This window comes from Pleurodeles waltl, chromosome 4_1, assembly GCF_031143425.1.
Source record: "Pleurodeles waltl isolate 20211129_DDA chromosome 4_1, aPleWal1.hap1.20221129, whole genome shotgun sequence".
NCBI lineage: Eukaryota > Metazoa > Chordata > Amphibia > Caudata > Salamandridae > Pleurodeles > Pleurodeles waltl.
The window spans coordinates 589,678,726-590,255,441 of record NC_090442.1 but is presented as its reverse complement, the minus strand read 5'-3'; the positions used below and the strand labels follow the sequence as shown (position 1 = coordinate 590,255,441).

General features: G+C 44.8%; 3 protein-coding genes across 6 annotated transcripts; 2 read left to right on the top strand and 1 right to left on the bottom strand.

Moving 5' to 3' along the window:
- The first annotated feature begins 225,607 nt into the window (after positions 1–225,607).
- PMCH (pro-melanin concentrating hormone) lies at positions 225,608–262,139 on the top strand. The gene is made up of 3 exons (XM_069228983.1): positions 225,608–225,891; positions 227,193–227,400; positions 262,028–262,139. The coding sequence occupies exons 1-3, from the start codon at positions 225,646–225,648 to the stop codon at positions 262,075–262,077; spliced, it is 504 nt and encodes a 167-aa protein (XP_069085084.1). The 5' UTR covers positions 225,608–225,645; the 3' UTR covers positions 262,078–262,139.
- Positions 262,004–395,264, bottom strand: PARPBP (PARP1 binding protein). Its single transcript, XM_069228978.1, has 11 exons — positions 394,979–395,264; positions 390,324–390,483; positions 381,090–381,317; positions 378,135–378,245; positions 354,325–354,495; positions 335,336–335,490; positions 295,232–295,415; positions 285,447–285,628; positions 271,372–271,453; positions 264,281–264,446; positions 262,004–262,669 (listed from the first exon to the last, which is right to left on the bottom strand). The coding sequence occupies exons 2-11, from the start codon at positions 390,471–390,473 to the stop codon at positions 262,347–262,349; spliced, it is 1,752 nt and encodes a 583-aa protein (XP_069085079.1). The 5' UTR covers positions 390,474–390,483; positions 394,979–395,264; the 3' UTR covers positions 262,004–262,346.
- A 61-nt stretch (positions 395,265–395,325) lies between these two features.
- Positions 395,326–509,824, top strand: NUP37 (nucleoporin 37). 4 transcript variants are annotated; one of them, XM_069228981.1, is made up of 10 exons: positions 395,326–395,400; positions 411,803–411,992; positions 413,892–414,016; positions 419,045–419,117; positions 421,682–421,776; positions 438,457–438,547; positions 439,889–440,070; positions 489,421–489,471; positions 492,154–492,247; positions 509,633–509,824. In XM_069228981.1, exons 2-10 carry the CDS (start codon positions 411,837–411,839, stop codon positions 509,744–509,746), a joined length of 981 nt encoding a protein of 326 aa, XP_069085082.1. In that variant the 5' UTR covers positions 395,326–395,400; positions 411,803–411,836; the 3' UTR covers positions 509,747–509,824. The 4 variants fall into 4 exon arrangements, with proteins under 4 accessions (XP_069085082.1, XP_069085081.1, XP_069085080.1 ...); XM_069228980.1 differs by lacking the exon at positions 395,326–395,400 and adding an exon at positions 395,407–395,545; XM_069228979.1 differs by lacking the exon at positions 395,326–395,400 and adding an exon at positions 395,655–395,802.
- Positions 509,825–576,716: the final 66,892 nt, after the last annotated feature.

Here is a 576,716-nt window from a genome sequence, read left to right as displayed (position 1 = left end):
CTCATCCCTAACGCCCCCCCAAAACAAATAAAATGCTAATTCTTCCAAGTGCTCCTCTACTCCACCCAAACCTTCCCCTCTCAATGTGACTCTTGATTTCTTTCATTCCTTCATATGCTTCCACGACATTCTTTCATTCCTCTTTTTCAATGACCTTAAATTCACCATTCCACAGCCCTGAAACACAATACTCATCCCACTCATTCGTCAGAACCTCCTTCGCAGGCACTGCCTTGTGACTCAATAAGTCCACCACCTTATTCCTTATTCCAGGTACAAATTGTACCACATAATTATAGTGTGTTGTCAGGAAACTAACTTAGTTCAGGATAATGCTAGTTAATGGTGGGCTGTCAGGGATCCTGCTGTACTCAGGACACGTCTAAGTAACATGGAATGCTTGCTCTCTGCAGGGACAAAAGAACTTAGGAGAAGGGGTACAACAGCAAAGGGGTACAAGGGAAACAATAGACACACTACTTAAAAGTAGTTTGTATGCTCCAAGGAAAGTGATCTGTCTGTGAGGTAAAAAGATGTTACAATAAAGCAAGGATCAGATTATTCTCACAAAGTTCAGGGAGTCACCCAGCAGATCTTATAGAGAAGGAGCACTGGGTGGGTCTCTGTGCCAGAGGCACAAGTCTCAGAATCTAGTTTGCACTCTTGACAGCAAAGATAAACACAAGTATACCACAAATACAAGAAAGGCAAACTGGGAACACAAAAATCAGACCTGGGCTCACGAACAAACAGGGCGAGGATCAAGATCAGTAACAGGACTAGCATCAAAATCAGGAACAAGACTGGAATACACAGAACTATGAATACTGGAAACAAGATTGCAAATCTGCACACTAACTAGGATAGGACAGAAATATGCAGTCAGACCAAGAACACAGAACATAAGGCTAAAACTCTCCATAAAGGTCAGGAAGTCTTCAGTCAGAAGTGGGAACGAGGCAATCACTGGAAAAATGAGGCAGGATGATAACAAGAGACAGAAAACAGATACAAATAACTAGTCAGGGATATACTGTGAACCAAACGCAGCATTGGGCAAATGTGCAAACCAGCCCTGCTCTGTCCCCTCTCACAATCTTGTCTCTCTTGTCTCTCGTTCCTCTCTCTCTTATTCTCCTGAGGCCATCCCATGCCTTCTGTAATTACCTAGAGAAGCTGGAGAAAGAGACAAAGTTGCCAGCAGCAGTCCCTTACACTCAAAAAAGGCCGCAAAAGGCTTCATCCCACTGGGGAAATGCCTGGCCACAACAGAAAAATGAAATTGAGTAACAATAAAAAGAGAAATCAAAGCGCAAGCTTAGTAATACTGAAGCACACTTCGAGCCACTCTACAAAGAGCTCAATGGGCAGAAATAGGTTGAAACTTAGAGGAGGAGCACAGGTGCAGGAAGAGAGCTAGTTATAAAGAATAAAAATCCTGGGTCTCAGCGAACCACCAATGAGAGGACAGCTGTACAGAGAGTTGTCAAGGAAGAGACCAGAAAAAACAGAAAGAAGAAGACAGGAAACAGAAAAGCTAGCAACTAATAGCAAATCGGAAACAAGAGAGAGAAAAGTAGAGAAGGCATATGGCATAGAAGTCAAAAACATAAAACAAAGGCTCACCACCAGGATGTCATCTAGGCAGAGCTTGGAAACAGAAATAACTTCTGGAACCATGGATCCGCTGTACAGGAGCTCAAGGGGCAGAATGGATCTGTTGGCTTAGGACAGGGTACCATTGAAGCAGCTATGGGAGGCAGGAAAAGCTCAGAGTAGGAAAAAGTCAAGAGTTCATGCCCAGAAAGCTCTCAACATCAATCAATGAATCAATTTGTACAGTGCAGATTATCACCCTGCGGGGTACCCAGGCGCTCTGGGAGGATGGTAGTGCGTCAGAGTCTACTCCTCAAACAGACGTCTTGAGCTTTTTCCTGATGTCGAGGAGGGTGTGTGATGTTTGCAGGTAGAGGGGGAAGTCATGCCAGGACCTTGCAGCGAGGTAGGTGAATGAGCACCCTCTGCTTGGCTCCATAGGATTCTTGGGACCTCCGCGAAGGCAAGAGTTGTAGAGCGAAGCACCTTGGTTGGCTGGTGGAAGGAAAGTCTGTGGCTTATAACCTTGGGCCTGATGTTATGGAGGGCTTTGTATGCAATGGTGCAGACCTTGAATTTGTTTCTCTTGTGCACCAGCAGCCAGTATAGCTCTCTGAGTTGGAGGGAGATATGGGCTTTTCTGGGGAGGTCTAGGATGAGTCTTGCAGCAGCATTCTGAATGGCCTGGAGGTGGTGGAGGGGCTGGGCAGGAAGTCCGCCCCACACGGCGTTTCCCCAGTCCAGTCCTCTGGTGATGATGGCCTGGATTACCTTCTTTCTGGTTTCAAAGGGAATCTGTTTGAAAATCTTAGATAGCATGCAAAGGTTAGGGAACCTGCAGGAGGCCACTGTGTTTATCTGCTGTTTGAAGGGACGTTTGCAGTCTATGATGGCGCCTAAAGTTGCGTGCGTGGTCCAAAGGGGTTGGAGGTTGTCCGAGCGTGGATGGTCACCAGGAGCCATCCTAGGGGGAGGGGTTGCTTCCGAAGGTGATCACCTTCGTTTTGTCGGTGTTTGGTTTCAGGCAGTTGGATCTCATCTATTCGGCGACATGTGTCATGGTGTTTCTGAAGTTGTTCCTGCAGGCTTTGTGGTCTTTGGAAAGGGAGAGTATTAGTTGTGTGTCATCGGCATTGGAGATGATGTTGAGTCCATGGGAGCAGATGAGCTCGGCTTACAGTGTCACATACACTTTGAAGAGGGTGGGGCTGAGGGAGGATCCCTGTGGGGCACTGCAAGTGTTGTTGTTCAGTTCTGACGCGTGGGAGGCAGATCCCCTGGGTGCGGCATTTGATGAAATTATGGACACACTTGAGTGTGTTACTTTGAGTCCAGATGCGGTGGAGTCTGGAAGTGAGGATGAAGTGGAAGGTGGTGTTAAACGCAGCAGAGAGGTCTAGGAGGATCAAAGAAGCTTTCTCTCTGTGGTCTACGAGGGTCTTGATGTTGTCTGTTGCAGCAAAGATGGCAGTTTCAGTGCTGTGGTTGGAGCGGAAACTGGATTGGGGGGGTCAAGCAGATTGTGTCTTTCAAGGTGTTCAGAAAGTTGTTTGTTGATGGCTTTTCCAGGACATTAGCTGGAAAGGGGAGCAGACAGATGGGGTGTTAGTTTTTCAGCTCACTGAAGTCTGCTGAGGGTTTCTTCAGGAGCAGTTTGACCTCTGCTTATTTCCATGTTTCTGGGATGGTGGCAGTCTTTTGTAGGTGTTGCAGATGTGTGTGTGGAAACTGCATATCCCTTTCTGACCCAGGTTGAAGATGTAGTCTGGGCAGGGGTCATTGGGTAAGCCAGAGTGGGTTGAGGTCCTGTGTGGAAAGTGGCGTCCAGTCTGTGATGAGGTAGCTGGTGGAGTTCTCCATTTGAGTCAAAAGTTGATCTGTGTTGATAGGTTTCAGCGGGAAATAGCTGTAGATGGCTGTGATCTGGTTGTGGAATTAGTTAGCAAGCAAGTTGTAGAGGATCTGGCAAGATTTGATTGTGTTTTCTGTGGCTGTTGGGTGTGAGAACTCTGACAATCTTGAAGAGTTCCTTCAAGCGGTTGGTGCTTTTCTTGATGCTGCTGAGTAGGTCGGCCTTCTTTACTTCTTTGAGGTTGGGTCGGTACTTGGTTAGCACCTCTTTGAAGGTGGTGCGGTCCCTGGGTTCCCTCATGTGACACCATTGTCTTTCCAGCCTTTTGCATTCTCTCTTGTGTGTGCATAGTTCGGGGGTGAACCACCTGGCAGGCATGCTGGATTTTCTGGAGGCAGAGTTCCTTGCTGGGGGAAATGTGTTTGCGCTGTTGATGATTTGTTCAGAGAGGTTGTTGGCATCTTGCTGGAAATGCAGGGTTTGAGGGACTGGAGGGTGGTGGTCCATTGTGCCTCTGTAACCTTACTCCATCTGCGGAGAGGAGGAGGCAGAGGTCTGTTGGACAGTACCGGTCTGCTGGCTATGGTGAAATTAACCAGGTGGTGGTAAGTCCAAGTGAGCTCTGTTGTGTGGGTGAACTTGATTTTCTCACTGGTTGTGAAGATGGGTCCAGGGTTTGTCCTGCGGTGTGGGTGGGTTTTGTGACTAGTTGTTTTAGTCTGATATTGTTTAGGCTGTCTAGAAGATTAGTGGTGATGTGGTCATTGGGGTCGTCCAGATGGATGTTCAAATCTCCTAGCAATATGTAGTGTGTTGACTCGATGGCTAGGGATGGGATGAGGTCAGCAATAGCTCTGCAGAACGTGGGTCAAAGTCCAGGTAGTCTGAATGCGAGAGTTCCTCCGATGGCTGTCTGGCACTGGTTTATATTCTGAAGTTTAGTTGTACCATGATGTGGGACTCCTCTTTTCGAAGTTGGTGCATAGGAGTTGTCCTTATACATCATGGCGATACCTCCTCCATGTTTTCAGTGGCGGTCCTTATGGATCTGTTTGTATCCTTGTGGGGGGCGCAGGCAATGTCGGTTGCTAAGTCGGGTGTGAGCCAGGTTTCGGTGATGAACATCAAGTCTGGCCGGAGGATGGATAGGGTGTCCGGATTTCCGTGGCATATTTGCAAAGTGAGTGGGCATTGATCAGCATGCATTGGAGATGCTTTGTGAACTTGGAGGGATGTTTGGTGCGGTGTCAGTCTGGGTGTTGCAGGTAAAGTGGCAGAGGAGGCAGGTAAAGAGTCTGACCATGGGCCGGGGGTAGGAGATATAGCAGTTATTGTCTCTGTTGTTGTCCTGGTTCCAGGGGGCCAAGGTCATGAGTTCGTTGGCAGAGTATCAACCACTGGAGGGAGGACCAGGGTTCCTGGGCACTGGGCGTGGTCCAGGCATTGATGGGCGCAGATGGGCTTGCCTTTGGCGCACCTTCAGTGTGCCAGTGGCACACCCGCTGCACACAACTGCCATTAAATAAGTCCTGGAGTGGGGGGCAGGAGGTGGAGGTGGGCAGGAGCACAGAAGGTTGGGAAAAAAGTTGAGAAACGTGGTGAGATCCTGATTCGGGGAGCACAGAATAGGCGGAGAGAGCAGAGGGTGGAGGCAGGAGCTTGACTAGGGCAGCAAAATAGCAGGCAGAAGAGGAGGAGAAGGCGCTGCACAGCGAGTGCTGTGAAGCGCTTAGCGGTGCAAGTGAGAGCTGGCTGAGGGCCATTGCCTGAATGCTGCTCAGCCATGTCTCATAAAGAGTTCTACCTAAGACTTAGGGCCTGATTTGGTGTCTGGCAGAGAGGGTTACTCCATCACAAATGTGACAGATATCACATCCACTGTATTACAATTCCATTATAGCCTATTACTAGGACTTGTAATACGGCGGACTGATATACATCACATTTGTGATGGAGTAACCTCTCCATCAAAGTCAAATTCTGTCTTTGTGGCAAGGCTGCAGGCTGTAGCTGGACGGGGTCGACGTTGCTGCATACCACTTACCATCAGGAAATTGGAGGGCCGCCATGGAGAAGAACACAGCAGAAGCTGCAGCCAAGGCAGGCTTACCAGCAATGCACCCGTGTCACATTAGCTTGCAGATATGTTCTGCTCTTCTGTAGGTTCTCCAGACAGAAACCTTTTGAAAAAGTTTCTAAGTCCCAAGCAGGAGAAGTACACTTTGACACTTATCTAAGTACCTGAGAACCTTAGGGACACCACTCAGGGGCAAGACTCACTCCAGTAGAGGCCACCAGCTGGGTCCACAGCAGGTCCAGTTGAAACAGGTCAGATGGGCACTTCAGGCAAGTGGGCTTCTTGCAGCTTTTGTGCCCCTGTAGCTTGACAGGAGGTCAGCCAATTGACCCTTCGAGTCCACTTCTTAGTTCTGGGAACAAGTGGGAAGAGGCCCAGCCCTTGGTGGGTCTCTTCACATGTCACAACAGTATGTGCAGTACTTCTTCTGTCTCCCACAGGTCCAGATGTACCATGAAGAGAGTACTTGGGGTGCTACATTTAGACCCAGTGCGGGCCTATGGGTGTGGTGAACTCCTGCTCACTCCATAACCAATGGGGTAAACATTCCCAGGGGTGACCCTATCCACTTTTGTAGTACTTCCTGTGTGTTGTACTGTACACTGTACCACAGTGATCCTCTCTTTTTAAAACCAACATGGCAATATCTGCCTTCTCATGTGTTCCCTTTGCTCACCCATAGGTGTGGCTATGATAATTGACAAATTATTGTCACTTCAAAACTAGTTCTGGGTTAGCTCCCCTCCCACTAGGTTAGGAGACAAGCTGGCTATGCAGACAAAGAGAGGCAGCCCTGGTGTGAACTACATCTGCCTATGACTGTGAAGTACCCTTTGAAGTAAATTAAGTTCCTGGGCACAGCTTGGTGGTCATCCTGTCACGCTCATACCCAAGTCATTTGTTCACTGTCTAAGAGCAATACACTCCACCACAGGGGAGCTATTAATAGTCAAGTGACACTAAATACTGACATAAAAGCAAAATTAGCTTAGGCTTAGTAATATAAAATCCTACTTAATTATTATGTTGTATTTTAAATTACAGTTAAAAAGAGCCCTTGAATCATTTTTCTAGCTATTCCCAAATTTAAGTTTTGCATTATACTCTGTTATAATGTAAGTCCGTGATTTTCTATGGGAGAGCCAGCCTTACCACAGGGAAAAACAACATTGGGGATTTTTCACTGCTAGAGCATGTTGATATAAGCATAATTGAAACAGAGGTCAAAAAAGACTTTATAACATCCTCAGCCGGGAAGGAGTAGAGTTTCAATTAAACATTGTGCTGGTTGGCAAGTTCATCTTCAAGCTCTGCTCTATGTTTTAACAATTTATTCCTCCACGTAAGCAATTAATTTAAAACTTTATTGTTTCGTATCTTCTGGCAGAGAATGTCTGGCTCTGGGAAACAGGGCTCAGTCACACAGGGCAATTATCCTTTTGTAACATTTTGGTAGTACAAACAGACATAGCCATCAGTAAGTCAACTATTTCTCTCTTTAATGCATATAGGGGGTCATTACGAGCCTGGCGGTCCCGGACTGCCCCGCCGGCGGTTGCAGTACTACCGTCAACAGGCTGGCGGTGTCCACCAGGCGTATTAGCAGCGCAGCCCTGGGGATTATGAGTCCCCATCTGCCAGCCTATCCATGGCGGTAAACACCACCATGGAAAGGCTGGCGGTAAGTGGGACTCGGGGTGCCCCTGGGGGCCCCTGCACAGCCCCATCACGCATTTCACTGCCCGAATTACTGGCATTGTTGATGCATCCAATAGAGAGCCCTACACCAGATCTGGCCACATCTCCCTTGAGTACTTTATCTATTGAAGAGGTACCTGACACAGCACTGATCTTGTCTTTAGCCGACAAACATCAGGATCCAGAGACTTTATCAAGTGTACTAAAAAATTTGGATATTGAATCCTACCAAAGTACCCCTAGTGGTTTAAAGAAAAAATCCTGCTGGGTACCAAGGTCCTGGAGTTTAAATTGCATCGATAAGTTTTTTGAGCTGGTCTGTCAGGACTATGACAAATACCTTGCAAAAAACAATCATAGACATTTCATAAACAATTTGAATTCGGAGGAACTGAATGCACTTAAGGCACTCAAACAAGAAAATGGGATTATCATCAGACAAGCAGACAAAGGAGGAAACGTGGTTCTCATGAATAAGAGCGACTATGACACTGAGATTCTATCGCAATTGCAGGATAGAACGTGTTATGAGGTGATCCAAGGCAATCCAATTCCCAACCTTTCATATATGATCAATACCAAGTTACGTGCTTGGGTGGATTTGGGGCTACTTAACAAGGATGAGTATCTCTATCTAAAAGTGGATCAACCTAGGTATCCTTGCCTTTAATCTTTACCCAAGGAACACAAAGGTCTACCCTTTCCACCTGGCAGACCAATCGTATCAGGTATTCCAGGTCCCACTGAGAGACTTTCAGAATTTGTAGATTACTTCCTGCAACCGTTGGTTTACAATCTACCCTCGTTTATAAAGGACACCACACACATTTTGAGTCTATTGAATGATGTTGAGTGGGAAAATAGAATGCTACTAGTGACATTGGATGTGGTTTCCCTGTATACGTGTATTAACCATGAGCTAGGACAAGAAGCCGTCAGGTTTTTTCTTAACAAAAGATCAGCCAGTCTCTGGGCACATACGGCCATGCTAATTGAAATGATTAACATTATTCTCACCAACAACTACTTCCTGTTTAACAATGCCTGGTTCCTACAAAAGCAAGGTGTGGCCATGGGTTCCAAATTTTCCCTCTCCTATGCAAATCTTTTCATGGGATGGTTTGAGTATAAATGGGTGTGGGGTCCTCTATCTGCTCAATGGCAAACACATATCTTGTTCTGGGGGCGCTATATAGATGACTGTTTTTTAATTTGGACTGGTGGAGAACAAAAACTGGTGGAATTCTGTAGTTTCTTGAACTCTAATAATATGAATGTCAAATTCACATATCAATTCAGTGCAGATAGCATTGAATTTTTGGATGTGGAGATTTTTGTCATGGATGGGAAGATCCAGAGTAGACTTTTTCGTAAGACCACAGCTTGCAATTCCATTTTACATGCAAGTAGCTCACATCCTAGACATCAAATAGCCTCCATTCCCTTTGCAGAACTAGTGAGAGCTAGACGCAATTGTAGCCGGGATGAAGATTTCCGACAACAGGTTGACGATATGGGAAGGAGATTTGTCACACGTGGTTATTCGAATAAGTCGGTGAGGAAAGCACAATCTAGAGCCTTACATCTTAGTAGGAGTGATACTTTAAAAACCAAGGAATGTAAGGAGACTGTGGACGTTTTGAATAAGACTAGATTCGTAACCGATTTCAACGAGGCATAGTTGATTCTTGAGAAATTCATGAAGAAACACTGGAACATGCTGCTACAGGATGAGTCTTTAAAAGACTTATTACCTGCGAGGATCTCAACGACTTATCGGCGAGGTAGAAACCTAAAGAGTATCTTATGTCCTACCAGCCCTACCGCTAAAACTTGGCTTTCTTTAAAATTGATTGGCTTTTTCAAATGTGGGTGTTGTGGGGTCTGCCGTTGGGCGTGTCACAATATTAGCGAATTCTCTGAGGGAGGTAGGCATTTCAATATTAGCACCTTGATCAATTGTAATACCACTTATGTTGTTTACATTATACGTTGCAGATGTCTTAAGATCTACGTAGGAAGTACAATACGTCAACTTAAGCTCAGAATTGGTGAACATGTCAGAGCGTTGAAAAACAATGATGTGAGATATCCCGTAGCAGCACATATGGTGGATTGTACTTCACAAACCACATATAGGAGTTTTGAATTCTTCGGTATAGAACATATCCCTAAAGATCCGAGGGGAGGCAACAGACAACTAGCATAGTGCAGAAAAGAAGCTCTCTGGATCATGAGATTAAGGGCTGTAGAATCAGGCCTTATTTCTGATAGAGAATTGGAGTTCTTTCTAGGGGACTAACATCTCTAGCTCTTCCTAACCAATACCTTTTTGACAGTGTTGTTGCATTACTTAATACAGTATTTTGATATTTTATATTTCTATTGTGTACCTTCATGAACTCTTTGAACATAATTATGAACTTTGGGGGATGCGACATTTTTACGCTCATTAGTAGCTTTGTGATTCTGTGGTTGTATTGTCTTTTGCTGTATTCTGGTGTTATGCAAATTCAGTTTGCACCAAGTAATGATTGTCATTATATAATTATGAACCAAAATTCTCCAACCTGTTACCAAATACACATAATTTCTATGTGTGGGTTTTGAGTCTCCAAATTGCAACCTGTGTCTATTAAGACATTAGATTTCTCCTACTCCCATTCACAAGGAATTTGGAATTTAGCTTTCTGTTATTGACTGCCTATATATTAGGACATGTAGTCTTTTTTTGCATTTAAGGTGCAGTTAAATTAATTTTTTTAATAATTGGAGAAAAGGACATTGTGTTTTTCTTTCCGGTACATACTTAGATCTCGCTAAGGGATTTGGGAAGCATATTCTTTTTCCATTAACTTCGAAGCTTGTTTGGAGAGTAGCTTTGTTATAAGAATTAGTCCTTTTTCTATTTCGCCTGTAGAGACTCTGACGGCCATCCCGGAAGTATATTTACTTCCGGACACGACCGCGGGTTGCAGAGGAGACGCGTACTCGCGTCGGGTCGGCTTCATGCACAGCTAAGGCTGATACGGCATTTCAGGAGTTGGAGGTGAGTTTGGAGAGCTAGATGTGTTCAATGTCTTAGAAGGCTGCACACATATACGAGCCTGAAACAGGACGATATTTGTTGCACACTCGATACTCAGAGCGTACCTTTTTTGAACTTTATTCACAGCTTGATATAGAGGATGGTCATAGCGATCTACGGTTGATACTCGACGTAAGGTATTACACTTGGGTTTTCACTGAAATTTCTCTTTGGATATGATGAGATCGGAATTACTTAGCTCACTTGATGAGAATCAAATTTTATTAGGCCATTTGGTCTTTATCTTTTTCTTTTTTGTCTTTAATTTGTTAGATCACTGATCTAGATACCGTTTCATTAAATGAAGGTTGGCCAATATGAACTTTTTGAGACTGGTTTAAACGAAAGGTATTAATTAAGACCTCCTGTCTGTGTTACTAAAGGGAACACTTGGCATTAATGTTTGGAGTGATTTATATTTTTATATAATTCAAGGTTTCTTTGTCATCACTATTGGTGCTATTTGTTGTAAGTGAGCAGAACACCATCTTTTGTTATTTATTTATGAAATACTGTGGCAGAACCCTAGCAGTATGTTGCATGCCATATGTCACTTACTGGTGCATTTATTATCATGGTGTAGTTTTTAGTAGGTTCTCAGTCACTGGGTGTATCTGGGTTCCCCTTTCACATTTTTGAATCAATTAAGTTGGAGCATTTTGGTTCTTATTCCTTGCTATGTGCTTACATTTGTAGCCCTGAAGAAGTCGTTCGGGAAATCGAAGAAGTTTTCCCTTGACGAAACACGTGTTGGCTGAAATGTTGTCATCAGACTGCAGTGATTATACCAAAATTTAATGGCTGAAATGTTGTCATCAGGCTGCAGTGATTACACTAAAATTTAATTGCAGCACTACGGAAAGATTTTCAGTTATTTGTACTTTCAATTGTTTGTTTGATTTGATTTGGTTGTAATTACACAATTAGGCCACATTTGTATCACTACGGTCAAATATCTGTTTAACATGACAAATCTAACTTTAATTAAATTTTGATTGTGTTCTTCTTGACAGTGGTTTACAAATATTTTTCTGTGATGAGAGAGATGCCACACATTGTTGTCTTCTCTGCCTGACATCAGATAAAGATCATGGTTACAGATAAAATGTTGAAATCTAACACAGAAGTGTTAGCCAACCACAAGGAAGTATATGCAGCACGTAAATGTCCATTTGCTTTCATGAATTGGTTGCTTAAGTCAAAGAACATTCAATCAGGCTGTAAGAAACTGTGTTTCCTTAAAAAATGGATATCTACCTATATAATTAGACTTTCTAGTTCTGATACTAAACAGCTCAGAAACAAAATGATAGAGAGGGCTTGCAATCTGCCAGGACCCTAGTTGAGTTTAGAATAACACCAGGTAAACTGCGGAGCTAAGAACAACCCTTGTCTTCCTGGTAAACAATTTTTAACAATATTCAAACATGTGCAAATGTTATCAACAATTCACATTTTATTATATCATTACTAAAAAACACAGTCATTCTTGATTTTGAATTCAATCCTTGTGGTGCTCCTATAGTGATGGCGCAGTGAATGTAGTGAAAGTAGTTTGTGCAAATGTGGAAAACACAAAGGAAATGTTACTCAAACATTTTATGAGTATTATAAGTGATACACTCTCTTCAAGCAGACCATTTATCAACTATACCTGTGGTGTTTCATTTAGTTTGTGGCCCTCTTCTGGTTAATTTTGCAATTTACTGTAAATGAAAACACAAAGATCAGCAGAACATCATTAACAACAGTACCACACTTCTCACATTCAATATTGAAACAGTGATGACAATGATAAAAATACCTTCAGTGCTAATAATCAGTACAATTGCCTATTTTTTGGAAAACAATAGATTGAAGATGGTAATGTTTTTTTTCTATATGGATTTGTTACTCCTTATGGCAGCATCACAGCTCAAGAAAAGTTACCTTTCCCTTTCCAGCAGTAGCCCAGTAAGCGATTAGCCCGATGAGGTGTGAAAACTGCTCCCAGAGTAGAGAAAATGGTTTGTGAGGGGGAAGTGTTTCTATTCCCCTTACAGAAAAACTAGTTCAGGTGTGTGAGAATTTGGGTTATTGGTTGAGGTGAGTGGAATCCCAACTCAGACAACAACCACAATCCTTCTCAGAGTGAACCACAAACATTCACTGTATTAACCTGCTTAAAATCAAAATCAGTCATGCTTATCTTACAGGCAATGTATAGATTATTTATGCAGCACGCAAACAGTAACAAAGTGAAAATGCAAGAAAAATCCCAAACCAGTTTAGAAAAATAAAACACTAGAGTAAATGTTAATAAATAAAATGACACCAGAACAACAAAAATCCAGTTCTTAGAACTGGAGATGTTCAATTTTTAAGTTTTACATGACAATAACAATTAAAAGAATAAAGCACCACTTGCGGTTATCTGGTTGCACTAGGCTGGGGGAAAGTCACAAGTTCAGGCCTACTGTAATGGAGTCTGTTCGTAAAAGAGAAGGCTGAGCGTTGTGGACAGTAGTCATTGTAGCATGAAGAGAAGGTCAGGCATCTTGAATGGTCATCACTGCAGCCTGAAGGGCTGGTCGAGTGTTGTGGACAGTCGTTGCTGTAGCTTTATGCTAGTGGTCATCATGGGGTGTTGTTTCTGTAGCGCAAAATGTAGCACTTTCATTGCCTGTTGTCGCTGGTGGTCATTGGAGGTGTGAAGAGCAGGTATCACTGGAACTTCGCATTGGCAGTCATCACGGGTGGCAAATTCTTAGCATGAATGGTCTTGTTCACAGTTGTGAGGAACTCAAACCTCAGAACTGTCCACCTTTCTTTAGGAGGTGTACACTGTGATGCCAGCCTAGGGCCCAGGACCCAGAGGAGCACCTCTTGGAGATGATGGACTTACTCTGGCAGAGGCCAGTAGAGTCAGGCCAGTTCATTTGTAGATCCAGGCAGGTCCAGTTGCAGCAGGTAAGCTGGACAGATGCAGGGTGACCTCTGAAGCTTGTTCTGTCCCTGTAAATGACACAGGAGGTCAGCCAACTGCTCCTTTGAGTCACTCTGCTTAGCCTATGATGAAGGCATGCAAGCCCAGACTTCCTTCTAAAATGGCAAGGCAGTCATTCAAGCAGCAGGATAGTCCTCTGGCAGCAGGGAAGACCTTCTGTGACTTTCACAGGTTAAGGAGTGTTCTGAAGTGTGGTTCTGTAGATCCAATATTTACCGCTGGTGCCAACCTTTATGCGGGGGGATTCCCTGGCCCCCACATGAGGTTCTGGAAAGTCCTTGCCCTTCCCATGTTAAGATTTCAAACTGTCTGGACGTGACAACATGCAGACAGACCTTCCTTTGTGTGGGTAGAAGGCAAAAACCTTTGAAGTGTGAATGGGGCTATGTACAGCTCCTCCCAGTCATCCTGCCAGGATGGTCTATCCTGTCTATACCTAAGCCCCCTTTGTTTTCCTGTCTGGAAGAACTATACAAGCCCCAGGAGCAGAGCCTTTCACAGCCACGTAACCCAGGAAATTGACCAAAGTCACCAATAGTTGGGACAAGAAAATGCCAATTTTCTAAAAGTGCTATTTCCAGAACTCTACCTTAAAATCCAACATTACCATTACAGAGAATTTTTAAGTACAGTTCATTTGAATTCAAACAGCATATCTCTATCTACTCCTAATTCAAATTTAGCACCCACAGTAAGTCAATGGAGCAAATGGGCCTTAGATCAGTGAAACAAACTTTAGGAGTGTTTCCCTGCCAAGACGTGTAAAGCACTACAGGCTGCAGTGGGAGGCCAGAGACCATGCTTTAAAAGGCTTATTTAATGGGTGTCACAATGAGTGCTGCAGGCCCACTAGTGGCATTCTGGGACATATAACATCATTTACTAGGGACTTGCAAGTAAATTAAAATGTGCCAATTAGGTGTAGGCCAATTTTACCATGTTTGAAGGAGAGAGCACAGGCACTTTACCACTGGTTAGGAGGGCATTATGCACATAGTCCTCATGCTAACAAAAACCTGTTCAACAATAGAAGGCAAAAGGCTGGGGATGAACCTGCAAAAAGGTCCAGGCCCAACAGGGTTTACACAGGAACTTAATTTACTTCAAAAGGGCTTCCCCTGGCAAAAGCAGATGTTCGGTGACAACCGGAAAGACCCCAGCTTTTGTCCTCCAAATCAGGCAGGCACCAAACCCAGTGGAAAGAAAGCAGATTTCTGAAGTGGTTGAAAGTGAGGGAACTGCTCATTACTCTGGCCAAAGTCCAAAATCTTTGCTAGATGCCACAGCTTTATTCTTTTAGAACCTCTCTCTCTCTATATATATATATATATATATATATATAGATAGATAGATAGATAGATAGATAGATAGATAGATAGATAGATAGATAGATAGATAGATATTTTGAAATAGTTATATTTTGAAATAGTTATATATAGAAATAGAGATAGGTAGATAAACAAAAATGAATACATACATAGAGATAGAGAGATAGACAGATAGATAGATAGATAGATAGATAGATAGATAGATAGATAGATAGATAGATAGATAGATAGATAGATAGATAGATAGATAGATAGATAGATAGATAGATAGATAGATAGATAGATAGATAGATATTCACATACTCTTGCCAATTTAAAGATCCTTTTTACCATTAATGTAATAGAACTGATACCTGCTGCTACATTCCTGCCACCACACTGGTGGGTGGACACACAGGCTCTGCACAAGGGGAGAAGAGTTTCCTGATCTTTTATTTAAGGAGTGAGGGGCACTGTAAGATTGTTTGCAGTAGGGCAAACAGGAACTGCTACAAAAATGGGTATGACAAACCCTGAAAACTTTACCCAGTTGGTATGGAGGAGCCAGGATACACCCCCACCCAGTAGCTACTCCAGGCATAAATGTAGTACCCCAAGGCACCCTCTTTTCAGAACACTTTTGACCTGTGGTAGAGCAGAAGAGGACTGGACCTGCTGACTGTGACCTGATTTGATCCCTGAAGGACTGGACCTGCTCCCTCTTGTACCCAGTACAAAGTAGCAGACTCTAATGGTCAGTTGTCTGACCTCCTGTGTGGCTACAATGCTACCAAAAGCAGTACGATGTATTTTTCGGGAAGTGCCCAGTTGACCAGTACCAAATGTATCTGACGTGGATCCTAGTGGAGGCTTCTGCTAAAGAGAGTCCTGACCCCAAAGAGATGTTTCTGGGATCCATGGTGATGTCTAACTGGACTTCTCCTAGCACCTCTGAAAACATGGTACTTAGAATATTTTTGGACTTCAAGACTTCTGTATGATCACAACAACCCATCCCAGCCTATCCAACCAAGGTGCTACCTTAAAAAAACAAGTTTCTCCTACTCAGAAATTCTCGACAGCAGCAGCAAATCCAATTCACCTGACCGTCGGAAGAAGATATCTGGCGTTGTGGAACTCAACTGTAATTACCTGGGGAAGATGGAGAATGTGATAGATGTGAATAGTTGAAAAAAAGACTAGACATCTTCACACTAGCTAAGACAAGAACACAAATAGGCATGCAGGACAGGAAAACAGAACGCAAAGCAAGGAAGCTGCATATATGAGACAAGTCATGAGGGATGCATCAAGTAACAATGGAAACAGAAATCAAAGAGTAAACCTGGGGATATAGTAGCAGCATAGCAACAGAGAACAAGGTAAACATCCTTTACCACGCAGTCTTTACCACGGAATGTTATTATCGGGCAGATTTTACTATGGATATGCCTTTACCATGCATGCCTTTACCATACATGTGACTTTGCCATCCATGCCTTTACCACGCATGCCTTTACCCCTCATATTGGTAAGTATATAAAAGCATTGGTAAGTATTGTTTACAATTTTAAATGTGAAAATATTATTAAAATAATTTGTGCATTTTTTTAAAATAGGTACAGATTTTTTAGGATTAGGATGTTAGAAATAGAGAGTTAATGGGAGGGGAAGTAAATTAATACTTAGGTATCAACAATCATAGCTGAGTATTAAATATGTATTATATTTTTCTAAAGAATTATTATTATTAAAATAATTTATTATAAATTAGTTTTAAAAAATACAGCTAACGTTTTAGGAGTGGTATTTAGGGGATATAGGGGTAATGGTTGGTGAAGTACATTAATACTCAGGTATCAACTATGATATCTGAATAATAAATATATATTATATGTTTTTAAAGAATAATTATTATTAAAATAATGTATCTAATTTATTTAAAAAGAAAATTGAGCTAAAGTTCTAAGAGTGGGGTGCAAGGGACATAGAGGAAATGGGTGGAAAAGTGTATTAATGGTCAGTTATCAACCATGACACCTGAGTATTAAATCTGTATTACAATTTTAAAAGAAGAAATCTTATCAAAAACGTATACAAATTATTTAAAAAATATACAGATAACTTTTCAGGAGTGGGATGTAATGGATGAAAGAGGTATGGGTAGGGAAGTGTATTAATACTTTGTTGTCATTTAGGATACCTATGCATTACTTAATAGAGCTAATACAGACTTTCTTTTAATTTAATATTGAAGGAGGCTGGCCGACTGAGTGGTGAACACCACTTAGTGTTACACCTTATACTGGGTCCAGGCAACCCTTAATAGATAGTGTCACAGTGTCCAGACAGCCAGGGCTCTCTAGTGGTAGCTGTGGTGAGCAACAAAGACTTATCTAAGAGTAGTGTGAAGCACTTGCAATACCACAGCAGTCACACAGTAACTTATCACACCTGAAAGGAACCACACAGTATTGCAAAAATTAAGGTACTTTATTACAGGAACACCAACTAGATTACTATAGGCAAACCCCCTTCTGGAGGTAAGTACACACAAAATATACACCAGTAAGTATTAGGAAATAGCATAAAATAGCAAGGGCCCTACAGTGCGGCCAAACCATATATTAAAAAAGTAGAATGTGGAATGGGCCCCCTACCAGAGGATATGGAGTGGTTAGCCAAGGGCTGGGAGAGAGTGGAACCCAAAGATGTAAGCATCTAGAAGACCCCCAGCGACCAGGAGAGGAGAGGTAAGTCACTTGGTCATCCAATGGGCTAACATGGGGATTCGTAAATGGAATATTACAAAAGCAGGACCAGGCCGGTAGAACCCAACTTTAAAATCTGGATGTTGAAGACCTTCAAAAGAAGGGAACAGAGTCCAGTCCATGAAGGACTGTCCAGGACAGGCAGGAGGCAATGCCCACCCTTGTGTGGGTGCAGAACCAGGTTAACAGTGATTGATGAAGTCCAGCTGCGGGGTCCAGGACCTGCAGAGGGGTCCATGAAGTCACGTAAGAGATGTCCCTTGTCGGTCACCAGACTGCAGATGGGTCAGTGGTCAGGAGGATCACCAACAAGCACAAGCAAATGCAACCGGAGCTGGTGGAGATTTGCGGAGCAGAAGAGGAATAGCAATGTCCTGGGGACTCAACCCTTGGAGGGGAGTCTGAGCAAACCCTGGGAAGGCAGGAGAGCCAGCAGAAGCAGTCAGAGCCCCTAAGAGCAACCCACTGCCAGCAGGCACAGTAAGTCGCAGTGAGGCCCATGCATCACACTTGAAGTGGAGTTCCAAGTCGCTGGAGCAGCAGAGAGGAGACTGTCCTTGCAGAGGTAGAGTGCTGGTGGCTGCAGCTACTAGGAGCATGAAGATCCTTCAGAGCAGGACTTAACAAGCCTTGGCTGCTGCAACAGTCGTGGTGCACAGGGGTTCTGTCTTGGAGGAAAAGGCAAGGACTCACCCTCTCCTAAGTTTGACAGAAGGTAGAGAGGACGCAGAGGACTCCTCAGAACTACCACCTGTGTTGGCAAATCTCCAGAGGACAGCAGATCCCAGCAGCCCTACATCATTGCCTTAGGTGCCTGCGGATGAAGGGAAGTGACCCCTTCATTCCAAGGGAGATTTCTTCTTCCTTCTTTGCTGCAGCTGATATCTAGCTGACCCCAGATGATGCACAGCCATGGAAATGTTGCAGGTTGCTGACAGGAGCAGAAGAAACAATGTTGCAACGAGAGGTAATCTCAGTTTTGCAGTCTTGTTTGGTTCCTATGGAGTCCAGCACAGAGGTTCCCGTGGCCAGGAGCAGAAGAGGTCTTTCAGAGGAGTCCTGGTTGAATCTTGCATGACAAAGCTGGGGACCCACCCACACGGGAGTCCCTAAATAGCCCAAAAAGGGCACCTTCTGAGGTGACCGTCTATCAGAGGGGGCCACTGATGTCAGCAATCTACCCTGACTAGTCAGATGCTCCCAGGGGCCTTTGCACATCTTGTTTTCAAGATGGCAGAACAAAGTGGCCACCTGTAAGAGCTATGTGGTCACTCCCCTTCCCTTTGTGCAGTTTCACGCCAGAGCAGGGACTGGGGGTCCCAGGACTGGTGCAAACCGGATTATGCAAGGAGGACACCAAATGTGCCTTTCAAAACAAGCCAGTGACATGGGGAGACTACCCCTCCCCAGCCCTGTAACACCTATTTCCAAAAGAAAGGAGGTTGCACCCCTCTCTCACAGAAAATCCTTTGTTCTGCCTCTGCTGCTTGAGCTGGTCAAGAAGCAGGAGGACAGAATTTTATATATATATATATACCACCAGGCAGGCTGCTCCTACCTGAGCTTGGTTTTACAGCCCTACCAGCCTTGTCGCCAGCTCAGATCTCCTACTCTCCAGCTCATCTCGGTGCCCCGCTGCCATCGGGCTCGATGGGGAGACAAAGCCTTCTCGGTGGTGGCAGCGAGACTAAGGAACATACTTCTGCCATCAATCAGGCTGGAGGAGACTTATGACAGCTTTAGAAAGCAACTCAAAAACTAGCTGTTTTCCCATTAGGTAGAATGCATCTTTTTGTTGTCTTAGTGTATTTTATTTCCTGGATCAGGACCCCTAAGACTTACTGTCCCCCTCAGCGCTTCGATGCTATGACCAGAATGCGCTTTACAAATACTACAATACAATACAATATAATCCTGCCTGAGGGGCTGCTGCACTGTTGGCTGCTCGCAGACCCTGAAAGACTGATAGGAGCAGTACTAGAGGGGTTCCCATAAGGAGCCCCCAGAGTGCATGGAATCATGGTACCAGTGCTGGCTTCAGTATTGGGGTATGATTCAGACATGTTTGAAACCAAACCTGCCTAGGTTCGGAGTTACTGTTATGTAGCTGGACCACAGGTAGAGTGACCTATGGCCAGTACATAGCTAAAGTGGCCTCCCTGCAATTACAAAGCACAGGGAATTGGAACTGGAGTTCGTACGGACACCTCTGCTCATGCAGGGGTGCCCACACACACAGGGACCTGCACCCTGCCCTTTGGGCTTGAAGGGCATACCATAGGGGTGACTTACAGTGACCTGGTGAAAGGCTGCAAATGGCAGCCCTGCAGACACAGTTTGCATTGGCTCCCATGGGTGGCATAATACATGCTGCAGCCCTTGGGAGACCCCTGGTGTACCAAAGCCCTGGGTACCCAAGTACCATATACTAGGGACTTACTGGGGTGCACAAGTATGCCAATTGTGGGGTGCAAGAAGTACCAAAGCAACTGAATTTGGAAGAGTGAGCACCATCAATAGGGTCCTGGTTAGCAGTATTGAAGTGAAAACAGTCTAAGCACACTGATATCAGTAAAAAAGTGGGGGTAACCATGCCAGAAAGAGGGGACCTTCCTACACAATCCCCCCCAAACAAAGGACAATAAGACTAACCTTTTCCAGTTGAGTCTTCATTGTCTAAGTGGAAATATCTGGAGAGTCCATCTGCATTAGAGTGGTTACTCCCAGGTCTATGTTCCACTGAATAGTCCATTCTCTGTAGGGAGATGGGCCACCTTAACAGTTTGGGATTCTCACCTTTCATTTGCTTAAGCCATAGGAGGGGCTTGTGGTCTGTCTGAACAAGGAAGTGAGTGTCAAACTGCTATGGCCTCAGCTTCTTTAATGCCCAGACCATAGCAAAGGCCTCCCTTTCAATGGCTGACCAAGGCTTTTCTCTGGGAGTCAACCTTCTACTAATAAAAGCAACAGGTTGATCCTGGCCCTCTTCATTAAGCTGGTAAAGTACTCCCCCTATCCCTACCTCTGAAGCATCTGTCTAGATAATTAATTGTTTTGAGTAGTCAGGGCTTCTGAGCATTGGAACAGAGCACATGGCCTGTTTTAGATCATCATGGGCTTTCTGGGAGCAAGCTGTCCGTAAGAGTGTCTTGGGCATCCTTTTGGATTTGAGGTCATTTGAGGGGACTACAATGGAGCCATACCCTTTTATGAACCTTCTGTAGTACCCAGTCAGGCCTAAGAAGGCTGTGACTTTCATTTGAATGGTAGGGGCAACCCAATCCATTATGGTTTGGGTTTTGCCCTGTAGTGACCGACTTTGGCCTCCACCTACCACATGTCCCAAATAAACCACTTTGCCCTGCCCTATCTGGTATTTAGATGCCTTGATAGTGAGGCCTGCCTTTTCTAAGGCCTCTAGCACAGTTTCAAGGTGGACCAGGTGATCCTCTCAGGTGGAGCTAAAGACAGCTATAATATCTTGATAACTTGCATTGAAGCTTTCCAAGCCTTGGAGAACTTTGTTCACAATTCAAGATTTATGTGGTCAGTTGGAACCAGCTCTCATTCCTCAAAAAATAATCCGATATGTATACCACCCATTGTGAGACTCATGGCACATATTATACTTCCTGGCCATGGGTAATTTCAATATACAGTGGCTATTTCTGGTGATATGTCACAACCTGTGTTCAGTGGTGTTTTAAAAGTTGTGCTATCAGCAATGATGAAACAAATTGACAGCTATATCGGGTTCCCCAGACGTGAGGATTTAGCCAATGTGAAGGTTGACTTCTATGGATTTGTTATCCTCCCACATGTGATGGGATCCATTGAAGGCACCCATATTGCACTGGTGCCAGCACACATGGCAGCGAACAAGTCTATCAAATCAGGAAGCACTTCCATTCTATAAACGTGCAAGTTTTATGTTTGTCAGATTTGTACATTGTATGTCTGTGCCTAGTTCCCAGGTTTAGCCCACGATTCCTTTGTAATACAGAATAGCACCATACCCCAGCTGATGTCACAACTGCAACCGGAGAGGGCCTGGCTTGTTGATAAGTAACATCTGCCCTGATCTTGTGTGGGCAGTCAGATGTTGCAGTCAGGAATTGTGTGACTCATTGTAGCACTTGTGTTTCATTACAAAACAGAAGACTCAGCATAACCCAACCATCCTTGGTTGTTAACACTGCTCAGGAATCCTACTACACCAGGGGAAGTCTGCTTCAATGAGGCCCATCGAAGAACACAGAGGCCAGTTGAGTGGGCTCCTTAAGGCCAGATTTCACTGTCTGGGCAAGACTGGGGGAGGCCTCCTCTACTCACCCAGAAAGGTGTATTAATTCACCATGGCCCTCTGCATGCTTCATAACATCACCCTGCAAAGGCCATTCCTTACATCCCAAAATGCCAAATGAAGATGATAATGGTGAAGAGCAAGGAGCTGACGTACGACAAGATCTTATCAACAGCTTCTTCTCATGTGTGTAAGTATGTCATGAGATGTCATGACTGACTGTACAATGAACTCTTGCTGTGATGATGTGAAGAGTATATTTGATGGAAATGTTATGAAGCTAAAGCTCTGGAAAACACTGGCCAAATGTGTCTGATGAGGAAGCTTTTGACACAGTCACATTTTTGAAATGTTGCTTTCTTTGTGTGAGATTTATAACATGGATGGTGTTTGCTATGTGAATTGTGTCATATATATGGTTTCATAACTATGCTCCTTGTTTTTGCATTTGTTCAGGTACCTTCACCATGACATCTTCACTGGGACATTTCCGAGTTGTGACATTGGCAGGTATATGATGCTATTGGGACATACAAAGTGGACATGGATTGTTCCTGGGAATATATGTCACAGACTTTGGGTGTACAAGCCCTGTGCCAAGACAGCTTGCACAGTGATAGAATGGAACTTTCAAAGACTCCATTGGATTTGTTCCTTGTCATGTGATGGCTCCGCTGCAGCATGTGTGTCATCATGTGACCAGAAAATATGTAGTCCTAGGCCAAATTCATGCTAGTTTCCCTCCACATTGGCAAAACACTTTTTTGTATGAACTATATGTATCTGTTGATGTATTTTATCATAATAGGCCAAAGTGCCTGTGGCACACCATTGACATGTGTTTGTGTCATACCACCAGATGCAGAAGCACTTGAATTGTAATGGTCCTGTGATCAGAAACTGTTGTACTACCATCGCTCTGGGTCTTACATTATATGATGCTGGATTACTTTTGTGAGATAGGGGATATGCCTCCAGCTGATTGCATCAACTAACTTCATGTTTGCATATTCTACAGGGCAATGTCTGATATATCCCTTCCTTCCATGTTCTGGAGGTCTCTACCTGTAAATATGATCATTTACACAGTATGATTCAATCATGTATAATTTGCTATGTTTCAGCAATATTGACAGCCTATGAGATGAACAACGTAATAAAAGTTCTTCTTTGTGTCACTATAAGTAGAGACCTTGGACAATCCTAAGTGGTAGGTTTGGTGATTGTGCTATGTTACCATGGTGTTGAAGTTGTTGACATGACGTGTGAAGCTTACAGAAACTATTATACTCAAGCAGCTCATTGGATGTGGTGATCCATTGCACTTTAGAAGAGGGAATGAACATGGCATCTTACAAACAGGTAAGCCAACACAGTGGCAATGAAACATGTGCATTTGACCGTTCCAAGGCCTAGTTTTGTGAGACACAGGCGAACACACAACTTTGTTGTATATATAGCCATCATATGAGCAGTGCTGAGTCAATGTGTTAGCTACCACTACCAATTTGATGAAGCGGCTTAATGCTTTGGAATACTTGATGTACACACTTGGTAAGGTGTCATTCCTGTCCTCAATAGTTTCAGTTTTTAGATACAGGACAAGAGCAAGCTAGGTAGACAGACACATCTCTGAGTTGGGCATGATATTTAGATTTATCACCCCCATGTGAGTGAGCATCAGTTGTAAGATTGCAAACAGGTGTAATAGGGAAAGTGCAGAATGGCCTGTTGGTTTGAGTTACAGAAACAGGGCCTCTTGATAGTCATGTCACTTGCTTACGCCCCACACTACACAAATGTTGTACTCCCGGGGCGGTACATCATTTGAGAGATGGCAAACAGGTGTTTGGGCATGTGCATAATGGCCTGTTGATTTGAGTTACAGAAATAGGGCCTCCTGGTAGCTATAGGAATGTCACTTCACTTGCTGACTGTCCACACTACACAAATGTTAAACTCCCAGGGGGAGGGTACATCATTTGAGAGTTGGCACACAGGTGTATTTGGGCAAGTGCAGAATGGCCTGTTGGTTTGAGTTACAGAAACAGGGCTTCCTGGTAGTTGAAGGCATGTCACTTGCTGACTCCCTCCTCTACATAAATGCTAAACCCACGGGGGAGGGAAATTCATTTGAGAGTTAACACACAGGTGTGTTTGGGCAAGCGCAGAATGGATTATTGGTTTGAGTTACAGAAACAGAGCCTCCTGGTAGTTGTAGGCTGGCTCCCAACACTACACCAATGCAAAACTCCAAGGTGCATGAACATCAGTTGTGAGATGGCAAACAGGTATATTTAGGCAAGAGCACAAAGGCCTGTCGGTTGGCGTTACAGACATAGGGACTCCTGGCAATTATAGTCATGTCACTCTCTCTACTTCCCAACACTTGACAAATGTTCAGTCTTACATATCTGTTGCCATACTGCAGTTAGATTGGCCCATTGACTTACATTTTGACACATACCATGGGTCCTGGGATGATCTTTTGATATCAAAACACTTATAGACCCCATCCCAACATACGGCATGTAATGGGGATTGATATATGTTATGGAATGTACAATGTACAATAATACACATTGACAAATTTACATCTCTGCTTTTCAGGGTATTGCATGTTGGGAAAGTAGATTAACAACGCAGTGGCAAAAGGTAAGATGTGAGGATGCAGGACCTTGAAGATTTATGACAGTTTTATTGTTGTAAATTACCAGACTCCTCTCTCCCAGATATTCCTGTCAAGCCCTCTGGATGCAGGACGGCCAAGAACTTCTCCTCCCAGAGAAAGAGTTGTAATGGGGCACTGGGAGGATCACCACCAGTCCTATTGGCCTCATTGTGTTGCCTGGAAGCCAGGGAATGCACCTTCCCCCTCAGGTCGTTCCACCTCTTCCTACTGTCCTCCTTTGTGCGTAGGGTGGTGCCAACAGAATTCACTCAATTGACTATCCTTTGCCACATTTCTATTTTCCTACTGTTAGACCTGGCATCCCTAGGGTGATCTTACCCTAGACGTTTTGCCTTTCCCTCCTGTATTCTTGCTGTATTCTTTTTGAGGGCCTTAGGACTCTGAGCACTTTACCACTGCTAACCAGTGCTAACGTGCATGTGCTTCTCCCCTAAAACATGACGACATTGGAGTATCTACAATTGGCATATTTGATTTACATGTAAGTCCCTTGTAAAGTGGTATATCCTATGCCCAGGGGCTGAAAATTAAATGTTACTAGTGGGCCTGCAGCACTGGTTGTGCCACCCACTTAAGTAGCACTGTAAACATGCCCCAGGCCTGCCACTGCAGAGCCCGTGTGTGCAGTCTGTCACCCGACTTGGCATTTAAAATCTCTTACCAAGCCCTACACTCCCCTTTTCTTACACATAAGTCACCCCTGAGGCAGGCCCTAGGAAGCTCATAGGGCAGGGTGCCATGTAAGTGAAAAGGCAGGACATGTACTTCCCAGTTTCCATGTCCTGGTAATGAAAAACACCTCAAGCGGTTTTTCATCACTGTGCGATCTACCCCTCTCATAGGCCAGCATTAGGAATCCCTTTTAATGACTAAGTTGTAAATCCTGATCAGAGAGGAGTGGCTGGGTCATGCTAAGTACCATTAGAATGGTAATAATAAATCCCCTTTACTAGTGAGGTCGCATTTATTGCTACTATTTTAGAAATGCATTCACTGGCCTGGGATCCTACAGCCTCTCTCCAATACACTTCTGGCTTGGGTTGGGTGACAGGTCCACTTGTGCATTCCCTTCGGACACTCAACCATATCTGCATTCATCTGCAAACGTATGGGTCTTACTGGGGAAGGCGTGGGGGGGATCTCATACTTACATCTCAAAGGGTAAAGGCTGGGATCCACACAAGAGGGCTGATTACCTCCCACTGGCGGTCTGGAGACGATACTGACTTGAAAGGGGGACCTGCGCACTTCACAAGATTTTTTTATTAGTCATCCCCCAATCAAAAGCACTTTTCTGTATCAGTAGTGGGCCTCCTGACCCACTCAGAAATACACTTCTGGACCCAAGGAAACTGTGCTGGAGTAAAGACTGCTAAGTGCCAGGATCACCACTCTGCCACCAGACCTTACTGCTCCCAAGAACTGGTGCTCTGACCTGCTCTACTGCCCTGCTGCCTGCTGATCGCTGCTCTGCACTCTAAAAGGATTCACCAGAGCAACACCAGAGTGTCTATGACACTTAAAGAAAAAGCTACATACCTTCTAATCGGATAATTGGATCTTTGCCGTCTTTCAGTCCCTTTTTGATTATATATATAAAGTATTCTATATTTTTCTAATACCGTGTGGAGTCTTTTTTGGTGCTTACATTGGGTTACTGTGTCTGAGGATTGCACAAATCTACACACTGCCTACTAAGTTAAGCCTGCCTGCTCTGTGGCAAGCTACCAGAGGGTAAGCACAGGTCAATTTAGTTTGTGTAGCTGACTTGCCCTGTCTACAGTGGGTGAATTCTGTCTGGCTGAGGAGCATACCCTATCCAATCAGAAGCACCATTTCTAACATTGGTGATCAGCGGTGAGGATAGGACTTATGTTTGTGCAATACCATACAGTGTTTCAGTATGCACTACACCTCCATACCCAAACCTACTCTTCCTATTTTTGCCTGACCTATACCAATTGGCATTTTCCCTTTTGTCTTTTTTTTCCATTCTCCATTATTGGCCATTTGGATTTTTTTGCTAAATTACGTTTCACTCTGGAGAAGCCTCACCTGCACCTGCAGTAGGGGAACTTGACTGACCAGGTTGAAATCTCTTACTTTGCAACAGCTAAAGGATTTCTGAAAGGACTTTCAAGTGTCTTTAAGGGGTTTCACCAGGAAGGTGGAACTACAGAAGACTTTGAGGATCTGGGCAGAGGCCCAGGTTGAAGGGGAAAGCATCTCAGAGGAGGAACTAGAAATTCCTGAGGAGGAAGGTGACCTGATCTTCGGTTCCCACAAGGAAGGGGAACCACCTGGAACAGTTTGCGAGAAGTAAGATTTCCATACCAGTGAGCAGTGTCTCATCCAGGAACCTGTCACCAGAAGAGCTGGCAGACAAGAGCGAGGGGAGAAAACTCAGACTGGAGCTTGCTAGATTGGAGCAGGCCTGCAAGAAGAGGAAGCTGGCTCTAGAGGCAAAGAAATTGACCCATGAACGCAGTTTAAAAGAGCTGGACATAAGAGCCCAGGAAGTAGGGTATATCAATGGAAATGGTGGTAGCATACCAGCAGTGCCTTCAAGTGAGTCCAGAGTCCACATCCCAAAAGATGTGGCGCATAGTTTCAATGTGGGGGATGACATGGATAAGTGGTTGGCAGCCTATGAGCGCACAGCTTTAAGAAAGCACAGGGTCCCAGAGGAGTACTGGGGGAGGTACTTTGTATAAGTGTATGCCCCCAGTGGGGAGGGATGATATTGACCCCAGGGACCCTATCCCAAGGGGCAAGCTTGACTTTTTATGGGGAGGGGGTACGTGGCCCACCTTCCTGGGTGCTTTAAGCACAGGAGAACCCATTCTCCAGGGCCTAACAATATTTGTAAAGGGAGGGGGGCACATGCCCCCCTCCCTTGACCGCTTTCAGCCCCAAGGACCCCATCCCTCAGGGACCAACACATTTTGTATGGGCTAGGGAGTGGATAATCCTTTACCCACCCCCTAAACCAGTTCTGGCCAGAGACAAAAAGGAATCAGGCCTAGGTTTGAAATTCATCTGCCAATGACAGGGTAGGCACCCTTTGAAGCTCAGCTGTGCCCAGCCCCCAGGACATCCTGATAAGAGAGGAGACCCCCCCTTCTAACCACACCCAGGGCCCTTTGTCCACTCTCATGGAACAATGCATATATTGTAATAGGGCAGCCATCAGAGGTCAGGTGACAGCTGCACCTTGGCAGGAAACCCTTTTGATTTTAGGCAGAAAAATTAAAATTTTCCAAAAGTGTAATTTCCAAAATAGTAAGAAAAAAATCACACTTGATCATTAAGTTACATTTTAAATTGCTATTAAAATGAGCCTTTGAAATATTTGTATAGCTATTCACAAATGGAATTTAGCATTTGTTAGAAATGGGGTCTTTGGTTGGCAGTCAGGTAACTCGCTGTCCAAGCAAGGACCATCATTCTAGTCAGGGCAAAGGAGAAACACCTGGTTAGCCCCCCATCACCTCCTTGGTAGTTTGGCATGAGCAGGCAGGCTTAACTAAGAAGTAATGTGTAAAGTATTTGTACCAACACACACAGTAATACAGTGAAAAAACTACAACGTGGACACCACACCAGTTTAGAAAAATAGGCAATATTTATCTAAATCAAACAAGATCAAACAACTAAAATCCAACATACAGAAGTTAAAATATGAATTTTCAAAAGAATAAGAGTCTTACTCGATAGAAAACAATGGAAATGATGATTTTGCAAAAAGCACCTGGTTAGCATCAAAAACTAAAGCTGCACGGGTGAGAGGGCGTCAGAAAAGGCAGCGATGCGTCAATTTCTTCCTTGCAAGGAAGGCCGTGCATTGTTTCTTCTCCGGTCGGGTCAGCGATGCGTCATTTTTCTCCCTCACAAGACAGCAATGCGTTGATTTCCAGACAGGCCCCTCAAATCCACGCAGAGTCATGTTGACTTTGACACCCAGGGACGATGTGTGGAAAATCCAGTCACACAGCATTAGAAAACCTCGCTGTGTGGGGTTTGCATCGTTATCAGCAGCCACAAGCGGGTGCTGCACGCCGTTTCTCCAGCCCCGATGCGTCGATCTCCCAGCTGAGACGTAGGTGGAGCGTCGATTTTTGCTGCATTGCACATGGTGCATCAAAAATGTCCCCCCACGGCATGCTGTGTGGTTTTCAGCTCTTGGTCTGCCAACTTCACCTTTCAAGGGCCCAGGGACTGGATAGGGGCACCACTTGGCAGGGCAGGAGTCTCAGCAGAGAGTCCAGGTGCTGGCAGAGGAACGCATTGATGTCCCTGAGACTTCAAAACAGAAGGCAAGCTCAGTTCAAGCCCTTGGAGATTCTTCACAAGCAGGAACATACCACAAAGTCCAGTCTTTGTCCCCTATCACAGGCAGAAACAGCAACTGCAGGATAACCCAACAAAGCACAGTCACAGGCAGGGGCAGCACTTCTCAGCTCTTCAGCTCTTCTCCTTGGCAGAGGTACCTCTTGGTTCCAGAAATGATCTAATATTGAGGGGTTTGGGGTCCAATAGGTATACCTCTTTCTGCCTTTGAAGTAGGCCTACTTCAAAGGAAAGTCTCTGTTGTTCACAAGATCCTGCTTTGCCCAGGCCCCAGACACACACAAGGGGGTTGGAGACTGCAGTGTGATAGGGCAGGCACAGCCCATTCAGGTGTAAGTGACCACTCCCCCCTCCACTCTAGCACAGATGGCTTATCAGGATATGCAGGCTCCACCCCAGCTCCCTTTGTCTCACTGTCTAGTGGGGATTCACAAACAGCCCAACTGTCAAACTGACCCAGACAGGGAATCCACAAACAGGCAGAGTCACATAATGGTTTAAGCAAGAAAATGCCCACTTTCTAAAAGTGGCATTTTCCAACTAACAATCTAAAAACCAACTTCAATAAAAGATGTACTTTTAAATTGTGAGTTCAGCGATCCCAAACTCTATATTTCTATCTGCTGTCAAAGGGAATTTGCACCTTAAAGGTATTTAAATGCAGCCCCCATGTTAACCTATGAGAGAGATAGGCCTTACAACAGTGAAGCCTGAACTTAACAGTATTTCACTGTTAGGATATGTAACACACATCAGTACATGTTCCACCTTTAACTTACCCTGCCCATGGGGCTACCTTAGAAGTGCCTTACATGTATGAAAAGGGACGGTTTAGGCCTAGCAGGTGGGTACACATGCCAAGTTGAATTGGAAGTTTAAAACAACACACAGACAATGCAGTGGCAGGTCTGAGCCATGTTTACAGTGCTACTAATGTGGGTGGCACAACCAGTGCTGCAGGCCCACTAGTAGCATTTGATTTACAGGTTGTGGGCACCTCCAGTGCACTTTACGAGGGACTTACTAGTAAATCAAATATGCCAATCGTGGATAAGCCAATTGCACATACATTTTACATAGGAGCACTTGCACTTTAGATCTGGTTAGCAGTGGTAAAGTGCCCAGAGTATCAAAAACAGCAAACATAGTCCAGCACACATCAACAACCTGGGAAGCAGAGGCAAAAAGTCTAACAGCATTTTCTAAATGTAATAGAGTAAACCAGTGTTAACCTATGGGAGAACCAGCCTTGCCACAGTAAAAAACGAATTTGAAGGTTTTTCACTGCCAGGACATGTAAAACTTTAAATATACATGCCCTACTTTTCAAAAGCATGTACCCTCCTTAAGGCATTTTAAGGCCTACTTTAGGGGTGTCCTGTCAGTATTAAAACTGAAGGATTAGGCTGGCAAAAAGGTTTATATTTACATTTTAAAATGGTAGTTGAAAACTTCACACCCAGGCTGCAGTGGCCAGTCTGGAGACATGTTGTATTTGTGCTACTTTAGGGAGTGGCACAAAGAGTGCCACAGCCCACTGGTAGCATTTTATTTTCAGGCCCTGGGTACAGGCTGGTTCATATACTAGGGATTTACAAGCAAATTAAATGTGTCAACCAAGTGTATACCAACTTTAACATGTTTCAAATGGAGGGCACAATCACTTTACTACTGGGAAACACGGGTGTACGAATCCCTTTCAGAGGGTCATGAAGGCAAGCAGAGGTTACTGGACCCAACTGTTGGAGTTGAGGCCTTTTACTCCTGATGTCCAAGTGTCCGGCCTACTATGGATTCTGAACAACTGGACCAAGTAACCCTTCAGCACTCTCCGGATTAGTGTGGTCTGAGCAGTCCAAGACTACCTAAGGGGAAGGGAGTGAATACAAAAGAGTGAACACAGGCTCACAACTCAATTAGTATGCAGCATCAAAAATAGAGCATTTTCCAGCCAAATACTCACTTTTATGAAAAAGAGAAGTATTTTATTTCCCACTGCCAGCACAAAGGTAAAATACAAAATTCACAAACAACTACACAATCGATTGAGGTCAGGGGGCTGGTGTTTCCTTGATGTTTCCTGTCCCACTTCCTCCACTTCCTCCTCTCTCTAGGGATAGTAGTTAATCCCCATTCACTATTGGCAGCATCCATGGTATACCCCACTACTAGTCTAGTCTCAAAAGTCTACTCTGACTCTGTTCTAATTTCAAAAGTGTTCTCACATGGATGTGCTGTTCTAGCTATCAAATTCCACTGAGGCTGACTAGCCTGAATTCAGTCTTACCCACACCTGCAGGTTTGGAGGGTCCACAGTTCCTGAGCACACCCGCTCTGTGGGCATCAGAGTGGCAGTGGTTGGTCTAGGTGAGTTAAATGCACGCTGCCCTGGCAGGCTGTACTTGCTGATCCTCCTCAGGGCTCCTCATTGCAGGTAAGGCTTTTAGGTCCCTCCCACAATGGGAAAATATGAGAAGTTCCCAGTGCTGATCCCTCATCCGGGGGTGATGCTTGGGGGATTCCCACACTGGCTTTATTCTGATGACATACAGAGTCACCACATCACTATTGTACACAGGCACAGACCTGCTCAGCACAGCAGCCCCTCCTGGCATGCAGGATTGCTGATCCTCAGCTGCACATGGGCTAATGCCCAATCGGCACAGAGTTCAACAAAGTTCACATGCGGCAGCCCCTCCTAGCATACAGAGTTGCTGGTCATGAGCCGCACATAGTCTCCAGCCCGATCAGGACACTGTTCATCATGGATTACTTCATTACTGTCCTCTCCTGGAACACAGGGGTCGCTGACTTTGTCCTGCACATGGGTAAAGAAAGATATTATCAGTGAAGCAGCTGTTTCATCACACCTCACAACAGGAATACAGTCAACAGGAATCCCCACGGGACCTCACTCACCTTCAATACCCTCCTCTTCCTTAAAGGACAAACTGGTCTTGGGAAGCAGGCAGGCGATGGTGCTCTAGTCTGTAGGGCAGATAGTGTTGAATTCCCTGGATGATGTACCTTCAACCAGCAGGGAAGCTAGCAGGCCTTGGCCCTCAGTCCTGATGCAGGCAGAAGTCTTGCAGAGCTTCCCCTCCTCACACAGCATGCCTGACTGCTTGGCAATTAACAGTTTTTGGAGTCTCAAACTCCCCTTGTAATAGGTAATTTACAGACACCAAATGTGACTTATGTTTTGAGTCTTTGAAGTTTATGTCGGGGGTCCGCTTCTTTCGTAGCAACCACACCTCTGCCCTCTTCTTCTTCTTGAAATCAGTCTGTCACAGCAGGAGTGACTCCAAAGCTGATAGCCCTACAACACAGTCCATGGGAGTTACTAGAGTTCACACTTGGATGTCAGACACAATGATATGTGTATCAAAAGGTTAACACAGGTCCCCAGCACTACTCTTTATGTTTCTCCTGTCAGCCCCATCTCTTTCCTGAGACATTCCCAGGCCCCTTTCTTGTGACCTCCCACTGAATCAAAGAGCATTCTTTGAAGTGCTCTGGAAGTCTGGCTCTCCCTTGTCCAATGTGTGTTCCCACGCAGCTCACAGCAATGCAGCAACACATAAATCTGTCTGGGGGATTTCTCTACCTCCTTGTGTTTAACCATGCAGGCCTAGACTTCCTAAAAAACCCACAGTCTGTCATGTATTGTACCATCCAAAGGCACACATACCCCCTAGTGCAATATACAGCTTATCCACACTGCACAGCGCTACATCCTTTATATATTGTACCACTCACAGGCACACATACACCCAGTATATGCATCAAAACATGCAACCACTGCAGAGTACTGCATTGTACCTGTATTTTACCACTCACAAGTACATATACACCCAGCACAGATACACCACTTATGCACTGCACAGCACTACACTCTAACCTAAAATAGGCCAAGAGTAAGTTAATCACTCAGCAGTGGAACTTTAAAATGAGTGTGCCTGTAGGCCTCACTCTAGTGACACAGGCTTAAAAGGAATGGCACTCCCATTGATCACTACACAGTATGCTGCCACAACCACGCTTGTACTGCTTAGCTCCTGGTGAAGGCAGTAGCCTCTCACCACTATGAGGGTTGTGTTTGGGCACCTCTCCTGGTCCAACAACAAAGCAATCTGTGAGACACGCTTCAGCCATGGGGTACACACATGATCTGTGTTTGTTTATGTCAAAAGAATTAGCATTAGGGATCAAGACATCAGTACAACTGGGAACTCAGGGCAGGCATGCACGTCCATTACCATGCAGAGGACTTTTCTGTCCCACCAAGGGGTAACATGCACGGAGTGCGATGACCAACAAAAATGGGTTAAGCAACAGAATGCAAAAATCTGTTAGAATACTACGCAAAAGATGGTAATTTCCAACCGGGGGATTCAATACTCTGAAGGCCTTAAAGTTAGAACGAAAGTTAAGAAGTTATTTGGGAAAGATCTTTCTGCAAACAGCGAAGTTTAGCAATGGGTAGGAATAAGGAAAAATACACATTAAAATAGTTTTATGGAATTTACTTTATAAATCATTAGACTTGCTGCCCACTAAAATGTATTAAAGCAATAATGCCATTACTACTTGCCCTGTCAGTAAAAATCATGAAAACAAAAATTCCATTCTAAATTTGCTACAGTCAAGATAATGAACTTGGCCTCTGCTGCACTGCGCTGCCATCAATTCTAATAGGATATTATTGCCACATTGGCAGGAGCCCAGTGCCAGCTGTCATCAGAGTGCAGGATGTGCAAGACCACATCAGGAACATAAGCACATTCTGCTATGAGCAAACAAACAGCCCATCGCCTCATTTGTCTTTGAATCTTTGTGAACTACAACTGTTGGACAATATTTTTCAATTACATCTGTTTGCTAATACATATGATGCTCTCTCTTTGTAAGATCTGATTGTGTGTTGAGATCGAAAAAATGGTTGCAAAATGTAACACAATCCACAGGAAGTGGCTTAACATCTTTGAAATTGTGAAGTAGAGCAAAGACATTCTGCGTCCTCACCTTCGCACCCCACACCTGGCCAACACCTCTTACAGGGGAAACGTCCTAAACAATGCGTTGTGAACAACGCAGACATTTCTCACGCAAGCATAACCACACTTGCCGGAATCACAACTGCCTTTTTCTGTGCCTTAACCATGCATGTGCTGAACTACGCATATGCGTGCTTAAGGCACAGAAAAACGCAGAGTGGATTGGGAGAGGATGTAGTGAGGTAAGATGTGCTGGGGCAGGGTTGGGGGTAGTTTTAGGGGTGTGGTGGATTAGGGGCTTGGAGTGGGTGAGAGGGTTGGGCTACTTTTTTTGGGGAGACAGGGCAGGGGGGTTTTGGTATTTTTTTTAGAGCTTAGGGTGGGGACAGGTAGTTTATTTTTTAGGGGCAGGGAAGGTTTAAGAAGGGCAGGAGGAGGGAGGTGAGAAGAAGAGGAAGGATCGGGAGAGGATGCAGTCAGGTAAGTGGGGTTGGGGCAGGGTTGGTGGGTAGTTATTAGTTGTGGGGAGGAGTTAGGGCTTAGGGTGAGTAGGGGGGTCAAGGTAGTTTAGTTATTAGGGGTAGGGGAGGGTTTTATGGCTCAGGGCGGGGGAAACGGGGCTGGGGGGCTGGGATAGTTGTAAGGGTTGGGGTAGGGTTTTAGGGTTCAGGACTGGGGCAAGGGGCAGTTTGCACGGCTGTGGGCAGTTTTAGGGCTCACTGTGGGGGGGCTGGGGTCAGGTAGTTTTAAGTAGGGGGATAGGTTTTAGGTGTTAGGAGGGGGGTCGGGTAGTTTCAGGGGCAGAGTGGGATCTGTTTTGGGGCTGAGGGCTGGAGGAGTTTAGGGCAGGGGGGAATTCACCTTGCATCTTCCTTTGCCATGCATATGCTTTTACAACAGAATTCGTTGTAAAGGCATGCGTGGTAAAGGCATGCATGGTAAAGACGAGGTCGTTCTTAAGACCGCATTGTTCTGACATGCATGCTTTAGGCATTCGTGCTTCCATCATACAATCCCTCTTACAGACATGACATTCCTCTTCTCTGCTTGTGATGGACTCAGTTCAGACATTGCATCTGCAGTGAAACAAAGGAGAAGCAGTATACATGGATCAGATAAACGCTAGTTTCCCATGCACAGCAGCAGTCGTGCTGCGACTATTCCCAGAGTGGGACGTACTGCCCATTAACTTTAACTCACTGAAGTCATAAGGGTTATGAAACATCCGAGGGTTGCCTGCTTAGTGAGTGAGTGTACTAACTGAGCCAAACCCGTTCACTGGGTGAATGGGAGGTGGAGTAGTGGAAGGAGGCATTGATGCATTTTAGAGTGTATTGGTAAATATGACGTGTGGTGTTTTTATCAATAGCTCGTCCACAAGTGATAGAGCGTTCCGTACTACTAAATTACCTGTATTTGGACGCTCTTGGGTCGATGAATCTTTTGACCAAGTGGGGCTCTCTTCACCCGAAATTAGTCAATTTAATCAAATCAATAATCAATAACGAACATAAGCAATACCCTGATCAACATAACACTTCACAATTAATCCTGAAAACATTTCGGCGAACCATGACCTTTCGGCCATGAATAACCACACCAGTTTATTCAAAGTTAATGAATTTATTTCCCTATATTAACAAAGCTAGCACAATATAAATGTGTCTCAACACCAAATGATATATGTAAATGAACATTAATAGCTGTCCGTAACGGCGAAAAAGATGCAATCTATGCAGCATTTGAATAACAATGCATTCAATAATAGCAACGCAAACCACTAAAACTATAATCTGTAATGAGCTAATTGCATACATTAGTCAGCATAACAAGGTCTCAAATTGCATCGTGCAACAAATGAATCCTCATCTAACCTCAAATTAGCATCTGCATGTGGGACTTCATGCAAAAACAATTTAGCAACATAGATTTGGAAAACTCCTAACTAGGGCTCTTATCAAAAATCAGCAGTTGGTTACCTAAAAGAAACACAATGCAATTGTACAATTTCCTTTCATATTTACCAAATTCAATCAGCATTCAAGGAAGTCTTCGTCTCACAGGTACCGGATTCCGATCAGCATGGGACGGGGGCAAAGGGGCAGGGTGGACGGGGCAATTGCCTCACAGCGGCAAGATAAAAGGACAAAACTACTACTTTATGCAAAGGGGCAGATCAAAGTTAAAGTCTCTAGGGCGAGAATTACTTAAAGTCTCTTTTTCTCTTGATTAGAGAAAGCATCAAAGTCTCATTCAAAATGGCGTCGAACATCAATTGGCATCGTAGAAGATGGCAAAATGACGAAGTCGGCAAGATGGGCCATAATGGCTGCAATGTCCTACAAATGGCGGGTAATGGCCAAAGGCTGATGGCTAAAATGGCTAAAATGGCTAAAATGGCTAATGTCTGATGGCTAATGGGTAATGGCAATAATGTCCTCCATGGGTGCAGTGGGTAATGGCTGCTTTCTTCTTGTGCACCAGGTTTAAATAAACAACAGTTCAAATCCAGTAGGGTCTTCCATTGGAGGGTTCATAGGTTGGCTTCAAATTGTCCAATCAAAAACAACAATTCACAAGCTTCTACCTAGGCATACATTATCCTTGGAGTCGGGAACGTAAGTTGCAACATATTTTACCAATTAACTCACTTTCAGAGCTTCCATTGTCTGCACCTGCAGATTGACCTTGGAGCAAAGAAGAAGATGCCAGGCTGGCACGAAACCTTAAAGATAAGCATGTGAACCGATCTCACTGGAAAAGTACAGCTTCAAGCAAGAATACACGTTTTATTAGCACATTAGAAAAACACGAGCATCTAAACCGTGAGACAAGGCAACTAGGCCGAAGCCTCCACTAAAGTTATGCTAAGTTAAAACATTTCAAACAAGCAAATCATGGCACACGTTTACGGTTATGTCAGATTAGTACAATTCTAATACATCACGTTATATAAAGCACGCTTATAAATGTTGGCGAACTACTCTGAGGGCACATTTGTCCCCGTACAATCTTTATTAGTTCGGTTAAAGTCACACTTGATTATTGCGGCACTACGTTTATGTGCTAATAAATGTAAAACCTTCATTTCTGCGTCATCAATCCCTCCTCTGATGACTACTTGTCATCACACAAAACTATTCCCACAAATTTTATTCCATTAAAATTCTGTCAGTTCTCTTTGCCTTTTAGTTCCCCTTGTTCTTGCTTTGTATTCTTCTGCCATTCTTTTCATCATTTTCTCTTCCTTCCTTCTCTTAATTCTTGCCATTATCATTAGTATTCCCCTCTTTATTCCCCAAATCCCAAAGATGCAAATTAGTACTATTAGTATTCCCTGTATTATTCTTAGTAATATTCCATTCCAAATGCCACCAAGCCAATTTCCCACTGAAGCAATTCCCTTTCCAACCTTCTCCCAAACTCCTGGTTCTTTCAATTCCTTCAAGTCTGCACTCTCTTTTGTTAGATTTGCAAGCATTGTTTTAATCTTCACACTGTTGTCTGGTATATACGTGCAACAGTGACGCGCACCAAGCATTTTGCAAACGCCGCCATCCTTTGCTAAAAGAATGTCTAGGGCAAGCCTGTTTTGAAGAGTCATAGCTCTTTCTGCTGCAAGTTCAGCATCCATCAGGATTATAGCACCTGAAAACTTTGTCAACATGTTATCCACTATAGTAGACAACTTTCTTATTTTGATGGAATTCAACACAACTCCCAATGAAGGAATCATGGCTCCAAATATATCTCCTACCACAGCAGCTGCGGTCTCTCTTTTCTGGATACGATGAGATCCAGACGTCTTTGGAATCACCGATAGGTCATCCAGTTGATAAACCTTTGGGAACACTATACCCAAATAACATCTCCCCCACCATCCCTTTGGAAGACGATAATAGGCATTATGCCCACAAATGTAATATACACCAGGTATGACAGGGTCAAGTCCGTTCAGCATGAATGTCCATTTGGCCTTAAAGATAAACGTATGTTTACATTCAATCGCTCCCACGAAAATGTTATCATAATAAGATTCACCACGATATATACAAAATTTCCCTACATGCCAAGCGTCTAAAGCTATTTTTCCTTGTGTTTTTATTGCGGCAAAAGCATAATTATCTACTGAAGTCCTCTTACTTAGCTCTTTTTCTAATTTCGCATTCATTTGTGCCCTTCTATCATCTGTGCGATCTAAAAGCTTATTTCTACTGCCGAGAGCGAGCAGATAAGGTTTTCCCTATGAGCGTGAGCTGTTTCAAAAGGTTGCATTGGCTCGAAAAATTCCCTCATTATTTTAGCATCCCAATCTTTAGCAATCTGGCTTAGTTGCGTTATTATAGGAACATATGCAAAGGTAACATCATAATTTGAATAAAAATACTGTATGTTAGTTTGACCATAAAATCTAGAAGTTACTATACTACATGTAATCCCATATGTAAGAGGCATGTGGTGATAAGTCACCCCTTCCGTTACCGATGTCGGTATCTGTGTACACACATAACAATCTTTCGCATCCATAGTCTCAACATATTCTGTTAGTAGGCGATAGAAAACATTATACAAAAGTTCCTTCTTATCATGCAAGTGTCTCTCATCTAATTCTAGTCTTTTCAATGCGGTTAGTTCAGTGACAGTAACAGGAACAGAAGTAGAAGCATCAATTTTCTCATTCTAACCCTTACCACGCGTTGCAAGCACTATTGCCATTATTATTAGTACACATGCAGTTATCAAGCCTATACACGCATATTTACAATATTTCACTCTACTGTTTTGTGTAGCCATGATCTGTATAGAATCAGAGAGCTAGAAGCACCTATAAAGAAACGATTTAGCAATTAGTTACAAAACTGAACGAGCGCAATGTTCACACAGTTTTCTTCAGCAGCCCAGTCACTTATCGGTTAGCAGCATTTGTCTCAATTCGGCAATAACTCAGTCCTTTTTTTTTTTTTTTTTTTTTTCAGTTAGCAACGTTGTCTCAAATCGGGTTTAAGAGTCAATCAGGTTATCAAAGTCTTATCAAGTTAGCAAATGTCTCATCCGGCAACGTTGTCTCAAATCGGGTTTAAGAGTCAATCAGGTTATCAAAGTCTTATCAAGTTAGCAAATGTCTCATCCGGTTTAGCAATGTCTCAGCTGGTTGTATCACGTTAGATTATAGCAAGCAATGTCATTTATCACCCTTTCAATCAATAGTGTCCATAAAACTTTTCTTTTCTATTGGTATCTCTTCTTCTTCGTTCTCGAGGCTAAGAGATACAAATTCGTCGGTCCAATCGTCATTGACTACATATGCCCATTCTGGACCGGAATATCTCCTGTTTGGTATCCTTTTCCTTTTTAATTTTGCATCTCTCTTCGATTCTGCCTCACTAGTACTTTCCTCTTTGGCCAAGTCTTTTTCTTCACTTGATGTTGGTACCACGACAGACACTTCCTTTCTTTTCTCTTTCACTCTTGGCCCTTCACTGTCGTTCAACGTTTCTCTAGTTCTTAGTTTTACTGGTGAAATACTTGGTCTTCTCTTTGCACTGTGTCCACTTGATGGACCTGCGATCTCTTCTGTGGGAGTTTGAACAGTTTCGTTCTGTTCTGCCTTGTCCCCTCCTTCTGGGGAGTCAATCAGGGTTTTCTTTTCTTTTTCTGTACCGTCTGCTTCTGGGAAAGCCCTCCTCTGATCAGGCTCTCCTGCTTCTTCACCTCTTTCGAGCCCTTTGTCACCGTTACTTTCTCCAGGCTCTTTGTTACCTTCAGCTGCTTCAGGCTCTTTGCTACCTTCAGCTGCTTCGTCGCTGTCTGAGGTTTCTCCTTGGTCTTCCCCAAGTAAATCGGTTGTTTCGTCCTCAGAGAGTGTTTCTCTCTCCTCTATTTCTGCCTGTTCGCTTCTAGTTCTGTTTTGCTCTGTCTCAGCGCTCGGCACTTTGTTATCAGGTACTGGCAGTTTCAGCACTTCAACTTCCTCATCTGTGGGACACAACACCTTCTTTGTATGACTGGCGTGAATCCAGTTGGGAACTCCCGCACACTTCACAGCGGTAGTGGTCGTCAGGATCACTTGGAAAGGGCCTTTCCAACGGGGTTCCAGACACGACTTCCTCACGTGCTTCTTTATCACGACCCAGTCACCTGCTTTCAGTGTGTGTCCTGGACCTTGGATCGGTGACAAGGTGGTTGCTTCCTCCTGGTGAGAGAAAGAGCGAACCACGTCAGCCAGACCTTTGCAGTAGTCTAACACCATATCATCTGTAATATTCAAAAGCGCATTTGCGGGAACTGCAGGAAGTCTCATGGACCTGCCCATGAGAATTTCGTGCGGGGACAATCCAGTCTTTCTGTCAGGGGTGTTTCTCATTGACATTAACACCAAAGGCAATGCGCGTCAGGCCATTTCAAATTTGTCGATGCACATATTTTCGCCATTCTTGATTTCAGTGTACCATTCATCTGTTCCACCAGTCCTGAGGCCTCAGGGCGATAGCTACAATGCAGTTTTTGCTCAATGTTCAGCGCTGCGCAAAGTAACTTTATCACCTCGTTATTGAAGTGACTTCCTCTATCTGATTCTAAAGAGATCGGGAATCCGAAACGTGGTATCAACTCCCTCAACAATAGTTTTGCAACTGTAAGGCTGTCATTTCTACGTGTGGGGTATGCTTCAATCCAGTGACTAAAAATGCACACAATCACCAACACATACTTCAGACCTCCATGCACAGGCAGCTCAATAAAGTCCATCTGCATTCTGCTGAACGGGCCTCCCGCCCTGCCAATGTGGCTCACGTTCACAACCGTTCCCTTTCCTGGGTTAATCTGCTGACAAATGACACAACGATGGCAAACTGCTTCTGCAACTTGACGGAATCTGGGGTTAAACCAATCAGTTTTGAACAATCTTATCATGGCATCTCTCCCTAGGTGAGCCTGCCCATGATAGAACCGCGCTAGCTGCGATAAGAGACTATTTGGTAAGACAAATTTTCCCTCATTTGAAACCCATAACTCATCTGGTCTCTTTGTACATTGTGACTTAATCCAGGAAGCTCTTTCATCCTCCCTGACGCTATTCTGTAATACTTTTAGTTCATCCATTGTATCCACGACCTTCAAGGCAAATGCTTCAGCTGGTTCGAGTTCTGGTTCACTTATCAAATTCCATTCATCCCTGAGCAATATACAGTTCAAGGCACAAAATCTTGCGACTTGATCCGCATATGCATTTCCCAGGGAAACATAGTCCTGTCCTTTTGTATGAGCACTACACTTTACCACTGCAATTTCGGCTGGCATCTGAATGGCGTGTAACAATTCCCTTATTCTCTCCCCGTTTTTCACTGGGGACCCTGAAGAGGTCAGGAAACCTCTCTGTGACCATAGTTGCCCAAAGTCGTGCACAATTCCAAACCCGTACTGACTGTCAGTGTAAATGGTAACCTTCATCAATGTAGACAGTTGGCATGCTCTTGTAAGGGCTACAAGCTCTGCTACTTGTGCGGAATAGACTCCTTGAAGCCAGGATGCTTCCAAGACACCTTTTACAGTACATACAGCATATCCTGCTTTCAAAATTCCCAATGCATCTCTTAAACATGACCCATCAACAAAAACTATTTGGTCATTTTCATCAAGCTTAGTATCCTTAATGTCAGGTCGGGGTTTTGTGCAAAATTCAGTCACCTGAAGGCAGTCGTGCTCGACGTCTTCAGCGTTCTCAATTTCAGCATTTTCACCGGGAAGCAAGGTTGCTGGATTCAACGTAGTGCACCTTTTCAGCTGCACATTCGGTGAGCCCAGAATTATTGTTTCATACCTTGTGAGTCTTGCTCCAGTCATGTGTTGCGTTCGGGAGCGGGTCAAAAGTATCTCGACTGAGTGAGGGACCATGACTGTTAATGGGTGTCCCATCACTATTCCTTCACTCTGAGTGAGGCTGATACCAACTGCTGCTACGGCGCGCAAACACCCTGGCAGTGCTGCTGCGACCGGATCCAAAGTAGCTGAAAAATACGCTACTGGTCTGTTTATGCCACCATGGGCTTGAGTCAAGACAGACAAAGAACATGCATCACGTTCATGACAAAACAATGTGAAAGGCTTTGTGTAGTCAGGCATACCTAAAGCTGGAGCCCTGCACATGCATTCTTTCAATTCAATAAAAGCATCCATCTCATATCCTTTCAGCTCAATTTCATCCAAGGCATCCTTCTGGGTCAGTTTCAGTAAAGGCTTTGCTAGAGTTGAAAAGTTGGGAATCCACTGGCGACAGTAGCTCACCATCCCCAAAAACTGCCTCACCTCCCTCCTCGTCTTTGGTGGACTCATTTGAAGTACACTTGTTATTCTTTCCTTCATTATTCTCCGTGACCCTTTCTCTATTTGATGACCCAAGTATTTTACTTTCTTCTGACAGAACTGCAACTTTGAAGGAGACACCTTGTGTCCATTCCTTCCCAAATGGTTCAGTAGAGCAATGGTGTCGGCTGTGCAGCCACTTTCTGTCTTAGATGCAATCAGTAAGTCATCGATGTACTGTACTAGGGTTGACTCGAATGGCAATTCTAACGCTTCCAAGTCTTTCTTTAGAATCTGATTGAAAATTGACGGTGACTCCGAAAACCCTTGAGGAATTCGACACCAACTGTAAACTCTGTCTAAGAATTTGAAACAAAAGAGAAATTGGCTGTCCTCATGTAGAGGCACCGAAAAGAATGCTTGTGACAAATCAATGACTGAGAACCACTCGGCATCGCAAGGGACTTGAAACATTATCACAGCTGGATTCGGTACTACAGGGCAGCATTTAATTATGATGTCATTTATTTTCCTCAAGTCCTGCACTATTCGGACCTTTCCACTCGGCTTTATTAGTCCCATGATTGGTGAATTACATGGACTGCTTAACACTTCTTTCAGTACTCCCTGTTTTACAAACTCGTCAATGAGTTGGGCGACTTTCATGAGGGTGTCTTGTGCCATGTGGTATTGTGGGGTCTGGGAAAGGTTACATTGGGTTTTACGGTCACTTTCACTGGTTCCACTCCTTTCATCAATCCCACCTCTTTTCCTGTCATATCCCACACTTCCTTTCCGACTGTTTCCCGTAATTCAGCTGGAATATCTTCTTCAGTTATCATCGGAAAAAGGTTAATCAGAGGATATTCTTCATCGACAGTTTCCATTTCATCCCCTTCTACACTGTCCTCTTCTTCCCCATCACTGCTCGTCTGAATTCTAATTCCATCGTGCGAACACATAATCGAACATCCCAATTTGCACAATAGGTCTCTCCCTAACAGTGCTATCGGGCTTGAGTCACATACCACAAATTTATGTAACCCTTGATAGTTACCAATTTTGACTGGTACTGGATCTGTGATTGGGTTCGTCAGGTGCCTGTTTGCTACTCCCACTACTTGAACTGTTCTCCCTGAGAGTGGCAAATTTGGTACTTCAATGCTCCTAACAGTTGAACGTGTGGCTCCTGTGTCAACCAGGAATGAAACACTATGACCCATAACTCTTCCCTCCACATATGGACCCTTTTGATCAACTTCCAAGGATGCTGCAAGCACACAATTTCCCTCCTCATCTGAACTTTCACTCTCCCATACATTGTTTATTCCATTCTCACTGTGTAATGGGAACTGTTGTACGGTGCCATTTGTATTCAACACCTGACCCGAGACCTGAGGAGGAACCATCACTTGCTGCTGACTCACTGGTGCCAAGGGTATTTGCATTTGCTGATTAGGTACCATGGGAAACTGCTGTTGCATTGGCTGCATTTGCGTCATCTGCATACGGGGCATCTGCATCTGCTGCGGCTGCATGGGCTGTAATCCCTGCAGCTGATTTATGGTCTGAAAATTTGGGTTTGGACCTCTCAATTTCGGTCCCCTCATTGTCTGGAATGCATTGACATCATTGTTTTGCTGACCAACACCTGCACCTTCCTGCATCACCATCGGGCACTCGCGTTTCCAATGACCGACGATCCCGAACACATGACACGGCATCACCCTTTTCATTGCCTGCACACCATTCGGAATTGCAACAGTGTTCAAATCCGGACCATTACTCCCAAAACCTCCTTTGCCTCTGCCTCTCGCCTGTGGCTGAAACACCATATTTCCCTGCGGCTGCGGCTGCGGTATCTGCTGTTGGAACCCTTGCAGACCTGTCTGAGCTGCTTTAAGTTGCATCATCATCACTTTCTCTTTCAACCTTTTCTGTTTCACTTCAATTTCGTCGCTACAGTATTTCGCATAATTCAACACCTCATCAATAGGTTTCGACTGCCAACAAATCAAATGCGTCTTTATCATCTGACTTATCTCCGGTCTCAGCCCTTCCACAAATCTAAACACAAAATTAAGCATGTCCTTCGCCTCTATTGTTTCCGTGCCACTGTAGTTCTTGAACGCCTTCAACAACCTCTCATAGTAACCATGAATCGACTCTTTAGCCTCTTGGGCAGTTCGATCAATCTTCTGCCAATCCACATTTTTCGCGGCAACCTTCGTCTTCAAATGCTCAATCACCTTATAGTACAAGCTCATTACCATAGGTGATGGTGCACCCGTATCCCTGTCTCTCTCTGGTTCACTTGTCGGCCAACCTACAGCCCTTTTGCAGTCCTCCCACAAATCTGCCGGAACCACAATCTCAAAGAGGGTGTTCAGGTCTTCCCAAAGACATTTTGCAAGCTTCACAAACCTATCAGTCTGTTGATACCATTCAATCGGTTTCTCTCTCAGTTTGGGAAAATCATCCGTAAAAGACTGAATGTCACTTCTGTGCCACGGTACATGTATTAATTTCCCCCCTGCTGTCTCCCTCATTGGTAACATGGTTATTGCATCACTACTCTGCGGTCTTTTCTCGTTGTGCTCTGGGACACTGTCTTTCCTCTTTTCCTTTTTCTTTGCCCATCTGCTTTCCCATTTGTCTAAGCACCTCCACACTTGTGCACTCTGCAGCAATTCTCTAAGGTGCGTTTTCATGCCTGCTGACCTCATGTGTTCAAAGTCTGTGGTCCCGAAATCCAATCTATAGCTCCTGCTCAAGTGTTTTGTCTTGTCTATCTCAACCCCGTTTTTGTCAGCTATTTCTTGCAGCCTTCTGTGTACCTTGTTCACTTCTCTCGTAATCCTAGGACATAGATACCTCAGCTCTTCTTCCGAGTAGGACTCTAACCTATTCAAACCCATAGTCCCTTCCACCAATTCTTCTGCTTCCATGTTCAACCTGACCCTATTCAGATAGTCTTCTCCCTTCCCACTGGCTGAGCTTTGTGTGGAATTCAGACTGTTGAACCACTGTGTCAGCTGTTGCGCATTCAACCCCATCAGTGTAGCATTCACATCGACTGCCATTGATGGCTGCGGCAACTTTTCAGTGTTCGATGATAGCGGTATCATCAGTGGGGGACTCGACCTCACCACTGTTGACTGAGCACATATGGGACTAAACTCCATCAAGGACCCAGATCCAGTTGGCAGAGCCGCTATCGGAGTTGTCTCTGGAGTGTTTTGTATGCACCTCCTTTCCGTCCCACTCTGCACCATTGATCCTTGACCGCTCATACCTGAGTTAGGCTGAATGTACAAAGGTACCGGTGGACCTACAGTAATGGGTAGGGATATCGCATCTGCGTTCTGTCCATTCCCCATGTTCTGAGGCATGTTCATTCCCACACTATGGGTCATCATTGCCGGCATGCCCGTCTGACTCCCCGTCATCTGAGCATGTGCGGTTCCCCCCTGCATCTGCTTTTGAGGCATCAAAAACTGGGTTGATTCAGCTTGTGCCAATGTTGGGTTGCGACCATTCTGTACTCCCATTACGGTTGGATCTAGAATCATTCCCGTACTGTTGTCACTGCTGTAGTACCTTGGGACCTGCGGCTGATAATTTTCTGCTGTTTTCAATATAGGCACATCTGGATATATTCTCCTAACCTGCGGTATCTGCGGGGTGAACAGTAAACTCGGGTCCTTGGATCCCGATGGCGTTTCTGAACTCGGAGTTTCATTATTCTGTACCGGTGCCGGAGGGGCAGAACTGGTACTTGGACCTTGTCCACTCTCTGCATAAGGTGGTGGACGGTCGTTCAGCAATTGCATGATTAACTCCTCATCCTCTAACTCCTCTTCTCTCCTTAACTTTTCCTCGTCCTCTCTATCTTTGGAACACCTCCTGTTTGTCTTACAGGTAGCTTTCTTGCCTGTCGCCTCTTCTTCCTTAGCAATTGCGGGAAACAATTTTATCCCCTGCAATATATCTGACCTCCACACCTTCTGTGCATTATCCCACCTAGCGTCCGCTAGTGTCTTTTCTACCTTTCTTATCCTGGTCTCGAACTTCTTTTGCTGTTGCTGTCTAGCCATTAGTTCCCAAATCGCTAGAGCCTCAAACTGTGCTGGCCTTGGAGGTACCTTCATGTCGTACATCGCGAATCTAAAATTCTCTAGGATCCTTATATTGAATGTCCCATGGATCGGGAACGCTACGCTCCCATGTTTCTCTGTCAGCTTGTGCCATTGCTTTAGCCAAAGGCACGGAGCTACCCCCTTTTCCTCCATTACAATGTAAGCTGGTGTACCTTCGGGTGGCGTCTCCTCTCCTACGCTCGCTTTAATGTAAGCCTCCCCCTTCATCGCACTCTTTACTGCTTTAAAAAACTTCATTTTCTCGTCTTTTATTTCACAAAGTTTGTAATCAATAAGTGACTTTAATTCCCGGAATACTCTTCGCTTGCCTTTCCCCTTCCAATCGAGCCCCACGGACTGCGTCCAATCCGTGCGCTACCCTTCTTTGCAACCAACCTATCCCAGCGCGGCTCCTAGTGACGTCACACTCACACACACTGCGGCTGACAAAGCCTCGCGGCTAGTCCTCCTTCACTCAGCTCCTCTCGTAACAACTTCTGGCATATATCGCGAGCAACCAAATAATAATAAAACGGATCTGTCGGTTTACTACAGGAAGGGTAACACAATCGCTTCAGGACCTTAGGGATTTTTCACTAGCCTCGGCAGTTATTCCATCTTTCTCGGTCCCCACTTTCGCAAGCAAATCCTGACCCGCAGACTCTGCTCTCAACTTGTCAATGATCTATTCTAGTGCACTTAGAATTTGTCAAAGCCCGAAGTCGAAGTTTTCTTTCACTCCCTTAACACACGTACCGACTCGTTGACCACGCCCGGTCAACCTACTAAACCGACCAGACCACAACATAAAACAAGTGTCTCATACACTTTTCAACATACTCCGGAGTCTCTTGACCTCGCAGGGCCCGTCTCAACAACAACAACCACGTGGACCTTTTTCTGCACAAAGCGCCACATGCACATGAAGTTCGACGACTTCCCTACTCTCACACTCGGAGTCGCACCTCCGCTATTCTCTAAAATCCTCGCAACCTTTTCAAACAATCTGCGGCAATAAGCTGTGCAAGCGCAAAACCCTGACTTCACTCATACCGTCACTAGTACCGCCAACGCCGATTTCACACCTCCATTCTCTCCATTCGCAAGCTCCGAGATCCCGGGAAAGTCGCGGGGGACTTAGGGCATCATCATTCTCTCAATCTGTTTTACCCAAGAAAAATCTAATTCAACACCATATACCTCTCGAGTGGGGTCCCAAAAGTCGGAACCGTCCTCTGCTACCATCTACTGATAGAGCGTTCCGTACTACTAAATTACCTGTATTTGGACGCTCTTGGGTCGATGAATCTTTTGACCAAGTGGGGCTCTCTTCACCCGAGATTAGTCAATTTAATCAAATCAATAATCAATAACGAACATAAGCAATACCCTGATCAACATAACACTTCACAATTAATCCTGAAAACATTTCGGCGAACCATGACCTTTCGGCCATGAATAACCACACCAGTTTATTCAAAGTTAATGAATTTATTTCCCTATATTAACAAAGCTAGCACAATATAAATGTGTCTCAACACCAAATGATATATGTAAATGAACATTAATAGCTGTCCATAACGGCGAAAAAGATGCAATCTATGCAGCATTTGAATAACAATGCATTCAATAATAGCAACGCAAACCACTAAAACTATAATCTGTAATGAGCTAATTGCATACATTAGTCAGCATAACAAGGTCTCAAATTGCATCGTGCAACAAATGAATCCTCATCTAACCTCAAATTAGCATCTGCATGTGGGACTTCATGCAAAAACAATTTAGCAACATAGATTTGGAAAACTCCTAACTAGGGCTCTTATCAAAAATCAGCAGTTGGTTACCTAAAAGAAACACAATGCAATTGTACAATTTCCTTTCATATTTACCAAATTCAATCAGCATTCAAGGAAGTCTTCGTCTCACAGGTACCGGATTCCGATCAGCATGGGACGGGGGCAAAGGGGCAGGGTGGACGGGGCAATTGCCTCACAGCGGCAAGATAAAAGGACAAAACTACTACTTTATGCAAAGGGGCAGATCAAAGTTAAAGTCTCTAGGGCGAGAATTACTTAAAGTCTCTTTTTCTCTCGATTAGAGAAAGCATCAAAGTCTCATTCAAAATGGCGTCGAACATCAATTGGCATCGTAGAAGATGGCAAAATGACGAAGTCGGCAAGATGGGCCATAATGGCTGCAATGTCCTGCAAATGGCGGGTAATGGCCAAAGGCTGATGGCTAAAATGGCTAAAATGGCTAATGTCTGATGGCTAATGGGTAATGGCAATAATGTCCTCCATGGGTGCAGTGGGTAATGGCTGCTTTCTTCTTGTGCACCAGGTTTAAGTAAACAACAGTTCAAATCCAGTAGGGTCTTCCATTGGAGGATTCATAGGTTGGCTTCAAATTGTCCAATCAAAAACAACAATTCACAAGCTTCTACCTAGGCATACATTATCCTTGGAGTCGGGAACGTAAGTTGCAACATATTTTACCAATTAACTCACTTTCAGAGCTTCCATTGTCTGCACCTTGAGATTGACCTTGGAGCAAAGAAGAAGATGCCAGGCTGGCACGAAACCTTAAAGATAAGCATGTGAACCGATCTCACTGGAAAAGTACAGCTTCAAGCAAGAATACACGTTTTATTAGCACATTAGAAAAACACGAGCATCTAAACCGTGAGACAAGGCAACTAGGCCGAAGCCTCCACTAAAGTTATGCTAAGTTAAAACATTTCAAACAAGCAAATCATGGCACACGTTTACGGTTATGTCAGATTAGTACAATTCTAATACATCACGTTATATAAAGCACGCTTATAAATGTTGGCGAACTACTCTGAGGGCACATTTGTCCCCGTACAATCTTTATTAGTTCGGTTAAAGTCACACTTGATTATTGCGGCACTACGTTTATGCGCTAATAAATGTAAAACCTTCATTTCTGCGTCATCACAAGCAATAATCGCTGGGCAATCAACTCAGTTTTAATTTAGGAGGCCTGAAGTCTTCATCACTGTCGTCACTTACAACGGCCTTTTAAAGACAGCCCATGGGAACTGTGGTGTCTTAAAGCGAAATTTCACTCTGCTGTGAACCTCCCACCTCCAGGTAAACAAGTGTCATCAAAGTCTCCACAAGCGAATGATTGGTCCATGTGATTTCTTGAAATTAGAACTGTAGTCTCAGCCCTACTCCTGACTGGTATGCTTCTCCTACGTTGCTATTACTGCCCCCCTTTCCCCCTCCCGGCTACAAAATACGTCCTCACTCGCTTCCACTCAGCAGCTCTCTAGCTCTCCTTCTCTTGTCTATTCTCTTTCTTCCTTTTACTCTTTCTTTCTTTCTCTGGAAACTGAACCCTTCTTTTCCTCAGTGGCAAAGGAAATAAGATGTGTCAGAAAGTAAGGGCCCACCTGCTATTGCCACCATGTTTAAGAAAAACGGTTTACATGATTGCTTTGTTAGTGGTGTTCTAGTTGTCAGTACGGACTAGCCATTCCCTCGTCAATCTCTATACACACAATTCTTCCAGATTTGACCTCAAGAAATCATTGACTCCTCTATAATTACTTCTCTGCAGTTACAGGAACCTTTGTATTCCGGTTAGAAACAGAAAAGAGCTCGTTCTGAAATACTAAGACATGATAGACTCTATAAACGCTATCTGGAATATTATTATTGTAAAATAAAAAAGAATACATCTGTTGTCCCTGCCAGAAGTTCCATCAGAATTACTGTGTGCTCTGCAGAAATTATGTCCTATAGTGCTTCTTGGCAACGGACTCAAACTCGCCAATACTGTACCAGGTACTTCTGATTCTCGGAATATAGGATCAAGGCTAAGCAGACAAAATATTGGCCTGGAGGCTGCTGCCAAACAGGTAGAGGTGTGTGCCCCATGCCATCTCATCCTTCCTAACTGAGTCTGCCAGGCCGTTCCATGCTGGCAGGACACCCTATTTACAGTTCTTTCCTTTTATAAACATTTGCCGTCAGGTGCATTACCCAATTGGTTCTATTGCTAGCAAATGAACAACAAAAGTCCCAGAATGCTCCAATTTGTTCTAAGAAAGTTCTGGACTTGAAACATGGTACCCTCCCGAATTCCAAAGGCCTGTCAAACACGGACCAAGCCATTGCCATTCCCTAGAACCCGTAGTTGAATAGCACCATTGTCTAATTGTCTCTACCTAACCCAGGCCAGGCTCTGTACCCGCACTAGTCAAAGTGACTATTCAGGCTGGCCAGAGCCCTGTGGTGAGAAGTAGAATGGAACACAACCTGCCACCCAACAATTCACAGGCCCTTTCCGTCTCTCACTATAGTGGTGATAAATGTAATGTTTACTGTAACTTTGTAGATGGTGCGGTCCCTGCTTGAGGTTGTCCCATCTATTATTTATTTATATATCTGTAATAAAATTGGGAACTCGTGGTCAAATTTTTTTTTGCTGTTACAATGAACATACATAATTATGATTTTTTAAAGTATTTCTTTAATTTTCCACAGCCATATTTTAGAAATCATGAACACTTGTTGAAAAGAACTACAAAGGCGTAACCTAGTCCAATTAGTGCACTCCTCCCCCCACCAACCCAAACCACTCGTTTAAACGGGTCATTAGTTGATGCTTTTGTAAGAGATTCCATAGGATCTGAGCTGCCTGCTGGTTTTCGCTGGGTGCATTGTCTCTGATATCCTCTCTGATATCAGCTGCTGCCTAATCTTGCTCGCCTCCAAATCAAGTGGTTTTGGTCTCTCTTTCTCCTACTCGCTACTCCTTCCAGAAAATGCTTCATGTATGGTAATTTGGAATTAGATTGGAAATTGTCCAAAGCTTTTTTTAATTAGAATGTGATTATTTAAGAGTTCGGAGAATACTGCATGGTTTAGTTAGCTGAGACCTATGCCTTCTAATAGAAAGGAAGTTATAATAGAGGCCATTTCAGATGCCACAGAATGAAAAAATGTTCCACTCGACGTTCAAATGTTTTGGTCTCTAAGGCAAAATTAGTTATCTCATCTAAAATAATTGTTTTGAAGGTGGTAAATGCTTATTGCAGTGAGTCAGGATCTATGGTTGGACAGAAAAACGACTGAAGGCTGTTTAAAGTGCTGCATATATTTGTAATTACTAAGTGGAAAAAAAACAATTGCATGTTAAGATATGTAGCAACGTTTGTTAAAGCGTCTGGATTGGTCAGTTCTTAATAATCTTGAAAAAGCCCAACGTTTGTGTGGGAAGTCATTAATGTGTTTCCTAGAACAGTTTTGCTCTAAAAGTAGCATTCTGGTGTCTCCGTTGGCCATATTGTAGGATGTTTTGCCAATATAGCATTTATACTATTATAATGCAAGAGTTTAGCATTCTCTTCTGACCATTTCTAGTTCAAAGTTGAATCATGTATGCAATGTTTTCGGGCCCCCTTTGCATTATCTAATTTTTTTTGCCCTATCGTGTTCAGTAAGGGTGATGTTGAACTACACTTTCCCATTAGTAATTATGGGGGTGATTCTGACCGCGGCGGACGGCGGTCGCTGCCCGCCAAGCGGTTCCCGCCGAAAGACCGCTCCGCGGTCAAAAGACCGCGGTGGTCATTCTGGCTTTCCCACTGGGCTGGCGGGCGACCGCCGAAAGTACACCCGCCAGCCCAGCAGGAAACACCCTTCCCACGAGGAAGCAGGCTCAGAATGGAGCCGGCGGAGTGGGAAGGTGTGACAGGTGCAGTTGCACCCGTCACGAATTTCAGTGTCTGCAAAGCAGACACTGAAATTCTTTGTGGGGCCCTCTTACGGGGGCCCCTGCAGTGCCCATGCCATTGGCATGGGCACTGCAGGGGCCCCCAGGGGCCCCACGCCACACCCCCACCAGGAACAGGATGGCGGTATGGGCTGTCAGAATCCCCATGGCGGCGCAGCAAGCTGCGCCGCCTTGGCGGATTCCCATGGGCAGCGGAAAGTCGGCGGTACACCGCCAGCTTTCCGCTTCTGGCCGCGGCTGTACCGCCGCGGTCAGAATGCCCGGCGGAGCACCGCCAGCCTGTTGGCGGTACTACCGCCGACCTCCACCATGGCGGTAATTACCGCCAGGGTCAGAATGACCCCCTATGTGTCATTGTTTCCTGCTAATGTCCGTAACAAAGCTATAACGTTAATTGAATTCTGCTGCAGCTACAACTTTGAGAAGTCATGGACCTATATGTTTTTACTTAGCCTTTTATGTATTGTGGATGACACCAAAGGTTCAGGTGATGGAAGGAGAAAGATGAATATACTGACCACATCTAAGGTAATATCTGAATATAAGTATGTTGAAAGCTATGAATAAAAATTGGCCAAATTTCACGTGAACTCTGGGTATTCCTATTTTTAAATAGTTAACTAGTTGTGGCTCCGTCATTGAGTCTACCTATATTTTGAAATCACCAATTACTTAATCATTGATGAAGGGCGTGATTTTGTTAATTGTGCATCTTGTAACCACAAATTCCAAACCTTAAATTTTAGTGAGGTTTTCAATGCAGCAAGAATTATGAGCATTTATCGGAAATGATGTGAGAAATGTCCATGGCGCTGTGGATCCCCGACGGCTACAAAATCATCCGGAAAGACCGCACCAACCGCACCGGAGGAGGCATAGACCGCACCAACCGCACCGGAGGAGGCATCGCCATCGCACACAAAAGCTCCATCCGTATCTCGACACACACCGACAACTCACTCCCCGACGCCGAACACCTCCACTTCGCGATCCACAGCGACCCCAAGACCACCCTCAGATGCACCCTCATGTAAAGACCACCGGGACCACGGACCAAGTGCAGCGAAGACATCGCAGACTTTGTCAACCCTCACGCACTATCATCCACCGACTACATCCTCCTAGGGGACCTCAACTTTCACCTGGAGAACCACACCGACAACAACACCACAGCCTTACTGGACAACCTCGCCAACCTGGGACTGAAACAGCTAGTCAACACCCCCACCCACCACGCCGGACATACGCTCGACCCCATCTTCTCCTCCAGCAAACACATCTCCTTCAGCCACACCACCGGACTCACCTGGTCGGACCACAGCTGTGTCCACTTCAACTTCAAGAAGACCACCGTGCACCACCACACCCAGCAACCACCAAGAAGACAATGGAATCGAACCACCACGGAACAACTCACATCGACCCTCGCTCAGAAACAACCCACCAGCACCACAGACCCCAACGAAGCCGCCAACAACCTCACGAGCTGGATCTCCGACTGCGCCACCCACCTGGCCCCCCTGAAGACCCAAGCTAACACCAATAACCACAAAAAAAACTCCTGGTTCACCCCCAACCTCAAGGACTCCAAGAACGAATGCCGCACCCGCGAGAAGACATGGCGCCTCAACCAGAACGAAGAGAACATGTCAGCCCTTAAGGACGCCACCTGCCAACACCACCAACGCCTCTGCGCCGCACGAAAAACAGCCTACCAGAACAGACTCGACAACAACGCCCACAACAGGAAAGAACTATTTGGAATCGTCAAAGAGCTCTCCAACCCCGACGCAGAAAACAACTCCATCCCTCCCTCACAAGACCTCTGCGACTCCCTCGCAGCCTTCTTCCACCACAAGATCACCGACATCTACAACAGCTTCACCACAAACAACACGAACCCTCCACCGGAACCCACCACCAACGACACCACCATCCTCACCTGGACCCCAACCACCACTGAGGAAACCCCCGCGTCATGAACTCGATCCACTCTGGATCTCCATCCGACCCCTGCCCACACCACATCTACAACAAAGCCGACAACATCATCGCCCCCCACCTCCGGGACGTCATCAACGCATCTCTCACCTCCGCCACCTTCCCAGAGAGCTGGAAACACGCAGAGCTCAACGCCCTCTTAAAGAAACCTACAGCAGACCCCACCGAACTCAAAAACTTCCGGCCAATCTCTCTCCTGCCGTTCCCCGCCAAAGTGATTGAGAAAATCGTCAACGCCCAACTCACCACCGCCCTGGAAGCCAATGACTCCCTCGACCCCACACAGTTCGGCTTCAGAGCTAACCACAGCACCGAAACCGCCCTCATTGCAGCCACGGATGACATCAGATCCTTGACCGACAAGGGAGAAACCGTGGCCCTCATACTCCTGGACCTCTCTGCGGCCTTCGACACTGTCTGCCACCGTACCCTAATACGCCACCTCAGCAACGCCGGCATCAGAGGCAAGGCCCTGGAATGGATCATCTCCTTCCTCTCCGGAAGAACCCAGAGAGTCCGCCTCCCCCCCTTCAGATCTACAGCCACGGAGATCATCTGCGGCGTACCCCAAAGATCCTCCCTCAGCCCCACTCTCTTCAACGTCTACATGACCCCCCTAGCAAACATCGCACGCAAACACGGACTCGACCTCATATCCTATGCCGACGACACCCAGCTCATCTTATCCCTCACCAACAACCCCACCTCAGCAAGGACCAGACTACACGACGGTATGAAGGAAGTAGCAAACTGGATGACAGACAGCCGGCTGAAACTGAACACAGAGAAAACGGAGGTCCTCATCCTCGGCCCTACTCCCACCACCTGGGACGACTCCTGGTGGCCTCCCGCCCTAGGCAGCACTCCCCAGCCCACCAACCACGCACGCAACCTCGGCTTCATCCTGGACTCATCCCTCTCCATGACCAGACAGGTCAACTCAGTGACCTCAGCATGCTTCAACACCTTCCGCATGCTCCGCAAGATCTTCCGCTGGATCCCCATCGACACCAGGAAGGCCGTCACCCACGCCCTCGTCACCAGCGGCTTGGACTACGGGAACACTCTGTACGTCGGCATCACCATCAAGCTGCAGAAGAAACTTCAACGGATCCAGAACGCGGCCGCACGACTCATCCTGGACATACCCCGCCACCACCACATCTCCGGACACCTGAAGAAACTCCACTGGCTCCCAGTCAACAAGAGGATCACCTTCAGACTCCTCACCCACGCACACAAAGCATTGCACAACCTCGGACCCAAACTCATCAACAACCGCGTCTCCTTCTACACTCCTCCGCGCACGCTACGCTTGACCGGACAAGCCCTGGCAGCCGTCCCCCGCATCCGCAACGCCACCGCCGGAGGAAGATCCTTCTCTTTAATGGCAGCAAAGACCTGGAACTCTCTGCCCAGCCACCTTCGCGCCATACCTGATCACCTCTCCTTCAGAAGGCAGCTCAAGACCTGGCTCTTTGAGCACTGACCCCCCCCTCCCCCCAGCGCCTTGAGACCCTTAATGGGTGAGTAGCGCGCTTTATAAATGCGAATGATTGATTGATTGATTGATGTACACTTGAGCTTTACAGTGCACTGTCCAAGATTTTTACCTGTAGGTATGTGGTTACTTTAGATGTGGAAGCGACTGGCCGAGTTCATGTAGGGACTATGTGACTTTTCTTTTGAAGTTCATTGATCCTAGTGATAAATGTGGGGTGTGTTTAGGTGGTTTTATGCAGATGGGGGACAGTTCAGCTAAGAGACCTCGTGCAATCCCGTGTGTTATGTTTTATTATCGATTGCTTTTAGTCATTAAGTTTAGGGGGTAGGTATTTTCTAAAGAGTGCGGCTTGTCAACTATAGTAATATCATGCGAGTACAGAAAGAAGATATATGTTTCAATGAATGAGTGGTTGGACCATGATGTGATTCAGTGTATGAGTATATATTTTTTAGTTAATCTATGAAATGGGCAGAGTTTATGTTAGTTGGTGGTGTATGAGAAAATATGCTAATTAAATAGTTTATCATTTATGGAGAATTATTTGAATGTGCTGAGGTTTTTTACTATTTGCCTGCACCACACCAGTTCTGGTGTTGTAAGAATTGATCATACCTATTCTGTGTACAGGCGAATTAGTTAATCTATCAAATTCCGAACACCCCCGGATTTCCTGTTGATTGGAAATGGTGAATCATCCGAGGAATCCCTAGTGCCAAGCAACCGAATGAGGAGTGAATAGAAGGTTAGTGTTCATGATTCTAGATGCATGCTTATACAAAGGGTACTTGAGTCATGGCACTTGATGGTGCTAGTGTTGAGCTCAATGGGTCCCAATGTAATGGTGTGACATGACCCAGTACTTAATTTGTTCTTGTTGCTTCTAGTGCTCAGCACCAGCATTTATTTTTGAGGGCCGGGGCTTATTCTTCTGCCTCAAGCATTTGCTGCGAGCAAAAGCCACATATGGGAAAGACGGAGGAAGGGAAAAACAAAAAAGCGTCACAAAGGGAGAAATTAGAAAGCTGCAAGAGTGAACTGAAGGGGCAGGGAGTGGCTTTATATGGATTAAAAGGCCTGAGATGGCTTCAGGATTATGCCGCCTCAATATTCCGTGTTCACACATTTAATTGCAACAGCCGCGTGTGAGGAGGGCTTTGGGCACCAGCACTTTTTTATTTACAAATTAAGCACTGGCATGACCCCTAGTAAAAACAGAGTGCTGGTCTATATGATGTGCAATTCGTTGATGTACCACGAATTATACTGGCCCTCATACTAAATATGAGATAAATGTATGCAATTCTGTTTACCAGTTTAATAGTAGATCAATATAAACCTTCAGCAGTTCAGATGGATGCTCTCTACGGAGCGCATGCACATTTTCTCCACTCTGTTACCGAGAAGATGTGATTGCTTGGGGCTATGCTGATGCGATTAAAAAAATGACACAGTTTGTTAGCAGGAGCGAAGGGTGATAGGAGTACAGAGCTATATACAGCGGCAAGGTGAAATACCACAGAGTATGAAACAAAGATAAAAGCAAATACTTAGGCCCTCATTACAACTTCAGAGGTCTTTTAAAAAGACCACCGAACCTGCGGGCGTCAATATACCACCAGTGCTGGAGGTATATCTGGCTCCCTATTATGACTTTTCCTCTGGCCCAGCGGAAAAGTCACATCAACATAGCAGCCAGCTCGTAATAGAGCCGGCGGCAATGTTGATTTGCAGTGGGTGCAGCAGCACCCGTCGCACATTTAACTGCCCGAAATTCGGGCAGTGTAATGTGTGATGGGGCTGTGCCTGAGGGCCCCTGCACTGCCCATGCCAACTGCAGGGGCCCTCAAGGGCACCGAGTCCCCCTTACCACCAACCTCTCCATGGCGGTGTTTTCTGCCGCGGACAGGCTGGCGGTTGGGGACTCATAATCCCCAGGGCAGTGGTTATGACCCCCAGCGGAAGCCTGGCGGTATGTTGGAGGGGCCAGCGGTATGGCCGTGGCTAATGCGCCACGGTCATAATAGCTGGTGGAACACCGCCAGCCTGTTGACGGTGTTACCATCAGCTTAACGCCGGCCGCCAGGGTCGTAATGAGGCCCTCTGTCTTATTTTCTGAGTTCATCCTAAAGAGACTTAAAACTCCTTGCTGTGCCATTCAGTTTGTAAGAAATTAGATTATTATTTGGGGTGAGTCGCTACCAACCTCAAGGAATAAAACAACACTTGTGAAGGTGAAGGAGTAAAATGTAATGAACAGGCTGAAACCAAAATGACAAAAAATCCAAGAAGACAAACAGGGAATATGAATTGTTAAAGTTTTAGTAGGAATAGCACCAAGAAGCAGAACGTGTTAATGAGAGTCAATAGTCGAGGCAGACCAGAACCTAGGTGCAATGTGACTTGATCGCAATGGAGCACAGGTCGCATACACCAATCACGGTCATCCTGGTCAAAGATTTTACTAACTGACGTTAGAACTTTTAAGTCTCAATCCAGCACAGAGGAAACTTCTAAAGTCCCACAGTGTTGGAAGCTGGCTCTTTATATGATATCATTTTTTTTTTTAGAAAAAGCATTAAAAAAGCCCAGGGTTTACCTCACCAGTGGGCAGAGGCTTGCTCTAGCAATCACAAGGTGCTCTTTTATGGGTTTGTGTGGTTGAGCAGCCCCAGGCTTGTGAGGGAGGAGTGTTAGACATCTGCAAATACACACACAGTCAATAAATGAGACATGCAACTCAAGAAGGAGATCTACACCAATTTACAAATAAAAACAAATATCTTTATATATGTTTAGGCACTAGAATCAATATGATCAGGTAAGTACGGTTTGCAAGAAAAATCTTCACTGTTTCGAAAAGTTGACACACTGCAATTTTTGGAAGCTGCAATGTTATCCTATGGAGGTAAAATAAATATGGCAAACAGGTTTAGTACAGAGATTTACAGGACCAGTCTCCTGGACTTAAGGTAAGTATTGGGCAAGGGTCAGGACCACTCCAGCAGGTCACACCAGGTGGCACTGGGGCATCTAGGTGCAGAGGTGTAATATGGTGTCAGGTGCCCAATGGTAGTCAAAGGGGAGCAGTCCAGTTGAAAAGAGACTGAAGGTTTGGACAGGGAGTCCAGTAAAGGAGAACCAACAGGTAAGTTCAAATCTTGAGATGCTCGGGGACATGAGTACACCTTATGTCCTCTTCTCCATTGGCTAAGGGCGATGAGTGCAGAGGTTACCTGAGGCGTCGGGCTTTTCCATTGGAGGCACTGGCGGTTGAGGGGGTCTGTGGGCAGAGGCTGCAGGCCGCATTGGGGAGTCCAAAGTGGACAAGTCCAAGGTGGGCTCTGTCTCTGGAGGGTTGGGAGGCTACGTTGGCACCATTGGCCAAATTCAACTCAGGCTAGGCAGTACGTGTGCAGTGGTGCTTTCCTGTTTCGTTTTTTGTGGTCCGGAGACCTCTCAGGTCTCTTGGGTGTCTGGAAGATGCAGAGAAGCAACCCCTGGGTCTTTGTTGAAGGCAGGTAGTCCTCACAGGCTTTTGGAGGCACAACAGCTTGCAGGATGACTTTAGCGAAAATTGGCGGGAACAGCAGACAGGCCAGCTGGGTTGGGGCCAAGTCAGGAGCTTCTTCCTCAATCTTTACTTTTGAGTCTCTAAAGTGTCCTTCTTTTTTGTAGGCCAGCAAGAATCTGTTTTCCCAGTGCCAGAGGCTCTCCTAAATACTGCGTTTAGGGGAGTTAGAGTAGTCTAGGGTAGTAGCCATATGGGCTACATTCCATGGGGTCTCTATGGCCCCTATATGACCATTTCCTGTGGTAAGTCAACATAACCCTGTCCCAGAGTTCCTAATTCTGCCAACACCAAGATGGCAGATTTTTAAATGGTGTGTCCACATCAGAAGCTCACCTTAGGGGTGGGAGTGACCTGAGGGGTGGACAGACCTGTCCTGTTGCCAAATGGGCCCTGGGACCAGAGGGTCGGCATCTCTCCTTTGAGTAAAGCTAGATTTGCATACCAAGGGTGGTGGGCTTCCTTGAAGCCCTCTGTCTTGGAATACAGATTTGCAGGTCATCCTGTTGGGTGGGGTGTGTAAACATCTCTCCTAGAGCAGGCTTTGTTTCTGACCGCCCGAGAGAAAAGGCTGTCAGCCTTGGGGTTCAGAAGAATGTCTGGTTGTGGCAGGCTGGCTAAAACTAATCAGTCAGCACATTAGTAGTTGGTAAGTTTTCAGGGGGCACCTCTAAGGTGCCCTCTGGGTGCATGTATTAATAAATCTATCACAGCCATGGTGTCCCTGAAAGCCTTTGAGGCAAAAGTAGGGCCCTGGCCCGGATGGAAAGCCGCAACAGTGTATGTGCCGATAAAGACTTGCAAATCTTTAATAACAGGCAAAGCGTCAGCCAAGTGTTGTGGCCAAACCCATAGAAATCCCAAGCATGAGTCAACAGCGACTAAAATGTATTTGTATGCACTATCTGGTGTCAGGGGACCACAATGGTCCAAGTACACACATTGTAATGGTCTGTTGGATTTTCGGAGGGGTGTCTGCGGTGGTTATTTGACGGTGGACCCTTTTATTTGTTGGCAGATGTCACAACAAAGGGCATACTGCTTGGTCTGTTTGTAGAGACCAAGCCACCATTAACATGCTTGTAACAATGATATTGTAGCTGCCACACAATCATGGGCAGAAGCAACTCCCTCATGCACCGCTTTGACTAATTCTAGTCCTTGATCTTTATTGGGAATCACACGATTTCCCACCCCTGGTATTACTGCTACGGCTGCATTGAGACATGATGTGTGGTAGGAATATTTAGCAGGATATGGTTTTGGTAAGGGCGTGCTGTCAGTCGAAGCTTTTCCAGCGGGCAGTGTTTCATCATCCAATTTCGTTCTAGAACGAGTTACTGTAGCAACAGAAACCATAGCTACTGCTGATTTGGCTGCTTCATCAGCCAAAGTGTTGCCTGCAACGTGTATTCCAACAAGCTGATGTTCCCAGTGTACGTACAACATGGACGTTGGGTAACTTTTCCTTCAGATCCGCTACTTTCCCCCACAGAAGTCTGTGTTTAATGGTGTTTCCTTTTGAATCTCTGAACCCATTCGGGCGCCAAAAATGCTGATATTCATTGAAGGACTGGACACAACAGTACAAATCACAGACAATCAGGGCCATCTGCTCAGGATCTGTATGTTCCAGTCCCATCACCAGAGCCTTGAGCTCTGCAAGTTGGGCAGTGCAGTCCCCTAGGGTCTGCGTGTAAGTATGTTGTGGATGGAACTTGCCATTCCTTCATGTATCCACTCACGACTGAGCAAGAAGCGGAATCTTGATGTTTGGTGCCTATAGCTGGTTGGGCTGAACCATCAGTGTACAAAATTGTCTAACATTGTTCAATAGGCAATGTGTTTGCTGGAACTGGATATTCAAGTTCATATTGCAAAAATTCATGGGTTTGTAATTTTAAGTCAAAAATATAGTCAACATCAGTGGCCATCAGAGACATTGTCCATTCAATCCAACATGGATGTAATGCTTTAGTGTTAGGAACGCTAGCTCTGGTAACAGCCTCAAGGGCTGGGATGGGGGATACGACAATGATACATTTCCCCTGGGCCAGAGGTCTCTCTTTAATGACAGCCATCTGAACAACAGTGATCATTTTCTCAGTGGGAGCAAAGCGTTGTTCAGCTGTAGAGTACAAGTGTGATTTGTATGCTATTGGGACGGTCTCACCCTCATTAAATATTACGTAGGTGAAACCAATGGCACCAGCAATGACTCTGATGACCAGGTGTTTTTTGTTGCCCCTCGTATGTAGGTCTTTTGCTTCAAGCATGACCTTTTGTAATGCTCTGAGAATGTGTGTGTGTTCGACTGTCCAGCATTTGCTATTAAAGAGTCATATAATGGTTTGATACATTGTGCATAGTCTAGGATGTATGTTCTGCCAAAATGTAAAAAGCCCAAAAAAACTTCATCTTTTTATTGTGTTTGGAGGTTGTATTTTTTCTAAAAATTGGGGAACAAGGCTCTTGCCTTCATCCGACAGTTTGTATCCCAAAAATAGGGCACTGAGGAAGGCTATTTTTTTTTTTATTGAATTTGTAGCCAAATTCGGCAAATCCTACAAAAATGCAGGCTAGCCGTCTTATATGTTGCATGAGGTCATCGTCCGTAAGGAAGAGGTCATCAACGTATGACAACGCCTCAGGGTCAATGTTGTGTAAAATATATGTAACACAAACTGAGAACAGTCTTGGACTGTTCTTGTACCCTTGAGGGAGTCTGCAGAATTTTTTCTGAGAGCCTAAATCACTGAAACTTGTTAAGTCCCTACTTTCAGGCACTATCTTTTGGCAGAAGAACGCATTGGAAATTTCCAGGGTCATTTTGTATTTCTTCGCACTATATTGTTCATAAGTGCTGTGCTGTGTGCATTTTATATAGCAAATGTGCAAGTGTGACTGTTTAAATGGCTGTAATCTAAGACAATTCTATATGAATGGTCGGGTTTAGCAACAGGGTTCATTGGTGAGACACAATGTTCAATTAAGCCTTGCTATTCTAATTGTTTGAGGATTTCCCTCACGGGTTCCTCAGCTTCATGATTTATTGGATATTGGGGTTCAGGTTGAGGTTGGGATTTAATTGGTATTACATGATAAGGGGAATCCTTATCCCATGCTACGTGGTTGCATTATAACCCAGGTGCCTGGGCCACTGCCCAATCAATGGCGTGAATTTCAACTAGCTTTCTGGGAACAAGGGGCGAGAAGGAGTTTTCAATAATCTCTTCTCCATAAGGTAGATCATGGACAAATTCTGGTGGCCATTCTTTTTCGGTCATTAAAATATCATAAATGGTGACAATGCTGTCCCAAAAGATACCGTTGATTGTGCATTCAATGCCTCCCTCTAACTGGATAGTTACTTTATACACCCTGTCGAGCATAGAAACATGCATGTCCGCAGTCTCAACTTGTAAGAAGTCATCAGTTGCTTTCACCTCCAGAGGCTCTTGAACATCCCAGAGAACCATTGTGACCTCTGCTGCACTGTCTAGCAGTGCCAGTGCCCACTTCCTGTTCTTCAGTAAAGCCCTCTTCCTGAGTGGCATGTCGTATTGCAACTGCTGCCAACTTCTTCTTTTTAAACTGGGGTTTTTGTTGGGGAAGTTTCTCTTCTTTCTTAACCGCTTCTGTGCCCCGGCCCAGTGATCATGTGTCGAGGACGTAACCATTACGTCCTCGGCACTGAGCCCAGAGGGAGCGCTGGCAGCAGGAATGCCCACTAGACGCCAGGGATTTTCTTTTTTTTTCTTTTTATTGTGCTGTGTGTGTCGGGAGCGGCCCCTTGGGCAAGGGTCGCTCCCATTTGGGGGGCATGTTTGTTGTGGCCATTTCTGCCCCCCTTGGAGGCAGATTGGCCTATTATTTTTAGGCCCCCCAAGGGGGGCAGAAAGCACTAGACGCCAGGGATTTTTTTGTTTCAATATTGGTCAAGGGGCGCCCCACCGAGCGGGGCATTGAACTGTTGGCCATTTCTGCCCCCAAGGGGGGCAGATGGGCCTATTTATTTTAGGCCCATCTGCCCCCATGGGGGGGCAGAAGCCACTTAGACACCAGGGATAGTGTGTGTTAGTGGATGAGGGGGTGACCCCTTGGGCAAGGGTCACCCCCCTTTGGGGGCACGTAAACCAAGGCCATTTCTGCCCCCCTTGGGAGCAGATGGGCCTATTTTGTTTTAGGCCCATTGACACCAAGGGGGCAGAAGCCACTTAGGCACCAGGGATAGTGTGTGTGTTTTTTTGTTTGTTTGGGGGGTGGCCCCTTGGGCAAGGGTCGCTCCCCGTGGGGACAAACTACTAAATTATTTTCTTCCCTCCTTGGGGCAGATAGGCCTATTATTTAGTAGGCCCATCTGCCCCTATGGCAGAATCCACTTAGGCACCAATTTCTAAATGCTTGATGGTGGGATGTTTGTCAACTGACGAAGTATTTGCATTTTTAATACATTTTATTCCTCCTTTTTGTTCTAGTTCAAAGCTTTTGCTTTCTTTGCTGTGGCTCCTTGCGGTTTTGGCAGTGGTTGACCTGCGGTTTGCATAGTTGCATGTTTTAGGTAAGTAAAAACAATTTACTCCAAAGGAGTATTGTTGCCATGCATTAATTACATGTTTGTAGGTGGTGTACTAAATGCAGGTTTGTGTGAAATTGTCCTTAGATTTGTGCACAATGATATTTGTGTTGTCTTATTTCTAATTTGCTTTTCTTTCTTTCTTTTTAGTGGGATTTCATTGGTGATTTCTGTGTCTGTGCAGAGTAGTTGCTGGTGATTCAAGCTTTTTCAGGTAAGTGAACGGTATAGTTTTTGATTTTATAACTCTTACTAATAAAGCTACACTTTATTACTTATCTTACACAGTGCTGGTTGTTGGTGGTGCATTTGTCCAGTTAATTTTCGCAGGAAAGATCAAGGCTAGCTGCAGGATGACCGCTCAGCAGGTGGTTGATATGCTTTTTGAGTCATTGTGTGATCATGATTATGAGACAGACTTTGCATCTGAGGCAGAGGAGGAAGTGAGAGATTCTGGCAGTGAAGTTTCTGTCGGAGAGAAATCTTCTGATGAGGAAGCCACACTCAGTGCAGATGAAGGGCCTGTTTTAGAGGAGGCCACTGATGTGGCATTATTGCAGCAACCTAGGGCTGAAAGGTTTCCCATTAGAAGACCTTAACTCTGGGTTGCCCCAAACATGGAGCAGCCAGAGTTGCCTGCCTTTACTGGTCTCCCGTGGTGTAGAGTCAATACAGAGAACATTTTGCCTGTCAATTTCTTTCAGTTATTTGTGGATGATGTTTTTTTGGAAGAGATTGTTGAGCAGACTAATTTGTATGCGGAGCAGTATTTGAGGGACAACACTGCTAGACTTAGGCCACACTCTAGAGCTACCCAGTGGATTCCCACAAATTTGGAGGAGATGAAAAGGTTTTTGGGTTGGACTCTTTTGATGGGGTTGATAAGGAAGCCATCACTGGCTTCTTATTGGTCTACTAGTCCCTTGATGGCAACAGCTATATTTCCTGCAACCATGAGTCGTAATCGGTATTTGCTTCTTCTTAGGATGCTGCATTTTATTGACAATGCATTAGCCTTGCCACGAGATCACCCTGATTCTGACCGTTTTTTAAAGATTAGGCCTGTCCTTGATCAGTTTGTAGATCGGTTTTCAAAGGTCTATGTTCAAGGCAAAGAAATAGCTGTGGACGAGTCTTTGGTCCTCTTCAAGGGTCGTTTGGTTTTTATAGGCAGTACATTCCTAGCAAGAGGGCATGACATGGAATTAAATTGTATATGCTGTCTGAAAGTAGTACAGGATATGTGTATAATTTCCGTGTCTACACTGGTAGGGATTCCAGTATTGACCCCCCCTGGTTGTCCGCCCACTTTTGGAGTTACTGAGAAAATTGTGTGGGAACTTGGTAAACGACTGTTCAACAGAGGTCACCATTTGTATGTAGATGACTTCTACACTGGAGTGCAGTTGTTCAAGGAATTATTTAGAGTGGACACTGCTGCTTGTGGCACAATTTGTTGTAACCGGAAAGGCAATACAAGGGAGCTTGTCTGTAAAAAAATTGAGAGGGGACAGTGCAGTGCCTTGCGGAATGATGAGCTGCTAGCTTTGAAATTTTCAGACAGGAGGGATGTCTACATGCTAAGTACCATCCATGATGAGAGTACTTCCCCCGTGACTGTTTGGGGCCAGGTTGCTGAAGTGTGCACACCTGTGTGCATTTTAGATTATAATAAGCACATGGGAGGTGTAGATAGAGTTGATCAAAGGTTGGAACCTTATACTGCTATTCGTAAGTCTTACGTTTGGTATAAGAAGTTAGCAATTCACCTCTTCCACTTAGCAACTTTTAATGCTTTTATTGTGTTTAAGGTTGGCCTCCAGAGTCAAAGATGACATTTGTGAAATTTCAGGAGTCAGTGATAGAGAGCCTTATTGTGGTGGAACAGGCCAGAGTTCCTAGAGAAGCAGTGGTGGAGGATGTGGCTAGATTGAAAGATCACCACTTTGCTGAGCACATTCCTCCCACACCCAAAAAAGACTTTCCAGCTAAGAAATGTAGAGTGTGTTTTCAAAGAGGTATCCGGAGGGAGACACAAATGTACTGCCCAGATTGTCCTTCAAAGCCTGGGCTGTGTGTGGGTGGTTGTTTTAAGAATTACCACACCCAGAAGAATTACTGGGAACAACCATGAGTGTAAACTGCCTGTTTTGCATTTTCATGTGTTCAGTTTCATGGCTGGCATTTGTGTTAGAGCTTTTGTGTTTGTAGTTTTGTAATTATTCCTAATTAGTTAGTGGTTTCTTTGTTTAAAAAAAGAAAAAAAGTGATGCCTTTGTGTGTGGAGTGGAGCTTGGCTGATGGTGTACATATTGACTTGCTGTTGGCTACTGCAACACACTGCCAGCCAAACACCAGTCCACACACTCCCATCAGCTGGTGTGATTGCTGTATCAGGCATGTGGGCGCATGTAATTGATGGGCCCTTCAGTGGCACTGTCTGTCGATGCAAGTGTTGTACTGTGCTGGGCCCGTGGCTGGCGGCGTGAATGGTCTTGTGCATGTCATGTATGAAAGGTGTGTGAATAAACTGTAAAGCGGTTGGTGCCTTGCAATGGCTTTACAGCTCACGAGCTGTGAGTCATTTGTTCAGTTTTTTGGCCTTTCAGTTAATAACAGTGCATTTCATTTTTATGAAATCTCTTGTTAATAAAATTTGCTCCACTGACCCATCACTCACCCTCGTGCCAAATCCAACCAGTATGTGTGGTAAAAATGACAAAACCTGCTCCACTGTAATCAGGCGTTGCAGCACACATATGACATGCTAGGTGCCTCAAGTGCGACCCCGATGATGAAGTATGCCACCAACGTAGTTGGTGGGTGAGGGGTCTTTTTAACATAACCTAAGTACGTTTCTTTTTACAATTTTTGTGTTTGGAACATCAAAAAGTACGTGGACACACCAAAATGATCTATTGCAAAACTACCTGTGTTGGGGGGGCACCTATGGTTTTGGTCCCGGGTGCGGCCTTCATCTAGGGAAACCTACCAAGGTGTGGCTTGCCTGGATCCCCCACATTTTCTTACCCAGACTCCTCAGCAAACCTCAAAATTTGCATTAAAAAATCATATTTGCCTCACTTTTCTTTGTAGGATCACCGCTGCGGCACAAATTTCCTACCACCCAGAGTTCCCCTCAGTCCCCCAAGTAAAATTATACCTCTCTTCCATGGGCCCCCAAAGCAGAGTCAGCCTAAAAGATGTATAAAAGAAAAATATGTGCTTATCAACTCGCTGTGCTATCCCCTCAATCTCTACAAGTTTTTGGCCTTTTCCTGTCGCGGGCGCTAGGCCTACCCCCACAAGTGAGGTACCATTTTTATCGGGAGACTTGGGGAAACGCTGGGTGGAAGGAAATTTGTGGCTCCTCTCAGATTCAAGAACTTTCTGTCACCGAAATGAGAGGAAAAGGTGTTTTTTTGGCCAAATTTTTAGGTTTGCAAAGGATTCTGGGCAACAGAACCTTGTCAGAGCCCCACAAGTCACCCCATCTTGGATTCCCCTAGGTGTCTAATTTTCAAAACTGCACAGGTTTGCAGGTTTCTCTAGGTGCCGGCTGAGCTAGAGGCGAAAATCCACAGCTAGGCACTTTGCAAAAAACAGCTCTGTTTTCTTTGTGAAAATGTGATGTGTCCACGTTGTGTTTTGGGGCATTTCCTTTTGCGGGCGCTAAGCCTACCCCCACAAGTGAGGTTACCATTGTTATCGGGAGACTTGGTGGAACGCTTGGTGGAAGGAAATTTGTGGCTCCTCTCAGATTCCAGAACTTTCTGTCACCGGAATGAGAGGAAAAAGTGTTTTTTTGGCCACATTTTGAGGTTTGCAAAGGATTCTGGGTAACAGAACCTGGTCAGAGCCCCACAAGTCACCCCATCTTGGATTCCCCTAGGTGTCTAGTTTTCAAAAATGCACTGGTTTGCTAGGTTTCCCCGGGTCCCAGCTGAGCTAGAGGCCAAAATCCACAGGGAGGCAGTTGGTAAAAAACACCTCTGTTTTCTGTGGAAAAATGTGATGTGTCCACGTTGTGTTTTGGGGCACTTCCTTTCGCGGGCGCTAGGCCTACCCCCACAAGTGTGGTACCATTTTTATCGGGAGACTTGGTGGAACGCTGGGTGGAAGGAAATTTGTGGCTCCTCTCAGATTCCAGAACTTTCTGTCACCGAAATGAGAGGAAAAAGTGTTTTTTGGGCCAAATTAGGAGGTTTGCAAAGGATTCTGAGTTATAGAACCTGGTCAGAGCCCCACAAGTTACCCCATCTTGGATTCCCCTAGGTGTCTAATTTAAAAAAAAATGCTGGTTTGCTAGGTTTCTCTGGGTGCCGGCTGAGCTAGAGGCCAAAAGCCACAGGTAGGGAGTTTGTAAAAAACAGCTCTGTTTTCTGTGGAAAAATGTGATGTGTCCACGTTGTGATTTCGGGTATTTCCTTTTCTGGGCGCTAGGCCTACCTCCACAAGTGAGGTACCATTTTTATCGGGAGACTTGGGGGAACAGTGGGTGGAAGAAAATGTATGGCTCCTCTCAGATTCCAGAACTTTCTGTCACCGAAATGAGAGGAAAAAGTGTTTTTTTGGCCACATTTTGAGGTTTGCAAAGGATTCTGGGTAACAGAACCTGGTCAGAGCCCCACAAGTCACCCCATCTTGGATTCCCCTAGGTGTCAAGTTTTCAAAACTGCGCAGGTTTGCTAGGTTTCTCTAGGTGCCGGCTGAGCTAGAGGCCAAAAGCCACAGGTAGGCAGTTTGTAAAAAACAGCTCTGTTTTCTGTGGAAAAATGTGATGTGTCCACGTTGTGTTTTGGGGCATTTCCTTTCGCGGGCGCTAGGCTTACCCACACAAATGAGGTACCATTTGTATCGGGAGACTTGGGGGAACGCTGGGTGGAAGGAAATTTGTGGCACCTCTCAGATTCCAGAACTTTCTGTCACCGGAATGAGAGGAAAAAGTGTTTTTTTGGCCAAATGTTGAAGTTTGCAAAGGATTCTGGGTAACAGAACCTTGTCAGAGCCCCACAAGTCACACCATGTTGTATTCCCCTAGGTGTCTAGTTTTCAAAACTGCGCTGGTTTGCTAGGTTTCCCTTGGTGCCGGCTGAGCTAGTGGCAATAATCCACAGCTAGGCACTTTGCAAAAAACAGCTCTGCTTTCGTTGTGAAAATGTGATGTGTCCACGTTGTGTTTTGGGGCATTTCCTGTTGTGGGTGCTAGGCCTAACCACGTCAGTGAGGTACCATTTTTATCGGGAGACGTGGGGTAACACAGAATAGCAAAACAAGTGCTATTGCCCCTTTTCTTTCTCTACATTTTGTCCTTCCAAATGTAAGTGTGTAAAAAAGACGTCTATTTGAGAAATGCCCTGTAATTCACATGCTAGTATGGGCACCCCGAAATTCAGGGATGTGCAAATAACCACTGCTTCTCAACACCTTATCTTGTGGCCATTTTGGAAATACAAAGGTTTTCTTGATACCTATTTTTCACTTTTTATATTTCAGCAAATGAATTGCTGTATACCCGGTATAGAATAAAAACCCATTGCAAGGTGCAGCTCATTTATTGGCTCTGGGTACCTAGGGTTCTTGATGAACCTACAAGCTCTATATATCCCCGCAACCAGAAGAGTTCAGCTGACGTAATGGTATATTGCTTTCAAAAATCTGACATCGCAGGAAAAAGTTACAGAATAAAACGTGGAGAAAATTGGCTGTTTATTTCACCTCAATTTCAATATTTCTTTGTTTCAGCTGTTATTTTCTGTAGGAAACACTTGTAGGATCTACACAAATGACCCCTTGCTAAATTCAGAATTTTGTCTACCTTTCCGAAATGTTTAGCTTTCTGGGATCCAGCATTGGTCTCTCACCCATTTGGGTCACTAACTGGAAGGAGGCTGAAAGCACAAAAAATAGTAAAAATGGGGTATGTCCCAGTAAAATGTCAAAATTGTATTGAAAAATGGGGTTTTCTAATTCAAGTCTGCCTGTTCCTAAAAGCTGGAAAGATGGTGATCTTACCACCGCAAACCCTTTGTTGATGCCTTTTTTCAGGGAAAAAACACGAGCCGCCTTCTGCAGCCCTTTTTTCCATTTTTTTTAAATAAAATGCATTTTCACTGTATTTTGGCTACTTTCTTGGTCTCCTTCAGGGGAACCCACAAAGTCTGGGTACCTCTAGAATCCCTAGGATGTTGGAAAAAAAGGACGCAAATGTGGCGTGGGTAGTTTATGTGAACAAAAAGTTATGCGGGTCTCAGCGCGTACTGCCCCAAATAGCCCAAAAAAAGGCTCGCCACAGGAGGGGAAAAGGCCTGGCAGCGAAGGGGTTAACAGAAACTTCAGACGAGCGTTGTGAGTCCTTTCTCGGTTTCATGTACTCTGTTTGATGTTCTGACTGCCCACTTCTCTCACTGCGTTTTTCTGATGAGCCCTGAAAGGAAAGAGATTGGCATGTATCAGTATATTGATATTTGTCAGCCATTTTTATATTCTCTATTTCTAAGATTATGGCCCTCATTATGAACACGGCGGCCGAAACCGCAGTGTTCATGCTGGCGGTCTTTCTAGCGACCGTCAGCTCCCCCTGAACCCCGCCGGCCGTATTGTGAACATTCCTCTGGGCCGGCGGGAGGAAACATTGTTTCCACCCGCCAGCCCAGAGGAATGACTGGCCGGAACATTGACGGCAGCTCCATATGGAGCCGCCGCCAATGCCTCTGTGCGGTGGGTGCAGCTGCACCCGTCGCGCAGATCACTGCCTGTAAATCGGGCAGTGACCTGCGCGATGGGGCACTGCACAGGGGCCCCTGCACTGCCCATGCCCCGGTGCACCCATTCTGCCAGCATTTCCCTGGCAGGGAAACCCACCAGGGAAAGGCTGGGGGCTGAGGTATCATTATCCGAAGGGCAGCCCTCCAAGGGTTCATTATGTGGCGGTGTGGGCTGCCATGCCGGCTGGTGGGTTTTCCCACCACCGCCGGCATGGCGGCCTAAGCCGCCAAGTTCATAATGACCGCCTATATCTATTTTAAGGGGCTCCAAATGTGGAGATTATCCCCTTTCTTTTTTAGGTGTTTGTTGTTTCTTGTTCCAGAAACAGTTTTTTAAATCCTTCAGGTGCTTGCTTAGTAGAATCTTTATTAGATCTACCTTGTAATTGTGGTTTAATTGGTCTGGTCCCCAGGTTATATCTGATCTCCATTACTGGAGTAGGTCTCAACGATAATCTTTGGCAGCTCACATTCTTGATCCTGTACAGGAACGTTCTGGAGCCACATGCACACTGTCAGTGCAACTGCTTCCCCTTTAAAGTTACTTAATATGATTGAAGACACAGTGGCAAAATTGCCCATTGATTGCATCCCCAAATCCAGGGCCGGGGCAGCCCTGTATTCCTCTTAAATATTTGTTTTAACACCTCCGGAAGATTACAAAGTGTTGGTGTACCGTGTGCGGTAGTATAGAGCGTGGCAAATACCATGCCCCATGTATTGCAGTTATCTACTGAGGGAACCATCCCAAGTGGCAAGCACATAGGGAGGATTCTATGTTTGTCCTGAGGTCCCGTATGGGGAAAGACTGCTTCCAGCACATTTATTTTTTGAGCTAACCAAAACGGAACTTCTTCCCGCTTCGTCGGTGCTTTACCCATGATCAAATGTACAGTTGCAGGGTTAATGCCTAGTATAACTGCATGTTGTTGCACTGGGGCAGCATGTGCTGGGTTAATATTTTATGTTTGCATTACAAATTGTACAAGTAGTCTGTATAATCAGTGAGCTCTGTATATAAGCAGCAAACCTCAGCTACCGCTAAGGTTGCTGCATCAGGGTGCGGTGTATATATTGCCAATAAAGGCCAGGTTGGGGAGTCATTGCTTAGAGTACCTAACCTAACGTGTAATATTGTCTGTGGTAGGGCGCCATCAAGCCAATTATTATGGTCTTGATAAGATAAAGGTATTTCTAAATATGCATAAACTCTGTATTGTGCAGGTATGTTTGCAGGTGTATAATGATGAAATGTGTTTGTGTTCCCATTAACTGCTGGAAAATTTACTCAAGAATAACATGTTTCTGTTCTGTGGGCTGGATGAGCCTCCACAACAAATTTGACTTGTCCCCCGTGCCATTAGGCCATTTGCCATTAAGTGTGCAGTAAGGGGAGGCCGCATATTTGGTGCAATTGCTACCCATTGTGGGTTCACCATGTTAATGGAAAAAGGTGCTTGTTCAGGGATAAGCACACCAACTAGGGATCGATCATTTGAAAGGTTCAAGCTTGAACAACCTACAGCTCTAGATAGGTGCTACCTACTTAGCTGATGAGGAAATACTCAACACCACGGATGTCTCTGTATATAGTATCTAGGTGTCTTTTGCCTTTAGTGGACTGAGATACTTATGAGGATCCAAATATTTGTGGCTGACCAAACATTAGCGGCGCAATGTCATGTGGGTTCTCACTATCCTAATGAGGCTACTGGATTTGGGTGGCAGAATCGCATAGATTGTGGGGTACTAAGTCCAATTCCACACCATGTGACGCCTATTGGCCTAACCCGGGTTTTCCGGCAAACTAGCAGCACCTCATCTCCACCCAAGAGCAGGGATGATTGTGGCAACCGGGCGAATGACAAGAAAGACTCCTCAGGGGAATCATGGTCGCTCAGATCTCATTCCTTTATCTCAGTCACATTAGTCTCACACAGGCAAAGACAAACAGATGCAGACTATAGTTCAATAAGGGTTTATTGAAATAACTGCATCTTAGATAAAATGGCATGTATTGAAATAACTGAGATAATAAAACACAAATAAAAGTAAGATTGTGACAAGGAGAGTGACACACAAAAACAGTGCCACCAGACTGTCACTAGGAGTGGTCTATGTTTCTCCTACCTAAGCTATGTTAGAGCACAGCATAATAAGCTTATCCACCCTTCAGGTTTCCCCCCTGGGAAGACATCATCCCTCACACCTGATCAAAGAAGCCTGTAGTCTAGAGAGACACTGTCCCCATGTAGGCCAGGGGTTCAGCAGTCTAAGCAAGCAGCTGTAGCAAGACAATCATCAATCAGCATCCAGTCATGGTCATCTGGCTGGAATCTTCCTCTAACGTGTGTGGCAAAAAGGAGTGTTTTTATAATAAAAGCAGCTGATGTTCTGAGAAAATGTGCCTACGTAAAGATGGGTATGTGTTTGTGAATGTTGGAGACACAGCATACCACTTTTGCCGGCAACCCTATCTGACTGCAGCCTTGAAGAAAGCACAAAGTGAAATGAATGTCCTGCTAGGAACGTAATGCTTTTCCCAGGCGAAAGAACAATTAGATAGAGAAAAATAAAACAACACCGCAAATGTGGTTATTGCTAGAAAAATAAAGCAATGCTGAATAAAATGTAACTGGAATAAAGTGCACAACGGCAGGCCTAGTTTGCTAAAGTAATGTGTCTAAAATATGGCTAAAATAGCTATACAACAGGTGCCCTCTAGGTGCATGTATTAATAAATCCATCACTGGCATCAGTGAGGGTTTATTAATATGAGGTGCTTGATACCAACACTATCATGTTGCTGGGGAACTCATATTGACCACTGTGCAGCCCATGTAGGTAAAATGGCTTCCCTGTTCACTCACTATGACTAAGAATTCACAAAGATATAGCAGGGGTACATCTGCTCTTGGAGATATGTCCTCACATGTAATATAATGCACCCTGTCTTAGATCTGTAATGCCTGCTTTAGGGGTGACTTACATACAATGCACACAGTGTTTGGGGACAGGGCATACAGTCTGTGTGCCATCTTGTGTTTTCACTTTTAGTTGCACCAAGACACGCAGCCTGCAATGTCACTCTGCATGTGCTAGGAGAGGGGTCCCTGAGGGTGGCACAATACATGCTGCAGCCCTTAGAAACCCTCTTTGGTACCCTAAGGGTACCCTCTATGGGACCCCTGCCCTAGGTACCAGGGGTACCATTTACTAGGGACCTATAGTAAGGCAAAGTAATTGCCAAATGGGGAACAATTGTACAGTTTTAGGGAAAGAGATCTGGCACCAGGGACCTGGATAGCAGGAACCCAGTGCACTTTCAGTCAAAATTGCATCTTGTACCAGGGAAAAAGTTGGGGTGACCTTGTCAAAAAGGGGCACTTTCCTACACACTGGACCTCAGCCTAGGCACTTAGAGACTTAGAGACTGTCAGACAGAGGCCAAAAGCAGGGTGCAGTTCAGGTCCAGTTGGGCAAGTGCAGGACAGGCCTCTTGTAGTTTTTGTGACCCTGTAGCTTCAACAGAACGTCAGCCTTATGACCAGGAGGGGAGGCATAACTTGCATAATTCAGTGCAGCATAATCATGTGGAATTACCAGAGAATTCTGTGAGATAATGCTTAATTACGGGAGAAGCGTAATTCTGAGTTTAGACCTATTTTGTAGAGCAAACATGCCTCCTTGTGTCAAAAATGGGAGTGAGAATTGCATTTTGCGGTAAGAAATAGTGCTAAATGCAACAGAACATGACTAGCAAGTGCTAGCAGCTGCTCACACTCAATAAATGTGCTCTTAGGGTAGGTTTGTCACCCAGCTTACTCCTGGCTATTTAGCACTGTTTTCTTATCAAAAAATGCCTCCGGCATTTTGCACAGAGATATTGTGCTAAATGTGCTACTAGAATACGAATAGCACTAAATGCAGCGGAACACAAATAGTGAGCGCCTGGAGCTGCTTGTGGTTGCTAATTGTTGTTTGCCCCCAAATTACTCTTAATACTTACATTATTATCTGTAATTCTGTGTCAAAGAGTAGCAGGGAATTATTAAAATTACTCGGATTATGCTGGTGTAATTATAAGTACGCCTGGGTCGTCTTATGCCACTTAAGGTCCTCTTTTTTGTCCTGGGAACGAGAGAGCAGGTCCAGTCCTTCAGGGCATTTCTCATGTCATAGACAGCAGGTAAGTTCTCTGTTATTCCTCAGATCTAGGAGAGTTCTGGAGTGGGTGTCTGGAGATGCCACATTTATACCTGGGACAAGCTGGACAAGCTGGCTTGTGGGAATCAACTGAGAAGGCAAATGTTTCCAGGCCAACCCTTCCCACTTTGGCCACATTAAACTTGGGCTCTGACAGCTAGGGGTGTGTATGGGAAGTCTACTATGGTAATCCTAAAGTCCTTCTACATCTAATACCAAAATCCAGTTTGGGGCAGACTCTGTACCCACAGTAAACTCAGAGACATAAGTGTGGTAGAACAAAACAAGGGTTTCCCAGCCACCAGACAGTAGATACACAAGCATTGTTTTGACATCCTGTTTCCGTTCCTTTTAAGTGTGCCCCAGTGTTATATGTAAAACCCAACAGCCGTGGCAGGCAGGATTGACAATCAAGCAGGATTTGACACTGTAATGTCAAGAACATGCTCACTGCTCCACCCCGCAAATTCTGTCAATTCAAAGGAGTCATCTCTGCCCAATGAGGTCAGTCTATTGTTTGCTCCTGGTAAATATTTCACACCTTTTTCATACCTACACAGATGCTAATTAATAGCTGGCTGAAATGTGAAAGCAAATGCATATTAAGGGGCTTATTACGACCTTGGCGGATGGGATACTTTGCCACAAATGAGACAGATATCCTGTCCGCCGTATTACAAGTTCTATTATACCCCATGTAACTCATAAAATGGCGGGCGGGATAGCCATTATATTTGTGAAGGAGTATCCCATCTGCCGGTCGTAATCAGGCCCTTAGGGCCTGATTACAACTTTGGAGGAGGTGTTAATCCGTCCCAAATGTGACGGATATACCACCAGCCGTATTACGAGTTCCATAGGATATAATGGACTCGTAATAAGGCTGGTGGTATATCCGTCACTTTACCATCACTTTTGGAACGGATTAACACCTCCTCCAAAGTTGTAATCAGGCCCTTAGTCTCCAGGAACTATAGGCAGGGAAAGGTAACTTTCAAAATGCTACTTTTAGAGTAATATTCATTAAAAGCTTCCCCATTGATTTGAATTATAATGACTTTTATAAATAGTTGTTTAATTATTTTCTAGCTAGTCCACTTTTGAGATACAGTATTAGGTTTTCAATCTGTACTGTGGCTTTCTACATATGACAGCTAGCCCTACTGCAAGGAAAATACCTTCTGGGTGCTAGTCATTGAAGGGCATGCTAATAATACTTTTCTACATGTCCTACTTTTACATACCATGCACCCTGACTTGTGTGCTCCAAGGACGTCATAGGGTTGACTTATTATTATTTAAAAGGGATGTTTTGACCTGTCAAAAGGGTTTATTTTGACAGGTTGAAATGCATTGTTTCAACTGCCACAGTAACCCTACACTGGTAGGCCTGAAGACATATTTTAAACTGTCACTGTAGGTGGCGCAATAGGTGGTGCAGTTGGATTATTGACATTAAATTTACTGGCCCTCAGTACATTTTGTACCATATAATAGGGACTTAATATATTAGGAATATGCCAATTTAACCATGTTTAAAAGAGGAGTACAGGAACTTTACTACTGGTTAGCAGAGGTAAAGTGCACACAGTTCTAAGGCCAGCAAAATATAGAGTTTAGCAACAGATCATTTATGAGAAGTGGTTCAGAACTGATGATGTAGTCTATGTTTGTGCTTGAGTCTTCCAACTGTCAGACTCATAGGAAAGCTACCCATGTGGTGTGCTCCTGCTGCTGCACATCAGTGTAGTAGGAAACTGGCCCATCTGTCTCAGAGGCACAACATGTAAACTTCTGTGGAAACATAAGTCACACCTCACACTAGTAGCCCCTCATATGGTACATGAGAGCCAAACACCACAAGCTCCTTGCTTCAGCAGAGCCTGTCAGGTGCACGCCTTCACCTTTCTCTTCAACTGCTTGACAGAAGCTTTCTCATACGGCCCTTAAATAATCAAAGAAGAGCCCATGCACAGCTTCCAGGGTATTTTTCATAGATGTGAAAAGGATCTACAAGTAGCATCAATCAACTTTCATAGATATTCTGGTTCAACTACGGTGTTAACATACATTGGCAAAGGCACTAAGGCCCTCATTACGAACCACAAACCATTGCACATTGACCACTGAATGCACACGGTGCATGCACAGGCACAACATGTCATGCCACAAGCACCCACGCTTCACCAACAATGAGTTGAGGGTCATGGTGGACGAGACTGTTGGAGTAGAGCCACAACTGATGGGAGCACAAGTCCAGCAAACATCAATGGCCAGGAAAACCGAGCTATGGCAGAGGATCGTCAACAGGGTGAATGCAATTTGCAGCTACCCATGTGCAAGGGAGGACATCAGAAAGAGGTGGAACAACCTCAGGGGGGAAGGTCCGTTCCATGGCATCCAGGCAAAACATTGTCCTCAACAAGACTGGCGGTGGACCGCCACCTCCTTCCCTTGACCTGACAAACTGGGAGGAAAAGGTCTTGGACATCATGCATCCTGAGGACCTGACAGGAATCACTGGAGTGATTGATACTGGTAAGGAACCTACACCTCCCTGAGCACTAACCACTCCAGTCCTGCATGCCTCCCAAGCACCTACCACTCCCCATCATATCACAAACTACAAGAATGCACCCATCACTATCACCCCACCTTCCTACTCTGCATGCCACACCACACCTCTCCCACCATCCACACACCCACCCCGCACAATGCACGCTTAACTTTCACTATCCCCTCAACTACCACTCCCACAATCCATCACTAGGCATGCTGGATCCGAGTCACACTCACGACTCACAATGGTGCACCTGTATGGACATTCATCCCACAGCCCACCCAGGCTGCTAGCTAACACCACTTCACTAGCTGTACCAATTACGGCAATGTCAAACAGCAAACCCAGAAAAACAATAGATATGACAAGCATGGCCACAAGGCCATTCACCATGCAGTGTCAGCATTGCTGCAAATGTCATTGCCATCCATGTGTAACGATTCCACCCACTGCAAGCGGCACACCATGACACTACAACGACATTACCACATACTAACTCTCACCCTTTACATCCACAGCTAACCCTGCTATTGCCATTCATCAGAGGATTCCAGGGTCAGACAGCCCTCCCCAGGATGAAGTCCCCAGTGGATGTCTGGAGGATGACGAATTACCTGGGCCATCTGGGCGACTGGTCAGTCCACCTCCAGCAGCCCCAACCTAGACACCCCAGACTCACCCTCCCGTGTGGCTACAATACCACAGCTAGCCCCTCCTCCCTAAACCTGTGCCTCAGGGACCACTTAATTAGAGGTGTGCCCCACAGTACAGGAGCCTGAGTCAAGGGCACCCGCCCCAGACAATGAAGGCCTTGGTGCTGCTGGGAGTGAACGCATTGTGCCAGGGGCACAGGGGGCCAGGGCTAGTGGGAGGGGATCAGTGGTCCAAGGGAGGGGGCAGCAACAACATCAGGATGGCCAGGAGGCCCTCATCCAAGTCCTGGGTGCATACCACCAAACCCAGGACACCATGGCCCAGATCCTCACTACCCTGCAGGAGACCCAGAGGCTACAGAGGGAGAACCATCAGGAGGCCATGCAGCAGTGGCAGACCCACAATGCCACCATGTCCTCCATAGCAGGGGTGCTGACGGAACCTACCTCCATCCTGCCTCAGTCCACATCCCACCAGCAGGACCCTACCATTAGCCAGATCACATCTGAACGCTCCACGTCAGCCACAACCAGTGGAATGGAGGCCCTGCCACAGGACAAGCAGGACACCATCACCCCATCCCCGGTAGCTGTGAAGCCCCCAGGCAAGTGAGGACGTCCAACCAGACAACCAGCCTCCAATGATGCCAAGACCACCGCCAGGAAGTGAGCCACTCCAGAACATACTCCCACAGCCAGCCAGTTGACTGTCCACTGTCATAACACCTTTTTTTTCACATGGCCATCATATTGGACAACGACTCCCCACAGGTGGGCCAAGAACTCTGATGATCCACTCACCATGACCCCACTCATCAGCCCTTCCACTTGCATTATAAAAATAAACACCTTTTGAGCACAGTTTCTGTCTACGTCATTATCTACCATGAGTAAAAAATATACAGCCATCACATCTGTAACAGGAAGACCATTGACCTACCAATTTATGTGACAGTGCCAGAAGGGGGAGCAATCATTTACAAGTTCTGTAATACAGTTAACAGCAGCACATCTAAAGTAATGGGTTCACCCTATAACCACATTGAACGCACAACCCTGGTAGCAGCCCTGCACACAGCAGACATTGCTACTGGTTACATAGCATGGCTTTGAAACACACCTGTTTGTCAGTGGAAGTATTGTTGTATCAGCTCTGCTCTGGAATCATCTGCATCCTCGTCATCCTCCTCCTCATCACTCCCCATGTCCCCTTCATCAGCCACTGGCACAGCTGCACCCTCCTCAGTATCCAGTAATGGGAAGTGACATCTGAGAGCCAGATTGTGTAACATGCAGCACACTACAATGATCTGGCACGCTTCTGCTGGTCTGTACAGTAGTGCCCCTCCAGTATGGTGCAGATACCTGAATCTGGCTTTCAGCACTACAAAGGTGCGTTTGATTACCCGTCGGGTCCTACCATGGGCCTCATTGAAACGGTTTTCTGCTGCTGTAGTCAGATGCCTGAGAGGTGTCAGTAGCCATGGCAGGTTGGGATAACCAGAGTCACCTGTGAGCACAGAGGTAATAGGCATATCGAAAACTGTAGGCCAAGTGCAGAATACAGAGGTACACATATGACACTATACATACTGATGAGCCAGGCATGATCCCTTTGCAGTGGTGCCATCAGGAGTGAGATGCTGCTGTTCTGCAGTATGTAGGCATCAGGCACTGACCCTGGGAACCGGGCAGTCAATTGAGTGAAGTAGAGGTCTGCAAGACATACCACCTGAACATTGGTAGAGTAAAGGTTTTTACGGTTCCTAAACACCTGTTCACTCCTCCTGGGTGGCACCAGGGCAATGTGGGTCCCATCAATAGCCCCGATCACATGTGGCAAATGTGCTGCAGCGTAGAAGGCTGCTTCACAGTAGGAAGATCGTCACGTTGGCGGAACCTGATATAGCTGCCAGTATGTTTCAGTAGGGCCCATAGGACGTTACTGAACATGGGCTGGGACATTCCGGCAGCCCGGCTCACTGTTATTTGGAAGGACCCTGAGGCAAGGAAGTGGAGGACTGCCAAAACCTGGACTGTGGGTGTGATGGCATTAGGATGACGAATAGTAGGCCGTAGATTCGGCTCCAACAGCCTCACAAGCTCCATGATGGTCTAACGGTTGAGCCAATAGCACTGGATGACATGCATCTCTTCAAGGGTGGCAAGATCAACCAGGAGCCTGTAGACAGGAGCATTCCTCACCATCATTCTTCCACGTACCTGGGAATAGGAGGGAGTGGCAATCATTATGTGCAGAAAGGGCTGTGTGGACACAGTGGAGCACCTCATAACCCCCCTCTGTACACATTGTAGAAGTAAAATGGCAGTCACCTGTCCTGAATGCACAAGACAGATGGAAATGAGCGAATCCCACCTGCGTAAGAAGTCATGGCAGTAGGCGGTCGCAAACACTGTGCAACTCCTCATTGGTTAACATGGTTGCCTATGGGAGACATGAGCCAATGGCGATCACCTCCCACGGCGATGGTGGTGTCTGCGGCGGCTGTGACCTCCATTTGATGTGCCCATGTTCACTTGACTCCCGGCACTCGTGCTGAGAAGACCTCCACTGCGTGTGCTTCTGTGTTCAGCCACTGGTAGCCAAGATACCACGTGCTGCAGGGGCTAGGGCCCCAGCCTTCTCACAGGAAGAACTTGAGAAGCTTGTGGAGGGTGTCCTTCCCCTGTATGCCCAGTTGTATGGGGCACCAGGGCAGCAGGTGAGTGCACTATGATTGTACTGTCTGTGAGTGGTACGATTGTGGATGGGGGCCTTGGGATGAGGATGAGTGACTTGTGGAAGGACCTGGCTAAGGACAGTGAGGACAACTGGAATGTTGAAATGTGCGTATGTTCAGGGGATGTTTTGTGTCCAGCACAGTCCCTAAGATGCCACGCAGCATGGCTGTCTCCTTTTCTCCGTGTTATCCAGGCAGGTGAGCACCCATCAGAAGAAGGGGATTTGGCGTGCCATCACCAAGGAAATGCGGGCACTGGGGGTCCATGCCCGGCGGAGCACCCACTGCAGGAAGTGGTGGGAGGACCTGAGACGCTGGGCAAGGAAGACCGTGAGGCCCAGCTGGGGATATCCTCCCAATGAGAGAGGGGTGCCTGTCGGACCCTGACCCCCCCTTATGTCCTGTATTTCAGCAGTGGCGTATCCTGAGGTGGATGGACAATTCAGGGCAGCACTGAAGCCACAAGGGGGTGAGTTCATATTCGTACTTAGGTTATGTGGTGTGTGATAGGTTCAGCCTGTGCAGTGTGTGAAGGCTGTGAAGGCTGTGAAATGTGTTCTAGGTAGCTACTATCTGACTAGCGTTGGGATACATAGAGGCCAGATGTGCTACATGCATGTGTTCATATGCCGTGCAGGATGTGAGTTGAGGTTGACTTTACTGCTCAGTGGCATCGATGACAGGGCAACTGTGTAGTAGATGAGCAGGGTCTTTGATGTGGACAGGGTTCCTGCTTCTGGAGTTCACACACATTGTACTCCCAACTATCCAATCAGTGATGCTGGGGCAATATCCCTATCCGCTGTCCGCTGGCATGTGGTGTATGTGTAGTCTGCAAATTCTGAGATTTCACATCATACAGCTATATGTGCTTGGGTTATGTGGCTGTGCAAGTATGCCTTCAAACACACGCAGAGTATTAAGTTTGGGTCTAGTGATCGTGTGGAGCCATGAGCCAATGGGGTGGGTCAGGCATGTGTTGAGGGTATGGCTTTCATTCAGTACAGGATACATTGTGTGTCAGCATGAGTGAAACTAAGGTGCATGACTGAGGTGGCACGCATGGTCTGTCATTGCAGTGGCATGTGTGTGTGAAGGCATGTCATGTAATGACATTGCACTAGAGTATATTGTAGTTACTTGTGTGTGGCAGTTTTGCTGGCATTGACCACTTGCTCCCTGTTTCTCTTTCTCCCACCCTGTCTCTCACTGTCCCACCCTCCCTCCCCTCCTCTGTCTTTGTGTGCAACAGCATCATCTGGCAAAGAAGAAGGGGCACCGGCAAGTGGGGAAGCTGCATCCCACAGGACCCAGGAGGCTGATACCAGCGGAGCCAAGGGGACCAGTGGGACTGAGGGCGAGTGGAGCACCACGGGGAGACATGAACATCCACACCATCATCTGATTCTTCCTCCGATGGTGACTCCCTGGTGGTTGCGGAACCTTCAGGCCCTATGCCTGCACCATCCTTGTCCCCCACCCCCCTTACCAGCACCGCCCTCCCTGTAGCTCCCCACCCAGTTGCCAGTGCCCGCTCACCCAGGAGGGTGGGTATCTCCTTCACTGCAGGCCCCTCTTCCCCTGCCCCAGTCAGCCCTGCTGCCCTCAATGAGGAGGCTATTGATCTCCTGAGGTCCATCTCTGTTGGGCAGACAGCCATCGTGAATGCCATCCAGGGACTGGCATCCCAGATGCAACAGTCAAATTCATTCCTGGAACGCATTCACGGTGCCCTGTTTGCCCTTCAGAGATCGTTTCAGGCTCTGGCCACCTCCCGTCCAAGGCACACTTTCATACTAATATGCATCCCCTCCAACAGACCCAGAGCGCAAGAACTATCCCAAGCACCACAAACGCCACCACCGCCATGTACACAGGCACCATTCAGACACACACACAACAGCATCCACTACCTACCCTGACTCCCCCACCTGCCCCCCCTCACAGTCACATCACCACTCACACATGCAGATACCACATCATCACTCCCAGGTTGAGCCACATATGCCGTCACTACCACCGTCACCACAACAGCAGACCCCCATATATGCACCCCATGCACCACAACAGTCAACACAACCACATGCAGCACATCCACCCTACCTGCACACACTACCCCAACATTCCCTCACACATCCCTCCTGCCATCTCCCTGTGTCTCTTCCACTCCTCCTCCCAGTACACCTTTACGCCCACACTCATCCTCTCAACATACACCCAGCACACACATATCATACACCCACGCACCAGCACTCAAACCACATCCACGTACATACATGTCAACCATCCCCTCTCCCTCCACTCCCAAACGCCTAACCCATGACCTACTCTCTGCCCCTAAAAAAGATTCCTGCATGAGTTTTCCTTGTTCCCATCTCCTGGTCCAGTCCCTGTTCCCTCCAAATGCTCTGCTACCATTCCCAGACCCCTGCCTTCCACCTCCCTGTCCTCCTCTGGGCTGAGCCATGCCCCGCAGTCAGCAGTCTGCAGTCCTGCCACAACAGGCACACCTGCCCCTCACACCTCCAGCCCAGGTAGCACTCCATATGGGTGCCCTGCTTTGGTGGCCTCCACCGCCGTCCCACCTAAGAAGGCAGGAAAGAGGGGCATGGCTAAGGCGTCCCCCCAAAAGCAGGACAATAACGGGGGAAGCCTAATAACAAGAGGAAGGACCCCCCTACAAACCCTGATCACACCCACCCCCCCATCCCTGAGGTGCCTGCATGCCCCATTGATGCCCCTGCCCTGTGGAGGTCTGCACATTGCAGTCAGGAGTCAAGTTGGGCAGTCCTCACATGAACAGTGTGCCATGAACATTTGGACAATGGTGAACTGGCCCTTGTGGCATTTTGTAAGTGGTTATTACGATTACATATTTGATATTTCCTTTTATATTTATCTACTACAGCACCATTGGTGTCAATGCTACATAGCTTGTCCTGGCTTTCCTTGCGCATGTATGTTTGGTGACTGTGTGTTTGTGCTTGTGGTGTGTGTACTAATGTCCTTCCCTCCAGTGTGTGCTGGGATGGGGTACTTATGGCTGGTGTCTATGTCGGCATCACTGGTCCTGGATATCAATGGCCAGCAGGAGCATTGGAAAGACTTGCAATTTTCATGCCAAGGCGCCCACATTCGTGCCTGTGTTCCACAAGGTGGGTGCTTCCTTTTATGTTGTTCGTTTCCGCCATGGTTTTTTGCAGCAGTTAGACCGCCCCGGAAGTCCAGGCGGTGTGCAAGCTCGTAATACAGTGGTTGGAAACTGTCTGACCACCGGCCTGAAGAGGCCTTCCGCCGGCAACAGCGGTCAGTCTACAATGGTGGTCCGGACAGAAACGTAATTGTGTTCTGCAGGTGCCTTCCCAGTATTGTAATATGGAGGTCTATGCCGCCAGGCCCACGGCGGTGCGACTGCCATCTCCACCGCAGTGGTCTACCGTCCGCCAAACTCGTAATGAGGGCCTAAGTCTGGCTTCAATGTTTTAATGCATGTTTTAGTGCATGCAAACACAGACATACACATATTCTATTTGAATACATTACATTTTAAAGTCAGCCATATTGACTTTGCCAGTGCTGGGTTTTCAAAGGGGGAATAGTACAAAAATGTAGACCCACAAGCAGTTCTAGTGGTCCCAGCAACTGCAATTTATTACAAAGGCACTGAAAATAAACTGTGATATAATTCTGAAAATATTTAAAATCGAGACAATAATTATATCAACAACTGGATTTATTGTTTTTGTTTTTCTAAACATACTATAATTAAGAAGGACCACAATGCACCTATGGCAGCATAGAACATGCACTACATACAGTGGCACATTGAGAAGGACTACAAAAGCACATGCAACAAGTGACACAGATGAAGGCCCACAGTGGCACATAGAACAATAGCATAGAAGAAGTTCGACGGTAGAAAATACAATGTGCAACACTGAAGCAAGACCAGAATATCAGATACATACTTTGTCACACTGATAAAACCAGCAGATATGAACTTGTGAATGGTTCTGAAAAGCTTAAAGTAATTACACAGCTCATTGGGAAAAATATATAAATGGTTGAAACAATTTTCGCCAATTGTTATGTTTAAAGAACATATTTTTTTTTAGCAATTTTTCCACAGTAAACATACTTTCATTTTTTTTAAATAAACAAATGACATAGGGGGTCATTCTGACCTCGGCGGTAAAAGGCGCTTACCGCCGGTCAGAAGACCGCCATAACACCGCCGCGGCCGCGGTAAACCACCACGGTCATTCTGACCCGCAGCTGGCAAACCGCCAAAAACCCGACATCCACAAAAGTCTGCCACACCAAAGGTCAGCGCAAAAATGGCGATGAACAAACCTCCACTGTCACGCCAACAGAAATACGCCCATACCATTCCGACCCACAAATCCACGCGGCGGTCTTTCAAACGCGGTATTCCATTGGCGGTACACACCGCCGCGGTCAAAATACACACACACATAGAAAACTCAGCCACATTGATCAGTTTGAAACACGCACACCTGATACACATACTAACACCACTCCCACACACCTAACACAATATAAAACCCACACCCACATCACCCACAAGCACCTACGACCCGAAATTATTGACGAAGGCTAGAGAGCGAGCACAGAATAGACAATCCCACAACACAGAGGCACACAACACCATCACCCACACAGAATCCACGCACCAAACACCACACACCACCACACGCACCACACTCATCACCACAAACGCCACCCCACACCTCATCCACACCACCCCATGGCACCCCAAAGACACCCCAGGTTCAGTGACGCCGAACTCAGTGTCATGGTGGAGGAAATAGTCCGTGTAGAGCCCCAGCTCTTCGGGGCACAGGTGCAGCACATCACAATTGCCAGGAAGATGGAGCTATGGCAAAGGATAGTGGACAGGGTCAACGCGGTGGGACAGCATCCACGCAATTGGGAGGACATAAGGAAGAGATGGAACGACCTACGGGGGAAGGTGCGTTCCATGGTATCAAGGCACAACATTGCGGTGCAGAAGACTGGCGGCGGACCCCCACCTACTCCCCCCGAATTTACCGCATGGGAGGAGGAAGTCTTGCACATCCTGCATCCTGAGGGCCTCGCAGGAGTAGGCGGAGGAATGGACTCTGGTATTTCAAATCTTCACTACTGCTTCCCACCCCCACCCCACCTGCATGCCAAATCATACCCCCACCCCCATCACACCAACATCTAGCAAAAGGCTCACCATCACAACCCACCCATCCCAACACCAAGCCCTGCATGCGACCACAAAGCATGGACACCCATCACCAAAGCATGCCCACTGCACACACACATCACCCCCACAAGCCACCCTCACAAAAGCCCCCAAAAGGAAATGCCTGCACTTGGGTACACGGACACCCACCCATCACACGAAATGCCACACACAGAAGCAATAACCATACCTTTATACCCCTGCAGGACCCGAACGCCACCACACCGCCACGGAGGGTCCAGAGATGTCCATCCCACCCCCAGAAGAGGCCCCCAGCGATGACAGCAGCTCTGTCTCCCTGGAGCCAGATGACCAGCCCGGCCCATCGGGGACCTCTGGACAGTCGGTTCCCCACAGACAGCCACAGGCTACACCAGACCCAACCCCCTCTGGGAACACCAGCACAGCTCCCACCCAGCGGGCCCATGCCTCTGTCTCCAGGACACGTAAATCAGCGGTGTGTCCACCACTACAGGACACCCAGGTTGACCCACCACCCCAACAACAACAGGGACCTGGGGGCAGTGGTAGTGGGCACACCGTCCAGGGGACAGAGGCCCAGGAACACAGGGGAACTGGGAGGGCTGCTGTGCGACAGGGGGGGGACAGGCCCGGGGAACCGACTCTCCAAGAGGCCCTCTCCTCCATCATGGGAGCATACCACCGCTCCCAGGAGACGATGGCGACGGTACTGGCCCGGTTCCCGGAGATCCAGGAACTGCAGAAGGAACGGTACATGGGGTTCAGGGAGGAACTGAGGAACATCGGTTCCGCAATGGGGACCATCGTCGTGGCCCTTACCCAGATCGTCACCACATTGCGGGACCATGTGGCACCCCAAAGGGCCCCTGTCACTAGCCCAGGCCAGGAACAGCCTACCACCTCCGCCGGCGCTAGTGGACAGGAGGCCCCCACACAACGACAGGCCACCAGAACCCCACCTCCTGCAGAAGAAGAACCACCCCGCAAGCGGAACCTGAGATCTCACAAGAAGACAGAGTAGGATTGCAAGACCCCCGCCAGCCTAAGATACCCCCTGATGTCATCCCACTGTCCCACATTGTCACCCTGTCCAACCTTGAACTGCCCCTGCTCCATCCTTCCCCAGGCATATGGACAATGCACCTGTGCGACTGAGAACTGGACTCTGCCATGGACATTACTCCACCCCCACCCATCACCATTTCCCAATCATGTACCTATATGTAACACTTAAAATAAATCACTTATTGCACTTAAAATAACAGGAGTCTGCTTGTATTCTTAACAAATGTATTACACATAACGGTGCAATAATGTCCAGTTGCTTTGTGATGACAACATACCAATTTCAATAAGCTTTAGTCCATGGGCAAACAAAGCTGAAGTCAGGCAGTGGGTCATACAGCTCTGAAAAGGGAAGGGAAAGTCACAAATCAGTTAACAGGAACTGGGGGGAAACACAGACAGTGGAGACGCATGAGGCCTTAAGTAAATGGAAAATGGCGTGGGTGATTCTTACCTGTGTGCTACTGAAAATATTGTTGTATGACTGTATCCCTGTTGTCTGTGTCGTCCCCGTCGTCTTCCTCCTCTTTACTCTCCACAGGCTCCACAGCTGCTACAACACCACCATCTGGACCATCCTCCTGCAGAAAAGGCACCTGGCGTCGCAAAGCAAGATTGTGAAGCATACAGCAGGCCACGATGATCTGGCACACCTTCTTTGGTGAGTACATTAGGGATCCCCCTGTCATATGCAGGCACCTAAACCTGGCCTTCAGGACCCCGAAGGTCCTTTCTATGATCCTCCTAGTTCGCCCATGGGCCTCATTGTACCGTTCCTCTGCCCTGGTCCGGGGATTCCTCACTGGGGTCAGTAGCCACGACAGGTTGGGGTAACCAGAGTCACCAATTAGCCACACACGGTGTCTCTGTAGCTGTTCCATCACATAAGGGATGCTGCTATTTCGCATGACATACGCGTCATGCACTGACCCAGGGAACTTGGCATTTACATGGGAGATGTACTGGTCAGCCAAACAGACCACCTGGACATTCATCGAATGATAACTTTTTCTGTTTCTGTACACCTGCTCACTTTCTTTGGGGGGAACCAAAGCCACATGGGTCCCATCAATGGCACCAATGATGTTGGGGATATGTCCAAGGGCATAGAAATCACCCTTCACTGTAGCCAATTCGCCCACCTCAGGGAAAATAATGTAGCTCCGCATGTATTTCATCAGGGCAGACAACACTCTGGACAAAACCTTGGAAAACATAGGCTGAGACATCCCAGATGATATGGCCACTGTTGTCTGAAAAGACCCACTTGCCAAAAAATGGAGTACTGACAGAACCTGCACCAGAGGGGGAATCCCTGTGGGTTGGCGGATGGGGGACATCAGGTCTGGCTCAAGCTGGGCACATAGTTCATGTATAGTTGCTCTGTCAAGCCTGTATGTAAGTATGATATGTCGTTCTTCCATTGTCGACAGGTCCACCAGCGGTCAGTACACGGGAGGATTCATCCTTCTCCTCGCAAGTCCCAGCGGACGGTGCCTAGGAAGGACAACATGGAGCACAGAGTCAAGCAACCCACAGGTTCGTTCACACAGCTGGCACAGTACACGAATCGCTATGCATTGAAAGGCTTGTATGAGTGGCAATGCAAGGCCTAGGCCTGTGTGACGCAGTAGAAATCATGCCATGTGGGCCCTTGAAATGGCGGCTGCCTGACCTGTGAAGTGTGACAGTGGGATGTGAGGTCACTGCGCTGGCGTGGCACACCGTGGCGGTAGGCGGTCGAAGACCGCGGCGCAAAGCAGCATTTGTTAACATTGAACCCTATGGGTCTCAGGAGCCAATGACGATGTGCGCCGGCGGTCGCGGTACGCACCGCCGCGGTACGCACCGCCGCGGGCGTGACCGCCATTTTCTATCTGATTAATCACTCAAGACCTGATCATCCACAGGAGAGGACCTATACTGCAAGTGCTGCTGTGACCTCGGTCTGGGAGATACAATGGCTGCTGCGACTGGGGAAAGGGCCCCTGCCTTCACTTCCGAAGAATTGGAGAGACTTGTTGATGGGGTCCTCCCCCAGTATGCGCTACTCTACAGTCCTCCAGACCAACAGGTTAGCACACAGGGTGCACGTTGAATGGGCTATGCCTGTGTTGAGTGGGGTGTATGTAAGATGGTGGGGAGGGGAGCGAATGAGGAGTACAACGCACGAAAGATGAGAGCATGTGCCACATGGCAAGGTTGGGGAGGGGAGGGCCACTCACATTGACCAGGCAGAAAACTGATGCGATTTCCTTAACCACCCTGTACATGTCACATAGATCAGCGCCCATCAGAAGATCGACATTTGGCGTGCCATCGCCAAGGACGTCCGGGCCCTGGGGGTCCACAACAGACGGGGCACCCACTGCCGAAAGAGGTGGGAGGACATCCGCCGCGGGACCAGAAAGACCGCCGAGTCTCTGCTGGGGATGGCCTCCCAACGTAGGAGGGGTGCCAGCCGCCAATTGACCCCCCTGATGTCCCGGATCCTGGCGGTGGCCTACCCCGATTTGGATGGGCGCGTGAGGACATCACAGCAGACACAAGGGGGTGAGCATCAGCACATTCTGCTATCTTTGCGCGCAGTGAAGGTGTCTGGGTGGGGGAGGAGGGCTGTGGCTATCTCCAGGCCAGGGCGCATTCTGTAGGCTAGGCCCCTCCGTTAGACACGGCCCTGTGCCCCCGCCCCCCACCTCTGTAGGGTGCCAAGTACAGCTATCCATGGTCCGGCCTCACCCATGTGTGCATTTGTCGTCCATAGACCTGTAGGCCTAGTCACAATAACTGAGTAGTGTACCCCGATTGCGCAGCCTAGTTCAGGGGGCTTCTGTGTCTGTCCTCTCCGACAACGGTGTTGCCAATGCATGCACTCAACCTGTCTTCATTTCTCCCCCCCCCCATTTTCTTTGTCTTCCTGTTCATGTGTGCATTAGCATCATCAGGCGGAGGAGAAGTGGCATCGGCGCACGAGGGAGCTGCATCTCACATGGCCCCGGAGGGCCATACAACAGACTCCGAGTACACCAGTGAGACGGAGGGCGAGTGGAGCTCCACAACGGGGACCCGTGGAGACGTCAGCGACACCAACACGTCCTCGGAAGGGAGCTCCCTAGCGGTGGCGGCAACATCCGTGCCCACCGCCACAACAGGTACAGCCGCCACCCAGCGCACCAGCCCCGCCCTCCCAGCAGCCCCTCAGCCTTCGCTCCGTGCCCGCTCGCCCAGGAAGGCGGGCATCTCCTTCGCCCCAGGCACCTCAGGCCCTGCCCCAGTTACCCCTGCTGCCCTCAGTGAGGAGGTCATTGACCTCCTCAGGACACTCATTGTTGGGCAGTCTACCCTTTTGAATGCCATCCAGGGTGTAGAAAGGGAGGTGCATCGGAGCAATGCATACCTGGAGGGCATTCATTCGGGTCAGGCTGCCCATCAGCGATCGTTCAACGCTCTGGCCTCTGCACTGACGGCAGCCATTGTCCCTGTCTCCAGCCTCCCTCTTCTGACTCCCTCCACCCAGTCCCAGTCTCCTGTTCCTCTGCCTATCCCATCCACACCATCAGACCAGCCTGCACACACCTCTACACCCAAGGGCAGCTCATCCAGACATAAGCACCACAGATCCCACAAGCATTCACCCAAGCAACATCCAGATGCAGACATGCCAACAGTCACTACCACCTCTGTGTCCCCCACCTCCTCATCTCCCTCCTCATCTCCCTCCTCATCTCCCTCCTCCCTCCCTGTGACGTCTCCACTCACACCTGCATGCACACCACAATCAGCCAGTACTTCCATCACCAGCACACCCTCCATTACAGTCCGCACACGTGCAGTCACCACCCCCACTGCCATTTACACGTCCCCTGGGTCCTCTCCCAGTGTGTCTGTCACCCCCTCTTCCAAAGCACACAAACGCAGGCAGCCACCCACCCAACAGCCATCCACCTCACGACAGCCTCCGTCACAAGCACCTGCACCCAAAGACAGCACACTTGACTCTCCTACAACCACATCCTCTTCCTCCACTCCCATACCCACTACACCTACCCGTCCCTGTCCTTCCCAAGTCGTTTTCCTTTCAAACCTTGAGCTTGTTCCAATCACTGACCCACCCCCTCCATCTGGTAAGAGTAAAAAAAGCACCTCAGCCACCACCAGCCCTGCATCTACTGTGACCATAGTGCAGGGCTATTGGAGTCCACCAGATCCTAGGGCAGGAACATCGGCCAGCAGCAAGGGGACAGCCAGCCCACCCCCTGGGAAGAGGACAAAAAAAAAAAAGGCCCGGCGCGACAAGACTGAGACGGCTGCCACCAAGGACAGTAGCCTTGCCCCGTCACCTGCCACATCATCCAAGGGAGGCAAGGGCCACAGAGCTTCAGCGAAGGAGGGCAAGGGCAGCAGGGCGGAGAAGTCAGGCAGCAGGCGAGCTGCCCAGGAGGGCCCCACCAGCCCCATTCCGGTTGAGACGGACGACACCCACGGGGGCCCAGGACTCCATCACAGGAGGGCCCCGCGACCGCAAGGTCGGATGCCGACTGAGCGGGAAGTCTTGCCCAGGTCTGACTTCCTAGACACACAGGACAAGCACCGCTGAACAGGGCCCCGCCGGGAGGAGCTCCACTGAACAGGGGCCCGCCGGGAGGAGCACCGCTGAACAGGGCCCCGCCGGGAGGAGCACTGCTGAACAGGGGCCCGCCGGGAGAAGCACCGCTGAACAGGGCCCCGCTGGGAGGAGCACCGCTAAACAGGGGCCCGCCGGGACAAGAAACGCTGAACAGGGGCCCGCCGGGAGGAGCACCGCTGAACAGGGCCCCGCCGGGAGGAGCACCGCTGAACAGGGGCCCTCCGGGACAAGAACCGCTGAACAGGGGCCCGCCGGGACAACAACCGCTGAACAGGGCCCCGCCGGGAGGAGCACCACTGAACAGGGGCCCGCCGGGACAAGAACCGCTGAACAGGGGCCCGCCGGGACAAGAACGGCTGAACAGGGGCCTGCCGGGACAAGAACCGCTGAACAGGGGCCCGCCGGGAGGAGCACCGCTGAGCAGGGGCCCGCCGGGAGGAGCACCGCTGAACAGGGGCCCGCCGGGAGGAGCACCGCTGAACAGGGCCCTGCCGGGAGGAGCACCGCTGAACAGGGGCCCGCCGGGACAAGAACCGCTGAACAGGGGCCCACCGGGAGGCGCACCGCTGAACAGGGCCCCGCCGGGAGGAGCACCGCTGAGCAGGGCCCCGCCGGGAGGAGCACCGCTGAACAGGGGCCCGCCGGGACAAGAACCGCTGAACAGGGGCCCGCCGGGACAAGAACCGCTGAACAGGGCCCCGCCGGGACAAGAACCGCTGAACAGGGGCCCGCCGGGACAAGAACCGCTGAACAGGGGCCCTTCATCTCAAGCACCGCTCCGCTGGGCCCTTCCTGTCAAGCACCGCTCCGCTGGGCCCCGCCGTCTCTGCACCGCTCCGCTGGGCCCCGCCGTCTCAAGCACCGCTCCGCTGGGCCCTTCCTGTCAAGCACCGCTCCGCTGGGCCCCGCCGTCTCTGCACTGCTCCGCTGGGCCCTTCCTGTCAAGCACCGCTCTGCTGGGCCCTTCCTGTCAAGCACCGCTCCGCTGGGCCCCGCCGTCTCTGCACCGCTCCGCTGGGCCCCGCCGTCTCAAGCACCGCTCCGCTGGGCCCTTCCTGTCAAGCACCGCTCCGCTGGGCCCCGCCGTCTCTGCACCGCTCCGCTGGGCCCTTCCTGTCAAGCACCGCTCCGCTGGGCCCTTCCTGTCAAGCACCGCTCCACTGGGCCCTTCCTGTCAAGCACCGCTCCGCTGGGCCCCGCCGTCTCTGCACCGCTCTGCTGGGCCCCGCCGTCTCAAGCACCGCTCCACTGGGCCCTTCCTGTCAAGCACCGCTCCGCTGGGCCCCGCCGTCTCAAGCACCGCTCCGCTGGGCCCTTCCTGTCAAGCACCGCTCCGCTGGGCCCTTCCTGTCAAGCACCGCTCCGCTGGGCCCCGCTGTCTCTGCACCGCTCCGCTGGGCCCCGCCGTCTCAAGCACCGCTCCGCTGGGCCCCGCCGTCTCTGCACCGCTCCGCTGGGCCCTTCCTGTCAAGCACCGCTCCGCTGGGCCCTTCCTGTCAAGCACCGCTCCGCTGGGCCCTTTCTGTCAAGCACCGCTCCGCTGGGCCCTTCCTGTCAAGCACCGCTCCGCTGGGCCCTTCCTGTCAAGCACCGCTCCGCTGGGCCCCGCCGTCTCTGCACCGCTCCGCTGGGCCCCGCCGTCTCAAGCACCGCTCCGCTGGGCCCTTCCTGTCAAGCACCGCTCCGCTGGGCCCCGCCGTCTCTGCACCGCTCCGCTGGGCCCTTCCTGTCAAGCACCGCTCCGCTGGGCCCCGCCGTCTCTGCACCGCTCCGCTGGCCCCGCCGTCTCAAGCACCGCTCCGCTGGGCCCTTCCTGTCAAGCAACGCTCCGCTGGGCCCCGCCGTCTCTGCACCGCTCCGCTGGGCCCTTCCTGTCAAGCACCACTCCGCTGGGCCCCGCCGTCTCTGCACCGCTCCGCTAGGCCCCGCCGTCTCAAGCACTGCTCCGCTGGGCCCTTCCTGTCAAGCACCGCCCCTTCTGGGCCCCGCCGTCTCTGCACCGCTCCGCTGGGCCCTTCCTGTCAAGCACCACTCCACTGGGCCCTTCCTGTCAAGCACCGCTCCGCTGGGCCCCGCCGTCTCAAGCACCGCTCCGCTGGGCCCTTCCTGTCAAGCACCGCTCCGCTGGGCCCCGCCGTCTCAAGCACCACTCCGCTGGGCCCTTCCTGTCAAGCACCGCTCCACTGGGCCCTTCCTGTCAAGCACCGCTCCGCTGGGCCCCGCCGTCTCTGCACCGCTCCGCTGGGCCCTTCATCTCAAGCACCGCTCCGCTGGGGCCTTTATCTCAAGCACCGCTGGCCCATTGACAGTGCTGGTTCTGTGTCGAGCAGGGCTTCACGAAGCACTCTGGGCACCATGCCTCCTCCATTAACAGTGGAGTCGCTAATCCATCTGATGGACTGTGGCTTGGCACTTCCCAGGATGGAACAGTGGGCAAGCCACCCACTTTAGAGACTTGAGAGACTGTGGCTTTGCACTCCCCAGGATGGCACAGTGGGCAAGCCACCCACTGTAGAGACTTGAGAGACTGTGGCTTTGCACTCCCCAGGATGGCACAGTGGGCAAGCCACCCACTGTAGAGACTTGTGAGACTGTGGCTTTGCACTCCCCAGGATGTAACAGTGGGCAAGCCACCCACTGTAGAGACTTGTGAGACTGTGGCTTTGCACTCCCCAGGATGGGACAGTGGGCATGGAGGCCCCTCGTGGATCTGGCGTCAAGGACTCATGTGGCTGAGGTGCCCCCCCTTCCCTTCCCCCTGAGGTGCCTGTAGTTTTATCATCTGATGCCCCAGCAGTGTTCTCTCCAATGGTATCTGGTCTCCTGTGTGGGCTTTGCCCATGTGTTTGTGCACATTGGCCCACGGACTATGGAACTTTGACGGAATGTGCAGGATTTATTGCCTATGTATATATTGTTGACTATGTTCATTCCTTATTTTTGTATCTTTCATATATCATATTTCCCATACCTTTAATGGAGCTATTTATACATATATTTTATAGATTATTTTAATTGTGTCTTTGCATTATTCCGGTGGGTTTGGGGGGTGTCACTCTGACTTGTTGCTCGGCATTGGGGTGTAGGTATTTGTGGTGGGGGGGTGGGTGTATGGCGCATGTGTGTGCCCGTAAGCTTTCCTCCTCCCCCCTCCCCTGTGTCGTAGGTGCAGTACTCACCGTTGTCGTCTGCGCCGGCGTTCGTACTCCTGGTAGATGAGCAGGTAGACAATAGCTGGTAGGATGTTTAATTCGGGTTCCATGCTGTCCTCCTTCCTCGTGGAGTGTGTATAGGTGAGCGTTTTCCCGTTCGTAGTCTGTTTCCGCCGTGTTTTAATCGGCGGGGCTCCCGCCCCGGAAAAGGTGGCGGATTGGTGAGTTGTGATAGGGTGGGCGGTACATTGTCTGCCGCCTGCCTGTTGGCGGTGACCGCCGCGCTGTTTGTCTATCCCGCCGTGGCGGTCGGAGTGTTAAAGTAGTGGGCTGTGTTGGCGGTTCCCGCCAGGGTCAGAATTCCTTTTTTTTGGACCGCCTGCCTGTTGGCGGGTTGGCCGCCGCTTTATCACCGCCCGGCAGGGTTGGAATGACCCCCATAATTTTAAACTCTTTAAATAAGCATTTGGTTGTAATGCAGAATGTTTTGTCTTTGTCTTTGTCTTTGGAAGAGGAAGCCTTCATTTCATGATGGCTTCTTTATTCACCAAATAATCTCAGCTACATGCTGGAAATCACGCACCTCAGGTAATACAGCGGAGGTACATCCTAGGAGGTGGAATAAAAAAAAAAACAGGTAAGAAATGGTTACTTCTATGAAGCTCACTGTATGTATACTTTTGCAAGTAGTGACAACAGCTATATGCCCTAGAACAGCAACAGCATTGCAGGAAAACCCAAAATATATTACATGGTGCAATCTAGAGAATTTACTGCAGAAAGATTGCCACCATGAAATTTCCTGCAGGACCTACAGTACTTACCAATGTGGCTCCCAAAAGGAACATTGCAGGGCTGGTCAGGAAATTCCTTTAGATATCTAATCTGTTCTACCACATATAAACCCTTCTATGTTCAGGTTAAACGGCATATTAAGGGCCTGACTTAAGGTTAAAGGCAGAAAGGGTGGCAGATGGTTTTACATCCACCACCCTGCCTTTAGTCTACCCACCAAATTGAGAGGTGTTGACTGACTTTGACATCCCTATACATTGGCAGGAACTGCTGTTGCACGGTTCCTGCCAATGTCAGAAAAATTTGACAGACGCCACCATCAATCATGACAGCTGGCTTTTAAACATCTCCAAAACTTTATATTTTTAAAAAAACGAACTCCCAAAGCGGGAGTTTTTGAAAGCTAAAAAACATATGCCTCCCCCACACCATGAGAGTGTCCTCCGATGGTGTGGGGCTCATTATTATTTCTTTCAACTCCCTTAGATTAAAGACAGGAAAAAAATACATAAATCCATCCACTCTAAATAGGGTAGATGATGATATGTGCATCTTACGATGGCCCCCACTCTGTAAGGACATTGGGGGAAGGTTTACTCTGATGCAGTAAACTTTATTTTGCGGTAGGGTTGAGCAAAATGTTTAATTCTGCCGGCAGAATAGGGGTAAATTAGTAATTCTGCGTTAATTATGTACCTCAGAATTATTAATTAATTCACTGTTTCACCGGTAGAATTAATTCAGCACTGTAATGGAACTAACACTTTAATCTGCAGTGATTTTTAAACATAGAGGGACTTCTCCCTCTTCCAGCCCTGCTTACGTACCACTGCAGTGCACATACCCTTTGGTGCCCTTACATAGATATGTAAGGGCACGGAGAGGTATGCACTAGAGTGGGTACACATGAAGTGCACTTGAGTGGACATGCAGTGCCTTTACATACTTATGTAAGGGCACAGAGGGTCATGTACTGCCCTGGAGACCTCTGAATATCCCATCACGCCTTTATATAAATATGTTAGGGCATCAAGTGGTATGCACTTCGCTGTAGTGCCCTGCATACCTCTGGGTGCCCTTCCATACTTATGGAAGGGCACCCAGAGGTATGAACTGCACACTGCGGTGCCCACTCTGCCCCTTGGTGGAATTCCACAGAATTTTAATGTAATTCTGTGGAATGAAACTCTACCAATTCCGCCCATCCCTACTTTGCTGGCATAAACCTGGCAGTCTGGCTGACTCAAAATCAGATGGGAGGGCCCAGAATTTAGAAGAGAGGGCACTCTGTCTCTATTGCACAGGAGTACCCTCTCTACCCCATTGAAATCGGGCCCTAAATACTTTAAGCCCATAGTACGATCAGTGCAAAAAGATCCTGTGAGCTCCTACAAACATGTATACATATGCTCATGCCAGCAATACTCACTATCTCCCGATGGTTCAAAGTTTCATGGAACCTCCAACTTTTTAGGGTTAGAAGATAAGGCCTGCGCAAGTTCAGCATCCTGAAGGACATGACATTCACTATCACTATCAGTAAGAGCGAATGGGAATGCAGAGTGTCTGTAAACCTTTATCAATGCTTGCTTTATCTTTTCCGAAGGGTGCAGTGATCCCTTTTTCATGTAGGTCTCTATTGATTTTCCGGCCCAAAGTTATACCTTACTGAGAAAAGACTATCTGGCAGCCCCTACCTATTCCTGTCTCCACAGACCAGACATATACATACGAAATAAGCAAAGCGATTAGTCACCTGTAAAAGTCATTACATGTAGTGGAGAAGGCAGACAGAGGTGGCAAGTTAGTGGCAGAAGACAACACATCAATAGCAGCAATATATTAGGGGCAGTGTCACAACATCTCTGTAGTGCGTATACTAGTGAGTGTGTGTTTATTTATATCTGCGTGTGTGTTTTCACTTTTATGCGCAGGGAGAAGGTGGATGTATGCCTATGCATTCGCTCTGAGTACATGTGCAGGTAGACCAGAGTGCGCACGTGTGTGTTTGTTTCGATCCCTAGACCATAGGAAATTAACTTTCTAACCTGAAGACCTCACTAGGCTAAGCCTGGGTATCGGGACACTGATTCTCTAGAGAAAGGGCATTGTGTTTGCTGAGGTGTTTCACTGAAACCAGGAGACTTAGAATGGTTCGAAATGCAGCCTCTAAAGAATAGTAATCATTACTCCCTCCCTCTGCCTGTCTACGTGCCTTGGGCTAATTGAATAAGTAGTAGCGCTCAGGGGTGTTGTAAAGGCCTTATGGTGCCTTTCATGGGCGGTAGTCTCCTATGCAGACGTAGATTCACGCAGACAGAGACAGAAACAATCTGTGAAAACGCATTGGTCACTAATCCAGCTATCGTCATGGAAAAGTTTCTCAACAAATAAAAATCCTACAGCTGCAAAAATGGCAACTGAAAGTTCTGAGTTCTGTGGCTATTTTAAAGTATGCTAATGAAGTATTTCACATATTGCCAGAAAATCTGTGTTTAATTGCAAGTAAGCAGGTCATGTGAGCTGGTGTCTAGACAAGGTTGTTCTAACAAAGAAATAATGATTATACCAAAAAAGAACATTTCAGCAGAAACCATGGGCGTCTGGATGACAAATAAAGAACGATCAGGTGCCCAGGTTGCAGTTAAAAATAGGTGCCGTGAAAGTTAAACCGATTCTGTTTATTTATTAACCTTGAGGTTAAGTGAAAATGCATGTCACAGCCATCAGTGAGAGGTCAGAGAGAAGAGCACTGCCTGTCTGTGATTTAATATGCAGAACTGAATTGGCTGCTACACAGGTCCAAGTTCAGCCTCAACAGTGGGTCATAGAGGATGACGCATCTTTCAAAGGTTCTTTTAAGGTCTTGTATACCACCCACGCAAACTGTCTGATTGTGAAAAGACCTAGGGCCAGATGTAGCAAAGGGTTTTACTCATTCTGTCTCTATGGGAAAATGTGTTCGTGCATATGGCCCCTACTGTGGGCTTCGAGCCCAACCTTTCCTTACCGTTGGTTGGCTTAATTGTCACTCTTGTTTGCTTATTTCTTATTTATTCTCTTAAGTTGCCTTTCCTTCCTCCTCTTGTGTTTGTCTCTCCCGTGGAGCATGCCCCCATTACATGTTCGGACCACTGCTTACGCTTCAGGCACTACTTCGCTTTGGATAAAAATTCCATAAGAGACTATGGATTTTCCAGCTGACTCTCACATACTTTTCATCCCCTTCTCTGCTACTTTTCATGTTGCTCTTTCCTCATGCCCCCTCCATGTTTTGATTGCCCTCACAGGCTTATTTATCTTTCAGGCACTACTTTTTTCCTTCTTAATTATCAACTCTGTGAGAGTGCATGTGTTTTCCAGCTGTCTCTTTCATGTACTGCTCTCGAGTACCAGGTTCGAGACCCATTCACTTAGAAAAACAAAAAAAATGACTGAATTAATATTAGTCACTGATAATTACTCAGGTGTCATCACAGGCATCATTATTTTAAAACTTTCCCAAAAAAGTTCATCCACCTCATCTCCTTTCTGGAAAGGTTCAGGGTGATCCATCAAGCAGGGGCCAAGAGAATGGGGGGGGGGGGGTCCTAAAATACTTTTCCCCCATGCATTTTCCATAGGAAAAATTAGAAAACTATGCAGAAAACCAGGTAAACATAAGTACACCCAATTTGACAAAAAGCTAGATCTACACGCAAAAAGCGTGCTTGTAGGGATTTAGTGTTAATCTTTTCAGTAGTTTTTGAGAAATGAAGGTTCAAAATTAATAGGTATGTTGACGGTTAGGTCAGTGGGACCACAAAATCATAAAATAGAGTGTTATGATTGGCTGTGAGCCTGGTCAGTTCCGCAGAATCAGGTGCTCTCATTGACTGGCCACACCATGAAAGCAATTATTGTGGCTGCCCTTACAGGACAACAGGCCTTGGTGCCTATGTGCTGAAATGTAAAACAAAAGGAGGTAGTATAGGGCAGGGTAAAGGTCTTCAAGGCCCTGGGGACCCCATCCCCTGTGGACGAAGCATAATAATAAGGGAGGGGTACAAGTTATAGTTACCTTAGGGCACAAGTTATAGTTACTTGAGATAACTATAACTAGTGAATTGCAGTGTGTTTTTTATTTAAAATGTTATGTTGATACTGAACCTTTTCACCTAGATATGTCACTTTAACCTTTGTGCTTTTTCATTGAATGCATATTTCCCATGTAATTTCATATATATATTTTAGAAACGACTACAGCCAGAACCACTGAACAGAATTACACCAAATTTGGCAGAAAGCTAGATCTTGGTCCAGAAAGAGAGATTTTTTCAAATTTGGCATAAATCCGTTCAGTAGCTTTAGAGGTAGTAAAGAAAAAATGTTTTTTGTATATCTAGGGATGAGAATACTGCACGGATTGGGCATGTCTCATGGTGAGATCTGATTGTCTGACGCCTCTTTAACCAGGAAGTCATGGCCACTATCTTGAGACTCAGCAGAGCCCCGATCAAAAATATTAAAAAAGACCAGGGGGCAGGGTAGGAATACCCTGACCCCCTAGGCCTGGTGGTGGGGATCCACAATAGCCAAAAACCTTTCTTTTTAAATGTTCCCACAAATCCGCGGTGGCGGTTTCCCACTGTTGTTTTCCTATGTCCCACAGGTGGACCAGATCCTGGAGGTAGATTAATATATATAATTGGGGGAGGGGGGCATGAGGTACAGTTACCTTAGGACACGAGTTACAGTTCTGGAGAGAAGTATAACTATAACTGCTGAACTTCTATGGCTTTGTGTATGTAAATCTAAATCTAACTATAACGTCCCTGTAACCTTTGTTTTTATCATGCATGCAGCACCGCTCAGGCTGATTCTGACCTCCACCACCATCAGCCCATTTGGATCACTGATACCGGCGGAGACAGCTGTACCCTGATGGTCTGACCACGAGGGTCTTATTGTGGTGGGTCAGACCGCCTCAACAGTATGAGTCCTGACTGTCACCTCGAGGCTGACGGTCTCAAGATCACCAGCCTCGTAATGAGGCCCAAAATTTCAAAACTAGTTTGTCACTCACTTCAGACACTGTCTTGAAGGCTTTGGGGTGATTCGTCAAGCAGATGCCAGGAAAAGGGGAGGGGTCCCAAAACGCATTTTTCCCATGCAAATTTTAATAGGGATTTTAGACACGAGTACAGTCCGAACAACTAGTTGGAATTACACCAGATTTGGCAAAAAGGTAGCTGTTGGTCCAGAAGGTGTACTTTTTGTTGCTTGGTGTAAATCTGTTCAGTAGTTTTTGCGATATTAAAAGAAAACCAGATTTGTATATCTATGGGCTTGAACCCTTCATTAATCCTCCCGAACTCATGCAGAGATCTGCTTGGCTGTCAACCAGGAAGTGTCAACAGCAATTTTGGGACTTGGACTCAGCTGAGTCCCAAACAAAAAGAGGACATGATACGAATACCCTGACCCCCCTTGCCTTACTGCTCAGGTCCCCCTGGAGCCCCACCAGGGCAAATAAGTATTTGTTAGAGCAAACATGGTGATCAACGGTGAGGATAGGACTTATATTTGTGCAGTGAAATACAATAGCTGCATGTACACTACCTACCCACAGTTGACGTCAACTTGATTTTGTATCTTTTTCTGCAATTTCGTTTTTATACCTGACATTTCAACTAAATCCTTGTTCAACATGTCTCTGGATTGGTTTCAAGCAGGAGCTGAAGATTTTGACCTAGCCAAGCTGGAGACATACACTGTTAACCAGCTGAAGGGGTTCTGCAAGGGGATGGGAGTATCTACCCGGGGTGCCTCCAGAAAGGAGGAATACCAAAAGGCGCTGAGCGCCTGGGCAGAAGCCCATTCAGATGAGAATGTTGAGGAGGAGGGTCCAGAGGAGAGCCCCTCAGAGGATTTTTTACCAGTAGTGGGGGATGTTACCCCTGAAATTGTGGCCCCTGCAAACCAGGGAGCAGTGTCTCTAGCCAGGGCCTGACCGCAGAGGAAAGGAGGGGAGAGAGAGAGTTTCAACTGCAAATGGCAAAGTAAAAAATTGAAGCTGAGAGAGTGGAGGCATCAGCTGAGAGAGCCTTAGCTGCAAATAAACTTTTGTTGGCTCATGAACTGAGTCTCAAGGAGCTGGATATTAAGGCGAGACAGTCTGAGTCCAGCAGTGACGGTGGCAGCATACATGCAGGACCTGCTGGGGAAAGGAAGGTTTGTATACCCAAAAATGTAGTGCCAAGTTATGTGGTAGGAGACGACAAGTGGTTGGCTGCTTATGAAGTTGCACTAAGGGCTCATGGGGTCTCTGAGGAGCAATGGGTGGTGGATTTGTGGGGGTATGTGCCAGTAGTGGAAAGGGACACACTTCTTACACTGGATCTAAAATATAAAAACATGTATGCACCCATGAAAACCGCTTTACTTGCCAAGTTTGGGCTGACTCCTGAGAAATACCGTCAGAGGTTCAGGGACAGCACCAAACTATCCATCCAAACATAGGTAGATTCTTTTATTTTTCCAGTAAGGCACTGAATGGATGGGTGCAGGGCAGCAAATTAAATGATTACACAGGATTATATAATTTGATTCTGAGAGAGCATATGCTCAGTATTTGTTTTAAAGAGTTGCGCCAGCACTTGGTAGACAGTAAGCTGACTGATCCTAGGAAGCTTGATGAGGAGGCGGACCTCTGGGCAAGCACCAGAGTGTCCAAGAAGGTATCTGGGGGGACACCCACAAAGGTGGTCAGGGTTCCCTCCAGAAGAAAGAGAGGGGAGAAAAAATGAAAAACAAGGAGTTCTCAAAAGGCCCCCAAAACAATTCCCAGAGGGGTGGTGATAGCCAGTCCCAGACTGAGTCTGAGAAGAGGCCAGGATTCTTTGACAAGAAGAAAGGGATGCTTAGAGTGCTTCATGTTTGGACACTCTAAGGGTGACTCCCAGTGTCCCAAGAGGGCACAGCCCACCACTGGAGGGCAGACACCTGGGTTGGCTAATGTAGCACTCGGGGGAGATGGTCCCAGTTAACTTGGGGGAATAGAGAGAGGTATCACTAGTGTCCCTGGGAGATAAGGAAATGGTGCCAAAACCCCACATGCCTGCCAATACTTCCAAGTATAGGCAGTGGATCACCATTTATGGGCAAAGGGTGGAGGCTCTGCGTGACACAGAAGCCAGTATGACTACTGTCAGGGGTCAGCTGGTGTCAGCAGAGCAAGCCATCCCTAATTCATTCCACCAAGTCATAGTCGCTGACAATCGTGAGAGCCACCTACTGGTTGCTCTGGTTCCCTTTGAGTGGGGGGGAGTCTCTGGTACTCTAAAAGTAGCTGTGAGTCCTGCCATGCCTGTAGATTGTCTGTTAGGTAATGATCTTGAGCACACCGCCTGGTAGGAGGTAGAGCTCAGATCCCACCTGGAGATGTTAGGTTTGCCTGAATGGGTCTGCATGACGACATGGTCCATGGCTGCCCAGAAAGGGAGTCAAGGGCGTCTGGAGCCTGGAACAATGGCCCAGACAGCTGCACCGAGGAAGGGCAAGGGGTGCGGGAAACCAGCCCGAGATATTCCCGCTGTGGTTGACAGGGTCCCAGAAGAGGCGGCCCCTGAGCCAACTGGGAAGGATATTGCCCACCTGGGTAACCTGCCTGAGCTTGCTGGCTGGCAAGTGGTGGGGGACCAACCAGGGAGGAATTCTGCAAGGCGCAGAAGGAGTGCCCCACTCTTGAGGGTCTGAGGCAACAGGCCTGAGCCCAAGCAGCAGGTGAAGCCTCTGGCAATCACCACATATATTGGGAGAATGATCTCCTCTACAGTGAGCATAAGGTACCGGCCACTGGGGCAGCATGTGTGCTCGTGGTCCCCCAGTGTTACCAGGCCTTCCTACTGGGCCCGGCTCATGACATCCCCCTGGCAGGACATTTGGGGCAAGACAAGACCTTTGCTAGGCTTTTCACCCACTTTTATTGGCCTCGAATGCTGGTAGCCTCAGATGCGTTCTGTGGGTCCTGCCCACCCAGCCAGGCCAGTGATACGACAGAGAAAAGGCTCAAGGCCCCCCTGATCCCACTCCCCATTGTTGCCACTTTCTTTGAAGGGGTGGGCATCGACGTCATTGGTCTCTTAGACCCCAAAAATGCCCTAGGTAACAGGTATATCCTGGTTTTGGTGGACCATGCCACCGGTTATCCAGAGGCAATCCCTCCAAGGACAGTGACTGCACCAGTGGTGACCAGAGCTCTGGTGGGGATATTTACACATGTGGGGTTCCCAAAGGAGGTTGTGTCTGACAGAGGCACAAACTTCATGTCAGCATACCACCTCTTACCATCCTCAAACGAATGGGCTTGTTGAGAGATTCAACAAGACCCTGAAAGGCATGATCACTGGCCTACCTGAGGCCATGAGGCATAAGTGGGACATCCTCTTGCCATGCTTTCTCCTTGCTTATAGAGAGGTGCCCCAGAAAGGGGTGGGGTTCAGCCCCTTTGAACTTCTCTGTGGTTACCCTGTCAGGGGGCCAATAAGCATAGTAAAGGAGGGATGAGAGAAAGCTCCTAAGAAACCTCCCCAGGATGTGGTCAGTTACATGCTGGCCCTCTGCAACCAGACACAGCGTTTCTGGAAACAGGCCAAGAGCAACCTCAACGCCAGTCAAGAGGAGATGAAGGAGTGGTATGGCCAGAAGTCCACTCTGGTAGAATTCTCACCTGGAGACAAGGCATGGGCAATGGAGCCAGTAGAGCCTAGAGCACTCCAGGACCACTGGGCTGGCCCATTCAAAGTCAAGGAATGAAAGGGGGAGGCCACTTATCTAGTGGACCTCAAGACCCCTAGAAACCTCCTAAGGGTTCTCCACCAAAATAGACTGAAGCCTCATTTTGAGACGTCTGACGTTAGTGTGCTTCTTGTGACAGATGAGGGCATGGAAGAGGAGAGTGAACCTCTCCCCAACCTCCTCTCCGCCAAGGAAGGTGATGGGTCAGTGGAGGGTGTCAATCTCTCTGACTCCCTGACTCTAGATCAGAGGGTAGACTGCTATGTGTTGTTGGAGCAGTTCTCTTCCATGTTCTCCCTCACTCCTGGGCTCACACACTTGTGTGTCCATGATATTGACACAGGAGACAGTCCACCTGTGAAGAACAACATTTTCAGGATGTCAGACAAAGTGAGGTCCAGGATCTAGGATGACGTTTCCAAGATACTGGTTCTTGGGGTGATAGAGAAGTCCAGTAGTCCCTGGTCCAGACCAGTGGTGTTGGTTCCCAAGGCTGCTGCTCCTGGTGCCAAGCCAGAACTTAGGTTCTGCGTGGTCTACGGGGGTCTCAACTCTGTCAAAAAGACAGATGCTCACGCCATCCCCCAAGCTGATGATCTCATAGACAGGCTTGGCGCTGCCAAGTTCCTTAGTACCTTTGACCTCACGTCAGGGTACTGGCAGATCGCCTTGACTAAAGGGGCTCAAGAGAGATCCACTTTCGCTACTCCTGAGGGTCATAACCAGTTCAGAGTAATGCCCTTTGGATTGAAAAATGCCCCCGCTACCTTCCAACAGTTGGTTAACGTTGTCCTAGCTGGCAAGGATGCCTTTTGTGCAGCCTACCTAGACGGCATTGCCGTCTATAGCTCCAGCTGGGAGGAACACCTGCTCTACCTCAAAGAGGTGCTTCAGGCCCCTCAAGAGGCAGGCCTGACCATCAAGGCCAGTAAGTGCCAGATTGGGCAGGGTTCCGTGGTGTACGTGGGAAACCTAGTAGGTGGTGGCAAGGTGCAGCCTCTCCAGGCCAAGATTGAAACTATCAAGGCCTGGCAACCACCTAGAACCCAAACAGAGGTGAGAGGCTTCTTAGGCCTCACAGGATATTACCCCAGATTTGTTAAGGGATATGGCACCATAGTAGCCCCCTTAACAGAACTGACATACAAGAAACAACCTAGGTTGGTGAATTCGACAGAGGCTTGTCAGAAAGCCTTTGATTCCCTGAAGGAAGCCATGTGCTTGGCCCCTGTGCTCAAGGCACCTGACTACTCCCAGGAATTTATTGTGCAGACATATGCTTCAGAGCATGGCATAGGGGCGGTCCTAGCACAGCTAAATGAGGAGGGCCTAGACCAATTAGTAGTCTTTATTAGCAGAAGACTATTACCACAGGAATAGAGGTGGAGTGCTATTGAGAGAGAAGCATTTGCTGTGGTTTCGGCACTGAAGAAACTGAGACCATACCTCTTTGGGACTCACTTCCGGGTTCAGACAGACCAAAGGCCCCTCAGATAGGTCATGCAGGTGAGGGGTGAAAATCCTAAACTCTTGAGGTGGTTCATTTCCCTACAGGGGATGAACTTTACGGGGGAGCGTCACCCGGGGATTGACCATGCCAACGCTGATGGTCTCTCCAGATACTTCCGCCTTAGCGATGAGAGCTCCCAGGAGGTTGTGTAGCTCCCCCCACTTTCAGATTGGGGGGACACATGTTAGACCTGACAACCTTAGGGTGGTCACCCCTAACTTTTTGCCTGCCTCCCTCCACTTTTTGGACACTGTTTTTGCTGGTTTTAGGATTCTGTGCACTTTACCACTGCTAACCAGTGCTAAAGTGCATATACTCTCTCCTTAAAACATGGTGACATTGGTACATCCCCAATTGGCATATTTAATCTACTTGTAAGGTCCCAGTAAAGTGCACTACTTGTGCCCAGGGCCTGTAGATTAAATGCCACTAGTGGGCCTGCAGCACTGATTGTGCCACCCACATAAGTAGCCCCTTAACCATGCCTCAGGCCTGCCATTGCAAGTCCTGTGTGTGCAGTTTCACTGCCACTCCGACTTGGCATTTAAAAGTACTTGCCAAGCTTTAAACTCCACTTTTGCTACAGATAAGTCACCCCTAAGGCAGGCCCTAGGTAGCCCATAGGGCAGGGTGCTATGTAGGTAAAAGGCAGGACATATACCTGTGTAGTTTATATGTCCCTGTAGTGTAGAACTCCTAAATTTGTTTAACACTGCTGTGAGGCCTGCTCATTTCATAGGCTAATATTAGGACTACCCTCATATACTGTTTGAGTGGTGGATTATGATCTGAAAGGAGTAACAACGTCATATTTAGTATGGCCAGAAGGGTAATACAAAGTCCTGCTGACTGGTGAAGTTGGATTTAATATTACTATTTTAGAAATGCCACGTTTAGAAAGTGAGCATTTCTCTGCACTTAAATCCTTCTGTGCCTCGCAATCCACGTCTGGCTAGGTTACTTGACAGCTCCCTTGTGCATTCCACTCAGACAACCCCAAACACCGGATGCTCAGTCACACCTGCACACATCTGCATACTTAATGGGTCTTCCTGGGCTAGGAGGGTTGAGGGCCTGACACTTACATTTGAAAGGATATTGGCCTGCCCTCACACAATGGACTGCCAAACCCCCTACTTGGACCCTAGCAGACAGGATGGAACTGAAAGGGAACCTGGTGCACTTCTAAGCCACTCTTTGAAGTCTCCCCCACTTCAAGGGAACATTTGGGTACTTAAACAGGGCCTCTGACCCTACCTACTCAGACACGTCTGGACAAGATACCACTGGTGAAGAAACTCTACCAGAACCTGCAACCTGCCAAATGGAACTGCCTGGCTGACTAAAGGACTCACCTGACTGCTTTTCTGCAAAGGACTGCTGACCTGCTATTGCCCTGCTGCCCTCTGGCTCTGCTGAGAAGTGCTCTCCTAGGGCTTGGATAGAGCTTGCATCTGTCCTTAATAAGTAAACTTACAAGGGGACGCGAATAGGTCGATTAACCTTTTGAGTTGTTTAAGATGTTCTTGCCATAGCTCCAATACATGAACAATAATCAATAATCAATACGCAATAATCAATGATCATTAGTCAAAATCAATGATCAATGGAGTCAGTAAATATCATGCACCATGACCTTTCAGCCATGAATAACCACACCTTTAGTAAAAGTTTAGTACTTTTATTTCCCTTATATTAACAATGCTAAAGTCATGTAGATTAATCTCAAAATCAAATGAAACACATTTAAGAACAATACTGGTTGACGAAAGCAATGGAAGAAACGCAATCTAATCAAAGCTTGAATTGAGACACATTCTAAGGCAATGTTGCAAATCAAAAGCAGTGTTCAGCTGCAATGAGGATATGTGATACATAGAATTCAGCAAAATAATTCATCAAACTTTTGTCCTTGTAATTCATCAGTCATTATGTGTAGGAAAGTACCATCTTGCCTGGCATGTTACCCCCATTTTTACATATATGTAAGTTTGTTTTTGCCTGTCTCACTGGGATCCTGCTAGCCAGGACCCCAGTGCTCATAGTTTGTGGCCTGAATGTGTGTACCTGTGTAGTGACTAACTGTCACTGAGGCTCTGCTAACCAGAACCAGAATTCTAATTGGCACACTGGAACACCCTTATAATTCCCTAGTTTATGGTACCTAGGTACCCAGGGTATTGGGGTTCCAGGAGATCCCTATGGGCTACAGCATTTCTTTTGCCACCCATAGGGAGCTCAGACAAATCTTACACAGGACTGCCACTGCAGCCTGAGTGAAATAACGCAAATGTTATTTCACAGCAATTTTCACTGCACTTAAGTAACCTATAAGTCACCTATTTGTCTAGCCTTCACTTGTGCAAGGTTAGCTGCAAAGTTACTAAGTGTGAGGGCACCCTTGGACTAGCAAAAGTGCCCCCCCCCATAGTTTAGGGGCATTTCCCTGGACTTTGTGAGTGCGGAGACGCCATTATACGTGTGCACTACATTTAGGTCAATACCTATATGTAGCTTCACAATGGTAACTCCGAATCTGGCCATGCAAGATTTCTAAGATCATGGAATTGTCCCCCCTTGCCAAGTATGGTATTGGGGTGCCAATCCCATGCATCCCCGGGGCTCCACTATGGACCCCGGGTACTGCCAAACCAGCTCTCTGGGTTTTCCCTGCAGCTACTGCTGCTGCCACCCCACAGACAGGGTTCTGCCCTCCTGGGGTCTGGGCAGCCCAGTCCCAAGAAGGCAGAACAAAGAATTTCCTCTGAGAGAGGGTGTTACACCCTCCCCCTTTGGAAATAGGTGTTAAAGGCTGGGAACAGGTAGCCTCTCCCAGCCTCTGGAAATGCTTTGAAGGGCACAGATGGTGCCCTCCTTGCATGAGCCAGTGTACACCAGTTCAGGGAACCCCCCAATCCCTGCTCTGGTGTGAAACTGGGCAAAGGAAAGGGGAGTGACCACTCCCCTGTCCATTACCACCCCAGGGGTGGTGTCCAGAGCTCCTCCAGTGTGTCCCAGACCTCTGCCATCTTGGATCCAGAAGTGTGAGGGCACTCTGGGAGCCTCTGAGTGGCCAGCAGGTGACGTCAGAGACCCCTCCTGATAGGTGCTTACCTGACAAGGTGGCCAAACCTCCTCTGAGGGCTATTTAGAGTCTCTCCTCTAGGCTTTTCCTCAGATAATGACTTGCAAGAATTCACCAGAGTTCCTCTGTACCTCTCTCTTTGACTTCTGCCAAGGATCGACCACTGACTGCTCCATGATGCCTGCAAAACTGCAACAAAGTAGGAAGAAGACTACCAGCGACATTGTGGCGCCTAATCTTGCTGGCTTTCTCGACTGTTTCCTGGTAGTGCACGCTTTGGGTGCTGCCTGCCTTCATCCTGCACTGCAAGCCACGAAGAAATCTCCTGTGGGTCGACAGAATCTTCCCCCTGATTTAGCAGGCAACAAACTTCAGCATCACCGTTACTCTGGGACCCCTCTCATCCTGACGAGCATGGCCCCTGGAACACAGGTGGTGGACCCAAGTGACCCAGACTGTCCAGTGGTCCAACTGTCCAAATTTGGAGGAGGTAAGTCCTTGCCTCCCCTCTGCAGACAGTAATCCTGTGCACCACATGAACTGCAGCTGCTAGGGCTTCTGTGCACATTGCCACAAACCCCTTCATGCACAGCAAAGCCCAGGTCCCTAGCACTCTGTCCTGCATTGCTCAACTCCCTGAGTTGATCTCCGGCTTCCTGGGACCATCTTTTGCAGTGTTGAGACAACTGCCGTGTTCAGACTTCTTGAACATGTGTTCAAGGACTTCTGTGGGTGCTACCTTCTTGGGCATGGGCTCTCTACGTTGCTGACGGCCCCTTCTGTCTCCTCCCCCAAGTGGCGACATCCTGGTCCTTCCTGGGCCCGGGCAGCACCCTTTTTCTTTTTCTACAACTCTTGCAGCTAGCAAGGCTTGTTTGTGGTCTTTTGCCAAAGAAACAACTCTGCATCCTCCAGCATCCCGTGTGACATCTTCTGCACAAAGAAGAAGTTCCTAGCACCTTTCGTTGTTGCAGAATCTTCAACTTCTTCCATCTGGAGGCAGCCATTTTGCACCTTCATCCGGGGTTTAGTGGGCTCCTGCCGCCCTGGACACTTTTACGACTCTTGGACTTGGTCCCCTTCCTTTGCCGGTCCTCAGGTCCAGGAATCCGTCTTCAGTGCTTTGCAGTCTGTTGTGGTCTTTGCAAAACCCTCTATCACAACTTTAGTGTGTTTCTGGGGAAATATTAGTACTTTACTCCTACTTTCCAGGGTCTTGGGGTGGGGTATCTTGACACCCTTAGTGTTTTCTTACACTCCCAGCGACCCTCTACACACTACACTAGCCTAGGGGTCCATTCGTGGTTCGCATTCCACTTTCTTAGTATATGGTTTATGTTGCCCTTAGGCCTCTTGCATCCTATTGTATTCTACATTGTTTGCACTACTCTCTGACTGTTTTACTTACCTGATTTTGGTTTGTGTGTATATTTGGTGTATTTTACTTACCTTCTAAGGGAGTATATCCTCTGAGATATTTTTGGCACATTGGGGGTCATTCCGAGCTTGGCGGGCGGCGGGAGCCGCCCGCCAAGCGGGAACCGCCAGAAGACCGTCCCGCGGTCAAAAGACCGCGGCGGTCATTCTGGGTTTCCCACTGGGCTGGCGGGCGACCGCCAAAAGGCTGCCCGCCAGCCCAGTGGGAAACACCCTTCTACGAGGAAGCCGGCTCCGAATGGAGCCGGCGGAGTGGAAGGTGTGCGACGGGTGCAGTAGCACCCGTCGCGAATTTCAGTGTCTGCTAAGCAGACACTGAAATTCAAAGTGGGGCCCTCTTACGGGGGCCCCTGCAGTGCCCATGCCATTGTCATGGGCACTGCAGGGGCCCCCAGGGGCCCCACGACACCCCTCACCGCCATCCTGTTCCTGGCAGTCGAAACCGCCAGGAACAGGATGGCGGTGAGGGGGTCCGAATCCCCCATGGCGGCGCAGCTTGGGGGATTCCTCAGGGCAGCGGAAAACCGGCGGGACACCGCTGGTTTTCCGGTTCTGACCGCGGCCATACCGCCGCGGTCAGAATGCCCTCAGGAGCACCGCCAGCCTGTTGGCGGTGCTCCCGCCGACCCCGACCCCGGCGAGACCCCCATTGTCACTAAAATAAAGTACCTTAATTTTTAGTAACCCCGAGTATTGTGTTTCTTATGATATAGTACCTATATGATATAACTGGTACAGTAGAAGCTTTGCATGTCTTCTAGTTCAGCCTAAGCTGCTCTGCTATAGCTACCTCTATCAGCCTAAGCTGCTAGAACACTACTAATATGGGATAACTGGACCTGGCACAAGGTGTAAGTACCATCAGGGACCCACTATACGCCAGGCTAGCCTCCTACAATATGTGAATACCCTTATCTAACCCAGGTTAGCATCAGTATGTTGGGCTTCATGCAAAACAATTTAGAACTCAAATGTAGAAAAATATCTATCTAGGGAAACTATCAAGACGGCGCAGTTGGTACCTGGAAGAAAAAGGCATACAAATGCAATTCAGTCACATTGTCATATCTACCTATACACAGTATGGGTCAGCAAGCAGAATCAGTCTTCTTCCTCAGGTCATCAATTGATCAGCAAAGCATCAGGCTCTCAGTCAGAGAGTATAAGCCCAATGAAAATCTCAAATCTCTTCTAAAGTCTCTTCTTCTCTCAATATCACAGTAATTCCATAAAATCTCTTAAAGTATCTCTGGTCTCATCGCCTAAAATCTGGTCTCTAGTCTGAAAATCTGAAAATCTGCCTCATTCTCCTCTGTCGCGTTGTTATATCAAAGTCACCTAAACTATCCCCTAATTCCCTTTTGGTCAATTAATCGTACATTCATACACTACCCAATAATGTTTCTATACCAAATCTATGAATTCTAATATTTCGCCCTTCACACAAAGTTGATTGCATCACTTTATGATGTCCTCATCATCCGGCTCGTCAGGTAACAAATTTGTTGCATCTTCATCTTAAGTCAGTGTCTTCATTGTTCGCGTCCTGGGAAAGTACATCTCACACATATTACACACATTTTGCAACATTACTAGGAACATCCGTTCCGTTGGTCCGTTGGTTCCTGTCCGTTGGTTCTCACAGAACGCTTTGGATGAGCACTTTTAACAAGACAATGGACATTTCACAGTTTAATTCCCTCTGTCAGCATTTTATTAAACTCTAGGAAATACAGCTTCTGCATGAGGCCTGTCAAAACTAGGCCAAGACACTCACTAAGTTAAGGTTTACAATTAAATAAAGCTATAGCATACTTCATAACCCTTAATATGACATATTACTACATTAATCTAATACATTTTCAATATTTCATAAGTATTAATCATTAATTAGTACATTTCGTGAACATTGGTGGCCATACCCCGAGGTCACATTTTCAAACATGTGCATTATTTTTCTCTACGTAATTAATTTTCTACAAAATTCATTATTCAAATTACATAAACACTCATTAGTAATTTCTAATTAAAACACCTGCTTCAGCACCTCCTGTTCCTTGAAGTCTCAGGGCCAAAAAGACTTCCTCCTGCAAAGAACTCCTTGTGCGGCAAAAATTTGACGCACAGCCTGCCACAAACAACACACAGCCTGCATCGCGGTGAGAAAATCACTGCATGCCGAACCGGAACGACACAGCCCGGCTCCCCGAGAGGGGATCGACACAGCGCCAGCGTTGCGACTGGAACTTCAATGCACAACCCACTGGATCGACACATAGCCGAGCCGGAACGACGCAGCCCAACTTCCTGCGAGAAGAATCGACGCAGCGCCTGCTGTGCAACAGAAATTTCCCTGCATTGTCCACCGGATCGACGCAGCTCCTGTGACTTTGTCCTGCACACCCAGGATTTCTCTGCATCATCCCCGGGGTGTCCGAATACCCCGCAACCCAAAGAGGATCCAAGTCAGCGTGCCGGAAATCGACGAAAAGCCTTCCCTGTGTGGAAAATTATCAACACAATCATCTGTGTGCGCCCGGAGGAACTGACGCACACCCCCTGTTTTCCATGCATCTCCTCCTCTGTGGTACCTTGTGGAGAATATGAACGCAAACCAGGTACTTTGTGCTTGCAAGAGACACTTGTTGCTTTTTAAAGACTAAAGACTCTTTTTATCATTTTCAAAGTGATATTTCAATGTGTACTTATCAAATCTTGATTGTTTTGACCTGCATTTACCCAGATAAATATTCTATATTTTTCTAAACCTTGTGTGGTGTATTTTTGTTGTGTTATACTGTGTTATTGCATGATTTATTCACAAATACTTTACACATTGCCTTCTAAGTTAAGCCTGACTGCTCAGTACCAAGCTACCAGAGGGTGGGCACAGGATAATTTGGATTGTGTGTGACTTACCTTGACTAGAGTGAGGGTCCTTGCTTGGAGAGGGGGGTAACCTGATTGGCATTCAAAGACCCCATTTCTAACATTCCCATTTCTAACAGTATTTTTGACATTTTTTGCTGATAATCATGGCAGATTCACGAATTCAGTGAAAATTCAAAAACAAAAAAAACAAGCATTGTCTCCTGCGCTTGCTAAAAATGTAATAAGCAGTTTAGCCCGTGGGTGGGCCGGGTCCCGGGGGCATGTAGTGAAAAAAGGAGGGGGCACATGGGGCCCCCTCCAAGGGCTCTTTTGAGTCCCATGGACAGCCACCTTCCCTGGGCTTCATTACAATACTGGAGGGGAGCAGCGCAGACCACCTCCTGGGGCTTTACCATGCCCTGGGGACCACCACTTACCAGCTCCTGCTATCTCCCAAGGTTCCCACTCCCAGGAGATAGCAGTTTGCTTTTGCTTGGCGGGTGCTGTGACTGCTCCCGCCACCTGAGAGCAAACACTAATTCCACTCCCAGCAAACAGGAGCAGTAAAACTGCTCCTGCTTTCTAGGTGCAGAGTTCTCATCTGGCAGGAGGTGGGCGGCCAGCTGGAACTGCGGCGGCCTTCAGGCTTCCCCTGCGGTCCCTATTATTGCAAATGGGTGAAGCCAGGTAGATGTGGTTGGGCCAGAGCTGAAATTAACCCAGGAAGGAGGCCGCCTGCTCTCCCCCCAGTTTTATAAATGTTACTGGCCCCCGGGGAGGTGGTGGTCCCCGAGGCCCAAGGGATTTCCGTAGCCCCACTTAATAAAAGTTCATTTAGCCCAAGGGAGATGGTGGTCCCTGGGCCATTTCCAAGCCCCAGGAGAGGGTTCCATGTGCCCCACCTCGATGTTATTATTATTAAAGCCCCAAGGAGGTAGTGGTCTCTGGGGATCATAAGTGCCCTGTAGAGGGGGGGTCCATGCGGCTCCCCTCCAAGATTTTCAAAAAGCCCTTGGGAGGTGGTGGTCCCTGGGGCTCAAAAGAGCTCTAGGAGGGGGTCCTTATGCACCCATCCCCAATGCCCCCAGGACCTGGCCTACCTTGGGGCTACACTAAACAAGCTTGGGAGACCATGCTTGATTTTTTTTTTTAAATGGCCAGATTCACAAACATTTAAAAGGAAATGCTTTTTTGGCCCAGCGGGTGCCCTTAGCACCTGCACCTGGGCTAGGGGGTCAGAGTTTTCCTACCCAGCCCCCTTTTCTTTCCGAAGGCTGTATGTGGCATGGGGTTGGAAGATTATGGGGGCATGGTATGGAGTTGGGTGCTTTCAGGGGGTGGCCCCAGGGTCCGGTGGCCAACTCCCACCGTGCATGACAAAAGCCCATGGGTGGAACGGGGTTGAGTGCTTATAGGGGGCCAAGCCCCACCATACATAGGAATTGACTGAAAAAAACAAAGGTTACAGGGACATTATACTCATTAAGGTAACTATAACTTGTGCCCTCGCATTGCACTGCTAATTACCCCACATATTACATTAATCATGACATATTCTATTCATTTGTATTCTATTCCACACATACAATGAGATAATTGTTAATATCAATAACAACATTTCGCAGTAAAATTATTGATGAGAAAACGCTGCATGGGGGTACGAGTTATAGTTACCTTAGGGCGCAAGTTATAGTTACTTGAGATGACTTTAACTGCAGAATTGTTATGGTTTTGTGTGTGTAAAACCTGAATCTAACTATAAGGTCCCTGTAACCTTTGTTTTTCTATTCAATATAAATGATGTTTATGTATGAGTGTATGCACCCTGCTGTTTATGCATATATAATGTAAATAAGGGTGTATGTTTCTTATCTATGAAGGCGTGTATCTAAATATTTATGGTATATAAGCAAGGTCAGATTCATACAGAAATCTAGTTCTATATTCCGGTGGTCACGCTAGCTCAAATATACCATCTTTTTCTGCTGGTGGTTTAGGAGATTATCCTCCACACCGAATGTTTATTTTTTAAATTAAAGAAGAACATTAAGGGCCATATTTAATAAGTCCCTGGTTGCAAATTGCAACCAGAAACTTATTTTGCAAACCAGTCTAGGGCTTGATTTAGATATCGCCAGATGAGTTACTCTGTCACAACGGTGACAGATATCCCATCCTCTGAAATACAAATCCCATAGGAAGTAATGGTATTTATATTTCAGAGGATGGGATATCCATCATAGTTGTGACCGAGTAACCCATTCGCCAAAATCCAAACCAGGCCCTAGGTAACAATAGGTAGCTTTGCAAAAAAGTATTACAAGTGAGTCGTAATCTGCGATACCTAATAAATATTTATTAGGTAAGCCCCAAATTGCGACTCACTCTGTTTGGAAGGTAACACTGCAATGGTGGCATACAAAGGGCAGCAAACCACCATGCCTGTGATTGATTTTAAACAAAGAAAATGTTTTTTAGCAACATGATTTCTTCATTGGGAATGGGGTTGTTTTTTATTTTATTTTTAGAAAGAGTTTTGGTTTTTTATGTTTCAGGGAAAGTTGCTAGTGACTCAGTGAATCACTGCTTACACCTCATGAAACTTTTAACTCAGTTTCCTTTTGCAAATAGGATACTACCTCAACTTGGCAGTGAGTAGTTTTTCCAGTGGTTTGTAGCGGGAATGGCTGGTTGCAATTCTGGTTGATACATCGCAGTTTGGAAGGGACGCACACAATACACACCTCCAAATTGCAGATGGGTAGCCATTCAGAAACTCATTTTAGGAGATGATAAAATTTAATGACTCCTAAAATGGGTTTCATGTATGAGAAATACCCAATTTGTGATCACAAAATGACGATTTTGCAAATCAGAGTGTTTGTGACCACAGAATAGGTTAGAAATCTGGCACATAGTAGTGTATTTTAAGGTTTCAAAACATATTAGATAATGACCCATCGTTTTAGCAACATAGCTGAACGGAGCTCATGAAATAGGTCAATTATTTATAGTCTGCTAGAAAATGCAGAGGCATTCTTTATCAACAGCAGAAAGTGAATTTTCGTGGTGATGAGAAAATGTAGTGCTCCCTACAACAACTCTTCTATTGTAGATGCGTTTTGCCTAGAATCAACAAAGAACATTAATAAATGTAACAAAAATCACTTTTTACATAAAATAATTATTGGAAATAAACCTAAAACATTTCATATATGTGTTTAAATTCAATATAAATATATTACATCAACAACATCTTTAACCTTCACCACAGTAAATTATGTATCTAAAATTATCACAATACAACCCCAAAAATACTGTCATTACCTAGAACCATTTAAACAACGACCTAAATAATATATATATATATATATATATAGTATTATATATATATATATGTGTGTGTGTTTGTGTATGTATATGTGTAGATAAATACACACACATATAAATTATATATATATTTATATATTTTCACTTAAAAAAACAAAGGTTAAAGGGACATTATAGTTAGGCTCACAACGTACAAAAACATAGAAATTCACCAGTTACAGTTAGAGTTATTTCAAGTAACTATAACTCGTGCCCTAAGGTAACTATAACTCGAGCCCCCGCCAAGGACAGTTTTTTCCCTCAAAACTTTTACTGCAGATATTACAATGATATTATTAGTGGTGTTATCAAAGATGTCATGAGGGCCGTAATTTGTGGGGTAATTAGCAGTGTATGGTGAAGACACAGGCTATAGTTACCTTAGGGTCTAACTATAACAGGTGAATTTCTATGGGTAGCATGGCTTGGGCAATGCAGGGGTCCCCTTGCCCAACACCCTTGAAATGCGCACTGTCTGCTGTACAGGTGGCCTCCTCATCTGGAGTTTTGTGGATGAAAGTTTCCATCCGCCAAACTCCTAAGGACCCCCTTAATAACAACACAAAACCCACACAATTCCAAACACATAACCCACACAATTCCAGATAACAATCGCATAATATTTACACAAACAATGAGATACAAATTTCCCAACCAACAGAAATGAAACACATGAAACTTACTGTTCCTCTGTATCCATCTAGGCAAAAATAATGATCCACCAAAAATAGGAAAAATATTGTCAAGAATACCCCCAAAAATTGCAAAAATAAAGCAAATCCGATAGAGATCCCTTGAACCAATCCTAAGTACGCGGAAACCAAAGAAAACTTGAAAAACCGCTTTGAAAAAAGAAATGCACTACGAAACCTGAAAAAAAGGAAAGCAGGGTGGGGCTGTGCCTGGGGGCCCCTGCACTGCACTGCCCATGCCAAGTGCATGGGCAGTGCAGGGGCCCCCAGGGGCCCTGTGACTCCCCTTCCCGCCAGCCTTTCCATGGCGGTCTCTACCGCCATGGACAGGCTGGTGGGAAGGGGAGTCGTAATCCCCTGGGCAGCGCTGCAAGCAGTGCTGCCATAGAGGATTAGAATCGCCGGGACAACCATGGAGGGAAACCGCCGGTCCCGGCGTTGCGACCGCGGTGCTACCGCCGGGGTCGTAATAAGGCAGATTGTACCACCAGCCTGTTGGTGGTACAATCGCCAAAACAGCCCTGCCGGTCTTTGACCGCCAGGGTTGTAATGAGGCCCTTAGTGTTGTTAAATAATGCTTACACATAAGGAAAATTAATTATAAAACAGTACGTGCAATCTATCAAACCACACCATGTCTACCACCTGTAGAACCCAAGAAAACACCATAAAACACAGGTATGAATACTATCATAAGCCACCACCTATATGACAAGGACATTTAAAAAAAAACTTTAAAAACATAGCAAACATGCACCATAAACTACGCTGTGTCAGGCTCCCAACCAGAATAGCTATATTCTGCTACTTACAACAGGTTGCAAAAATAGACTCTGTTGCAACAGACAAGGGGACTTCAACCAGAGCCCAAGTAAACAAATGCACTAAGATTAAAATATTAAAATTCCTTAACCGTCATATAACATAAACTCTAGAAAAACGGTGCTTCCATTGCAGCGTAATCATACCTTTTAAATATGGGACCGCAAGTGCCTGTCTCCATCCGCATCTGTTCAACACATTCGAGTCAGAATCAAACATTGCTGGCCTTCCCGGTAAGTTTAAATGTGGAAGTGAAAGGTCATCTGACCATTCCAGTGACTATTGCAGCCATCTTAAACTGGTAAAAACACCTAACTAATACCCAGAGTTTGGAGACTGTTGTAATTACGGTAAGAATACTGTTGTAGACCTCAGTAAGATAATAAATAAAATATCCATCTGGGCCATCAGTTCAGTCCATGTTAGTAAGATACACACGCTCTCTGTCTCCCTATTACAGAGCAGGTAGTCACATGTCACATGGCCAATGCAATAACTGTAACGGCCATCTTAAAATGTAATAATGGCCCATCTAAATGCTCTCCGATACTAAATCAACTTTCACAACCCTGCTGTAGGTAGCCCCAGAGTCTAGCTTATCAATTGAACCCTTCATTTAGTTAGTTTTTGATATCTATGTTTAATTTGTGTAAACATTTTTGTTAAGTGCACCTTGTGAATTGATAACTGGATAAATGTCTGAGCAAGAAACATTATCTTACACTGATGACTGTGTCATGAGGAGGGTTATAACCCCTTCCTGGATCTTCTGTTGGGATTCAGTCTTGTGATCTAAGGAGGTTATATACAGTGTTGTTGTTTATGAGATCGACATTAGTTGGATTTGTTGTACATTTTTTTGAACTTCCTGAATCCTATTTAGTAATATATTGGATTTTAACAGCACGGACTTGTCTTATTTATTATTTGTAGAGTGGATCATATGTACAAATACTATATCCAAACAATTCCTCTAGGAGCATTTTAAGTGAGACCTTTAGAAAGTGAGCATTTTCTTGTTTAAACCATTCTGTGACTCTGCCTGTTTGTGGATTCCCTGTCTGGGTCAGACTGACAGTTGGGCTGTTTTTGAATTCCCTCTAGAAAGTGACACAAAGGGAGCTGGGGTGTTGCCTGCATATCCTGGTGAGCCATCTGAGCTAAGGTGGAGGGAGGAGTGGTCACTTACACCTGAATGGGCTGTGCCTGCCTCACACAATGTAGTCTCCAACCCCCTGGTGTGTGTCTGGGGCCCTGGCCTGGCCTGGACAAGGCAACATTTTATGAACAAAAGAGACTTTCCTTTGAAGTTTTCCTACTTCAAAGGCAGAATGGGTCATAAGTACCCCAGACTTTAGAGCACTTCTGGAACCAAGAGGAACCTCTGCCAAGGAGAAGAGCTGAAGAGCAGAGGGGAAGTGCTGCCCCTTCCTGTGATTGCGCTTTGTTGGGCTTTCCTGCAGTTGCTGCTTCTGCCTGTGTAAGGGGACAAAGACTGGACGTTGGTGTGCATTCCTGCTTGAAGAAAAATGTCCAAGGGCTTGAACTGAGATTGCCTCCTGTTGTTGAAGTCTCAGGGTCATCAAAGACTTTGTCTGCCAGCACCTGGACTCTCTGCTGAGACTCCTACCCTGCCAAGTGGTGCCCTATCCAGTACCTGTGCCCTTGAAAGGTGAAGTTGGCAGAACAAGAGCTGAAATCCACGCACAGAACGCCGTGTGGGGATATTTTCAATGCACCATTTGGCACTTGCTAGCCTTAATAGTGAGGCCTGCCTTCTGAAGGGCTTCTAACACTTTGCAGAGGTGCTGCAAGTGTTCTTCCCAAGTACAGGAGCTGAACACAGCAACTTCATCCAGATAGGCTGCACCGAAATAGTCCAGTTAAGCCAACACCTGGTAGACCAACCTCTGAAAGGTGGCAGGGGCATTCTTCATCCCAAAGGGCATCACCCTAAATTGGTAGTGCCCATCTGGGATGGAGAATGTAGACCTCTCCTTCGCCCGCTCCATCAGGGCAATCTGCCAATATCCAGACTGTTAGAAATGGGGTCTTTGGTTGGTAGTCAGGTTACCCCCTGTCCAAGCAAGGAGCCTCACTCTTGTCAGGGGGTAAGTCACGCACAATCCAAATTATCCTGTGCCCACCCTCTGGTAGCTTGGCACTGAGCAGTCAGGCTTAACTTAGATGGCAGTGTGTAAAGTATTTGTGCAATAAATCATACAATAACACAATATAGCACCACAAAAATACACCACAGTGAAATATATAATATTTATCTGGATAAATGCAGATCAAAACAATTAAAGATGAAATAAGCAAATGTAGGGATATCACTGAAAAGTGATAGAAAGTGTCTTAAGTCTTTTAAAAGCAAACAAAGTCTCTTTCAAACACAAAGTCTGGTTCGCGTGAAAAATCTCCACAAAGGGCAGCAGAAGAGGAGATGCGTGGAAACAAAAGGGGTGTGCGTCGATTTCTCAGGCCGCACATGTCAATGCGTCGTTTAGTTTTCATGGAGGGACGGCTGTGCGTCGATTTCCGGCGCTCTGTCGTGGATCCTCTTCGGGGTTGCGGACTTTTCAGATGCCCTGGGGCGATGCGTGGATTTCCGGTGCTGCTAGGACGAAGTCAAAGGAGCTGCCTCGATCCGGTAGGCATTGCGTTTAATTTCCTACCACACAGCAGGTGCTGCGTCGATTCCTCTCTGGAAGTCGGGCTGCATCGTTCCAGCTTGGCTATGCGTTGATCCGCTGAGGCCGTGCGTCATAGTTCTGGTCACTACGCTGGTGCTGCGTCGATCTTCTCATTACAAAGTCACGCTGCGTTGTTCCGGTTCAGCGTGCAGTGACAGTTTCGCTGTGATGCAGGCTGTGCGTTGTTTCTGACAGGCTGTGCGTCGAATTTCACAGCACAAGGAGTCCTTCTTGTAGAGATGAAGTCTTTGTGGTCCTGAGACTTCAGGGAACAGGAGGCAATCTCTATCCAAGCCCTTGGAGAGCACTTCTTCACCACAGCCAGAGAGCAGCAAGGCAGCAGGGCAACAGCAAGGCAGCAGTCCTTCACAGAAAGCAGACCGGTGAGTCCTTTGAGCAGCCAGACAGGTCTTCTTGGCAGGATGCAGGTTCTGGTTCAGGTTCTCTTCTTCAGGAAGTGTCTGAGTTGGTAGGGGCAGAGGCCCTGTTTTCATACCCAAATGTGCGATTGAAGTGGGGGAGACTTCAAAGAGTGGATTAGAAGTGCACCAGGTCCTGTTTCAGTTCAATCCTGTCTGCCAGGGTCCCAGTAGGGGGTGTGGCAGTCCTTTGTGTCAGAGCAGGCCCTCCACCCTCCCAGCCAAGGAAGACCCATTCAAAATGCAGATGTATGCAAGTAAGGCTGAGAATCCTGTTTTGGGGTGTATCTGAGTGAATGCACAAGGAGCTGTCAACTAAACCCAGCCAGACGTGGATTGTAAGGCACAGAAAGATTTAAGTGTAGAGAAAGGCTCACTTTCTAAATGTGGCATTTCTAAAATAGTAATATCAAATCCATCTCTCCAGTTAGCAGGATTTTGTTTCACCATTCTGGCCATACTAAATATGACCTTCCTACTCCTTTCAGATCAGCAGCTACCACTCAAACAATGTATGAGGGCAGCTCCAGTGTTAGCCCATGAAGGGAGCAGGCCTCACAGCAGTGTAAAACAAATTTAGGAGTTTCACACTACCAGGACATGTAAACTACATAGGTACATGTCCTGCCTTTAGCCTACACAGTACCCTGCCCTATGGGTTACCCAGGGCACACCTTAGGGGTGACTTATATGTAGAAAAAAGGGGAGTCTTAGGCTTAACAAATACCTTTAAATGCCAAGTCGAATTGGCAGTGAAACTGCACACACAGGCCTTGCAATGGTAGGCCTGTGACAAGGTTAAGGGGCTACTGGAGTGGGTGGCACAATCAGTGCTGCAGGCCCATTAGTAGCATTTAATCTACAGGCTCTGGGCACACATAGTGCACTCTACTAGGGACTCATAAGTAAATTAAATAGTTCAATTGGGTATGATCCAATGTTACCATGTTTAAAGGGAGAGAGCATATGCACTTTAGCACTGGTTAGCAGTGGTAAAGTGTGCAGTGTCTTAAAACCAGCAAAAACAGTATCTAAAAAGTGTAGGAAGGCAGGCAAAAAGTTAGGGGTGACCACCCTAAGGCTGTCAGGTCTAACATGTGTGCCCCCAGAAAGTGGGGAGAGCTACCCAACCTCCTGGGAGATCTCATAGCTAAGGCGGAAGTATCTGGAGAGACCATCAGCGTTGACATGGTCAATCCCTGGGCGATGCTCCAACGTAAAGTCCATCCCCTGTAGAGAAATGGACCACTTCAGGAGTTTAGGATTCTCACCCGTCATCTGCATGAGCTATCTGAGGGGCCTGTGGTCTGTCTGAACCCGGAAGTGAGTCCCAAACAGGTATGGTCTCAGCTTCTTCAGTGCCCAGACCACAGCAAATGCTTCTCTTTCAATAGTACTCCACCTCTGTTCCCGTGGTAATAGTCTTCTGCTAATAAAGACTACTGGTTGGTCTAGGCCCTCCTCATTTAGCTGTGCTAGGACCTCCCCTATGCCACGCTCTGAAGCGTCTGTCTGCACGATAAATTCCTTGGAGTAGTCAGGAGCCTTGAGCACGGGGCCGTGCACATGGCTTCCTTCAGGAAGTCAAAGGCTTTCTGACAAGCCACTGTCCCATTCACCAACCTAGGTTGCTTTTTGGATGTGAGTCCTGTCAAGGGTGTCACCATGGTTCCATAGCCCTTGACAAATCTGCGGTAATACCCAGTGAGGCCTAAGAAGGCCCTCACCTTAGTTTGTGTTCTAGGTGGTTGCCAGGCCTTGATAGTTTCAATCTTGGCCTGGAGGGGCGGTACCTTGCCACCACCTACTAGTTGTCCTAAGTATGCCACCGAACCCTGCCCAATCTGGCAGTTACTGGCCTTGATGATCAGGCCTGCCTGTTGCAGAGCCTGAAGCACCTCCTTGAGGTGGAGCAGGTGTTCCTCCCAGTTGTCACTGTAGATGGCAATTTCATCCAGGTAGGCTGCGCAGAAGGCATTCTTGCCAGCTAAGACCCCGTTGACCAACCGTTGGAAGGTAGCGGGGGCATTTTTCAACACAAAGGGCATCACCCAGAATTGGTAATGGCTCTCAGGTGTGGAATATGCAGATCTCTGTTTAGCCCTCTCAGGCAAGGCGATCTGCCAGCGTCTAGCCTGTCTACGAGCTCATCAGCTCGGGGGATGGGGTGAGCGTCAGTCCGTGTGACTGAATGAGACCCTGGTAGTCCACGCAGAACCGGAGTTCTGGCTTGGCACCAGGTGCAGCAGCCTTGGGTACCAGCACCACAGGGCTGGCCCAGGGACTACTAGACTTCTCAATAACCCCTAGAACCAACATCTTGGAGACTTCCGCTTTGATGCTGGCCTTCACCTTATCTGACAACCTGTAAATTTTGTTATTTACAGGGGGACTGTCTCCTGTGTCAATATCATGGACACACAAGTGTGTGAGTCAAGGGGTGAGGGAAAATAGGGAGGAGTACTGTTCCAGTAACGGGTAGCAGTCCCCTCTCTGGTCTAGGGTCAGGGAGACAGAGAGAATGACACCCTCCACTGACCCACCACCTTCCTTGGCAAGGAAGAGGTCGGGAAGAGGTTCACTGTCTTCCTCCATACCCTCATGTGTCACCAGAAGCATGTTGACCTCCGTCCTCTCAAAGTGAGGCTTCAGTCGGTTGACATGGAGCACCCTTAGGGGGTTCCTAGGAGACTGGAGGTCCACTAGGTAAGAGGCCTCCCATTTCTGCTCCTTCACTTCAAACGGACCAGACCAGCGGTCCTGGAGAGCTCTAGGCTCTACTGGCTCCATTACTCACACTTTGTCTCAAGGTTGAAACTCCACCAGGGTGGCCTTCTGGTCATACCAGCGTTTCATTACCTCTTGACTGACCTCAAGGTTACTTTTGGCCGTTTTCCAGAAGCGGTGCATCAGGTTGTGGAGGGCCAGCATGTAGCTGACCACATCCTGAGGGGGTGCCTTGGGAGCTTTCTCCCACCCATCCTTGACAATGCTTAAGGGTCCCCTGACAGGGTACCCATAGAGAAGCTCAAAGGGATTGAACCCCACCCCCTTCTGGGGTACCTCTCTATAAGCAAAGAGAAGGCATGGTAAGAGGACGTCCCACTTACGCCTCAGGGAGGGCTGTGATCATGCCTTTCAAGGTCTTGTTGAATCTCTCCACAAGACCATTAGATTGGGGGGTGATCGGGTGTGGTGAACTTGTAGATTACACAACACACATCCCACATGAGCTTCATGTGTGCAGACATGAAGTTAGTGCCTCTGTCAGACTCAATCTCCTTTGGGAATCCCACACGGGTAAATATCCCCAATAGAGGTCTGGTCGCCACCGGTGCAGTTACGGTCCTCAGAGGGATTGCCTCTGGGTAACGGGTGGCATGGTCCACCAAAACCAGGATGAACCTGTTGCCTAGGGCAGTTTTGGGGTCCAATGGACCAACAATGTCGATGCCAACCCTTTCAAAGGGGGTGCCAATGTGAGGGAATGGGATCAGGGGGGCTTTTATCCTTTTCCCTGTTTTCCCACTGGCCTGGCAGGTAGGACAGGACCTACAGAAGGCATCTGAGTTTGTCCTCATCCGGGGCCAATAGAAGTGGGTGACAAGCCTGGCAAAGGTCTTGTCTTGCCCCAAATGGCCTGCCAGGGGGATGTCGTGAGCCAGTCCCAGTAGGAAGGTCCGGTAATACTGAGGGACCACCAGCACATGCGCTGCCCCAGTGGCCGGAACCTTAGGCTCACTGTAAAGGAGATCATTCTCCCAATATGTATGGTGATCACCAGAGGCTTCACCTGCTGCCTGGGCTGAGGCCTGTTGCCTCATGCCCTCTATAGTGGGACATTCTTTCTGCGCCTTGCAGAATGCCTCCCTCGTGGGCCCACTCTCAACTTGCCAGACAGCAAGCTCAGGTAGGTCCCCTAGGGCAGCAATGTCTTCCCCAGTTGGCTCGGGAGCCTCCTCCTCTGGAACCCCGTCAACCAGTGCAGGAACTTCTAGGACCGGTTTCCCTCGCCCCTTGCCCCTCCTCTTGGAAGTTGTCTGGGCCATTGTTCCAGGCTCCTGATGCCCTTGACTTCCCTCCCGGGCAGCCATGCACCGTGTGGTCATGCAGACCCACTCTGGCAATCCAAACATCTCCAAGTGAGACCTTAGCTCTACCTCCTTCCAGGTAGTGTGCTCAAGGTCATTGCCTAACAGACAATCTACAGGAATTGCAGGACTCACAGCTACTTTTAGAGTACCAGAGACCCCCCCCACTCAAAGGGAACCAGAGCTACCGGTAGGTGGCTCTCACGATTGTCGGCGACTATGACTTGGTGGAATGTATTTGGGAGGACCTGCTCTACTGACACCAGCTGACCCCTGACAGTGGTCATGTTGGCTCCTGTGTCACGCAGACCCTCTACCCTTTGCTCATTGATGGTGATCCACTGCCTATACATGGAAGTATTGGCAGGCATGTGGGTTTTGGCACCATCTCAGCATCTTCCAGGGACACTAGGGTTACCTCTATCTGCTCCCCAAAACTATCTGGGACCACATCCTCCCCGAGCACTAACCTAGCCAACCCAGGTGTCTTCCCTCCTTTGGGGGGCTGAGCCCTCTTGGGACACTTGGAGTTGCCCTCAGAGTGCCCATACTTACTGCACTCTGCGCATTGGGGTACAAACCTCCCTGTCTTATGGTCAATGAAGCCTTTCCTTTTTTAATCAGACCTGAACTGGTTACCACTATTCCCTTGGGAATTGTTTTGGGGGCCTTTTGAGAACTCCTTGTTTTTAAGTTTTTCTCCCCCCCTCTTTCTTCTAATGGGAACCCTGACCACCTTCGTGGGTGTCCCCTCAGACACCTTTCTGGACACACTGGTGCTAGTCCAGAGGTCCACCTCCTCAGCAAGCTTCCTGGGATCAGTCAGCTTACTGTCTACTTGGTGCTGGCGCAACTCTGTAAAACAAGTACTGAGCATTTGCCCTCTCAGTATCAAATTATACAAACCTGTGTAATCATCTACTTTGTAACCCTGCACCCATCCACTCAGTACCTTACTGGAAAAGTCAAAGAAATCTACCCATGTTTGTGTGGACTGTTTGGTGCTGTCCCTGAACCTCTGATGGTATTTCTCAGGGGTCAGCCCAAACTTGGCAAGTAAAATGGCTTTCATGTGTGAGTATGTGTTTTGATCCTTTGGGTCCAATGTGAGAAGTGTGTCCCTCCCAATTGCTGCCACATAACCCCTCATAGCTGTACCTCATTGCTCTTCAGGAACCCCATGAGCCCTTAGTGCACCTTCATAAGCAGCTAGCCATTTATCTATGTCATCTCCCACCACAAAACTGGGCACCACATTTTTGAGTATACAAACCTTCTTTTCTCCAGCAGGTCCTGCCTGTATGCTGCCACCATTACTGCTGGACTCAAGATCCAGCTCCTTGAGACTCAGTTCATGAGCCAACAAAAGTTGCTTCTCACCCAAGGCTCTCTCAGCTGCTTGTGCTTCTCTCTCTGCCCTCCTTTCCTCCTGTTGAGCCTCAATTTTCAGTCTTGCCATATGCAATTGGCAGTCCCTCTCCTCTCTCCTTTACTCTGCGGTCAGGCATTGATCAGAGACACTGCTCCCTGGTTTTGCAGGGGGCACAATTGCAGTGGTAATATCATTCACTGATGGCAAACAATCCTCTGAGGGGCCATCTTCTGGATCCTCCTCCTCAGCATCCTCCTCTGAATGGGCTTCTGCCCAGGCCCTCAGCGCCACTTGAAATTCCTCCTTTCTGGAGGCACCTTGGGTGGGTACTCCCATCTCCCTCCAGAACCCTTTCAGCTGTTTGACAGTGTATGTCCCCAAAAGGGCCAGGTCAAAATATCCTGCTTGAAACCAAGCCTGAGACATGTTAAGTGAGGATTTTAGTTCAGAAAATTGTCAGGAAAAAACAAAATTGCAAAAAGGAAAAAAAATCAAGTTGACCTTTAACTGTGGGTAGGTAGTGAAATACTTAGCTACTGTGTGTCACTGCACAAATACAAGTCCTATCCTCACCACTGATCACCAATGTTAGAAATGGGGTCTTTGGTTGGCAGTCAGGTTACCTCCTGTCCAAGTAAGGACTCTCACTCTTGTCAGGGTAACTCACACACAATCCACATTATCCTGTGCCCACCCTCTGGCAGCTTGGCACTGAGCAGTCAGGCTTAACTTAGAAGGCAATGTGTAAAGTATTTGTGCAATAAATCATACAATAACACAATATATCACCACAAAAATACACCACACAGCAGTGGAGGCTAGTGAAGTTTGAGAGTGGTGGGGCTGGGCAAGGGTCACGTGAGCAATATGCCACTGAAAAATGAAAAAGCAACCTTTGAGTAGTGCCCTCTGTTTATTTAGCAACATTTGATCCGTTTGACCTTGAAACATTTTTTGGTTAAAATCTGCAAATTACATAGCAGATGGGGGATTATGTGGCAGATGTGGCAAATCAATTATGCAAAAAGACATCACGGCCACAAAGTCACATACTGCCAGTGGCCCTGCATAATTATCTTACCCCCGCTCCTAAAATAAGGCAAAGGGAAAAGAAGGGCTTCTGTCTGCCCCAGACAAAGCAACCCCCGTCCACACGAGCCTGCAGTATTGTGGTGAGCCCTCCAACTCTCAAACAGTCGAAGTGGGAGTCACTGTCTGCCTCTCCAATAACAAAGCCCATTGGAGAAAACAACTCTTTCTCATTCAATGTCCCCTTAGTCCCCAGTGAGAATTTGAGCAATGTTGTTTCAACCATCAACAAGCCAGGTCACTGGTCCTTTACAATCACTGGGCTTATAAAAAGTATATTTTAGCCTACAGTGCACAGTATAGCACAGTATACATCAAGCGCATAGTGCTACTACTTGAAAGAGAGAACTTCAATGCACTTAAACATTCATTTATTTACAGACGAGTAATTACTTACTTCTTAAAGATATAAGTGAGCGCAGAAAGGGTGTTTTGCTGAGGCTCACCCACAGTTTGGCCAATGGAAAGTTGTGATATTTGAGGTTGTGGAGCATAGAAATGATAGATCCTTGAGGTGAAGATCTATATATTGATCTATCTCTCTCTCTCTCTCCATATATATATATATATATATATATATATGTATATATATATATATATATATATATTTACATACACACCCAAATAAATACGCTCAGTGGAGGTGTTGTGATTGATTATTACCCTCAGTGCTTTGCACGCTTGCATTCTAGATGGCATAGAGCAGGAAGAAGCCCAGTAGAGCCACTCTGTTGCCACCCCATGTGATGTTGGCACTGCATACACAGTGCCACCCTGGAGGGTGAGGCGGGGGCTGAAAAGTCAGGTATCTCACCTTGTACCAAGAAGGGCAGCATGTGTAATGTGTAACTTCCCCCTCCAGATTCAGACTGTTATCTTTTCAAAAGGACGAAGAAGGAGGCTGTGGTGCGAGCCTGTTGTAACCAGTTAACTACCCCTTTGTAAAGAGGAACCATTCCCTGTCCCACACCCAAGCCCCTATGAACCCACTGTTCACAGTATCATGTGGCCCAGTGGGGGCAAACAGTATAGGTATTTTCACCATTGGAGGGTGTTTGTGTGCCCAAACTCAGCACAGTTCACTACAGCTGAGGTACACAAGGTGGTTGCGATTTGTGCTCTCTCTCAAGAAGTGTCGGGCCACTAGGGTTAAAACTCAGGCATTTCTCAAGTGCTCATAACCTGTTGCACTCAGCACGGAGTTCCGCTCTCACTCTACCAGCTCTACAGGAAAGCATCAACTATCCATGGAGTGTCCGGGTATAAATGTACCAAGGACCTTCACAATGGAGTGGTCAGTCATAATGTACTAAAGACTTTCATCACCAACCCCCTAATGTATGGAAAATGAGTTGAAGAGTTTGACATATGTCAGACTCATTCATGCCATGCCACTTGTGACTGACTCAATCCCACATCCACAATCCTTTAGATTTCCTAGGTCTGTCATTGTGTGGCTATCTCACATTTGAGCAGTAAGAGGTGTATTTAAAAAAAAACTATAAAACAAATACACAAATACTGCCCGATCCGATATACTGCATGACAGGCGGCATGCACCTGTCTCACTTCACCATGTTCCCCAGTGACTGAAGACCATTGTAACACTGAGAAACTGACTGCCACTCACACACACACATAGTAATCACACACTTCAACGAACACACACAGAGGCGTTGAGGCACTCTGATATTATCATATTCTTCTACAGACATATATGAATAATACATATGCATTCAGATATTCAAACATCTGTTTATAAATACACATGTTTACTTGAGGTGATTTTCCCTTACTCTGTCTTCATTTTAGTTGTTGAGATAGCTCAGTGGGCTTGGTTCTTCCTGCTGCAAAACACTTTGTGTAATGTACGTTATGGTGTCTATCGGTGGCCACGAGTCAAGAAGCAGGGCCTTAATTGGTTTCTTACCACAGGGTGAGGGAAGGATGAGGGACGCTGACTTTATTCAACACACCTCAGTTTGTGGATCCCGGTCCTCTAGCTTTCAAGCCTCCTTGCATGTTCATTTGGTGGCTGGTGAAATAGCTCAAATACAGAATCTGCAGTTAAAAACGAATAGCATGAGTTCAGGGGTCGGCATCACAGTCTGGTTTTATGATGGATTCTTACCCTTAGAGATTCGATTTGGTGCAGTGCAGCTGTCTGAGAGCGGAAGCATTTTGGATACCTCATCCTTCGTGTTGGCCCTAAGCTTGTCACTCACTCTGTAACCCTGATGTTTAATAGGAGGACTGTCCCCGGTGTCCACATCATGTGTACACGGATGAGTGACCCATGGGATCAAGGAAAATAGAAGGGCAAACTGTCCCAACATTTGGCAACACTCCCTCTGTTGCTCTGGGGTCAGGGAGGGGAAGAGGGTCACACTCTCCACTGAACATTCTTTCTCTTTAGCAGACAGGAGGTCAGGAAGAGGCTCACTCTCTTCCTCCACCCCATCATCTGTTGCCAAGAGCATTGTTATCTCTGTCCTGAGGCTTGAGGTGGTTCAAATGTAGGACCCTTGAAGGGTTCCTGGGAGTCCGCAAGTTTACCAGATCGGTGAAATCACTCTTGCGCTCCACTATTTCAAATGGCCTAGTCCACTTATCTCGGAGAGCCATAGGCTCCACTGGGGCCATCACCCAAAGTTTTTGGCCAGGCTGGAACTCAACCAGAGTGGCATTCTGGTCCTACCAGTGCTTCATATCTTCTTGGCTTGCTTCAAGTGTTTCTTGGGCGAGCTTCCTGAAGCGAGCTGTCTGGTTCCTAAAAGCCAGTAATGTAAATGAATACATCCTGGGGGGCTTACTGGAGGCCTTCTCCAAGCCTTCCCTAACAAGAATCAAAGGTCCCCTGACAGGGTGGCCACACAGTAACTCAAAAGGGCTAAATCCAAGACACTTTTGAGGCACCTCGTTGTAGACGAACAGAAGGCATGGCAAGAGGATGTCCCACTCACGCCTCAAGGACTCTGACAGGCCCATGATCATGGCTTGCAAAGTGTGGTTGAATCTCTCAACCAGACCGTTACTTTGGGGGTGGTAAGGAGTGGTGAACTTATATGTCACCTCACATTACTTCCACAGAGACATCATATAAGTTGATATGAAGTTGGTACTCCTATGAGATACCACCTCCTTGGGGAACCCCATGCCGGTAAAAACCCCCATCGATGCATGTCCCACCACAGGGGAGGTGATTGACCTCAAAGGAATGGATTATGGGTACCAGGTGGCATGGTCCACCAAGACCAGGATGAACCTGTTGCCCATGGCTGTCTTGGGATCCAGAGGACCCACAATGTCAATACCGACCCTTTCAAAGGGGGTGCTGACCACAGGAAAAGGTTGGAGGTGAGCCTTACAATTCCCCTCACTCTTGCCACTTGCCTGACAAGTTTGGCAAGACCTACAGTGTACATCTGAGTGCCTGCGCATTTGGGGCCAGTAAAAGTGGGTGACAAGTAATTCAAAGGTCTTGTCCTGCCCCAAATGACCAGCTAAAGGCACATCATGAGACAGACCCAGTAGGAAGGCACTGAAGCACTGAGGTACCACCAGCACATGGGCTGACCCAGGATCAGCAACCTTAGGCTATACTCCCAGTAGATCAAGGGTGATCCAAGCTCCTTGCCAGATGCGTTTTCTGCAGCCTGCTGTTTCAAACCCTCGAGAGTCTGGCATGTCTTCTGTGCCTCAAAGAATGCTTCCCTGGTGGGTCCCCACTCCTGCTGCCACTTCGTCAGCTTAGGGACCTCCCACAGTTCAGCCACTTGTTCCCCTGTAGGCTCCAGGGCTCCCTCCTCAGGTTCAGCCTCCTCCTGGACTGTGGGAACTTCTGGAGTGGATTTCCCACTCACGTGGCCTTCCTCCTTCTGGCAGACAGTAAGGAATTCCCGCATTGCTGACATTTCCAACGCACGCTTGTCCGTGCGGCTATATTTTTGATGCAAACCAGGTACTTTGTGCAAAATCAACGTTTCCATTGTTTTCTACGGAGTAAGACTCTTATTCTTTTGAAAATTCAAATCTTGACTTGTGTATCTTGGATTTTTGTTGTTTTGGTCTTGTTTGACATAGATAAATATTAGCTATTTTTCTAAACTGGTGTGGTGTCCTTTTTGTAGTGTTTTCACTGTGTTACCGTGTGTGTTGGTACAAATACTTTACACATTGCTTCTGAGATAAGCCTGACTGTGTGTGCCAATCTACCAAGGGAGTAAGCAGGGGTTATCTAAGTGTGTTTCTCCATTTCCATGACTAGAGTAAGGGTCCCTGCTTGGACAGAGTGCAAACTGACTGCCAACAAGAGACCCCATTTCTAACACTTATTTATAGAAGCAGTTCACACTTTAATACTTTCAAGGGTGCAGACCTTGAAGCACCCTCTGCCAATGATGTATTACTAAATCACCTCTCACTGACCATTACGTCTGATACACAGATCCCTGCCTCATTAATATTAAGGAAAAAAGTGATGGTTGGGATTATCAACTTAATCTCAGCCAACAGTTATTACTCAGGGAAACTTTCCAGTCCATCTATGTTTCATCCAATATGCCACTCTTGACAGCTGTATCCAACTCAGTCATGGTCCTGCTCCAATAGGAACAGTCCAGCCTGAGCTGCCAGATGGCATTGCCCAGACGTTGGGCCTATGCTCACAGTCCAATTGGGTTCAAGCTGCACCACACAGACAAGGCCATAAGGATGAAACAGTTGTGGGTTGCTTGTGTTCCTGTTTGCAGGGGACTTAGCCAGGCAGCTTGGAATGGACCTTTACTGTTGAAGCAGGACCAAGGCTGATTTGCATATGTCTGGTGTATATCTGGAAGGATAAAGTAAGCAAAAAAGATGTACTGGGGTGCAGCCTGAATGAGTAACAATGGCAGAGTTTAATTATAGTATTCTAAGCATGTTTTTTCCTTTAATGTTTATGATCAAGGATTCTATTTTGCAAATCCATTGAATGTCTGTGAATGCAGGCATGTAAGCCAGCAAGGCACAGGAGACCTCCGTTCTTGCATTAAAAACCATAAAATGCACTGTCAGTGCATCCTCTCACACTGGCTAATTGCAAGAAAAAAAAGAAATCACATGCTTCAAGGAGACATGGGGAGGGGGATAATGTTGTGGTCCTGCTAAACATGTAATGCTCCCCCTGGTGCCCGCAGCTGCAATACTCAAAGTGGAAGCTTTCAATCATGGTGTAAGAAGCTGGCCTGGTGTGTGGTGGGTACCTATGGTACTTACACCTTATACCAGGTCCGGGTATCCCCTCTTAGTGAAGTGTAGGCAGTGTCTAGAAGCCAGGCTCTCTAGAGGTAACTGTGGATAAGCAGCCAAGGCTTATATAGGAGACATGCAAAGCTCATGTAATACCACTGTAGTCACACAGCACTTACACACATGAAAGAAAACGTAGGTACTTTATTTTTTGGAACAAATAACCACAAAATACTAGAGAGGTGACCCACCCTTAGGAGGTAAGTAATACACTAAGGGCCTGATTTATCATTTTTGAGCACCGCATTTGCGTCATTTTTTATGCAAAAACGGCACATTCATACAAAATATAATTGAATTTTGTAAGTTTGCACCACTTTTGCAAAAAGACGCAAATGCGGCGCTAAAAAAGTATAAATCAGGCCCCAGATATATACACTAGAAATCAGAAAAAAACATAGAAAATTTTAGAAAACGGTGCAAATAGTAATAACCAATGGTAACCCTAAGGGGAGCACAGGCCATATACAAAAAAAATGGAATGCGGACAAGGTACCCCTACCTAGGTAAGTAAAATGTGTAGAGGGGAGTTGGGAGTACTAGAAAACCACAGAGGTAAGTAACACAGTACTGGCCAGTGACCAGGAATGCAGGCGTTAAACACTGGATTTTCCCTAAACCACCCAAAAGGAGGAAAAGAAGATAAAGAAGACATCCAGAGAAGACTGCAAGAAAACCAGCAGTGGATTCCTGAAGAAAAAAGACCTGTGGAGAGAGGGGACCAAGTCCAGAAGGTACAACAGGGTCCAGTGGGGGCAGGCGCCCCTACCCACCACACTGAAGATGCAGGAGTTGGTCAATGGTGAAGAAGAACAGGTCAGCACTGCAGCCCAGAAGCCGGAGAAGAGTTCCTGATGAATGCAGAAGGTGTCCCATGCTAGAACAAAGATTGCAAATGGGTGTTGGTGCAGGAATTCCACCAACCAGCCTTGGCAAAGTCAAATTTGCAGTTGGAGGAAAAGAGGTGCTGCCGGGGACCAGCAAGGTCCAGGAGGACTCAACCTAGGGGAGAGATTCACAGGGGACCCTCAGCATTGCAAAGAGTCCACAGGAGCAGAGGCAGCACCCACAGGAGCCCCACAGGAGGAGGACACAGAAGTTGCAAGAAGGCGCCCATGCAGCACTACAAAAGGGGATCCCACGCAGCATGAAAACTATGCAGGAGTCTGGGATTTGCAGGAAGGAGTGCTGGGGACTGGAGCTGCATGTCGCTTGAAGATCACTCGTTGGGGACGCAAACAAGCCTTGGCAGCTGCAAAGGATGCAGTGCATGGGTGTTCTGTCCTGCACGGGAAGGCAAGGGCTTACTTTCACCATAGTTGGACAGCTGATAGAGAGGACTGACGCGACCACTCCAGACCACCACCCATGATGCAGGATCCACCCAGCTCAGCAGGAGAGGGAATCTATGCAGCTGGTTGTTTCTTGCTGTAGGTGCCTGCGGTTGCAGGAGAGAGACTCCTTCACTCCAAGGGAGATTCCTTCTTCTTCTTCTTGTGTAGGCTGAAGTGTTGCAGTCTTCTGAGGATTCACGGTGAGGGAACTGTTGCTGGCAGGAACTCTGGATACAATGTTGCAGAAGAGTCTTCCTCGTGGATCGGCAGCTTGTCGAGGGTCCAGTGACGGTTCCGGTGGCCGGAAGTCGAAGTAAAGGTTGCAGAGGAGTCCTGCTGGAATCTTGCTAACCGAATCTGAAGAGGCACTCAAGAGGAAGACCCTAAATAACCCTGAAAGGGGGGCTGGTCACCTAACCAGGCAAGCACATATTAGGATGGGGCTCTGACATAACCTGCCTGGCCTGGCCACTCAGATGCTCCCAGAGTTCCCTGCCAACTTTGGAAACAAGATGGCAGAACCCAGGGACCCTCTGGAGGAGCTCTGAGCACCACCCTTAGGGTGGTGATGGACAGGGGGGTGGTCACTCCCCTTTCCATTGTTCCGTTTTGCATCAGAGCAGGGACTGGGAGTCCTTGAATCGGTGTGGAATGGTTTATGCATGGAGGGCACCAAATGTGCAATTCAAAGTAAAACCAGTGTCTTGGGGAGGCTACCCCTCTCAAGCTAGGCACACCTATTTTCAAAGGGAGAGGGTGTAACACCCCTCTCCCAAAGGAAATCCTTTGCTCTGCCTTCCTGGGCTTGAGCAGCTCAAGCAGCAGGAGGGCAGAAACCGGTCTGAGGGGTGGCAGCAGCTGGCGCTGCCCGGAAAACCCTGGAAGCCTGGTGGTAGCAATGCTAGGGATCCTCTAAGGCAGTGGTTCCCAACCTTTTGATTCCTGTGGATCCCCACTTTAACAATATTGGAACCCAGGGACCACCACTGAATCATCATGGGAATCCAGGGACCCCCGTCTGAATCATTACTGGAAGCTGGGGACCTAATTTGTCAATATTTGTTAATATTTTTTAATTTTCTAGGCTCTCGCGGACCCCCTGAGAAGGCTTCGCGGACCCCCAGGGGTCCCCGGCTCACAGGTTGGAAACCACTGCTCTAAGGAGTCCCCAGAGTGCATGGAATCATACAACCAATACTTGCAAAAGTATTGGGGTATGATTCCGACATCTTTGATACCAAACATGCCTAGGTTCGAAGTTACCATTATGTAAATGGACATAGGTAGTGACCTATGTTCAGTACATGCATAAAATGACGTCCCCGCACTTATGAAGTCCAGGGAAATGGAGTTGTAGTTTGTGGGGGCACCTCTGCTAGTCCAGGGGTGTCCTCACACTCAGGTACTTGCACCCTGCACTCTGGGCTAAGAGAGCCTGCCATTGGGCTAATTTACAGTGATCTGGTGCAGTGACCTGGTAATGAAAAGGGTGCATGCACCCTTTCACACAGGCTACAATGGCAGGCCTATAAAACACTTTGCATGGGCTCTCTATGGGTGGCATAATACATGCTGAAGCCCATAGGGATCCCCTGGTACCCTAATGCTCTGGGTACCTAAGTACCATATACTAGGGACTTACATGGGAGTACCAGTATGCCAAATGTGGGGTAAAAAAGGTTCTGGCAACCAAGTTGAAAGGGAGAGAGCATAAACAATGGGGTCCTGGTTAGCAGGATTCCAGTGAACACAGTCACAGACACAGACAACAAGCAGAAAATGATGGTAACCATACCAGGAAAGAGGTCACTTTCCTACACATGGACAAATCCATATTGCCTTCTTTGACAGTTAAGTATTTGATCAATAGTTTGCGACCAAATTGCGGTAAAAAAACATAGATACATGGCTCTGCTAATTGGACAGAGGAGGGTGACATCTTTTTCACTCCCTCTCCATCTTTTGAATCACAATAATTTGAAAAGGTATTTCCAGTTCACAAAGTAATTTTGTACATAATGACTTGTAGTTTGCAATCAAAAAGCCAGTAATTTTTCAAATTACAGCTTTGTGACTGCAAACTTATTTTACATGTTTGGCCTCAAATCTTCAATTAGTTTGCTTAAATATATAGTACACAACAATGATTTTAGAATAGTGACCTTGCTGTTTGGTGTCACAAGACATCCATGCTACATACAGTAGTGTCATCAATGGTCTGCTCTGCCTTGCCAGGAGTTGCACTGTTTGCAATCCAGGAAACCTCACATAACGCTTGTAGCCAGTATTGAGTTCGACATGTTTAAAAAAAAAACACTGACTCAAATTCATGGTGTCCAGTCCACAGGAATGTGGTAATTTGTGAGGTGGATAACTGGGCTGCACTACACGGCATTTTGAATTATCAAGTGCTGCACTGGTTTCTGAACTCATACTGGACTTGTTAAATCTTATATGGTTTGGACGTTTCTGGGACTATTTTATTGCAACAACTTTACAGGTTTCCTAAACTGTGTGAAGATCTATCTGGATAAATCGTTGTTAATGTATCCCTGGTGTTAAATCTTCTCTAGCAACACAAAAGGATGATGGACGGAGTGTTGTAACTTTTCAAACACTCACCCCCAATCAAAGATCTGGGTTTAATCCATCATTCTTTTGCTCACCATCCCACCCCAGTTTGGACCCAGCCATATGCAAATCAGTCTTGACCATGTTCCCCATGGGAACAATCCAGCCTGAACTGCTACGCCAGGTCCTCCCTGGACCGGAAACAAGCATCCTGGAACCGGTTTCAGGGTATCACCCTTCATTAGCCAGGCTAGTTTGAATCCAGTGGCACAGTGAGCAAGGGACCCACGTCTGGGCATACCCTTCCCAATTAGGGCAACTTTAGCAACACAAAAGGATGATGGACGGAGTGTTGAAACTTTTCAAACACTCACCCCCAGTCAAAGATCTGGGTTTAATCCATCGTTCTTTTGCTCACCATGCCACCCCAGTTTGGACCCAGCCATATGCAAATCAGTCTTGACCCTGTTTCCCATGGGAACAGTCACAACCCGAACTGCTAGGCCAGGTCCTCCCTGGACCGGAAATACGCATCCTGGGACCGGCTTCAGGGTATCATCCTTCATCAGCCAGGCTAGCTTGAATCCAGTGGCACACTGATCAAGGGACCCACGTCTGGACATACCCTTCCCGCTTAGGGCAACTTTAGCAACACAAAAGGATGATGGACGGAGTGCTGACATTTTTCAAACACTCACCCCCAGTCAAAGATCTGGGTTTCATCCATCGTTCTTTTGCTCACCATGCCACCCCAGTTTTCTAAATCTTCTCTACACAGGTGCTGTTGTTCTGTGTGTGCCTTGTTGCAATGGTGGTGCCAGTGGTTATACTATTTGTGTGTTTGCTGTATAATTAATTGAAGGATATGTGATTCACAACAATGGTAAGATGTGTCCTTTCTGAATTACTGACAGGCTCTGGTGGCACCATTTGTCGCCTGGGTGGCTGCAGAAGTGCAGAGACGAGGGTTGCACCTAGAAAGTAAGCATTGCATTATCTGTGCAACCACATGTTGGTTGCCCTAAAGTAGGAGGACTATAGACTATGACTTTATTAAAGAATAAAACAGCAGGGTCAGGAGGGGTCAAATAATGCAGTGGGTGCTTTAATAATCTCGATACACATCCCATGGCTGTTATGAAATCGTCTTTCATAATGCCAAGGTTTCTACCGGTCAGCCCAGTGGAAAACGTGCAGCAGCAGTGAACTCCGCTCTACATGGAGCCAAGTACAACGCTGTCGTACAGGGGGCCTGCGCACTGTCCACTAAGCAGATAGTGCACATTCTGACTGTGCTCGGGAGGAGGGCCCCTGCACTGTTGTGGGCAGTGCAGGGGTCCTCCTGTGGCCCGAGCACTTGCTCTCCACCAGCCTTTTCATGGCGGTTGAACCACCATAAAAAGGCTGGCGGAGAACATGGTTGTAATCAGCGATGCTGGCTTTAGCGCCGCCATGGCTAATTACTACCACGACCGCCATCATCCCGTTGGAATCAAAGACCCTGGCAGAGATGGTCGTCGTTTGGCGGCCGGCCGGCAGGATCGTATTGTGCTGGTTGGACTGTTGCGGCGGTCTGATCTCCACCGGAAGTCTGGCGGTCTTCAGACCTCCAGACTCGTAATAGGGCCCATTAATCTTGGTATTTGACTAGTTCAACATGTGAGTTACTATCACGAGTGACAGAAACTGAAGCAACTTCTTGATCATCACTTTCAATAGCTGGCACACAATATCCCATGATACTGGTCCCATGATACTGGTTCCCACCACATCTAATAACACAGTTCTTCTATCTTCAATACTCTTTCCCATACCAGGTAAATTCCCTTTAAATAGTGAGGTGTGATTGAAATTCCATATGGTTCCTCCATGTAACCTCATAGCATTCCTAAACCCTTCTGTTACACATACAGAATCAGACCATGATGCTAAAACGTTCCCACCACTCTTCCCCTGTGAAATATATTGTCTGCAAAATACATCGTCCATCAATTCCACAACAACCTCAGATGTCACTTCCTTTACCATCCTAATTTCTGGCCATTTGGAGAAGTAATCAACCATAACTATATCAAATGGTTCGTGTTTAGGTAAAACAGTGACTAGACCAATGATATCCATGCCTATTTTATTCCAAGGTCCATTTGGTAACTCAGCACGGTAGGGATCAGCAACAAGTGCAATAGCTGATTTATCACCTGGAAGCGCATATCTCACACAATCTAACATGATGTTCCACCATGAGGTCAATGCCGGCCCATCCTGGTCACCAGTGTAGCAAGGAGGAATAATCCAAAAATCTTGAAACACAAAATGTTATATTTCTTAATACTTTATTTGAATGAGCTCCGACACAGCAGTCAGTCGATCGCCAAGCAACAGATGATGCCAAACCTTTCCCGCTCCCTTTTATTACTACCAAACATTCCAATTCACGCGGGAAACATACAAATGATAACATCACAGAACCAAGTTCTATGTATCAAAAAGGACCGCATGCTGACAAAGATGCATCGTTGTGAAGTTTAAAGATAAACGTGCACTGGCGCACACGTTTTTACAACAATATCACTCGACATGAATTACTTTCTGCGAGAGACACCGGAGAGATGGAAGTCATGCCCAAATGAACTTCAGAGAGTGCTCACGAATGCCCTGCTTCTTCATCAGGGCCCGCAAAGGAGTACAGGTAAATAAAAGTGTGCCATGCGATCGTCAGCTGCACTCCAAACCTCACCTAAAAATCACTGGTATCTTTTGTCTTACCTTTTTCTCTTCTGTTATCTTCATATTCTTTATTCTTTTTTGCAAATTGGAGTAACTTTGATGCAATATTGTGTGACTGTGTACATTACTGCTGAGTATACACCTTGGACTTCGGGGTTTCTTAGTGTGTGTACAACAACGCTGTAATTAGTCTTCAAAAAACAATAAAACTTTCAGATTTATTGTTTTTACAAAATCATTGGAATGAAGAATAAGAAGCTGATGGAATTCATAGGAGAATACATTTAAATTGTTTCACTTGGCATTCACTTTCTTATGTCTATTTGACTCTACTGTTGCCTATTTTTAGGTTTGCTGTCAGCCAACACCTTTTGGTTTTAATAAAATTATACTTAAGATATACTTACAGAGGCTTTCAGCCAGCCCTCATCACTCATTGGTTTTTTATTGTAATATTCACATTCTTCTGCCCACCACAGCATACAGCCTCGGGCAAAGGGTCAGCCTACTCCGTCATTGGCTAAGTTCACTCCGAGTGATGGCATTCTGGCCTTTCACAAGGAGCACATACACACACACACAAAAGTAAATGGGTGCTTTCTGATTCCAAACACTATTTTTGCTTTTAGTAACTTTTTTCTTTAATAGATTGATGAGGGACCGACAGATTCCCCTGCAATAAAGTTTTGCAAAAACCATTACAAAACAAACCAAGCATAGACAATGCCGATAGGTTGGCGACCAAAGCCAGACCTACTGACTTTATCAATGCTTGTTTAAAACAGAAAGTGTGTATGGGGGATGTGCGGGAAAAAGGATGGCATCTGAGAGTGAATACAAATAATCACCACCTCAACTTTTGTGTATGACATATACAGGTACTGTGATACTTGAACTCTGCGAGTGTCACGTTCTAGCAGTCCTAGCTAGTATGGATGTGTTGCAGGCTTCCTCAGCCTAATCACAGGGACCTGGGGACCATGACTGGACACTTTATACTGTGTAGCTCTCACCTCTGGCACAAAGAAAACTGCATGCAATTAACACCGGACTTGGTGTGAGCCCAGTAAAAGTACATGCAGCCACGTCATGTGGAAGTACATGTCTTTATCTTGCCATTGGGAAAGAAAAGTTAAAACTACATTAACGTCGCAGAGTCCCAAGTATCTGGGTTCTGGGGGTTTAGAGAGGCAAATGCCTTTCATTAATTTACATACCCACGGGTGCCCGGCCTACTGGTTTGTTATCAATGGAGACGTGTCCAGCAGAAATTGTCGATCTAAAGGAATTGACTGTACGATAAGCTAGACCCAATTGAGCAAGCTCAACTAGGAAATTCAGGATGTATGTAAGTTCTGCCCCAAAGGGATCACGATGTTTCTCCATACACCAATGATTCCATCATATCCAAGCTGATCTATATCTCTTGGTGGTAATCATAGCCCAGGCTTGTTGGATGCAGTTAGTAGCTTCTTTTGATAGATGTTCGTTTTTCCAATGTCCCCGGAAATCCTCCAGGCCATGAGGGAAAGATGGCCTTAAAAGACTAAGACTAGCGGGTGAGGAGAGCCTTGATGGTCTAGAAGTATTGAAGGGAATGATGGTAGTTATATTGGGTGATCCCAAGATAATTCCATCAGTGCTGGGAAACATGCTTGAGACTTCCATATCGGTGTCACTAGCAACAAGGATGCTATTTGCTGTCTGACCTGAGCTGCTACACTGGGAATCATGATCAAAGGAGGGAATGTATAGGGGAGATCCTTCAACCAGTCTAGGAGAAAAGCGTCTACTGCAATCGCTTCCGGGTCTGGTCTCCAGCTGGCATATCTTGTTAGTTGGTGATTCAGTCGAGAAGCAAAGAGATCTAGGTTGCATGGGCCCCATCTGTCTATTGAAGCTAGAAAAATGGCCAGATCCAGCTTCCAGTCGGTGTTGTCCGTAAAGTTTCTAGAGTTCCAGTCCGCTACAATGTTCTTGACTCCTGAAAGATATTCCACTGTTACAGAGATTGGTTTCTGAAGGCAATAGTGCCAGAAATCCTTTGCCAATTCTCAGAGGGCTTTCAATCGAGTGCCCCCCCCCAGGCATTTGATGTACTGGACTGCTGAGATGTTGTTCATCCTGAGGAGAATAGAGCAACATACTTTGTCCTTGGTGAGAGATTTGATCGCAAAGGATCCCGCCAGGAGTTCCAGGCAATTGATGTGAAGACTTAATTCTTCCTCTGACCATCTGCCTCCCATGGATACATCCCCGCATCTGGCCCCTCATCCCAGACGATTGTACTCTGATTCTATTATGATGTCTGGAAACATGCTAAATATTGCTGTTCCATTCCAAGCTTCCATGTGGTCTATCCACCACTGGAGTCTCGTTTTGGCTTCGGGAGATAAGGAGCTTATTTCTGAATAAGTTAACCCTTTCCAGAAATGCAACGCCTTTAGTCTCTGTAATGCACGGTAATGGTGGGGACATGGTGAGATGGTCTGAACTGAGAAGGATAGAAGTCCTACTATCCTGGCTCATTGATTTCGAGAAATCTTGTTCCTTCTGAGCACCTTCTTGAGTTCTTTCCGAATCTTGGAAAGTTTCAGTAATGGAAAGCTGAGTGATGCTGTAACTGAGTTTATGAGGAATCCCAGAAAGATAATCTGTTGGGTTGGGATTAATTCAAGCTTTGATTTGGTAGGAAATGATCCATCAGAAGAATGTCATCCAGATATCTGATTGTCCCTATTCCCCTGGTACGAAGGAATTCCACTATTGGATGAAGGAGTTTGGTGAAACACCAAGGGGCTGAGAATAGACTGAAAGGGAGAGCCCTGAACTTGCATATTTGCCCTCTCCATGCAAACTGAAGAAATCTCCACTGAGGAGGAAAAATGGGAACTGAAAGATATGCATCTTTGAGGTCCAACTTGACCATCCAGTCTTTAGGGAGAAGAATGTCTCTCAACAGATAAATACCTTCCATCTTGAAATGACAAAAAATGTTCCACTCGTTCAATTCTCTCAAGTTTATGACAAGGTGGAAGCCCTTGTGTTTTTTCTCTATCAGAAGTAAATTGCTCAAAAAACCATTTGGGTGAAGTACTGACCTCCAACTTGCTCTTTTCTGTAGAAGTTCTTCCACTGCTAAATCTATAAGTTTCGTCTCCTGTGTTGAGAACACCAAAGGTCTGGGGTGAGTGTGTTGGATTGGAGTTCCACAAAATTCAATGTGAAAACCACTTACTGATTGAATGATCCATTGATCCTTTTTTATTGTGTCCCAATTGTGAGCATATCTCAGAAGTTTTTCCCCAAGATTTTGAGGGGAAGAAGGGATAATGCTTACCAGAATTTCCCCCTGGTGTGTTAGCTCCTCCTGTGATGTGGTTGAATTTGCCTCTGCCAAAAACCTCTGGAAGGATAGAAGATTCCCTGGCGACCATCATTCAAGCCGTTGTCCCTTTTGGGATATCCTCTGGTGGGGCCTTGATGGCAAAAACGGCTGGAGGAGCGACCCCTTCCTCGTCCGGCCCCAGCAAAAATCTTTGCAAGGAAAATCTTTTCTATAGGAGTTTGGGCCTTGTCTAAGGCAGAAAAGGTTGCTACAAACATTCCGAGTTCCTTAACAAAAGTATCTCCAAAGAGGTTGCCCTGGGCCATAGTTTCCACTTCTGATGTCCCCAGTTCCCTAATTTTGGGGTCTATTTTAATGAGAAGGGATCTCCTGCGTTCTGTCGCCAAAGCACAGTTCGCATTTCCCAAGAGGCACATGGCCCTTTGTTCCCAACCGGCGATAATATCAAACGATAACGGGTTTCCAGATTGTATCAGCTTGTTCAGCTAACTGGATGGTTTGAGTTAGACTAATACATCTAGAAGTTAATCCTGGCAACTCCTCCAGGACCTGTCAATTCCCTTTTTTGTGTCCTTTATATATTTGCTAAAGAAAGTACATAACTTAGGATCAATGTCAGGTGTAACTGCCACTTTGCCAGGAAGGGAAGGTCAGGGTCATTCTGCCTTGAGTTTCCCCCTGACATCTTTTTCTAAAGGTTGACAAATTTTATTGGCCATGTAATCAGCCACCTTAGGTTCTGGAACCCATTCAGTGCATCTGAGATGATAAATATCTGAAGGGTTAAACATGTCAGATTGACCAATGTGTTCATCTGGAGAGTCTAGATTTTTTGTAATGAAGTCGCTCGTTTCTCTGGGTTGGTCTTCCTCCCGGTAGGACAAGTGTTTAAGCGTGCGCGCACTCTTATGGAAGGTTTCTGTAAGTTCATCAAACCCTTCTAGGTGCCCCCGTCACGCTTATTAGCCTTCTTTCCCCCTGATTTAATACCACTATGACCTGGTTTAGCTTGAACAGGTTTGCTTAAAACCCTTGGAATACTCTTAGCGAGCTTATCAACTTGTTCCTGAAGAGGAGCCAGCGCATTAGAAATGGCCATGAAAAGCGATTGATTCACCTCTGGGGGAAGACATTGGAGAGGCCACTCATGTTCTTCATCCTGAAAAGATGTACTTGCATTGCCATTATTTATGGTCCATTGTTATGAAGGTGAGAGCACAATATTAATATCAACAGTAACAAAAAAAACAATATATATACTAGGTTTGTAATTAAGAAATTTAAATTTTTAATATAAAATACAATATCACCCAAAATAAATATATCCGTATAACCCCCTTGCTGGTGCTTTTTAAATATGAATTTTAAGAAAAATATAGATACCACAAAGTTGTGCTATAACATTAGAAAAGCCACCATAAAAGGTGCCAATAGCGAGGGTTGGTTCAGGGAAATGAGTCACCTGAAAGGAATTCAAAGAATTTCCTGACAGGGCTTCCCCAAAGCACCCATAGTAAACAGCTAAAGCGTTCACACGAAGCCCCTTCAGAGAATGCTGGCGCACCTGACGGATCGCCGAGTAGCATGTCCGAGCGCCCTCGCAGGACCTGTGGTGAAAATAATAAATGAGTGCACGGGCGAAAGCCTACTGCGCTAATGACCTAAAATAGATTTCAAGTATGAACAATATCATTATATAGAAAAATGCTATTCCCAAAGGTAACAATACGTCACAAAAAGGAGAGTAGTTAATTAAGGAAATGAACTTATCCAATGAACAGTGAAGAAGGATGAACAGGAAGGGATATCATACATATTTATATGGTGGAATGTGTTGTGATTGGACTATGTTTGGACTCTGATACCATGGGTCTCAGGGGACATGTAGTCTCTTATTTTTTTCTTTTGTTCTCTGAATCTGATGAATTAACAAAGTGAAGAAAGTTATGCATAATCCTCGCCTCCAGTCCTGACATAGAATCAAATAGCCTGAACCATATTCCGATATATTCTAAATGAGAGAGTTCTCGTAGGTAATGACATGGAGGTTCGCTTTTTAAACTCATATCGAAATATACCCTATTGTGTAAAGAGTACAATTTAAAGTTTGACACTCTAATTGAAAATGTAAGTGATATACATAATGAAAAAGGAAAAGTACCTTTTCTCTAATCATAGGCTGCATCACCTAAACAATGGGTTCATTGGAAGTGTTAAAATAAGACAGTTTTGGGCTGACTGGTTTCTTAAGTATGCAGTCTCTAAGCTGGCATTTGCACTTTCCTAACGTACGTTGCACTTTACTCTACCTGATACCTCCAGTGTGGGGTGACTTGTGATACGACAGGGATTGTTTGTATATTTTGAACTGAGGTGATTTTATGTGTGCTGTCTGTGGCGGCTGCCACTAAACAGGGCTGGCGAGGAAAGACAAGACAGGGCGAGGGGGGTGTAAAGAACCACAAAAAAATATATATATTTTAAAATGTACCTTCATGGGGAGACGCGTTTGTCTCCCCTCCGTCATTGTCCTCTTCCTTGCAGCACTGCACACAGGCTCCTAGCCAATCACAATGCTGCTGTCACCAGCATGACAGCAGCTTCATGATTGATCTGAGCAGCCTGCTTTGCCACTCAGATTGGGAGTGGGAGCCTGTGCATGTTCTCCACTCGGCTGTGCAATGCAGTAGGGTAGAGAATATGCAAAGTGCGCATGTCTGTTTGGCCTGCCCAACACGGCTGGCCAAACAGACATGCACACTTTGTGGTGCAGATACGCCTCCTCCAGGCCTCCCTCAGCCCCCTCCCTTCAGCCCAGCCTCACCCCGACCCTTCTCCCAGGAAAAGTAAAATGATCATTTTATTTGTCCTTTTTCTAAAATCCAGTGGGCGAGGCTCCTCCACCTTAGTGGAGGAGCCACCCCCATGTGCTGTACTTCTGATATACTGATTAATGTTTGTCTAGCCCTACCAAGTCTGTGTTTCTCCTCACTTAATCCTTGCCAGCTCTCTGGTCACACTGTAGAGAGAGCTTTTTGTATTAAGACATGGTTTTTCCTCTTTGATAGTTCCCACACTGTTCATCAGCCATCTTGGAAGTGAGCACTCTAGTAGTTGGGAAACTATCATGTGCAGACTGTGAGACTCCTATTCAGCAATGCTGCCACGTGTGCACACAGAGGATTGTAAGTTTGCATTTGCACTTTCAAAATGCATGATGCAATTCATTCCAGTTGATACCTTGTGAAACAAGGTGAATTATTTTTCTATTTTGTACTAGAGTGATTTTATGTGTTGTATTAGTGAGATATTGTTTTACTCCTCCTCCTTGCAAGCTTACCGGTCCGTATTCAGGAGAGAGCTTTTTTTATTAAGACACCATTGCCCTCATTACGACATTGATGGTAAATCCCACTTACCGCCACGCTGACTGCCGCCAACTTACCGCTGCAGCGATGGATATCCGTTCACCATATTATGACACACACACCCCAATCCGCCAGTATTACACCACAGACACAAATCCTCCAACCCAAAGGTCAGTGATAAACTGGTGGTATTAAAACCCACACCGTTACGCCAACAGAACAACGCCCACCATATTATGACCCACAAATCACCACGGCGAACATTCAACGGCGGTAAACCATTGGCGGTACATACCGCGGCGCTCAAAATGGACACACACATACAAAACAACACCACATTGGGCAATTCAAACAACACACACAAGACACCCATACACACATCATACCCACACACCCACACCACTATAAAACACCCACCCACCCACATTACCCACAACCCTTTACCATTACAAACCATTGCCAGCAGAGAGACATCAAGACCACAGACACAACCAGAGCCACACACTATACACACCTATAGACCACTCACGCACTCCACATCACACACCCCAACACATTACCCAACACACCATCACCTACACACCTCACACAACACCCATGGCACCACAAAGACACCCCTGTTTTATAGAGGAGTAGCTAAGGGTCATGGTGGAGGAAATCATCCGGGTAGAGCCACAGCTGTTTGGAGCACAGGTGCAGCAGATGTTGATAGCTAGGAAGATGGAGCTATGGTGGAGAATCGTGGACAGGGTCAATGCCGTGGGACAGCACCCAAGAACCAGCGATGAAATCAGGAAGAGGTGGAACGACCTACGGGGGAAGGTATGTTCCATTGCAGCAAGACACCAGCTGCAGCACAGAGGACTGGCGGTGGACCCCCACCTTCTCCCCCACAACTATCAGCATGGGAGGAGCAAGTCTTGGCAATCCTGCATCCTGAGGGCCTGGCCAGAGTAGGAGGAGGACTGGATTCTGGTAAGTCAACTCTCTACTACTATCACCCCCCTACCTGCATGCCATCACATACCCCCACCCTCACCCTCACTTTCATCACTCCACCACTTCCCACACACCCCACCATCACATCTCACTCATCCCAATGCCAAGCCCTGCATGCTCTACCAATGCATGAACACCACTCACAGCCCTGCATGGACACTCATCACTAAAGCATGCAGACTATAGAGAATTAATCATCGCACCACACAACAATGTACACACGTGAAAGCTGCCATGGAAAATACAACCAAAGAGGGCAAGCCACGGATGCACAATATGTCAGACATAGAAACCATAACACATCATTTACATCCCCACAGGTACCCCAACCAATGTCAGTGGAGAGGAGGTGCCAGCAATATCCAGTCCCCCAACAGAAGAGGCCCACAGTGATGACAGCAACTCTGGTCTTCAGGATCTGCATGACCTACCTGGCCCATCAGGACCTCTGGACAGCCGGTTACCCATGCCCAGTCACACACCACCACAGAGCCTCCCCCATCAGGAAACACCACCACAGCACCCACCCAGCGTACCCACACCTCTGTCCCTAGGACACGTCAATCAGCAGTGTGTCCACCTCTACAGGGACCCCAGTCCACACCTCATACCCAAGGCAATCAGGGACCTGGGGTCAGTGGCAGTGAGCACACGGTGCAGGGCACAGAGGCACAGGCCAACAGGGAAACTGGGAGGAGTGCTGTGCACCAGGAGAGGACAGGCCCAGGGAACCAACTCTCCAGGAGGCACTTGCAGAGATCCTGGGAGCCTATCAATATTCCAAGGACACGATGAGCCAGATCCTGGACAATGTGCAGGAGAACAGGCGGCTGCAGGAGGGCAGTACCAGGGGATCAGGGAGGACTTGCAGGCCATCAACAACACCCTGATCTCCATAGCAGGGGTGCTGGCAGACATGGCCAATATTATGAGGGAGGAAGTCACACAGCAGCAGGCCCCTGCCACTAGTCAGGCATCTGAACAGCCTTCCACCTCCGCTACTGCTATTGGCCAGGAGGCCCCACCACATGACTCACAGGCCACCAGCACCCCTCCCCCTGCAGAAGGAGAACCACCCCGCAAACGTTCCCTGTGATCCAGACAGAAGCCAGAGACACTTGCCAAGACCCCTGCCAGGAAATGAGACTCTCGTGATTGTCATGCTTGTGTCCCAGACAATCACCCTGTTCACCTGGAACTGCCATTGCTCCGCTTCGTATGTCCCCTTCGACAATGCAACTGAGCTATAAACAGACTAGAACAATACCCTGGACTTTCCTCCATCATCACCCCACCCCATTGCACTTCCTCTATATTTTAACACTTCAATAAACACCCTTGGAAAAAAAGAAGTTTGGACTTTCCTCCATCATCATCCCATCCCATTGCACTTGCCCCTCTATATTTTAACACTTCAATAAACACCCTTGGAATAAAAGAAGTTTGGAGTATGTCATGTATATCATGTATATCAATTATGTATTCATTGAAACAGGTACAAACATTGCAAATCAACTGTACAGAAAATTAGCATAGATTAATGACCTGTAGCTGGTTGCAGTGATCACACCAGGAGTATATGTGAGGTCACCAACATCTGCAAAATGAATTGCCAGAGGGAACAGTAAGTGGGCATAGAGGTGGAAAATATCAGCCTGCCAGTGCCACAGATATTCAAACAAATGTCATTCAAATGTGAAGTAACACTGTCCTACCTGTGTGTCATTGGCAGTATTGTCTGATCACAGATGTTCTGTTGTCCTCATCCTCTGCCTCCACTGCTTCACTGTCCACAGGGTCCACTGCTGGCACACAGGCATCTCCAGCCTCCTCCTCCTGCAGGAATGGGACATGGGGTCTGAGGGCCAGGTTATGCAACATGCAGCGTGCCACCACTATCTGGCAGACCTTCTTGGGTGAGTAGGACAGGGATCCACCTGTCAGAGGAGGCACTGGAACCTGGCCTTCGGGAGGCCAAAGGTCCTTTCAATTATCCTTCTTGTTCGCCCATGTACCTCATGGTAACGTTCTTCTGCCCTTGTCCTGGCATTCCTCACAGGGGTCAGCTGCCATGAGAGGTTGTGGTAACCAGAGTCACCTGCAAATTCTGAGGGACAACATTTAGCTACACACTATCCCATATGGGCCACACTATACCCATACACCAACATCTACTGGGTGGGAACCAGGGCTCACCTATTAGCCACACCCTGTGCCTCTGTAGTTGGCCCATCACATTTGGGATGCTGCTATTCCTCAGGACAAAGGCATCATGCACCGACCCAGTATACTTAGCATTGACGTGGGAGATGTACTGGTCCACCAAGCAAACCAACTGTACATTCATAGAGTGGAAACTCCTCCGATTTCTGAACACCTGTTCACTCTACCGGGGGGGACAAATGCAATATGTGTTCCATCCATCACCCCAATTATGCTGGGGATATGTCACATTGCAGAGAACTCTACCTTCATTGTGGCCAAATCTTCAACCTGGGGGAAAACAATGCAGCTGCACATGTGTTTAATCAGGGCAGACAACACTCTTGTCAGCACTATTGAGAATATTGTCTGTGACATTCCTGCTGCCAAGCCCACTGTCACTTGGAAATAACCAGTTGCCAGGAAATGGCGCACCAATAGAACTTGCACAAGAGGGGGGATCCCAGTGGGATGACAGATAGCAGATATCAGGTCAGGCTCCAGTTGGGCACACTGCTCTGTGATTGTGGCCCTTTCCCGTCTATAGGTGAGGATAATGTGCCTGTCCTCCATTGAAGCCAAGTCCACAAAGGGTCTGTACAAGTGAGTATGTCTCCATCTCCTATTCATCTGCAGTGGTAGGAATCTATGGGGCATAAGAGTGAGGAGCCGGTCACAAACTGAACAATGGAGCCACAACAGAACTTTGCATGCTATTAACTTGTAATGGGTCAGTGTGATTTGGCCAGTATGTCCTAATTTCACCAGTGGCACAGCAATTGTCCGGAGCCTGTACCCCTCCCTGAAATGGCGTCCGCCTGTCCTGTGTGGAGGGGCAGGTGGAAGTGGGGTAATTCCGCTGGCATTGGGTGCCATTGCGGGAGGTGGTGTGGAACCGCCGTGCACTCCTCAGTGGTTAAAGTTGGGCCCTGTGGGTTACAGTGGCCAATGGTGATCTACACCGGCGGTGACGGTATGAACTGCCGCAGACGTGACTGCCATTTTCTATCTAATTCTTCACTTGCTACCTGATCTTACACAGGAGAGGACCTACTCTGCATGTGCTGCTGTGACCTGTGTCTGGAACCTACCATGGCCCTTGTGACTGGGGAAAGGGCCCCAGCCTTCACTTCGAAGGAGTTGGAGAGACTGCTAGATGGGGTCCTACCCCAGTACAGACTGCTGTATGGGCCTCCAGATCAACAGGTGAGTACACTGTGGGAACAATGCATGTGGCATGAATGCATGGAGTGGTGTGTGTGAAGGCCTTGTGTAAGGGGGATGGGTGGATGTCCTTTGGGCGGCATATAGGTTGTGTGCTGGGCCATGTGTGTGCCAATGGTGATGGAAATGGGTATGGTGGGCCATATGTGTAACAGGCAGGACTGTTTGTCTAATGGTATTTTCCTGTGTGTATTGCCTCTGCAGGTCAGCGCCCATCAAAAGAAGGGTATATGGCATGCCATCGCCAAGAAGTTGCAGACCCTGGCGATCTATGGCAGGCGCAGCACGCACTGTCGGAAAACGGTGGGAGGACCTGAGACGCTGGGCACGGAACACAGTGGAGGCCCAGCTGGGATGGCCTCCCAACGAGGAAGGGGTGCCCGTCGAACCCTGACCCCCATGATGGGCCACATACTGGCAGTGGCCTATCCTGAGCTGGATGGGTGCTTGAGGGCATCGCAGCAGCCACAGGGGGGAAGTACAGTGGCCATTATTACAACGTACACATGGTATGGTGGTATCCGGGTGGGGGATGTGTGTCAGTGGGTGCCCCCAGGTCAGGCCTGACATTGCAGCGTAGGTCCCCTGGTAGCTAGGGTTCTGAAGGAAAACTCTTGCTATCTAGCTCGTAGGCATCCACTACTGGTCAGGGCTTCGTGGGTCCCAGGTGTGCTCCATTTGGTACTGTGTGCTCCTCCTCGTGCCTTGGCTGCTAACTATATTTCTGGTAGTGCTATGCCATAGTGCATAGGCCTGTTCCCTGTGTGTGAGGGTGCTGTGTACACCAACGGTGGTGTCGGTCCAGCCTTTGACCCAGTGTATCCTTTTTCTCTTTCCCCCCCTTTTTGTTTTGTCATCCTGTCCTTATGTGCATTAGCATCATCTGGTGGAGGAGCAGAGGCACTGGCGACGGAGGGAGCTGCATCCCACTGGACCCAGGAGGCCGAGTCTACCGATGCTGAGGGCACCAGTGGGACGGAGGGCGAGTGACGCACCACGGCGGAGACAGTTCTGACACATATACCTCCTCCGATGAAAGCTCCCTGGTGGTGGCGGGCACTTCTGTGACCACCCCAGCTACAGGTACATCCGCGACCCCGTTACCAGCACCCCCCTCTCAGAAGCCCCTCATCTAATTGCCTGTGCCTGCTCACCCAGGAGGGTGGGCATCTCCTTCACCCAGACACCTCATTCCCTGCCACAGTTAGCCCTGCTGCCCTGAGTGAGGTGGCTATTGACCTCCTGAGATCCATCTCTGTTGGGCAGTCAACCATTGTGAATGCCATCCAGGGGCTGGCAGCCCAGATGCAACAATCTAATGCATTCCTGGAGGGCATTGACACTGGATTGGCGGCCCAACGGAGATCGATTCAGGCTCTGGCCTCCTCTCTGATGGCAGCCATTGTCCCTGTTTCTACCCTCCAACTTCCACTGCCCAGTACCATTCTCCTCAACCCCAACCCATCCCAAGCACACAGCATGCACACAATACAACACACAAGAGTGGTACAGGCAAACACAAGCACCACATTTCATCCCACAGGAACTCACACAAACACCATCCAGTTGCAGACACACCAACATCCACTATTTCCACTTTCTCCCCTCCTCCTTCTCCACCACCTCCCACCCAGTTCTGTCCACACTCACATCTGCATGCACTACATCATCATCCACTACCAGCATCATCACCAAGCCAAGCAGAACACACACCTCACCGGCAGACACCTCCACAACAGCCTTGCACACGTCCACTGTGTCTTCTCCCACTGTGTCTGTCCCCCCTCCTAAAGTACACAAACACAAGCACTCGGGCACCCAACAGCCATCACCCTCTCAACAGCATACAGCCCATGCACCTGCACCCAAAAGCAGCAGACAGACACCTCCAACAACCACTCCCTCTTCCTCCACACTTATTCCTTCTCCCTCTTTCCGCCCCAATGTCCCTAAAAAGCTTTCCCTTTCCACCATTGGCCTCTTCCCTACCTCGTCCCCCCCATCCTGCACGTATGGGCAGGGTAGGAAGAACCTAGCCAAGCACCTCAGCCACACAGCCCACGGGCCCAGTCATCACCACACCCACTCGTGGTGAAAAAGAATCCAGGCCACGTCCTGAAGGTGAAGGAGCCTGCACCAGGCAGCCTCAAGGGAAAGGAGCCTGCCCCAGCTGCCAGAAAGACCAAGGAGCCTGCCCCAGCAGGCAAGAAGGGAAAGGAGCCTGGCCCATCACTTAGCAGGACCAAGAGCCCCCTCCAGAACCAGTGGGTAAGACACCCACATGCCTATCACTCCTCAGGACCAAGAGCACAGGGCACGTTGCCCCCTCCAGAACCAGTGGGTAAGACACCCACATGCCCATCACTCTGCAGGATCAAGCACAGGGCAGGTTGCCCCCTCCAGAACCAGTGGATGAGACACCCACATGAGAGACTGTGACCTTGCACTCCACAGGACCAAGCACTGAACATGTTGCCCCCTCTAGAACCAGTGGTCTTGTTACATCCCCCGGCTGAGGTGCCCGCCCATCCCCCACCCCCTGAGGTGCCTGCCTATTTACCAACTGATGCCCCTGCAGTGTTCTTTCAGTGTTGAAGCAGGTGACATGTGTGGCCTTGGACTTTGGCCTGTGGCCATGTGTACTACGCAATTAGTGGGCTGGGCTGTGTCCCTTTTTCTGTACATATGCATATATCTATTATCTTGCCTAACTTATTTTTCATGCTGTGTTGATCTCGTTACATTCACTTTTGCAAAATCATTTTGTCCTTGCATTATTCATCCGAGTTACAGGGTAAAATTGGTTTTGTAATGCAGCTGGTTGTGTGTACGGTGTTTGGGGGGGTGTGTATTCTGCGTGTGTGTCAGTCTCTTTTTCCTCCCCCCCCCCACCTTGTGTGCTAGGCGGCTGTACTCACCGTCGTCATCTTCGCCGGTGTTGGTGTTTGTGGTGGAGCAGAATGTAGATGATCATGGGGAAAGACATGCAATTCAGGTTCTATGGCAGCGTGGTTGTTGCCTCCAATGGTGAGTCCTTTCACTTCTGTGCAGTGTTTCCTCCCAAGGCCTTTGATGTATTGGTACCGCCCCGGAAATGATGGCGGTTTGCAGGGTCATAATATAGTGGGCAAAACATTGACTTTTGCCGCAGTGGTGGCTGTTGCTTCTGCCCTGGGGGTCAGTGTGGCACATTGGCTGTCTTTCGGAGATCTTTCTGACATGGTCATAATTTGGCAGTAGTTACCGCCAGCCTGTTGGGGGTATTACCGCCACTTTACTACCAACCGCCAGGGTCATAATGAGGGCCCATATTTCCTCTGGATCGTTCCATCTAGAACGACCACCTTGGAAGTGTGCATTCTAATTGTTGGGAACCAATCAAGTGTAGACCGCCAGACTCGTGGTGGCGTTCGGACTGCAGCCTGACTGCCACATTACCAGTTTGGTGGGCAGACCCACCAACAGACCGTTGTCTCCTCCAGGATCCAAGATTCTGATGGGCTAACTGGGGTCCTGGTTGTAATCAGCCAGGGCAGCACTGAACTCAGCACCGCCCTGATTACAACCTTGTTTTCTGCCAGCCTTTTCATAGCGGTTTACTCACCATTAAAAGGCTGGAGGAGAACAAGTGCTGGGTTCCACAGAGGGGGCCCTGCAATGCCCATGCCCATGTTATGGGCATGGGCAGTGCAGGGGCCCACCACTGCCAAACAGTGTGCATTCCGAGGCTTGTGGTCTGCTCCCTCTGTGTTCCTGTCCATACACCATAAACATTTTAGACGGAACTCATCAAAAATTTGGAAAATAAAAAAAAAGAGCTAGCAGGGCTCAGCATAAGATTGGGAACTCCCTCTTCTACATGAATGAAAGCAGATTTATTTGCTTTGTGTCATAGGTTCTGTAGTACCATTTTAAGGTGCCGTGGGACTGCAATGCCAAACAGTAGGGCAATTTCAGAAAAAGATTCAAGGGACCTTTATTAATTCACCCTTGCATTACAGGCTGTATATTAAAAAAAAATTCACAGGTTCTGTGGTACTCCTGCAGGACACAGACAGGAAGTTAAACCTACACAGAACTCCTACAGAACTCTTCCAATGGTTCTAAATTTCCCACCGGAGTCCCCTGGAGCTTCTGGAATGTGAAAAAAATAAAACAACTCACATTAATAATATACCTTATGTTGAAAAATTAAAGCACACTTCTGACAATTAATTAGAAAAACTAACGAAACAATTGGCGTTATACTCAACTATGCCAATAACATTTTACTTTATGTTAGTGGGCGCACTTGCCAGGCAGAACAGGCAGTAAAAACTGCACACACAGATACTGCAGTAGGAGGTCTGAGACATGTTTACAGGGCTACTTCTGTGGGTGGCGCAACCAGTGCTGCAGGCCTACTAACAGCATTTGATTTACAGGCCCTGGGCACACATGTTGCACTATACTAGGGCCTTACTAGCAAATCAAATATACCAATTATGGATAAACCAATCACCAATACAATTTAGACAGAGAGCACTTGCACCTCAAGCTCAACTCCAACAAAACCGAGATCATCATCTTCGGCCCCAACAAAACCATATGGGATGACTCCTGATGGCCCACCACCCTAGGCCCCGCACCCACCCCCCGCAAACCACGCTCACAACCTTGGCATCATCCTGGACCCCTCCCTCTCCATGACACAGCAAATCAATGCTCTAACCTCCTTCTGCTTCCTCACACTCCGCACTCGAAAAAAATCCTTCAAATGGATTCCCCCAGAGACCAGGAAGACAGTCACCCATGCACTCATCAGCAGCAGACTAGACTACGGAAACGCCCTCTATGCCGGCACCACACTTAAACGCAAACTCCAGAGAATCCAGAACACAGCCGCACGCCTCGTCCTTGGCCTCCCCTGCCACGAACGAATCTCACCACACCTCAAATCCCTTCACTGGCTCCCCATAGACAAGAGAATCACATTCAAGATCCTAATCCATGCACACAAATCCCTCCACAACACCGGCCCAACCTACCTCTACGAAAGAGTGAACTTCCACAATCCCACACACAACCTCCGATCAGCCGACCTCGCCCTAGCCACAGTCCCCCGCATCCAACGCACCACCACAGGAGGCAGGTCCTTCTCCTATCTGTCCCCCAAAACCTGGAACTCCCTCCCCACCAACCTTCACAAAACCAAAGACCTCCTAATCTTCAGAAAGAACCTCAAGACATGGTTGTTCGAACAGTGACCCTCTCTACCTCCCACTTGATCCCCCCCTCCCAGCGCCTTGAGACCCTCACGGGTGAGTAGCGCGCTCTATAAATTTTTTGATTGATTGATTGATTGACTTTAGCAGTGGTCATCAGTGGTAAAGTTGCCTGAGTCCTAAAACCAACAAAAACAGGTCACAAACAAATAGGAGGAAGAAGGCAAAAAGTTTGGGGATGACCCTGCAAAAAGGACCAGGTCCAACATTAAACAACATTCTTATCATGTGAGCAGTACACCTTGCAGACACCCTAGACACATTAGGAGGCTAACCTCCTTCTATGCACAGTCATCACCCTTTACCTAACCTTTTGTGCCATTATGACCTTTTGTGGGCAAACACACATGGATGACCTACTACCTAGTGTAGCTAGCCTTCGCCCTTTAGCAAAAATGTTTATACAGACCCCACTCCCTCCAGACACAAAAGGCTCCTTAGGAAGCCTAAAACCTTCTACGTACAACCTTCATCCTGTACTAAACCTTCCGCGTATTGCCTGCCTCTTGTGAACAATAAACAAAACAAATCAAATCAAATCAAACCATTAACATTTATAAAGCGCGCTACTCACCCGTGCGGGTCTCAAGGCGCTAGGGGGAAGGGGTTACTGCTGCTCGAAGAGCCAGGTATTGAGGAGTCTCCGGAATACGGAGTGGTCCTGGGTAGTCCTGAGGCTAGTGGGGAGGGTGTTCCAAGTCTTGGCCGCCAGGTAGGAGAAGGACCTCCCACCCGCTGTGGAGCGGCGGATGCGAGGGACGGCGGCGAGAGCGAGGCTGGTGGAGCGGAGAAGACGGGTGGGGGCGTAGAAGCCGAGGCGTCGGTTGAGGTATTCTGGTCCTTTGTTGTGGAGGGCTTTGTGTGCGTGGGTGAGAAGTCGGAAGGTGATCCTTTTGCTGACGGGAGCCAATGCAGGTGTCTCAGGTGGGCGGAGATGTGGCTGTTGCGGGGTATGTCGAGGATGAGGCGGGCGGAGGCGTTTTGAATACGTTGCAGACGTTTCAGCAGTTTTGCGGTGGTCCCAGCATAAAGGGTGTTGCCGTAGTCCAGGCGCCTAGTGACGAGGGCATGGGTCACGGTCTTTCTGGTGTCGGCGGGGATCCAGCGGAAGATCTTACGGAGCATGCGGAGGGTGAGGAAGCAGGAGGAGGACACGGCGTTGACTTGTTTGGTCATGGTGAGAAGAGGGTCCAAGATGAAGCCGAGGGTGCGAGCGTGGTCTGAGGGGGTCGGTGCGGTGCCGAGGGCCGTGGGCCACCAAGAGTCGTCCCATGCGGTAGGGGTGTTGCCGAGGATGAGGACTTCCGTTTTGTCTGAGTTCAGTTTCAGACGGCTGAGCCTCATCCAATCTGCAACGTCCTTAATACCATCTTGCAGGTTGGTCTTTGCGCTGGTGGGGCCCTTGGTGAGGGAGAGTATAAGTTGAGTGTCGTCGGCGTAGGAGGTGATGATGATGCTGTGCTTGCGTACGATGTCGGCGAGGGGGCTCATGTAGACATTGAAGAGTGTCGGGCTGAGCGAGGAGCCTTGAGGGACGCCGCAGATGATCTTGGTGGGGTCTGAGCAAAAAGGTGGGAGGTAGACTCTTTGAGAGCGGTTGGAGAGGAAAGAGGCGATCCAGTTCAGGGCCTGGCCTTGGATCCCAGTGGAGCGGAGGCGGGTTATTAGGGTGCGGTGACAGACGGTGTCGAAGGCAGCCGAGAGGTCGAGGAGGATGAGGGCGACTGTTTCACCGTTGTCCATCAGGGTTCTGGTGTTGTCTGTGACTGAGATGAGGGTGGTTTCAGTGCTGTGGTTGGCTCGGAATCCGGATTGTGAGGGGTCGAGAAGGTTGTTGTCTTCAAGGAAGTTGGTAAGCTGCTTGTTGACGGTCTTCTCTATGACTTTGGCAGGGAAGGGGAGGAGCGAGATGGGGCGGAAGTTTTTCAGGTCGCTTGGGTCAGCCGTAGGTTTCTTTAGTAGGGCGTTGACTTCGGCGTGTTTCCAGCTTTCGGGGAAGGTAGCAGACGAAAAAGAGGAGTTGATGATGGTCTGGAGGTGCGGGGCGATGATGTCGTCGGCTTATTGAAGATGAAGTGTGGGCAGGGGTCCGAGGGGGCGCCGGAGTGGATTGAGTTCATGGTGGTTTTGGTTTCTTCTGTGTTGATGTGGGTCCAGGCGTCGAGGGTGATGGCTGGGGGTGTGGGTTCAGTGTTGGTCGGCTGGGTCTGGTGTCCGAAGCTGTCATGAAGGTCGGTAATCTTACGATGGAAGAAGGTGGCGAGGGAGTTGCACAGGTCTTGTGAGGGCGTGATGGCGTTGGCGTTGGCGTTGGAGAACTCTTTTACGATGCTGAAGAGTTCTCTGCTGTTGTGGCTGTTTTTGTCCAGTCTATCCGTGAAGAAATTCCTTTTGGCTGCGCGGGTCAGGTGGTGGTGTTCGCGGGTAGCGTTCTTGAGGGCGGTCATGTTGTCAGCGGTGTGGTCCTTACGCCAAGTCAATAAGGTCCATATGTACTAAAGCATTTTCCCATAGACACAGAATGGGTAAAACCCTTTGATACATCTGGCCCTAAGTTCCTGAGAGTATGACCTTCACCCTGTGCATAATTATTCGCAAAGAACACTCACCCTTCAGACACCCAAGACCCATGAGGAAGCCCTGCATGTTGCAAAAGCATAGACCGATTTGTAATGCATAAGCTTTAGAAAATTGAGTCTATATCAGATGTCATCAACGATGTCATTAATGCCCTTATATAATGACCTTCTGTAGGGATCTAAAGGAGACAGTGAGTACAATGAACATAGACATTTGGAAAAGCCAGTTTAGTACAGTTTTAGTGTCCATCATGCATCCAATTTTAAAAAGTTGTAAATCAAGCTCATGGCATTTTTGGAAATGTGTTAAAAAGTGTAGGTGTAATGTAAATTTTAGACTGATATACAGAGCAAGACCATATCTGAACAAGATTTTGTAATTACGTGTTGGCTACTAATACTTCATTCCGGTTATTATTAATCAAACTGTGTCACTGTATTGTATTGAGGTGTATTCGAAGATATTAAAAAGTCTATATTGTGAAGTTTGATCAATTTAAACACTGATAGGCTGTCACCACTTACCACTAAGGGCCAGCATTATCGATACAAAGTAAAGAGTCAGACTAAACACAATTATCACTGAATGTTTTGCAAATATTTACTCTTTTTAGAGAAAAACAAACAAAGAGACTGAAAATGCTGCCAATGTCAAAAGTCACAATCCACTTTTTATTGACTTTTTCATGTGTCATTAGATTTCATAGTAAGTGCCTCCGATTTCACAGTACAACGATTCCCTGAACAGTCACTTCAAATGATTATAACTCAATCTGTGAACCGAGAAGGCACGCAACTGTTAAATATTAACAGAAGAGGCAGCGGTGAGCAGTGTCTTCAAGGTTAAACCCGTTTTAAGACAGTTTGAGCAGATCCCGCATAGGTTATGGAATACGAGTGAAACATTCCAGGAACTAGTATCTTAACTAAATCTTTAGGCACTTCTGCAATGTATTCAAAACTTAATAAGGCTGTAAACACATCCCACGAATACGGTGTGAGGGTAGGAGGACAAAATGTTACGATGGAAAGGAGGGGTCAGGAAGAACGTGTAAGGGAATGCACAGGTCCATAGAAAGGGAGATTTGCCTTTAACAGAAGAGAACCTCATGTCCCCTTCCAGTTCCATTATTCTAGCCCTAGTCGTGTACCTTCTGTTCCTGGCAGAGTGGTTTGCCGCTTCTGTCTGGACCCCATCCACGCCTTTCTCCTGTCCCCTGCTGGTGAAGAAGTCACCTTCTACCCAGCTCAGGTCACTTCTGCAGTCTCCATTCTTTGTCATTGCCGCAGAGAAGTTGAGAGACTCGCACTACAGACATCTACCACTCACGTTCCAACATGTTCCTCCCAGCACCAGCGTCCAGAGCACATGTATGTCTAAACATGGGAAAAGGGCGCAGTACCGCCATCAGAGAAAGTCACTGTGTACCAGTCAGGGAGCACCAGATAGTCTGACTACCCGGGTCCCACTACAGGGCAGATGCAGAGGGGACCAGGCCCTATCGGATTTAGGGGCATCAATAGCCAAATAGCCACTCTGTCAGGTGATCAGAAAACATACTTTACAGACTGGATAGGCCAACTGGGTCCAAGAGTCAGCATGTTTACCCATGTGCACTCCTATTAACATCAGCATGTTGACAAGACTTTTACCTAAACTTCTTCGGAGCTTTTGTCACCTTCCATACCGGAATGGACACCTACTGCCAGCAAAGGCAACTTACTTTGGGGGATTAACTCACTAATTCATGACGTGGTACAATTGCTATAAATTAAATTCTATTAGTGGATCTGCTGCACTCATTGTGCCACCCACTTAATGGTAAAGTTGGATTTTAAGTTACAATTTTTAAAATGATGGATGGAATGCTTGAATTATTCTCAGCCACTGGTAATCGCTCGGACCTCATCCCAACCAATAGTTTTCACACACCAAGCCACCTCAGGTTGGACCCAGCCATTTACAAATCAGTCTTCACCCTGCTTCTTCTGGGAAGAGTACAGCCCGAACTGCCAGGACAGGTCCTCCCTGAACTGGAACACAAGCAACCTATGATTGGTACCGCGCTAGTTAGGGCCCTTCATCCAGGCATAGCTTGATTTCAGTGAAAAAGTGAGTCCGGGATCAAAGTCTGGGCATACCCGGTGCACTTAGGGTGTCAAATGCAAAACAATAATGTGATGGATGGAATGCTAGAATTAATCTCAGCCACTGGCAATCCCAATCAATCACTTTTCACTCACCATGCCACCTCATTTTGTACACAGCCATACACAAATCAGCCTAAACTCTGCTTCCTGTAAGAACAGTCCAGCCCGAACTGCCAGGCCAGGTTGTCACTGTACTGGAACACAAGCAACCTAGGGCCATTTTCACCCTACAGGGAGTGCAGAATTATTAGGCAAGTTGTATTTTTGAGGATTAATTATATTATTGAACAACAACCATGTTCTCAATGAACCCAAAAAACTCATAAATATCAAAGCTGAATATTTTTGGAAGTAGTTTTTAGTTTGTTTTAGTTTTAGCTATGTTAGGGGGATATCTGTGTGTGCAGGTGACTATTACTGTGCATAATTATTAGGCAACTTAACAAAAAACAAATATATACCCATTTCAATTATTTATTATTACCAGTGAAACCAATATAACATCTCAACATTCACAAATATACATTTCTGACATTCAAAAACAAAACAAAAACAAATCAGTGACCAATATAGCCACCTTTCTTTGCAAGGACACTCAAAAGCCTGCCATCCATGGATTCTGTCAGTGTTTTGATCTGTTCACCATCAACATTGCGTGCAGCAGCAACCACAGCCTCCCAGACACTGTTCAGAGAGGTGTACTGTTTTCCCTCCTTGTAAATCTCACATTTGATGATGGACCACAGGTTCTCAATGGGGTTCAGATCAGGTGAACAAGGAGGCCATGTCATTAGATTTCCTTCTTTTATACCCTTTCTTGCCAGCCACGCTGTGGAGTACTTGGACGCGTGTGATGGAGCATTGTCCTGCATGAAAATCATGTTTTTCTTGAAGGATGCAGACTTCTTCCTGTACCACTGCTTGAAGAAGGTGTCTTCCAGGAACTGGCAGTAGGACTGGGAGTTGAGCTTGACTCCATCCTCAACCCGAAAAGGCCCCACAAGCTCATCTTTGATGATACCAGCCCAAACCAGTACTCCACCTCCACCTTGCTGGCGTCTGAGTCGGACTGGAGCTCTCTGCCCTTTACCAATCCAGCCACGGGCCCATCCATCTGGCCCATCAAGACTCACTCTCATTTCAACAGTCCATAAAACCTTAGAAAAATCAGTCTTGAGATATTTCTTGGCCCAGTCTTGACGTTTCAGCTTGTGTGTCTTGTTCAGTGGTGGTCGTCTTTCAGCCTTTCTTACCTTGGCCATGTCTCTGAGTATTGCACACCTTGTGCTTTTGGGCACTCCAGTGATGTTGCAGCTCTGAAATATGGCCAAACTGGTGGCAAGTGGCATCGTGGCAGCTGCACGCTTGACTTTTCTCAGTTCTTGGGCAGTTATTTTGCGCCTTGGTTTTTCCACACGCTTCTTGCGACCCTGTTGACTATTTTGAATGAAACGCTTGATTGTTCGATGATCACGCTTCAGAAGCTTTGCAATTTTAAGAGTGCTGCATCCCTCTGCAAGATATCTCACTATTTTTGACTTTTCTGAGCCTGTCAAGTCCTTCTTTTGACCCATTTTGCCAAAGGAAAGGAAGTTGCCTAATAATTATGCACACCTGATATAGGGTGTTGATGTCATTAGACCACACCCCTTCTCATTACAGAGATGCACATCACCTAATATGCTTAATTGGTAGTAGGCTTTCGAGCCTATACAGCTTGGAGTAAGACAACATGCATGAAGAGGATGATGTGGTCAAAATACTAATTTGCCTAATAATTCTGCACTCCCTGTAGTTAGGGCTCTTTGGCCAGGTATAGTTTGGTTCTAGTGGCACAGTGAGCACGGGACCCACATATCAGCATACCCAGCGCATTTAGGGCATAAAATGAAAAAACAACAAGGTGATGGATTGAATGCTTGAATTAATCTCAGCAACTGGAAATCACCCGGGCCACATGGTGGACAAAAAATGATGGATTAGGATGCGGCCGGAGCAATTGCCAGTGGTTAAGATTAATTCCAGCATTCTATCAACCACCTTCTTGTTTGTGCACTTTTAGAAAGTTGGCATTTTCGTGCCCTAAATTTTGGTGCTTGCAGCCTGTCCTAGGTCATATGACTGGGTGTAGTTGGCAGTTGGACTCTGTTTATTCCTCCTAGACAGTCACACAATAGAGGGGTGAGGTGCCAGGATGGGGGTTGGGGGTTGGACACAGCCCCACTTGCAACTGTATAGGCTGTGCTCTGCCTTCACACAAAGGACTTGTCACCCCTGCATTGTTCATGCAGCCAGGTGTGTGCCAGGGCAAGGGAAGCTGGAAACGTCAACCACTTCAAAAGGAATTCTCTAGAAACTTCTACTTCAAAGAAGTCACCGTGTACAAAAATGGGACCCTCAGACCCACTGGAGCCTGCCTTGCACCCACAGAGGCCTGCCCGGCTGCATGAGCCCTGTTTCATCACTTGAACCCAGAATTATCAGAGTGACTCCAAGGGCTAGTTGACAGGTCTCCTGATCAGAGCCTCAGGGGTAAAAAAAAGGCCCCAATCAGAATGAACCATCCTGAGTGAGTCCTAACTCCCAAGTGTTGCCCGTCTAGTCCTGGGCCCTTGGTGGTGGTGGTAAGGGTGCCCAAATAGCCAAAATCAAAAACTTGGCTAAATACTGCTCTGAGAACCAAGAGGAGACCAGGACCAACCTGCTCATCTGTCCACCCAACGTGCATCGCAGGTTGGCCTAATTTTGTGATAGCTTGAGCCACATTCTTCTCAGCAGCAGCAAATCTTGTTCAGCTGTCTTCTGCCCAAGGGGTATCCATCCTCCTGGAACTCTCATCGCTACACGTCCTGGTTGAGATTTTGAATTCCAAAAAAAGAGACTACATATAAACATAGAAATCTTCACTGCGGCTTAACTCTCCGGCTCCCCAACTATGACTCCTCTTCGGGCACTGCCTGTAGCCTTGCCCCAATGAACTTTACCTTCTCAGAACATTTTTCACAGATATTTTTCTAAGTCCGAAGGGAAACATTGATGAGGCCAATCCACTTCTTGTATTTGAATTGTTCTCCATTGTGGTCAGCCATATTTTTTGACTTTGACCCAGTCTCACGCAACTAGATGTCCGGGGTTGGTGCTTTGATCTTTTAGGCACTCGTTTTTGCCTTAAACTTATAAAAATTAATAACTACAGTTCTATTGATTGGATTTTTGTCATTTTCGTTGTCAAATAATTTAATAAAATGTACGCTGTTTTTCTAAATTGGTGTGGGAATTTTCTTGGGTTGTTTTTTCACTTTATTACTGTTTGTGTGCTGCATTAGTAATTTACACATTGCCTCTTAGTTAAGCCTGCCTGCTTGTGTGCCAAGCTACCAGAGAGTTCAGCACAGGTTCATTTAATGATTTTTGGGGTTTACCCTGACAAGCATTGTGGCTCTTGGATAAACAGGGATTAACACCCTTTCAACCAACAACGCAATTTCTCACACTGTATATAGTTGTTTGTTGCCTAATCCATTATTATTGATTATTGGTCAGTCTCTGGTGAGTTTGACATGTTGTGTCTTTGTCTGTGAGTCTCATTGGAAATTCTTATTAGTGCTGATAGAAGTTTGTGACTTGGTATGTGCAGTACTTATTTTGTCAAAATAATAAGGGCCATTTTTTTCATAGGTGCCCGGGTTGCAGAATACCTAGGCTGGATAGTCTTGATTCCATCTCATGCCATTTTCCACCACCTTACATTTTCTCTTCCTTCTTGTTCAGCCCACATTTCCCCTTTTGTCACTGTTTACCTATCTTCTTCTTCCTCCTTCTTGCACACTTTCCTGTCTGTTACTTGCTTCCTCGGGTCAAAGTTAGATGATGAAAAATATGTCCTAGAAGCCAAAAGTGAGTGCTGGCACAACCACCAACAGAAATTAAGCACTGTCTATGTTGTCTTTCAATGAATCCTGAACTGATGTAAGGAGTAGGGTACCCCCGTTCCTTCACTGGTGACAAGATGTTGCAGGAAGAATCTCTATAAGCAGTATTGGATATCAGATGGATCCTGGTGAATCCCAGATTAGGCAACCTTAGACTGGAGAAAAATTAGACTGGAGAGAAAAAAAGATTGGAGAAAAACCAAGCAAGGTTCTAAACTTATGCCTTACACCTTTTTTGATGCTGGTTCATAATTTATGTATTACTACTAGGAATTAAACTTGTGACCTGCAGGTAACGGAAGGATTTCTGCAGGAAAAGCAGAACCCACTGAGTTATTTATGTAAAATACAGATCTGAGACCTGCTTGTTACACACTGGAATTGCAGCAAGCAATTAACCCTCTTTCTATTTTATGAGTTGTAACTGATATGATTGACTAGACTGCACACAGATCTCTCCAGCAAGTCCATTAACCATCTGAGTTATCTTACCACTAACATATCTTGAAACTTCCTGGGCATAGTAAGATCTCTGCAGCATGTGCCATAACGCTATGTGCAGTTTGTGACAAAAAACAGATTATATATATTGTCACCTTTGTCATTGCTGACAAGTTCTTTGGGTCACAGATTATTTAATAAATAATCGTATAGGTTTACTGTCAAGTGCCAGGACTCATGGCTTCATCATCTGTGTAGCCATTCCCTTTCTGCTGCCACCACATGAGACACTATTTACAGGATCCCAGAATATTTTCTTTATTTCCAGCACTGCCTATAAACCAGTACCTACAGCTGGCATTGAAATAAGCATTTAGTGATACAGGCACGCTTAGCTTATGCTTTTCTCCAGCAGCTTTTTAAAAGCCTCTAGTGCCATCTTGCACCGCCCTAGTGTTTTTTTACGGTAAGGTGGGGTTAAGGAGGCCTTTCTCCCACGCCGTATTTCCAAAGTGGCGCAATACTTGCGTTGCACCACTTTGTAAACCCTTGCACTACATTATGCCTGCACCTGGCAAATTTTATGCAATGGGGGTGTTCTGACGCAGGAAGGACTGAAAAAAGCGGCACAGTGAAACTTACTGCACCATTTTTTCTATCATTCTTAATGCCTGCACAGAGCATGCGTAATCAATGGGCCTCCCTGTGCGTCAACATTTTTGATGCTAGTGCAACAAATAGTGAAGCTATTGTCCTAACGACAGCACTGGTGCACCATGTTGTAAATATGGCGCAACCATGCTGTCCTTAAGTAGGGCAGGGGCGACGAAAGAAAAGTGGCGCATCAAGTCCGATGTGCCACTATCTTTTAAATATGTACCTTAGTGTGTTTAGCACCACTGATTTTTGTCTGGGCTTACAGCGATAGAGGGAAGCATACAGGAGTTAAAGTTTACACCTGTTAAGCAGGGCCACTAAGACTATGCAATTTTATGGCAGCAGCATGTTTCGCACAATTATGGATGTGCCACATGTCAATGCGTTTAGTTAATAAATCAAAAGGGTTGACATGCAAGATCGGCTCGTTTGAGTCTCAATAGATGGCATTACCAAAAGAAAACCTGCACAGGGCAAAATTAAAAGTCAAAACCATAAAGGTTTTTTCTAATTTAAGAGTCATTACAGAAGTCAAGAGGTAGTTAGTCAAATTCAAATCAGCATCAATAATGCATCAAATATAGCAAATTGTGAGAGGAATCGACATAAGGTTATCCTCTAGAACAGGTAAACAGCTAAAGCATAGGACAGAACCGACACAACAGACTTGCAACACTGCACCTTGGGACCAGTGCATCACCTTCGGAACTACCACTGTATGGCGCTTTCCCTGGGATAAGGTCTTTGCATCTCTCATTGACTGCAGACTTAACTATGACACCAAATCTCCAAATCGCCAACACTGCATGGATCAGAACCAACGCATCGTCTCAACTGTGCCACACATCCTCAACACCTGTCTTTGCATCACAAGCCTTGATGACAGGCTCCTCTATGTTGACACAACTGGATTGAGCACCGCTGCCTCGCCGCTTCTCATAACCGACACATAGCACCGGCTGTTCAATGCATCTGTGTTTCAGACCAATGCAATGTTTCACAACCAGGATTTAAGGCCTAACTGGGTCTCTGTAGCCAGACCACACACCATTGCGGTCATCCTGAACTTTTGCGTTTGTCCATGCCTGGTGCGACTAGATATCACTAGTTGGTGCTTCTTGCTTCTAAGTGCTGTTTTACAGTTTATTCTTTAAAAAGCCATAACTCAAGTTCTATCCATTGACTTTTTGTCATTCCAGTCTTGTTTTATTCATTAAATCAAGTTATATGCTTCTAAACTGGTGTGGGATCCTTTTGTGTTTTGTTTCACTGTTATTGTTTGAAATGTTGTACAAAGACTTTACACACATTGCTTCTAAGTTAGGCCTGACTGCTTTGTGCCAAGATATGGGGATGAGCACAGGTTAACTTTCGGTTTCTGGTGTATTACTGTGACTAGGGCTGTGGTTGCTGCTTGACCAGGGCTCATAGTCCAATAACCCAATTTCTAACATCCCTTAAAAAATAAATGCAATATTGTTAACTTTGTTTGTATTTTCTTTGGTAAGCCACCATCTTTCCAATCTTACTAAACCATGAACCAAATTTTTCCTACACACTAGTCTCTCCCAAGCTTTTAGCTTCACTTGCATTAGTAGTTATACTAACATCCTCACACAATTCAGTCTCCAAACCCCTGGTGTGTCCCTGGGGCCTGGTCTGGGCAAGGCAGGATCTTGAAAACAACAGAGACTTCTCTTTGAAGTAGGCCTACTTCAAAGGCAGAAAGGGGTATAAGAAGAGTCCACAAAACCCCTGATAATTAGATCACTTCTTGAAACAAGGGGAGCCTCTGCTAAGGAGAAGAGCTGAAGAGCTGAGGAGAAGTGCTGCCCCTGCCTGTGACTGTGCTTTGTTGGGCTGTCCTGCGGTTGCTGCTTCTGCCTTTGAAAGGGGACGAAGACTGGACTTTGTTGTGCATTCCTGCTTGAGAAGAATTTCCAAAGGTTTGAATTGAGCTTGCCTCCTGGGGTTGAAGTCTCAGGACCATCAAAGACTTCCCCTGCCAGCACCTGGACTCTCTGCTACGACTCCTGACCTGCCAAGTGGTGCCCTATCCAGTCCCTGGGCCCTTGAGAGGTGACGCTGGCAGCTAAGAACTGAATATCCAGGCAAAGACAGCCGTGCGGGGATAATTTTGACGCACCACCTGCCTCGCAGCTGATAAGCGGTGCACCGCCAGCTCTGCAGCTAAAATCGACACTCTGGCTGCATACACGCAACATGGCTGGAGAAAAGATGCGCAACACCCGCATAGGCTGCTATTAATGATGCACAACCCCACACAGCGCGCTTTCTGGACATTGTGCGACTGGATTTCAGCGCAACATCACTGGGTGCAGAAAATCGATACAAAGCCTGCCTGGACCTGAGGTGCCCGTCTGGATCAACGCATCGCTCTCTTGCAGGAGAGGAAAAATTACGCACGCCGACCTGACCAAAGGAGGAACAACGCACGTACTCGCTTGTGGGTGAGAAATCGACGCATCAAGGGCCTCTTTCGATGCACACTCACCAGTGCGGCTTTATTGTGACGCTACCCAGGTACTTTTGAGCACTAACAGCGTTATCACTGTTTTCTAAGGGTTAAGACTCTTAGGCCCATATTTATATTTTTTGACGCAAACCAGCGCCAGCGCTGGTTTGCGTCAAAAAATTTACCCCCGGCTAACACCATTCCTACACGTCATGCAGGCGCCTTATTTAAGGATTGATGTTAGTCGGCGCTGCGGGCTGGTCGGAGTAAAAAAAAAAAGACTCAAACCAGGCAGCGCCGGCTTATGGGGAAAATGGGGGTTGTGCATCAAAAAATGGTGCAAGTCCGGTTTGAGTAAAAAATCATGGCTCAAACCGGACTTGCGCCATTTTTTGATGCACAACCCCCATTGAAATGACTCCTGTCTTAGCAAAGACAGGAGTCATGCCCCCTTGCCCAATGGACAGGCCCAGGGGACATATGTCCCCTAGGCCTGGCCATTGGGCACAGTGGCATGTAGGGGGGCCCAAATTAGGCCCCTCTATGCCACTTTAAAACATAAAAAAATAATACCTACCTCAACTTACCTGTACTTACCTGGGATGGGTTCCCCCCATCCATGGGTGTCCTCCTGGGATGGGAGAGGGGGGTAGGGGAGTCCCTGGGGGCAGGGAAGGGCACCTCTGGACTGCTGCCCACAGGTCCCTTAACGCATGCCCTCACCCAGGTGTTAAAAAATGGCGCATATCAGGCTGTGCGCTGTTTTTTAAGGCCCACCCCCTCCTGTGCGTCAAAATGACACAAGAGTATAAATAAGGCGCACAGGCCTTAAAGTCATTTTTTGGACGGGAACCCCTACCTTGCATGTCATTAATGCAAGGCAGTTTCCCGCATCCAAAAAATGACGCACACTGAGGTTTTTTGATGTCCGCGTGGTTGGGCGTCATAGTTTAAATATGGGGCAAAGTCTGCGCCGAATGTGCGTCAAAATTTTTTAAGCACAATCGGCGCAAACAGAGTATAAGTATGCCCCTTACTCTTTTAAAAATTCATATCTTGACTTGTACATGTTGGATTTTTGTTGTTTTGTTTATTACCTATTTTTCTAAACCTGTGTTGTGTCATTTTGTAATGTTTTCATTGACTTACTGTGTGTGTTGGTACAAATACTTTACACATTGGTTCTGAAGTTAGGCCTGTTGGATTTTTGTCGTTTTGGACTTGTTTTGTTTAGATAAATATTACATATTTTACTAAACCTGTGTTGTATTAAGCCTGCCTACTCGTGCCAACCTACCAAGGGAGTGAGCGGGGGTTAACTAAGGGTGATTCTCCTTTACCCTGACTAGAGTGAGGGCCCTTGCTTGGACAGAGGGTAACCTGACTGTCAACCAAAGACCCCATTTCTAACATTGGTGACAACAGTGGTATTGGACTTGTATTTGTACTTGACATACAGTGATTAAGCATGTACCACTGTTTTCAGTGCAGACCATTACGTGACCACATACAGCTTGTTTTTGCTTATTCACTTTTGGATTGTTTTTCCCTACTTCCATATTTATTGGTGATCTTTGATTGACTTTTGAACTTCATTGGAAACTTTTTTTCTGCCTTGGAACTTGCACTTTTATTGATTCATCATCATATCTCAATCTGGAGATGCATCAGCTGGAGCTGCTTTTGATTTAGGGAAACTGGAGAGCTATACAGTTGCACAGTTGAGGCAGTTCTGCAAATACCTTGCTTGTCCCATTAAGGGCTCCACCAGGAAGGTGGAGCTGCAAAAGGCACTGAGGGCCTGGGTGACAGCCAAGGAAGTTGAGGGGCAAACAGAGGAGGATGAGGGTGAGGAGGTCCAATCCACAATGGTATAGTGGGTGGGCCTGTTATGTCCAGGGCAGGTAGCAGTGTGTCATCCAAGGGTCTGTCTGGCAGAGGCGGCTCGCCAGCTGGAGTTGGAAAAGTGTAGGATGCAAAGGAAGATGGAATAAAGGAGGATGGCCATTCGAGGAGAAAAAGATACTGCTGGCTCATGAGCTCAGCTTGAGGGAACTGGATCAGAGGAGCCAGTCTAGTAGGGCTGGTGGCAGCAATATCACAGTGTAGCCTGAAAGGAGGGTGCACATTTCTTAAAACCTTGTGAAGGATTACAAAATGGACGATGACATATTCTTGTGGTTCAAGGCGTATGAGTCTGCTCTCCATATGAATGTGGTACCTGAAGCTCATTAGAGGGGGGTGGGTCTTTAGAAGCACTTTGAAGTAGGGGGGAGGGATATTATGACACCCTTAGGGGATCCTCAGGGACTCACCTACTCTATCATGAAGGATGCCCTACTCACAAGGTATAGTCTCACCCCTGAGCAGTATAAGGACAGGTTTAAGTCCTATAAGAGGAAGGAATACCAAACATGGTTGGAATGTGTTGATTCTTTCTGCAGGTCACTGGATGGTTGAGTGAAGGGCAGTAAGTTAACAACGTATGAGGGGCTTTACAATTTAATTGCTTGGGAGCACTTGTACAGTTTATGTTTTCCAGAGCTGCACCAGGGGTCTCAGGTTCCTTGAAGATAACTGTGAGTCCAACCATGCCTGTGCATTATTTGCTTGGCAGTGACCTGGAGGATTCCCTTTGTAAGTAGGTGGAACACAGGTCAAACTTTGAGATGGTGGGTCTGCTTGAGTGGGTATGCGTATCCACCAGGTCAATGACAGCCAGTCAGGGTGGTCAGGAGCCCGTGGAGCCTGAAACAGTGGCCCAGGGAACTGCCAAAAAGAATGCCTTAACTGAGGGGGCCAAGGAGAGGTCAGCAAGGTCAGCATTTTCTACACCAGATGGACACTTCCAGTTTGAAGTGATGCCATTTGGGATGTAAAATGCCCCTGACACATTCCAGAGGTTGGTCAACCAGGTGATGACTGGGCTGGATGACTTCAGCGCAGAATACCTGGTTGACATGGCAGTGTTCAGTTCCACTTGGGAGGAACAGTTGCAGCACATCTGCAGAATATTGGAGGCCCTGCAAAAGGCAGGCCTCACTATTAAGGCAAGCAAGTGCCAAATAGGGTAGGGTTCAGCGGTGTATTTGAGACACAAGGTAGGGAGTGGCCAGGTGGCACCCCCGACAGCCAAAGATTGACACTATTCTGGCTTGGGAGCCTCTCAAGACCCAGACTGAGGTGAGAGCCTTTTTAGGCCTCACTAGCTATTACAAGAGGTTTGTCAAGGGATATGGCACAATTGTTGCCCCTTTGACTGAGTTGACTTCCAAGAAACAACCAAAGAAGGTAATCTGGACAGAGGCTTGCCAGACCGCTTTTGATGCCCTGAAGGTTGCCATGTGCACAGCACCCATGCTGAAGGCACCTGACTATTCCAATGAATTTGTTGTGCAAACAGACGCCTCATAGCATGGTATAGGAGAAGTACTCTCACAGCTTAATGAAGAGGGTCTAGATCAACCTGTAGCCTCCCTTAGCAGGAGGTTACTTCCCAGGGAACGTAGGTGGAGTACAAAAGAGCGTTTAGCTTTTTCTATGGTCTGAACACTGAAGAAGCTAAGACCCTACTTGTTTGGGACTCACTTCCAGGTTCAGACAGACTACAGGCCCCTCAGGTGGTTAATACAGATGAGGGGTGAAAATCCCAAATTGTTGAGGTGGGCCATCTCCCTACAGGGAATGTACTTTACGGTGGAATACCGCCCTGTACAGAACACGCCAATGCTGATGGTCTGTCCAGATTCTTCCGCCGTAGTGATGAGAACTCCCATGAGGTTGGGTAGTTGCTCCTCACTTTCCGCTGGGGGGACACAAGTTAGTCTTGGCATCCTTGGCGTGGTCTCCCTAACTTTTTGCCTCTGTTTCCCAGGTTGTTGATGTATGCTGGGCTCTGTTTTTGTTACTCTGGGCACTTTACCACTGCTATCCAGCGCTAAAGTGTAAGTGCTCCTATGTAAAATGTATATGTAATTGACTTTCCATTTCTCCAGCCACGTTGCATCGATCTTCCAGCCGTGATGCAGGTGGAGTGTTGATTTTAGCCGCAAGGCCGACGCCGTATCTATTATCAGCCACGAGGTGGGTGGTGTGTCAACATTTTCCCCACACTGCGGTCTTTTCGTGGATTTTCAGTTCTTAGCTGCCATCTTCACCTCTCAAGGGCCCAGAGACTTGATAGAGCACCACTTGATAGGGCAGGAGTCTCAGCAGAGAGTCCAGGTGCTGCCAGGGGAAGTCTTTGGTGGCCCTGAGACTTCAACAACAAGAGGCAAGACTAGTTCAAGCACTTGGAGATTCTTCTCAAGCAGGAATGCACAACAAAGTCCAGTTTTTGTCCCCTTTCACAGGCAGAAGCCGCAACTGCAGGATAACCGAACAACGCACAGGCAGGGGCAGCACTTCTCCCCATCTCCTAAGCTCTTCTCCTTGGCAGAGGTTCCTCTTGATTCTAGAAGTGATCCATTTTCAGTGGTTTTGGGAGCTCTTTGTATACTCCTTTCTGCCTTTGAAGTAGGCCTACGTCAAAGAGAAGTCTCTGTTGTTTTCAAGATCCTGCCTTGCCCAGGCCAGGCCCCAGAAACACACCAGGGTGTTGGAGACTGAATTGTGTGAGGGCAGGCATAACCCTTTCATGTGTGAGTGACCACTCCTCCCCTCCCTCCTAGTACAGATGGGTCATCAGGATATGCAGGCTACACCCCAGCTCCCTTTGTGTCACTGTCTAGAGAGAAGTGCAAACAGCTCAACTGTCAAACCGAGCCAGACAGGGAATCCACAAACAGGAAGAGTCACAGAATGGTTTAACTAAGAAAATGCCTAATTTCTAGAAGTGGCATTTTCAAACACACAATCTAAAAACTAATTTCACTAAAAGATGTATTTTTGTATTGTGAGTTTAGAGACCCCAACCTCCACATGTCTATCTGCTCCCAAAGCGAATCTGTGCTTTGATAATATTTAAAGGCAGCTCCCATGTTAACCTATGAGCAAGATAGGCTTTGTAACATTGAAAACCGAATTTGGCAGTATTTCACTGACAGGACATGTAAAACACATAAGTACATGTCCATGTAGGCAACCTAGGGCCTACCTTAGGGGTGCCTTACGTGTATAAAAAGGGAAGATTTGGGCCTGGCAACTGGGTACACGTGCCAAGTCAAATTGGCAGTTTGAAACTGCACACACAGACACTGCAGTAGCAGATCTGAGCCATGTTTACAGCGCTGGGCACCTCTAGTGTACTTTACTAGGGACTTAATAGTAAATCAAATATGCCAATCATGGACAAGCCAAATACCCATATAATGTACATAGAGGGCATTGGCACTTTAGCACTGGTTAGCAGTGGTAAAGTGCCCAGCGTCATAAAGCCAACAAAAACTGGTCAGAACAAATAGGAGGAAGGAGGCAAAAGGTTTGGGGATGACCCTGCTAAAACAGCCAGGTCCATTGTCAGTTATACACATTCCTCACATCACGGCTACTAGTTTTAGAATTATATAAAGTAATGGTTCCATTATGATTATTAGTAACACCCACATTTTTATTTTCAGGCAATTTAACTATATTAAGATTACAATCTATTACAAACTCCTTTCACATCTTGCCCTAACAGACTAGGCAAATAGCCACTGCATGAAATACAATAGGAAAGTGGAAGATGCATATATATGTAATACCATCTCAAACAAAAAAGGGCAAGTAAGTACAAAAATAACAATTAGATATGTTCTTAGTTAGCTTCTATTCATTTAAAAGATTTACATAAGCATTTTCTTCAAAGTTTCCATGAGAACATTCTGTAAGATCTTATCTTCCATCTGTCGTATTATGACGTTGCACAATATTTTGATAAGGCAGTACATACACACTAAAATAAGAATCAATATCAATAAAATAAAAATCATATAAACTATTTTTAAAGCCAAGCAAAATCTTTCTCTGCATGCAACCATCTTCTTTCTATTATAACTGCCTCAAATAAAGGTCATTCTTAAAAGCAAAGTGCTACATTTCAAAAATATTCTCCGAAATGTTAGTCTTAAATGACTTTGAGCTTCTAGTACAACAGTCCTTCAGAAATGTTGACATAAGCAGGAAAACCAAAAACAATGAGGGCAAAATTATTTCCAGCAGTTAAAAAATGTATATAAAGCGAACATGAGAAAAATAGTAGCTCATACGGCAGTTCAATTCAAATGTTCTTAAAAAATAGGTAGCCACATCTTCAGATGCATGCATTTATTTATGGACAGACATCTTAAATGCATGCACAGACAAGAACAAAGCTTCTACTTCTAATCTTAATCTAAGAGAGTTATGCAGGTACACGTGTGACAAATTCAAAAATATCCTTTTTCCTAAAAACTCAAAAATTCATTCCATCACTTCATATAGAAATTAATCAGTGTTGATCACCTTCACTTTCAGTTCATACCAATTGATCGAAGTTCATCAAACAGAAATTGATGGTCTCTCATATCAATCTGTCTTTTTTTTTGGTTCAATCTTTGCTAGTTATGCCCATTCAGGAGCTGCATATATCTTGTTTGGTACTCTTTTTCTTTTTATCTTCTGACGTTAGACTTTTCAAAATATTTGTTATTCAGATCTGCTACTGCTGAAACTGGTTTTGCTTCAATTCCACTCAAACTGTCAAGTCTTTGCAATACTCTTCTTTCTCTTATACTTTCAGACTAATCAGCCTATATCAAGCTTTCATCCTCAGTCACATTTACTCCACCTGTCTTATTTTCATCTTCACTTCTTTTTTGATTTCCACAACTTGCAACTGGAGCACCTTAAATTGAGTTGGGATTTTCAGAGCTTGAGTTTTTCAGGTTTGATTTTCTTGTTTTTGTTTCTTATTCTTCTTGTATTTCTTTTTCTTCTGTAACTCCTTGTTGTCCACCCTCCAGATCTACATTGCAAACTCAACGTTGACCAATTGAATTAGTGGGGTTAGAGCTTAATTAGTGGTTAGGCTCATCTGTAGCCTGGACTCTTTTCATGTGAGATGGATGGACCTAAAGCGCAAACTTCCATACTTCACAGCAGTGTCCATCACCAAGATCTCTTGGTATGAGCCTTTCTACCAGGGCTACAAACACGTCTTCCTAACATGCTTCTTCACCACCACCTAGTCTCCAGGCTAATGGTTGCAGAAGGGGGCTTCACTTTTTGAAAGTGTTGCAAACTTCACCTGGAGTGAGATAGAGTGTACCAAATCAGTCAAACTGTTGCAGTAATACAGACCCAGATTATCAGTAAAATGCCAAAAAGCATCTGAAGGAATAACAAAATCTTCATAGCTCTCTGAACCAGCACGTCATTAGGAATTAATTCTGCACTTTTATTGGGTGCTTCGAGTACTTAGTAGAACCAGAGGAAGGGCATCTTCCATTTTAGTAATGTTAAGGTATAAATGGTGTCAATCCTGCTTTAATCATACTTTTGTCCCAGTGCAAATCTTTCAATTCCTCAAATGTTTGCACTGTTTGAAATGACTGACATGCTGCTGTTAATTTTACTCTCTTCCCGTTCTGAATTTACATCCAGCTCTAATGTACTATACGCAAGAGCACAGCACTTTGCAACTTTCTCTCCAAGGTTATTGCCCCGTTTGACCATGTCAACTCCACTCTCGTGTGCAGCACATTTTACCGCACCAATTTCTTTAGCCATTTGTAGCGCAGCAATTACATTTTAAATTGCATGGGAGTTACAGAAGATGCCATAAAACCACTTTGGGACTACAAAGTCGTGGACCACTACAAAAGCATAGGGGCTCTCCGTGTAGATTGTAACATTCAATTCATTGACCATGCAGCATGCTTTTGCAATCACATTCAATTCTGCTCCTTTTGCTGAAGTTACATTACACAATTATGATGGCTCTACAATATGTATTATTGTGCTGAGTGCATATGTTGCTCAAACAGTTTCAGACTGTCTCTTGGTCAAGAACCACCCATAAATTAAAAAAAAATCAACCAACTCAAGTATTACATCTTGTCTGGTCTTGGCTTGGTGCACAACTCAGTCACATCAATAAAATGATGTAGGAGGCTGCCCTGGTTTGTAGTGGGTACCAAAGGTACTTACACCTTGTACCAGGTCCAGTTCTCCCTTGTTAGTAAAATGTAGTCAGTGTATTGAAGCCAGGCTGTCTAGGGGAAGCTGTAGCTGAGCAACCAAGGCTTATCTAGGAGACATGCAAAGCTCTTGCAATACCACTGTAGCCACACAGCATTCACACACATGAAATAAAATACTCAGTGTTACAAAACTAAAGGCACTTTATTTTTAGAGCCAAAATACCTTGGAGACTATGGCCCTCATTTCAACATTGGCGGGCAGCAACCGCCGCCCGCCAAGTTGAATCCTCCGGGTGGCCGCCAATGCGGCAGCAGTCCAGCGGGGTCTATTTGGAGATCCCCGCTGGGCCGGCGGGCGGAAACCTGGGTTCCGCCCACCATCCCAGCGGGGATCGCGGCCGCAACAAGGGAGCTGGCTCCAAATGCAGTTGCACCCGTCGCGCTCTGCTATGCAGACAGTGAAAAGCTCCTTGGGGCTGTGTCAGGGGGCCCCGCGTCTCCCCTTTCCGCCAGCCTTTTCATGGCGGTTCATACCGCCATGAAAAGGCTGGCAGGAGGGGGACTCGTAATCCCCTGGGCAGTGCTGCAAGCAGCGCTCCCCTGGGGGATTACAACCGCCAGGACAAAAGTGGCGGGAAACCGCCGGTCCTGGCGGTGGGACCGCTGCGCTTCCGCCACAGTCGTAATGCCCGAGTTTGTTCCGCCAGCCTGTTGGCGGTACAAACTCCAAAATAGCCCTGGCGGTCTTTGACCTCTAGGGTTGTAATGAGGGCCTATATCCCTTAGGAGGTAAGTAATGTACACAGTATACACACTAGAATGCAGTAATAGCTGTAAAACAGTTAGAAAACAGTGCAGATAGTGAAAATCACAATAGGTTGCAATGGGCCTAGGGGGACGACAAATCATATACTAAAATAGTGGAATGCCAAAGTTGGTTTCCCACCTAGGAAAGTGCAGTGTTAGAGGGGCACTGGGAGTGTAAGAAAACACCAAATGTAAGTAACTGAACCCACCCCAGAGCCAGGGAAAACAGGAGTAAATCACAGTAAGTTTCCTAGAACACCCAAGAAGTCATGATAGAAGATTATGCAAGAACCAGAAGAGACTGCAAGATACCAATGATGGATTCCTGGACCTGAAGACCTGAAGACCTGTGGAAGAAGGGGACCAAGTCCAAGAAGCACTGAAGAGACCAGGGAGAACAGGAGCCCTTGCTAACCCAGATGAAGGAGTAAAAGAAGAATCACCAGTGAAGAAGAACAGTCAGTACTGCACCCAAGAGGACAGATGTGGGTTCCTGGTTGGTGCAGATGATGTTTCACACCGGATGGATGATTTCAGTCTGGTTTGCGTTGCTGGATTCCGGCAACAAGCTTTGGCACATGCAAAGCTCGCAGTTAATGGAAAATGGCTCTGCCCGGGACCAGGAGGAACTTGGTGACTCAGGAGGCCTCAGAAGACCAGGCAGCATGCACAGGAGTCCCACAGCATGGGGACAAAGAAGGTGCAAATGGAGGCCCACGCAACACAAAGGGATTCCACGCCGCCGGAGAACCACTCAGGAAGCTGTGCATTGCTGGAAGGAGTGCTGGGGGGCAGAGCTGTGCTGTGCATGAAGAACTTCATGAAAGATTGCACACAATCCTTGGGAACTGCAAATCACATGGTGCATAGGAGTAATGTCTTGCGTGGGGAGGCAAGCTCGTACCTCCACCAAAGTTGGACAGCTGGACCTTAGGACTGTCAAAACAACTTCAGTCTTCCACCCGAGTTGCTGGATCCATGCACTTCATCAGGAGGGGGGACCCACATCACCAGTCGTCTCTGCAGAGCGGTGCCTGCTGAAGCAGGGAAATGACTCCTTCACTTCAAGGGAGATTCCTTCGTTCTTCTGGTGCAGGCTGAAGACAGGCAGTCTTCAGAGGATGAATGACCTGGAAACAGTTGCAGTTGCTGGTAGGAGCTGAAGATACAATGTTGCAGAAGTCATCTTTGCTTCTTTGTTGCAGTTTGTAGAGTTCCTGGTGGGTCCAGATGCAGTTTTGTCCGTAGAAGGTGAAGTAAAGCTTTCAGAAGGTTCCTGCTGGAGTCTTGTTATCCAAATCTGAAGAAACACTCAGAGGAAAGACCCTAAATAGCCCTGACAGTGGGATCGGTCAGCTACACAGGTAAACACCTATCAGGGGAGGGATCTGACGTCACCTGCGGGCACTGGCCACTCAGATGCTCCCAGAGTGCCCCACCACCTTGGAATCCAAGATGGCAAAACCCAGGGACACTCTGGTGGAGCTCTGGGCACCATCCCTGAGGTGGTGATGGACATGGGAGTGGTCACTCCCCTTTCCTTTGTCCAGTTTCACACCAGAGCAGGGACTGGGGGTCCCTGAACTGGTGTAGACTGGAATATGCAAGGAGGGCACCATATGTGCTGTTCAGAGCATTTGCAGAGGCTCTGGGAGGCTACCCCTCCCATGCCGGCAACAGCTAATTCCAAAAGGAGAGTTTGTAACAACCCTCTCCCAAATTAAATGCTTTGTTCTGCCTTCCTGGGCTTGAGCTGCTCAAGCAACAGGAGGGCAGAAACCTGTCTGTGAAGTGGCAGCAGCTGGGGCTGCCTGGAAAATCTCAGAGTGCATGGAATTGTAAAACCAAGACTAGAATCAGTGTTGGGGTACAATTCCCAGATGTTAGACACCTTACATGGCCATATTCAGAGTTACCATTGTGAAGCTGGACATAGGTATTGACCTATGTCCAGTGCACACGTAAAATGGCGTCCCCGCACTCATGAAGTCCATTAAAATGGTCCTGAATGATGTGGGGACACCTCTGCTAGTGCAGGTGTGCCCTCACACACAGGTACTTTGCACCAAGCCTCAGAATTGAAAGGTCTAACATATAGGTGACTTATAAGTGACCTGGAGCAGTGTAAATGGCTGTGAAATGTGCATGCACTATTTCACACAGGCTGCAATGGCAGTCCTGTAGGACCCTTTGCAAGGGCTCTCTATGGGTGGCAAAAGTAATGCTGCAGCCCATAAGGTTCCCCTGTAACCCCAATGCCCTGGGCACCTAAGTACCATATACTAGGGACTTGTAAGGGGGCACCAGTATGCCAATTTGGGATGAAATACTGGGTTACCAGTATGTAGTGACAAATTTGAGAGGAGAGATATCATAAGCACTGGGTCCTGGTTAGCAGGACTCCAGTGACACAGTCAAACACACTGACATCAGGCAGAAATTGGGGACAACATGCCAAAAGGAGGGTACTTTCCTACAAATCATGACCACTATCATCCGCCTAATCTCTGCCATTCCTCTGGTAAAAGCAAGAGGATAGCAGGATTTAGGGTATTACAATGTTTTATTGAATTATTTTCTACTGCAAAGATTGTCTGCTCACACTTTGTAAAGCAACTATTTGTGAGATGCTGAGTGTGGGTGCAAGTTGGCAATGTCCCTACAGATTGTGGAACAAACAAGCGTATGTACCCCATCACAACTCCCTCACTCTGTACAATTTCTCATTTGTGGGTGGTTAATGCCATTGCTTTCATTAGTATTGTTATTAAATCTGCTACATTTACCTTAAGGGCCACCATTTCCACCTTGCACAAACTTCACACTATTGCACTCATTAATACCTAGCATACCTGGTCCACTAGCTGCACCAAAACCAGGTGCCTTAAAACCAACTTTACCACTTTGTGAAAGAACCTTGTTTGAGCCACTATCAACTTCTCTCCTTTTTAGCATTACAACAGTCACTACAATACTTCACATAGGCAAGGATTTAGTCTACCGGTTTCGCTTGCCTGAACATCACACTTTGCTGAATATGAGCGCTAAGTTTCAGATGCAATCCCAACACAAATGCAGAGACAAATCCCTAAATGCCTTCTTTTGCGGGGTCATCAACTATATTATATTGAATTTTGCCTCACTCTCATCATTTTTTACCAATCAACTTGTTTCTGGGGAATTTCTGTTTTCAAATGATTGATAACCCAATTATATTTATTCCTCCATAACGTTTGGGGGAAGGCTTATTATAGGGATTTCCCTAGGGGCCACAGTTCCATACTCACACTCACCTTATATATCATGAGGCACAACAATTGAAAATAAATCATCCAAACCTATCCAACGTACCTTTGAAATAGCCAATATCACTTGTGAGATCCTCTCTGTCCTTGAGGACTTTTTTTTGGTAAATGTTTAAAGATTACTGCATCACTAAAGTACAACATGCACGTATGCTCCTCCATTAACTTATCTCAATGGAAACCCCTTCACAACAACAACTTCACATTCAGAAGCACTACCTCTCACATTTTTCTTAATTTACTAATTTTCAATTCAGGCTTATCAGGAGTTTCTTTCAGATCTTCTCTATGAAATGTCACATTTTCTAATTCTTCAACCTTGTCCCATAATCCTCAGAATTTTTGTTTCAAGATTATAAGAGCTTGTTTTTTGTAATTTGCTTTCTGTTGATTTGATTCTAAATGTTTCACAAATTCTCTTTTTGTTCAAATCCTCTATTAATTCTTTAGCCAATTGCTCAAGCTTCTCAAATGCATTTTGTGCACGTTTTTGTACTTCTGCAGCCCAAGATGCCAATTCATAGGTATTGTATGTTGAAATTTTCTCACTGTAAATTTTGGTTTCTAATATTGTTTCTAAATCTTCACCTAGGGCCTCATTATGCCCCAAGACCTGTGGTGGCAGTCATGACCAACGCAGGTTTGGTAGTCCAACCACCAAATTAAGTTTGGCGGTCAGACCACCTAACAACCACCATCTCCGCCTGGAACAATGTTCCCGATGAGATGATGGCAGTGCAGGTTGGAATCAGCCAGGGTGGTGCTGAACTCAGCACTGCCCTGCTGATTACAACCTGGTTCTCGGCCAGCCTTTTTTATGGTGGGCTCACTGCTATGAAAAGGGCTGGGGGAGAACAGGTGCAGGGGACCACGGGGGCCCTGACTGCCCATGCCTATGTCATGGGCAGTGTAGGGGTCCCGCTGCCCAGCACCCTCGTAATGCACACTCCCTGCTGTGCTGTTCAGATGGGGCACATTACGAGTATGCTGGTACCACCTGTGGGCGGCAGCATTGCCGCTGGCTTGATTATAAGCCAGCAACAATGCTGCTGCTACTTTCCCACTGGGCTAAGTCAGCCTCACAGGAAAGTCATAATGGGGCCGGCGGAAAGGTCACCAGTAAGGCAGCAACCTCCCTGTCGGAAGTTCAGTGGACAGGTCTTCTCGTCTGCTGAACTTGTAATCAGCCCCTAAGTTTGAAAATATTAATCTCCATCATTTTTGTCTCATTTTGTGAAGAGGAACAAGTCTCTAACTCATCTCTGTTCGACCTCAGCTCTTCTGCTCCTTTTCCTTTCACCTGCCCTTTCAAATGAGCCTTATTATTTATTTAGAGTGTTTTATAAAGCGTGAACATGACCCAAGGGTATCAGAGCACTATACATATGGTTGATAAACAAAACAGATATATCAAAAGAAACAAACACAAGTTAGATATGGTATGTTGTCATAGAGATAATATTAAGTGTCCATCATTCACTTATTAGGCCACAGCATAGAATCTTCAGGCTTCAGCAGAGATTGAGTGGGCTTTTCCTGGGAAGGATATGCTTCTGTCCTGTATAAATAGTACTGTCATTCTGGTGGCCAATTAACTCAAGAGATAGGCTAATCAAGAAACTTTGAGAGAAATCTATTCATTATGAGAGGAATCTGTTCATTATGAACTTTTTCACCTTTTTTTTTTTTTAAAGAGTGGGTCAATGGGTTTGATCACACTTCTAGTGATAAGGAGTTCCACATCTTTGGAGCAGCTCCCGAAAAGGGTGTAGGCTTTTTGTTTTCTGAGTCTTGGGGTTTCAAGTCTGAGAGAGTTTGCACTTCTGAGGGAGGAGCTGTCTCCTAAGACTGTAATCTTTTCTGCCAGGTACCTTGGTTCATTAACATTTAAGGCTTTGTGTGTGAGACAAGCAATTTTCAGTTGAGTTCTGGCATTGAGAGGGAGACAATTTAGATGCCTAAGTGATGGGGTAATCTGATCAAATCATCTAATGCCTGCAACCAGTCCAGCTGCTGCATTGAGAGTTACTTTGAGTGGAGCTGTGCTCGTCTTGGGGAGACCTGAAAGGGTTGCAGTCCGTATTCAAGTCTGGAGACCACTAAGGACTGTACTGCTTGTTTGAAGTCTGAAGGAGGCAGCAATGGTTTCCCTTTCTTTAATAGTTTGAGTTGGAATGACCAGCTGCATGTGGTTGCACTGATATGTGCTAGCATGTTCGGATTCTTGTCCAATGTTATTCTGAGGGACTTAGTGGAATCAAGTTTGCAGTTGATGGCATATAAGTGATTGAGCCAATCTTGGATGGGTTAGTAGCTGTTATGAGGGGTGAAAAGTAAGAATTCTGTTTACAGAGAGTTCAGCTTGTGGTTGTTTTGAGATAGCCAGGACTGAGTTTTGACTACAACTTTATTTAGTTGGTTGACATCTTCTAGGGAGGATATCTCTAAGTATAGTTGTGTGGTGTCTGTGTACATGTGGTATGCAACACTCAATTGTTTGAGGATTTCTGTTAGTAGCTCCATATATAGGTTAAAGGGTGTGATTAAAATGGTCAACCCTTGTGGTACTCCACATCCCACTAGTGAAGTATCTGAGAATGAATTGCCTAGTTTGATTTGCTGTGAGCGGTTTTGCAGGAGGGATGCAATCCAGACGAGCACTTTCCCAGGCAGTCCCATTCTGTTTTCTTCCAATCCCAATAGGTTGTAGTGATTGGCCTTGTCAAATGCCGATGAGAGGTCTAGGAGAATGAGTAGGCAAGAATTGTTTTTGTCTAGCATCTTAAATGTGCTGTCCATAGTGTGAAGGATGGATGATTTGGTACTGTGCTTAGGTGTAAATCCTGATTGAAATTTGTTGAGTAGATTAAATTGGAAAATGTGCTCTCTCAGTTGGTTATGCACACATTTTCCCAACAATTTGGCCAGAAGGGGGCATTTGTCACCAGGTAAAAGTTGTTTAGGATTGTAGGGTCTACTCCTACTTTTTTTAAGATGGGCATCATATGCCTAGTCTTCAGGCAGTCAGGGATGATGCCTTTTTTTAGCAAGGAATTTACAGTCTTTGGGAGTATAGGTGAGGAAAGGTGACTGAGTTCCTTTAGCGCTGTGGAGGGAATAGGGTCATTGAAGTGAGAAGCAGGTTTAATGGAGAGTAAAGTCTTGTGGACCTCTTTCTCAGATAGTATTTTGAACTCTCTCCAACATACTTGATTTTTGGTCATGGATGTGTGGTTCGTCGTATGATCCTCCACTGAGAATGTAGAGTTACCATTGGAATGGTGATCATTGTCTATTGTGGTTCACAGCCTTTCTTTGTCAATTATGATTTATTTTTTGATTTCAAGGATTTTTTTCTTGAAAAATCAAGAGAAAGCTTCAATTTTTTCCCAGAGTTATTGCTGATCTTGGTTACAATGTTATTCCCGGTTTGTTTGGTGACAATTTCAAACAGCCGTTTTAGGAGATTCCTTGCATTCTTAAGTTGGGATCTGAAGTACAATGCTTTTGCTTTCCAAATGTGTTTTTTGTTGTTGTTCCGTTGTTCATGCAGTTTGATTTGACGCTTTTAGAAGTGGGGTCTTTGGTTGACAGTCAGGTTACCCGTTGTCCAAGCAAGGACCCTCACTCTAGTCATGGTAAAAGAGAATCACCCTCAGCTAACCCTTGCTTACCCCTTGGTGGCTTGGCACGAGCAGTAGGCTTAACTTCAGAGTGCTAGGTGTAAAGTATTTGTACCAACACACAGTAACTTAATGACAACACTACAAAATGACACAACACAGGTTTAGAAAAATAGAAAATATGTATCTAAACAAGACAAGACCAAAACAACAAAAATCCACAATACACAAGTCAAGTTATCAATCAAAAACCAAAAAGATTTTTCATGTAATTTTAAACACTGTTACTGTGAAAATGTACCTTGGGTGCGTCAAAAATAACCCTGCACGTGCGAGGGTGCGTCAAAAAGGGCTTGCGATGCGTCGATTTCACTCACTAGCGAGACCTTGCCTCATTTCTCCTTTAGTCAGGGTCGGCTTGCAGAGTTTCTTCTGTTCGCAGGAGAGTGATGCGACGGAGAGCTGCCAACAGCCATACTTGCCATACTTGCGGGTGGCGGGGAAGTGGAGGTTGCTCCACCTCCACCGCCATGCCAACAGAACACCGCTGAGCTAATCACATCCTGTGATTCTGCGCGGCGGTGTTCTGTTGGCGGTGTGGTGTTGGTGGAGCTGCCCCCATGGCTCCCGTCCCCTCCCGGCAGATCAACGGAACAGGTAAGTCAATCGTCCGTTAGGGGAGGGGGAGGGGGGGTGTTGTGTGTTGTGTGGGTGCATGGGGGTGTGCGTCTGTATATGTAGGGGGGGTGAGTGCGTGTATGCTTGCGAGGGTGTTGTGTGTATGGGAATGAGTTTGTGTATGTCTGTATGGATGGGTGCGTGTATGTTTGAATGTGGGTGTGCGTGCCTGACTGTGTGTGTGGGCATGTATGTCGGGGTGTGTGCGTGTGTGTGTTGGTGGTGCCTGCATGCGTGTCGGGTGTGTGTCAGTAATGTTATGTTGGGGGTCGGGGTGGTGAGGGGGGCCCTGCCACCTTTGGGGGTGGCAGGGGTGGTGGGGGGTGTAGGGGAGGGAGTCGGGGTGGGGGTGGGGGGTGGGGGAGACCCTTATCAGTGCCAGGGAAGGAATTCCCTGGCACTGATAGTGCTTACCACCATGGTTTTCATGGCGGTTCAAACCGCTGGAAATCCACGGCGGTAAGCCGGGTCCAAATACCGCTGGCGGTATACTGACGGCCGCAGGGCTGGAGACCCAGGTCTCCAGCCCAGCGGTCGTTTCCGCCCTGGCGGGCGGGACGGAGAACCGGTGGATGACCATGGCGGTGACCGCCATGGTCATAATTCACCTAGGTAAGACCGCCAGCCTGTTGGCGGTCTTACCGCCGGTTCTCCACCATCCGCCAGGGTTGTAATGACCCCCAATATGCCCTACCTTAACCATACACTACACCATGCCCTTGGAGCTACTTAGGGCCTACCTTAGGGGTGCCTTACATGTATGAAAAGGGAAGGTTTAGGCCTGACAAGTGGGTACACTTGCCAAGTCGAATTTACAGTTTAAAACTGCACACACAGACACTGCAGTGGCAGGTCTGAGACATGATTACAGGGCTACTCATGTGGGTGGCACAACCAGTGCTGCAGGCCCACTAGTAGCATTTGGTTTACAGACCTTGGGCACCTCTAGTGCACTGTACTAGGGGCTTACTAGTAATTCAAATATGCCAATCATGGATAAACCAATCAACAATACAATTTACACAGAAAGCATATGCACTTTAGCACTGGTTAGCAGTGGTAAAGCGCTCAGAGTTCAAAAGCCAACAGCAACAGGTCAGACAATCATTTGCAATACAATGGGTCTCACATTTGCTCGAATTAGACTTATTAACGTTGTAAACTCCTAACCGCACTTTTCTTGCCACATAAATAGAAAATGAAAAGTAAAACAGTTGCACATAATCGAGCTGATTAACAGAGTCATGGCCGCCATGAGTATCAGCGTGAAGAGACGAACAAAAGGAAAAAGAATTTCCCTCGTAGTCAAACTTATCAGCAAAAGTGCAATTAGCAATGTAACGGGGAGGTGGCCAAGGCGGTAACAAATGTAAACCATTTACCAATGTCATCTAAGGAGTTTTGAAGGGCAAGCCCACAAAGGAGTGGTAGTGATGGGCATGAGGTAGGCGTTGTTTAAAGCCCAGATAGATACCAACACTTCGGAAAAGCAGCGCTTGCGCACTGCTATGCTATACCTAATAAGTGATGGTGTGTCCCATGGTTTCCAAAAATGACTAGAAGTGGCAAGTAGCGGACATCAATGAGTCGTGGTATTGGCAAATAAGTTCATTCATATGGAGAACTGGTGGCCAGCTCTACTTGAGCTGCAAAACGAAACAAGTGCAAGGGACAAATGATTTTTGTTTCGGAACCCCACCAAAGGCACTGTAGAACACCAGGGTTTCTGAATACCAAGTTTGTCTAGTATTGATTGCACCTAATGCCTCTTTCTTCCATCACTTTACAATGTCTCTTTACCTCAATCTTGCAGGCTCTTTTTTCACTCAGCTGTCTCCCTTTGTGACTGTTTTCGTATCACTTCATCCTTTCTCTGTGTTCTGCCTTCTCCATGTTACTCTGGGTCAAAGTCTGATAATGAAAAAAAAAGTCCTGGTCCCTAAAAATTAGTGTGGCGCTCACCAACTCCAGGTAATGGTACAAATTAAGCACTAGTGATCAGTGTTGAGTAGGACTGCGTAGCTTTAACATACGCCTTAATAATCCGTTTTCAAGTGATGAAGGTATTTTTAAAAAAGGTCACTCGAAGTGGCACCCAGGAAAGGAGAATTAATATAAGGAGTGTATTGAATTCGACAGGAAAGGCGCACTGCGAATATTACACATGCATGTGCGTGGGTTTAAAAATAGCAACAAAAAAAAGCATCACAAATTGAAACTAGAGGGTCTAGCTATCCCACATTATTAGAGGCGCTGGTGAGAGGATCCATTTAATTCCAGCAGTGCGAACACGCATCATAAAAGCTGATGGACATTTGATAGCGCTTCATACCACACTTTGCAGTTTGGGGTGGATGGAGATGATACGTGTTATTATTTACAATTCAATGATACCCAATTGACGAAACCTGGAAGGAAGCCAAGCTTGACGGTAATTCAAATGTGTCCCTTGCAGATCACTACATGCGACAGTGTCGAGCATTTAACTCACTGAGGCCTTCTTCTGCCTTAGTGGTATGTGGCAATCATCCCAACACCAACAGGGTACACATAAGAGTAAAACAGGTAAGTAAATGCCAGTGAAAGCACTGTTGGACACGTATTACGATTGTAGGTGCTAGTGCGTTCTAGTGACCTAAAAAGTGTCGCATGTGGAAACTGTATCATTATTTTAATATCAAGGGACACATGAGCTAATTAAGGAAACACCAGGTGCCACGTCAGAACTGCTACACTGCATTTACCAGGGAAATTTGGTTCTACAACTGGTTTCCGGACAGGTCTAAAGCATCAGAAAAGAAACCCTAAGAAGTGAAAATAAAACGCAGTACTGTTACCGAAAAGAAACCACGCTCCTGCCATGGAGTGTTAGCAAACAGCGTGCTAGTGTGTGTCACTTGCCAGTTTTCTATTACTTTTCATCTTACTGCACCGGGATTTGCCAGTGGCGCATGGAAGCAGCAACCACAGTAACATTTAGCATTGTAAACCCCTAACCAGACTTTTCTTGCCACACAAATTACAAGGAAAACAAGCATTTGGAATGCAATAGTCTTCTGTTTGCTTGAGTTAGAGCTCATAGCGTTGTAAATTACTGCCTGGACTTTTATTGCCACACAGACTGAAAATAACAAGAGGAAGAGAGGGAGAACGTGCGGGCCCCTGGAAAAGCCCCCCCCTGATGTTGGTTTATGTTTACAGAGGGAGCTGGTAGGGAGGAGGGACTGAACACACACCCACAGTGCAAGGCAAACAGGCCAATATGAAAGAAAAAAGTCCCCTTCAGAAGAGATAAACAGGACATAGCGTACTTAGACAATACTTTGTGCTGCTCCCAAAGTGAAAAAAGGCAGGACAAAGAGGCAGAACTGACCACTAGTAAGCAAGGATTTTTGAAGGACACTGCAACTAACAAATCACAGCACTGGAACTCACTCTATTGTATACTTTAGTATACAGCAGGCCGAACGCTCGACCTAAAAAAATAGGAGGCAAGAGGTGGAAAGATCGGGGATGACCCTGCATAAGGAAAAAAGTCCAACATACGCAATGTTGAGGGTTCCGGTCTCCACTTGCGCTTAGTGTGTCTCAGGTTCCTCCTTTCCTCATTTAGGTTTTGATTGTACCTAGGTTGGGAGAGTTTGATTTTTTGTCTTTTGAGTCTCAGTGGGGCTACTGCCTTCATTATGTTTATATTAAATGGAGATAGTCTCACTTCTATAACCAAATTATCATAAACTCTCCCTTAGAGTCACTATCATTTTTTCTGCCTCATTCCCTTTCTTATATTTGTTTTTGTTATGTTTTGTCTGATATGTCAGTAATTGCAGGGAAAGCACCCAGAGTTTCCACCTCTTCCTGACCCCATAGCTTCTTCTGTAAACACAATCTCACATCCAGCCAATCATTCACAGCCTAGCAAGTTGCTATCTAACATTTTCTTATGGATTTTTTAATTCGCTATGCAGTCCCACTCATTTAAGTCTTCAAACTGTGCAGATCTGGGCTGCAACTTCATCACAAACATGACATCTCTCAAATTCTTGATCTTTTTCACTTCAAACGTACTATTCACAGAAAACTAATTTTGTAATCAGCAGCAGTAATTCTCTTCCACTCTTTATGTGGCAGCCATGTGTGCATACCTAAATAAATAAGCATCTCCAGAGCTGGGGTACCAACTGGGTCGGAGTATCAACCCCATAGGTAGGAATCACAGGTTTATTCAAAACACCACCCATTGTAATCTCAGGTTCACAATACATGTAATAGCACCAAGAGACCTCTATGTAGCCTTCATCTCTGCAGAGAAAAGGGCAACGGTTACTCCCCCTCCCCTGCTTTGGGCTATTCTGATAGGAATAATGGAGATATTGGAAAAACAATACACCTGGCAGAGAAGTGGATGCACACAATGAACATAAGAACATTTTAGGTAAAAATATATATTAAGGCCTAAAGCCTATCTAAATGTTTATTACCACCAGAACACATATGGCTCAGTGCATATAGAGCCATAAAACACACCATAGCCGGCCAATGATTCATTTGTTTCTGCTGACAAGGATGAGAAGAGGATGCAGCGCTTTTTGTGGTGTGTTGGCCCAGCGGAATCGTGGAGAGCTTGACTCTTTGTGGTATCGCTTGATTCAAGGGCCTCATTGATGCTTCCCAGTAACTCTGAGCCTTCCTGTAAGTAGGCCTCCTTATGCACGGACATCCTCACAGGATGTGACGCGGGATGGGGAAAAGGGAGGGTTGTGCATCAGTCTCTCCTCAGGTTTTGTAGACAGGAAGAGGACTTCAAAGTGAAGTGTAAGTAGCAGAAGAGGGTTACAGTGTCTGGCTGGGTTATGCTTTCAAAGGTGAGTCGTATCGGAAAGACCAGATGTGTCTTCAATAATTAATTTAAAAGAGCACAAAATTAATTTTGAGTACATCACCAAGGCCAACTGAAGCTATCAAATCTGACTCATATTAAACATCCTATTGTGTGAAAATAGAGGAAAGGTAAATGTCTGGCTTTTGGGGGTTGATATTCGATGTGATTGAGGAAAGATTAGTGGAAGTGATGTTGCAGTGACAAAATAAGCAAGGTTAGGACACATCCAACGATTTGTATGAAGTTGTAGTGAGGGTCGTGAAAAGAGGGTGCAAATTGACATAGTAGGAACAATATCTGGAGTACTGTAAAATGTTTGGATGAAATCTTCAAGAAGGGAGTTTTTCCTAAAACTAATTTAACTGACAATAGAGTTTAACGTCTAATAAAATGAAGTTAGCTTACTGAAAATTGTGCTTCATGCTACACAGAAATAAATTGCATGGTACAGAGGATTAATGTAACTATCAAAGAGAACATGCAAATGGCTAGAAATTGCAGAAAGAAATGGAAAGAGGAGGTGCTGAAGTGATCGCAGCATACATTATGACTACTCATACCTGCACAGATGAGTGTCCTTAGACTTACTTAAAGGGAGGATGCTAGTGTTTGCCCACAGTGGATGAAGTGCAATAAAGAGAAAACTCCATGTATGGATGGTGAGCGGAAAATGAAGGAATTGGACAGACAACTGACCTGAAAGGTGGCAATTCATTTGAGTAAGTCTGTAGCAACCACTCAAGTTAATTTTAGTGATATGGTAATGATCAAAATTACTGTAGGAAAGATGGACTAGTCCAAGTTTTCTGAACCTTTAAAAGTGTTTAAACTCTTACCACTACTGTAAAAACAATCATGGTTAAATATGTGTAGGAAAGTGCCCCTTTTGGACATGGTCACCCACACTTTTTGCCTGATACATGATGCAATTCTGACTGAAAGTGCATTGGTTTCTGCTATCCAGGTCCCCAGTGCCAGATTTATTTCCTTAAAACTGTGCAGTTGTTCCCCAATTGGCAATACCTTTGCCCCCATCCAAGTCCCTAGTAAATGGCAACCCTGGTACCTAGGGCGTGTGTACCAAAGAGGGTCCCCAAGGGCTGCATGTACTGTGCCACCCTCAGGGACCCATCACCTAGCACTTAGAGACTGCCATTGCAGCTAAAAGTGAAAACACAGCGTGGCAGCCTGTGTGTCCTGTCCCCTAACACTTCGTGCAATACATGTAAGTCACCCCCTACAGCAGGCCTTACACCCCCAAGGCAGGGGGCATTATATTACAAGATGGCATATTTACAAGAGCAGGTATGCCCCAGCTATGTCTTTGTCGATTCTTAGACATAGCGAGTGAACAGGGAAGCCATTGTAAGTACATGTGATGGATATTGGTTAATACAAGTTCACAGAACTTGGGAGGCTTCACAGAAAATAGGGAGGTTTGGTACCAAGCAATTCATATTAATAAACCCTCACTGATGCCAGTGATTGATTTATTAATACATGCATCCAGATGGCACCATAGAGGTGCCCCTTGAAAACGTACCAGCTACCAGTGTGCAGACTGACTAGTTTTAGTCAGCCTGCCTCTCCACCACCAGACATGTTTCAGACTCCCATGGGTGAGAGCCTTTGCTCTTGGGTGGTCAGAAACAGAGCCTGCTCTGGGAGAGGTGTTTACAAAACCCACCCAACAGGATGACCTGTGAATCTGCATTCCAATCAGGGGACTTCTCTCAAAGGAAAGATGCCGACCCCCCTGCCCAGGCCCCATTTGGCACCCAGGGAGGTGGGAAATTTTGCATTCATGAAGGTGTGACCACCCCCCAGGTCAGTCCCACCTCTAAGGTTAGCTGACTGATGTGGACACAACAGTTAGAAATCTGCCATCTTGGTGTTGGCAGATTTAGGGACTTGCGGACTGTGTTATTCTCACTTCAGACATGAAGTGGTCATATAGGGGCTGTAGTGACCCCAGGGGTAAGTCGCCAATTAGCTACTACTCCCAAAATGCCCCTAGATTCAGTATTTAGGGGAGCCCCTGACACCAGGAAATCATAATCCTGCTGACCTTTGAAGAAGAAGGACCCTTAGGAGCCGAAAAGCGAAGACTGAAGAACCACCTGACTTTGTCCCAGCCCTGCTCTCCTGTCTGCTGTTCCCACCAAAGTCGACTCGTCTTGCAAGATGCTGTGCCTCCAAAAGTCTGGGAGGACTGCCTGCCTTTAGTAAAGATCCAGGAACTCCTGTGGAACAGCAGAGCTGCTTCCTAGCATGTTGCAGGCACTCCTAGAGATCTGAGAGGACTACAGACCGCAAAAACCTAACACCGGAAAGCACAACTGCACCTGTGCCACCTATCCTGAGCTGAAGTGGGCTAATAGTGCCAACACAGTCCCACAGCCGTCTAGAGACAGAGCCAACCTTAGACTTGCCCACTGTGGACTCCCCAACGCTACCTGCAGCCTGTGCCCGCAGACCCCTTTAACCACGAATGCTCACGATGGAGAAAAGCTGCTGTGTCAGGAAACCATTGCACCCTTTGCCCTGACCCCTGGAGAAGAGAACCTAAAATGTACCCATGTCCGAGACCATCTCAAGACTTGAACCCACCTGTTGGTTCTCCTATTATAGACTCCCAGTCCAAACCTGCAGTCTCTTTTCAACCAGACCGATCCCTATTGACTAACATTGGGCACCCAACGCCGTACTACACCTCTGCACCCGTCCGCCCTAGTGCCGCCAACTGTGATATGCTGGTGTTGTCCTGACCCTTGCCAAATACTTACCTTAAGTCACTGTACTGTACTTGTTAGCCATCTTTGGTTCTCCTCCATAGGATAACATTGCAGCTTCCAAAAATTGTACTGTCGACCTTTCAGAACTGTAAAAGATATTTCTTCCAAAACGTACTTAACTGACCTCCCGGCCCCTCTCCTCTTTGTTTCAGACGTATTAATTCTGGGCCTAAACATAAATAAAGATACTTTTTATTTTTGTAAATTGGTGTGGATCTCCTTATTGAGTTGTTTATCTCATTTATTGACTAAGTGTGTATTTGCAGATGTCTAACACTCCTCTCTGATAACCCTAAGGCTTCTCAACCACACTACCCCTTAAAAGAGCATCTTGGGATCGCTAGACCAAGCTCCTGTCCACTGGTAAGGGACACCCTGGACTCTTTGTGCAATATATATCTCATTTTAATATATCATATGAAGAGCCAACTTCCTGCAATGTGGAATTTGATAACTAAATACAAAAATGGAAGCACTGATGAAGTGGTGGGGGGCATCAAAGAAATAGAAAGAGAGATCCTGAAAGATTTTGGGCAATGAAAAGAGAAATAGGTCCATGGACAGTAAAGAGACATGCACAAAAATGTATTTCCTGAAGACTATACTGTATTAAACGCTTACATTCTCTTGGAATATTATCCATTGATTCTAGGTTTCATGTGTTGTCTTCTTTTGTTTTAATATTCTTTTAACCTTGGTTCTGAATGTTGATTTTTATCTTTATTGTTAGATGCTTCAAAATGTTATTTAAAAAACAAATGGGGAAGGGGGTGGGTGGCATAGCGTTTTTCTCAGTAGGCTGTCAAGTGGTGAGTTCTTTGTGACATTGTGAGCATTTCATGTTTGGTCTATTGATGATGGTGAGGGCTGTGGGAACCACATTTTACTCATTCTCAGTATAAATCTGTTTAACTATTTTGAGCTATCTGCTATTTCTCAATATTATTTTTGCTTAAAGATACAAATCATGATGTGATACAATATGATACACCATCCAGGTAGGTGCAATGTTTCACAAAAACATTTAAAAGAAGGGCATTCATAAAGTAGAATCAGTGTCAGGCTTTTCTGTACTTTATACAGGACATTTTATAGGGAAAATCGTTTCTTTCTAGAACATATCTTGGATGATAGGATGCAAACTAGCAAGGTTCAATTTATAGTGACAGTGAATAGAATGAGCATAGAGGGCACAGTAAAGGACATGGCAAAGACTATCTACATTGACAGAGTCAATTATTTTTCAAATGTATCTTGTATAAAGTGGCTTTTGAATCACAGTAAGTCTTATTCATATTGGTGCTCCAGCAAGACAATGTTTCTGAGATGCCTAGGGGTAGGCCAAATAGAGTGAGATTTAAGGCTTGTGGGACAATACTCTTGAAACAGTGGTCAACACCACCAAAATCCCAGGAGATCGATCTCATGGAAAAATACTTTTAAATAAAAGGGAATGGTTGTTCCCCAGCGGCATACGTACAGGGACCATCCATGACGGAAGGAACAATAACTTAAAGACCTCTTGGACTACCAAACCAAGCAGTGAAAAAAGGAAAACACATGACCCTCATGAGGATCCAAAACCCACTAGAGACACCACACTAGAGACTTTAAGGATCCCAAAGAGTCACAAAATAAATCAAAGAGGAAGAGAGGTGGGGCCAAACATCCATCAGAACAATCAAATAAGAAAGAATCCTTTTGGAGATCCATAAGACATGACAAGGAGAAGGGGTGAACTGGAACCCCACCTAACCCCACTACAAGGGTAATAGAGAACTTAAACACCTAGCAGACCAATCAGAGAGAGGAGAGGATCATAGAACAATCTATGAGACAAGAAACTCTTACAAAGTAACCATATGAGGAAGAGAAGGACCATGTACACCTACGAAGACCCAAAGAATAAAGATCAGACAAGGTGAAGGTTGAGAAGTACTATGGAAGATGGATGAAGAGACTGGAATCTAAGTTAAGAATCTTAATGAACTCAAAAAAACAAGGGAACCCCAGCCAGATGGAATTATGATCCGTGAAGCGAATGAGAGACACTGGTATAATGACATGCATGCCTATCAAGATTACAGCTGGAGCTCTGTGATTTGTTCAGGGAATCCTGGAAGTCTAATGAGATCAGGGCTCACATCTAGAATGCTCCTAGGTCCAACTCCACAGTACTGAAAGAACTGGCTGTGGACCAGGTTTATCAAACCCCCTTCTGCCCATTGGTAGAATACCACATAACCCTCCAATATCTCCATCATTCCGGGAAGCAGCAGGAAGCAAGATGGAGAGTAAAGTGTTAATGACACAAGAGAAGGGTTGGTGAGGACATTATACCTCTGATATGTAAAACAACTCAGAAATGTTACATTCAACCAATATTCTAGCTCAGTCATACATCATATTACCATGGGGCAGGAAGCCAGACAAGGCAAGGCCCTAGCTCTCCCTACAATCCTAAAGTCACGAGTGTTGCAACCCGCACGTCATGCAACCTGTACAGGGGAGGGCCCATTGGCTCTACCTGTTTGTACACACCTTCCTGGTCTCCTGAATCCTCCCGCTTTGCAATTGATATGCACTGTGTGACCCCCTGAACCTGTGCCCGCTGCTTACCCAGGTATGATTTTGGGTGACACAGTAATGGGGCCACAACCCCATTAGGCGTCACAGTAAATGTTTCACTATCTCCCATATATAACTCCCTAGTCCTTCCCTCCCTACACCATAACAAAGTCTTCCTTTCAGTCTATTGTTCCCGTACAATTTCCATCTGTTTCCATTCAAGGCCTGAGATTTCTCAAGAGCGCTCATGAGACTTGACGTCCATTTTAGGTGCAGTCGTTGAGCATCGCACCCAGTTTCTAAGGCCTCTGCTTGGCTTCGAGTTTTCAGGACAGGATCTCCTGTTTCTGATCTCCCACAACTACTCCTGACACTACATACCTGAATCCAGTCCTTGTGGTGATTGAGATCTTGACTTCCACATAGCCATGCCTTTCCCAATAGGCTCTCATCTCTGTGACCTTAATTCAAAAGAAAAGAAAGAAGACTACTCATCAAAAACCTCATCTAGGACAAAGATAAGCAAGATCAGTGCATTGTTCGGAATTCATGGACACTTCAAACGGTGTCAATATCTTTGTGTTAACAAAATACCAGTGAGCTTGATGGCAGAGCTGAGCTATAAAACACAAAGAAATCACCTAGAGTGGAAGAATTAAGATGACAGCTTCTCTGGTGGAGTATTCATTAGGACATCTCAGGACAGTTGATTGGGGTGAGTGTGTACAGAGGTTTGTTGAGTCAAAAACATTGGCAAGGACATTAGTGATTTCATTTGTTTTTTGTTGTATAACTGGTGTCCATTGTTTTTTAAAGCTTGCTGTTTGAAACTCTGAGCTGAGAGTGAAATAAGTTCTAGACCAACGAAAGAGACCTAGAATTCATTGATATGAACTAGAACCAGAGGTCAAGATATCAGAGGCCACCAAGTCTTTCCCTTTTGTTTCTCATCCAAAACCGTCTTTTCCCTAGAGAATAATCACAAGACCTTGTTCTTTACGTTTTGCATGCTGAAGATTAACCTCTCTTTGCTCCCACAGAACCTGGGTATTCAGGTTACTGGACTCTGACAACTACACACTCTTGTTCCTCTCTCAAGGGGATGATTACCCCTTTCTCTGCTTTAAAACATCTTCCAAATGCTCGAGTCCATATAGGAGTGTGTAAAAATGCCTCCTCCCTCTTCTACCAGAAACAATGAAACAATCTGAACAAACAAGGTTTTTGCCAGGCCTTCAGAAGGGGTTGTGGCATAGCTTTAAGTATAATAGACTATTGTAAGATTCTTTAGATTCTTTAAGCTGTCATGGTGGACTGTGTTGTTCTTTATCCCTTCAAATTCACGGGTGTGCTCAAGTGCCCACACATATTGTACCCATTTCTTTAACAACATTCTCACTTTTTTTGTATGACTGGCAAACCTGGGAATTAATTTATTATAAATACTCAGTCATCCTTTAAAATGTAATCAACTTCTCTTTGTTTTCAGGAATTAGTAAATTCTGAAAGGTTTTTACTAAACATTAATTGAGTCTCACTCCTTTTCCAGACATCATATGCCCCAGGTCTTACTTTAAAGGAAGAGAAGTCGCAGATTGGATGTAAAGAGATTATCTAATCTCCTAATCTCTTTACACCCAATCTGGTACTTCTCTTCCTTTAAAGTAAGACCCCTCTCTCTAAATTTTCCAATACTGCTCTCAAAACATGATCATGTTCTTCCTGCATTCATCCATAGATGAACACATCATCCTGATAAGCGTAACTTTTGCAATGCCTCTCAAAACATTCTCCATTGCCCTTTAAAACATAGCAGCTGCTGAAATTAAGCCAAACAGCATTCGTGTAACCCTACAAAGATCAAAAGGCGTGATGAAAGATGTCAAATTCATGGAGTCTTCATCTAATCTAATTTTCAGATAGGCAGATCGTAGATCTAGGGTGGAAAATGATTGCACCTTCAAGTTGTGTCAACATCTCCATTATATTAGGAAGAAGATGCCTGTCAATGACCACAGCCTTGTTCAACCCACTCTCATGTCCACACATAGGGCCTCATTACGAGTTTGGCGATCCATAGACCGCCATAGCGGTGTTGGTCGGTCCGACTGCCGTCGGGTTGGCAGTCGGCCCGCAGTATTATGTGTCATGCAGGCCTATGGAGCAAAGACCGCCGCAGTACCTCCGGCACCGCTGATGCAAACAATACTTGCACAATAGGGATGGCAGCATCAGGAACACTCAGGGAAGGATGCTGCACTGGGACACATTATACATTGCACATGCCTGTTAAATGACATTTAAACAAGGACTGGCTCTTGAGGTATCTCTGGGACAAAGAACACTAAACTCAAGTAACATGCCAATCTGCACAATGTGGAAGTGCAAGTCAACCAAGCAAATACAACTGTAACTGCATGGGACATACATCTACATAAGGTAGCTGCAAGGTACACACAGCTTAATGAACACATGCACAGTGAAATGCAAAGGAAGCTAACACAATCTAATACCCTGCATGTCTGCACAATCAAAACTCAGGCTGCAACACATTAGATGAATCTATAATTCATATCAGTGGGACAAGTCTGACACCATACATTCTCACATTGTACAACATAAGATGAAATACTTATCATACCAAACATAACACAATGCAGTGACACCACAATTGCATTAACAGACATGTCCATACAGTCAACATATACTCTTGTCTTGGGGGACGCCAGCACTGCTCACAAAGTCAGATACTGCAAACAACAGCAAATGGATCAGCAAGCAGGCTGAAAAACATACAACAGTGGGCAGACAACACAAGTTACTCAGGAACAACATAAAGGTAGAAACGTAATTGCAGGACAACTGTTTGGGTTTATTTTTAACCAAATTGGAAAAGTCCAAGGCCATTGGCCAGTCCGTATGGAATTGTCCATGCACATCATTGCGCTCTCACTTGACTCCTTTACTGCCAGGGAACCTCCACAGAAAGGGGCATCAAGTGGGCAGACAGGCACCTCAGGGATCATCCTTGGGGGTGTTGGATTTGGGATGGGTGGTTTTGGAAGGGATGAACTGCTTCTTAGGAGGGATGGGATTCTTCTTGGGGGGCATTGGTATGCGTGCTTGCAGGGGGGCAGGTGTGACAGTGGAGTACTTGAGGGTGGAAGGGATGGGTTGGGAGGTGGGTGCGGGCCTCTTGGTTTTGGGACAGCGAATGGAGGGAACAGGAGAAAGGGCAAGCTCAAACAAAAAATCTGTCTTAGGAACACAGGGGCAGTAAGCAGAAGGTGGGAATATAGAGGTCAAGGGAGTGGTTGCGTGTGTGTGTGTGGGTGATTGTGTATCTTGTGGGGCTGGGAGGTAGAGTGCTGGGTGACGGAGTGGTTGATGTGTGTGCGTCTGTTGGAGTGGTGTCTGCGGGTATGCTTGTAGTGGTGGATCTGTGTGTGTCTACTAGGGTGGTGTCTGCAGATAGGGAGAATGTGGTGGATGTCTGCATTTGTTGGTGTGGTATCTGTGGGTATGGTGGATGTGGTGGATGTCTGGGTGTCTGTTGGAGTGGTGTCTGCAGGGTTGGTGGGTGTGGTGGGTGTGTCACTGGCTATTATGGTGATGCCTGTGGGTATGATTGATGTGGTGAGTGGTCCTGTGGGGTTTTGGGGATGCCTGGGGAAGTGGTGGCTGATGCTGTGTGTGTAGGTGTCTGCTGAGTGCCTGCATGCGAGTGTGTTTTGTGGTGTTTGTGTTTATGTGTGCTCCTCTTGTGTGTTGATGTGGGTGTGTGCTGATCAGTCAGTAGGGGAATGGGGGATTTGGATTGGGAAGAGGAAGGTGAAGGGGGGATGGAAGGTATGGGTTGACTGCTGTCATCAGTGAAGTGAAGAGCCTGAAAAGATCTCTGTAAGCCAGACATTGCACTATGAATGCCTTCCAGGGATGCATTTGTCTGCTGCAGTTGGGTGGACAACCCCTGGATGGCATTCACAATGGCTGTCTGACCCACAGAGATACTCCTCAGGAGGTCAATAGCCTCCTCACTGAGATAAGTAGGGGTAACAGTGGCTGGGCGGAGGTGCCTGCACCAAAGGAGACTCCCACCCTCTTGTGTGAGTGGGCACAGCCAACTGGGTGGGGAGCAACAGGGAGTATGGCTATAGAACTGGAAGTGGTAGACAAGGATGGAACAAGGGAACATCCTCATGGGGCCACCACTACTAGTGAGTGGCCACTGGAGAAAAAATCAGATGATGATGAGGATGAAGATCCGGTCTCCTCCGTGGCACTCTCCTTACCCTCTGGGCCACTGGGTCCCTTTGCGTCGGTGGTGTCTTGACCCGAGGTCCTGTGGCCAGATGCTTTCCCACTTGGATGTGCCCTTTCTCCTTTGCTTCCCTGGGTTGATGCTGCAAATACAAAGAAAAATAGGGTCATCACATAGCCATGATCACTCTTGAACAACAGCTATGACTAGCTAACATTACCATGATTTCAAGTAGGCCCCAGCAACAACCTCCACCTAAGTGACCCATACATGCACTATACCATATGCATGAATACCATCTGAATTGTTAACAGTGACCCACAGGAAAATTGCAACTACAATTGCATGGCTGAAGATGTGAAATTACAGTAACCAGCAGATCATTAGCCCTTGGGAGGATGGTCTGAGAATGTCAGCTTGCCACCAGTGCAGACAAAACAGTGGCTATACCTGATATGTCTATGGCCATTTTGAGGCCTAGAAGGCGTGGTGCAGCCAGACCCAGGACTTTGTTGTATATGTGACTGCACTGACAACATGATGACTCCAGTGTTGATGTGTCTGCTGCGAATACCATTCTGGTCGTGCATCTTGCCCTAAGGATCATTGTTTTGCACACTGGGTAAGGTACCCTTCCTGTTCTTAATAGTTTCATCTTGTGTTAACAGGTCAAGATGGAGATAAGTAGGTTGACACATCTCAGAGTTGAGCATGATCTGTATCTTGGTCACTCCCAGCTGAGAAAACTTCAATTGAGAGTTAGCAGGGAAGGGTTTTTGGATAAGCTACCACTGATCTGGTGTTTAGCATTGCAGAAACAGTGCCTCCTGGGAATTACAGTCATTTCACTCTCAATACTACACACTTGACAAATGTTATCCTCCCAGGTGAGTGAACTTCATTTGAGAGTTTACAAATAGATGGATTTGGGCAAGTGAAAACTGTTTTTTGGTTGGAGTTAAAGAAACAGGGTCTATTGGGCATTGCATTCCAGTCACCCCCTTCACTTCCCAACACTATGCAAATGGGATCCTCCCAGGTGAGTAAACTTCAATTGAGAGTTAGCAGACACGGGTATTTGGGCATGTGAACACTTGGCTTGTGATTGGAGTTAGAGAAACAGAGCCTCCTGGCCTTAGCAGTCATGCCACTCCCTCTACTTCATACACTTGAAGTGAGGTGAATACGCTTCATTTGTGAGTTCTCAAACAAGGGTATTTTGAGAAGAACACTCAACTGGTGGTTGGAATGATAGTAACAGAGACTCCTGGGAGTTGTAGTCATGTCAGTGCCTGTACTGCACATACTACACAAATATAATTCCTCCAGATGGGTAAACTTCAATTCTGAGATAACAGACATGTGTATTTGGGCATGTGAACTCCGATCTTTTGTTAGAAAAACAGAGCCTCCTCTCCTTAGCAGGCATGTTACTCCCTCTACTTCATACACTTGAGGAATGTCATCCCCCAGATGAGTACACTTTATTTGTGAGTTAAAAGACAAGGGTATTTGGAGAAGAGAGCATTGGACTGGTGATTGGAGTGATAGTAACAATGCCTCCAGTGAGTTGCTGTCATTTCAGTCTCTGTAATACACACACTATACAAAGTACACTGAGTACACTGCACATGCTAATTGTGAACCAGATGTATTAGGGGATGTGACCACTGTGCTGGTGGTTGGAGTTAGTGTAAATGTGCTTCCTGTGATTTGCAGTCAGGTCACTCTCTCTACTACATACACTTGACCAATGTGGTCCCCCAGGTGGGTACACTGCAATTGAGAGTTCACTAACAAAGGTATTGTCAATGTCTGTTATCTCCCCAGGTGTGTACCCTTAAATTGATAGATAACAAACGGGGGTCTTTGTATCAGTGAACACTGGTCTGGTGTTTGGAGTTATAGAAAAAGTGCCTGCTGGGGAGTTGGAGTCATGTCAGTCCCTGTACTACACACACTATACAAATGTCATCTCCCCAGGTGAGTACACTTCAATTATGAGTTGCCCAATAGAGGTCTTTGAACAGGTGATCACTGGAATAGTGAGTGAAGTAACAGTAAATGAGGCAAAAGGTGAGCTATGAGCATGCATGACATTACATTTTGGTGCCTTTTTTGTGTGGTAACTTACCAGACTTCACTCCCCCAGGTATTCCTGTTAAGCTCTAAGAAGGCAGGATGGCCAAGACCTTCTCCTCCCAGGGAAAGAGATGTATTGGGGCACTGGGAGGGCCACTGACAGTCTTCTTGGCCTGCAGCTGGTGCCTGGAGACCAGGGAACGGACCTTCCCCCTGAGGTTGTTTGACATCTTCCTGATGTCCTCCCGTGTGCACAGTGTGGTGCCTACAGCATTCACTCTGCCAACAATCATGCCCCACATTTCCATTTTCCTACTGATAGGAGTATGCTGTAACTCATCTTCAGAAAAACAGGCATTTTTGGAACGTGACATGGTGGAACAAAAAAAAAGGATGACATTGACTTACTAAACAGGGGAGGTGAAATAGATTGTGAATGAACAAAAGTGTGTGCAGGGTGTTCAATTGGATGGTTAAAAAAGGGGTGCCTAATCTATGTACTCTACAAAATAAGGTGCTCTGGCTTTGTCGTCTTGCAGTGTGAATGCAAAGGATTCTGGTCTGTGAAGGGGTGTATATTATAGTTTCCTTTGCAGATGTGTCCATTGTGGCCATGTGTGTCAGCTGTGTTGTTTTCAATTTCTTCTAATGTGCAGTTGTGTATAAAACTTTGCTGACCACGGACGGCCAGGGATCAGACAGCCATTGGCTGACAGCCATGGAGGTCCACCACGGTAACTGTGTGCTTGTAATCATGTCAGTAGTTGGTGTCTGTGCTGTCAGCGTTGGAGGTCAGACCGCCTATTTCCAGGCTGCCGCATCACTGGTGGTCTGCCTTTTGTAGTTGGCAGTCAGTGTTCCTGCCTGTAGAACTCTTAATAGGGTGGTCTGAAAGACCGCCAACATGGCAGTCTGACTGCCAAACTCATAATGAGGCCCATAATCGTATGTAACCCAATGGCTTACTTGCTAATGCTACAGGAGTTATCCACTCTGTCATTTCCACCTCCTCTATGATTCCGTCTTTCTTGAGACTGTCAATATGATCAATCATTCTCTTTCAACACAATCCTATATGAATATTTGTCAAACAACCTAGTTTATCTGTAAAAGCATCAGACAAATTCAGAGAGTAACAATCTGGTCAAATCCCCATCACACATACCACTCACTGTTCCTACACTTTTATTTGTACTTCATGGAAGATCCCCAGCTTGTGACACAATTTCTTTCAATACAATTGGCTGATCACTTCTAGAATCCAGCATTACACATAAATCTTTTTGGTGAAACTCCTTTGGTGGAAATGTACATTTGGTGGAAATATAAATGTTGGCTGTCTCCTTTGGTGGGAATATACATTTTCCCTGGTGCAAACCTGCTCTTACATTCAATTTCTCATATGAAATACCCATCTAGTTAAATTAGTTGCCCCCTATAAGCTACAGGCTGAATATCAGGCGTAAACACTTTCACTTTTTTCACCAGATTTTCTAAATAAACCTTCCTGGGAATCAGAGAGATTTTGCCACCTGGGTAAAACAACATCTCAACTGCAGAACTATTAACGTTGACCCAATCAATGGGACTATTTTTGCATTGATGCCCTACCTGCAAAACGATCTCTCCACAAAACAATTCATCTTACTCTTAATCATCTTCTACATCCACCTCTTTCACTCTCTTCAACTTATCCTGAGCTCTACAACATTTCCCAAAACGTCCCTGTTTCCCACACACCCTGCACTTGACAGTCCAGGTAGAACAGGTTTTGTCCTTTGCAAGATGTCCCTGTGCAACTTCCCTTGATTTTTTACTTTTGATTATCTACATTTTTATCCCTCTTCGCACTAGGGAAAGTACTTTATTTTCTCACTCAAAATGAGGTGTTCTATATCTCTTTTTTTCTTTAGTTGCACTCTGTATCCTTTCGGAAGACTCTGCTATCTTATCACTATTCTGTTTTATGATATTTACACAAGCTAACAAATGCTACATTTTTTCACAATTAACACTACCTCATCAAACTTTGGGTCACCCTTCTGCCATAGATCATTCCTAACCCTTTTGATGTTGCAACCCAGCATAAATTGATTGTGGATGCATTCATCAATAGAAATATCAAGCTTACATGAAGCACCCAGTTTATGTAGATCAGTAAAGTAACTCTCAACCAATTCTTGTGATTGCTGTATACTCCTGCCAAAATGATACTAGTATCGTGCTAACCTTGGGTAACTAATGATTGTCCAGTTTCTTAATACACACCTCAAATTAATTTAACCCTTCTGTTTCATTATCTCAAATGTTAGAAATATGTTTGAAAACCTCTTGTCCTTCGGGACTAAGACAATGTAAAAGTAAGGTAGTTTTTCTCTCTACACTCAACTAGGTCCCACATACCCTAGCATAATGTGGTAATACCTTCTTCCATTTTGCCCATTTGATAACTGGCTCACCTGGGGATGATAAGAAAAACAGTGGTAGAGTAATCTTTGCATTATGGTTTACCACACATCTAACTATTGCATCTGTATTTAAAGTCAATGCTAATGCAAAAGGTGCTAAAATAAACTAAAATGATAACTCAACTGCTGGTACTGGTATTGGACTCAATAGCTGAAGCTTCACTTCCCTGAAACTGTTGATTCACACACAAAGAATTATCCTTGAAGAAAATACTACAATAAGAAACAGTAAAACAAAAAATAAAAATAACAATAAACTTGTAAAGCTGGTATTCGATGTAATACTCGAGAGTCCCAAAGATTGCTGCAAGCGTGTGTGCCAGCTTGTTTCTTATCCCTTAGCAACCAATCCACACTCAGAAGAAACACTCTGTGCGCATATGATACACATGAAGCACAAAGCTCGTCACCATAGCAACACAAACATGCTGAAAGGAGTAGCAATGTGGTATGGTTTGCAGTGCAACAATGAAGTTGATTGGAAGAGACCCTGACATCAGCGTCGGCCTACTGCATAACAACAGAGCAGACGTGAGAACACGCTGGTAGTGATGCAGACAAAAAGACTTGTGATAGTGCTCGCTCTCTTGCTGGCACATGCAAATATAAGCGCTGTGGTGATGGTTCCTACTACTGCATGTTTCGCACCACCCGGTGTATGGGTTCACACCTGATTCAGTCACAGGGAAAGCATCTTTCGAGTTATTCAAAGGCTGGAAGCCGAATTCCCTGATGTATCCGTCTTGGATAAATAGCAAAGGTGTGGGTGTTTAGAGTTGAGAATGATGACTGGGGAAAGAAACAAAGAGTGGAGAGGAGGAAGGGATTTTGTTATTTAAAACATTTGATGCATTCAATCATGGTAAGAGTGGGTGATCTGGTGAGAGTTAAACATTACATGTAGGTGTCAAATCAAGTATCTCCAACTCCTAAAGGTAGTCAAATTATTCCAGAATGCAGTAAAGCTGGAAGATGATCGAATATGGAAATTAAGTAGAATCAGTGTATTTCAACCTGGTTTGAGGAATGTTTGGAATTCTCGGAAAAAGATATCTGAAAATGTGCATGATATGAAAAGAAGGAGGAGTGGAAGAGTGACACGAAAACCTAGTTTCATGCGAGATTAGGTGTGATATGTATAGATCGTTTTTTATGTATAGTTTTGGGGAGTCTGTATTTAGCACATTTATATGTATATTAATTGTTAAAAGTGTGTTTGTTTGGAGATGTGTGGCGTAGTTTTAAGTATAGTAGAATACTGTAAGATTCTTTAGACACTTTATTTTGTCAGGGGAGACTGTGTTGTAGCAATCTAGAATGTGTATCCTGTAAAAGGAGCAATTGGAAGGTGACTTCATAGGTGGATGGGATGTTCCTTTGTACTGGTTACGCTTAAACTGAGTAAACAAATGTTACAATTTACAAAGCTGGAAGACTGATCCTTTCTACAGGGGTATACAGCAGTGGGCATTTCAAGTAATGGGCCTAATGGCTCTAAATATGTATTCCACAAATTGAGGTAACATTCATCTTCTGGAGCTTCAAACAAACAGAAATCCCAGAGACACCTCCCGGTCTCTCCAAAGAAATTCCTACTAGCCACTGTATTCATAAACAAGATATGTTTAAATAAGTTGTCTTTCTATTTTCCCTGCTTTCCACAATGGATCAGGAGCTTTAAAGACACTGGAGAAGTTCAATTGATTTGTACCCTTAAAAGAGACCTTTTGAATCCATACACCCCAGAAGAAAATGATCTATATTACCAAAACAGGAACACATTACCTTTATGTTGGCTCTGTTAATCTTAGTCTAGAGGTTCACTATTATTCCCAATATGTGTGTTACCTGCCATCTAGAAATTTAACTGAAAGCTGCTTCTCAAAGCTGTTCAGCTGTGGCCTACCGATGTGGTGGTTTAGACTGATAGCATAGGTATAGATAGGAAGATTCTGGGAATATGTGAGACGCTATAGTAACACAGCCCCCAGAAAAGTAGCACTTCATCATAACCCTATGCCCTGAATCTCGATTCCACAACAAGGGAAAAATCAAAAAGAGGAAAGACTTAATTCATCCCGAGAATCAAGTAAAAAGTATCCTTAAGAAGTTGGCGTGAAACTGTGGATGGCTTCCGGAAAAAGTAAAGTGCTTGCGAAACCTGTGTCCAATTGCCCATATAAACTGCCCTATATATCTTTCAGAAAGGGACACAACATGGACATAGCCCTTACTCCTCCGGTGCAATGTGCTCAAGCAATGAATGGAACAGATTTTTTACAGAGCATAGCAATGGGAAATGCAGAAGGTGATCGAACTGGCAACATTGGTTTTCGATTAAGGCTTGCTTGATTCTGCAGCACCATAGGTGATAAAGAGCTAGTCACTAGAACATAAAGTTCTTGTTTCCATCCCCATTGCCACTGCAAAATATTAGAGCTCCTAACATCAATGTTGTGCCCACCTCCTCATCTGTGAAGGGGTGTGTGGCCTCAGAAATTGGCAAAACCAACAAGCCTTGCCTTTGTGACCTCTAGGCTTTGCAAGTGCCATTTGCCAATCCTGCACAACATTGAGCAAAAAACGTAGTTGTTGTTGGTGTTCACCATCAATACCTGGGCCCTAACCAAAGGATGCAAGACTGCAAGGCCATCTATAACTTCGCCACATTTATGTGCAGTCGCAACACATAGGAAACTGCGGGCAAGTCTTCATCATTCACTCAAGGCCATTTCCAAATGTGCCGGTTGTGATTAAGGTCTGCTTATGTGGCTGGTTGAAGAGGCATCCAACCAACAGAACAGAGCTATGGACTCACGATGAGAAGGTTATAAGTAGAGGTGGCTGACCAGAGACCAATTTGGAGTTGCTGTCCCAAAGCTGGTTCCAGTGTTGTACTAGGTGAAGCTTCAGGGATAACGTGAGTCACTTGGTGTAACAATAAAGCCCTGGCCTCTGTCCCAAAGGCCAGAGAGGCCTCTAAAGCTTTCAGGTTTGTTGTAGAGTTTCACTACAGAAATATGATCCACAGTCTAATGGAACCAAACCCCCATCATCTACGTGAGAATGCTGTTAATAGTCCGACATTTAAAATGACCTCAATGAGCTGCAGACTTGCCAACTCACACTGTGCCACTGCGTGTTACACAATATTGGCTCCCTTCATACGGTCACCTGGGGAGGAGCTGATATAAGGTGGCAGGGAAAATGAGCTGGAAACCACTGCAAACAATGGATTTTTTGTTTTTTGAAGCTTTTAAAAGTCGATCTCCATCATAGGGAACAAAAACATCCTGAGACGTCAGCACCAGCCTCAGCTGGCTTGTTTTTCAGAGGAGGGGTTTTGGTGGGGAGGGCGCAGAAGTGCCTCCTAAGTAGCTCTGAGGACAAGGCCCTGCTCGCTCCAAAGCTCCACCTCACCACACAGTGATTTGTTTTCTTAAAGTTAGCAGGTTTGGAACTGAATCTTCCTGCATAGTACCAGGGAGGATGTGGGGCAACAATAATAGAACACAAGTATGTAAAGCTTCTCAAACAAGAGGGTCAAATTAACTAGCTGCCAAGAACATGGAAGGTATACTTACTAGGTAGCATATACGGGGTAGTTTCAGAAAGGCCACTATGAAGTAAGTATTTTGGTAAAGAAATGCAGGCCTGCGTTTAAGATCTTTACCAGTGTTTTGTATTAAGAGTGCCTTGAGGAGCTGTCTGACAAAAATGTGAGAATAAATGTGCTGCAGATCCACAGAGCACAGCCAGTCACTTGTCTATATTGCTGCTAGAACTTGGGCAACAGTCAGTATGGGGAGCATCAAGTGCAGAAAGAGCAGTGTTAGGATGCATAAACCCGCTACTGGACAAAATCTACATCCCTCCTTTTGTATAACTATAATGTATGAGCAGAAGTATTGGCACACCTTTTAGAGGCAGCTGAGAAAACTGTAGATCATGGACTTTGAAAACCGCCAAGAGGGCCGAGGATATTGTAGTTCTATTGGTTCAAAGGTTCCATTTTAATGAATGGAATGCCTCCCCACTGGAGTGGTGTGCGTCTCCAGAAATTTAGTGGCCAGAGACAGTACTGAATTCACATGAAGTCATTGGACCTTTTTTATACTTTGTGGTGAGCAGACCAGTGGGCTTAATTTCACTGGAAAGTATCTCCTTTGGGACGGTGAGGTTGATACACAGGATAAAGTTGCACTGGCCAGTGCTAAGGTTAAATATGTTGTATTTCTGAAAGGCTGTGTACCCTGACCAGTTGATATGTCGGCAGTCTAGCTGGCATCAACTGTATATGAATCATCGATTTGGTATTGACTCTACAAGTCTTGGATTGTGCAGCACACTGTCTATCAAGATGAGATTCCAACTCATTGTGGTTTCGGCTCACTTTTCCATATGCCCAAAAGTGGTATAAACATTTTCTTTTCTTGCACGTATGCAGGCAAGAAGGAATCTTATCAATAACATTCATGCTAAAGTTCCATACTATGTCTAACATTAATTTCATCAGCATTACCGTACCTAGGTGAAAGACCACCAGATTATATTTTCTTTCCAATGTTTTAGGAATGTGGCTGTCTTTTGCATGTGGAGGAACAAAGGCTTATTCTTTAGAAAGGACTCCATTACAAACCTAAGATTAAGCTGAAAGGCCTCCAAAGGCAACAATGAGGTCATCACTGGAAACTATGCCTTTTCGTCTCACAGCTTGGTAATGCAAGTTTAGAGTGAGCTTTTCCCACAGCTTATAAGTCATTCCTCTGCATTCTGATGGCTCTTCCTGGGCAGGAAGGGTGGGTGGGGAGGCCACTTATAGCTGAATAGGCAATGCCAGCCCCCACACAAAGGGCTGATTTCTTCTACTGATAGTCTGAAACCAGGGCTGAGGAAGAAAGGGTAGTTGTGCACTTCAAAGAATCTTCTTTGAAGTCATCTCCACTTCAAAGGCACATTTGGGTATAGGTACTGGGTCTCTGACCCCACCAAATCAGACCATTCTGGACATACAATTGGACTTCATCAGAAGAACTCCTGGGCTGCATCAAGGACTATCATTCTGCTGGACTGCTGATCTGGGAGGACTGCTTTTCTGCTGTGCTGCCCTGCTGCCTGCTGGTCTCTGACCTTGTTGAGGGAAAGCTGGACTTTGCCTTGCACCTAAAGTGATCTCCAGGGGCTTGTCAGCTTGCCTCCTATTGCTAGAGACTGAGAAATATCAAGGTATGTACCCATGCTCCTGTGCCTCATTTATTGGAAGTGGATACAAGCACCAGTGAAATCAACTCATCTCCTGCCTGCTGGAAGCGGAAACTAACACATCAACCCCGTTGTGGGAGTAAAACTGGTGCACCGCACTTGGGTCTTAAACAGCACCTTGGGAACCACTGCATCAACCAACGCATCCCCTGCCTGCCAATGCATTACTGCCATCGCTAAAGAAAGATCAACAAAACTCTGACAGCACAAAGAAATCCAGCAGATCAACTTCAGAATCAATGCATTGAGGCTAACGCATCGCCATCAAGGTGTGGGAAAAATCAACGCGTCGCAACTAGACTGCGGGTGTGACATCGACACATCTACTGATGCATCATCCCCATATCTCATGTTTGCAACCACGAGCGAGGTACTCTGTTCTCCGGGCCTGTGATGCTCCTATGCCCATCCAGTGCTAGATTGAGGTCGGCCTGAACTGTTCCCTTTGCCCCAGTCCAGCGCCACCTCAAGTAACCCTCAAAGCGCTATTTGCTTCTAAGCGCTAGAACTCTCATTCTTTAAAACATCATAACTTAACTTCTACCCATGGGATTTTTGTCATTTTGGTCTTGATTTATTTATAAAACTATTGTCTCTTCTTCTAAACCTATGTGGAGTCTTTTTGTGGTGTTTTCAATGTGTTACTTTGGTGTGTGTGTTGCACATACTTTACACATTGCCTCTTGAGATAAGCCTAACTGCTCTATGCCAAACTACCAGAGGGTGAACACAGGTTATCTTTTAATGTGTACTTGAATTACCCTGACTAGAGTGGTGATCCCTACTTGAATTGGGTGCATACTCCTGCCAAATAGACATGTTATTTCTAACAGGAACCCTTAAAAATGTTGGAGTGTTTTACTGTGTGTTTAGAGTTGAAGGGAAGGTATATGGTAGGTAAGGTATATGTGCTTTACATGGAGGATAATCCAATTGGATGCCTTATGGGTGTGACATTAAATCCCAATGGGAAATTGAGGAAAACTGTTCAAACTTTGAAGAAGCATTTAAGCATATGTTTTTCAGAAGAAATGCAGATGTTTTAAAGTGTACAAACAAAGGATAAGATTACAGAACATTGCTGTACCAGTGGTTGCCAAAGTCAGGCACACTCCTTTGAGTGTTCAGGGGAGAGTGTGAGCAATGAGTTGCAGCAATGATATGGGGGTGATGAACCTGTAGCGACAACCAAATGGTTGGCCTTGGTTGTAATAGCCAGGAAACCCAATGGTATGATTCGCTTATTTGTGGATTTTAGGGCACTAAATCCAGTAGGTGATTGTTGACTGGTAGCCACTTCCACATATACATAAAATTGTTACCAATGTGGCCGGAGTTCAATATTTCTTGACCCTTGATTTCACTTTGGTATATTACAAAATTGAAGATATATAGAATAGAAGAGTCTTGTCAAGAGTTGGCCACATTCATCACACATGTGGGGGCTGTTATTGAAAATATAGAAAGAGAGGGCCCATTTTTGCTAAAGCAAGAGTTGGGAGGAAAACGTGCAGAATCATATGTGCTCAGAGAGAAATACAGGCCCTGAGTGTTCATGGCATCCAAGTAAAAGGCCAGTGCAGGAGACAGAGAAGAGAGACAAAGGCATAGTTATCCACAAAGCAGCTACACGTAGAAAGGCCTAGAAGCTTGCAAATGATATAGTTACAGGAAAGGCACGCATTTCAAATCCACGTTAATGAGGAAAGGGAGTTACTGGACAGGAATGTAAAAGCTTTGATGGTAGAAGGTCAGCAGCTGTGTGGAGGAGGTCAGACAGTCGGGGAGAGCTCCAAGCCTGGAGTTAGGAAAGGAGGAGCTACAGACAGCCTTTAGAACGTGAGATAAAAGGTATTGCTGTTTTTCAATAAATGTGCACGTGACAGATCTGTAACCTTCGCTTTTCTGCAAATGTGTAATTAGATGCTTTCTCATGAGAAATGCAGCTTCATGCTGACGAAAGCAGTGACACAATGTACCACGTGAGCGCTTAGATCAAAATGCATGACAAGTGATAAGATGTATACAAGGTAGCAAAAGTATATAAAAAGGGCTGCTTGAGTTGATGATTTTGAGGGCAGTTTCAGACTTAGAGCTGTGCTGTCCTCCCGGCCGTTATTCATAAATGCTCATATTACTTGCCAAACTGAATCCTGTCTTTCTTTATCCGGGACCTGCCAACAACAGGGCATTCAAGATTTGAGAGCGACAAACATATTATTGAAAAAGTAAATTGGGTATCCGCTCCTATCAGAATGATTTACAAGGTTTTGGGTAGTCAAAACAACAGTATGATGGAAGGGTGTGAGTTGTATTGCAAACATTGATGTATGCAGGTTGAACCTTAAAAGAAGGAAAATGCAAGTTTGGTGTGAGAGAGATAGGTTACCTGGGTCATCTAATCTCAGGATCAGGTATCTCACTCAAGAAAGATTTTGTTGACACAATCCTTCAAATGAAAGAACCAAGTACAAAAGATGAACAAACCACATTTCTGGGAAAGGACTATTATAGCAACTTTATAAAATGATATGCAGATAATTAATTGCAGTTAAGAAAAATAAATTGGCAAGCATTTGTTCCAGGAGAGGAAACATGCATAATCACAGATGCGAGTGCTAAAGGGGTAAAGGCAGTATTGTTGCACAGCAGCTCACCGATGCATTCAGCCACTCCCCCCCACTGGACGCTGCAAACGACTCAGCAAGCAACCTGCACCGTTGGATCACAGAATTTGTCCCACCAGGAACCAGCACCACAAGAAACCAAGCTGGTTCATGACAGAACTCCAACAGTCTAAATGCACCTGCAGAAGGCTGGAACGAAAGTGGAGAAACAGCAAAACAACTGAAGACCACACAGCCTACAAAATCAAAATCCCCATGTACCACCAGCTTATCAGAGCCTCCAAGAAAGCTGCAATTCAAGAACGCATGAGTACCGACGCACACAACAGCAAGGAGCTCTTCACGGTAGTCAAGGAATTCACGAACCTCGGAACGGACACCTCAGATATCCCCCTCTCAAGACCTCTGCGATGACCTTGCCACATTTTTTCACTAGACTTTCAAAGATATTTACGGAGGATTCAAGAACCAAAGCCTGCACCCACCACCCACTAGCATCACCACAGACCCCTTGCTGCACCAGATCCTGAACAATTGGGCCCCTATCTCCAAAGAAGACACCTGGAAACTCTTGAGGTCCATCCACTCAGGGGCGCCCTCAGACCCAGGCCCACATCACATTTTCAACCTGGCCAGTGCCACCATGGCACCAGAGCTCTGCCGGACTATGAACCACTCCATTGAAACAGCCACCTTCCCATCTGACTGGAAGCATGCAGAAATCAATCCGCGACCCATGGGATTTGAAGAATTACAGACCCATCTCTCTGCTCCCCTTCCCAGCCAAGGAAACTGAAAAGGCCATCAACATGCAACTCAGGGAGTTCCTCAAAGCAAACCAGGTCCTAGATCCCTCCCAGTCTGGATTCAGGAGAAACCACTGCACCAAAACAGCCCTCCTCACAGCCACCGACGACATCCATGCCATACTGGACCATGGAGACACTGCCGCCCTCATCCTCCTCGACCTCGCCGCCACCTTCGACAGTCTGAAACTCCACCTTCTGCACCAGACTCCATGACGCCGGCATCCACGGTAAAGCACTGGAATGGATTTCATCCTTCCTCACTGGAAGAACCTAGAGTGTCAGACTCTCTCCATTCACCTTGGCACCCAAAGAAACTTGCTGCAGAGTATCCCAGGGATCCTCATTAAGACTGACCCTCTTCAACATCTACATGGCATGCTCACTAAAATAGTCAGACAGCACATCCTAAACATTGTATCCTATGCCGACAATACCTAACTGATCCTCTCCATGATCAACCACCCATCAACAGGCAAGAGAAATTTCCACGACAGAATGAGAACAGTCACCACCTGGATGGAAACCAGCTGCCTCAAACTCAACTTGGACAACACAGAGATCCTCGTAATCGACTCCACCCCCTCCACCTGGGATGACTCCTGGTGGTCAACCGCCCTAGGATATGCCCCCATCAACCATGCAGGCAACCTGGACATTGTTAGGAATGGGGTCTTTGGTTGGCAGTTAGGTTGTCCCCTGTCCAAGAAGGACCCTCAATCTAGTCAGGGTAAAGGAAAAACACACACGGTTAACCCCCACTCACCTCCTTGGTAGCTTAGCACGAGCATAAAGGCTTAACCCAGAGAACTGGAAAGTATTTCTGCCAACACACACAGTGATACATTGTAGCACTACAAAAAGGACACAACACAGGGTTTGCAAATAGTAAATATTTATCTAAATACAGCAAGACCAAACACAATAAAAATCCACCATACACAATTAAAAATATGACTTTAGCAATTAAAAACACAAAAATAGTGCCTAGAGACACAAATGCTGCAATCTGATGTTAAAGCCACATCGTGATGGAGTCGTTTCCACATTGCAATGCCACTGGCACCTTTTACGGAGTCACACAGACCCCCCCCAAGAACAATACCTTAGCAAAACGTGTGGAAATCAGGCCAATGCACGGAGTCGGGGAGTTAGGCATCGCTGCATCAGATGAGGCATCGGTTATCGTGCTGAGGGGAGAAAGAGTAGAGGAGTCATGAAGATGTGTCAGGTCCCTGCCACAGAGCAGTGGAGGTGAGGCGGAGTCAGTTGCGAGGAGTCGTGCCTGGGCACCTCCGGAAAAGTCGAAGTCTGGCAAAGTCAAGATGCTTTGCGGCGATATCAAGGGGTCGCGATAATGTCACAGGCGCTGCAATGGAGTCGGGTGTCACAAACGTCGGGTGTATGACACTCCAATTCTCGAGTTGATGTGGACATCAGCAGCTGCAGCAACGTTGAGCCTATGTTGACAGTGGGATAGTCACACATGAGCGAGGTCCACGGATACAGGTGTAGGTGGCGCCTCAGGTTTCATGCAGCGGCGTCCTTAGCGAAGTCGCACGGAATTGTCTGGCGTCATTTCATAGAATTTCTCCAGAAATTCACTTCCAGGTACCCAGGAACTGTAATGGCACCCTCTGGCAAGCTAGAGTCCGCAGCATACAGACTCAGAGACGTGTTGGTGAAGCCTTTACTCTCCCTGAGACTTCAAAAACAGGAGGCATGCTCAGTCCAAGCCCTTGCAGATACCTCTCAAGCAGGAATGCACAACAAAGTCTAGTCTTCTGCCCTTTTCACAGGCAGAAGCAGCAACTGCAGGATAGCCCAATAAAGCACAGTCACAGGCAGGGGCAGCACTTCTCCTTCAGCTCTTCTCCTGGCAGAGGTTCCTCTTGAATCCTTGAAGTAATCTAAAAATCTGGGGTTTTGGCTCCACTACTTATACCCGTTTCTGCCTTTGAAGTAGGCAAACATCAAAGGAAAGTCTCTGTTGTTCACAAGATCCTGCCTTGCCCAGGCCTGGCACCAGACACACACTGGGAGGTTGGAAACTGTATTGTGTGAGGGCAGGCACAGCCCTCCACACTAGCCCAGATGGTTCATCAGGATGTGCAGGCTACACCCCAGCTCCCTTTGTGTCACTGTCTAGTGGAGATTCACAAACAGCCCAATTGTCAGTCTGACCCAGACAGGGAATACACAAGCAGGCAGATTCACAGAATGGTTTAAGCAAGAAAAAGCCCACTTTTTAAAGTGGAATTTTCAAACTGACAATTTAAACACCAACTTTACCAAAAGATGTATTTTCAAATTTTGAGTTCAGGGACCCCAAACTCCATATCGCCATCTGCTCTCAAGGGAAGCCGCACTTAAAAGTTATTTAAAGGCAGCCCTCATATTAGCCTATGAGCGAGATAGGCCTTGCAACAGTGAAAAACAAATTTGGCAGTATTTCACTGTTAGGACATGTAAAATACATCAGTACATGTCCCACCTTTAACATACACCACACCTTGCCACTGGGGCCACCTGGGCATACCTTAGGGGTGCCTTACATGTATAAAAAGGGAAGGTTTGGGCCTAGCAAGTGCCAGGTCAAATTGGCAGACTAAAACTGCACACAAAGACTCTGCAGTTGCAGGTCTGAGCCATGTTTACAGGACTACTCATGTGGGTGGCACAACTAGTGCTGCAGGGTCACTAGTGGCATTTGAATTACAGGCCCTGGGCACCTATAGTGCACTTTACTAGGGAGGGTTTTACTAGTAAATTAAATATGCCAACCATGGAAAAGTCAAATACCAATACAATTTAGGTAGAGAGCATATGCACTTTAGCACCGGTTAGCAGTGGTAAAGTGCCCAGAGTCCTAAAGCCAACAAAAACTGGTCAGAAAAAAAATGGGACGAAGGAGGCAAAAAGTTTTGGGTTGACCCTGCAAAAAGGGCCAGGTCCAACAGACACCATCCTGGACTCCACACTCTCCATGACGGTCATCCACGCGCTTGTCAGCAGCAAACTAGACTAAGGCAACACACTTTACGCTGGCATCACTAAGAAGCTCCAAACAAGACTACAGAAAATCCAGAACGCAGCTACCAGAACTCATCCTAGACATCCCCTGCCACAGCCACATCTCCGCCCACCTAAGAGACCTGCACTGGCTCCCGGTCGATAAAAGCATCACTTACAAGTTACTGACATACACCTACAAGGCACTGCACAACATAGGACCAGCCTACCTCAACCACTGCCTGACTTTATACACCCCCACCAGGCAGCTCCGATCCTCCCAACTCACCCTCGCTGCCATCCCCAGAATCAGGAAGAGCACAGCTGGAGGCAGATCCTTCTCTCATCTTGCAGCCCGGACATTGAACAAGCTCCCACTCAGCCTCAGACAGGCCACCTCGCTTGAGCAGTTCAGGAAGGATTTCAAGACCTGGATTTTCAAGGGAGCAGCATGCCCGCAACACTGCCTTGAGACCCCACAGGTGATAAGTCTTGATTTACAAGTGATTGATTGACTGGTTGATTGATATGGTGAACAAAGGTTGATTGTATGTGTGTCAAGGTGCTTGAGGGGATTCAGAATATAGTTATTCCATAATTGAAAGAGAAACATTAGCCAGCTACTGAGTATTAAGAAAGTTTCACAGTTTGTTATGGGACTCATCGTTCACTGTTTGTACCAATAATAAACCCTTAAAATTTGTGTTCACAAAAAAAGGGTTGGTCTCCATATCATCCAAAATCAGAAGATGGGTTATCTCCCTTGATGAATTTAGCTTTACGTTAGAATACATTTCTGGCACAAAACTTTTTTCAGTTGGTATTGTGAAGAAATATGTGTTTGTGAAATAACCATGGGTGCTGTAGCAGAGGATGAATGGAAAGAAGAATTGGCAAAATATGCGGAGTTGTGTAATGTGATGGACATGGTGTAAAATGGACACATTAACAAGCTAAACAAACTGTGAATGGTGATGAAAGAGGAGTTAGTGGTGGATGGTGGTGTTTTATTAAGGTGAACAAGACTAATCCCTCTTAAGGAGATGCAGAAAAACATATCTTAGCACATAAAAGACGCATGGTAATAGTGAAGACTAAGGAGAGGATTAACTTGAATTTTTAGTGGCTTGGAATGGATTTAGATGTGGATCGTGCATTTAGAGACTGAAAAAATGTAATAATAGAGACAAAAAATGTGTTATATGACAGCTAATTATGGTGTGTAGGCATCTCTCTGGTTATGCTTGGTGGAGGTAGTCTTAAACATAGTTGGGCTGCTAAAAGGAGATTATTGTCCACCCTACTGTATTGTATTGATGGATTTGCAGTCGAGGTGGGTGGAAGATTCTTGTGTGTGTGATATTTCCACTTCAGGAATCATAACATTTTTAGGATTTTTTTTTTAAAGTGAAGGTTACTGTAAAAGTATATTGACAGATAATGTCTCACAAATGTGTTCCAGCGAAATAGAGAGCTATTAAAGATCTTGTGGTGTGCATCACAAGAATAGTTTTATTTATCATCCACAGGATAATGCAGCCATTGAGCGAATTAACAAAACATTAAAGAAGAACATTCAATTAGCTATTACAAGCAACTTAAATTGGAGACAGCTGTTGCAGGATCATATCGAAGAGTATTGCACAGCTCCACATTCATCCACTGGGGAGTCCTCTTTTCTGTTGTTTAAAGGCAGGGCTTCCAGCAATGCCATCTGTCCAGGGATTGAGTGGGACAAAGAAATCAAATTTCATGGAGTGGGTGATCAGAGATTAAAAGTGTTATTTAAACAAGGATAAATTAATATTTAAATAGATACTGTGTAAACGAAGTCTCAATCAGGATGGATGATCATGTCAAAGTGAGGGATCCAGTTGGATGAGAAGACTGGTCAAAATTCTTTAACACCGGTGTGTTGAAGGTAGCGAAGGTGTTTAAAAATGCAATAAAAACAGACGATGAGAGAATTTGCCTGAGGGGACACTGAACTATCATTTATGGCAAACTTGCAATGAACAGCAAGGAAATAATAGTGATAAAGAAGCCTGATTACAACTTTGGAGGAGGGTGTTAATCCGTCCCAAATGTGACGGAAATACCACCAGCCGTATTACGGGTTCCATAGGATATAATGGACTCGTAATACGGCTGGTGGTATATCCGTCACATTTGGGACGGATTAACACCCTCCTCCAAAGTTGTAATTAGGCCCATAATGTGTAGTAATGGTCGGGACATGAATGAATCATCTGGTCAAAGGAACAGCAGCATGATGCACAAACATTCTAATTATCTAAAAGATTATTTGAGTTAGTAAAAAATACGTGTGGTCATCCTACATATTAATTTGATTGACAATTTCTGTTTTTGTATGATTCACAATTTATTTTCATTGTGTACTGTATCTGAGGGATTTTTTTTACCAAGTTGTCATTTTTAATGTTAATTATAAATCTAGTTCAATCCGTAGAAAGTTTAGATGAATGGTTTGTTATTATTGAAGGGGGGATAAGTGTGATATTTTGGACTGTCTTCAAAGTTGGGTTCTGAGAACAGACTGAGAATGTTCAGACTCAAATAAGTGCAGTTAAAACTTACACGTGGATGGCTGAGGTGTGTATATTAAATCTCTAAACTTATATCCTGTCTGGAGTCTTGATTACGGGATAAAGAAAGAGCAGCTCACTGCCACATATAGCATCACTTCTCAGCTCTAATCATTTGAGTATATGTTAATGGTTAATGTTCAACAGTTAGCAATTTGTGTTTGTTTCCATTTTTAGCATTAGCACTTTCTGATAAACTCTAAATGAGGGACTTAAGGGGTTTCTGAAAGTTGGCTACAGACCATGCAAATTACCTTCTTCTTGAATACATCAGAAAGGGGCGTACTCAATTGTGGTTCAAGGTGGGCCAAACAATCGAAACCACAGATTGAGCCTCATTCAAACGCCTGTTTCTCTGGGTCAGATCCCCATCTCTGCTGGTGAGCCACTAGGAAAAGGTGAAAAGCTCTATGAAGCACTGACAGCTGAGGTCAGTGGATTACACTCCTGTAGCCTCCATGCTACCTCAGGGCACTTTACTGAGGTGCACAGTTGTGCAAATTCCCAGAGCCGGTGAGGGCAGTCTTGCCTTACCAGCACCCTGAGTAAAAGCCAGAGGGCAGTTAAGGATGCAATGGTAGCCCTGTGTCCCAGAGAAGGAATGTGGATATGAAAATATCATAACAGCATACCCTAAACCCAGCAAACCAGAATGGCACCCAGGGTTGTAAATCACAGTGATAAATGAGCCGGAAAGACGGTATTTCCCCGTGGCTCTCAGACTAAGGCTTCCTCACTATCAGAGACTTTGTAGCCGATCACTTGGTCTTTATTGAGGATCTAACCCTTCTTGCAGCCACATTCTGAGACAATAATGCAACGTGTCTACCTATATCAGGGAGGTGCGGCTCCCCTGGTTTTGCTTGACCTACCAGCAGCCTTTGACGCTGTATCTCCAGCTCTGATGGTGCAAAGGCTGCAGCAGGCTGGGCTGAAGGATGTGGCGCTGAAGTTGCTGGAGTCCTTCCTGTATGATAGATTGATTTCAGTGAGTTGTGGTAATTTCAGAGTAGCCCCTTTCAGAAAGTGGTGTTTAGAATGGACAGCTCAATTTGGAATGAACATTGGTGGCAAGATAATTGTGGTACTCTACCTGTCCCAAAAGTGCCAGCCTAAAACCTGGATGTGATGTTTGCAACACCCTGACTTTTGACACCCAGGTTAATAGAATGGTCAGTTCTTGTTTTTTGGATGAAAAGAACTCTGAAGGAAATACTGCCACTCCTGCCAAAAGAGCTTTAGGGTACTGGTGGTCTTAGTCCTCATTACATCGCAACTGGACCACTGAAATGTTCTGCATTTAAACACCAATCAGTTCTCATTACACAAGCTTCAAATCATTCATACTGCGGACAAACGCTTAATCCTGGGGATACCCAAACACTCGCCAATCTCAGAAGGTCTGAGATACCTTAATTTGCTCCCTATAAAGAAACAAGTGTCTTTTAAGGCACTCTGCCTCTTTCCTCTGGGCTCAAGCTATCTTAAGACAGCCTTGAACTGGCATGTGCCCAGGAGACCTCTGAGATCAGCAGGATGATATAAGGTAGTAGTATCGCACTGTAAGAAGGCCAGGTGAGGGTATGAGCTTTTACAGTAACAGCTGGAAGCTGTGGAACTCCCATCTTGAACGTGTCCTTAGCCTTTACTGTTTTGTGTACAACTCAAAACGTGGTTGTTTACATCTTAGGTTTTGTTAGGGTCTACTTTGTTGTGGGTTTTCTTATATTGGACTGCCTTTGATTGCCCTATTTCTCTTCTAGTTTCCAGTGCTTTGATACCTTTCTGCCTAATGCACTTTAGAAATGCCACAAATACAATATCAGTCATCTGTTCAATTGGGACATAGTGTCTGGAAGGCCTGTTTACTGTGTTTATTGCTACAATATTACATGCTGAGTAACCATGACTTAAAGGTGAAAAAGAGGAGGAAGAATTTCTTGCCAGAGGGTGCTCCATTTTGAAGAACTGTACTGGCACTAAGATGACTCAAGGAAAGGGAGCCTTGCTTTAATTGGTAAGTGTCTGACTTACATAATTAAGCTAGTGCAAATGAAGCCACGGTGTGCAAAGCAGAGCAAAGTTTGAGGGCCAGGCAGAGATTGTCCTGTGAGGAACCAAAAGCAGGAGGCATCTATGACAGTGTGATGAAGGGTGGGATGACACAAAATATGGCTGGGCTGCAGAAACTGCGGTCTATTAGGAAGAATGGAATGGTTGCTTTGCTTAGACTGGATGACAAGTCTGAAACATTGGATATCAGAGTTTGAGTTTATGAATTTGTAAAGCACGTAGCTACCCTAGGGCATGCCAGTGCTGAGATACATGAAGGCTCCCAAGAAAGAAAAAAAGAGAAGAAAAGGAGAATTAAGGCAAAGAATTGGCAGCAAAAAGAATTGTTTTTAACTTCTTCCTAAATAAACGTTCGGAAGATTTGTGTCATAGCTGTAAAGGAAGGGAGTTCCATAGCCGAGCAGCTTTTACTGTGAAGGAGCTACCTCCCTAGATCTCTTAAAACGTGCTATGTGGACTTGCCGGGAGGTAGATGAACGCAGAAGTCTAGCGAGGGCAGAAATGGAGAGACAGTGTCTAAGAAAAAAGGGACCCCTATCATGTAGGGCTTTATGGACCAGGCATAAGGATTTAAATTGAATACGTTGTTTTATAGGCAACCAATGGAGTGCTGCGAGTGCTGGCTCCGCAGACAAATGTCTAGGTAGACTAGTAAGCAGTCTGGCTGCGGCATTCTGCACAACTTGGAGTTTCCTTATCACGTAGTCTGGAGAACTAAGGAACAAAGAATTGCCGTAGTCAAGGTGGGAAAGAATCAGCGCCTGAACGAGGATTCTTTTAGCCATGGGTGGTAGAAGATTCAAAATCTTCCGAAGAGATCTCAAAAGGCCAAAGCACATAAACGAGACCTTTTTAGACTGGATCTCCATAGTTAGACGGGGCTCAAGCCAAAAACCAAGGCTCTTGATATGTGCCTTAGGAGGGGGGACGTTACTGAAGACCTCTGAATAAGGAGTCAGAGGAAAAGCAGGAGGGCCATTACCCACAATCATTACCTTGGATTTTCCGTCATTAAATTTCAATTTAGATAAGGTCATCCAATTGGCTATGTATGCCAAACAGCAAGAAAGGCTGGTGGAGGAGGAATGCCCAGTGCTAGAAAGGGATACTACTAACTGAGTATTGTCATCATAGGTGAGCATGGAAAGATTATGGGGGGGGAACCACCTTAGCTAAGGAGGATAAATAAATATTAAAAAGAGTCGGGCTCAGAGAGGAGCTCTGAGGGACTCCACAGGTGAGAGGATAGATATCAGAAAAAAAGAGTGGTCTAAGACTTGAAAAGATCTTCCTGTGAGGAAAGAGGAAAGACACGAGAGAGCAATGCCTCCTATCCCCATCTTGGAGAGTCTGTGACAGAGGAAGTTATGGTCAACAGTATCAAACGCTGCACTAAGATCAAGTAATATATTAGCGGCATGGTCTCCTTGATCCAAAGGTTGTCTGGCAGATTCAGAAACTGCTAAGAGAGCAGACTCAGTGCTATGCTGGGCTCTGAAGCCCATCTAAGAGGGATCCAAGAGTTTCTGGTTCTCTAGATAGCTTGTCAGTTGATGATTAACATGTTTTTCCAAGACTTTTGCTAAGAAGGGAAGAAGAGCAATAGGCTTGTAGCTGTCTAAAGAGGCAGGATCCAGTTTGGGTTTTTTGAGAAGAGGTTTGATGACAGTGTGTTTAAAAGATGGAGGCAAAGTGCCTAGAGACAAAGAGCGGTTTAAAATTGTTGTCAATGGGGGAACGATAATGTCTGAAGCCAACAGCAAAATGGAAGGAGGGGCCGGATCGAGAGGGGAACCAGATTTAATATTAAGAAGTAAATTAGCTGCCAGAGTATCGTTAAGGGGTTGAAAGACATTTAATACAGTACTCGGGACAGAAAGGTCAGTTGACTGATGGTCCAGGTATTCTTGAGGAGAGGCAGAAGGAAATGAAGAATATATTTTGATGACTTTGTCCTGGAAACGAGTGGCTAATAGATAACTCTGTTTAATAGATGCCTCTATAGGGGAGTCAGTTTGCAGAACCAAAGTCAGTTCTTTAAAAATCTGAAAAATTGCTTTGTGGGAGTTAGAGGATTCTTCTATTTTCGTACTATAGTAAGTCATCTGGGCTGCTTTAATATTCTAATGGTAACATCTGATGGCTTGCCTATAGGCTTCTTTATAGGGAAGACTATAGTTCTTTCTTCAAATTATTTCAAGTTTTTTACAGTTCTTTTTAAGTTTTAACAGGAGAGCTGAAAACCATGGGTTAGTCTTATGAGTGGACTTCTTTAATCTAGTTTTAATGGGTAGGATAGAGACTAAGGAGGTAGAAATCCAACTATTAAATGACTCTGCAGTGATCAATGATGAATGATTATAAATCATAGGAGAATTGGAGAGCGCCTTATGCCAATCTGTGGGAACTATCTTGGACCAGATACGTCCCGCTGTTTTTGTCATAGTGTGAGCACCTGAGGGATGGTTGTATGGAAGAGAAAAAGACAGGAGATAATGATCTGTCCAAGGCAGGGGCGGAGGAGTAAAAGTCATAAAATCAGGGACATTTCTAAAAATAAGATCAATAGTGTGGTCTTTAAGGTGAGTGGGATCGATCGAATATTTAACCAAGTCCAGAGCAGTCAGGGAGGCTATTATGGTTTTGCAGCAGGACAATCTACATTCTCAGAATGAATGTTAAAATCTCCGAAAATGGTTAAGTTGGGAGTATTACAAATGAGACTGGCTACGGAAACGCGTAAAGATTATAAAAAAATTGACACAAGAGCCTGGAGGTCGATAAAGAAGAATGCCAGAGAAAGTGAAAGTAGGTGATAAATACAGTGTAAAGGTCGTGCTCTTGCACCCTGCAAAATCAAATGATGAAGCAACACATTTAATTGCCGTCTTATGAATGATAGCAATACCGCCCCCCCTTGTGAGGGGTCTATCCACATGAATTATTGAGTAAGAGGATTGTAAGGTTCTACAAATATCAACAGATGAATTGTCCGTCAACCATGTTTCAGTAAGAAATAGTGCATCAGGTTGGAGATCTTCTAACAGGGTGTAAATGTGAAAATAGTGTGCTGGTAGAGAGCCACAATTAAGCAGGAACATTCTGCCCAATTGGTGAGAGGAGTTTATAAAAGAAGGTGAATTAGTGGGTTTCCAGGAGCAACTAGGGCATAGTGAAAGGTTGCAAGAGCACGGGGTGTTAGAGAGGCACGTACCAGTCATAAAAGATTTAGGTGCAGGTGGTAGTAAAGGGGAGTAGATGGACCTATCAATATCCAGAGGAGCAGCATTTCTGGGCTCTGGGCTCATCTGGGCGAAGACGGGCTGGTCTCTGGTGCGCCTGCTGCGCACTTCCGCTGCGAGGCCATCAAACAGCAGGCTTTAAATCCCCCATCAGGGGCAGCCTGACGCCGGGTAAACTAGCGGCTAGACCGCTAACATAAATGGCGGCCGAAAATGGCCTCCCAGGTAGAGGAATGAGTAGTAAAAATGGAGACTGCCGGACCACTGAACACGGGAACCGGCAGCTCCTATATTGAAAAACTGCCCCCAAACATTACTGTGCCCACAGAAAAAGTATCCCAAAAAAAGCACCTGAAAGATTAAAATAGTTAAAAAGCAACAAATATTTAAAAACGACTCTGGAGGAGTCGCGTACCTACTTGAGAGGGCACCTACACTTGTTTTTCAGAATAGAAATCAGAAATAGCGCACAATGCTCTCCTTGGCTGTACAGCTGAGCTCCTGACTGAGTTGTTGGGCTTGGCGCAAAGTGCTGACTGTGACATTGCTGTAAAAGCCTTTGGACCCTCCTCAAATCCAAGGATATCTGCAGATTCTGATAGGACATGGTGATGGTGGTGGTGTACTCACCAGAATGAAGGGAACAGATTTTGGCTGCAGCTGTATAAGAAAGTATTATCATATTTTCCCTTATCTGGGCCTTAGGACATTGAGCAGAAAAGGGTCCTGGTGGACATAACGTGGGACCTTGTGGGCAGAGGTCTAAATGTGTCACTGGGATATAGAGTTCTGCTGAGGATGACGCATGAAGGGACAACATTCCTGTTTTCGCACGTGGACTCTATGAATGTCTTGCTAGCACTTCAGGCTCTGGAATACGTAGGCTGGGGGCAATGGGTTTGGGCCTCTCTATTGGCATTTGGGAGGAAGGGGCGGAATGAGTTGGTTCCTAGGTCAATGTGCTCTAAGGGGATTGCTGGTTAATAAACGGTAGATATATTTAGCAGTTTCTCCTTTCCCTAATATTATATTGTTCTTCTTCCTGACTTTGTGAGAGTATTGTTTATTCCCCTATGAATCTTCTGAGAAAGAGAGTTTAAAAAAAATCAAACTTGAAGTTGTTTTAAATCAGCATGACCGTTTGATCGTGTGGGTTTGACATATTAATTTTGATACGCTGTAATTCTTTGGTTCGCGTTTCTTTTGCTGACGCGTAATGGTTGATTTTTATGTCAATGAACACATTTAAAACGATAAATATATAGGGAAACTGAATGTTTAGCTTCACTGTACAAGGTCTAGTCACTGACAGCTTCTGTACTGTATTTAGAACCATTTTCCTGTATCATAGAGTCAGCTATCTTGTACAAGGGCCCGAACCGTTTAAAGTTAACTATTGAAGAACGTCTTTAACGCCTCACTGCTAAAAGTACACATTATCAACCTGTTGACCTTGTCTTTGCAGCTGTGCCTATGGCTACCCTGACCAACATGTGAACTACACAAGTAAAGGCCTGTATCAGCCCAGTGCATTCCCTGGGGACCATAAATGAGCTGAGAAACACACCAGCGTCATTCAAAAAACACGTGGCGCTTTCATTTCCACTTAAAACACCTACATGGGTTCAGCCTTATTCATTTACTCTCAGCAGAGATTCTCCAGGAGCCGCACAGCTCTCTGGGTAATTGACTGCATTACAAAGAGAATAGTGGAACAGGCCGAGGCACAAAAGGGACTCAGCAGTTGTTCTTTCCTGATGTAAAAGTCTCCTGCTGGGATTACATTAATTTCACAAGCTCAGTTAACAGATAAAGACGTATCAGTCCAAAGGCTCCTTGTTTATCTGCGTGACACAGTTTGTTGTCCAGATTTATCTTCTTCCCATTAAAGACTAGGCGGCACTTTCGGACCAAAACATAATCCGCACAGAAGAAAGACTAGGATTTTTTTGACCCCCTACTGGTTCTGGTACAATATCCTACTGTTAATCTGCAATGTCTAGAGCCTCTCTGGTGAATGCATTTTCATTCAATGGAAAAGAGAAGAATAATTGAGTCATTCGGAAACCTAACTTGTCACAGGAATAGGCGTCAAAAAGACAAAGTCGACCTCTTCATTCCATGAGTCATTGACCAGCAATGGAGTTGCCATCCCTCAAGTGGTTTCCAGTCTCTCTGCTGCCTATATAATGGTTGTCATCAATGAGTGTGGATCATTGCTCTAGCCAGAGACGGACTTGCTACAGTGCTCTATGCAAAGTGGTCAGGGATGGTAAGGATGTGCTTCTTGTCTTGTCTGGTAATGGCTCTCTCTTTATTTTCTCAAGGCTTCCTGCTTTCGTTCTCCAAGTCTGTACGGAAAGCTGAAGGCGACGAGATGCTCCTAGACACCATAAGCCTAGGAAAAGCCTTTCGCAGCGGAGATGCAGCCGATAAGTCCATGGCTTCCCCTCTAGAACATTTCAAGAACGATGACACAAGCTTTCTAGATGAAGATGAAGAGAGAATTGCCAAGGTATGGACGTTCAAAATTCCAAATTTTCCTTCAAGTCAGAGTATTCTACTAATGCACTTTAAACACGTTTTATTTAGCTGCAGTACATTAACTGGGCCATCACCAGCTCCATTGATGCATTCGCTGCAACAAATATGAAATACGATTCTGCATACAGCATGCAAAAAAATATACTCTAGAAACAGAAAAGTACAGAATGCTTAATGCACTGGCGTAATCATTTCCTTTATTTGCTCCTCATGGAAAAAAAAACGAATGGACGAACTTATAGTTGCTTAATAAACACAACTCATAATAATCACATGGCATTTATTTGCAATGTTAAAATAATTTAATTTTCAGATGAGAGTTCAGATTAAGGTAGATCACTCATAATGTATTCCTCCATAGCCAGCCCTTTCAGATTTGACCTTTACTCTCAATTCCATTTCCCTTACATTTCCAATCTAGAAACTCATGTTTCGTGCTTTTCCCTTCATCCAACTCAAAACAAATGCATCTTCACGAGCTCTTTTCACACCGTCTTTTCTTACCAAAACCAGAATTTGTTAGATCTGGCAAGAAAACATTTTTAACTCGTTACAAAAAAAAAAAAAAAACACGAATAAAAATACATGAATATATATGTACATGGAGGACGTACTGTCAGCTCTCTTAATCCACTGGTCTGTATACTCACACCTTGATGCACCCACCACAGTATACAGCACGTGGCGATGGGTCAGCCCACTTTAGTCATTGGCTGTCTTCACCGTGGGTGACAGTATTTTGTTCCTGCACAAGTCGCACACCCTAGCAAAAGTGGGTCACTTCAGTGCCACGGCCGATAGGCCAATCTCTGCTTTCATTACATTTTTAATTTTGTGGTTAAGAAAGACTTTAAAACCGTTTTATATAATAATACCACACGGTATTTCAAAATAGCTAATACAATTGTTGTGTTAGTGAAGGGCAGGCTGTAGAGATCGTTGTGAAACCTGCTGAACACAAAGACTAATCCCAAAAAGACTGACTCAGCATTTCATCCTTCACAGGACGCTAAACTGAATACTATTTCGATGATAGCAAAAATCATTATTTACAGCTGTATGCACACCCGCTCTAGCAATTGGTATACTAAAAACAAGTTATTATTGACAGCCTAATGTAAATTGTGTTTGTGATTGCAATATAGATGTAGTCAACAATAATAGTTGTAATAAATACAACTTGCTATTTTATTGTGAGAGTTTTTTTAACTGAACTAGACCACTGAGCATCATTTGATTGCCTGAGGCAACCATGTCTTTTTTTGTGAACAGAACCTGGGCCAGAAACACACCTTCATCAGCCATAGCAGCCTCCCTTTTGACATGGCCAAGAAGCAGTTTCCTTACCTGGCCCTTAAAGGACCACTGGTTTTTCCATCAGACTCTGAAGATCTGACTATTGAAACAGCGCAGGAAAGACGGGATGCTGGCGAGGAGGAAAATTCAGCAAAACTTCCAATCGGCAGGCGAGATTTTGACAGTAAGTCTAAACATATTTTATGCATTTCAACATAACGACCGACGACACAGCTTGCTGAACATTTCCTCCATCTTTTGTTTTCACAATATGTCACCCACATTACTGCTCAATGATCTGGAGCCCGAAGTGTCAGACCTAACGTGCTTCCTGATGGATTCACGAGGCCATTCTCGTAATATTACCTATCAATGTATATATATATAACAATATGAAATATGGAAAATAATTTTATCATAACCAATAAAACAATTTTCACAGGAAACTATGATCGAGCTATTCTGCTCTCCTGCCGCGCCCCAGCCCACCTTTATAGCAAAACGCACCCCTACATTTTATAATACATTTATTGATTTACAACGTTGGATTGCATTGATATTTGTATAGCACTTTCCTACAAAAAAGTCGCAGTGTGTCTGTGCTTCAGTGTGGGGAAGTTTACAGGTATGCCTCACGTGCCACAGGTATGGAAACACACTATGGTTTTCCCCCTCTCCAAGAAACCATCTGTTAATTCTCTGGTTCAGAAAGGTACGATCTAACTGAACATCTTGGTCGAGCATCACATAAATAGGTTCACATTTGTTTGAGGAAACTATGCATTGCATTCACTGCAAGCTGGGTACTGGTCCACGACGAGCAGGGTGGCGATCCACTTACTCTGCTGTGGTCATTGAACTGGTGCAAGCGGGCGGCAGTGTTTGATGCACCCATAGCATTTGACAGAGTTGACCTTTCAGGTCTGGTACAATGAAGGCAAGAACTGAGCAAGGCCATAGGCAGCCTCCTTCTTGACCGACCAGATGGTGGCTGTGGCTTCTCCTCCATCTTTTCGCAGGCCGTCCCACAGACTGCAGTGCTCACTAGAGCTGCATGTGTTCCCTGTACTTTGTTATTATGCTTATCTATTTCATCGTTTGGTGCCCACCCTGCACCTATGAAGTTGGTGCGCAGATTATGCATCACACCAGCACTGATTGAGGCTGCGTCCACACCACTGTGCATATCCAAATAAGAGGGAGCTGGCACTTCTCAAATTATGGCTGCCTATTCAGGTATTACAGAGTTTGTAAAACAAAGCTTGGCACGGGACGTGGGTACAGCTAAATCCTATTCCTTGGGCTGGTTTGATGCAGCTTGCAAGAAAGCCCTCTCTAATCTGCATGCAATCCTACATAGTGAACTCAGAGAGGGGGCCCGTATCAGGGAGGCGAGGGTGTCTTATAAAAAAAAGTCTGTGGGTTAAGGATTAAGGAAATTAAGGAGAGTGCGTGGGAGGCTCTTCAAATCATTAGCCTTAACAAGGACTAGGCAGCCTTCTGGAGAGTGATTAATGGCACTTATTTTAGGGAAGGTGTAGACCCCTCTATAGATACACACATTCAGGCCTCTTCTTGGGTGAAACACTTTTCCACTATATATTCCACTCCATCAGGAATTGTAGTGGATATGGATGCTTCTGTGTTGCAAGTTGAACACCCCCCACTCCCCACCTCGTTTTTTAACTAGAAAAGATTCCGAGAGCCCTGAGGGAAAGTGGAAGAGGCAAGGCTCTTGGCCCCGATGGGGTTCCAGTGGACCTCTACATTGATTGCCCAGTTCCTTGGAGACCTCTGATCACAAATGTTTTCAACACAGTTGCGAGGGTGGGTCAGCTGGTCACTTGGAAAAAATCTGCGTTTGTCTCCATTTATAACAAGCATTTGCAATGCAATGGGTCTCACATTTGCTTGAGTTAGAGCTATTGAGTTGTAAATTCATAACTGGACTTTTCTTTCCACACAAATCGGTCAACACTGCCACATAATTCCAGTGGCCCTCCATATAACAAAAGCACTTCCATTTATCTTCTTCCTCTATCTGCAGCCAAAAATAAAAATAGCTTTTAGCATTAGAGAGGACTAATGCACTGTATAAATTCCAGGATCCATTTTTAAAAACTTCAATCCTGTACCACTAAACACCAACCTAAAAAGAACACTGCTTTGCCAACGGGCTGATTTTACCTCACTTGCTTCAAGTAAGACTGAGGATAGGGTTGCAACAGTGATATTATGCTAACTTTTGTTAGAGCCAAGTTCGCTGGTGCAGGCATTACTGTGTTCTGTGCTAAGAACTGCAAAACAGTAATCCATCTCGTTCCATGTAAACATATGCTGCCATGGTGCGATTCCCAGGCTCATGACATAGATAAAGAATCCAGTAAATAAAATAATCTGGCAAACAGTAGAAATTAACAACGGCTATACTCTTTTTTTTTCCCCTTGGTTCTTCATAGCTTCTTTTGCTTCATGTCTATCTTACACCTACATTGCACCCGTGTTCTGTAAATATTGTCAGACAGGAATTTGATAACGTCCTGCTGTGTGCCATATTTTCACATACATGTTGGCTTCTGGGTAACCAGCCGAAACTTCTGTGTTTCAGCTAAAATAATTGTTGTAAATACAAATAATTATGCTATATGTTTTTATATAGTGCTTGCTGTTTCCCAGCTCAAAAGTACTAATTTTATCGACCTCGAGGAGGTTACAGATGGGCATCAAATGTTGCCTGCCCTTATTGAAATTGGCACCCTCAAGCTGTACACGGATCTTGCAGAGCTATCATACTAAGGTAACATTTTTAAATGGCTTAACAATTGTTGGCCATGACAGTGAAAACGATTTTTTTTAAACTTAAAGCTAATAATTCTTGCTACATCAAAAATAAAAAAAAACACTGCCCAGCAATAGACATCCATGCACAAATAAATCAACTCAGTGCATAACTAAGTATATACAGATAAACCACAGTGCATATTTAAAAGCCCAAATATCATGTTTACAGAAGCTTAATGAGTTCTGTTTTTTATTTTCTTATTTAAGTCTGCAGAGCCCAACACAGTAGATGTTCTGCTCTACAAACACCAACTAACCCAGCATAACATTCATATTCATATTTAGAGTGGATAAAGCAAAAAAAAAAAAAAAAAAAAAAAAAGAACAGGAGCAAACGAACTATTTACAGCACACTTTACACACATGCAATATCAGTGTTTACTTTATGTACGGTTTAATATTTAGATATTATAAATTAATTAAAAACAATAATATATTTTATATTTTAATGTGAACATGGCATGACAGGCACATATCCACTAGCCCAAGAGTAATATGTATTGTTCGCATGTTTACAAGCATGAATTCCACTGACAGCGAACAAGGACTGCCACCTAAGTACTAGCTCTTACAGAGGACCTGTGTCCCCGATCCAAGCAGCCACCTCTGAGGGCACAATAACCCGCTGCTGCTGTTTCCTGTCTTTCTCACAGCCAGCCACCTCTGGGGAGGAGGTAGGAGACAGAAGGGGGAGGTACACCCAGAGTACAGAAGAAAGTCTACATCAAAACCATCTCACTGCACTTAGGGAAACCGACCTAAACACCTACTGCAGCCCTGTGGTAAACACAACCCTATGCTACTGCTGACCGGACCCGGAAAACGACGTGTATGTGCTACCATCACATAAACACTGCCCTTATCTATATATCCCTGAGCTCTTCCCCCAAAGCAGTCCGCTCTACTAAACATTTCCATCTAGCACCAAATGTGTAATCCACAGCACATTGTGGAGAGAAGGTGGAGTGGGAACACCCTCCGATGCTCCCCTCCACCTCCAGCCTTCCTCCCCCTGCGAGAAGCACAAACCCTGCCCAATCCCCCTTCGCCTCCCTTTAAATTATAATCTGAAATCATGTCAACCCTGTAATCTTCCCGAGTTACGTGCCCTCAGAACTGTCTGTATCCTATGCTAAAATTGGAAGAAAAGGCAACAGAACTTTAGTACCTCTAAACAAGGGGGGGGTAAAGAGGGGTTCGGATAGGGAAGGGGAACATTACAAATAAATAATTTTAAAAAATAACGAGCACAATAGCGCTGTGTAAAACCTTGAATGCGCCAAGGAGCATTAGGATAAACAATAGAAGTAAACTGGTAGTCATGAAAAGTGCTCGATTAATGCCCAGCAAGATCGGGCTGTGCAGGAAATGGAAACAGAAAGCAGTCCAGAAACCTTGCAGAAAACATGGAGCCGCGTATGTTTTCAGTAGTTGGCCGGTACTGTCGAGGAGGGCTAAACACCAGAAAAGGCATGACGTGTGCATGCCTTTCACTAATTAAATCAAGCAAATTTTAAAAGGCAAACCCACGAACCAACGAAAGTGAGAGGCGTCATGTGGGCATGGTTAAAAGCCCACAGAGAGATTACAACAAAGACAGAGTGTTTGCGTACTCATCCCTAAAAAGGGAGAGAGGTCAGAGCCAAAGAATTAGACACCGATCCCCTCCTGGATGCAACAGCAAAAGTAATGGGTAGAACACTGTTGCATAGATTGGGGCAGTGGGCCAGTGAAAAGCATGTCTTAGTAGATACCCAGTACGGTTTTAAGAGAGGGATGGGTACTATAGAACAACATTCGAATTTGAGCTTGGAAGTGAGGCAGGGGTGCGTTCTAGCCCCTTTCTTTTTTCCTCTCTACACTAATAGAATTGAGGCAGCTTTCACTTTAAGCTCGTGAGATACCCCTTACGTGGGAGCTCGCCCTTTACCTATTCTCCTCTGTGTAGACGATGCAATCCTAATGGCCAGAACTGGGAGGGCATTGCAGGAGCTGATTGATGATTATACCAGTTTTATGCAGGACCTTGACCTCCACGATAACGAAAGCAAAACCTTCACAATGTCTTGTGGGAAGAGGTCCAAGAGGAAGCCAGCACATTTGGTAAATGGTTTGAGAGTGAAGGACACCACTTCTTTCTCCTTCCTGTGAGTGCTATTCAACAGTAAATATTAATGGAAAGCTATGGTTTCAAACAGATGTGCATTGCTACAGGGATTCTGGAAAAAGCTAGGCTCCAAGCTGGTGAGAGAGCTGCTAACCATTTATGCCGGTTAAATCAGTGGCGGTTGCCACATATGGGGCAGCCATTTGGGACATTGTGGACATACAAGACATCCAGCTAGTAGAAAACAGCTTTCTTAAAAAGCTTCTTGCGGTTCCATGCAGTTGCCCTAACTCCATGGTCCATGATGAGCTGGCTGACAAAATCAAACTAGCCCACTATTTCTCTGGCACACTATTTAGGAGAGGGAGTCCACTCTATTAAACCAACTTTTAATTGAGGATTGCCTAAAATTGCATGCAGTTGATAACATCCCTTGGCTCGCATAAGTAAGAGCGACACTGGGGGAAATGGGACTCGCTGATTTTGTCACTTTCTGGGTTTCCTGCAAGGCTAGCATTAGGGCAAAGCTGAGAGAGAATGTTTGTTACATAAACTACAGCAATGAGAGTGAGAGCAGATAGTTATAAGGCCATGGTGTCTTTCTATAAACTGGTTTTCTTCCAATAAGGCCTGCAACCATACCTCCTACTACTTCAAAATCAGCAACATTGCTTTGTTTTAACAATATTTTGGTTTAACCGCCTGGGTGCCCAGTACGAGCTGGTCTCATCCTCGCCACGGTTCCCCCATGGGCTTCCCACACACTCCCCATCAGGGATGGAAGGTAAATCGCTTCCCCTTCCATCCCCACCCTCCCCAGTGACGTCTGATGACGTCAGCACATAATCACGCGCTGACCTCATCAGAGGTCAGCCCTCATCGCGCTGGAAGCTCAGCTCCGACCGGGAGGTGGGGGCTTGCAGAGGCATGAAAGAAAAGGAAAGGCCTTTCCTTTCTTTCATGCCTCTGTGAGCATTTCTTCAGCCCGATCATGAAGCGATCGGGCTGCAGAAATGGCCACTAGACACCAGGGATTTTTTATTTTTTTTGCTTTAAGGATAAGGGGAGTGGTCCCTTTGGCAAAGGCCGCTCCCCAGGGGGGCAATTAATTATTAGGCCTTTTCTGCCCCCCAGGGAGGCAATTAATTATTAGGCTTTTTCTGCACCGGTGGGGGGAGGTGGCGGAATTAATTTTTTTACAGATGGGGAGCAATCCTTTAGGCAAGGGTCGCTCCCCTGGGGGGCAAATGTATTTTAGGCCATTTCTGCCCACCTCTGGGGCAAATCAGCCCATTTATCTTAGGCCAATCTGCCCCCAAGGGGGCCAGAAACCACTAGACACCAGGGATGTATTTTTCATGTCAGTTTCACACAAGGGGAGCTACCCCTTAGGCAAGGGTCGCTCCTTTGGGGGGGGGGAATTTATTTTAGGCTATTTCTGCCCCCCTTGGGGGCAGATCGGCCTATTTTAATTAGGCTGATCTGCCCCCAAGGGCGGCAGAAACCACTAGACACCAGGGATGTTTTTTTCATGTCAGTTTCACACAATGGTAGTGAACCCTCAGGCAAGGGTCGCTCCCATGGGGGAAAATTTATTTTAGTCCTTTTCTGCCCCCCTTGGGGGCAGATCGGCTTATTTTTGTAAGGTCCATCTGCCCCAGGAGGGGCAGAAAGACCACCAGATACCAGAGAAGATTTTTGTTAAAAAAGAGGGTGGGGTATGGCCATACCCCCACCCCAAATAAATGGGGACAAACTTGTTCTGCCTACTGGTGTGCAAATGGGGCAATTACCCCTGAACTACTCCCCAGGGGGGCAGAAAGCCTACTAGATGCCAGGGAATAAAAAAATAGTGGGGTGGGGGCTGCCAACCGGTATGGGCATGGTTATGCCCCCACCCCAACTCAAGGGAGTAACAGTCTTTCAGCTCTTCCCTGCACACTAAAACATCTTATCCCACGGCAATCAAGAGGACATTTGATTATCTTGGGTTTTGGTTTTACATTTGGGCCATGAAAGCTTGTCTAACTCTCAAAATCAACCCACTTGGAATGGTGGGGGCTGCACTTTTTGGACTTTGGGACGCTGCCATGTAGAAAAATCTATGAGACCTAGACACATCTGAAAAATAAACATCTGGGTGAGTCCAGGGTGGTGTGCTTCACATGGACCCCACACCATTTTCTTACCCACAATGCCCTGCAAATCTTCAACTTGGCTTGAAATCACACATTTTCCCCACATTTTTGTGATGGAACCTTCCGGAATCGGCAGGAATCCACAAAATTCCTACCACCCAGCCTTGTCGCATCAATACTGATAGAAATTCTGCCCCACTTGTCAGCCTAAAAATGTTTTTTTTTCAAACTGCCCATTTGGACCCGGTTTGGTTCCCATTTTCGATATATTTTTGGCTCTTCCCTGACACAGGCACTTGGTCCACCCACACAAGTGAGGAATCATTTTTTACCAGGAGACTGAGGGGGATGTTGGGTGGTAGGAAATATGCCCTGGTGTGGTGATCCCTCACAGAAATGTGGGAAAAATTTGATTTTTTTTTTAGCTAAATTGGAGGTATGCTGAGGATTCTGGGTAAGAAAACACTGGGGATCCACGCAAGTTACACCTCCGCGGACTCCCTCTAGTGTCTAGTTTTCAGAAATGTTGGGTATGGTAGGTTTCCCTAGATGTCTGCTGAGCCCAGGACCGAAATTGCAAAACAGGTAGCTTTCTATTTCATAATTCTGATGTGTCCACAGTGTTTTGAGGCATTTCCTGTCGCGGGCACTAGGCCTACCCACACAAGTGAGGTACCATTTTTATTGGGAGACCTGGCGGAACGCTGGGTAGAAGGAAGTTTGTGGCTCCCCTCAGATTCCAGAACTTTGCAGCATCAAAATATGAGGAAAAAGTGTTTTTTTGGCCAAGTTTTGAGGTTTGCAAAGGATTCTCGGTAACAAAACCTTGTGAGAGCGCCACAAGTTACCCCATCCTGGGTTCCCCTAGGTTTCTAGTTTTCAGAAATGTCCAGGTTTGCTAGGTTTTCCTAGGTGCCGGATGAGCTAGAGGCCAAAATCTACAGCTAGGCACTTTGCAAAAAACAGGTCAGTTTTCTTTGGGAAAATGTGATGTGTCCACGTTGTGTTTTGGGGTATTCCTTGTCGCAGGCACTAGGCCTACCCACACAAGTGTGGTATCATTTTTATGGGGAGGCTTGGGGGAATGCTGGGTGGTAGGAAATTTGTGGCTCCTCTTAGATTCCAGAACTTTCTATCATCGAAATGTGAGGAAAAAGTGTTTTTTTCCAAATGTTGAGGTTTACAAAGGATTCTGGGTAACAGAACCTGGTGAGGGTGCCACAAGTCACCCCAGCCTGGGTCCCCCTAGGTGTCTAGTTTTAAAAAATGCACAGGTTTGGTAGGTTTTCCTAGGTGCCAGCTGAGCTGCCGACCAAAATCCTCAGCTAGGCACTTTCCAAAAAACACATCAGTTGTCAATGTAAAAATGTGATGTGTTCATGTTGTGTTTTGGGGCGTTTTCTGTCGCAGGCACTTGGCCTACCCACACAAGTGAGATACCATTTTTATCGGGAGACTTGGGGGAATGCGGGGTGGAACGAAATTTGTGGCTCCTCTCAGATTCCAGAACTTTCTATCACCGAAATGTGAGGAAAAAGTGTTTTCTTTGTCAACTTTTGAGCTTTGCAGAGATTTCTGGGTAACAGAACCTGGTGAGAGCGCCACAAGTCACCCCATCCTGGGTTCCCCTAGGTGGCTAGTTTAAGAAAAAATGCACAGGTTCACTAGGTTTTCGTAGGTGTCGGCTGAGCTACAGACTAAAATCCACAGGCACTTTCCAAAAAACACATCAGTTGTCAATGTAAAAAATGTAATGTGTCCATGTTGCGTTTTGGGGCATTTCCTGTCGCAGGCACTTGGCCTACTCACACAAGTGAGGTACACTTTTTATCAGGAGATTTGGGGGAATGCTGGGTGGAAGGAAATTTGTGGCTCATCTCAGATTCCAGAACTTCCTATCACCAACATGTGAGGAAAAGGTGTTTTTTTTTGCCAATTTTTGAAGTTTGCAAAGGATTCTGGGTAACAGAACTCAGTGAAAGCCCCACAAATCACCCCATCCTGGATTCCTTTAGGTGCTTAGTTTTAAAAAAATTCACAGGTTTGGTCGCCGGCTGAGCTAGAGGGCAAAATCCACAGCTAGGCACTTTGCAAAAACACGTCAGATTTCAAAGTAAAAATGTGATGTGTCTATGTTGCGTTTCCTATCGTGGGCATTAGGCCTACCAGCACAAGTGAGGTACCATTTGTATCGGGAGACTTGGAGGAATGCAGATTAGCAGAACAAGTATTATCGCCTCTTGTCTTTCTCTACATTTTTTCCTTCCAAATATAAGACCGTGTGTAAAAAAGATTTCTATTTCAGAAATGTCCTGTAATTCACATGCTAGTATGGGGACCCAGAATTAAAAAATGTGAAAATAACCACTGCTTCTCAGCACCTTATCTTGTGCCCATTTTGGAAATACAAAGGTTTCCTTGATACCTATTTTTCATTCTTTATAGTTCACCAAATGAATTGCTGTATATCCAGTATACAATGAAAACTCATTGTAAGGTGCAGCTCATTTATTGGCTCATAGTGCCTAGGGTTCTTGATGAACCTACAAGCCCTATATATCCCCCGCAACCAGAAGAGTCAAGCAGACATAACGGTATATTGCTTTTGAAAATCTGACATCGCAGGAAAAAATTACAGAGTAAAACATGGAGAAAAATGGCTGTTTTTTTCACCTCAATTTCAATATTTTTTATTTCAGCTATTATTTTCTGTAGAAAAAAACTTGTAGGATCTACACAAATGACCCCTTGCTGAATTCAAAATGTTGTCTACTTTTTAAAAATGTTTAGCTGTCTGGGCTGCAGCATTGGTTTCACACCCATTTCTGTCACTAACTAGAAGGAGGATAAAAGCACAAAAATAGTAAAAATGGGTTATGTCCCAGTAAAATGCCAAAATTGTGTTGAAAAATGTGGTTTTCTGATTGAAGTCTGCCTGTTCCTGAAAGCTGGGAAGATGGTGATTTTAACACCATAAACCCTTAATTGATGCCATGTTCAGGGGAAAAACCACAAACTTTCTTCTGCAGACCTTTTTTCCCATTTGTTTTTAAAAACAAACTTTTCACTGTATTTTGGCTAATTTCTTGGTCTCCTCCAGGGGAACCCACAACCTCAAGGTACCTCTAGAAACCCTAGGATGCTGGAAAAAAGGACGCAAATTTGGCGTGGATAGCTTATGAGGACAAAAAGTTATGATTGCCTAAGCACGAACTGCCCCAAATAGCGAAAAAAGACCTGGCACCTGAAGGGGAGGAAGGCCTGGCAGTGAAGGGGTTAATTACCTTCCCCTCATGGTTGGTTATCCTGCTGGTTGCCATTCACAGTCAGATTTAGGTCCCTGCCCTTGTGACAGTGTTACTTCAGACCAACTTGCATATCTTGCTCTTTTGCACTTTCTATGAAATGCCAAGGAGGCATTTTACCTTTGTTTCAAAGATAATTAAACAGTGTAGCCCTGCCATATTTTTTCTTCAGCAATTGCACCTCCCCTTCTCCCCTAACCCTCTCCCCCCCCCCCCCCCCATGTCCCTCACTCTGTGGAGCTGTATATATGGCAGGTCTTGAAAATAAGGAAGAGTGGAGCAGCTGATGGGTGACTGGGAGGCTTTGTTTATAGTGAGTGGCTGTGGATTGTAATATTTCTAATACTTTTTTCATTTGCTTAAACCTATATGATATTGACCGTATTTATGAACTGTTCTTTGGCTGATGATTTCTATTATTGTTAACCAATGTTTCTTTTATTACGGATCTGTACCTTGTATGTTTGTTTATTCTTTTATGCAGCTGAAATGCTGCAAATAAAGATTTGTCTGAATCTGAATGGAGACTGTCCCCAGGATTGCCCAAATACACAATATATCTATATATATCTATATCTATATATATCTATATATATGTATATATATATATAGATCTATATACTCCAGGTTAGTGTCATCAGAGGGCACCCGTCACATGTGAGCATGCGGAGGGTGTAGCTGAGCAGCTTTTGCTGTCTCTGGCCTCCGAGGATTGGTAAGTAGGCTGCTGCATTCCAGTGCAATCCTTTCAAGTGGCGTCTCCGCTGGTGCATGTGAGGGGTGCGGCCTGAGGGCTCCATTCAGCTGAGCAGGTCCTCCCTCTGACACCAACCCATAATCTGCACCACCGGTGTCATGACCAGGAGACGCACCTGTGGAACCACTCTTCTCTGCCTCCGAAGCCCTTGCTCTCTGGCCTCGGGGCTGCTCACCTTTCAGTGTGGCCCACTTGGGCCTCACGTTAGGCCATGGCGAAGCACTTCCTTCCACAATGCCAGGGGTGCCATCTTGGGTGTAAGACTTTCTCTGACGCCGAGACCACTGCTCAATGGTCGCGCATTTGTGTCTGGTGGTGGAAGGCGGAATAGCCTGTTTTGATTAGTTTTTAACACATTTTTTTTGTCCTATCTGTTAACAAACACATACTGCCAGATCACATTGCTTTATATTTAGTGTTGATCATCACGCTTGCTATGTACAGGGAGGCTGGGAATCATCCCGTATATCAACAACGTCGAATTGGGAAGGCGGGCAGTCAGGCACTGGATGATGGGCCGGTGCCCATGAGTGCTCTATGGGCCGTTTTTCAAGGCCTCCGTCAGACGGCCCATGGTGCCTTACTTTCTTCAAAGCCCTCTGCCAAGACATTGTAATGCAGCAGCTATGTTCTATTCCTGGCTGCCCCCACCCGCCACCTGGCCGTTGCCCTGGCTGTGATGGACTCAGGAGTGGGTGGATAAGAAAAGAGGCCTAGCTGAGAGCCAGGCGTCCTCACCTTCACCTCAGTGTCATTCAGGTTTTTGTAGAGGGGTGTGTACGTTTCCATAGGCCTCCCTGCGAGGCCACATTTTTTAAACAAACAAGCAAAAGATAGCGAGGATGTGCAGTTAGGGTCAGAGCTGCCGACTTTGAAAGTCGGGAACTAGGTGGAGTCCCAGCATCCTTTCAACATCCTGTGATTCTGGGCAACCAATCCCCTGAGCTTAAAACAAAGCTGAATTTTATCATATGTAAGTGCTGCTCGTGTAAACCATATTTTCACGCTATCTAAAGCTACAACAAAAAACATAACCATCCTTTGGTTCATGTGTTCTTCAAAGTTCCGAGCATGATAATCAAAGAGGACTCTCTATATAAAAACGCCATATTCCTCCTTAGCAGGGGTTTTCTTCCCTTGTTCACTTTAACTGTAAGTCCTGGACATTAAAGGCAGCTTTAGAACACATTTCAAAGTGTTTTAGGCATTTACTATTTAAAGTACTGACTGATCAAATGAAAAAATACCTGCTTTGGGTGAGTGTCTTTATTTTCACACCGGACACGAAATAAAAAATACCACTCATACTGGTAAAATAATCACATAGGTGGCAAACCTACCTAGAACAGATGCGCGGAGCCATTTTATTTCACCTCACCAGCTCAGCCAAAATGCAGTTCCTATACTTTTCACAATGTTGCTGGCTATAAGTTTTACAATGCTTGATTACCAAACATTTCTCTAAAAATCTATCAAATGAGACTAACCAAATGGTGTTCAGTGAAAGTGCACGATCCAGTGATGTGGGCCCCTTTCTGGGGGGAGTGCCTGGGACTAAGTGTGATCCGAATCCGACCCTGTGCGTCACAGGGGTAGATTGCAATGTTTGATGGCCATTCATAACCTTATTCTGGGGCTAGCATGTCTTCACAAGACAGAAGCAGAAACGAATAAATGCTGCAAGAAAAGTTACCATGACACTGCTGTAGGGTGTGGAGCAAAGGGTGAAAAGGGAGCCAAAAACGTTGTCAAAGCAGATAACACACTTATTAAAATGGTAACCAAAACCATAAGTGAGAGAGCACAACGAGAAAATAGTAGACGGCAAATAAGGAAAGATGGAGAGACGGAGTAAGCGCAATGGAAAGAAGGTACAAAAGAAGAATGGAAACAATGAAACAAAAATAAAAAGGAAAAGGAAAAAGTTAATGAAAGAAAAGAAAAAATGAAGAATGGATGGAAGCGAAGGCAGCAAGAAGAAATGATGGAAGAGAAAAATGTAATTAGCTAAGGAAATATGGAGGGCACAAGAACAGAATGAGGTAATGGAAAGAGGATACTAGAGACAGAAGGAATTGGGTTGGGAAGAAGAGTAAGTATTAGACCAAAAGAATGAAAGATGGAATGAAGAGAAGGCAGAAGAGACTGATCAAGAAAAGGATAAATGATGGGAAGAAGGGTGGCAAACGAAATAAAAAAAGTGTAGAAAGAAAAAGATGGAATGAAAGAAGGGAGGAAAGAGGGAAGAAAGAATGACTGGAGAACAGAAAGAAATAAAGAATTATATAATAGGCTAAAGTAAAATAATAAATACAAAAATAGTCAATACGAGTAAAATCAGTGCTTGCCCAAATTCATGTACAATCATGCTATAAAATGCATCATTTTGCACTATTTTTTGCAATTTTTCCTCGGAGAAACTCGCAGTTGGAATCACTTAATTTTCTCGGTTACTTATTATAACATGGCCCAAATGGTGAGATATTTTATTTTCCTGGCTACTCCTCTAACTCATTTTCACTTTGCATTGGGCCACATTCTCAAGTCTTGATTAAATGAAACCATAAGTTTACAGTTATCTTTACACCATTGCTTGGGGTACAGTGTTGCCATATGTATTTGATGTATTTTGAGGATAAACAACAGGCCAATCGACTTCCCAGCAAATAAAATAGTCAAGGATGTGGGAAACTGGCACTTTGTTGAAGTGCCCCCCCGGCACCCCACGCACACACACACACTTTTTGCCTGGTTTCTGGATGCAACTTGGACTGGAGTGCACTAGGAACCTACAAACCAAGTTCCCAGTTCCAGTGTTCTTTCCCTAAAGATTGCAAAGGTAATTGGCAACACCTGTAACTGCCACTATAAGTCCCTAGTAAATGGTACTTCGCGACCCAGGGCATGGGGTACTAAGGGTAGGCACCTGAGGGCAACAGCACTGATTGTGTCACCCTCTAGGGCCATACACCCAGATGCACCCAGCACTGCCATTGCAGGATGAGTGACCTGGTGCAATCCTAAAATGCAAATTTGACATGGCACGCTGCCTGTGTGTCCTGTCCACTATACACTGGATACCATATAGGTAAGTCACCCCTCTGGCGGGCCTTTCAGCTCTAAGGCAGGGTGCGCTAGATTGTATGTGAGGGCATAGCTGCATGAGCAATATGCCCCCATTGTATCCTTGCCAAACCTGGGACATAGGCCCTCATTCCAACCCTGGCGGTCTATGACCACCAGGGTGGATGTCGCCGGAAGCACCGCCAACAGGCTAGCAGTGCTTCAATTGGTATTTCGACCGCGGCTGTAAAGCTGCGGTCGCCCAGCCGGGTCCGGCGGTTTCCCGCCGGATTACCCCCGGCTGGGAGAATCCTCCATGGCGGCGCTGCCATGGGGATTCCGACCCCCCTTCCCGCCAGCCTGTTTCTGGCGTTTTTCACCACCAGAAACAGGATGGCGGGAACGGGTGTCATGGGGCCCCTGGGGGCCCAGCATGATTCTCACTGTCTGCATAGCAGACAGTGAAAATCGCGACGGGTGCAACTGCACCCGTCGCACCCCTGCAACACCGCCGGCTCCATTTGGAGCCGGCTTCAATGTTGCAGGGCCTTTCCCGCTGGGCCGGCGGGTGCCCGCCGGCCCAGCAGGAAAGTCTGAATGGCCTCCGCGGTCTTTTGACCGCGGAGCGGCCAAGTGGCGGTTCCCGCCAGGCGGGCGGCGCCCGCCGCCCGCCGGGGTCGGAATGACCCCCATAGTCAGTAAACAGAGCAGCCATTTTAAATGTATGTACTGGTCAGTACAACTACATGATGGCCATTCTGAACCCTTGGCTGCTTGGTATCAAACAACTCACAGTGATAAAACCAAACTTGCACCGGTATTGGATTCATTATAAAATGTACCCAGGGGTCACTTTAGAGGTGCCCTCTGCAAAAGCTAACTACCCTGGAATGATTGCTTACCACCCTTGAAACTCGACCCCAGGCCTGCTGCTAGCAGCAAATGGCCTCCTGTGTCGCAAACCCCCAATTTTGGAGGGAACAACAGCGGGAAAACCAAACAAATGGTAGGAGGAGTGGCCCCACCTGGCATGCACCATCCCTAAGGTGTTGCCTGCGAGATGGGCAATCCATTTCATTTTCCTCCATCTTAGATGGAAGGAAACTAGCCAATCAGGGATAGGGAAATGACCCTACCCATAGGAAATGGTTACTTTAGTGGGTGTAGCCACCTAAAAGGTAGATGACCCATTGGTCACTACCAGGCTCCCCCTAACACACCCACTAAATACAGTATTTAGTGGACATCCATAGTCCCGCAAATCAGATTCGACCGGCAAAAGAGGACTAGCACCAAGAAGTTCCAAAACACAAGAACTGTGGACCTGCTGCAACACAGAAAAGGCGCCAAACACTGCCTGCTGCACTCAGGACCGACAATCGCCGCTGAGGAGCTGCTGGACAACTGGAAAAACTCTAAAGAATCCCAGAGGACCTTCAGACTTTGAAAATCCCCATAGAACTCCCTCCAGAGTGGCGGTACCACTTTACAACAGCAAAAAAACAGCAAGTCAGTGAGGGTCACTTCACTGGCCAGCCACTAACTCTCATACCGGAAGTCTCAGCTGGACCAAACAAACCACCGACAACCTTGAGGACAAACCCTGCAAGTGTGCCACGGTTAGTTGGACTGCGCCCTCCAGGGTCAAACTGTACCAATACCTTGGGTATTGGTCAGCTAACATCGGGCACCAAGAAAACCAGCCCACCTGGGGCTGAAAAAGGACCAGGAGGAAGTCCTAGCAGAGGGACATCAGGAACACCCTGGACTCTCCTGCCACAGTGCCCCTGCTGTCCTGCAAACGACCCTTGAACAAACTTACCTCCTGGTTCTGAAGGCATCCCTGCGCACTGCTCCTGGATCAACAATTTGCTCTGCACCCGGCCACCCTGTGCCTTGCACTAAGGAACCTGCTGTGCACTAAGGGGCCACCCCTTACAACCTTGACACTCCTAGGGGACCCCAAAGAATCACCTTTAAACTTGCCTGTGCAGTGTTTTTCCAAGTGGTCCGCCACAGTGGCCCTGCACCAGCTCCAGAGACCTTTCATGGCTGCTCACACCAGAACCAGGAGCCCCTTAAGGTTCTTCAGCTGGCACAGTGTGTCCACCGACAACATCGAACAACCTGCAAAAGAAGACCTTGGTAAACCAACTATACAATTTTATAGGTTATCTTCCATTGATTCCTATGTTGCACAATTATGCACAAAAATACTATTTTTACTAAACTTAACAAATTCATATCTCAAAAAGTACTTAACCAATTTTGATAATCTTGGTCTTAAAAATTACATACAAATCTGAAGAAGTTTTATAAATTCTCAAGTTATTCATTTGAGTGTGTGAGTTGCAAGATTGATGCTGTGAGTTCAACAAATGCTTTGCACTTCTTCAAGATTGGCCTAACTGCTCGACCAAGCTACCTTAAAAATTAGAGCATTGGGTGATCTAGTTTTTACCCTTGTGAAACAAAGTGTGGTTGCCTGGACCACCTGCACAGTATGCCTAGCTTTGCACAATACATAGAGGGCCAGCCTCCTACATTTGGTGGATCAGAAGTTGGGTAAAGACTTTGCATTTGCCGATACCAATCAATTTTGTGAGCACATGGATAACTCTCCAAATTGCCTTTAGTTAATTATTTTTTATTGACTAATCGCTTATTTACAATTTTTTTAAATAATTGTTAGGGCCCTGGTTAGGTCCCTACAACTTTAGCAAAAAGATTTAAAAGTCCTTACTTTAGTTGGTCTATCCAAAAAAGGGATTCCAAATTGTTACAAAGGTCCCAACTTTAGTGAAGTAAGAATGACAGATGCAGAGACCAAGAACCAGGAGCTCGACCTGGAACCTTATGAGGCATATAGCTATGACCAGTTAAGGAGACTCTGCAGGCTGTACCAAATTCGTACTGGAAAAAGCCCCAATGCAGAGAAACCTAGGTTTCTGGTGGCCTAGCACGAAAAAGACAATCCCCCAGATGAAGTAGATGATGATGCATCTGTGGTGGATGAAGAAGCTGTGGACAATGGAGGTGAGGTTAATTCCTCTCACTCCAGCACTAGTGCACCCACAGAAACAGACCTCGACATTGCCAGGCTGACCAAGAGACTGGCTTTAGAGAGGCACCTTTTGGAAATAGAAAAACAGAGAAAAGAGTTGGGCCTAGGCTCCATCTCTGGTGGCAGCATACAAGTATTGAGGGAGAAATCTTTCAAAATCAAGCTCCCAAAAGGAGTTGTTCCTCCCTTCATTGAAGGGGATGAAGTAGTCAAATGTTTTTCTGCCTTTGAAAGAGCCTGTATTGGGTGGGAAATTGTGAGAAAACATGGGGGTACACTGTTCTGGGAGTTATTCTTAGGAAAGTGCAGGGACAAGCTCCTGGCACTGAGTGAAACAGATGCTAAATCCTATGACCTCATGAAGGGCTTTGGATTTACCACAGAGGAATGCTGCATAAAATTCAGGGGGACTCACAAATCCCAGAGCCAGTCCTGGGTAGAATTTGTGGACTTTTCAGTAAAAATGCTAGGTGATTGGTTATAAAGGGCTGTACAATGTAATGATAAAAGAAAACCTTTTGAGTAATTGTGTCCATGACAGGTTGCACCAGTACCTAGTAGATTTGGGGCCAGTCCCTCCCCCCCAAAAGTTTGGGTGGAAGGCTGATCATTGGGTGAGAATTAGGATATCCAAAACTAGAAATGGAGGGGGTTACCAAAAGAGTCGGGGAAGCCCCCCCAAGAGAAAAAGGTGGACCACCCTAGAAATAAAGGAGTCCTTAGGCCCCCAAAAATATGTCTAGGGGTGGGCCCAAAGACACCTCACAAAACAATGAAGGTATCAAGGTAAAAACTGGGATGCCACTAAGGCATGGTGCCACAACTTTCAAAAGACAGGGCACCAAACCAAGGACACTTCTTGTCCCCACAACAAACCCACTAGTAAGCCGCCAGGGGTAACCACTGTAGCCCTGGGGATAAATCTTCAGATGAGGAGGTCCTCATAGCCTTTAACTGGAATGTTGGCTCCAAAGGTGAGTTGGAGATTCCAGAGGGGAGTAGACACTTCCACCACCTACTGGTGAATCGAATTCCCAACCACTGCCCTGAGAGGCACCTGTGCCAGTCACACAACTGTGCATGACAGGCTGGTGCTTTCAAACCAGTGTGCCCCAGGAGAGACTTCAAGGGTAAGTCACCCCTCTGACAGGCCTTTCAGCCCTAAGGCAGGGTGCACTATATTGTACGTGAGGGCCTAGCTGCATGAGCAATATGCCTCCAATGTGACCTTGCCAAACCTGGGACATAGTGAGTAAACAGAGCAGCCATTTTAAATGCAGGTGCTGGACACTGGTCAGTACGAGTTTCACAGCTACATGACGGCCACTCTTAACTATGGGTAGTTTGGTATCAAACAACTCAGAATGATGAATCCAAACTGGTACCAGTATTCGATCTATTATAAAATGTACTCATGGGTCCCCTTAGAGGTGCTCCCTCCAAAAGCTAACTATCCTGGCATGGTTGCTGACTGGTCCCAACCATCCTGCCACCATCAGACACACGTCTGAACCACTGGGGTGAGAGCACCTGCTCTCTGGGGTTCAGAACAATGCCCTTCCTGGGTGGAGGTGCTAACAACCCCACACTCAGGAATGTGCACTTCCCTGCTGGTGAGCTTCAAAGGGCTTACCACCCTTGAAACACAACCTCCAGGCCTGCTGCTAGCAGCAAATGGCCTCCCGTGTTGCAAACCCCACTTTTGGCAGGAGCAACGGTAGGAAAACCAAACAAAGGGTAGGAGGAGTGGCCTGACCTGGCATGCACCACCCCTGAGGTGTTGCCTGCAAGGTGGGCACTCCATTTCATTTTCCTCCATCTTCGATGGAAGACAAATAGCCAATCAGGGATAGGGAAGTGACCCTTCCCACTGAAAGTGGTCCCTTTAATGGGTGTAGCCACCCAAAGGCAGATGACCATTGGTCACTACCAGGTTCCCCCTAAAACACTCACTAAATGCAGTATTTTGTGGGCATCACTAGACCTGGAAATCAGATTTGATGGACAAAATAAGACCAGCACCAAGAAGTTCCAAGGCACGAGATCTGTGGGCCTGCTGCAACAAAGAAAGGGCACCAAACCCTGCATGCTGCACCCAGGACCCAACAATCGCCACTGAGGAGCTGCTGGACAACTGGAAAAACTCTATAGAACCCCAGAGGACCTCCAGGCTTCAAAAATTGCAATTGAACTCCCTCAAGAGTGGAGGCACCACTCTCCAACAACAAGAAACCAGCAAGCCAGTGAGGGTCACTTCACTGACCAGCTGCTAACTCCCGAACCAGAAGTTGCAGATAGACCAAACGACACACCAACAACTGCAAGAACAAACCCCGCAAGTGTGTCAGGTTTGGTGGCACTGTGCCTTCCAGTGGTCAAATTGTACCAATACCCTGCACATTGGTCAGCTAACGTTGGACATCAAGAAAACCAGCCCGCCCGGGCTGAAAAAGGACCAGGAGGAAGCCCCAGTCAAGGGAGTTCAGGAACACCCTGGACTCTCCCGCCACAGTGCGCTGTTGTCCTGCAAACGACCTTTGAACCAACTTACCTACCGCTTCCTAGGTCATCCTTGCGCACAGCTCCTGGCTCACTGATTTGCTCTGCACCCGGCGACCCTGTGCCCTGCACCCAAGAACCTGCTGTGCCCTAAAGGTCCCACACCCCTTGCAACCTCGACACTCCAAGCGGACCCCACAGAACCACCTTTAAACTTGCCTGTGAAGTGCTTTTCCAAGTGGTCCGCCGCAGTGGCCCTACACCATTCTCCAGAGACCTTCATCGCTGCTCCTGCCAGAACCGGGAGCCGCCAAAACTTCTCAAGATGCCACAGTGTGCCCACCGATGACCTCAACCAAACTGCAAAAGAAGAACTTGGTAAACCAAATGTATGATTTTATATGTATTTTTAAAGGTGATCTTCCTTTGATTTCTTTGGTGCACAATTACGCACAAAAATACTATTTTTATTAAACTTCAAAAATGTATATCTCAAAAAGTACGTAACCAATTTTGATAATATTGGTCTTAAAATTTACATAGAAATCTGAAGTAGATTTGTAAATTGGCCTCAAGTGATTTCTTTGAGTGTGTGAGTTGCAAGATTGATGCTGTGAGCACAACAAATGCTTTCCATTTCTCTAAGATTGGCCTAACTGCTACCTTAAAAATAAGAACATTAGGTGATCTACTTTTTTTTTACCTCTCCCTCTGTAAGCCAATGTGTGGTTGCCTGGACCCCCTACACAGTGTGCCTAGCTTTGCACACTACATAAAGGGCCAGCCTCCTACAGAGGCAGATTAAGACCACAACCTCCTGAACAGGAGTCACAAGGTGGTCATTCTTTCAGTGGCTGCAAGGAACAGGACTGCAGTGTTTCATAGGTTGCTGGTTACAGCTTCCCTTCTAAGCTATTACCTGTGCAGTGCTGGGGGATTTCCTCCCAGTAACACTAAATAAGGACCCACTGATTCACCTACCTCCCTCTACAGCAGAGTTTATAAATGCCCAGCCCCAACATTTTTCACAATTATTCTATTAAACTGGCAATGTTCTAATATGTCTACACTTAAACATTGCACTGAAGTTCTGTTACCCCTTTTAAAAATGCAATCAAATACACCATTGCCAAACATACGATTCTGGTTGGCTAGGCCTTACTAACATGTAAAAGTATCCACAGTGTGATTATCAGAAAATCAGTGGAGGCGTTGAGCAATATTTGAAGTCCCTTCTCTTTTCACATGTACTCCCAGCTAAATAGAAATGACAAAAGATGACCCATTACAGAGTGGCCTACTGTCACTCATTTCTTTCAGCTTAAACTGAAGCACTGTTATCAGCATAATGCATCTTTTATCCAGAGTCTGGTACCCCCACAGGATCAGTTAAGGGGTTCCTAGTGGGGCCCATCCCCAAGTTTGAAGACCCCTGCTCTACAGACATACAGTCTATGGATGCCACATCCTACCTGCACAGAACTTGAGGGGAAACGTCCACAAAGTTAGCCAAAATCCAACCCTGCAACAGAAAAAAAGACATTACAACTGAAAATAGCAAGCAGAGAACGGAGCATCGCCTTCGTGATCTAGCAGTATGGCAGAAGTTACAAGTTACTGTTGGTGAATGCAAACTGCTGCACCTTCACATGTGACTACAGGAAAGAAACAACCAACACTACTGGGTAACCATGGTGAGAATTCTAATTGGTTACCTTAAACTGTTTAACTAGGATTTAGCTGACACACGTTACACATTACATATACATATTAATTATTGAAAAAACCTTCAGCGGACCGGAATGATATGAGAAACTATTGTCCAATATCTCTGCTCCCTTATACAACCAAAATAGTGGAAAAATAAATTAACAAAGTACTCGTAGAATTCCTGTAGAAGCTTGGGATTCTGGAGGCTGAACAAAATGGCTTCCATCCAGTGCATGGAACGGAGTCAGCTCTAATTCTGACTTTGGACGAGTTGAGGTCAGTGATTGACAGTAGGCAGATGGCCGTATCAATATTATTAGAGCTATCAGCGGCCTTTGACACTGTCAACCACCAGATATTATTACAGAGACTCAAAGCAATAGGAGTGGAGGGTATGTGTCTACAATGGTTTGAATCATTCTTGACGAATAGATATCAATGGATCTCTAAACCCCCCTTCCAATCAAAGTTTAAGAAAATGGAACATGGAGTACCGCAGGGCTCAGCTTTGAGCCCCATTTTATTTAACAAATCCATACAACCTCTACTAAGGCTGATTAGATCTTATGAGATCTTTTTTGTGAACTAGGCTGATGATTCTCAGCTTATTGTATCCTAGGACACAAACAATTTGGGTGCCATAAAGAACTTCCAGTTCTCTATACGAGAAATGGCTAGTTGGCAAAAAAATGACCACCTAAAATTTAATGAAGGCAAAACAGAGTTTCTACGCTGCTCCTCCGCCAATCACCCTAGACCACTTCCCGGGAACTTCTAGCCATGGGCGAACACAGAGAATTCGCAGTGATCACAGGTAGAATGGAATCTGGGTATTTATATGGATGAAAAGCTTTCCCTAGAAACATATTAATAAAACAGCAACTACCTGTTTTGGTCTACTGAGAAACCGGAGGAAAATTGTGCCATTATTGCCACAGCCAGCACGTAAATTGACAGTACAAAGCACAATCCTGAGTACATTAGACTACTGTAATACATTGCTGCTCGGAGTACCTAATTAATAGACTTTATAGGGTACAAAAACTTGCAGCAAAATTGGCCTTGAATAAAACAAGAAAGGATTCTTCGTCAGCAGCCTTGAGAGCTTTACATTGGCTGCCAGTAAAGGAATGAATCACGTTTAAGTCTCTCTGCATAGTGCACAAAGCCGTAAATGTCACTGGACCAATAGTGCTGCAAAAGAAATTTAGTTACTATAGTCCTAGAGGACCTGCAGTTTGCTGCAGAAAATCTGATACAGATGCAAAAAATCAAGAATGTCACGGCAGGAGGCAGGTTGTTCAAGATTAAAGCAACTCAGTTATGGAACAGCTTACCTGCTGAAATTAGAGGCACTAGAAACCTGGTCAGTTTCAAGAAAAAATTAAAAACATGGCTTTTTCCAAAAGAAGGACCGAAATTGAAGCCAAAGGTGCAGGCCTTAGAATGTATCCGGAGCCTGCAGGTGGGGATAATGGAATTCTTTGGCTGAGTTTTGGGATAGCGCCATGATACCTGTAATGGTGTATGTCTGTGCTTTACAAATGTTGGTTCATTCATTCATAAGTCACCCCAGGTTAGGGCCTAAACAGCTGATAGAGCAGGGTGCATGTGTTCAAAAAGTTGGACATGTACTTTTAAGTTTTACCTGCCCTGCTAGTGAAAAACTCTTAAATTTGTTTTTCACTACTCCAAGGCCAACCTCTCCCATAGGATGACATTGGGTTACCTTATCACATTTAATAAGTGATACCTTTTGATTGGGAACAGGTAGGAAAGCTATGTTCATATACTTATGAGTAATCAACAAAGAAACTACGGAAAATAAAATAAAAAGTGTATGTTTCTACTAGTTGATTAGAAATAGCAACATAAATCAGGTGCCATTAAAAGTAAAACATCAATGCCTTTAAAAAAATGTTTTTACAGTTCAGGTACGTAGGCCTGTGTGTCAACCCCATAGAGCTAGTGTTTCTAACAGAGTTAGGACTCTCAACGTTGAGCAACCCTCTCACAACTCAGACACAAGACATCACTCTGCCACCAAAATTAGCCTGGAAAAAGTTGGCTTGGAGCTCATGGTGGTTGGCACCAAAGGTTTCCTCATGTACTGCCGCCCAGTGTGAATCTGCTGGTGCACGGCATTTAAAAATGCAGAAAATGGCCCATCAAAAACCCATATCTTGGGCTAATCCCATTCTCACAGAAGAGGAGCTAGTCACAAGGGCATAGTTCTCTCTCTAATACACAACGGTTAGTGTTAGTAGGCACCGCAAGCAAAGAACTAGCTGCCTTAGTTGACCTGCTCTTGAGACAGGCTGGGCTCACAGTAGGATCTTCCAGTCTTAAAAGAGCTCTTTACACAGGCCACAGGCAGACTTGAGGTACATCTCATTTGGGTTGTGCTTGCCCATTTCAGAGAAACTTCCGGGACATTTGCAGAGTCCAGGCGTTGTGGTGCTCCCAGTTATCCTTCCTCCAAGCAGTTGTGGACTGGGCATTGGCTTTACTCTTAAATTTCAGTAGTTCGATGACGGCTCTGCCACTGACAGAAAAATAGAACACATCCCTCCTTTAGCCAGGTGCCTGCAGCTCTCAGTCAACAAAAAATAAGAAAAATTGCTACGCGCCAGAGCAGTTTACAAATTCACATTTGAACAACCTAACGTGCTCACTGTGTGTTTAGCTCTAAAGTTACTTTAGCTGTCACTACACATCATCGTCAATGTGGCTTTGTCATTGTTAAGTTACACAGTCCTCCTTTCGTTGCACAGAAACCCAGTGGCTGGTGTAACAATATAGCTCCTACAGATTAATACCTTTGCAGGTGGCATTTAAGTGCGGTGATTATGGCCATCTCAATGGATGCTTGTGGAGACTCCAAAAGACCGAAAAGCGAGATGAAAAAGTTTAATTACGGCATACTGGGAATTTAAAACCAATCAACAGTGAAAAAGGAAACAAGGTGTTAGGGTACCGTCTTATCACGGCGGAATATATAATACAAAAATTGTAGACACTGGTCTGACGGGACTGACTTACAGGAGTAATTTCTGGGTTCCATTCGTAGGCTCTCTTTAGTTAACATTGTGTGGGAACAGTGCCACCTTATGGACAATATCATATCTTCAAAATATATATTTCGTTTGCAGGTCTATTCCTGTATGTTCTCGCATCCTCGCTTCCCGCACACAAACCGCACTCCTCATGTCCTCATCACCGCGACACTTAAATCGGCTTTATCCCACGTATTTTTTTACCTTTTTGCCTCAAAGTAGTTCTAATGCTCAGCTAGCCATGAAAAGCACTCGCTACATAACAAAGCAAATGAAGACAAAAAAATAGAATTTCATGTAATTCATAAATTGTATTAAACTCTAGATTTTGTTCACCACTCGTCAGAATCGCCAAGTCTGACGTGTCTACGTCCTCGGGTACTTTCTGCTCTTCCATCGCGCACTACTACATGAAGTTTCACACATGGTAGATTTCCACAGTGCTAGCGCACGTTTAATGTCACTCGCATCAAAGCCGAGGAACATGGGGCTGAGCCTATCAGTTCTACGTTCTACATAACTTGGGGCACAATAACTAAAATGCATAATGAGCTACTGAGACTTACAAAGGGTTTTTCCCCCATCTGGCCGACAAGCCAACAGAGGCATGATGGACGAAAAAGGGGCGTATTGATGGCTGTACATGACTTTGACAAACAAGTACACATAATGTTCCTTCCCCAATTGTGTGCCTTCCAGTTAACATCTAACCTTATTCATCAGATTACGGTTGTGTTGGACTTGGCCTCTCTGCAGGGTCACCCCCAAGCGTTTTGCCTTCACTCCTTTTTTCTGAACCTGTATTTGTTGGCTTTCAGGACTCTCTACCATTTACCAGTGCTGACCAGTGCCAAAGTGCTTGTGCTCACTCATTTAAATGTGGTGAAACTAACTTAATCGAACTGGAACATTGAATTTACTTGCAAGTCCCTGGTAAAGTGGTACCACATAAATCCAGAATTTGTAAATTAAATGCTACTAGTGGGCCTGCAGTACTAATTGTGCCAATCACATAAATAGGCTTTTAAGCCTACCTCAGGCCTGCCATAGCAGCATGTGTGCAGTTGTAAACTGCTGTTTTGATCTGGCAAAACAAACCTCTTGCCAGGCCTAAACCTTCTTTTTTTAATGCATATGTCACCCCAGGGTAGGCCCTAAACAGCCTACAGCGCACGGTTCATGCATTCCAAAAAGTTGGACCTGTACTTTTAAGAGTTACCTGCCCTTGTAGTGAAAAACTCTTAAATCTGCTTTTCACTACTAAAAGGCCTACTCCTACCATAGCTTAACATTGGGTTACCTTATTACATTTAATAAGTGACACCTTTTGATAAGGATCAGGTAGGAAAGCCCAGTTTGGCATCTGAAGAATTATAATTTTAAACTCTCTTTATTGGTAAAGTCAGATTTTAAGTCACTATTCTGAAATGACACTTTTAAAACATTGGCATTTTCTTATCCCAACCATTTGGTGCCTGTGTCCTGGGTCATATGACTAGGTGTAGCTGGCAGTTGGTCTTGGAGTATTGCTCCCAGACAGTGAGACAAAGGGGGATGGGTGTTGGCCATTCCAGTCAGGATGAGGGTAAGAACTGTCACCTACTAAACCTATACATGAGGGACTGCTCTGCTGACCTGTTAACAGAGGAAGGAGGACTAGATCTGCACTTTGAATCCAGGACCACCAGAGTGACTCCAGTTCGCTGGCCTCCTATTTTGAGGTAGTGGGGCACAACAAGCCCCAACACCCTTGGACCCTGCACGTAGACTCTGGCTGCTGAGTCCTAATGACTAAGTGGTGCGTCTGCAGTCCAGGACCCCTGGAAATGGGTCTAAAGGTGCTCTGCTAGCCCAGCTAGCTCCCATTGGAACCAACAGAGCTTGACACGGACCGTGCATCGCAGCCCTCACAGATTCTCATTAGAACTGATGCTGTGCAATGCATCACAATGCAGGACCCCACATTGCTCCTTATAATCACTGCAGTACACCGCATTAATGACATAAGGTCAGTTAGACCTGGCATCCTTGGTGTGGTTTTCCCTAATTTGTTTGCCTTAAGACCTCTGGTTCTGCTGACCTCACTGTTGCTGGCTTTATGACTCTGGGCACTTCACCAGTGCTAAAGTGCATGTGCATCTCTGCTTAACAGATGGTAACATTGGCTTATTCACAATTGGCATACTTAATTTACTTATAAGCCTCTTGTAAATTGCACTGCCTGTGCCCAAGACCTGTAAATGAAATTCTACTACTAGGCCTGCATCATTGATTGTACCACCCTCTTAAATAGCCCTTCAACATGTTTCGGGCCTGCCACTGCAGAGCCTCAGTGTGCAGTTTTAAATTGCAATGTCAACCTGGCAAGTTAACCCTCTTGCCAGGCCCAAATCTTCCCTTTTAATACATAGAAGTCACCCCTAAGGCAGGCCCTAGATAGTTCAAGGGCAGGGTGCAGAGTATTTAAAAATTAGGACATATACTTATGTCCCAGTAATGAAAATCTCTCAAATTTGTTTTCACTACTGCAATGCAAATCACTCCTATATGATAACATGGTGATTACGTTTTAAAAGTATAATTTCCAATTCAGCAGAGATGGGGGGCCCCAAGTTTGGTGTCTCTGGAATCACAATTTAAAATCGCAACTTGTGGTGAAGTCAGAATTTAAACGGATTCTGAAAATGCCACTTTTAGAAAGTTGGGTTTTCCTTACTTTAGCCATGATGTGCCCACTGCCTGTCTCCAATACACTTCTGGGTTGGGGTGACAGCTGGGCTTGGCATTTCCTCTAGACAGCCACATAGAAGGCGCTCAAGTGTGACTGATGGGGCATCCTGGGTAACATGAGAGGTAATAGCTGACGCCTGAATAGGCATTGTCCAATCCCCACGCAAAGGACTGCATACCCTCCACCCCTTGTAGTGAGTCTGGAGCCAGGGCAGGAAGAGAGGAACTCCTTGCACTTCAATGACCTATCTTAGAAGTCTCCCCCACTTCAAAGGCATGCTGGGTATAAGTACTGGACCTCTGAAACCACCAACTCAGTACACCTCTGGACCTGTCGATACAATGCCAAGGACTTGTGCTGCTACCTGAACTGCCACTCCGCTGAGCTGCTACTCTACTGGACTCCTGCTCTGGAGTGCTGACTGGATGCCTGCTGCCTTCCTTGCTTGGTCTTGAGAAGGACTGGACCTGTAGCTCGCCAACCCAGAACCAGTGACTCCAAGGGCTTGCCTCCCCATCTTCTGAAGTCTGAGGGACACAAAAGACTTCTAACTCATCTGCTACAGCATCTAGACTCTGCCAAATGAGTCTTGCCCTGCCAATTCAGTAATCGGCACTTGTAAGTTTGTGTAAAGTGCTGCTCCAGTAAAAACTCCATGCATCAACACCACAGCATGAGTCAGAACCAGGGCATTGACATCTGTCAATTAATCTCTATGTTTCTAACCAGATGTAGTATCTTTTTATGTGATGTTTTCATTATTTTGCGGTTTAAAACTATGCACAAATACTTAACACATTGCCTCTTAAGTTAAGCCTGCCTGCTCTGTGCCACACTACAAGAGAATGAGCACAGGTTAACCTAGAGTTTGTTTGCGACTTACCCTGAGTAGGACTGTGGTTCCTGTTTGGCCACTGTGCATACCTCTGCCAACCAGAAATCCAATTTCTAACATCTAAGCAGGAAGGACTGGGCAGCCAGTCATCTCCACACTCTCAATACAATGACCAACTGGACCCACTCAATCCAAAAGAAGAGTGAGCAGCTGGACAGCTCCAGCTTATGTTTTCAAAGTCAGGCAGTTGAATCTGTATAGTATTAGAAGAGCCCTGAAAGATGATCTCCCTCAAGTTCACAGCAGGAATCTTTCTCAGCATACAGAAGCCAAGTACACCTTCTTGGGACAAGAAGGGTGGGAAACTGACTCTTGACAAGTTTGGAAACAAAGTATTAAAAGGTAGCAGGTAATGGGGTTGTCTTCTGAAGGCAGAATTCTGGCTGCATCCTCCATATTCAAAAACAGCTAACCATAATGATAGGTGCATTAATGTTGGTAAAACCTTCACTGCACAAGCAAGTGATATTTGTGAGGAGCTACACCAGCAATGACCGCAAGTAACATTTGTGAACATTATATTTATTGACAATCAAGAACCTTTTCCTAGATTTCCCCCATGAAATGGAACTTCTGAGGGTGTCGGAAAGTAGGCTAACTGTGAGAAAACAGGCAAAAACTTCAAAATTGTTTTCACTGTGGGACGTTAGTAGTCCTATTGTCTAACACAGAGTTACCGGTTGGCGTCTTAACACCGTTAACTCCTGAATGGGACTGCTAAAATAGGTACATCAAGGTATCAAATTAATCCCAACATTAAACCTGACTTGATGCCCAAGTCTAATTTAATGGGTCAGATATATCAAGGAAGGGTTCAGATATCTTGAGAGTGGGCAGATTAGTGCACTCTGGGATTGCTAGATGCCACACACAGCCAGAAGATGTAAAAGGGAGAGATGATTACTTGTAGCCAATTTGCTGGTGACTGCTGGACTTGACACTGCTTTGGTGCTCAGTTAAATATCCAAATTCTCCTTGTAAGACCCCCTGGCCTTCTCCCTGTCAGATTTGGTCATCCCACCTGGGCCAGAGTACCTAAACACAACTCTTTCAAACGTTTCAAAAGTTTCTAAACTTTAGCATTCCCAATGCTTGTTTGCGCTTTGGACTAAAAAGCTAAGATTTATATTTACTTAAAATTCAATGTGTCTGGAACACTGGTGGATTTTGCTTATATTTGGGTCTAAACATTTGTAAAAATATTATCTCCTTTTATAAATTAATGTCCGATTTCTTTTGTCTTGCCTTGACTTTATTTTGTAGCTTGGTGCTTCTAAATGCTTTACACTAATTCCTTTGTTTAAGCCTTGCTGCTCAAAGCCACAGCTACTCAGGGTTGAGCGAAAGGTTTTGCAAACAAGCCTGACTGGACTCAAGACAGTTTTGCAGGTGTATAACATAGCAAGGTACCACAAACATACCATATAATACCACACAGTCCTCAAGCTCACTAAGAAAACAAGATCAAAAACAGCCCTGAATGGTACAGCCAGGTATGACTCCGCCAACTCCATTGACACCGCTGATTGATTGTGGAACAGAGCCAGATGGGGAGAAGCAGTGAACATGGCCAGGATATTGGTGAAGTCGGGGCATGTTGAGGCAAAAGACAGTTTCCTTTATTGGCAGTGTGAAGCTCCCACAATAAAGCAGAGGTGTTGCCCGTGTTGCTGTACAATGGGCTCATCGATATAAGCATCCTGCAAGCCCACTGAATGCAATGGTCATAGTTCTAGATATTTGCAAGTACCTGAGGTGAAGTCGTCATCTGCAACTTCTGTAGAGGAAGGAACCAGTTGAGACTTGAAAATCCAGAATGTGGGGAAACCTTCACTCATTCACCTCACAAGAAACTACTAGTAGACCCATACTTTTTGAAGGAGGAAGGGAAAAGTTTAATTGATCATAACAAGTGCATCCGACCAACTGGACAAACTCCAGGAACACATATTGGGCACAGGTGGGTTTGGTAGACAAGCTGAGGGTACCCATCCTGATCAATGAACAGGATGTAAACACAATGGTGATTTGGATCCAATGGTGATAATAGAAAGTGTCTCTAGCCACCCCACAAAATGGCTTGAGCCTCTTTGAATTGAGGTGAGGAGTATTGCACAACGCCTGGAAATTGATTTTGACTCACTCTTAGCCCTTACTGAGGCCTTGCTGATTTCCTAAAGTGCCCACTCATCTTCTTGGGGCAGGGTCTGAAGAAGATACCAAAAGCACTGAGTGAAACAAGGTTCTCTATCTTGCCAGGCATTTATGGTTGTAACAATTGTGCCACTTGAATACTACTTTATGCTCTGGCAATTACTGTACCATTCTAGAGGACTATACTGCAAGTACTCAAAAGCCAGACAGTCAAAAATAGGATGTTGTGGTTTGCCAGACATTGAGGAGCTCCAGCCTGCACAGAAGCCTCCTGCAAGGATTTTGTGACAGGAAATGTAGGCTCAGATAATAATATAACTTCAGCCAATACAGAGCAATAAGAACCATTTTCAAGCTGCGTTACTTCATCAGAACATTTCGCAGAACGGGATATGGAGGGATGGGGGCAAGCTGCCCAATAGGTCCATCAAAAAGGCATTTCCTCAGACAAGGGTTCAGCGATCGTTGATGCAAAGTCTTAGCCCTCTGGCTTTCTTGCTTTGGCGAAGAGGTCTACTGTGTGGCTACCACCCTAGCTGTCAAAGTTGGCCCTCACTTAGTCACTTACGCCCTGCAGGGCGTAATTCTTGCTACTATCTGGGAGTTCCAGTTTCTATCCGAGAGCCCTTTACCATGAGCAAGCGTCATATCAACATCCACTTTCGCAAGAATCCTGGATTTCACAACTCTTCTTGTATGAGGAGAGTAGTTGTACACTTTTGTGTACCATTTTGAGGTTGAAAGCAAGTAAAGATTGCAGGAATTTGCAGTTATTTTGCCCCTGAATTGCAGCAAATGTCCTGTTAGGCAAAGGTTGCAGAGGCAGGAACTGCTGCAATGCAGGGAAGGAGTGACAGCTTGAGAAGTGAAAGATCTAGCAGAGGAGTACTGAAAAAGCTCGGTTGGGTTACCATTAGCCAAAAAGCGAAAACCTGATGTGAATTGAAAACTATTAGTTGCTAAACACAAAAAGGAAATGTACGGAAAACATTTCTGAATATTTGTTGTCAAATGTATTAAAACCACAACAGGGGCTTAGCTTATATATTTTTAGCTCCCAATTGTTCCTTTGGTCAGTTTACTTAATGCTGTTCACTAGTGTAGGACGCTGGCTCTGTATATACTATATCAAAATGATATAGTGTGCACAGAGTCCAGGGATTCCCCAGAATTAACAGAGGTTAAAGGATCGAATACTAATGCTTTCTTTTGTGGTAGTGTGGTCGAGCAGTTAGGCTTATCAGAGGGTACTGCAAAGCATTTGTTTTACACACACAGACAATAAATGAAGCACACACTCAATGACTAACTCAAGGCCAATTGTTTTTATATAGCAAAAATATATTTTGTTACTTTATTTCTAGAACCACAAGATTCAATTTGCAGGTAAGTACACCTGCAAGTAAGAAGCAACCATATGTACCAACACCACTTTGTTTCAAATTGGCATGGTAAATGGTTTTCAAGAAAATAGCAAATATCTGTTTTAAAAGTTGACTCAGTGCAATTTTCAGAGACAGTTCTAGGGTGGAAGAAAAGTTGGACAGTTTTTGAGGTAAGTACAAGACTTACAGTTCCAGTCTCCGGGAGTTATGATTTCAACAGATTGGGGCTCACATTAACCCCAAACACCCACCACCAGCAACACAGGGAGGGCCGGGTGTTGTGGTCAAAGTTGCTGCAATATTTAGAGTGGGCTCCTATGGAGACTGGGGGCACTCGGAATTAGATCTGCCTGAAGGTAAGTACCTGTGATTTCGGAGGGTTGATCTGGGAGGTTTAGGTGAACACCAGGGGGGCACAGGTCAGCACCAAACATACACCTTCAGTGGCACATGGGCGGCTGGGTGCAGGGTGCAAACTCAGCATCAAGCTCCCAATGCTTTCTAATAGGGGTAACCCAGGGGTCACAAGTAGGCTGGTTCCCGGGGGTCGGTTCAGGGAAACCACAGGCTGGACAGTGAGGAGGGCCACCTGCTGCACATTGCTGCACTGGATGCTAGGTTCCCCAAGGCCAGGGGGCTGCGGGTGCAGGGTACCTTTTAGCATCTGGTATCTTTGTCTGGATCATTCACAGGCAGGGGCATCCTCTGAATTTAATCTGCAGGTGTTGTGTTAGTCAGGAGGGGTCAAGCCAGGGTGGACACTAGGTCGGAATCGCCTGGGGACCTGCTCTAGACTGTTGGGTCACCTGGACACGGGTCGTGGGCATCGGGTGCAGAGTAGGCAGGATCCGTGGATCCAGGGCAGTTCTGGAATTCTTTCTAGACAGGACCAATGCCCACAGATCATCTTGGTCCTCTGGTGTGCAGGCAGTCCTCTTGGGGCGTTTAAGAGGTCGCTGGACCTGCAGGATGTGTCGCCTTTTTGTAGCAGGGGCTTTAGAAAATGGAGACAGGCTGGTAGGGCTGGGGCCAAATCAGTTGGTGTCTTCTGTCTTCTTTGCTGGGGGTCAGCTTAGCAGTCCTTTCTTCTTGTTATCTTGAGGTCATTGGGAATCTGACGACCTGGGCCCTTAAATCCTGAATTTAAGGGCGTTACAGGGGTCAATAGCCAATGGCTACTGTCCCCGAGGATGACTACACCCTTCCGGCATCCACTCCTTTTGGGGAGGGGGACACCAACCTAACCCTATCATTCAATCAGAGTTTATAGAGCGCAGCTACTCACCAGTTAGGTAGCACGTACCAGAGGTGGTTTAGAAAAGCCATGTCTTCAGTTCCTTCATGAAGCTGGGGTGGGAGGTGGTTTGTCTGATGTGGATAGGGAGGGTGTTCCAGGTGGTGGCAGCAAGGTAGAAGGAACATCCTCCTGTTCTGGTTTTCCTGATGCGGGTACTTCTGTGAGACAGAGCTGGGCTGAGCGTAGGGTCTTGTAGGGTACATGGAAGTTGAGTCACTGGTTAAGGTAGGCAGGTCAGGTGTTGTGGAGGGCTTTTTGTGCATAGGTGAGGATTTTGAAAGATTCTTTTTTCAATAGGGAGCCTGTGCAGTGTGCATAGGTGTTGTGAGATGTGGAAGTGTCAGGTAGGTTGAGGATCAATCTGGCGGCAGCATTCTAGATGTTTTGCAATTTGCGGGTGAGTTTTTTGTTGATTCTGGGGTAGAGTGTGTTGCTGTAGTCCAGTAACTCTATTGGTCCCTGTCCTCCAAACCAAGATGTTAGATTCTGCAAGGAGGGTGTCACTTCAGCTCTGGACACCTTGGGGGTGGTCCTACCTGAAGTGGTCACTCTTCCTTGTTTTTCCTAATTTTCCAGCTGGACTTGCTGCCAAAAGTGGGGCTTTGTCCAGCTAGCTGACACCTCCACTAGCTAGAGTGGTCTGGGGCACTGTAATAAGAGGCCTGAGCCTTTGAGACTCCCCACCAGGTGTACAGTTCCTGCGGGGGGAGGTGTGAAGCACCTCCACCCAGTGCAGGATTTGTTTCTGGCCACAGAGAGCACAAAGGTTCCCACCCCATGTGGTCAGAAACTTGTCTGGAAGTGGAAGGCTGGCACAGACTGGCCAGTCCTGTACTAGAAGTTTGGCTAAATTACAGGGGGCATCTCTAAGATACCCTGTGGGTGCATTTTTCAATAAATCCAACACTGGTGTCAATGTGGGTTTAATGTGTTGATAAGTTTGATACCAAACTTCCCAGACTTCAGTGAAGCCACAATGGAGCTGTGGAGTTTGTAATGACAAACTCCCAGCCCTTAAACTCTATGGCCACACTACACTTACGATGCCTAAGAACAGACTTAGATGCTGTAGGGACATATTGCTCATGCAGCTATGCCCTCACCTGTGGTATAGTGCACCCCGCTTTAGGGCTGTAAGGCCTGCTAGAGGGGCAACTTACCTATGCCACAGGCAGTGGTTGGTGGGCATGGCATGAGAGAGGTGCCATGTTGATTATCTTTTTCTCCCCACCACACAGAAGCGGCAAGGGTGAGGGGTCCCCCAGGGTGGCATAATGCATGCTCCAGCCCTTGGGGACCTTCCCTGGCCACAGGGCCCTTGGTACCATGGGTACCTTTTCCAATGGACTTAACTGTGTGCCAGGAGAGTGCAGATTGTGGGAACAATGGCACAGTTTTGGGGAAATAACACTGGTGCAAGGGCCTGGTTAGCAGGATCCCAGCACACTCTGTCAAGTCAGCATCAATATAAGGCAAAAAGAGTGTGAGTGAGTGAGTGAGTGAGTGAGTAGGGGGTGGAGGGGGGGTGTAACCATGCCAAAAGGGGCACTTTCCTACAACTGGGATAGACTAAGGCAACAGCGATGCACAATATTTGATTGCAGTTGAAAATTATGTCTTAAAAGTCTATGTAATGTGACAACACTGCCAAATACCTGGCTCTTCTATAGACCAAAAGTTACAAATTGCTAGCTTTGTACTCAAATGTAGATAGTGTCCTAAAAATCAGAAGCTCTCTAATAAACAAATCTTGCAATGATCACCGGATTGACTTGTTCACTAAAATCATATTTTCTATCTTTATTGCAGTGCTTAGATGCATGCTGGGAAGAGTTTACCGACCATGTTGGCAAATATGATCCTCATTTCAAACGATGCAATGAAGCCGACCGGATTCCACACCTCATAATGTGCTGCTGCCTAGTTTGTGTACAGCTTAATAATTAGTCTAAAATATTCTATCAGAAAATGTACGTTTCTAAAGAAATATTTACAATGTTTAATAAAATACAAAATGTCTGCAAAATTAAAAACGTAGTCAGAACCAGTCATTCAAACTGTTAAAACACGATGCTAGTGAAAACTAATGTCCAACAGTTGCCATATTAAATTGTCAGAAAAAACAAAATCATAGTCTGAAAAAGCTGGTTAGCTTTGCCTGCCCAGCGATCAGTTTCTTTTTGGCTGCTGCTTTGTTTGCCTTCCCTCCTACACAGAGTTTATTGTCCACTTTATTCAATTGCTTCCTTGACACACTGACTCCACTAACAGTTTTCTTGTGAGGTGGTTCCTCGCAGGTAAGGTTTTCACTACATAAATTCACTTGTTTCCTCTTTGAGCTCTTCTGTACCAACTTCTTGTCTGAATTCCCCTTACTGCAAGCAAGTCTTCCCAGGAGAACATTTCCAGAAGCTTGTGCCAGAGCTGGTCTTGTTGGAAGTGGAGGTTCTTCTGACGGTGGGTTTTTTCATAGTGCATCAGATACAAGACAGGATAGACGGGAGAAAGAAAAACATTATTACAGCTGAAATTTAAGGGGCTCCTCAGTTTTACAACCAGCTGAGTAAGAAGCATCACTTTGTTCATATGATAAAAAACACAAATGTATTTTGCAGAATTCAACATACAGTTTAGACACAAACAAGTTGTCCTCCGCATATTCTCCTGTGCGTGAGTAGATTACACATTTTAGCCAGCATTGGGGAAAAAAGCCACAGCCTAATTAAATCACATTATTGATTGGATGTATGATTTAAGAAGAAACATGTTACTAAGTAAATCAGATCGTAGCAAACTATTACAGGGCCAGTTATTGATTCCACTTAACTACTTCAAACCCACAACAGATCCTTGACAGATGTCATGACTCATGAAAACGCATTTATTAGAAGTACCTACAGCCAACTTTTGGTGAATCTATAGCAACAAGGAACCTTCGAGCAGTACCAACTACATGCCTTCTAAATGTTGGCGTCAGGGTAGTGAAATTCCAGGAGGGCTCAGACGAAGCACTCAAAATCCGAGATTGAAGGACGTTATAGAGGCCTAGGAACCTTAGTGGAGGATCTGGCTATCAGACCATTAAACTTGCACCAGGTGAGTTGTGTTAGTAGCTGCAGCTATAAGTTCCTTCCTGCTGAAAAGAATATGAGGAATTTGCTCAATGCTTTAAAGGATCACGAGGACAGTTGCCACTTCAGGCACTACATGCTGCTTCAATATTTATGTGCCATTCTCACAATGGTACATAATGAAGCCAAACTGCACACCAAATGAAAAGCTTTTGACTTCATAATATTTATAGCAATAGGTAGCAACACCTAAAACCATGACTTCATTAATTAAAACGTACTAACCCCAATACTGCCTTCATACTCTTCTCATTCATGATATATGGAACCTCATCTATAAGGTTGTTTATGATATTTGTAACTGCATTTGTCGCATCAACTGTGAAGTCATGAGCATTGCATTTGTTGAGCGAGTCACGGTTTGCATGGCTGTTGAGCGTGTTACTGAATGCAAAGCTAATCATAACTCGTCTTTAGGTTTTGTAACTATAGCCTACTCTATTTGTAGTTTAAGTAAATTTCGGAATTTTTTTTTTAAAACATATGTGAAGGTGTTATCAATTCCATCCATAACATTTATCTGTAGTTTTTGTTTTCAGTGAAAATAGTGTGAATATATATGCTGTATTCACAGAAATCAAACCTGAAGATAACCCACTGAAGCGCATAAAATCTACCAAACAGATTGTACAATGTGTGAGAAATGTATGTACAGCCCAAACCTTAAAATAATATCATGATGTATTATTTCATCAAGCCAAGTTTGATCACAAGGTCGTGAATGGCCCAGTGAAATTGTTACGTACTTATATTATCCTTATTGCGCAGGTTAAGAGCTTGTGTGGGCTGCGGATATATGTTCTGTTGTCTATACGTTTGCAGTGCATGTGCAGTTCTAATGCATACACACCAAAATGCCATCTACCGGGCATATCTTCAGCAGTGCACAGAAACGTCATTCATTGTGATGGTGCATATTAGATCTTAATACCTGAAAGAGGTTCTTCATCGAAGCACAGCACAGAAACCAGCTTTGGTGCAGGGTGAACACATGTAGGTATTTGGCTCATGCTCGGGAAGTCCTGCAGCTTTCGGTGCAGCCCTTGGTCATCCTTGTATGTGCAGGCAAACTGTGAGCGAATCAAAGTCTGCTTCAACTGCAAGAACAACACAAATTATCAACCGATGGAACAGTAGAAAACATCTCCAGTGTCAAAAAATGAGGGCAAAATAACTTCGTTTTCTAGTATCTGAAAAGTAAGCAGGTATTGGTAAAGTTAGAACCAAGCATCAGGGCCCAAAAGGTTTACTAAAATCTCACCGTAGAAATGTAAGCATAAGTTGTTTTAAATGACCAATAAATTCAGTATTACAATTTGAAACGCAGCATTTTATTTTGGCATCAAGCAGACATGTTGTGTTTACGGAAATATGCAATTGTGCCTTTAGGTATGTTATGGTTGGAATGTTTCTACATTCTGTGTTGATGTCACGCGGCAGGATTCCAGGCTAGACAGTTGAGGTCGAGCTTGGAGCAGCTGGGAGAGACGCCGGTGCCGACTTTCGTCTGATGAATAAATACATTTGCAATACATCCTACCTTGGCTTGCCGTTATCAGCGGTGTGTCATTGACCTACCACTTTCTTTTCTGCTCCGTGCTTTAGTTGTGGAGGCTGAGAGGAGCAATGTGAGTGCATCAGCACAAGAGAGCGAACTAGGATTAGCTTGGTGTTCCTATCTCCTTGGCTGTATCTTGCAAGCCAATTGGTCTAAGCAACCTATGTAATCATTGGACAGTGGGGCTTTAAGAAAGAAATGGAAATAGGAACTGCTTACTGACTTTAGTGTATCTCGGCTGTTCATTTATTTTAATTGCCAGCCTAGTATTTTGAATCATTTTTATAAGAGTTATGCAAACTGCAACTTTACCAGTAGCCGTTTTGCCAGATCCTGGTGTTCCTAGGATAAAATGGCTCGAATTTGAACGTTATTTGGTGGCTACTGATGGGGCGAACTTCAGCAGTGAGGAATATCTTTTTAATTGCTTAGGAGTGGAAGGAGTGAATATTTGATCATCAGCCTCAATTTTGTCTCCCGCCAGCTATCCAATAGGATGTGTTAACGGAAGCATTGAAGAGAGCGGAAAACCACTTCAGGGATGATGCCAGTATAATTGTTGAGAGGCAGTAGTTTGTTACACATAAACAACTCCAGCATGAGTCTATTGACAATTATTTACCCAAATTGAGGATGTAGGCTTCTTCGTGCAAATTGGTGGGGCCTATTGGTCAGTACTCAAGAGATCAACTTGTGGCAAATTGTTGTGATAACAGAAATCAAGAAGTAATCATATGATGTAGGGACCCCACTTTAGCTGCAAGACTGTTGATAGGGGAATTGAAAGATCTGTTTCAGCATCCAAGAAGTTGGGTAAATCTAAATTGTCGTTGGCAGAAAGTGTAAATGAGGTTTCATATCAATATAGACCAACTTAAAACATTACAGTGTAATCTAAAAGGTCGGACAAGGGGCTAGCGTGTTTCAGGTGTGGGTCCAAATCTCACATTCCTATTTCCAGCAACTACCAGACAGTTGGCAAGATCTGTCTAAAGCGCAGGGAAATAGGCAATTTTGCATGTGTATGCAAGGGCTTACAAAAGGTTATGTTAGTGGATACCCAGGATGACACTGGCTCTGTCACCAAACTACAGGATGAGAGTGATTTTATAAAATGATTATTGTTGTCTGTCAACATATTATCAGACTCCAGTCAACCCTCATATGGAGATGCGAGGGGCTAATTCAGGTTCTTAAGTGAAAATTGGGGAGGTAAAGATGAGGGTGACCATGGACTCCGGGTCCCCTATCACTATAGTATCAGACATACTGTATCAGAAACAATGGGTGAATGTAGATCTGCTGCCTTCTCAAATCCGCGCAGCAGCATCTGGGGGGAGGAGACGCAGGAGACTGACATGCTAGACTATTTCGAGGAGGGTATTCAATACAAGGACAGGATAATTCACACCAAAATATATGTAATGCAGAAAGGTTACAATATTTTGAGTCAGAGGGACCACAGTAAGTTTGGAATGGTTCTGAGACCAGGCACGGAACATCCCTTCTCGCTTCTGGAGAAGTCTGAAGTGAAATCTCTGTTTGATGTCTTGAAGAAACATAAAACCATATTTGAGGGCAGGCTGGGGGTAGTGAGGGGTTTTGCGCATAAAATCATCTTAAAGCCAGGGGGCATCCCGGTAGTGCACAATGTACAAAACGTTCTCTTAAGCATCATGGGTAGACTAAAGGAACACTTACATAAACTGTGCTTAGATGATGTTCTTAAACCAGTGGATTCCTCACAATGGGTTTCTCCCATTAATGTAGCCCTAAAAATGTCTAGTGATCTCAGACTTTACGTTGATTTAAGACCCCTGAATAAGAACATTCAGGTAGACTATTTCCCATTGCCAAGAATCCAGGACATGCTAGACATATTAAGCTGTACGAGAATGTTTTCTAATATAGATATCCGCGCCTCTCATCACCTGGTGGAGCTTAGCAAAGATTACAGTTCCTTTATAGCATTCAACACACCATTTGGAGCATTTTGTGGTTTACAAATGCCATTAGCTTCAGTGGCTTCTGTATTTCAGAAATGGATGTATCAGTTGCAGGGGGATGAAAGTGATATGTTGGCATATCAAGATATCTTGATATGTTCGGACTGTACAATCACACTAGTAAACTTAACAGTGTTGGGGATTCTTGAAGATGATAGCATCACTGTGAAAGAACAAAAATGTAGATTCATTATGGAAGAGGTGGAATGTCTGGGACATAAAATATCAAAGAGCAAAAATGTTGATTAATGATGGAAGAGGAGGAATGTCTGGGACATAAAATATCTGCACAGGGAATAATTCAAACCACAGGACACAACCTGGACCCCATCTTTTACAGCCAGTAATAAAATTAAGTTCTCCCAAACAATGGAGCTCACATGGACCGACCACCACTCGGTACATTTCTGCAAAACCTGCAGACTGGAACCTTCCACTACACCCCCACCTACCCTTCCTCCACCAAAGATGGGGGGAAAAAAAAATAATCAGAGACCCAATGGACCACGGCCCTTCACTCCAGCAAACCCATCCTCTCAGGCAACCCTTGAGCAAGACGCCCGTAATCTATCCGAATGGATCCTAAACTGCACCAACGAAGTCACCTCCACAAGGAACTCCACCAGAAGATCCAGCAAGCCCACAAGGTGGTACACCCCGAACTCTGCGCACTCAGGAGAGAATGCAAATGGCTAGAAAGGTGATGGTGTAGCAGCAGAGACCAAGCAGACTGCACCACCTTCAAAGAAACAAATATAATCTCTGCCTCAGAGAAGCTAAAAAGGTCGCTCTACTCAGCCGCATTGAGGAAAGCACCAATCACCCAAAGGAACTCTTCAAGATTGTCAAAGAGTTCTCTTGCCCTGCAGCCACCGAAAACACAACCCACCGTTATCAGACCCTCTGCACTAGCCAACTACTTCCACAACAAAATCACCACCATCTACAGAAACTTTCATCACCAGCATCAACCACTTTCTGACCCCATCAGATGACTGTCCCAGCCGCCTTATCACCAACTGGAAGCCTCTTTCTATCCAGGAAACAGCAGCCCTCATGAGTGCTACCCACTCTGGCTCACCCAGCGACCCATGCCCCCACTACATCTTCAACATGGGCCAAAAGGAAATCAGCAGCATTAAGAAACCATATGCCGGTCCCAGCAAACTCAAAATTACCGCCATATTTCACTGCTCCCCTTCCCAGCTAAGGGCCTGAGCAATCAATCAACAGCTCTCTGAACACCTGGAAAGACACTACTGAACTCCTCTCAAATCGGCTTTCACACCAACTACAGCACAGAGACCGCCCTTATCGCCGCAACGGACCACCTTTCACCTCAGAACCAAAGAGCACCATATGCAGCGTTCCTCCATTGGTCCTCTCTTGGCCCCACCCTTTTCAACACCTACGTGACGCCGTTGGCTCAGATTGTTCACTATCACACACTCAATATCTCATATGCAGACAACACTTGACTCATTCTCTCCCTTTCTGAAGGCCACGCCACCCCCAGAGAACTTCTGCAAAGCCATGACCCACGTTGCCGAATGAATGAGATCCCAGCCCCCCCCCACCCTCCACTGCCCACGAACCATCCACACCCTCCTCGACTTCAGGAAGAAGCTCAGGGGTGGCTCTTTGACGAGTAGCTACAAGTTCGAAGCAACAACTCACAGCCCTTGGATACTCCCCAGGGTGAAAAGCCATGCTTTACAAATTTTATATTGGATTGATTGAAAGGAAGATCTAATTTTGCCCACTGACAAGCGTCTCCCTCCAGTGGACATGGACCAATGGAGATCGTTCCTTGGGCTGTGTAATTATTATTCATATTCTGTACAAAATTTTGCTTTGCAGACTGAATTATTTAGAGAGGCTTAAGGTTTGTCTGACAACAAAAACAAATGGAGACATTTGTAATGCTTAAATCTCTAATTATAAAGGCACCAGCTCTACAGCTTTTCAAGAATGATGTGCCTTCCATTGTGATGGTGGATGCCAGCGAGATGGGCATAGGTGCGGTGCTCAGACAGATAGCGGAAGTCTAGGAAAATACTGAGGCTTTTTCATCCCAAAAAGCTATCGGAAGCTGAGAAAAACTATGGTACTATTGAGAGAGAAGCTTTGCCTTGTGTGTGGAGTGCTCATCACTTTGCTAAGTATTTGCAGGGCAGGGAATTTGTGTTAGTCACGGACCACCTACCTTTAGCATTTCTTTGGAAAGATAAAGGATTGTGGAATGTGAGCCCTGGGCTTATTCAGTTACTTTCCAAAATGTACAAGTTTCTGGAGGGGAAAAAAACCTGCTGGGCTGATTTTTTTTTTTTCAAATTAAGAGGTCCCTTACACTCTAAGTGATGGGGTGTATGAAGGAGGAAAATGGTCACTGGGTTGTTGGATGGTTTGATATTGTCTGAGAAAGTAATCTCACGTCAAGGTTGGGTGGAAAGTGTGTGTAAAGGCAATTGTCAAGGGACACTCTAGAAGTACATAGGTCAGAGTTGGCCTGGGGAGTGCTAGGGCTGATTGTCAATGAGGTCAGACCTTATTTTAAAGTAAAAGTTGATTTGCATATCGAGGGTGATCTGATCATGAGATGGACCGCTTTGATTCCACCAAATGATCCAAGGTGCAGATTGGTTAAATTGTCTCATAGAGGGCATGTGCAGGTCACTGGAACGAGAAGGCTGTGCTTGTACTACTGGTGGCCTGGAATGGATAATGCATGCAAGTGGTGGTAGGGAATTGTGTGGAATACTGGCAGGCAAATACATCCATTCACACTCCGAATAGTCCACTCTGTCCGGTGGAGTATCCAGAATGCCCTTGGGAAAAGTTGGGGATGGATTTTATTACAGCGATTAGCGGACTGAATGAAGGGAAAAGATTTGTGCAAATTCTGGTAGATTACTATTCTATGTGGGTTTTGTAGAGATTTATGAGGGATTCTAATACTGCTAATGTGATTGCTCTATTAAAGGATTTGTTTCACGTGGAGGGGATTCTAGCATTTCTCGTCATGGACAATGGAGTCCAGTTTGTTTCTCACTAAATGGTAGAGTTTTTGGAGAAGTGGGTTGTTAAACATGTCACTACAGTGCTTTACAGCCCACAAGGAAATGGAATGATTGAGAGGTTGAGCCATATCTTTAAAGAAGATATTCAGTTGGCGAAGTCTGCAGGATTAAAGGTGTAGGAGGCTGTGGCTGAGAGAAACTGTTACCATAAAACCAGAATACATTTCATTCTACCACAGGTGTGGCCCCCTTTGTTGCAGTAACACCCCTCTTCTTGCTAGGACTGGGTTATCCTTTGCATCCTTAGGAAATGGTGCAGGAAAGGGTTATACGAGGTCTGTTACTGGTGGTTCTCAGGTTCGAGGTGAGGCTTCTGGAAAAGGGAAGATGGTTGGCATGGAAATTGTTAACTCAAGTTTTGAAGACACTCAACCTTATGCTGGTGCACCAGCATTCCTCAGTGGGTGTGGTTAAGAATAATGTCACGCAAATGCAGAGGTCTAAGAGAAATGTAAGGAAGCCTAGGTACACCTTGATGATTATTCGGTTTCATTGTAATAACTTGCACTGCATTTTTCATTAATTGTTTTTTTGTTCCTATATTATTTTAGGAATTTTTGTTCCTGACAGGTTTCTGATATAGTTACATTTTTGTGCTTTATAATTTCTGTTGTGGGGTGCAGCTTTGTTGTTAAAAAGGAGAGATGTGCTGTGTTTATGAAAATATGAAACTGTACCTTTAAGTATGTCATGATTGCTTTAAGTATGTTATGGTTGGAATGCTTTCTGCATTCTATGTTGATGTCACTGATGTCGTTCCGCAGGCTGGCTTCGGAGAGATGCCAGTGCTGACTTCGTCTGGTGAATAAACGTCTGAATTCACTTTACATTCGTTGGCAGCTGTTTCCTTTCAATGACACACCAACTTGCTACTTCTTTTGCAGAGAAGGAAATGTACTTACAAAAGCCCAGGTAGAACCTAGTGATAAGTGTGGAGTATGGTGTGTGACTGCAGATAACACATGGGGGGGATACAGCCCTCACAAATATTTAAAGTGCAGCTTCAGGAGAGAACAGTTTTGGAAGGAAGCTCTGTGGAAGAGATTTCCACATCTAGCTGTTTAACAATTAGGCTTTTCCACCTCGCCAGAGGCTAGGTATGCTTTATGGGATGCTGAACGAAGGCATTGCCACTCGCAGCGCACCAGTGGCTTTTAGAGTTACGGCAAGGCCGTGAAGTCCCTCTGATGCCGCAATCACAAAGACAACACAGTCCTAAGAAACTGAATACATTCAACTGAAAAACAAAAACACTACACCCCACAGATTTTTGCCAGCGTTGACTAACACAATTCTCTGTTTTCACTGCACAGAAACTCCCCTTTTCGTCAATGCTTGATTCTCATATTATTCCAAAAAGGGAGGACAAATTATTTACCTTTTCTTTTCTTCCATCCATAGATTTTTGAACACGGTGTCTGAGGGATTTGGGAGAAGACTCGTTGGCTTGCTCGGGAGATCTGTAATGAAAGGCAAACAATTATCAGCATAAAGCATTGCTTTTACATTTTCAGGTGCATTCACTGCAAGTAATACGAAAAAAAACTGGTTGGCTTGTTTTAGACCTTGTTCTATCCAAGGAGAGGTTAACATATTTTAATATACAGTGCAGGTAAAGTAGTTTTTCTGTGAGGGTCACTTGGTTCAGAAGAACAAATGCAGACAGCACAACTTGCTGGGTCAAGTCAGTGGATACTTTTGGTGCAAAGCACAGGTTTGTCTTCAGAACAACCTTGCCCCTCTGAACATTGATGACAAAGGTTAGCTAGCTATATTCTTGGATATGTCAGTAAATAAAGGTCTGGCTCCCAATATCCATGATCTAAAGCACTCCGAACTAATCAAAAGGAAGTATCCTCAGTGCTGCTGCAACAGTGTTAAGAGGCGGTGAGGCAAGACTAGGTCACTATTGGAAACAGACCATTCATGAATACCTTGATCACTGTGTGAAAAAATGATCTGTTCATTGCAATGTCATCTTCAGCAACAACAACAAAATCCCTGACAGACGAACTCTGGCAAATTAGTATTTTAGGTCTGGCTCTGTAATGTGCACTAAGTATGGAAGACTTTGTGACCCTTAATCAGAGTAGTCAAATTTGGGCATCCCAGAATGCAAACACCTTCCTTCCAAAGTAGTGGTTTCCCATGCTGACTGTCCCCTGTTCGCTATATGGATGAGTCTGACATTCATGAGAATGTCTACAGAACAAAACTCTGCACCCTCAGCATCTAGGCAGTCAGCTGACATGAGGTGGATTTGTGGCGCAACAATGCACCTTGAATGTGAATGGTTTGTCTGACATTTTCTACAGGACCATGAACCAGTGTGTACCGGCTCATGCCAGAACAAATATGATGATTTTACAGTCCCATACACTTTTCAGAAGCAGGTGGACAAATGATGAATGTGCCACGCCATGTTCTTAAAAATTATTCACAGTCCCATTATACCACCAGCTGCTGGCAAGGTAAGGGTATTTGGAGCCCTGCTGAATCACAAAGGGATCTGCATCCGGACCACTCAATCACATCAAGCCCAGCTGCTTGATGTCAAACTCGCATTCACGGCAAACCACCTTGTCTCTGCTTGGTCATTGTTGAGGCTAGGCAAGTGCTCTGCTGTCAAACAGAGGCCCAGCCTTGGTACTCCATGCAAGAGAAGCTGCAACTCTTTCCCCCTTTGCTTCTGAACATAAGATTCAGGATCGATGTTTAAATCAGGACTTAATGACTAACTGATGTGAGGAACAGAAACATTTAGAGTTATCCATACTTCCCCGAACTCGAACGCAATGAGCAATCTTTTATACTTGAGAGACTACTTGCGGGGGTGTTGGGAAATACTTTTTGCATTTGCAGGACCTGGCCATCTCTGCAGGGTCACCCCAGATTTTTGCCTTCCTCTGTTTTCCTTTGCTAAATTCATTTTTGTTGGCATTTAGGACAAAGTGCACTTTAACTCTGAAAATCAGGGTTATCAATGGTGAAATTGGGGTACACCAGATTTGTACATTTAATTTACTTGTAGTACCATCTACTAGGAACTTACATGTACCCAGGGCCTGTACATTAAATGCTACTAGAGGGCTGCAGCACTCATTGCGCCATCCACTAAAAGTAGCCTTTTAAAACATGTTTCAGGCCTGCAACCGCAAGCTGTGGTGCAGTTTTAAATTACGATTTCGAACTCCCTAACCCTTTTTTTTTTATACTAACATGTCGTCCCTAAGGCAGGCCCTAAAAGCTCAAATGGCAGGGTGCATAGTATTTCAAATATAAGACATTTGGATTTTACACGTCCTGGCAGTGAAAAACTCCTAGAGTCGTAAAGCTGTCTCTCATAGACTAACACTGGAGCATTGCTATTTATGTGAACTACGAATATAGATAACCCAAGCCCACCATGTATGAAAAGAAATGAGTGACCAATTTCCGATCTATGAGGATGTCAATTTTTGATTTTTTAATTCCGTAGAGATGAGATTGGAATTCGTGAAATGTAAGAACAATGTCTTATCTATAAGTAAAATAACCTTAGTGGAGTCAAGGGATTTTTCTTTTTTTTTAGCTCAAGGGTTCGAAGTTGGACATTGAAAGGATTTAAATGATATGGTAGGGTGAAATGAGCTTTTGCTTCAAAATGAGCCAGTAGGCATGTGATGTAGATTTATTTAAAAGCCACCAAACTCTACGAGAAGCAAGGAAGGTGGTCTGAAAATTCAACCACTTGGAGAGTTTACATCCACCGTCCTTATGTTTTAATCTAATTTTTTTTAAAAAAAAATTTAATAAGAGATTCTGGGTTTTATTGTCGGTTCCCAAGTATGATAAAATACTTTTATCAATGAAGGAGAAGAAATTGTTAGACAGGTGGATGGGTAGCATACATGAAAAAGTTGATTAAGGTGTAGCCATCATTTTTATTGCCTTGATTCTGCCATGAAATACGCCTGAGGAATTTTAGCATCCTCAGGTAATATCAGAATGTCAGTGTCAACTGATGTTTTAATATGAATTGAGTTGAAACAGAAGGCTTGCGTGTCAGTTGAGTTGTTTAGTGCTGCAGTAATGCGTTAATTACTAATAAAAATAGAGGGGAAAGCTGGAAGACCCTGCCTAGTGTTGTGTCTCAGAATAAAGGGCTGGAACAACGACCTATTGATTCTTAATCTGGTAACCAGGTTGGTATATGGGGACACCACCATTTTTATGAAATATGGGCCCAAATTGTGGTTATGAAAGACCACTTCTAGATAAGGCCATGTTACCTTATCAAACGCCTTTTCAAAGTCTAAAGCCACAGCTATGGCAGGAGTGTTAATGCGGAGAGTTTTGTTTAAGATATGGCAGAATGTGAAAGTATTATCACTTGCCAAGCTACCCTTCGAAAAGCCTGATTGAGATTTATGGAAATTTCCGAAAACACTTGAGACGCCCTTGGTTTTGGATCTGATGTACCCATCTGAATTTTTAACGAAGGTAATCAGACCTATCTGCCTCGTTGAGGTAAATTCGTTTTTTGGATTTTTAGGCATGAACTTAAAGATAGGCTTGTTTACGAATAATTTTATTGTATTCATACTTCAACCATATGAACGTGTCTAGGAGTGTAGATTTTTTTTTTGTATTTCGGTTAATTTGATTTCTTTATTGAGAACAGAAAGAGAACATTTGATCTGTTTTTTTTCTTTTAGGCATCTTGCTTATTTTAAAACTCCTGATATAGCATTTTAAGTCCAATAGTGTAACAAGTGACATGACTGATACTTGTGAATAAAGAACTTTAAGTTTTAATATATATGCTCCACATCAGTTATGTTCTCTAAGAGCTCTGAATTTAGACACCAAGAATAATTTCTCACAAGATAAAGGACATTTTTTTAAGTTATGGAAATAGCAACGTAAGCGGAAAGAACTATTGGTTTAATCATTTGATCCCCAATTGTCTGTAGTGGTGTAGAATCTACAAGCAAGTTATCAATTCGCGAATGGCTGAGGTGAGGTAGAGAAAGAAGGTAAAGCCATTTGCATCTGACTTAAGAAATGTCCGTGCATCATTAAGTCTGAGTACAGCAAAGACTGAGAATGGCCTTGTGTGATGATGCAGGTGGTCGAAAAGTTGAGTTTGAGTGTCTATTGAGAATTGGGTTTATAGGAAGAATAACATAGCCAACACAAATAATGGAGGCATTGGGTGGTATGTAAGGGAAATTTTAAAGTTTAGAGATTTTCTAAATGTGAGCTGTCATCACTGGGATTGTAAATATTTAATGCATATAGCTGAACCGGCCTTCATTATCCTGCTCACAGGTTATTATTGTATGGTCAGAGTTTCTGGAGATGAGGGTGATGACTCCATTCTTTTTCTACAGAAGCCCTGGAGCCGAAAATACCAATCACCCATCCTGTCCTCATGGATAGTGCCTCCACATAAGATTTTTTTTTCCCTGTAAAAAGACGTTCTCACTTTAGCTTGCAACAATAATCTCAAATTTTCCATCTCTTGACCTGGTTATATTCAGGCCCTTTGTATTAAGGCAAGCACTGCCATGCAGTATAAAGGGTGTGATATGCTGATGTCAGGGGCAGGGGGGCTGAGGGGGTTAAAAGTGAAGTAAACACTTGGCCATGAGTCAGAGGTGCTGGAGTAAATAGCCAACAATGAGGTGAGCAAAAAAATGAAGAAAAAAAAAGAGGGTGAGGGAAAGGTTATCTATGAAACAAAGAGGGAAGCGGGAAACACAAGAAGGGTCACGGAGATGAAGATGTAGAGAACAGAAAACCACAAATGCTACTCATTACAGGCATTCTCAGAGATGAGATCTTCAAAATGGAGCACTGGAGGAGACCTCAGCAAGAGATAAATGTGAAGTAAACATCAGAAAGGCAGCAAGAACAGCTGTAAGAACCTTTACCAAAAACCCATTATATTAAACCTGGGAAAGCGTTAACTTGTTTGGGCTACGCCCTTGCTACTATTTAGGCAATTCATGTGCCATAATGTCAGCCGTCTTATCTAGGGCAGAGTTCCAATTAGTAGACATCTTCACCTTGTTGCAACACCAGCCAACTTGGATTGGGCTATCTTTTAATACACAGGCAATCTTTATCGTCAGTCATTTTGGATTGGCCTGCATATTAGAAGTATCGTTGCTTATAAGCAGTTGTGTACATTGACAGTCTTGATCTGCCAGCTTTATTACTTCATCCTTTACTGCTATTACTCACGTTTAAAGACGACTTCTTCTCATCACTTAGTGCAAATCACACCATTCTTATAGCATTCTAAAACAACAACTCTAGGGTGGAAGTAATGGATACATACCTTCCAAAATGTACTAGTTGCCACAGATGGTGATGATTTTTAACCTAAATGCAAAGCAGCATTACTTTTAAGCCACCTTGGTCAACAGTGCAATGTTTTGACAATCTTCCTGTTGTGAACGCTCCATCTGGATTATCCAGAGACTGGGACAATTATGGTGAAGCCATTGCCAGGCTTCCAAGGAAATTTTCTGAAGCACCAAGGCCCTCTGGTGGTACTGGCGGCCAAACCGCTGATGTCATAATATGGCAGTCTTTACCGCCAGGCCAGCGGAGGTAAGACTGCCACACTCGCAATGAGGGCCTAAGAGTTCTTTTGGAACACTTCAATTTCTTCAAAAGGAAGCAGTGCCCAGAGGAAACTGCAGAGTACATTTTATCACTCATCCATTTAGCCCCTACATGCAATTTTGGAATTGCTTTTGATGTGTACATTAGAGACCAATTTGTCTATAGTTGTGTTTCACAATAAAATAGTTTTATGTTGTAGAAATCCAAATTTTACAGAGGTCAGACATTGTGAAAAGCATTGAATGTTCCATTATTGTATTTTAAGTAGGCTCAAGAATACAATAGGTCTTCTACCACAGTGGTAAATACTATCCATACTATTGACACCATTTCTATGAAAAACAGAGGTAGTACAATGCTTCAAGAGCATCAAATACTAAATGATTTAGGTGTGGTTCTAGGAATCACATCGTTATTAACAGTTTTCCAGCTCAAGGCAAATACTTACTTGCAAAAACAAAAGAAAAAAAAAAGTGACATTCTCAGCATCTGCAGAAGTTCCAAAGAATCGGTGAAGATCAATAGTTTGGATACTGCTTTAGAGCGCTGTTCTGTTGATTTGTCTGATTTAGGGCTCACCTTAGAGGTTGCCACTGATCTTAAATTAAAAACCGATTATGTGAAGTCACCCTTAGCTCTAACCTCACTCTAAACATGCCAGCTTCAATTACCATCATTTCTTTACCTTTAACCTTTCAACAGTGGGGGGCAGACCATTGCCTCACAGCTCCGGATGTTCACCTCAAGGCAAACAAATAGCAGGACACAGTCATGCCTGGCTATTTTACAGACAGCCTAATGTGTATTGGATCAGACTATCACCACCAAAATATTTGTAGCCAAGATCTTGCCAAGTGAAGTATCATGCTCGTACCTATTGCTGAGTCACCAGTAAGGGTTGCAGATGCTTCTATTTTACTTGCTGATCACATCACTTCTGGAAATTTGTCAAGCATATGTGAATCGGACAACTTCAATGAGAAAACTTGGGTTATCAACAAATGCATTCACAAAATCAGATTAAACAAAAGTGCCATTCCTGTAGTACAACACCAGTTCCATTGAGTGTTAGGGAACAGAGCACATAATTGCTTGATCATCAGGTTGCTGATGGCATCGTCCAACCCACCAACACAGCGGAATAAGTCAGCCCACTTGTTATTGTGCACAAGAAGTCAGGAGAGATTCACCTCAGTGCTGATTTTCGCACAATTAACAAAACTATATTCACTGTCACAGACTATCCAAAATGCATGAGCTCCTAGCTAACTTAGGAGAAGCTATCTCCTTCACCCTGTTTGGCCTAAGGCAGCCAACCACCAAATTTCCTGTGCGGTACACACTTTGATCTCTACACCGATCACAAACTACTGTTCCATCCACCTAATGGTAGGGCTGGTAAAGCTTCTGCTAGACTGGTAAGACTGCTTTCATGGTTGCAAGAGTTTTGCTTCACACTCAAATACATACCTGTTGGCAAATAATTCAGAGCTGACTGCCTAGACAGGATGCCTGTACTGATATCACTGCTGATGAAGCAGAACGTGGTTTGGCTTGTGAGTTATATTTGTGAAGATAAATGTATTGTTAGTTATCATTTATGCCATCATCAAGTCAGTTTATAGATATATGAAACGGGGCTGGCCTAAAGAGAGAAATGTGGAACCTGCATTAAGGCCTTTCACTCAAGTAGCCAAAGAGGTGTCAGTCCAAAATGGTATTTTATTATGCCATGATGTATGTGTGCCATCTCTCCCCCTGCCACTCGCCCACCGTCTCCAGCAGAGAAGCAATGACCAAGGAAGCTCATTCTGGGCATTTGGATATTAATTCTACTTGCATAGTACTAGAACAGTTTTACTGGTGGCTGTCCACGGACACCCACGTTTCCAAATACATTGATAATTTTACCACCTATTAGCTTTTGGACAAGCTTTGGAAGACTAAAGAAATTCTATTCATATGGCCCCTTTACCTTCCAATGTTTGGACACAACTTGCATTAGACTTTGCCTTTTCCTTTGAACTTCTTCCCATGCACAAGAGGTACAACCTGGTGCTAGTAGATTACTTATCTAAATGGGTGTTTTAATTCACATCAGTACCCAGCACTAATGCTATGGTTAATTTTTTTTATATTAGCATTTGTTCACCAACATCCACAACGTTCACTCTGTCTGAGATGTTCTGGAACCTAGGAGGCTATTGGGTTCAAGCTGTCAAACAATCTGAGAATACAAGTATCCCACAGTGTTCTCTCAATCTGCGATCGTGAATCATGGTGTCTTTCTCAGCTAAGGACCATTTGTGTGTCACCTGGAGCCAGCACTTAACCATCGGCGAGTGGGGAGCTTTCCAGTTCATGGCAACCAATCTCCTGAAGAGGAATAGAGCTATTTGAACTAGCTTTAAATAGTGTTTAATGTGCTTTAGGCAGTGTGTGATCTCAAAAAGACAGAGGAGTGGGTCAGGTGGCAGCTGGGCATCTATCACTGTCGATCTAGGTTTCATCACCTCCACCCATGTGTGCATCAATGGTGGGCATTCCCATACCATGTGTATTAACGCAGAGTTAACGTGGCCACAGCCCAGGCACACCAGGGTTCTTACCTGAAACATTTTGTGCAGGCGATGTTGTGTGACATAGGTTTGATGCAGGTATTTAAATTGTGTGAATTTTAGACTAGCGTTGAGCAACAGTCGCTTCATCTGCTCCAAGGCCATGGTCCATTGTTTAGTGGACGATAATTGTGCCTAGGCAGTCTTCCCACTTAGGCTTCTTTCGAGATCACTCTTCGGCCCAGGCTATGTGTTAACAGACACTGAAAGCCTAGATGTGGTCTGCACCCTCCCCCACCCCCCCCTCGAACCCGTACATCACAGATTACCACCACAATCTCATTATATGTAAGAAAAAGGCCTGCGCCGAGCTCAAAGTTCCTGCAATCCCTGAAAGGAGAGCAGAGCACCATCATTGTACAGGTCACCCCAAGTGGACAAGTCCAACTTCTGTAAGATCATGTACTCCTTGCAAAGTCTTCATGGCTGGCACACTCCGCAAGGGCAACAGCAGTGCATATGGAGTCCAGGCGTGTCTGTGTTGCAAGTAACAGAACCAGACAAGCTTGGCACCCGTGTGAGTCTACCTAATCCCCTGGCAGGTCTGCTCGGGGAAAGCTGCCACTAAAGCACATCTGCACCTTCCAGATCAGTCCGAATCACTATGCTCGCCGCTGTTCCAGTTCCGACCAGCCAACACATAGGCCATTGCAGCTGAGCTGCTCGAAAATTCAATTATTGGTCTGGGACCCCAAGACCCCCATCAAGCATAGGAAGCTGAAGCATGGAGATGGAAACCTATTTTCGTGCAGGACCCCAGAGAAGTTCAGAGTCCGAAAGAAGGATGTGGGCAGTATCACTGGCACAGCAGCAAAGAAGTATAGTAGCTTCAAGGGAACTAGCATCTTTGCTACTACCACCCTTCCCATGGGCTAACGAGGTAGTCCGGTCCAAAAGTGTATTGACTGGCGGATCGAAGCCAGAGCCCTTCCATGATTGCCAACACGTACGTCTCTAGCTGTGTCATAAATGTTCACACCGAGGTAGTGAAAGGTTTTGAAGCACCATAGGAGGCACCCTTCATCCAGTACCTCTCAATGTTCTGGTTCAATTCTGCACAAGAGAAGGATGCAGGATTTACTCCAATTTACTTTGAGGCCAGTTATCTCTCAAAAGCGATCAAGCAGATTATAAAAAGCTGGCAATGAGGGGGTGTGGTCCCTTAGGTATAGCAACACAATCTCCATGTAGGACAGCATGCCAGTCCACACTCGCCCTGATACGGGCCCCTCTTTCGCACCATGATGGCAAGTGGCTCCATAGTCAGCGCAAACAGCACCTTAGATAGGGAACACCCTTGACAGGTCCCTCTATTTATGGAGAAGATTTTCGAGATCTGATGACCAGTATGGCCCCATGCCTGTGGGGCAGTGTATAGAAGTTTGACCCAACCCAGGAAGTAGAGCCCCATCCCAAAGGCCTCCAAGCACCTGCTGCAGATCGGGTTAACTCAGTGTATCAAATGCCTTTTCAAAGTCCGGGGAGACCACCACCGGAAGGCTTGTCTCCTTCCATACCGCATCCATAATATGGCACAGGCGCAGGATATTGTAACGTGTTACCCTCTGGGGTACAAACCTGCATTGGTCTGAATGAACCAGGGAGCTAATTATCAGAAGCAGCCTATTAGCCAGGACCTTACTCAAGGTTTTACAGTCAATGTTTAACAGTTAGAATGGCAGGTAGGAACTCATTTCAAGGAGGTTCCTACTCAGCTACGGCAACACCACTATGAGGGCTTTGAGTAAGGATCCCAGCAAGAAATCCTGATGGTTTGCCTCTTGATATACTTCCAATAACCGAGTAGCAACGGTGGCCCTAGAAGTCCCATACTATGCCACGGGCAAGCCATCCGTGCCAGGGGTTTTACCTTGTGCTATTTCATTAATTGCTAGGATGATCTCTATCTGGAGAGCTTGTTCCAGGAATGGAAATTGCAAGCTAGGGAGTGTTACTGTTTGTGGGTAATCCTGCATTGCCCTAAAGAAACCCCCTTAGGGGAAGAGTGTAACTGCTCATAATACTGTGCAAGCACCTCATTGGTGTTGACCTGAGTATTCCGTATGCGGCCAGCACTATCATGTTTGGTGTCTGTTAAAGTTCTGGGGGGTTTCCGTCCACAGTAGCCTTGCCAGTGTGCAACTCGGCTTATCACCATCGGCCAGATAAGATTTGTAATCTAAACCAGACACACTACACTTCCTCTTGGTGCTGGCGATGTAGGGCTGTCGGGGAGGGTGTCAGGTGTCGACACACCGCCTTTAGCTTAGCGGCCCACAGTGGGGTCTCTAAGGTCATCACACTACAGGTATGAGTCTATTGCCACTGCATGGAGAGCTAGGTAAAGTGCCCCCCCCTCATGACCACTTTCAGGGCATCCCATTCAAGCCCTTGAGAGTCCACAGATCCCACGTTAACCTCAAAGTACCTGGGAATATGTGAAGCTATGAAAGCTCTGCATGTCGCGTCTTGTAGGGCCTCCGTTCAAAGCCGCCACATCAGAATACGGGCCTGTAACCCTACCATCCCCCCCCCCTCCAAATTGAAATGCAACGCAAAGTGGATTGTGATCTGAGAGGGTCTTAGCAAGGTACTTGAAGCTACGGACAAGGGGTAGCAGTTCGAATTTCAGAAAAAGTAATCCTATCGAGTATAAACCTGATGCCCTGGAGCCTAATAAGAGTACTCTGCCTCCCCAGGCTGTTCCAAGTGCCAGACATTATGTAGATTGGGCAACTTAGACCATTGTTTTAAAACATTTTGTTGCCTGGATTACCAAGGTACCAGGGAGCAGTGGTACTGATCGATCCGGGTCAGTGTTGTGTGCAATTTAAGTCCAAATCCAAAAGCATGGTCTGGGAGACAGTGTTTAGGATAGTGCCCTGTGAGGTGTTGGGTGGATAGAGAGACAACGGAGAAGGGGGGCCCATTCAAGTTCCCTTTGAGAATTACAGAGTGCCCCTCCCTATCAGCCAAGACTCTAGTCTTGACAAATGGAACCTCAGGGGTGACCCAGACAAGAACTCCTCTTCCATAGGCCGAATAACCAAAACAATCAACCTGTCCACTCTACCTCTTAGCCACGTTATTAAGCTCACCCATAGTCAAGTAAGTTTCTTGTAAGCAGGTGAAATGAATATGTCTAAGGTAGCTGTAAATCCTATGTCCGTGGGATGGTGTCGCCATATCACAGATATTCCACGTTAAAGCAGTACATTCAGCAGCCATAGTATAAAACATATCTTGACATCCCCTGGAACCATACAACCCCTGTGCTTCTTCCCCCCCCCCCCCCCCCCAAAGTCTGCCACCTGTCCAGCCAGCCAGCCAGAAAAAAACAACAACCCAACAATTTTGTATAAAGACTCCCCTACCCCAGGCCTGGGTGCCTTACGGTTCCATGCCACAACCCTTGAACAGTTGAACTGGCACGTAGTAGATGCCTTCAACAGTATCTTGTCCATGCGGAATACTTGGTCTGGGACTGGCCAAGTGAGGCCGGAAGGACTGTGGAAGTGTCCCTGCTCAATGTATCTGTGATTGTGCCTAGGTCGGATAATGTTCCATCCAGCCCCTTCAGTACATGCAGCTTATTTCATAGTGGCCATCAACAAAATAGAGAACCAACCTCGCCTGGACATTCACTCAGCAGTCAGGAGGGTCCACCGCATAGGTCATTCATCAGCTGTGGTTTATTTGTTGAGCCTCAATGGATATCGATCATAATTGAGGATGGGTTGCCTGTATCCAATCTGGACTCCGAGAGGACTTCCAGTGCCGAGGCGGGCTAGAAACTGTAGTGCTCCGGTTCTTGAGCGGCTGAGCACAGCGCACCCGATGTGATCAGGGCTGCAGGGGGTGAGAACTAGTAATGAGTAGGCAAGGAGCTTCCCTTAGAGATTATCTGCTGTGTGTGGTGTAATCACTGGACCCCTAGTGGTGTCTGTAGAGGAGGCGTGGGAGCTCTCTGCATCAGAGCCAGAGGCCGATTTGCCTTCTTGTAGCACTATGAAGGGGTTAGTAGTGTGCTGGGAGGTCTCCTGCAGGGCCCTAACTCGTCCCTTCGCCGCCTGAGGCCTAGTGAATTTAGCACTAGACAGTTTGCATCTACAGCAGTGTGGACAGGGAGTTAGCCATTCTCCCACCACGGCATCGTCCTGTTGGGGCTGGGCCATACCCTTGTCATGGAGCCACATCCAGACATCCTCCAGTAGGTAAAAATGTGGGTCTTCTTGCCATCAACCACTCGCAGCTTTGCAGGGAACAATAGAGCATATCTAATGTTGTTGTTGATGCAGAGACACTGCTTGACTTGACGTAGGAGTTCAGTGCGCAACGCACATCCGCTATGAAGTCTGGGTAGGCAGTCATGGAGGCGTCCTCATACTTACAGGGCCCTTAGGCTCGGAAACGGAGTATCAAGTCACAGGTCCTGGTAATTGAGGAGGCAGGTAATAAGGGGCCCGGGTGGGGCTCACAGGAGGTAAGGGGCAGGCGGTCTGCCCCGGATTCTGTGCCCCCATTTGATCAAGAAGAATTTTGGAACTTTGTCCATCAACACTGTGGCCATCAGCCATTGTTCAATAAAAAGTTATGGACTTGGGCCCATGTAGAGGGCCCATGTAGCTGATATTATTCCGCTTCAAATGCCCCTTCTTCGTCTTCCGCCCTACTATGTAGGGACGTCACCTCTGCGTTCAGACTAGGGACGACTCGTTTTTTTCCACCCTATCAGTTAACTCGCGCTGATCGGCTCACAGGAGATTCACATCTTGTGACACTATCAATTTTTCTTTCTGGTGATGGCTTAGTTTCTAAAATGGGTAGAATGTGTGTGGACGGTGGCTTCCAGTTGCTGGAGGGTAGTTGTGATGCTGCTTATGGGTTGCGGCAGAAGCATAGTCTCTTCACGGTGGAGGAGGGAGGGTATCAGTTTTGAGTTTCACCATCATGCTAGGAGGTGATATGTTGTGTCATCATAAGCAGTCACACAGGATCAAAAAACAAAGACCCACAGTAGAATTCTCAGCCAAGAAGCACTGCCTCATACACCTTGTAGTAACTGCACTGATGTGGCCGCCAAGCAATCCCAGGATACAGGCATGATAGTAATCTGTGCATCCCAGAAAGAGGAAGTGGGGGGGAGGGTCTATACCTGCAGATCTCAAACATGGATGTGGCAGAGGTGGTGTTTGGTCAACCTTACTCTTGTGTAGGAGGAAAAGAAAATTGAATGCCAGGAAGAGGAACGTCAGTGATGTTACTAATGACGTCAATGCTCTTGATAGCTCCAGTCATGGGATACTGTTTCATCAAAATCTAGTATTGTACCACACAGGTCAGGTTCAGGCCACCATACAATGTACTACTTCCTGTCCCATGAGTCATTTACCAGTAAGGGTTACCAACAATACATCACCTAAACGCTCTAAATTCAGTGCTGGCCCCAGTCTAAAACACTCCCGGCACAACACATTTATGTTCTGCTCAGGGTCTGTGTAATGCGTACATGGTTAGCAGCTTCAAGAATTTCAATTTTATTTAACTTGTGCTTCCCCCATGCCTACTTGCTTTTGTTTATTTTGTTATAAGGGTAAAGGTGATGTACCAACATGTAATGGCTTGCTGTGTTTTGATTTACATTCCACACGCCAGCAAAGTTTTCTTCATGGAGTCCCTGCCAACCACTATGGCAGCTGACTCTGAACATCCATCAAAAAAAACTTCAGCTGGTCGTGGGTTACTTATTTCAGGAAATAAATCTTCGAAAAAGTTCACCTGCTGCTCTCCGTCTCTACACTACACAGCAGCTGCCATGCATGGTTTGAGAGGTGAAGAGGGGACATGGCATGCATGAGGAGATTGTGGGCATGCATGCCTGGCCGATAAGTACACTCATACATTGGATCAACTGATGAGTGAGCACAATATGAATGACAATATGGGATCTAAGTGAAAAGAGTGGGAGATCTTAAAGGGCATTATTGTGCTTGTGATGCTGGTGCGATTTCTACTAGGTGGCAATATATTGTTAATAGCTGGGTACCTTTGATACTTTCCTAAATGGTATCAAGCAGAAACTCAAAAATATGAACTCCGGTCCAGAATACATACCTATCCCACATAGTATCAAAAGCTATTCAGTGTATTTTAGGTTACCAAATTGTTTAAAAAGAAATAATCTTTTTCAAAATGAAGATTCAAATTAAAACTATACCTAAAGAGAGTCAGCACAGAATCCTCTCCAAAAAAAGATGCATTTTCTTCATCAACACATAGGATATCTGCTTTGTTTTTAATTGGAGGGCTGGCAGCTTCTTCATCCAATAGAACCAACAAGGCCTTTACTGTATCACGCCCACAAGATGCTGTGCCATGGTTTATGGCATGTACTTTTGGCTGAAAAACACAAAATGTGTTACTTTAGGATGCACCATTACCAAAACAACACACTAGCATTTTGGCTGGGTTTGCCCTACAGAAACACAACATACTTATACATCATCATTCAGGGTATGCGACACAGTTGTGAGAAAAGGCAAGAACTAAGGAGAAACAAAAAAAATAATTATAAAAAAAGAAAACTGTTGGAAGTGCCAAAACCCAGCGATGGAAAGGTCTAAAAGCAGAGAGTCTAGTCACACATTCAGACTCAGAAAACATCTTTTGGAAACAGTGTAGCAGATACTCAGTCTGGAAAAAAAATAGATAAAATGTCTACATCAAAAACCAAGAGTCCACAATGGCGATCAGTACAAAGGAAGGGTGGTAGAGAGGGCCAGTGTTCAAAAGCTGTGGTTCGGTTATTTACCATCAGAATGTTTGTCATTAAAAACGCTGTTGCGTAGAGGTAGCTAAGGGTCAGACCACAGTCAAATCACTTCTGTGAAGTCATCCTAGTTGGATCATTAACATGCCAGGTTGCAAAAACCTATTCTATCCTTTATTGAGTGATTTAGAAAGATGATTTCCTGAACTTTGTGTACACTGTGCAGAACTGAAAATCATTCGCATGGCAATAACAACCTGCTATCCAATTTTGTAAGGATCTTATTAAAAAAAAGGCTATAGAAGTGTAAATCAGAAGGACTTTGGGCAGATGTTTTCGGAGACCCATGCTGTTAAACTTCTAGCTGTAGCGAGGAGGTAATTAAACTGTGTGAAGACAATCACATTTCTGCCAAGAGCTTAACTCCAATCTATGGACACCACCATGAACATTGAGATAAAGAGAATGTAGGAAAGTACCATCTTTCTTGGCATGTTACCCCCATTTTTACCTGTAGGTCAGTATGCGTTTGCATGTCTCACTGGGATCTTGCTGGCCAGGGCCCCAGGGCTCATAGTTTGTGGCCTAATGTGTGTGTTGTCAGTAGTGCTTAACTGTGTCACTGAGGCTCTGCTAACCAGAACCTCAGTGCTTATACTCTCTCTGCTTTTACATTTGTCACTATAGGCTAGTGACTTCAGTTACCAATTTCAATTGGCACACTGGACTCCCCTTATAAGGGTTCTAGGAGATCCTTATAGGATGCAGCATTTCTTTTGCCACCCATAAGGATCTCAGACAAACCCTTTCAGAGGACTGCGACTGCAGCCTGCGTGAAATAGTGCATACAGTATTTCACAGCCATTTTCACTGCACTTAAGTGACTTATAAGTCACCTATAGGTCTAACCTTCATTTACTGAAGGCTAGGCACAAAGTTACTAAGTTTGAGGGCACCCTTGCACTAGCAAAGGTGCCCCCATGCAGTACAGTAACCATTTTCCAATATCTTATGCTCACCTCTGTCCATCTGAATTTCCAATCGCACTCTACATCACACACCAGAGAACTATGTAAGTATTGTATCCTACACAAAATCACCTGCACCATTCTACTCCCTAGCTTGTACAGTACTTTGCCTATTTTCCTCTGTTAGTATTTTGAATTATGAAGGGAATCAATGAATAAATGTCTTACGATGACACAGGGGCAATACTTTAGAAGAGTGACCTGAAACCATGACAAGCTAATGAGAGAACACAGGGATTCTAAATACATGGCTACAGTGAGTAGAAAAAAAAGGGAAGTTACATAGCTGAGATGTATCCTTTCACCAAGTGGAATGAGACATCATGAAACAGGAATTCCATGCTGGTACAGCATTAGCCTTCACCTGCCCGGCTCTGCAATAGGTCTAGTGTTTGGTACCAGGTGTCCACCTTAATTCCTTGATCCTTGCAGTCACAACAGTTACCTTATAGGTCTCAATAAAATTCTTCACTGAGGCTAAACAAGGTGTTGCAATGCAAGGACAAAGAAGACCTATGTCCAGCTCCCTTTTATTGATTTATTACGAGAGGTCATTATCATCACAGCCAGAAAGCAATGAGGTGGAAACTCTGTCCTTTTGGCGTCAGGTAGAAAACATCATTTAAAACATTCTAGAAGGCTTTAAAGTCTTATTTTAGTGTAATCGTCTCCATTCATTTGTATGACTAAGTTTGCTGGTACTGACTTGAATAAACACCAAGAGATGCATTTCAAATGGTGCACTATACAAGTGTCCTAAAATCAACTGTTGCAGGGTAATTTGCACCCTCAGTTAAGGGCAACTGCAAGTCACCCTGCATTTACAGCTGGCAGTATCAAACTTTGTGATGAAAATCGATCACTCCATAATCATGTAGGGTATTTGGGGATGTGATTAAAAAAATGGGAGGAGTGAGTCCACCTCTCATCTCAGTCTGCCCAGAACTAGATTTCCTAGGTTTCTTAGTTCTGGGCAGACTAGGGTTCCTGAGACTCCTCTATAACTCATTCTGGGGGTCTTGGACTCAAGTGTTCAGACAATGCCATACAGATATGGACATGCATTTCACCCACGGTCAAATATCTTATCAGTTTCAAAAAGCAGGCAACAATGGTATGAGGTAATGCACATCCAGATTGTCTTGATAAAAATCTCTATCCTCGCATTCAATTAATAGGTGCTTCTACGTTACAACACACCTGTTGCCCTGATGTGTGTAACATCTAACCAGATAAACGGTTTAGATTACTAATATCAACAAAACAGAATGGAACACTCAAAAGTCACATATTAGAACAGTTTTATTTTACAGTACATTTAATAATGTACAGTTATTGTATCAGCAAAAGACAATCTAGTGGACCGTGAGGAAAACATCGTATTACATGGAATAAAATTGTGCATTAATATGCTTCATGAAGTAAGACAAACTGTAATCTGGATGTACATAAAGGTTGTAGTATTGATTAAGAGATTACTGGGTAGGTTGAAGAATCAGCCAACACTTGTTTCGTCCCAGAATTGAGATTTCTACAGGGCAAAAGTAAAAACACAATATGTATCTAAGGAATTAAACGATAAGTGCAGCCTGATATACTTTTCTAGGTGGCTTTTTGCGAAAGACTAAGTTACAAACACTTCTGTAAAGGAAGGTTGATAAAATCTTTTTGTGGACCTGGATGGTAGGTTTTATTCTATTTAGGTTGTTTATGGTATGTGAAAAGAACAGTCAAAAGCCTCGGTTAACTGAGTTAAATCGAAAAAGTTGGTACGGTTCCCGGAGTCATGCCCACATTTTCCTCGGCCGGTGAGTGGTGTCCGATTACAGCATGAAATCGTTTCTTGCGAAAAACTATCAGAATGCACTGGTACCGTGCAACTAGATTTTTCACGCATTGTCCCTGGGCGTCTAATTCAACCAGACTGCAGATCCGAGGTGCCCCATCCGGAAAGTGACGCATAGCTGTCTTACAAGGGAGAAAAACGATGCATTGACAAGCCGGGTGGACAAGGAAGCGACGCGCGAGCTCACTTATGAGTAATGAATCGACGTATAGCTGACTTTTCCAACGCACGCTCACCCGTGTGGCTTTATGTTTATGCTAACCAGGTACCTTGGGTAACAACAGCATTCTCACTGTTTTCTAAAGATTAAGACTCTTATTCTTTTGAAAATTCATATCTTTACCTGTGTATGTTGGATTTGTTTTGGTCTTGTTTGATTTAGATAAAAATTACCTATTTTCCTAAACTGGTGTGGTGTCCAGTTTGTAGTGTTTTCACGGTATTACTGTGTGTGTTGGTACGAATACTTCACACATTGCTTCTGAAGTTAAGCCTGCCTGCTTGTGCCAAGCTACCAAGGGGCGAGTGGGAGTTAATCAGGTGTGTTTCTCCTTTACCCTAACTAGAGTGAGTCAGGGGGCAACCTGACTGCCAACCCTAGACCCCATTTCTAACATTGGTGACCAGCGGTAAGGATTTGAACTTGTATTTGTACTTGACATACAGTGATTACAGGGTGGTCAGAAGCCCCTGGAGCCTGAAACAGTGGCCCAGTGAACCGCCAAAAAGAAGAAGGGCAAGGGGCGCGGGAACCTGGCCCCAGAAGTTCAACTGGTCCGGGAGGAGGCAGAGCCTCAGGATGACACCCCAGAGCCTACAGGTGAACAAGTGGCTGAGCTACGGAGGTTCCTGAGCTGTCACAGTGGCAGCAGGAAGGGGGATTCACCAGGGAGGCATTCTGTGAGTTGCAGAGGACATGTCCTACTCTAGTGGGTTTGCGGCAGCAGGCTGCAGACCAGGCGGCTGGTAAGGAGTCCGGATCTCATCTGATTTATTGGGAGGACGGCCTCCTCTATAGTGAGCTTAAGGTTGCTGAGCCTGGGTCAGCACGTGTGCAGGTGGTTCCCCAGTGCTTCAGAGCCTTCCTACTGGGTCTGGCGCATGATGTGCCTTTAGCTGGACATTTGGGCCAGGCCAAGACTTTGGAACAGCTTGTCACCCACTTTTACTGGCCCCTAATGCGCAGGCACTTAGATGCTCATTGCCGGTCTTGCCAGATTGGTCAGACAGGTGGCAAGAATGGAAGAAATGTAAGGCTCCCCTCCAACCTTTTCCAGTGTTGGTACCCCCTTTGAAAGGGTCAGTATTGACATTGTGGGGCTTCCGGATCCCAAGACAGCCATGGGCAACAGATTCATCCTGGTGTTGGTGGACCATGCCAGCCAGTACCCAGAAGCTATTCCTAGGAGATCAATCTCTTCGCCTGAGGTGGGTCGTGCATCGATGGGTGTTTTTACCCAAATGGGTTATCCCAAGGAAGTAGTAACTGATAGGGATACTAACTTCATATCTACCTATATGAAGTCTCTGTGGAAGGAGTGTGGGGTAACTTATAAGTTCAGCACTCCTTACCACCCCCAAAGCAATGGTCTGGTTGAGAGATTCTAACGCACCTTAAAAAAGGCATGATCATGTGCCTGTCACAGCCCTTGAGGCGGAAGTGGGATGTCCTCTTCCATGCCTTCTGTTCACCTATAGGGAGGTGCCTCAAAAAGGGCTTGGATTCAGTCCTTTTGAGTTACTGTATGGCCATCCTGTCAGGGGACCTTTGAGTCTGGTGAAGGAGGGCTTAGAGAAAGCCTCCAGTGAACCTCCCCAGGATGTATTTAGCTACATGCTGGCCTTCAGAAACCAGACTGTTTCAGAACTCTTGTACAAGAGAGCCTGGAAGCAAGCCAGGCAGACATGAAACGGTGGTATGACCAGAATGCCACTCTGGTCGAGTTTCAGCCTGTGCAAAAAGTGTGGGTAATGGCACCGGTGGAGCCTAGGGCACTCCAGGACAGGTGAACTGGACCATCTGAGGTGGAGGAGCACAAGCGTGAAGTCACCTATCTGGTGAACCTGTGGACTCCCAGGAACTCCTTAAGGGTCCTCAATGTGAACCATCTCAAGCCACACTTTGTCACTAGGAGCATGGACAATTCTCTCCGATTGGATGATGGATGGAGGAAGAGAGTGAATCTCTTCCTAACCTCGTGTCTGCTGGAGCGAAAGGTGGGTCTGTGGAGGGAGTGAACCTCTAACCTCCCCCTCCTCCCACCCCCCCATGACCTCAGAACAACAGAGGGACTGTCACCAGGTATTGAGTCAGTTTGCCTCCCTGTTCTCCTTGATCCGCCGGGATCACACACACTTGTGGACACATGACGTGGACACTGGAGACAGTTCACCCATTAAACAGAAGGTTTACAGGGTGACTGATAAGGTCAGGATTAGCATCAAAGATGAGGTGTCTAAAATGTTATCCCTAGGGATAATTGAGCTTTCTAGCAGTCCTTGGGCCAGCCCTGTGGTCTTGGTCCCAAAGGCTGCTGCTCCTGGTGCCACCCCAGAACTCCAGTTGTGTGTGGAGTACCGGGGTCTCTATGCGGTCACTAAAACTGACGCACACCCCACCCCCTGAGCTGATTAGCTCATCGTTCGGTTGGGAGCTGCCAAATACCTCAGCACGTTTGATTTGACGTCTGGGTATTGGCAGATTGCTTTAACTGAGGGGGGCCAAGGAGAGGTCAGCATTTTCTACCCCAGATGGACACTTCCAGTTCAAAGTGATTCCATTTGGGATGGAAAATGCCCCTTCCACATTCCAGAGGTTGGTCAACAAGGTGTTCACTGGGCTGGATGACTCAGGGCAGCATACCTGGATGAAATTGCAGTGTTCAGTTCCACTTGGGAGGAACACTTGCAGCACCTCTTCAGAGTGTTGGAGGCCCTACAGAAGGAAGGCCTCACTATTAAGGCCAGTAAGTGCCAAATAGTGCAGTGTTCAGTGGAGTATTAGGGACACCAGGTAGGGAGTGGCCAGGTGGCACCCCTACATCCAAAAATTAGCACAATTCTAGCTTGGGTGCCTCCCAAGACCCAGATGGAGGTGAGGGCCCCTTTATGTCTCACTGGCTATTACAGGAGGTTCATTAAGGGATATGGCACCATTGTGCCCCCTTGAATGAGAAGACTTCCAAGAAGTGACGAAAGAAGTGATCTGGACAGAGGTTTGCCAGACCGCTTTTGATGCCCTGAAGGCTGCCATGTGCACAACACCTGTGCTGAAGGCACCAGACTACTCCAAGGAGTTTGTTGTGCAGATGCCTCAGAGCACTGTATGAAGCAGTACTCTCACAGCTTAATGAAGAGGGCTTAGATGGACCTGTAGCCTTCATTAGCAGGAGGTTACTTCCCAGGGAAAGTAAGGGGAGTGCAATAGTGTGAAGCTTTTGCTGTGGTCTGGGCACTGAAGAAGCTAAGACCCTACTTGTTAGGGACTCACTTCCGGGTTCAGACCGACCACAGGCCCCTCAGATGGTTAATGCAGATATGGGGTGAGAATCCAAAACTGTTGAGGTGGTCCATTTCCCTACAGGGGATGGACTTTAGGGTGGAACACCACCCTGGCACAGAACACGCCAATGCTGATGGTCTGTCCAGATTCTTCCACCTTAGTGATGATCTCCCATGAGGTTGGGTAGTTGCTCCCAACTTTCAGCTGGTGGGGGTGGGGGAGGTGGGGGTGGCGGGGAAGGGGGTACAGGTGTTAAGACTTGGAATCCTTGGTGTAGTCTCCCCTAACTTTTTGCATCTGTTCCCCAGGTTGCTGATGTGTGCTGGACTCCGTTTTTTATACTCTAGGTACTTTCCCACGTCTATCAAGTGCTAAAGTGCAAGTGCTCCTATGTAAAATGTATGTGTAATTGGCTTTCCTCAACTGGCATATCGGATTTACTAGTAAATCCCTAATACAGTGCGGTAGAGGTGCCCAGGGCCTGTAAATCAAATGCTACTAGTGGGCCTGCTGCAGTGGTTGTGCAAGGCACTCTTAAGGTAGCCCGTAGGTAGCCCCATGGGCAGGGTGCAGTGTATGTTTAAGGTAGGACATATACTAATGTTTTTTATATGTCCTAACAGTGAAATACTGACAAATCCGGTTTTCACTGGGCAGGGCCTATCTCTCTCATAGGTTAACATGGGGGCTGCCTTTAAATATTATTAAAGTGTAGATTTCCTTTGGGAGCAGATAGAAATCTGGAGTTTAGGGTCTCTGATCTCACAATTTGAAAATACATATTTTGGTAAGGGTTGTTTTTAGAATGTGTGTTTGAAAATGCCACTTTTAGAAAGTAGGCATTTTCTTGTTTAAACCATTCTGTGACCCTGCCACTTTGTGGATTCCCCGTCAGGCTCAGTTTGACAGTTGGTCTGTTTGCGAATCTCCTCTAAACAGTGACACAAAGGGCGCTGGGGTGTAGCCTGCATATCCTGATAAGCCATCTGTGCTGGGAGGGAGGAGAGGAGAGGGCACCCAGACCTGAAAGGGGTGTGCCTGCCCTCACACAATGCAGTCTCCAATCCCCTGTTGTGTGTCTGGGGCCTGGCCAAGGCAGGATCCTACAAAAAAAAAGAGACTTTCCTTTGAAATTTGCCTACTTCAAAAAGGGATATAAAGAGTGGACCAAAAACCCCTGAAAATTAGATCACTTTTGGAATCAAGAGAAACCTCTGCCAAGGAGAAGAGCTGAGGAGGAGTGCTGCCCCTGCCTGTGACTGTGCTTTGTTGTGCATTCCTGCTTGAGAAGAATCTCCAAGGGCTTGAACCGAGATTGCCTCCTGTTGTTGAAGTCTCAAGGCCATCAAAGACTGCCCCTGCCAGCACCTGGACTCTCTGCTTAGACTTCTGCCCTGCCAAGTGGTGCCCTATCCAGTCCCTGGGTCCTTGAAAGGTATTTGGCAGACAAGAACTGAAAATCCACGCACAGAAAGCCGTGGGGAGAAATTTTCAACTCACCTTCCACAAGGTGGCTGCTAAACGATGCGCCTCCGGCTTCGTGGTTGAAATCGACACTCCATCTGCATCGCAGCTGGGAGTGCAACGCATCATGGCTGGAGAAATGATGTGCAACACCCGCTTACGGAGGCACGTAACGGCACAAACCCCACGCAGAGCAGTTTTCTGATACTGCACAACCGGATTTTCTGCGCATCGTCCCTGGGCGTCCAACTCAACCCAACTGTGCTGATCAGAGGTGCCCCGTCCGGAAATCTACACATCGCTGTCTTGCAAGGGAGAACAACAATGCATCGCCAACCTGACTGGAGAAGGAAACTATGCACAACCTCACTTGCGAGTAAGGAATCGACGCATCGCTGACTTTTCCAACGCAAGCTCGCCCCTGTGGCTTTATTTTTTTACACTAACCAGGTACTTGGTTTAACGGCATTCTCACTGTTTTCTAAGGATTAAGACTTATTCTTTTCAAAAATTCAGATCTTGGCTTGTATGTTTGATTTTTATCATTTAGGTCTTGCTTGATTTAGATAGAGATTACCTATAATTCTAAACTGTTGAGGTGTCCATTTTGTAGTGTTTTCACTGTATTACTGTACAAATACTTTACACATTGCTTCTGAAGTTAAGCCTGCCTGCACGTGCCAAGCTACCAAGGGGTGAGTGGGTGTTAACTGAGGGTGATTCTCCTTTTCGACGACGATAGTGAGGGTCCTTGCTTGGACGGGAGGTAACCTGATTGCCAACCAAAGACCCCATTTCTAACAAGCACTACACAAAAAGTTAGTGTTCTAATATTACATTTCTTCATTCTGATAACCAACGGCATCCAACACCTTGAACACTTACTTGCTATCTCCATCTACCCCTGACCCCCATGCTACATTTCAAAATCCCACTTCCTTCCTATACCAAAAGCCTTCCAGCATACCCAGATTCAGTTCACGTTCCACTTCCAGCACCCAAGTAACTGGCCGTTCACTCTTGCCATCCCTAAACAAAATATTCTCTGAAACATCACCTTATCCAGACTCTCACACCCCTACCATCCTCAAATGTGCTTGTACTCTACAAGAAGTGCTAAAGGAGATCCCTGGCTCCAGACATCCTGTGCTTTCCCCCACCAGACATGATACCTGGATAAATCTACTCTACTGCTGAGAGCGCGTGGGCGGTCCAATGACTTTGAATGGGTGTCTCTCCTCAAATACTTCTCAGCTACCAGCGCCTCATGCCCCAAATTGTTTATGTCAGTAAGCACACTTACACGATTGCCAGTTGGTGGTCTACAGCATTTCTGCACTTTACAAACTATAAAACCTTAGAAATTAACTACAGAACAAGGTAGAAGCGTTACCCGCGCTGGGCTGATGCCAGTGGTGAGGTCATGGACTGCACTTTGCTGATCATTGATGATGTTTTGAATCCTCAGTTCCAAATCATGCACTACATCCATCGCCGCTCCACAGTATCGATCTCCGCTACTGCGTCCTCTTAGCAAATTCATTTTTATTGTTGATAAAATCCGGCCTACTGCATTTCTGGGAAAAGAGAACATGCAGTCACACTCAATTTGACCTTTGCACAATGTCTTACAAATAGCCAACCCTCTTGTAGTTCCATCAGCCATTGATGAATTCGTGGACACTCGTTGAACCTTTAGCTGCAAAGCGCATGACCCCCCACTTGTCAAAAACTTTGAAAAGGTGCATACTTTCATCCAACTCGCACACGTTTTAAGAAAAACATCCAGAAATGATGGAATAGTGTTTTTAAGGGTGAGCAAGCCATGTGCAAAAGTTAACAGCAATTAAAGCCTTTCATGAGAAGCAAAAACACAAAAATTTGGTTTCCTGAACAAAGGGAGAGATGACCCTTACGACAGACATTCACAACAGAATGAAAATGAGCCGCAGCTGCTGAAGTGGATAGAACACACTACATAATGTATCTTCCATATTGCAAATACGATTTGATTTCTAGGAGTAAAGTTGAGTGGAAAAAGATTAAGGCAGTCAAGTCCAGGATGTGGATACCATTCAAAAATTTGCTGAAATATAAAACAGTCGCTCAATGCCTATTCCAAGAAAAGGAAAGTCGGTCAAAAGTATTTAACAGCACAGTCAGCAAAGCGTGCTGTAGGATTTCCTCAACTGGAAAATGATTCAGTCATTTCATGAAATTATTAGCATATAGTGCGATGTGAAGTCACTGCATGGGTTAAAAGCACGCACGAATAGTATGCTGGAAACAAGCAAGACAAAGTAAACCGCGGTTTCTCGAACATTTTCCGAATTTTTATTAATTTGAAAACATAAATTAGAGAATATGGTATATAAATAGCGCTACGTGTACAACCGGTCCTGGAAGAAAGACTGGTTATGTTGGAGTGCAGCTCGAGAGATATGGAGGATCAAAACTGAAGGAACCATTTGCACGAGCTTCTTTTGACAAAGTCAGCAGTGGTGTTCTAACGACCCTGCACAAAGAAAATGAGCTACTTTTCTGTAATGCACACAAAGCAAACGACCAATTGAAATCTATGAAAGTTTACCATACATCAGTGAAAAAAGGCAAGCATTCAGCAGGAATGTTTTTCATCCCTCGAAAAATATCAGTGAAAGCAAACAAAAAAATACTCTCGATTATTACGCATTAGAGCCCCAGCTTTCTTATTTTCATTACCAGGAGCCCCGTAAAAAAAAATGCCACAGCTCGTCTCGACACAGCCATAAACAAGCCATAAACAAGCCATGGCTTTGGGTGTTAGCCTACTAGCTTTGCCAATGCTTTTTTTTTTTTTTTAAATGTATGTCTTCATTAGAAGAACGATAAAAAATGGCCACAGAAACGTTGAAAGACTGTACCAATGCGTGCATGCACGAGTCATCGTTGAGTAGGTTTGAATGGGATTAAATTCCCTTCAAAATGTTGGTTGCAGTGTCAGGAGAGCTGCCTGGCCCATCAAATGAGAAAATGAATATATGTGGCCTGGTGATTCTTGTTGCACATGGGAAGTTTCAGGGTGATCCGTCAAGTGGGGGCCAAGGAAAAGGGGGCTCAAAAAAAAGTTGCATTTCCCCTGTTAATTCCCACAGGACATGTCAACACATCTACAGCCTGAACCACTAGACAGACTTTCACCAAATGTGGCAGAAACCTAGCTGCCAGTACTCAGATGGTACTTTGTTATTTGGTGTAAATCCGTTCAGTAGTTTAGGAGACATTCAAGGGCAAATACATGTATATCTCTGGCCACGATTAATTGCGAAATTCATGAGTTTTCAGGAATATGCGTGCGAAAGAAGCGTCGTAATTGGCTGACCGCAACCCGACTAGAAAGTTGCGACCGCCATTTTATTTCATGGGACACAGTCCCCGGGGGTGAAAATTGAAAGTGGCATAAGGGGTCAGGGTGAAGGTACCCTTACCCCAGGGGTGTGATATAGATACGTTTTAGGGGCAAATTATAGGTTTAATATAATTTTCAACACTGTGTGCTAATTGTGAAAATTCATGTATTTTCACCAATTTCCACAATTTATTTGAAAAATATTTGTGATTATGGAAAAAATTTAAAGGAATACCACAGACATTCATACACTAATTCATTCACTCATACATGCACTTAGAGGCTCATGCCCTGTGGCCAATTTGCTCTGCTCACGGACAGGGGCACAGGCACAGGGTGCGTGGCACAGGGTTGGGTGGTTACAAGGGCTTGGCTGCAAGGCCCAGCGTGGTCCGTGTGCAGCAGGGGTTGGAATAACATACAGTAATTAAAATAACTTTACGTTAAAAAAAACCCATAGAAATTCACTTAAAAAAAAAAAAAAACACAAAGGTTACAGAGACTTTATAGTTAGGTTCTGAATTTACTCGTACAAAACCACAGAAATTCAGCAGTTATAGGTAGAGTTCTTTCAAGTAACTAACTTGCGCCTTCGCCATGCACAGCTAATTGCTTGACATATGTCACTGATAAGATCTTGTATGGCATCTTTGTTATCACTCCAATGTTTGCAATAACATTATTGATAAGAAAACTGTGCATGGCAAGGTTTTTTTACGAGTAAATTCAGAACCCAACTATACCGTCCCTGTAACCTTTGTTTTTTTCCGTGAATATATATCTTTGTATAAATGGATAACATTACTGTAGTGTTGAGTGTCTGGAAGATGGCACTCTTGCCCATTCTGATAAAGAATTATTGTGGATTTCTTTCTTTAGATCTGCAACTAAAAAAATAAAAAAATGGAAACATCAGCGCCTTCTGCAAAGCTACAAGATGCTGGGGTTCAAGAACTGCACTCTTCTGACATTAGAAGTGAAAGCAAAAAAAAAAAAAAAAAAACCACCACATTATCTAAATTCTCCATTGCCGATTTGTGCAACAAGGTACTCAACACCAGAGATTCAATATGCTTTGCAAGTCAGTAGCACGAGAAACACCACTTTGGAATACCAAATAAATAAAATAGTCAGACAGTAAAGTATGCCTTTCTTCCTCGGGGCTGGCCCAGGGTTTCAGAAGACAGACTCATTGCAGAGCCACCGTCACTGCAAAGCAAGTTGACGTGTTCCTTCTGAATAACCTACAAAAAAAAAAATCCGATTGACCTGGATGTCTTAGTCCTTAACCCCTTCGCTGCCGGGCCTTTTCCCCCTCAGGTGCCAGACCATTTTTTGGCTATTTGGAGCAATTCACGCTTAGGCCATCATAACTTTTTGTCCACATAAGCTACCCATGCCAAATTTGCATCCTTTTTTCCCCTCAACATCCTAAGGATTCCAGAGGTCCCCAAAGTTTGTTGGTTCCCCTGGAGGAGACCAAGAAATTAGTAAAAATACAGCAAAGATTTCGTTTTTTAAAACGAAAAAAAATGGTAAACAAGACTGTAGAAGAATGCTTGTGTTTTTCCCAATTTTTTAACACAATGTTTGCATTTTACTGGGACACACCCAATTTTTACTATTTTTTGTGCTTTCAGCCTCTTTCCAGTTAATGACACAAATGGGTGTGAAACCAGTGCTGGATCCCAGAAAGCTAAACATTTCTGAAAAGTAGACAATTCTGAATTCAGCAAGGGGTCATTTGTATAGATCCTTCAAGGGTTTCCTACAGAAAATAACAGCTAAAATAAAAATTGAGGTGAAAAAAAAAAAAAAAAAAAAAAAAGCAATTTTTCTCCATGTTTCACTCTAACTTTTTCCTGCAATGTCAGATTTTCGAAAGCAATATACTGTTACGTCTGCTGCACCCTTCTGGTTGCACGGATATACAGGGCTTGTAGATTCATTAAGAACTCTAGGTACCCAGAGCTCATAAAGAGCTGCACCTTGCAATGGGTTTTTATTGTATACCGGGTATACAGCAATTCATTTGCTGAAATATAAAGCGTGAAAAATAGGTATCAAGGAAACCTTTGTATTTCCAAAATGGGGACAAGATAAGGTGTTGAGAAGCAGTGGTTATTTGCACACCTCTGAATTTCCGGGGGCCTCATACTAGAAAGTCAATTACAGAGCATTTCTCAAATAGACATTCTTTTTTTTGTTTTTTGTTTACACACACTGTCTTACATTTGGAAGGAAAAAACATACAGAAAGACAAGGGGCAATAACACTTGTTTTGCTATTCTGTGTTCCCCCACGTCTCCCGATAAAAATGGTACCTCACTTGTGTGGGTAGGCCTAATTCCCGCGACAGGAAACTCAACTTGGACACATCAAATTTTTACATTGTAACCTGACGTGTTTTTTGGAAAGTGCCTAGCTGGGGATTTTGGCCTCTAGCACAGCCGGCACCTAAGGAAACCTACCTAACCTGTGCATTTTTCAAAACTAGACACCTAGGGGAACCGAGGATGTGTTAACTTGTGGTGCTCCCACCAGGTTCTGTTACCCAGAATCCTTAGCAAATCTAAAAATTTGGCAAAAAATTAAAAAGAAAGATTTAGGTGCTGCAAAGTTATGGAATCTGAGGGGAGCCACAAACGTCCATCTACTCAGCGTTCCCCCAGGTCTCCCGATAAAAATGGTACCTCACTTATGTGGGTAGGCCTAGTGCCCGTGACAGAAAATGCCCCACAACACGATGTGGCACATCAAAATTATCAAACGACCTGTTTTTTGCGGGGGCAGGGGGGCACCTGCGTTTTTGGTCCTGGGCTCAGCAGCCATCTAAGGAAACCTACCAAACCCAAATATTTCCGAAAACTATACACCCGAGGGATTCCAGGGAGGTGTGCCTTGCGTGGATCCCCCAGAGTTTCTTACTGAGAATCCTCAGCAAACCTCAAATTTAGCTTGAAAAAATAATAATGAATAAAAATAAAAAAAGAATTAATCATCAAATTATTCCCACATTTCTGGGTGGGATCACCACACCGGCACAAAATTTCCTACCACCCAACATTCCCCTCAGTCTCCTGGTAAAAATGATACCTCAGTTGTGTAGGTGGGCCAAGTACCTGTGACAGGGAAGAGCCAAAAACATGTCGAAAATGAGGGGGAACCAAAGTGGGCCCAAAAGAGCAGTTTGAAAAAAAAAAGTTTTTAGGCTGACAAGTGGGGCAGAATTTATCGGTATAAATGCGACAATGCTGGGTGTTAGGAATTTTGTGGATTCCCACAGATTCCGAAGGTTTCATCACAAAAATGTGGGAAAAATGTGAGAAAAATGTGATTTCCAGAAAAGTTGGAGGTTTGCAGGTCATTGTGGGTAAGAAAATGGTGCGGGGTGCATCTGAAGCACACCACCCTGGACTCACCCAGATGTTTCGTTTTCAGATGTGCCTAGGTCTCGCAAATATTTTCTACATGGCAGTATCCCAAAGTCCAAAAAGTGCAGCTCTCACCATTCCAAGTGGGACGATTTTGAGAGTTAGACAAGCTCTCATGGCCCAAATGTAAAACCAAAACCCAAAATAATTAAATGTCCTCAAGTGTTTTAGTGTGCAGGGGGAGAGCTGAAAGACTGTTACCCCCTTCAGTTGGGATGGGAGCATAACTATGCCCTTATTGGTTGGTGGCCACTATATATATATATATATATATATATATATATATATATGTATATATATGTATATGTGTGTGTATGTGTGTGTATGTGTGTGTGTGTATGTGTGTGTGTGTATGTGTGTGTGTTTTTTCGATTCCCTGACATCTAGTAGGTTTTCTTCAGCATCGCCCCACCCCCCCAAAGGGGAATTGCCCCATCTGTCAGGTGGGCAGAACAGCAGAACAACTTGTGTACCCATTTATTTGGGGTGGGGGTATGGCCAGACGCCCCCCCCCCCCCCCACATCTTTTTTTGAAAAAAATCTTCCATGGTCTATGGTGGGCTTTCTGCTCCCCTTGGGGGCAGAAGGGCCTGACAAAAATAGCCCGATCTGCCCCCAAAGGGGAGCGACCCTTGCCTAAGGGATCGCTCCCCTTGCGTGAAATTGGCACCAAAAACAAAAAAATCCCTGATGCCTAGTGATTTGACTAAGAAAAAAAGGCCAATCTGCCACTAAGAGGGGCAGAAATGGCCTAAAATAAAATTGCGACCCAGGGGTGCGACCCTTGCCTAAGGGGTCGCTCCCCTTCTGGAAAAAAAAAAAAACTCCCTGGTGACTAGTGGTTTCTGCCCCCCTTGGAGGCAGATTGGCCAAGGGCCCATTACTGGACAAGGTGGTTACATCCCTGGCACCTGAGCGCCATGGCAGCAGATGTAACCACCTCGTCCAGGGCACCCGATGGGTTAAACGCACTCTTGGAAAGCTCACTACTGACAAAAAAACAAAGCTTACCTACAGCTCACATTTACCGTGGAACCTAATGTGGTGATTGATGCCCCGGCTCCCTCAATTGTGACGCTCAAAAATAGAGAGATGAATAGCAGCAACAAATGCAATGTTTGGCCAGACAAAATGTTTCTCTTGTGCTGACGGACTGGGAGGTAAAGAAAGAACATGTGAATACTATGGCATACACACATTAAGAAACAAGCATTGGCAAAGCCAACCTTCCTAGCACTTAACTAAGTGTGTCTGGATACTTTCACCCATGCTGGTCACTAATGCATCCTTTCATCATCCAAGCAGTCAATCATCCTGGCACGCAAACTATTCACCCACCCATTGTCTCGTTTTTGCATTTACTCACTCACCCATCCACCTCACACACAAAACACTTACTCCTCAAAGAAGAAGCACTTCCAGTTATAAGGAAGACTTAGTGCCTCTACTGCTAGTCTGTGAGCGCTGTCAGTGTGAGACTGCTAGTGTCCGAGGGATGCTGGGAGACAGACTACACTCTGAGGCATCAGAGGTTTGCCTTTACTGTCTTCATGATAGTGTGTGAGGGGTATAGGTGTTAAGAGTGTCATCCTGCTAGTCTGAGGGGTGTGAGAAAACTGTTTGTAGTGGAGATTCCTGCTCTGAGAGGTGTGAAACAGTAGTAGGTAGTACCGTATGCTGCTGTGGGCAGAAAAAAAAAAAAATAGACGTGAATGCCACAATTTAACAGACCAATGGATGGAGAGGTGTGGCTGAAATTCCAGAGAAGTCAGTATCTTATACATATAATTTTACTAAAATCAAAAAGTCTTGAGTAACACCAGACCTAAAAAGAAACCTCGCTATAGCCTTAGAACCAGCCGTAGCGGGCTCTACAGGCCAAGCCGGTAGACCCCGCTACGGCTGGTTTTAAGGGTATTAGAACATTCTGCCATTAGAGGGCAGAATGTTCTCCTAAATAAAACAAAGGCTTCACGGAACCAGAGGGGATTAAAATCCCTTCAGGCTCCTTAAGGCTTTGTTCACAGCTGCTGCTGTGAACAAAGAAGCCTGAATGTTGGCGCTGCGGGCTTTTACCTGCCAACATTCCAATGTTCTAATATGCCTTAGCGACCATTTCGAAAATAGTTTACATCCTTCTGCAGTGGTATCTTTATGTGGTGGCTAGAAACCTTGATCAAAACGTTAATATTGTAAATTATTGTAAAAATATTGGGTGAGTGACAAGCTACATATCACTACAAATAAAAGGCAAAATGTATGCTGACTAGCACTGCAGAAATATATAGTGCTTAGAAGCTACAGAAGTGCCTCACGTGCTACACAAACCAGTTCTCTTCTACTGTATTCTGGGAACTTGTGAAGCGCATGGCTACACAGGATGAGCCTTCCAGAGCTGCTTGTAGTTCAGGCACCTAACTCATCCAGTTAAACAAAAAGCCAAGTATTAAGCAACTTCCTAAAGCTAAGCTTATCTTTCATCTTGCATAGCCTAGTAGGTAGAAAATTAAATAATCTGGAGACAAGGTGAGAGAAAGATCATTCCCACATCTTTCTGCACTATTGTAGTCATTACAAAATAAAAAGTGGGGAATCTCAAGGTTCTGGTTGGATGTAGGCTTTTATCAAGTGCTGTAACAGCAAAGGTCGCTTTTCGTAAAATGCTCGATGAGCAGTGCAAAACACTTAAAATTGATTCCTCTGAGGAGTAGCCAATGCAAGGTGGCAAAGGATCCGGAGAGCGTGTTTCAGTATCCTTAATAAAAGAAGAGCTGCTGCAAATAGAGAGAATTACAATAGTCCAGGCACAAAAGGACTGAGTGCTGGACCATGGTTATCTGTGAAGAACAAGGTAGAAAATCTAAGATTTTTCTGAGCATTTTCTTAATGCCATAAGAGCTAGCTGCAAATTCCCATACCTCTGTAAAATAAGGTTTGCTTGTAGGAGGCTGGCTCAGTTTCTAGTGTACACCTATGGTGTGGCACCATATACGGAGGCCAGGCAAACCTTAGTGATAGTGAATAGGTATGCAGATAGCAAAAGTTCTCTAGGGGTAGCTGAGGCGAGCAGCTAAAGATTATCCAGGAGGAATGCAGAGCACTTGAAATACTACAATAGTCACAGTAATTCACTCACAAGAAAGAACCACACAAGTGTTGCAAAAATAAATGATTCTTTATTACAGAATTACTACTAGCCTAGCATTGGTATATCTCCCTCTGGAGATATCCACACACAATATATACACAAAATAACCAGCAGAAATAGCATAAAATGTACAGGGCCCTATGGAGACGCCAAACTATACACTAAGTAAGTAGAATGCGAAATGGTGAACCCAACCAAAGTGAGTATGGTAGCTAGGAGCGGGGAAAAGATTAAAACATCAGAGGTAAGTGCAGCAAGTGTTCCCAGCAACCTGGTGCAGAGGGGTAACCTACCCGATCGTCCCATAGACTAACATAAGGAAGTAGTGGTTGGAGTTCATGTGTTTCGGGAGCCTTCTCAGCGTACCCTGAGGAAAGCAGCAGACAAGTGGAAGGTTGGATAGTGCCCCCACCTCAGGATACCCAGAAGACAGGAGTACATACACCAGGGACTCGGATGCAGAAGGGAGAAGGGGTCTCTCACTGAAATCAATGGAAGCTTTGGACTTCCCTGAATCGGAACACAAGCAACCCAGCACCTGTTTCACCCAAGTTATTGGATCATCAGCCAGATACAGCTTGGTTCCAGTGACAGTGTGCACAGTTCCCATATCTGGGCATATGCAGCTGATGAACCCATTACAAGGGCAAAACCAGTCCTGGGGTTGTTACAATTGGAGCAGAGTCAAGACTGGTTTGTATATAGCTGGGTCCAAACTGAGGTGGCATAGTGTTCAGAACAACAATGGAGTGGTATGAAGCCATGAGTAATTACCAGTGGCTGAGATTAATTCAAGCATTTCACTTTTTGTATACTTAATTATGTCACCCTATGTGGTACAGATAAGCCTAGACATGGGTGCTGCGCACACTGTTACTAGAACCAAGCTATACCCAGCCCATAACAAGAGCGAAACTGGTCCTGAGTTGCTTATGCTTTGGTTCAGGGAAGACTTGGCTTACCGGTTCGGGATGGACTGTTGCCACTGGAGCATAGTTAGGACTGATTTGCATATAGCTGGGTCCAAACTGAGGTGGCATGGTGTAGGAAGCTGGCTCTGTATATACTATCTCAAAGTGAGCGATAGTGTGCACAAAGTTTTCCTTAGAGGTTGATAGTGGCAAAATTAGATAATACTAATGCTCTATTTTGTAGTAGTGGGGTCGAGCAGTAGGCTTATCGGAGGGTAGTGTTAAGCATTTGTTGTACACACAGACAATAAATGAGAACACACACTCAAAGACTTAACTCCAGGCCATTAGGCTTTTTATATAGAAAAATATTATTTTCTTAATTTATTTTAGAGCCACACGATTCAGAATTCAAGTCAATACATAAATTGTAAGGTACTTGGCATAGGTAAATATGGAACATTGAATTAAAACAATAATTTACACAGTTTAGGCAAAAATGGCAATAAGCTATTTTAAAGGTGGAGACTGCAAAAATCAACAGTTCCTGGGGGAGGTAAGTACGAGTTAGTTAGCAGGTAAGTAAAGCAATTACAAGTTCAGTAACCAGGGCATAGGCAGCCCACCGTTGGGGGTTCAAGTCAACCCCAAACACCCAGCACCAGCAACACAGGGCCGGTCAGGTGCAGAGGTCAAAGTAGGGCCCAAATAACATAGGCGCCTATGGAGACCAGGGGTGCTGCGGTTCCAGTCTGCTAGCAGGTAAGCACCTGCGTCCTCGGGGAGTAGACCAGGGGGATTTTGTAGAGCACTAGGAGGGTCAAAAAACAGACACACAAAATACACCCTCAGTGGCGGCCGGTTGCAGTGTGCAAAGTAGGAGTCAGGTATTAGATAGAAATCAATGGAGAGACCCGGGGGTCACTCTGGCACTGGTAGTTGGTTTCTCTCAGGCCTAGGGGCTGCAGGTGCAGTGCTTCTTCCAGGCGTCGGGTTCTTTGTTACCGGGCAGTCGCGGTCAGGGGGAGCATCTGGATTCTCTCTGCAGGCGTCGCTGTGGGGGTGCAGGGATGTCATTTCAGGGTGTCCACATCGTTGGAATCGCCTGGGGGTCCTCTCTGCAGTGTTGGTTCTTCTGGACACGAGCTGGGGGCATATGATGCAGAGCGTTGGGGACTCGCACTCCCGGATTGAGATTGAGGCTGGAGTCACTTTAAGGTTGGTTTATTTTTGGCTGTTTGGACAGAGCCGCTGCCCTCAGAAGTTTCTTGGTCTTTTGGGTTGCTGGGCAGTCCTCTGAGCCAGCAGAGGTTGCTGGTCCTGTCGGATGCCTCGTCGTTGCAGGTTCTTTTAGTCTGGAGACAGGCCGGTAGGGCCAAGTCAGTTGTTGTCTCCGTCGTCTCTGCAGGGCTTTCAGGTCAGCAGTCCTCCTTGTTTCAGGTCATCAGTAATCGGTTTTCCTGGGTTCAGGGTCGCCCCTAAATACTCAATTTAGGGGGGGTGTTTAAGGCTGGAGGGCAGTGGCCAATGGCTACTGACCCTGAGGTGGCTACACCCTCATTGTGCCTCCTCTCTGTGGGGAGGGAGGGGGAAGCATCCCTAATCCTGTTGGGGGAAATCCTCCAAAGCAAGATGGAGGATTGTCTAAGGCAGGGGTCACGTCATCTCAGGACACCTTAGGGGCTGTCCTGGCTGGAGGGTGACTCCTCCTGGTTTTTCTCAGTATCTCCTCCAGATTCTCTGCCGAAAGTGGGTGTGTCCCCGGGGGGGCGAGCATCCACACTAGCTGGAGTGCCCTGGGGCGTTGTAACATCAGGTTTGAGACTGAGGCACACCGCCAGGTGTTACAGTTCCTGCAGGGGGAGGTGCGACGCACCTCTACCCAGTACAGGCTTTGTTCCTGGTCACAGAGTGCACAAAGGCACTCACCCCATGTGGCCAGAAACCAGTCGATGTGGCAGGCTGGCAGAAACTGGTCAGCCTAGCACTAGTAGTTGGGCTGGTATACAGGGGGCATCTCTAAAGTGCCCTCTGTGTGCATTTCTCAATAAATCCCACACTGGCATCAGTGTGGATTTATTGTGCTGAAAGTTTGATACCAAACTTCACAGTATTCAGTGTATCCATTATGGAACTGTGGAGTTCGTGTTTGACAAACTCCCAGACCATATACTCTTTATGGCTACCATGCACTTACAATGTCTAAAAATTGGCTTAGACTCTGTTGGGGCATAGTGCTCATGCAGCTATGCCCTCACCTGTGGTATAGTGCACCATGCCTTAGGGCTGTAAAGCCTGCTAGAGGGGTGACTTACCTAAGCCACAGGCAGTAGGTTGTGGACATGGCATCCTGAGGGGAGTGCCATGTCGACTTAGTCTTTCTCCCCACCAGCACATACAAGCTGTGAGGCAGTGGGCATGTGCTGAGTGAGGGGTCCCCAGAGTGGCATAATACATGCTGCATCCCTTAGAGACCTTCTCTGGCCACAGGGCCCTTGGTACCAGGGGTACAAATTACAAGGGACTTATCTGTGTGCCAGGGCTGTGCCAATTGTGGAGACAAAGGTACAGCTTAGGGAAAGAACACTGGTGCTGGGGCCTGGTTAGCAGTGTCCCAGCACACTTTCAATCATAACTAGCATCAACAAAATGTTAGGGGGTACTCATGCCAACAGTGCCATTTTCCTAGACATGGTGTGCAAAATAATGATGGACTGGGATGCGGCACGAGTAAGTACTAGTGAGTGAGATAAATTCAAGTATTCCATCCGTCGCTTTTTGTATACTTTACACTTTCTAAACGAAGCATTTTCAGAAATGTGACTTAAAATAAACTTCCAGAGTTTTAATTAAAAATCTCTATCCATCAAACTCTACATTCCTACCTGTTCCCAACTGAAAGTTCTCTCATTAAGGGTGTTCTAAATTGGGTTTCTGGTTGGCAGTAGTATCCACCCTGTGCAAACAGGAACCGCAATGCTAGACAGGGTAAGTCACAAACACACTCTAAATTAACCTGTGTTCACCCTCAGGTAGGTTGGCCCAGAGCAGTCTCGGGTTCACATAAGAGGCTAAGTATTTGTGAAATACTTCAAACAGCGACACAGTGAAAAAAACACACAAAAAGATAGCGAGTTGGATACAGGGACCCATCATAGCCCGCTGCAAAAGTACCTTGTTTGAGTCTATGTCGATGAAGAAGCAAGGAGCAGGGGAGGAGATGTGTCATCAAGGATAGTTAGGATGTAGGCGATGCGTCAGCTCCAAGCCGCACAAAGTCGGCAATAGGACGTAAATGGAGACGATGCGTCGTGCCATCTGTAATGTGATGTTCATGATCCTCGCACCAGTGGTGATTCGTCGGCGGACATGCAGTGGTTTCAAGCAGTGCAACAGCACTGATGCATTGGTTTTAGACTGGAGCAGCACTATATACTAACATCCAAGGTCCCAGGGCCGGATTGGCACCACTTAGCAGGGCAAGACTCTCAGTTGGCAGAGTTCTGGTACTGCAGGAGATAAATTGAAAGTCTTTTCTGTCCCAGACACCTCAAAACAGGGGGCAAACAAGCAAGTCCTTGGAGTCACTCTGGTTCTGGGTTGGAGTGATGCAGGTCCAGCCCTTCTCAGTCTCAGGCAAGGAAGGTGGGGGTCAGCACAGCAGAAAAGGAGTCCAGTAGAGTAGCAGTCCTTCCAGGCAGAGTATCCATAGTTCCAGAAGTGTATTGAGTGTGTGGTGTCAGAGGTCCTGTATTTCTACCAAATGGTGTGTTTGATGGGGGAAGACTTCAAAGAGATGGCTTTGAAGTGCACAGAGTCCCTGCCCTTCCACTCTGCTCTAAACTCTAATAGGATTATACAGCCCTTTGTGTGGGGACCGGACACACACTGTGCATGTTAAGTATGGCAGTGCTCCGCTCCACCCCCCCATTCCTCCCCCACCCACCCTATTCCCCCACCCCCCCTATTCTCCACCCCGCCACTCCCCAGACACGTATTGGAGGCTCCAGGCACACAGAGATAGGAGCAGGAAGCTGTCAACTTTCAAAAAGTGGCATTTTCAAAATTTAAATGATAAAGTCAACTTTGATAGTAAAAATAACTTATTATAAATCCATAGGTAACACTTTGCAGATCCATCCCTTCTCAATTAGGAATTAGAGCTTATTAAATGTAATAAGGAATCCCAAATATCATCCAATGAGCGGTGTAGACCTCACAGTAGTGAAAAACCAAATTTGAAGGTCTTTCACTACCAGGACATGTGAAACTTGAAAGCATACGTCCTGCCTTTTGTTTACACATCACCTTGCCCTATGGACTATTTAGAGCCTAACTTGGTGGGGTGACATATGTAATAAAAGGTGAGCTTAAGGCTTGGCAAGGAGTTTTAAATGCAAAGTCGATATGGCAGTGTAACACTATATTCAGGCTGCAATAGGAGGCCTGATTCATGTTTTAAAGGGCTACTTAAGTGGGTGGCACAGTCAGTATTGCAGGCCCACTATAGTGCACTTAACAAGTAAATTACAAGTAAATTAAAATATGCCAAACGAATGTGAGTTTTTCACTACAGAAAAAGTAAAAGTTATTAAAAAAAAGTTATAAAAGTTATACAGGTGGTGACCAACCAAGATGGCCAAGTGGAGGTAATCCACTTAGGCTCCGCTGCAACACTGCTTCAAGTCAAGGCACAGACACCCCTACTGTGCCCAAAGCCAAAGGAAGGCACCCATGTGGCAAAGGTTCATAGCGGAGCCCAGGGGTGAGCTTTTGAACTCCCAAAAGCAGAGGAATACACTTGATAGTGCGGCTGCCACCTGAGTAATGGAGGCAGATCAACCCCACTGAAGTTGCCGCACGCTTGGGCACATTGGGAGAATGCCTAGTGCAGCGCCTTTACCTAAGGGTGTCCCCAATGTCTACACGAGTCAAGAAAACACAGCATGAGTGTCCTTGGCCTGCCTATTGTATCCCCCAGTTATGACCCCTGCACATCCCTGGAACTCAGCAAAAAGCATTTTCAAGTGCCTTACCCTGACATGGCAGACAGGCCACTCGAGACAAATCGCAAAAGCAAGGCAGACAGCACACAACCCCTAAACAACAGTAAATAGTACTTTTCTGCCAGGAACATTGTTAGTCTGTATGCACATACAAAAGCCCCACCTATGACGAGGTTACTCTAGGGATTCATGGGAGAGCAGCAGTTAACCTACCTAAGCACCAGGGTCTCAGCCAACTAGGGGGGAGGAGGGGGCACCTCGCTTTATGACTGGATGAGGGTGATGAAACAGAATCTGTTAGGAAGAATCACTCTCGCCAGAAGGCGGGGTCAGTGTGAAATGAAGCATGCTTGTACCCACCTGGTTCAGCACCCCTCCCCCCTGGAGGGGGAAGCAGGTGAAAGACAGACGGTATGGAATCGGTCTTAAGACAGTTGGCGGGGAGGACGGAGTGACCGCACATTGGAGGTACCTACGAAGCACCATTAAGTGGGCAGGGCCCATCACCAACAGCGGGGCACCAGAAGGGCCACATGCAAGAATACAAGAGACAAAAGCCAGATCCATGATCAGGGTGAGCAGCAAGTGAGAGAGGGCTACTTAATGTACTGAGGCAGAGCCGCAATGCTCCAATGCCTCCCCACCAAGTCATATGACGTGACGGGTGAGACAGTCTTTATGTCACCGAAGAAGCACTGGCTCAGAGTATCTAGCTATTTTGCACCAGAAGAGACACAAGACCCTGCCCCAGAGGCCCCTACTTGCAACACCATGTCTCTCACCAAAGAAGATTTACATGCCTCCCTGAGAGACTTCAAAAAGGAACTGCGAGAGGAACTTAAGGCAGCCTTGGCTTCCTCCTTGGACGGTCGCAAGGCTGATCTAAATGGAAAGCTCTCATCCTTGCAACACGATGTAGTCTATGGGCACAAGTGTAGTAGACCTAGACGCCAAGGCCACAGACCTGGAATGGCACATGTGGCAGATGTAACACTTAACCCAGTACCCTCCGAGGACAGTTGCAGACATCCATCTCGAAAATAGATCAAGACCTGGAGGAGGTCTCAGACTTATAAGCCTTTGTCACAGGCATATTCTGTGAACTGCTTGGTAACAAGTCACTTCAAGTCAAAACAGAGTGCATAGGGTTGGCCTCCCAGCGACAGCTGAGAGAAAACGCCCTTGTGACATTCTAACAAAATTACACTCCTTTTGGGAGTAAGAGGCCATCCTCCAGGCAGACCGTAAGACAGAATAATATTTCAATGGCCTGCTTGCTCCTCCTTTCAGGACATAGCTCCTGCAACACTGGCCTGGAGGCAACAATTCCAACATGTGACCAACAAATCACAACAAGAAAAGATCATATACCAATGGGCCTACCCATTTGGTTTGGCCTTCGATCTTTGCAACAAATCGAATCATGTGACTGATCTTACATAAGCCCTGACTACTGGAAATTCCATTCCCAGAAGCACAACAACTCGAGGACGATGTGGGGGAATCTGGAAACACCACCAGCGGAACTCAGCTCATGAGACAATGGCTTTCCCAGCGTCGCCCTAAACCGCACAGGAAGCGCTGGCCTGCGATCGGTAGATATATGCTGTTTGGAACTGTTTTTTTCAGAGGCTATCCTACCAGCTGCTTTAAAAGTAACTCACCAGTCACATCAGGACAATCCACTGTGTAACCTACTGTGGGGGCACCCGGTCCTTGCTGGAAAGGTGACCACAGCTGAGATGTACACCTGTACATTGTGAGACGACTGCATAGGTTTTTCAGGTTCTATATGTTCTGTTCTAATGATGCCTTACTGCATAGCCTTTTTTCAGGTTCTATATGGAATTTTCTAACAATGCATTGACTAATTCTGCTTCTTTGGAGTTGCGTCAGTGGTAATCGACCTACACCACACCTGACATGAAATATCTCTCCACACATTTTGTATGTCAGTTGGGACCAGTTGTCCCTTGTGTTTTGGTTTGGGGGTTTTGGTTTTTGCACTCTTTGGTACGTGGATGGTATTCTTGTTGGGGAGTCGGGGAAGGGTGACTACTAAGAGCAGATATCATTAGTGAAAGGACAGGGGGACTGAAGGGGGCATCTGGGGAAAAGATCTTAGGGTGGCAACTTAGAGATTACATGTACTTAATGTATTATGGTGATTCCCACTCTTACATGGAACATTAGGACCCTAAACTCACAAGCCAAGCGCCATATATTGTGGAAATAGCTTCTAGATGGACATTACAATGTGTAAGCACTACAAGAAACGCATCTCAAACAAGATGAGAACCACAGACTGAGGCACAGAGCTTACCCCATGATTTACAAGTCCTTAACCACCAACAGGGTAGCACTCTTTTTTCACTCCTCTCTAAAATTCCAGCCAGAAGGATGTAAGATTGATAAGGAGGGAATGGTGGTACTGGTGAAGGGTTGCATTTCCAGCAGAATGTGCACTTTTGTCTCAATCTACGCCCCTAACACCAATAAGGTTACATTTATACAATCATTTCTATCCTTAAGGTGGGGCGTTCGCTGCCGCAAAGGTCTTTCTGATGGGCGATTTTAACCTTACATGGGACCTCAACATAGATAGCACACACCCTTGCAGATCGACTACAGGGCGCTTCCCTAAAATGCTGAAACACAAGATGCATGCTTTAGGGAAAATCGATGCTCTGAGAACTCTAGCGCCAGACTCTCATGACTACGCCTTCTGTTCTCACTCAACGTACATACTCTCGAATAGACTACACATTTATTAGCCAATCCTTACTTAGGACCAGACATTGGCATCCTTCTATCCATTCTCCATCTATGATCATGCCCCTGTGTTGGTAACGTTAGCATGGGGCTCCCCTCTACCAAAATTCCACTGTTGGTTCTTCCCTAGCTCCCTCATCAGAGATCGCTTCTCTCGAGAACTTGAGGAAGGCTAACCTAGATTTTTTTTTTTCCTGCTAAATAGTCCATAAGATACTACATCTTCTAACTACTGGGATACTTTTCAAGAGGTAATCAGAGGGAAATGCACTGCACTGGTCTCAGCCCTTACTAAACAGAGAACGGAGGAATGACTGACACTTGAAACAGAACTACAGAGGACGGAACAGGCCCGTAAGACCACCTCTACACTCACCCTTTAGCAGAAAGTCACACACTTGCGGGGGGAACTTAATACTGCATATACAAATAGGACCGAACATACTATTTTACCTCTTAAGCATACATCCTATGAATAAGGCAACAAAGTACATTTAAACTTGGCGTGGCAACTTACAGTTAAGCGAGAGAGGAAATGTGTAGGGGAAATCCAGCGGGAGTCAGGTGACCTAACAAACTCGGATGTAGAAAAGGCCCAAATGTTTGGCAGCTTTTACGAAAGGCTCTACTCGGCTGATTGCATGGTTGATCAAACTCAACTCTTATATCTTGATGGCATAGACCTCCCACAAGTGACTGCAGCCCAAAACGAAATCCTAGGGAAACCTATCAGTGAGGAGGAAGTTCAGATGGCTATTAAAAAAAAAAAAAAAACGGAAACTCCAAAAATCATCAGGAGCAGACTGACTCACAGCCCAATTCTATAAAATAGCAAGCTCTGACTTAGTCCCTCACCCGACCGCTCTTTTTAATCAGATGGCCGAGAAGAGCAGTCACATCATCTACGAGAGAAGCCCTAGACTCCATTGTCCTGAAGCCGGGTAAAGACCCACAAGTGTGCAGCTTGTATAGGCCTGTCACACTACTCAACTTCAACACCAAATTATACTTTAAAATCCTAGCCTCCAGGCTTGATGACAAGAAGCCTGATTTGATACACCCTGAACAGTCAGGAAGTAGTAAGGGCAGACAGACACGACAACTTGAGGAGGGTTATCCACTTGGTCGAAAAAGCCAATAGGAAAAAGATTCCAACAGTACTGCTCATGCTCGACAGGGAGAATGCCTTCAATCAGGCCTTTTTATATCACACTTTAAAAAGCTTCAGTTTTTGTGACCAATTTATAGCAATAAGGGCTAACTACAAAACACCACTATCCAGAGTTTATTAATGGAGTGAGAGCGGAGGTTTTTACGCCTGGGGAGAGGGATGAGGCATGGATGCCCCCTCTCTTCTTTGTGCTGAGCATAGAGCCCTTAGCAGCCAAAATATGTGCAATGCCAATAATTTCAGGTCTCCATTATTTGACTCACCTCCCCTTCGACTTCTTTGGCAAGTCTCCAAGAAGAACTGCGATTATATGAAGAGGCGAGCTTCCATGTTAACCTGTCTAAATCTTTTTTGCTCAATTTCACACTGTCCAACACTGATATGGAGATTCTAGTGGCCTCTACCCCTTTTCAACAGATGGGGATAGACATCACTTATCTGGGTATTAAGATCACACCAGTGATATTGTATCTGTATTGTGCCAACTTCCCTTCCTTAAGTAACTGAAGATAGGTCTTGAACGATGGGCGCCTATGTACCTTTCCTGGCTCGGCCGCATACACGCCATCAAGATGTCAGTCCTGTCCAGGGTTCTATATCTCCTTCAAGGGCTTCCAATAGAGCTAGACTGAGAATTCTTACCAATGCTGCGCACACTAGACATACGCTTCCTATTGGAAAATCATAGGGCCCACTTGGCATTTAAAATGTTAAAACTGCCAAGAGATCTAGGAGGTTTGGCACTGCGGGATTTCCAAGTCTATTAAAAAGTAGCACAACTAAGAGTTATTTAGAGTGGTCACTCAGGGAATCCGATAAACATTGATCGCATATGGATAGGGCAGTGGTGGGGAGATATATATGGGATGTGCTATGGAAATCGAAAGCAGATCGCCCACCACCACCAAAAACAACTTAAGATCTGGGATAGGTGAACAAAGCTGTGGAATGGACTATCTTTCTTTCCCCTTTCCACTCCAATACATTATAATCCAGCTTTTACCCCAGCTGGGTCCCTTTTGATGCCTGGAGAGAGGGAGGGTGTCTCACCCTTTCCGATCTTTCATAATAGGGACATTCTAACATTGTCACTATACACAACTAAAACACTGGGCACTTCACCCTGACACTAAAGATGCAGTTACAAGAGAACTTACTCCTATCAAGTAAGGAGGGTGGGATCTACTAGGGGAAACATCTCCTTTCTATATTCCCTACAACTCAACACACTTCTCACCGCGTGACCACGCCGGAGCGCCTTTTGGGAGAAAACTCATGGAGAGGAGATCCATGAGGCAAAGTTGCAGAAATTTTGGCAAGACACTCTAGAAATGTTACCATTATATTGGCATGCGAGAGACACTACAAAATAATTTTTCATTGGTACTTGTATCCCACCAAACTTTAAAAAGAAAAAATCAGATTACTTCCGAACTCGGCTATACAGGGTGCGGCCTAATAGGTGATTTCCGCCATATGTGGTGGGATTGCTCAATGATCCGCCCATTTTGCCTTGACATCTATCATAAATCAAAGAAATTTGGGGATATCCGATTACAGATACCCCAGCTTTGCATTACTAGGCCCCCGTGATGACATGCTTAAATGGCTAACTAAAGAAGATCGGGCCATACTGTGGCTGTGTCTGGGTGCAGCTAAGTTGGCGCTAGCTGCGGCCTCGCACCATCACAATGGAAAGAATGGACAGAGAAGAGGAGATCCAAGACGGCGACCGGCTGATACGGCCGATTCGGACAGGCCTCCGTACCCGGCTTGCTGTCCGATAGCAGAACACTACCGCGCACCTGGGGGATGATTGAAGGCGGCAGTGTAACCGCGTCCTCCTGGTTTCACACGGCGCGGCACTTCGGAAGGTGAAGCCACAAGACTACAGACAGGGGTGCCACGCACTGCCTGGACTTCGGGGCTGCGGCCAAACTGGGTGTGTGGAGGTGCTCCGCTTGTTTCTGATGGCACCTAAAATGCTGGAGACACCCCGAGAGGTGCGGGGGAAGCCTAACCTGGAGATAAATATGTGGAGAAGAGACCAGAAGCAGCCGGTTGGCCCCTCAAAAAACCAAGCCAATGTACAGCAAATGACACAGCAGAGTGGCTCTTTTATGGAGAAAATACAGGATAGTGTTAATTATGTGCCTACAGTGGATACGGAGCTGCAAATCCCAGAGATGTTTAAACAGCCCCTGAGGTTGAAGTATACACCACCCCCCCTCAAGAGCCTGGTAATGATGGGACGCAAGGTGCTCGGCCTTCAATACATAACCCTGATGCAGATGGTTGCACAAGGATTGCGGCTGGGACAGTGCACAGCCAGGATGGAACAGGTATGATTTTACCACATGGGGATCTTCGGACTAGTGATTTAGACCCCCTGCAGGGTGTCAAAGTGGCAGACCACTTACAGATGGTGGAGGAGCGAGCTGACTTGGGGTAAAGGGCTGCTAGTGAAACAGGCATTTGCGGCTCAAACCAACAAGAGCTACTGCAGGAGACTATAGGTGGGTGGGAAACATAGGGATTTCCTTTCCTGGGGTAAGAACGACAAGTGGGGGGGAGATGGGACGGTTGGATATTACAGAGAGCTTCTTCTCTCTATCTGACCAGTCAAAGGAGTCCGTTGAAGAAGCCTCGTCGATATATATTGTCTCAGTAGGCAGCTCCACCGCTAGCATCTGGGGGTCAAATAAGCTGACCTGCAGAAGGAAACCGACTGACTTACAGCCTAGCAATAGTGGTAACCATGGGGCAACTTATAGAGGAAAGCAGCTGGATGATCAAGAAGGAGCAGGGGAGCTGCAGTGGGACTACACGGCAACTCAGCAGGCATTTTCAAAAACAGATATTGCTGCTGATCTCCCTGCAAGTCCAACGACTGGGCTTTCAGAACAGGCAGGATCCCCATCATTGCAGCTTATCTATCATACAATGGTACATAATCACGAGCAAGCACAAAAAGACAGCAGGAAGGCTAAGACAGCGAATAAACAATTACAGTCCTCTATTAAAAGATTGGTGAAGTCCTGTAATGATATCAGCACGCGCATCACTACAATGGAGACCTGCGCTGATGCTCTGGAAACAGAAGTTAAGGCTGTAAGCAAGCAGTCAGCTGTACAGGAGCTGCAGATCTCAGACATTCAATGGAAACTAGAAGATGCAGAGAATCGCTAACGCCGTAATAATCTCCGGATTCTGGGCATAGCGGAAGGCCTGGAAGGGCAGGACATAAGGGCCTATTTCGTGTCATTGTTTAAGAGGGCCTTCCCGGACCTTGTTGGTAGGAACTGGGAAATAGAAATACAGAGAGCACATTGATTTCCACTTTTTAAGAAAAAACAGGGGGAAGGCGTCAATGGCGGCCAGAGCTCAACCTAGGACCATCATTATATATTTTGTTAACTTCTTGCTTCGTCAAGCAGTGTTTGAAAAGGCTCGCCCCAACTCAATGATAAGTGTGGATGGGTTATCTTTCTTCTCACGACCAGACTTTGCACATGCTACTGTAGAGAGACTATGGCGGCTGAGGCAAATGATAGCGCCTTTTCAGGAGGTGGGGGCGGAGGCGTACCTTTTAAGCCCTGCTTGCTTAAAGGTTATATATAAGGCCTCAACACAGATTTTTTCGTCGGAAATCAAGGCTGGGGAATATTTGGCACAGCTGAGAGACAACAGACGCAGTGGAGAACCAAACTGAACTTTGGACTTGTGACTTGTGACTTCAGAAAAGGGCGGGGGCGGGGAGAAAGAGATGAAGGGCTAGGCACAGCTTGGAGGATCCTCCTATGTCCTGTTTTTCCTGGTCGTTTAGGTTTTTCTTTTTGTTTCTTTTGGATGGGCAGCGGTGGTAGTGGGGTGGCACCGAGTATAGGTAAGTTTGTTTTATGAGGGTAGACACATGGCAGGTTGGGTGGCGGACCTGGACGACTTCCATCTTACGGACCAAGTGGTCTGGTGATCTCGATTGTTAGGGTACAGGGGTGGGTCAGGGGAGGGTTTTTTTCTTTTTTCTTTTTGTGAGGGGGGCTTGGCTGCGACCAAGGCAGGGGGAGCAGTTTAAGGGGACACACAGTGGGGGGTTAGTATCAATAGCAGATTCCTGGCAGGTACAGAACATGGGAAAACTAGGTGGCTGATACAGATAGGGAGCAGAGCAAATTGGATAACATGGGTCAAAAAAGGTAAAATGCGCATAGCAACAGTGAATGTTTATGGGCTCAATGATGGTAAAAAAACGACAATTGGTAAGGAAAGGTCTTAAGGCCTTTAAGGCTGACATTGTTTGTATGCAAGAGACACATATTGCTGGAGCGCAGAAACATTTAATGGAATTTCCTGGATGGAGATTGGTGGCGTGTACAAGCCAAAATACAACTACTAGAGGGGTAGCTATACTCACACGCATCAGATCATTGGTGGTTTTAAAGAGATTTACGGACAAAACTGGCCGAGTTGTGCTGTTGGAGTGTTCAGCTACAGGGTCAAAATTGACAATTTGCTCAATCTATGGATCAAATGTAGATGATCCAGAGGTACTAGATCTAGTCAATAGGGAGCTCGCGTTCTGGGCGACCCCGGTGATAATATGCGGTGATTTAAATATACATTTGGATAACGAAAACCCCATTCAGGAGCAAACATACTAGGGGAGGAAACCCAAAGCCTTTGCTGCACTACAGACATTAATACTACATTATGGTATGACCGATGCCTGGCAGAGCTGTAGGCCTTTAGAATTAGGCCATACGTTCTTTCCACACAAGAAATCAGTGAGGTTAGATTATTTTTATGTGTCAGCCTCATTGCAAGAGGGTCTAGGGATTGAAAGATATCCAAGAATAATATCAGACCACAACCCCCTGGTTTTGGAAGTTTGTTTGGGGAAGGAAAGCTTCCAGACTAGATCTTGGTCGTTCGACAGAGGATTTCTACCCGACCCAGTGTATGTGCAACAAATGAGGGCTTGGATCCCTGAGTTTTAAAGATAAACCGGGGCATCGCCACTAGCCAGGTAGTGTGGGATACGTTTAAAGCTGCTATCAGAGGAGAGACACTTATGTATGTAGTGAGAAAAAAAAAAAAAAAAAGAGGATGCGTACTAAACAGCTAGGGTTAATACTGAGAAAATTGCCTTCAGCCGAGCGACGGCTGGGGGAGGCATGATGAATAAGTCAGAGATGCCAGATATTCTGAATTAAATAACTGTGGCAAAAGCAGAGATTGTGAAAATATATATGGAAACGGCTGCAGCCAAGTTCCTGACACATCGCCAGGAATGTTATGAATATAGCAAAAAATCTGGCAAGCTGCTGGCTTTAAAAATAAGGCAGAAGATAACTCACAGTAATATTAGCATACTTGAGGACGAAGATGGGCAGTTGGCTAGTGGCAGCTCTGAAATTTTAGGGATTTTTACCAGAAACTATACTCACAAGAAATATATCCCCAGGAGGGTGAAGTATCTCAGTATATGGCTAATATCTTAGTGGAACAGCTGCAGGATGGGGATTTAAAAAAAAAAAAAAAAAAAAAAAAAAAAAAAAAAAGAGCTGGAAGCCCCTTTGCTGGATAAGGAAATTGGCGCTGCTGTTAGCGCTCTCTCAAGTGGGAAGGCAGCAGGTTCAGATCAGATCCCTCTTGAATTTTACAAAACCTTTTTTTTTGGAGTTAATTAAGGAACTTCTTATTTTATTCTTGAGGTACAGGCAGGGTCCCAGCCACCTGCTTCATGGGCATAGGCAAACAGGATAGTTTAAAAAAAAAAAAAAAAAAAAGCAAGGATCCACGATTACCAGGCTCATACCGCCGACCTCTTTAATTAATAGCGTTGCCAAAACTTATGCTATGGTATTAGCTACTCGACTAAGCTCAGTGATCACTAACGTAGTCTCTCCTTGGCAGCAAGGGTTTATTACGGGGAAAGGCACGACTGATCATGTTAGACGCATAATCACATTATTGGATGCTATGGAAGTGGCAAAGCTCCCGATGGCAGTGATACTGCTTGATGCGGAGAAAGCTTTGACCGGGTGCACTGGTCTTTTTTATGGGCAATTTTGCGTAAAAATAACATTGGTCCTGGGTTCATCATGGCTGTTCAGCAGTATTACCATAATCCCACTGCCACTATGCAAGTGGCGGGGTTAAAGTCAGATACTTATATTATTCAGAGAGGTACAAGACAGGGATGTCCGTGCTCGCCGCTGCTGTTTGCCCTGTATATCGATCCATTGATTAGGAAACTATTAAGTAACAGATTAATTAAACCACTGGAGTTGATAGGGGGCAGCACTAAAATATTGACCTATGCTGATGACATCGTAGTCGTAACATCTGACCCTGTGGCTGGTTTAAGAGAGATAGAACAAGAGGCGGTACGATTTGGAAGGGTGTCTGGATTTTGCTAAATAAGACCAAATGTCAAATTTTGACTAATGCCTGGATAACTACTGAGGTTAAGCGTAAGGTGACTCAAGCTCAGTATCTAGGGGTCAGGCTGTCATCAAATTTGGTTGAGATAGTGGAAATTAATCTGGCTGAGGTTTTAGTGAACGCTAAGAAAGAATTGTGTCGCATTAATAACTTGAAATTTTCACTGGTGGGGTGTTGCAATGTGATCAAAATGACCTTTCTACCCAGGTTGTAGATGGAGGAGCTGACCAGTAGCTTTATATGGTCTTATTATAAACCTTGCTGGGCTTTTCACTACTTAATGCTACCCAGGGAGAGAGGGGGTGGGCGCTCCCTAGCTTTAAGCAAATACTATCTGGCGGCGGTACTACAATACGCACAGACGCTATGTTTTCCGGGTAGAACTACACAAGATACCTTTCCCTCTATCTATCCACTGTTCTGGGGAAAGGAGGCTGATGCAGTCTTTTCAAGAATACTAGAACCCAGCTACTTTAAGGAAGTCAAAATTAAAATGATTAGAGCTGCCTTCAAAGTGTGGGTTCAGATTAAACATAAGATGGGTATGGGACGGGTTTGCTATTATACGCCGCTCTGGACCACACGTTTCCAGGGATTTTTAAAGATGGGCATTGTTTAAAGTGAACCCTTCATGGGGTCCAGAAAAGATACAGCTGGCTGGCAGGATAAGTTTTGCCAGTGTGCCAATGTGATGGTTAAATTCCTGGAAGTACAGAAGGAGGCTCAGGAAGTGGTGTGTCAGGCATTAAAACTATTACAGCGTTGTGAATAGTATCTGGCAAAGCCTGGCAAGGACCCTGGAGATGATGGGTCTTGTAGACCCGTATATGACTAACACAGGTGCAAAGATCATAAGTAATGTTGTAGATGGGAGACTTATGAAGGTACTGACACATTTAGTGCATCAGAACCAAACGGTGTATTACAGGTAGGAATACAGTAGCCAACTTGCATTAACTAGCCTGCATGCAATACTTCCTTGCACTAGATGACATGTATTATGCGGTAGCTCCACTTGCCACAGAGAAGGCATACAACCATATCGTCTGGGATTATCAGTATGAAGCACTGAAAACATGTGGTTTTGGTCTGCTTCACAGGCCATTGAGCCACTCGCAGGAGTACTTAAAAAGGAAATGTCTAACAAGGTAGCAGAATTAGTGACATCACTGATGTGGTGCCCCTTTACACAGACAATACATTTGCTGTGAATGCCCAAACCAGAGAGGGCCTTTCCAAAGCTATGTAGTTTGCAGGAGGGATTTCAAAATCTGGCAGGCCTGAAAATAAATTGGTCTACGTCCAGATTATTCCTGTTTGGCATGGTAGACCAACAAGCGGAATGCAACCTTCTAATGACATATGTTGTGGCAATCTAAAGCAGAGAAACCCCTGGCGATTTATATTCCACATAAGAGAACAGAAATATACTTTTTAAACATTAGCAGAATACTGGAAGGTGTGCGGAACTCAAAAGTCTTTGTGCAACCCTACCATTTTCATAGGTGGATGGAAAGTGTTGAACTGATTTATGTGGTCGTGTAATCCTGTTGCTTGGATGTGCTAAAAGATGCAAATGTGCATTATCCGAAACTCAAGATTTAAAGAATTGAATAGGGTGATATCTTCTATATACAACATTTCTCATCCAGCATTTAACTAGCTACACTTAAACCCGAGATGGGCGGTGTGGCTTAGCCAGATTTTGAGTGTTAACAGAGCAGCTCGGCAGCTAAATGAAGAACCAAATAGAGAACACACACAGCTACAGCTGCCCAGGTGTAAAGGCAGAGACCCCTCCCCCCCCGAAGACTTGGCATAGGACACCAAGGAAACCATGAGGGGACCCCATATTTATTATTAACATAGTAACGAGGTCTCAAATGTGGGAAAATATGTCTATGAAAGGGCTACAAACCCCATCCCCCCCCCCTTTTTTTTTTAAATACACTAAGGGTCTTATGCATTTATTTGTCTGAAAGTAGTAGTTTTATAAGTTATTTAATGATGAGAAGGTCTGACATTTGACATATGAATGGTTTGGAAGTCCTCTGTCACAGTACCTGGTCTATGCAAGAATAGTAGGGTGCTACATGTTGCACCTGGAGAGGATGTCCGGGTAGGCCATCGGAATCATTCTTACAGCACTCAACTCACTGCGTCACAAAATAACACTTTACGTAGTGCATTACTTGGATCGCCCAGTGTGAGAATAAGAGATTAACAGTGAACGGGAAGAGGTTTGTTTGAGCATATATTGAACATTGACTGGCAAATATTTGTCCCTATAACAATGTAATGAGTAATGCACTATTCTACATTGCACAATGCAAATTTATATATGGGGTCTCCTTCTTCCTGTTATCTAGCATCAGACTTACCTCACTCGAATATCCCAGACATTTTGTTAGTAAGGCTGATTATTTACATATAATATGGCAGGGTAGGATGACTGTGGAGTACTGGAACAAAATAGCATGATGTTGATGGCAGAAAGCAGTAGGCTCAGCACTTGTTACGATGCTTAAACATTGTGTACATGATTGTACAAAACAAATAAAAAGGGCAAGATGTGGTTTAAATTTAATAGCCTACCTCAACTTCACGCTAAGTGCCACATTGCCATACTCTGATAACAAGAGGCAGGCCTATCATGTATGGGCCAGAATAGAAAACTGAGTGGTTAATGGCGGAAAAGCTTTGCACGAAACAAAACGACTGCTGACAAGGTGATGGAGGACCTAAGGAACATGAACGAGAAACTGTTTGAAGAAGAATCAGAGAAGTGTATTCCTGAAAATGGTGTTGGGGGGGGGGGGGGGGGGGGGAGCTAGCTTCCTTATTGAAATAAGGCCACCAAAGATGTAACAGTTTCCTCCAGATATTATGTTGGTCTGTCTTCATGTGCTGCACCATTTGTTATCTGATGTTTATCTTAATTGGGTGCACACTTCTCCACCATTAGAGCACTTTTATGGTTGAGTTTGTGGTTTTCTTTCTCTTGTTCTGTCACCATTTACATTTTTTTTTTTTTGCAAAAGTATCAGTCACCAATACTGGTGTCATCAATGATGAATGAACATTTTAGCATTTATTGTATAAACTACACATAATGTGATAACACATTTGAAACTTGGTGCGTGTCTTCTCTTGTTTTAAATTCTCAGATGGGGTAATGAGTTAAGAGGTTCTTGTGCAACTGGGATTCATGCATTAACTCTTCTCCTATAATGAAATATAATTAACCTGGCCGCAAGCATGAACCATGATAGCCTTGCAATAACAGAGCAACTGGACCAATTTTATTACAAGACCGGAGGCTCATATTATGTAGTCTTTTCTTGTTTTAATTTTAAAAGCAGCCAAGAAGAAAACTACATTTCCCAACAAAAAACTACAAAGTGACATCATAAGGGAACCATCCAATAGGACGTCGTAATGCACTATTAGTATCCTGACTGCGAACAAGTCCTCTTTTCTTGCTGCTCGCAGTCAAGATAAGTACCAATATTTTCGTCCTCCATATGAATGTTGAATTGTTTATTAATGATGTATTACATGATACGTTTATTTGTGTAGGACACGTTATTTCTCTTTAGGCGCTCCGTCTACTTTGTTTATTCTAGTCAGCGCGTCTTGCAACAGTTGTTTTTTCACCGTTGCAGACGTGCTTGTGTGCGCGCGCGCGCGCGCAGCCGGCCTGTCATCCATCTTCTTGACAGCCGGCTGCATTCCTGGGATTCCACAGCTTGCGTCTTGGACGCGTTTCTTTGTTTATTTAACGCGCGTCTATCGGCGGTTTCCTTACACCGTTGTAGACGCGCGTCTGTGCCCATCTCTTCACAGCCTTTACCTCGCGTCTCCTGATGCTTTTCTCCTTCGCCGGTGACAGCGCGCTGGGTGCGCACATAATATAATTTAATTCCCTTTTATTTTTTACGGACTCCTTCCCTGATGGTTCATCCAAACTCTAAAGAGTGGTATCCTGCTGACCACGTTGCAGACTGTTTCCTTTTTCCTACGCCATTCTTTAGATAAAGTTGCTCGCAACAAGCTAAAATCCGAATGTCCCCGTCCCTCCTTGCCCGATAATATTACTGCTACACCCACCATTGACCCCAACATGCTTATGTTTTTCACTAAATTTGGTAAGGACCCTAAAAAAGGTGTCGATAGAGCTTGGTAAGGCTGCCAAGACAAACTTTTAGATTTGGTGGGTCCCCTCACCAGAATTTTTGATATGGCAGAGGAAGCGAAGATGGACAATACGCCAATTGATCCGGTAGTCCTTTCCAACTGTATGCTGGGCAATGCAAACTCCCAGTTGTCCATCGAACGAAGGAAGAGTCTCTTGCTCAAGATTGACCCTAAATTGACTTCATTAGCCTCTAAAGATGAGGGTCCTTCTGCTAAAGGCCTTTTATTTGGAGACTCCTTCATTAAGGAGTTGGGCAAGTACGTCTCCACCTTAGAAACCTGAGCCTTGTCCAGGGAGGCAATTAAGATGATTTTTTCTTCTCAGGATTTTGGCAGGGCTGACAAAGGCAGGAGTCGCTTTGCCGGCCGTTCCCTCAGAGGTCATTATGCCAATCGAGACTCCTACAATCAACAAACCCAGCTTGACACCTACTCAGGATACAAGCCGCGTTTCTACCCCCGCCGCTCAAGAGGCTATCGTCAGAGGGGATACATCAATAAAGGAGAACAAGTCTCCGGTAAGTGTTTCCAATTCTGGCCTTCCTCCAGTAGGAGGCAGACTGGCTCTTTTTCTAGACTCATGGCATTTCTCACCTCAGATCCCTGGGTAATTCAATCCATTCAAGGTTACCTTTTAGAGTTTTATCTGACCCCAACTCAGTCCCTTTTCCCTCTTGCCCTAGTGTTTTCTCAAGAACAAAATCAACTGATCCACAACGAGATTCAATGTCTCCTCGCCAAACAAGCCAGAGTCAGTGCTTGTCGACACTTCTGGCTTTCTCAGCACCATTTTCCTGGTGCAAAAGAAAAATCAGAAGTTTCGACTAGTTCTAAACTTAAAAAATGTCAACAATTTTGTGGTTTACCGACATTTCAAGATGGAGACCATTCTTCATCTCAGGGATATTTTACTTCAAGGCGACTGGTTGGTCAGACTAGACCTTCAGGATGCTTATCTCACGGTCCCGATTCACCCCTCACACAGGAAATTTCTTCAATTTCAATGGCACGACTTTCTACCAAATCAAAGTTCTTCCTTTCGGGCTCTCTTCGGCCCCTTGGTGTTTCACCAAGATCCTCAAACCTGTGGCGGCTTTTCTCCGCTCCCACGGTGTTCGTTTGATTCTTTATCTAGACGATTTTCTCTTGATGGCACAAGACAAACGCCTTCTCCTAGTTCACTTACAGTTCTGTCAAGATCTTCTTCTCAAATTGGGTTTCCTCATCAATTTTCAAAAATCAGCCTTACTTCCAACTCAAAAGTTAGAATTCCTTGGTTTTCCCATAGATACTACTCGTTCAATTCTTCAACTTCCCCAACACAAGGTCTCCTTAATCAAAAAAGAGATTAGTCAATCCCTCTCTCTTCCTCACATCTCCCTCAGAACTCTGGCTCGCATTGTGGGTCTCCTCGCCTCCTCTATCCAAGCCATTTTCCCGGGTCCGCTGCATTATCGCGCCCTTCAACGGTTGAAGATCCGTCATCTTCACAAGGGTCTGGCCTATTCCGATCCTTTGGTTCTGCACTCCGGTCCAAAGAAGAGCTTCACTGGTGGTTGACTCACCTAGACGCCTGGAACGGAAGAACCATTTTCTCTGCCGCCCCAGATCTTGTATTAGAGGCCGATGCAAGTCAGACAGGTTGGGGCGCAAGATGTGGTCAGTTCTCGACTGGAGGCGCATGGTCTCTGAAGGAGTAATTCTTGCACATAAACAGTTTAGAGATGCTTGCAGGTTCCTTTGCCATACGCTCATTTACAAAAGACAAGGTAAGCTGCACTATTTTTCTCAGAATGGACAACCTAACAGCCGTCAGATATATCAACCATCTAGGGGGCACCAGGTCCAAGATCCTCTCTACCCTGGCAAAGCATCTTTGGGAATACTGTCTCTCTCGACAAATCTCGGTCAGAGCGATTTACCTACCGGGCGCTCTGAATACAGTTGCGGATTGGTATTCCAGACATCTTCACGATTCCAGCGACTGGCGCTTGCACCCTTCCATATTCAATCAGCTTACTTCCCTCTTTGGCATAATGTCCATATACCTTTTTGCCTCTCACCTCAATTCTCACCTTCCTTCCTTTTTCAGTTGGAGACCGGATCCCCAGGCTCTCGCCACAGACGCTTTCCTTCAGATCTGGCCATCATCCCTTCTTTACGCTTTCCTTCCCTTCCTTCTCATCCCTCGGGTCCTGGCACATGTACGCAGACAACGATCCATACTGGTCCTAATAACCCCATTTTGGCAGGCTCAGCCTTGGTACCCAACTCTATTGGAGTCAACAACCGACCATCCCGTATGGCTTCCTCACTTTCCCGATCTCCTCTTAGATCCCCAAGGTCGACGACATCACCTAGTTCTCAACAACTCTTTGTTTCTCATTGCTTAGAAGATTTTGGGTCGTCCTGGAGAACCCCAGGAATTTCGGAGGATGCTCTCAGACTCATCCAACAGGCCAGAGCCCCTGGTACCTCAAAGGCTTACAAATCCGCATGGGCCATTTGGTCCAGCTGGTGTTTGGACAGGAATTCAGATCCCTTTTCAGCTGATGTAGTGTTGGTTGTGAATTTCCTGGCTTCATTAGCCTCCCAAGGTAAGACTTATCGTACTATCAATACTTACAGATCTGCCATTTCCGCTGAACATCATAGAGTTAACGGCAGACCAATTGGTGAACATCCTCTCATCTGTCAACTTTTGAAGGGAGTAAGATGTGTTTTTCCTCCAGCTCCTAAATATAACGTTATGTGGGATGTCAATCTAGTGTTGAAATTTATTACAGCTTGGCCAGATAATTAATCTCTTTCCCTCAAACAACTGTCTGCAAAATTGACTATGCTTTTGTGACTAATCTCACTTAAACGTGTTTCGGATGTTAAAGCCCTGGATGTTACCTCCTTTTTCTTCTCTCCTCTTGGTGTTTCTTTTCAAGTCAGAAGACGTACTAAGACTAATTTGGCATCGGTTAACTACCCATTTTTTCCCTCTCAACCCAGGTTGTGTTGGCAATTGTCTTAAAGCTTATGTGACCCGTACTGCAGAATTGAGGTCATCCTCTTACTCCCAATTGCTTATTTCCTTCCAGAAACCCCATAAACCTGTCTCTGCTCCTACCCTGGCTCGTTGGGTTAAATGGATCATGCACCTAGCTGGGATTGATATAAACTCTTTTGGAGCCCATTCTGCCAGAGGCACTATGGCTTCTCGGGCATTTTGGACGGGATCCTCTTTACAGGATATCCTCAAATCTGCAGACTGGTCGAATGAAAGTACCTTCAATTTCGCATGTTTCAGATTCTGTTATTGCTATGCTTTAAACATGCATAATATTAGCCTCCGGTCTTGTAATAAAATTGAGATTTTCCTAGCCTTGGTGTCTGAAAGGCTAGATTTTATTAAAGACACGGAGGCGAGTATTATCCCACCACTAGTTTAACCCTCCCTGTTCCTTTATTTCAGTGCCAACTCCTGCTCCCAACGTTGGCTCTTCATGATTTACCTAACTATCTTCGTTCAACACTGGACTCTGTCATCTGCGGACATCCTTCCCGGATTCCTCTCTACAATCGCCATTTTCAAGATTGCCTTATAGACTTTGTGACTTTGGTTTCTATTCTTTATGTAATTTTGCTGGTTACTTCTCCTCTTTAGTGGCTCGCATCAAGAAAAGAGGACTTGTTGTTCGCAGTCTGGATACTAATAGTGCATTACGACGTCCTATTGGCTGGTTCCCTTATGATGTCACTTTGTAGTTTTTTGTTGGGAAATGTAGTTTTCTTCTTGGCTGCTGTTAGAATTAAAGCAAGAAAAGACTGCATAATACTCGCCTCCGTGTCTTTAATAAAATCTAGCCTTTCAGACACCAAGGCTAGGAAAATCTCAATTGTAATCATATGTTCACAAAACATATGTTTAATAGCTGTGGAAGATAACATTGAAAAATGTAAAAATCTATTGCCGGATTCATGGGAGTGGAGGAAGAGAAGCAGAATCTAGGGAGCTCTAGCCAGACCCTCTCGATGTGGTTATTAATATGCCACTTGCTTCATAGTTATCATTCTTATTACAATGCTCCGAGCTGCCTGATGTGGTCAAGCAATTCTCCAAAGTAAGGATCAGTATCCAAAGAAACCACATGGATTCCAAAGGTTTGGAGCTAGATGCAGAAATACAGAAAACAATCAGGAGCAGCATTTGCTGCATCTCAAAAATGGAATCCAATTCATAGACCAGAGGGAGAGGTGGAGACGAAGGGCAGATAAATTATTACATAAACCCTAAAAGACTGCAGCGAAGTTGAACATCCTAATCACTCACAATACAATAAGGACAACAAGTAAGGGATGAGACCGGTAGACAAGAGCACCACCTGCAAGAAGGATTCTGTGTCACTACATTCCACTCTTCCATCAGCTGGGAAGGACGGAGGATTCAAGGTGAGAACAGTAAGCAAACAAACTTCCATCAAACAGTATCCAAAACCTGCAAAAATATTAACTTTGCTTTTTTCCTGTCTTGAGACTTTTTCCAGACTATTGGCCAGTTTGTCTTTTGCAACAACTAACATGCCTGACCCTTAAAAGATAGCATCCATCTGGAATACTGTGTCTTTCAATTGTAATGATCAAAGCAATACATTAAGCCATAACTTGAATCAAAGATCTAGGAGCCCATGCTTCCTTGGCTACAGCAGTCTACTCCTCGTCAATCCATTACAAAAAGACTTAACTTCTGAGTTAACAACCTTCACAAATGCTTCAATCACACCCTTGGGTGACAATGCACTGCCACGTAAGAAAGACTTTTTGTACCCGTGCTGCTGCTTTTAGACAGTGAAGATCAACTCCAGGATCTTGGGTTGGGTTGCAAAGCGTGTGAGCATGTACAGTAAGACAGGGAGGACTAGATACCAAAAGAAATTGTTTCATTCAATTGCTAATCATCTTTCTGGGGGATACTCTACCTGCAGATTCCTAACCTGTTGAATATTTCCAGGCAATCGACTGGATCCTGAAACTTCAAAGCTCTTTGAAGCAGTGCAGCTGAAATTTCCACCTCCACTGAAACACGCACCCCACCCCCCTCCACAGCTCTCAACAAATAAAGAAGGAGGCAGAACTACTGGGCACACTACATGACAGAGCTAAATAGCCTTATTATGGAGTACACGCAGAGACCTTTTTGGGAAAGACCTCCTTGTTTACTTCTCTAGCTCAACCCTGGGTAGCTGTGGCTGTGAGCAGAAAGGCTCAGCACAGGAATTTAGTGTAAAGCATTTACTACCACCATATAGCAAAATAAGGACATCACACACTAATAGAGAGACAATAACAACGTATACAACAGAGCATATTCTTATGAATTTTAAGAGTCCTTGATCATTAAAAATCGGCCAAAGGGTTCCTTCCTGGCCTGGCTTGGATGACCAAATCCATCAGGGACGATGTCTAGGGGGGCAGAAATTATACTTTGCACAGTTACCTCTCCACAAGAGCGATTTTAAAGCAAGTTCCCAACTTCAGAACAAGAGCGCCATAGGAAACAACAGTGGTCCTGATGCAGAGGTATACAGCCAAAAGTGCTCACAAGGATGTTGCGGTCAACAAGTGTCTCTGTGGTGGTTCCTTAGTCCACAGGTGATGTGGAACGAACCTGGTCACATACATCAACGTCCTCTTTGTTGTAGTAGTTCCACAGCTGCGGCTGAACTACTGGCAACGACACAGCCTTTGGTGGGGACTTGTGTCCTTGTAGTCCAACAGATCCGATCACTGACAGCTCTCCCAGGGTCCGGCAGGCTTGTGTGCAGACTTTGACTATTTATGGATTTCTTGGTTGGTGCACTCTGCGACTGGTAGCAATGAAACTTCCATGGGGGTTACCACTTCAAGTTGGGCTCTAGTCGCTCATGTCCCTGTAGCAGGTTCCAGGGTACCAGACACCTTATCCTTGGAGTCACTGGAGTTGGTGAAACTGGGAAATCAAGTTTTCCAAGGTAATGCAGGGTCCTGGCTCACTAACCAAAAAGTGCAGCAGGTGCAGTTTTCTTGGTGGTGCAGCCTCTCTTTGTGCAATCATAAGCCATCAGGACAAGCCTTCTTCGGTCCTCTTCATCTCCAATCGTGAACTAAGAGTACCAGAGGTTCCCATTTTATCCCAGGAACATGCCCATAGGGGGTCACTAGCCGATGGGCTACTGGGTCCCCCTTCTCTCTCTTGATGTAGCTCCTGTGATGTGCGGCACCTAGCTATTCCAGAGTGCCCCATTCCTGCCCATTTCAAAATGGCACAACCCTTCCTTGGTCGTGATGAGCAGTGTACCGTACATAGAAAACAAATTGTGGAAGACACTGTAATGCAAAAGGGTTACCTACCACTGGCAGTGTTGATGAGTGAAAATGCATGCAAAAAACCTGTGTGCCGAGCTTGTGAAGCTTGTTTCTGCCATTCAATAGAAGCAAATTTCTGCCAAGGTGCTCTGTTTACCGTACCAGGCAGCCGTGTGAATCGGCCCTGGGTGGATGATTGTGGGGTAGCAAAGTCAAACACGGATAACAGTGGAGGAACTTGCGAGAAGGGAACAGAATGTCGTGCAAGCCAATTTTTAGTATACAAAAGGCGAAACTCACAGACTGAGTTGTTCAGAGCAGCCGTCGCCCACCGCTGTGCCCCTGTCGCATCGTTTCTAAGGGAGGGAGAGTGGTTGGAGCGGGCTTCTAGTTGTTAAGTTCCGAGGGAGAAGGGCCACATTCATGTTCTACCTCGATTTATAGAATTGTTACTGTGCTTTCGATTTACTGCATTGCAAATGATTTAAGACTGTTTTTTTCTGATGCTATCATTATGACAGCACTGCGCTAAATATACATGACACTGTTCTGCTACTGTTCATCCAACATTGAGTACACGTATTTGCACTTGCACTAGTGTTGTTCATGCAACAGTTCTGCAGTTTAGCTGTCTTTAATAAAACAGTAGCATAGTACATATATTGGCAAAGTGTTAATGCATTATCTTCATGTGTGTGTTACTCCCTACTGAGCGTCCTTATTGATTTGTACCAGATTAATATTGCTTGGGTTGGTTGCCAGCAGCCACTCCAATACAAGCAGGGTGGCCCACCCTTGGGGTATGGATACCAGTGGGCCACACACCCACAGGAAAACTGGCTCTAACACTAGTTTCTCCCTCTTGGTCCTAGTTTCTGTAACTAGATGTCTGCAGGAACTCCGGAACATTGTTACCAGCAGCCCTTCAAAGACGGCTTCACCTATGAAGCTGGTCTTTTGGGCTAACACTCTTTGCAGCCTTCTTGGGGGAGGAGATCACAACTCCCTCCATGGCTAATGCCTTTGTTCCTGGGAGTTGTTCACACATCTTCCCAGGTGGTCAGAAACCAGTCTATATGTGAATGGCCTTTGTGAGGCCACTGTACTAGCTGGCATGCAGGGTAGCAACTTTATAAGAGTTGCATAAAATCAATAGCGTCCTTAAATCCGATCTGACCATCAGATCAGGTTTAATTTTACCATTAATTTGATACCTTACTTGACCTGGTTAGGTGGTCTCATTCAGTAATTAGAAGTTTTTAAATGTAAGCCGTTTAACCCTGTGTTAGCCAATGGGGCTGATAACCTTCCCCAGCAAATCCACAATTTGGAGCTGTTGCTGGAAAGACACATAAAAAAAACATATGTCTAACTTAGCAATAGGACTTGGCAGGCCTGATTCAGGGGAGTCTGACATATATAGTTAAGGGAAGGAGTCCCTTTGCCATTCGGGTTAATGGCAAATTTGAGTTCACAGTGTGTAACAGTGCCCCTTCAGTCTGCAGTGACAGACTTCAGGCACCAATGTTAACCCAAACGGTGGAAAGGCAAATTGATAATGCGTGGGGACCACCACAAAAGCCAAGTACTTTTGATGCAACCAGAGGATCAAAAGGTGAAAATACATCCTCTGTAGATCTAAGAACACCAACCAGTTTTCATTTTCATTGACAACAGGACCCAAGCTTGGGTCACCACCTTGAACATTTCCTTCCTGAGAATTGGGCTCTAACTGCCATTCTTATTGGTAGAAGGATGTATCACGAATAGCATCCTTCCCCCGTTTCCTGCTTTGGCACCAACTCCACTGTCCCCTTTAGGAGCACTGCAACCTCCTGCTGCATGACCGAAGCATGATCTTCAGACAGGGGAGAAGGTCAAGTGAGACCTCTGTAGGAAGGCTACAGGATACTCCCTTTTCTTCACCCTGTAGGACCCACTGGTCTGAAGTAATTGTCTTCCAGGTCTGTAGAAAAGAGGACACCCAGCCTTCCAAGGCTCCTTGTGCTATGGTGAGAGCAAACGAGTAGTGCTTTTTTGGTTGTGTGGGGGGAGGAGGAGGAGACTGGATGCTGGGATCATCAATCCTTACCTCCGCCCTATGCTGTCTGACCAAGGGATTTTGGAAGCCCCTAGTAACACATGTACCTAAGGCCTGTAAATTATACGCTACTAGTGGGCCTGCAGCATTGTGCCACTCACTAAAGCAGCACTTTAAAACATGAATCTGGCATGCCACTACAGCTTGTAGTGCATTTTAAAACTGCACTTTCAACCTGGCAAAATAAGCCCCTTGACAGGCCTACACATGCCTTTTTAATACTTACAAGTCACCCCTAAAGTAGGCCCTACCAGGTCCTAGGACAGGGTGCATGGTATTTAAAAAGTAGGACATGTAGGTTTAAGTTTGAAATGTCCTAACTGTGAAAAAAGTTGTTCTTCCACTGTTGCTAAGCTACCTCTACCATTGACTATCACTGGGGTACATTAAACTGCGAACAGGTAGGAAAATACATCTTGGAACTGTTTTGAATTGCAATTTAAAATTGTCCATGGGGTGCAGTCATCCGTGGCACTGATGGTGAAGGTGGTACCATGTACCGCTGGACCAGCGTAAAGACAGGTGCGGAAAGTCTAGTCCAAAATGGCATCAGAGTTGCTGCAAAGTACATGAATATGGGCGTGCGGTACAGCCCCATGGGGCCAGACGGAGCATCAAAGGAGGGAGCAGCCCTAGTGAAGCAAATCTGTTGAGCATGGCAATAAGGAATGACGCAGGATCAAACTGTGGGGCTGGAAAGTCGGAATAGGGCAGCAATGCCGCAGGAGACTGTCGGGCTGGATCAGATAGAGTGCTGGCTCTGTGATAAGTCACAGGGGAGAGTCTTCCATCCAAAGCTCGATTGGGAGGCACCAGGATAACTAACTCTAGGTCAGAGGATGAACATCCTGTGGCAGTCAGAGGGAGACTAGGCAACTTACCTTTAGATCAATGCACTTTTTCTGCTGCTGGAGGAGAGGGCAAAAGGCGATTTCGAGCAAGCCTGGTATAGAAGCCTACTCCTTTTCATCACACACCCTTGCCATAAACAGTTATGCTTCTTACTCCCAAGGGCCACAGGTAGATAGAGTGAGGGTCAGTGATAGACATCTGTACCATGCACTCTACAAGGCTAGAAGCCTGAGTTTGTTTTGTGGGGGGTGGGGGGAGGGATGGAAATGGAGCAGAGGGAATGAAGAGGACAGGAGGAGATATCCCTAGAGCTACATTTGTATTTTTTTTCCTCACACGAAATGTGAAAGCTCAGAGTGAGAGTGAGAGAGAGCGAGTGCACGCACTCAGGATCTGCGTCAAAGGTCCAGTTAAAGGGAATTGATTCCACTGAGCAGGGGTGGACGCAATATGACTACGATTAATTCACCTTCAATACAGAAACCAAGGCAGAGCCCCTACCAGTGTCAAAGAGATTTGAAGTTTCAGTATCAAGTCTGGTACCTGGAATTATTCAACAGATAAGGAATTTGCAGGTAGACGTATCCATGACAAACACCGTGTGGGAAAGTGGAGTATCATGTGGTGTGGTTGTGACACCTCACCATGTCATAATGTCAATCTCTATCAGGTGCAGATAGGGTTCTTTAATAAAAACTCTTAGCCAAGTCGTGGATAGCTGTATCCCAGAGCAGTCAGGCTTAATCAAAGTACAGCATTTAGAAGTACCAAAAAAGTCAATAAGAAACACAACAGTATAAAAATTCAACTCCAATTGATAAAAAGAGGTTCATTATAATCTTTAAATAGATTCTAAAATGACAAAAATCTAAGGAAGGAAAACGGACATTTTTAAAAAGGTCAGTAAATTATTTTAGGCGCAATAAATTGTGATCAGCTTTGCAGGTTCTGAGCTAATGGGTCAGAATGTCTAAAAAAGTTAAAAGCAAATAAAAAAATTCTTGGACAGGCCACAATGGGTTAGAAGCCAGTTTCACTGACCCACTTAGGTCCAGTGGGACAGCTACCTTATTGCGTCCAGCCAAGAAGTGGTCTTGATTCAGGATGCTGAAGAGATGTGGCGAGTGGTCCTGGGACCATCCTAGTATCCTTCTCTGGCTTCAGGACTATCTCCCGCATTGCAGCAGTGGAGTCCTGTGACGGTCCAGTAGCCACAGGTCAGCTGGTTTCCTGGTTACAGCAGTCTCAGCGGTTGTTTATAGGTAAGCAAATCTTTCCTTTCTGAGAACAGGGGGCCACTTTGAATTAGAGTCCCATGGCCCTGAGGACATCAGAAGAAGGTCATAATTCGATCTCTCAGGATTCGGTCACATTTTCACCTCGTTATTGTAGTGGTGGCACAATTACGTGCTGCAGTCCACTAGTGACATTTCAATTACTATCCCTGGGTTCCTCTTGTACCATATATTAGGGACTTCTAGATAACTTCTAGATAACTTAAATATGCCAATCAGGTATTTGCCACTTGTGCACTTACTTTGAGGGCAGAGCACATGCACTGCGACCTAGACAGTAGGGGCCAGTGCACCACAGAGTCGAGAAACCTGCACCCAAGTCATCAAAAATCGGGGGCAGAAGTGGGGGTGAACCTGAAAAATCTCTCTACACACCTTTATCCACTTTTGCACTATCACAATTAAAAACAAAATGTACTCAACAGATGCAAAATCAAGTTACCTTGGATCTGAGATTTCGCCAAGCATTTCATCAAGTTTGTCAATAAAGTTCACAAAGCTGGTCAGTCCTTTGACATGTTTTCTTAACGGATCAGATTCTGATGGTGCGTAACCCTTGCCCCCAAGCTCTATTGTCCGTATAAATGAGGTTGCCACCTAGTAAATTAAATAGATACCAAGTTACAAAAGCAATAAGAAAGTGAGTCATTATTTTAATATAAATAAGTATATATAAATATATATTGTAACATCACATCTGACAGTTTTACCATTTCTATCAAGTGCTACTACCTTCAAAAACCCACAGTGACTATTCATATAGGAGCAGCAACACCTATTTGTAACAGAATCTTAAGCCAACATGTTAAAGCTGGAGGATTCACACACGACCTCTTCAAAGTGTATGTCCATCAGCCAGAAGAAGACAGGACATAACAGTAGCAGTTAGCATGAGGGGAGCCAAAGTGGCTACTTTGCAGATTATATCAGTGATTACACAACACATGTAATGAACTGGAAAATTCGAAACCTGCTGGGGCTCTGTTCTTTGCATCTTTCAGATAAACAGAGATCAGGAGAGCTGTCCACATTGTGGTGTTCAGTGTATAGATCATAACCAAAAAGCAGGAATGAAAGTGGCCCTTCAAGAGCCACAATATGCTGGAGGGGAAGTTATTTGGTTTCTGGAAATAGCATGCTACAGTAACATATGTATCCTCAGGGATTTCAACATTTGTCTCGACTATCTGGATACAACACAAACCAAATCAGTTGCATCAAACCCAGTGGCTCTCAACTTCTAATAAATCCTAAAGGGACCAACGCACTAAGCAAACTGCAAAACAGATGTTATTTTCACCAACACCCTCCCGGACACACAATAATGGCAATACATTCTTCAGTAATCTGAAGTGATCATCACATCTCCTTTAAAATCAGGCACCAAGTCTGAAAAACAGCAATAAAAGAAACCCACAATAGCAACAACAGAAACAGACAATGGGGGCGGAGGGGGAAAACCTGAACAGTGGATTCTCACCTCATCGAGACCTCAAATGACAAATAGCCACTAGAGAAGTGTGCCTACCACAACTAGCTCACTAACAATTTGGACAATCAGCTATACTGAAAGCATTTACCCAGTCCATACCTAAAAAAAAAAAAAAAGGTAATTGAGCGAAAAGGTAAAGAAACCGACATAAGAGCTCTGCACATTACAGCACAAATAGAGAAAGCTGCATAATCAGAATGATAAAGTGCTCCTATGTCGACACAGCAGGGCACACAAATTAGCAATTATAACTGCCAAGAGGCTGCACTACTCTACATATATAATGAACAAGGAATGCCTTTCAAAAGAAACTACACAGGATTCTGACATAATGCAGCAACCCGGAATGGTCAACTTCAGTGATGCCACAATCTCCAGAGTTCTGTGACACACTCTCCAAAGAGCTTACTGCCAAAGCTGAAAAACGTTGAGGCGGGGGGGGTGGGGGGGGGTGAGAGGAAATCACCTTAGGAATAAAGCTGCTTTAAATTTTATGACAAGACCGGAGGCTCCTATTATGCAGTAGTCTTTTCTTTATTTTTAATAGCAGCTCCAGTCAAGATCAACTACAAATCCCATAAGGCAAACGACAAGTAGCCAATGGGAAAACAACAGTAGTTCATAACAATGCACCAATCACCATCGTATCCATGGAATAATACCCATCCTGACTGAAAACAGCCCACTTTTCTTGCTGCTCTTCAGTCAAGATAAGTATTATTCGATTCTTTCTGCTCATTGAGTGTGTGGACGCATTATCGGTGCGCGTCAAATTAAGGTTATTTTCGTTTGCTTTTTGTGGTTAGATCAGCTTGTCAGCCGCATGTTGTCGGTGTTTTCTTTCCCTCGCGTGCAGCATTTAACGGTCTCCGCGACCGTTTAGAGCGCTTCAGCGTGCGCTGGCATATTTCAGCCTGCGCGCGTTGAAGGATCCTAACGCTTACCTCGGCGCTGAGGAGCTGCGCTTCGTTGAAGGATCGTTCCTCGGTGGAAGCCGGTTTCTTCTGGCTGACTCGGTCAGCTCCCGGCTCACTTTTTCTCAGCAGTTAACCCCGCCCGTGGGCAGAGCCGGGTATTTTCTTCTCCTCTCTTTGAGAGAGGTTAACCCTTGCCTGACTTTTAGTTAAGAGGGGCTGATTTCTGACACCACCATGGACAGTGCCCAGTCACAGATTTCTCAGGAGGAGGACGTTTTAAAGGAGCATTTAAATGATTTTATTCAATCTTCTGTGGACCAGGCTATGGTTGCCTCTTGGCAAAAGCTTTCAAAAAATTTAGAAAACTCCGTGGTTAATATTGTGTCCAAGACCATGCTGGCCCATTCTGCGGGGGAAAGCAGAAAGCGTCAAATGTCTTCAAAAAATGTAAAAGGGACGCTAACTGGAAGTGACAGTGTTTCACACAAGGCGGAGGACGTGGATCCTCATGGGCCTCCTAGTAAGGAGGGGTTAATAGCTAAATCTGTGAAAAAAATGCATGGTGAAATCAAAACACATATCTTCCCCTATTAAAATAACAAAAAATTTGGACACGGATGATGAACAGTCCTGGTTCGGATGCGGATAGTTCCGATGAGGACGTTGGGGAGATGCTCTTTCCTCCTCCACTCAAAAAAGCCAAACATACTTCAGGTTTCAGAAGGGGTACCTATGTTTGACCCTGGAGATATTCAACACCCAAATTCCACGGAGTGGCTTCCCGCAGAGCATGTGGCGGACTACGTCACTGCCAGACTTCGAACTCCCCTGGATAAACAGGTCCGGGCGAAATTAAGATCGGAGTGTCCTCGCCCGGCTCGGTCTTCTAAAATAACTGCGACTCCAGCTATTGACTCTTCACTCCTGACGTTCTTCACCAGATACGGCAAAGATCCCCGTAAAGGGGTGGATAAAGCTTGGTCCACGTGCCAAGATAAACTTTTGGACATTGTGGGTCCCTTGACCCGCATATTTGATACGGCGGAATCAGCTCAGCTGGAACAAGTGGCCATTGATGCAGAAGAACTCTCTTTATGGGCTCAACGGGCTGTATGCCTGTTAGGGAATGCTAATTCCTCTATTACTCACGAACGGAGGAAGGGTCTCCTTCTCAAATTGGACCCAAAGTTGGTTAATTTAGCTGGTTCGGATCCAGGGGTAAAAGCAGAAGGCTTGCTATTTGGTGATTCGTTCATCAAGGAGCTAAGCAAGTATGTGACCACCTTTTCGTCGCTAGACAAGGCACAGCAATCTTTGAAAAAGATGTTTGCTTCTCGGGTTTTCACCAGGGCCGGCAGAGGTAGGAACCGCTTTGCAGGCCGAGCCTATGCCAACCAAGGTTCCCGTGGTCTCTATCAGAACACTTATCAAGATTACAGGCCCCAATTCTACCCCCAAAGAAGCAGGGGCTTCAGGGCTAAGGGAGGCCGTAACACCAGAAACGCGGCACAGCTCGGTAAGTCAGAATTCCTTTACTCCTGTAGTGGGGGGTCGCATTGCGCTATGACTGTCAAAATGGGAGGATCTTACAAAAGATCCTTGGGTTTTAAACACAGTGCGAGGTTATGTTATAGAACTCTTCTCAGAACCTTTTCAAGAGGTTTTTCCTCCCCCTCCTCAATTTTCAAATCAAATGACAGATCTAATCTCGTTAGAAATTCAGTCTCTATTGCAAAAACATGCTATTACTCCTTGTTCTCTAGATTCTTCAGGTTTTCTCAGTTCCGTTTTCTTAGTACAGAAAAAGAACAAGAAAATGCATCCTTTCATCAATCTGAAACAGTTCAATCAGTTTGTTCTTTATCGGCATTTCAAGATGGAGACCATTCTTCATCTCAGAGATACTCTTCTTCGAGGCGACTGGTTGTTAAGATTGGATCTTCAGGATGCTCATCTGTCGGTTCCCATTAATCCTGTTTCGCAGAAGTTTCTCCAATTTTACTGGGCAGGTCAGTACTTTCGTTTCACCTCTCTTCCCTTCGGCCTTTCCTCCGCCCCATGGTGCTTCACAAAATTAATGAGGCCAGTGGAGGCTTTTCTCAGAGCTCGAGGCATCCGTCTGGTGATTTACTTGGACGACATTTTAATCATGAGCCAGAGTCGAACCTTGCTACTGTCTCAAGTTCGTCTTGCTTGCGCTCTGTTAGAGGATCTGGGCTTTATCGTAAATTACGAGAAATCTTCTTTAGATCCAGTTCAACAAATAGAGTTTCTAGGCTTTTTAGTGGATTCCGTATCTGCTACGCTCCTCCTACCGTCATCAAAGATCAAATCCGAGATTCTCCTGATTCTTCGCAGTTCTTATATATCCCTCAGATCTCTAGCAAGGATTGTGGGTCGGCTTTCGTCCTCAATTCAAGCGATTTTTCCAGGGCCTCTGCATTATCGAGCATTACAAAGACTAAAGATTCAGCATATTCAAAAAGGTCTAGCTTATTCAGACGTTATAGCTCTAGACCAAGATTAACGTGCAGAACTCCAGTGGTGGATAGACCATTTAGACGCCTGGAACGGCAGAACTATCTTTGCATCAGCCCCAGATCTTGTATTAGAGTCAGATGCAAGTCTGTCGGGTTGGGGAGCCCGGTGTGGTGCAATCTCGACTTGAGGTTCATGGTCTCTAGAGGAGTCAAAATTGCACATAAACTGTTTAGAGATGCTTGCAGGCTCCTTTGCAATCAGGAGCCTCGCAAGAGACAGGATTTCTTGTTCGGTTCTGCTCAGAATGGACAACATTTCAGCGGTGCGCTACATCAATCGGCTAGGAGGCACAAAATCCAAACCTTTCGCGGAATTAGCGAAAGGGTTTTGGGAGTTCTGTCTTCAAAACAAAATCTCGGTTCAGGCCAAATATCTGCCAGGCAATCTCAATCTGGTGGCGGACTGGTACTCCAGTTTCTTTCGGGATTCCAGCGATTGGATGCTCAACTTACAGGTGTTCAACGCCCTGGTACTCAAATGGGGTCCCTTCCACATAGATCTCTTTGCTTCACGGTTAAACCTCAATTTTTCAGTTGGCTTCCAGACCCTCTAGCTCTAGCCTTCGATGCGTTTATTCAGGATTGGTCGTCTTCCCTCACTTACGCCTTTCCTCCTTTTATCTTGATTCCCAGAGTTCTGGCTCAAGTCAGACGTCAACAAGCCTCTTTAGTCCTCATAGTCCCCTATTGGCACTCCCAGGTTTGGTTCCCTTACCTCCTGGAACTGTCAATCGAATCTCCGATGCTGATACCCTCCTTCCCAGACCTCCTGACCAATCATCAAGGCCTCCGACACAGTCTAGTGCTTCAAGAGTCCCTGATCTTATCAGCCTGGAAAATTTCGGGGAATCCCGATCTAGCGTTTCAATTTCGGCAGAAGCTGCAGCCTTCATTTACCGGGCTACAGCTCCTGGGACAAAGAAGGCTTATAGATCAGCTTGGTCTCTCTGGTGTTGCTGGTGTTTCGGAAGACAAGTTGATCCCACTACAGCGGATGTATCTCTGATGGTCAATTTTCTGGCGTCGGAAGCCAGTAAAGGTAAGTCCTTTCGTACTATTAATTTATATAGGTCTGCGATTTCTTCGGCTCATGATTACTTCCAAGGGAAGCCTATTGGTGAACACCCGTTGGTTTGTCATCTGTTAAAGGGAGTAAAGTTTTCTAATCCGCCGAAACCTAATTACAGTTTTTTATGGGATGTCAATACAGTACTAAGATTATTTGTATCTTGGCCTGACAATCCTGTGTTATCTTTAAAGCAGTTGTCGGCTAAGTTAGCTATGCTTTTATGTTTGGTATCTTTTAAACGGTTATCTGATGTTAGAGCTCTCGATGTTACTGCTCGCTATTTTACTCCCTCCGGAGTTCTGTTTAATGTGGCGAGACGTACCAAAACTAACCTTTCTTCAGTTTTTTATCCCTTTTTTCCCCGATCATCCCAAGCTTTGTGTGGGTCAATGTTTAAAAGTTCATGAGCAACGGACAGCCAATCTGTGGAATTCCTCTTCTACCCAATTGTTGATCTCTTTTAGGAAACCTTACAATCCTGTGTCCTCTCCTACTTTGGCCCGTTGGATTATGTCGTTAGCTGGTATTGATACCTCTGCTTTTGGAGCGCATTCAGCTAGAGGAGCCATGGCATCCAAAGCTTTTTGGGCCGGTTCTCGTTTAGAGGATATTCTCAGGTCGGCTGACTGGTCTAACGATAATGTATTCAAAGTATTTTATTGTAAACCAATTCAACATGCTTCTTTAAATGTGATTGAATCGCTTTGAAATTGCATAATAGGAGCCTCCGGTCTTGTCATAAAATGTAGATTTTCCTAGTATTTTATGAAGGAAAGTCTTAATTTTATTAAAGACACGGAGGCGAGTATTATCCCGCCGCTACAGACTCTAACTTTGTGTTTTGTTACCCTCCCTTTTTAGCTTCTACTCCAACACAGCAAACCTCTTAGCGGAGACTTTTTTGGTACAGGGTCTACTTCGTTGTCGCCTTTCAAGGATTATCAAGAGACTGATCGTCAGAACCTGCCGGTTTTCCTTCAGAGACTTTTGTTCTATCTACAAGAAGTTTTCTCGCTCTGTTTGGCGTGTTCTATTTTTTGCGTTATTATACCATTGTTTACTTCTCATTGAGTATCGCACAAGAAAAGAGGGCTGTTTTCAGTCAGGATGGGTATTATTCCATGGACACGAAGGTGATTGGTGCATTGTTATGAACTACTGTTGTTTTCCCATTGGCTACTTGTCGTTTGCCTTATGGGATTTGTAGTTGATCTTGACTGGAGCTGCTATTAAAAATAAAGAAAAGACTACTGCATAATACTCACCTCCGTGTCTTTAATAAAATTAAGACTTTCCTTCATAAAATACTAGGAAAATCTACATTACACTCACAAAAAGGAGAGGCTCATTGTAATCAAATATATTTAAATAATCCATTCCCACCAAACGCTTTTCTAAAATAGCACTAATTGAGCTGATCAAAACAAGCAACTGTATTGGATCGCAACCAACTAGTCTCCTGCAAAAATTGTAAAACCATCCTCCTGAATATATCTGCTGAACCTGGGACAAAGCATACCTTGAACAGCTCCCTAAATCAGTGATCATTCCCACCAAGACTCCTAAAAAAACTGCATCTCAACCGATTCAATCCTGTCAATTTAAATCCTATGTCCAACTGTCCATTCCTGAGTAAACCAATTCAAACGGTTGTCTTTAACTAGCCCGCTTACAATGTCGAAGTGTATAATTTACCTTTGGATCAACAATCTAGATTCTGTAGTGGCAGAGATAGGGAGTCAGCATTACTAACTATCTTGGGCAGCCTAAGCTTAGTGATGAGTCAAAAATGGCATGGCTGCATTGTTACTTCTAGCAGATTTCAGTACTGTTCACTATTAGACATAGCTACTTACACTCCAAAAATAAGCACACACTGGACAATAAGTGGATCTCTTGCTACCTTAAGGGAAGGCAAAGTTTGGTAACTATGCCCCCTTTCAACTCTATCCACATAGCCCTTACTTCGGCATCCCAAAGGGCTAAATTTTTCCCTAGCTTCTATTTAATCAAACAAGTTACTTAACCTTCAAATAATGCTCTTTCTAGTAGATACTCTATATCACCCCAAATTCTTCACCTTGAGAATTTTCCCTTCGTGTCAGACTTGATCGAGAAAAATACTAAAGCAATACTCCTGCACCCTGTTAGGTATCACCATGCGACTCAGACTTCGTTCATCTCCAGAAATGACGAACAGAGCCACATACAAGTGCCATCCAAGCGTGCCAACATCAATCTCTGTCACAAGCTTTCCATGCCCTAAGAGCTCATCGACAAATGCCACTTGGCAGAGTTAACCAGCATGAAATAAGGCCAGAAAGACCAGAAGCCTGAGAACCACTCAATAAGATCCAGGACCTTAGCTGAAACATCAGGATCATGGCCCGAAAATCCTGAAATCTGCACCCAGGGGAAAGGCACAGGATTGCAACGAAGATGGCACTGATTACTCAAGAACCAGTGAAGGACTCAGGTGTGACTTTGGCACACTGATAGTGAACGCCAATGATTTTAGAAGGTTTTCGGCATCTGGAGGTGATCTAAGACTTCCTAGGGCAAGCTTGCCTTCAAAAACCAGTCATCAAAATAGGGGAAACCGGAACACCATATTTCCAAAGGTATAGAGCGACCATTACCATCACTTTCGTTACCACCCAAGGGGCTCTGTTGAACGCCAAAAGGGAGCATGGCAAACTGAAAATGCTTCTGGCCTACTGTGAACAAGAAATGGTGCCTGGGGCCTGCTGATGGGAACTGTAAAAGACAAATATCTGAAAAGAAATGAACAGTCAATACACAGTCATGGTGATTAAAAGGAAGCAAAGGTTTATTTGCTTAAGCCCAGGAAGGAAAACACCCAGTAGCGAACTGTGGGTGTGTTTCACTCTTGAGTTGGGATGCACCTTTTATATAGGTTTAAAGACTCATTGGTTTGCATTACAAATGCTAATTCATCATCTATATACAGCTGAAGGATCTCGATTTCAAAGAAAAGATAGTTATACTTTAAAGAAAACTACATTTATCAGTCATTTATCACAAAAGACATCTCAAGGGGCCTGTGCTTGTCCCTTATCTTAGTTTCAAGGCCTTCGTTTGAGGCAAAAACAGCATTCCTTGTGTAAGCAGCCTAACATCCTCTAAAGGACATGTCCTTGTTACACATTTTATGAGGTATAATGTTCAAGCACATGCCACTTTTATCAAACTTAAAACCACTGTTTTACAGTCAAACGTCTTTTTTTTCATTGCAAAATAACAAATTATTTCTCTCAGTTCCACAAAGGTTCAAGGCCTAGGGTTGCATATAGATAAGGCAGCTCATGCACTGCACCTGCTTTTTATAAATAACAAGCAAGAAGCGAAAAACCTCAAATTTACCTCAAGTGCTCACTTTTTTTTCTTTTTTGGGAACATGAGCATGTTGCAGAGATCATTCTAGAAGCAAGATTGGAAATTCTTTTTGCTAAATGCTTGGACAATGGTTCAAGTTTCTGTGTTTAAATTTTGGGCTTTTACAAATTCACCCTTTGAACCTTTGTTCAAGCACAAACACCACCACTACTTAATCTCTATTTTACACAGTTCTTCAATGACCGCATCTTGCATTAACATGGCACTGGTCATGGCAATGTTATCTGGTTTGTGCCGCAGGGAGGCACAAAGATGCGGAACAAGCGCTTAATAAAGCGGAGAAAACCTGTACACAGCAGCATAGCAAAAGTAGGCTTGCTATTACTATTATCATCCTTTTAAGAATCATCAATCCCCATGACCCAAACAATGAGGAGATGTAGTCCCATATTGTTTACTCAGTAAAGCCACGTTCCATGAACTCTGATGTCATGCAAGTTTTCTATAGCCTTATAAACATTTGGGGCACTATTGGGTATAAATTTACAGCATTCTGTGTGGATCATGCTACAGACTCCTCTGCTCTCAGCGAGATTTTGGATCAGAATCTGTATCATAGCCACCATCCGTACTGTGATGTTCTCTAAAGCACTAGTTGCCTCATTTATTGTTGCTTTCAATAGGCGACCTAACTGTCAGTCTTCTGGATTTAATAATTATCCCCGCTGTAGAAAACAAGCCCGGCACCACATCCCCTGCCACCTGGGCTGACGCATTTGTCTGGTCCACCTCCCTTCTCCTTCTTGCCAGGCTATTGTGTAACTTATGCTTGTAGACCTGTTCTTTAGGGTGGTGCCTGATGTAGGGAAACACTACCCCAAGGAAATGAGTACCTGCCCAGTATGGGGGCCAACCAAGAGTAGGCCTTTAGTCCAAATATCCAATAGGTTTCATCCCCTGCATACAATGGTATACTAAGCCAGGAGGCATTGGAAAGTGAAAATGTGGTGTTGCACAAACTATTTCCCACTACTGTTTGTGATCCATTGGCATGTATGCAAAGTGCTCCTGTAGTGTTGGCCTACAACCTAAGATGTAGAGTGTAAGTGCCCTTTACCTCTGTACTGTTCTGTCAGAAAAGGAAATCCCTAGATTTTTTTTGGGACATAATAGTAGTTCTCCTCTCCGTCTACAAGTGCCCTCTGCTAGTAACTTACACCCCAACATATTTATCTGTGACCTGTAGCTCTTCTGTAGGTCAACCTGCTCTCTTCTTGGGGCCCAAGTAATGACCATTGCATATATAATGACAGATGAACCATTGTATGTCAAAGGTAGGTGCAAAAAAAGGCATTTCTTTTTCAAAAGTTGCTGGTATTGTCAAACATTTCCAACAATTTCAGACATTAATTTCCTTATGATAGCGACGTTCTCATGACACTCCTTTGGATGATGGCATGCGAGTCTGACCCTTCTGTGCTCTGTACATGTGGATAATACATTTCACACATAAAAGTGGCAAAAATTGCTACTGCAGTTACTAGAGCAAAAACAATATGCAGAACACTTTGACATTTTCCTAGTCAGTTCCTTTTATTGTAGCCAGCACAGCTGTTGTCCCTGGCCCTGCTCCATGTCCCATTTTCAATCTTGGCAGGGATTGCTCCAGGCCACAATAATGACCTGCAGAGGTACTAGCAGGGACGTACCACAACTTGCCCTGAGTGGTTCAATGCAAATGTTACTGGCTGATGGCTGGCTTGCAACAATGTAGCTAGAGTGGCACAGGCACTCACAGGAATCCTATTTGAGAAGTACTACCAGGCTGGTCTCCTTTTTTGCTATTTCATACTATGCCCGATTTTAGTCAATATGTAGATACGTGCTATGGTCGGGGTTGATCCCAAATGCACTTACTATTTCACCTGGTACTATTCATCACTTTCTTCAATCTCTAATGTCCTTAGTCCGGCAGCAGTATGTGTAGACCAAGTAAGTACCTGTTCATTGTAAGAGTAGATAGCTACTTCTTGTTCAGACCGAGCAAGAGCAGCAACTACTTTACTCGTTAGTTCTTCAGATATTAGCCCAAAGATTTCCTCCAAATCTCTTAGATGTTCTTCTTCTGTGATCAGGTTGTTTGTCGCTTTATTGTTGCTGATGGGTTGTGGGTGCTGTTTAACTTCCTCTGCTGTAGTCGTGGTAGACAGTGGCAGCATCACATCTGGTGGCACCCTCTTCAGATGGGATACGCGAATCTAATTCTTGTTGGTGTATTTGACAGCAGTCTGTGTAGCCAGCAGGCTTTGCTCAGGGCCTTTCCACAGGGACTTGAAACAGTTGGGCCTCTGGAAACTGCAAATCAACACCCAGACACCTGGCTGTAAGCACACTACCTTGCAAGGGGCTCTTGAAAGGCCTCCTTCATCTGCTTCACAGAAGCAAGGCGTTTAAGTTGAGGTAAAACAATAGTCTCTCATCAGTTCATTTGACGTGGCAGTTACCATTTCTTTTTTCTGGAACCCCACCCAGGCTGCCATTGTTTGCCCTGTAATTATTTTGTTGGGGCTCAATTTCGCTTTTGCATCAGGAGTATTTCTCATGCTCAGGAGAGCAATCAGCAAACTGTCCATCCATGTCAATTTTGTTTCTGGGCATATTTTTGAGCGCGACATTCTTCCTTTCCACCACACCCTCTCCTTCAGGGGCCCTGGGCACTAACAACAAATACCAGGCATAAAGTGGGGGCGGGGAGGCTAACCATGTCAAAAGAGGCACTGTCTCATATCTACCAAAGCTAAAATACTTCTCTAATGATCCAAAAACACAAATCACAAATGAAATTCTCTGGACAACAATTTTTTTTTTTAAAGCAATGTATATCAGGGAGCCAAGATTAAGAGTTGAATACGCCTTCACTAAAGAGGCAAAAGCCATTAAATGGCATATTCATCAAAAATGTCTGGACAACCCCCCAAAAAGCCTGTGGCCCCAATGGAGTGTGGCGCCAAAGCAGCACACTTGTGCCAATTGCCCAACCCAAGCAATTGGTTCTGTTCAGGCCAGGTCAGAGAACAAATGTAACCACATCTCTGCTTTCTTGAGTAGTTTGGGCTAAAGGCAGTAAGATCTGACTGACCATGTCCCATAGCATATGGGTGTAGCTGCCAAGTAGGCAGGGTAAAGCTGGTGAAGGTAAACATGCGCTTGCCAAATGCCTCCATACATTTGAATTTGCAGTCAGGAGTATCATAGGAAAGGAGTCAGGGTTGATCTGTTTTGTGGAAAAAACAACCACCAAGCTCTCTGGATTTGTATGCTGTGCGAGAGCATCAGGGTCACCTGGAGCTTGTGTGGGGCAATCAGCAACTTCTCTGTTGACCAGAGGGGCAGGACATGGTTTTGCCCAAGTACCAAACAGAATATCTGTAGGGGCTTCATTGAAACGCAGAAGACGTTTTGATAGGAGCCCTGCCAGAGTGAAGGACCTCTGAAAGCACATTAGTTTTGACCTCCATATTAGGGAGCTGCCAGTCAAGTAAGTCTTCGGCGCTTTTGATCACTACTGCAAATGATGCACTCTCTGCAGTGACCGGACCAGGAGAGACTAACCCAGTGTCTAGGGAGATGTCCAGACCATAGGCATCCTGTAGGGATACATATCAGTTCCCTTTGTTATATTGTGGCACAAATACATCAACATCATCTAAAAGGATGACTGATCAGAGTCAGGGTCACAAAATTGATGTAGTGTCTGTGTTTGAGATGCTACCCTTACTATGCAGTTGTGTGTTAAGGATTGCCAATATGCGGTACCACAACAGGTTCAGGGCAGTGCCTCAGCTGAGACGAGTTTGGTTCCGAGTCGGACACCAGATTTGAAGTTGTCACAGAACCTGAAGAATGTTCAAGGGGCACAGATGCAGCTAGGCTGGAGGTACTTGTCAATCCTTGGTGCCCAAAGTATCAGCAGAGTGAGCTGGAAGCATTTCATTTTTTTCAAATTCAGCATGGCCTCTATTTGCTGCAACGTTGCTGATGGACTCGGAAAAGCAGGGCACACTAGGACCAGGCTCTGAATCGGCTCAATAATTTGGAAGCAAGCCCAGAAGGCCTGGTGTGCCCTTGTGCCTTCTATGGAGAAGGAGAATGGCAGGAAGGGCAGATTCCTGCTTGGACTTGTGCTTTTTCTTTGACTTACATGAAGATTTCAACTGCGATGATGATCTGCTGTGGGAACAGCTTTGGGACTGGAACCTCGCTCTAGACTTCAACTGGGAACAGTGTTGAGTCTTGCAGTGTTTTGTGATAGAGCTTCACATTTTTGTAGGGCCTTTGGTTTCATCTGACCATGAGTCGCAGGTCTGGAAGTCATGCTCTGACCCGCATCACCAGCAGCACACCTCATGCGGGAACCATCACAGACAATTGTTTACAACAGTTCATTCAAGATTTAAACCCTATCATTTTAGGAGAGGATATTTCCATTGCACACTGGAAACATTGAGTGGAGGGAAAAAAAACAACAACAAAAAACAGGTACAAATTTAGGGTGACATGAAAAGAGTAGCACTCCGTATGACAGTCGAGAGGCACAAAAAGAAACGGACACACATGGGTGATGCTTATATGGGGCTCAGTCATTTCTCAGCAGTTCAAAGTTGGCACTGAGTCACACGGTGCCACCTACCAGCACACAGGGGTAATGTTTTAGAAGTTGTCTGGATCTAGTCCGATGCCTCGTGAATATTTGCGAGGTATATGCAGTTAGAAGTATCAATCAAAATCTGCCTTTCGCAGCCGACAGACATGATCGGAAACTCTAACCTCACATTCCATCCTTATTCAGACAACACTCCGATCATCATACAATTGGGAGTCTCAGGGTTCTAAACGTGTCAACCTGATGTTTTTGAGAAACAGTCTTAAACAATTCCGCAAAACCAGACATTGTAGCCAGAGGACAATGGCACAACCACCAGTCCACAACACTATGTCCCACGGAACTTGAAGCCCCTTGAGTAATATCAGGAAAAGTAAAAAATTAGGAGGGACCATGGATTTAAACTGTTCATTGATACCACCTGTTAAGGCAATTCAAATATTCTACAGAGAATGTTGAAACACATCTTTCCTTATCGTAGGAAGGTGGCTCTCTATATGGTGCACTAAAATGAAGTACACGCAGAAATAGATAGGCCTACTGCTATTTGTGGCAGAGGCAGAAATAGATAGGCCTACTACTATTTGTGGCAGTGTGGGTGAGCAGTTAGGCTTATCAAGGAGTAGTGTTGAGCATTTGTTGTACTCATAGCGGCAATAAATGAGACACACTCAAAGAATAAATCAGACATCAAATTAGAAAAGTAACATTTGCTTTTAAATATGGTTTGAACCAAAGAACTTCGTTATAAGGTAAGCAGTTTCTAAATTAAAAATACTTTTCAGTTTCAAAAATCAACACTGCACTTTTCAGAGTCTTCAATGTTAACCTATGGGAGGAAAACAAGAATGCAGTTTTGCAGGCAAGTACTCGACTTACAAATCCAGTCTCCAGAGTTTTAGGTCAACACCAGGCAAGGTTCAAATCAGCACCGAGACAGCACCCGCAGCAGCATAGGTGCGGCTGGGTGCAGAGGTCAAATTTGGGATAAGGTGCCCAATGTTAACCAAAGGAGACTTGAGGTGAACGAAGATGCGCTGCTCACAAGTGAGTAAAGCTGTGTCAGGGGGTCGATATCCGGGGGTTGAGGTAAGTACAAAGGAGGGCCACAAAGTACCTCCACACTTACACCCTCAGCAGCACATGGGCAGCTGGTTGCAGAGTGGCAACACAGCACAGGGCGCCCAATGCTAACCAATGAAGTTGCCTTCAACCCAAAATGCATCACAGATCAAGAAGAAGGAAAAAACAATGACAGACTAATTCAAATAGAATATGAAGTGAGGAAGCCGACGCCTCGGTATCAGAAGTCACCACTGTGAGATAGAATAAGACAGCTAGAACATATCAGAAATAAGGAAGGGGCAAAAGGTCTGGGCAGATGGCTAAAAGGTGGGACTCTGGGCTCTGGCGTACCCCATTCATTCAGGACCTAAAAGTTGGGGATTCAAGACTGGTGTCTGACTTGGTCTGGTGGCATGGACTAAGTAGCAGACTGCCTGAGGACGAACGGTGAGGTGCTGTGTTCTAGTGGATAGGTGCAAGGTTCTAGTGCTGAGCCAAGAAGACCGAGGATCCATACCTCAAACTTCAATGGGTGACCAAAGCGCATAAGCATTACCAACCCTAAAAGCGGTCTTTTCGTCTGTCCCTTATTCATCTCTCCAGCCTTTAAGCCTTTCATCCATCTTTTTACACTTCTATCCATCCAACATACTTTTTTCATTATTCCTTCCTGTCGCACTTCCAAACATTCTTCAGCCTTCATTTCACCTTTGTGTAAAAAAAAAAAAATCCAGTCCAGCAACCTCCGTACCCCCCTTTCAATCCAGGTCTGGATCCATCCCCCTTTCAATCTCCCATTCTTTCCTACGCTCACAGAGGCAAATGTTCCTATTCTTTCCCCACCATCAATCTTTTCACTTTTGTACACATCCTTTTGGCCATTCCTTCTTGTGACGAGAGAGAGCGAGAAAGATTTTTTTCCCTTTTTCCAGCTGGGCCACCTTTACTATAATTGAGTTTTCCTTCCTCACGTCTGTTACTGGTTTATCCGATTTTGTTTTTAATGGTTTTTATCTTCAGAGCTGAAGACAGAACACTCATAAATAACTACATTTCTAGTGTTAACACTACCCCACTTAAGCTGCAGTGACACTTCTTGCCACTGAGTGTCAGGCCCTTGGCAAAGGCTGACTGGTCCATCTTCTGTTGCTTATTGCTGTATTTGGTGAGGCGGAACCTTTGCCTAGACAGTGTTAATTTGCCTAGAAATTATAAAATAAGAAAGTAATACTATTACAAAATGTGCTGCATTACACCACATAATTTGCCTTCTCTTGTTGCATAATTTTGCCAACTCCTAATTAGGTTCTCTCCTAACTTCAGTGGCCCTGACTAAATTACTGAGGAGAAAGAGTGCATTATTCACCCCCAACTGAAATTAGAGTGGTGCAATCATTTGGCTATTTCGGGGAAGAAGTACTCCTCTTGGTGTTACTGAAATACAAGTCTTTTAAGTAGACACCAGCTGCAGCCAGAAATAATGCCAACTTAAACCTATTTCACATGCCATTTCCACACTGAAAGGCACTTGGGTACAATAACCGGAAGGCTCAAACAAATGAAGCACATGTATTTCTAGACTAAGCACCTGAACGTAGATAATGCAGTGTAATACAGTACTTAGGACCCAGGTCACAAAACCTTAAAGGGTAATAATTTGCTCTAGTATGATGTAACTGCTATGGTTTCTCTTTCGTAAATACAATGTTGGACAGACTTTGCTTGAAACAAAGGTGAGAAAATGTTATTTTTGTAGGATCAACCCCACTTTTTGCTAGATTTAGTGCAGATTTACCGACTGAACACTGGGGTGCTGACGTCCAGTGCATGTGCAATAGGCCGATATCCGATTGCCCTGTGTAACTTCCATATAAAAGCCCTAGTAAACGGTACTATGTGTAACCAGGGCCTGTAAATTAGATGTCACTAGTAGAATCCAGCTCTGATGGTGCCACCAGTCCAGTGACAAATCGAAAACATAACTCTAGGCCTGCAGCCCCACACAGCAGTTTTAAAACTACAAATTCGACCTGCCAAAATAACCCCCGAGCTAGGCTTGAACTGTCCTTTTTAATACCAATAAGTTGCCCCACAGGTAAGCCCTACGTACGCATAAGGCAGGGTTGATGGTGTTTAAAAAGTAGGATACAGGTACTTAAGTTTGTACACACCCTGGCAGAAAAAAAGAAACTCAAAAGTCATTTTTTACTGTGGCAAAGTTGGTTATCCTGTAGAAAAGCACCAAGATAAATTATAACACCTTATAATGTACAAAGTCGTTTTGGAATAGCTAGACCAATCATTCACGGACTTAAATTAATAGCAATTTAAAATCCAATTGTATTGTAAAGTCCGATTTTAAATTACTTTTTGAAAATGTCACTTTTAAAAAAGTTGGCATTTTCCTGTCTCAAGTCTCTTGTAGCCCCTTTCTGAGATAATCCCAAACTGTCACCAGGCTGGCTGCTGAAGGTATGAATTGCTCTCAGGAAAGGAAAGAAAAGGGCCTTGACTGGGAAGAGGTTTACTCTTCTTCTGACATGATGGCCTTGGGTGCAGGGTATTGTGGCTACCAACTGTACAAGCTTCAAAGAGGTAGCCCCTGTGACAGGCAAATGTAATATATAAGTAGCCAGAGTGGCACCAAGCCCCAAAGACTCTGGGGCTTTTACCAGAAGAGACCCGACCCAGAACTGGTTTTGCAGGGCAGTTTACTTGTTTTCCTAGGCATGCCACAGGTGTCTGCCTACAACTCTGACTCTGAGAAGGAAGATTTTGCCATCTTGGATTTGGGCAGAGAGATTCACTGTGGGGCCTTTTGGTGCCAAACCCCTAGGAATTGATTTAAGAGTGGATAGGGTTGCCCGTGGGAATTTTACTCCTTTGATCAGGGAGTCTCCTCCTACCCACAAGTTAGTGCCAGGCATACCATACTTAAAACACTGCTGGACCTGTGGTAAACAGAAGGTCTGTACCTGCTGAACCAAAGCACCAGATCTAAGGGCTGAGCTTGCTGTTTTGCCTCCTGGGAGAAACCCCATCGGCTGGACCTGCTTCTATTTGAACCTTAGAGAGAAGTGTGGACTGCAAGGGCGAGTTGGATAGCCTCCTCTTAAGTTTCAGGAGCACAAAATCTGGAAGAAACCTGCAACAGAAGAACTGAGCTGAGCAGTTCCAACTGGATTTGGCATGTACTCTGCTGGAGGATTCTGTAAGATTAAGCCCTAACTCACCAAGTGGTGCCCAAAAGGTCCCAGACCCTTGGTTGGTGTTAAAGTGTACTCTCTGCACCCCCCAAAAGATTTTAAAAGTGGAGGAAAAGGTTCAGAAAGAGTTTGAGGCTATCACAGGACAGCCATCGAACTGCAGCTGCCATCATTGCATCGCTGGTCAGATTCAACTTGCTGTTTTTCCCCAGTTGAAAAAAGCTCAGAAAAGTTTCTAAATACAAATGTGGAGAATTTCACCAGGACGAGGAGCAAGGAGTACTCTGCCATTGTCGAGCCCTCTGTCAGAATCAGCCGGCAGCCTACCCAGCTGATGAGAAAATTCCTCCTGAGAGGAAAAAAAAAAAAAAAAAAAAAAAAGGAAAGACTACTCTAGAAGGTAAACTTTTATACCAGGCCGAACCTGGTCCCTGTATCCGAACAGTGCTCCATCACAGCCAAGCTTAATTTTTGACTTTCTCACCCAGTCTAGAGCAACCAGATACGCATGGTTGGTGCTATGAGGAGCAGAAATTCCAAATAAAATCATATTTCACCAATTTGATTTTTTTTTTGTGTTGGTGTCCATGTGCTCAAAATTGATACTATATTTATAAACTGGAGTGGGATTTTTAAATTTGTTTTGTTTTCTACTTATTAGCTGTTTTGGTACTGATAAATGCTTTACACTTGATTATTTTGCGTTAAGCCGGACTGCTTTGGGCCTCAGTTAGCCAGGACTGAGCTAAGGTTTAAAATAAAGTAACCTAATTTGACATGACACAGGATAGTGACCTTATTACTTGGTGAGGTCTCACAACGACCCCAAATAATTATCCACTTTCTCTCAACAACGTAACTGGCATCAGCACTACCTTTAAGTGAAGTGTTTTGTTAATTACTCACAATAAACTTAATACACACAGCATAGCGTAATTTTTACTCTCAGAATCAAGCCATCTTAACATGTTCAGCAGTTCCACACATGAAGCCCTGAGCAGTGAGCTATATGGCACCACCAATTACTCCTAGATAAGCCCCTTCCTGGACCTCTATTCAACAGGTTAAAAGTCATCTATTGCATTCTGTACGCATCGTCTCTGAAAAACAGACAAAGAATACCAGAAAGAGAGACATCTGCTTGCTCCGTGCTGCATGCCTTAGATCTCTGAAAGCGTCTCGTCCCAGGCCTCTGTCAGGAACATTGAGAATCAAAGCCAATGCCAAATCGTTTTTAGAATTCACCAGCAGGTTTAAATATGCACAAAGTATCCTCTTCATCACTGAGCGCAGCTGCACAAAATATAGAAACAGATTCAGATTAGTAGGTTCTTCACACATTACAAAACTATTACGATAAAGATGACTGTAGGATCAATACAGCGAGGGTACACCGAACCACAAACTCCAGTAACAAACCAACAAAGACATAGTGGCAAAGGTTAAAGAGAGGGAATATTTTGGTATAGGGTGTTGGGGGCCGGATCCCAATGATAAACACACTGGGGGTCTTTTACCTATAGGCATGAATGTCTAGTTAAGCTTCACTTTAGTTAAAAAACATACACATGCCCATCTCTAAGCCAGTGGTACAGTGGGAACATTTGTATTGCAACTGACATTTTTAGGTCGAGCGCTCAAGCGCTCTGATGTGTTGTAATCTATCTGTGGGTTTTAACCACGCCCAACTCACACCCATCACTATCACGCATTCATGGGCTTGCCTTTCAAAATTCCTTTGCCATCATTGGTAAAGCTTTATTTTTGTCCCTCCTTGGCCATCAACACCGTTACTTGATAATTGCACGTTTGCCTGTACGTTTAACTGCCAACAAACGTTTTTCCTTTTGTGTCTCTCCTTCGCGCTCATGCTCATAGCAGCTGTGGCACTTTGTATTGGCTTGTTTAGGTCAACTGTTTTGCTTTTCATTTTCAATTTATGTGCAAGAAAAGTGCAGTTAGGAATTTACAACGGTAATAGTTCTAACTCGAGCAAACGCAAGACCCATTGCATTGCAAATGCTTGTTACATTTTGAGGGCAAGGGAGAGAACAGACTAAAATGACGCAGGATATGCTAGAGTAGGAATGATGCATATTCTGGGAAGAGAGACAAACATTTTTGCTTACCTTTTTACACGAAAAGCTCACTTTACCACAGATTCTAAACAAGCAGGGTTTAAGATAAGGAGACCTTAATCTTCAGCAAGTCTTTTCTTGGCTTCTACTACCGGCACCCTCCTGGATAGAAACATTTTACCTCCTTGCCTAAACTAGGAGCACTTAAATAGGGATTTTCTCAAATTCATAAATAAACAAAGGTGGAGTTTATTTAGTTGGCAGCCAAGTGAATAGTATTTCTTTGCTATTAAGCAATGCTATTAGGTAAGCTACTGGCTAAATAGCAGAGATTATATACTTTCTGGATAGTGGCCATGGAAATAGGAGAGAACCTTCACTATTTATCAGGTAGACTGTAAAAATTAAATTATCTAAGATTTGCCTAAAAAAACATAAAAACAGCACAAGAGACCATCTACATCTCTACAGTGTAAAGATTATGGGCCCGATTTAAAGTTTGGCGGACGGTTTCTCTGTCACAAATGTGTCTGATTTCTGTCCACCTTATTGCAAGAGCCATAGGATATATTAAGTTAAGTATACAAAAAGGTTATGGATGGAATGCTTGAATTAATTTCAGCCACTAGTAATTACTTGGCCGGAATCCTAGTCCATCTTTATTTTGCACACCATGCCACCTCAGTTTGGATCCAGCTATATGCAAATCAGTCTTGACCTGTTCCAATTGCAATCCTATCAAGGTGAGGAGAGTTATCCTATCTTATTCATCCCCTGAAAGAAGGTGATGGTGAACAGTGGGACTCTGAAAGCTCACGGTCGGCCCTGGCCTGATCCTAAATAATCCTACCATCTGTAGTGCCGTTTAAGGTCCATAGGTGCTCTTAAACATCAGGAGTGCCCTCCTGAGCCCTTAGACTGAGTTTTTGTGCGCCCCTTGGCCAGGCTGCTCCTGAGTGTGGTGGGTCTACGGACATTGGAGACGGCCTGCAGAACTTGCAGCAGACTCTTGGGTGGGGCTGGAGGTGATTCCTGGCAACTCAGGTCTCATCACCCTATTTCCTGAAGTGGGCCAGGTCAGACACTAGACCCTGCTGGGACCAGACAGCTTGTGAAGTTGCTTGTTGGAGCGGGCCGCAAGGCGGGGGCTCCCTGCACCCGGGGATTCGCTTGCTGCATTGTTGCGCCTCCAGACCCAGCCAGTCTCACTTTCACTCTTGCAGGCCCGTCCTGCAGGGGAAAACAGTGGACAGTTACTCTCACACTCTCCACGGCCCTCCACCTCCATGACTTGGGCCTTGCTGTCGGACCACCTGAGCTTCCGCCCCGTATCAAGCTCCTAGGCTGCAGGGGCTAAGGTGGAATTGGGGGTCTGGGTGCCCATGAAACAACGGGGCTTGAAGAACTTGGATGGCGTGGCCCTTACCCCATTGAGGTCACTAGGCCCTGCATGTAATGCTGGTGGCCGCCTGGAATAAAAATGACACTGGCATTGTATGGGGCTCTAGCCCTTAAGGGGAGAGTGCAATCAGTGGTTCCCGGAACTGCAACATCCCTCCAGCCCTCCACATGAAGAGAAATAAACAGGGTAAGGCCATGGCCCGCTAGGTAATGCTGGAGTCCTCCTTGCAGCGGTAGGCAAGTCATGGTGGCACTTGTGGGGAACCAGATATCAGCACTCCCAGACGGAGATCTTTGCTGCTATCCAGGGCTTCAGAGCAGCACTGGAGCGAAAGATCGAATTGGCGGCACGCAGTGAACTGCCTTCGCAACAATATCCAAAAGTTCTTGGATAAGGTTCACAATGCCAAAGGGTCAACTGCTGAGATTCATCGGAGGTGGCTACACTCAGGAAGCAGATGCAAAACAAGGGCTCTGGAGGTGCGGGCAGAGGAGAGATCCTGACGCAATACTGTCCGCTTGCTGGTGTTCCTGCAGCATGCTGATGGGGCAGCCAGAGAGAGCTTTGTTGAACAATCGATCCAAGACACGGTGAAGCAGAGCGGGCTATCCCACTTCTTTGTCAGAGAGAGCACACTTTGTGCTGGTGGCGCCCCCCCATCTCTTCTCCGTCTGCAGGCCATCATAACCTATATCCTGCAGACAGACTGTATCCTGCGTGCAGCCAGGGAAATGGATAATGCCCATTTTCAGAACCACAAGATTTCCATCTACCAAGACTACATCAACAAGGTGCAGGGGACTCTGAAGAGTTTCCTGAAGGTTAAAGCCAAGCTGCAGTCCTGGGCATCTGGTACATCCTACTGTACTCTGCCAGGTTGCGGGTGCTGTGGGAGGGCAAATCCCACTTCTTTGATATGTCAGGGGATGTCTGGAGGTGGTTGGAGGTATCTGATAAGGTCCCAAGGGACAGGGCGGGCCCCTGGCGCACTGGACCCCAAAACGACAGAGGGGCACGTAGCTCAATTTGAAGCTCACATGAAGAACCTGTATCAGGTGAGACTTTGGCTCCTGGGAGTGGGAGCCCCTCGAGGATCGTCATTCAGGATGATGGCATCATGGAACTGGCTTCCCCTGAAAGTGCAGCTGGACCAAAGGGGAATATGTCTGACCAAGAGGCTGCCTTGGTGCTGGGTGACTCTACAGAACATTGTAACAACCACAATATGTCTGCCCAAGAGGCTGCCTTGGTGTTGGGTGACTCTACAGAACATTGTAACAACCACAATCTGATAGTAATCATTTCACCTTTTTTTCTTCTTCTGGGGGGGTGAGTGAGGGGGTGTGTGTGTGTGTGTGTGTTCGGGTCAGCAACTGGCTGCTGGGAAAACTGAGCTGGACTACTGACTTTGTTAACATGTTGGTTTTTGTTATAGTGCTGATCATTGGTACGACAATGTACTGTGATTGGGGTTTCGGGGGCCTTCTCCAAAGTAGTGGTAGGCCATGGTGGTGGGCTTAGGTTGTGGGTCTAGGTTGTGGGTCTAGGCAGCATGGATATGGATGGACAGGTAGTGTGGTATTTGGTTGTTTCACTGTTTTTCTGTGGTGGGGGAAGTTGGGTTTGTTAGTCTGATTCGCACTTCACCTAATTGCAGTGCGCATGAAATTCCAAGTCGCAGGTCTCTGTGTGGGTTTCTTGGAATGGCTGACTGTCTGAATTTTCTCATGCGGAATGTCAGGGGATTGAAGCGCTATGCCAAAAAGGTATAGAGTGCATTCGTTCCGGCACAGTGCAACAAGGTGCAGATAGCCTGCCTACAGGACACTCACCTTATGGGTAGTGAATCACAGAAGCTAGGGAAGAAGTGGAGGGGCAGCTATTTTCGGCAACTTATTCTTCCTATACTAGTGGTGGCTATTTGGACTGCACCCGGGGTCCCCTTTCATCAAGTGAGGCCGACACTGAGGGTCGCTACCTCCTGCTGCAAGGTACACTAGATGGTAGGGCCATCACGATATTAAACACTTATGTGCCAAATCTGGATGACAGGCATTTCTAGGAGAAGGGGGGGGGGGGGTACTTCTACGAGGGGATTGGCAGGTTACATGGGGTCCAATGTGATTTGGACGGGAGACCTCAACCGTATATTAAGTTGTAATCGAGATCGGCACCCACCAAAACAGGGGACTAAGCCACTGATAACTATCTATCTGGTCCTGGTCATGTAAAACCTACACTTTCTGGATGGGTGGCGCTTACTGCACCCGGGTGGCCTTTAGAACACTTGTTACTACCCAATGCACAATACCTATAGCTGCCTGAACCGTCCGTTGATGGTTGGAGTGGATCAGACGTGGTTGACCATGGTTAGACGCCTCAGACGGTTACTTTCGGAGCATGCGCTGGTTCTGCTTTGCCTACAATGGGGCAATGATCCCCGCAGGGCTCAAAGTTGGTGCATGCCCGCTGATCTTCTGACTGATGAGGTGTGTAGGGATTCCTTGGCAACAGCATTTACTGATTATTTGGCAGCAAACTGGGGGACTACAACCACCAGAGCTACTGAGTGGGAAGCCCACAAGGCGATGAGAGGGGCATGTATAGGGATCATCTGTGGTGCTCTGAGACAAGTGGCGGCAGACATTAAGGAAAAGGAGCAGCGCTTGGCCAATCTGCATAAAACGCAGGTGGGCTCAGCGGAGGCGGCTGCTGAGGTGATGCAGCGTACTGTCCAGGGGCTATAGGATACCCTAGATGAATGTTGAATCAAGGTCCACTGGCAACGATTGCATAAGAAGGGGGACAAATGTGGTCGGCTCCTGGCAGGAATAGGAGGCTCCTCCTATTTTACATCTTCATACTCCAGGTGGCATGCTGGTGACAAATCGGAGGGAAACCTATATACTATTAGTGAGCATCTCCAATCTGTTTATCGTGCTGGGCCGATTGGTCACACTGGGGCGGTTGGGGAATTTCTTGTTGCAGGGGGATTGTCAAGCGTGGTGCCGGATTCTGCCCAGGAGTTAGGGGGGCCAATTACCTTAGAATAGTTGGGAAAAGCCTTTAGTGACCTCAACAAGTCCAAGACCCCTGGCAGGGATGGCTTTTCGATTGACTTGTTACAGACTTATTCCTCTGCACTTAGGGAGAATCTGATAGAGATCTTCCACGAGGCACAAGCGAACCGGATCCTCTGACCTTCCATGCATGAGGAGATTATATGCCCCATGCTAAAACCTTGGGGGGGAACCTCGTGGACCCATCCTCATACAAGCCACTGACTGCTTAGCTCGGATGTTAAAATCCTTTGCAAAGTCTTGACAAGAATAGGAGGGGTCATCTGGGGACTGGTACATGAAGACCAGTACAGGTTTATGCCAGCCCATAGTACTGCGTTCAACTTCAGTTGGCTCACATGTAATGCCTGAAACCATGGATGATGATCGGGGACTGGCTCTTATCAATAGACCTGGAGAAGGCCTTTGTTACCTTGGCATGAGGTTACTTGATGGCAGTGCACAAGAGAGTGGCCCTCCCAGTCCACGTGGAGGATGGAGGTCTGGCTCTCCCAGATATACAATTCTATAGTTTTGCAGCACATTTGCAAAATGCTGCAACGTGCTTTGCGGAGCCTGACAATTGGGAGTAGAGACTGTTTCTCGACAAGCTGGAGGATGACACTTGGTACACATTGATGAAAGTTGGCAGATCGGATCGTCACGTCCCGTATTTGGTGAGATACACAGCTGCAATATGGAAAACAGTGGTCAAGAAAGTACTTTGTAGGGCACCATTTGACAGGAAACTGGGAAGCCTTTTAAGGCAACTGAAACAGATACGTCTATGGCTCAGTGACGCGCAGGAGGCTGTCTGGTGACCTCTATCCAGGTGAAGTTGTTCTCAACTTTCCGGAGGTGCAGGACATCTTCGGCATAGGAATGGGTCACTTTCTGCACTACGCTAAATTGGAAAGTACGGCAAGAGAGGTGTGTAGAGATTTCCCAGTTGAGGGTGGCTTAGGGGTAGAAAGAGGGCTGAGAGAAATGTTCCCTTCACTTGGCCCCCAAATCCTGTTACTGAGTCCATTTAAATTGCTCACTAGTGTGTCTACGTTTCAGGCCTGTCTAAGGCAAGTCAGTCTCAGCACACCTGGGACAAAAGCAACACAGGAGTGAAGGTTGCATCTTTTCTTTTTTCATTTTGACACTTCTCCAGTTATGCATGCTTTGAGATTTTCTAGCTTGGACCTATGTGTATTACAGAAAAAATGCCTGGAGGAGACGAAAATCTCCCAGACTGCCAAGCAGTCAAGGTGTGGCTTTAAAGCATCTCAGTCTTTATTAAAACATTGCTTAAAAAAGTGACCCCATGTTGACATTTGAGAAGCCACTGTTTCTAGTTACATAATTAGCTGCACTGGGCAGCTCTGAGAAAACTGGAGTGGTGTCATGGCGATTTTTCTTTAACATATTTTTGATGCCGGCAATAGTGAAAACATAGATTTTTTCTATATCCTCTGTTCATAAACAATATTTGATAATGGTTGATTGTCAATCCTCCTTTCCTTCGGCCTTGTGAAGATCGTTACCAGCTTCGCTGTGGGCAACTTCCCTATTGGAGAATATGTCAACTAGAACTTTAAGAGTAAGGACACACCTAAAGACATTTCTCAACGCTTATTTGATGTATTTTTGCTCAATTGGTTCCCAGTGACACTCATAGAACTGAGGAAATGCTCGACTTGGTTTTTGGCTCCACAAACTGCCTTGCTAACATCACTGTCACCCATATTATCTAGACAGTTCATGTCTGGCTCGCTCGTTATTCCTGCCTCCATCTACTTCTATTTCCTAACTGTATAGAAATGGAAAAAAATCTGTTGCCTTTTGTACTGTTCTCCATCCGCCCCACCAAAAATAATGATTGGAAGGTTATCAGAACTACTGCAATTGGATCCTCTCTATACTTGAACCTTTTCATATTCTAGCATTAGAATTAAAAATAAATCACATATTTCCCTTTATCTCTATGGTTCACCCAACACCTCCAGGGGTTTGAAGTGTGGCCAGGAAAGCAAGACACCATTATTACGAAAGTTCTAGAGAAAATCAAATAATAGTTTTGCTTAGGTATCTATGAATTTGCCCTTAAAAAAAAGAGTGACACTACGGTCCCCTAAAAAATAATTGGGTCTGTGGCCCACAAACAGACCTTTAAAATTAAAATCAAATTAACTGAAACCTCGCCTGTGACTACTCCAATTCACTCTTACAATACCCAAGCAGAGAACTAGCCTTTGTTAATTAATGCAATATCTCAAACTCATAACAGTATTTCCTCTGAAGCTGTAGACTTGCCTTATAACCCTGCACAGCCCCTCCATTCAGGATAATATTTCTCCTCTCGTGCTCCTAACCTTGAACAGGGTGCACAACATTGTAAATTTAGCTCATCACTGAATCCACAATTTAACATTTGCAAGAGATTCAGAAGAAAACAACAATTAGGACATTTAATCTTCCAATGAATATGGAATACGCTCAATCTCTTGCTCAGACACACAGCCCACCAAACAAATTAGACTACTGACACCAGTCTCCAACCAAATACATCTTGGTTCCTCCTCAAAGGAACTACACATGCAGCTGACCAAGTTACCCTACTGTAAAGAACATTTGTTCGTTCAACTTTATTTCGGCAAATATTGCCATAAAAGTCAAGACAAGAGATAAATACAACATACATATATACATTTCACAATTAAATATAAGATACAATACATACAGTTGGCAAGAAATATATGGATGTCTCCATGATTAAGCAATACCGCATATAAAAATATAAATATCAATTTATAAATTAATTAAAAGCCAGAACTAAAAAATTAATTAACTTGGATCGAAGAAACAGTGCATCATATACCTATACAAGGAAGGGAAAGAGCGGGCCACCTAACAAAATATTACAGTTTGTGACCAAGTCGTTTTCTGATAAGGTACACATTAAATAAAAATCTACTCGTGCCAAACACCACTAATTGTGAAGTATTAGACTGAAATATGCGCTCTGCTTCTTTGTAGGATCTAACCCCCACATATTTACAAACAGGTTTGATCCAACAATCCCTTGGTTTCTTGTATACTGGGCAAAAGAAGAGTAGATGAACAACATCTTCTTTAGCCCCTAAAGTACAGAGAGTGCACAATTCACAACCTTTTACCCCTCCCCAATTGCATATGTATGCATTAGTCTGTAAGAACCCATACCTAAACTGTAGATATAGTGTTTTTGCCAGTGGAGGACCGATCTCATCCAAAAATTGTTCGAAATTAGGTGTATCTTTTATGTTCAAAAAATTCAAAGTCAGAATACCAATCGATGAACTATGCAATAGCTCTCCGTTGACATAAGACCAAAAGGTGTCCTTTACATATTTCCTGGTACATATTGTCATATTCTGAGGAGCTTCCCATAGGTGTGATAAACCTAATCTCTCATACCACTTAGATACATATTTTAACCAAGGGGTATTCATATGACCATCTAACTGAGTTAATTCAGTCAATCCACTCTTGTAATCACTCAACTCCAGGGTTACCCATAACCTAACCCAATACAGCAGTGGTCTTAATAATGCTTGATAATCTGCTCTTTTAAGGTTAATATCAAGAAAAACAGGAACTAGAGGAGTTCTTGTCGGTATTTTAAGTAGCCTTCGTACAAAGTGGTTTTCCGTTTTTCCAAAGTTATTGTTACAATAGTAGCCCCAGAGTTCAGCACCATAAAGGGCGGCCGATTGGGCCTTTGCTTTATATACTTCAAGTGCCGGTGAATAACTAGCTCCGTGCACTTTTAAAATAGGCATTGAGTTTTGTTTAAGGGATAAGATGCTTTTATCCATCTGTCCTTTCCAGGACAGGTTACTATCCAGCATTAACCCCAAATAATTATAGCTCCCTACCTGTTCCAGTTTTTGATTCTCCAAGGACAGATTATTCCTGAGGGATTTCTTGGGGTTTATGGACATATACTTAGTTTTGGTAGGATTTATTTCTAGCCCCTTCCCCACACAATACTTCTGGAAAGAATCCACCAAATTTTGCAAACCTCTCGGAGTTTGAGAAATAAGGATGGTATCATCGGCAAATAATAATGCCGTAACCGGCTCACCACCTAGCTTCGGGGAGTCATGTACACAATTCCTTAAATAGCTCGGAATATCAATAACATATAATGAGAAGAGTGTAGGTGCTAACACGCAACCTTGGCGCACACCACGATCTACAGGTATGGCCCTTGAGGTTTCACCTTCTTTTCCCCATCTAATTTTTGCATAGTTCCCTGTGTGAAGCTTGATAAGTTCTTTAAGTAGTTCCCCAGGGACCGCCATGTTCCTTAATGTAATCCACAACAAATTGCGCGGAACAAGATCAAAGGCGGTCCTTAGATCCACAAATGCCACATAGAGACTACCCTTCCTTATGTTTATATACTTCCAACAGATGCACATAAACCTAAACACCTGGTCAACCGTACTGATTTTTATTTTAAAACCAGCCTGATATTTGGTTAGTATTTTAGTCTCTTCAATCCAATCTAAAAGCCTATTTAAAATGTGTCTGGCATATATCTTTTGTAAAATATCTATTAAACTTATTGGGCGGTAATTACTTGGATCATAGCGATCACCTTTTTTAAAGATTGTTATGATTTCTGCCCCTTTCCATGAATCGGGGATCGGTGTGCCTGCCACAATGGAATTACTCAGGTAATTTATATAAGGCCCCCACACATCCACATCATATTTTAGTAGATCGCCGGGAATTTTATCAGGGCCTGGGGCTTTGCCCATTTTCACAGCTAATAAATCCTTATTAGTTTCTTCTAAACTAAAAGGTAATGGAGCAATACTCATTTCTAAGTTTGTCTCATAGTCCCCGAAGGGCACACTCTCCTTTTTATTAGCATAGAGCTTAGTGAAGTGATCACACCAAGTATTTTCATCTAGGAAAATATCCTTTGTTGATCTACCCTGCTTATTTCCCTTGGCGATTAAATTCCAGAACATGCTCTGATCCCGTAACTTAGCTGCATTCAAGAGATCCTCCCAAAAACTTTCATCCCATACTTTTTTAGCTTGGGCCATAGTGTTTTTGTAGGCTAGTCTACCGCTTTTTATATCCAAACAGTTCCCGGATTTTACTGCCTGGATCAGTCTTGATTTTGCTATTCGACAATCTTTATTATACCATGGGTTCGCGGTCTCAAAATGGTTCCTTATCCTATTACTATCTTTTTTAAATTTTACTCAATAGTGGAGTTAGTGCATCCACCAGCTTAAGATGTAAATCAAGGACACCATGTGTTCCCACTAATGCTGACTGTAAGTCTCCTACCGTCTCAGTAAATACATTGTAAATATTTATCAGCGTCTTTTCTGTTCCCAGGATATATGGCCATCTTAGAGCACGCCTGTTATTGGTTACCTCTAGCTCCGCGACCGTGGTATTTAATAAGGTCTCTTCTTTGGATCTAATAATAAATGATTGAGAGTCCAGCCATAGTTGGAGGGGGAAATGATCACTCTCCGTCCTATGGTCTATCTTAAAATCGGTTATTTGGTCCCATATATCCGGGTAGCCATTACAAAATCTATATGTGACCTGGAATTTCCCTTAAAATAGGTTGGAGCTGCTGGTCTGTCTGATCGGAATCGACCATTACAAGCCCTTAGATCATGTACCACAGTCTACTTCAAAAAAGGAGGGGATGGGAGGATTTATGGTCCAGTGTATATCCTCCAAAGAACTTGATAATAAAATATGATACACTGTTCCAAAAGAATAGGGAGAGGAAGTAAAGGAGTCCTGATCATCAGGAGCAAGAGTCCTCACACACCGTACTTGGTGTCATGCTTCATCATCGGACAGCTCCTCGTCAGACCGGCGCTGCAATGTCTGACGGGCTCCCCCCTAAAAAAGGGGGGGCTCTTTGCCGGAGATCTTTTGTTTTTGCCGATGATGCCGCGGAGCCAAGTATGGGTCCGTGGGGAAGGAAAGTACAGGAATAAAGGATAAGATTGGCTCAGGACCCTCACTAAGTGATTTATTCTTTGATGTTGGGAAATGGCCAAGATTAAAAAAATGTCAAGGGAGTGAAAATTGAGGTAATGCTCAGACACTCACACAAGAAAATTCAAAGCAGGAAGTCGGTAATTATCCGAAATTCCTTAATATGTGGTCGACATGTTTCGCGTCTTGATATGGTCTCAACAGGATCCTACGACGCTTCTTCAGGACCTATTAAATAATTGGACTTCTTCAATCGAAACCCAAGTGAAAAAAAGAAAAAATTATATATATAGACTCCTGCAATCTATCGTTTACAGTCAAAACGTAGTCAGTCACTTACTAGGATAGAACAGGACTGGCTTTTTCCTATCAGTCACCCTAAATACAAAAAGGAACAGAGGTTAAAAATATATAATCTCTTCATTGAACATGAAAGAATAATCCAATCAAGTCAGTGGAAAAATAGTGACAAACTGTGCAACACATCGTGATGGGGTGGGAGGTAGCAACCCATGCTGGTAATATATTGGTTGGGCTTACCATCTCCACTAGAGAAAGGGCTTCATGGGATCACGTAGGCCTGATGCCCAATACACAAACAATCTGGTCAAGGTAAAACAAAGACATGTAACAGAGAGAGCATTCAAATTGAGTAACAAAATGAACAGCAAGGAGTCTGATCCTCAACAGTCAATCAAGCGCCTTCAACGGTACCAAAATGTATGTCAGAAAGACTTAATAATGCAGTCAGATCAAAAAAGAACCAAATAGTACATACTAATATGTGCAATGAAACACCATTCATTTCATAATAGAACACAGCAATGGTAGAGACAAACGCACTGGATTCGCGATGTCTGTACATGTAATTCAATTCATAGTGGCATTTAAGCACGTGCTCATAAATAGTGAAATAAACATGTGCAGGGATTGGAGTTTGAACAGATAATCGGTCTCTCCCCCTTATGTATTAAAATGCTCGATGAAACATCAGTCATTCCCTCATGGAAAAACATCAACGGTAAAGACAACAGCACCGGATTCTCGGTGTCTGTGCATGTAGTCCGTTTAATGGTCACAAGTAAGCAAGTGCTCATAAGTGTTGAAATGGTCACGTGCGGGGCTTGGAATATTCAACAGGTTATGAATACCTTTCCTTTGTTGTCGAAGAAGGCCGGGTAATTAGTTAAAAAGATCGAGATTAACAGTCTCTGAACAGGTCATTTACTTTAGTGACAGAGACACAAACACACAGGTAACTAATGGAGGAGACACTCGACCTCCCCTACAGGGACCGGTATCTCAATTCAATAAAATGGCATTATGGTCAAACATATCCATAAGGACGTGCAGGTACTCACTTGTGTGCGTTTCGGTGTCAGGCGCAGCACCTACCCTCAGGCTCCGTTCCCGAATGAGGCGGAAGACGAGTGCTCCAAGGGTATAAATAATACGCGAGAAGTGCGCGCAAGCGTCAATTACTCAATTGGTTGCTTGGCAACTTCTCCCTCCGAACGAGGCGCGTTAGGGACAAGAAACAGGTAAAAATTAAAGAAGGGACTATCAAAAAACGTCAATAGAGAGGGAATAACATGGCGGCCATCTTAGGCTAGTGTGCATTGTAAGAGAAATGAGTATATAGACCACTCAGGGACAGCATAACCGACTCACAATGCCCCCATCTGATACAGTAACTTGCTCATTAGCCAACTCGCTACCAAGGGAGCACTTAATTCAATTATAGAAAGTGTAGAGGGGAGTAACCAGCTCCCGTAGGAAATGTTACCACTGAAGCCCAAAGTGTAATCATAAGAGAGTACAATAGTCTGTATCTTTTAGATTATAAGTAGATAATCAGTCAGCTGATGATTGTTTATATTGACAGGTTGAACCAGGGAATATCATCATTCAACCCTTGGCGATGGGTGTTAAGCCTGTAAACCCAGCGCTGCTCAAGTTCAAAAAGTGGACGTGTACCTTCTGAGGTGCTGGTCTGTAAAACAACCCACCACATATCATCTGGTGTGTGGTTGGACTCAATGTAATGGATGCTAAGTTTGGTTGTGACTCTGCCGCAGCGGATGTTGCTGCGGTGTTCATTTATTCTTGTTTTCACTGCTCGTGTGGTCATACCTACATATCGAAGATTACATGGGCAGGTGATCAAATATACACAATTGCGAGTATTGCAATTGGTATGTCTCATCAGTCGCCAAGTTAGTATAGGTTCGAAATCTAGGGTGTCTGTCCGTTTAGTGAGGGAGCATACATTGCAAGACCCACATGGAAAGTGACCCTTGACTGGTGGAAGATCCCATAGAGACCTTTGGCTGGACGAGACCGTATTGAGTCTCGGTCGAGTGTGTACTAACATATCTTTAACGTTGGAGGTCCTCTTAAAAGCAAAAACAGGTTTAGGAATACTCTCGCCTCCACTACAGAGAACAGACCATCTTTTATTGATGATCTTTTTGACTGTATTAGATAGTGGTGTGAAGGTGGAGACACACGTCAATTTGGTTTCTGTGGATTTGGGAGTCAGCTGCAATAGTGAATCTCTGTCACTATATTTGGCTCGTTTGTAGGCCGTCCTTATGACTTTATCAGGATAATGGCGGTCATGTAGTTTAATCTGTAGGTCAGTAGCTTGGGTATTAAATAGTTTGAGGTCACTACAATTCCGTCGAAGACGTAGGAATTGCCCGTACGGTAAATTGTCTCTCAGTGCCTTAGGGTGGTGGCTGTCATATAATAGCAAGCTATTCCGATCTGTCATTTTATGATAAGTTCTTGTCTTCAGTTTACCTCCCTCAATGCTAATCATTAGGTCTAAGAAGGGGATTTCAATGGTGGAGATAGAGGATGTGAAGTTCAGAAAGGGATCAAGACCATTAATCCAGGTCGTGAAAGAGTCAACTTCTGAGGCAGAGCCATGCCAGACAACTAAAATGTCGTCTATATATCGACGCCATAGTTTAATGTTGTCAAAAAAAGGATTTGTCTCTGGCAGAATGTAGCGCTTCTCAAAATCATACATATACATGCAAGCTAGACTAGGGGCAAAAGTGCTCCCCATCGAGGTACCGCGAATCTGGTGGAAAAGCTTATCCTCGAACTGAAAAAAATTCTTTGTCAAGGCGAGGCTAGCACAGTGCATGATGAAATGAACAGGGGTAGTTGACTCCAATCTGGCTGACAGAAGAGCTGCCTCGACTACCTCCAGTGTAGCTGCCTGTGGGATATTGGTATATAAAGCCTCAACATCAAGTGTGATGAGGGCATGAACATTAACTGTAAGGTTTATAGTTTCAATGAGATTAAGGACATCCTTTGTGTCCCTAAGGTAAGTTAGCGATTGTTGTACAAGAGGTCGTAGAAAATGGTCACAAAATATAGATAATGGTTCAAGGACAGATCCAATCCCTGATACTATCGGGCGGCCCGGTGGGGGAGATCGACCTTTGTGAATCTTGGGAAGACAGTAGAAATATGGTGTGCGAGGCTTCTCAATATCCAAAAATTCTGCTTCTTTTTGTGATATCCATTTGTTGCCGCGGGCCTCTTCTATCATGCCCCGGATCTCAGTTTGTAAATTGGCCGTGGGATCCTGGGTGATATGTGCATAATAGGTAGAATCACTGAGAAGGCGAAGACATTCCTGTCTATAGTCCTCTGTGTCCATCACAACGATGGCACCTCCCTTATCTGCTGGTTTTATGGTAATGTTAGTATCCACTGATAAGTCGTGGAGGGCCTCATTCTCGGCTCTAGGAATGTTGTTAAATCTATGCCGTGGTTGCATTTTCATAATGTCGGAGGTGACCGCTTTTTCAAAGGCCAAAACCTCACAGGGCATAGCGGACGTAGGTGGCATGAAGCTGGAGGGTTTCTTTAGCCCAGAATCCTGGAAAGAGTCGTGAGTAGGTTTATCTTTAAAAAAGAATTGTAGTCGAATCTTCCTAAAGAAGCGAGAGAGTTCGCATTGGAGGCGAAAAGGGTCGTCCTTGGGAGTAGGAACATAACCCAGGCCTCTATTGAGTGCCTTCTTTTCATAAACAGAAAGAGGCCTTGAGGACAGATTGACCACTAGATCTTGATTGGTGGGGTTTTGCCCTGGCTCCTTGTGACCATCTGTGGTTCCTCCTGAGACCAATGGACTCTCCTGCCTCTTCCTCGCCTTCTGCCTCTGCCTCTGCCCCTGCCGCGGCCTAAAAAAGGCATGTAAGGTGGCATTGGACGGGGTTGATAGAAAGGAAAAGGTTGTTGCCATGCCATTGGGTGGCCAGGATGGTACTGTGGAAAATTATAATAAGGTTGTGGTCTCTCATCTTCAGTGCTCCATCCATCAGAGGACGAGCTGTGGCTATATTTACGTTGTCTCCTGCCTGAGATGGAGGATTCATCTGATGATATAGATGGTGTATCCATCGTGTAATCCTCCTTGACATAAGGGTAAACCTTCTCTCTATTGAACTTATTGATGTCTTTCTGTAACTTAGTGATCTTCTGTTGCGTTAGAAACTCTTTGGTTTCATTTAGATCCATATTTATCTCTGCGAGTCGACTCTTAAAGGCTGTTATAGAAACAATGGTCTTAAGTGTGTTCTCCATAAAAGTAATCTGTATAGCCATAGATTCAGCTAGTCGTCTAGATGTATTGATAATCAAGACCAGCCAATCTCGAGTGCATTTCCATGCAATCTGTGCCCAGTCCTTCCTAAAGACAAGGTCTTGTAGGAAGATCCTGGGCATATTGGACACAAGTAGTCCATTGGGGGCTATGTTAGCTCTGAGGTATTCGGTCATGATAGTCCCATGTAAAACCGTTTTAACCAGATCTCGTTTAAGTGAAGACAGTTTGTCCCATTCTTCCTTGGTGGGACCAGATGGTCCTGCACCATCATTGGTCAGAATGGAGGGGGTCTGCAGAATAGCAGATACAACATCATCATCAAAGCTGAGACCTTGAAAATTATCCATATTAGGAGTCTCAGGGGAATTATCCAATTAGTAACCCCACAGCAAACCTGCTGTACTAGATACTTCAAAAAAGGAGGGGATGGGAGGATTTATGGTCCAGTGTATATCCTCCAAAGAACTTGATAATAAAATATGATCCACTGTTCCAAAAGAATAGGGAGAGGAAGTAAAGGAGTCCTGATCATCAGGAGCAAGAGTCCTCACACACCGTACTTGGTGTCATGCTTCATCATCGGACAGCTCCTCGTCAGACCGGCGCTGCAATGTCTGACGGGCTCCCCCCTAAAAAAGGGGGGGCTCTTTGCCGGAGATCTTTTGTTTTTGCCGATGATGCCGCGGAGCCAAGTATGGGTCCGTGGGGAAGGAAAGTACAGGAATAAAGGATAAGATTGGCTCAGGACCCTCACTAAGTGATTTATTCTTTGATGTTGGGAAATGGCCAAGATTAAAAAAATGTCAAGGGAGTGAAAATTGAGGTAATGCTCAGACACTCACACAAGAAAATTCAAAGCAGGAAGTCGGTAATTATCCGAAATTCCTTAATATGTGGTCGACATGTTTCGCGTCTTGATATGGTCTCAACAGGATCCTACGACGCTTCTTCAGGACCTATTAAATAATTGGACTTCTTCAATCGAAACCCAAGTGAAAAAAAGAAAAAATTATATATATAGACTCCTGCAATCTATCGTTTACAGTCAAAACGTAGTCAGTCACTTACTAGGATAGAACAGGACTGGCTTTTTCCTATCAGTCACCCTAAATACAAAAAGGAACAGAGGTTAAAAATATATAATCTCTTCATTGAACATGAAAGAATAATCCAATCAAGTCAGTGGAAAAATAGTGACAAACTGTGCAACACATCGTGATGGGGTGGGAGGTAGCAACCCATGCTGGTAATATATTGGTTGGGCTTACCATCTCCACTAGAGAAAGGGCTTCATGGGATCACGTAGGCCTGATGCCCAATACACAAACAATCTGGTCAAGGTAAAACAAAGACATGTAACAGAGAGAGCATTCAAATTGAGTAACAAAATGAACAGCAAGGAGTCTGATCCTCAACAGTCAATCAAGCGCCTTCAACGGTACCAAAATGTATGTCAGAAAGACTTAATAATGCAGTCAGATCAAAAAAGAACCAAATAGTACATACTAATATGTGCAATGAAACACCATTCATTTCATAATAGAACACAGCAATGGTAGAGACAAACGCACTGGATTCGCGATGTCTGTACATGTAATTCAATTCATAGTGGCATTTAAGCACGTGCTCATAAATAGTGAAATAAACATGTGCAGGGATTGGAGTTTGAACAGATAATCGGTCTCTCCCCCTTATGTATTAAAATGCTCGATGAAACATCAGTCATTCCCTCATGGAAAAACATCAACGGTAAAGACAACAGCACCGGATTCTCGGTGTCTGTGCATGTAGTCCGTTTAATGGTCACAAGTAAGCAAGTGCTCATAAGTGTTGAAATGGTCACGTGCGGGGCTTGGAATATTCAACAGGTTATGAATACCTTTCCTTTGTTGTCGAAGAAGGCCGGGTAATTAGTTAAAAAGATCGAGATTAACAGTCTCTGAACAGGTCATTTACTTTAGTGACAGAGACACAAACACACAGGTAACTAATGGAGGAGACACTCGACCTCCCCTACAGGGACCGGTATCTCAATTCAATAAAATGGCATTATGGTCAAACATATCCATAAGGACGTGCAGGTACTCACTTGTGTGCGTTTCGGTGTCAGGCGCAGCACCTACCCTCAGGCTCCGTTCCCGAATGAGGCGGAAGACGAGTGCTCCAAGGGTATAAATAATACGCGAGAAGTGCGCGCAAGCGTCAATTACTCAATTGGTTGCTTGGCAACTTCTCCCTCCGAACGAGGCGCGTTAGGGACAAGAAACAGGTAAAAATTAAAGAAGGGACTATCAAAAAACGTCAATAGAGAGGGAATAACATGGCGGCCATCTTAGGCTAGTGTGCATTGTAAGAGAAATGAGTATATAGACCACTCAGGGACAGCATAACCGACTCACAATGCCCCCATCTGATACAGTAACTTGCTCATTAGCCAACTCGTTACCAAGGGAGCACTTAATTCAATTATAGAAAGTGTAGAGGGGAGTAACCAGCTCCCGTAGGAAATGTTACCACTGAAGCCCAAAGTGTAATCATAAGAGAGTACAATAGTCTGTATCTTTTAGATTATAAGTAGATAATCAGTCAGCTGATGATTTTGAGAAGCGCTACATTCTGCCAGAGACAAATCCTTTTTTTGACAACATTAAACTATGGCGTCGATATATAGACGACATTTTAGTTGTCTGGCATGGCTCTGCCTCAGAAGTTGACTCTTTCACGACCTGGATTAATGGTCTTGATCCCTTTCTGAACTTCACATCCTCTATCTCCACCATTGAAATCCCCTTCTTAGACCTAATGATTAGCATTGAGGGAGGTAAACTGAAGACAAGAACTTATCATAAAATGACAGATCGGAATAGCTTGCTATTATATGACAGCCACCACCCTAAGGCACTGAGAGACAATTTACCGTACGGGCAATTCCTACGTCTTCGACGGAATTGTAGTGACCTCAAACTATTTAATACCCAAGCTACTGACCTACAGATTAAACTACATGACCGCCATTATCCTGATAAAGTCATAAGGACGGCCTACAAACGAGCCAAATATAGTGACAGAGATTCACTATTGCAGCTGACTCCCAAATCCACAGAAACCAAATTGACGTGTGTCTCCACCTTCACACCACTATCTAATACAGTCAAAAAGATCATCAATAAAAGATGGTCTGTTCTCTGTAGTGGAGGCGAGAGTATTCCTAAACCTGTTTTTGCTTTTAAGAGGACCTCCAACGTTAAAGATATGTTAGTACACACTCGACCGAGACTCAATACGGTCTCGTCCAGCCAAAGGTCTCTATGGGATCTTCCACCAGTCAAGGGTCACTTTCCATGTGGGTCTTGCAATGTATGCTCCCTCACTAAACGGACAGACACCCTAGATTTCGAACCTATACTAACTTGGCGACTGATGAGACATACCAATTGCAATACTCGCAATTGTGTATATTTGATCACCTGCCCATGTAATCTTCGATATGTAGGTATGACCACACGAGCAGTGAAAACAAGAATAAATGAACACCGCAGCAACATCCGCTGCGGCAGAGTCACAACCAAACTTAGCATCCATTACATTGAGTCCAACCACACACCAGATGATATGTGGTGGGTTGTTTTACAGACCAGCACCTCAGAAGGTACACGTCCACTTTTTGAACTTGAGCAGCGCTGGGTTTACAGGCTTAACACCCATCGCCAAGGGTTGAATGATGATATTCCCTGGTTCAACCTGTCAATATAAACAATCATCAGCTGACTGATTATCTACTTATAATCTAAAAGATACAGACTATTGTACTCTCTTATGATTACACTTTGGGCTTCAGTGGTAACATTTCCTACGGGAGCTGGTTACTCCCCTCTACACTTTCTATAATTGAATTAAGTGCTCCCTTGGTAGCGAGTTGGCTAATGAGCAAGTTACTGTATCAGATGGGGGCATTGTGAGTCGGTTATGCTGTCCCTGAGTGGTCTATATACTCATTTCTCTTACAATGCACACTAGCCTAAGATGGCCGCCATGTTATTCCCTCTCTATTGACGTTTTTTGATAGTCCCTTCTTTAATTTTTACCTGTTTCTTGTCCCTAACGCGCCTCGTTCGGAGGGAGAAGTTGCCAAGCAACCAATTGAGTAATTGACGCTTGCGCGCACTTCTCGCGTATTATTTATACCCTTGGAGCACTCGTCTTCCGCCTCATTCGGGAACGGAGCCTGAGGGTAGGTGCTGCGCCTGACACCGAAACGCACACAAGTGAGTACCTGCACGTCCTTATGGATATGTTTGACCATAATGCCATTTTATTGAATTGAGATACCGGTCCCTGTAGGGGAGGTCGAGTGTCTCCTCCATTAGTTACCTGTGTGTTTGTGTCTCTGTCACTAAAGTAAATGACCTGTTCAGAGACTGTTAATCTCGATCTTTTTAACTAATTACCCGGCCTTCTTCGACAACAAAGGAAAGGTATTCATAACCTGTTGAATATTCCAAGCCCCGCACGTGACCATTTCAACACTTATGAGCACTTGCTTACTTGTGACCATTAAACGGACTACATGCACAGACACCGAGAATCCGGTGCTGTTGTCTTTACCGTTGATGTTTTTCCATGAGGGAATGACTGATGTTTCATCGAGCATTTTAATACATAAGGGGGAGAGACCGATTATCTGTTCAAACTCCAATCCCTGCACATGTTTATTTCACTATTTATGAGCACGTGCTTAAATGCCACTATGAATTGAATTACATGTACAGACATCGCGAATCCAGTGCGTTTGTCTCTACCATTGCTGTGTTCTATTATGAAATGAATGGTGTTTCATTGCACATATTAGTATGTACTATTTGGTTCTTTTTTGATCTGACTGCATTATTAAGTCTTTCTGACATACATTTTGGTACCGTTGAAGGCGCTTGATTGACTGTTGAGGATCAGACTCCTTGCTGTTCATTTTGTTACTCAATTTGAATGCTCTCTCTGTTACATGTCTTTGTTTTACCTTGACCAGATTGTTTGTGTATTGGGCATCAGGCCTACGTGATCCCATGAAGCCCTTTCTCTAGTGGAGATGGTAAGCCCAACCAATATATTACCAGCATGGGTTGCTACCTCCCACCCCATCACGATGTGTTGCACAGTTTGTCACTATTTTTCCACTGACTTGATTGGATTATTCTTTCATGTTCAATGAAGAGATTATATATTTTTAACCTCTGTTCCTTTTTGTATTTAGGGTGACTGATAGGAAAAAGCCAGTCCTGTTCTATCCTAGTAAGTGACTGACTACGTTTTGACTGTAAACGATAGATTGCAGGAGTCTATATATATAATTTTTTCTTTTTTTCACTTGGGTTTCGATTGAAGAAGTCCAATTATTTAATAGGTCCTGAAGAAGCGTCGTAGGATCCTGTTGAGACCATATCAAGACGCGAAACATGTCGACCACATATTAAGGAATTTCGGATAATTACCGACTTCCTGCTTTGAATTTTCTTGTGTGAGTGTCTGAGCATTACCTCAATTTTCACTCCCTTGACATTTTTTTAATCTTGGCCATTTCCCAACATCAAAGAATAAATCACTTAGTGAGGGTCCTGAGCCAATCTTATCCTTTATTCCTGTACTTTCCTTCCCCACGGACCCATACTTGGCTCCGCGGCATCATCGGCAAAAACAAAAGATCTCCGGCAAAGAGCCCCCCCTTTTTTAGGGGGGAGCCCGTCAGACATTGCAGCGCCGGTCTGACGAGGAGCTGTCCGATGATGAAGCATGACACCAAGTACGGTGTGTGAGGACTCTTGCTCCTGATGATCAGGACTCCTTTACTTCCTCTCCCTATTCTTTTGGAACAGTGTATCATATTTTATTATCATGTACCACAGTCAACTGTAAAATCTGTAAGGCGGCTTTTGTGCTTTTAGCTGAACTTGCAGATTCTAAAAGGGCAAGATATCATTAGCAGCATCTTGTTCATCAAGTAATTTTTCCAACCCCAAGACAGGCTCATATTTACAGTTAAAATCCCCACCAACTAACACCTTTACATTATCTCCTAATGAATCTAAAAAGGAATCCAAGAGTTTTACCACCTCTGATTCCTTGTTAGATGGGGACGGTCTATTATATATATTTATTAAGTGTATAGTTTCTTTCCCTCTTATATCAATTTTAAGGCCTAGTAGGTCCGGAGAGGGGAAGGATAACTGGGTGACATCTATTTCTAGAGTCACTTTAACCCAGATAACCAGCCCCCCTGAGGCTCTACCTCTAGTTGATGGAATAGCATAAGAACAGTATGTTTTTATACCCCAACCTATGGGGGGTTTCTACCATCCAAGTTTCCTGTAGGAATATGATATCGTAATTCTCAATATAGGAACACCATACCACATCCTCAAGGTTCCTGGCTAAGCCAGCTATATTCCAAGATATCAATCTAATATTTGTTTTCCCTTTTACACAGGGTGAATCTAATACTATTGGTAAGTTGTATTTTTCTATAACATCCTCTAGTTCAACGAAAGGATTTAACTCTTTGTCTTGATTATAGTCTTTACTATCATCATTAACCTCCATAATCACTGTGAGGCACTTATCAGGTACGCCCAAACTGATTACCTCGCTCAAAATAGAATAAGGGGATTTAACGCTATTTACCAATTTAACTGTCCATGAATTTCTGGGGCTCGAAGGTACTATAAGTTTCGGTTCTAAATATTCTATACTCTGTTTTTGCTCCCACGTCTGGGTATATACTAACATTTCTGTGATAGATTCCCCTGCTCGTGGGAGTCAATCGTTTTCATCCAAAGTACTCAGTACCGAAAATCTATTTTCAATTGGAATATAAAAATTTGTGTTTCTACTATTAGTCAAGAGTCTGTGTTTTTTAGAAAATTCTGATGTACTGGCTAAATGTCTATAAAAATAACCCAGAGGGTGCACACCCACGTCAGACTCCTCTACATCCAAAGAAGCTGCTCTAAGAAGAACAGTCGCAACATGTTGAGGGTGACTAAAATTAACAATTACACAATCCCCCTTACATTTTTTCCTCGCGTTTCCGATCCATGGTACCCGTCTAGTAGACAGTATATGATCGGATAGATGTGGGGGGAAACCACAATTTTTGTTTAACCAAGCAACTGATTTCCGTTTGAGAGAATCATGTGATTCCTCACAGAAATTCATTGCTGTTGGGTCTAAGGGAGGAACATTCGAAAGGACTATGACATATGGTTCACAATCAGGTGGAAGATTAATATGATTTGGTCTGTTCACGGGAGTAGTGTACCTCACGATATTAGATGCAGCTGCTTTCATATGAGAGGTACTATCCACCATACGTGGTGGCTCCCCAGATTCTGGTAAACATGACCTCTGTGCTACAACCAATTGTGCAGAGTTACCGGATTGAACGGGTAGCTCAGACTGTTTCATAGTCTGTTCCTTACACATCTTATCTAAAAGACCACCCAACCTAGATACCTCCGTAGATAAGAATTCAATTTTTTCCATAAGAGGTTTAGTCATATGGTCTAGTTTTTCCTCAAATAGCTTAGCGATGTGACCCATCGTCATTTCCATTTCAGCAAGGTCCTGTTTTTCACTATGGCTTGTCATGAAACACCTCCACCAGCATCTTGCGTCCATCAAATGAGTCTAAATCTAACTGTCAAAAAAAAAAAAAAGAGAAGTGGTGTAGAGGACCTTCAATCAAGCTGGATTACCTTTATATTATTCTGAGTCAGTCCATTACTTGGTGTTGAAATTGTGTTGGGTACTTGACCTTGCTCTCCATAACTGTGGAATCCATCAGAAATAAATTCCAAGATTTTGACCTGTTTTACAAGAATACAAAATGCACAAGGAAATTAACTGGCATTGAATGCAGTAACACCAACTTGCAAAAAAACGTAAGCATAGATAGAGGAAAAGGTATTCAGATCATTAATATTGAAGCAACGTGAGAAATGGATATCAGAAACTATAGGATCCCCTTCTTTCTACCTACCCTGTGAAATGTCAAATGAGAGGAAAAGCATTTGGCATCAGTGCAAAACCCAAAGCTCAAATTCTGTCGCTCAGTATTTGTTTTTGTTTTTTCAAATCTTTTCTTCCTATGAACAGTTTTGTTTACATGGTGGCTCGTAGTCACTTGGGTATACCTGCTGTATTCAGAGCTAGAAGCACTGCTGAGAATGACGTGTGCAGCACTGCTAGTCTACCCTATAGCAACAGTATGTTAAGCAGCACCGCCACCAATGTCCTCCTAGAATAAGCTCAAGTACACGTAGTCAGTCTAAGTCGCCATTCAGCACCCTGGAGACCACACTGTAACTGGCCAAGTTGAAGATCCAAGAGCAGCAACAGAGAGAGGGTCCCCCCACAACAATGGACTGGAGCACCGTATTCAGTAATAAATCATAGCGCCCCTTGGGTATTCATTCAATATCCATTCATTCCTTTCATCAGTTATCACTAGCACTTAACCCAATAATACTCAGATCAGTACCACAACAATATCAGAAACACATACTAATAATTCATAGGTTAAAAAGCTTTGGCTTTAAATCACACACCACATTTTGTAGTCAGATCAATACAAGTATTATGCTCAAGTTATTTACAGTTTCTTAAAAAACATTCCCCACATTCATCCCAACAAAACAGCACAAACTAATATCTTCAGAGCCTAAATAAAAAACAATCTTGAAAAATGGGAGACATGAGACAGCACACAGTTGTCTATTAAAAATTACTGATCCAATCAACTTAAGGATGCTACCATTCTCTATTCTCTCTACACAGGCAGAGGAGCTGGCGGAAGCTTGATTGGATGAGGTGGACATAAAAATGTAGGAGTACCCAATGAATATATGATGACTTTATGTGAAGCTTATTTTGTCCTATAGGTATTTTAACAAAAAAAGAAAATCGCAAAGACTGTAATCACTAGGATGGGGGGAGGGGGAGCAGGGGTTTGGGAGCTTATATTCAGCTATAGGTTGAGCTGTTGTCTTTGAAATCAATTATCAATAAAATAAATATTTTAAAAATATATTTTGTTTGTGCATTATGCTTTAACAAATGTTTTAATTACCTTGATTTGGAAGAAAATGCATTTGTCTAGAAGAAGGTGGCGATAAGGTGAGAAGTCCACCAAAACGCATAGACGTAGATGTGATACTTAATCGGCTGAGTCGCATGTTACAATAGATTGTGACTTTTATGCAAGTGACATGTAGCATGCTTAACAACTGACTGGATCACGAACTGGAATTATTATAATTTTTTTTTTTTTAAATCGACAAATGTGTTCTGTCATACGTGTCTCTCCCATTTTTCAAGATTCTTTTTAAATGTAGGCTTTGAAAATATTAATTTGCACCATTTTGTGGGGCCGAATGTGATGAACCGTTCTTAAGAAATTATTAATAAATTTAGCATAATATTTGTATTGATCTGTCTACATGATGTGTTGTGATTAAAGTAGTCAAAGCTTTGTAACCTATGATTTATTAGTCTGTCATATGGATGTTGATGTAGTACTAATCTGAGTATTATTGGGTTGTTGAGTGCTAGTGATAATTTGTGTAAGGAATAAATGGATATTGAATGAACACCCAAGGGGACCTTTGATTGATTACAATTTGAAGATGCCGAAACAAAGGCCCTGGAAGACAGTACTAGACAATATTAGGTGGTTATAACAACTAGCTGGTTAAACCCTATCCACATCATATGTGTTATGGAAATTGTATCAGTCACGAGCCCCAGAGGGGTCTAGAACTGCTCTGCAACATAAAAAAAATAAATACAAAAAAAGTGTATTACGAACAATCATAATAGCTACATTAATATGGTTTGTATGCTGACCATCAAAGAAGCCTAAACACGGAAACCTGTATTGGAGTGCTTCAGGGTGTTATTCCAATGTTGTACATTATATTGACAGAATCCCAACTGAAAAGGCACTCTTCTTTAATGGAGAATTTAAATGTGTGTAGATAGCTGCATTTAATAAGAGTTTTTTCTTATATTGGAATGGTTCTACGAATGTTCGACTCAAAAAGGTATTAGCAGCAGCTTGTAAGGAATACACAGAGTGAGAGAAATATTTAAATATATATATATATTGCTCTACGAGAAGCCTATCCACTTGAAGCTTTCAACTGGGTCTCTAATTTACTTTTTTTTTTTTTTTTTTTAAAACAAGGCCTTCATTGTTGATGGCAGGCCCTCAAAGGCACCATAATCGAGTTTGAAGAGAATATCAAAGTGCTAAAAACCAGAAAATATCATGTGTGTTCAAAGCCAGTTCATAATTGTGGAAACATTCTTACAAATCAGTGTAACCGAATAAAAAAAAGATTTTAAAGTGGAGAACCTGAGTGTCATGCATGATCACTACAATTACCCAGCAGTAAAACATTTGACCAGAATAAACTACTTTCAGCACTGAATGTTTCAAAGGTTCCAGCACTTCTTACTACTGCTTAAGGGTGGATATATGATGCGCCTGAAGACAAAAACCAATGTCAAAGGACGCAAGTCAATTCTTGTAAGACTTTTGCAGATGAAGAACTAATTTCCATGCAGGAAACTACATACCTAACCAAAAAAAAAAAAAAAAAAGAACAGGTACACATGATAATCACTTAGAAAAGTTAAATATAACTTACAGGAGATGATGGTCCAAACGTACTTGCAACCTCTAGCTCTGTAAACCCTCGATAGACATCAATTAGATCCAACATGTTGCTGTTCTTGAGAAAAAGGTCATAAGTATTTCGAAATGCTGCATAATCTTCAGGCTCTTTCATCTTATGCTGAAGGCCCAGTTTATCATGCAGAAAATACTTCCAGGTTTCCAGTACATCACTGAGAGCGACTGTGAATTCCCCAAAGCTCTGAATCACAGCAATGGCAAGGTGGAAAGAGGGGAGAATATTGCAGGCTGTCATTTATTTATTTTAAACATCAACTATGAAAACAGATTAGTTTCAGATTAGCCTGCACTAAATTTAAGCTGCACACATTTCACCATTGCTTAAAAAATCACATACACATTCCCACAGTTTAAGCATTATAAAGAACAGAGGCTTGAATTTAGGTGTGCTAACTTCAGAACAATGTTAGGGCTGCTGGGGAATAATGGCAATAATGGCTAACACCTCTCAGAGCCATTCTCCTTGCTGCACACCCCCTTGTCAAAAGAACGCAAAAAACAGAGTGCAACGCCTACTCTAATATACATACTGTCTTTGCTTTGAAGTAAGAATAAATTCCAAAATGGCCTGCACAATTGCCCAAGAAAAATTCCACAACATGGGGAGAGGAACAGAAAGTAGGGGCAAGTGCAGCCTCTTACAAGAAATCCTAAAGAGTATAAATATAAAAAACATCTTAACATGCCTTCTTCCATCAAGGTCACATAATATGAAAAAGCCAGGCTCTACACAAACTTGCTAGCCTGTGGGAAAGGTGTGTAAACCCACCTATTCAAAACACAACTGAAGATCAAAGACTGTTTCCTGTTCACCCCTTCAGTGTTCATTAGTTATTACAATTTGATGCATACTGTTGATATATGTGAATTTCATTTCGGTCCACATTGCTAGGTCTGCACTATATCCATATCTGTGATCACCAAGTGCACAGATTGTTATCTTCAGTGTTTTTTGTCATACGTACAGTCACTTTTTTTTCTTAAATAGTGGCCCTTTTGCACACTGCAAGTCAGGCCGTTCACACTTGAATGTTTGGGTGTATACCAATTTATATGAAATTAAAATCACCCTTTACCAAATGTCAAATTCTCCAACAGTGAAGGAAGTAATTTTTTTTTTTTTTTTTTTTAACAATGATAACATTTAGAATAGAGTACCTGTAGGTCACCAAACAACTGCAGACATCCTATACAGGCCAAGAACTCAAACAACTTCTTGGATCATTGAAATTGCCTTGTTGGAGTACACAATTCCACATAGTATCAAAATGGTAACATCCTGCCACTACAGCAGTCAATGTGTAACTTAACGTTAAATTAGGCTTAGTTTGAAGATATTTGGAGTTTCCACTTTGTAGATGAGATAGCAGAGGACAGAATATTCCATTCAGAATGTAATGAATACAAAAAAAAACAACAACAAAAAAAATACCCTGATGGGATGCTTGAAATCATTTTAGCCACTTGTAATTACTCAGGCAGCATCCCAGTCCATTGTTTGTCAAACATGCCACCTCAGATTAGAACACACCCTATGCAATTCAGCCTTGTTTCTGTTCCAGTAGGAACAGTTCCGCCCAAACTGTAAAGCCAGGTCCTCTATGAAACAAAACACAAGCTGTCAAAGACCGGTTTCAGCCTAGGGGGGGGGCTCTTCAGTCAGGGGCACTGTTTTATGCACCTCATTCAGGAAACAAAAGACAAGCAACTACTGGAAGGGAAATTTTTGTTGTTCATAAAATGCATTTCATTGGGATGTATGGACCACTTCTAAATTGTAAAGAACTGCCCAGCAAAGGGATAAGGAATCTCAGAACAAACAGAGAAACTGCGGACAGATCATACTGCTCAAAACATTAGGGCCTGATGTATTGGTGTGCTTTCTATGCAAATAGATAGTACTAAATAGAAAAGATAATAGGCTGAGCAGAAACTCAACATTTGGCTTTAAAGTATTTTAGTCAACTTGACCGAGATCATGAGTAACAATATTCTGTAATGTGTGGAACAGGCAAGTAAGTTCCTCAACAGGAATCTTTGTTGTTGCCAATAACCGAAAGCTGCACTTAAAGGGCTCCAGAACAACTGTGACAAAGGAAAAACAGATTTCCAGAAAACTGGTGGGCATGTTGATGCAAATATGTACCTTAGGTACCTAATGACATTGTTAATCCAAAATACTATGTGACCCCGGTTCTAAAAAGTGTTTACAGGTCTGTTCTTGTAGATCTACCATTTTAACCTTTCTGAAACATCAGACAGGGCAATTGCAGCCTCACCTTCAACAACAGACTCTCCAGTCTCACCCTTCCCATGCTACCATATAGACATGGTCAGGAAGGACTAGAATTAACAGTCCCTTGCTAACAAAGTTCACTGAATTGCTAAAAAGTACTCATGTGTACACCCTCCTCATCACTTCATTGTCTGGGTCTCTGTCAGCCACAGGAATGCAGGCAATACATGTCTGTTGTTTGAAGAAGCTATCCTCACCCCGTCTTGCACCATGCCACAATGATGAGCATCAAAAACAGCTCTGACTTTGGCTCAACATTTATATTATGTAAGCAAACTGTTCGGATGAACATCCACTCCAGCATTTCTTTTGATGTTTGCATCATTTACCTTGTATACTCACACTGTCAAGAACATGAGATTAATACTGCTGTTGAGCACAGCCTAAATATCCCAATATATTTCCATGTGTATGTGTACAGCCATTACTTTGCACTTCTAGACATTGAGATGATCAGCTCTTCTTGCTAAAGTTGTTATCCATAGTTAGACTTTAAGTGGATAGACCGTTGGCCTTATTCTAGTACTTAGTACCAAATAAATATCAAACTAACATGCAAATAATATTTTTTCCAGTTTTACATTCTTAGAGTGCATGCATTACAAAAATCTATAGTCCCATGAAATTTGAAGTTGACTTAAAACTTCCAATACTTGCCTCTCCTTTTGTTTCAAATGAACTTCTTTTTAATTCCTATTCTCTGTATGGCTCCTTTCTCTGTGCACAGCTGACTCAAAGTCACATGCATGTTTGTCCTAATCCTCATTATTGTATTTCTTCACTTCATTTCAAAATCACTTCTCTTTAAAAAAATCATGCAACCTAACACAACCTAATGTCCTGCAGCTCATCTATCAATACTGCCAACCATTTACATGAATTCACATTTATTTCACTCCTCCAGAGATCACACCCAACTTCCATTAACATAATTTACCACATAGAAAGTGGAGTAAATAAACCTAACGGTTTCATTAGGAGCACAAGACTAATTCTAAACCACTGAGAAGAAGAAAAAAAAAAAAAAAAAAAAAAAAAAAACTTTGGATTCCAGAGCAGTGTGCGTAAAGCACTTTAACGTCTGGTTAATCTCACTACAAAACTTAACCCTCTTGGCCCACACGAATGCTAATACCATTAGACTCAGTGATTGGGCAGTCCAGTTTGTATACTAATTCCTTTATACAGGCTTGATCATTTTTCGCCTCACAATACAAAACTGATATGGGTCGTGCCCATCACCAATTATTGTACCAGTGCACAGCAATAAATCATCCATCTTCAACTGAAAAGGTATGAAATGAATGAAGATATATGCCACATGCTGCAGGCTAAGAGAGGACTTTCATTTACTACACCACTGCAGGTCCTACAAGCGACATATTATGACTGCTTGTTGACATCTCACAATGACAATCAGATGTGGGACAATAACAACAAATTCCATCCAAGCAGATCTCCACAACATTTCTCCCTCTTTACAATGCCTGCTGAAGACCATAAACGTTAAACAAAATATCTCATAAGGGTCAAGCAAATGCAATAACAAGCAAAGAGGACCATGATCATAAGAAATAACTCAAAGGGGTATACAAATCTGCCGGTTTACAGCAAACCATAAATTGCTTATCTATCTCTCTCACTTATTCATCCATCACAACGTTAAGCACTGCATCCCATAAACAAACTGTTGGTCCTCAAGCACGACATGGATAAGCTTCCCAAATATGATCAAAATAAAAACAACACCCTTCCAGCCACACACACACACACTACATGATTTAGGATGCTGACCATGTAGGCAAGCACTTCAGCATCCCATGGGTATTAAGCGCTATATAAATATTGCAATACAACTGAATTGTGTTTAAAAAAAAAAAAAGATATACTAATGCCATTTCCTCTTCCCTGACAATGAACAAGAGTGCTGCAGGGGTGATGAAAGGACCTGGCCGTATCAACAACCCCACACTCCCTGGGTCTTCAGGTGGATGGGACGATCCAGGCACTGCAGGAGAATGGATTTGGGAGTGGGGCACATTAACAAGTCAAATGCTCAGGGACATAGTGGCTGGACCTGACCAGCAGGTGATAAGATCACCCCTGTGCTGCCGAGGATGTGGGAAGAGTATCAAGCACTGAACCTCTTTTAGAGCAAGGTCACAGTCCTGCTGTGGAAAAAAAAATACAAACAAAATAACTTTTTATCTGGTACAGATGATGGTGAATCCATCCTGGATGTGCCTTTGATGGAGAAAGAGGGGCTACACTTGGGGAGGATCAATGTCAAGGAGTAAGTGGTGGGTGCAGCTGCACTAAAAAGCTGGGAAGACCAGGTGTTGATGAATTTCGGCCTAGTAATTATGCCCTACGTCAAGAAGAATCTAATTTGTACAAACGCAGGTGGGAGGGTTTAGAAGGTGGTGCTGTGAGTGGAAATCAACGGAAGAAACATTGTGGCAAGACTAATGATTCGAGGCCAGCGGGCCTTGGTGGGGGAGGGGGTAATTAAGGAATAGCACGTTAGAAGGGGGGATTAGCATAGATTCTTTCTAATGAGGATTTCCAGCTGGGTTTGAAGAGGATGTGCAGGGCAAGAGTGGAACTTTTAGACACGGACCTATGATTGTAATGAATGGCACCCGTGAGGCCAAAGTTGGCAACCTACACAGGTAAAGCTTTTGGAGGCTGCAGAGAACACGATGGAGGGACCTTTTCATGAGTGGAGAGGTTAATTGTGTCACTTGTAAGAGTTTTGCCTAAAAAGGGGAAATGAGAGTTTGGTTTGATGCAGCATCTAAATTGATTGGACAGACAGTCTTAACGATTTCATGCCAAAGGACCTGAGCTCAGTTCATTATGCTGCAGTGGACGAAGCTGTTGTATCTGTAAGGAACGCAGCCCGTGAGGCTTTCATCATCCAGATTATAAGAAGCTGCTAGGGACTTGGGGCCATATGTACGAACACATTTTCCCATAGACACAGAATGGGCAAAACGGTTTGGTACATCTGGCCCATAGTTTCAGAGGCACATTTTCACGAATAAAGCTCTGCCTGTGAGGTGCTCCGTTTCTTAATTTGTCTCAAAGGTTTAGGACATTTCTATAATGTTTGTTCACTTTTGTAACTGGTTCTACTCCTGTGACATTATTTGAATGATTTCTTTGTGGGTCATACAATTTTGACATGTGCCAGGCAGATCTTGACAATTTTCAGGCCTTGATGATCAAGTCAGGCACTTTCACCTGAAAAGATAGTGGGTCCAGAAACTGTGTTGACTTTTGAGTATCGAGGTTGATCCCGTTACAATAGAAGTGAGTTTAATGTTTGCAAAGAAACTGGCGATTTGAGAACTGTGGAAGGTGATTTAGGTACTGTTAGGCCATCTTAGCTTTGCATGTAGAGGTGGCTGGCAGAACTATTTGCAGAATTGGTTTTGTGCTTGTGACACAGATTTTGCTACATCACAGAATGAAGTTGTTGGTTGGGTGATTTAAAATTGACAAATTTGAAAGTCTGGGTGGGTTTTCTTAAGTAGTTCAATGGAGAGTCTCTGTGGAATTTGGGGGAATGAAGCTGAATGGAGTGTACAGTTTTTCTGGGATGAAGTAGATGACGAAAGTTTTGGTTTATTTTGGCAAGCAAAGTGGTGTGATGAGCAGTGGCCAGAGTTATGGAGAAGCAAAGGGCACAGCACTGCATTTCTTTAATTATCTTCCTTGGTAGTACAATTAGCAATTTAAGGCAGACATTTTAGGAACAATAAAGTCATGTTCATTGTTTGACACTAAACAGACTGTCATCTGAGAAGAGACGGTCCTTACATTGCGACAGGTTGTCATTTTGGGTTGTCTGCAGTACAACATTTTACACAGAACTCAACATGTTTCAGGGATTAACAATGAAATTGTGGATTTGTTGCCTTCTTTACAGTGGCAGTGCCATGTCTAGCACAGCAGACAGGTTTGACCAAGAAACAGACGTCAGTGGAGCTGTGAAGGATAGGCGCGGGAGAATGATCCAATTAACTGAGGGGTCCCTGGTGCCTTCGACTAGGCAAGCTAACAGACTGGAGAATCTGGCGACAGACACGAAGCAAAGGTATCAGGGCCGGAGGCATTTTCAGAAAGATGGATGACATGGTGGCCTTCGTTAAGACCAACACAAAAAAGGTTTGTCTCTGGTAACTATCTCATGTACGCTTGATGGTGTAGATTTTTATGGCAAATTGTTTTGAAAGATTTTGCATAGAATTTGTTTTGATGCGAATGAGAAAGCTTTATTTTCTCTGACTATTTCATAGTTGTGCTTTTTTAGCCCTTTGATCTTTGAAGTTGTTATGGAATAGCAGGCAGATGGATCTTTTGCAAGGCGACGTCTTTGAGAGGAGGGTATTAGAGGTTTGGCTAGAGAGATTGAAAACTAATGAAAGGGGATGGGGTCGAGCTGTGCAGTTGAAAAGATAGCCTGTACATGATTTCTGACTGGGATGATGAGTGGGAGTTTGAACACGGGGATGAATCTGTTGTATCCAGTTTTCAGATTCTGCAGAGCAATGGCTTTTTTAGAGAATACCCAATTGCGAATTTGAGGTGCAGTCTTTCAGTAGAACTGGTATAAGAGTTAGGCAAAACCTGAATGATTGCTAACCTTGAATGATAACCAGCAACAAGAGAACAAGGTTATTTCTGGAAGCTTACCTGGCCCCTTGAGTGATGTACTTTTGGTGTGGATCTGCTTACATTTGTTCATTAAGTGGCAGACAGGCAGACTGAGCACGCGCCGTAGGAAGACAGCCAAGTTTTTTGTTTGTTTTTTTAATAAAACTAGGGTACAGTTAAAGTGATGGAGTGAAGGGGGTATGCGAGGGGGCCAATTGTTACAGACTCAGGCTGATCTGTCTAAGGGGACGGGCAACCCAGGCATTTTGGTCATTTAGTTAGGTGAAAATGATTAGATTCATTGAAGAGGTTAACACTTCTTAAGAAAATGAACAGGGATATAAGTGAATTAAAGTATTATTGGCAGGGGGTGTTCAGTGTTGTGAACAAAGTTGACACCAAAGTGTCCAAGTGTTGACCAAACCAGCTGCAATCAAAAGGGAGGGACATACAGTGAGAGAAATGAGACATTGTTCTAGGGAGGGCCAGGCATGCTGAAATGTAGTTTGAGGAAAATCATTTATTTATTTAGGGATGACGAGGTTAATTCGTTGTTTATTGGAATCGAGTTGTATTTGATGAAGTTAAGATAAACGTTGGAAAAGTGGTCAAGTGAGCAGTTTCTTACCAGGTGGGTTTTTCTGGGTGGCAGGTGTTTTTTTCGAAGCTATATATAAAACATACACTTGTGCTTGGTATTGCCGCTGGTCAGGCTGATCAGACCAAGGGAGGGAATAGGTGGAAAGTTTCAAGGTTGTTGACACTAAGTATAATTTAGGCGAAGAGGTGTTGGTCACAGGGGCTGAATTATGCAGGATCCTTTGGCGAGGATGGGCGTTTTAGGGAGCTGCATTCAAGAGAGCAAAGCAATGGTTGGTTGTTTAAGCAGGCAGAGTGTGAGGAGATAAGTTTGGAATAAATTAATTTTAAGTGGGGCTTTATATATGTTATCTCTAAGCCATCTGCTAGGTTGTTTAATTGTAATATGCACCAGTCTTATTTGTCACACTCCAAAAGGTGCTGTGAGATGTCAACCTGCATCATCTCACCTGATGGGCTCTGCCTAAACATGCCTTCAAACCCCTTACACCACAGTATACACTGACCTACAAAAGCATATGCCACATGAGCACCTACACATGCACACAAAACAGCTTGTTCTACAATGTGCCCACCAATCAAGTTAACGCCGAGTATTAATCCTTTAAAATCTGAGAGTCCAGAACAAGTGTCTTCATGTGCACCAAAACAGCACTCAAGGACTAAGAGAAGAACACAAAAGGCAGAGGACTGCTAAAGAAACGCATGCAACATTTTCACAGAGACCATTCGCTTATTCCATTGTCAAAGTGGTACCTTTAGGACCTGCATTTAATGGGAAGAATATTCTGAATAGTGTGTATTGGAGGACAACTACTGGAATTAGTAATTTGCCGTCCATTTATTAGTCCAACATTATTGCATTAATGTGTCCGTACCGTGATAAATTCTCTTTGTATTCGCAAATTCAGTTGAAGCCTAACAGTCACTACCCTCAGACCCATTTAAAAAAAGGTATTAAATACCAGAGTTATATTTCTAAGAGGGAGTTGAGAGAAACAGTAAGAGACAAGTCTCATACTTTGTTATTAATAGCTAGTGTCTCAATAAAACATGCATACAGAACTAATTTTAGCTTTGAAATGACTTGTGTGAAATTAAATCAAATGAAACACTCAAAAGTGGATGAAAAAACTGATGGGTGCACAGGGGTACTGTATTGCCATTCTTATTTCTAAACTTTTTTCAAATTTGTTGCTGCATTATTAAAAAGAATTAAAAAAGAAAAAAAAATACATTCAACCCAGCAGGCTGTGGGAAGGCATGAGACGCCAGAGTCGCCATCAATTAATAGCATATGCGCCATGGTGTCTGGCAAGATCTACAAGTGATGGCTTATAGCAGCCCATTTGTACCCCAAACATAATATAAAGTACTCCTAATAGCCATTAGTGACTTACATGTGGTAATCTGCAAAAACAGTCAATAGATTAACCAATCAAGTTACAACTACATTGAAACATACTCACAGAATTGAAGATAAAGTATCCTGCAACAAAAACTATGTATGCACACTAACATTAAGAAAATCAAACAATGCTAACGTTTTTAAAGGATGGTTGCGGCCATTCATTGGCCAGTTATTTTTGATGAGCACTAAGGTAGAGAAACGAAATTGAGAGCACTAACCTGTTTATGGACTTCAGCCATTGAAAGTTGCAAAATTCTGAGCATGCAATCAGCTCCACACAGAGTGATCCTCTCACAACCAGGTAAAGAGGACAAATATTTTCTGAACAATTTGATCATGTTCAAAACATCTTGGTGCATAGTAGACATCGCTGAAAAACTATGAGAAAAACACTATTATAACAAAGACAACAGTAAGTATAAGAAAAATCAATGTCTAGTATTTACTTATGCAAAATAAATTGATTCCCTAAGATTGTCCAAAAGGAAAGCCAAACATCTTAGGAACCTCAATGAATGGAGAAACACAATTTTAATGAGTGACACTACACCTGTTAGTTATGTATTCCTCCACAGATCCATATGCAGGCCCTCTTTGGAAAGCACTTGTACATTAAGTTTCCTAGATTATTAAATGACTGTGGAAAGCCAGTGGATATTTCATCTGTGCGCCTTTGCTGGACTGACATGTTACACCCTTTTTACTCCTCCTCCCAGTAGATTAGTTCAATTAACTAATCCCAGCATGTGACTCAGGCTATAAATATTTCTAGCGGACTCTAGAACAGTTCCCGATGAGAGTATTTGGAATGCCCACTTGCACATACTCTCATGGGATCAAGAAAGGAGGGTTACAGACAGTGAAATTTCCAAACCAGGGGCCACCTTCCCAGGAATGTCTCCACAATCTTAGCCCCAGCTCGCCAGGTCCTTTTCAATTACACCATGTTTTCCGATTGTGGTTTAGACTAAAGATTTAGTTGATAAAAAGTTTTCCACCAGAGGTCACAATCACAGAGTCCAGTCTGGAACCCTGGTCCAGAAGAACACATTCAAAAATGAAGTAACTGCCTAACAATTGATTGGTTGCCCTTTCTTCTATATATTTTTGTTCTCTTTCCTATATTTATTTAAGGTTATCATATGGATTTCTAATCAGCTTGATTCTGAATGGCAGACATATTGAACATGTCCCTCCATTCTTATGCTTCCTTTTTGAGGATATACTTGTGCTAGTGTAATATCTTGTATTATTTGTAAACATGCTAGCAATACTTGTTGCCAACTAAAATGTACATAAATGCATAAAGGGTCCACTGCACAACAGACGTGTCATTTGTTACAATTGTAAAATACTAAAAACAAAAAACATATCCTTAAACAAAAGAAGTGACTATATATTGAAGGGCGCACACTGGGAAATAAAATTGGTTAATGCTATTTTTCTGCCCAAGACGGCTGCCCAAATGTAGTCTAACTTTTAGGTGTGTTATGCCTATTATGATTTTTAGGCTCAATTTACTGTGCTTGCATCATTTATAGAACATTTTACATACAATAAACAAACACACAAAGTCAAATGGTCTGGCCTTTTGTTAGAGGAACTGTTTGGCAATATGTGGGTGACTATGTGCGAGTTGTTTTCAGCTGTCCTAGAAACAAAAACCCACAATGAAGCAACATCTTAGGCTACAATAATGCAGACACCGAAAAAAGGCCCATTTGCCCAGACTGCAATGAGTCAGAAGCGTATTTGTACATTGTGAACACAAAAGGCATATAGAGTAAAATATAGCATATCAGATAGAGATATATATATATATATATTATTTTTTAACACAAAAAACTAGTACTTTTATTGTAGATTTAAGAAACCTTACATGTGTGCATGTCATTACTTTGTGGACAATAAAATCTGGCAAATAGAAAGCAAGAAAATGTGAGTTACAAACTACAAAGCCAATGGTAAGCAATGGGCGGAAGCAATCAAATCAGCTGTCACAAAGTCTCCAAGAAGACTTTAGCAACTGGACAACTGTGCTGTTTCTTGGTCTTCAACCTAAAAAAGCGTGCCACTGTTGTTGGTCACATCATTTTTATGTGATCGGATAGAATAATGGGTGCATTTTCTATGCTTTATTGACCGATCTAAGCTGGCAGAATGCCACCTAGATCTGTAAATAGAAAATATATCAAGTTTTAGGTGTGTGAAAGTGTTTACCTTGTAGTGAAGAGCATGGCAGCAAATAGTAGTGGTCATGACCTACATTCAAATTTAAACAAAAAAATGTAAATGTGAGTGAAGGATTGGGGAGAAATCGAGGAGCAGGTTGGTGGAGGGGAGGTGATGGAAGGAGGTGAATAAATAAAAATAAAGCTGGGTTGAGGGAGAAAGGATAAAGAAGGGGAAAGTACCACACAATGGAGAGAGCAACATGAAGCGCAGGACAGGAAGGTGGAGGTACACACCAGGAAAACAGAACAGTGGGAGCCCAAAGTGATGGAACCTCATCCACAAGGGGAGGTGCTATGACTACAAGCAGTCAAAGCACAAGAAAGGGGATGCCTCATGCACTCAAATGAAGAGAGGGCACCGGAGGGGCCCCAGATGCAAAAGCGTTAGTAGCTTTTACTTGGGAGATGGGTCGGGATAGGGAACCAGTGATCCCTGAAGAAGGAAGAAAGGACATCTAACAAATCACAGAAAAGGGGTGCACTGAAGTAAACAGGTACCAGACTGAAGATGTTTTTAGGGTGAGGAATGCCCATGGGAGGAAAACAGTCCACCCTGTAGCCTTGGTGTCCCTAGAATAGGAGGGAACTCCTTATCAAGAAAAGGGTAGTGGTTAAGCCTGACCTCCCCCTCGACTGTTTCCTCAGGGCACCCCACCATCACAAAAGACTGGGCGACACTTCTTAAACAGAGGAGATAGAGGTCCTGGATGAGAGGAAAGGGCAGGAGGTGGAAGCGACTTTTAGTCAGAGGATGAGAAAGCCAAAGCTACTTTGACTCCTATTGATAAGGTGCTTTGTATGTGTGGGTCAGGAGTTTGAACTATGTGCGCTTGTTTATCAGGAGTCAGTGGCGTTCTCTCAGGTGAGGGCCAATGTGCATCAGACACAGGAGATTGAAAAAACTAGATTGGGTGTTGCATTCTGGACAGCCTGGAGTCTTTTTGCGAGTTAGTTGGTTATTCCTGCAAATATGATATTCCTATAGTCCAGTCTGCTGTTGATTAGGACTTCAGTGATTGTTTCCCCAGTGTTTTTCTGTAGCCACTTTAAGATCTTCTTGTTCATCTTCAGGGTGTGAAAACAGGACGAGGCAACTTTGTTAACTTGAGAGGACATGTCCCGTTTGCCATCTACAATAATTTTGGAGTTTCTAGCTTGTGTACCAAGAGTGGGAGTGAGTCTGAGATCTGTTGGCTAGCAGATGGAGTCCCATAGTGATGCATTCTTCCCAGAGATCACCACTTCGTTGTGTTTGTGTTGTGTTTGAGGCAGCCTGATTTCATCCAGATGGCTACTTCGGTCATGTATGTGGTGAACTTGTTACTGGCAGGGGATCATTCAGAAAAGTGAAAAAAGGGGCAATGATCGAATGGGCAGAGATACTTAGATATTAAATAATTTAGAAGAAATGACTTCTCAAAGGGGGCCAAGGCTTGATGTACATTTTCCCCCCACCCCCAATATGATTTTGTCACTCAAAGGTCCAAATATTAAATGGCCCAAAAAAAAAAAAGTGTATCTATATATCCTTCTTTCTTCCTATCTTGTGCGCCTCAATCTCTCTACGTCTGCCTGCTCGTGTCTTGTGTGTGATTTATGGGCATAGATAGCTAGCTCCCCCTATTACCTAACAGTTTACTAACGCCAACTTTCCATCCCACCTAGATTTATACACCTACTCTTACCAACTTACTATATGCACGCCAATAGGTAAACAAACTGCCACACCGTTTGGAGACAAAATATTCCATTTACAAGGCGTATGTTCCATTTGAGGCTGGCTTTTCAAGGGGACAACATGTTTCGAAGTAGGAGCTTAATACAACGTGTGAAAAGATTTTTATTTGAGTTTGTGCTTGCGTCACACAAAAATAAATAGTTGGCTTTGCCACTGCTTGCTTGATTCAGAAATCTGGTTGGTCCCCCTATTTACAAACCAGTGGATAATAAAATCGACTTTCAGACATCTAATCAACTAATAGTGTAAAATACAGTGCCATCATCGAACTGATTGTTTAGGTCTAATGGTTTCAGGTGGCACTTTAAGTTACACAAGTTTATCGTTATGAAATTAAGAAAACAGAGAGAAACCCTACTCGCCGTATAAAGACTAGACACAAAACCGAACCATATGGTAGTGCACGTTTATCCTTCAAAGAAAAACGTTCTTAATGTAGATCGTACGCTGTAATGAAGGCGGAAACCTTCAAAAACAGTGATGCTGATACACACATTTTTGGGAAAAATTATAAATATTAAACAAATTTACGATATTTACGCGGTGGTAATTCAGTGAACTCGCATGGCACATGAACATCACAAAGAATGTAAGGTCCGCAGTTAAAACCTTTACATCTGCAGAAGTATGACAGTTACTTTGTTTCTCCGCAGGTGTAGTTCAATATCCACAACTCGGCACGCGACACCGTGCTTTAGAAAGAAAACGATACGTAACAGATCAGAAAGAGGTGTTTGAATGCTTACATATTCCAGCAAATCCCGACATCCAAGTACTCAAACACAAATTCAGTACCCATTTAACTACACAAGACGGCGCTAAAATGGAAGCAAACATGAATGTCTAAGCTGCAATCAAACTCGCTGGTAGCGAACACTTTACAGTGGAGTCTTGGCATTACCGAAAGGACAGCGGTTCCCCTCCTGCTGATGCTCCGCTGACCGCACAGATGTTAACAGTCGGGTGCGCCTGCGGCTCTTGTAACAAAGCAGCTAACCTCTTGAGTAGAATTAATCTAGGCAATCGTTCTTTGAAACTAACCCCGTTACTACTCCTTCCCCGGACACACCGTTAGTGCAATGAACAATCACAACCAAAGCCAGCACGTAGCAGTATGAATCGTATTTTTAAAAAAGGTGAAAAAAATGTGCTGTCTTTTGGTTGGTCGGGGGACTTGCGAGGGTTGCTAGCTTCCGAGGTTGTGATTGGTTGGATAACTGTCTGCGCTTTAAAGACTAAAATTTAAACGTCAAACCCAGGCGTTCATTGGTTGTGCTGCCCGAAGAGTTCACGTGACCGGAACAAAATGAGTTTGCCGCAGCAGTAAGTGCTAGTCCTCCCCTTTTGTCAATGCACCGGTTTTCTGAAGTTTCACTTAGTGTGGTTTCAGTCCCCCTTCAGTGACCGGAGATTTGCCATCCAAATACGTAAAAGAACCCTTCGGTCGGCGTAAACTGTATCGTCGCTGGTGAGTGGCCTTTTTGTCAGGCAGGTAAATTAATTTCTAAACCGACTGTGACTGCTCAACCACCAGGTTGTTAGGCAGCACTCTACCGCCGGGAGCCATCCGGCCTCTTTTAACGTCACGGGTCATTCGCCCCTTGCAATACTGACACCTTACCAGGCCATATTTACGTCTGCACATGCCTATGGTAAAGTTTAGAAAGTGCGTTGTCCCTCTTATGTTGCTTTCTTCCCCTTTGTCCAGCAGCCGCTAGGAGGCAGGTGAGTGAAGTGCAGGACTGCGCCCTCTGCGGAGTATACTATCTACTGCCAGTTCGAAGCCGAATCCGGCGTCTTAGCCCCGCTTACAAGTAAAGCCATGCCCAGAAGAAAAGACGTGCCATGGCTTTCCAAATTGCCCATGTGCTTTCTCATGCACCTTTTTTGTACTCATTGGTTTACAATATTGCAGGCCATTTTTACCAGTCTTTGGTAGTACTACTGAAAGTTATCTAAATTAATCTAAGTGTTGCTTACTTAAGTAGTCCAGAAAAATCTTGGTGCAGCAAGTTTAGTACTTTGATCATTAAGTTTTATTTAAGTTTTTGTTATAGCGTGTCATGGCCCAGGACGCAGGAAGGCAAAACGCTTTTTCAAAGATGTACCATTGCAGAACAGGCAGAGAACATGTCAAAAACATAAAATCTATGCTTTCCTAATTCACAGAGGATAATTGGGTACGGTTCGGTATAATTTGACCTTTAACTCATAACGGGGACAGAGGGAGGCATATTTTATCGGCCTGTTGCCGCGCTCCCTGTGCCTCAGCAGTCAAGACGAAACATAATTTTTCTCTTGACTTCGTAATATACATTCCAAAGCTAATGTTGCAGAGAACGCAGGATAACGTATTTCCCTTCTTCCCTCAAAAGATGGGAATAGGTTAAAGAAAACATAGTTATCATTAACATACCTTATATCATACTAACCATAAAGTTCCAAACACTAATGATTTTTATACAATAGGTAATGTCAGAGCATAAGTCCTAAAAACAAAAAAGCGGGGTAACTAAGTTAGACAGTATGCAAATGACATTACAGCGCATGACATCGCACGGTGCATCACAAACATCACCTCACAAAAAGTAACATCAGATCTTAAGACCTCTCACATATGTTTAGCACCTCTATAAAGCGTACATTTTAGCGCATTACAATTTAACAAATGAGATTGTGTCAGGGTTGTGACAAAACCCCGATGCAAACTCTGGGCCTCAACTTATACATTTAATTTTTAGGACACTGCCACAAAGAAATTGGCAACAAGGAGAAATATGACAGTAAATTTCTTCTGCTTAATTGGCTGCAAAGTCTGCATTTTGAACTCTTATGTGGTGAAGGCACCTGCTGCAGTGATCTTTGTGTGCCAACTAAATCTCAAGGAAAAATATTAATAATAAGGATAAGATAACTCCAAAGTTTAATGTATTTGCCGGAGAAATCTGAGGTTTGTCTAGTCCCAGTCCTGAATAGAAGTAGCATAGTGGATTAATATATCACCCACAAAGTACATTATGTAACAAGTAGATGACAAATGTTTATTTTATGTAAATGGGTAAGTGGGTTACTGTCCTTAATACAGAGATCATTTTGTTACTTGCCGTTCATAATGTGTAATCCTTCTAATACAGTACAGAAAGTTAAGAAGAACATGTGCCTCCTACACTTGTAGCCCTCACTGTCTTATATAACACATCCTACCCATTGATTTACAGACATATGAATTATTGTCAATGTATAATGTGTACATGTGATGTAAAATGCTCTGACACCCTGCATTGGGATGAGTAGCGTTGTAAAAGAAATAAAACAAAATAGTAGTATCTAAATTGTTATTAGTAAATACTGGGGGAGTCCAACACACCTGACATTTCTACAGTGCATGTATATCTCTAATTTATAGTCAAAAGCATGTCTTTCGTACCTGTGCAGTGATAAACTCTGTTCCTTTGTTTCCCCTCCATTGCATTTAGGTGTGAGCCTCCTGATAGCTCCCAGCCAGAATACTCCAACAAAAGGAGGCTTGATAGCCCCTGAACTTAGGCCTTTGTTATGGGCCCTGTTGGAATCTGATAAGGTCCCTTCCCACCTGCATGTTGCTGCTCGGAATGAAAGCAGACAACATGCATGCACTGCTGAATGTGTCCCAGTGTGTGAATATTACAGCAGGACAAATGTAGCATATTTCTGTGGGATCCAGCCTTATGGCAGGGTAGATGGTGTCCATCCTGTGAAAAGAGTGGGTAGATGACGTCTGCCCACGCGTACCCTCAACTTGTGCCCTGAGTACTATCTAGTTTATTAAGAGCCTCTCTTAGACTTCGCTTCCTCTGTAATCTCTCCTTCGTCTTACATATGCCAAAGTGATCTATATATGCCAAGTTTACCAATAGCTTAACTGGGAGGTTGAATCCATTTTGTCCCACGCTGATAATTCATCCCTCACCCCCCAAATATGTCCGGAAAATGTCCCATATCATGTTCCAAGGTGGCGCGTACCCATCCACAATCTTGCAGACCTCCACTGACTCTTCATTCTTTGCCATCTCACCTATCCAGACTCCATTATTATGGTTGTTAGTTCCCACAATTTCCTATCCTCCCAGTAGTCATCCATTTCATCATCTAAACCATCTTCCCCAATGTCTCTTTATTTTTCAGTCCACTCAGACAATCTGCTGTCGTTATATTGATTCCCTGTAAATATTCCACATTAATGTTAAACTCTTGTAGTGAGATTATGCATTTAAATATTCAGGAGATGCTATGTAAACATTTCTTGATGAATATTTTCATTAAGGGTTTGTGATCAGTTTTTATTTTCAACTTTGTCCCATAAACAAATACATTCAATGTCTTTACAACCCAGTTCTGTTGGATACTTTTAAGAGTAGATTGCTCACCTTGTGAATATTCTCAAGGCATCATACTATATCCAGAAACTTCTGGCTGTGCTCCTGCACACCGGTAGAAGGCGCAATGTGGTTTTGCACCAACTTTGTTCTGCTCCGGAAGTCTTGAGCAGAGACACTTGTAAGCACCACCTATGCACACAGATATCAGTTATTTCTAGCCTCACTTTCAGACGCGGGTCCGGAGATTATTCATCTTTTTGGGGTTTTCTTCTTCAAATTTTCACAATGTGCAAATGAGGTCACTCCCAAAACAACAGGGTTTAAGTCTTGTAGGAAGTGCCACAAATAGATGTACGTAACCAACCCCCTAAGATATATCTGTGGTGCCTGAGATTGGAACACAACTCCATGACGACTGCGCCAGGATGAGCCTCAATGCCATGCAGGACCACAAGGCAAAAGTTTACATTGCGAAGTACCAAAAGACTCCATGCCATGACCTTTCACTGTTAAAAGGAATGCCTCTTTCTCACTCCCAAAGTCATTTCTGTGGCGCATCTTTGTCACGGTTAAATTAATCAGGTAACTCCCAATGTACTACTGGTGAAGTACAGGTACCAGAATACCCTACCACGCTGTTATACAGAGGCACAAGGTATTTGACTACTAATAAGATAGCCTTGTGAATTTTAGCTTTTGTTACAGAGATAGCCCAGTGGGTCTTAGCATTTGTTACAGAGATTCTTGTGTAACACGTATATCACAAGTTCTTATATTCGGGTATGAGTCCGATACATGCAGCAATATATATATATTTATATTCTTTATATATTTTACCTCAGAAGAAAGGCTGATTTGAGCAAACAAGATTTGAATGAATATAAATATATATATTCATTCAAATCTTGTTTGCTCAAATCAGCCTTTCTTCCGAGGTAAAAAAAAAACAAGAACCATTGAGCAGATACTCTAAAAGTGGTGTCAACTTTATTAAACACACTGCAGTAAAACACTCAAAAACTCGCTTTTGAGTTTACCGTAGTCTCTGAAACTACTTTATTGCGCCAAGAAACATCCCTGCAGAATAGTATAGCAAGTAGCATATTTATTGTTGTCCCAGTAGGATATATCTAAGGATTACGGATATCAGACTGTTGTCATCAATGATGTAATTTAACATGTAATGAAAGATGTATTACGTGAGGTCATAAACAGTGCATGGCAGGGGCACTAGTCATAGTTGGCTCAGTAAACCGATCCGGTGAATTTCAGAGGTTTTTTAAAAAACTTCTTTTTATCTTAGTTCAACACCTAACTAAAACGTCTCTAACTTTTTGTTTTTTTTTCATTTAATGTCAAGGGTTTTTTAATGTAAGCTATGGTCTTATCACCAAACTATAACACTACTTAAAAAATAATTCTATATATATATAAATATATTTATTATTAATTTTCAAATTATCTGTACAATTTAGCTAGAATTTAATTGCATTATTTTAATCTTAATTTTCCTTTATTTCTGTTATGTTTACAAATCATGTATTTAATTTTCAACTAAATTTTCTAATTCTCTTCAAAATTATTTTTAAAACATATGTTTGCTATAATATGCATTTATATTAATGTCTGTTTAAATTATTGTTTATCACATTTCTTTAATTTATCTCTAATACATACACATATCTAAACCGATATTATGTGTGTGTGTTTGGAAGCAGTCAACACTGGGTAGTTAGTTAGTACCACGTTTCCATAGGAAATTGATTTTTTGGTTTGCTTATAACTTTGGCCCTGTTTGTTGAATCTTCACCACACTTAGCAAAAAAAAAAATCGTCCACCTATTCTTGCTGGAAAGTTTTGAGGTGATCCATCAAGCAGGGTCCAAGACGTAAGGGAGGGGCAAGGCGGCCCAAATCGCACTTTTCTCTTGCAACTTTCAGTAGGAAAATTGAACCGTGATACTGCAAAAACAGCTGAACTGAGTTACATCAAATTTGGCAGAAAGCTATATATTGGTCCAGGAAGTGTGCTTTTTGTGATTTGATGTAAATGAGCCGTTTTTATGTTGAAACTGACGAGACAGCACAGCTGTCTGGTTAGCTAATGATATCTTGAGAATATTCAGAAAGCTTTCCTGGGAATGTATTCCGCCCCATTGCTTACCATTGGCTTTATGGTTTGTAACTCCCATTTGCTTGCCTTCCACTTGCTGGCTCAATTTGTTTTAGGCTGGCCAGCTTGAGTTCGTAGCCTCCCATGCCCAAACCATATTTACTGATTTCTTTCTTCAGTAATAGATTTCTTTAAACAGGCCTTTAAATCTTGTTTTTATCTTGTCACGTTTGCTCTGCATTCAAAGACTGGGGTCAAATGTCAGGCTCTGTCTTCTAAGGAGTTTGGTGTTTGCTTTTCTTTCTCTGACTTCAAAGTGAGAGGATTTATTGACAATCATGCTGGCTTATGGGGAGTGCTTGCGGTAAACTGTACAGCTTTTTTTTTTTTCTTCTTTTTTTTCTTTTCTTCAAGCGCATAACAAGATTTAAATATCTATATATAAACTGTGCAGATATTTCAGACTATATTATAAGTAGAAAAGCACAAATGAAGCACATTTTTTGGTAATTCTAAAACGTGGTGGAAACAAGTATTTTATCATGATTAAATCAGATACATACACTAGGTGGTGACATTGCTACACATCATTTGAGTTGTGTGTGGTTTACTTTTAGCAGTAAAACTGTATGTCTGTTCAAATGTAATGGTCAGTGTTTTGAAGGTTTGTTTTCTGTAATAGCAGTGAGCTACCACCCCCTGCATACTCCACTCTGAACCACTCCACACTGCGTCACTGCACTCTGCCCTGCACCATGCCACTCTGTGCCATTTCCCTCCATGCCTCTGTACTATACACCATTTTAAGCTGTGTCAGTGCACTCTACTCCATACTACTGTACTATGCACCACTGCACTCTTCGCCACTCTACTTAGTGTTACTGTACTCTGCAACAGTTCTTTACCACTCCACTCTACACCAGTACAGTCTATGCCAGTCCACTCTAATCTACTCTGCAGTCTACGCCACTCTACTCTGTGCCACTGTACTGTACCCTGCACCACTCCACTCTATTCTGAAATAATCTACTGTATGCCGTTGCAATCGCCCCCCACCACTCTACTCTGCATCACTCCACTCTGTTCTGCATCACTGCACTCTACGCCCATGCAACTCTACACCACTTTACTCAAAATCAATGCACACTATGACAATCTACTTTACACCATTGTACTCTACAACACCTTACACCATTGGTCTCTGCCATGTACTCTGTTACTGCACTCTGCCACTCTGTTCTACTCTTCACCACTGTAATCTACAAGTCTACTCTGCAACACTGAACTCTGTGCCCCTGCACTCTACACTGCACCACTTTACGCCACTGCAGTCTAGACCACTCAGAACCACTGCACTATACGCCATTTCTCCAACATTCACTTTCCTCAAAACAGTGCACTCTACATCACTGCACTCCACACCAACTATTCTGCACCAGTGCACTCTACGCCACTATACTCTATTCTGCAACACTCTATGCCACTGCACGCTAAGCCACTCTGTTCTACTCTGCACCGCTGTATTTTACACCACTGCTCTGTTCATCGCTCTGCTCTGTGCCGCTGTATATGCCACTGCACTCTACGACACTCTACAGCACTACATTCTAAGCTACTGCACACTACACCACTCCACATCATTACACTCTATATTACTCTACTCTGTGCTACTCTGCACCACTTTATTCTAAGACACTGCACTGTACTGTGCAAAACTGCACTCTACTCCACTCTGTTCTTCTCTGCACCACAGTTTTCTGCTCCATTGCTCTGTACACCACTCTACTCTGCGCTACTGCACTCTGCGCCCCTTCATTGCCTTCTGCAGAAACTGTCATTTGAGAGACAGATTTGTTAATTACAGAGTTACTGATGGTACCACCTTCATACAGAAATGCATCACTGGAGATGTTCCTGTGATGGTGTAATGATATGTGAGTTTTGACCACTGACTCCACGTTGCACTTAGCCTAGCAGCACACCGTCACATTAGTGACCACCAGCTTCATTTTGCGTATTGACTTTATTTTAGCATTAGCCACTGCCACATTAAAAGCTGCAAGTAGTTTTCCACATTGTACAATGTGCACGTTTTTATTCTTCGTGTTCTTTCCCACCAAGGGCTTAGGCTGATAAGAATGTACTCAGACGGCAGGGACGGTCTTGTTCTGAATTAGCACCTTGGGATTATGGCCAAGTCCTGATGTGTTATTTTCAAAGCTGGCCTTAAGCAAACAGCATTTTATGAATAAATAAACTCTGCAGTGAGAGGGAGGTTCTAAAATTGCCCCCCCTTGTTTGTTCAAAGTATAAGAGGCCGAGACCAGAAGGACTGGGGACAGAGAGTGTTCGCAGATGTCAGGCATATCCAGGACGCTGGAGTGTGTTATCCTTCCCGTGAGGATAATTGATCTCTCTGTCCTCGATCGATTCTGGGATCTGGCAATCTGATGCTGAATAGGAGGGAAATGAAGCAGTGATGCCCTCTTCTCATGGTGTTGCATATTTTTTAATTCATTATTTGCCTTGCATTATAATATAGATACATATATTTGCTGTGTATAGTGCAGTGGAGAATCATTTGTACATGTTTTCATTTCATTGCTGTGACCATTTTTAAACGTGTGCTTTCAGTATGCTAATCTCCTTTTAGGAACCTTGCATAGTGAAATAATAAATGTCTTCATTGGACTAAGAAATCCAGAGATTTTTGTCAGTGCATGAGTGTTTCAGCCCGGTCATTAGTGAAGCAAAACAGATGGATAATCACTGCTGTGGATTTTGTCATGCTTGTGAGGGTGCTCTTACCACTACCAATATAAACTACACGGAGACATGTATAACACGTAGGCACACGACTAATTGTAGAACAGCTAATGTGATGTATTTAATTTTATGTCCATGGCTATGTAGGGCAGAAAAGACGAGAATTCCACAATAGATTTAGTGAACATAAGTCGGCAGTCTGTAACTAAAGAACACAGGCACCTATGGCACAGCCATCTTGAGAATAGTCTCAAGTGGGCTATATTGGAGAAGATCAAGACCATCAAAGGAGTAGCTAGCACCCCTCTATCAGACGAGGAGAGAAGTATACTGGATATTTACCCTGAGAAAACATGTACAAGGTCTTAATGACAATATTCCACGGGAAAATGTAATTGAGAGTACTTTGGAACATTAAGAAATTAGCTCTGCTGCATATTATTTTGTGTACAGAAGGGAGCGTGTTAAGACATCTAAGTTATTCAGGAGGCCACTGTGTCCCTCTGATTTGTACATTTAAAAATCGTATACCCAGGTAGGAACTCTTAACAGCGTTAGCTGTAACATTATTGCCCTGTAAACACTTCTGGATCATTACAAGATGGTCGTCGCCGTGATAACGCCAAGTCGGTAATGACCTTTAATCAGCTTTGGGACTAAGTCATTGCAGCAATGGATATTAAAGATTGCTGAAGTATCTATTCTAATTTCTAGGAGTGGATACATATGCTGGATCAGGACATAACACTGGGAAGGTTAGTGGCATTGCTAGTGAGACATCTAGATACAGCAAAAGTTGGGTTAGGTCCTTTAAGCATTTGACCAGCTGTCTGGTACGGTCTGCCTTGTTTAAGGTTAACCTACGTTTATATCCTTGTAGGAACAAGCGCAGGGTTAATGTCTCATGAGATTCTAACGTGTAGCAAAGCAGAAGTACAGAAATCGCTTTTGAGGACTGGGGATGCCAGAAGTTGGTACTTGAAACTTAGAGATTGGAGATATATGGCATGCAGGTAATCCAAGCTTTGGGGCTAGTTTGAGCTTCTCTTTCTGGCAATGATGTGATGGTAATATATACAAAAGGGCAGATTTTCAATTGAATGGACTCTGACCATCCCTTTTCTTAGTTACCCCCATGAAGTGAAGGATACTTAAATGTAATAGCCATGATACCCAGAATACATTGGAGTATAGCAGTGTTTAACATCAAGTGCTATGATCCCTGAGTCGGTGAGATGGGCAAGGGTGTATGTGATATGTGTGGGTAAGGGACAGTAGTGTGAATGGTTCATATAAGGGTATACATTTGATTGCATGGTCATATGTGCACACTAGCGGCGGCTAGGTGGTTTGGTAAAATATGCAAGTGAAGATAGTACTTTTATTATATATTTTAGTTTGCTATTGGAGTCTTTATAGTGTACTGACTTGGGATTCATTAATGCTCTAGGTACTTTGTGAGATTCCCACTTCATCCACTCTTTTGGTTTTAGGTGGGTGGTTTGATACCTTGAAGAAAGTGTACGTCGTTTGCTGGGTTTCACCGAAACACGCGTCAGCACAAAAACTGGAACCAGAACGTACAGATATACGGTGTTGATAAATATTGGAACTATAATATACAGGCATAATATTGATATGTTAAGCTAATATGTTCTGTAGCCTATCGCAAAACAAGTAAGGGAAATGATTTGTATGTACTCATATGGCTAAGAAAGAAATAGTTTTGGCTCAGAGGATCTATACCAATGTAATATTTGTGAATTAGTAATGACTCTGTTGGAGGGTATCAGTATGTAATCAGACTTTTATATGTACTTTGTTGGCACTTTGATAAGTGAGTATGTGTGATATGTATCTTTATGAGAAGATGAATGCTTGCAAAGTGGGAATGTTACAAATGTTTTCTAAAAAATGATAAATATTTTTGCATTAATGTATTTTGTGCAGAAAAAATTTATCCTAACAAAAAGGGAAGTCTTGATAAGAATGTCTGACTCCAAATGAAATTAATTGTGATGTGTTAAATGAAATATTTAGCATAATTCTACTTAATATAGAAGGACAATATTTCTCCTGGGAGGCGTTTTTAAAAAAATGTTTGATCTCTATGCGACTGCACTTTACTCTGCATCACTCAACTTTATGCCTCTATTGCACTTTACGCCAATGCACTTTATGCCACTACACTCTGCATCACTCCATGCCTCTCTATTCTTCACCATTGCACTCCACACCACTGTACTGTACACCACTCTACTCTACCTAGATCCACTCCATTCTGTGCACCATTCTACTCTACCCTGAACCACTCCACTGTAGCACTTCACTCTGTCAAACTGCTCTATGCCAATGCACTCTGTGCTACTGCACTCTACGCCACTGCAACCTACTCTGCACCACTCTACTCTAAGCTTCTGCACTAATCTTCTCTGCACCACTGTACTTTACACCACTTCACTCTAGGCCACTGTACCTTACTCTACGATACTCCATTCTGACAATACTCCATTAAACTCTAGTCTGCTCTTTGGCATTCTACAACACTTCTCCACTCTGACGCTCTATGCAACTCTCCCTGTCACTCCATGCCATTTTACTTCACTATATTCTACGAAACACTACTCTACACCACTCCCCTCTAGTCTGTGCCACTCAACTTTCCAGCACTCTACGTCATTCCACGCTCTTACGCTACTCCACTCTGACAACCTACTCCGCTCTGGGCTACTCTATTCTACAACACACTACTCCACTCTATGGAACATTGTCTATGCCATTCCTTCTGCTCTATACTATTCCATGACACTTTATGCCCCTCCACTCTGACACACTACGCCACTCAACTCTACTTCTATTCCCTCCAGGATATTCCATGACACTCCATTCAACTCCACTTCATGACAACACTCCATGCCACTCTCCTTTACCCCACTAACATTTAGCAATGCTGAACAACAGCTACGCTGGTGTAGAACATGGCTAAAACATATTGACAAAGCCAAAAGCTTTTGCATACGTGAGATTTATTGGCTTTTCCAATACTTTTTGCGAGATTGAGGCTCCCCCGGGGCACCCAACAATGGGCATGTTGTGGGCACCGCAGGTTGGCACTGGAGCACCCACTGTAAAATAATGGCTGACTTCTGCTGTCACCTAGTATGGATGGTGGCTCAGTTGCCGGTGGGGGCTTTGGGGCTCCCCCCGCAGCCCCAAAGTTGATGAACAGCGTGGGTGTCCCGGGTTGGACCAGTACACCCATAATAAAAAAAATAAATGAACAGCAGAGCCGCATATTTATTATTCGCTGCTCCAAGCAAAAATCACTCCATAACGCACTGGAAGGGCTTTCTATTTATACTTTTGGATCTTGACGGTGCCCTTAGAAGGAGCAGGGACACTTCCAAACATTTTAATTAATATTATGGAGGGCTGCAGGGAGAGCTGCAGCAATCTTAAAAAAACACAGTAAAAGCTGGTGCTCTATGCTGTTCAGCTGAAGTACAGGGACCCTTTGTGGTTGGTTCTATGGCTGTACTTTTTGGCTTGAAAAAACATTAAAAAAAGGACTCACACATGTTAATGTCTTTCTTTAAAAAAAAATATATATATTTTCTGAATGAATTTTGTGACCATCACTAATATTAAACAATGCAATATGTGAATTTATCAAATCTACATTTAATTATAGTTATTGGTGGCGAGAGGGTGAGCACCCGTGGGCGGTAGCAATTCTATGCACAGCAGGGGACATCTTAACTTATGCTAAACAAAAATCATGGAAATTCCCTGAAAAAAAAAAAAGCCAAAGCAAAGTTATTGTTAGGACCCTTAATATTACTTTACTTTAAGAGAAAACCTTTGAAATTCACTGAAAAATCAAAAGGTCAAAGGTACATGGTTAGGTGAAAATGTCAGTTAAGACATACCGTCTTACAAAACCATGGAAATTCACCAGTTAAAATTGTCTGAAGTAACTATAACTCATGCCTTCGGCAAGCACTGCTAATTAACTCCCATTTTACATCACTCATGACATATTCTATGACATCACTGCAACATATGAAATTTCATCATTGATAACCCTGTGTGTTGGGGGTGTGAGTAACTGTAGCACACCAGTATGCATATCACATTTGTTTTTTAAATCTTTGGTATTTCTTCCACTGATTGCTTCGGGGCTCTAATTCAGACCTGTAGGTATCTAGAGAATATGATATAGTGCATAATCCAACCGTAATATGGATGCCAATAACATGTTTGGATATGGCTCATGTTTAGGATACTGATACTTGAACAGTTCACTTTCTTAGTTAGCGCTGCTAATAAATCATGGTCTTCAAGTTATATGCTGTCATTCATGAGATGCACCAACAAGAGTCCCATATGAATATATGAGTGGGTTCACCATCTCCATTAAGGTGTCTTCATTTCACTCCACTATGGATGATAACACTTTCTGGGCAAAACTGTCTCGTCTTTAAATCCCTAACTAGAGCAATCCACAGTTAAAAGGTGAGCTGCTGACCTTTATAGAGCATCTGGTACAGCGTTGCACCCATTGTTTATGAAATCATTACTCCTAGAAATATGGGATGTTTATAGTTCTGTTCACCTCTTATTACTACCTCTCGATTAAAAATAAGTAGCCCAGCAGAGGTTATGCTATGAACCCCTATGGTGTTATTGTCAGCATGTTTCTGCCCTAGCTACTCCTGTTTAACTATAGGTCCCACAGATCAACCTCAGCAGCCAGAAGCTGTGCTGTGGGAGCCTAGTTACACACTGCAGTGGAGTTCAGGTTGGATCTCTTTTTCTAGTGTGAACTGGTTATTCAGAGAAAAGCTGACTTCTCTCGAACTGCAACAGGAGGCCACCATGCCACGCACCACAAGTATGGTTGTCGTGAGAAGGAGCCAGATGATGAAGCATGCCACTAGTTGTGGTGGAAATTACCATCCTTTTAAACTAACATTCATACCAAAGAAAGAACGAACATAAGCTGTAGTTTTCTCATTTTAAAAAAAGTTTAAAAGCTTTATGTAATAAATATAACATGCATAACAGTTTCATGACAAAGTATACAACAGTCATTAAGTAAATACAATAACAGTACAACACTCATAGTTTATATAACAATATTTATATAAGAAGAACATCTTTATCTTTAAAACTAGGAAAGGCCATAACCAGAAGCATCTGTATATCAGAAGAGCTATAAAATGCTAAAAACGGAAGGAAAAGAGAATAGAAGTGACGAGGAGAATACAATGGTTCCGATATTATAAACATTATAGGAATATTTGGCAGACTGAAAAATAAAGTTAACTATCTAAAATTACCCAGAAGATATTAACCACAAAATATACCATCATATTATAAACTTAAAAAAAGAGAGCATACAATGTTCGTGGATGTTTATTTTCTCCATTTCCTTAATGCTAAATTTGGTAAGGAAATCCATGATGGTAGACCATATTAATTTTCTTTTATTACATAACGACATTGGGTTAACATAATCTGTATCGAGTCTATGATTACAACAGACTGACTACCCTGATGCCTTAAAGTGATGTTGGAAGAATTCTTCCAGTTACTAGTAATCTGATGGAATCCTATAGCTATCAATAAATCCAAGAAGGCCATAAAAGTACACAGTAAAAACATTACATTGTCCAGATGCCGCTGGTTACGCACAGAGTGCAATAATATAACAAGAAAAAATGGCAATCAGATAAAGTTCATAAAAATGAACCTTCATCAGGCAAAAAGTGCACACAGTATTGAGAAGGGCATAAAAGAAGGGTGCACTGATTGTCACGTTTCTGTTACTTGGTAGTTTGAAAAGATTGTAAATACAGAAGCCTAGTTGATGTGGATTGCAGCTAAAGTTTAGATTGTAAATACAGAAGCCTAGTTGATGTGGATTTCAGCTAAAGTTTTGTGACTTGAATAAATTAAATGTAGAACGTATAGTCCAGACTGCAAACCAGTATCTACTAATGGTAAACACTATAATCCTAGAGGAATAAATCCTATGAGCTGCCATGAAGCTATCAAGCCCCAGATTAAGGCACAAAGGGCAAATCCACTTGAGTCTAGTGCCGATGTAGTATGGGCAAAATTGCAAATGGTCAATGTCCTCAGCTTTGTACCCACACAATTTGCAGTCAATCAAGGTAGGCGAATCTGGAGTCCATTTACTAGTAAAAGCCCTTAGTGGGAGGATACCAAAGGGAAATTTAATGTAAATGCTTTTCGCGGGGGCACAGATTAATCTCATTGTGGAACACCGCAAATTTAGGGAATGGTTTATATGATAGGATTTTGGTTAATCAGAGCCCTAAATTAGTTGATTGATGCCTCTGGGCCACTAAGAAGTCTAAATAGGGTTCTTAAAGATCGCCTTAGAGTTTAAATTAATACACTCTGGGGAGGTGTAAAAGGACTGGAGTCCAAGGGCCTGATTTAAGGTTTTACGGACAGGTTACTCCTTCACCAACATCACGGATATCTCATCCGCCATATTACGGTTTCCAAAGGAAATAATGGAATCGTAATATGGCAGACAGGATATCTGTCACGTTTATGACCGAGTAACAGCATCTGCCAAACTCTAAATCAGGCGTTTAGTTTTGTAAACCATTCGTTCAGATGGGTAAGCCACTTAATTTTGTTGCCTGATTCTAGATTCTTGATTGCCAATAGATCCCTCCTGTACAGCACAAAATCATGATTAGACCATAATCTGATCCAATAACGGAGGGGGTCTTAAGCTAGATGTTCAATACCTTTATGGGTAGTATCTAAAACTATGGGTATGGAAGGGGTAGACTGAAGAAGATTGAACAGTGGTTTGAGAAACTTAAGCTCCTTTGTCTTTAACACGTTATTGTTTGCATTTTCCCACATAACTCTGCACCATGACGTGTAGCTGTTTGTGTTTTGGCCCTATAGACCTTCAGTGCAGCGACAATAGCCTGCAATTGGGAGGCTCTGTGTATTTTGAGAATACCAGCCAAAGTATGAGGTATAATCATATTACTTTTGAGAATCTATGATGACCACGAGAAGGAGTTGATGATCCTGACCCCAAGGTAATCTACATTTTGAACTAGTTGCAAGGGAGTAGTGCCTGAGGTGAATTGATTCTTAGAATTTCTTTGGGCTCTGAAGACTATCAGTTTTGTCTTTTGGGTGTTAATTTCTAGCCCTCTGCAAAGACAGAATCCTTCAAATTTAGTCAAGAGGTTTTGTAGGCAAGATGGAGTCCAAGATAGGAGAAGGGTATCTTCCACGAAGAGGAGCGCGGGCATCTAGATCCCACTCAGCTTTGGAACGTCAACCTTCTTTACTTTAAGATGATCAACCATTGCTAAAAAGGATTTCTAATTTAAGATTTAAATGCCCTTCTGCCTTTAAAAGTAGGCTCAATCCTTTTTCAAGATTATTGTGAATAATGTCGGCAATGGGCACAGATCTAATACCTATTCTGAGAATAAATTATAAGGCTTCTATTATTTAATATATGTGTGACAACCATAAGCCATTTCAGGATAAAATTAGACACTGATTTACTCTGGGAACAAGATTCTAATGTTTGTCTATTACATTATGGGATAAGGTTTGGTTTAAGTTACATAATGCATCAAAAGCAGCAAGTGTAACACACTTATTTTATTTAGAATTGTTTACTTATCACTTTACTATTTCAAAATGTTGTAAAACTAATGATTCTAAATGTTGGTCCTGCAATATCGGTGGTTGTGATTTAGTTCATGTGTTAATGTTCTGTCCCAATATAATATCTTTTTGGAGGAAAGTTTGGAAATAGGTTAATGAATGACCTGTTTGACCCTAATCACACTTATAAGGTTGTCTCATTTCTGAATGAGGCAGGCCATTCCTGCAACTTGCTGTGAAGCTTCTGGCATCTCTGTGTAGAAAGATTAACATGCAACGCAGCTGAGATCAAGGGAGGGGCAAATTACCAGGCAATGTCTGGTGAGTACTGCATTGGGGGTGACACCTCTGACTGCTTCATTTTGCTTCCCACTGTCTCCTCTAGCTTTTTTACACCCACATTATCCTTTTGGTGCTCAGCCTAGAGCAATGAGATTGTCTCCTGTTTTGCATCTGGGTGTGACCCTCTGGATGATCAGTACAAATGGGGCTGCCAGTCTCCTCTTTACTGTCATTCATCCTATACTTTGAATACTGCACTGTATTTTATCTGCCGGTGTAGCAGTGCTATTACTTGCATGCTCTGATGACCAAATACTCACAGTCCATATCCACACTTGTTGAACCTGGTTACACAGTCCTAGTGCATGTACCAAACAGGAAAGTTGCCTATGATGCCACAATAGAAGACAACTTGTGAAAGATTTGCATTGCTGACGTAGCTGGATGATACAATTGCCTTACATTTAAAAGGTTATTAATGTTTAATCAAATATCTATATATTGTCCCAATTCTTGCCCCCAGCATCTCTTCTAAGACAGCAACTGCATGACAGAACATGAAGCAGGACACATCTAGGATACCTGCCTATACCGTGGAATGTGAGGATTATGTACATGTAGTGGAATTCAATCCCTTTGAGTCTGGAGAGGAAGGAAGTTTGCTTGCGTATGGAGGCAACAACTACATAGTCATTGGCATCTGTAGGTTCCCGGTGAGCTCAAAATCTCAGACTGTTAATTTCTCCTGCATGACATGCTTTCCTGTGCATTTGGGAATTTGTTAATGTCACTTTATTCCTTAAATCCGAGCCACAGTATTTATATTAATAATAACACTAATCTGTGTTTTTGACATTTCCAATCACACCTTGTTAGTGACGGTAAGACAAACACACTTGGGGCTTGATGTACAAAGCAATTTTCCGGTCGCACCACAAAATGGCCTCTTACAATGTACCATCCCCATTTTACGATTTGGTATCCTGTTACCGTCTCGCAAAATATGGGTTGCATCTCGCAAGTAGGAAGGGGTGTTCAAAGGTCGTCCCTTCTAATTGCGGCTTGCAGGCCCACAATTGTTTTGTGACCTTGAATGCAGTCTCAAAACAAACGCAATTAACATCAATTTCAAATTAGGGCACCCCCTATGGGACCCCTTCTCCTTTGTGAATGGTAGCAAAAATGTTTTGTCAGAGCAGGCAGTGGTCTTACGGACCACTGCCTACTCTGAAAAAATGAAAAGCAAACTTTTCATTCTTATTTTTGAAATGCATCCCGTTTTCCTTCAAGAAAAACGGTCTGTGTTTATTTAAAAAAAAAAAAAAAAGTTTTATTGAAAAAGCAGTCACAGACATGGTGGTCTGCTCACCCCAGCAGGCCACCATCCCTGTGAGTGCGGCCATTCCCAAATGGGTCACGAATTGCGACCTGCCTCATGAATATTAATTAATGAGGTATGTCCTTTGTCGACCCATTTGGGAATCGCTAACAGTGTCTCAGACACTGTTGTACATTACAAATTGCAACTCGCTAAGAAATGCAAATTGCAACTCGCAATCTGTAATGGCCGTTCATTGGGCCCTTGGTACACAAATCTGACCTGACCTGACCTTACCACCTTTCCTGCCTTTCTCTTTATATCCATGATTGAACCAATGAATTTCACACTTTGAGTTGCAACCTTTCTGGCCTAAAGTTTTTTTCCTAGAGGATTCTCTTGCTCTTAATGCAGCTTAAATGCTAAATTGTAGGTTGTATTTGTATTGCTCCAGTAAACTGAGTATTTTCACTTGAAACCCCTAGCTTGCTCTTTCAAAGCTCATGTTGAAAATGTGTATTGATGCGTTCTCCTACCTGGTATTAAAATAAGAAGGGATCTGCTGTCTAGTGTGTGAGGGTCTTCAGTTGACAGTTTAGTAATATTACTCTCTGGCAGTTTGAGCTCATCCTGCTCTTTCACAATGAGCACACCTGCATTCAAAGAAGTTGCCTTCACTGCTAGAGTCTACCATGGCAATACATGCTTTTAGAGACCAAATTGTACTTTTTTTTTTCCCCCAAAATTTTCTTTCTTCATTTCAATACTGGTGAGGACTTATCAGCTCCCACAATTGTTTGTATAGAAACCATGGGAAAACAAAGAGCTTTCTGCTCTCTTACAAGGAGCTCATCGGCACACAAAGTAGTTCCCTTCAGTGTCAGAACTACTATGGCATTATGTGCCTTTTCAGATCAAAAATATTTTTGCTTTTTTCATTTTTTTTTAATATCGAAGATGGCCCACTTGCTTGCATTACAATGTTTTATATAACAAGCTGAAACAAAGCAAGATTGACAAAGGCAACATTCTGACAGCCAGCACGAGACTGATTGGCTTTACCAGTGCTTATTTTTATTTCAGCTGGTCTCTGACTGGGAGCACAAATTTCATATTGCACGTCCAAAACTTCACCCATTTTTTTTTTTTTGTTTTTTTTTTAATGCTTCAGAACTGTTCCCCGGGTTGCTCTAAGGAGTCCCCGGTATCTTCCATAGCTTTTAGCATTTCATTATCAAGTTAACCTATAAATTATGTTGGATACCAATTGTGTTTTAATTATTTCTGTTTTTAGGAGGAGGATTCCTCTGTGGAAGCATTTGTGTATAAAACTCTAAAAACATTCCAGCATGGAGTGCGAGTGGATGCAATCACATGGAGTCCAGAAACCAGACTGGATGCACTGCCTCCACTAATCAGGTATTAATTTGTGCTTGTTTAAAGCAAATGCATTCCTGTCCCTGAACAAAGTACACTGCTGGTACAGAGATTTCATTCATGGCTTGCAGTCATACTGGGTTGGCTTTTCCTATTGTTTTCTTCCACAGAACACTGAGCACAAAGCTATGGATACATGAACCCTCCATTTATCACAAACTGCCTGTCTCAGACCTTGACCAAAAATATTTGCTCAAATACAGTTTCTGATTTGTCTGTATCTCCTTATCCCTGATCGTCCAGAAGAATAATTTCCAATATATTGCTCACTGGACTGGCACTATCATTGAAGGGTCTCTAAATTCCTTCTTTGTCGAGCACTCCATCGATGGAATTATTTTGAGGCTGGAGAGAGACTATTCTTGCGCAGTTCTTGACTGCATGTTTGTCTGTTTACATCTCAGTACCTAGTGAATGAGATATCAAATACTGGTGGAGAGGATCCGTCGTCCGGTAATAGTGGCAAACAAATGAATGGGAATATTCTTGCAAGCTCCCTGAAAATAAGTGGTAAATTATTCAGATCTTTTTTGTAGTATTTTTACAGTTAGAGGCAGATAGATAGCCTTTTCACTTAAGATGGCATGTCCTTTTTTGAAGGAAGGGATAGATGAGTATTTAAGGTTCTGACAGTGTAAATATGTTTTGGAGACAGTGGATTTGACTATTTTGGTACTCTATCAGTGCGAATATACAAAAGTCTTTGGTGCGTGAGGTAACTCATACTGAAATGGTGGAGTATATCCATGTGATTGCGACCTGTGAACTTAAATGCCAGTATCACTAGGTATCGGGCAGTGACCTAATAAAAAAACATTCATATTAAAGGTAGAAATTTCACTCTGTGACATTTCTGTGTCACTGATTCTCAGCTCAAGTGGCTTAGACACTACAGCTGAATGAAAAAATAATTTCGTCTTCTCTCGGGCATTATCTTCTATAGCCTCTGTGTCCACTTTCATAGTATACTCTGCTTCCCTGTACTTTAAATGAGGCAATCGACCATGCCAGCAGAATGCACTAAATGAGTGCTCTCAATAAATGTCTTAATTTTAAATCATTTTACTCTCCACCAAGCAGCAGACAATGTGTCAACTTTTGCAAAAACTCAACAATTAAATCTAAACTAAATTCTATGGTACATACTGTTTGAAGCTAGTATACACACCCACCCAAAAAAGACACAGCAGCTCTTGTGGAAGCAGTGACGTGAAGACACGTTTCCATCAGGAAAGAAGTGCATTCCTGTGGTGGTCAGAGGTTTACCTTGGTAGAATTGAGTCAGTGGACACCAGGGTGAGAGGTCACTGATTTTCTAGATGGCCAGCTTGATCGTCCCAACCTATGTCTTCCACCACCTCCTGCCAGAATCTATAGTACATCTGGGGTTTGATGCACTCCTCCATGGGAAGAGAGCTCTGTGTCTGGTCCCTGGGGAGAAGAGGATACGTTGGAAAAAATAACATGCAAATGTGCCCCCTCCTTCACTTTTAAGTGGTGACATCTGGCTCTAGTAGCACAAGGGGTCAACAAGATAATTGACCGGGGTGGGTTTGATTACGACTCATCACGGAACTAAGGGGTTGAATCTTTAATTTATGTTACTTAAGTCACCACTGATACTGAGGATGTGAAAGTTTGAGGTAACCTGATCTAGACAAGGAGGTGACTCTCAATGAATGAGAAAACACTATGGAGGGATATATAGAAACATAGCCTACCTGTTTGACACTGGCAGTCATCTTTAAAAACTATGATGGTGCAGTATAAGACCATGCAGAAATTTCAGAGAATAGTCCCTAGTACATCCAATGGTGGTGGAGAGATAACATCCTCTCCACATTTGGTGACCTTGTATGATTCCACATGCCTTTTGGACGTTTTTTCTCCTTACGATCAGCAGCGGGATTCACAGTAGGAGCTGGTCCAGCCACTACAAGTTTGGAGTTATGTCTTTCTGGGTGGAATAAGGCCACACACAGATCCTGGAAGTTAATACAACAGTACTTATTGATGTCAAAGATAACAATTGCCTGGCAATGGAAACAACATTCTAGTCGTCTAGTCATCGCCAGCATGCATGTTGTTAGAGGATGTGGGAGAAAGTGGCTGTCGAACATCTGTCTGCCCATGTTAGCTAAGAAAGAGATGCTTTTCTAACTGTTGTTTGCCTATTTCTCATGAAGATGGCAATCACCACCCATGCTGAGGGTTCTGGGACTGTTTGAGTGTTCATCATAAAACACTGGAATGGTTATAGGTTGGACATTCAGCTGTCTATTATGTAGCATGACAGTCAGATAAATTGAACTTTCTTTCTTAAATGTCTGATGTCTAATGGGAGAGTGTGAGGATGGTAGTTTGTAAGGAAGGGTCAGGTTTTCCCTTTTGGTTTATTTTTCTCGGTTTTGTACCCTACTCTTGAAAGTGCACAGTGGTGGGTCTCGCTCTACTTGAATAATGAAATTTGAATTGTTAAGTGTACTTCACTTGAAATTAAAATAATGTAAAAAAAAAAAAAAAAAAGGAGGTGCAAACATTGTATCCCCACACAGGAGGAAGCTGACACTAGAGACAGGAAAAAATCTGTTCTCGTCAACATGACAAACCAAATAATGAACGAGGAAGATAAAGTGAATTGTTTCATAGTGATGCCACCTGGTCATTAGTATACAGACAGAGCTGCTACTTTTAAATCCAGTCCAGTAAAAAAAAAAAAAAAATCGGGAAGATCAGCAAGAGGCAGTAATTTTACTCTTTAATATAAACACACAAAACAGTAAATACCAAAACAAATCACTTCAAAAACATTTCCACTCTGTATAAACTGTTACTAAATGATTATCAAATCAAACAGAGGCAGAATTATACTGTTAAAAAAAAAATATAGAGGATTTTACCCCAAATCGTGTTTGAGTACCAACCCAGAGCTCCTCCCGAATCCCAAAACGTGAAGAAATTACTAGTATTTTTCTCTGAAAAAGGTTGCAACCTTTTTTATAACTTTATTTAAACTCTAGCGTCACATGGCTGTATTCCATACATGGAGCAAGGCACAGATAATCTCAGCAAGATATCTTACAAGTTAATTGAAAGTGGTAAAGATGATACAAGGGGGGAGTGGGCTAAGTATGTATAAACTTGAAATACAGCTGCTATTGGAAATAGCAAGGGATCCCCTTAGATGCAAAATGAAATTTGCTCTTTTTGAAGAAAATAACTGGCAGTTGTCTCTTACTCCTCTCTAGCAACTTACTTTCTGTTAGGTGGAGAGTGCTAACTCCTCTCTAGCAACTTACTTTCTGTTAGGTGGAGAGTGCTAAAAGTCAGACATTCATGTCAGATGATGTCCTATCTGCTGGTGATGATAATGTAGAAACCTGCTCTTGTATCCTGAATCAAAAGCCACACGCATAGACCGGTTTTTCACACATTGTATGGTTATTTATTATGCAGTACCTGTCCTCGTAAAGATTAGGTCAGAATGATCATGATTATGATAAATAACTCAGCACATAGTATGCACATTAGAGCAAAGGTTAAAAAGGCTTCATTCATATTTCATCACACATCCCTAAACTTAGTCTGTTCTTTACTCAGTGTGTTTAATTTCACCTATCCAACCTTAACTGGCCGTATCCGCTCTCCAAAGTTTATTATGCCAGCCCATGTATAATTTTCTAGTATACCTTATGCGGTCATAGAGACAGTTGTCGGAATGTGAGGTTTCAGCATCTCCCCTCAACTGTCGGCCCATGTGCCTTCACTCCATACTTGTACCAATACCTTAAATAACTTTACTGCTAATGAAGTCTGACGGAGTGAGGAGTGGGTCACTTGTTCCCAGATCCTACTCTGCTACATAAATGTGCAGACAGCGCCACATTGCAGAGGCATACAGAAGCTAATGCTGCTTTTTCTTCTTTACTTCTAAAACGCATATCTCTACAAGGCCACCCTCCTTTGAAACCAAGGTTACAATACTCGTCCTAAAGTAGTGAGTCATTTTCTCTCTCTCTGGCTTTTTAGTTTGAATAGTGTCAGAACACAAGGTGATGAAACAAACTTTCGTTAGCATTATCCTTCAAACAGTTACTCCTCTTTTCGAAGACCTTTGCCTAAACATACATTTTCTAACAGTAAATGCACCCATGTTTACGTGCAGTCAGACTGTTTTGCTTACAGAAGCCTGCCACACCGGATAAAGGACTGGAATATAAATGTAGGGCTACCCACGTGTGCTTGCTAAGAAAGAGGTACGACACAAGCATTGCATGGGGCAATCTTGGTAGGGTATCTGAGTCATGGACCTGATCACCCTACGATCTGAACATATGCAGCATGAATCTTTCAAGCTGCCCCAAAGAGACAAAAAAAACAGTTCTAAGCTTCCCACTACCTTCTTTACTTGCATGTGTGACCATCACCAGAAGCTTGAAGAGCTTATTTGGAGATTAAAAACAATTCCCAGAGTACGGTAAAGAGGTGGGGTTTTTAAACCAGTCCAGGCTCAAAGTAATAATTTGGGGGAGAAATTTTGCATCTTCCAAGGCCTAAGTGAGTTAGAAAGATTGGTGAGGTTAGTCAGCCCTCCAGAGCCAGAATGGACAGATTAGACTGGAGGAAAAAAATAAAAACTAGAGAAAAACATGGCCACAAAAACTAAAAAGCAGGGGTACACATTTACGCAACATCTGAAACATTTATCCTGCTTCTACATCCCATGCCCTGTGAAGGACTAGCCCACAGCCATTTAATCTTGCCTATCTTCTCTGACAATTGAGCTCTACGTGCCACATTCAGATCAAGAAAGAAAAGTGCACAGACAGCATTGGTCCCGATGTAGGCAGATAACTTGAGGTGGGGCACCCTGACCCTCGCGTCTTGATACAAGGTTGTCGCTCATTCGTAAAAGAGAGTAACATGAGTGAAAGTGATGCATCCTATAGCATGTACTGCAGAGAGAGTATCCGAGTTAGTACTTGTTAATACGATTTCCTTTTTGTTTAGGTTTTGTACTGCAGCAGCAGATAAAACATTAAGGCTGTTTACATCAGACCTCCAGGACAAGAATGAATATAAGGTAAGTAAATCAATAAATACCCTCAGTAATAAAAGGGGTTTATGAAAAACCATGCATGCAAAGACTTGCTGATATTTTACCAACTTCTTCAAAGAGTTCATATCTATAGATCTTTCAGTTTTCACAGGCTCCTAAAGTATTTTGGAATGCAGGATCTAGTTCTTCAGCATTTGCTCACTGAATTTTGTGACAAGGAAAAGGCAAATTGTGCAATACTGCATATTCTCCCATAAAATTCAGATTATGTAGCACATTCTGTGGTACTATCAGGCTATTATGGTAACACAAACATTTATTCCAAATGGATCCAGATACTTTGTGAAATAAGAGCTTCTCTGAACCCTCTCCCTGTGAATTTGTAGCAAAATATGCAAAAGTTGCTGGCCACCGCCCAATATTGCAGTATTTTTTGGGTAGGCTCAAAATGTGTGTGTCACAGAAATACTGTTTGTTGCTGCTGGAGACCCTGCTAGGTCAGTCTGTGACTTGGCAGCCTCCAGCTACACCTTACCTCGGAACAAGAGAATGTAGGGGCTGGAAGATTCCAGAAGAGTCACAGGTGGAAGATGGGGGTCGGTAGATATGCTTGGCAGCAGGGGAGGCGCTGGAATATTGGCAGTGTGGAGTGTCGGAGGTGGCAAGGTTCCGAGGTCTAACGGGGACAGCTGGATCCACAGGAGGTGCTGCAGTACAGTGTAACGGGTCCTGGCAAGGATCCCGGATCATGCACATAACTGCACATCCCGGTCTCTGGCAGCCACTTCCCCCTCCTCTTAAAAAGTAATGCGGACTCCAGGCTGTTTGCACAGGAGGTGTCCTATGCATTTGCAGTGGTACCATCAGGCTTGCAGCACAGGAAGTGAACATCTCTGCTGACTGCTAGCCTGTTGCTCTCTTTTTCCAATGACCAGTGGCAGAACAGAGCTCATAGATGGTCAGTCTCATTTGGGGGAAAAAATATAATTTTTGACACTACTTTTACAAAAGTGTGGCTTTTTTACAAAATCACTCTGTCGGGTGTTTTTTGCAAATAGCAGAAATACAATTGCATGCAATAATTTTCAAGAATTCCGTTTTTGTGGTGTTCAGACATATCCAATCCAGACATTTAATTTCGTATCTAAAATATCGAACTTGTCAACAAGATTTTGACCTAATAATGATTTAGGAGTTCTCATTATGACAAAGGAGTTTTATGCTGATTTCTGTTAATAATTGAAAATAAGAAACCAGATCAGGATCAGTGGTAAACAGCTCAGCGACTGTCAGTGGCTTGCAAGATGCGGACACTAACGGCCTCTGTGCCCCAAATGTAAATAAAAATGGAATATTCCATCATTCTACCCCCTATGCACCTGCGTCTAGAGTTCAAATTTAAAAGCAGTTACTGGCTCTTTACAGTGAATAGGTGTATCATTGACCACAAAGATAGCTTGCTTCTTGCCTGTGGTGCCTGCTTTCTCACCTTCCCTATTACATTTCTCTAAAGATCCTCTGGTTGCAATCCTCTCCTGCTGCCTTCTAGTGCATGATGGCACACAACTACACATTTAACTTGATGAACGTTTTAACTTGATGAAAGTGGAATGGTTGTAGAATTGCTGACCGTTGCTCCCTAAACACAGATAGACTGCTGCGAAGGCCTACAGATTAGGAATACTGCCTTTTAGTTGTTTGTCCTTCTTTGGCTTGCCCCTGTACCCTTAAACGCCTTTGGATGAAAACCTCTCCCACGCGATGCAGTAAATTTGGAGTGTTACCTGTAACTGCAAATAAATGCAAGGTGTGAAGTATGTCTTCGTAACAGAAGATGCAAAACTGGAACTTTTATCTTCTGTTAGTGTATTCCACTACACCACATCATGGAAGCATTCATAACTAACGTTTATGTGGCAATCTTTGGTGATGATTCCTTGTCCTTTTTGCCATTGTGTATGCAAACATAAAGTCCAACTTCTACCCCATTACTCCTGCATAGGTTCTTGTCATGGCTCAGTTATTGCAGCGTTTTATACCAGCTGCACACCAATTTGCAACAGACCTGGATGTATACTCCTTGACATATTTGCATCCTAAAGGGGTCTGGCAGTATCGTAGGCCATTACATTTCTGCTCAGAATGCCAACAAAACAACACATCATCTTCAATCTTGGGCCTGACCCACAAAGTGGTCTGCTTGTACTCACTCGCCTTACAAATGCCTATCTTAGACAGCCCTAATCCTTGATCACCTACTATATCACCAAAACCATGAGCAATTAGTTAGCCAAAGTGCAGTTGTTTTGCTGTGCTTCAGCCTCTAAAGTATCTTACTACATCACCTCTGCTTCAGCCCTGACTGCTTGAAGTTCAGAAGAGCTCTCCAGAAACGCCTGTTTTTGTTATACATACGTTTCTAAGAGTAGTAAAGTTCTTTGCACTTTCACTTGCCTATTCTTCAACCCTTCTTCTCCTATGAACTCCTCGCTTTCGAGCAGCTTCCCGATAGCACAAGTGAAATATATGACTAACTGAAATGAAATGTGTCCCTTTTGGTGTGAAATACGTATTATTTTAATTGACAGGTCATTGAAGGTCATTCAGGATACATTAATGATTTGGTCTTTGCTCCTAAAGAAGGGAAGGATATTGCCAGTGTCAGCGACGATCACACCTGCAGGTGGGTATTAAAATTAACCATCAAATGTTTCATGCATACAGCTTCAGTTCTTAGCCTGTTTGAATAAAACGTCCAGTTACTTTATACTGCTTGGCTGCAGTAGTCTGCAGCCAGTTGTAAGCCACGTGTTCAGACAAATCAGTTTACTAAAGCACTTGTAATGTTTTGGTTAACAAAATGGAAAAAATGCAACATATGGCTGTTTCTCCGAGTGGTAACAGGTACTTTTTCTCAGTGTTTTTGATCAAAATGTAGGTAAAATGTAATTTTAATTCAAAATCCTTTTTTCTATTCGTGCACTGTGAATGTCTTCACTGTCATTCTAAATTCCTCCTTTCTATTGGTGCTGTACGAATGTCTTCACTGTCGAGATGCATGTGCAATCTGGCATCCACCTTAAAGAGCTTATACTCAGCTTGAGCAAATTTTTCATGGACACATCCTTGAAAATGTATTCTTCCATCGCAGTGTACTATTAATTTCTGGGTAGGTTATGGGGGGTTTCTTCCAACCACACGCAGACACACACATACGCAGACACACACATACGCAGACACACACATACGCAGACACACACATACGCAGACACACACATACGCAGACACACACATACGCAGACACACACATACGCAGACACACACATACGCAGACACACACATACGCAGACACACACATACGCAGACACACACATACGCAGACACACACATACGCAGACACACACATACACAGACACACACATACACAGACACACACATACACAGACACACACATACACAGACACACACATACACAGACACACACATACACATACACAGACACACACACACACACACAGACACACACACACACACGTGCTTGTGGCCCCCTCTCTGAAGTGGTCTGTGCATCCACAGGCCCTCGTCTCCCCAGGGGATGCTGCATATAGGAAGTTGTTTTGAAACCTCATCTCTAGGACCCCGGAACATATATAAGTTCTATTTGGAGAGGTGGATGTGTGTGTGTGTGTGTTTGGAGAGGGGGGGATACTTCCAAAAACTGAAATAAAAACATAGCTCAGTAGTGGGCTTTCAATGTGCGACTGCTCCTACCACTAGATTGGATCTTCTCAGTTGGTTGTTCCATCACTTCTGTTGCTTATATATTATAAAAAGTAATAACGAATATTAAAGAGAAATGTATGACCTTGAAGTACTGTACTTAAATGTTCAGGCCAGGGCGGCTAAAAATCATAGGTATTATAATATTTTAAATGTGGCTAAAGGTGAATTTGTGTGACATACTCGTAATTTTGGCGTGCTGGTTTCTACTGCAGCAAAGCTGCCAAGCCAGGGAAATGGCCTGTCTCCTATGGCACTAGATCGTTTGAGGTATTCAAAGACAATGTTCCTTAATTATGTAACACACTCATAACTTCCTTCCTCTACACAACCGTCCCCATACTCTTATCAGGGATGTAACAAAATGCACAACGTTTGTGATCTGGATTCTCCTTACTCAGTGTCTCCCATAACCTGTTCCCCACCCTCAATCTACTAAAAGAAAATCCCCCAAATTTCAGAGTGAATATTGGAACATCTCCCTTAGCTCACCCTTCCCCCACAGAAACCCACCAGTATAAATACTAAATGTAAAACATTAACCCATAATTTTAAAGTCAAGACATTCCTCCCCATGCATGTCCCTCAATTGTTATGAAAAAAACGTAATAAAATCCAGAGCCCTCAGGATACCAATACTACGCACTTATCCCCTTCTCCAGGCCTGGCCTTCCGCTCGGCTTCGAATCTGCCTCAAAGAAAGTAAATTGGCACCAGCTGTTGGCCACAAGAACTTTCCTTCAGCTCATGGAACAAAATATATTAAAAATAAAAAAAGGTACTTAGCAGATTTTCCCAAAATATTGTTTGAGCTTCTGTTCTGCAGACGGAGGATACTGTACCCTTTTGCTTCCATTGTCCAAATCAAGTGTTGGCATTGTTGTTATCCTAAATGCAGTGTCTGCTCTTCCATTTGAACTCTGGTTAAGAGCTTTTAAAAAGCCACTGCATGATTTGCATTTATTACATTTTGCAAACCGTGATTCACAAAAATGTTTTCTCTTTCTTGATGATCATTCTCAGAGGAAAATAATAGCTAAATCAGAGTTGCAAAAAAAAAAAATATATATATATATATATATATATATATATATATATATATATATATATATATTAAAGTTGCGGGAACCTTCTGCACGTTCCATCCAGTTTCACTAAATTGTTGAAGACCTGCTTCCACTCTTTTCAGGTGCTCTAGCAGAAGGGGGATTTACCTATTAAAACAGCAGTGCAGACTGAAGGATGTTACTTTGGCAAAGTTGAGAAAAAAACAAAATAGTTACCAAATTTATAAAATGCACTAATCGCCGCTTGGCACAAATGTGCTGAATTTTTAAGCTAAGGGTAGGAAGCAGGCTCTCAGTATAGTGGACAAAAATGATATGCACTGTGCAGAGAGTCCAAGTAAGCCCTCCTTGGTTTTCAGAGGTAAAAACTAGACCACCTAATGCTTTCATTTTTATGGTAGCTTGGTCGAGCAGTTAGGCCAATCTTGAAGTGCTAAGCATTTGTTGTACTCGCAGTATCAATATATGTGGACGCATACTCAAAAGAATAACTTGAGGCCAATTTACAAAAATACTTGATTTTTATAAACTTTTAAGACCAAGATCATCACAATCGGGTAAGTACTTCTTAAGTTATGCTTTTTCAAGGTTTAGAAAATGTCTTGCTTTTGTACGTAATGACGCGCCATAGGAATCAATGGGATAAAACTTTAAAAATTCATATAAAATCAGGCAATGCGTTTATAAGTGTCTCCTTTTGTTTTCAGGTTGAGGTCGTCGAGGTTCTGTGGGCCAGCCGGAGAAGTTCGGGCGGTTCCTGTTTTTTATTTTTTTTATTTTTTTATAATTGTTTTATTGTAAACAATATAAAGTGATACAAAATCCAAGAGGGAACAAAGTCCCAACATTTGTAAACAGTCATACATAGTAAGTCAAGATACATAGGCAATGGGTGGTGCAATGATATATTGACAGTTGCTCTTCAAAACTGTTGCCATGGTAATCACAGTAGTTATGCTAGTAGGGTAATGGTAACAACCATAGGGAAGAGCGGGGGAGAGAACAGAGGATAGAAAGGGGGGGGGGGAGAGGAGATATAGGTCAGGGCTGGGAAACACGCAGTACTTTGTGCTATGAGATATCTTCGTATGTGGGGGGGGAGGGGTGGGAAGAGGAAATAGACCCTTATATAGGATGGCGGGGGCTAGGTTACGATGTTGGCTAACCCTTCGGGGATGGGGGGGGTTCGCTCCTCGCAGTGCTGGTATTCAGCTTGTAGGCTAGTCACGGCATCCGTATACAGTGTGTTATCAGGTTACGGTCAGGCGTCTTTACAGTGGGGAGTGGTCTGTCGGGGTAGTAGTAGTAGCGTGCACCTGGCTAGTGAGTTGCCGGGGTAACAGAACAATCTGAGTGTGATGACCTGGGTTCTTTAGCTTCTCTCGACGGCGCTCATGCTTGCAGCTTAGCGTTCTTATGTCGACTCTGATGTGCGGGTCTATGATCGCAGGTTACTGAAAAGAGTGTAGGAAGCCTGGGGTACGCCCATGGGGGGAGCTGAGGGAGGGAGAGGGGAAGAGGGCAGGCAGAGAAAGAAAAAAGTAAAGGGGAAGGGAAGAAGAGATTAATGGAGAGAGAGAAGGAGAGAGGGGGTAGTCTGTCACTGGAAGGACAGGAAGTGGGGGTAGGAGGTGGGAAGGCATGAGAGTGAGAATGTGGGACTGTGAGACTGGAGGGGGAGGAGGGAGTGGTAAGTGATTTCAATGGACCTACGGACATCCTCCAGTAAGGAAGGGAGCCCACACCTGGCCAAATACCTGGGCTTGGTCTTGTAGGTTATAGATAATTCTCTCATGTGCGGCAATGCGGATCATGGCTGTAATCCATTCCTCCGGGGTTGGAGAAGCGGCCGATCGCCAGTGGCGTAGTATGCAAATTTTTGCAGTGGCTAGTGCTGTGTGGAGCAGCCTCTTGTGTGGTCTGGCTAGGTCTGGAAGAGAGGTCATATCGTGCAGAAGTGTGAGGGAGAGGGGAAGTGGTGCCAGAAGTGCCATAGATTCAGCCAGGGTAGAGCCCACCATATCCCACAGTGGTCGAATCGTTGGGCAGTCTATTAGGATATGTTTAAGGTCACAGTATGGTTCTGGGCATCTCCAACACTTCGCATGCAGGAGGAGTCCTGTCCTGTGCAGTTTCACTGGGGACCAGTACCAATCATGTAAGACTTTGAAGAGGCAGAACTTTAAGCGTGCCTCTCGGGTGCCTCTGTCCAGAGTCTCTAGGATGTCTTCCCAATCTTCCGGGTCTAATGTCTGGTGCAGTCGGGTTTGCCATTTTAGACGTAGTGTGTCTGCAAGGGGTTGGGAGTAGAGCTGTCGCATAGTTAGGTCATAGAAACCTGCCATGACTCCCTTGTGTTGTCCCCACTGTTGTAGATAGGTCACTATGGGTGAGGACCGGGATCCCCATTGGGTGACCCCGGTCCCCTGATAAATGCAGTGTTTAAGTTGCAGATATCTCCACTCTTGGCTTGGCTGGAGATTGAATTCCTCCCGTAGTCTGGGGAAAGATTTGAGCGCGTCAATTTCCAGAATCTGGGAGATGGTATGGAGGTCTGTAAGGGTTAGTAGGATGTCGTCGGCGTATAGGTAGATTTTAGTGTAAGACCCGTGATGGAGGGGGAGGAACGAATAGCCGCAGCAAGTGGTTCCATTGCTAACAGGAACAGGAGGGGTGAAAGGGGGCAGCCCTGTCGAGTACCTCTTCGGATAGGGAAGGGGTCAGAGAGAAAGCCTCCGCAATTGACTCTTGCCGCAGGTTGCTCATAGAGTAGCCGTATCATTGAAATAAAACTGTTTCCCAGACGGAATCTCTCCAGTGCTGTGAACAGGTAAGACCACTCTATGCGGTTGAATGGCTTTTCCGCGTCCAGAGACCGGGCCAGTGCCTCCTCTTGTAGGTCTCTAGAGGCCCAGAGGGTGTGGCATAGGGTGCGCAAGTGGTTCCTTGAGGTGCGCCCTGGTACAAACCCCACTTGTGTGTGGTGGATCAGAGACGGTATGACTTTGCGCAGTCTATTGTCCAGGATGCTCGCTAGGATTTTAATGTCACTGTTTAAGAGGGATATGGGTCGATAGCTGCCACACGACAGGGGGTTTCTCCCGGGTTTTGGTATGACAGCTATCATGGCATTGTTAGATATGGCCCCCAGAGCTTGTGTTGAGCAGGCTTCGTTTAGGGCCTCGTGTAGTATGTCAATTGCGTCTCCCCCTATCCATTTATAAAACTCCGCCGGGAATCCATCCTCCCCCAGTGACTTGTGGTAAGGGAGGTCAGAGATGGCTTTTTCTACTTCCTGCCTGCTTATTTTCCCTTCTAGAAGGCTGCGTCCCTCCTCGGACAGGGAGGGTAGATCAATGCCCGCCAAGAAGGTTGTACACTGTGCTGAGCTGGGTGTATTCTCCGATGTGTAGAGATGTTTATAGAAGGACGCAAATTCATTAGCAATGGCTTGCGGGTGCGTTAGAATTTCTCCAGAGGGGGCACGAATGGCAGGGATAGCGAGGGCAGCTGCCCTCTGCCGAAGCTGGGCTGCCAGCAAGCGTCCCGCCTTCTCTCCCTGTTCGTAATGCCTTCCCTGTAATCTCTGTAGGGCATACTCTGCCTGAGAGGTATACAACTCATTGAGGGCCATTTGGGCACGCTCTAAGTTTTGGCGCCCCGTAAGGGAGGGGTGCGCAGTGTATTGCCTAGTAAGCCGGCGTATGTCAAGTTCTAGAGCTGCCTGTTTCTCTTTTCTATCTCTGTTCGCCAGTGCCGCGTCTTGCATAAGTTGCCCCCGCACGGAGGCCTTGGCTGCGGCCCACATGATTCGGCTAGAATCCACGGAGCCTAAGTTATTCTGGGCGAAGGATGGAGCATGGTCCTGTAATTGCAGTTTGCCCTGGGGCGAGCGATAGCGATGGGTCGCGAATCTCCAGGGTTTACGACCCGGGGACACAAGGCCCAGGTGGATGGCTATGCAAATCGGGGAGTGATCCGAGAGGCCGCCCTCCAGTATGCGGGTCTCGTGAGTGCAGGCCACGAGATTGTGGGACAGAAGGAAATAGTCAAGGCGGGATTGGGTGCCATGTACTGGTGAGATGAAAGTGAATTCTCGCTCTGCGGGGTGGGTCAGCCTTCAGTGGTCTACTAGGCCATTGTCCCAAAGTACGTCTGTCTGTAGGGCTCTATCTGCATTGTTACTAACATCTATGGGGCCTGTTCTATCGAGTATTGGGTCTCTTGCTATGTTCCAGTCCCCCCCTATCACGTAGCGGGATGCCCCTATCTCAGTCAGGAGTCGATTGATTTGTAAGAAAAAGAGGCGTTTCGGGCCTGTTGGTGCGTAGATCGAACCCACGCACAGCGAAGATGCACCCAGCTTCAGTTTGGCAAACACGTAACGGCCCTCGGGGTCGGTCCATGACTTAAGAATGGTATGCGGGAAGGTTTTACGTATTAGTAGCGCCACGCCGCATTTTCTTGGGGTGGCCTCTGTGCTAGGGGAGGGGTACAACTAAACAAGGCAGTGCCCACCCAGTCACGTCTCAGTTTGTCGGATTCCGGGCCATCCAGGTGCGTCTCTTGTAAGAGGGCAATGTCAGTCTGCTTGGAGTTGAGATAGGATAGGACCTTTTTCCGCTTTATAAAGTGGGTAAGGCCGTTCACATCCTGGAACGTAATTCGCAAAGGTGGTGCTGGTCTTCCGGCTGTGTCGGACATCCGCGCGCTGTTTTTGGGATCTGCCTGGGTATGGGAGCGCTTGGGGCAGAGCAAGGAAAAGGGTGCCGAAGGAAGGTTGGGTTAAGGGAGGGAAGGGAAGTGGGGAGGGGCTCAACAGAGGATCTAGAGCTGGGGGGGATGTGTGAAAGGGAGGAGTGGGGGATGAACAGAAAGCAAGTGGGAAGTGAGTGAGGGGAGGAGAAAGAAATTAACTTCTAAAGGATAAAACAGGCAAGCGGGGCTGATATACAGAGGGGTGATGAAGAAAGAATAGAAAAAGGAAAAGAAGAGAGAACGGGACACCAGTCCCGGCCATCTAGGACTGTAACCTGCGGGTCTAGTACCCAGACCTATCGAGCTCCGTTGCCCGACCAGCGGGCCCCGGACCGAGGGAGGCAGGGCACGCACGACACCTCTGCCCCCGTGGCCTGGTTCTCTTTTCTACCCGTGGATCCAGATTGCGTGTAAAGGGCGGGGGCAGGGGGAGCAAGGAGGGGGGGGGGAAGTCAGCTCCGCATGGGGTTGTGGCAGTTTTGGGGGGTAGTATCTATACCGTGCTTGCGTCCGGGAGAAGGGGGCCTCCAGGAGGCGTAGGCCGATTTTGTCAGTTCATTCGAGTTTTGAGTTTTGTCGGAACCGGGGGATGGGAGACGTGGGGACAGAGGAGAGGTCAGGCTGCTGTCGTTGTGGGAGAGAGGGGTGTCATACTGCTAATGCAAATCACTCAACACAAATATAATGATACTTTGTACATCTTATTAAACACTTAGCAACCGTTATTGGAAATAATCTAAGTGAAAACAAATTATTGGTGAATGAGAGCAGTGGGGCAATTCTGATGGGGTGCTCAAAATCTATGTGAACAATAGTTATACTATTGAGAGGTCATTTCACCTAGTCTCTAAGAAGGGGGGAGGGGGCCAAAAAGAGTATTTTGAAACATTTAGTGGCAAACAAAAATATTCAGACAATGTCTAGGGCGAGCAGAGGTTATAGCCTCTTGCCACATTATGTCTATGAGTTCACGAAAAGAAACAGGTACTCATCTCTCCCCCTTGTTCTCTCCAGCGCCAGGGTCTGTTGGTGCGGTCATATCGGCTCTCGATTGGTTGTAGGGAGGGTCCTAAGGGGATTGTTGTTCTTTTTGTCCTCCGAGGGGGGCCATCGTGGGCTTCAGAGGAGAGCGGGATTTGTCCCTTTCTGACAATTGCGTGTGCATCACCACCGCTTGGAGTACTTGACCCTTATCATCATGGCTTTTCGCAAGTCTCTCAAAGTCTCTTCCCCTACTATGGGGATCTGTGATTGAGCGCATTTCAGGTTCAGTTTCAGGTGCGGGTGCTAGATGGCTGGTATTCTGGTGTGGGCTCCGCGAGGGCTGGAGGGGGTGGGCGGCCATTTCCATGGACTGGGTTTGATCTTGCAGTCTTTCCAAAAATGTTCTCAGATCCTCTGGGTCGTAGAAGTTCTGTGATTCCCCATTTTTGGTAATCCACATCCTGGCCAGCTCGAATAGACCAAATTTCACTTCTAGGCGACGGAGTTGGGTGCGGAAGGACAGGAAGGCTTTCCTCCGATCAGCGGTCTCCTTGGAGAAGTCAGCTGACATCCGGATCTCCAGGTTACCCGATCGAAGCAACCCTTGTGTGCGAGCTGTCTGCAGCAGTTGGCGGGCCTGCGTGTGTCTCAGCATGCAGGCTATAATTGGGCGGGGTGGGCCATTTCCATCTTGTCTCCTGGGGCCCAGCCTGTGTGCCCTCTGGAACTCTAAGGGGGGGGTCGAATGGGATATCTGTTAGCTTGGGTAATATGTCCCGTAAGTAGGAGAATATGTCTGCGCCCTCCACGCCTTCCGGAAATCCAAGGAAGCGAACATTGTTCCGGCGGCTCTTGTCCTCTAAGTCCGTTAGTTTGCTACGAAGGTGCGAGAGTTCTAGGTCTCTGTCGGTCCAAGAGGCTACCTGAGTTTCCACCGTTGCCACACGTTGGTCAAGCCCGGACAGCTGTGATTGAAAACCAGCTAGATCCAGCCACATAGATCTCGTCTCCGCTTTCAGCGCCACCATGGCATTGTCCATACCCTCCAGCTTATGGCTCATCGCCGATATCTCCTGCAAAATGCGGTCCATTGTCGCGCCTTGTATGACCTCCGTCTTGTTGGCGCAAGGAACAGGTGAAGAGTCAGTAGCCGAGGGGTGTTTCTGCTGTTGGAGGGCTTCAGAGAATAGTAGTTGGCGGGTTGATTTACCCGTTACTTTGCCAGTCGTCTTGCCCCTGGGCATTGCGGGTTCACTCCTTCGGGTAGGGTGCCCGAGGGTGTCAGACCGCAGCGCGGTTGGGACTTAGGGCAGAGTCTCGGGCCGTAAGGAGGTTTTGGGGTTCTGATAGTTTGAGGCTGCGGTCGGCTAACCTGTCTCTTTTTCCGGCTGTAGCCAGGTGTCCCAGTGGGATGGCTCCTGTGATGTTCCGTACTGTTGTGGGGTCCGTGCAGTGTTCTCCGCCCCTCAGGAGGGGCTGCGCCCCCTGTCCCTTGTCAGACCGGGGGTCCGGCGGGCATTTAGCATGGGTGGGTGCAAAAAAAAAAAAAAAGGAGAAGAAGGGTTCTCCTCTCCCCTCCCTTCACACTTGGCTGCTAGGCCAGACGTATGCCGTTGGTGGCGCTTCTTTTTGTTTGTTTGTTCCTCTCTTTTTCTGTATTTTTTTCTTTTTCTTTTCCTTTTTTTTTTATTTTATTTTTTTACTTTTTTTTACTTTTTTGTTCCTTTTTTTCCTCTCTCCTCGCGTTTCTTCCTCCTTTCTCCCCCGTCCCTCCCTCCCCCCTCGCTCTGTCTCTGGTACTGTGGTCCGTCCCGCCCCTGTTGGGGCCGTTATCTTTGCGTGGTCGTTTGCCCCTGAAGTGGCAGCAGCCCTGGAGATGTAGGCGTCGATGGCGGAAGGGGCGAGGGAGGCCCCCGTGTCCAGGGCCTCTCAGTTGGAAGCACCGATGCGGCCCTCTCTCTCCCCGCAGGCCGCCTCGGTCTCCGGCGCGCCTGCGGGAGGGGGGGGGGCCTCCCGTTCCCAGGGGAAGGTAGGAGCGAGAGGAGCAAGGCAGGCGGCTGAGGTCGTCCACCACTTCTGGCGAACAGAGGGGGGAGAGGCCCGGTCCCCGGCCCGGGGTTGCCAGCTAACTGAGGCCGCGGCTCAGTCCTCCGCCGTAGGCCTCGGCGCCATTTTCCTCGGGCGTGCAAAGGGGGGCGATCGCGCCCTCCCCTCAATTGATGCGCCGGCCACTCGTCTCACGCGCTGGTCCTCGGCGCTCGATATTCATCAGTGGTTTGGGGGGGTCTCGGCGCCCCCACGGCACCGCGGTCCGCGGCCCGCCGCCCAGCAGAGCTCAGCTCCTAGGTGGCCATCTCCATTCGTGGCCAGACCACACCCACGGTTCCCGGTTTTAGCAGGAGCAGCTGCTGAAAAGTTTTTGGAGTTTGTGCAGGACCACTGCGGGGGACCACTTGGAAAAGCAGTGCACATGTGAACTACAAAGGTGAGTCCATTGGGTCCCCTTGGAGTGTAGAGGTCGCAAGGGGTGGGGGGACCCATAAAGGACAGCTGGTTCTCCAATGCAGGGCATAGGGAGGCGGGGTGCAAATCAGATAGGTGAGCCATGAGCTGTGCGCAAAGGTGCCCTTGCAAGCAGTAGGCAGGTCTTTTTGAGGATGCTTTGCAGGTCAGAAGGGCCACTCTGGGGGGTGGTTCTTACGTGTCCAGAAGTCCCTCGACTGGGACTTGCTCCTGGTCCTTTGAGAGTACAGAGTTTACTTTTCTTCTGGGTGTCTTACGTTGGGGGTCCAGTACCCCTGGCTATTGCATGGTTCAGCCACTGGAGGTTGCAGTGCTGCCAAACTTGGCACACTTGCAGGTTTTGTCCTCCGGGTTCGTCGGGTGAAATTTGGTCCAGCTGCTGTGTCCGGTTCCTCGTCACTGTCCGGTCAATCTTCTGGACTTCACTGGTCTTCGCTTCTTTGTTGAAAAAAGTGATGCCTTCAGATCTTTGGTGATTTTTCAAAAGGGTGGAGGTCCTCTGGGGTTTTGTAGAGTCCGTCCGATGTCGGTGCAACCCCTCAGCAGCAATTGTTGAGTCCTGGGTGTAGCAGCCAGGGTTTCTCTCAACAACGATCAGCTTGTGAACCCTGCTGTTGCAGGGACTCTTCAAGGCTATACAACACAGGTGGTGATTCTGTGGCTCTCCAGAGGTCTGACCTATCTTCCTTGCAACTGGGGAGTCGGTGGTCTCTCGCTGGAGCTGCTTGGCTGAAACCCCTGTATATGGCGTCTGTTTGTCGTTGCCAAGGGTTTTTGGCTCTTCAGTCCAAAGACCTTCTAACTCCAAGAAGCCCCAGTCTACAGCACTCTCCAGCTCTGAGAACGACATCCTCCCTGCAAATCCCGCGATGTGGGCATCCCTCTTTGCTGTGCTGTTGAGGCCTTCCTGTGACTCCCTGTGCCTGCTTCCGGAGGGTCCTGCTTAGGGGGCTCCACCGATTCATGTTGGCTCCCCCTCCCCTGCCGAGGGCCGTCCCTGACCTACCTGCCAAGGTTATGTCACCTGGAGCTTGCTGGTCCCTACAAATCCTGAAGCCTCCGTGCAATGGTTCTCTGAATTTGCCAAGGCATGTTGGTGGTCCTGCTGACCCCTCTGCAATTAGACGGCCGGTGTGGGACAGCTCGTGGGCGACTCCTGGGATCCTCCTGCATTGCCTGGACTCCACAGCTGAACTTCATCGTCCTACAGAAATCATCATCGAGAAGGGTGGGCATTGCCCTCCTGCACTGCCCCCGGTGGTCTGGACTTTGTCCCCTCTCTCCTTAGGTCCTCTCCTTATGGAATTCATGCCGACCAGGTCTGGGTTCCATCGAGCAGGTCGACGGGTCCCGACAGCAGCTGGACAACCGAGGTCTCCATTGACATCAGTGGGAGTTTCCGACACAACTTCACCCCTATGCACCTAGACTCCCTAGTATAAGTACTCCACTGTTCTGGGTATCCATGGGTGAGGGCACTATCCAACCTCCCTTATCACAGTGGGTTTCCTTGGGGTCCTCTGGAAAGGGTCCTGAAACACGAAAACTCCATTAATTTCCCATATTAGCCTATGGACACTGGCTCAACATTTCTACTCTGCACACGGGTGCCTGGGGAATCCTACCTACTTATCTTTGGGTTTTTAATACTTCTCCAGTCCTAACGGTCCTTGGGTGGTAGTGTGGGTTGGTAGTGATTTTCGCATTCCATTTTGTTAGTATATGGTTTGGTCCCACATTGGGGCCCATGTTATTTTATGCCTTTACTTACCTGTTGCTAAGTATGTTTTTATATATCCATATCTCCGGTTGGGAGATATGTCAACGTTAGTTCTAGAGTGTGTGTTTATAATAAATATTACATATTTTTCTAACACTGGTGTAGCTCTTTTATGTGTGTACTCCACAGCTACCCCTATGAGAGCTCTAGTTATCTAGAGCCGCCTACACTATCACTAAGGGTTGCCTGGACTCGGTACACCATATACTGAGCCAGCCCCTTACAGTGTTTTCCAGACGTTGTCTCTGTTGTGTGCTTTTCTCCCCCACCACTTTCCTCAGTCTCCTCTGTGCTTTTGTTTGCCAACCATGCTTTCCATCCCGCCCACCCACCCTGACATTTCAATGCTATTCCTCCCACCCTGACATTTCAATGCTATTACACCCACCCACCCTGACATTTCAATGCTATTCCACCCCATCTCCCATCCTACATTTCCCCCCAACCCTGCTCTGCTGTTCACCCTTCCTTTCATCCCACTGCGGGCAACCTACTCCCCCACCCACCCCAACCGTTTTCATTTTTTTTTCTTCTTTCAAAAGCACTGTCACACTATTGTCTTTGACAATATTCGTTAAAAATGCCGTTCCTCAACCAATAATAATTAGCAGTTTCCCCCTCCGAGATGCCTGTCTTTGCGACTCGGCTTTAGAAGGTGCAAACTGTCACCCTCATGATGGGAGTTCATAGCCAGTGTTGCACATGTTGTTTTTCCTGCTGTTGTCTTAAATCTTGCTCAGCATGTGACCTCTACTACAAGCCTGTGATCCGTGGCGTGGAGGGTGGGTTCTCCTTGCTTGGGACAGTGGGGAAGTGGACTTCTCGGGCAGAGCAGGCTGTGCTCGTCTTCTGCTTCCAGCAGCCTCTGACGCAAGCAGCAGCCAAGCTGGTCGACATCGTGTTCAGGAACTGGAGCCTCGATCTGAAGCTCGTTATATGAAGGCTTGTTACTTCTCCAGCTTTTGGTTTGGGCCTAACATTTCAATCACGTTTTTCAGTGTGAGGGTTCTCTTGTAATATATCAGACTCATACGATCCTAGGCAGACTTAGCTCTGCTTTGATTTCTTTCATCTTGAGTAGACTCACCTCACTGAAGGTGCACTTATTTCAGCCAGATACATTCCTTTCATTCCAGGAAGACTCCTATCACCGAAGGTTGGCGCTCCTGTCACCCAGGTACACCTGCAACCTAGGTGCTTTTACATAACCAAGGTTGATTCCCCTCACCCATCATGCGCAAACCTTGCCCGTGATACATTGTCTTGCCCAAGCTATGGTATATTACCGAATGAACACTCTCTCCTCTCCCAGGTACACTCACGTCCCCTACCCATGTCATTGTTGAATGTGCTTTTACTCATTCATTACACATTCCACTCCCCAGGTATACCTCTTTCAGCCAGGCTAACTCCCTTCAGTCCTTGCACACACACACCGAGTCCCTGGCACACCCACCTCATCCCAGGAACACACTTTTCAGCTCTGATACACACACACACTTTAACCCAGTTACATTTTTTATTTGGCAGTAAAATGCCCCCTGCTCCCCAGTTACACACCCCTTTACCCAGTTACATGCCTTAGCTAAGGTACACCTGCCTTACCCTAGGCACACTTCCCTCAGTTCAGTTCTTTATTCATAACTCTGGTACACTCTTCTTACTCTGGTTCATTTATTTCACCCCCAGTTACATTCCCTCTTTACAGGAGCACTCTTCACACCCCAAATGAACCCCTCCCACCTGGGGTACAATCGCTTTACCCCAAGAATACACTCCTCAATTCAGATACTTTGTCCTCCCCTCAAATACATTTCCTTTCCACAGGTATACAATCCTCACTGTGGATACACTCCCTTCACACCAAGTAAACATGTCTCAGCCAAGGTGCACATTTCTTGTATCAGCTGCACTGGCTTCATCTCAGGTGCATTAGAAGAGAACGTGGTTCTTTCCTGAACATCACGAACAAATGAGCCTATCTCAGGTTAAAGGAGAGTGTATTCTATCTTATGGGGCCAAAAGAGGATAAAGACTGTCTTTTGGATTGCTCCTTCCCAGCAATGTAAAGGTGAAAGTCCTAATGGTGCAGGCCCACGAAAGTTGTTATTTCGAAACCTTGTCTGGTTAATGGGGCTGGATAGCTTCTTATGTGATGGAACATCTCTTGCGTTTGATGCTGGCGGGATGTGGAGCTAGTAGAAGCCCTTCAGTGTGGTGGAGTGACATGGCTGTGTTTTTGTGGACCCCTGACAAGAAGGACTTGAAGACGCTTTTAGAGGGGGGAGTGTGAGATTTGGAAGGCAAGTGAACAGATCAATGCCCCATCATTGTGTGCAAAGACAAGCCCCTTCACTATGGAACTGAAATTGAGAGGATAGATGTGTCCAGTGAGGTCACTACCTGTGGTACTGTCAACCAGCTACTGCTCCATTTCCGCATTACGAATCTGAAGGAATTAACTTTCACTTCAACCAGCAGTTTCTGATATTCCACCATTTTTAGGTCTCGCCTTCAGACATCTTTTAGCTCTCTGTGAAAGACATGTTGACTATATAAAAGTGGGCTTAGAGCCAGCCTGTTGCTTACCATTTCTTTACTTTCTTGTCAGCCTCATTCACTTGCTTCTTATTAAATGAAATTCCTTCCTATTCTTTTGTTTGTCCCACTGCTGGATCATAGCTTCTTTACCATCATTTTGTATTTGATTGCTTATATCCTTTCACTGCTCATATTCAGGGAGTAATTTTTATTTTTTCGTTAAACAAACTTTTTTCCTTGGCCCCTGCAGCTAACATTTTCTGTGAGCCACTCAATTTACAAAAATGAAAGCGGTTTTGGGAAAGTATTCGTTTTTTAACCAATTTGTCTCGTTTGCCGTCTTGAAATGGTAAAAAAAAAAATGGTGCTTGGATGCATTCATGGTGACCCGTGTATGTGCATAAATCATCACACGTGCATGCACATAATATGACACGCCTGCCAACAGCTTCCTCATTGTACCCTTTCGTAAGCATTGTCAAAGTCAATAGGGCAAAAAGCAATACCTATTGGCTTTGCCAATACTTGTTAGATAAGGGTTGCAACCTTCATATGTTGTACCCATAAAGTAGTCTGTGTATTAGAAATGTAAAGGTATTGCTTTGTTATTCTGCAACTTATGGCTCTATCAAATCAAAAAAGGCTCCATGCATAGATTTCTGTATGTTATGCTTGCCTTTAAAAATGCCTATATGAACTTGCAGAATGCTGTACAAGTTTTAACAGGCTTGAGAAAGCTGATATCAGCAAATGAATATGTTGATAGATTCAAGAAATCTTGAATTCCAGTGAAAGCCATTGCAGGTGAACCACTCTGAATGGGAGACATCAAAGCCACTGTGACCAGTCTTGTGTTAATGTTATTGTGTTGCTTCAAAGAACATTTATGTAAGGTGATGTCTTTTTGATACAGAAATCTTGGGAATCTTGGGGAGGGGGGGAACATACATCTCATAACAAAGAAAATACAAACTTTAAAATCTTTGGCGGCAGAGACCATCAAGGATGGTAAATGTACGTATTTGTGTTAGTTTTATGATAGGCATTTGGTGGAGTTCAGATCCAAAACCATGTTTGATTTTGAAATAGGGACCAGTGTTGTGTGATGCATGATTTCTCTGGTTAACATCAATATTAAGGAATGAGTGAGTAATGGTTATATTTCAGGATACATAAAGCCAAAGGGTTTGTTGTAGGTTTAGGATTGTGGTTGCATACACTGTAGGGCGTAGGTGATCTAAAAAAAAGAGGAAGGGTTAGGAATCCATTTGTGGATGTTAGTTTCAGCTTTTTTTTCCCTGTTGGAAAATGTATATAAAACTATGATTTATTTCCGAAAAAATAAAGGATCAATGTTTTTGGAAAAATAAGGCTAACAGCAGAAACCTGATTTTTTTGACCTTAAGAACCCTCTTACAGTGATTTTTGTTCCACCAACGTGACAAAAAAACTAGTGTGTAACGCATGTTTAAATTATTTTGTGCAGTATCTGTGATCTTCCACAACTCTTTTCTCTGAATGTGGCATCCTGTGTGATTCCGCTTCTACTTTTCTTTTTACGTAATGGTGTTTTACTAGTTGTATTGAATGGGTGCAGCCACGTCCCAGAGTATTCAATTTTCTCCAACCCCTCCAAGTTTTCTCTGGCCTTAATGAGCCTGTCAAATTTTTGTACCTTGCGTCCCAGTGTGTCTCCTCCTCGTCACTGTGTTTCTGATTGAAGCAAGTACTTGCCAGACTTCTGTCAGATATGCTAGGTTGACCATATCGAAAGCTGATTTGACCAAGCATACTCATCAGTGTCACAGAATAGAAAGACATTGAATTGAAAATTAATACCAACATAAGCCATTGGCGACAGTCAAATTCTTAAATGTTCATGTTTTCTGTTTAAATTAAAAATCAGAATATTGCATGTTTTCCATTGCAGGATTTGGGACTTGGATGGAAATCAAAAAGCTTCATTTGTTCTGCGTTCCCCTGGGATGAGTGTATGCTGGCACCCCTCAGAAGAGTTCAAGGTCTGTTTTTAAGAGTTTTGAGTTTCTCACCACCAATTGTTCTGTTTATGAACACTGGTGATCTGACCTGGTTTAAAATCCGTTTTATGCAGTAAGCCCTTAGTGCGAAGATTGCTTCAGAGTTGTGTTGTTGAATATGGCAAGCTGCTATTTTTTTCTGCATTATTCCAGGTATGCATTCCTCAAAAGGCCACTGATTTCACGTACTTTTATTAACAGTAGTCAGCAGTTCTTTGCCAACGTACACACATTTTAGAGTCCAAGAGTTGGCTTTAGAAACACTGATCAGAGGGTTAAAGTGCCATCTTAGAATCGTTTTTACACACTCTGACATTTCACACAAAACTGTGTGATGAATTGTTAACTGTTACAACTCTAGTTGTTTAAGAGAAGCCTTTTCATTCTGTCCATTGTTACTTTTTGGACTAGATTTTTGCATGCCATTTACTAGTTCAGTTTCTTCCTGTAACTCTGGATGTTGCCCTTAGGGGCTGCGGAATGGTGCTTATTCATCACCTCTCCTTTCAGCACTCTAAGCTCTCTTTTAGCATCCACAGTTATCTCTCCAGCACTTACGATCATGATAGACAGTTCTTTTGCCTCTGGCACAGTACTCTTCAGTCCTTGCATGCCACTGTCAGGCACTCGCTTCAGCAACTGTCTCTATAGGACGCACAAAGATTGCACACCTTGGTGCTGCACAGCATAGCTTTGCCGGGTATGCACACTTCTACATGTACTATGTACATCGATCATTATGCTACCCTTTAATAACCATCGCACAGGTCATGTTGAGGCCATGCCATTCTATTCAGCCTCCTCTATTTACTCAGATTTAAAACATGCACTATAAAGGAGCAGCGTCTGTTATCTTCTTTAAGTACCTGAAGAACAATGGAAGTGCGCTACACTGATTATAAAGCATCCTTTAGCCACACCTAAAAAACACACACATTATTAAGCACTGTGATAGTCTTATGAGACTGTACTTGGCGGTCAGTCCCTGGCCCTTTGATTTTTTTTTTTACCCTTGTTAATAGGGAGAAACATTGGTTTTATTTTCAGATATTACTGTTGCTACTAGTTAAAAGAATGAGAAATGTGTACTCATTTTTTATGTGTCTTTAATGCAATCATGACTGTGTCTTCACGTTGGAAACAAATCAAACCATACGTCTAGAAGGTCACGTAGGATGCCGCTTTGAAGTCTACATCATAAAAGTGGTATCGCCCATTCTTATTTTCAGAGGTCATGCTAAGCAAGCAATAAGCAGAATAGCATATCTGTTAATTTCAACTCCATCTAAATTTACTGCAATTAACTACATTTCTTTCCAACAGTTGATGGTGGCAGAGAAGAACGGTACAATTCGATTTTATGATGTTATTACGCATCAAGCTATATTGTCATTGGAGTCTGAACAAATGCCTCTTATGTCTGCTGACTGGTGTCTAAGAAACACGTTAAAAGTAGGAGCAGTAGCCGGGAATGATTGGTTGCTCTGGGATATGACCCGCTCAAGGTAATTTTTTTTCTGACTTGTAAAGCCCTCTTTTCATATCAATTTTGTAACCATTGTTCTCAGTTTGACCCCTTTGCTGCAGACTCCTTCCATTTAGTGGTGGAAATTAGTGTGAAACCACAGGCGGATCCTGGAAAGCTATACGTTTCTAAAAAGTAGACAAGATTCTGAATATTGTAAGGGGTATTTGTGTAGATCCTTTTAGGCTTTCCTATAGAAAGTAAGAGTTGCAATAAAAAAATTTAAAAAATTGAGTTGAAAAAACTGCCATTTGTGTCTGTTTTAATCTGTAAATTCGAACTATGGCAGATTTTTGAAAAACCAATATAATGTTACATCCGCTGGACACTTCTGGTTGTGGGGATATACATGGCTTTTCGGTTCATCAAGAATCCTAGGTACTCGGAGCAAATAGCTGAGCTGCGCCTTGCAATGTTTTTTCACTGTGTACTGAGTATACAGAAATCAATTTGGTAAAATTATAAAGAGTGAAAAATAGGTTTCAAGGAAACTTCTGTATTACCAAACTGGGCACAAGATATTAAGTTTTTTTTAATTTTTATAAAGAACTTTATTGTGTTTTGCAAAAACAAATACACAGTACAAAATAGGTCACGTCCGCTCCCCCAAGCAAGCTGCCATGTAATATTGTTCATTTGAGATAGATAACACAGACACATGTTGAATGGTAATTGGTACATGTGGTGACAAGTCACCCCACGGCAAGCTCCTTACGGCCCAGGCCTGGAACCAACACCCCAGGCGGCCTCCCACTTCCCCCACACTCTTGTATTTGTTCGGGCATCTTCTCACCTCATATACGAGTTTCTCCTGTTGGGCACACCAATCTACTCCACGGCGCCACTTGACCTGCGTCGGCGCCACCTCTGCTCTCCAATCAGCCACAATATCGCTTTTGGCCACCAGACATGCCACTCCCAAGAAGATTCGATCCATAGTAGCATGTGCGTTAGAGGGCATTTCTGAAAATGACTTCTTTCTTACACAGGCATTTGGAAATCACAAATGCAGAGAAAGATAACTGGTAATAACACTTGTTGTACTATTCTATGTTCCCCTAAGTCTCCTGATAAAAATGGCACCTCACTTTTGTGGGTAGGTGGGCCTAGTGCCCACGACAGGAAACGGCCCAAAACGCAACATTGGCACATCACATTTTTCCATCCAAAGCTTACCGTTCTTTGTGCAGTGTGATTAGCTGTGGATTTTGGGCCCTAGCTCACCCGGCACCTAGGGAAACCAAGCAAACATGTAAAAAAAATTAAAAGTAGGCAGCCAGGGGACTCGAAGATGGGGTGACTTGTGTAGCTCTCACCAGGTTCTTTTACCAAGAATCCCTTGCAAACCTCAAAACTTGTCTGAAAAAACACATCTACCTCACATTTCTGTGATGGAACGTTCTGGAATCTCAGGGAAGCCTCAAATTTCCTTCCACTCAGCATACCACCAAATCTCCTGATAAAAAAAATGGTACCTCACTTGTGTGGGTAGGCCTAATGCCCGCGACAGGAAATGGCCCAAAATGCAACATGGACACATCACATTCTTGCACCCAAAACTGACGCTTTTTTTGCAATGTGCCTAGCTGTGGAGTTTGGGCCCTAGCTCAGCCGGGACCCAGGGAAACTTAGCAAACCTGTACATTTTCTAAAACTAGACACCCAGGGGAATACACAGTGGGGTGATTTGTGTGGCTCCGACCAGGTTCTGTTACTCAGAATCCCTTGCAAACCTAAAAGTTTGTCCAAAACACATTTTCCTCACATTTCTGTGATGGAAAGTTCTGAATTCTGAGGGAAGCCACAAATTTACTACCACCCAGCGCTCCCCCCAGGTCTCCTAATAAAAATGCTACCCCACTTGTGTGGGTAGACCAAGGGAAAAAAAACAATCCCTGGTGTTTGGTGGGCTTTCTGGAAGTAATAGCACCTCACCCCCTCCACCAGCATAGAGAGGGCAGAAAGATACAGCATATTTTGGAGGGGGGGCTCATTGCAGTGCCTATTCTGGCCAGCCCCACCCCTAGACTTTTAAATATTAAAATTTCTTTAAAAAAGCCCTGGTGCCTAGTGGTCTTAGGGTGTGGAGGCATGGCTATGCCCATGATGGGCAGCCCCCACCCCTCTGTTATAAAAAAAGAAGTGATGAGGATGGAATAAGTCTGTCCTCAGCACCAAAGGGGTTAATAAAAAAAGAAATATAACAAAATGCACAAACAGTGAGTGCACATACAAAACAATTTCAAGAAACTAGTGAGAAGTGAGAAGTTGAAATTTGGACTACTGGTTGCATATAACATTTTTTGGATTAAACTCAACTTTAAGGTTTAGCCGTAATGAATTATAACCCAGGGACTTACTACCCAAAGTGCAACTAAGAAATGTGCAAAAGGTTAAACATGGACTTTAAGATATGTGGACCAAATAGAAGTCAAGACCAATTCGTAATTTCTGAGCCTGCAGGTGACTTTCTCCAGATTTGCATCCAGCAACCCAATCATCTAAACAAGGTTTTCTCTGTATATGACATGCATTGTAAATGCTATGGTCTTAGTCACAATGCCAACTCTCCTTTCTTCAAAATCTCAAATGGTGAACTTCATCTTGTGAGGAAAACTGAAGGGAGGATTAAGATTTAATAACGGATTACTACAATCTGCATAATTACTAGCCTGCAAAGCACAAACAGTAAGTCGTTGCCCATTTTGTGATGGCAGCAGAATGTGCCATTCTGTTGTATTTGGGCATACAAAGTAAGTAAAGTTTTTGAATTTAGGTTAAGGGTTCCTTTTTCCCTGCAACCTTTGCAATAATCGGTTCTTTTGCAATACTGGGGATAATGTGTTTTTTTTTATTTTTTTTTTTATTTTTTTTATTAATAGTATGCTCACTAACATGCAAAAAGCTTTACATTTTAAGACGACCATAAGTGAGTATTTTTTGTACTGTATTTAGTAGTACATATAAAGCACCTAAATAATACTTGAACAAACTGTATCAAAATAATATGAACTAAAATAATACAAACTGTTTGCAAAACCAGGGTTATCAAAACGTCCTTGTTACTTTGGCCATTTTCTTGCAAGCATATTCATATTTATATATATATCAAAGCAAGTGGTATGTTCTTTTTTTAAAATGGTAGCTCAGTCATCCCATGATGTCATGCAGTCCTCTGTACAAGTGATCGTGATGACCCAATGCAGTAAATATGTGCTGATTATTCATAAAGTTTGTTTCTATTTCAAGAGCTACTGTGTAGCCTTCTTCAGAAGTCTACAGATTTCTACAGAAAAAAAGTGAATTGTGTCTGAGCTGAGCTGACAAAAAACTGAATGTTTGTCGCCTGAGCTAAAGAATACTTTAGAATAATTAAAAATGGAGGGATCTCAACTCTTTGAAATTAGTACCAGGCCTGTAGGGTCAGGTTTCATATGCATTCTTTAAAGTCTATCGCCAACTACAAGATGTTATTAGTTGGTCATTTCAGCACTTCAAATACAATTTTAATCTTAACATGGAGCAGTTTAAGTGTTAATGCATTAAGTCAATGTCTAAAGGTCCCTATAAATTAAGATGGCAATCTTAGATTGCTCTGTTTACAATCCCTTCACTGTTATTCTTTAAATTCTTTGAGCTATATTCAGCCACAGTATCAATGAGGCCTAGTATGTATTGCCTTAACCAATACATATGCACTTTTTTATACATAGATATATATCCTGCTGGCGGGCTTCTGAACGCTGGTGTTGCTAGTTAATAGGCATGACCTCTCCTGAGAATCCACAGTCCTCTCACTCAGAAAGAGACCAGCACTCAGGAAGGCATTCAGTGTATTTATTTGCTGTGCAAAGGAATCGTATCCACGCTGTTGGGACAGAAAGGTCCTCTGCAAGATAATGGACGTGTACCTGTGTCCCGAGTGCCCAACTGTACTGTTGTCTGGATCCCTAATGCTGATTTTTGTTGTCATAAACAAACATGGATCATGTGTGTGCTCTAAGACATAGGCCTTTCTCTAGGATTGCAAACTTGTTGGACCGGGAGGGGTGCGCTCAAAGCGCCAAACCTTATAATGATGGAAGGTTTTTGCGTTCACCAGGAGTTAAGGTTTACAAGCATAGGGGTGGCATCATCCTGTGTAGTGATCAGTAGGAGTGAACAAGTGTTTTTTAACCTTTGCCATTGGAGGGAGGCCTACCAGTTCACTCCCCTTTTTAAGTTTCCATTGCTGTATGCTTAACTCACCCTTAGCCTACATTGGTTAGATGTAAAATGCTGTGCAGGAGTGGTGACTGTGCTGGATATGTGTGAATCTGGGAAGGGTACAGTCCAGGTATCAAGCAGTGCTGTGCATTGCGTGCATGTTGAGTGCATGCGTTAGGTATATGTATACCTGTGAGGAGTGCATTACATGAGGGATGTAGTGCTGTGCAGTGCGTGCACTTTGGATGCATGTGCACTTGCGAGAAGTACAATACATGAGGGGTGAAGTGTTGTGCAGCTCACACAAGGTAAATGTATCCACTAGCAAAGCATATTCTGGTAAGTCGCACGCCATGATACAATGCAGAAAGGCTGCAGTATTGAGCTGTGCATACAGAGTGAATGTGGGTGCTGAATATATGTGTGCTTAGAATTACTGTTTTCTTTTGTGTGTTGTGTGCATACACTGAATGTAGGTGGCCTGTAAATGTACATTTATTGGAGGACTCTGGGTTCCATTTTGGGAAGTCAAGGGGAGTAGAGATATCCCCCCAGACAGATGTGTCTTGTTGCATTCCTGTGAGCTGGGAGGGACACACTGGAAAAGGGAGAGGTGGACTGCCCATGTGCACTTCAAAGGTGTTCTTTGATTCTGTGAGAGATCACAAGGAAGGGGCTTAGACCCATCTCCGGAAGGAGATGGGGCTCATAAGGGAATACTAAAGAGTATGGCTGGGAGCCTGGAATTAACTTCATGCCTCCACTTATAAGGACAGCCTTGTAGAGCTATTCAAAGTCATAGCATACGCAGCACAGCCTTTATATAGCAGACTTGAATGAGGCATTAAATTCTGCAAACTCAACCCACCCATTGGCTCAGAAACCACCCAGTGACTAATATTCAGTATGCTGACAATATTGTATTAGTAAGGGAAACCCTAACTGTTCTCCAGAGATTGATATACTCATTTTCTACTTGCATCAAAGCTAATGGTTTGACTTTCGTCTACAATTACAGAAAGTTTGATCTGTGGTATTTAAAAGGAAAAAGTTTTAAACAATGGCATACATTTATCTTAGCATCATCTTTGTTATGAGTTGGAAATGTTGTTAAACTGCAACAAACAAAAACAAAAGCTCGAAGACTGACCTTTTCATTTGGATCACTACAAAATAAATTACAATGGCCTTCATTCATCTCAGTGTTATATAAAGCAAATGTTTACCCAAATAAGCATCAGTTCATAACTACTTTGCGGAAGAGAAACAGAAACAATAGACGCAATACAAGCAAACGCAGATGTGATTGTTTAGGCTTCAGAATAACACCTCTCAAGCCCAAATTCACCTGAAGTTTGGATTGATTAGACAATATCTTGCTATGTATGGTTCCTTTATTAAACTCGAAAGGTATCTGAGAGGCCCTAAAATTCAATTGAAGTAATCTTGTTTGGGCTGAGATTGGAACTTTTTAAAGTGCATAATCCATGGCTGCTATATTTGAATGCCACTTTGAAAAAGGTAGAGCTTGCAAATCTGTGGAAAACACCAACTAGTGAGGTTGTATTAAAAAATCAAGTAAATAACAAGACATCGATGACCTCACAAAGAAACCCCATGCCTGGTCGGTAATACCATAATACAAACAATTAAGGCAACAACAATACTTGAAAACACTTTTTTGTTTGCATTTGAAACTTATTTCTAAAAGAATGGGCTCCTTTCCTACCAAAGGTTTACTGTCCCAGTTTGCTTAAAATATCGAATGGCTTCCCGCTGTCATAGTTATAAGAAACGTAAGGTTAGGCAACAGCTGCATTTGATGGCACATTTGACAATGATTCTGTATAAATCATTTAACTTGGTGATTTCCATTGTCTAAGACTGAGATGATGGTGACCTCCATTATCCAAGATGGAGTCGGGGCTTGCATAAAATGGAGTCTGACCTTAGAGGCTGTAGTGGGGCTAATACACAACCTTGTTATAGTTCATCTTTCATAGATATTCTCCTTGTTAATTTCTCTGAGGAGAAAGGCAAGTCAGGCCACAGAACATAATTAAAGCATCTGTTTAAAAAACAAATACAAAATGTGGCTTTTCTTTCTTCTGTTTTTTTTTTTTTTTTTTGCTGGACAGTAGCAAGCATAAAGGAGGTATTTATGGCAATATGTTGATTTCCTTTTTGCACTCATGAGGTATTTATAGAAAGGTTCCTTGTCAAGTACTTTTTTTTTTTTTTTTTTTTTTTTTTTTTTTTTTTTTGGTAAGGCATCTCCATTCTTAACTAAGATTTATTCTTTCCTTTATTTATGCCTCTCTGAATAGTCTCACTTATCTTAGTATGTCTAGTTGTTGCTGATGCTGGAAATTTTATGGCTATCTGTGAAGTTTTCCAATTTCTTTGGGCAGTTTAATTGATTGTCCTCCTGGCTGCTATTTTTGTGAAAGCTACTAAATTATATACTTTGTTTGGCAGCTTGTATAATCTACTCATTCTTTAATGAAGTCCATTGCAAACATTTTAAGTTTAAAATGGTTGGTTGTACCGTTAGGCTTCTTTTCTTGTGCACTATTGGTGGGATGTTTGGTAGTAACATATTGGAGGAAATGATTGCATCTGATGGAGACTTCTAGCTGCAGGTTCCTTACCTTAGAATTCCCTAGCGTCTGCTTCGAATCCGGAATTTTTCTGCTGAGCAGTACCCTGCGCGTGCCGTCAGGCGGAGTCATTCGGATCAGCGCGCGTCGACCAGCTCCGTGTGAGTCGCCAGCGTCGTTGGAGCAGTCTATGACGTCACGGTTGTCTATATAGACGCCGTCTCGGTGCGCATACGTCAGTTCTTTTTCTTCTGCGCCGGTTAAGTGCAGTTCCGGAAAGAGCTACCCTTCTTCGACTGTTTGTCGATGCTTTTTTTACTGTTTGAAGTCATGTCTTCGAGAAAGACAGGGTTCAAGCAGAGTGGTGCGTGTCATCGCACCATGTCGGTGACGGACCCGCACTGTGTTTGTCTTTGGTGCCTGGAGAAGGACCACGATTCCACCTCGTGCTCCGACTGTCGGGCCATGGCGCCGAAGGCCTTGAGGGAGAGATCCCTCAAGCTTCTTGCGGCCCGACATTCGTCTTCAGTCGGCGCGACTCTGCGGAGGTCACGGTCCCGCAGTAGGAGGAGGTCGTGGCACCGCTCCCAGAGCCCCAAGTCCTCTTCCTCGCATTCGAGGTCATCCGAAGGTAAGAGGCACAAGAAGAAGTAGTCCAAGCAGACTTCGTCTTCACCACGCCCGTCGGCCAACGAGGCGTCTAGGGAAAGTCGGCGTTCCGAGCGCGGTTTCACGTCTTTTCTCCCCCACCCCCCTTTCCGGGGACCGGATCGACCCCCGCTCAAATAAAATAATTTTACGAGGCCATGCGTCTCGTTTTTGAGTGGGCTGCACCCTCGGGGTGGGTCTTCGGGGTCAGCAGGGGCCCCTTCGGATTCGACGCCCTCACAGTCGACCTCCTTCGGTGACGGGTCTGACATCCATGATTCCCCCACCGGTGGCAGCCCCATCCTTATTCCGGATGATCCAGAGCCGGAGCGACTTCGTACGACTTCGACTGAGCCAATTCGGCCCAGATCATTGTCTGAGCATTATTTAGATCAGCCAGATGCAGGAGAGGAATGGGAGGGGTCTGAGGACCCTTTAGAATGTGGATTACAACAGGACTGGTATGAGGATCTAGGGGAGGCCAGTGGACTGGACACGTCTCCAGATACTGGTATGCTCTCTCCTCCTAATGTGGCTACGGAGGAGGGTGCTTCTTTTGCTATGGTGGTGCATAGGGCAGCTGAGGTCTTGGACCTAGATTTGCCTACGGTGCCAGTCAGGACGAATATCCTGACAGAAGTGCTTCAGCCGGGGGTGACAACATCAGAGCCGATGTTGCCCTTCAATGAGGCTCTTACAGACATCCTTCTGGGTACGTGGTCCAAACCCAGCACAGGGGCTCCTGTGGATAGGACTGTCGGCCGCCGCCATAGACCCGCTCCGAGCGACCCTAGTTTCCTGACACAACACACCACTCCTGAGAGCTTGGTTGTCCAAGCCTCTACTTCCCGTGGTGCCTTCCCTTCCGCTCCCCGGAGAGGGAATCCAAGAGGCTGGATCAACTTGGGAAGAAGTTTTCTTCCACCAGCCTGGCATTGAGGTCCGTAAACACCTCTTGCCTATTGGGCCGTTATTCCCAGACTTTATGGGATACGGTGGCACAGGTGCTGCCCCAGGCTTCGGAGGGCGTACGGGACACTCTCATCCAGGCTGTCAAGGATGGGAGAGATGCAGCCAAGTTTACGGTCCGGTGTGGTTTGGACACGACCGACTCGCTGGGCAGACCGATTTCATAGTCAGTGGCCCTACATCGCCACGCCTGGCTACGTTCTACTGGTTTCTCAGGGGATGTCCAGTCCAGCTTGATGGACATGCCCTTTGATGGCTCTTGCCTTTTTGGCGAAAAGGCAGAATCCGCGCTTGAGAGGTGAAGGATTCTCGAGCCCCGGCCAGATCCTTGGGCCTTTTAGCGCCAGCACGACAGCAGTCTGTCTTTTGCCCCTTTAGAGGCTTTGGAAGGGGCGTGGTACCACGCCAGCCACAGTTCAGCCACCGTCCTCAGGCTTCACAACATCTCGGAAGAGGACGTGGTCGTGGTACCATTCGACCCAGAGGGTCTGCCCAGAGGTCGGCCGCCACACCGCCCCCCTCCACTGCGCCCAAGCCCTCCTAGTATGGTTCTGCAGGATCACTTCCGTCCAGTTGGAGGGAGGATTCGTTTTCATCTCCCTCACTGGCTTTCCATCACAACGGACAAGTGGGTCCTGCAGATCATACGGAAGGGCTACTCCCTTCCAATCTTTCCCTCCTTCTATCCCTCCGACAAAGGAATGGCTGATGGAGGACCATCTGGCTTTGCTCCGCGAGGAAGTTACGGCTCTCTTGGCCAAGGGAGCCATAGAAAGAGTCCCGATATCCGAAGTAGGCAGTGGTTGTTATTCCCGCTACTTTCTGATTCCCAAAAAGAACAAAGGCCTTCGCCCTATCTTGGATTTAAGGGACATCAATCTCTTCCTCAAGAAGGAGAAATTCAAGATGCTCACTCTTGCTCAGGTTTTGTCTGCCCTAGACCAAGGAGACTGGATGGTAGCGTTTGGATTTGCAGGATGTGTATTTCCACATTCCTAGCCTGCCAGCCCACAGGCGTTACCTGTGGTTCAAGGTGGGCCACGAGCACTTTCAGTTTACCGTGCTTCCTTTTGGTCTCACCTGTGCCCCTCTGGTGTTCACAAAGGTGATGTCGGTGGTGGCAGCTCATCTGCGCAGGTCAGGGATTCCAGTCTTCCCCTACCTAGACGATTGGCTGTTGAAGGCTTCTACGCCCCAGGCTCTCGTCACCCACCTCCAGACAACGGCGGACCTCCTGCATTCGCTGGGGTTCACTATAAATGTGCTGAAGTCACACCTGATTCCCTCTCAGAAGCTCACTTTCATCGGAGCTGTTCTGGACACAGTGCAGTATCGGGCTTATCCTCCCGAACAGTGGGTCCAGGATATTCAGGTTATGATACTGATGTTTCGGCCTCTATCCTGGATTTCGGTGAGACAGACTCTGAGGCTGTTGGGACTCATGGCTTCCTGCATCCTATTGGTCAAACATGCCAGATGGCGCATGAGGGCTCTGCAGTGGGACCTGAAGTTCCAATGGGCACAGCATCAGGGAAATCTTACCGACGTGGTTCAGATCTCGGAGGGGACTGCAAAAGATCTGCAGTGGTGGTTCGTGAACTGCGATTGGGTCAAAGGCAGACTCCTCTCCCTTCCCCAAACAGATCGAACAGTAGTGACAGATGCGTCACTTCTGGGATGGGGTGGCCATCTGGGTGAGGTGGAGATCAGAGGTCACTGGTCTCTGGCGGAATCTGGGCTCCACATCAACTTGCCGGAGCTTTGGGCGATCCGGCTAGCATTAATAGCATTTCTTCCTGTTGTGAAAGGGAAGGTGGTGCAGGTGTTCACGGACAACACTATCGCAATGTGGTACTGCAACAAGCAGGGCGGTGTGGGGTCGTGGACCGTTTGTCAAGAGGCTTTACGTCTCTGGACATGGCTGGAATAGCAGGGCATGACCCTGGTGGTTCAACACCTGGCAGATTCTCTCAACGCCAGGGCAGATGAGCTCAGCCGAAAATGCTTAGAGGATCACGAATGGTGTCTCCATCCGGAGGTGGCGCAAGGACTCTTTCAGCAGTGGGGAGAGCCTTGGTTAGATCTGTTCTCCTCCGTAGAGAACGCGCAATGTCAGCAGTTTTGGGCGTTGGAGTTTCCAAGGGGGCTGTCGCTAGGCGACACTTTTCGTCGCAAGTGGAGTTCAGGCCTCCTGTACGCCTTTCCGCCTATACCACTTCTGCCCAGAGTTCTCAAGAAAATCAAGAACGACCGGGCCCAAGTAATTCTAGTGGCTCTGGATTGGGCACGGAGAGTTTGGTATCCAGAGCTTCTCAAAATGAGCATCTGTCCTCCAATCAGGCTGCCTCTTCGGGAGGATCTTCTGTCGCAGCAGCGGAAGATTCATCCACCCAAACCTCTCAACTATGCGCCTTCATGCATGGAGATTGAGCGGCTACAGTTGATGGTTTATGACCTCCCTCCCGAGGTCTGTGATGTCATTCTGGCAGCCAGGCGTCCCTCTACTAAATCGATCTACGCCTGCCGTTGGCAACGTTTTGTTTCATATTGTACAGAGAGGTCTATTGATCCTCTTTCTTCTTCTCTGTCTAACATCCTTTTGTTTATATTGTCTCTCGCCCAGCAGGGTTCCTCCTTAGGGACTCTCAAGGGCTGTCTTGCAGCCTTATCGGCTTTTCTTCAGTTGCCCGATCAACCATCTCTGTTTAAATCACCTATAGTACAGAGGTTTTCGAAAGGGCTTCTGCATCTGTTCCCGCCTGTGCCTTTCGTTATGCCCCAGTGGGATCTTAATCTGCTTCTTACCTTCCTTATGTGTGCTAACTTCGAGTCCTTACATAACTGTCCTCTCCAGCTGCTCACTATTAAAACTGCCTTTTTGGTGGCAATTACATCTGCCAGGAGAGTGAGTGAGCTGCAGGCTTTATCTTCAAAGCCACTGTATCTCACAATATATCCTGACAAGGTAGTATTAAGAACTCGTGCCTCTTTCCTCCCCAAGGTGGTGACCCCTTTCCATCTGGGTCAAAATATCACCCTGCCCACCTTCTTTGCACCACCGCATCCCTCTAAGGAAGAGAAGCGTCTCCATCGGCTGGACCCAAAAAGAGCGTTATCGTTCTACCTTGACCGCACTAAAGAGTTCCGGGTGGATGACCAACTCTTTGTGGGGCACGTTGGTGCAAAGAAGGGTCGGGCGGTGCAGAAACGATCCATTTCGTGCTGGGTCGTTCTCTGTATAAAGATCTGCTACTCTTTGGCAAAGAAGCAACCTCCCGAGGGCTTGAGAGCTCATTCTACAAGGGGGAAAGCTGCTACCACTGTGTTAGCACGTGACGTACCGGTGGTGGACATCTGTCAGGCTGCAAAGTGGGCTTCTTTGCAAACGTTTGCAAAACACTACTGCCTGGATAGCCAGATGAGAAGAGAGGGGCATTTTGCCCGGTCTGTTTTGCAGGACTTCCTAGTGTAAAAATCTCCTTCAGACCCACCGCCAGGGGTTATAGCTTGGGTATCTATTCTAAGGTAAGGAAGCTGCAGCTAGAAGTCTCTATCAGATGAACAAGTTACTTACCTTCGGTAACGAGGTATCTGGTAGAGACTCTATCTAGCTGCAGATTCCTTACACCCACCCAAGCTGATCTTGGCATTTTTGCCTTTCTTAAAGGCATGTAATAATTTTTACTTCAAACAGTCAAAGAGAGAAAATCCATATCTGTTGGTTCTTCCATGACTCTGCGCTTCTGGCGTGGAAAGTTGTGGGAAAAGAACTGACGTATGCACGCCAAGACGGTGTCTATATAGACAACCGTGATGTCCTAGACGGCTCTGACGATGCACGCGAAGCTGGTCGACGCACGCAGATCCGAACGGCGCCGGCCAACGGCGCATGCAAGGTACTGCTCATCAGAAAAATTCCAGATTCGAAGTTGACGCCAGGGAATTCTAAGGTAAGGAATCTGCAGCTAGATAGTCTCTACCAGATACCTCGTTACCTAAGGTAAGTAACTTGTTCTTTCTGCTCTTGCTTTTATCTTAAATTTCTGTTGCTTCAAACAAATTTGGATGTGTTAAAGTGTAGTCCAGAATTGTGTTTGAGGATTAATGTGAATTTGTAGAATTCCTTTTTTAACTGGAAATGAAGCTTATTGAGCCTATAGCTCCTCTTAATCCTATATGACGAGAATTTATTACAGGACTTCCTGTTTGATTTGTTTGTCCGTTGTATGTGGGAGCTAGGGGAAGAAAGATTTCTTGGTGGAAGGAGCGATGATCTTCCATAATGTTAATTAACCACTTTTAAAGTGTGTTAAAAAACCTTGGTTTGCTATCTCACTTGAAAACCAGATCACTCAAGTTAATTCATTTGATTATATAATTGTATAAGGCTGAAACTATTGATGTGTCTTGATGTTGTGCAAGAGCTCTTTTACTGCTCTTGCCAATTTGTAAGTGATTCCTTATATTTAAATGTAAAAACGGCATTTAGATTTATATAATGGATGAAATGATTTATCTTTAGTAATTATACTCTGATCAGATCCTAATGAAAGTGTTGCACAACACATAGAATCACTTTCTGGTACCGTTTGTCCTTGGTTTCCATGGGCCACATTGTCTACACTTGATTCATTTCCCTCTTTGTTGTCCGGTTTTTGCTAGATATGGAAAGATAATTTAAACTTGAGTATGATGAATTAATAGTTGCAAGAATTTGATCTTTCATAAGCGTTATTTCCTACAGTATCTCTAGTACTCCTTCTCCATTCCTTGATGGTTTCCACCTGTTGCTACATTTTGAGCTATATCTGGCATTTACTGCGGTGCAGAGCAGTGGTTTGTGGTGATGTGAATTATTTTTTGGTGTGGTATAGCCATGTTGTTAGAGACTGCATGTTTTGGTTGGCTGCGGCAGGACACTAGCCAGGCAGAACCCACCACTCCCTTCAAGGGTGGGTCATTTACACTTACTGTAATTACCTGTGCTCACCCACAATGGTGTGCAACACAAAGGAGACTTCACACCTTGTCAACACAGTATAGGTATAATGTACCTCTGGGCCTAAGACCTAATTTACAATGGAAATCGCCATATGAGGCTCAGCTGTGTTAAACACTACTACTGTATGTACACATGAGGAAAACTGTACATTTCCTCCCTGCACCCACATAAGGTGGTAAATGTCAGCACAAGACCCATGCTTAAATTCCCGACAATCAGTGTAACATAATTTCAGGGTTCACCCTGGTTCCCAACGGTAGCATCAAAATGTATATACAATGTTTACAACAGTTTTGTGTAGCTCTGCGGTCGGAGCCACACTAGTAAGACGTAATGCCAGCTGTAAAAACTTCCTGACAAGATAAATGTGACTAGCAGCACCATGGTACTGCCTTCGCATTCACCCGCACTCACTCCTGCACACCCACTCTAGACTGCTGTGTGCTGTCATGTGCATCAGCTGGCACATGCACACACTCACTCGTACACACTCACTCCAGTGCCCTGATACCCGGATTGCAGGTGTCACTGTGGTTGCAAGCAATATGGGTCCCAAACCATCCCTCACTCATCAACCAGCTTCAGCTATTTCCCCTCCTCTCCCCCATTCTCTCCCCCCACTCCCCCCGCCCCACCGCCCTCTGTAAACCAAAGATTGCATCCACCTTCCCCTGGTTAATGGGCCGCTGACAGCTAGGTCACCAGTTTCAGGGTCCCACGCTCAAGGTGTGGGAAGGAAAATACAACTGCTGCTAAACAATTGATGTGGAGACGTTCGGGCTCCCCATAGGAGGTTCACTCAGCTGCGGTTAGACACTGAGGCGCCCAGCCAGACAGTATTATTGTTAACAATTTCAGCACCTCCAAAACGGAGAGGCACCGTCTGGGCTTGTTGACGTGACTCACCCTCGACACTCCCTGTTGCACACATCAAGTTACTAGGCCTGCATGTGCTGTGCCAGGAGATGCTACGTCAGAGGCACGAAGACTCATGTGACCCCAGACGGTTACGATTCCATGCGAAAAGTGCTCAGTGCCATACCTCCACCAAAAGGAGGCATAACGTTGGGGGTCTGCTGGTCTGAGTCTTCCTGACCTTACGACCCTTCACCAGGCAATTCCCAGGATGATACCTCCTCGGACATAGTCACCATTGTGGTGCTCAATTACATTAATCGCACCAAACCCTCCCAAACTCTCACATAAAGGTTGTAAATCCCTCACCCCTCTGAGAGGCACAATGTCTAGTACACAATGGCTTGAGTCGCACTAGACCATCCGGCCACACTCAGAACTTGGATTCAGTACCTCTCTGGAATGAGGCACACTGTCTAGTACTCCATGACTTGTAGTTGCACCAGACTCCCTGGTCACAAACTTCGAGGCAAGTTCAGTTGTGCCATACGAGGCCAAGTACAGTGCAACTCAGGCTGTACCCCACCTCCAAGGGTTGCAACCAAAGAACAGGGCACCACACACAATGAGCATGCAGCTGAGGCACATACAAGAGAAATGTGACACACTCGACAATAGCAGGCCCAGGCCCAGCGGGTGCGATCCTTTTCACATCAACAAGACGTTTTGACATGCAGTGGTCCACACAATGAAGGGCCATTCACCTGAAGTGGGGGCAGTCCTTGGCAAGCTTAGCCCCAGGCAATTCCAATCTCCAGACACACTACTTATGCCACGCTAATGCCGCTGCTGCCAAGTTAAGTCCAGCATACAAAGTAGGTGCAGCAGAGGGAACTGCTGCCCAGATATTACCGATAATCGATGTGAGTCCCTTTCAGGAGGTCTTTGATATACCTGAGACCTCTTCAGAGAACATGAGGCAAGCCAACCTGCCTTTGGAGAGTTAACGTTTGGGATGCTGCACAGCAGCAGGCAATCAGCCCCAGGCCAGTCTCTAAGCAGGAAGAGGAGCGCAGATATCCTCAACGGACAGATATCCTCCTAGACACAACCGATTACTCTGGCATTGTGACCACGCAGTCCAGCAGCACTGGTCCGGCATTGCCGTAAACTATACTCTGCCTTGCAGACATTGAGTACCCCTAGTTATACCAGATGGTTCCTTTGAAATTGGGGGTAATTCAAAAGGTTCTCCTTTGAACCACAGATGTCTGCCCTTCAATTTCCTCCCTGTCAGGCAAGAGGCTCTGGATTGTAGATCTTTATCAGGCCATGCCCTGGTTTTGAGAGGCCTAGTGTCCGAAACCTCTGCCCCAATCTATCTATCCAGGCCCCAAATGGCAGGGATCTGTCATTCTGGATGCCCGATTTTTATAGCGTCACCTGGGGAATGCACAGAGGTGCTCTACCCCCGTGACCCGTAGAATGAACCCTAATTTACAAGGTACCAGAACCATTTCAGCACCTGGAAATGCCCACTTTCTAGAAGTGCCATTTCTAGGGCATCAATGACAAAACCACCTTTACCATCAGAAGGGATTTGTCATCCTGAGTCCAAAAATACTAAACATCATGAGGCTGCTCCCCTGCAATCCACTATTGCACCCAGACTTAATAAGACTTATTCACCAATGTTACCTTATGGGTAGAGGAGTGATCATAGGGAGTGCGAAGACACATGGGTGTTCAGCACTCCCTAGGCACATATGCCCTGGCGCACAACCAAGCCAATTGGGGCATTTGAGCCACTTTTGTTAAAGCCATCACAAATACTGGCCTGTTCTGTGAGACTCCGTTCCTATCGTGGACTACCCGTGCTCCGGTGTGCACACCCTGACAAGTAATGCCAGCTCTAGTACCTATATAGGAAAACCACTAGGGTGGAAGTGCCACACCCAGACAAGTGTTACTAGCCATCACACACACATAGCAATACCCGTGTGCAAGTATGCACACACTGGTAAATTGTGCCAGTCTCATTTAAGTATATGTTGTCCCAGTGCAAGTAGGCACCTCGAGGCCAGTTGTGCCAAGCTCCCCCTATACATAAGCTCCCATGTGCACATGGACACAGAAAGTCCTCCTGGGCCTGGCTCACTATATGATCCGGCACCCCTTGACAAGGGTGGCCCTATTGGCAGGCTGTGCCAGGCACACTATAACTGCAATTCCCCATCATGCAAGTGTTAACCTACTGACCTGGTATGCCAGTATCGAAGGCTCCATGGCCTCTGCGCACACCCTGGGCACTGCCATGGCAGGACCCACACACATTGGTCAGCTCCACCTCCCCTCTAGGGGGAGAACATGCACATGCACTGGGGGGGAAAAAAGCAAAATGTTTCGGGAAAATTCCCTCAGCAGAGCCATGTCAAACACTTGTATAATATGGCCTCACCTCTATCTCCCTTTTGGTGTTGGATGGTAATCTACTTGTCTCATATTTCCTCCACTTTCTGTGTCCATTTTTGATGAGTTTTTATTTGCATAGTCACCTGAGGCTGGAGTGAATAAGTTAAGGAGGTTTGGATTTTTTCTTTATATGGTTCAAGTACCCTAGTTTGTCCACATTATGCAATTAAAGTCTATTATTCTCTTGTATGATTGCTTAATCTAAAAGGGAGACTTTATTCATGGGCTGATTAAAGATTAGGTACAATTTATCAGGTGCCAGCTTTGAAGTGACTACTACTGGTACTGCCTCTATTATTTTATTTATTTTGAATTATTACAGACAGTTGTTTAGTCTCTTTCGCTCTGGTTACTTTAATGTTTCAAGTAGTAACTTTGGGGCAAAGATATAGTACTTATTATGTTGTCTTCACTATTGTCCAAGTTAAAATTGTCAATTGGTGATTTTTAGGGAAGGATTAGTTTCAATTTTGGACAGCTTATAAATTAGAAATATGTTTTTCCCAACACTGATTTGATTTCCCTTGAATGTCCATCTTTGTCTGTATTTCCTGAATTTTGCATCATTTGTACCTCTGGATTTTGTGCTGTTGCTACCTTATTATGGCCTTGGTGTTTCAGTGCTAGGTGTTCGGTGCCACCTATTTTGAGTTGCTGTGTTGGTAATACTCTCCTAGTTGTTTCTGTGGGTTATCATTAAAATGTTACTGGACGTGCAGGTCGAGTAGCTTGAATAATCTACTCTACCTAACTGTAATGTATTTGACCTGGAAAAGGGTCTCAAATTGTGTGATCCTAGGCAAATATTGTATTTTACAGTTGCCTTTTTCTTCATTCTCATATGAGTGCACCTTCAAATATGGGAGTTCAGCATTTGAGCTGAAAAAAAAATAATAAAAAAAATAATCTTTTGTTTGATTAAATACACTAAACATTTGCTCCATGTATAATAAATCTATCCCACATATAGGGTACACATGGTCCATGCTTGACTTGCCTCATAGTTTACTAATAGCTTTGCCATCAGGGCAGAAGTGGTTCTAAGTTTGTTTAAACACTCACTTTTAATAAATATATTACGAATGCTTGATGTGGTAGCGCACTGTCATTTACAGATAGTAAGTTTCCAAGTAATGTTTGAAAATCTTCCCACTAACTTGCAGCTTTACTGATAAAACTATATCCTGGATTAACAATAATCTGTGAAAATTGGGTTTCAAAAAACATTTATCATTTGCAAACCCAAACTGAGTACCATAACAATAAGTACTGCGACAGTAGGGCTGGCTTCACAGAGATTCACTGTTGCACACTACAATTAGAACTGTGGTTGCACTTATCATGCCCAAGAAAGAGAAACAAGGGCATTAATTATAGCACATATAACTTTCCTGCATGTATAGGGTTAAACTAAAAGGAACAGAAACAATCCAAGAAATACAAATGTCCACTCTGGGTCTAAACAGTTAGAGTGGCACAGTTTGGTTTGGTTTGGTTTCATTGTGTGTGTGAAAAACCCTTCAAAAGGCAAATTCCTCAAACCTGAAACACAAGCATGAATGACACAATTTAAATCCAAGAGATATGCTATTAGAGAAAGAAAAGTCACAAAAATGCTCTTTTAAAATTGCACTCTCACTTTTTGTAGTGCTTGAGCTCAAGCAGATTTCCTGAAGTACATTTAGCCAAGTAACTACAATAATAATGTAGAATGTTCAGAAATGCATTTGTCTCTTCAAGATAAGCACTCTGCCAAAATACGAGGTCTGAAATACACCAGCTGTTCTAGAAAAGCACAGCGCTTAAAGAACAAACTCCCAGGAGAATACTAGTCACTTAGCTGCAGTCTTTTCCAGAGTGCTGGAGGAATGCCTGGTGTCACCTTGTACAGGAACGAAGAAAAGAATTGCCTCAAAAGTCCTAAATACGAGGATGACCGCAGGGGCTGGACTGCCAAGTCAGATGCTGAGATCAGGAAGCAAAACAAAGCCAAGCAGGGAGGCATGCTTCACTCTGCTATTTATAGCCAATCAGGAAAGCAGTTGAGTTTCCACATGTGGATGAGTCAGCACACCCAATTAGAAGCACATGTCTACACCATACCCAATTAGAAGCAAGTGTCTACACCTGCTCACATTAGCAAACAAGCATTGGTAAAACAAGCATTGATAAAACCAATTGTGTAACACAGCACATTATGTTTACTTAGAAACATGAAGGTTTAACCAAGAACAGAGATATGATTTAACCCTAATCCCTGGGGATGTTGACAGATAACGCAGGAGGCACCTTGGGGATTCCTGACACTGATCTCATATTTTTAATTATTTGTATCTGATATCACACCAGTGTAACTAACATAGGGACAATTTTGTTCATTCATTTATTGATTCACGGCTTTGCTTTTGTTTGTTTTGTCTTTATCAGAGTTGGAGTACTTTGTTCTATTGTACGCATATGTACTTTACTTGCTATTCGTTGCTCCTTGCACGCCTTTTCTTGCCTTCTAGGACTTCACAATGAGCCTTCAAGCAATAATATGGGACATACAGTACCTTATTATAGAGTATTTCATTACCTACAATTTAACATCTGTGCTCTCAGTCGGCCAGTTATTTTCGTGATTGTCAATAGTTCCTTGTGTGAGTCTCTGGCACTTTTCACATGGCTTTAGGTTATATTCTGTTGGGAACACAAAAGGATGATGGATGGAGTGCTGAAACTTTTTCAAATACTCACCCAAAGTTAAAGATCTAGGTTAAATCCATCTTTTGTTCACCATGCCACCTTGGTTTGGACCCAGCCATTTGCAAATCAGTCTCGACCCTCCTCCCTGTGGGAACAGTCCAACCCAAACTTTTCCTGGACCGGAAACAAGCATCCAGGGACCGGATTTCAGGGTATCACCCCTCATCAGCCAGGATAGCTTGACTCCAGTGGCAATGGGAGCAAGGGACCCGCGTATGAGCATACCCTGGCCACTCTTTTGGTGCCTGCATGGGTCCTTTAGTCCAATTTGTATTCTAACAGCTGCATCAAAGCAGCTGCACTCCCCCAAGTAACCAGACATCAATACCCTCAGACAGCACAACTATCCCACAAGAAAATCTTCACAGGACCATCCCCACCTGCTGCTGTGGTGGCTACACAGCTACTACAACTGGTTACATTCGAACCATAGAGCTTCCGGCATACCTGGTTATCTGGAGTCGGCACCTCGGAGGGGGCACGAGCAGTCAGGCTGCCTCCATGGGACCTAAGCTACAACGGCCCAACATTGTGTTAAGTTTTTTTTCCTGTCTCCTTTGACAGAAAATTGCTAGCTGTAAATAGTGGGAGGTGTGCCCTCCCCCCCCCCCCCCCCCCCCCCAAGTGCAACCTCCTAAACTCCTGGATCTGTTCAGCTCTCTTGTGTGGTTTAACACGGCCTGCAGTGCAGCACCTTAGGCACAAAATGATTTATAAGTGCCGAGCTATGCTCTGTGAACCGAGGCTCGTGCAGTCTCTCCTCACTCCGAGCATTTCCAGCATTTGTGATGTTCCACCCTTCCAATTGCTATGTGGCACAGGTTTCACCAATTATCACATTCCTCAATGAATAAAACTGTTGCCTCTATTGACATGTCAATTTGCAAGAGATAGTTTGGATGGAGAAGAGTGGCTGATCATCTCCCTCCTGACCTGATGAAAGGAAGCAGATATCTGCCTGTATTCGTCATTCTTTAAGATCCCTGCACATTAACCAACTGTTGACATTGAGAGCCCTCTTTTACGGTCATTCTGCCAGTTACCTGCAATTGCTTTATGCTGTCAGTGGCAGAAAATGCATCTAATCTCATAATTAGTTTCCTAACATTATCTACACAGATGGAAAAAGTGACCAACGGTCTTTACCAGTTTACACAAATATACACCCAAGTCCTTTAACAGCTCTGCCATGCTATTTAAGTTTCTGGTTTATTTCCTTACATTATAGATAAGTCAGAAGTATAGTCTTTGTTTTTTTTTCATCCATAGTCAAATCAACAATTTTAAAATATAAAAGAAAAGGTCATTTCTCCTGGTATTTTGTTAATACACCAGGAAGCGAACACATGGGCTTTCTCATCTCAAATTCCATTATGTTTCAGGTGTTCTGTTGATTTTACACCCACCCCAAAGTCTCCTGGAGAGGCATTGTCTGTGTTTTTCTTTTATAAGAAGTGGTCAACTAGGAATATCCCATATCAGTCCCTGGTTCGTGCAAGAAAGAAGAGATGCAGTCCGGGAGCGACTGGTGACTAGGCTCTCCCTTGCTCCTCTCATATCCCTTATTTCTCTCAGTGTAGCTCTATGTCCTTGATTTTCATGTCTATCCCCGCTTGCTTACAAGAGAGAAGAGGTACTGCTGTCAGGGAGCTGTTGATGGTTTGTGTCTGCCTCCTTGATTCCTCCCCTCTTAGCTAATAAGGGAAAGGAAGCCCATTGATGATTGTTTCTTGGCAAGAGAAGAGGACGTCTTATGATCAGTAGTCTATTTTGATTATTTGAAAGAATGAAAGAGGATTGTCTGATTCCGCTCCCTTTATAAAGGGATCTGGCCCTCTCCTTCAGTATTTCACAGACATGGTGGACCATTTTATTGATTCCGGATTATCTGCAGGGACTAAACGGGCTGTTCTGTACCCAAATAAACATTGCTTATGTATTGCCCACAAGAGCCCCTCTAAAACGACCCCGCGTGAAAGAGCCTTATGTGTGGGTGAGCTTAATATTGCATGACGGCTGGGAAGATATGAGGAGCCCTGCAAGCTACTGGCACTTGGGAACCATTTAAAGATGAGTGATGGTGTTTTTTTTTTTACTCCAGGCCTTGCCTTTGTAATGAACATAAGCAATACCATTAGGGGGAGGCCAGGCATTTGCTTCTCTGCTAGATTATCTGGATTTGTTGAAATATTGAATCTGTCTGTCGGTTTGGTAACATGTAAATGTAGTATTGTGGTTCTTCATCTTAAGAACAACTTCTTGTACATTATTTGTTGGCGCTTTGCACCAATAAATTACCAAAGAGCCGATTGACAAGACCAGGTCTGTGTTGGTCTCATCAGACAAGGGCTCAAGGCAAATAAAGCATACCCACGCAGGACAGTATTAAAAAATCAAACCCATAAAAAGTGAGATGTTTCAAAATAAGGCGACATGCAAAATAAATCAATTGCTGGAGTCAAAAATATTTTAGGTCAAAATGAAACAATAGTCTGACATGGGGACACTCAGTTAAGAATGCAAGAAAAGTGTGAAATATAGGGTCAAATGACAGACTGTCAGAGAGTCTGCTTAATAAGAAAGCAAGAGAATGTCTGACACACATCCCTGAATAGGCACTTTTTAAAGTTTGAGGAGCGAAAAAGAATGCTCTCGACATAAAATGAGGTAGTATAGGTCTGAGCTAATAAAGTTACATGACCTAAACTAATCAACATTTCAGTATTGTGCTACATAAAACAGGCTACTCTATTGCACTGTCTAAATATTAATATGCTAGTGTTGTTGCTTTTAACCTACATACAAGGGGAAATTCTATTGCACTGCTAAACAATAAACCATTTAAATGAATAAACCGTTGTAGTTTCAAGCAGCAACAGCCTTGATTATTTGCAACACTATGAGAACATCTCCAGCTTGCCTTCCTTCAAAGCAGAAGTTAGATTTAATATGAGAAGCTGCATCACAAAACTGATGCTTAGTTGATTATAGTCTTGTTAATAAAAAAGAACTCCAGCAGGAGTATAAACGTGAAGAATAAATCAAAATTTCTTTTGCAGGCAGCTTGAGCCCCAATTATGTCATTTCGAGGACTGATTATGCTAATGTAAATACCTGCAAAATAAACATTAAACCTTTAATCTGCTGTAATATCCCCCAATGATTTTTGAAATCATCACAAAACACTGTACATATGTGGTGTGTTAATCCCTCCTTTTGATGTGGTTTTAAATGATGAAAGATCAAATGATGCCATTTAATCTTACTTGATGCACCTTCAGTGTTAGTAGCCATTCGACCTACCAATGTAGACCACTTTTGTAATCTTCAAATCATTCAAAACCATTCTAATTGAGGGAATCAACGCCTACTAAGCCCATTTTTCAGTCTTAAGATTTTTCATTTATTTCAGTCTTATGATATACTCTTGGAGAGACTATTATTAACAACCTAAACAAACAACTGGGTATGTTCTTTTTATTTAACATAAGCTAACTCAATCAATAGATCTTGTGCCTATAGAATTGACAAATAAATACTACATGGCATAGGTAAGTAAGTTGATATGTTATCCTTTCCTCCTCTGTATTGGAAGTTTGTAGGTGCTTTTTGACATCCTATGTGGCTCATGGTCACTGATGTACTTTTGCAGGTGTCCACCTCATGGCAGTTATTGCACCGCTGACACCATGTATCTGCAGTAACTCTGAAATATGAATTAAACGTATATATTTTAACAGCCTACAGTAGGTGCAAATATAGCAGTTACTAGTTTTCATTATTTTGCTATATTCAGCAATCAAATTAACTAAGGCATTTTCCCTAAAATTGGCAACATCTATTCTCATCTACTAACTCTTGTAACATTGCTATGTTATAAATAACCTTTATCTGCAGAAGCATAACTAACAGGAGTGTATAGACTCACTAAAAGGCAAATTAAAGTTAGTAAAATGACAAACACAAGAATATATTTTAGCGTGAAGCACAGTCAAAACAGAACAATCTCTATCAAGGTTCAAAAAAGTTCAAAAATACAAGTTCTTCAAAATTCTAATGTAAAGTATTTTCAGTTCTCAATGTGAGTCACTATAAGAAGATACAGGCATGATTCAGGAGTTCCATTTATAAAGTTCAATGTGGGCACAAAACTGTCTTCAACAGGTTACCTTAAATGCAAAATCAGTCTTCTTGAAAGTGTGCATTAACTATTACACAAAGGCATAAGGGGGAGAAAGTAGCCTAACTTCTGTTCTAGCCTAGAGAATTATTCAGGTATGCTTTGAAAAAGTCAGAAGGTCTCAAATCTTCTAAGTGATTTAAAAATTCAGTTTCAATACTACATCAGGAAACTATTCGCTTTAGATCATCATCATTCTCAGTTCAGGACTGTTGGAGGGGGGGTGTTCTTCCAACAGCAATCGATAATCTAGCAAATCAATAAACCTTTCTTTTGGTTCAGTCTTCCTCAGATATGCCCATTGGGGTCCTGTGTACTTCTTGTTTGAAACTCTTACTGTTGTTGATCTTCTGATCTTACGCCTTTCAAAGTCTTTATAATTTTGTTACTATTTGCAGTACACTTTTTCCTTCTCCCACACCTTCAGAACAATCGGCTCATATATTAGGCTTCCGTCTTCATCCCGATTTGTTCCACTCGACTCATTTTCGTCTTCATCGGTCTCCTGATTTGCACAGCTTGCAACTGAAACACCTTGAACTAATCTTGGGGTTTTCAGTGGTTGAATTTTTAATGGTTGGTTTTCTTGTACTTTCATTCTCTGTTCTCATCCCTCTGGAATTACGCAGCAAACTCTAGCTTGACTTTGTGAATTAGTGGTTTGTATCACCACTTCCTCTGCAGTCTTCACTCTCTTTATGTGATATGCTCGGATCCAATGTGGCAAACTACTGTACTTGTCAGCAGTATTCATCAGCAAGAGTACTTGATAAAAACCCCTTCAATGAGGCTCCAGGAAGGTTTTCCTTACATGCTTCTTCACCACGACCCCGTCACCAGACCCTAACCAGTGGCATGGTTCTTCCCTTGCTGAAGTTGTGGCCATGTTCACCCGGTGAGAGAGAGAAAGCATACCACATCAGTGAAACTCTTGTAGTAATCCATATTGTCAGTAATATCCCCAAGTGCAGTTGACAGAATACCAGTAATTCTCATGACTCATCAGCATTTCATGGGGAGACAAGCTAGTAGTCTTGTTGGGTGTGCTTTTCGTACTTAATAACACTAAGGAAATGGAATCCACCCATTTCAATTTTGTCAATGCGCACTCCTTTGCAAACTTTGCTTTGAGGATACTATTGGTTAACTCCACCATTTCTGATGCTTCTGAATGATATGCAGAATGGAATTTCTGCTCTACCTTCAGTGACATGCTAAGAATTCTTAAGACCCAATTCCCAAAATGAGTTTCCCTATCTGAGTCTAAAGAAGTTGACACACCGAATATAGGGATCAACTCCCTTAAGTATAGTGAGAGCATCAATCCACCCTCAAAATAAACAGACAATAACATAACTGTACCTTAGTTCATTGCATGGTTGCATTTCAACAAAATCTATCAGTAACCTTCTGAATGAGCTTTTTGACTTCCTATGTGGCTCATGGTCACTGATGTACTTTTGCAGGTGTCCACCTCATGGCAGGTATTGCACAGCTGACACCATGTATCTGCAGTAACTCTGAAATATGAATTAAACATATATATTTTAACCGCCTACAGTCCCATCTCACGTGTAGGTCCATGAAAATACCTAGCCATCTGCAACAACATGGAATTCAGCAAAACAATTATGCTGTCACTAGACATCCAGACATTATTACGTCTTTTGATTAACCTGCTTTTTCCCCATTTATTATTTTATTTTTTTTCCAATCTCTAGTACCTCGTTCTGCAGTTCCTGAAATCCTCGAGTGGTTGAGCTGACATGGACAAAACAAATTGACATTTTACATTTCACTTTGTGATGTTTCGTTGTTTCTGAATGTACACAAGCACAATGCTTTGCACCTTGATCAGCATAATTGTTTCCTGTCAAAACTATGTAATCTCCACTCTTGTGTGCAGCACATTTAACCCAAACAGCTTTCTATTTGCACTGCAGTGCTTCTATCAAATCTAGAATGCACGCGCATTCTTTATAGAGGTGCCATCCAATGTGAGGAAACCCCTTTGTAACGATAACCGCCCAAAATCATGGACCGCAACAAAACCATACTATTTATAGATTGTAACATTCAATAAATTTGACTATGGAGCATGTTCTTATAATTGCACTTAATTCTGCTACTTGTGTTAGACACATTACGTATGTATGATGCTTTAACAATATGTTATTTTGCAGACTGCATATGCTGGTCAAAATGTTCCATATTGGTCCTTCAGACAAGAACTGTCCAAAAATTAAGTTAAATCTGCCAATTGAAATGGTACATCTTAAATATCTGGTCTTGGTTTGGTGACCAGTTCTGTCACATCAGAACAGTCACAGTGAATTTAATCCATTTAATTGACAGCTTCCTCCCACATGCTATAGCATAAGTGTTGGAGGATTCAGAGTATTGCAGCATTTAATTGAAAAGTTTACTGCTGCCAGTCTAATCTGCTCATATTTACTAAAGTGACTGTAAGATGCTGAGTATGTGTAAAAATCTTTAGTGTCAACTAATGAGGAATCCGCACAATAATTGTGTCCCCCGTCACAATTGTCTCATCTGACACAATTGCCAGGAAAGTAGCTGCAGCGCCCTTTATGCAAACCAGGATCATGGCGGACACTGCATCTAGTGTAGCAAAGAATTATGCAATGGGCCGTTTTGCACCTGTGCTGCTACATGAGGACTGAAAGTGAACACCCTTTTCTTTCATGACAGAATAAATAACAATTCTCATAATTTGGCATTTCTTGAACAGATGCTCTGCACAAGCTGGGTTTGTGCTCCAGAAAGGCCTGCAATCATTCTTTGTCCCAAGGCACCTGGTCTCTCATATGACTGTGAGTCGGCCTCTGTAAAGCTTTTGGAATCAGGGAAAATAATAAAATCTACTGATGACATTAGCCAACGATCCCTACAAACCTTACTTCTCTCTGTTCATTTTCAGAATCGCAGGAATGCCTCCTTTGGACACCTTCCTAACTCCTTTCTCAATTTGGTGTCCCAAATAAATCACCTCTTCCTGACAATACTGTAATTTTACAGGAAACTCTTTATCTCTGTTTTCAGCTCGGTCATTTAACAGGGCAATTGTTTCAAGTTTACAGCCATGTTGTGTTTTAGCCACCACATCATCTATATACTGCAAAAGCACAGAGTCAAGGGGCAACAGTATACTTTACAGATCCTTCTCCAGGATTTGTCAGAACATTAAGGGGCTTTTAGTATAGCCCTGTGGGATCTTGCTCCAAACCAAAATTCTATTGTAGAATCTAAATTTGAAGCAATATTTACCATACTTGTGAAGAGGAACTGAGAAAAATGCTTGACACAACTCTGACCATAAGCCGCTAGGCGTTTGCAGCAGTCTAAAACAATATTACTGCAGTAGTACCATGAGACAACAAGGAATCAGTGTCATTAATGTTCCTCAGGTCCTGTACTAACCTTCACTTTCAGCTAGGCTTCTTTATTTCCATGATCGGTGAGTTACATGGTCTCCCTAACACTTCTTTTAGAATACCCTACTCAATCATTTTATCAGTAACTGGTGAAATCCCCCCTCATATATGCTTCACAGTAAGCATGTACTGAGGAATGCCTGGATAGACTTCATGCATTTTCACAGCAATCTGCCCTGGCTGTTCACTTTTGATCAACCCGGTTTATTTTCCTGAACCTTAACCACCTTGTTTTACAATAAGTCTTAAATCTGGAAGTAAGTTTTCCTCTATAAAAGTGTAACATTTTAACTCTTCACTTGTGTGATTTTATTTTAAAATCAGACTCTACTTCTTTTATCTGAATTGCAACACCGTCTAGTGTGCAGTAAATGGAACAGTTAAATTTGCATATCGAGTTTTTTTCTAACAATTTAACTCTATTTCTTTCACAGAATATATATTTGAGGTTATTCATTATGGAACACATTTTTTACTGGGTCTTTAGCTGAGAACTTAGTAGTTATTTGGTTTTTGAAATGCCTTTAACTTGGGCTTCTTTTCCTGAGAAGGGTAGGTTGGGAACGTCCAGCACCTACACCATGGAGTGGGTAGTACCTATATCTATCAAGAATGATACTGGATAGACATTCACTCGTCCTTCTACAAAAAGGCTATTCTGATCTATCTCTAGGACTGCAAAAATTAGGCAACCCTCCTTCCCTCTCAGACACGGTCATTGTGTCAATTCTATCCCATAGAAAATCCAAGTTTACTTGCAAACTGTGAAAAATCACCAAGAATCACAGAATGTTTTTGCTTAGATTTAAAACTCTGTTGAAAACCCTAAATTTTATTATGCATCGACTATTGCATAATTGAAGCTAGAGGCATAGTCCCATTGAAATATCTTGTATTCTGCATATCATTCCTTAGCAGGAATCACTAGCTTTTTCAAGCGCACAGCCACTATAATCTTAACCTAATTCACAAAACTAATTAAGTCACACAATACTATCTCAAAAGGAGACTTGAAACCAAAAACAAATACCTTTTGCACCCGTAAATGGGACAGAAAATCAAACTCACCATAGAAAAGGATCAAACTCACCACAAGACCTAAGTGCTTCCAGTCACATTAATATAGGTTCTCGACTAGTTGTAATCCAGCTTGGCTTCTATTTCCTTTGCACAAAGAAATAAACAACACTACCCTGATTAGAGACGGAAGACTTTAGCCATCTTGAAAATGCTCTGACTCATGGCATTGAGAGCCTGATTGCTGTGCGATGAACGGGAACTACTGATGAAGTGGTTAGGATTGGCCCCAGTAACTTTTACCCAGGTGGTTAGGGAGTGCACTAGAGTCACACCACACAGTAGTTGGTGCCAGGTATAAATGTGGCACCTCCAGGCATACACTTCAGAATACTTTCTGAACCTGTGGAAGATCACAGAGGACTGGGCCTGCTGTCTGTGACCTTAGAGGAGCGCTGAAGGGCACGACCTGCCACTTTTTGTACCTAGGACAAAGAAGTATACTCCGAAGTAAGTTAGCTGAACTCCTGTCGTGCTACAGGCAGACAAGCTACAAGAGGACTTTTCCTTGAAAAGCCCAGCTAACCAGTAGCAACTGAACCGTACTGGTGACCTCTGGAGTGAGTCCTGGCCCTTACGTACTACCCCAGGGTGCTAGGAGTTTTAGGCGTGACCTAGAGGAACTGCTCCAGAAACCCTAAAAAGATGGGTCTTAAAAGGAGAATTCACTTCTCCAGTTCCCCTTATTGGATTTTTGTCATTTTGTTTATTAAACTTTACTTTTTATTGCTTGACATTTTGACTGTATTACTGGTTTGATACCGCATAAATAATTTAAATATTGCCATAAGTGAAGCTGGTTTACTCTATGCCACAATTATCAGGGAGTTGAACTCTGGTTAATAAGGAGTGTTCATCGTGACAAGGGTTGTGATTATTCCTTGAAGTGGGCAGTCACCCACCCCAATTAATTTTCCAGTGTCTTACATGGAGGCCTTACAAAGAGGTTGCTTTAACCTATTATAAAAACAGATGACTATTCGCTGATAACATTTGTGCCTTCATTTGTTTTACTATACTATAAGGATTATATGTGTTTGGGTTGAAAGTTTTTTTTTTTTTGTTTTTTTTTTTTGGTCAAAGTTGTGTTTTATTAGGATTTCGTAAAACAAGGAACATTTTGAAACAGTACATTTTTATACTATGAAGCATCATTGTCATCCCCAAATTTCTGCTACTACATTCAGATACAGTATACATCAGCAGCTTCATCGGCGGATACAATTGCACAATTTGTGTTAACATCACACACACATATGGCCGTTAGTGTAAAACCAGCTTTAGTCCTAGCCTCCCTTATCCATGTGAACACGTACCTTCCACTCTGGGGGTCTCTGGTCCACACATTCACATTTTAACAAGGAAAAACAAAAGAAAAAGAGCAGAAATAATATGAAATACAGTCAGTATATAAACGTTTAACTTCAGAGTGGCCATCGAGAGAGATGTTGTGTGCTGGTCGGAGGTACCAGGGTGGGGAAGCCAACGGCGTACGTCAACAGTAAACATTTGCTCCTGATGGGTTGCGATTATCTGCATATATTAGAACTGAAATAGATGCGAGGTCCAGCTACATGGGTGACAAGTTGTCAGCGGCAGACCCACAGATAAGTTTGTTACCAAAGGGCCCCAAAGATATTTGACGTTTTTAAAGCCATCTCTAAAAATATCAGAAATGCGTTTTAAAGTCCATGCCCTCCATAAACATTCATGGCATTGAGTGAGCCCTGGAGCTTGTTGCTTCTTCCATGCTGTGGCTACTGCCATTTTGCCCCCTACCCCACCTCCCCCAACAGAGCCAGATAATTTTTTTGTCTTCTCTTGTTTGGTGCGCCAATGTTGTGTCTCATAGGCCCAGTAATGCAAAAGTGGGTGTGTCTGGGATTGGATATCCCAGCACCTCTTTAATCCGCGCTTGTATTTTGTCCCAGAATAGGATCAATATCGGACTTTCCCACCATATGTGGCAGAAGTCTCCAAAAAGGACACAACCTCTCCAACATAGATTTGTTGCCCGTGGGAATATTGCTTTAGTTTAGTGGGATATAAATACCACTCATACATTACTTTGTAGTAAGCTTTCCTCAAGGGGGTGGAGTGGTTGTATTTCCGTATCTCCTTCCATAATGTTTCCCATGTGCAATTGAGTATGGGTTCTTTGAATGTATTTTCCCAAAATGATATGTAGCGGGGTCATGGGGACACCGAAGACTGCATTACTAGGGCATAAAGATAGGATATGGCCCATTTGGACCCTCCATTCCTTTTGACAAATTGCTTAATGATTGTAAGTTCCCTAGTGGCTGCCTATGTTTCTTGGGTGTGTTGCCCTGTTTATGAGTTGAGGGTAGTGATAGTATTCTGTATCTGGTAACTGGAAGTCGTGTTTGCAGTTTTCAAAGGTTAAAATGTCCTAGTTATGGAAGAGGTCCCTCCATTGTTAGGCATCCCATTCCCTCCATGCATCAAATGGCCCTGGTGATGCTGCTGGTGGTAAGGCCTGATTGAAGTGAATGGGAGTATGTAGGGAGGGAAAAGTAGTCCACTTTGCTTTCCTGTTGATGCCATCCCATACTCGTAGTGATGGCCCGGTTGGCATGCTTAAATAAGCGTTGGGTGGTCTCTATTTTGGGCTTCCAGAGAACATCCCAGATGACCCTCTCCACAATAGCCCTATCCATATTTAGCCAGTGTTTGTCTGAGAATCTAATGACCATTCGGTTATCATCCGTAACTGGGCAGCTTGATAGCATAAGTGGAAATCTGGGAGCGCAAGGCCTCCTGCTGAAATGGGGAGTCTTGATAGTTTAAATGGTAGTCTTGCTCTACCCTTCTGCCACAGGAAGCTCGTGATCAATGAACAGAGAATCTGGAGTCCGTCTTTCACTAATGGGATCGGTAGTGCTTGAAAGAGGTAGAGGAGCCTAGGCAGGGCCATCATTTCAATGGCGCCAATCTTCCCCAGCCAATAAAGGTACATGGGTGTCCATCGTTTCAGCTCAGTCCTGAGCTGGTGTATGAGAGGCGGGTAATTGGCTTCATAGAGGGTGGCTGCTGAGGCAGTGAGTTTGATTACTAAGTATGTCATCTATTTTTTTTTTATTTTTTTTTTTTGGCCCACTGCAAAGAGAGTAGAGGCAATTGAATTGGACATGGCTGCGTCCGTGAGTGTTAAATTGAGGAGGAACAATTTGCTGAGGTTTATCTTAAAGCCCACAACCTCTTCAAAGTCTCTTAAGTTAGATAGGAGAGCCGGTAACAAGGAGGACAGAGAGGTTAGAGTCAAGAGAATGTCATCCGCGAATAGAGAAACTTTATGTTCGGTGGTCCTGAACATTATACTGCGTATTCTTGGGTTTTCTCTGAGCCTAACCGGCTGAGGGAAAATGGTACGGGAGATAAGGGGCACCCCTGCTTCGTCTCTCTACCCAGTAAGAATGGTCTAGAGTGGGTCCCATTACATGTGACTCTAGATTATGGAGCTGCATAGTTAGCTCTCACCATTGCAGTAAAAGGGTCGCAAAAGCCAAAGAGTTATAGGGTCATGAACATAAAGGCCCAATCCACCCTATCAAAGGCCTTTTCGGCGTCTAAACTAAGCACCTGATTACGACTTGGGCAGAGGGGATTACTCCATCACAAACGTGACGGATATCCTGTCTTCCTTATTGCAAGTTCAATAGGATATAATGGAACTTGTAATACGGCATGCAGAATATCCATCATGTTTGTGACAGAGTAATCCCCTCTGCCAAGGTCGTAAGTAGGGTCGCTGGAAGACGCTTTTTGGTGACAGTCTCTATGAGGTGAACAACCCGACAAAAGTTGTGTTTTTGATACCCTTTAATAAAGCCAGACTGGTCTGGGTGGACCAGATCTGGAATGAGATCATCTAGTTGTGTAGCAACATTTATGCATACAATTTGGCATCTATATTAAGCAGCATGATCGGCCTACATGAGCCACATTTTGTGTGTCTTTGCCCTGCTTTGGCAGGACTGTAATTATCGCTTCGCTCATGGTGTGAGTAACCGTCTCTGATTGGACTATGTAGTTAAATAATAGTGTTAAATAGGGGCCTAGTTTCACGCTGAATGATTTGTAAATCCATAAATCCGTTTATGAATTTTTTGGTTTTTATTGCTGCACGTACCTCCTCCTCTGTAATTGGTTCCCAGAGTATCAGTTTGCGTTTGCGTTACTTGGGGTAGATCAACCCCTTCCAAATACTCCTCCTGAGCCTGTTGCTCCCCTGCATCTGCCTGATAGAGGTTATTATAAAGGGATCTGAAGGCCTCAGCCTTTTCAGGATCCGAAGTCGCCAAGATCCCTGTTTCCCAATGAATCTCCCCAATGTATTCCTGTTCTCTTTTCTGTTTCAGTTGTCTGGCTAGATAGGGACCTACCTTATTGCTTTAATGATGTGTTACTGTGTAGACGTTGTAGTGTAAGTTCAGCCCTGTTACTTTTTATAGCGAGTAACTTCCTTCTCGGGCTGTTACTTTTTGTTGTGACGTCCAGGACAGGGCTGTTTTGTGTAATTGCTCTAAAATTTGGAGCTCTCATTCAAGAGCTTCTCTTTCCGTCGCTCTTTGCTTATTGTGAGCTGTATTTAAAGCATTACAGATACCCCTAATTGTAGCTTTAAATGCATCCCACATGTTGGACTGGGTGGTGTCTTAGGGGTTATTATTTTGGAAGAAACCTCTGATCTCCTTTCTTAATTACCCTGTGAGAATCGGTTCCTTATCGGGGAATTCAAAAGCACCAATGCTTCACTGGCGTAGTGTTGTGGGGCTGCATCCTAAGAACATCGAGACTGGTGCATGGTCAGAGAATGTTATGGGCAGGATCGAGGCATTCTGTAGTTCACTGCATACTTTTTGACCTATAAAGGTGTATTCCAATCTAGAGTAAGTGCAATGTATATGAGAAAAGAAAGTATAATCTTTTGTGTCTAAATGCATTTTTCTCCATGCGTCTATAAGGCCCATCTCTTGAAATGCCTGTTTAAGGGATTTAGGAAAACTCCCCACACTAGTACTGTGGGGATGGGTACTGTCTACCTGGGAGTGCCATGTTAGATTGAAATCCCACATCACCACTGTATCCCCCTCAGCAACTACCCCCCCCAATAGTAAATATTGTTTGGTGAAATTACACTTGTTTAGTATTGAGGGCATAGATGGATGCAAACGTGCACCTCCTGCCCTGTAGTTCTACCTTAACTATTACAATTCTACCTGCTTTATCCGTTTGATATCCCTCCGGTCTAAAACGCATTGAAGAGTGAAACATCAGTGCTACTCCATTATGTTTAGAGGAGGTAGAGGCTTTATATATCAGGGGTTAGTTTTTATGTCTCAGCCTGTGTTCCTCGTCCCTTTTGAGGAGGGTCTCCTGTAGTACCACAATGTTGTGGTGGTTATCTGAGAGGTATTTCCATAGTTTAATTCTCTTAACATGATAGTTCAGCCCTTTAACATTCTAAGTAAGTGTTGTGACTACCATGGTAAATGAGGAGTTCTCACCACTAGAAAGTAGTTCATAAATCGTCTGCTCCCCACCTCCCCTTCCCGTCCCCCGTGTTTCATCCATGCATCAGTCAGTTCTATCCTTCCTGCGTCCCGCCACCATTCCTCCAGCACCTGCAGTGCTCTTGTAGCCACTCCCTGAACATTAAAACAAACAACAAGTCTATTACCTTATCCACTGCAAGGTCCCATTTAAAGTTAATTTAGAGTTAATACTGAATAATATCATTAATCATTGCAGGCGATTTCGTCTATCACCGCTATTACTTCTACCTAGAAGCATAAGTCCACTAGTGTGGCATAGGCGAGCTAGAGGAGGGGGAATATGAGTATATACTGTGTGGACTATGCACCCGTTTAAGTGTGTAAAATGCTAAGTGATGTCTCTGCTCACTCTGGCTGGAAAGCCTCGGAAGCCTCCCCCCGAGCAAGAGTGACTCGCGAAGCCAAAGACCCTCTTTTGAAGTTCTTTTTCCGAGTCATTCCATGTGATCTACTTCATTTCTTTTGTTGTTGGGTTCGGCGTTGCTGTCACCATTGTAGCCCCAGTGTAGGGCCCGAGTTCTGCCCGGTTGAGGCAGTGCCCAGCTCCTCCACCTCCAAGCTCCGGGGCACCGGGATTCCCTACATAGTCATAGCCTCAGTTATCTCGGTGACATGGTGTGGCTTGTGTATGAAGATCAAAAGCCAATTCAGAGGGTTATGTTCATAGGTACCTGATCTGCTCCGTTCTCAGTTTTTCCTTTACTGGGCAGAACTGTTTGCGTTTGAGGAGCATTGCTGTTGCTACATCCTAAAACGGATAACAAGACGCTCCCTGGAATGTCACCGTGTTCAGTTTACGTGTCGCCACCAAGATGGCTTACTCTAGATTGAAGAATTCATTTGACTAGTACGTCTCTGGGACACCTTCCCTCCTCGGCCCACTGTGGCTCAACTCAATGGACCCTGTCGGTTTTTACTTTGGTACCGCCCAGTATTTCAGAGAATAGGCCCATTACAAAAGCTTCTAAGTCGGGTACCTCTGCTCCCTTCTCTACATTTCTAATCTGGATGTTATCTCTATCAGACCTATCTTCCAAATCTTCACACTTTTGCATAGACTTTCGTAGTTGTTGATGAAAGGGGGTATTTTTGAAATTGTCGGCCTCTCCGCTGGTCCCAATCTGAGGTTTTATTTTTGAGGTCAAGAGTGCGAGTAACCACAGAAACAATATCCTGCTGTAGTGTAGTGAGTTTGTCCGTAATATTGGATCCTAGATTTTTCAATGAGGAAGACCGTTCTGCCCTAAGCTTCTCACGTAGCTCTTTCTAAAGTCCTTCAGGGATGTTAGGAGATCATCTTTTAGTGAGGGACATTTGATCTGTAGAGGTGGGAGGTACCGCTAGGTCTTGGGCGTCAGTCGAGGTAAAATAGTTGGAGACCCTTTTCGATTGCTGTTTTTTGGAAGGCATATATCCTGCCAGAGCAAGCAGTGGGGGTGGTCAGAAGCCAGCTGGGGCACAGAGGCCCGCTGCACGATCACCCGACGCTTAGTTCAGTGAATGTAGTGAGGGAAGTATTTCGCTGGTCGAAGTGTCTTAATATTGGGGGGGTTGATGACGAAATGGTAAGGACAAGACTAAACTGCAGTCAGGAAGCCAATTTTGCAAAAAGATTATTGGGAACTGAGGAAGATTTAAAAAATAGTGGATATGATGTGGGGATCCTTAAAAAGGGTAAAACAAGAGTTAGAAAATTAGATAGCAAATTTACTTTGAGAGAAAATTGTGAACAAAAGAATAAAAAGATGAATAAGTAAGAAGTACATTTTATTACCAAATATAATACATATAGTAGTCAAATTTTCAAGTGTTAAGAAAGAATTGACACATTCTGGACTTTGACACGCTTCCGGAGGGAATTGTGCCAAAAAAGCCTAGCGTGGTTTATCACAAAAGCAACACATTTAGAAACATGCTAAGTCACAGCTATGTTAAAAGCAATTGTAATAATAAATCAGCTGTGGGCATATTTTTGCCGGATAAACCTAAAGGTTTTTTTTATTTGTGGAGATTGTTCTGAATGCCAAATAGGAGTCAATAAAATCAAAACGTTTAGATATAATAATACTCCAATTGAATATACAATTGAATGTTTTATTAATTGTAATTCCACTTATGTGGTGTACGTGCTAGGATGCTCATGTGGTAAAATCTATGTAGGTAGCAGTATCCGGAGTTCGAAGATGAGGATAAAAAAGCATATTAGGGCAATAAAAATGTGCGGTGAAACATATATATCCGGTGGCAGCTCAGATACATTTAGTTCATCCGGCCAATACCCAAATGTGATTCCATGGCTTAGAACATGTGATACAGAATGAAAGAAGAAGAAATAGAGAGCTTCTGCTCAGACAAGCGGAAGCAAGATGGATATGTAGCTTAAGGACAGTATATGAGGGTTTAAATATCAACAGCAAATTCCATCATTTTTTTAGGAGTTTGAAATGGCAGATTTTGGCTGTATGGATAATGGATGTGTAAATTCCTGAATTGTAATGTGGAATTCATTGTCCTTTTTATTAATTTATTTTACGTAATGTGAGATCCCAACTGACACACATAGATAAAGAGCAGAAGATTACAATATCGATCAATTGGGAATTTGTAAAGCGCACTACTCACCCGTGAGGGTCTCCAGGTACGGAGAAGCGGAGAGGGTGGGGGGGGGGGGGGGGAGTTATGCTACTGCTCGAACAGCCAGGTCTTGCGAAGTTTCCTGAAGGTAACGAGGCCTTTGGTCTGGCGCAGGTGGGTGGGAAGAGTGTTCCACATTTTGGCGGCGAGGTGCAATGATGATCTACCACCGGTTGTAGTTCTGCAGACATGTGGGATGGTTTTGAGGTCGGCGGAGCGGAGATGCTGGGTCGGGGTGTAGCAGGAGTCGTCTGTTGAGGTATTTTGGTCCGGTGTTGTGCAGTGTCTTGTGAGCGTGGGTGAGGAGTTTGAAGGTGATTCTCTTGTTGACTGGGAGCCAGTGCAGGTTTTTCAGGTGGTCTGTGATGTGGCAGTGACAGGGGATGTCCAGGATGAGGCGTGCAGAGGCATTCTGGATGAGTTGCAGCCTCTTCTGGAGTTTGGCCGTGGATCCTGCATATAGGGCATTGCTGTAGTCCAGCTTGCTGCTTACAAGGGCTTGGGTGACTGTTCTTCTGGTTTCGGCGGGTATCCATTTGTAGATCTTTCAGAGCATGCGGAGTGTGTTGAAGCAGAAGGAGGAGATGGCATTGACTTGCTGGGTCATGGATAGAGAGGGGTCCAAGATGAATCCTAGGTTGCGTGCGTGGTCGGTGGGAGTAGGAGTGGTTCAGAGAGTGGCAGGCCACCAGGAGTCATCCCATTCGGAGGCGATGGAGATGAAGATTAGGACTTTCGTTTTGTCGGAATTGAGTTTGAGGCAGCTGCTCTTCATCCATTTGGCGATGGACTTCATTCCTTCGTGGGGGTAGGTCTTGGCGGAGTCCTTGGTGAGGGAGAGGATCAGCTGGGTGTTGTCGGCATATGAGATGATGTTGAGGGTTGGGATCGGGCGATGTTAGCGATCGGGGCCATGTAGACGTTGAGGGTCGGCTGAGGGACGAACCTTGGGGTACGCCATAGATGATTTTGGTGGCCTCCGAGCAGAATGGGGGGAGGTGGACTCTGGGTTCTGCCAGTGAGAAAGGAGGTGACCCAGTCCAGGGCTCTGTCGCAGTTTCCAGCATTCCTGAGGCATGAGTGTAGGGTGTGGTGCCAGACGGTGTTGAACACTGCCAAGAGGTACAGGAGGGTGGGGTCCGCGTTTTCACCGCTGTCCAATTTGGTTATGATGTCGGTGGCAGCAATGAGGGCGGTTTCGGTGCTGTGGTTGCTGCGGAGTCCGGATTGGGAAGGGTCCAGGGTGCAGTTCTCATTGAGGAAGCGGGTTAGTTGTCTGACCGCCTTCTCGATGACTTTTGCCGGGAAGGGAAGCAGGGAGCATGGAGATAGGCCGGAGGTTCTTGAGATCTCTTGGGTTTTTTGAGGAGGGCGTTTATCTCTGCGTGTTTCCAGCTCTCCGGGAAGGTGGCGGACTTGAAGGACCTGTTGATGATCTTCCATAGTTTGGGTGCAATGACGGAGCTTGCTTTGTTGAGGATGTGGTGAGGGCAGGGGTCAGATGGAGAGCCGCAGTGGATAGTGTTCATGATTTCGATGGTGGTGTTGTCGTTGACGGGGGTCCATGAGAGCAGGTGGTTGGTCGGAGGTGAATCAGTGGTGGTGGTGGTTGCCAGGGGAGGGGAGGTCTGGGTGATTAAGGTGTTGTGGATGTCTGCAATCTTGTGGTGTAAGTAGGAGGCTAGGGAGTTGCCCAGGTCCTGGGATTGGCGGGATGTCGTTGACGTTGGAGCTGGGGTTGGAAACGACATTGAAGAGCTCCTTGTGGCTGTGTGCGTTGTTGATTCCGTCTTTGAAGGCGGTTCTCTTGGCGGCTTGGATGAGTTGGTGGTGTCTGCGGATGGCGTTTTTGGCGGCTGTGAGGTTGTCCAGAGTCTGATCTCTGCGCCACTTTCTTTCGAGTCTTCAGCAGCTTTGCTTAGATTCGGCGGTAAACAAGAAGGCCTTTCTGTTGGAGGGATTCTTGATTGGGGCGAGAGTATTGGCGCAGGTGTTGACCCATTGCCTGAAGTTGTGGGCAGCTGCATCAGTGTCCGTGGTGTCGATGGGTGGGTTCTGGGAGAGGGTCGCGATAAGTTTATCTAGAGTGGCCTTGTTCCAGCTGCAGTGGGGGATCCGTTGTGGGTGGTGGTGTGTTGTGGGTTTCTTGAAGAAGTGGTTGCAGCTGTGGTCTGTCCAGTGGAGTTCGGTGGTGTGGCTGAAAAAGACGTGATTGCTGGCGGAGAAAATAGGGTCGAGTGTGTGTCCTGCGGAGTGGGTTGGTGTCGTGACAAGCTGTTTGAGGCCGAGGTTGTCAAGCAGGGTGGCGGTGTTGTTGTCATTGGTGTTCTCGGGGTGGAATTTTAAGTCTCCGAGGAGTATGTAGTCAGTGGATGCGAGAGCATGCATGCTGATGATGTCGGTAATAGAGTTGCTGTCGTGGGCCGGGGGGCCTGTAGACTAGGGACCCTCGGAGGGTGGTGTTTGTGTCAGTGTGGATTTGGAAGTGCAGGTGTTCGGCGGTGATGAGGGTGTCTTTGGTGTTAGTCGTGATCCTGAGGGTGTTCTTGTGGATGATGGCGATGCCTCCTCCTGGTTTGTTGGAGCGGTCCCTGCGGGTGATCTTGTAGCCGTCCGGGATGGCTATGGCGATGTCAAGCGCTGAGGAGGGGTTCATCCAGGTCTCCATCAGGAAGGTGACGTCTGAGGAGGCTGAGTTGCGTAGATTCCATAGCTGTACTGCATGCTTGTGGACGGAGCGGGTGTTGAGGAGGATACATCTGAGATTGTTGCTTCCTGCCTTGGTGGGTCGTTGGCATGGAGGCTGGTGAAGGTGCAGTTCTGGCAGGAGAAGGTTCTGCAGGTGGTCTGCTGGGAGGCTTGAAGGCAGACGAGAGAGCGGCCGGTGTTGAGGGCACGGAGGGTGGCAGTGTCGTGGTGAAGACGTGCGTGGCGGCGGTGGGGGGGGGCGGGAGCCAGGGGTTCTGGTGCTTGGCGCTGACCAAGCACAGACGGGCTTGCCTCTGGTGCGCCTTTGGCATGCCAGCGTCGCGGCCACACAGCAGTTACCATTAAGTAGGGAGGTGGGGGGGGAGGATAGCTGGGAGGCGGGAGGGGGACGAAAAACAGCGTAACAAAGGAGGCGGAGCCCAAAAAAGAGGGGGGGGTAGCAGCGGCAGGGTAGATAGGGAGAGCGAAAGTGAGAGAGAGCAGAGAGAGAGAAACAAGGAAAAGGAGCACTAAGGGACAGTAGTGAAGCAGAGAGCAAAGCAAAGCAAAAGGAGAAAAGAGGCATAAGGTAGCCTAGTAGGAAAGCAGAGATCTCCCACTAGACACCAGGGATGAGGCGCAGGCAGAAGCCTGTGGGTGGAGGAGGGCCTCAAACTCCTGACAGTAGTTCAGAGGAGCCAGGGAAAGTGCTCTGCTTACAGGGTGGAGCCACGGGAGGCAGAGCAACGCACTGACCAGGTGCATATAAGATTCCTACCTGTGAGAATGTACATATAAATTGAGAAGAATATAGTATCTCTTAAAAATAGCTGTTTGAGCTTCGTACGAATAACCTACTTTTTAAAGGTCACCAATGTTGTTATAATTTAATTCTGATGATTATATTATTTAAAGATTGCTGCCGTGTTTTTTCAATAACCATTTTGTCCCAGTATTTATAATACAAACCAGAAAGAGTATGTGATAATATTTACTGTTTTTAGACATTACTATTCATGAACATGATTGTTGGTCATAATTTAAGATAGTTATATGAGCAAGCTTTTGATATATGAGAAACAGGTTGGAGAATTACACCTTTTAAAGATGGCCGCCTTGTTTTGGCTGGCATTACATGTATATACATTCTCGCCTAATCTCTTGTGATACAAACTTAGTATAAAATCAACACGGACTCAATATAAAGTTTGTGTGGATATCTTAGAAGCATCAAATTTAACATATATCAAAGCATTCGTCCAAATATGTACAGGACTGCCAATGGGATATATAAGCAGGTGAAATCTAGATAATCGTAGACATCTCAATATGGCCTCCATAAATATTGGAACCTTTAGTGGTTTTTGGCTTCTGAATACGGCTGCCATATTTTGAACGGGTTTAATTTTCTAAATGTATTTGTTTGTTTTTATACTACAACTTTTTGTTTTTTTCATTAGAGTTTTACTGGAATATATACAGTATATTTGAACAACTTTGTAGTATTCCCTTACAACATATATTTAGGAAGCATCAGATTAAAAACTGATACAATTGTTGATGGAGATGCAAGCAAAAACTGAGATGTTCTTGGCCAGTTCAATATGGCTGCCATAAATGCTCGAGTCTGTAAAGGCTGTGGTTCAATTCACAGGTGAAAGAAATTACTCCCAGGGCATAAAATGCAGGCGTGAATGTAGGAATATTTTCTTTGATCCTTCAGTAATGGGATGCCGCAGCAGAAAACACTGGAGAAACAATCCATGAGGCAGGGGTTGTTTCAGTTTAAATTAGGATGTGATTGTGTTTTTTTTTTTTTTGTTTGTTTTTTTTACTTTTCCCCTTTCTTCTCTCGCATCCAAACATAGGAGTTATGGGGCTTTTTTAATACTGAGCAGTTACTGAGTAATTTATGACACTTGAAATAATGGTTTGTTTTCTTCACATACATTTTTAAAGCTTATGTTGTTTGATGCTTTACAGGGATGCTTAAAGATGGTGTAGTATCACTTGTCTTTGTGATTCGTCTCACCTTATTTGATCTTTTCTGCTTTAGCATCTGCATGTTGATTAATGAGATTAGGAATTGCTGTGCATGTAATTATATATGTAGAATAGACATATAGAAAGATACAAATGAAATGTAAAGTTTGCCTCTCGAATAGACATGCTATAATTTATAACTTTAAACTGGTTTGGCACAGTGAAAATGGTTTGGCACAGTGAATAAGTCACATAAACATATGAGACTCTGAGGTCAATAACAAGTAGACCATTTGTGAATATTTTGTCTATAACAAACACTGATGTAAGTGTAATTTTTTTTTGTTATAAGGTGGTATTTTGTGTAAATATATGAATAATGTATGTCTTTTGTAGATAGAATGTAAAGTCTTATATTTTTAACAACGTTTTTGTATACATATTTGTGTATGTATGTGTATTTATAGCTGTATTTGCATGTTTGTAGCCCTGAAGAAGTCCGTGTGGACAAAACGTGTTGTCTACCATGGTTACTATGAATTGCGGATACAGAGATAGATGGTTTTATGAACACTAATGAATAAAAATAATTGTTTCACCTAAGACGAAAGCTTTGAGAAATCTCTACCATCCAGAAGTTTGGAATCAGACTCTGTTGAACTCCTTATCCTGTTATAGAACTTATGAGTGCTGAGTCCTATGTGGATATTAAACTTTTTTTTTTTTTTAAGATCTCTTTTATTGCTTTATAATTGCATGAAAACGCATACAGAACAAAATAACTTCCCATCTTTTTGTGACCCCCTCCCCTTCCCTTTTGCACATTCCATCAATTATATAAAGGTGTTTGTTCAGTTCACAAATGAATTACATATTTGGTCTCTTGTACAATCTTCAACAGGAATATCTTAGTCAGCTATACATGGTCTGGTTCTGATATATTAGCCTCTGCATCAGAGATAGAAGTGTCGGGTGTTCTAAAATTGTCAAGTATCGTGTTCCAATGCTGATCATTGTCTCTAGTTCCTAGGCCCCTGAGTGCCTCTCTTAGTACTACTGTCCCTTCAATTTACGCCCACTTAATTAATGCATTTCTCCAACGATTTATCTGTGGGCCCTTCGGGTCTTTCCATTGTGAGGTTATTTCTCTCCTTGCTAGTATCAGGGCCAGGTCTATGAATCGGTTTGTAATTTTATGCTTGCTGGGGCGAGGGAAATCTCCCAAAACCGCCACCATGGCTGATCGGGGTAATGTTCTGCCCGTGCAGGTGGAGAGTGCCTCAAATATCCCCGTCCAGTATTCCCCGATTAGTGGGCAACTCCAGAGCATGTGCAACAACTCTGCTGCTAGTTCTGCACATCGAGGGCAACTGGCATTTTCTACACCATAAATCTTTGATATCATATAGGGGGTTAGTTAGGCCCTATGAAAGACATATAAGTTTATTAATTTAAACCTGGCATTTCTGGAAACTGTATATATGTGTGAGGTTATTCTGGTCCACTGTGAGTCGTCTATTGTAACATCCAGCTCCCCCTGCCATTTGGCCCTAAGTTTATTTAAGGGAAGACATGTGCTGGTTAGTAGAGATGTATATATCCCTGATATCAACCTCCCTTGGTCTCCTATAGTGCATATTTGGTCACAGGTAGTATGTCTGGGGGGTTCTTCCAGCCCTGTGCCCCATTGTCTACGAAGAGTTCTGGCAATTGCGTTAAAGGTTAGGAACAGCCCTGGCAGTAGCTGGAACCTTTCCTGCAGTTCCGCATAGGAGCACAGTTTCCCATTATTATATAGAGCCCCTATGGTGTCGATCTGAAATGCCATGAATCAGATGATACCCCCTATCACATGATTTCCTGCAACAGCTCCCACACAGATCAGGGGGGCCTCTGGTGAGTACGGTGTTCTGGCGTGTGTTCGTTTTAGGTATTGTTCCCAGCAGTGACGCGATGCCTCCCATTTTACCGGAAGCGGTTTATTCTGTTTCTTGGGGTTTAGTAGAATGCCCAGAATTCTGTCTCTGGAGCAGTGGAGAGGGGCTCTCAGTGCTTCCCCCACTGGGGGTGCTCTGATGAATCGCGCCAGCCATTGGAGTTGGCTCGCCCAATAGTATAGTTCAAAGTCAGGAACAGCCAAACCACCCTCTGCTGTTGTTCTCTGGAGGGAGCGCAATGCTATCCTTTGTCTGTTGGTTCCCCATATAAATCCCGTAATCAAGGACGAGATTGTTTTAAATACCACCTTCGGTATTATGAGTGGGATGGTTGCGAAGTAATATAACACTCTAGGTAATACTATCATCTTAATCAGTGCAACTCTCCCAGTGACCGCTAGTGGAAGTGTCTGCCAGAATATCATGCTGTTTTTGATACTCCTAATTGTGCTCTGTATGTTCCCTTCTAGTAGATCCTCAGCGGAGTGATCGATATTAACCCGTAGGTATTTGAATGTGGACGGGGACCACGGGAGGCCCCGATTGTCCATTGGTTCTTCGATACCCCTAGTAGCTGGAAAAATAGACGACTTCCCCCAGTTTATCCGGAGCCCAGATGCAGCCCCAAAGTTGTCTAACATTGTCATTGCTCCTGGTAGGTCGGCCTCTACGTTCCGTAGAAAGAGTAAGATGTCATCCGCATATAGAGCAATATGATGTGTCCAGGCATTGATTGTGATGCCTTCATAGAACCTCTGGGACCTAGCTGACTGGGCGAGAGGCTCAACTGCCAACGCAAAAAGCAAAGGTGATAGCGGGCAGCCCTGTCTTGTGCCCCTACCTATGGCAAAGGAAGAGGATATTGTACGGCCAGTGCGCAATCTCGCTGTGGGGTTTGTATAGAGAAGCCTCGTCCATTTGACAAACCCTTCCCCTAGTCCTAGCTGCAGCATGACTCGTTCTAGGTAGTCCCATCGTAGGCTATCAAGAGCCTTCTCGACATCTATCGAGATGATTACTGCTCTAGTTGCATCAGAGGGCAGGGCATGAAGGAGTGAAATCAATCGACGGATATTTTGGGCAGTGCTTCGCTGTGGGATGAATCCCGATTGGTCCTGATGGATTAAGGAGGACATGTACGGTAAAAATCTGTTAGCTAGCACCCTGCTTAGTATTTTATAATCTAAGTTCAACATTGATAGTGGGCGGTATGATCGAACTTCTGTGGGGGATTTGGTGAGTTTCAGAAGAGGAATCATTATGGCTTCTGTAGTGGAGGGAGGCAAGCTGTTGTTATTCCATGCCTCTGCATATAGTATGATGAGCTGGGGGGCTAATGAATCCTGATACGTAAGGTAGAACTCCAAGGGGAGACCATCTGCTCCTGGTACCTTGCCCCTTGCCATACTCTGGATTGCAGTCTTTATTTCTGTAAGCGATATGGGAGTCGCCAGGGCTATTCTATCTTCCCCACTCAGTGCCGGGAGGTTGAGGCTTCCCAGATCTTGTAATTGAGCATCGCTGAGTACTTCGGTGGGAGGGGCATATAGCTCTGAGTAATATTTAAGAAAGGTGGCATTGATCTCCTTCTGCCCATATACTTTAATACCCGGGGTGGTCTCCAATTCCACCATTATGGTTTGATGTTGGAGTGGTTTGGCCAACCAGGCCAGTAGGGCACCTGCTCTGTCACCCTCTGCATGTTGCTTCTGCAAGAATTGCTTGTAATCGAAACAAGACAATCTAGTGTTAGTTTCTGTTATTCTAGCCCTTGTCTCTTCTAGTTGTGTTGAAAGGTCGGGTTGTGTTGGGTGCTTACGTTCGAGATCCCTAAGGGAGTTCTCGAGATCGCCTAGTTCTGTCTCTAACACCTTCCGTACTCCCACAGTTGTGCTAATACAATATCCCCTGATCACTGTTTTAAAGGATTCCCATTCGATAGATCTGGACGAAGCAGTTCCAGCATTGTTCCCAAAGAAGTCCGTGATCTGCGTACTCAGTTGAGCCCTAAAAGCCTCGTCTTCAAGTGACTCTGCTCTCAGACGCCAAGTGGGAATCAAAGGTCGCTCGCCGCACCAGGCCAAAGAAATCAATAAGGGATTATGATCTGAGATGGTGTGGCCAAGATACTCGGCCTTCGCCACTACAGATTGCACCTCCGGAGACGCCAGAAAGGTGTCAAGTTGTACATGCAGGTCGTGAACTGCTGAATAGAAAGAGTATTCTCTATTGGGGGGATTAAGTTTGCACCAACAATCCGTTAGTTGCCAGTGTTTTTGCCACTGCTGGAAGTGCAGTGCTGTTTTATGGGTTGCGGATTGTGACAATGGTGGGTGCGATCTATCCATTGCGGTATCCATTACACAATTAAAGTCTCCTCCTATTAATGTGGTGCTGGTGAGAAGTGTGCTCATGAGCAGTGATAGTCTGTCTAGGAATCTTCCCTGTTCGTGATTTGGGGCGTATAGTCCCGCAAGAGTTACCTCTCTCCCGTCCAATCTACCAGAAATCACTACATATCTCCCCTCAGTGTCAATCAAGGTATGGAGAACCTGTAATGGAACGCCTGGTCTGATCCATATCAACACTCCCCTCGCAAACGCTGAGTGGGTAGTGGTGAATATTTGTTCCAACAAGTGAGTTTCTTGTCAGATAGCTATGTGCACTCCCCTTCGTTTAAGAAAACTGTGAACCTTGTACCTCTTGGACATGTTATTTAGGCCCCTGACATTCTATGTGATTATCTTGTATTCTGTGGTCATAATTTAAGGAGCGATGTAGAGGCGGCCTACTGACGCCGCTCTATTACTACCACTGGACAAACCTATTGAGTTTCGTAATCTAAGGTGTGAACCGTTTGGGCTGCAAGATAGATGGTCCTGATATACCCTGAAAACAACACAAACAAGATCAAACCCCCTTTGTAACTCCCTCTCCCCAGGACCGGTACCTACAACTCTCCCCGTCCAAACCATTACAACTAGTGTAATCTTAATTATCAACCTATTGGAAGGAGGCGTGCCAGAGACCAAGAGGCAGCGCTCCTGACCTTTCCCCAGGCCCGATCATGTGTAATGTGCCGGTTAAGAAATGACATCCAGGGTCATATCGCTCTATATTCACGGTTGGGACCCAGCAATGTCCCCAAACAGAGTGAGGTTCCCCCGCAATCGTCTGCTCACTTGCCAACTTGTTCTTTCAACGAGGTCAAATAATCTCGTCCGCCGTTCTTGGGGTGATCAATGGCAAACAGACGAGAGTGTCCTGGGAGGATATTGAGGAGTGTTCGCAGTTTGAATCAACATCGATGTAGCATCCGGGGTCCAGCATGTATGGAAGTCTCCCCGCTCAACGCTGCTCCTGTTGTGACTGACGTTTCGATGGAGCCGCTTCTGTAGTCTTCTTCCGGGATCTACTACGTTTCTTCCCGGGGTTTCGAAATGTTCGGTCGCGGGTAGATCTGCAGTGGATGTTCAGCGATTCGAGCCATTCCATTGCCAGCTGAGGTGTGAGGAAAAAAATGGGTCCTGTTATCGTATTCCACTCGGAGTTTTGCCGGAAAGAGCATGGCATATTTTATACCATGCTCACGCATGGTACGTTTTACTGCGATGTAGGATGCCCTTTGTGCCTGTGTCTCTCTCGTAAAGTCTGGGAATATCATGACCTTTTGGCCATCCAATTGGATCTCTCCTTGCTGGCGGGATTGTGACAGTACGTAGTCTCTATCTTTGTGGTGGAGTAACCTAGCGATTATTGGCCGTGGCCTGACTCCCGGTGGAGGCGGCCTGCCGGGGATCCTGTGGGCTCGTTCCACTGCAAAAAATGGTGAAAAGCCCTCTGATGCCATCGTGTCTCTAAGCCACTGTTCCAGGAATGTTTCTGTATTAGCTGCGGTGGTCTCCGCCCCCTCCGGAACCCCCACCAGTCTAATGTTGTTCCGTCGGGCTCAGTTTTCAGCATCTTCCGCCCTTGCTTCCAATGTTTTCAGCTGGGTGGCCAGGTCTTTAATTTCTGAGGATGAGTCTTTGTGTGCCCCTAATACCCCTGTCAGCGTAGTCTCGTGCAAACCCACCGTTTCCTTTCATTTACGGTGGTCGTCTCATAAAAGGGAAAGGTCTGCGGTGAGGTTATCGATTTTACGCTCAAGCGCTTCGCGGGAATCTTTAATGGCCAGCAGCACAGTGTCCAGAGTAGTTTCTTGTTGTTCGTGCCCCACTTGTGATTCTCTGGCGGGTGTTGGGAGTGGATTCTCAGTGGGCGAGGAGTCCCCCGCTGGTGATTTGTCGTGTTTTTTGGGTTTTACCATTGTAATAGGTCTCAGGTTGGCGAAGGCCGTTCGTATTAGTGGAAGGTGGTATCGTTCGTCAGCATCGTCCAGCCTGTATGTCGCCTGTCTCAGTCCCGGTGCTCTCACATGAAGAGTACTGTTAGAAGTTCACCGTTTTGAGCTGTTTGACCATGAGGGAGTTCTCTCATAATTATGCACGTGTTGGTCGTCGGCAAGGGCAGCTTGTGAATGTCGAAAGACAATGTTACAATCTCACCTCTGGCCGGGCTTCGGATGTCGGCATTTGCGTACTGTTCTGATAACAGGGGGAAGTTCTGTGCCGGTGTTCCCGAACTCCTCTTCCAGCACGAGACCGCGGTGTTCGATTCCTCTTAATGTGCCAGTATTAGTTCCCGTCTCGGGAGGCGGCCTCCGCGTTCTCCCTGGCCTTGCGGCAGCTGGTAATCCAACTCATCGGAGCCGTCTCTCTCTCATTCGAAGTTCCCGGGACTTCGCTCCTCATCCGCTCCTCTCCACTCCCTCCGAATTCGCTGATGTTCCGCTTCGTATTGTTGCTCTCACCGTTGGTGGCGAAGGTGTCTGAGCCCCTTGCGCCCCTCAATTGATGGAGTGGGGGTCCTCACCTCCACGGGACCTTCGTATCCTCTCAGCCGTGGGCCGCGGTTGCAACGGGTTCACTGCTCTGTCGCGGCCGCCATTTTGGATCGCGGCAGCCACGAACTTGTCGGGCGTTTTCCGGGTAAACTCTGCCCCAAAGTGGGTCGCCGCGGTCTCTACTCGTGCTGTATATTCTCCGATCACTTCTCTTCAATTTTTAAGACCTCCGTTCGTTATTATGGCAGGATTTAGGCTTCGGGCCTGGATTGCGGTCCGAGAGCGCCGCACTACGCGTGCAGCTCCATCGGTCCCAGGCCACGCCCCCATGTGGATATTAAACTTCATCTTTCTAGGACATCAAAGGGCAGCAAGCACACATAGTCCCCCAACTATTTTCAAACACTTCCCCCTAACAAAAGGTCTGACATCCTGACCTGACCGATATTTGTTGACACTTTTTAATAATATTGATGATTGGTTCAAAAATAGAGTGGCTGATGCTGCTTAGATGGCAATTACATTGCTGCAGTAGGTGTGGGATTCCATTCTCCTACCCAGAAGGCAGGATAGCCTTGTTAAACAGTTTCCTGCATTTCAATGGTTTTAGCAGTGATGTTTCATATTTATGGACCAGTTTGTGATATGGTACGTTTTCTGTAGTGGACTTGTTTGTAAAGCCAGCAACCATAGACTAATATTTCTTTGTTTATATAGATACAACAATCCTAATTTGATCCGCTTACTTGCAGGCAGTGAGCAACGTGTTTTGCGTTAAATTAGATCTGCAACTGTATCTTGTTTTCACTAACGTTTAGATCCATTCCTTCCCTTACGGGAGTGTGTTTGGCTGTATTTCGACGTGGCACCCATCGATTTCTCAGAGCTGGAATAATTTCCTTATGAACACAATAGTCGAGGACAATTTTCTGGACACTTTATTCAAATTTTCTTTTACAACAAATTTTCTTTTACAACATATGTAAAGTAACGCTGGACGTTTAGGAACTGCGCAGGTAGTTCTGCCAGATATTGCGTTTAACTGTTCATTGAAACCCTTAAGCGAAATTGTTGCAAGTAAATGCCTGAGGCAGGAACTTTCACTTGTAGTCCTAACACATTCAGCATTGGCTAGGAATATTGAAACTAGCATTTCATCATCCTCTGCAACATTTGGTTATTGCGCTTCTTTGACTGGGCCATTAGGCACTAACGCAGTTAATCCAAGGTTAAAATGCAATTTGTACCGAAACCAATGTGTTGGTAAGTAATGTGTGTTGGTGCGTTAATATGTCAAACAGTAGCGCCCTGAAGTCATAGTGAACATACACATGAACTATTCAATGCTACATTTCATTACTTTTTACATTGTATCTAACCACTTCTCATCCCAACTTATCTTTCTATCGCAGTTATCCACAAGAAAAGAGACCTGCCCATGTGGATAAGGCTAGAATATTCAGGTATGTAACATTTCGCTTTCACTTTCAGTTCACCCGCAGCACCTCATCTTTCAGCCACCGCACCTTCTATGCTACTTGTTTACCAATCTGGTGGTTAGGATTACTATACCTCTTTATTCATCTGTCTCTTATTGCTGTTCCTGCAGTGAGTTCGTACAAGTTTTTTTTCATAAATAAGGACCTCATTCCTAGCCCCTCAGCACTGGCCAAAGTGGAGGTCCCGAAAGCTTGCCTTGCAGTCCTAGGAGATCCAATCCCAACAGGATGCATTGACAAGCACAAATAAGTGAAAGCTCCTGTTAAAATAGGCTCCAGTAGAGCACAAGTAAAAGCCATCTCTCCAAGACCCACTTTACATCTGAGGTCACATTCCACCGAACTCTATAGTCCATACCGCCCAAAAGAGCTTTCCCACAGGGCACCTGTGGGGGACCTCCTGCTGAGATGGTCTCAGAGGGAACAATTGTTACCAATGCAGGAACCTGGTGTTCTTTTTCCATGGCTGACAATGTCTTCTGTCAGATAAATACTACAATTCTCCTACAGCTGCATGCCTAGATCCCGATTATGTGCTTCCGAACAGAAGTCCAGCATCAATTGTTCAATATGCCTTTTGATGGAGAGCACTTACTTGGTCCACATGTGGGGAAGGGGATAGAAAAGATAATGCCACAGATAAAAACAAATCCACGGGCATTCTACAAGAATAGAAGGTTTTTCAGTGGTGTCAATAATGCAGAGGTCCCAGTGGGTACAATAGGCAACTGTATAAGCTGGACCAACAGTTTTTTTTCTGTAGTCTCAAACTCGGCAGAACCAGTTTTCTGATGGCCAGTCCTCACACCAGGCAAAACTTTCGATGATGCAACAGAGGGAAGGTAGAGGATCCCACAGCGAGAGTTCTGTTGCCAAGCAGTAACTCTCACCCAGTCACACCACCATTTGGGGAAATACGCGGGTACTTCCCTTGCCTCAACAAGTGTCCCATATCCATGGTAGACAAGGTTATTGTATCAAGCTCGCTAATGTCTTGCCAAGATTTACTCACCAGACGTTCCTCACCAGCATTGCAAAATAAACAAGCATTTGCAATGAAATAAATCTCACATTTGCTTGAGTTACAGCTATTGACATTGTAAATGTAAAACTGGACTTTTCTTGCCACATAAATTGGTCCTCTCTGCCACAGAATTCCAGCTGATAGGTGCAAAAGTGGGAAAGGGAAACGTTATTTGGAAGCGTACATAGCTCAAAAATACAGTAGGTGATTTCATCCATAAATGCACTAGGTGAACAAAATACGTACAGGGTAGGGAATTCAAGAAAACCTAAATTGTTTGCTTCCTCCCTCTCAGAAATCATATTTTTACACGTTTAGGATTTATTCAAATCAATCCCCCAGAAATGTCAATGTTTATAGTTCACTAAATAAATCACTTTCTCAGAGTTTTTAAGTCGGCCTAGTCTTAAAAAATATAGAGGAACTTAAATGTAAAAGAAATTCTACTTTCTGTAAAGCTTTATAAAAAATGCATGCCTTCTATCCTGTGATGTATGCACTGTTGAACTATTTCATGCCATTGTGAATATAATCAGTTTCTACACTGGTATTGTGTGCCTTATTTTACTAATTGCGGGTGTAATTCAAATGAACCATTGGATGATTTGGGCAGATTGGGGAAGGACATGTTGGAGTGTGAAATTAAAATAAAACAAGTTAGCGCTATTAGCATTGTAAATTCATAACTGGAATTTTCTTGCCATGTGAGCATGGGACGGGGAGATGGGGGAGAAGGGGCAGGAAAGAAAAGGTGATGGGGTGAAAGGCTGGAAAGGAAAAGACAACACGTTTTGTACAGCGGGCAGTCCCACTGTATAAAACTTGAAAGTGCCATGAGCGTGACTGAAAAATAAAACAAACAATGACACCAGTCCTTATTATACAACACTTCTAGTATGGACTACATCTAGGGACACCCACTGTTGTTGCTGCAAGACTTCACCTCTGGGTGAAATGGATTGTAGGGAACATTTTGCTGAATTCCTTGAGAGTTTGTGGTTTTTGTGTCTCTGGTTCAGACTGTATTGGGAGAGGTTAGGTGAAACCAATCTGACAGCACTCTGTTTCCAGTTGACAGAAAATGCCACTCTTTATGGAGGCAGACCTGCAGAGGGAACTCTTTGTTCTTTTAATGCCCCCTCTTTGTTCTTTTAATGCCCCCTCTTTGAACAGAAGCAATGAGGACTCCTTTTACCTACTATGACTTCTGGTTCCTGTAGCGGACGATAGTGCCCAAGTGGGCCAACTGGGTGAGATAAGCTGGCCTTTATGGTTGTGTAGTGCTTATTAGTAGGAATTTGTTCTTTCAGAATAACATGTTAGGCAGTGCTGATTTTCTCCAGAAGTCCCAAGTTCTAACTAATCTCATCTTCTTTGTGTGGGCCACATTGCTTGAACATGAGCCTTCGATTTCTTACATGCCACAAGTGAGAGCGCTGAGAAACTGAGTAAATGTGTATATTTCTTTTAAAAACTACACTTTCATTATTAATATTATTGATGTATTGATCACCAGTATTTTGGATGTGTGTGTGTGTGTAGCCCTTGACTGTTTGTGTAAGATATACCATTCCTTTTCATGTTTAAATTTTGAGGTAACTGAATAGTGTTGATCTCCTTAGGTGGTGCAAATCCAATGAAAATGTGTTTGCAACAACTGGTTGTCCAGGAAAGGTGAACACTCAGCTACTTATTCATCATTTCGGACACCCACAGGTGAGAATACACAAACATTGCGCTTTTTTTATTGTTACATTAGTCCATTTACACTGTTATTTTTCCCAATTTTCAAGTAGCCTTTCTAACAGAGGGCAAGGATCCAAACACTGCACCACCTGCAGAACATTGTTGAAAAACTTCCCATTATTTAGCAGATAACTTTGTTACATTTTGTAATGTGGCAAAAATCTAAAGGAATTAACGTTACAGTGAGCTAATTGTGAAGGTACTGGGCGCTTATCATTTAATGAGTTGTAGTGTAGGCTGACGGTATTTTGTGTGATAATTGAGCTGTAAGTAATGTTATAGTCCTACATGAATACTGATGAAAAAGGCTTGTGATTTACATTCTACTTGTCAGTTACCATTATTCCTTTATAGAATGGTCTCCATGGGTCACCCGTAGAGACCCTTCTTCCAGTTTTCGCAGAACGTGGCAAGCTCAACTCATCCTTGTTTGTCATATAATGTGACAGATTTAATTTTGTTAACCAGGAGATTTTCTCATTTTTTTCCTCGTGGTTTCTTGATACCACTTTATAGGTAATTTTAAAAGTTCAATATTGGAGCTTTGAAACGTTTAGACTGAGCTTATAAGACACATTTTTCTATTTTTATGGTGCTGTCTGTTTTAAAGCATCAGCTGTAGCATCCAGCTTTTAAAGGTTTCAAGGGTTGCGCTGTAGGGTTCAGTACCACAACAGTTGTATTTCTAAGGCCTGGCTTATCCATGGCTGAGCTACAGAATGCAGCCTGGACTAGATTTATATGTTCTATATTCACTAATGCTGGGACTGTATCTCTTGCAGATGTTAAGCTTAGCAGGTTGAGTTCCTTTATCTGAACAGCCTCATTGCCATTATTCTGACCAATAATAATAAAAATTCCTTTTCAGTGGTGGTGCTTTGTTGAGGGGACCTCCTGGTTAAGCCACGTTCATTCCCTGGACATTTTGTGATCAGTAATTTGTTGTTTACTGGCATATTCTCTCCATTGATGATCCCACCCAGGGTCTCATTCTGATGGCATTGCGGACTCTACTGTCCTAGATGGCAGGTTTCTTTTGGGAGGAAGAGATAATTTAAGGGGAAGTTATGCAACACATTGTCTTCCCACCTCTCCAGCTGCTCTTGCCTCTCCTAACCTTGGCTTTTCAGTCTTCAAATTAGCCACTGACTGAAGGCTGGACTCCAAATTAGAAGGCAAACTGATTCACCCTTTCAAATGGCACTTCAGGCCTCACCAAGATTAAGAGGCCCTCAGTGTTCACCAACTGAATTCCATCTCATTTCATTTCACTTTTTGAAATAGAGGGTGGCTTCATAGACCGTTGCACAATGTATCTCTGCACATAGAGGTCTCCGTGATTAAATATGCTGTGGAAATGTGGAAAATGTCCCATTGATGGACTTATATTGTGAAAGTCTTGGATTATAAATACAGTCCAGCCATTTCTTGCCTCTAGTGGAGGATTACGAGGGGCCTAGTGTTATAATTGACATACTAGTGATTCGCCCCCCTTACAAGAACCCCGTACTCCCAGTTGTGTTTGTGTTTTTTCACCGTAAGGTAAGCCCATGTAAAAAGCTGGAAATAATACAGGGTATGAAGTTAAATAAAGTGACTCGAGCCAAAAAAGAATTGTCTCCTCTCAATTGAGTAAATACTTAACACTAACAGGAACAGTGGAAAAGGTATATTAAGCTCAAGGTTATCTCCATATTTTTCATGGCACTGTCACACTACTTGTGGGTTGACATGAATAGCTCTGAAGATCCTTTTTGTCCAGTGTTCAAGAAAGAATATGCTGTCATGTTGTTAAAAAATGAAAGAGGTGCTAACCAGAAGCCCTGATAAAGCCCTGCTTTAGGTTGGGGTGATGCAAAGAGAACAAGGTGATGGATGGAATGCTTGAATTAATCTCAGCCACTGACAATTACTCGGGCCCGAATCCCAATTTTTTTTTTTTTTTTTTTGTCCGCTATGCCACCTCAGTTTAGACCCAGCCATATGCAAATCAGTCTTGACACTTCTACTCATAGGAATAGTCGATCCTGAACGGCCAGGTCCTTCCTAAACTGGAACACAAGAATATAGAGCACTTTCTCTGTATCACTAAAGAGTTGTGGAGCCAAACCAAATCCACAATAGCCTAGGATCTGTAACATGTGCAGTGAAAGGGGAGAGATAGGCGCAGTCACAGAAGGATAGTTGAGTCAAGAGCCGGAAAGGCATCTACTGTCTAACATGGTAACTCACCTTCTGGTGGCTCATATAGGTTACTGCACTCAGCACATGCCAATAAATTACCTTATAACATACCAAGCCAAAGGTCTCTTAACATGATTTGAATCAAAAGCTGCCACCCCCAAACCTTTTTTTTCTTTTCTTCTTACCACTATAGACACATTTCCATTTTATGCCCGACATATGTTGAATATTGGGATGTTGTCTTACATAATCATATGCAAATACACATAAGAAATTTTTTACATTAATACTTTTAAAACAAGGACGCCTTTTATACCTTAATATGCCTTGGGCATCATGTCACTTTGAGGTTAGGGACAGGCTGCGATTGAGAATCAGACCTCACTTAGAACAGCCAGTTCCTGGACTCGCAAGGGCGTGTCCGAAGCTCCTAACCCCAGCCGCCACACCTGCATGCCGCAATGCACTAACGCCAGCCCACCAGCTGATGTCACACGCTGATGTGTGCCGATGACACACAGATGTCCTACCCTGTTACCGGTAACTGTATTTAGTCCCTATGGGACAGGGGCTGAGTAACCTGGAGCACCAAAGAGGTAGTAGATGGGTGTGACACCTTGACAAAGTAAGTCGGGTGGGTACTTTTTTTTATAATTACTTCACGCACGATCGGGGATATTATCTGGCAAACTTGTACTCCATCAGTCTGACTACAATGTCTGCCCCCTCTGAGTATCCATGTTGAAAAGACATACCACACTAAAAGTAGGTTACATATCCATTATAAGCTAAAGTGATGAATGAAATGCATTTAACTTACCACTTGTGTTCATACAAGCCTCATTGTATGCTGCGATGCATGGAACTCATGTATCGCACTGCCTGAAAATGATCACTGATAAGTTTGAATGCTGCTCAGGGAGACCCACGTTTCCCAGTTAGGCACATTACAAATGCTTACTGCATGAAGGCCAATGCGGTGGATTAACACAATTTACAATAAATACTTACGTTTCCAGCATGTTTGGAATTAAATGCATGGCTGACATATGCTGTGCTTGCTAATCCCGAATGATTAAGCATTACAAAGAGCTACCAAATAACCCGTATAATGGCTCTCTTACTTTATTTACTACAGAGAGTGATAAGGAAGATAGTAAGTAATAAACTATCCTCATGTCTTAGTGTGCATGTGGACACCGACTAGGAGAGACTTATTGCTTTCAGGGACATCTGTGTCCTGAAGAAAACCTGACCCTGTGGGAACCTTTGCAGATGGCTGAAACATGTAGACCTAAGGTGTTGGAGATCATCTCTTATCACATCCACATATGTTTTTAATCTTACCTAAGGTTCCCATTATTAAATATTACCTTGAGTGGTGGGAAACTTTGAGGTAATTTTATACTTTTGTACTTTTATACTTTTGATCCCTGTGAATCCCAAAAAAAAACCTGCTCTGCAGTAATTGAGGCGTTGTAGCACACCTCAATGCGTGGTCTCGGGTGGGAACCCTATGATGAAACATGCTACTAACTAGTGTTAGTGGGTGAGGGTTCTTTTAAAAACCTCATGGTTTTTCTACTAATGAGATCGAAGGGCATCACAAGTTATGTATCTTTGGTAATAGGCTACCTTTCATTTGTTTGTAACAGTTGTACATAGGAGAGCCACCAAGCTGAAGACCCCTAACCTCTCATATTCCATTACCATACTACACACGTACATCTCGTGCTCAGGGGGAAGTGACGAGTTATAGTTGTAGCGGACTGTACAGATTTACCAGGCGCACCTGTATGCGACATCCCCAACCTCCGGTGTAAATGAAAGGCCTATGCTTTATAGGTAACAAATAGTTCCTAGCAATTGTCAGCTGTCATCACCTTCACATACAGCTGTTCACCCACTTGGAAATTAAGTTCATGGTTTGTGAATATAAAGGAAGTTGATGTAGAACACTAGCATGGAACTCTGGAGACATCTCCTGAGCAGGACAGCAATCAAGGTTGGTAAGAAATTATTAAATCTGGAAGCGGCATAGTTACTGTGCCACGGGCTTTTGACCCAAAACTACCTACCATGAGCCTAGATAGTATCCCCTCGAATCACAGGGACTTATGTTGGGATTAAATATGTCGGCAACACACCACAGCAAAGGTTTCCACAGTAATTCCTTTTTTCTGTAGAAAAAAGGGCAAATGGAGTCCCTCCCTTCTAAACCTGTATAGTTTCAGCAAGTATCTGCATCTAAAGAAGTTTGAAATGTTTCAAACATTGTCTTCCACTCTGGTGTAGGAGCAGAGTTCTATTACTGAGTTGCATCCACAGATGAATGCAGCACCCCAGATAGCCCCCCTGGAGCTCACAGCTGTTTAATTGTCTCGGCAGTCTTTCCTCCTTGTTCCAATGGGAAAGGTAGCTGTGAGGCACATACATTACTTGACCTGCATGTTTTACCTTATTATTCCAGGCATTTCCCACACTTTTTTGGACTGGTGATGGAAATGGCCATTACTCTTGAGCCAGCCTTAATTGCAGTTAAACTTGCCAAGACCATCAGGTTCAAGCAGACTGCACAAGTAGACTTATTTCATACTCCATGTGAACGGAAGCTCACACAATTTGTCACCGCCTGGATTTTCCAAACAAGTGACTGATCTCTAAAATGGCCTGAAATCGACCTGACAGAAGTCCCAAGTGTCTGACGTCGGCATCCTGAACAGTCAGGCCTTCGAGGTCAACTGTTTGAGAAGTCAGCTGTATGCCTTGCCTACTCTGTTGTTTCCTAGATATTCATTTTAGTAGGTCTTCCAAAGTAGCAATCTGAAATATTCCCTCGTCTATACTAAACAGCTTTGCCAGTTTTGGTTGTATTTCGCCTGCTATCTAGCAGTGTCTTCTTGATGTTTGTTTGTCTATAATATTTTCTCTTTTGGTATTATGGAAAGGTGTTCCATTCCACTTATATTTCAGTACTATATATCCTTGTTCATGGAGAGCAAGCTATTTATCCAGGTTGTCAACCAGGAAGGAATCCAAGGCTCAGCAATGCAAGACTATGTAGAAGATGAATCCTGTTGATTCTAGTCAACAAGGCTACTCTCATGAAGTTATCAAGTCAACTAGGCATGTCATTCACTAGACACCTCCCTGAACAGTGGGGTACTTTATAAGGCTTGCCTGCAGCATCCTCGCCACAATAGACTAGGTTTGTTGAATCTTTTCCCCTACGTGCTGAAACCATTAACTGCCATCTTAATGTCTGTTTCATAGGCCTTTTTAGAAAGAGCTTTTCAATTACTTATGCTTTGTGCTGAAGCCCATCAGATCCTTGCCATAGTCCACTACGTGTAAAGGCGGCTTTCCTGGGAGCCCTCTTTGTTTACCAAGAAAGTCTGCAAGAGTCAACTGTTTGAAGGTTTCAACTTTAGGATTTTGACACAAATTGTGGCTTCTCATTTTCATTTTCTTTTTCAGTTCATTATTTTACAAAAGCTGTGGAATTTTTCGACTCAGTTTAGATGTATGGATGCTTTGAAGGTTTACCTCAATAGGGATTCTCTTGATCGATACTTCTAAACACCGATTCCTTACCTTGTGAATCCTCCTAGGTGAAAGGCTGAATCTAGAAACATCGAATAGCACCTGTAAACCTGGTGTTAATGCAGTTGGACTCCATCAATGCTACACCGCCTCTGGATGAGATGGAGCCACATATAGGTGCCACCCTTGCATGCGGGCGTCAGTTTCTCTCTTTCTGCACCTCCAAGGCTGATCTGGAGTCCCACTACCAACTTTTTTTACTGTAATTTACTGACTTCCAAAAGTCTAAAAAGACATAGTGTGCTAAGGAAATGTCACCCCCAAATATGACAGACTTGAAACTGTGCCAAGATTCACAAGATAATCTCAGCCAAGGATCCCCATCATGACCACTTTTGGTGTGTCTGCACCGGGCATGATTTGCATGAAATTGTGCAACAGATTCTCACTGATGCACCCAAAGAGCGTCATGGAGCTCAAGACTAAGTATTACTTTGTGGACTACAAGAAGAGAGGGTGGCCATGCTTAAAGTCTCGAGTCCATTTGCATTCCCAGTCTTGGTCTCATTCACAGTCCTCATACAAGTAAAAAAAAAAAAAAGTTGAGGGATAAGTTGTGGCAAAAGCATAAAATGTCAAAAAGGGGTCATCCCTTACACGCCACTTGCTACAGAGAAATGTCATGCACTCTGTGCTCCAAAGCCCTGTCTCTGCCTGCACAATCCTAGTCCGATCCAGTTCTGGTCTTGATGTCCGAATTAGATAAGAGTGCCCAAGTTCTCCGGGAAAGTGTCCAATCTGCAACAAATCAAGCTGTTCATTGGGGCCATGCTGTAGTCGTTTAGAGTAGTTCCAGTTCCATTTGGGGCGCCTTAAAGCCCCACAAATTCTTTAAGGGCTATAAGTTGGGTTTCGCTACTGGGTCTGTTTCCAGCACTGTTTGACTGGTTCCAGCTCACCTACCCTTTCTCCAGCACCCGCCTGGGCTTCAATTCTTTTTGTCACAAGTCCCACCAGTTTTTCTAGAATCAGTGCATGCTTGTGATTCCGCATCTATTATGATTTTGGATCCTAAGCCAACTTTGCAAGTTCTTTGCCCATATCTCAATAGAGTGCAAAACCCAGCCAGTGGCACTTGAGGACTCCCCACCTAGATGGTGTACCCGCACTTGCAGAAAGCATACTCTCATGTCTGAGTCTGCATTTCCATAGGCGTTACCTCTGCTTCATGATCCGAGTCCAGCATTATCAATCCTCCATTCTGGCATTCGGACCATGATCCAGACGTTTTGTACACAAGCTGTTGTTCCAACCTGGAGGCTTCTGGTGCTTCTTGGTCTTCTGGCCTCGTACAAACTGGTAGGGCCTCATGCAATGTTGCACATGTGAGCTCTACAGTGGAGCGTTCGGCTGCAGTCTCATAACATTTGGGGTGCCTGTCCGATCAGATTTGTATGGTATGCTTGGGATTCTCAGTGGTGGATGACTGAGGACCCCCGATGTGCGGCAGAACATTTTACTCTTCCCGCCCAACTTCCCCGCACCCCCCATCCACCCCCGCCCCCCCCCCCCATGAGATTACAGTTGTAAAAAATGCATTGTCTCTGGGCCTGAGAAGTCACCTAAACAAGATGAAGATTAGGGGTCTATAGTCTCTGATGGGTCAGTGGCACCATATCCGTTTTTAACTGCAGGCAATTCGCCTTGCCCTCAGAACTTTACTGACTTCCAAGGGCAGGTCCTACTAGGTCCTGACGATCAGCATGATCTCTGTGGTACTGTAATCAGCCTGTGGCTGTGGTTGATCCCTTGTGGGATTTCGCTGAAGGTTAGTCACTCTGCAGGGTCTCGCAACATCAAAGTGGACACACTCAGACAACATCATCTTCCCAATCACAAATGTCATCTGGATCCCGAGGTGTGACAGGGCATCTTTGCCCAGTGATGCGTGCCCGTGGTAAATGTGATTGCTGCCTCAGAGAAAGCCTATTGTCAAGCTTTCTGCCTAGTGGCAATTCCTCTTTGAGGCTCTGTATGAGACATACTCCACCTTCAGTGTGATTCCAGCTCCTTGTATTTATTCCAGCCGGTGCCACTGATTCTGGAGCCCTGAGGTAGGTCAGAAGGGACCAGGTGCATCTCAGCCTGATAGCCCTGGATTGGTTCAGGAGGGTAATGTTTTCCCAGTTACTGAACCTGACCCTGTACTCTCCAGTTTGACTGCTTCTTCAGGAGGATCTGCTGTCCAGGCAACAAGGCAAGATTGCACATCTGAACCTTCAAAATCTGACTACATGCACGAAGAATGAGCAGAACCAGCTGATTGGTTTTGATTTACCTCTGGAAGTTGTGGATGTGAATGTGGTGGCTCACCTCCTTCCACAAAGTACATCTATGCTGCTCACTGAGCTAAGTTTGTTGCATAGTGTAAGTACCATTGCATTGACACACTTCAGTCTAAATTGTCTGATATACTCCTGTTTGTGTTGTTTTTGGCAAGACAAAAATTTGTTGGGGGTACTGTTAAGGGTTACTTACTGGCCCTTTCAGTTTTTTTGCATTTCCCTGATGAGTTCTCGTCCAAATCACCAGGTCCGATGGGCTTACTTATATTTCCACCTGAACCCTCTGTTATGATGCAGTGGGGCCTTACTTTGGTTGTTCCTTTTTTTTTTTTATGTACACACCCTTTGAGCCCAAGCTTATTTGACCCCTGATGTTACTGAACCTTAAAACCGTTTTCATTATCACTGTCATTCCATGCAGTGGGTCAGTGTGCTGCGGGCATTATCTGTGCATCTGCCACATTCTCCCTTGACAAATTGGTGTTTGACTCTGGCGTCCTTTCTGCTGAGAGAGTTTTATAGACTACCCAGCATGGAAGGGTGAAATTACTTTTTGATTTTTCTCTCTACCATATAACCCTCTAAACAGGAGTAGAAGTTGTGCCAGGTTGGTCCGAAAGAAGCACTTCCTTTCTATATTCATGGGGCTAGAGAGCAAGATTTAACTTTTCTTTTGCTTCTCCAGTGTGAAGAAAGGAAGGCAGTCCAGATAGCACATCTTACCGAGATGGATTGTCCTCTATAGCAACATATGCTGTGCTTTGGCCAGGGATGAGTCTGCTGAGAGCCTATGGTCAAATTCCACCATAGTCCAGTTCACTACTATGTCCCTGTCCTGAGGCGTTTCTGTGTTTGGTATCTGCAGGCATCTGCACACACTTTAATCCAGCATTACGGTCTTGCCTGTTGGTAGCGATGGCGGTTTTTGTCCGATTGGTCCTCAAAATTTCCTAATGTAGAGGCCACTCCTCAGACCCTCTGCCTTTTTGAAGGTACTGTTTGAGTATTAATTCACAAGGTGAGGAATCTGCAGTTAGATGTATCCACCAGAAGACGTTAGTTACCTTTTGATAATGCTCTTTCTGGTGGCTGTTCACCACCTGCCCTCCTCCCCATTCTGTGAAGTGGTCTTTACATGTTAAGAGGGTCTCAAGTTAGATTTGGCGCATAACCTATCTTAATTTGCCTGTCGCTCCGGGCCTATATGCCTGGAAGATTTAGCAGTAGTGTGACCTTAGAAGGCAGGGGTGGCGCTTGTTCATGGCTCCATGTTTTCACTTCTGGAGTTGGTCCAATGGCACCGCATGCTGGCATGCAGTTGCTATTGTAAGTTTATGCAACCATTCTGGCACCGGGGAGGATTAACGAGGTGAGGAATCTGCTGTCTGAGAGTCTCAACCAGGAAGAGCGTTACCAAAGGTAAGTAATTTGTTCTTCCCATAGATTTTCAACCCACCTCCTAGGTATTTATGGTGAGTTGAAAGCTAAGTAAGTCAAAAACTCCTTCTGATAGGGCACGGAGCTCTGGCTCTTCTTTTTTTTATCTACATAAAATACATTGAGAATGTATTAGTAGAAATCTGCTGATAATTACCCGTTTATTTATTCAAAGGTTAAAAACAGTCCTCCTGTCCTTTCAAGCTTGGATGAATATGAATTAGTACATTTTAATAGTCCACTTTGGATCTGTTCTTTATCTGGATTTATATGATTACTCCATCTCCATATCTTTTTATATGACCTTTTATTGCATGGTCGCATGATCAAACTCCTACCTCACGTAGCAAGCATTGGAGAAGCAAAGCCTACAAAAGTGCTGTTGGCTTTATCTTTTTTTAAGCCATGCTGTTCAGCAGTTTGACAGAAGAAAAAAAAGCGATATGACGCAGCCAGCTTTGGCCACGTCCTAGCGCGTTTATTTGTTTATTGCAAAGCAGGCGGTAACATGGAAGGGGGGGGGGGGGGGGAAAGGAAGAGACGCAGAAACTGAGGGGGCAGGAGGTGACACGGACTAAGGGGTGGGGTTAGGGCTCACGGAGGGAGGGCAAGTCGTCAGCAGCAGCATGGATAACAGAGGCTGAAAAGGAGGGGCTAGGAGCAAACACACAGACCGTGGAGGTTGGGAGGTGAGATGTTGGGGCAACTTGATGACAACGTAGAGTAAGAGGGAGTGCCTGGGGCAAGCAGACCGACAGCAGAGGGTCGGCGGGCAGGAGTAACATGGACACAAGTACATGAGGGAGACATCTCAAAGAGACTCTTGCGGAACACTTAAAGACAAATAAATCAACAGTGTCTAAGCAATGAGCAGTGGAAGGTCAAATGTAATGCGGCCCTGCTCTAATGCAGGGACAAAGAGGAGCTAACAATGGTAAACAATGGGCAGCCGCTAAGCCCACTGTTGGAAACCAAAATGTCTCAAAGGGGCAGCACATGTACTGTCTAGGCAAGACCTAAGAACCTCGTGTTTTCTGCACAGTATTTTGCTATGGAGTATCAGATACTCCTTTTCAGATACTAGAAGAGCTTAGGTTACCTCAAAACATTGTACTTATTAATTTCAACTTATTTCACCTTTCTTTGAAGAATGCGTCTCTCATCTGAAGCAAGGATTATCATGACCACAATAACTGGTAATTGCCTTTTGAAACTTTTAGGGAAACTGTATATTTTGAGTGCCAATATCCAGATAGGATCACTGAAGTGCGTTCATTACTTTTTTTGCAACAGCTATCCTTCCTGCAGATGATGGGACATTACCCATCATCTGGAGGAATGGTGCAAATCATTTTGTATTAGCAGAAGCCCAGGAGCATGCGTGTCCCTGCCCATGGCTCTGCTCTGCTACCGAGAGAAGTTCATCAGACTGTAACTAGACTGTGAGAGCTTGGTCTTGATTAAAACAATACACATATACCCATGCTCATGGTTGCTTTCTACAGAAGCTCAGTGATTTTTTTTTTTTTTCTTTTCTTTTTTTAGCAGTGAAAAGTTTTATCCTAACAAACAACTCTGTTAGGTCAAGTCAGCCTGTTCATGTAGGATTTAAAAAAATGTGTACCCCAAAGAACACTTCATTTTAGAAGTGTGTCCTTGTATTTATTGATTGCAGTGGTAGCCCGTTCTTCTACATTGTACATGCACACTACCTAATACTCCACCATCGTATGTGATCCTGGGAAATGTGACATAAGGGGCTAACCATGATGTGCATTTGTATGGGTTGGTCCACAAGCCCTTCCTTGCTATTCTATCGCAGATATTAATGAGTACCTCTACTGTGATTCACAAACCAAGGAATATAATTCTGTATCTCTAAATATAGATTGACACACAAATGGCCGAGTGTCATGCTTAGGCGATCCAAGCAGACCATCTCGTTGGCTGTAGGGTAAACTTATTTACGAGAAATGACATACCACAGCTATCAAGGACGTCTGGTATCCCATTCATATATCATTTTTGTTAGGATCAATTGTACATAGTTGCAGTAAACCTGGTCACGGTGGCCTTTAAACTATTTTGAAATTGGGTTTAATTTCAGAGGTTCTCTCAATTACTATGTTACAGCCTATGGGATTATCTCGCCTTTCCTAGGTTGTGACCAAATAAGTAGTGAGAGGCATGATCAGGCATGTTAGTTGATGTGATGCTCTAATCCTCTGGCTGGCATCCCTCAAAAACACACCAATTGGTGTGGGATGCCTTTAGTCATTATGAGTGAACGGGCTGCTTGGAATCTAGATGAATGCTGTGTCGCATGTACCTTATCACCCACATGATTTGATAGCAGTACAGTGATGGCCTGTAAAACCTCATCCACTTCCTGGTGGTTTCCATGCCTGACAGGCTCCTATCCAAAGATTGCCTTCCTACGATGACTCAATATGTAGATCCCCAAAGAAACCACCCACTGGTGGCTTGATATAGCCTTTTTCCAGCACTTTGGTTCCCAGAGGCACAGTCCACTTCCTTCTGGGCAGGCTTCTCCCAGGCTAAAGCCTTTCAGAAAAGTTCACCCCGTGTCCCTTCGAACTTCAAGGGATACTGACTCTACAGACTTAACCATTTTAGTGGTTCCTTCAAACTCCAAATACGATCTGACACGAACATTTTCACTCATATTAAAGAGCAGACTCACCCCTGTGAGCGTGACACGCGTTCAGTACTATCACTTTAACCAAATGCAACTCTGATACATGCTGCAGATATTCTTCATTGTCATTCTGGAGTAAATGACCCTTCCCCTTCTTAGGGCACACTAAGTATGGAACTATGCTGAGGGCCAAGAGGAACACAGTTGGCGTTCGGGTTTTCAGATATTTTCTCAATAGGGAGGAGGCCCTAACACCTGAATAGTCTGATATTTTGAAGCTCTGTGTACATCAGGGTCTACGAGATTTAGTATTCTGAAGCTGAAGGGGAGTACGCCCCTTTTTCATGCTCACCTTTCTGCTATTTGCCCTTTTGGTGCGCCTTTTCCAGATGAGTGAGACCGAGAACATCCCACTATTGTCATTGTTTCAGCAGGGGTGAATTTGAGGTGTATGTATGACTCAACGATGGGTTCAGTGCCAAGAGTTTCTTGCAGCAGTGTAGAAAGTTATGCATGGAATGCTGGAATTAATCTTCGCAACTGGTAATTTCACTGGGACACATTGCAGGTTATTGCCTTGGCCTCAATGTGCACTATGGACAGGCACCAAGCTGGTGCACATCTTCCTTTACCCGCCTTAAACGGTACACTCGCCAACCCGCAGACTGCTTCTCTGTCTCGCAGCGGAAGCATACCTTTTTGCCCTCTGTTCAGAGCCTCTTCGCACTATTGAAGTAAACACCTGGTTTTGTTTCCATGCACAACTTGTAAACAAAAGTAGTTGCACCCAATTTACATTGAAAATGTTATGTTGAGGGCTATCGCTTGGAACATTTTCACATTTGAATTGATTTGGATTCAAGGATAACTTGTTGAAATGCAGACAAAAAAGGCCAAGTCCTGGCTCTTCTCTACTACCAAACAAACTGATGTTGTGGCTTTATAGCCATCTCTATGACTTAATTGCCAGTGCTTAGCTTGTAGCTTCTGATATAAATAACAAAGTTAATTTGCAATGCCCTGCATATGACACACTACTTCAAGTTTAACAGCTTTATTGGTCATGTTGAGATGCCATTACAGGCTACAACAAATGTTTCGTGTCACCATTGGTTTGCGGTTTCATCACCTTTAAGAAGTGCTTCATTTGGACAGGTAGTTTTTATCAATTCTAGCTATCTGGCTTCTCCTCCTGTCCTTCTTTTACGCTTCTTTCTGGGCATCTTTTTCATTGGTCGGCTGTAAATGTCCAAACACGGCGCAGTCATTCTCAGAAAGACTGTTACCAAATAGACATCTCTCATCTCGTTTTAATTCCTAAAATGTTGTACAAATAGTGTAGCTTTTTAGACATCCACAAAAGAGTTTCGCCATAAACAGATAAAAAAGGGGCAGTGTGTCCTGTGAATTGTGAGTTTCTGGGCAATGTCATCGGGAGTTCTTCTGGACATGCCTAGTTTAGATGCCGAGCAAATGTTTGATAAAAAGTAGATTTACTTTCCAAGTCCAACCACCAGATGGTAAAGTATAGAATCCATGCAACTCTATTACATAGCCAAGCTGCAAAACAATGGTTGTAACTGTGTACTCATATGACATTTGTAAGTGTTTGCTTTCCTGGCCGCAGTTTCTGCCATATGGTATTCAGTTGTGCTTTTCAGGAATTCAGTTAACACACTCATCTGCTAGAAACCTTGTGTTATTTTTGCATTAATCGAAGAACGCTCTGCTGAAAAATCGACAGTTCTGTAAAGAGTCTAAAGTGTTTTCCTAATTCTTGGAAATGAGAAAATTCGATCCATTCCGAGACAAATAAAATAGCAATGTTTTTCTTATTAAAATTTGGAGACCGATGTTTTCACAAGACTGTTTTCATTGGTAGACCATTACTATATTTGTTATTAGAAATAGCAAAGGTTTAAAGACCTCCCTTTCTGTTATTGAAAAGTTATTTCCCCAAGGCTTACCCCTTTTCCGTGTTAAAGCCCAATTTTGCAGAGGTCCCTGGTGAGAAATTGATGGACATATAATTACTTCTGTCAGGTGCAATCACACATACTCCGTGAACACTTTCTGCAGAAGTATCTTTATTAACTATCACAAGCTTTGGCAAAAGTTCCACTTTTAAAAATTGAAAACATTGGATAATGGCGGATACTGGCTTTGTAAGGCTTACTTTAAATTGTAATGTGTATTACACTTTGTGCCAAGTCTTGTAAATTGTTTCACAACAGTACCCCTTCCTCCTGAGTAATACCTATGAAATGCTATTCATTTTAAAACATTTTTATACTACTTTGGAGATATGTACTAATTTTGGCACTGCAGATAAACGAGCATAAAACCTTGCCGAGTTGTGGTTTTAGTTCACACCAAACACCTCTTCAAGTCTTTCAATCAAGAGACAGTCACCTATGGTTTTCTGTGTTGACCAATCTTGACGAGTTTGTGGAGCTTTGTGAATTGTTTGACACCGTTACCCGAGAGGGTGTCACCTAGAAAGACCCTAGCATCCCGCTTTCCAAGGGGACTTGGCATTCCTTTCCAAAGCATACAATCGAGAAGCATTAGATAAGATTTGGAAGTATAAGATACAGCTCTGAGAGTAGAGGGGTATGAGGATAGAACAGTGCTCTGTTGAAGCCTGAATATTCGGAGGCTGCATCCCTGTCAGACGTTTATAAGCCCTGGTGTTCAAGGTGAACTGAATTTGAAGGCTTATTGAAAGCCAAAGCATTGTCAGAGGGTTGGAGTTAAGGGCTGCACGTAAGAAACTCCTCTATTTATTCAAACAGCTGCTTTCTCTGTACTGTTTGTATATCAGTTTAGAGGGAGCTCTGTATCTCATTGCTATTCTAAACGATTTATAGTACAGGGGCTTGGCACACTGATTAGAGGCATTGTGTCAAGACAAATTGATTCAGTCCTCTGTGAAAACCCGTGTAGCGCTGTCGACCTCATTCGGCTAAGGCTGCGATTTCAGTGTGCACATTCAAACTCTGGTCTGCCAGCACCTCTAACTTATTGACCTTTTGGTACAAGGGAACTACAGACTTAGTTTATTAAGAGAATCCCGTGCTATTGCTTGCTCAATCTTGTCTGTCTCTCCCAGAACCCATGATCAGTATTTCCACATTACTGATGTTGAGCTTGCAAAAATTAATTCATTCATGCAGGTACTTCCAGATTGAGTAGGACAAAATCTCTGCATCCTGAACTATGAAATAAAAACATGAAGATGGGGGTTTTAGGTTATACCACTGAATGATGGACTCCCGCATCCTCAGAGGCACGTTCCACAACAACTGTCATTCAATTGATGCCTGTGGTAGAAAAGTAGAATATCTCTTTTGTGACACTTGGGAACCCATGGTCTCTCTATGTACTGAGGTGTCCAACTGTCAATGAATCCCGAACAGATGTCAGAGAAATTAGAGCAGCTCTCAAGAGCTATTCAGTGAAAGCAGTTTGTAGGTTCATCAGGACCACACAAGACGTCTGCCCCAGCACATGTACTAAAGGTGTTTAGCTGACACTTACTCCATCGTTCCATGACTGCCCCAGAAACTTGACTTTTTGGTATGAAAGAATCCAGTTTTCTCAGTCGTTCTGCTGAAACGTGACACTTTCCCTAACATATTCTAAAGTAGAAGCTTGAAAATCACCGTAGACAGGGCAAAAAGTTTAAAAAAACAAAATCCAATATTTGTTTATTCAAGACTTGCGTTTCTAGCTGGTTACGTAGGGCCACTCTGCCTCTTCATTCTTCTTTACTTTTCAGGCCGTAGAGTAGTTTTATGTTGAGCAGAGTTGCACCTCCCTCCCTTTTCCTTCAGAACTCTTCCTTCAACAAAGAAGGTACCCTATATTATTTGGATATCTACAAGTATGTAATATTTTGACTGAATAAAAATGAAGTTATTCGCGTCTCAGGGAGGCGTCCTGTATGTGTCCAAATCTTCTGATGGGTAATGTTTTATTTACTTGAAGGTTATCTCACTGAGTTCTGCTATCCAACAGCAATCCCAGTTGAATGCCTGGCACTCTGCAGATGTTCTTCAAAACCTATGTTGTAGATGTGAGCTACAGAGATATTGATTATTTATACCAGTTTTTTTTAATGCTTTACGTTAGTCTGAAGGAACAGGGCCTGCAAGTACCAATAGCTACATGTTACTCCTCTGTTAGTTTAGCACTCTTGTTAAAGACTTTCTCACCCTACATCTCTTGCCATTCTCTGTACCTTCTAGACGTTGATAGAAAAAACTTGGGTATAGAGACTGAAGGGTATGTCGGGGCAGAACCTGCAAGATGCACATACATTTTTGTTCTTTGCAGAGCGTGAGATGCTCTAGCCCCTGGCTAGCAAACGGGACATTCCATGGGTTCAGAAGTAGGGAGCATCCTAGTGATTCATTCAAGCAGTGTGTACTCTGTAAACAATATCCGGTGTGTAGCAGTGGGTGGATATATCTTGAGTGAGGTATGTGGGGAAAGTATCAACACTTGAGTAAAAGGAATTACTGCAAATAATCATAATCTTTTGAACTCACTCAAGGCAAAGATGGTGAAATAGTTTATGTTCACAATAAGTTTGCATTAGAATCTTGAGCTGCGTGGGACCGCTTGTATTGCAAATAATGTAGTGATGAAAGTGTGATGTTTTATTAATGGGAATTAATTGATTCCATATATTGAATACAGTATGCCCACCACCCCATCCTTCTACTGCGCTTTGAATTTGGAGATGTTTCCACTAAGGCGCTGCTTCAGTCCAAAGTAATCAGACGTGTGCATCATCTGTTTGTGTCATTACCCTGTAATATGTGTGCAGTGACCCTGTAAACGGAGTATTAAGCATGTGGTTTTCAGTTGAAGACTCAGGTGCCCTCTGAGTCTCCAGATACTGTGTAATTCTTGAGTAATAATTGTAATACCATAAGTGTAAACCTGGGTTTGAACACAATGTATAGTCCATAGTTTATATTTTGAATTGATTTGTAAATTCGGTTTATCGCTCTGTGTTACCTACTGGTGTAATTGTTAAAAAGTTTGGTATGAATGGTTTTGCCAAAAAGAAGATGCAGTAATCAACCTTGCTACTACCTTCCTTGATTATTGAATAACAATGTATAACGAATTAACTGTGTGAGTAACCAATAATTTTCCCTTTTTTTTTACTTTTAGCCCATCCTCATTGGTTCAGCTTCTGTTGGATCTGGTTTAAGCTGGCACAGAAACCTTCCCCTGTGTGTTATTGGAGGATATCGGAAACTTTTATTTTGGTTAACTGAAATGTAAAAAGAAAAAGAAAAAACACTGAGCATACTTTGATACGGTTTTGTAACTTTTTTTCTAATAAAATCTGGATAAAGTTTATCAATTATACTTGTTTTATTCTGTGAGCCACTGAATGAATTAATGAATGAGGATGCAGTAATTAGTATCTAAACTTAAGCAAGGAAAACCTTCAGTCCAAGGTGCAAAGATACCCAATACTCAAGTGTGAGAAAGTAGCCTCTTTCAAGCATGGTTACCCCCATTTTTGGCCTGTTTGTCAGTGTTTTGACTGTGTCACCGGGATCCTGTGAGCGAGGACCCCAGTGCTCATGGTTTGTGGCCTACTTATCAGTATGTTTCACTGTTTTTGTCAGTATGCTTGACTGTGTCACTGGGATCCTGCTAACCAGGACCTCAGTGCTTATGCTCTCTCTTTTGCCAAATTTGTCTCTACATACTGGTAACCCAGTATTTCATCCCAAATTAGCATACTGGTGCCCCCTTATAAGTCCCTAGTATATGGTACCTAGGTACCCAAGGTATTGGGGTTTCAGGGAAGCCCTATGGGCTGCAGCATTTCTTTTGCCACCCATAGGGAGCCCATGCAAAGGCTTCTACAGGACTTCCATTGCAGCCTGTGTGAAACAGTGCATGCACTATTTGCACCAGGTCACCTATAAGTCACCTATATGTCAGGTCTTTCAACCCTGGAGGCTGGGTGCAGAGTACCTGTGTGTGGGTGCACCTCTGCTAGTTTCTCGAACTTCGTGAGTGCGGGGATGCCATTTTACGCGTGCACTGGACATAGGTCAATACCTATGTCCAGCTTCACAATTTTGCCGCCTTCTTCTTAAAGAATATTGAGGACATCTATGAAAACTTCTCAGGGGAAGTAGTGGGAGTCTCAGGGCGTGCGATGGAGAAGAAGGAAGGTGACAATGTTTTACAGAGTTTTCTTCCCATCTCTGAGGAAGGAGCTTTGGGGCTCCTCAGTAAATTAAAATCAGGCTTTCCACTTGATCCCGCACCTCCCCATATTATTATACAGGGAAGAGTAGCGCTAAATCCGGTAATAACAGAGCTGTTAAACAGCTTGCTACAAAGTGGGATGGTGCCGGACTCCTGGAAACATGCAGTGGTCAAGCCCCTTATAAAGAAGCCTAATCTAAATGGAGCGGTCTTTAAAAACTACAGGCCTATCTCGCTCCTTCCCATGATGACAAAACTTATTGATAAGCACGTAAATATACAACTATCGGGCTTTTTGGAGGAACATAAGATTTTGCATATAACTCAAATGGGCTTTAGACCGGGCCATAGCACTGAATCTGCCATGATTGCGGTTACGGAAGAAGCGAGAAAACGAATGGACCAAGGTCAGGCAACTGTAATAATAATGCTAGATTTGAGCGCGGCATTTGATACAGTCAATCATGATCTACTCATTCAAAGAATGGGAAATAGTGGGATTAAAGGAAGGGCGCTTAAATGGTTAAGCTCGTTCTTTCAAAATAGAACCTTTCAAGTCCTGGATCGTTCTTTTCTCAGTCCAGTTGAAACTTTTATGCGGAGTTCCGCAGGGCTCATCTTTGAGTCCCACTCTGTTCAACATTTACATGTCCCCCCTAGCAGAAGTCATAGAACCCTTTGGGGTATCCCTGGTGTCATATGCGGACGACACACAGCTGGTGGTTTCCTTCTCCCCCAATAAGGAGGCGGACAACTCGGCTTTGCCTGCCTGTCTCCATGCGATTGCTGCCTGGATGACAGAAAGCAGGCTGCAACTCAACGAAGAAAAGACAGAAATTATGTTTTTAGGAAAACTGGCCAACCCTGCTAAAAATATAGGACCAGTAATACATTTAGAGTACTTACCCGCCCCCACCCCCAAAGCTCAGATTAAATCCTTGGGAGTTTGGTTGGATCCCAAACTCATCATGGAACATCAAGTAAAGAGAACGTCAGCCACCTGTTTTGGGATTCTTAAGCTACTAAGGAAGATTATTGGTCTGCTTCCGCCATTGGCCAAAAGATTGGCCATACAAGCCCTGATTTTATCCAGATTAGATTATGGAAACCCCCTCTTTTTGGGATCTCCAGGTTATGTGGTGAACAAACTACAGGTAGTACAAAATGCTGCAGCACGTTTGCTCTTTAATCTGCCTAGGACCACATCAGCTAAAAAAGCTCTGATTGAACTGCACTGGCTTCCAGTGGCAAAAAGGATAAAGTTTAAGGCTCTTTGCTTCTTCCACAGAGCTCTATATAAAAAGGATCCTCATTATCTAAAATCATTAATTTCACGATATACACCCACAAGAGTTTTGAGATCGGCCTCTAAAGCCCTGGTAGTGGTACCCAAAGTAAAGAGAACATCATGGGGAGGAAGATCCCTGAAGTACCAGGGAGCCAGACTTTGGAACTCCCTACCCACGAATATTCGCATGATGAATCAGGAGACTCAATTTAGGAAGGCCATTAAAACCTGGCTATTCTAAATTCTTCTAAGTTCCCCCTCTCCAGGGAAGTTTGAGATTCCTCCAGTATGTTCTAAACTTTTCAAACTGATCAGCGCTACGAGGCCTCCGGGTAGCTGGCGTTATATAAGTCTCAATAACATAACATAACATGGTAACTCCGAATATGGCCATGTAAGGTGTCTAACAACTGGGATTGTACCCCAATACTGATTATAGTATTGGTGGTACAATCCCATGCCCTCTGGGGGCTCCACAGTGGACCCCCAGTACTGCCATACCAGCCTTCAGAGGTTTTCCAGGCAGCCCCAGCTGCTGCCACCTCACAGACAGGTTTCTGCCCTCCTGGGCTTGAGCAGCTCAAGCCCAGGAAGGCAGAACAGAGGATTTTCTTTGCGAGAGGGGTGTTACACCCTCTCACTTTGGAAATAAGTGTTACAGGCATGAGGGATAGCTTCCCAGAGCCTCTGGAAATGCTTTGAAGGGTACAGGTGATGCCCTCCTTGGATAATCCAGTCTATACCGGTTCAGGGACCCCCAGTCACTGGATAAAGGAAAGGGGAGTGACCACTCCCCTGTCCATCACTACCCCAGGGGTAGTGCCCAGTGCTCCTCTAGAGTGTCCCTGGGTTTGCCATCTTGGATTCCAAGGTGGTGGGGCACTCTGGGAGCATCTGAGTGGCCAGTGCCAGCAGGTGACGTTGGAGCCCTCCCCTGATAGGTGCTTACCTGGTTAGGTGACCAATCCCCCCTTTCAGGGCTATTTAGGGTCTCTCCTCTGGGTGTTTCTTCAGATTTGGATTGCAAGACTCAAGCAGGAATCCTCTGCACCCTTTACTTAATCTTCTACCGACAAAACCGGAGCTGAAACCTCCAGGAACTTGACAAACTGCAACGAAGAAGCAAAGACGACTTCTGCAACATTGTAACTTCAGCTCCTGCCAGCAACTGCAATAGTTTCCAGGTTGTGCATCCTCCGAGGGCTGCCTGTCTTCAGCCAGCCCCAAAAGAACCGAAGAAATCTCCTGTGGAGTGACGGAGTCACTTCCCTGCTTCAGCAGGCACTTCTCTGCAGCGACGACCGGTGGCATGGGGCCCCTCTCTAGACAACGAGCGTGAATCCAGCAACACAGGTGGTGGACTAAAGTGACCCCGGCAGTCCCAAGGTCCAGCTGTCCAACTTTGGTGGAGGTAAGAGCTTGCCTCCCCACGCAAGACACTACCCTCTGCACCGCGTTACTTGCATTTGCCAAGGCTTGTGTGCGACCTTCCAAGAAGTTCTTTGTGCACAGCGTAGGCCCCCAGCACTCCATCCTGCGATGCACAGCTTCCTGAGTTCTTCGGTGGCGTGGGATCCCTTTGTGTCGTGCTGTGTGATGCTCTGCTTGCATCTTCTTTGTCCCCGTACTGTGGGACTCCTGTGCACACCGCCTGGTCTTCTGAGGGCTCTCTGAGTTGCTGAGAGCCCCGCCTGGGTAGAGGCCACCAAGTCCCTCTGGTCCCGGGCAGCGCCATTTTCCGCTAACCACTTGCTTTGCGTGTGCCGAGGCTTGTTGGCGGAATCCAGCGACACAAACCAGACTGCAATCATCCATCCGGCGTGGGACATGAACCTGTATCTTTCTTCTTGGGTGCATAACTGACTTTGTCTTCTCACCAGTGGTTCTTCTTTTGCACCTTCATCCGGGTTAGCAGGGGCTCCTGTTCTCCCAGAACTCTTCAGTGTTTCTTGGACTTGGTCCCCTTCATCCACAGGGATTCAAGTCCAGGAATCCATTGTTGGTGTCTTGCAGTCTCTTCTAGTTCTTGCACAATTTTCTATCACAACCTGTGTGTTTCAGGAAACTTACTGTGATTTACACATGTTTTCCTGGGCTATGTGGTGGGGTCTGCTTTGGTGTTTTCTTACACTCCCAGTGCCCCTCTACACACTACACTTGCCTAGGTGGGAAACCGACGTTCGCATTCCAGTATTTTAGTATATGGTTTGTGTGGTCACCCTAGGCCCATTGCAATCTATTGTGATTTTCACTATTTGCACTGTTTTATGACTGTGTACTTACCTGTTTTTGGATACTAGTGTATATATTGTGTATATTACTTACCTCCTAAGGGAGTATAGTCTCTAAAGTATATTTGGCATTTGTGTCACGAAAGTAAAGCACCTTTATTTTTGTACAACAAGTATTTTCTTTCATGTGTGTGAGTACTGTGTGACTACAGTGGTACTGCAAGAGTTTTGCATGTCTCCTAGTTCAGCCTTGGCTGCTCAGCTACATCTACTTCTAGACAGCCTAGCAGCTAGACACTAACTACATTTCACTAATAAGGGATAACTGGACCTCATATAAGGAGTAAGTACCTTTGGTACCCACTACAAACCAGGCCAGTCTCCTGCATCGAACAGTCTATAATTCGTTGTTAACCCATTCACCAGCATGTATAGATTGCATCCTCCAGATGTAAATATCACAATTGGTGTGGTACTGAAAATTCTGGACCCGTGTTATAAACATCGTCGTATCACAACGATTTTGGTATCAGCAGACCGGGAATGATTAGAATAGTATGCACAAGCATTGTATTCATATTCGGGTAACAAAATCACCCGAATATCAGAGTTTCCGTCTTGAACCCTCGTGTTCCATTTAAACGACAGCCATTTTATGATTGCCCTCACATAGGCCAATGTCTAATGCTGAAAACGAGTCTGAAGGACACGTACACCTTTGCTGACTCCTCTGTGACCTGGGCAAGCTGACTCCACTGCCTGAAGCCAAACCTGTTCGGCCAGTTTCTTTCCCAGTGGCCGAATGAGATTAGTATCAAGGCACACCACATCATAAAACCTTTCATCACACACAAACCATGCCTAATCTTACACGCACCTGTCTCGGTTTCTTTCTTTATGACTTGCTTTACAAGGAGGAGGTGCCCGTTTATATTGGGGGTCCGTCGATATCTGATGAAAGTACTAAGCCTTTCCGGGTTATTGATTGAGGGCTGGACAAACTGAAATATGGGCTTGTCATCATAAACCTGCTATTACTTTGTAGTGAAAATATGTGAATGGTCAACTGTAAAATAAGGAATGTTTGCCTAAAGCATAATATTTTGTATAAAAGAGAAGGTTAGCTTTGCAAAGGGAGCAGTCTCCTGAGAATATACACTGTGTTGTACTTCTAGGATACCTTTTACTGGCTGCAGCCAATAAACAAGATCTTTGACTTCACCAAGAAGACTATGTGTTTCTGTAGTCTGAAACAGGAAGGACTCGAAGTCTTAGGGTGTGTTCCCTGGCACCACTGGGTTCTGAAAAACCCAGTACTTCATTTGGCGCCCAACGTGGGGCGATTTCAGCGATACCAGTCCAAGCCAGAGGTTCGTAAGGAGCTTCGTGTGAAAATTCTGGAGGAAGGCCGCCACTTCATCGACCCCTGTATGTCGACGTGGTCCGAAAGTCTTTGCTACGAGGTTCCCCGCTTTCCGACGGCTACGAAGGACTGCTGCCCTGACTAATGCCCTGTTTTGGACCCTTGATGATTTGGTAGAGCGAAACGATAAACGAGTCTTCTGGTGACGTCATCGATACCTCAGTTAAGTATAAGTGGAGCGTCTCCCAGTCCTTAGTTTGGTTCTTAGTTTGGTATCCCCTTGGGATCTTTGATTTGGAACTTGCAAGTACCAAAGCCGAGGGATTCGTGTATTCACGAGAATATCGTATTCGATAATCCTTTGAAGTTTGAAGCTAGACTAGAGAGCGAAGATGCCTGGTCTTAGCAGATATGGAAATTTGTTTTGTCTTGGTTATAATAGGGATTCCCGATTGGAGGACTCGTGTCCGGTTCCTCCGATTGGAACTCCAACCTATGAACTATATGTGAAACATGGCATAGGCCCCCTCACGTATAATGAAGTATGGATCCGATACACCAGGAAAGATGGAGTTTTGAAATGGCCCCAATATGGTAGTTTTGACACAGAGATTCTGAATAATCTGGAGGTTAAACTTTTCAAGAAGAAAGCCCGGCCGGCGATGTTTGACTCTTTCTGCCTATGGCGTAAGGAAGCCAAACAGAAGGAAATTAAATTAGAAAAGAGAAATAAGAGGGAAGAGGGTATCTCGATAATGCAAGTTGCCATGCAGTTTAAAGATGATGAAGAAGAACAGATGAATGAGCAGTTGCACAGGCAACGTAAATTGGTGACCGATAAATGTTATCCAGTTCTTCCGCTTCTTCAGCAAGATGCAGCAAAAGAACTTGAGAAAGATCCTTTAATGTCACACTTGTTGAGGTCGCCACCCCCTTATGCGCAGAATGCTACAGCACCTCCGCAACATTTAGCTGTGCAACCTCCGGTTATTGTGCCTCAGGTTCTTCCACAGCCGCCAGCTCCTTTTCAGTTGGCTCCTACTACTATGGCGCAGCCCCTTCAAGGGCCGCCGACTTCGCTACCTGCTCCATCTGTACCTCCTGCGACTTTATGTACTACATCGACTGCCTCTTCTGGTGTTCTTCCTGATACTGCCTCTGCGTCTGCTTCCGCGTCTGCCTTGCCTCCCTCTGTTTTTCCTCCTGTTCTTTCATCAACTTCTCCTTCTGTCCGACAGAGAATGACAGATACTGTTGCCAGCCTTATATTTCCTCTCTTTGGGTCGTCTGGTGTGACCCCAGATTCGGAGTGTAAACAGTCGCGTAGTCAACTGCCTAATTCTCAAGAGAAAGAAATGTTTGACCGTATGGCACGTAAATGGGTTGTTTACCCTTTAAGATACGATGTAGAGTCTGTTATGGATGTCTTCCGTCAATGGGGAGCACCAAAACAAAGATACGTTTTTGAGAAAATGTGTGCTTTCCTTTGTGAGGAATTGGAAGATAATGATTTGGAAACAAATCCGCCTGATTTGTGCTGTGTACGGTTTGAGTTTGCAAAGGGCACGATTGTGGGTCCCGATGTTGAGACAGCAGTTGCGACGTTGTTGTCCTTTAGGAATAAGGATCCTTCTCAGTCATTGTTCCAACATGACTCCTCTGTTAAAAAAAAGGTGCGACATTACCCAATGAGAGAAGTCCCTCCGGTATGGAAGGACGCTGTTGGGGCTGATGATGCTAATCACATTGATGCTGTCCCAGCTCATTTTCAGCGTGTTTGGGTACATGTTCCGTGGAAGCGAGCTGAAGTTTTAGCCCTTAAGCAGACTTTGCCTGATCCCCGTAAAAACCCTGCAGGGTATTATAAGGAAATTATCACAGACTGCAGACTCCTGCATTATGAATTTAGCCGACATAGACATGTTATTTGGGAATGTTGTTCCACAGCCTTTGTGGGGATTGATTCGCCATACAGATCATGCACAAGAGTTAGGTGACTCATGGGCTAATATTAGTGCTGCATATGATAGACAATTTGGTGGTGCCAAGCCTGAGCCTTTGGTAGCAGAACTGCCTGCTAGGATCATTACTTACATGAAGACTTTAATGCCTGCGATGCATGTGAATTGGGATAAATTGTCTGCGTGTAAGCAGAAGAAAGATGAGACCGTGTCTGATTTCTTCACCAGGTTTGAGGAAACGTTTATCGACCACAGTGGTCAAGATATGAGTACAGAAGGTGGTCAACGGTTGTTCGTTGACAAGTTTGTGCACAATTTGCGTGCAGAGCTGTGCAAGAAATTGAAGGATTCAGAGAGTTCTTGGGCCGTTTCCTCTTCAGCACAAATATTGGCTACTGCACAGTACTACGAAAATAGGGATAAAGATGAGAAGGATAGAGCAGACAAGAAAACTAAAGAATTAAAGACGAAGGTTCTTTTACAACAGGCGTATCCGCCACGTGGTGGTCAGAGTAACTATCAGCAACCTCAACAGTTCCAGAGAAACTCGCAAAGGTTTGAGTTTTCTCAACCACGTGTTCCTGTAGGTCCAAATCAGTGTTCATATTGTAAAGAAGAGGGTCATTTCAAGTATAGTTGTCCTATTTTGTTACAGCGTACGAATGGTGCTTCTGGCGCAAGAGGTCGAGGTGTTCAACAAGCTCCTAGAGGTAGAGGACGTGGAAGTTTCCCCCAGAACACGCGTTCCTTTCCGTCTCAAAACTCAATGAATAGTTTTGACCAGCAACATAACGCGTCTGGTAGGATGGCTCAGTACTATGCTGATGACTACTATGCAGAAGATGAGAATCGAAGGTAATAATTGCTAGGACAGCCATAGACGAAGGGAGGGAGTTTTTTAGTTCCAGTGGATCAGAATGGACCTTATGTTAAGGTGATTACATCAGGTGTGTCGGAGCCTTTTCTGTTGGATACTGGTGCTACAAAGAGTTCTATTATGCACTCAAAACTCCCTGGCGCATCTTTGTCTGGCGAGATGAATGTTTCAGTAGGTTTTTCTGGCGCCCCGGTTAGGAACCCGATTTCTAGTCCTATGTCCCTTTCTGTTGGACCTTGTGAATTGGAAGCACCCCTTATTCTGACGACAGGTTGTGGTGAAAACTTGTTAGGATTGGATTTGTTGAAAAGATTGTATGCAACATTATATTGTTCTCCTTCGGGAGTACAACTTACACTGGGTAGGAAATTGGTCTCTCCAATGTATTTGTCAAAGGATAAACTTCCGACCGAATTGTCGTTTCTTCCTGATACCATTTGGGCTACTGGTCCTAATGACGTGGATCTGTTGGAAATACCGCCTTATGTTGTGACATTGAAAGCCAATGTTAAATTACCACGCATTCAACAATACAAGATCTCTAGTGAAGGTGAAAAGGCGTTGCTAGCGATCATTTATGATTTAATTGAAAAAGATGTAATTGAAGAGACAAGAGGCAACGTTTGTAATAGTCCTGTTTTGCCTGTTTTGAAACGTACTGACCCCTCTAAGCCACCTGTTTACAGGCTCGTGATTGATCTTAGAGAGGTAAATAAAATAGTTGTGCCACAGTTTCCAGTTGTTCCTGATATCACTGCCATATTGACTATGATTCCAGCTTCCGCCACCTGGTTTTCGGTAATTGACTTAAAGAATGCTTTCTTCAGCATCCCTATTGCCGAGGAGAGCAGGGATATTTTTGGATTCAGTTTAGGAGGCCGAAGTTTCCGCTTCAAATGCGCTCCTCAAGGCTACTGTGAAAGTCCATCAATTTATAGTCAGGCTTTAAAAACACAGCTTGATGCAATTCTTTTACCTGACGGCGCTACCCTTATTCAGTACATTGATGATTTGCTAGTCGCTACAGATACTGAAGAGATTTGTAAAGAAGCCACCTTGTTGTTGTTGCGTCATTTATCTGATTTACATCACAAAGTATCCCTTTCAAAACTGCTGTATTGTCGACAAGAAGTGACCTACTTAGGTCATCTCTTATCGAAGGAGGGAAGGAAACTGACCTCAGAAAGAATTCAGGCAATTGCAAAATTGAGTGTGCCAAGGACACAGAGAGAAGTACGTGCTTTCTTGGGCATTACCTCATACTGCAGACAATGGATACCAAATTTTTCTTTGCTGGCCAAACCTTTGGTAGCATTGACCTATAAAGATACACCAAACCCTGTTCCGTGGTCTGAAGATTGTCAGAAAAGTTTTTCCGAATTGCGTAATGCATTGTGTTTGGCTCCTGTGTTGGGTACCCCCGACTACAGTAAGCCCTTTACACTGTATGTCCATGAGAAAGAGGGTTGTGCATTGTCAGTGCTGACACAGTCTTTTGGAGACAAGCAGCGCCCATGCGCATATTTTTCGTCAACTTTGGATCCGGTAGCTAAAGCATTGCCGAGTTGCTTGAGAGCCACAGCGGCAGCAGCTGTTTCTATTCGACAGTCTGCTGGGTTAGTGATGAATAATATGTTGATTGTGATGGTTCCACATGCAGTGGACACGTTGTTAAACAGGACCAAGACCCAGCATTTAACTAGTGCTCGATTGTCAGGTTACGAGTTGACACTGTTAGCGAGTCATGTGCACATAAAGAGGTGCAATACGTTGAATCCAGCCACGTTATTGCCAATTTCAGTAGAAACAGATGATGTCGAACATGATTGTTTTCTTAGGACAGAAGAAGAAACGAAAGGGAGAGTAGATCTTAAAGATACTCCTCTTGTAGAGTGTGATGGTACCTTATGGGTGGATGGTTCATGCTTCAAGCTTCCGAATGGTGATACGACTGCAGCATATGCTGTCACAACTTTGCATACGATTGTTGAAGCTGCACGTATACCACATAATTCAGCTCAAGCAGCAGAGCTGATTGCACTTACGAGAGCGTGTGCGTTATCGAAAGGAATGAAAGTGACCATATATACCGACAGCCAGTATGCTTTTGATGTGGCCCATAGTTTTGGACGATTGTGGAAAGAACGTGGGTTCCTGACTTCGCATGGAGCTAAAATTCAGCATGGTCAGTTGGTGAATGAGCTTCTTGAGTCCCTGACCTTGCCATTACAAGTTGCGATTGTGAAATGCAGTGCACACAAGAAGGTTACTGATGATGTCGGTTGTGGCAATGCATTTGCTGACGGAAATCGCAAAAGAAACAGCAAAAGATGTGATGAATCGAATGTATGTTGCAGGCCCCGCAAGATGGGTTGGTGACGATGGAATATGTGAAGATACGATAGAGGGTGTGAAGTCTATTCAAGCTGAAGTTTCAGAGAAAGAATTGAGCGTGTGGAAAGAGAGTACGGGTAAATTGGATGAAAATGGTTGTTGGGTTGACTTGTCAGAACATCAGCGATGTTTGTTACCCGATGCGTATGTGCTTGCAGTGGTGACAATGGCTCATGGAATGGCCCATATCAGTGTGAAAGGGATTTGTAAGTTGTTGGCTCCAGTATGGCAAAATGCTGGAATTCCTAAATGTGCAGAGAATGTGGTCAAGAATTGCATGGTGTGTCTGAAATACAATCCTGGTAGGGGAACCCCAACTCCAGCTGGTCATTTTGCGCCTCCAACGTATCCGTTCGAGGTTTTGCAGCTAGATTTCATCCACATGGAAAGGTGCAACAATCTGAAATACGTACTCGTTGTTGTTTGTGCTTTTTCAAGATGGGTAAAAGCATATCCCCTAAAAGACAACACTGCCTTATCCACAGCTAAAGCCCTTGTCAAAGAATTCTTCCCTAGGTTTGGAATGCCGAGAATGGTCTGGAGTGATAATGGGAGCGAATTTGTGGGTCGAGTGATGAAAAAAGTATGTGAAGGGCTAGGTATCCAGCAAAAATTCCACGCTGCAAATCACCCCCAATCAGCTGGACTAGTAGAGTGCTATAATGGCACGCTAAAACTGAAGTTGGCAAAGATACAAGCGAGCTCTGGTCTTAAATGGCCTGACGCTCTGCCTCTAGCACTCCTATCAACAAGAATGACTGTGAATTCGCGAGTGGGACTTAGTCCCTATGAAATCGTGTTTGGCCGCCCGGCCAACATATGGGGAGTGCCAAGACCAACAAAATTCAGTGAGATCGAACACCCTGTACTGCTTGATTATTTGTATGAATTGACGGCTAAATTGCGTGTTCTACACCAACAGGTTCACGATACTCTGCCTCAGGTCTCTGAAGCTCCAGGACATCTGATCGATCCTGGATCATGGGTGCTGGTCAAGAACTTCCAGCGGACAAAGAATGACCAGCCCCGTTGGACCGGCCCCTACCTCGTCCTTCTCTCAACAAGATCAGCTGTTCGAGTGGAAGGGAAAAAGAACTGGATCCACGGCGTACACTGCAAGAGTCCCTTTTCCTCTACCGTACGACTGGTGGGTCCAGGAGGGGATCGCTGACTCTGAGACTGCCTCGTTTTTTGCCATTTAGCGATGCACGTGTAAAAGGAACAATTTCTGAACAAGAAAGTGACAATAATTTGCAAGAAGCTGTGCCACCGTCAATTCGATTGAACACTACAGAGCCTGAACTCTTGTTCCAGAACCAGACAGTTCCTGGAAAAAGCCATTATAATTTGAGACCAAGAACTAAGGACAAATAATTTTTTCCCGTTCCTTTGCTATTTTTTTTTAAAGTGCACCTCTCTCATCTGAGAAACTTTCTTATTTTTGTTTTTTTCTTTTCGAATCGCCATCCGGGTTCAGCTGTAGGGTCGTGGTTGCCCAAGTCTTTGGAGTGCAGCTGAAGACGTTAGGTCGACAGTTCTGGTCGGTCTAAGGGAGTTGCCCTGAACTGACAGAAGCATTCCCTAGCATAGAACACCCTACCACCACGAGCAGCAATTAAAGAGGATGGAGTTTTTCAAGAATGAGAGACCTGCCAGACAGATGGACTTTAAAGCCAGAATGGGTATAATAATGACAAAGAAAGATTTTTGATATTATGTATTTTCATGTTGCTTAGTGTAATGACGTTTTTAATAGGATATGTTTTATTCTCTTTTCAAGTGACATTTGCACCCATTACTCAGCCCATACCTCCTTCTACTGTTTCCTCGCATTCTTTTCACCCCCTGCCTGAACACGAGTCTGCCAGAAGATTAGAGTTTGCCAACAATTCATTCATTCAGCTTCTACACCAACACCAATTAGTAGTGAACACAACTAACTGTTGGGTGTGTGGTCTTATGCCTCATACTACTGATAAAGGTATCCCTTATCTGGTCCTACCTTTCAGCCATAATGGTTCTGTATGGGCATATAGAACGGTGTTCATATACGCGTATGAAGCCAACCCCCTACGTTCTGTGAAAGATAATCCTAAGAATAGTGCTCTAGCTAAGGGTATAGTAGATATGATTAGGGAAGATATTTCCTATGAGACTATCCCGAGAGATGAGACACTAGCATATATTGGATGGAACATAACAAGATATGGAGTTACTCGGAGTGGGAACCAGCGAGCAAAGAGATCCTCCCCGATTTGGATTGTACCCCATCAGGGTCACCTATGTCTGCAAGGTAATGGCAAGAATCCCAGAGCTCAGTTAGGGAAAAGTCTCTGCACTGAAACATATGTTTTTGCGTCTCAGACTTCTCCTTCGTTCTTAGCAGCTAAGGGTACCTATTTCATCTGCCATAATAGAGCCTATACATGGTTGCCTCCTGACTTCTCAGGCACATGTTTTGTTTTGTTCCTGTTACCTCCCACCTACACGGCCGCGGCAGATTACCATAAGACAAGGATGGTTCGAGGTGTTATAAGTAAAGAAGACACTACCGGACAAGAATTTGGAGATTTCGCAAAGGGTTTTCTACCGTTTTGGGGCCCTATGGTTAACAGCAGGAACATAAGGCAATTGACAAAGGTGGTTGAATCCACGGTAGTTGAAACCGCCGGTGCCCTTGGTAATTTGACTGCTGAGCTCCAGTCGGATCGCCTTATGACTCTTCAGAACAGGGTCGCATTAGACGTCATACTTGCAGACCGAGGTGGGGTATGTAAAGTGATCCAATCAAGTTGCTGTGTTTTCATCCCAGATAACGCTCAGACAGTCTACCAGGCCATTTCCAAACTGCATAAGATCTCGGAGTCTATTCATGTGGATAAAGGAGATTGGTCATTGATGGGGTGGTTCTGGGAGCTGATATCCGCCTGGGGATGGAAGACTCTGGTAGTCATTGGGATGATCTTAGCCATTCTTTTCCTGTCCTGCCTGTGTGTACAGTGTGCTCCTGCAATATGTGGCCTCCGTGCTACATCGTGTGTAAGGAAACCTGTATCAAGGGACGAGCTAAGTAATAGGATGATGCTACAGCAACATCTCAACGACTTTATGAATATAGACCTGGACTCAGATTAGCGTGAGTATAGGTTATTGCCTATGTAAGGGCAAAAGGAGGGTCTGTGGTACTGAAAATTCTGGACCCATGTTATAAACATCGTCGTATCACAACGATTTTGGTATCAGCAGACCAGGAATGATTAGAATAGTATGCACAAGCATTGTATTCATATTCGGGTAACAAAATCACCCGAATATCAGAGTTTCCGTCTTGAACCCTCGTGTTCCATTTAAACGACAGCCATTTTATGATTGCCCTCACATAGGCCAATGTCTAATGCTGAAAACGAGTCTGAAGGACACGTACACCTTTGCTGACTCCTCTGTGACCTGGGCAAGCTGACTCCACTGCCTGAAGCCAAACCTGTTCGGCCAGTTTCTTTCCCAGTGGCCGAATGAGATTAGTATCAAGGCACAACACATCATAAACCTTTCATCACACACAAACCATGCCTAATCTTACACACACCTGTCTCTGTTTCTTTCTTTATGACTTGCTTTACAAGGAGGAGGTGCCCGTTTATATTGGGGGTCCGTCGATATCTGATGAAAGTACTAAGCCTTTCCGGGTAATTGATTGAGGGCTGGACAAACTGAAATATGGGCTTGTCATCATAAACCAGCTATTACTTTGTAGTGAAAATATGTGAATGGCCAACTGTAAAATAAGGAATGTTTGCCTAAAGCATAATATTTTGTATAAAAGAGAAGGTTAGCTTTGCAAAGGGAGCAGTCTCCTGAGAATATACACCGTGTTGTACTTCTAGAATACCTGTTACTGGCTGCAGCCAATAAACAAGATCTTTGACTTCACCAAGAAGACTCTGTGTTTCTGTAGTCTGAAACAGGAAGGACTCGAAGTCTTAGGGTGTGTTCCCTGGCACCACTGGGTTCTGAAAAACCCAGTACTTCATTGGGAACTTACAAGTCAAATGAGGACGTTTTTGCCACTGTCCTTGATTGTCATCCATTAATCTGTTAATCACCTCTAATCGGAAAATGTACGCTGCAAGAATTTTTCATGGGCAAGTCCGCATCTGAGGCATTAGATACTGAAACTGTTTGGTCTGCTCTTTAAGTGATTCCAAATATACTTGAAGGATTGGGGAGTTCCAATCAGCTTAAATAGTTTTTGGGGCTGTGGTATCAATTTGACATCATCTTTCTTCATGCATGTGTGTATGTAATTAGCCAATAGTAAACGTCAAGATCTATGTCCCATAAAGTACCAAGTCTTTACATTGCTGGCCCTTTGAGGATATTTCAATCAAGGACCACTGCTTTCATAGCAACTACAGGTGGAAGTGACCGGATATTGCCACTGGTGACACTGGTTTTCTGGTCAAACCTCTGCAGAGCCCTCAGTGTGTGCAATTAGGAAACCCAAAAAAGAACATGTTTAATAGACATCCCGAAACTGTTGCTGTAGTAGGTTTGTTTCTTGGTAGTGGGATATGCTCTAGGAGCCAACTTCTGTCAGCAGGTTCACATACATACTGGCTCTTTCCAAGGACTTGCTCTATTCCATGCCAAACTGAGGCCGTCTTGGAAGTATGATTTCTTGCACCCCCATCCCTTTTGCTATAACACCAAATGCTGCTGAGGATGTTGCAAAAAAAGCCAGCTATACTTTCTCCCAGTACATCCTAGTGTAGCGGAAAACAGCCCTATCTTTTGGCAGATTTTTCTGTCTCCTGTATATAATCTACCATAGTTTGAAATGTGCTCATTAGTTATTACGTGGAACTATCGAGAGCTTAGTGACCATCACTTCTAAGGGGTTATCACTTGACACTCTAAATTGAACCACTCTACTTACGAAGTGGTTCCTCTTTCTTACTAGGCCCTTTGGTAAGAAGGTGTAAATATTTACGCATCTAATTTGAGGGTAGCCCTAAAAGAAGAATTTACTGCACATTTCCTATAAGTCCTCACCAAAGAACTCTATACAACCTTGAGTAGGAAATGGACAGAGGCAGCAATTAGCACAAATTATCATTGCTAATACATTGCCAGTACAATAGTTTTATGTTTGATTAGCAGTCTTCTTTCCAGCTACCCGCTCAACGCTAAACCTGTTGCCCTGCATTGTATAGTCTAAAGCTGCTAAAAGCAGCTATCTTGCAGTAACTTCTCAATGAAAATGAAAAAGAAGATTTTATTAAAAATACCAAGTCCTGGGTCGCATAGATTTATAAGACAATTAAGAGATGCATGACCTTCTATGATCGGTGTCTCCAACCAGTCCAATGCGAGATCCCAGACATCTTCAGAGTAAATGGGAGTTTCAATTTTCTCCCATTTCAAAGTGTTGCATTTACAAGCAGCAGGTGTTTTGCTCCCAAGGGCCAGTACACATATTTATAACTGAAAAATCTTATTTTTTTTTTATAAACCACCCTCATTGAGTATGGCTGTAATTACCGCCGACCGCTGTGCTGGCGCCTGCCAAAAGACCTCTGGTGGCAGTGGTAACCATACCGCCATATTAGGAGTAAACAGCCAATTTCTTGAAACCGCCAGGGCCAACGACGGCGGAAAGCCGAAGGTCAGCAACCCGCCACGCCAACAACAGACCGCCCACCAAATTATGACCCACAAATCAGCGCCGCGGTCATTCAACGGCAGTCCTCCATTGGTGGTAAAGACCGCCACGGTGAATGTCACCCACCAACAACTGTACACATAGGACATTAAGAAACCCTCACACCTGAGACACATACTCACACACAAACCACCATAAAACACACACACACACACACACATCCCACCATACACACCAATTTGACGCCCGCCAACTACCGGACACTCACTACGTCCACAGACCATAAACCCATCACACACAAGTTCACACCACACCGTATCACTAAAGTCTCACACATAAATCAACACGCTGTACACAACAACCAAACACCCACAATCTGAAACCACACATACACACACACTGCACAAACTCCACTGACTCCCCTTCACCACACCACTCACATCACACACCATGGCACCCCCTGCGCAACCCCGCTTCACTGACAGGGAGATGCAGACCATGGTGGATGAAATACTCAATGTCGAGCCACAGCTGTTTGGATTACAAGTACAGCAGACATCTATCACCCGGAAAATGGATCTGTGGCAGAGGATTGTCAATGAGGTCAACGCAGTGGGAAACCATCCACGCACAAGGGACGACATAAGGAAGAGGTGGACCGACCAGCGGGGGAAGGTACATTCCATGGCATCACAACACCAACTTGCAGGACAGAAGGCTGGTGGTGTCCACCCCCCCCCCCCCTCCTCCACCCAAATACAGCTACTGGGAAGGAGGTCTTGGCTATCCTGCACCCAGAGGGCCTCAGTGGACTCACTGGAGGACTGGACTCTGGTAAGTCATATATACTCCCCTACCATTAGCTACGTCTGTAATGCATGTCTCACCCTACCCCGATCACTACCACTAAACACCTTATCCTATACACATCCCCCATACACATATCCCCTGCATGCCCACACCTCCCCACTAAGCCCTAAACCATCCCTGTATGCACAACGACCATCCCCTGCATGTAATATAGGCTACACTACATTACCAACAATGCACCACCAATCCCTCAACTAACAATGCATGGCACCCATCCCTAAGGGCCACTGCATGCAGATTATTAGATATGTAAGCACACCAAACAGGTGGCAAGTGCTGGAAGGGATATGGCAATGACCGGATAGGGTACAGGAGATTGACATGCCAATGGCAACAACTATTACATAAACACGTCTATGATACAAAGGGACAATACTGTCAATGCCATATCCTCTCTAGCACTACTACAACACTATCATCCACTAGCCACAATGCCGGAATCACAAAACAATATTTTTACTACTTCCACTGCCCATGCCACTCGGCTGGAGGTGCCAATAAGTGCTAGTCCACCAGCAGAAGAAGGCCCCATTGATCACAGTCCAGCTGGCTGTCTGGACCCAGATGACTACCCTGGTCCATCCCACAGCCCTGGACGGGCACCCTCCAGAAGCCCCACCCAGGACACCACAGACCCCCCACCACTCGGCCACCACCATCAGTTGTGGCTCATTGCCCCTACACCAGTGTCTCCTGGCCACCGACCTACTATCTGTCCACCTGTACAGGGACTGGAGTCACCACCCACCGCCAGGCAGGACAATGATGGTCCCAGTGCAATTGGGACTGGGTGACCTGTGCTGGGGACACAGGCACAGGGGGCTAGGGCTGCTGGGAGGGTATCAGTGGCCCAGGGGGTTGATTCAAGGAGGGACTCCACTGCCCATGAAGCCATCTCAGAGGTCCTGGGGGCATACCACCACTCCCAGGCCAGGATGGGCCAGATCCTGGCCACGTTCCAGGAGAACCAGAGGCTGCAGGTGTCACACCAGCAGAAACCCATGGAGCAATGAAAACAACTGAATGCCAGCATGGCCTCCATTGCAGTGGTGCTGCTGAGGATGCCCAACATCATGCATGAGTCCTCCACCCACCAGCAGGCTCCTTCCACTAGCCAGGATACAGCCCAGCCCTCAACATCAGCAGCAGCTATTGGAATGGTGGCCCTGGCAGAGGACTCACCGGCCACCAGCACCACTTTTCCTGTAGCCCAGGAACCCCCTTGCAAACATGGCCGGAGAGCCAGACATCCCTGTGACACTGTAGCCAAGACCAAGCCCACCGCCAGGAAGTGACTCTGCCCTGGATTGCCTCCATTGTGTGCCACTGAGCCACCTTGTTGACTATCCACTGCCATATCTCCATTTTCTGCCCCTGTGCTACCAGCAGCTGTGGACATTAAACTGAGTATATTGTTCACTATCTGTCCACTCCCTTGCACTGTCCCATCCCTTTTGTTACACTCCTTTAATAAACACTGTTTGATCACACCAACAGATGTTGTCATTTATTCAAAAAGCATACAATTGTAAAGTATCATTCTTTATCAAATATGTACATATGCTGGGAAATGTTGCAGGGATCCAATGTTCAGAGAGGGGTATGGTATGTTCTTGTCACAGCTTTGGCAGGAGTGTCTGCAAACATCACCTTTTCCTCCATGATGTAGCCGTGGCAAAGGGGTAGGCACCACTGCAACACCTGTCAGCAACAGACATGTAACACATATTTACTGCACTATACTTATACAACATAAGACACATATGTAGTACAAAATAGACACACAGCCCATTTCAGCATCTGATGTTAGAAGATATGTAGTAACACTCACAATTGTGCCCTACTCACTACTTTAACCTGTTACATTGCACTTTGTCCAACATAATCTGGTACAAAGGGCAGTAGAAAATGAAACCTATTAACAACCACAATACTGCCTAGCCATTCTAGTAAGTGAATATTACTGTCACCCTTTGCTCGACAACAAGTAACCATAGCAACTCTACACATCCTACCTCGACACAAAACCCTTGTCATTAATACACGGTAAAATAATACATACTGTCTCATGCAGCAGTTGTTGCTGTGTAAAACAACAGTAAGAAGTCTGAATATCATTCAGCAGATGGCCAACAGTGGGTCCCCACAAAATCTGACATACACACACTCCTGCCCACGCACCACAGGGTAGGTACAATGTCCACCAGCAACTGAAATTCTGCCCAGTGTAGTCAGATTCACAGTGCAACATTTACCCTGAGACTCATTGGAAGTAGAGCTGAATCAGCTGATTCCTGGAGTCCACATCTTCTCCCAATCCTTCTCCATCATTGTCCTCCATCCCCTGGGGTCCCACGAATGGCAGTGCTCCATCCTCCACTTCCAGTAGGGGAACATGTCTCCTGAGTGCCAAATTGTGCAGCATACAGCAGGCTACTATGATCTGGCACACCCTGTTTGGGGAGTAGCACAGGGATCCTCCAGACATATGCAGGCACCTGAATATGGCCTTCAGGAGCCCAAAGGTTCTCTCAATCACTCTTCTGGTACGACCATGGGCATCACTGTACCGGTTCCCCCCGCACCAATCCCCTGGTCGTGGGATTTCTCACAGGTGTCAGGATAGCCAGTCACCTGGGAAGAGGGGAGAAAGATAGCACATGACACACATTTGTACAATGCCAAACATGAGAAAGTCCGGTAGCACTGCAAATCTGTCACATGAACACTCACCTACTAGCCAGGCTCTCTCTCCCTGTAGCAGTGCCATGATTTGTGGGACACTGCTGTTCCTCAAAAGGTAGGTGTCATGGACTGATCGAGGGAATCTTGCTGCCACCTGTGAAATGGATTGATCTGCACGACACACCACCTGCACGTTTATAGAATGGAAGTTTTTGCGATTCCAATACACTTGCTCAGTGGCTCTGGGGGGTATAAAGGGAATATGTGTGCCATCAGTGGCATCAATCACATGAGGGGTGTTGGCTATAGCATAAAAATCAGACTTAACCGTGGTAAAATCTGACCTTTGTGGAAATCGTATGCAACTCTGGAGGTGTTGCAACAAGGTAGTCAGGACATTTGCCAAGATGTTGCTGAACATTGGTTGTGATACACCAGATGCCAAGTCCACAGTCGCCTGAAAGGACCCTGTAGCCAAAAAATGTAGGACAGATAGTACCTGTACTGTGGGAGGGATAGCATAGAGGTTTTGTTTGGCAGGCAGTAGATCAGACTCCAACTGGGAACACAGCCATGAATTGCGGCACAGTTCAGCCGATAGCTGATGATAATGTGGCGCTCTTCCATGGTATCCTGATCAACAAGGGGTCTGTACACTGGTGTAGACCTCCCTCTCCACATGGGTCGACGGCTATGGAGGAGAAAAACACAATGATGTGTAGAGGTCAACTGTATGAATACAGGTATCACATACATTCATACACAACTCTGCACACATTTTACTGTTGAGGGCAGCCACTGTTCACATATAAGACGTGTAGAAATTGGAGTGCCAGGGACAGATACACTTGTAGGCATACGTGCTAACATTATATTGGTCATGGCATGTGTAATTTCACCACTTGGATACTCCTAGGTTTTACTAGGCCACCATTAACACTGTCCCTGTACTGTATATCCACAAGTTAACCTCTTAAAATGGCAGCCGCCTGTCGTACAGTTGGATGTGACATCATTCTGCTGGTGTTAGTCGTCATGACAGTAGGCAGTCAGAACCACCCTGCAACTCCTCATTGGTTAACATTGGTGTCAATGGGGAACAGGGGCCAATCATGATTACCACCGGTGGTGAGGGTTCCATTTTATGTAGCCCTTACCACTTGACTCCTACACCTCGAAACAGCCACTACTCCACTGCGTGTCCTGCTGTGTCCTGCCCATGATTGAGGTAATGGTATGTGCTACAGGGGAACAGGCCCTGGCCTTCACCTCAGAGGAGTTGGAGAAGCTGGTGGACAGGGTCCTACCCCTATATGCCAAGCTGTATGGGTGACCTGAGGACCAGGTGAGTGTCATTATAGTGTCCTAGGAGTGTGTGCCAATGCAGCAGATGCATGTGAATGTGACTATTGGATGTCCCAATGGATAGGTGTAGTGTGACAGGCCGTATGTATGTAGAGGCATGATTGGGAATCATTGTTAGAGGTACAGATACAAGTTGTGTTGTATCCCAAGTTTTAATGCGGCAGCTAAACCCACAGTAATATTCTTCCATGTGTCACACATGTACGTTAGCGCCGATCAGAAGAAGGGGATGTGGCGAGCCATTGCCAAGGAAGTGCGGACCCTGGGGGATCTACCGCCAGCAGAGCACCCACTGCATCAAGCCGTGGGAGGACCTGAGACTCAGGGGCCCGGAAGACCGCAGAGGCCCAGCTGGGGACAGCCTCTCAATAAGGAAGGGGTGCACGTCGGACCCTAACCCCCTAATCGCCCGCATTCTGGCAGTGGCCAGTCCGGAGTTGGATGGGGGCTTGAAGGCAGCACAGCAGCCACTAGGGGGTGAGTACCACCACTGTGCTGATTGCTCTTTGTACAGTGTAGCTGGGTGCAATAAGGTAGGTAGCAGGTAGTTTCTGGGTCATAGGCAGGTGTGGCCATGCAGCTGGCCCCCTATGTCACTGGGATTGCCCAGTAATCTGAGTATGGGTGGAAATGTGGCCATGTAACGGGTCCTATGGGTAGGCCTGTGGATCTGATGTACCACCTCTTCGATTTGTCACATTTTAGTGGAACTGGATCACTCCCAGATTGCCATAGTCTGCCTGGATGGGGATGTAGGGACTGGATGGTGATGCGGTTTGCCAATATAGCGTCAGCATGTCAGTGTAGTGTGGGAGCTGGAATTCCTGTCCTAAGTACTTACCTTCATGGAGTTGGTGAGGGATGGGTTTTGGAATGTGAATGCCTGCATTTGTGCCTCAATTATATATGTTCAGTTATTGACAGCCTGCATCTTTTTCCTTTTCCACCCCACGCTCTGTCATCTTGTCGCCTTGTGTGTATTAGCATTATCAGACGAAGGAGAAGGGGCACCGGTGTGCGGGGATACTGCAGCCCACGGGACCCAGGGGGCAGAGACTACCTACACCGAGGGGACCAGTGGGTTGAAGGGCGAGGGGAGCACCACGTGGGAGGCAACTACCATTGCTGGTAGTGACTCTGATACCTCGTCTGATGGCAGCTCCCTGGTGGTGGCGGACGCTTCTGGGACCACCCAATCTTTGTCATCTTCCACCACCCCCGTACCAGCACCGCCCTCCCAATAGCTCCCCCCACCCGAGTTTCCCATGCCTGCTCGCTCAAAAGGGTGGGTGTCTCCTTCGCCGCAGGCACTTTTCCCCTGCCCCAGTCAGCCCTGCTGCCTTCCCTGAGGAGGCTATTGACCTCCTGAAATCCATCTGTGTAGGGCAGACAACCATTGTGAATGCCATCCAGGGGCTGGCATCACAGATACAGCAATGCAATGCCTACCTGGAAGGCATTCACTGTGCCATGTCTGGCTTACAGAGATCTTTTCGGGCTCTGGCCTCCTCTTTGACGGCAGTGTCCCTGGTCTTTCCGTCCCCTCTCCCAACACCTCAGCCCCTTTCAGCACCCTTCTCCCTCACCCATCCCAAGAACACATGCAGACAAGCATGCACTTAAAACAACACACAAAATACACAATGAGAAACACAAGCACCACACGTACCACAACAAGCTTGCACACACTATACATACAACTGCAAACACGACAACATCCTCTTCGCCCACTGTGTCCCCTACATCCTGTCTGTCACCTCACCACGCACACCCACATGCACTGCACCAGCAGTCACTGCTCCTGACCCCATTAGCAAAGTCACCACAACAGCAGTCATCCACACATGCACCCCAGGCACCACACCCGCACTCACTACAGCAACCTTCACAGACACTTGCAGCACACTCACCACACCACCACAACATCCATCTACACTAGCTGCCTGCCTTCTCCCAGTCTTTCTACCCCCCTCCTCCCATAACACACAGACGCTCACACTGATCCACTCAACATACATCCATCAGGCATAAGCAGACTCAGCATGCACCAGCATCCACTCACAGCAAACCTACACCACGTACAACCACTCCCTCAACCTTGACTCCCAAACTTGTCTCCAAAGCCCCTCCACCTACACCTAAAAAGGTTTTCCTTTCCTGTGTAGACCTATTTGAACCCATTGGCCCACCCCATCTTGTCCCCAAACGTTCCTGTGGCCTCCCCAAATCTAGTCCTTCCCTTTAAGCTCCTCCCCAGTCCTTCCTTCCCGGTCCCCTGCCCCTTCCCCAGTGAGAAAATGTTTTTGTAAGAGGCCTGATCCCTCTCCCACCCCCGGTCCAAGACCACTCCCACTCCTTCTAAGGGCAAGCCCAAACACTCACCCCCTCTGACTCCTAAGCCCAAGTCCCACCCCTTCCAAACCTGAGTCCCCACCCCCTCACCCTGCCCCCAGAGGTGCCTGCCTGCCCCATTGATGCCCGTGTCTTGTGGAGGCCTTGGTCGTGGTAGGAGTCAAGTATGCACCTTGTTGGCAAAATCAGACATTTACTATGGACTGGCCCATGGCTTTGTTTGTACATAGTTTATTTTTAGTTCTCATTATCACTTGATATATCTGGCCAAAAGGCATGTTGGTGCAATGATATTCCGTTGTCTTGCGTTTTAATATGGGAAGGTCGTGTACACAGGTATGTGCATCCATTAATTTATTTCTCTGCATGTGTCAAGTAAGTATATTTCTATAGGGAATGTATACCTTGTTTGGCGTGTGTGTGTGTGTTAGGGTGTTGGTAGGGAGGGTGTGTGTGTATGGGTGTTGGTGTATGTGGACGTGGTAGTCTGTGTGGGGGATGCGTATGGCGTGTGAATGTGTAATTGTCCCCTTCCCTCCCTTGTGTGCTAGGCACCTGTACTCACCATTGTAGTCTTCAGTCACGGTCTGGGAGATGAATCACAAGGATTAGCACTGGAAAGATCTAGAGTTCACTCTCCATGTCGTCGTCGGCCTCGCCTGTGTCCCTAACGTGAGTGCTTCCTTTTATACGGCTCCTTTCTGCCAGGCTTTGCGTGTCAGTGGTTCTGCCACGGAAATTGTGGCGGTGTAGTGAATCATAATACGGAGGGCGGGATGGGCCATTCCGCCAGCCTGAAAAAGGGCACCGCTGTTGGCGGCGGTCGTACCGCACTGGCGATACAGGCAGTGAAGTGGCTGTTTTGCTCACAGTACACTGCCGCAGTCATATTACGGCGATCCACACCGCCACAGCCGGTGGTTCTGTCCAACACCGCCAAACTCATAATGACCACCTAGGTCTTAATGTCCCTCTCCACTTTCATTTAAGCCAATTACATCTTAATGTTTTATGAAGCATGTTTCTTCACTTAAAATTCTTCCCATTTAAACAAATATACTTTTTTTTTTATACATATGCACTATGTTTGTAAGCCACTTGGAGAAAGATGCCTGGTGTTTGTAAATGTGGCACTTTGAAATGGAAGAAAACCTAAATGGTGAGTTTTATGAAATCCATAAAAACAAAGTTAACTTTTCAGTTTAATTTTCTCAACACAGTGCCATATTTATAAAGCAGAAATTTAAAGTGCAAATGTTCCATGTTGTGAACATTTTTGCAGAACATCCTTCTGCACTTCACATTTCGCCCATTAAAAAAATGGTTGCATGTTTGTTATACACGTAACTGTGCCACATATGGTGAAAGCTATGTCCTATGCCACAAGTACATAGGGATACAGTCTCTCGTTGACCCAAACGCATATATATCCCATTCATACGCATAGATGTTTATACATCCCCAAAGACCACACTCTCACTGATGCACATGGCAGCCCTGTCATAGTGACCCTAAACGTAGTATCTGGCTCCATGGACATTAGGCTTAAGGTCAATTAAGCTGGAGGTGGGGGGAGTCTGGTAATAATGTGAAGTTGCTTAGCCTTCAGTAGCTCACAATGATTTTCATTCAACAAAATTAGCTCTCACTATAGAAAAGGTTTGAGACCCCTGATCTCAGATTAACACCAACCATTTGCTGCTGTACACACAGGTATGCATTGTTACAAATCTAGATATGCCTGGAGCTTTGTAATATTTACTTGAGCAGATCTCTGTAAATTCCATTTGCACAAGACCATCTCCAATATGATACATGCATCTCAATTTCATTTGGGTGCCAATCTATTTAAAAATGGTATTGGAATGTTTGTGTAAATCCGAAATGCAGGAGGGACAGCTCCTAATTTGATCTTGCAGCAACTGTAACTTGGACCATACATATCAAATAATCTGTACAAACCAGACAAATGGAAAAAATGCTGCACCAATTGTATCAACATACCAGCAAAAAAATCACCTCTATGCAAGAACATGAGCACTCTTGAGAACACCCTGTGGATCTTTGTCACTTAACTCTACATCATTAACTACTAAGAAGAATTTCTACACTCAAAATGAAGGCACTGGAAGCAATGGCCAAGTATCTCCTATCCTACTTGAAACTCAGTTCTACAACCATCTCCAATTTAGGGCATTATTACTAAACTGAAACATTGCCATCAAAAGCACCTACTTGGCAGTCTGATTGTTACCTGTTTTTCACTCCTGGTAGGTTAGTGGCGCAGGAACAGAGCCAGTACCTTGTCAGTCCCTCCTGTGTTTAGATGTGCATGCACTGTGTGCCTTTAGCTTTTATTTAGAGACCAATATAATTGTTTTTGTTTCTCGAACGTTTTCTTCCCACTGGTCTGGCAGGTGTACCCAGTTGAATTTTCTTTTTTTAATTTTTTTTTTACTTTCTGCCAAGATGTGGGAGGTTTTTGGAAACTCCCCTTTGGTGATGAGAAACTTACTAGAAATCATGCCAAAGCCAGTGGTAGAAAGTGGATCTTCCGCATCTAAGGGACAGGTACATAATCAGTTCATATATTTCTAGTCACTCTGCGGTGCTGAAAGCTGGTTCCTAGAATATCAGGAGTACAGACTTTTTTGTTGTGAAAGTCTGACACTATTTACATGGTGGCCAGTTGTTTAGGTAAGAAGCAGCTCAATAAGTTTTAAATCATTTGTTCAGATTGGATCATCATTTCGGGTAGTGTTGAGCTTTTATGATTTTTTGAAACTGTGGTAATTAAAATCACACGAAGTGTTTATAGTCCTACCTCAGTTATTCAGTGCGGTAAAAAAGAAACATATATTCCATTTATTTTACCCATACATGCAGCAGCCCAAAATAGTTAGATCACTGCGTTCCGTTATGTTTTTTTTTTTTTTTACGTGTTGCTTTTATTATTAATGCTGATAGCAATCATCGGTAGAGCAGTAAAACGGGTGGCCTGAAGAAGGCCTCTTTTTGCAGCAGCGGCAATTTGTATTTGACCGCTTTTTTATCGCAGTTATTCCTGAAAAATCATAGGTGACATTTTATATAGGTGATGGCACCCACATCGCGGAATGTTTCAGTGACAGTCTTGCCACAGGCAGGACTCCACGGCTCTGGCTTAATGTTTATTTAGTTGCACATTTTCTTTTGTGCGAACCAGGTAAGGTAATGTGTTGTGGTGCCATATATCCGTTCTAACAATTGTGAGCTATTTTTGCATGCAAATAACAGTACAAGGGTGCTGTGAGGGGACACCCTGAGCATTTCATTGTGGTTCGGCAGGGATCCCTTGTAGTCAAAGTTAAACGTTTTCAGGTTGAGCGTAGCAGCGCAAAAGCGCTGCTTTTCAACTTGTTATCTATCTGTGGGCTGTCACCAAGCCCAGCACTTTCATTCTTTCTTGGGCTTGCCTTTCAAAATTCTCTTGATGTTGTTGGTAAATGCCTTGCCTTTGTCCCGCCTTAAGGCTGGTTGGTTACTGCCTTGCAGACTGACAAGGCTAATTTATGGGTACTAATTGATGATTGCCAGTGCTTGAAATGAAAAAATAAAAGTGAAGGTACTCTGTAACAGAGTACCTGCTTGTTTCTGAGAAGTGCCGGTACTCTCCAATTAAAAGTATTAAGTTTAGGTACTCTCCCTCTCCAAATAAAAAAGTGCCGGCACTCCGTACCAGACAGTACTGGCCCATTTAAAGCACTTTTGATTGCACAATTGCCGATATGTTTTACTGTGAGCGAACTACTTTTTTCTTTTGTGTCTCTTTTGCGTTCATGCTCATGGCAGCCATGGTGCTTTTGAATCGGCTCGCACTGCCATCCCCCAGCACCTCCCACCTGTCCCTGAGTTTCCTGTTCGTGTTTGCCTGACCCCACCAGCCCTTCCATGTCGTTGCTTGTTTTTATTTGGCACTTGTTTGACTGACTTGTTGCGATGTTTTCTTGCTGATGTTACCAGAAATCAATAAAGTATTTTTTTTTAAACTGTTTTTTTTTAATCCTTAAGATGTCACTCATGATGTCACACAGAAGGCACTAAAATGTTACACATGAATGCATGGAAAATATGAAAATGTCACACATGTGAAGTGCAAACCTGGAAGCCATGGGTGCTAGGGCTGCTCAAAACATCCCATTTTGCACCTGATTTAGCCCAGGAGAGCAAACTGATTTACATGACTCGTGCTTTGTTTACTTGGCCCCACAAACGCTGGGCGGTGGGTTGCTCATGCCCCTTAATCTGTCCCCATATTATATTATTTTATGGATAATGGGAGTGGGAATCCACTCCCACTCACTCACTCCAACTGTCAAAGATCAGCTTCACATGCCAGAATCGAGATCTCCCCAGGTCAGTCCTACGTGATCTCCACTAAACGTGCCTCTATGGACAACCTTGCACCGTAAGTGGAAATCGGCGCACATTACCTGAGCGCTGGCTCCAAAACAACTGGGTCACACTTTCCAGTGCAGCGGGCAAGTCTAACCAGTTGAGTTTTTAACCAACCACTGGGCTCTCTGTGTGGTGATGTCATAAAGATTCCCTTCCCCTCCCCCCTTATTTTGGTTAGCAAGACAAGCACGTCTAATAATGCAATCTGGTTGTTTTATTTAATGTCGGTTAACGCTGGTAGTAAATTGAAGGTAGTCCGGTGCTCACAAGCTTCTGACGAGAGGTACGACTCACTGGGGAACCGGCGACATGTTTGCCAACCATTCCTATTGAAATAGGCTGTTACTGTTTTTGCAGTCAGCAAATTCATTTTAGTAGTTTGCTTTTTTAGTGGGAAGGTTATGATTTTATATGGTAAATTCCAGTTTCTGTGCCAAAAAGAGAATACCAACAACCATCTAAAAGCAGCGCAGTAGAAAAGCGAAACTTGGAACGTCTGCTGGAGTTAAACTGTGGTAGAGGGATGTATACTGGCCACAGAGAGAAAAGCTCTCATTTATGTTCTTATTTAGCTTATGATGTCGTCTACACTAGAAGACATGCTGTAGTGTGGTCAGTTTTACGTATCCTTTGCGCATTAGCTTCAGGCTTTAGGCCTTTGTGCATTTTGCCCTGGATGTATTTTATTCCTTTGCTTGCAGCTTAGAGCTTCTGTGCACTTTGCTCTAGATGCTTTTATTCGGCTTCGTACTGTTATTTTTCAAATAGCCAGTTCTACGGTCTTGTTTTATATTTCATATCACACTGTTTAGCCTACTTCAGCACTGGAGTTCTCCATAACATATTCCTGTTCACTCTGTGCTTCAGTCAAGGATACAGTCTGGTACATTGCCGATAGACGTGGTAGGAGTTTAGTTTTTGGCATTCCTGCGTAGGGACATTTTGTGATCACGCTGACATGTTAGTTATAAAAACACTTCCTTGTCCCAATACACGCAAGAGGGAGATTCCGACCAGGGAACCACAACTAGACGCTGACTGCCTCTTTGCAGATGCTGAACCAGATCACAGGCCTTTGCTCAGGTATGAGGGCTGATGTCTTCCCAGGGATTCAGAAAGGCAAGTTAGAAGCTTAACATGCTGTGCTCGAAATAGAACTAGCTGAGAGAGAGTAGAAATCGTTAAACACCGTGATAGCGTTGTTCTTATGTTTCACTCTCCTCGTGACTATTTCAATCCTACTGTGTTATATGGTTCTGGTTATTGCGGCTCACGCCTTAATATCTAAAATGCAGTCGTTTTATTAAAACAATATATAAAACTTATACTGCCTTTGTCATTTGTATATGGGATCATACTATAAATGAGAGAGTTGGTTTGGATCTGAGTGACCACGACTTCCCTGAGAAGTTCCAAAGATGTAATGCGCTCGGCTGCCTAATCATCTCTTCCCTTTTGGAGAAATGAGGCACTGCTAGTTAGCCAGAGCAAAACCGGGTTTAGGGTGACAGAGGTCCTTCCAAGTGGGTCCGACTCAGTCCCCCACACCGTGTACGACCCTGCTGCCTAGAAATCCAGTAGTCTCATTTAGGATAATGAGAGCCCACGCGACAATGCAATCATGTCCCCTGATTTGTTGACATGGATCCCATTTCATGGCATTTTCTGTGATGTTACCTCTCAAGCAAAATGCCATGTAGAGTATTTTCCAGTGGTGGCATCAGTTATAAGGTTAGATAATAACTGTGTCATTTAAGACATGGTTTTCCATTCTTGAGCTTTACATTAGTAACTCATTGCTATCTGGGATTTGTGTTCTTGTAAAGTCAGTGCAGGGAATTCAGATGTTTACGCTAGGATCCTATAAACTGTGGAAACAGGGTGGAGCCAATGACATCCAGCCTAAGCATTATTTTTGGCAAAAAGGAACAAGCATTTGCAATGCAATCAGTCTCGCATTTGTGAAAGTTAGAGCTCTTGGCGTTAACAATGTCAATTTTTTTTTTTTTTTACTTTTGTTTTTTTGTGCGGAGTGATGATATTTGCATAGCGCTATTGCTATTCGTATGACCCTGTGACGCTGAATAACCAGAAAATACTGTTCTCCGTTGCCACAAGGTCATACGAGTGCCAATAGCGCTATGAAAATATCATCACTCCAATGCATAGAAAAAAAAAGTGGGAAATAAAGGCATTTGCAATGCCAAGAGCTCTCACTTACACAAATGCGAGACTGATTGCATTGCAATTGCTTGTTTTTTATGGTGCATGGGGTAGAATCCAGATGAAAGTCCATGTTCGCCAATCCCCTTTTCCTTTTGCACCAGTATGTGAGGCAGTTCTGTAGGAATTGAACACCAGCCTGAATATTATCAATACTTCTGAGGTGTAGTTCAAAGATTACATCAAAGGTTCCCTTCCATCACTACTAGATGATACATTCTTTTTTTCTCAATGGGGAAAACTTTTCATACCTCATACTTATTTTATTAGCACTCAAACCATCACCTCCTGTCATGTGAAACCTTACGTCATTGGAGATTGTGGCTGTCTGCTCAAGGTGTGCTGCCTACTCCCAAATATCCATGATTCTCCCCTGGTATAAGTGAAATGCTGAAAGGCCTGTGAAAGGATGGTTTGTCTCCTGTGGGGTGTGGAGCCAAGCTGTTTCTCTGTACATTTAGTTTAGACTAATGAGATCCTCCTTTTTAGCTTTCTTTCTGTTTGTGAAAATTGCAGTTGAAATTGAATACAAAATAAATGGAAGCTTATTTTTCTCTGATCAGGTCGCTGTTAAGAAAGAATTACTGAAAAAAATAGATTGCCTGGTTCTATTGTTTAATGTGTCTTTTTTTTTTATACTGCCACTGAATAACTATCAGTTGTCTGTCGTACATTTCTCATTTGCTGAGCCCAAGGTTTTGCCAGTGAATATTTTGCAGGTTTATTTAAATAGACATTGTCAATTGTTTCTAATGATTACCTTAGTAACAGTTTCAATATTGCTTCAAATAAAGGTTTGTTCATTCTGTTACATGACTATGAATGGGTTGTTCCACACGTGCCCCTAGTTTTAATGTTACTGTATAGAGTTTCCCCCACCAAGCCCAACCACACAGACCCAGGGTATGGTGGATGTACTTCAAGTTACCAATGCCAAGAGAGATTAATGGAGGCGATTACTACAAAGGACTAAACCATTTTGTTGAAACACTGTAACACTTAGTTTAAAGTTGGAGTAGTAAACACGCCCAAGGCATGCCAGAAAATACGATAATTGTTCAAAAATTTGAGGTACAGGTTGATTCAGTAGACAGTCTCTACTCCATGGGCAACAGTTCAGAAAACAAAGACTTGGAGAAAGAGTCCAATGGCAGAAGCAAGGAGATAACAGAGAGGCCTGCAATGACTATGAAAGATTAGTGTGCACTAACCTGGAAACAAGTACTTAACCTGGGAAGTAATTTACAGGAGCTTGGAGGCAGCAGGCAGGTCGTTGCTAGAAGCTAAAGAAGTGGAATCGTAGCTCATGGAGGAAAAGCTCTGAGGGGTCCCAGAAGTCAGGATCTCAGAGTCATTGGAAAGTCATTGGAAGACTGAAACTTGGAGTGGTTTTCGGAAGACTCTGTAGATGGTGCAAAAATAAAGCGAGGCTTGGCTGGGCCACTCAAAAGCTGAGTGCAAGGATGAGCACAGGAAATCCAGGCTACTAGGGACATGAGGGCAGAGAAGCTGATTGTGCAGGACTTGACGGAGACTTGTGTGGTTCCAGTTACAGGTATGTGGCCAAGTCCAGATGCAAGTTCAGAGGAGCTATTTATACAGGAAGCCAAAAGTTTTCCAGAAGAGCGTGTGTCTCATGTGGAGGCTTCCAAAGGAACCTGGGAAGAATCACGTGTTACAAACAGGCATGGCTTAACAGGCAGCAGGTGCAAATAGTAATCGACTACAACAAGTGCAACGGAACCCAAGTGCATGATGGTACATCCTAATGGTTTATAGTGGAAATGTGCCTGTCCTAAAAGGACACATAATATCTGCAGGTGCAAATTAGACAAAACATGCATAGCAACACACACAAGTGTCAATGGTTCCGGCCTAACAGGGAGAGGGAGTCATGGAGCTTTCGAGAGGAGAGGCCCCACAGTGGAAGAAATGACATGAGGCTAGTGAGTAATACCCACTGTGCCTAGGGCACAAGATTGAGTTGTGATATCCAGTACTGGGAGTCCCACACTAAGCAAGACCTTTGAGGTTCAGGGTGAGATTACCTGCTGACAGCTTCCTTTGCCAGATGACGGAACCGAACCTGGGAAAAAGTTATGCATTCTGCTAGAAAGAGCTGCTTTGCAATAATGTTGAAGGAAAGGGCCAATTGACTGCTGGAGAGTGGTACTGGAGGCATCCCAACATTAAAGAAAGGCTACCTAGAAGAGGAGAAATTAAAGGAGTTAGGCTCTACGAGAGGAACAGTATCCTGGTCATAGCTGAAGTAATCTTCACTACTGCCTGGACCTGTGGTAAGTTCTTATATCCTGGAGCAAAATCAGCTGGTTCCACAAAAGACACACAAGCGCTTGTGAAGGTATTTTGCTAAATATATTTGCATCTTCTTTGGCAGTTGCAATCCGAAAAGCAGAAGTGCCTATCACTACTTGGTTGTGGAAGAAAATTTTAACTATTGTCGACAGTTACCCATTACAGACCTTTGATCCAATTGTAATATGTTCTTAAACAAGTACACATTTAATTCCTTGGCCCCAGGTAAATCTGGCAATGAAGATTCCATTCCGCAAACTGAGTGCAGCTGTACCCCCCCACCCTCATTCCACATCCAATTGTAATATGTTCTTAAACAAAGACAAATTTAATTTCTATTTTAGGATTTTTTCCTTCAGATCTAGCGTTCAACGGCAGATCCAATAAATTTCTTTGAATGGTAGCATGTTTGAGCATTCATCATGTGGTTCAATAGTCTAATGTGTTTTTTGATTAAGTATTTCAACTTTAATGTTGTCAAATTAACATAATCTCCATGCCACCATGTGGCTCCCAGCTTTGTTGATGGTTTGGGAAAAGCGGAGTTACAGAGTTGTGACTATTTTCAGCATAAGATGATATATATATTTACACACGCTCTTCCTTTGTGTCAAGTGAAGACCTTTCATAAGCTTCTTCAGGCACAAAGAACACCTGATTCGCCTACATTTTAAGATGGTCCACGTTCAGTTGTCTATCGTGTATATACATCCATGGCTCTTTCCTTTTTCCTGCATCTACTGTAGCTTGTGATGAATATGCACAAACTAAAAAGGAGCTACCTTGCCTTTACATGCAGCAGGCCTGCTTTCCAATTTCCCAGCTTCTATTATCATTTGCCATTGGTATGTTCCAACTATTTTCTAGAAGTCCAATAGCACTGTAATGGCCCCCTGCGTGTTTTTATCGGGAAACTTCATCTCCAAGTTGCTGCCGCAATAATGGGGCTGCCCTTACCTCAAACTAGTAACTGGTGGATGGAGCGATAGTTAGTCTTCAGCTGATTTGCTGTTCTGTCAAGGCAGTCGTGGCAGGTATTGCACAGCTTTATCCAGGTTCCATAGTGAATAATCTGCTACTACCCATGTTCTGCCATATTGGAAATAGGGTCCAGTGAAGACTCCTCACTTCCCGACAAGTGACTGAACAGGAATGGAAACACACTGTGGAAGATGCCTCTCTTCTAAAGCAGAGATCTATGAGGCGATGACTCACTGGACCCAGAGCTCAATACAGAACACAATCAGCCATGCGGTGTAAAAAAAAAAAAAAAAACGTCAATCCCACTACACTGCGACCACCGGTCAAGACTGCCTACTATAATAGACCTCCGAGGTGCTGGTGGTGAATACAACTTTGATTGTACTGATAACGCGTCCTTCTATGTTAATTTATACACATCGGGACTCGTTTTAGGCCGATGAATCTTTGGACCCAGTGGTGAGACACCGTAAGACGAGGTAACTGATCAATATATCAATCAATACATATATATATTATTGTCAACATATATCACCACAATATATTTCACTTTAGACATTAGTAAACCTTCGGCGCAACCATGACCTTTCAGTCATGAATAACCACACCTTACTGAAGTTTTGTGAATTTTATTCCCTATTGATTACAATCTAATAGCAAATGTATTAATCTCAAAACCAAGAAGCAATAGAGCATAGTCACAATATGGTAATAATGCAAAGATCACAGTCATAAGATAGTAATATGAAGATGAACAAATCTAGACGCCTAAGACCTCATATATGTTTAGTTCAGCATAGCACCACATCAGTCACGTCAGTCAAGATGAAATGCCTCCTCTAACCACAATTAGCATCAGCATGTTGGACTTCATGCAAAACAATTTAGAACATCAATTTGGAAAACATCTAACGAAGGTCTCTAATCGAAAATTCACAGCAGTTGGTACCTAGAAAGAAAAGGCAGATAAATGAATTTAAATAGCAACAACATAATTTACCCTCCTCGGAATAGGTCAGCATACAGGATCAGTCTTCGTCTTCAGGACATCAGTTAGATCGCCGTCAATCTATCTAGTCGAATGGCAGGGGACACTTCCCTCATAAGGAAGAAAGTGTAATGGGGCAGTCTATGGGTGAGGATGGTTTTGTCTAAGTGTCAAATCACCAAATAGAGTGACAGAGTTTCTGGATGCAATCGATATCATTCCCTACCTAATGCTGCTAGTCTCTTGTGTCATGAGTTTTTATCCCTTTTTCGTAATACATTCCCCCAAAATTCTATTGGATAGTCACTACACCCCACTATCTGTAACCTATCAAATTATACATTAAGTAATGCATTTGTCATTCTACGATAAATTATATTCTTCTGATTGGTCTTCACAATTGACGTCTTTCGTAGGTGGCATAGCCGGGGTTACTTCATTTTCTGGAACGTTCTTCGGATCAAGAGTTCTCTTTTCCGTGGTTCAGTATCCTTGAAAGTGTCCATATTTGTTGCAAAGCGTGCAATTTTATCCTAAAGCAAATAGCATGCGGATGAGAGTATAACAGTCAATGATACAATAAGCGAAGAAAAAGAACAAATGATGGGTCATGGCCTTTTGCAAGTCAGCACACTGGAGAAACAGAAAAATATGCTTTAATATGAGAGCTACACAGCTAGTTTTCGACTCACGCTAATTTAAGGCTTATGGATTCTAATAAAATGCAATTATCGTACGTATTATTATATTCAATTAATCATAATTCAAGCAATTATTCCTCACGGTCGACATTAGTTTATGCATGTGAAAAAAATCTCTCTGCGTTTAAAATACGTTTCAATGAATAATATTGGCGTTGTTAATATAAGCATTTCACATCTAAAATAGGTCATGTTTAAACTACGCTCTCTCAGTACCACATAATGAGCTGCTCCCCACCCTATTTATCAAATATCCACAGTGTTTTTAACATATTTTGGATCATATCTATACAGTGGCTGTGTCTACTGAAACCGAACTTTCTTCCCTGAATATATTTCTAGTGTTTACCAGCTCTGTTAAGCAATTAATTGTCTATTCTAAGATGAATCATCTCTGTTTGGCACAAGGAATTGCTTTGGAAAACAGCAATAGTTTGTATACTGAGGTAATTCAGAGTCCTAGAATGTTAGGTCACCTCATAATGGTAAAATCGGGAGGTTCTGGTATATAGAAGACTTAATAAAGACTGCCTCATAATATAGACGAACACCATTTATAAAAAGATCCAGTTTTCCCGCATAAACTCCAGTTTATTCAGGCTCAGACCGCAGAGGATGGTTTACCTACTAGAACATGGTTTATTCCTCTGTTTTTTAACAGATGCACTGGCAAATTACGAGATCTCCGTCCCACAGAGCCAGGCACACAATACAAAACATAAATTACAATTGGAATCCAAGTTCACTAATTTAGATAGTCGCAGAGAAGGGAGAACCTCTGAGCACTATCCACAGGAAGAACACACAACACATACTCTTTGATCTCATTCACAGTTACCCAGAAGGTGCCTTTTATTCAACTGCAACCCTATTGCTCACCGACTGCAGACTCTGTTCAGAGGAAGGAAGCAAAGTCCTACACATTGGGACAGCACCCATTAAGAATGCCCACACCATGCACAGGCTCACAAACTTCACCCATATGAATTTGAAATTAGGTTTTGTGTAGGCCACCAAAAACATTTTTGCAAATCATATATGCACAACGATTTTGCATAATATCGAAAGGCTGCCCATTAAAGAAAAACCTCCACTGATATTGCCCAACCAGACAAAGCTACATAGCACACCCATATAGTCCAAATGGGTGGTTGAAAGACTCCGGTGGACAGGCCATCTACTCGCAAATTCCACTGTGGGGCTTTATAGAGAAACGAACTGGTGAAGAGGCACAGTCAGAAAGATCTGGTTAATGATTCACTAAATTTTCCCATTGTTGAAAAAATATGTTCACTAGTTGCAAACATCCATTGTAATCCTGAGATCCATGGTATGCGAGTCGGCGGCCTGCAGCATAAACTGGCTCTCTCCGTGGATGACATGCTTTGTCACCAATCCAGAGTCTTCCATCCCGGCTTTAAGGAGGGAAATAGACTGGTTTGCAAGAGCTTCTGGCTTTAAGCTTAATTTTTCTAAATCATGGGGCATGGGGGTGGCTGATCCACAAGGTAGCCTCTGTGAAACCGTTCCGAGGGTGGGTTTACAATGGACAAGATCAGCTATCATGTACCAAGGGTTGAACTTCCGTCATATACTAGGGATCTATACGATAGCAACATACCTCCCCTGCTCATTGCCCTTTTCAAGGATCTCTACAGATGGGGTAAAAATAGAGCACTCCTGACTAGGACAGCCTAACTGTCTTAAAATGAACTTTATACCTTAAACTTGAGTGAGAAATTTACCTCGTCCAGACCGTTCCCCTTACTATACCTAAAATGACCCAAACACAAATATGCAATAAAATGCTTAGTTTTGTTTGGGGAGGCAAGTCCCTAGAAGTCCCAGGGTGACTCTATACTGGCCCACAACTGAGGGTTTACAGACATTACCACGTATATCCTTGTGGTACAACTTCGGCCCTCATTAGATTGGAATCACAACCCTGACAATAAGTACAGGTCGAACAGGCCTTTCCTCCGATCCTTTTTGGATGGCCTTTTACAGCTTACCCTGTCAACAGGTGCCCCGGATCCCCCACCTCTCCCGCTGACCCTGCACATTTCCACACTATTAGCTCATTGGAGAGAGGTCTGAGGAAGGCAACAAACCCCATCTTATCCTTTCCCCCTCACTGCCCTTGCGCCCAACCGGGATTTCCTGCCGGGTGTGATTCACCAAGATTCTTTCTGCTGAGATCATGGGCGATCCCCCAAGCTGAGAGACCTCCATGATGACGGCGACCAGAGAACTTGAAGGAAAACTTTGCCCTGACTAGACAATATGTATACCAGATAGGGCAAGCGTTATACTGGGCTGGAGGACCCGCAGCTCGTCTGGCCATGCAAAGAGAGGAAACACCTACAGAATCATTATATCCTTTAAATTTCAGATGGTAAGGCATATCATGGCTATACTGACACATACGTAATCTTACTCCAACAAATAAACGTGCATACATGAAACAATGGGAAGGGAAATTGGAGCTAGACATCACCGACGACACCTGGGAAGCAATTTGGTAAAGGGCCTCCAAGTCCTCTATTTGTCTCTGCTATAAAGGAAACTCTTACTAACTGCTCACATGCTGATATTTGACACCAGTATGGTTACACAAAATGTTTGGGAGTTCAGACTCCTGCTGGAAGGGATGCAAGGTTCAGGGTAAATTTCTACATACATGGTGAACGTGCCCGAGTGAGCAAACATTCTGGGACAAGGTCCTCCTCACAATACGCAGCATTACCAACATTACACTACCCCGTGATCCATTGCTGATCCTCCTGAGTGACCCTGGCACAGAGAGAACTCTTCCCTTGTTGACTACACAGGGGAAATTCCTTTCCCAACTATTATTAGCTGCAAGGTTATGGATAGTGCAAATGTGAAAACACCCTCAAGAGCCCGCATTAAACCTATGGTGGGGAAAGTTGTGGATGACAAAACAGAATAGGGGGAATATATCTCACCATGTCCAAAACGCTGAGAGCTTCTAACATCTGGGTCTCTTCCCCCCTTCAGACTCCGAGAACAACCCACCCTGACCCAGCCACCTCTCAAGCCTATCCTAAATACAGATCAACTCTACTTTATTATGGAATGTTTATCATTAATATAAGTGACTACTGTGGATTTATTTTTTCGAATTAACAATCTGGGGGCACGAGGAGGGGGGGGGGAGATGAGTATACCGGTGCATTGTTGATGGACTTCTCCTGTTTGCTTAACATGTGTAATCCTAGAAGGTGGTAGGGGCTGAATCCTCTTTTCTTGTCTCCTTCGATGATGCTGAAATGTCTCGTATTCTCTTTTGTCTACCAAAATGCTAACTGAAGTTGTTAAAAAAATGTTAATCGTATTATGACACACTACATTTTCTGAAACCATGTTGACTAGAATTCAGATGATCTTTAATTATCCTGCAGTAGCGTCAGTTGAGAGAAAATTATGCCTCAGTGGTCAAAAGTACAACAGACCTGCAGAGCAGATTGGTACTAATACTACTGCAAGTTAGAATTGACTGTAGAATGTGCACTATTACCTCAATGTATAGATGTGATATCGACAACTCTAAATCCTGATGCTCTTTTCTTAGTCTTGACTGGAGATCCAACTCCAGAAGCAATTGTCTATTGACTAGTGTGGGTTCTCGTGAAACATTAAGCAAACAGCATTTCCTGGAATTTCTTAAATATCACTTCTTTCTGATGGATACTTCTAGCTGCAGATTCCTCACTTTTAGAATATTCATCAGGCCCCAGGCTGAATCTGGAAGAGTTCACAACAGTGCTCCTGCATGCTGCTATGCAGCTCTTAATTCCATCCCAGAGATGACAGAGCGGAGCCACATTTAAGTGCCATCCCTGCGTACTGATGTTCTTTCTTTCTATGCCTTCAAATGCAGATTCAGAGCTCCACTTCCTTTTTTGCTGGTTTGACTAGTACGTAAAATTTAAATTCATTGTTCAATAGAACAATGTCTTCAAAACTACATGGTTCAAACCATGCCTCAACTGTCCACCACAGATACCTGTGGCAGACCTCCACAAGGTGTGCCTTTTCTGTTTGGGCTCGGTCCATGATTCTAAGTTGTGCAATGAATGTGCCCTCATGCCTCCGAAGGCGATCTGGGACAGTGAAGCAAAACTATACCGTGCTGACCACTTAAGAAGTCATGGACCTTACATATGTCCCTCTCCAAGGTGAGTACTCAGACCCAGTCCAACTGAGGATGCTCCCAGGATAGGTCTTCATTAAGGTCAGTCATTAGGTAAGTAGAAGTCCAAGTCAAGGAGGAAACACAAGACGGCGAAGCAGGACTCTACACCATCCCAACACTCTCTGTTTAAAAAAAAGTTTTGAGGGTGTCCCTTGATCTCGCTGCCAATGCCCCCACAGTTCCCTGGGCCATCAGCGATGCTGCAACAGGTTCAAGCCTTTAGGGAAAGCATACTGCATATTTTTAGCATTCTTCTGGCTCCCTCTTGCCTGCTTTTGAGCCCCAAGTATCTGCAGGGCCCTCCAGTCACATTGGCAAAGGAGGATCTGTCCTCTGTACCAGCTGAGCCCTTAAAACCGGCCTTGGGTTCCACACTGATTCTGGAGCCGACTTCCATTCCAGCTCGATGACATGCACCAACCCGCTTTCTTCAAACACCAGTCCCGACAGCACCACAGGGGACTCCATTGTCCAACCCCAAGCAGAATCAGTCTTGACCCAACTAAGGCTGCGCTCCAACTTCTCTCCAGTGTCACCCGGTTCCAGGACAGTGTGATTCAGATAATACACTTCCTCGACCATGAAGCCATCCTCGGAAGCCCCACAGCTTTTCATTTTGAAGTCTGACCAGGGTTTTCCAGCACTGAAAATAACAACAGGGATGGCCTACCTCCACAGTATGACAATGGCAGTTTATACATGAATTTGCAGAAGCCAGGGGGCTTGATACTTCCCCGCTAATTCGGGGTTGATTTCTCTGCTTGGGCTGCCAGCAGAAGAGAGTGCTTCCTTTGCTGTTATCATCAGATGTACTGCTGAGGTCCTGAACCTATAAACACCTTTTGTTGAAGTTAAAACCACCATCCTTACTGAAGTTCTACAAAGTAACCTGGAAATGCTTCGTCTGAGCCCTTACCACCCGTCAACAAAGTCCTAACTGACACTCTTATGGGCACTTTGTATGAGCTTTGTTGTTGCCTGGCAGTAAACAAGCAGGGGGCCAGACGCCAGGGACAGACATGCGATGACCCTGAATTTTCACATGCAACATCCTACTCCTGAGAATGTCATGGTATAAACTTCCACCACCAAGGTGAATCTTAAATCATTCTTGGTGACCCTCCCTACAGGGACTCAAAAAGGAGTGAGGGACTTGGGAAACAAATGTTTCCTTTACAGTCGGGAAATCAGATAGTCAGGAGCTTTGTTACACTCCCGGGCTAGTTGCACCCCCAGCGAGGGCTACCTGAAGTGAACAAGAAAATAGTAATGCGACCATCTTGTTTTGTGGTGGAATTAGGCACTCTAGCACAGGGTTGTCCCCACTCCCCACAGGAAGTGATCATATTGGGCGGTGTAGTGGCCCCAAGGGTAATTACCACATTGGTTACTACCCTTCGCTTCCCTTAATGCTCCTAAATTCAGTATTTAGGTGGCCCTTGACACCAGGAACCCCGATTCCTTGGCCAAAGAAAACAGGACGACACTGATAGCTGCAAGAAGAAAGAACTGAGGAGCAACTGACTTGGCAGCAACTCTGCTGGCCTGCCTGCTGTCCTCGACAATTGCGCCAAAGATGACTTTTCTGCACCTGATCAGCCTCCAAAAGCCTGGGAAGGTTGCCAGCACTTTCAGAAGCAAACAGTATCTCCCTTGGATCAGAGAAGATGCTTCCCTACACATTTGCAGGCAACAAAGACCAACATGAGACTCTCTGCCAGCGTGATCCTGCCAGCCAAAGCAACACTGCTCCTGAGCCTTCAGCCCAAGCAGAGTGAACTGACAGTGCCCATGAGATCCAGTGACCCTCCAGAGCTGAGCCACCCTTTGGGTTTAGCTGGACTGGACTCCCAATCCCTGCCAGCAGCCTCTTTGTGCAGGACATTGAAACTGTGAGAGCCTTGGACCGACCTGAAAGCACCACTGCACCCTAGCCGGCCAGCCTGTGTTGAAGTGGGCCATCTGGGACAACGAGGTCCTAAGACCCTTGAGAGCTAAGCCACCCTTTGGGTTCAGCCGGACTGGTCACCTAGTCCCCACTTGCAGCCTCTTTTCCCCAGGACCGTTTCTCATTATAGTGAAAGGGACACCCAGTGCTGTACAGCACCTCTGTACCCGGGCCCCCTGGTGCCTTCCAAACTGGCCTGCTGGTGCTGCCTTGGATCTTGCTTCACACTTACCTTAACTGCAGAAGAACAGTCCTGTAAGTCATTGCCAAGTACCCATATGAAGTATTATGTTTCTTTCCCATAGGATAACATCTGGGAACCAGACGCTGAAAAGCACCTCTGCACCTGGATGCCCCAGAGCTGACCGAGGTGAGCTATTGGTGCTGCCTTTGACCTTGCCCCATACTTACCTTAACTCCAGAAAACAGTCCTATAAGTCTTTGCTAAGTACCCTCTTCCGTACTTGCTTCTTTTCCCAGAGGATAACATTACCACATCAAAGTCAAAGCAAGTGTATTTGCTCTATACTTCAATCAAAAAAGGGACCGGGAGAATTTAGAACAGGTCCAGTGTGCAGTGTGCCTAGACAATAAGTAGCAATCAAATGGGGCACACTGTTCCTAGAAAGAGAAGAGAAAAAATGCATGGGCACTTCTAAATTTAAAAGCTAAAACCCTCACACATCCATTAGATGTCATGTCCAATGCGGGACCTGTCCGTTTTTTGTAAGTACTGCGTTTCATTTTTTTTATTGATCTTTATGTCTGAGATTTAGGGCCTGAATCTTCGGGGTATATAGGCGTTCACCCCCTCACTCCGGTATAATACGGATCACTACACGTTGAATATATTTTCCCTACCATCCCCAGGGAGTCGATGTTGGGCGGGGGTTCATGCGGGGGCTGTGACCATCTTTACCTGTATACCCCCTTTTTTGATTCTAACATTGTTTTGATTACGTATATATCGGCAACCTCTAAGAGCACAAATTAGATTACTCTCGCTTTTCAGTCCGTTTTTGTCAGCCAGGTGTCCTGATGTAATAGCAACATCGTGGTCCTCACTCATTTATAGTGATGCCACCCTATAGCTCTGTTTTTTAACTTTCTGCTACCTTTTGGTTTTCTTTTGACTGGGCAATAGATAGCAGCAGCACACAAATTATATAGTTGCTCTTCAAATGGGACGCTTTCATGTGATGAAGCATTATTTTCAAAATTTGCCCTTTCAAATTATTATTTTTACCAAAGGGGATGGTAGTCCTTTGGCCAGCATTTGACCCATGATGCCCGTTCCTTAAATTGAGGAGGGTAAGTACTACATCATGCATTTAATTGATGTGGTTGTGTGGGGGTCACTTTTCCTAGATGGCGTTATGACACAATATTTATTATCCCACCTACAGCATATTAGCATGATATTCTGCTCACTTTGCCTGTTAGGGTCTGTTTTTTGTTTCAGGTTTACACCGATTGAGGCTTTCTTCTTCTTTGCGTAGCTGTTCATGTAAGTTTTTGTTTCTCTCTTGCTTAATGTGCTTTTTTGTTTTTGTTTCTGGAGAAGAACTTAGGTTTTTTTTGTGGTCCTGATGAAACGCCATTTGATCCTTCGGGACAGCTGAGGTGTGAAACATGTTGACCTTTTAGCTAGGGTGAGAGCCGATGTCCTCTATGTCCCATACTTTAATGGTCAGAGTTTAGAAACATTATTTTCCTGACACTCCCTGTGTTTTTAATCTTGCCCGAGGTCCACCACCCCTAATAAATCTGATTTTAGGTGGTTCATGAGTCAATTTTAATTTCTGTTCTCTCTGTTCTACATAGTAGGTCTAACTTCTCTCCTGCTTACTTTTGTGGCACACTCATAATAAAAGATCTCTGGCACAGAGCCCCTTTGCAGGGGCCCGTCTGGCACTGCAGCGTTGGCCCGACCAGGAGCAGCCCCAATGATGAAGCATGACATCCAAAGGATGTGTGAGGGTTTAAGCTTCTATATTTAGAAGTGCCCATGCGTCTTTTCTCTTCTCTTTTTAGGAACAGTGTGCCCCATTTGATTGCTACTTATTTGCTCTATGCTTCACAATTGCTAACTTTAAATAGTACTTACCCAATAACGAAGTTCTTGGTGTTAAAAAATATATCAAAATCTGTGTTCTTTTTCTAAATTGGTGTGGATCTCCTTATTGAGTGTGTGTCATTTATAGACCGTGTGTATGCAGCAGGTGTCTAACACTTCCCTTAGATTAGCTGTAGCTGCTCGACCACCCTAACACAAACAGAGCACTTGGGATTTTTAAAGAAAGTCCTCTCCACTACTAAGGGGATACCTGGACTCTTTACACCACATACCTCTTTTTGGTATACTATATAAAGAGTTAGCCTCCTACATAAATTAATTGACGGGATGGCTCATACCACAAAAAACATTCCTTTACAATAAAATCAACAAATTATCTCATCAATTTTTCATCATTACCAGTTTAAGTTACTGAAGCAGTCTAATTAAAACCTCGTCATTTTGTGGATCTGGTGCCTTTTCAATTAATTCAAATCCTGCTGATATTATCATTTCCACAGCTAACAGAATAGTGTGCAATTTATGTATTCATCCATCAATGAATCAGCTGCCTGAAAAATATCACAAGTTCCCTCTTCATATGATCCATTTTCGTAGCCATGACAACTGGCTTAGTATAATAATAGTAATAATAATAATGGAGACAAGATTGTGGCCATTCCTTCCTGAAGGAACAATATATGAATGACTTTAGCGATCTGTGCCTTATGATCCTTTGTTTTTCTTGTACATCAAACTGAATTATAGCTTTTTAGAAAAAAACTCTGATTGTGTGCTGTGCGGAAAGTAATCGGGTAAATACTAGAGCTCAGGTAATGCAAGCACAGCTATCAATACTAGAGTTCTTTTCTGATAACACCCTTTTGGATTGTTTCAATTATTGTACTTGTTTGGCAAAACACTGCTACCTTTAATGTTTGTGCATCAAAGAGTATTTTTTAGATCACTCAATATTCAAGATGGCCTGAACATTCTGTCATTGTTCATATCTATCTCTCAGGCTACAATAAACCCCATCTGGAGAGTTTACATGTCCATGTGTGTCTAAACCTTCATGTATTCTTTAGCTGGAGTCACCACCAGATGCTCAGGGAAAGTCTAGTGAACTATTATCACTTCAGCTGCGCTGTCCAGATGTGCTTTTAGAGCATGCCTTTTCTCTAACCTGCTACTTTCTTTTTCTTGAAATGAGTTTTCAAGTCTGAAGTGTTCTTTTCCTTTTTAAACTAACTTCAACTTCATGCACCAGTTCACTTTTCTGCTTGAAGATTTTGTCCTTCCTTTCTTCTTACTCGGTCTGTCCACTCCTGTCTGGTTTTCTTACTGTCTCCATAGTCCTGCAAAGAACGGCTAGAATAAAGATACCGATCTAGTTTTCTAATTTTATTATGGTCCCTCAATTTATGTCCCGCCTGTAAGAAATTGGGTTATTGGTTGAGGGGAGTGAAACTCTACTCAAGCAATAACTGTAGGAAGTAGCATCGTTCTGACATAGTTACCCCCACTTCTTGCCTGGTGTCAGTGGGTTTAGACTGTAGTGCACTGGGATCCTGCTAACCAGAATCCCAATGCCTGTGCTCTCTCCTCTAAATTTGGTTGCTGGCAAACTTTACACCCCACAATTGGCATTCTGTGGAACCCATGTAAGTCCCTAGTATATGGTACTTACGTACCCAGGGCATTGCTACACCAGGGTTCTCCTGTGGGCTACAGAATGTATTGTGCCACCCATGGGAGCCCATGCAAACTCTGTCTGCAGGCCTGCCATTGCAGCCTGCATGGAATGGCGCATGCACCCTTTCACCACCAATATAAGGCTTACCTTATATCGTGGTCACTGCACTTAAGCACCGTACGTCACCCCTCTGCTAGGCCCTTCAGCCCAAGGGCAGGGTGCATGTCCCCAAGTGTGAGGGTATTTTTGCATGAGCGTTGTACCCCAACACATCCCAGACTCCATTATCTGGACTTTGTAAGTGTGGGAAAGCCATCTTAAGGTATGTAGTGGACACTGCATAATGACTTCTCTGAACCTAGGCATGTTTGGTATCAAACATGTTGGAGTCATGCAACTACACCGATTCTAGTGCTAGTTGCATCCCCTGTACTCTGGGGATTCCTTAGAGGATCCCCCAGTTCTGTCTGTGCAGCCTTACTGCTACTGGCCCCAGACACTGTTCTGACCTCCTTCTGACCAACTTAGCTCAGGCAGAGGAAGATAGAATAAAGGATTTGCTGCAAGGGAGAGGTGTGACCACCTCTCCCTTTGAAATAGGTGTCTCTGGGCTTAGGTGGGGTGGCCTCTGAACTCCACCAGACTGCTTTGAAGGGCACATTTGGTGCCCTCCTTGCATAATCCAGTTGGAACCAGTTCAGGAACCCACAGTTCCCCCTCTGGTGCAAAACCACACAAATGACAAGGGAGTGACCACACCCTCCCCTAGGGAAGTGCACGGAGATCTGCTAGGTTGCCGGTTGATTCTACCATCTTGAAAATAAGATGTGCAGTGGCCCCTGGGAGCATCTGGCTAGTTAGGCCCTGTAGATGACGTCCCTGACCCCCTCTGATAGGTGGGTCAGTTCAGAGAGCAATCAACCCCTTTTTAGGGTTATTTAAGGTCTCCCTCGAGGGTGGGTCCTCAGATTCGTCGAGCAAGACTGTTCAAGGAACTCTTTGCAAGCCATCTTCTGCTCCTGGCCTTCAGAACCGCTGCTGGCCTGCTTTTGGAATTGAAACAAAACTGTATCCAGTTGAGAGGGCTCCCACTGCATCATTGTTTCCCCAGCTCCTGCAAGATTTCTGCAAAATCTGTGGCCGTGCATCCTCGATGGTCACATGGACTCTGTCTGCATCCAAGAAGCACAAAGGAATCCGCAGGCACCTCAAGAGAATGATGACTGGCCGGAGGATCTTGCTGTCCCCCGACAACATAAAGGCTCTGCTCATAGGTGGTACTTCTGAGATCCTCTCCGTGTCCAACCTGCCTTCTGACCAACTTCAGAGAAGGTGGACCCTTGCTGCAGCCACTGGAACGGAAACCTTGTGCACCACGACTGTTGCTCTTGCCAAGGCTTGTTGGCTATTCCTCCAAGAAGATCTTTGAGTTATAAGAAGCCCCAGCCTTCAGCACTCTGCAACTCCAGATTCACCTCCCCCTCTGCAGCTCCTGCGACGCAGGACTCCTGTTTGTTGTGTTGCTGAGGCCTACTTGTGACTCCCTGCGCCTGTTGCCAGTGGGTCACTTGTGAGGGCTCCTCCAACTCCGGCTGGTTTTCCTTCCTGCTGAAGGTCTGCCCTGACTCACCACCAAAGGTCGAGTCACTAGGACCTTGCTTGTCCTCCAAAATCTGCAAACTTCCTTGCAACCGCAATCTGCATTTGCTAAGGCTAGTTGGTAGTCCTGCTAGCAACTGACCCTCCTGCCACCTGGTGACTGACGTGGGACTGCTCGTGGGTGACTCCAAGGATCTCCTGCATCCCCTGGACTCCACAGCTGGATTTCTTTCACCGTCCTGCATGAACTTCACCTCCAAGAGGGTGAGAATTGCCTACCTGCACCGCCTGGAAATCTCATAGTGGTCTGGACACAGTCCCCATCTTTTTCAGGTTCCTCTCATCCAGAATCCACCTTTGGGTTCCACCGGCCTAGTCCACAGGTCGCGGCAGCATCTGGACAACCGAGGCTTGCATGACTCCAATGAGTGTTTCTGACGCCATTTCAGCCCTATGCACCTGGACACCACTGGACTCCCTGGTGTAGGTTCTCTAGTCTTCTGGGTATCCAAGGATGCAGTCACTCTCCAACCTTCTTTGTGCCAACTGTTTTTCTTGGGGTCCACTGGGAAGGGTCCTGAATTCATAAAAATCCAAACGTGATGGTCCTGTGTTAGCCTATAGGACATCCGGCTCGATAACTGCGACTAGGTGCCTGTGGGATTTCTAGTACTTACCTCTGGTAATATCGTACCCCCTCCACCTCTGGGATGCTAACACACTTAGCTTGTTTAGGCACCTCCATTCTTAGACCACTTTCTTAGTATAAGGTTTGGCCCCCACAGGGCCCCATGTATTTTTATGCTTTTCCTGATTATTGCTAAGTGTATATTTTTCTGTGTTGATATCTCCAGGTGGAGATATAGCAATGTTAGAGTATCTTTAGTGTAATAATAAAGAAACCTTTTTTTTTTTTTGCAACACCTACTGTGGATCTTTCTTGTGATTGGTTTCTGACTGACCATTGTGGTATTGCCACTGCTTTACACTCCTCCTAGATAAGATACCCCTAGAGAGAGTTTTGCTAACTGGACACCTAATCACTATCACTAAACATTGCCTGGACTCAGTATAGGGTGCCACACCATAGGTGTATGTAGGAAAATGACACTGTTGGCATGGTTACACCCTAACGTTTTGCCTTTTGTTGATGTCAGCTTTGATTGGAAGTGTGCTGGGACCCTGCTAACCAGGCCCCAGCACCAGTGTTCTTTCCCTAAAACTGTACCTTTGCCTCCACAATTGGCACAGCCCTGGCACACAGATAAGTCCCTTGTAAAAGGTACCCCTGGTACCAAGGACCCTGCGGCCAGGGAAGGTCTCTAAGGACTGCAGCATGTATTTTGCCATCCTAAGGACCCCTCAATCAGCACATGCACACTGCCTCACAGCTTGTGTGTGCTGGTGGGGAGAAAAAGACTAAGTCGATATGGCACTACCCTCAGAGTGCCATGCCCACAACCCACTGCCTGTGGCATAGGTAAGTCACCCCTCTAGCAGGCTTCACAGTCCTAAGGCAGGGTGCACTATACCACAGGTGAGGGCATAGCTGCATGAGCAATATGCCCCTACACTTTCTAAGTCAATTCTTAGACATTGTAAGTGCAGGGTAGACATACTGAGTATATGGGTCTGGGAGTTTGTCAAAAACGGACTCCATAGTTCCATAATGGCTACACTGAATGCTAAGACGTTTGGTATCAAACTTCTCAGCACAATACACCCACACTGATGCCAGTGTGGGATTTATTGAGAAATGCACACAGAGCGCATCTTAAGATACCCCCTGTATGCCAGCTCTACTGTTAGTGTGTGACGGACCGGTCTGTGTCAGCCTGCCACTTACAGACAAGTTTCTGACCACATGTGGTGAGAGCCTTTGTGCACTCTGTGGTCAGAAACAAAGTTTGTCCTGGGTGGAGGTGCTTCACACCTCCCAATGCAAGAACTGTAACACCTGGCGGTGAGCCTCAAAGGCTCAAGCCTGGTGTTACAGCGCCCCAGGGCACTCCAGCTAGTGGAGATACCCACCCCCTGGACACAGCCCCCACTTTTGGCGGCAAGTCCTGGGAGATAATGAGAAAAACAAGGAGTCACCACCTCAGCCAGGCCCACCCCTAAGGTGACCTCAGCTGAAGTGACCCCCTCCTTGGAAAAACCTCCATCTTGCTTGGGAGGATTTATCCCAATAGCGGCTGCCAGTGCTGAGAACACTTTCTCTAGATGGAGGAGGTGGTCTGGCCAGATAGAGCTAAAAATGACAATGTCGTCGAGATAGGCGGCCTTAAAGTCATGGAAGGGTCTCAGGAGTCGATCCATCAAGCGTTGGAATGTCGCCGGGGCACCATGAAGGCCAAATGGGAGGACGGTAAATTGATATAACCCCGAAGGGGTAACGAACGCTGTCTTCTCTTTGTCTGATGGGGCTAAGGGAATCTGCCAATATCCCTTCGTCAGATCAATAGTGGACATAAAACGGGCCTGCCCGATTTTTTCTAAAACTTCATCTACCCGTGGAATGGGGTAGGTATCGAAGAGTGACACCTCATTGAGTTTTCGGAAATCGATACAGAAGCGGACCGAACCGTCCGGTTTCGGCACTAAGACTACAGGAGAACACTATGGACTTGTGGATGTTTCAATGACTCCTAGAGATAACATCTTTGTTACCTCTTCCTCTATAAGGATTTTTCTAGCTTCGGGGATTCGATAGGGACGTAGGCGCACAATTTGGCCCTCAGGTGTTCGAATATGATGTTGAACCAAAGAAGTTCTTCCTGGAAGTTCAGAGAAGAAGCTGGCATAACTTTGGATTAGCCCCATTAACTGTCGTGTCTCCATCTCAGAAAGGGACTCATTGATACTGGGGAGTTTTTGTGGGTCTGGTTGGGACGTGGGGCATAGTTCTAACCCTAGTGGGTTTGTCGGGGTGATCAGGTACCCCCTCGCAGGGGCGTCGTTGTCGTTTCCCGGGTCCTCCCATTTCTTTAATAGATTGATGTGATAAATTTGGGTCCGTCTCGGTGGTTATTTAGTTCAACCAAATATGTAACCGGGGTGACCGCTTTTACTACTCGATACGGCCCTTGCCATTTGGCTATTAGCTTATGTTCAGAGGTGGGTCGTAGGATCAATACCATATCGTTGGGTTGTAGTACCCGTAGTTTGGTACCCTGATCATAGTAGCCTTTTTGATCTTCCTGGGCTTTCTCTAAATGGTGTCTCACATCTTCCCAAACCGTCTGGAGATGGGTCTTTAATTTGTGAATATAGTCTAGGATGGGTCTCTCCTCATTGTTCTCCTCCTCCCACAATTCCGCGCCATATCTAGTAAATTGCGGGGTTGTCTCCCAAATACAAGTTCAAACGGGCTATGCCCGGTAGAGGATTGTTCATGTGTCCTTATTGCATACAACACTAGGGGAAGTTTCTGATCCCAGTCTTTTCCCGTCTCGCTCCCTATTTTCCTCAAGAGGGTTTGTGGGTGATATACTGACGTCTTTATCTGGAGAATGCCTAGGGACTTACATATCTGTTTCATTAGTCCAGATACGAACGGTGTCCCCTGGTCAGTAAGGATTTCTTCAGGGAAACCAACTCGGGAAAAAAATGTGATCATGGCTTGTGCAACCGCCTTAGTGGTGGTACTGGTAAGTGGAATCGCCTCTGGATACCTACTCGCATAATCGACCAGGACGAGAATATGGGTGTGTCCTTTACTGGATGGCAGAAGGGGTCCAACTAGATCCATACCAACTCGTTTGAATGGGGTATCGATAATAGGTAATGGCCATAACGGGGCTCTTCTAGTGGCTCCCGGTTCTACTAGTTGACATTTTGGGCAGTGGGCACAATATCGTCGGATATGAGCATATACTCCGGGCCAGTAAAACCGTCTCAGTAAGTATTCCTCGGTTTTCTCCCGGCCACAATGACCTCCCCCCGGTTGGTTATGGGCTAGGAAGAGTACCTGAGTTCTGTACGGTTCAGGAACTACGAGCTGTCTATTCTCACCATTTACGTTTGTGGTTACTCTATATAGCAAGTCCTTGTGTACTGAGAAGTAGGGACCTAACTCTCCAGTAGAGGCGTTTTTGGCATTCTTCCAGGCATTCCCTAGGGTAGGATCTTCGCGTTGACTCATTCTAAAAGATATGGGGGCGCTGTCTATATTGGCCACTAATCTTTCTTCTTCCTTCCGACCTTGCTTAGTTGAAAATCTCTGTTTCTCTGTTCTCTTTTCCTTTCGTGTTAACTTTTTCCTTTCGGGGGGGCTATAAATAGAGTCATCCCAGAAAGGAGCAGTGACCCACCAATCATCTACAGGATTATGCTTCTGTGTTTGATCCAGGATCTCATTAAACCTCTGATAATCAGTACCAATGACGCAATCCTCTATAAGGTTATCCATGAGCCCCATGGAGAGGAGGTCAAGGTGAGTGTTCCATTCTACTTCTACCACAGAAAGGGGGTACTGAGCACGGTCCCCATGAATGCAACATATCGTTACCCAATGATCGTCATTAGGTTTGACAGGATTGATTATACTACGACAGATTACCGACTGACTACATCCGGAGTCAATCAAGGCCATGACCGGAAGTCCATTTACCCGAAGGGGGTGTTTGAAGGACACGTCACTTTTCCCCAGGCACAGGACTCTCCCACAAGTAACTCCTATTTCCATCGGCTCTACACCCTCATGTTTTTTTGGACATCCACAGGCGATATGGCCCCACTCCCCACAACTGAAACACTGAGGTTGTTGCATGGGATTTCTCTCGGTACTCCGGGAGGGTCCTGGTTCTTCAGCTGTTCGTCTGGGTGAAAAATGGGGAGGAGCTATAGGGATTTTACCCAGGGGTCTGGGTTGTTGATGTTTCACATCCACAGACCTGTGGTAGGCGCATGCCAGGTCAACGGCTGTCTCAGTGTCTATTTTAGGGTGCTGCCTTATCCAGTTTCGGCTGCTGGGAGGTAGGGAATCAAGGTACTGTTCTAAGATAATGACTTTGATAACATCCTCACGGTCAGTCCCTATGGGTCCCAGCCATTTTAGTCCCAGGTCCTTCACCCGGTAATAATAGGTACGTGGGTCTTCGTTGGGTCCCCATTTAACCTTGCGAAATTTGGCCCTATAATACTCAGTATCATGTCCCACACGCTCTAAAATACTTTTCTTTATCTCAGAATATGGTGTGGTGCCACCTGGATTGGCAGCCTGGTAAGCGGATTGAAGTGTGCCCGTCAAGAGGGGAGCGATGTATTGGCCCCACCTATTTTCAGGCCATTGAGCTGAGGAAGCTACTCTTTCAAAGTTCGTGAAAAAAGAATCGGGATCTTCTACCTCCTGGTACTTTTGTAATACTGAACTTGCCACGTTTGGATGTACCTTGCTGGCAGCGATTGTGTCGGTCAGTTTTTGGAGAGCAGTCTCATGGACCAGTTGATTACTGGCCATTATGGTGGCCTGACTCTTTAGGGCGGATTGCAGAGCCTCTCTGTCCTCCTTGGCCTCCCTTTGTTACGCTTCCCACACTAATTGGAGGTGGCGTTGACCCTCCGCAAGTTGTTTGATCATGTCCTCGAGGCTGGGTTTGTCCTCCATAGTTGTATTATCTCTGTACGCCCCGTATGGAATCGAAATCCCACTTCTGACACCACTGTGGGGTTGGGATCAGGGCTACAGAGGACACGGACGCAGATTTCAAAACCCTTGACAGGGTTTTTACGTGATTTATTTGAGTTATGGGAGAGATGGAACAAAAATATAATGGTAGGTCTTCTTTTCTTCCTTTATTTCTCTTCTGCGTGAGCGTTGGGTTTCTACGGGTCTTTTAACGGTTTTCTTTTCTCCTTCTTAGGTGGCGAGCTTTGGGTGTCCTCCTCTGGGTCTCGCGATTTCTCTCGAAAGAACAAAAGGACACACCAGGTAAGTGGGACGGTATTTCCTTGTTTATCAATTTATGGGTTAGTACAGGGGAGGTGTGAGGGGATACGAAGTAACCAATAAAAAAATACAAGTGGTGTTTTAGTGGGGAGTTAGGAGCTTATGGGGGTAGGCTGTTCTGGGCTCTGTTAGGCTAGAGATCGGGTGGGAAGGTGCCCTGATAGCTCCCCAGTCCCTGCCCTCCCCCTTCTACTTCTCCCCCCTCCGCCTCCCCTTCTCCCTCTTTATGGTGGCTGCCCCTGAAGAGGGCACGTACCTTGTGCAGCCACGACCCTCCTGGGCCGTGGCAGGCTGTCTTGTTTTCTCTCGGTCGTTCCGGCTTGACAGAGTCTGGATGGGGCGCCGGTGCAGCACGGCTTGTCGGTCCGGTCACGGTCGTCTCCTCCCGGTCGGGATCTTTCCTCGTCTTCTCCTCTCTTGATGGGGATCCGTGGCGTCTCTCCTGCTCCTTCTTCCTTTCCCCGCCGCATACGATCGCGGCGTCTTCCTTTTGTGGCCACTCGGCAACCCGGAAGTCCGGTGCCGATTGTCGTCTCCGCCCCCACGCGTCTCCTTGACGACGTGAACGGGAGCCGGAGGAGGCGTTCGGCGTCCGCCAGTGTTGCGCGAAGGTAGGTGAGGTGAGTGACGCCCGCCTACAGAGACTTTCTCGGGATCAGAGCAATCCGATATCCAAGTAAACAACACAGCAAAAAAAATTGTATTAAACAAAATCAGAATTTAATCACCATGAACAGGGGAGTGGGGTGGTATGTATAAATGAAAACTAACACACTTAATTCAAAAACGTTTTGAAAAATAAAAAAAAGAGGATATGTAATAAAGAGAAAAATAGTTGTCCTACTGAGCTACTGTCAACAAGAGAAAAACACTTCAAACATGTGTGGTGACTCCCCGTATTCAATAAGTGGGACAGAGAAACATTGTGTTGATCAAGTATTGGCATGAAAGCTCGTCCACGGAATGTCATCATTCAGTCTGTGGATATGCATGCTCAATTTGAACACCCAATGTTGTTCTTTTTCAAACAAAGATTTGTGTCCCTTCGGTAGATGTTTCAGAGAGTCCAAAACCACTCACCACGTCTTCAGTAGAATGTTTAGCATCAAGGTAGTGAACGCTGAAGGAAGACTGGGATAAGCTGTTTTCACTCAAACAGGATCTTATCAAGACAATACTGGGACTATCATGACAGTATACTTACGGGCCAATATTGCCCCTAATGGGCTGATTGTGTCCAAAGTACCTAGAATTTTTTTACAAGATTTGGTGTTTAGAAAGGATTGGGCTCCGATCGCGTGGAAGTGTACGAGGGACTGGCTAGTCCTTATTATCAACACTTCCAAAAGAATAGCTGACTCAATTACTATCCAGATAAACTTGAAAGAGAGTACACTAAAAACTACGGTATCACTGGCAGCCTTTAAGAATAGGTTAGCTGAAATTACTACCGAGTTGAATGAAACTAAGGAATATCTAACACAACAAAAAATCACCAAACTCCAAAAGGACATAAATAAGTTTAGCAAAGAGAAGGTATACCCCTACATCAGAGAGGATTTTGAGACTGACACCCAATCACGTTCCTCTGAGGAATCTACTTCCTCCTTCAAGACACGCACTTACAGTAACAGCTCCTCCTCAGACAGTTGGAGCACTTATGAGGGTATACCTCAGCCATATTATAATTTACCTCAACTTCCGATGCACCATCCTCTGTCATGGCAATCTTCACACCCTTTTTATCAACCTCGTCCTATGTTGCCATATGTGCCTTTTTTAGGCCCAAGCGGGACTGAATGATGACATTCTGTGGACGAGCTTTTATACCAATACTTGATCAACACGACGTTTCTCTGTCTAATTTATTGAATATGGGGAGTCACCACACATGTTTGAAGTGGTTTCCTCTTTTTGAAAGTAGCTCAGTATGACAACTATTTTTCTCTTTTTTACATATCCTCTTTTTTTATTTTTCAAAAAGTTTTTGAATTAAATGTGTTAGTTTTCATTTATACATAACACCCCACTCCCCTGTTCATGGGGATTGAATTCTGATTTGGTTTAATAGGATTTTTTTTGCTGTGTTGTTTACTCGGATATCGGATTGCTAGATAGATTGAAGAGATAGTCCCTTTTCTATTTTGACTTCATTTGTAGTTTCTCACTGCCCTTTGGATGCGTCTCTTTTCTGTGTCCTTTATTTTTGACGTCGTGGGTCGTCGTCAATTGCACGTAAATCAGAAGACGGCGTTAATTGGCCTACACATGACAGTGCGCCTTACTTTACTCCACCGATGCGTTGTTCCCGCATTATTCAGGAACGCGTCCTCGGGGTAGGTTTTCGGGCCGAGCTTGAGGTACTAAAATGTAAGTGCAAAGACTTCCTTTCGCTTCTTTAAGTGCAATGTATTGTAGCTTTTTGGTTTGATGTTGTGTGACTATCTTGATATACTGAGTACTTTGACATTAACTTTCGGTGGAGGGCTGACTGATTATTACATTTCGGTCCGGGTTTGGACTTATAGCGCTTTATTTTCTCTCTGGTACTCCCTTGGATCATTATCTACAACTATGGGACCATTTGGCCACCCTCATTTTTTCATACAAGATATTAATTGCAGTACATATTAAAGAAACTCATTTTAACTGAATTTCAACAGTAGGTTACTGGTCATATCATGTCTGATATTACAGACTAATACACTTGCAACAAGGTTACTTATTGATATAGGGCTACTAATTGATTTGAACAATACTGATTAGTTACTCCTATTCACTTTGATAATTACATTACACATATTATTGTTCTGTTGTCTAGGTATACATTCAACACCATTCTCTGGGCCCTTTAACCGACTTAGAATGAAACATCTAACCGTTTTATAAAAAAATGTGTTTTCTCTATATTTCCATATATATTACATCAAGCTTATGACATGCTTGTTCCCATGATGCCTTTTCCTTACTCAGGGAGGGTAAGCAGCACTACTTTAGCTGTTTACATTTTTATTTTTTCATTAATCATGGTACACACTACGTGCAGTGAGTGCCACGTCACCATCAATATTATTGATTTTTTCGAATATAATGTTCGATTTGGGATTGAATTTGCAATTTTTTATGTGTCTCCTCTTTCTCCACAGGCTATACCACATGTTTCGGTATAATACCATAAGTGAGTGGTTTATTTAGGTTTTTGTATACACATTTTTAGACACATTGAGGTCTCTTCAAATAGCCTAGGAGAGGTGTTTTTCCTTTTTTTGTTATTTGGTCCTGACGAAGCGCCACTAGATCCGTATGGACTTCTTAGGCGTGAAACATGTTGACCTATGGTGAAGGTTGAGGATAATTTCTTCTTCCTCACCTTGTTTTGTTAGTAGAGTGGTTGAGCATTATCTCTATCTCACTCCCCTTTCGTTTTTAACCTTGACCTAGACCCTTCACTGATCAATAAAGTGTGGTCTTTTGGAGGGTTCTTGAGCCAATTTTATCTATTTCTCTTTATTTCTCCTATTCTGTGCATAGGATTGAATCCATTCCTCACGAACCATGGCACAGATCTCTAGTTAAGATCTCCAGCAAAGTGCCCCTTGCGGTGGGCCCGTCAGACATTGCAGCGCTGGTCTGATGAGGAGCAAACCCTATGATGAAGCATGACATCCACTGGGTGTGTGAGGGTATTTGCTTCTACATCGAGAAGTGCCTAGTGGAATTTGACAAATTTCTTTCATTGGAACAGTGTACTCATTTATATTATATAAGTATTAGGGAGTTTGTACACTGGACCACTAATCTCCCTGTCTCTCCCTTGTTAGTATAGTTTATAGATGTACACACATGCTGCAATGGCAGGTCTGGAACAGCTTTGAAAGGCTACTTAAGTGGGTGGCACAACAAGTGCTGCAGGCCCACTAGTAGCATTTAATTTACATGCCCTGGGTACATGTTCTACCATGTTTAGAGAAGGAATCACAAGCACTTTATCACTGGTTAGCAGTGGTAAAGTGCACAGAGTCCTAGCACCAACAAAAATGAGGTCAGAAAAATATGAAGGATTAGGGCAAAAGGTTTGGAGGTAAGACCAGCCTAAAGCTGACAGGTCCAGCACAGCCCTATTGGACTCCTGTAATGGAGGAGATCCAATTTTGACTTTTTGTTTCACCTTCTGTTTTTCTTCTCTGGTGCAGATTTCCCTTTACTGGAACCCTTATTCTCAATTTTAGCTTTGAGTTGTGGTTACACAGCCTTAGCCTTTAAGGAATCATGGTCCACTGATGTGTACACTTTCTGAAAGAATCTTTCAAATTTTCAGTTCAGGCTTTTGTATAGGAACCACTGCCATATGCTGACGTATTCTGACGTATTGCTAGGACTGTGACTTCTACTCAAACCTTACTCAGAACAATTGAGGAAACTGTAAATACTCACACATACAAAAAATTGTTCCCCAAGTAGTATACTCTTCTATGGGTGGTACAATATCAAGTGGACCAAACATTGTTAACATTCTTTGTCTATCCTGTGGTGCTGTGCGAGGATAAACCACTTCTAGCTGGTTAGTTTTGCAAGTAATCCAGAAAGGAATCTCATCTTGATTTGTGGGTGCATTGCACGTAATCGTATTAATAGTCTGGACTAATTGCTTGTACCATGGGATGCGCTTGCAGGATCTGAAAAAAAATGCTCCCATAGCAATAGACTATTAAACATACTGTCAAGTAGTCTATAAATGGCCACTATCTGGGTTAGTCTTACTTCTGCAATTGTCAAATTTGTTACATCAGGATATGGTGTGTACCCGGCTAATATGAGTCACGTAGCCTCTTCACTACTCAAGGGACCCATTCTAATGTTTTAAACTATGCAAGGTAACTGGCCGTCAAGTTTTATGGATTGTTCTTCAGAATACTGCCAGGGAATAGGTTTTCTAGACCCTCCAGCACCAAGGACTTTGCCAACCCATGACAGGAAGCCTACTGGACTGCAACCCACTGAGCAGTATGTGACTGCAACGCTTTTCAGTTAACAATCAATCCCATGGGATATCACAGGAATTATGAGTGGGACTCAGCCCATCTTTCCTTACAGAAGACACACTCAATAACACTAGGAATCCATGGATACATTTAAAAGGTTTAATAAAATCAAAATATTATACTAATGCACACAATATGAATAGTAACCATTATAAACATAAACAATATAGTACCAGCTAAATTCACCAGGAGTGTGAACTGCAAATAATATTGTAACATTATGGTACAATCGTAAGTATTTTACACCCCTAAACTTAACTCATCTCCCATCCCAGGCTCCTGAAAACCATTCACCACCCCTTAGGTCCCCCAATCGGTAAACCCTAAAAAACCCTCAGTGCCCTAAACTCCACCCATCCCTGACATCTAAAATGACTACCCCTAATTTTCACCTATCCTTGAATCCTAAAAAACGCTGATATCTGAAACGCTACAGTTCCCTGATCCCTATAACCGCCTTTCTACTCCTAAACTCCACCAATCCATGATTATGATCTTATGGCAACCATATATCGTTAGATCACACATAGAGGTAAATCCAATGGAAAAAATAGTTCAAAATGTCGTCCATCTGGTGCCATGAGAAGCAATGGCGCTTTCACATTCCTGGATTTTATGACAAGGACTCGATCGTCACTGCCAGCGATTCAGGAAAGCTTGCCTAATTTCTCTGGCATATCAGACAACTGGCCAGGAATCATTGCGAAATAAATAATTCACTCCAATACTTCTCAAAGCCACACTCCCAGGCCTAATTAAAGCCAAGAATAAAACCATGTAAGCAATATTTTAAAGCCTGAAGAGATTCAATCTGCAAGCTTTGGCTCATTAACTCACATGCAATGAAATGTTCCGATTTCTACCAATCCTTGTTTTATTCCCTTTAATGTTCTAGCACCAGTTAAAGGATGCCACTATAGTTGGATGATACTTTTACCACAAGTTTTCTCCTTCGCCTGATTTCCATTTTATTCTTGTCCCATGTACTTCAATGTGTTTTCTTACCCAAACTCCAACATGTTTGGCAGCATTATGTGACGTAATCCACTGGTTTTATTTACATGTCAATACGTTACATTTGTTTACTGTTGTGTTACATCTTGATCCTGTTACAGGAAAGTCTGACAGAGATGAATGTGTTGATAAAGTTGAAACTACCTTGTTACAACTAATTATAACAGAGCAGCAGTGTCACAATTGGAATCTATTACATTCACAAACTCAAAAATGATTAAAAAATGATCCCAAAAAAACAAAATAGGCTACAGTTATAAGGGTAACAGAGCCCTAAAGTATGGCATGCAGTCTTGAACAGTATTCAAATACGGGAATTACTGAAGGTGTTGGCACTTGTGCATTTTGTGGATCCTCAATGCCTTGTGGTCATTTCTCACCCCCACATATCTCCTCAGAATCACAGGTCTCACATCTACCTCTGCTAAGTCCTCTATTTTATCTTGAGGAAATCAGTCTCTATCGAAAGGACGTCTCTCTTCTCACCCATTCAATTCTCCTCTGTCTCGATTCTCTCTTTTGTTACCATCGTTCATTCAGAATTTCAGTGTACCTCCATTGCCCCAGATCTATTCTGGTCCTCCGTAAAAACCTCGTCCACCATATCACAGAAACATTCCCCTAACATCATCCTAATACATGTATAATGGTCCTATGGCATTAAAGATGCTCTTAATTTTGTTTACGTTCCTAGCGATGAGTAGAATATTGTGTGGGTAGTTGTTATGAACATATTTTAGTGTGACTGGGATGTAGCTGCAGACAGCACTGCGCAAGCGACAGTACGTTGCATTGGGAGCACAGAGCAGCACGGGGTGGAAATCTCACATGATATGAAACCAGCTGTGCAATGTAAATTTATATGTGTATTTAATCCACCATGGCTGCTGCACACACCTTCTCTAAGTTTCCTACTCCCTCTGCTCCCTAACGCTAACCTGCCCCGTGTTACGTTGGCATTGAAAAAGCACGTGAGTGTCCACTGCTCAGTCCAACTTGAAGTGCCACCAGCAGCTAACTGTCTGGATGTGGATGGGTGGGGCAAGTGGATAAATGGGCTGAGATGCTTGAATGTGCAGTGCAACTCTGCGGCAAGGGGACCGGCTACCTGACAGGTTCTGTCATAAAGTTATGCAGGGAGATGCCTGACATTTTTACAAAATGGGCTATTTTTTCATTTTTTTTTCTGCTACTCAATTCGTAAATGGGGGCCACTTTTATTTTGGTACCCAAATCTATTTACCATCCCAGTCCAACGCTGGATACAAGCAAAAAATAGAGAAAAGAACAAAGACAAAAAAGTCATACAAACCTAAACAACATAAAAATCAGAGAGCTTGCAATGAATGGAAAAGAGGGGATTGTTTTTTTGGGGTCACCTTGTCAGGAGCGTCAGTGGTTTCTATGAATTGGAGATTCCTGAAAATGAAATCAGTAAATGCACCTAAACAGACAAACATTACATGTGTCTGAGCTTACTTTACAAAGTCAGGTGGAAAACATAACACAGAGGACAAAGAAAAATAGGCGACTATTATTCGGGCTGTTTACAATCCCGTCAACTCACTCTCACCGTCGGTTCACCCTCCTGAAACTCAGAATGCCTCTACAGACTTCAGTGGTGTCACCTTCTCTTCAAATCTATATCAAACTTACTAAAGCTGTTAGGCATCTGACTCACAGTCATTGGAGAGAAAACAGGTTGATCGGTATATACATGAATAGTAAAGGAGAGGTTGGCCAGGAAAGGCCTGAACAATGCAACATTGAATGATCAAAGTGACGAGGAAAGAAAATATTATTCACCAATAACAGTCCACCTACCAGTACAAACATTCCTGACTGAAGTAACTCCGCCTCTTTCTTGCTGCTTTGAGCACCCATTGTCAGCACCTTTCCTTCTCTCACAATTTTATTTGAACCAAATGTTTATGTAAAATATTTCATTTTAGAAGTTGACATATTTCGAGTTCGTTGCTGGCAGACGTTTGTCGACAACATTGATTCTCGCCTTCCTGTCCCTTAACACTCAAGAGTTTCAAAGAGTGTTGCGTACTGTGGATCCCTTACACCCCTTCATATTTCTATCAACTCTGTGCCAGTGCCATTTTATCAGTCCGAAGCCCCACTGAGCTCGTGCTGCAGCGCACCCTTCACTGGCACCTCCTCACTGCCTCTGATTCCACCCCTTCATTGTCTCCGACACATCCCTGAATTGGCAGGATGTGGCTTGCTTATAGGTTGGCTCGCCAAGCAGTTCTATATCCTAGACCCTTCCCCACAGGGTGGTGCGGTAAGCAGCACTTCTCTTTTTCCCTTTCAAAGTTAATCATTTGTGCCTTGGACGCCCACCTCGATGAAGTTTCGGGCTGCATAAATTATTGGTTTAGATTCTCTGTATCTGGGGAATATTGTTCACTGACTAAGCCTAGTTCACACTCTCTAAAGGTGCTGATGGGCCTGGCAAGAAAAACGGTTACACCTTTTAGGACCCCTTTCTAAGATTTTAGACTTGGCCTTCTCAGCCAAAGATCGGCCCGGGTGTTTTTAGTGGGCTAGGCCAAAAGTTCCTTTTGCCTATTAGGAAGTGCTAACTGCAACCTCTAGGCAGACAGGCTCCGCTCCATTCTATTAGGAATTCTTTTTTTTTTTTTAAACGTATTTTTATTAAGCATATTCAAGCAGGTACAGCTTGAAAGTCTCATAATTACAATTCAAAATCATGTCATAATCATAAAAATCAAAACAGTAGTACAACATTTATACTGAGTTTTAATACACTTCTTATTTAAAATTGTACTACTCTAATAGTTCATGGAGACGTATTGATTAATTGAGCTTTAGATTTCGATTCAAATCTGAATCAAAGCTGAGGATGAAGAGGTCTTTCCCCACACAAAAGGAAACTTTCTAATGGCCCCGTTCCTCTGTGCATACAAAAGTTCTTTAGCTTGAACTGATCCCATTTTTTTACACCAGAGATCATATGATGGAGGTCGTGGGTTCCTCCATTGTTGCAAAATCAAAGATTTTGCTATTAATGTTGCTATAAAAAAAATACTGTTTTGCATATTTATACAGCCCGGGATAATTAGATATTCCAAAAAGTGCCCCCATTGGTTCTGATGTTAATGTTATCTGGAGCGTCAAACTTATTGGTCGAAAAATTTGATATCAAAAGTTGGTGACTAGAGGACAGAGATAGCAGACATGAAGCCAATCTCCAACCTCGCCATTGCATCAGAAGCAGTTGCTTGGAAGAGATGTTACCATCTTATTAAGTTGCGCGGGGTTTAATAAAGCAACCACTTCGTAAAGAATTAAATTATTTAGAAATTTGCGCCTCTTAGAGATTTAGCGGAATATCTATTATAGTGCTTCCAAGTCTGGTGATCCATAGCACAGAACATAGCTTCTGCTTTTCTGTTTAGTGCAGGAGGAAGGACTTTAGCTGACAATTCTTCTAAGAGGATACTATACCAATAACTAACCCTGTCCGCTTCTGCACCCACACCACAAAACCTGTGTGTAGGAAGCTGGCTCTGTATGTACTATATCAAAATGGGATATAGTGTGCACAGAGTCCAGGGGTTCCCTAAGAGGTTTGAGAGAGGCAATATTAGATAATACTAATGCTCTATTTGTGGTAGTGTGGACGAGCAGTTAGGCTTATCAGAGGGTAGTGTTAAGCATGTGTTGTACTCACACAAGCAATAGTAGAAACACACCCTCAATGACTTAACTCCAGACCAATAGGATTTTATATTGAAAAATATATTCTTGTTACTTTATTACTAGAACCACAAGACTCAGTTCAGAAGTAAATACTGTTGCAGGCAAGTACTTAGCATTAACATCAATGTAACTGTTTCACTTTAGTCAAGTAAACAGTTTTTACGAAAACAGAGTATATCTGTTTACGAAAACAGAGTTACCTTTTAAAAGTGGACACTGCATTTTCAGAACAGTTCCTGGGGAAAGAAAATAAAGTACAGTTTTAAAGGTAAGTACACGACATACAGTTCCAGTCTCCGGGTTATAGGTAGTCCACAATTGGGGGTTCAAGTCAACCCCAAAGACCCACCACCAGCAACATGGGGCCGGCCGGGTGCAGAGGTCAGAGTTGAGCAATTTTAACATGGGCTCCCATGGAGACAGGGTACGCGGAATTCGGTCTGCCAGCAGGTAAGTACCCGCGGCTCAGAGGGCAGTCCAGGGGTGATTAGAGGAGCACTGGAGGGGCCCCAAGTAGGCACCAATCCCACACCCTCAGTGGCACTGGGGTGGCCGGTTGCAGGGTGCAAAAAGGGCGCTGGGTTTCCAATGAACCTCTATGAGGGGACACTGGGGTCACTCAGGCGCTGCAGGTGAGGTTCACGGGGGTGTCTCGGGCACACCACCGGTTAGACAGGGAAGAAGGCTGCCTGTTGATCGTCGCTGCACAGGGTGTTGATTTCTCCAAGGCCTGGGAGCTGGGGGTGCAGGGGGTCCTTTGGCGTCGGTTATCTTTGTCCAGGGCAGTCGCGGTCAGGGGGGTCTTTGGGATTCCTTCTGCAGGTGTTGTCGTGGAGGGGTGGAGAGGTCAACCCAGGGTGGGCACTTCATCGACCTCGCCTGGGGGTCCTTTCTGGTCGGTTTGGCCACCTGGACTCGGGCTGTGGGCGTTGGGTGCAGAGTGGTTAGGACTCACACCTCTGGAGTGAGGTGGGAGTCCTTTAGAAGAGGTTTCTTCTTCTGTTCTTTTTTGGACAGGGCCGCTGTCCACTGGAGTTCTTGATCCTCTGTGATGCAGGCAGTCCTCTTGAGGTTTTTCAGAGGTAGCGGACCTGCAGGACATGTCGCTTTTCTGCTGAAGGTTCTTTGAAGCAGGAGAAAGGCCAGTAGGGCTAGGGCCAAGTCAGTTTTTGTCTCCTTTCCTTCTCTGCTGGGGTTTCTGCTAAGCAGTCCTTCTTCTTCTTGTGAGGTCGTCAGGAATCTGACTAGCTTGGTTCAGGGAGCCCTTAAATACAAGATTTAGGGGCGTTTTTAGGGATTAGAGGGCAGTAGCCAATGGCTACTGTCCCTGAGGGTGGCTACACCCTCATTTTGCTCACTCCCTTTGGGGAGGGGGACACATTCCTGTCCCTATTGGTCCCTGTCCTCCAAACCAAGATGGAGGATTCTGCAAGGAGGGGGTCACTTCAGCTCTGGACACCTTAGGGGTGGTCCTGGTTGAGGTGATGACTCCTCCTTGTTTTTTCCTAATTATCCCTCTAGACTTGTCGCCAAACGTTTAGGCTTTGTCCGTGGCTGGGCATCTCCACTAGCTGGAGTGCCCGGGGGCATTGTAACATGAAACCTGAGCCTTTGAGACTCACCGCTAGGTGTTACAGTTTCTGAAGGGAGAAAGTGTGTAGCACCTCCACCCAGTCCAGGCTTTGTTTCTGCCCCCAGAGAGCACATAGGCTCTCACCCCATGGGGTCAGAAACTCATCTCCTAGTGGCAGACTGGCACAGACCAGTCAGTCCTGCACTGAAGGATTGAGTAAAGTACAGGGGGCATCTCTAAGATGCCTTCATTTTCTTTTAAATAAATCCAACATTGGCATCAGTGTGGGTTTATTATTCTGAGAAGTTTGATACCAAACTTCCCGGTATTCAGGGTAGCCATTATGGAACTGTGGAGTTCGTTTTGACAAACTCCCAGATTATACACTTAATATGGCCACATTGTACTTACAATGTCTAAGAATGGACTTAGACAATGTAGGGGCATATTGCTCATGCATCTATGCCTTCACCTGTGGTATAGTGCACCCTGCCTTAGGGCTTTAAGGCCTGCGAGAGGGGTGACTTACCTATGCCTCAGGCAGTGTTTTGTGTGCATAGCACCCTGAGGGGGATGCTATGTTGACTTTGCCCTTTTCTCCCCATCAACACACACAATCTGCAATGGCAGTGTGCATGTGTTAGGGGAGGAGTCCCTTAGAGTGGCACAACACATGCTGCAGCCCTTACGGACCTTCCCTGGTCACAGGGCCCTTGGTACCACTGGTACCTTTTACAAGGGACTTATCTGGGTGGGTGGGGTGTGCCAATTGTGGAAACAACACTGGTGCATGGGCCTGCTTAGCAGAGTACCAGCACACTCTCAGTCAAGTCAGCATCAATATCATGCAAAAAGTGTGGGGTGTAACTGCAACAAGGGCCATTTTCCTACACTATGTAATTCTAAAAGAGAATGTTTCGACTGGATACTGGCCTGCTGAACCTAATGATTGGATGAAGTGGCGTATTTGACAATAAGAAAAGCATAGACCTCCAGGGATAGCTGGATTGCTAATTTTAAATTGTGCCCAAGTTATGTCACTACCCCCAGATTGGAAATCCTGGATTTTTCCCATCCCCAGATTTTCCCAGTCACTTAAAGCTTTAATAGCGAAGGGGAGTCCAAATGCAGCCGCTTCTCTTAAAGAAATAGTTGGATGAAACCGAATAAAATGATACTTTTGTTGGAGTTCTAAACCTCTGTACCAGAGGAGATTGGGGATCTTGTATCTTGTGCGTTTCGGAAGCCATGGCATTTTAAGAAAATGAGATATACGGATGTTGTTTTCACATAGAAATTCGAGTCAGCATGATATATAGAGGTAGCTCTTACCATCCAACTTATGTAAAGTTGCCTCGTGATATTTTTAAACATAGGGTAATGCTAGGCCCCTATCGTCTAGTCAGCTTTACTGTCTCCAACCTAGTTTATTCACCCAGATAAATTCCCGTACCATTACATCAAGATCTTCGAAAAAAAATTGTGGAACCTTGATCATAACATTAAAAAATATAAACAGAAATAAAGGTAGTATCATCATTTTCATCAAGGCAATACAGGCAATTATCGTTAAAGGTGAGTTCTGCCATTTTCGCATAAGAGTCTGTCCTTTCTTAAGAGTAAGAAGATAGTTCATTGAGTAGAGATCAGACATATTTTGAGTTATGTAGATGCCTAGATATCTAACAGGATGGTGAGTCTGATAGTTCATTCGCATCTCGACTGGTAGGATAGAATCTTGAGCATTAAAAAGCAACGCCTCCGATTTGGATTTATTGATCCAATAATCCACCCAATTTGGAGAAAAATTGTATTTTACTGAAGGCCTTCTCGATATTCATTGTGTCAGCCTCGAGATACAAGTTTGTATCATCCACGAAAATTTAGAGCTTGGGTGCACCCGGCACTGGAGGCTTTATAGAACTATCCTGCCTTAGAGCAGAGGCCAGTGGTTCGATAAAAAGAGCAAAAAGTACCGGAGACAATGGGCATCCCTGTCGAGTCCCACGCCGTATCAAAATCTTGTCAACTACTTGTGAATTAACTAGGATATTGGCTTCCGTCCCTTGATAAAGATTAGAGAAAAGTTGCACTATTTCTTCAGGGAATTTACATTTTTGGAGGATTGCAAAAAGAAGCTCCCATTGTACAAAGTCAAAAGCGTTCTCTGCATCTAGCATTATCATGACTGCTTTGCTTTTGTTTGAACAATAATGGAACAATAATCAATAATCAATTGCCTGAATCAGAAAAATGTTGTTAGTACAAATAAATCTTACCAGGAGAAAGCCACACTGATCATGATGAATAAGACCTTGTCATACGTGCTGCCCAGATTTTCATACAAATCTTGTAATTATTGTTAAGGAGCCTAATAGGGCGATAAGAATCGGGTTGCTTGCTGGGTTTTTCTTTCTTAAGGAAGCTGACAATGGTCGCCCGGGTGAGTGAGCTGGATATTTCTTCTCCCTTGAGTATTGCATTAAAGAGCATAGC

Bases quoted from the DNA above. Each gene is read 5' to 3' on its own strand.
- NUP37 (XM_069228981.1), top strand. From the start codon at position 411,837: ATGAAGCAGGACACATCTAGGATACCTGCCTATACCGTGGAATGTGAG. The intron at 411,993-413,891 runs GTGAGCTCAAAA...TTCTGTTTTTAG, and splicing joins TTGGCATCTGTAGGTTCCCG to GAGGAGGATTCCTCTGTGGA. The intron at 489,472-492,153 runs GTATGTAACATT...TGATCTCCTTAG, and splicing joins GATAAGGCTAGAATATTCAG to GTGGTGCAAATCCAATGAAA.
- PARPBP (XM_069228978.1), bottom strand. From the start codon at position 390,473: ATGTCTACTATGCACCAAGATGTTTTGAACATGATCAAATTGTTCAGA. The intron at 381,318-390,323 runs GTTAGTGCTCTC...GCTGTGATTCAG, and splicing joins TGGCTGAAGTCCATAAACAG to AGCTTTGGGGAATTCACAGT. The intron at 285,629-295,231 runs GTAACGCTTCTA...TGTGTTTTTCAG, and splicing joins CTGGCATCAGCCCAGCGCGG to CCAAAAGTACATGCCATAAA.
- PMCH (XM_069228983.1), top strand. From the start codon at position 225,646: ATGGTAAGGATGTGCTTCTTGTCTTGTCTGGTAATGGCTCTCTCTTTA. The intron at 225,892-227,192 runs GTATGGACGTTC...TTTTGTGAACAG, and splicing joins ATGAAGAGAGAATTGCCAAG to AACCTGGGCCAGAAACACAC. The intron at 227,401-262,027 runs GTAAGTCTAAAC...TCTTTATTGCAG, and splicing joins CGGCAGGCGAGATTTTGACA to TGCTTAGATGCATGCTGGGA.